The 576,716-nt window shown below is 41.1% G+C and overlaps 14 protein-coding genes, 2 long non-coding RNA genes and 1 other non-coding gene across 31 annotated transcripts; 8 read left to right on the top strand and 9 right to left on the bottom strand.

Annotated features, from left to right (window-relative positions):
- Positions 1-38,617: 38,617 nt before the first annotated feature.
- Positions 38,618-38,699, top strand: trnas-gcu. The gene has a single exon. It is a non-coding gene; the product is annotated as a tRNA-Ser (tRNA).
- A 53,947-nt stretch (positions 38,700-92,646) lies between these two features.
- Positions 92,647-103,191, bottom strand: LOC117755941 (kinesin-like protein KIF23). Of its 9 annotated transcripts, none has more exons than XM_034576139.1 (23): positions 103,098-103,191; positions 101,922-101,988; positions 101,621-101,749; positions 101,209-101,314; positions 100,790-100,926; positions 100,586-100,698; positions 100,270-100,440; positions 100,091-100,132; positions 99,448-99,560; positions 99,014-99,135; positions 98,806-98,908; positions 98,624-98,703; positions 98,374-98,493; positions 97,941-98,091; positions 97,644-97,805; positions 97,304-97,470; positions 97,029-97,202; positions 96,635-96,844; positions 96,113-96,418; positions 94,514-94,747; positions 94,229-94,317; positions 93,321-93,381; positions 92,647-93,138 (listed from the first exon to the last, which is right to left on the bottom strand). In XM_034576139.1, the coding sequence occupies exons 1-23, from the start codon at positions 103,163-103,165 to the stop codon at positions 93,100-93,102; spliced, it is 2,964 nt and encodes a 987-aa protein (XP_034432030.1). In that variant the 5' UTR covers positions 103,166-103,191; the 3' UTR covers positions 92,647-93,099. The 9 variants fall into 9 exon arrangements, with proteins under 9 accessions (XP_034432030.1, XP_034432021.1, XP_034432047.1 ...); XM_034576130.1 differs by having other exon boundaries at positions 97,932-98,091; positions 103,098-103,189; XM_034576156.1 differs by lacking the exon at positions 94,514-94,747 and having other exon boundaries at positions 97,932-98,091; positions 103,098-103,188.
- A 1,030-nt stretch (positions 103,192-104,221) lies between these two features.
- Positions 104,222-112,153, bottom strand: paqr5b (progestin and adipoQ receptor family member Vb). The gene is made up of 8 exons (XM_034576484.1): positions 111,997-112,153; positions 110,935-111,062; positions 108,094-108,299; positions 107,686-107,812; positions 107,199-107,243; positions 106,423-106,519; positions 105,937-106,081; positions 104,222-105,024 (listed from the first exon to the last, which is right to left on the bottom strand). The coding sequence occupies exons 1-8, from the start codon at positions 112,048-112,050 to the stop codon at positions 104,744-104,746; spliced, it is 1,083 nt and encodes a 360-aa protein (XP_034432375.1). The 5' UTR covers positions 112,051-112,153; the 3' UTR covers positions 104,222-104,743.
- Positions 112,154-119,406: 7,253 nt separating this feature from the next.
- On the bottom strand, positions 119,407-141,222 carry LOC117756162. The gene is made up of 2 exons (XR_004612763.1): positions 141,173-141,222; positions 119,407-122,182 (listed from the first exon to the last, which is right to left on the bottom strand). It is a non-coding gene; the product is annotated as an uncharacterized LOC117756162 (long non-coding RNA).
- On the bottom strand, positions 119,407-162,597 carry glceb (glucuronic acid epimerase b). The gene is made up of 6 exons (XM_034576406.1): positions 162,424-162,597; positions 146,771-146,875; positions 137,176-137,705; positions 130,850-131,095; positions 124,476-124,768; positions 119,407-124,221 (listed from the first exon to the last, which is right to left on the bottom strand). Exons 3-6 carry the CDS (start codon positions 137,690-137,692, stop codon positions 123,490-123,492), a joined length of 1,788 nt encoding a protein of 595 aa, XP_034432297.1. The 5' UTR covers positions 137,693-137,705; positions 146,771-146,875; positions 162,424-162,597; the 3' UTR covers positions 119,407-123,489.
- A 16,893-nt stretch (positions 162,598-179,490) lies between these two features.
- On the top strand, positions 179,491-184,982 carry anp32a (acidic (leucine-rich) nuclear phosphoprotein 32 family, member A). Its single transcript, XM_034576505.1, has 7 exons — positions 179,491-179,686; positions 181,822-181,971; positions 182,058-182,180; positions 182,361-182,559; positions 182,652-182,758; positions 182,856-182,919; positions 183,663-184,982. The coding sequence occupies exons 1-7, from the start codon at positions 179,633-179,635 to the stop codon at positions 183,734-183,736; spliced, it is 771 nt and encodes a 256-aa protein (XP_034432396.1). The 5' UTR covers positions 179,491-179,632; the 3' UTR covers positions 183,737-184,982.
- Positions 184,983-185,832: 850 nt separating this feature from the next.
- Positions 185,833-199,061, bottom strand: coro2ba (coronin, actin binding protein, 2Ba). Its single transcript, XM_034576419.1, is given in 14 exon segments — positions 185,833-188,130; positions 188,768-188,907; positions 188,984-189,074; positions 189,691-189,803; positions 189,888-189,984; positions 190,843-190,947; positions 191,058-191,174; positions 191,712-191,876; positions 192,167-192,316; positions 193,328-193,444; positions 198,860-198,883; positions 198,885-198,914; positions 198,916-198,965; positions 198,968-199,061. Coding segments are annotated over 14 exon segments (1,428 nt in total). The 3' UTR covers positions 185,833-187,995.
- Positions 199,062-229,131: 30,070 nt separating this feature from the next.
- itga11a (integrin, alpha 11a) lies at positions 229,132-286,820 on the top strand. Of its 2 annotated transcripts, none has more exons than XM_034576557.1 (30): positions 229,132-229,188; positions 251,551-251,665; positions 260,524-260,636; positions 261,107-261,198; positions 261,467-261,581; positions 261,716-261,843; positions 261,961-262,109; positions 262,206-262,350; positions 262,908-263,073; positions 263,532-263,602; positions 265,803-265,947; positions 266,752-266,900; positions 268,476-268,619; positions 271,057-271,260; positions 271,802-271,932; positions 272,037-272,203; positions 273,741-273,880; positions 274,311-274,421; positions 274,528-274,613; positions 274,728-274,938; positions 275,536-275,634; positions 279,352-279,428; positions 279,694-279,777; positions 280,377-280,467; positions 280,555-280,668; positions 283,189-283,272; positions 283,381-283,491; positions 283,607-283,702; positions 284,388-284,501; positions 285,538-286,820. In XM_034576557.1, exons 1-30 carry the CDS (start codon positions 229,173-229,175, stop codon positions 285,613-285,615), a joined length of 3,546 nt encoding a protein of 1,181 aa, XP_034432448.1. In that variant the 5' UTR covers positions 229,132-229,172; the 3' UTR covers positions 285,616-286,820. The 2 variants fall into 2 exon arrangements, with proteins under 2 accessions (XP_034432448.1, XP_034432439.1); XM_034576548.1 differs by lacking the exon at positions 229,132-229,188 and adding an exon at positions 243,957-244,128.
- A 1,394-nt stretch (positions 286,821-288,214) lies between these two features.
- On the bottom strand, positions 288,215-290,867 carry rxfp3.3a2 (relaxin family peptide receptor 3.3a2). Its single transcript, XM_034576572.1, has one exon. It carries the CDS (start codon positions 290,620-290,622, stop codon positions 289,477-289,479), a length of 1,146 nt encoding a protein of 381 aa, XP_034432463.1. The 5' UTR covers positions 290,623-290,867; the 3' UTR covers positions 288,215-289,476.
- Positions 290,868-291,913: 1,046 nt separating this feature from the next.
- Positions 291,914-359,084, top strand: LOC117756165 (A disintegrin and metalloproteinase with thrombospondin motifs 7). The gene is made up of 24 exons (XM_034576539.1): positions 291,914-292,391; positions 297,183-297,550; positions 306,696-306,879; positions 307,379-307,575; positions 310,895-310,978; positions 311,830-311,951; positions 315,212-315,361; positions 319,531-319,674; positions 325,670-325,814; positions 331,208-331,300; positions 332,360-332,505; positions 332,587-332,756; positions 333,175-333,308; positions 334,932-335,052; positions 335,239-335,483; positions 336,037-336,169; positions 338,970-339,096; positions 341,081-341,294; positions 343,007-344,788; positions 345,163-345,315; positions 346,236-346,409; positions 347,031-347,177; positions 349,354-349,516; positions 358,307-359,084. Exons 1-24 carry the CDS (start codon positions 292,271-292,273, stop codon positions 358,450-358,452), a joined length of 5,463 nt encoding a protein of 1,820 aa, XP_034432430.1. The 5' UTR covers positions 291,914-292,270; the 3' UTR covers positions 358,453-359,084.
- Positions 359,085-362,667: 3,583 nt separating this feature from the next.
- Positions 362,668-367,698, bottom strand: calml4a (calmodulin-like 4a). The gene is made up of 5 exons (XM_034576585.1): positions 367,556-367,698; positions 367,420-367,450; positions 367,008-367,148; positions 365,722-365,910; positions 362,668-363,046 (listed from the first exon to the last, which is right to left on the bottom strand). Exons 1-5 carry the CDS (start codon positions 367,556-367,558, stop codon positions 362,949-362,951), a joined length of 462 nt encoding a protein of 153 aa, XP_034432476.1. The 5' UTR covers positions 367,559-367,698; the 3' UTR covers positions 362,668-362,948.
- A 199-nt stretch (positions 367,699-367,897) lies between these two features.
- cln6a (CLN6 transmembrane ER protein a) lies at positions 367,898-376,812 on the bottom strand. The gene is made up of 9 exons (XM_034576599.1): positions 376,796-376,812; positions 376,648-376,765; positions 375,234-375,363; positions 374,994-375,092; positions 374,034-374,222; positions 372,813-372,868; positions 370,834-370,956; positions 369,273-369,555; positions 367,898-369,164 (listed from the first exon to the last, which is right to left on the bottom strand). The coding sequence occupies exons 2-8, from the start codon at positions 376,692-376,694 to the stop codon at positions 369,285-369,287; spliced, it is 915 nt and encodes a 304-aa protein (XP_034432490.1). The 5' UTR covers positions 376,695-376,765; positions 376,796-376,812; the 3' UTR covers positions 367,898-369,164; positions 369,273-369,284.
- Positions 376,813-378,147: 1,335 nt separating this feature from the next.
- On the top strand, positions 378,148-395,063 carry chrna7a (cholinergic receptor, nicotinic, alpha 7a (neuronal)). The gene is made up of 10 exons (XM_034581431.1): positions 378,148-378,262; positions 380,915-381,054; positions 381,501-381,545; positions 383,631-383,740; positions 385,412-385,491; positions 388,723-388,890; positions 388,979-389,173; positions 392,244-392,330; positions 392,690-392,799; positions 394,014-395,063. Exons 1-10 carry the CDS (start codon positions 378,208-378,210, stop codon positions 394,491-394,493), a joined length of 1,470 nt encoding a protein of 489 aa, XP_034437322.1. The 5' UTR covers positions 378,148-378,207; the 3' UTR covers positions 394,494-395,063.
- An 895-nt stretch (positions 395,064-395,958) lies between these two features.
- trip4 (thyroid hormone receptor interactor 4) lies at positions 395,959-461,429 on the top strand. The gene is made up of 13 exons (XM_034581310.1): positions 395,959-396,167; positions 397,166-397,344; positions 397,502-397,632; positions 397,756-397,974; positions 398,059-398,137; positions 398,233-398,338; positions 398,433-398,648; positions 398,745-398,868; positions 399,161-399,354; positions 399,483-399,607; positions 399,740-399,831; positions 422,400-422,502; positions 461,137-461,429. Exons 1-13 carry the CDS (start codon positions 396,088-396,090, stop codon positions 461,199-461,201), a joined length of 1,713 nt encoding a protein of 570 aa, XP_034437201.1. The 5' UTR covers positions 395,959-396,087; the 3' UTR covers positions 461,202-461,429.
- A 13,810-nt stretch (positions 461,430-475,239) lies between these two features.
- LOC117759474 (zinc finger protein 609-like) lies at positions 475,240-541,130 on the top strand. 3 transcript variants are annotated; one of them, XM_034581608.1, is made up of 9 exons: positions 475,240-475,910; positions 494,238-495,123; positions 520,913-521,138; positions 533,127-533,214; positions 534,862-536,039; positions 536,322-537,319; positions 537,436-537,799; positions 538,488-538,880; positions 539,117-539,720. In XM_034581608.1, the coding sequence occupies exons 2-9, from the start codon at positions 494,365-494,367 to the stop codon at positions 539,218-539,220; spliced, it is 4,110 nt and encodes a 1,369-aa protein (XP_034437499.1). In that variant the 5' UTR covers positions 475,240-475,910; positions 494,238-494,364; the 3' UTR covers positions 539,221-539,720. The 3 variants fall into 3 exon arrangements, with proteins under 3 accessions (XP_034437499.1, XP_034437497.1, XP_034437498.1); XM_034581606.1 differs by having other exon boundaries at positions 534,862-537,319; XM_034581607.1 differs by lacking the exon at positions 539,117-539,720 and adding an exon at positions 540,301-541,130 and having other exon boundaries at positions 475,243-475,910; positions 534,862-537,319.
- A 1,257-nt stretch (positions 541,131-542,387) lies between these two features.
- LOC117759478 lies at positions 542,388-559,900 on the bottom strand. The gene is made up of 3 exons (XR_004613486.1): positions 559,889-559,900; positions 544,658-544,669; positions 542,388-542,572 (listed from the first exon to the last, which is right to left on the bottom strand). It is a non-coding gene; the product is annotated as an uncharacterized LOC117759478 (long non-coding RNA).
- gramd2aa (GRAM domain containing 2Aa) lies at positions 545,735-573,748 on the top strand. Of its 4 annotated transcripts, none has more exons than XM_034581611.1 (12): positions 545,735-545,974; positions 554,105-554,209; positions 560,944-561,001; positions 562,949-563,021; positions 563,747-563,850; positions 564,370-564,468; positions 566,653-566,724; positions 566,915-566,971; positions 568,255-568,432; positions 571,207-571,300; positions 572,054-572,158; positions 572,750-573,748. In XM_034581611.1, the coding sequence occupies exons 1-12, from the start codon at positions 545,835-545,837 to the stop codon at positions 572,751-572,753; spliced, it is 1,089 nt and encodes a 362-aa protein (XP_034437502.1). In that variant the 5' UTR covers positions 545,735-545,834; the 3' UTR covers positions 572,754-573,748. The 4 variants fall into 4 exon arrangements, with proteins under 4 accessions (XP_034437502.1, XP_034437501.1, XP_034437503.1 ...); XM_034581610.1 differs by lacking the exon at positions 545,735-545,974 and adding an exon at positions 548,439-548,667 and having other exon boundaries at positions 562,709-563,021; XM_034581612.1 differs by lacking the exon at positions 545,735-545,974 and adding an exon at positions 548,442-548,667.
- The last annotated feature ends 2,968 nt before the right edge of the window (positions 573,749-576,716 follow it).

The raw sequence follows: 576,716 nt of genomic DNA, 5'->3' as shown, positions 1-576,716 counted from the left end.
TTTGCTCCAATTTACCCACAAGCACATCAGTGAGGTCGGGCGCTCATCTGGCGTGAATAGGTCCGACTCACTGAGGCTACGACTGACCAACTTCATTCTCATCTGCTGCAGATAAACACCCACACGACTCCAGAGTGTTAGAGCCACTAAACCTGAGAAGTTAGGAAACGCTGCCTTCACCGATTTAGTTTGAGAACTCCAGGTATAGACACAGTCACCACAGAGCAGAACACTGGGTAAGAGACGGTTCAGGCTGCCGTGTGGCGGATTTGGGATCAGAGTTGAACAATGGAAAAGAGCTTAATTTTGCAATGCGCTTGTATTTCTGAGAAGTGCTTGGATAAAATGAGATTTGCGATTTGTTCATAGGACACGACAGTTATTACAGTTTAATTATAAGAGATGATTAAATATGACAATTAAACTAAAAATATATTGAGAAGCTGTTTACAATGATGCTGTGTGGCCTTGATCATCATGTGTAACGGAGACGTATAAACGTTTTTCACTTTAGAACTAAACTTGACTCAGTTTCAATCCAAACCACTTAAAGTGTCTTAATGTGCAGAACATCTGAGAACACTGAGGCTAATCGGTGCCTCGAAGGTTTTTGCCAAAGAAACGTCCACAAACAACATCAATACTTCACTTAGAACGAAAGTAATGTCCCTGGAAATCCCTCTCACTAACCACGTTTACATGGATACCAATGATATAATGCCATGTTAACAGCATTTTTCTAAATGTACATAATTAATTACTTTACAACGACCTGTTGGAGTTTTCCCAGCATTTTGTGACATCGACATACGACTGCTTGATGTCACATGTTCTGGGTGTAAACAAGATGGAAAAATAAAAAGAAGTTGAAGCTCTTGCAAAACTAGAAAGATAACACACAAAATGGTAAATGCTAGCATCATATATTTCAGGTTGGGTTAGTGCAGGCAGAAGAACGTAGACATGAGTCATAGTCCCACTATGCTCTGTAACATGCAAACAGGAATATGAAAGGAAAATTCTATGAGCAACTCATGTAAAAACCATAATTAAAATAATGTCTTATTCTGAATAAGGTCAATAGTAGGAATATTAGTGTCCATGTAAATTTAGTCAGCGTTTTTTTTTCTTCTCTTTTTCTGACCAGAGAGTTTCTCAAACATTTAATGGATCAACGTATTTCATACAAACTCCTTGTTTTGGATTGAAAACAGCGATTGATTCCAAAAGGCAACACAAGTGAAGATATGCAGATAGAGAAGGTAGCATAATTAAATCTTTTCTCCTGTTGAATACATAGACTTCTGTCACTGTAACATCATATATAAGGAGTAATCATATGTTCTCTAAGCACACCGACACTTCCCTTTCACTTGATGCAGCTCACTGATTACTGTACTTGTGACTATATATGGAAGGTGGTTACATGTATATCACAATTTGACTTGTGTGACATTTGACAGTGAATTATGTGCAGCACTTAAAACAGGATCTGCTGAACGTCGTCTCAACAACGTGTATTTATCTCCGAGCTCAGTCTCCTTCACTCAAAATGCAAATTAATTCAAATGTGCCACTCTGCTCCAATTAAGAGGCAGCGTCAGAAATAGCAACAAACTGAGATGTTTACTGGCTTCATGTTCCTGGTCTGACAGTAATGATTCCTATTCACCAACACTCGTACATTTAAGGTTAAAAAAACATCAATTATGTTATGTTCATTCTCCAGCTCATAAAACAGACACCTAAAGAAAAACTGAGATGTATGGAAACAGAAATGCTCCAGTTGCATTTTCTGTGTCAATTCATGTTTACTGTTGAGCTCTTTAACATTGTATCCTCCGACTGTAACGTCTATAGCAAATGTTTGCACATGTCGACAAAGTGCTGCTCATTGTGGGAACTGTTCTGTTTCTCTATCATGTTTAAGGTCTTGACCTTCTGTGCCTTCATATAATGTATATTATGATTTGAAGAGAAGTGAGTGGAGAAGCTCTCATACAAATCATTACAGAGATGACAATGTCTCTCTATGCTTAAATCAGGTCGTGTTCACCTTGACCTGATGACCTCTGTTATTCCGTCGTGACCAAACAAAAAGTGTGCGTCATGACTTGATGGAGAGAAGCTGTACTTAGGCAGCAGCCCTTCATATTTTTTCTTCGAGCCTGTCCGCAGCCAGATGACAGAGGACACAGGTAATTGCCCTCATTTCTGCCACAGACAAAAAGCCAATGCTCCGGCTGCTCTTAAGCAAACTGTTGAGTGCTAGTCAAGGATTATTCAAGGCTGCACAAAATTGTATGGCTCCTTTTGTTCCGAGACAACTACCAAGCTGAGGATATTGTGAGTTTCCCCCGTTTGAAAACCCTTGGATTGACAGATTGTTTTGAACATATTTTATTCCATTACCTTCTGTTTTACTGACTGATTTGAATAAACTGGAATCGTGCTTTTCTTAAAGAAGACATATTCTGCTCATATTCAGATTCATAATTTTAATTTGGAATATCACTTGAAAGTGTTTAAAAGCTCTGACGTTCAGAAAACACATCACTTTACTCAGCCTGTCCATCGCTGCAGCTCCTCCTTTCAGCCTTTGTCTCAAACACCTGGTTTTAGCTCCTGTCTCTTTAAGGCCCCCCTCCTGATAAAGCCCAGTCTACTCTGATTGGTCAGATGACTCGCTCTGTTGTGATTGGTCAACAGCTTCCAGCATGTACATGAAATGTTGGCTTCCACTCTCACTTTAGCGCTTGCTCTCACCGATACTTCAGCCGGGCCACTGATGAGGAGAATCTTCAGGTCTAGTGTTTTCAGGGGGGGAAGAGGAGCTTCCTTTGTGGACTTTGTTTTTTTTTTAACTTTGCAGAACTTCAACATACACAGAAAACTTACAAAACTCACTAGAGGACCCAACAATCCACAGTAGATGATGCAGTGCAGACGGGAAAGGACTTTTAAAAAATCTGTGAAAATGATGAGAAATGTCTTTACAAATATAGTTGTGGGATTTGCAGGAAGAGAAGAGACAAACATTTGGAGACTTTTGAATTTATTTTGTGTTGCCATTGATGTGAATCACTGCCTATTTGGCCACATAACTTCAAACACACACAACGATGATTTGACTGACACAGGAATCATTGTTTACCTCGGTTAACAGGTGGCATTTTCCTTCTCTTTTGGCCACAACACTTTACAAACTATCCAAAAATACTGGTTTGGATGGAAGTCATTCAAGCAAAATGCTGTTTTCTACCTGTGTGAAAAGGAGCCTCAGAATAAGGATGTGTAATTGTAGCTGTTTGTCACTTTAGCTTTGAGCAGGTGTTTAGAAGCTTGTGTGTGTTCAGTCCAACAACATCAGACCAAAGTCACCACAGATTGTGAGCTCGTGCTTTGACGACCCGACCCATTTAGGGAATACAGAGGGTATTAGTTGGTGATGTAGGTCCTAATGAATGAGTTGCCAAGCCACACACACACCCACACACTCGCACACATGCACGAGCCCACACACACACACACACACATGGCCGTGTCCTCATCAAACGCACACACACTAATCCTTCAGTGAATTGTAACCAAGCATTACTCTCGCACCGAACCCTTCCTCCTGCCACACCACACACCAGCTCATGAGACACCATCTGGTCCCCCCCATTCAAAAATGAGATCTTATCAATCCAGCATGAATAAACACACAATGCAAAAAACCCAAAGGACAATAAAAGGCTCCAAAAGCTAACTGAAGATGAGAAGCCCAAATATTTCCCCATTACTCTTCCTCTGACCCCAAATGTGATGTCCATTATAGCCCAGCAACCACCGGGGAAGAACCAATCCTCACCCACTGCCATTTGCATGTGAAAGGCTGTGGCCTCAGAATATAGCATCCAGAGAGGTGGCTCTGGCTCTGATTTCAAGGGATATTTAGCCCCCTATTCAGCCACCAACAAAGGACAGGCATTCAGACAGGCAAGGAGGGAGGCAGTGCTTGCTGAGCTGTCACAGAGCTCATTTGTTCTCTTCTGTTTACTTAAGCCTCCCCCCTCTTTTTTTCCTCTCTCCCCTCCAGAGGCTTCAAGCACGGATGGGTGGGTGATTGGGAACCCTCCTTCCACGGCTCCATCCCAGTGGGAGAGATAAACAGCAATTTAAGTGGACGTCTGAAAAAGGTTTTCATTTGCATGAATTTATCGGTCAATCAGCGATGCCGACAATCATTATCAAACTGTCGGAGGGCTGTTGAACACAATTATTTATTTATTTCAGCTCATTCTTCTTCACTCTTTGTCCCAGTTGTTAGCCTTGTGTGTATCTGGGAGAAAGAATGTACTTTGGTGTGTGTGTGTGTGCGTGTGTGTCCATGTACTGTTTAAGTGTCTTTAGTCTCTGATAGGGGTACACTTGATGAAGCTGAGAGGCCTCCTAATCTGATTTCTGCCACCACCCGCCTCCAGCCTCCTGTGTGTTTGCTGGGAGATTGCTGAGATGTCTGAGGGGAGAGGTATTTGTAATTATATAGGAGGATTAGGGGGGGGGTGGACTGAAGGCCACATGGACTGGCTCTGTCGTGTCTGAGAAGTAGGTGAGGTCAAGTCGTACTACACGTCCCTCAGGTATTAAACGAGGTGCTGGAGAGAATAAAGCATCAGCTCTGGATAAGCTCAGTGTGGTGGGAGATGAAGTGAGGACAGGGAGGCAGGTGCCTCACACTGCCAACAGTCTTATTGTGAAATGTAAACAGAGGATTGTTAAAGCAAATAGAAGGGAGACGGTGTTTTAGTCGTCAGGCAACTTACAACAGTAAGTAAAGCCTGAACAGTAATGGATTATTAACACATTGATACTGATATTGACAGATTTTTATCTATAACACTCTTGATTACAGATATTGTTTCTAATTGATCAGTTTTAATCCTGATTCAAACGTAATAACTTTTACAATTTACAAAATACACAAATAAACAAATTGTAACTCTCCAGGTTTTACTTTGGATTTGAAAACATGCGTCATCATTGGAAACGTATCACTGCTCAGCCAAAGATATAAACTGATAAGTGTTTCCCAGACGCACTGAAATAACTTCCATGCACGGATGGATGTTGAAAATGTACGATTCATATCTCACTAAAGGCTCGTAAGTACTTTTTAGTGAAGGAGAGGCTGGTGGTTATTCATTGATTAGTCAGAAACCACAACATCCTGACACATTCAGATGATGTATGAGACGACCTTCTAAGAAATTATGGATTCGTCTTTAAGCATCATCTCTCCAGTAATCAATATCTCTTCAGTTCATTACAAGTCACATAGAGTCACTCATTATTCTAACTGTCATGTGAGTAGACTGTGTATGACCTCAATGTTTTTTACACTGGCAGGGTAAGAAAAACTGGTTTAACCCACATATACAGTGATTAAACACTGTGTCTCATACTGGCCTGAGGAGCCGATTCCAATGAATTTCCTTTGTGCTGTAAACTTCCTAAAACAGACACGACTGCAGATCAACTGTTTCTGGTCAAGATATTTATTTGAAGGGATTATTGGCAGATATCTGAAAGCCCAAAGAGGAGAGAACTCGACCACGCGACATGTGCACCCTTTCTGCTCTGGGAAAATAGGCACTGTCCAAGGTGCTGAATGAGTTTCCTCTGCTATAAGAGATGAGCACTGTGTGTGTGTGTGAAAGAGAGTTTTATAGATTGTGCTTACCAGGAACTATAGCTCTAAAAACAAAAAAATCTTAACAAATAAGTCAGTAAAGGTATGAGTATAAATCTGATGTGAGGATATTTTCAATTTAACACAAGCCCGACCCAGTGTCACGACTTGGGAGCGGTTGTGACTCAGGAGGTAGAGCGACTTGTTCACTCACCACAGGTTTAATCTTACATCCACAATAGTTTAGAATTTCTGTTTTAAAACTAAAACAATCTCCATCCACACAAGAATCTTTGTACCATATCAATAATAACTCCTGTCTGTACTAACACACCTGAAAACGCAAGACATGGTGGAACTGACAGTTAGTGATGCATGTGACTGAATTGTTGATTCAGAATATCTGTGTATTTTGCCCGTCAGTACCAGAACACAGCCTGTGACAAGCTTTTCCAGACTTCTCCATTTTGGGCGCTCGAAAAACTAAGGAATTGTAACAAATACCAAATACAGCCCATTCCCTGAATTCTGAATTCCATTGTGAATATTAAACATGCACACTTGTATGCCACAGTGTTCAAACTGAGAGCAAACAAGTGAGAACCTTGTGGCAAAGGCTCGATGTTTTGTAGTCAAGCCTCTTGTCTCTGTGCTTCAATCTCTTTATCCCTGGACTGAGCTGGCCATGGACCAGGGCCTGTTCCCAGGCTGTGTGTGTGTGTCTTTATCCTCCCAGCAGGGAGTAATCTGGGGGTAAAGGGCTCACTACTGTTTTTACATAAACAAAGACTTTGGGATGAAAAAGAGAAAGCGTCATGGCCAAATCCCTGTGCCTGGCTGTTGGCCACTGCGTCATGCAGGTTTCACCTCAGGCACCTCGTGGACGCCACACTGGTCCTGGTAATTAAGCAGCACAGACAGGCACCGTGATTAAAACAAAGAGAAACCACAGAGCGAAGTGGGGCCATCGCACAAAGTGCTGGTCAGAGCATCACTGGACTGTTTCCATCAGATCAGACTTTACTTCAAACAGCTGATTACACGATAGGAGTGAAACATTTAACGTCCAGACATCTGCACTGGAAGCTACAGTTACAGCTCGAGTCCCAGATGTAAATCACAGCTTTAATATTTAATAATATATTCGAAAAACAATAACTCGCTGTGTGATTTCTCTGTGCTCTGTCCCTGCTGGGAGACAATTCATCACTGATAGTTTGTGGGCACACAAATGTGAATTAGAGTAATTATAAAAAGGCAAATATTCAAACTCCAAATCTACAGACTGAACATGTTCCAACTCTCTGCTTCCATCTGAAAACCTGTGGAACTTTATCTTTGTTACATAATCTTCAGACATGAGCCCAATGTTTGTCAGATCTTCAATTTTCTAATTTCAAAATCACTTGACTGTTATCTGTGAAAAGAGATTTTGAGATACAAGTTTTAGATCAACAATATTATTCTAAAAAATTCCCTTATTAGTATAAAAAGTAGAAAGTCTTGCTGAGAGCAATGATTCCTTTATTAAAGAAAACGTGGTCTGTTTAAGGTTGAACTGTGGGATTTTCTACAATGATTATTATTGGATTATTTTGGAATTAATGGATTTTCTATGGAAGAGAGAAAATAACTTCTGTTGCAATCAACAGTGTAAAATGGGACCAGGATCATTCGATAGTGTAAAAGGGGGAATGTGCATGTTATTACACCAAATCAAAAGAGGCATCTAGTGTTAAATTACTCTTGATAAAGGAAAACTGTTCACACTGGTTCCCAGAACAACCACAGTCTGCAGAGCTCAAACAGCTCAAGCAGCCAAGGGATAAGTGCTTTGCCCAAGGGCAACTCAGAGAGGGTAATGAGAGGGAGGCTGTGAGTGCTGCTTCAGATTTATCCAGTCCAGAGATTGAACTAGCATCCTTTTGGTCACAAGCACACTTTTTTCCACAGAATTTTAGTTTAACAATGACCTTGATTTTTACTGATGACAGGTTTAAATAATAATGAATAAAGTTGATAATAATAAGGTTTAAATAATACATTGTGCTTCATCTCTATGTTTTCTCAGTGGAATAATATGGGATGGATTAAAATGATTCTGGACATGACCAACGACTAGTGGCTGTTCACATACAAGGGAAATCATCATGTATCATACTACTGAAGAAGCATTTCGGGCTTTTTACCTTTGCAGAACTTTTCCATTCATGACAAACCTACATAACACACGAGGAGAGAAACACTGAGAAGAAAACATCATATGTCTCCTCTCCCAGTCACAACACTAAATTAACAGCATCATGCATACGTGCATTATAAAGGAGTCTGTAAAATGTGCTGCGTATATTCAACAACCTCTGACTGTGGTCACAGCGGTTTTCCTCCCGTCAGCACCGCCCACACACAACAACAACGATTGTTGAAGCACAGTTGTGTCAGCTCCCTCCCACTGAGGAAATTGTGCATGATTGACATGCTTCTGAGGGAGCCATGGAAACCACAGAGGAAAGATTGAACCAGTAATAAAAATGGCTGACATGAGTGACTCTTGGTGGGGGCATTGTTCAGGGCTGTGTACATGGTGAAAGAAACTGTCTTCTCTCTGTCTGGGGTTCCCACTGTTTGCTCGCCTGTCTGTTTGTGACAGTTCTTTCAGCTTGTAGCTGTCAAACATTTATTTGCAAAGACCCCCCCCCCCCCCTCACACACACACCTCAGTTCCTGCATCAGTGTCACTACATCCTGCTGTATTCAGTGGTTTATGTGAAGATCTACCTGCAGCCATCTGCTATCTATGCAAATAGAAGGTGCATCCAAAGCACACTGTTTGCATTCATCCTGTCAGTGGTCAGAAAAGTACAAAGTCTTAAATAACATCCCAAGTCCCAGAGTTTGACGTAGACACACACACACACACACACACACACACACACACACACACACACACACACACACAGGTTTGAGTTCCTCTTACACAGACGGATATTGCAGAAGATGATTTAAAGGGCAAGTCTGTGCATGGAGTGATGGGTGGTGTGTGTGTGTATGTGTGTGTGTTCATACCAGAGTGACTGTTTGTACTCGTTGTAACTGTCAGTGTTAAAGTAGAGGATGCAAATGATGGAACTACACAAATGATGGATAGCTCTGTGTCCTGCAGGTGTTTGTACTGGACACTGCTTATGTTCATTGGAGGCTCCGCTGAGTTTACTTAATTCTGATGCAACATTTAGAAAGCTGTTGATTTAACATCACACTTGACTGCATTATTATGAAAGATGGGAACATACATTTAAAAAAGACAATAGATCATATTTAGATGGAAGAATGAGGCAGTGTGTGTGTGTGTGTGTGTGTGTGTGTGTGTGTGGATGTCACTGTGATGACAAGATAGAACAGTATCTTTACTACCCACATTTATTTTAACAGCAGATGCTAGAATAGTCAAAAAGAGGAAGGTTGAACAGGCAGTTCAATTAAATTTGAATAAAATATTTATTTGCTAGTAAGAGTTTGATAAGGAGTCGTCCTCCACTGTAATATTATTATGGGACAGTGACTGTGTGGTCCCTATGTTTCACTTTTGTATGAAGATCTGCACACGAGTTTGATTGCAATCAGTTTTATAGACTGATGTAAGATCAATAAGTCTTACTTTCAAAGTTATTATTTAAATTTTGATCCTCAGACCTTCATTAGATCAAATTACACACACACACACACACAGCACCAGCATATATATGTAAATGTAATCAGGGAAAAAACTCACCAATCAGAGAGTGACTGCAGCAGCTCCCCGACATTCACATTAATCAAGAAACATAAATAAAGTGAGAGATGATTGACACTTTGCTTTTTCTTCTGGTGTTTTTGTGCTTTTGTGTTGCAGTTTTGCTTTAGAACACAAACAAGGACACAAGCTGAACAGATACTTTTTACTCCATTAAGGAAAAAACACAGCAGTTGTCCACTTGGAACTGGATCCTCCTTTTCACATGGTGTTTGTCTGATTGTTGGTTCTACTAAGGAGTTTGAAGGAGCTCTCACACCGACCTCATCTAAACCTTTGGACCTTTTCAGTTTAGTCTGAACCAAACCAACAGGTGTGAAAGGTGCCTCGGACCCAAGTCTGGACCAACGGACCAAAGTTCACTCTGACCAAAAGAGTTGGTCTCAGTCCGGATCAAACTGAACCATGCTTTGGTTCGTTTGCAGTTTGTTGAATTGGTCAGACTTTTGTACCAAATGCAGGAAGTTGTGACAGGTTTAAACAACAGAATTAGAAAAAGGAGTAAAGGTTTAATCTAGTGTTGAGTCCTGCAGTTGGAGAAGCTCGTAGTAATAACATGATGATACTAAAGTCGTAAATTAACTATATTAACTGGTTTGTTAATGTTCTTTATTCAAATGACTACGACAAAATCAATGTCCAGTTTTGGGACACGTGTCATATCTACAAGATGTATGTATGTCATAGTAAATTCTTCGGTGCAGTCCCTGAATTGTAATGTGAAACCAAAACTAACCAGATCAAACCTCGGTCCACACTTTGAGGTGTGAAAACGCCCTGAGTCAAAATCATCACAAAAAGACAAGCCAACTCATTTGAGTGACACCGAACATGTCGGGTGTGAAAGTCTACAAAAACAAGAGTCTACAAACCAAAACATTTCAAAAGGCACCACTTCACTATCCGATTAGAATATTTCTGTAGTTTTATGAATAAGTTTCAAAAGGTTTTCGAGTTCTGCTCTGGAATCAAAATGATTACAAGCACTATATCCCCCGGTAGTCTATGCCAGGGGATAAAAAACAAAACAATGGCAACTTTAAATTTAACAGAGAAGAGGGAGTACTTTGTGTTTTTCTGCCTTGTATATGACTAAGTTGTCAAGGTTACACTGACATCCCCAAACCACTTACCTTAAAGCTGTAATAACAAACCGTCTCTTCACATCTCACAGCTTAGATATATAAAAAAATCACATTCAATTTGACTTCCATTTATCAGGCTGCAGTCCTCGAGTCTTGGGTCAGAAATCACACTTTTCCTCTAATTCGCTTGTGGCATCTTCAGAAATCCCCCCTCTCCCCGGCGGATCTTGTTAAATTAAGTGTGATTTTCTTGCAAAAAGGAAAAGAATTGAACTGTCACTCAACTTCCACCTCTTTCCAGCGGAGTGCTATTATGTGGGCGCGTGTGTGGATGTGTGTCTGCATGTGAATAAATCTACGAATCTAAGTCTGCGATTTCAAAAAATGTGTGAATATGTTTCTGCAGCGGCTAATGAGCATCAGCAAACGAGGGGAACGCGGCAAACAATGACCACTTAACCTGACATCTTGTAAACAAATGCTCGATGTGAGGCTACACACACACAGACACACACAGACACACACACAGTAAGTTACACGGTGCCTCTGCAGCTAAAGTAAATCCTCTCAGCAGCTAATCGCTCACAGACAGGCTGTGAGTCTGTGGGTACTCTCATCCATGTTGTAGGTTGCTCCTGACATGAGGCCGACTGGGAAGAAAGACGACAGGATCTAGTTAAAAAGCTCTTTATGGACGATTCTCAGTCCAGACGCTGGACAGAAAATATCCAATATTACTGGTGAGAACACACTGTCTCTGTCCCCCCCCCCCCCCCCCCCCCCCCCCCCCCCCCCCCCCCCCCCCCCCCCCCCCCCCCCCCCCCCCCCCCACCCCCCGACCCGTGTGTTTTCTTCAATCTCCTGCCGACTCCTCTTGTCTACAAAGTGCGACAGAAAGAATGATCCAGGGGGATTACTCCTCTCTCCACAGGCTGCCAAAAATACCTTCTCCGGCTTGCAGTTGATCTCTTTCACACTTTTGTATATTCCACCTCACTCGTATAACTAAGATGCTGTTGGGTGAAAATCTCGTAACTTCAAAGTTTGCAGAAGCACATTAAAGGCTAATTTGTAGTTTTACACACAGAGCAATATTCAATTTAAGCACTGGGGATTAAATGGTTGTAGTAAGAGTGGTGGACATTCTTCGGGGGAAAAAATCATATCGCAATGTTTTTAACATACAATCACATTCTGAATTTGCGATCTTGTACTGTGGAGAATATCCAGACTCAAACCAGCTTCTGGATTCTTCTATTTGCATCATTTAAACATGATATTAAAGGTTTATTAGGAAAGGATATTAAAAGTTGATCTCACTGTGCATCTAAGGAATCTTAAGTCTCATGTTGTGCATGGCTTTATCCTTAACAAGGTAGAATGTGACCGACTCAGTCACCTCTCTCCATGGCTTGCTACCTCACAAGCATGTTTTCGACTGCTCTACTGTGTCAATGATAACTGTTTCTGTTTGACAGGTAATTTAGTTTTGAGAATATCTGGCAGACTACTGACATCCGGGCCTCTTTTTTTGGCCCCAGCTCCGTGTCTGCCGTGCTGCTAGCTCACGTTACATTGTGTTTTAAATAAATCATGCATACAAGACCTGCTGAAAGATACACATGTTGTAACGTGGCCAATCAGCACAGCCCTCTGAAAAGAAATCATTCTGTTGGCAGGAAACTACGTTTGTCGAGGCAGGAGAAGCGTGCACAGTTGTCAGCGGCGACACCTATCGCTTAGGAGAAGACTGCACCGAGTCAAAGTATGAAAGGGAAAAGGCGTTTACTCTATGTCAGAGTTGGTGTGTTCAAAAACATTATCGAAGAACATGGTTTCTACGGAGGAAAGTGGCTGCAGTGCTCTCAACAGTTCTTACTACCTCAGGCTTTTCTCCATCTCGTGGATGTTTTGTAGAGGAGTTGTATCATGGTGATTTTACAGGGGATCATCGTGATCACCCTCGACGTGATGGCTTCAAATACGACAACAGCAGCACGAGAAAACGCTGGAATGCGTATTCCTCTCCTCATCAGGCAAGACATGAGGAGATTTGGCTGGTTTGAATCCCTAATCTGGGGGTAAAATAATCTGTCTCAGAATGTAATAATTCACATGGTGTGTCTTTTGATTTGGATTAGTGGCCTGCAATCCTCTTAGCCCAATAGCTCAGTGGAACTTCTCAGTGACAAGTTCACAAGTCCACATAGCTTGCATAGAGACTCCCTCTCTTGGCCATTAACTCTCACAGCTTATGTGTAATCTTCTTATATCTGGCTCGGACTGTTTTACGTACATTTTGTGTGATATTGAAAAACAATTCCACGATGATGCTTACACAGCGTATGCACGAGGTCAATATTACCTTGTTTTAATGTGTTGGTTTAAAGGATCTGCATAGATGCCTTCTGCGATGTGAGCAAACATCTCAACACACACGCACTAAATGTCCCTTTTTTCTTGTGTCGACACTTCAAAGTTGTCAAAGGGATCAGTGACACTCGGGATTAGTAGCACGTGGGAAACACTTTACACTTTAATACCCACGAATCAGAACCCAGCCAAGGCCGAGTACGTCCTTAATGCAGGTTTGTACTTAGAGGGGAGAGAGCTCCATGTGTAAAAACAAAGTCTGTCACAGCTCTTGCCTGCTGCCATCTTTAAACATGATCCAGTGCTATCAAATAACTCGCACTAAGACAGGAAGGAAAAAAAAAACCCTGAATCATTTAAATCCTCGACTCAGTATTCTTTATCTTTATCCTTTAAGGTTCTTTATAATTTAATAAACAGGATTAAAGTCATTGGGTAGAACAGAGCTAAGCGAGGCTCGTTCCACATTTTCTGTTTTAGCCTGCACTCCGCATACTGAGTCTTATTAAGCCCTTGCAAGATTACAGGGCCTTAATCTCTGGGAACACATGTTGTGAAGAATAAAAGCAATTTTATTTGGGAAAGCAGAGTCCAAGTTTAGCAGGAAATGAGCTTTCTCCAATAATCTCATCTTTTGCTTTTTTTTCTTGAGTAAATGAAAAGTCCCCTGTTACAGAACTGAGCTCTGTGTGTTGAGGAATTAGATGTGTATTGTGTGCAGTATGATGACTCTCTCTAACACACGCATGCATAAACGCATATGCGTGCACACACACACACATTGCCAGTGTGCTCTCTGGTTCATAAATACCACAGCAGTCGACCAGGTTTTACTCACCAAGCCGGCTTTGATTCCTGAGGAATGTAAATCCACCTGTTTCTGAATAGACAGGTTTTCAGACCAACGTATTTATTGTCACCGTTCCCCCCCCACCACCACGTCCACCTCTCTCCTCTCCCCCCCCCCCCCCGCCTCCTCTGTAAATTCTATGCAGATTGCTGGGCCATGCTTACTGCACTTTGCAGAGAAAGCTTCGTAAAGATGATGATAAGCTAAAGCTCTAAATCCCAGACTTAGCTTTCTTATCAAGAGCTGCAGGAGCGAATGGAGCGCTTTAATATAAGATATGTGCATTGCAGTGTGTGTGCGTGAACGTGTGTGTGTGTGTGTGCGTGTGTGTGTGCGTGCGTGCACGTGAGAGAGAGAGTGTGTTGTCTTGGTTGTAAATGCAAATGCATTAAGACTCCTTTTTCCTCCACACTGGCACAATTTCATAAGCGCTGCACAGGCCCAGTGAAGCTTAAACCGTTTTAAAGAGAATTAAGAAACTCAGCTCTAATAAATTTGACGATGCACTGTCATCACTGTCACTGACGACGTTTCAGGATAAATAAATCCATCGTGCAGAGATTTAAATTTGAGTTGTTTATCAAACATGATTTTGAACTTAACGATGTATTATCCTTTGTCATGTTCTTCAAATGAAATGTCATCCCAGTTTTTCAGCTGGATGTTGTATGAAAAAGGTTTGAAGGCAAATCTGCTCACACTGAGATGAGATAGTTTATAATCAACCTTTGAGAGACTAGTCTATTAAAAAGAATGACAACAAGCTAGTATTTACATTTTCCTGATGATGAATGATTGTCATCTCACCATTAACGGTGGAAAACACATTGTTATTGTTTTACTTACTTAGGTGGAGGAGATCCAGGTGAATGGTTGGACCTACTGATGTGGACGTCAATGACTGCAGTCCTCATCCAAGAATGTTCTGCCAAAGTTCTGGATATTTCACACGAGAGATTTACTCTTGTAATTCTCCTTGTAATCTTCTCACTGGTTTGAAGTGGGGGGAGGGAATCATTAAATTCATATTACATTGACTCATTTGGCAGAAACTCTCATCCAAAGAGACCTGAGGTACAACACTGCAGCTTCAATACAGAAAGAAACATTGAAGTAAGTACTAAGCGCTAGATCCGTTTATTAAAACAAAGTGTAGGAGATCAGTTGAGAAGTGTTTTCAAAGGTTCACAGTAAGTGTTGGACATGCTTCAGTGTTGGAGGTGTTGGGAGATGAGATGTTCGAGGAAGAGAAGATGCTTCAAGAGGCTCTTGAATGTGGGGATGACAATGCCAGACAACATTCCTCGGAGGAGTGCAGTGGTCGAGAAGGAGCCTTATTTAGATGGGTGCAGAGTAGGGATGTCACGATATTAATAAAAAGAAAAAACTCAAACAGCGGCGTAAAGGAAAATTATGAGATTTTAGTTATCAGGTATAACTCAATGCCTGTAAGATGTACAGTATGTATTTTACATGTATAATACATGTATTGTTTTTTAATTTTAGGATCTTGACCTTCTATGTAAAGTGCCTTGAGATAATGTATATTATGATTTGGCGCTATACAAATAAAATTGAATTGAATTTAAAATGCTAACGTTTTAGCAGTGTTTCCTCTATAGGATCCTGTTTACTTGTGCAACTTCTGATGATACATGACCTGAATGACTGAGATAAGATACTTTTTAAAAACTATTTTATATTTTATATGTATTTCAATGTGATCATTTAACTTAGAAATGCTTAAATATGTTGAAAGGGCTTCACCTGAACTCTTGCCACAGTGTTCCCAAGATCAGAAATGTGTTTTGCAGCAGCCGTGGCAGGTCCATTCGGAGGATGAGAGGACTTATTGACTTTTTCAACTACACACAGAGCAGAATAATTGGTAAAGATGGAGAGACTGGATATCGTAGGTGCAAGGTATTTTCATTATGAATTAATAATTGAAACACAACCGGCACCAATGCAGAGGCTCTGTTTGAAGAGAATTAACAATGTGACGGCACAAAAGGGAGTAAAACATGCAGGAGAATGTGTCAGGTTTGAAACGTGGTTAGTGAGGAGCCTTCATTTCCTCCACAGTTGCCTGGTACCATCAGACTCCATTTAAAAAAACATCTGTTGCATCAAAACAATCATTTTAATCTTAAATACAGATTTACACGAAGCTCCAGGTATATAGCTGTCAGGAAGAAATGACTGTTACCTAACAGCTGTGCATGGTGGCCACAGTTTCTCCTTTAACAGGGTTCGTTATTAGACGAACAGGGAAATGTAATAAATGGAAATTGGAATAGATTCTCTAAATGCAATAAAATATTCTTCATATGAAGAAAATGCAACAAGAAGTATTATTATCACACTGTAAGATAAGATAGTCAAAACAAGGTCGGTTTTAAATGTTTATTAACAAAAATGGGCAATAAAATATAAAACTACAGAGATATGTGCATAATATCTAATATATCTAATAACATACCTGTTGTACAACTTTGCCTAGAGACAGAATAATCTGCAGTGGCACAGGAGGTGGCAAGAGGATGTATACGGTATATTAACTATGGAGATATTAAAAAGAAATGGTTTAATTTGGGCATACATACAGAAATAATATAATTGTTAGGATGCTATAAAGATGAAATACTCAAGTACTGTGGATATGGACAACAGGCATATCCGTTTTACCCATGACAACCTGTACTTTACAGACCCTCACCAGGAGCCATACGTGGATGTTCTGTGTCTTGGGAAACGCTCTCCAGTGGTTCACACTGTTTCCTGAACATGAACAACAATGCACACGTTTGAAAACATGGCCTGACAGCTCCAGGTTAGCACTTGGCACACGGAGGTCTCTCGGCCTGGCAGCCTCTCGGGGGTCAGAGCTTGTTGCACTGCCAACTAGACAGTTTTGTGGAGGCAGCGTGACAACACCGATGTCCGCTACCGAGCTATCTGCACTGGCACAACTGCGCTGCCTGCCCGTGCCCCGCTCCCCCCACCTGCATCCCTGATGCCTGTCCTGTGCACTCAGGTGCACGCAACATCAGCATAATGAAACTCCAAGGTAGACTTTACCACTTCACTGCCTCCTCACAAGACAAAATGCCAAAACAAATCTTGTCATAATTAGCATAATCCAGCTCATTACCGTCTGCTTAATATCCTATTAATAACACTTCCTAGGAGAGCTTGTTTGCGGCAGCAGCAGTGCGCTCGGGCAAAATGTTTGTTCCTAAATGAGCAAACATAGAGAAGACAACAGCATTGTTCAAACACGGAGCTTTGACAATGGGAAAAAAAACAGGGGCAGGATTAATAGCGTGCGGGAGCTCATCTTCCCTCTGGGGCCGTGCTTAACCACCGGGCTTTGCACTGCAGGTACCAGGCCAATGTAGGTGTATAGGTGTTTATTTACCTTGTATATCTGTAAAGAGATTTCAGAATAACTAGCTAAATTAGAAGTAGAGGTGCCACTGATCACTTTTTAAATAAATTCTAAAATATATTACTAAGCGATAATTCAAATTGTTTATTTTCATCGCATCTAGAAATCCTTATATCTGCAGCATAACTATATGAGAACTGTATAAAATGTGTTGACTAATCTACTGAATGAATAATGTTCCCCCTGCATGAGGAGCCTCTTTTAATCTCATAATGAAGACTGTATGGACTTTTCCAGTCGGAGCAAAGCAGAGTAATTTCAGGTCAATGATTTCATGTTTTCTCTGAGGCACTGATGCATAACTTATGCAGTTAGTTTTTCAGCTGGAATGGGTTAATGGATTTTTTTCCCCGCTGATTGTTTCTTCTCAGTTTAGATAAACAAATGCTTCTGAGAGCAAATAGGAGGTTTAATGATATGATTAAGATGCTATTATGCTCCGTTTGCTCGGTTTCCACACGACCACAGGCTTTCATTTTTCACCTTCTTTCATTTCAGCCCACGGTTTGATTTGTGAAGTCTTTACGATTTCACAAAAGAAACCAGGACGTTTTTTTATTTTTATGAGGTCTCATTCATTCTGCTATGTTTACAAAACAGCAGCGTAAAGCCTTCTCATCTGTTCTCATCTGTTCTCGAGTTCTTTCAGATTTAATGCATCTTGCCTCAACTGCTGTGTCGGCAGAGACTATGAGCCAGACCCTTTGTAGTCTTTACGGATCTTCAATGTGTGTGTGTGGTCAGTTTCAGTCGAGTCCTCGGTCACATGCAGCAAGTAGAACAGCTCTTATCTCTGCAAAGCCTCATCGAACCCTCAGATGTCATTTCTTTTGAAAGATAGACATAAATCTCGGAGTCAAAATGTTGTTGACTGGAGATGTTTTCCGATTCAGCACTCAGAAATGCCTCTGATACTGCAAATCTTAAATTTCAAAATTAAATTTCACCCAGACAAAATAAACCCGGGTCAAAACGGACTTCAGACTTTTGTTAACAAAGAGGTTTTTTTTGTACAGTATGTTGAGCTGGACTTGAATGTGTCAGACTTTAGATCAATTGGATTTATGGTGTTTGAGCCATGGTTTGGATCCTGGTTCTTGAGAAGCCATCATTTCCAGGTAATGAGCAGAATTATACATTTGAGCTCATTCCAACTAAATTTTGAATTTGAAATTTGAACATATTCAGCAGGAAAAGAAATTGAAAATATTTTATAATCATCAATAATTATAAAAGGTCACACAAACATTAGGGATCTGCTTGAAACCTGGATATGCATACAGAATTGAGAGTAAAATAATCTCTCAAACAATTTGTACTTAGCACCTACTCTGCTGAAAACCCACAGACACACAGGAAGCTTCCTTTATCTCCGTCTGACTCTATTCTCAGGTTAACATTTCCTCCCTGGTTGTGAAACACTATCGTTTGACCTCTGGAAGCAGAGGGTGAAGACAAAGCTCTGGCAGTACACACTTGTCTTTCCTCTGAGAACACAAACACACTCTGCTCATCAATATTTAAACAGGCTACACTTTTATCAGACCTAAAGCTCGTGCTTACCCCTGGCGTATAACATCAAACATGAAACTATAAAAGAGAATTTAAACTGTTAAAAGCTAACTTTGCTTTCAGTACACTCAGTGATGTTGTGTTTGCCTTGCTGCTAGTTTTTTTTTTTACATCATTCAAAAAGCATATCCAAAATCTGTAGGAGATCATCTGTAATATAATGTAGCACACTTTGCTTTTGATGTCAACTGGAAGGCAAATCATAACAGGATGCCGTGTTGGGGATACATGCTTTATCTTTTCCTCTGATCTTTGGAGAAAGAGCGAGCGGGAACAACAGACAGACAAACAGCGAGGCAGAGCAAAGACTGCCAGCTGATAGGGGGGTGGGGGGGGGGGGGGGGGAGTGGGTGAAGGGAGTGACAGTGGCACTGCCATATCAAAGAATAAAAGAGAATGAGTTATCAAAAAAAAACGGATCAACCGATTCACTCCATGCAAAAAAACAGCAAACAGCAGACGTACTGAAATCCTGTTATGGGGAGAAAACAGAATAACCGATGTCTTCTATTTACCAAACGGATTCATTTTTTTTTTTTTGTGCCTGTGTCAAGTGGATCTACAAGCAGTTTTTAAAAGGTATAAATCATTAATAATTATATGTGAGCTTGAAACATGCTTACTTGCCAAAAGAGGAAATATCTGTGGTAGTGGTACTTCTCCTACAGGCTCAGTACAGGTTCTGATGACTGATAATAACTGAGCGAGATAATAATCAGGTTAAATAGTCTGCTGACGTGTGTTGATGAAGTTGAGAAGGGCAGGTTAGAACAATGACAATTTGCACCATGAAGTCACTTCCTGTGCTGCATGATTTGAGATAACATCTGGATCATTATCTGGATCCGCACCAGAGTTCTCTGCATTCATTCTTGAGAAATTCACAAAAATCTCGAAAACACCTCACACATCTCAGTGAATAAAAGAATCCTGAATCCATCCCCTTAATCACCCACAAAAATATAGATATTAAGTGAGAATGGGAAAAATCCATTCAGACTTCTAATTCCTCAATTCTTCATATTCCCTGTGAGGGTCGTGTCGACACGTTGACAAACACGCAGGTCTGTACCTGTGCACCTTCCGGGCACATTGTGCACATTTTTAAACCCAAAACATCCTCTCCAGCTATTTCCATCCAGCGACTCCCTCAGGCCGAAAAACAACCAGACCTCTGCAATCAGTCATCATAACACTGCAGCTCACTGGGCAACAATAAAGATGCAGTTATGGATGGGCTCACCCAAGTGAAGCTAACATCCTACAAATGCTAATGATAGCAAGACAGCGGACATAATGCAAACTGTGCTCTGCCTTCTCAATGAGAGACATGAGCTGAATGAAAAGACAGCGACAAGGGGGAGCTAGAATTCACTGAGGTCTAACAGAGGATAACAGTACCAAGCATGGCCAGGATCGCCATCTGCAATTTGCTGAAACGAGGCCTGAGTGCAGAATTTATTGGACGATATTAGTTTGATTTATGCACTTGTCAGTGCAACATACTCTTTCTGCTGTAGGTGAAGGGTTGAAAAGTTGGAGAGAATTTTAAGGACTCTAATAGCCCAAGGAAGGGAAAAGTCATTCTGCTGTGTTCCAGACTCTCAGAGATGTGTGAAGGTCAAAACTACCCCTCACACTCTCATGCATGGATGCTGCTCCGGTTTTTTTTTTCTTCCGCCAGTGTATTGAAAACCACTTTATCTTCTGTCCTTTTCTGCTCGTGCCCTGTGTTACCAACTGCTCCATGATGTGATTCTGCGTCCTAGAATTTTACAGGACACAAAATGATTTGTCCTCTACTAGAGTTCACTGATAGTGAATCAAATATCTACTCAGTACTCTCCCGATTTAACTTGCATTTGGACAGTTACACATGGGCTCTGTGATTCAGTTCATTTTGCATTTGCATTTATTTGCAATTATGTCTCAGCTTAAACGCTAGTAGGTTTTCATCAATATAGAAAGAAATGTGTGGGAGATAAAGTCCCTTAAACACATAGAGCCAAGGGTTCATAGATAGATGGACAGATACATATGAAGCCAAATAAAATCATCATATTTAAAATCCTCTTTTCGATGACTGTCTGCACGTCAGCAGACATTTTGTATCTTGCCTGGTGATGCTGACCCTGAGCTTCACTGCAGTCACCTTCATCTCCTGCGTGTCTCTCTGCCTTTAGTCTTAAGCAAGTGGAAAACTACTCAGTGGCACAGTCACTATGAAAATCAGTTGTGGAACTTAATTTAGTTCAGTTTAATTGAGCTCAAATGGCAAAGCAATCATATACTAACCACAAACTGGAACTAGGGCTGTCGCAGTGACAGTGCCTGTTGTGAATGGTAAAACCTAAATAATGCAGCTCTACGTTATTATTATGAAACTCTGGTGGGACACATAACAAATATGGTCTAAAAAATATAGGCTATAGCAACGTGTGTGACACAGTAGTCAGATTGATTCTGCGGTGACCGTGACGTGAAACGACAACCGTCTGACGTGCAGCACTATTCATCGTCCAATTGATCTAAGTGGGCTCAGAGTGAGAGCAGGGATCTTTACTGTGGCTATCAAAGAGACTGCAAGACAAACCAAGAGCCACCTCATGTGCCCTGTGGGATCATTTGTGTTGATGCTGACGCTCTTATCATCAGGTTGGAAACTGCTAATGCACCAGAAAAATAGCCAGGACCCACAATGCACCATGCCTGGCAGGCAGGAAGCAGATGGGTTGGCTGGCCTTACCGGATAGCAGAGGCCCAATAGTGGCACCGGTTGTTGTTTTTGATGAGCTATGCACATAAGAAACCAGAACATCTGGTCTGACCATGTGGCACCTCCATTTGTCCAAGACCCCTTGAAGCAAGCCCTCACAACACACACACACACACACACACACACACACACACACACACACACACACACACACACACACACACACCTTCCACTGCCAGCTGCATTCACGCAAATGTGAGCTAAATCCAATGAATGATGCATGTTATTCACAGTGGGGGGGTGAGAGGCGGGGTGCGATGAGGGAGGGGGAAGGTGTGGCGAGCCCATCGGCCCTCAGCAGAGCTCCCGCTTTCCCATCATCCCTTTCTGCGGCTTTGATTAAAAATCATCCCACTCTACCCAACAACAACTCATGAATATGCAGCAGGGTAATAAGCCCCGGCTCAAAGCAACTGATTTGTCAATTGTCTGCATTTCATCAAGATTGAGTAACACCTCAAGGGTGCTATAATCGAAAGCTGTAAAAAGAAGAGGGAGGAAAGAGCCTGTTCGCCATTAGATTGCTGCGTTATCTTAATCATTAGGCACTTGGGGAGCTTAATTAACGACCTGACAAGAGCTGGGTAGAGAATTTGGAGTTGATTGGTTGTCGGAGGTGTTGAGTGAGTATACTGAATGCTAAGTCAGGGGAGGAATTCTAGTGAGAGGCAGAGAGAGAGAGAAGAGCGGCTGATTCGCTTTTTAAAAACCAACTCAGCAGCAGCCATTAGACTGTTTTAATTAAGCATAATTAGAGATCTGATTACAATGATGGGCTTGATAACCAGTATTAAATCATTCATCCATAAATGTTATGTTCAAATAGATGAGGGGGGGGAAATGAGAGGGGCGGAGTGGAGGTGGAGTGAGTTAGATGCAGCGAATAAATATGAGCAAGAGAGAAGAGTGTGAAAAAGAAAAAGAGAGAGAGAGAGGGAGGAGGTATGGGTCCAGGAGTGAGGGAGAGAGAGAGAGTGAGAGAGAGAGAGAGAGAGAGAGAGAGAGAGAGAGAGAGAGAGAGAGAGAGAGAGAGAGGTGGGGGGGCTGGAAGGCTGCCACCAATTAGCTGGGTGTGCTCAATTGCAGGAATTCTCTGGTGTCGTGACTCATGTTGACAGGTGTTCAGGGTGAATTATTTCTACTGGGGAGGCAGAGTATGCACACTAAACACACACACACACACACACACACACACACACACACACACACACACACACGGCTCATCCCATAACCCGGCTTTGATGACAGTAAATCCAACATGTTTATTGCCCCGGTCGGTAAGAAAAAAAGGAGATTGGACATTCCTCCTCCTCCTCCTCCTCCTCCTCCTCCTCCTCTCTCTCTCTCTCTCCGGCTCCTCTCCCCTCTGCTGACCGGCTTACTGGGTCATTTTTAAATGCCTTGTAAATTTGTCAGCCATATTAAGTGCCCATTAAAGGGCACCAAGCTGTAGGAGGAAGCAGGATAGAGAGGCTCATATTGCAGTTCCTGACTGGCATCGCTCCTGCATCCATCCAGCTTAATGGTGCCCGCCCACCGTGCACCGGGGAGTCATAGCTGTGATGTATTGTTGCACGAAAGGACACAAGAGAAGCACTGGAAGAGGCAGATTAGCTACTGTATGCCAGGATGTTTTGAGGTAACCTGGCTTGGACCTGCTACTTGGCAGCGGTTATCAGGCCCTGGCACGGTGATCAGCCGCCCGTTGGCAGGAGGCTTTCTGATGCCAGGGGAGTGTGAGGCACAGTTTTAGTTGCAACCATACACTGTGTATAGAGATGGACGCCATGACGGCTCCCAAAAAGTGAAGCCAAAGCTTTTCGATCGCCACCTGGTGCCTGGCAGTGGGAAAGGTCATAAATCCTTCCTCCATGTTAGTGGGTGGGACATGGACCACATTGAAAAGTCAAATAACAAGTTAAATACATTTTTCTTAAGGGTGGTTTCTGTCATTTTAGGAAATTCTTATCACACTGATGTATGTTCAAGTGTTAAATTTTGTCTTAATTACCTATTAGATGGTAAAAAAAACGAGGTGAAAAATTGTGATTGACAGCTAAGACTGACTCGGTGGGACCTCCCTATCACGGCTCCACCCCCCCCCCCCCCCCCCCCACCCCCCCCTTCACTACTGCACAGACCTCTGGCTCCAAATGTGACGGATGGCAGTGTTTTGTATTCAGTATATTTTGGCTTCATTTCATGATATCTGGGAGGAAGTGGAGACATGTCGTTCGTCTTTATTTACAGTCTATGATTGCAACCTGCCGCTGGAGAAGTCGAATAGTTGGTATCAATATGTGGGATATAGTAGATGGTAAGTGAATGGCTGGTTCTTATAATCCATGTGTTGAATGCAGAAAATATGGGTTTACTGCTAAGTGCATCCAGAGGGACATCAGAAGATAATGTCAGTTTATTCCCTACAGGTCAAGGATGAGGTCCATGGATTAGAAAAGAGTGTGAGAGTGAAGCTAAAGATCAATGTGCTTCATCAGACCAGCATATTCCGTACACATAAATAAGATGTCCTCATTTACGTCAGCAGGACTCTGCTCCCAATTTTGTGCTAATTAACAAAGAAGAAAGTGGTCGTAATCAATCCATGTAATTACCACCATTGAGCTCTGCACCACATATTTTGTCAATACGGTCAATAAATCTTTAGCCTTCTCTAAAATGAAGTAGCCACAGTCCGTGTTCTAATGGACATGACATAAAGACACTTTGCTGAATCGATGAAAAAGACAGAAATAACAACTCCTGCCTCATAAGTTTTGCTGTGGAAGAGAAGCCCTGTAAGCTCATGTTGCTCTGCACTGAGTGAGGCCTCCCAACGTGCTGCTGTTGGTCTACTGTGCATCACAAAAAAGTAAATACAACATAAACTTTAGACTGTTGGTGAACATGAAAATGGCCCTTGAGGGTTTCCAGTGACGACTTAAATTCACAGTGTTATAAGTTCGAAGTCAGCGCTCCACAGTAACAGCTACAGAGGAGAAGTAAATTGGATTTTACAAACTAAACAGTTTTGACCTTAGAAAATCGAGTGTATTTGTGGTGGGTTGATCATGAATGCATGTTCTGAGTGTTCAAGTAAAAACGGAACTGACACTTTTTACAGTTCACCTTCAGTCTCAGCGATGTCCAGTGCAACTCTGTGCAGCTTTTTGGCAGAACTTCACCTTAAGAGAAACTTTGACCCCAAATTTACTCACCTCCACAATGTGCAAAAAAATAGTCCTCCAGCATTCGACAGCAAGAAGGAATTAGGGTGACGCCGATTTCACTGACGAGAGGACAGAGAAGTAGATTTGGTGCATCCCTGAAATTGCTTTATTTCTATTGTTAGGATCTGTTTCTTTTCTTTGTCCAATGTGATCTCTTTGGACTTGAAATTATGAATAAAAGAATCAAGAAATGACTCAGAAGATTAAATGATATTGAAAATTATTATTAGTTGTAGTACTACATGGTTAAAACGCACAGAGAGATTTTTACCAAACTTAGTGGGACTATTTCTTGGGAGGCTATCTCCTGATGATCAACTGTTGGAGTTGATTGGTCACGGGGTGGTGGTGGGGGGGTGGGGGTGGGGGGGGGTAGCAGGACATGGTTTGCTCCTACAGAGCAGGGCTGGTGTGAAGCTGAGGTCTGCCTGCTGAGAACTCTTTGCTTGTCACATGAATGCACAGTGGAAGCAGCCGAGTTTATGCAGAATCCTGCCAAGGACTGTAAAACTTTATGGGTCAGGCTGACTGTGACAGACGGTCAATGTTTTCGATGTGTGCGCAGGGTATGCATCGCCTCTCCGACGCGTCTCATTGGTTTTAATGGAGGATGTGATCTGACTTTACATAAAGCATTTGACCTTTTGCTTTGCTTTGTGCAAACTGTAACGTCTTGGGAATTTGCTGTGGAAGCAGAAGGAGGCTTCTTCTACATATTAAAGTTTGGTGCATGACTTGGAATATGTCATGTGTTGGCATATAAGTGTGCCGAGTGTCTCTTGCTGTCTTAACGCAATCTCTTTCTGTACTTTAAATACACATCCCTCTTCTTTGTCCTCTACTCCCTGCCACTGCTTTAATGAAGCTGTACGGAGCAGTATTCTCCCAATGCTCAGGCTGGATATGAAAGAGAGCCCTCAGAGCCATGGTGGCACTGGGCTATCTCCCTCCCACTAATGAGCTGAGCTTTCAATGCGCCCACTAATTAGTTCATCTATAACTCTAAGCACTCAATTACTCTTCACCAGCACCAGCACCACCACAGAGAGCCGAGAGAGGCGATAAGACTGACAAATGCCTTGGCAGTATGTTCAAGAACTCCCTCTCTCTCTCTCTCTCACACACACACACACACACACACACACACACACACACAAAATGGCTGTAAGCAGGGAGGCTCAGGAGAAGTTTTTCTGAACTTCCCACGCTCAAACATGCTGTTCAGGCAAAGCACATTGATCTCCAGTTTCACCCTCTCTCCCTGGTGTTTGTCTCCGTCGCTCTCCCACTCTCTGGCTTCCTCAGTACATGATTCACAGATTAACTGAGATGTGCTACAGACAGTCTGCCCATAACAATCCATTATTTGTTAGATTATTACACCTCAGAATCATTAGAATCTTGGCAATTTTCTGAAGAAATAAAGTATTTATTGCCTCATGCTTTTATAATTTTAAAACTTAAATCAATGACTATCAATAGAACTTGGGTTCAAGCTTCCGTATATGTGAACAAAAAGCTGGTAGAATGACCACCTAATTTGCAAAAGAGCAGCTGTAAACACACACACACGCACCCACACAACAACTGTACACCGACATGCAAATCAACCTTTATCAATGCTTTGTTAGTCAAAGTTACTTGGACGCTTATAACTTTCCGCTGTCTTCAAATATAGACATGTGCTGTAATAAGAGGAAGTTCTTTGTTCAGTCTTCTTTACAGGTGTTAATACATAATGAACAGTAGTAAAACATAAATCCAGTTGTGAACAGGAAACCTGACCCACTTTCATTTCCTTTGTCCTCTGACTGGACTTTTAACAAGTATAAGCAAAAATAAAGAGACGAGCTCGGGGCTCTGCCTCCATTGAGAACAGCTCCTTTACCTCACGTCTCATGGGACAGAAACAAAAGCCTGTTTCACGCAGCCTGGTCAAGGCGGGAATGTTGCCCCCTTTACTCTGCCTCACTGTTCTGTATAAACTGTATGAACATGGGGGTTTTGTTTTGTTTCTGCCTTCATGTAGAGGTAGTCACAGAGCCAAATCAATGTTTGTGAGAAAAGGAGAGCCAGCATGGAAGGACGGAAGTGTAAACAAGCAAAGTTCAGTGTAAACAAGCAAAGCCGGCATAATTCTCCTTCCCTTCGTCTGTTAGACTGTTGATGCATCGCACACGCCAGATGCTGCAGATGCTAATTTGTAAAAATGTGTAAACATGAGAGAGTCTGTTCATTGGGCTTCTCTGTGTTTTAACTCATTGTTCTGGGCAGCATTTTAACCATCAGCCTGTGGTCTACAGCCGACATGGAGAAGGTCTTCCTCCATTACCACACTAAAGTCAGGTTTCATTACGTGATAAAAATAAGGAAACGTGAAGAACAAAAAAAGTTAGATGCACTGTAAAAGTGAAGGGCACCGCTCTGGATTGGATTGGAATTACAGGAGGACCAGCAGGTGCACTGAAAATAACAGTAGGTAATTGTGGATGTAATTATTACTGCGGTGGAGATGAAAAATCCCCCACATGCACTCTAAGGACAGGATTAAAATAACTGACCAGAGGAGGTGGTGTAAAACTCCCCTCCCCTCCCCCTGAGAAATAAATTAAATCTAACTGGGGGTGTAGATGAGTGGGTGGGATCATAAACTCCGACTTTGAAAATATTAAAGAATCCTGTTTCCTTTTGAAGGTCTGACGACAGAAATACATTAGTCAAATTATGTTTTTTTTTGTTCTTTCACAACTATTAACATCAGAGGGAAGTGAATCTTGAATGATTGGGTGCACACGGTGTGTTATATTTAACTGTCTTTAACATCCAAACTACTTCTCTATCTGTTGTTTTTTTGTGCATTTGATGTTAGTTCATCCAGTGTTTAACAAAGCTGTAATATACAGTTCAGTTTGTTAGATATGATAAAGGAAACATTTTGAGAAATAAGTATACCTTGTAGAATATGCAATTTTGATTATTGTGGTAAAACCATTTAAACCAATATACTTAGCGAGAAAACAATTTAATATTTTGTAATGTGTCAAAGAACAAAGGTTTTTGTTGCATCTGGTTGTTGAAAGTGTGTAACATTACGATATGAAAACTTGTGTCAGGTAAAACACGAGTGCAGATTTGCTGCTGTGGTTTCTCGGTGCATGTAGTTATTTTCACGACCCACACTGTGCTCACTGCATTACTGTTTTCCTTCACTTTCTCAGGATCTAACTATAGAAGTGTGTGTATGTGTGCGTGTGCGTGTGTGTGTGTGTGTGTGTGTGTGTGTGTGTGTGTGTGTGTGTGTGTGTGTGTGTGTGTGTGTGTGTGTGTGTGTGTGTGTGTGTGTTTTGTGTGCATGAGATCAGTGTTACAGCGTGAGTGTGATTATACTCGTGTGTATGTGCTCACACTCTACATGGTGTAATAAGCTACGGGGGTGGTTTTCATAGTTTTAAACAGAATGGATGCAAAATCCACATTACACAACATATTCCCTTTCCAGAATAGTGATCCATCAAGCCCTTGCACTAAGCATCTGTACATAAACCTCAATTATGCTAATGCTAATCCCTGGGACATCGACGTGAGTAGGCAAGGAGGCTAACAGCTAAAGGCTTTGATGTGTGCTGCCATTTGGCAGGGTCTCCTGAAAGACTAGCATTGGACCCCAAACTCAACCAGGGCTTAAGGAGGAAAAACCAGCTCGGCCTTGTCTGTTCCTCTACTGATTACAAGGGCTCAGGGGACTTCTTTTATTTGCTTCTTTGGTATAGACCCAATCATGGGTGTCAGTTCTCTCCCCTGCTGCCTGGCAGTCCTTCCACATTCAGTTTTTGTTTTTACTTGCCCTCCTCTGTGCCAGACTTCTGCTTTGTTTCGTTTTGTTTTTCATTTTCATCCTGTGGTTGTCTTCCATGCGCGCTTTTACATCTGACACCTTCTGTTCTTATTCCCATTTTGGTAACTGACAAGAAGCACTGTACCGTGCAGAACATTTTACTGATGGAGATTAATCATTTGTCTGAGAATAAAATGTTTTATGATGGTGTTAATCTCTATTCAGTCCTGTTCTAATTGCTAGGATTTGAAATAACAAAAGTAAGTTCTATCATCTTGTCTTTCTCGGGCTGGAACTGGAGAAATACTCTCTTCAGGGACTTAGTGGTTGACACAAAACAGGGACCTGTTTCCCATAAAACCTTGTGAACTCATTGCCTGTTTCCGTAATGAGACCTGTGTGATTGCAAGTTGCTTTTTGGAAATCGAGCATTGCAGCACTAATCTTTTCTCTTGATAAAAAATTTGAAATCAGACAATTTCTGGCGAAGAGCAGCATTGTTAACAGTGATTCAGTTCCATTAACGACAAGTGTTTTTTGAAGTACTCTGCCCCTGCCTTACTCTTATGTTCTAATTTCTCTGAGCTTTCAGGAAAAACCCTGCCACAAGAGAAGGATTACAGCTTATTTTCAGTGAATGAGTCGACACACGAAAATGGGAAAAACACTGCAGACAGTTTGTGTAACAAAAGAGATTATGAACATTTAAGAGGGATTTTGGAAAATAATTGGAGCTTTTTCTAATTTTAGGGCGAGGATTGTTAAAATGGTGGCGTAACCTTTTAGGTTCGGATCAACGGGGAACCAGGAGAGAACTCTGTGAGTTCTGCCTAATGGTACGTTATAGTACAGCCTTATACTAGTATGAGTTCAGTGGCGACTCTAAACTCTTGAGTGACTTCACTGCAAAATTATATTCGATTCAGAGGGAGGGCTGCTGTGTGTGAAAATTGCTTTGAAAATAAATTGAAAGAAACAATCGATGACACCATCAAGAGGAGAACATTTGTTTGTGTAATGAAATTACATCATGAATGTAATAATCTTTGCTGAAATTATGATTGATGAAGGTGATGACTGACAGTCAATCGTGTTTCTTTTTTTAATCCAATGAAGTGCATTTGTGTTTGCACATTCGTCTGAAAGGCTGAGTGGTTTGCTTTGAGTGTTTGTTCACTTTGAGAATAAAAGAGCAAACTTTAGCCGGGGTATGTTTGAAATAAACGAATTCTTTGGGCAAAATTCAGGTATATACATAGCACTTATCCTTTTGAGGGTCGCATGGGGGACTGAAGAGGGACGGGGACAGTGGGGAGTGTTTTGCAGCGGCAACATACTGGAATAAACAACTATTCAATCCATTTCAGAGTATCCACATGTGGGTGGAAGACGGGAGAACATGCAAATACACACAGAAAGACCAAGGCAAAACCGGGATTTGAACCAGGAGCCTTCTTGCTGTGAAAACAAGTGCTACCCACCGTGCAGCCCACAAACAGTTTCTACATGAATGAATCTTCATTATTGTGCCAACCAAGGAATTCTTTTTTTTGTTCCATCAAGACTTCGCATTGACTTTGAAAAGCAACTGAATTGCAGTTGTTTTCTTTGTCTTCAGACTTAAACTTAAATATAACTTGAATACTGGATACCTTCACACAATAGTCGGTTGCAGAAAATTACCGATAATCGTTGCACACAGCCCCCCCCGCCGACACCGAGTGCTTCAGATGCTGTTCAATGATCTGGTAAGCACTTGGCTTGAAGCACACTGAGCCCTATATGAGAACAGCCAGACACCACGGACAAGCTAACACAAGTCCAAAGGGTTCAACACTGAGTCACACAAATTGCACAATGGTTTTCTACATGTGAATGTCATGAATTTTCAGTCTCAAGTCAATGTACTCCATTGTACTATAGCCCCTTACATGTATACTGTGAAAACAGTACTGCATTTAGATATAAATACCTACAAAGCACACAACAGTTTCGAAAAATATTTTTTTGTTGATTGAATAACTCTGACATCAAGGCTTTGTTTTGAAGTTAAAGCAAGTAGATCATGACCTCAAGGAAACACTCACATTGTGTTTTGTACAAATACATTTTCCTCACAGATGGTTTCTGTTTTCTGACGAGACCTCGCTTCCACGGCTCCATTCCCTGATGGCTACTGTGTGGACTCAGGCTCCAAATATGCAAAATGGCTGTTTTCATATACAGGATATTTTTGCTTCATTTTTGGATAGTGGGAGGAAGCGGAGACACATTGTCCATTTTCATATGTGCGCTCAACACACAAATTGCAGGTAGGCAAAGCAATAGGCTTTCTGTCAAGTGCCTAATCCTCCAGTATAACAACAAGCCACTGCATTTTAAGAACAGCTCAGGTTGGAGAAAACAGTGCCTAAGAGCTTTAGTGAACTGGCTCAACTCAATCATCCATCTCCACATCTCTGCCGCTCTCCTTTTTCTAAATCCACTCTTTTCTTTGGACGGGAAATTGAAGTCATTGTTCGCCCTTGTGAGGAAACACTGTGGGCTTTTTCAATTAAGGGAGTCAAAGATTATCAAGATCTCCTTTCACAGGGAATGTAAATCTATAAAGGTTTGTTTGTACATGAGAAGGACTGAAAATGTGATGAAAGATGACATTTCTGACTGTGGCACTTGGAGACCTGAGCTGTTTCTGCAGCGGTGTGTGCACTGGCTGACTGACTGACTGTCTAATTGGCTGAATGACAGTTTGTCTGTCTGTCTGACTGACTGACTGTCTCTCTAATTGGCTGGTTGGCTTATGCTCAGCCTCCTGATGCGTTGACAAACAATTATCCTCGATGACATTATCACATTTGTCTAATCAATTAGATGTGTTTGCTACAACAGCAGGTAGTTAGCAGTCACACGACAGAGAGTTTAGGGCTGTGTGTGACGGAGATGAATAACTCTGTAATTGCTCTCCAAAAAAAAAAAAGAGGAAGACGTTTTTACACTGTCTTTTATCAGCATTAAACATTTGAGAGACATCCATGCTCAGTGAAGCGGTGAATCAATGCAGTCAGACAAGCAGACAAGGCAAGCAGCAGGTACCTCTGATATGTGCAGCGCTCCCCTGACACTTAGCAGCACGGGCAGACACTTTTAAACTTCTCTCGCCAATGCTCTCAGTCATCCAGATTTTTCCTTTAAATGCAAGAGGTTTACAGAACACTTACTCTTTTCCCCTACATGGACAAATTTAGAAATGCATAAAGACATTGAGGGGGTAAAATGTTTTGTTGGCACACTTGCACACTTTGAAAAAAATATCCAATATCAGTCACTAATGCAAGTGAAAGGCTCACACAGTTGAGCTCTAATCTCATACATTTGACTCATCTGTCTCTCGTCTCAAATCTCTTCTCATAACCAGCTCTTCACACTCTTGTATCACTTCAGCCAGCAGTGCCTGGAGAACAGCGAGAGAAGTGGCGTGTGTGTGTGTGTGTCTGTGTGTGTGTGAGTGTGTGTGAGTGTGTCAAGTGGGCCTTGTATAGCTGTCCCGGCAGCAACAAGCTGTCATTAGAGTGGGCAGGAAAGAACCCTTGTGGCTTGGTTCCATCAAATTGTAATCCCCACCACATTATTACCATGGCAGGGTCACCTCTCCACTACTGTGCTAGGGCAGGAGCAGGTGGGCCGTGGACACACACACACGCACGCACGCACGCACGCACGCACGCACGCACGCCAAACACGCGCGCTTCTATTTCCACTGTTTTGCTAGTGTTTTCCTTGACAGTCCTTTTATTACCTGGCGAGCCCCTATAATGAATCCATCGCAGGCGGCCTAGACGAGGCTGCGTGTCATGCATAATTCAATATCGAACCCCCCCACATCCACCGCAACCCTGAGTCTTCTTCTCCATAGCCCTCATTCATGTCATGCCTACATGCCTCTAGTGGGGTCTCTGTAATGCCCAGCCTGACAGACTCTATTATGCAACCCTGAACATTACAATCTTGTGGAAGAGTGTGTGTGTGTGTCTATATTTGAGTGTGTGTGTGAGTGTGTGTGTGTGTGCTCCTCCCTTCTGTGGTTTCAAGGGAAACCAGCATTAGGTTATAGGTTAGAGTGTGTGTGGGCAGAGAGGAGACATATTTACTCCCACTAAAGGACAACTTTCCAAAAGTAGGCATCAACACCACTACACCCTCCTCCGGTGTTTTGCTCTTCTTAAAGTCACACACTAAACAAGGTCAACACAGACACTTTGTTAAAGCGTCAACATAGTTTCCCAGTGTGCATCTCTGCGAGCCTTTGGCAAATTCTAATTGAAGAGAACATTTAGATTTATATCGGTTTTCAGACACTAGAGTACAGACAGGAAAACGTTAGGCTGATTTTCTTCTATCTGGTGTTCAGTCTAAAAGAGAAAACAATAAAAATATAAATCAAAAATAAATTAAATTACAGCTCTACAGCACCGTGTTCTTTTTTTAACTTGAATTTAAATGGGGTGTAATATGGGCAACATTTACCTGTAATTAATGAGTATCACTACAATTGATGCCGCAATATAGAGCAGTTGTACACATGGATCAGGAGAGTGCGAGTGTTTAATTGCCTTTTTTATGAGGCCCTTTCATTGCAAGAAACAGTTTTCTACTTAGTTTCTAAATGGCCATTAATAACAATGTTCCCCCGAGGAGCTGTAAGAGAAATGAAAAAGCTAACCAGACTATAGGGCAGTATTTTCATTATGTTTAAGCTATTTCCACCTGCCGCGCATGTCTGCCACTCCCAAAGAACTGCATGGAAATATAGTTTTAGGTCCATATGAATGTGTGTCTTTTTCATCTGATCTGTGGGGAGAATAATTATCTGGAGATGAACAACCAGTCAGTCAGTTAAAAACAATAGGAGTTGAGCCATAGTGTTTCACAGTCAACAACACAAGTATAGATACAAAGAAAGTAGAATGATGATAGAATGAAAAACAGGACGAGAGAAGATAAGATAAAAGCAAATGAGAAGATAAGATAAAAGCAAATGAGATTAAATAATGACATCAACAGAATTAGACTGAGTGAAACCAAGGGTAAAAAGCTATTAGATTAAAAATGAACAATAGTGGTATATAAGACCCGTGTGGGACAGGGGACTAGAGCTTGAGGGCATATTATATTTTCTTTCCTCTAGTGTGTTGTGTTAGTTTTTTTCCCTGTATGTAAAAGTTTGGCAAAGTAAAAAAAAGCCCAAAGCTTAAAGGGAGGTCTCCTGAAACTTCCCATCAGACGTCTGACCGATACTTCCTCACCACATTTTCATAATGCACACCAAGCAGCTATGTCAACAATACCTACACAAGCAGGAAGCAGTTGAAATCAGGACATCAGTGATATAATGAAAGCGATTTAAGTACTGTATTGTATTTTCTCACTTGACTACGCAGTGTAAATTTCCCTGTTGCACGAAAAAATGTATTTAAAAGCGGATTTTTCTGAAACTTCTCGGTGGTGCTGCAAGGCCTCCAGACACATTGATGCTTTTAGAAGATCATGTTCACGGCAACAAAAGAGACAGATTGGCTGTTTTGTTTTTTTAGTAACGATGATTACAGGGTGAGTTTGAAAAGTCGCTACAGCCACAAAGTAAATGTCTGAGCCGACCGTTGGAACATTGGTCTATTGCTGATAATGAGCCATATATTATTTCACACTTGATTGCTGGCCAAACAAAAATACAAAACACCCACTCACTATCCTACTGCCCAACATAGACGACGGTGCTGTGAAGCACTTTCCATCATGCCAATTACACAGTATTGTTGCTGCTGGGTGCTGATTTACACAATATAAGATTTTGATTACTTAATGGCCTATTTAGTTTTAAAATAAGTCACACTGATGCCTAAATTCATACAGCAAGGAGAAAATCACACTGCTAATGGTTAATACACCCATTTCGTCTGCAAACAATTAAAAAGTACGGCACACAAGCGATTCACGGAGTGTGTCTGTGTATGTGCAGAGACAGCGGGGCACATTTCATTGTGTCATTAGTAGTCTAGCGAGCAGAAATTACTTTTTCTGCACCTAGGAACAAGGCTGTTTCAGATCAATGCCTGTGGCAGTTCTTAAATCAATGAGTGATGTTGTAACTAGGGGACTCGTCTGTGAAGCAGACCCCTGGGAGACAGGGAGCGAGCTAGAGAGAGATTGTCAAACAGTGGGGGGGGGGAGATAGGGAGCAGGAGACAGAGAGATAAAACGTAATACATAGAGCTGAAAGTGACAGGACGATAGAGGGCAGCAGAAGAAGGACAGAGCAAGTGTGTGTGTGTGTGTGTGTGTGTGTGTGTGTGTGTGTGTGCGTGTGTGCGTGTGTGTGTGTGTGTGTGCGTGTGTGCGTGTGTGTACAAGGAAATGAGATAGAGACTCATCCAAATGCATTGACCTCTCTAAGTGCTTTTTGCTACAGCACAATTCAAATATGATTGTGCTGCTATAATTGCCCATTTGATGAGGCAGGTGAATCTCTGCGGCATGGCCAACCTCCATCTCTCCCTCCCTCTCTCTCTCTCTCTCTCTCCCTCTCTCTCGCTGTCATGCGTTCGTGCAAAGTGTGTGTCTGCATGTGGGGTAGGGGAGCAAAGTAATGGGCAGGAGGTGGAGCGTGAAAAAGGTTAGGGAGAAAAATCACATCACCAGAGAGAGAAGCGATGAGAGTGTGCCTGGCTCCCAAGGCCTGATGTATTTACCTGGGTAATGATAGTCATCTGGACTGACAGGGTGTGTGTGTGTGTGTGTGTATATGTGCATGTTTGTGTGGCACACAGCATAGCGTAGCGCCGGATGCTGTGGAGGCTAGATTTCTGTTTGGCTGACTGACTGCCAGGCCGAGGGGCTTTCTTGCCGATTTATTTGCAGAAAAAAACAAACAAATCTCTTGTTCTCTTTTTCCTCTCTGATCCTACCTTCATCTCTGTTGTTATTCCGTCTTTTTATTCCTCTTGCCTCTCCAGCATCCTCTCTCCCTCCCTCCATCACACTCTTGCTGCCTCGCTTCAAAAGTGGCCTTTATTAATTCATAAAAACACATTGCACACATGACTGAGTTCCATAGGCACTGGAGCATGATCCAATTCGCCTGCACACACGCATTCACACAAACCTTTCCATGTTTATACACACTGCTGCCTGTTGCCGCTCTCACACCTCTCCTTCTAGGCGCCTACCTCGCCCCAGACAGCTCTTCAGCAGGCATGAGGCGAGGACCAGACCCTTCTTTTGTTTTGTTATCTATAAATAGTCAGCAGCACATCTCCAGCACAGGAGGATATCAGGGAAAACCATTGTAAATATTGTGCTTTGCCCCCATTGCACAGTTTCTCGCTACTGCTACTGCTACTCTACTCACTACCTTCAAACACTTTTTATAAAACATGTAACTATTGTGGCAGCGAATGCATTTGCGGACTAAAATGTGCACGATTTGTTTGTTCACCTAAGTTCGTACATGCAGGTTTTTTTTAATTCATTCTTTCCAGAAAGGCTTGGTTGTGACAATGCTGTTATCGAGGGCTGCCACATGTGAGCCCAGAGGTTAAAGCGGATTCCCACATGCATGCACACACACAAACAACATAGGAGCAAACATATATATACATGGTCTTTCTCAGGCCCCCCCCCCCACCTCCCCTTCCGAAAAGAGTTGGAAGAGAAAGGAAGGGGTGCTTAAATACGATTGCTGGGACTGAATTAAAACACATCAGCTTGAGGCTGTGCAGCTGAATCCTGATGATGAGGCCACCGGGGCAAAATTGAGAAAATGGGCTTCTGCTGCCAGGGCCTTGAAAATCCCTTACTAATGGAATGAGAGGAGGCAGAGAAAGATAGCGAGAGTGAGGGAAGGGGAGGACGGGATATCACACAGCCACGAAGACAATGCATTGTGTTTGTGTGCTCATGTGAGAGCAAAATGGGCTGAAACTAATGGAGCAGAGAGAGGAAGCCTCCGATGAAACATCATTACAAGCAGCTTCAGAAATATTAGGGCCTCTGGCGTCACTAGCAATACTGTCGTGCACAGGTTTGACGCGGTTCAGTGGTTTCAACTTTGGACACAAACTCGTCTGGCTCGGTTTGGTTTGCCGTGACTTTTTTTGCCAACATATTCAAAAGATCTGTTTATTATGCCCCTACACTGTGTTGTCATTCCCGGATGCCACCCTGCTGCAGCTCCAATGATTCAGCTTTTGTTGATCGGCGAACCAAACATTGTAGTGGCAGGTGCCATGACAACTGTGTGAAGGTGAGCCCAGACACTTAAAGTCAGGTGACGTTACACTTTTCATTTGATGCTCTGCCAAATGTGCCCGTTTTTTTCAGCTGGTGTCCTATTGGAGAAGTTGGACACAGGACAAGTCTGTTCTGTTCATATTTAGCACACGCGCCATGTGGTGGCACATCTGCCAAGTCTCCCACACTCTATGCTTGACCTAAAAAACTAGAAACTAAACTTTATTTCTGCTATAATTATTGTTTTGTTGATACTGAAAAATCATATATTCTGTTCATTGAACCGTTTTAAAGATACTTAAATGTTTTTCATTGCAAGTTAAATAAAAAATGAAAAAGAGCTACAGGCATGAAGTAGCAATGACAACGGCCTTTCCTTAATCACTGGCTTTATCCCTATTAGAAACCATTTTGGACTCCAGTATGAGAAACACATACCAGATGGCTAATTAGAAATAAAAAGATCTGAGTGCACACTTAAGAAAATGTGTATTTTCCTCCTCGTTTTGCTTTTCTATGCGACCATCATGGTTAAATTCTCTGCTTAATTCTCCAAGCGGTGGGCATTTCAGCCCCCTCATTTCCCTGGGAAATGAATAGAAGCATATGACATCAGCTGACATGGGCTTTAAATGTACAATCTGGCTGTCTTGTGATGGGAACAAATTAATAAGTGAATGTTATCTGTGGGTAGCAGAGCATGGTGCCTTGCCAGGCCTTTTTGTTTCTGCACCTCTTCCTTTTTACAATAAATGACAGAAGACACAAAAACAGACAGAGCTCTTGGTTTGAATTGGATTTTGACATGAATATTGTCGCACTTGCTGTGTGTGCAAGCATGCACATGTTATACATTGTGTGCATTAAAGTGCATGTACTGAATGTGGATCTGCATGCGCATGGTTGTTTGCATGGATTTATTTGAATGTGTTTCGTACGCAGTGTTTTAGTAGTGGACTCGTTTTCAGGTTTGATTTACGACATGTGGCTTCAAAGAGGAAACACGATTTTCCAATCTTTAGCAGGCAGTGGATTAGGCAGGTGGAATAGAAATGAAAAATAAGGTGAGACTGAATGAAGAATAGGTAGCCAGCAGTGTCACGCTCCCCTTTATCTCTCAATATTGGTATTGCGAAGTCACTGAGAGATGGCAATCAGCAGGAGATGTGTCTTGAAGATGAAAGCAGGGAAAGAGAAACAGACGGAGAGCGAGAGAAAGGAGAGCCTCTTAAGGCACCTCCATCAGCCTGTCGTTAGGAGGGTAATGAACCTAGCACCACTGCTGCCAAGCAACCAATGACTCTCTCACACACACACACACACACACACACACACACACACACACACACACACACACACACACACACACACACACACACACACAACAAAGAAATCTCTCAAGCATCCATAGTCTGTCTCTGCTACTCGTCCTTTATCAGACAATCTTTGCAATTACAGTTTTTATACACAAAAGATTCTTGGTACTAAAATCGTAAGAGTAAAAATAACAAATCAATGGCCTGTTCATTTACTCAAATCCATCTCTTTCTTGTATTTCATGTATACTTCTTTTGCCATATGTATGTGTTACTGTACTTTATGTATCCTACTTTAAACATGCAACGAAACATGCGCTTACAGAATAATTCTAATAATTTCGATTTTAATTCAATCTCTACACAATGTGTATATGACGAGGTGGCCGAGTGGTTAAGGCGATGGACTGCTAATCCATTGTGCTCTGCACGCGTGGGTTCGAATCCCATCCTCGTCGAGCATTAACATATTGCTAGAAGGGAAACAAACAACTGACAAATGTTTATGTTCAGAGAGGAAATGCAGTGTCTCTCAAGCAGCAGTTTTCTCCACAACCTGGAGAAAATGTCTGTTACTTTGATAGAGAACAATAGAAGCTGATGTGATTGTCCATCACTGAAACTCACCAGCTGACACTGGATCCCTTCTATGCAATATACTTGATTCGTCCTGCTGTGGCCTCTTCTTCAGATTGGATAACAGGATTGGGAATAAGCATCAAGTTAAAAAAAAGATTAATCACACTCATGTTCACTAGCAACTAGAGTTTGTAATTTCTCCCAGTGTCAGAGAAAAAGAGACCTTAATAATCGAGACTCCTTCTCAAATATAGTGCCAACAGTTTTGAAAGAACTGAACCCAGTGAAGCTTTGAAACGAATGAGACCTGATCAAGCTAAGTAGCACTGCTGTTAACATAAGACATGTTTACTGGTGTTATTAATCAAGAAACCTACTTCTCAAGTCAGGCTTCAAGCACTTCTGCTTTGGTTTCACTTCCTGGATCCATCTTTATATTCAGCCTATGCATAAGACAGCACGAGACAAACACTATAAGCATCTAAAACATTGATACGCTAATTTATAAGCTTGAAGAATTTTTGTAAAGATTATCATGGTAAATAAATGATTCAGATATTGATAATGTAAACATTGGTGATTCTATCCTGACTTGAACTTATACATGATATCTTCACATCTGTCTGTGCAGATGCATGCAACGCATTTCCACATGAGCAAACCAATGTTTTTGTGTGTGGCTTTGTTTACGTGTCAGCAGTCGTCACCGACAAACCACCCCCTGAGGACGTGGGTTGGACTGTCAGCCTCAGTCAGACATCACACACACACACACGCACACTTTGATGTCTGTCACCTTCTCTTGAGAGATCAGGCAGCCATATACATGGCTCAATACCTCCATGATCTTCTGCCAGAGAGAATCCAGCTCAGACCCTTGTCAGTTACAGCTTTGTCACAAAGCTTTCTACAGTATTAATCTCATCTTCTCATTGCAGGGAGTATACTGATTGTGGCATAGTGCACTCTCCCTCATTTTTGCACTCTCACACAGAAGCAGTTATTGTCAGGAGAAAAGAAACACGGTCATGCCGGCACCGCAACAAAGTAAAGCAAGGACACAGCAGATCTTACCCACGGCGAACACTGACATGTGATGTCAAGGAAAGTTCAGAGGCAGCTTATTCATTGATGAGGACTCTGGTTAATTGAGCCAATGTCAATACTTCACACATGTATGAACAACTCAGAGCCCTGGCACCGGCACACGGGTGCTTTTATTAGTTCGACATATTTTTGACAAGTTTGACAAGTGAGAACGTTTACTGGAGTGATATGAAGCTGGTTCCATGAACTGAGGATACAGGTAGATTAATATGTTCTCACCTAAAGGTTCAGTGTGTAAGATTTAGGTGAAAGGGCAGAAATTGATTATAAAATGATCTTAGGGATGTTTTCACTAGTGTTTAATCATCTAAATTGTACGAATTGTTGTTTTCTTAACCTTATAATAGGACCTTTATATCTCAATACTTTACACTAACAACCGGAGCGGCTCCTCTCTATGGAGGCCGCCATGATGTTTATGTTTGAGTGCAACTATTGAGTCAACTTTCCACTGAGTTCTAAAACTGTCTCCTAAGCCCCTCCCCTCCCGGTCGGACGTTTCTGTTCCGTTTCCATCTCAGTCTTGTGGGTTGTTGTGTATTCTGTTGTTAGATCAGAGTGATAGTTTTAGCAAAATGACAAAAAGTAGTTTTTACACCCTTAAGGTAAACCTAGGTAAGTTCTATATTTGGTTGTGTGTAAAACCCAAAACTCACAGACAGCTTTATTGGTAGATTCTAAAGTCAGCAACAGCACAACAAAAAGAAAACGAAGCAGCCAGAAGTGCTTACTGTTGCTCTTTGGTTTGTCATCTCTTTCACTTGTATTAGTAGGCACCAACACTTCTGTCAAAGACAACAGCAGCTGCAGCTTTTCATGACATTTTGCTGGATGGCTGCAGAAAAACACTGCTGACTGTTTTATTCATAGCAGCAAGGAGGATGCACTGCAGGGTATCAAGGCTTCATGCAAACAGTTTAACCATAATAAGAATGGAGCCTCATCCACTGCATGGCCACTATCAAGGGTCACAATTTAAACACAATCCTCATAACCAAAGGTTCATTTTTCATTTTTCAAGGCTGAATACAGAATTTTTAAGAACAAAAATTATCAATATTTAACAACGATTTTCAAATATGCCTCATTTTCATGAGCTAAAATATGAGTCCAGTCATGTAAGGGTATTCGCGGCCTGCCCGTGCATATTCATAGACTAACTCCTCAATTGTGTGGACTCGTTTGTGTGTCTCAGCTCGTAATACTCAGACAGCAGCTTGGTGGCCGAGCTGTGTTGCTGATTGTAGGTGACAGGGACACTGCTGGCCAGAGGGACCTGGAAATGTTGGCATGGCAGTGGGGAAAGGTCACCACCACAACACTGTCAGCATCATCGCTGTGACACAGTGGGAACAACAAAGAGACTGGAGCACATTCACACGTCCACTTTTTTGGGAACTGTTTAGGCCAAACACAAATGTCTGTAACGTTCTATCCAGCATTAATATAAAACAAAAATAGAGCTTCATTAAAGCGTATTCATATCAGAACATCAAGATCAGTCCCTTTGAAAACACCAGTGGAGGAAATTACAATTTCATTTGAGTAATAAAGAAAGGATGTTGCATTTTAATACAATAATCTATAACTGTGTCTCAATTCAGGGACTTGAAGGCTGCAAATGTCTCCTTCCATTTTCCTTCCGTTTGGACAACTGTAAAAAACATGGCGGCCTCCAAAGAGAGGACCCGCTCCCGTTATAAATACAAAGTATTTAAATATAAAGTATTCAGATACAAAGGGCCCATTCTAGGGTAAAGAAAACAACAATTTGTACAATTTAGGTGATCACACGCATTTTATAATCATTTCTGCCAATAGATCCCTTTCACCTAAATCTTACTGGACCTTTAAGTTTAGATGTATACTGCTCCACTTGTGATGCACAGGTTGAGCACTGAGCATGAATATGAATGTGTTTATGACATTTGGTGAACAGAAAAAAAATAAATGCATGTATTGATAAGGGTGATGTAGATGAAGAATTTAATTCTTCATGTATTTGGCCAATTTGATCCAGTGGGTAGAGAATTTGAGTGACAGGGATGATGTTATTCTGACTTCACTCAGCCAACACATGCACTCACTAGATAAATACAGTATATGGTCGGTTCATCTTTTAAGTATCTTCTAATACAAAATGTAACAGCTGCACATGGACTCCATTATACGTGGTGTGTGTATAAATTATACCCGTCCTTCAACAGTTATTTCATGCCATTTTTTCTCGTGTTGCACGTTTAATATATTACAATGATTTGCAAAGAATATTTTTCTTACTGAGATTTCTGTATTTTATTCTATTCTTTCAGACTCAGCCTTTTTTCAGGCTTAATTTTCTGTGTCTGATTCTCTCGCTGAACTCTCCTCTCTGTAGCTGCTTTGCGCTCTTTGTCTCTCCACTCTGCTCTCTCCTTATAACTTCTCAAGTACAAGTGGGAGCAGAGGGTAGGAGGAGGGAGTGATTGGAATTCATTATGGTCAAATGATTGCAAACTCTGGAAGCCGAGAGGCTTTTCTAATCACAGCTGAATGAGCTGCAAAGTTAATGTGGGCCGGCTGTGGAGTGGGGGAGAATGGAGGAGTGAGAACTCCATCGTCAGTGTAGAGCTCTCAAGGGCTCTTCACACAGCTCTAATGGTGGAATTGTTCTGACACTGAATGGATACATGAGATGCTGTGTTTCACAGCCATGACTCACTCTAAAAATGTATTCAGGTTTTCTGCAGTGCAGAGAGAAGTATTTTATTGAAATGTTTTCAGGGGAAAGAACTGTTTCCTGTTTTAAAAGGTCAGGCTATTTAGGATCACTATAGGATTGACTACTGTTGGTTTCATACGAAGATTTCAGACATTTAAAAATCTCACAATATTTTCCACAATTCCCTCAGGATCAATAAAGTATCTATCTTTATGAAATTTTAGCGGAAAACGCTACTGATATTAGGGAGTCAAATATTCCTGATACTCATACATATATTACAATATATTTTGCAATGATTCCTAAGAGGATTTTCAAACCCTTCCAAGAAAGAAATGTAAATTAGGCTATCTGTCCATCTTTTTGTCCATTTATTCATCCATCCATCCTAAATAGCATGTTAGTAAAGACAAATAGTGAAAAAGCCAAGTAACAATAACTTAATCTAACTTGCTAGTTAAAACTGGACCTGGTTTTCAGCTGTGATTATTTAGTAACTTTCAACAATGCCTACATACCGTCATTCAGCTCTTCAGGCTTTTTGTTTCTTGCAGTTTTATATTAATCAATTAAAGAACATCAATAATCGTAACCATGCTGAATTCAATTTATCTCCATCAATAATTGAATTACATTTCACACTGATGTATGGAACTGATGAAGACTCGTATGATCGTCATGTCTCCAGTCAAATCCTCTCTCATCCCTTTTCCCTTTTTTTTCATATCAAGATGCCGGACGAGTGCTGCCCCAATAAAAATTTCCCATTCCTGGAATGGCTGTGTCCTCTTTCTAATATGAAGCGGTGGAGGGCTACTGCATTTCAAATCCTGTTTGGGTCTCTTTGCTCCTCCTCTACCCGTCTGGGCAAGTTGGCACCTACTACAAAGCAGCTGAAGAGTTGGCACACAGTGGAGATGTGAGGGCTGGGGATCAGAGACGAGGAGATCACTCATCCTGCCATCAACTTGGCGCAGACTTTTGGGAGCGACTCACTACAGATTAGCCTGCAGTGCTAACCTGTGCGACTGCAGACCTTTGGCGAAGTACATCAATGGCTAAGAGACTCCCCGCAGACTTTAAAGACATATGTGCACATGGCAGATCAAATTAAAATGCTGACACTGAGGTGGTTTCATCTTTTGGCACTATCTTCCAAAGAGCCACCTGGCCAGTGCTGCGTGCCTGTGCTCATCACAGAGTCCTCATTGGAGATAACTGCTGGTGTTAGCCTGGAAATTTCCAGCTCTCCAGTCCAAAGCCATATGTCTCTGTTAGGCTATGCATAATATTGTACATATTATGCCGCTCTCTGCCGTGCCATCTGAAGATCCAATAATGATTTGCCCTATAAACAAGGCTACAAGCAGTTTAGTTCCGGAAGTGAACAAAGGATAGATAAGCAAGGGTTTAAGATTTACTCTTTATTACCACAAACCAAAGACTAAACACAAACATTAGTCAAGAGAAATAAGTTACCAGATCTACTACAAAGAAGTGAATACGTGTGATGCGTGGGATGCTGTGGTTCAGGAGGTAGAGAGGGTCGTCCACTAATTACCAACTAGGTCGATGGTACGATCTGGTTGGACACTCAGTCTAAGTTCTGTAGTGTCCTTGGGCAAGATACCAAACCCCATTTTTCAGTTAGGACAGCTTTCTGACTGGAAATATTTTCTTAGTGTTCACAAATAATTTAATTAGTTTAATCAAAAATATTTATAAAGATAACATAATCATGTATTAGTCCCACTATGGGAAATTTACAACACACACAAATAAATAACCCGTCATTTAGCACGTTTAATGTTTTTCTTACACAGAAAGGATCTATATAAATGTGCCATTACTTTATATTACCAGTCGTTTGGCCTGAAGAGGGACGGCTTATACTTGTAAAGTTCAGATCCAAATATGATACAAGAGGCAGAAAGACAGATTTATGATGATAAGTATCTGAGAACTGACACACGGTGCTGGAGGTTTACCCAGAATGCTTCATCGTTCCTGGATGAACATCTACAGTCACATCACGGTGACCTGAGATCAAGTGTCTGAGTTTATTAGACGTCATCAACACAGGGGCTCAGCTTCTCCTCAGTGTCCGTCCGTCCCCCCCGCAACACGCACACGCACACACACACAGCATGGACTATCAGGGACTCACATACAGGTCGTTTAATACCACGCGAATGGCACAAATTCAAAAATGATGAGTGTAAATCTAAACGGTGTTAAACTGAGCTGCAATTATGAGGTCCCCTGTTGCTAATGAGACAGTTTAGCCAGAGGAGGCCCCACATAGCTGGAAAGCCTCTGACTGATCGCAATGCTAAGAGGTGTTTACTGAAGTTGCCGGATCTTATTCTCACACTCCGGGCAAACCCGACTCCTGGTGTGAGTGTACAGGGGTGTGACGAGTGTGTGCCAGCTGCATATCACTGTTGATGGACACAAACAGACTGGTGGGAGGCCACATGGATCTTTGCCTACATCGACGAGATTTAACTGGCCCCCTGGTTTCTGTCAAAGTAAAAGTTGTGTGTTTTGTGCGCGTAGTGATTTGATGAGGGCAACAGAGAGCACATTACTATTATTTCTAGAGGGAGACCACGATTAATGCATTTATTAATTAAGCCGAGACAACAGGGCAGCTGTCCAGAGCACACGCTGCCCCGACGGCTGACTTAATCAGAGTAGCAAGAATGAGATTATTAATAACCTCAAACACCACCCAAGGACAGCTCACAGCGCTGCATCCTGCTTCGTCAGCGCTGTTTCACGGGGTTAGGCTGAGATGCACAGGGTACACAGTGTGGCACTTTTATAGGTGCGCTTGATAGCTATGAAAGCAGATAAAACACACTGCATTTGTCTGGGACTTGCGGTGGAGCCTGCGTGCTGCCTATATATAGAGGTGTAAACGCCCGCCACTGGTCCGCCTCAAAACATCTGACAATGCAAATCTAATCTAAGCAAACATGCCACAGTTATGTCGCGCCTCATTTTAGCTCCGTACCAGTGGCCTTTAACTGGGCCAGCTGTATTTCCCGTCAGCCACCCTCCTCACGCTCTTCACTGAGGGGGGAAACAAGGGGGCTGAAGGGGGTTTAAAAGGAAACGACAGGTGGATGCTTGGGTGCTGAAACCTGGGATTGCCAATGGGGGCCTGCTGGTTGCTTTCAGCACGGCTGTGTTGTCACCTCCCCCAACAGTTTTGACTGCCGACCTCCCAACCCCCCCATTCTCCGCTCCACCTGCCCTCCAGCAGTGTTAGCTCGCCTGTCTGCTCCATCTCACCCGAACAACAACAGAGACCCTCAAGCAGCTGGAGCTGATGACACTTGTCAGCACAGAGATAGTGTATCAACTGTGTCTGACTCCAGACCAGCCCCTCTCTCTGACCTCTGACACGTGCGCACACATTTACGAGCTTTATACGTGTGCATGTCCATGTTCACACTCTAACGCACCCACTCATGCACACACACACACACACACACAGATAAATACACAACGTATAATTTGATGGGTGCTGCACACTGACAAGCATCACTGTAACACAACAGTGACACACTGTGTGGGCTGCAGGCCCGTTTATAATAGTTTGGTTTACAAAGACTTGAAAAAATAAATTTTCTGTATTAAAATGTCATGTTTATTCAATTATTGTTTGCACATTGCAACTCCTTCTATATTACATGAGTTTTATGTATTAGTTTTGGAAGACCGGGATGTGCACACTATATATAACACATGCAAACCAGTGCACCCAGCGATAAGGACAAATGGCCTGGAACACACTGAGCATATTGATGGAGAGTAACACGGTGGATTATGGTGCAGGACTGGGTTGGACATTCAAGTGTTCATTATGATAAATCTTCCAAATGGTTAAACTGTTTGAATACATTTTAATCACAGTAGTTCCAGGACCCGGCGGCACGATGTTGCAGTGGGTCACACTCTTGCCTCAAAGCAAGAAGGTTCTTGGTTTGAATCCTCGGTTGACCAAAGCATTTCTTTGTGGAGTTTGCATGTTCGCACAGCCTATCCCAAAAATATATTTATGTTTTTTCAATCAAATATTTTGTATATATTATACTCAAATAGTATATACTCAACAGTACCACATATTGTAGTGCTTCTTCAGCTCGATCCCGTACCCTTCACTTGGCATGTATACAGTATTTCAGCATACTATGCAAGCTTGACAGCCTATATCCGTGTCCGCCGTGCGCTCTCACAGACGTATAGTGTCACATGGCAAGCTGAATTAAAGCGATGTCAACACATTCACCCCGGCAGGGATACATTTCAGCAACTCACTGACCATTTTGTCACTGTCATGGAAGGGCAAGCACGCATTCTGTCCCCCCCGACCTCTCACCACTCAGACACACAGCAAGCTGCCTCATGCAATACACCTGCCCTAACATACAAAGTTTGCATCAGAGCACACAACAATATTTTTGCAACAGATTGAGTTCAAGACTGTTCTAAATGTCTCGTACAAAACTACTCCACTTAAAAGCTGTGTTGTAATTCGTTAAATACCAGTGAGAACCACAGATAAATAAGATGTTAGCGGAGTATATTCATTGACTGCAAATACAACGCTGCCTTTTAGCCTGGAAGAAGTTGTCTTCACTGTCAGTTATGGATAAAAGAATCTAAACCAAACACAAACCATTTCAGATATTATTGGCCAAATAACAGATTTGAGAGATTTGAGTCAAGCAAATATTTTAAAAAAACAGGACCATATCCAGGGACATTCAGGTGAGGGGTGGAGCCTGGGTGGAGCATGCAGGACATGTTTTTGTTTACTGCACTTCGACAACAGCGTCGGCCCTTAATGCCAAAAGTTCTCAATTCTCATTGTCTTTCCAAGTTGACGTCTTCGTCTTCTACGTGTATGACACTTCTTTTTCATCCTGAGATATTTGTATTCCTCAGTAATGGTAAGAGGTTTGACACGTGACCGTCTTTAACTGGGCTCAGAGTAGGAGTTTGGATATTCCCACAATGTCAGGTTTCAGCCAAAAGCTCCTTTCCTCAAGCCTCAGCTCTCTGATAAGCTTATTCCACTTGTCAGACAGACCTGAATTATATTCTGTATTGGAGATGCCTTCAAACCGCAACTCTACCATTTGGGCCAAGAATATCTCCGTCAATGGCGATGATTGAAAATGTCAGAGGATGATGCTTTGTGACAGTAGCTGTGGGTTATTTATATTGCACAGCTTGTTCGATGTGATAAATAAAAGTGTGTTTGTGTGGATGTTTGCCTGTGGGTGGTATCTTGTGTTTTGATCACTGTTCACATGTCAAAGCTTTGTTTTTAATGCTCATGTTAGTCATGTCAGTACATTCCATAGCATGCGGGGAATCGTACATGAAAACTGTGTCGTAAAGTTGCACCTACACGATCCCTTGCCAAGAGATTCAGGTGTAAAGTCACACCCTGTTGTCAAGCTTGTCTTCATCACCATCTCTCTAATCCATCATCTGACTGCTGCTTCAAGGAAGGAAACACAACACTGAAATCTGCCACAAACACAAACTGCTTGATCTGAAGCACTTCATCAGGAGATCATCCAAAGGGCTGTTTTAATTGGCGAGCGAGCAACCAGGAGGCAAACATAGAAAGTTAGAATTTAACCCCATCTGATAAACACTGTTGTTTGGTTGTTTGTCTTTTGCTCCCTTGTTTCATCTACACACAAGCCAGAAACACACACCCTCCGCCTCCCCCCCACGCGTCCTCTCATCCCTTCCTCTCATGCATCCGCAGCACTTTGCAGCTTGTTAGTGGGGCAGGATGCTTGGTGCAGTGCCCCAGAGGCGGTGGCATGAAGGTGACATCTATCACTTAGAGCGCCGGCGTGCTATAAATACCATCAGTGGGCTCCCCGTGGTCCCGCCTTGTGACAGCTATAGCTTGGCTTGGGAGGGAAGCAGCTGACGAGGGAGGTGGGAGCTGGGCGGAGGGGTGGGGAGATGGGAGCGGAGATTTAAAGCTGAAAGTGAGTAGGCTGGTGGACTGGGGAGGTGGGGGGGGGGGGGTGGCTTCTCATACCTCCCATGTACGCTGTCACTAGCAGAGATATCTTAATTATACAGTTCAGGAACAAAGCTAAGAGTTTGTTCACGATGAAAATTCACATACACAAACAACAACTTGAACTTGAAGTAGGAACCAAACTACACGACAGGTTCACATGAAGGAAACATCGTCCTAAATACCAGTAAGGACGTCTCTAACCATTTATTATTGACCAACTGTGACAAGAGACTGAACAAGAGACATTTAATTGTTGGAGCAGGGACATAGAATTAAATCTATCTATTGACTATTGACTTTTTATTCAGGGATTTGAATTGATCTATTGGCCTGTTTTGATTATTGGTGATAAATAGTGGTGGAATGTGAACGTGATCCATGATGGAAACTGGAATGAAATCCAATACATGCGTTTCATTACAGACGGATAGCTGTGTTTTTAAATTTTATTTCATTCCCAGGATAAGACCAGCTTAACAAAGGATCAGTGTCATCTTTTCAACAACAGGTAAGCCATTAGAAAACACACAGGCCTTTCCAAAATCAACAAACCAAAAGAGGTCAACTTACAAACCTGTCTATCCACCCACTCATCCTTTCTGACGCCTTTTCTCTACATCCTGTAAGCACAATACTCATCTATCTTCAGCTAGAAATCCGCCACAGGCATTTTCCATCGTGTCAGATCGAGGTCTGAAGCGTGTATTTATGTTGTGATTTACGAGATTCTCTAATTATCACTCTGAAGTACCTAGTTTGTTTCTATCACGCTTGAGTTGTCTGGCATCGTACCAGTTGAGAGCTATGAAAACCAACAGACATGTCAAACGAATTAAGTGATCAGGAGATATTCTAAATTCCTATGTGGTAGATTTCTCTTTTTTCCCACAAGAAAAAGAAATGAAATACAAGAGCCAGAGAGACGCTTAGTGAGCCCGACCACATTCTGATGGACAATACAAGTTAACACTGGCTGACAAGACTTGCTTTTGTTGTGTTGCATTGGTAAAATATTCATCAGTTGCAATGGTGGTTACGTTAATTACACGGGGGCCAATAGCAAGACATCACTGTGTGATGAAGTGTGTGTAAACCTCAATCAGTGAACAGGAATAGCTCAGCTTTTGAGTGTAGCAAAGCCTTTCATGCAGTGATTACTGAGTGTGATTTATATAGTTTGCTCTCTAATCATAATTAAAATCCAGAAAGGTTACTGGTTTGTGGTGGCAACAGCAACATGGATTTGAACTGCAGGGAGACACTACAGGCTGAGATGTCTCAATCCATCTACCCGACACGGACTCCGATACATGGACTTGTAGTTTCAGCCGATACCGAGCACCAACCAATGCATTTAAAAAACAACAACAGCTTATATAACGTCTTTAAACAGCTGTATGCTAACTCTGTGTGGAAGTGATGATTGCTGTCATTGTTGTGAGGCCTGGCTCAGGTTAAACCCTTTGAAAAACAACTACATACAGAGAATAAACGACATTTAGCAGAAACAGTTTATAAAAGTTTTATTCCTCAAAACTTACAGCATATGGTACACATCACTATTTTACTTGTGGGATTTTCCAGTAGGAAATATTGCTGACATTTTAGGTAGTTCTGGTTAAAGCTACACTACTGGAAATCACTTGTCCTCCATCGTTCTAAAAACAGCAATTTTTTACCAGTTACTGTAAAACTGCTGTTTTGGACCGGAGTGGTGAGGAAAAAGTAATTTGTAGGAAATGAAAATTGCAGTTTTATCCGAGGGTGAAACTAATACACTTTGAAGATGTGGTATCGGATCGGTGTATATATTCCCATAAATGACCAACCCTGCACTTTCGTCAGAATCAGATTTCCACTGGTGTATCCGGTATATTTAAATTCAGGAAATAATTTGTCTGCAGCATTTTTTTGTGTCCTTTTGAATTTCCACCAATCCAAATCCAATATATATTTAGACATTTCATAAACATATCTGGTGTAAGGAAAAATGTTCCCCTTAATTCTGGTTGGAAAAATAGTCTGAATGTTGAGGCCGGGGATACCTGCCAACCACAAGTTCAACCACAAGTTCATAAAAAAGGGAATTGCCAAGTTCTAAAAGGCTTTGAGAGAAAAAGATCATGTTTATGTTCCAGTATTCGTAGCCCAACTGTTGTGGTCGGGTTTTGAATAACAGTGGTTTGGCTCAGGATGCAAAGCATATAAACTTGATGTCTTCACTGTTTTGGCTGAACAGATGCTGTAAAAATTGCTTCAGCAGGAGGCCGGGCCTGACTGCGGATACCAAACTTTGTTTATGGTGTTGTCATGTAAATGCAGGAAAAAGCTGCAGCACATGAACACACAGTGTGTTATGATAAACTACAGTCAGCACTTTTAAATACACTCCTGAAGAGGGTTTTCATTATATCAACTTTATGTTGGCTGTATGCTGGAGTGACAGTTCATATTCATGTAGAAATTCAAGGCACACCTGTTTAAAACATTACACGTGAGCAACAAAATCATAAAACAAACCTACGTACTGCTTCACTTTAATTCTACCAGCTGACATCCAGTGAATAACAGAGGATGTTATTGAATTTTAATGTTCTCTCTCTGCCAGTCCTCTCTGCTCACTTTGTTTTAGCAAAGTGCCAACGGAGCGGAAAGAACTTCTTATAAAAACGAAAACCTTAGTCCAAAAACAAGGATTTGATGGACATTTTGTAGATGATTGCTGTCTGCTAATTGGGCGTGGGTGATTCTGGCACATACGATGTACAGATTGGCCAATATAAGAGCTCCAAGTTGTGGGTGTGGCAAATGGATGGGGGCAACCCAACAGTTCGAGGATTTATTAGTACAAATGCATACAAATGAAATAACTAAGTAGAATTTATTTTTCTCATCTCATCTTTTGCTGCAACTGTAATGAACGTCATATCATCATGGCTTGAAAATCCATCCATTATCTATTTGTTTATCCTGTGAGGATCACGGGGGACTGTTGCCAATCTCAGCTGACAGGTCGCCGGCATTTCACAAGGTCAGAACAAACAGACTCACTCTCACGCCTACGGTCAATTTAGAGTCTCAATCTACATGTGATTGGATTGTGTGAGGAAGCAGGGCTACTCAAAGAAAACCCAGCAGACACAGAGAGAACATGGAACACAGAAAGGTCTCTGACCGACATGGGATTCAAACCAAGAACCAAGAAGAAGAAAAATAACAGATTAACGTCCTGCAAAGCTCGTACCATGTTTTGCTTTGTCTTGTCTCAGCTGCTGCTATGATGTTTGTGTATTAGTATTAGTTTTGGAATAAATAATGACAGATAACAAAGAGTTGTTACATACAGGTTCAAGGTGTTAATGTCTGGTGGACAGGAATATACATTGCGTGGCTGTGTGGGGCACAGTTTTAATGTTGTCGATGATAACTGTGGCTAAGTTTGTTTTCCAACATACTTTTTTCCATGACTAAGAAAAGACGATAATGATCAATGACAATCAGATTAGAAGTTTATCCTTCTACTGCTTCTGGTAAGTGGAGAGTGTTTTTTTTTCATTTAAACTGGCCAACAGTTCCATTTCACTTCTATTCTTCAGTCTGAAAGCTGCAAAAATCTGATTGTGACAGCACAGATTTTCACACCTGTTTCAGCTGCTTACGAATAAGCCAATCCAAACCAGTCTGGGTCCCCTGCTGTAATTCATCTGGAGTGTGCAGCTCAGGATGTCACCTCTGCTGCTACAGGCTTCTTGGCCTGGCGAGCACTCTGGTTGGGAGGGCTGCCTTCTGCCATTAGCATGGCTCTGATCAGATTAAAAGAGTCAGGCCTTTTGCCAGCAGAGAGGCATGAAGAGGGGGAGTCTGGCCTGGCATGGTTCGGGTGAAGCATGGCACATTTAGCAGGCTGGAGTGACCACTGATGCACCACATTTAGCACACTGAAATGATTATGACACAAGTGGTAGAGCCTGTGCCAGTAAGGGGAAGCAGGGCAGGTGTCTCAGGACATCAGTGCCGCCTTTCTGGTTTCACCCTTTTATTAGAAATCACTGAGTTTAATTATTAATTTGTTTTAACCTTATTTGGACTTTGAGCTGTTGAATGTATTTTGAAGAGCATCGATATTATGAGGACTTTGAAATGATTTGTTTCATTAAAAGCAACGTTGCAAGCAGCTGATTGTCATCTCAACAATTACTTCCATATTAACAATGAAATGTCAACAGGGACAAAAACTGCTTGATAAGACAAACAAGAGTGAAAGAGGATTTTAATGATATGGAGTTAAAAAGAAAAGATGAGGACTGAGTGAAAAAAAAAAGGATGAAGTGAAGAGATGGAATAAAAAGAGGGAGCGTGTGTGGAGTGATTGCAGCCCTCCCACAGCTCTACCTGTGGTGGAACAGATTGGACCCGCCGCAGAGCGTTCTGATTGCCGTGGCGACCAAGCGTCAGCTGACAGATGGCTGCCTCAAAGCGTAGGGCACCGGGCCGTCCGTAGCTTCCACTGATTGGAAGTCCATGCACACACAACACCTCCCACGCCCACATGCATGGACTGGTGGCTTCTGAAAAGGAGAGGGACAACGGAGGACACGGTTGTTTTGATCTCCGAGGTGTCAGGCATCTCGACTGTCGCTGTTCCTGCAGACCGGCCAACTCCAAAATAAACAGATCCAATCTGGGCCACATCCACCGTTCACAATCTGACAACCAGATTCAATATGTGGCAGCTCCGAGGATATGAGCGTGCACCAGTCACACTTAACTGTTTGTTTGGGTATAAAAATCTTTTGCTACATCAATACAAACCAAATTTTGTATGAAATTTTGAAAAATAATAAATCTATCTCTTGGAGCTGTCAAGCTTTCCATGACATTCCTACAAAGTCACACATAACACTACCAGAATCCTTTACATTGTTGGTTTTAAAACTTATAGTTGCTTAGTAAAATATGGCAGAGGCAAAAGGCAAAAGAAGCAGTTGGCACAAGGCATGTGATGCCAATATTAGCAGATAAGTAGCTAGCAGCTATTCTAAATGGTACCAAAATAGTGACTCCAGCTGAAGCTATGTGCTCCCTACTGCTGAAGAAAATCCTGGTGCATAATGTGATTATATTTAATTCACAGCTTCACTGTTAAAGATACAAATATCAAATTGCTGTTGAATCAAACTATATCAAACAAGACTGTATATAAATATGAACATTGCATCTCCACCACCTCCCATGAAACCAAAATATCCCAGATACAAACGCTGCCATCTTGCACTAAACACGTCATTTGAAGCCAGTGTCTGTGCAGCAGCGATGGGGGGGGAAGGGGACGCAGTGGCGAGGTACCATCGATACTCACGTTGGACCAATCGTGAGTTAGTCTCAGATGTCAATGACACTTCACCCTGTTTTTGTCACAACGAACAAGTAATCATATATCAACCTTATCAGAAACTTGAACACTTGTAATAAGAATTACTGTAAATGACCCTGTGGAACATTAGAAATGTATCTGTGATGGTTTCAGATCATCGACTGGTATCTACCTAGATGATCTGAGAGATAAACCCGCTGCTAGTGTCTGAAGAAGATAGTGTAAACATTCGTTAATATTTACTATGTCATTAATCTGGACTAGTGTTGACTAGTGCCGTGAGTCACCTGAGTTTTGTAACCGGTCTCAAACCGCACCTTTAAATGATCCAACTCACATTCTTCAACTTAGACATGCCCCTGTTAGAAAAAACACCCTCAAACAATCCACTCAGCAAAGTCACACAACTGTGAAATAGACAATAATATAGCATATCACAGCAGCCATTTCCCTGCACATTTCACTTTCTTTCTGCACCATTTATTCTCCGTTTCACTCTCACACACACACACACACGCACACACACACGCACATGCACACACATGCACACTAGGCATGGGATCTCCGAGGCAAATGGGTTGCATGTGTCTCATGGCTCCCCAACACCTCCAGTTGCCATAAATATCTTGTTATGAAAGGCAGGTAATGAAAAGCGCTGCCTTGGTAATCCGTGACGGAAGGCAGTTTCATGCTAGTTTAGGTTCCATCATCTGCCTCGCTCCTTCCACCGCCCAACTGACACAAGGCCTTGTCTCCGGTGCGCGCTCTCATCTCCGTCTCTTTGTCCCTTTGTGCCCACAGCCTGCACGGGTCATCATCCACGGGGCCGTTTATGCAGATTGCAAATGTGTTGTTTGTTTTGCTTTTACTCAAATTTGTCTTTGTTGGTGACAGAACCACAGCATGGTAAAATGTCTATTGGTCTTTCTCTTCAACACTTCGGTAAATTGCTGAGAAATTTAAAAATGAATGTTTTTGGTCTCTGTAAGATGTTTCAGTGAGTTGAAATAATATAATAATCTAAAAATGATTGATGCCCGTATCTTGTACATATTGAATAAATTGCACTATAAAACATGGTTTTTAAAGCTAAATTAGAAAGAATTCTTAGTTTGGTAGCTCACGCACACATTATATTGAAGTGAAGCACTGAAGTGCTCATTATATTGTGCATATAAGGATAAACTTGCACTTAAACACATGCACAAGTCCTCTGCAAAAGCCTACACGTGAAAATTTGTGATATGAAACCTTACTCTTTTGATCTTATATTAATGTTGCTGTGGAAAAAAACCTGCTCCTCTTTTCACCTTGTTTCCTTTGCCCCTCAGTCGGCGAGGGAGTGGGCTCATCGCAGAGCGAGCCATTGATCAGGCTGGATTGGTGGAGACAGCAGCTCAGTGCTACGGCCCTCAGAGGAAGACCCTCTCACAAATCCTGGCAGCCCTTCCAACAGAATAGATAATTCTGGAGCAGCAGCTCCCACTTCACTGCCAACAAATTTACAATTCAAACACCAAGGTGGTGAAGAGGAATGTTCGAAACACTCTGATTTGTTTTTATATGAAATTTGACAGAGTTTGGATACACAGGAGGCTCCAGAGTGCAACTATTCAAAGAATTTAAATTGCTTTTCTCCAGATATAACTTTTTTCTTTCACTTCTGAGCGCTGATACTTCAACTTCAAAAGTCCAAACATGAGTACAGCACCATAAAATGGGGTTTGTAACAGATATTATCATTAAACTAGTGTTTTGATTAAATTATTAAAAGTAGATGTTCGTCTACTACATTTAATAGAAATAATAAACCAGTCAAGCAATCGCTAGAATGATTTGTGCAAGTAGATATTTAATCTTTAATCTTGTCTTCTAAACCTGGTAATCATTATCAAAGTTAAATAATATTAGATGCCTGTTTTTTTTTAAGTGTAAACACAAACATTGCTTGTGGTTGAAAAAACATTAGAATAAGTCAAATGAAGCCGACATAATTAGATTATAGAGCCTAATAATATTTCATATTCTTATCAGATGCCCTCTGCCATAGTGTTTTCATTGGGGATTATTTCTGCTCTCTCTGTTCCACAGGCTGGAAATGAGTTTGAGCTGGGACTTAAACCTGCAGCTGCTTATTACCGTCCCAGGGAGATGGGAATAAAAAAGAAAATGATACTAGATAAGCTGCTGTAGATACGACAAGATACAAGCCGATTGCCTTTCCACACAGCTCCAGCAAAATATATGCATTTGACGGTTGTGTGTTTGCGGCAGGCTTTGTGTGTCCCGACATACTTTCCCCGGAAATTTTTGTATATAGTATTTGTTTAGGGTCAAAATTGTTCATTGGAGAAAAAAACTGTCAGAGCTCGTGTCGATGTTGCTGTCGTCAAACTACATCCAGACTTGGTGTTTATATGTATATGTCCACCCACTCTCTCCAGACTATGTTTATCTCTCCCTGTGCCTCGCAGCCTTCAGGCATGAGGGCTCAGGTTCCACTGCCCTCCCAAAATTGAAAAGCTCATCAGGAGATAATTCTGGGAGCCGCCACAATGCCAGCTATTTGCCACTGTCACCTTATCTTCCGGGCCTTTTGCGCCCTGCTGCTCCTGTCCATGCCCTGGGGAAGACAGCTTAGTACCCATTCTGGCTACAGCAGCAGAGGAGAGCGGGGCAGCAGAGATCACTCATTTTAATAGGCCTGTCACATCTGTTTTTAGAACCTGCGGAGGTCTCCTGCTGCAGGCCCATGAATGAAGTGACCCCAAAAGGATGTGACAAGCTGTGATGAGCTCGGGGAGAGGAGCTTTAGGGCAGAGGAGGAGAGGAGGGGATTAGATACAGGGTGAAAAAGTAAAGGGATTATATCAAAATCATAAAATCTAGACTATAACACGCACCACGGTTTCAATTTTTTGGAGAATGATGAATGGATCTTTTTAGTTACTTTAAATTGTCAAGAGGAGAAGGAAGTGAATCTCTTGATACTATTCGTAAGTCCAACTCCCACCCTCCCCCAGGTCCATGTAATTCAATTGAAATCTCCAGAGGGAAATTTGAATTTAAAACAATTGACTATAAAATATTTTCAGATGCTGATAATCATAAACCAGCTCTTAGTTCAGGGTAAACTGTGTTATTTAACGAGCCAGAATTCTTTCAACGCCGCTGAAGTTGTGAAATCTTGTAAAGCACCATGACATCTTACGACAGTTCATGATTTATTTATGTAGTGTGTACACTGTAAATATGTGAACACACCCCTGAAGTGTTGATGTAACATTATGATGGAGGGGGTGGTACACACTTCCCTTTCACAACCTGTGGCAGGTAGTCATTATCTCTGTCGACGTCAGTTTGACTGATTGTTTTGAAGGCGGCGGAGATGAGATTCCTTTAAACTTTGAAAAATCCATGTGAGAGTTCTTCACAGTCTTCGTTTACTCAGCCAGATTCTGACTGTTGGACTGCTACACAGGATTGTCTATTTTTCCCCATTTTCATTGTAAAGGCGATTTCATAGTTGTAAGTAAAACATGTGGGAATTTTTATTTTTCCAGAGAGCTACACTGGCCATAGTTTTTCAGAATGAAGGGTTGTTTTCACAGCATCCCCTTGTTTTAAAATTCCAGAGTAGCCTCTTTGTTCCTTGTTTTCCTCACGCCATGCTCTCTAAAGATTTTCAGGCTGCTGTCTGAATGCGCCCACATTAGTGCATTGCCCCCTAAACATCAATAAGGGCGCTCTTATCTTTGAAGGGTGAGGGAAAGTGCACACAAACATGACTGTGAGGGCAGCAGGCTCATGAGCATGCAGAAAGCTGTGCAGTGAGGGACTCAGGCACAGACACACACACAGTCACGATATAAAGAACAACCCAGTGAATGAGTGTAACTGATTAAAAGAAAATTCAAGGATCTACTCTCAGCATTCAAAAGTCTACAGGCATTTTGCTGTGAACAGAATATTGAAACCCTTACAACTTATATATTAACCGTACTAGCATGGTCATAATACTTGCTAAAATATCCTCTTAAAATACTCTCGATACACACACAGCTTCAAAGTGTTTTAACAAGTCCTCCAACGATCATTACCTCCACCAACAGGGTTGTGTTTTCATTGCTGTCCATCTGTTGGCAAGATTACTTAAAACCTACTGTACCGATATTCTTGAAACTTGGCAGAATGATTCAGGAATTTCTTATAGGGCGTTTTTTTTAACATTTTCATTCACCAGGGATTCACCTGCTATACGAACACTTGCTGAGTGTTCATCCTATCTGCTATCCCTACTGTTAAAACATGGTAGCACACAAAAACAACTTCCTTAAGCTTAGAGACGGATTGTTGTTTTGTTTGGTTTAAAAAAGAACTTGGTCAGGCTTAGACATAGAATGTGGACAGGGTTAAAAGAAAACTGTCTGTAGGAAACAGGAAATGAACAGCGAACACACAGTCTGTTGATCCATTCCCCTCTAACCCAGTTCTTCTTTAACAGGCTTTGCGATGCCAAAAACAACAATATGTTACTTCTGCAGGTCACGTGGCTCTCAGGTAAACACAAAAGTTAGTTGTGTTACTCATTTAAAAACAACTTCTTGTTCTTGTGAGGATTATACAATGCACACAGCCAGAAATCTTATAAACACCCGAGAGAAACAAAAGAAAAACACAGAAAAACAAGTGCAACATATATTTGCAACTGAAAGATAATTTCTCTTTCTATTTATAATGCAGTAAAATTAACTCACACAATACGAATATATATGAATACTTGTTTTCTATGGTGACATTAAGATAGATAATAAAAGAGGATGATAGCAGCAGCAGCAGCAGCCACATCTACTGTCAGTGTCCTTGAACAGCTCACTGAACACGCTCGCTCGACTGTGAGTCACTTTAGACAAGAGCATCTGCTACATGCCTGCAACACTGACGGCTTGTTAACATGGACATTTCTGCTGCATTCTACACCTTTTGCTTGATCTAACCATTCGTATGGAAGGACAAAGTTACCCATCAAAAGCGAGCACAACACAAGCACAGCATATCCATGTGTGTGTGTGTGTGTGTGTGTTTACCTGTGCTGACAATCATGCGGGAGGGTGTGTGGTCTGCTTCTTTCAGGGTCAAGTAATGAGCCATCAGATAAAGGCAACCACTGTTTTGGTATCATCTGCTTACAAGTGGCAAAACAACCCTTGTTTAATCACAGAAAACCAAACATGAGGGTATGGGAACGACTGCTGATGATTATCTGTGTGCATGTGAGGCACGAAACCCAGCGGCAGCTGTTCGTTCACATCAGAGCCTCACAACAATAAGACACATTCCAGACTTCCTCGTACCATTTGATCGCTGGTTTGGTGAGTGGGAAGCGATGGAATGATGGCTGTGTGTGAGTGCGTGTCTGTCAGAGGTGAGTGACGATCACGAGGGGTGGCGGCACCGCGAGTGTACAGGGGTGTGTGAGCCTTTGAAAAAAAAACAGGCTAATTGAGGATTAAGTATTTCAGTTAAGTGTGTGAGTCTGGGAGCACAAACAGATGTTACACTCTGTGCTTTCAACACACACACTTTTATATTTTACAAGGTACAAAAACAGGTTTAAAGGCATGTTGTGTGTAGAGCAGCTCTAGATTACAGTGGACAAATTTCCAAATGGCCATTGCTGCAAATAACGTATGGGCTCTCACTAGTCACTAGATGTGCTATTAGGCAGGAGCAGATACTTATTACCTTAGTCAAAGAATGTTATGATGTTGAAAATATGAAGAATAAACTGTGAAGACAACATAAAGACAGCTCCGGCGGTTGGTTTCCTGCTGGGCAGAGAGGAGGAAGATGAAGAGCGCAGGAAGAGGTGGGATATGACTGCTTTGTCTAACCTGTGGTTACAGCGGTTCTGACATGACAGGACAGAACATAGAGCTGCAGCGAACTACACAATTAGCCAGACAAGAGCGCTCTCATTCCACCAGACTACTGACTACCTGGCTTTATTGCTCTGTGTTTCTTTCTCCTCCTCTGCAGGCAACAAGTGCTGCTGCCAAACCTCCCTTCTCTTCATTCTCTGTTGCTCTATTAAAAATTAATGCACAGAAAAACACAGATGAGCCACTGTTACCTTAAAGCTACATTCTCAGGGTGGCACGGTGGTACAGTGGTTAGCACTGTTGCTTCACAACAAGAAGGTTTCCGGCTCAAATTTCTCTGCTGTGTTTGTGTAGGTGGTTGGCTAGCTTCTCCAGCTTCTCCTGCAGACCTCAGATTGAGGTTAGGTTCACTGGAGACTTGACCGTAGGTGTGAATGGTTGTTTGTGTCTATGTTGGCTCTGCGATACACTGGCGACCTGTCCAGGGTTTACTCCGCCTCTCGCCCAACGTCAGCTGGGATTGGCTCCCGTACCCTGCACAAAGAATAAGCAGTATAGATAAGCAATGCATGAATGGACTAACACAGCTTATAGAAACTTTGATAACAAATTATGACTTTTTTAGTGACTAAAATTTTTATAAATATACAACTAAACAATCACAACACACACACATTATGGGCATATATACATAGAGCCTAATAAATGCAAATACTAAAATATATTATGTCAAACTCGACTCAGTTTTCCTCAACCAGTGTTTTCGTACCTTCAGATTTATGCTGTGATGCATTATGGTCCCATTTTAACCTCCTGCCCCCTGCTAACAGCAATATGCACTGCTTCACCCGGGGAAGGGATAATTCTACAGTGACAAATCAATTTCTTCCACTCCCCGTCAGCCCTCTCCTCCAAACAGACGCTGGTTTTATAAGAGGGATTTCCTATAATCCACAGATATCTGGATGCCTGCTATCTCCCCATATTTCACTCAGTCCTCCAAAGCTCCTACGGTGCAGAGTGGCGACCAGCAGATACCTCCACTCCCTGCTATCTGCCTAATGATGACGAGCGAGGCTAATACCTGAATGCCGTTGAAATCCACAGTAGCCACGCGAGAAAAGTGGATGTTTACTTAGTGAAGGAGGTATTTGACCAGTAAAACAAACAAAGAAAGAATGTAAATACCATTTACCGTTTCTCTTAATGAGGTAGTGTGTAGTAATTAGTGCTATACTATTTCTGACGGATAAATGCATTCATAATTTAGGGCCAAAAGAGACTGATCTGATTGGCTGCTTTACTCTTACTATTTATGCAAATTTGACAACAATTCAAAGCTTAACCTGCAGTAGTAGGACTCCCTTCAAATAGAAAATATTCTGTTGACCCCCTCATGGATGTACCTCAGAGTAATTTGACATATTTGTTTTTACACAGTTATGTGAAAGAACATCAAATGTCTTAGAAATAGATATTAAAAATGTATGAATTCGATTCTGTGCCTATCATTGGATTGTATCTAAGGTAGATCTAAGATAGCAGTGCTGTGTACAGCTAACATCATGCGGCTCTTTGGAGTGGTGTGGTTTTGATGACAGTGGGTGTTCAAAGTGTGGGCTAAAGCAGAGCTGTTAGGAGAACTGTCATCTCGGGGACAATAGAAATATAAGACTCAAACCAATTCTCTCGGCAAGAGAACAAATCTTCGCCTGTCGGAGAGATGCGGGGAGGAAAAACTTCATCCAGCTGACAGCCTGAGTGCCCCTTAATGGCTGTGACCTGGCTCAAGAGCGCACAATAAAAATACAAGGGCTGTTCTATTGTTCAAGCTTCCTGCTCTGAGTGACATGAGTGTCTGCTTTTAAGACACTGGGCCTTGAATGTGCACCTGTGCCCACAGACCTAAATAACAAAGCCCTTAAGGGTACTGCTCTCAATTTCCTGACAAGCTGTTGGATCTGGAACTGTCACACCTTATTTATCCTGCACTATGAATTAATTTGATAGTGTGTGATATCGATTTTACTAACTACCTGGGTTGGAGTAATTAAGAGGCAGTTCTGGATGAAGAGCATGAATTAAAAGTTGACAGTTAATTACATAATATTTCTTTATGTCTCTGTGGGTAGGGTTAATTTAAGCTGCATGTATGAAATGATACATCCATTTTAAATGATGAAACCATCACTGCCAGTATATATTTCCATGTGTCCTTTACGTGGGCAGGCTCTTCAAGAGGGAAACCAAGAGTCAAGAGTCTTTGACAACAACAAAGATGACAACGGTGGAGGAGTTTCTGATAATGTATCCCTTTGCATAAATGAGGCTTAAGACATAGACAAAATATATTAAAAAACATGGCATTTCAATAATTTGTCACACCCAAACCAACTGTCAAACAGAAATAAGAGAACATCAAGCAGCTGCACCAAAAACTACTACAACCTTTCAATTTCTGCTTTAAATCAGTGAATTATCAATGATTAATGATCACATAAATCCAGAGTTTGATCTATAAGCCTATTATTCCCCCACCCCAACACGCCTACATTTCCTCATAAAGCATCAATTTTGACAGCATTTTTCCAACATCCCAAATATCCCCACCTTGTTTTCATTGTCACCTGAAGAAATGCAAGGCAAGAGGTTAAGAAAAGGTCGGGATTGGTTTAAAACTCCGACAAAACTGCAAATTCATAGCAAGTGGAAAACAAAATAATTATGGTTTGGGTTCGGGTATATGAAAACAAGAGAAACGTCAGTATGTCCAAACAGATGGAAAGGAAAACCGTGCACTTCATCAAGTGAAATCACTGACACTTTCATGACGTTCCCTAGTTTTCAAAGGAAATATGGCCCCATGCCATTTCACCTTCAATTTCAGACTAAACATCCAAAGAAAACAAGTGGATGAGTGGAGTCCCAGAGAGAGTCACACTATGTAAGCAGAACTGCATTCCAGGAAATAATAACTTCGCTGACGGCCTGAACACAGAAACAGTGATACACAGGCACTTCAAATCACCCTTTTCCTGTTGAAACCACTAATAACATCTGAGGTATTCATCTTTATGAAACCCACACGTCTCTGCACAAAGAAGGAAGGAAACACTACACCCAGAGAGAGATTGCTTAGCTTTGAATGTGGCATCAGTAGCGATGCAATTTCTATTAGCACACTTAAAGTCTCTTAAGAATGTGAATACTTAGCGATTTTATTGAAGTCTTGATGGAGGAGGACAATAATCATGAGGTCTCTAAAGAAACATCGCAGCCTAATAGAACAAAGTACCATTTAATGTGAGCTGCTGTAGTTTTCATTTGTCATTGGGGACTATTGGGATCATTTCCTCACAACAAAACATTGAAATTATTTTTTTAGGATTATTTAAAACTCACTGTGACACTGATGTTGATTTTAACAAATGTATTGTTTCAATACTTTGTGCACCACAAACCAAATACAAATACAAATACAGACAAAATAGACGAAACACCAGAAATCTTGGGCGAAAGTGAAGCCAATAGTTCAACTGAGAACATCAGGACATCAGGAAGAAATTTCCACAATGGCAGAACGTTTTGAGGAGAGACTTTTATAGTTGATAAGTATGACCACCGCCGTTTTTACGACAAGGCCACTTTTGCCTCTTTCTTAAGAGGAACATTATCACAACCTCCTCCACTGTCACCGTGTTTGTTGTTGTCAGAGACCCTTGACTCTGCGCTGCCCTCTAATGGGTGTATGGCTAAACAACCATGCCAAGGTACAGGCCACATGGAAGTATGTGGGCAATGATTGTTACATCATTTCAAACGTATGAATCTCTTTTCGTACATAAAAGCATCATAAATGAGCTTTCCAGAGGGGATTCAGTATATTTAATGGGATTAGCACTAATAGCAACCTTAATTAATTGGTATTAGCTGGACATAACCATGCCACATAAAATACTATTCCTTATAGTGACTGGTCTCGTTTAGCTGTTGATCACCACATAGTTAAAGCACGTTGAGGAGCACAACTGAGCAGAAACCTGCAAAACCTCTCGCTAAATTCTTTCCATAATAACAGCAAAATGATACCAAAACGATCCCACCGCGATTTGTAAAATGCATCATTTGTGTTCACTCTCTGTGAAACTGTGCCCTGCAACATATAACTGGGAGGTTTCTTATTCCCTATGAGCTGCAGTCTCCCAGAAGAGTCCTTATATTTATATCTGTTGTCAGTGCAGGGCTGGAGAGCCCTCCTGCCTCATAAATCTGGCCATGCTTACCAAGCACAAATTTCCCCCTCATTAGAGCTCCACACCCTGTGGAAGGACCTGAAATACACACCAGTTCTGAAGCTGTGCCCATCAACCAGGAGTATATGGCTCTAGTGGAGGCATTGACATCTAATCTTAGATGAATATAATATTTCAAAAACAAAAACCAATCACTGAGCTCTTGAAGACAGTAGTAACTACCTCTCATCGCGTAAAAAATCCGTGGTGAGCAGCTTATTCCATAAGTCATTAAACAACGAATAACTAGAAATCCATCCTATTGCATATTTTCTTCTCTTCTACATTTAATGATTGTGAAAAGAATTGACAGCTCTGCGATGTCCACTTTGATTATCATACAGGTTTTTTTTGCCTTTATCCTGCACCAGTGTTGCCCTGTGGGTGGATACACCCCATCTTTAAAGCCAAACTAGAGCCACAGGGAGGTCTGGTATAAAATAGGCTCAATCTGTCACCCCCTCTCCACCTCCCACACTAAGCCCTAGTCCTTCACTCAAGCTTCACTCTCTTCTCTCAGGGGAAACATGTATGTCAGAGACAGCAGGTGTGAAGTGAGATTAGAAAGCACAAGAAGAGGAGGAGGAGGGCAGGGAGGATGATAATGGGAATGGAAGGGGAGAAAAACACAAGGACGGTGTTGTGCCTTTGTCTCACTTTGTATGCAAGCAAGTTTTGTTTAAGTTAATTCTGTATGCCCGTGCATCAGCTGTGCACATTCACATGCACTGTTAATAGCTTTTGTTTCTCCTCAGAGAATGTCAGTCAGCGGGCCGATGTGATGGACAGCTTGGTGGCTGGCACCGGAAGATGAAGAAAGCTCCCAGGCCATCCACTCCTCAGAGCAGCAATTATCTCCTAGCCTCAGCCCCACACCATGGGCCTGCATGAGAATGAGCCCAGGGCCATGCCTCAACGTCTGGCATTCTGTCTTTGGAGATGCAGACCACGTACACATATACATGCACATAGTTTTCTCGAAACTGACCTGCTGGAACTGCTAAATGTATGAAAAATGCAGCGTGTCAGCAGAGGTTTAAAGTGGGAAGCCTGGGGCTAGAATTGAATTTACAGAAATTGACAGGTGAGGCCCTTTGGCCAAGAGCAAGAGCAGGTAGGCATTTCGGCTGCAGCCCGAGGGTAAAACAAAGGCAAAATAAATGTATCACAAGTTTTGACACAAGGACCTAGAGTGGCCTACTAAGTATTGTTACTCCTCGGGCTGTAGCAGATCAACAAGCCGACTACCTGATGTCTGTGAATATCATAGCAAAATTAAGTCCAACTTAGTAATGCTAAGTAAAGACCATTTTTAGATTCCCTACATTAATTCACATTAACATTTTCTGATGGTACATTCAGACCTTTTTGTCTGAAATAACCAATCTACACAAAAAGTGAAATAAAATCTTGTTTGACTTGTTTGGCACATAAACACACACAAAACTACAGCCAATATTAGCCTGTTCACTTGCTTGCCCGGCCCATCACTTACTTTACTGTTTTGTGTCTGTGCCCAGAACAAACAGTTTTTCAAGAGAAGGCTTTTCAAACAGCTGAGGACGCTTGTACTTCCCGCCCGTTTCCCCAGAGATAAAACAAACAAACATTCACAGCTGCTCTTTCTGTTTACAGCTGACAGTGAATTCAAAAGTTCTCGAGCGCTGTGATTCTTCGTATGACATGAATGAAATCAGATGTACGAGAGAGGTGGGGGGGTATCATGCCGAGGAAACTGGTCCACAAAATGTAATAACAGGTGAGCATTTGACTCATTACCACAGAGAGCATGGAGAAAAAAACAAATTACTGGTCTTTGTGCCCATCCAATTTCTATGGCCCACTTATCCATCCAATCATTATCTATATCGCTTATCCTTTGAGGGTTGAGGGGGGGGCTGCAGCCAATCCCAGGTTAAATTGGGCGAGAGGCGTGATACATCCTGGACAGGTCTCCGGCACATCACATGGCGAACATACAGAGAGAAACAACCTTTCATAACTACTGTCATTCTCCAATTAACCTAACCCCAATATGTCCCCAGCATGTCTTTAGACTGTGGGAGGAAGAGTACTCCGAAAAAAACATTCAAACACAGGGAGAACATGCAAAGGCACCAGGTAAGCTGGGATTTGAACTGGGAACCTCCTTGCTTTGTGTGACAGTGCTAACCACTCCACCAGCTGTAATGGTGACATAGTTTTGAAATTACCTCAAATTTACAGTATCTTTTTTTAACTGGAATCTATTTTCATTTATTGTTGAAATATGTTTGTACTGATACATAATAATCAAATATTCCCTGATATACAGTATCTAGTTCTAATTCAAGTATATAGGACCAATGCTAATGTTCAACTGACCAAAATACCAAAATGCGTTGCAGAGGAATAAAGTACGTACAAGAGTGCAAGGTTTCTGGTGTCTTTTTATATAACCATCAGCAATGTAACACACTATGACAAAAAGTTCACATTCACTGATTTCTATTGTGACATATTTTTAAGAAAGGTCATGGTTTGTGGATACTGACAGTCGGGATTCAGGGTAGACCATTTCCATAAACACCTGCCGCTAAACAAACCTTTCCTCAGAGATGAGCAAGCAAAGCCATTTCTACATTTGTCACATAAGTAGAGCCAGTGATCGCAGAGTGCGTTGACTTTGCTGATGACCTGATGGTCAGTGAACTTGTTGCACAAAATCAAGTTCAACAGATGCAACGACAGCTCTTCTTTACAAAGCGCCAGCCCTGCTCTTGTTTATGTCATCACTGGGTGACTTCTAGGAACAGCGTGTTGGCAGGATGCATACTTTTGTCAACAAAGCAAAGAGGTTAGCTTTCATCTATTAGCATAGGGGTTGCACTGGGGGAAAACGATTGCTTTGTCGAATCGTCACAAAAGTAAGACAAAATAAACACAGCAGAGGTAACGGCAAGAATTTGACTGCAGCACCGACTGCAGCAGAGAGAAAAAAGTGGTAATAAGAGGAACGCTGTGTGTCTTTCTTGGTCAAACAAGGAAGCGCCTGTGGCCAGAATGAACACAAATTCCTTTCTCTTTGTTTTTTCTTCCCCTTTCCTTTTGTGTCTACAAACTTTATTGTTGCTGCTGTGTACTGTGCAGACAGAGCTGACAGAGAGATGACACTTAGCACACAGAAACACACATAGCAACTCCTGCTTCTCTGTGTGCTCTGCTAATATTTACTCTGCCAGGCCGAACACTGCCACTATTGAGTTTGGCCATTCAAAATAATGTTTGACTAGTATTAGAACAACAGTGAGGGAACACTGTCTGGGCAATAGGGCCACTACTGCTCAGGCTGTGGCCCAGATAGAAAGGGGAAGACAGAGGATGTGGGCTGATGGCTCTCTTTTCACACTGGTTAAACATTTAGTGAGTCAGTGTTTTTGTGTTGTTGGTTTTTCTTTGTTCAGGCCCTTTGTGTTTGTGTAGGTGTGTGGTTTGACTAATGCTGCGTGTGGATGTAGTATCTGACATTTCGCTTTTTTTCTTGTTCGTCACGTGCAAAACAAAGTTGCGAAGGCAAAAAACCCACAAAAACAATCAGATATACGTGTTATCTCAGATGTACCAGAGCTATTCTCAAAATCAAAAAAACTACTGCGAATGTTTGTGGAGAATATTTAACGAAAATCACATCAAATCAATCATCCAGCTGACTGGAAGAGGAAGGTTTTGCGGAACAACCTGGTCTAAGGGGAATTGCTTTGACTTTGTGAAACATTAGCCTGAGTTTGTGTTGGCTCAGGTTAAGTGTTTACAGTCTTTGATAGGCCAGCAAGTGGAGTTCACTGTCCATAGGTCTGTCATGATCATCACCAGCGGAGACCATAAAACCTCACAAACAGGTTAATCAGTGTCTACCGCTTAAGTGTTAAGCCAACACAGTGTGCCCCTGCTGCAGTGCTTCCTCTAGAACAAAGGAACCGGCTCATTTTTCCAACACCCTCAACATAATATCATGAAAGATGACTGAGAGTAAAACTAATGTACAGGCAGATTAAAGGGAAATGACTGCGTTTTAATATGGACCTGAGAGCGACAGGGGTGGGGGGGGGGGGGGGGGGGGGGCAGGATAGGACGGGTCCACAACATCAGCTACCACCGTGAGCACCTTTCATGGTTAGTACTGCCATCTCCTGGTGATATGATAGACATTTATTATTCATCATATTTTAACACTGTACTGTATTTTAATAATGATGGGTTTATTTTTCCAGATTTGACCGAAACTGGCATTTGGGTATTTTAGGGAACAAATATCTTTATACTATAAAGAGGAGTTGTGTGTTTTTGAATAATTACACTATTAATAAATAGGAGTTAATACTGTGCAAATATCAAGTCATGAGTCACAAAACTAGGATACACAAATTATTACCTCGATATAACAGGATACTGCACAAAATGTGCTGATGCGAGCACCTGAGACAGTTGTTAGTCTAAGGTCCTGACCATAAACATTCTCCATGTTCAATAAAGCATTTTATTAAAAAAAGTAAGGATGCATGTTTTATTAGTAGACTTTTTCCCACTGTTGTGCAGAGCAGTGCCGTGATGTGCAAAACGTCTAATAAAGAGGAAACCTATTATCTAATATATACAGCTCTACCTACTGAAATCTCCTGCTTCAACTTTACCCTGTTTGTCGGATGAAACGTGTTCAGGAACAACAGTGTCACTGCACAATATCACTTCCTTATATGAGCTCAGGCAATTATTCCTCAAGCTTGGCAAACACTATGACGGTTAACATTTTATTGCTGGTGGAGTCCTTTTTAAAACAATGACACCACCTTACCGTTTTTTTTAAACACGTGACTACCAATAAAATGTTCAGACAAATATTTGCTTTGGCAGAACATGACAGCCTATCAGAACAATGAAAGTCAATGGCCTTATTAAATGGTTTATAGATGGTCTATGTTTTTTTCCATTTAGTAGGTGAAAGACAAAGGGCACAGAAAGGAAAGAGATGTGCTGGGGAGGAGGAGCATATGATTACACTACGCTGTAAAAACCTGTTAAGTATGAGCTCATAAAGGTGATGCAGGACAAACATGCACAGTGAAGACGTGACAGTGGCAAACAGTGTATCTGTAAAACAGTCTGGATTTAAGGTTTCTTTCCAAAAACATCCCACAGTTACCAATAAATACACAGTACAGTAGGACCAGCTTTTATCATAGCTCAGTCTGCCTGCACCAAAACCATTGTCCTCATCCAGTTTGAGTGTTGACATATTCAAACACAGGACCAATCGCTAACAGATCTGACATACGAGACAACGAACACAAGCAATCAACAAGTTGAAGAGAAAACAAAGCAAAGTGAAGAATTATAACCATCCAACACAATTTGGAAACTAATGTCTGGGTTCAACCACTGTACGTTCCATTGGTATAGTACTTAATTAGTTTTATTTTTTTATGTGCGTTGGTGTTTTTCTGTCTACATTACAGTTGCACTCTCTTTCACTTTTCAGTCAATTAGCTTTTATGATAAAGTTGTGGCTACTCTGTCCAAACTGTTGGTTTATTTACCACAAGTCTGACCAAGGTTCCAGTCATTACATCAAACAGATTTACCAGAGCTTTATATAAACCATTATTTTCCTTAAAGGAGGCCTTGGGTAGAGAACCACAATTCTGAGAACCGAGTGGCCGCCTTTAACAAAGGAGTTATTTCTATAGCAATGACTGAGCTAAGGAGTATTATCATTTCAGGAAAGTATTTATTTATAATTCAATTGTTAATTTTGCATTAGAAAAACCAGCATCTGAAATGAAAGCTATGTCGTTTCCAATACCTTATAATAGGGGTTATTGTGTGATTTCTACTAATCGCATTCAATGTGACTGCTGGCTTAGTTTATACGAATGTTTTTTTTTTTAAACATGAGCTAAAAAAGAAAAAAAAAACTTGGTATGCTATTTTCTTGTAACCAGTGTGAGCTCAGATGAAAAGGAAAGCAATTATGTCTCTTTTGAAAAGCCACTTGGACAGCTCTTGTGGCAGGCTGTGAGTAGCCCCACTCATACATGACTCATTTGTACTCATTTTCCTCCAGCGACTGAAAATGCACCACACTCTACTGCTCCTGCCAGCTTTTGGTGCAATTATACTCCAGGCCCTCCACACACTTATCGTCTCCATGTGGGGTCAACTCAGGCACTAATAACCACATGTTTTCAGAATCCAGTCATCTTGGAGTAGTGTGGTGCATTTCAAAAGAGAGAAAACCAGTGTTCTTACAGAGGGTTAAAATATGCAGCATATAAAATTAAAGCTGCTTCGTGCATTGAAGTCCGGACATTATCCTGTGGTGTTAAAACGTAGGTTGCTCTGGACATTTTCTGGAACTTTTCCTGCCTTTTCCTAGTGAAATGTCCACAAAATGTTTGAAAGAGCCAATGTGAGAATACAGCAGGATAATCACAGCAAGCGAGCGGGTGAGTCAATTACTTTTCTAACACACTATGGCTGCAAAGCTATGATCTTGAAGTTGTGCCTATCCACAGGATTACACAATTCCGTTTTTTTTTTTTTAACATCAGGCTTGAAAGCAAATGTTCTTGAGCCCAAACCTAAGGTTACAATGGAGAGAGCCAAATATCTATATTTATACAAAAGCAAGAATTTGAAAGCACCACAAACTCAAGTCAATAGCACAGTGAGAAATATGCAACTCAAAAAAACAAACTCAGATGTCGTGTCAAGTTCACTTGTACTGTAAGTGCGATGATTGGAAATGGCAGCACATCCCATTTCCACTGTGATCGTTGGCAACAGTGATTCATGTGTTAGATGTTTTACTCTATAGGTTGTGATAACAAGTGAGACCACAGACATTTAGGCCTGTCTCTGATTTAGAATAGCACATTATATAGATTTGTCAGTTGAAGTCTTTGCTCAGCTGTAGCTTGGTTGATCAAACACTGACCTATTTTTCTAAGTAAACACGATGTGCGCGTACAGATAGTACGTCTGCTTCACCGCCTCACCCTAAAGTAAATTACACTGACAGTTAATAAGGGCAAATGTGCAGAGGGCCTTCATTTGCAGCCCTTTCCAAGAGGAGAGTTAACCATTAATATCAGCTATTTACAGCTAGCCGTCATGTTTTGGGGTCCTAGCCTCTATGGTGGTGTCAATCTTGGCCCAGTGACTTAAGGTCCTGCCCCACGCTGGGAGATAGACCAGCCCCAAAGATAAGATAGGGCAACATGAGGTTGTTTAATAAGTGTTTTAAAAATGAGGGGAGTTAATCATCATTTGAACAATAGTTTGCAAAACCAATTGGGGAACTGGTTCTGTGCTGCCTCAGAATTCATATGGTAACAAATCCGACCGAAGCATGAGCGGCAGAACGGATGCAAACCAGAGAAAAGCTGCTGATACAGGCGCCACGGTGGTTAAGTTATGATGCACCGACACTTGACTCATTTCCTTTGAATGTTAGCTAGTCAAGGCCTTACAAGTACTCTGACCTTGTACATATCAGCTTCGGTTTATTGGCTTAATAGAAACGGGGGGAAACGTAATCGCCTTTGTGAAATGATAAATAAGTGACTTATTCTACGATTACAAATACGCTGGCCCTTTTTATTTGCCTTTTTCACAGTTACAAGGCACATCAAATGCCTCAATGCAGAGTGCATTAGGTTAAGCTGTTTCTAGTTGCCACAGCTTTGCTCTTTGAAGATAAGAAAATGGTTGAAATGTTGCGTGTGACTTAAATCTAATCTGCTTATTTAAGTGTGTTGCAGTAATTGGTAAAAAAAAAAGTGTGTCAGACATTGTGCCTCATACTTACAGTAAATGTCCTGTTTAACCTACATGAGGTTAAAACAAAATGTTGGTAATGCTTTGGCTCTCAGACTAAAAAGAGATAAACCAAATTTTATGACTTTCTTACTTTTAGCCGACCAATCACAGAGAAAATGTTTTTTTTTACTGATTTAAAAAACTGAGCTAAAAATGATCAGGTTCCTGGGGGCTTTATTCTGAAAATGCTGGTCATGAATGATTTCCTGAAATTATCATTTATATTCACAAGCATGAGTCATCATAGATATGAGAAGCAGTTCAAGTTAAGGGGACATTTTAAGTTGTGCCCAACTCTGTAGTTGTTTATCTAAACTCACAATACAAATATCTTTAACCTTCATTTTTGTAATGAGACAACTTTTTGAGCATTGTATTATTATTTGAACTCTGGTGATGTCATAAGTCTCAAATGTTCAAAGCTTCTTTTTGATATAGAGGGTACTGGTTTAATGCTTCTGCCAAACTTAAGCTGCTTTCACACGTGCACTGCAGTGACAATGAAAATCAGGTGGACATGATAGTAATTAGACTTCAAATGGAAAGATCCCTGGAGCAAAGTCTGTGTGGTGTCTGATTGAGACGATGTGTAAATAGAGCAGGTCATCATCCGGAGAATTCACAACCAGCGTGTTGGCACGTTGATGCAATGTCTATCTACATCTCTGCCAGCGCTCACCTGAGCCAGAGGGTAAGAACACGTCTGACACAGATGAGAGGTGTGTCACATGATTGCAACCACAGCTCCGAACAATGCCTGACCTGATTCTCCATTGTTTAGAGTTCACATGAGGATACGGTCTCAAATCAGAAACACATTATTTAAACTAGAACAGTCACACTGTTAACTATCAAAAAAAAAAAATACACACACCGCCTCTCTCATTTGACATGAATGAAGCTACAGGCTCCTTTTGTCAACCCTTTCCTAAGAAGTAAAGCAGGTACTCTTGTCACCAATGCCTGTATGTGACTTGTAGGTTCAACCACTGTTAGTAAACATTGTCATTAGATATAATATGTGTTGTAATTATATGACACCATTATCATTGCAATCAACATTTGTAAAGCACAACAAACATTCTGTCAGGTTTGATGAACGTAGCTGCAAACCTGGCATCCAGTTCTAGAAGCTATTTTTGGGGTTCGTAAAAAAACTCATAAACCCCAGAAGGCATTTTTTCAACATCAGTTAAATATCAGAAACATTACAAGAAATCTCATTGTACTTTACACAGCACCTGGATATGTGTCTCAATCCTGTGGTAAAATAAAAGAACAAGACAAGGGAAAATTGAATAATGCCATTAGATGTAAAAAGAAATCAGCACATGACTTTTAAATGTATTTAGTAGTGGTGTATAGACTCCACAACAGAGTTAAAACCTCACAACCGAAATGTAAAAGAAGAACTGGAGTTTAAAACAAGGACGATGAAGAATGAAAGAGAGCAATAGAAATTCATAGTAGACCTTAATGAGTGTGGGTAGATAGAGATCAGTCTCAACACTGTCATCACTGAGACCACAGCCAGTAAAAAGTCGGCCTGGGATTCACAGCGCCTTAGCAAAACCACACCACCGACAGCTGCAGAAACTAAAGGCTGTGCCAGGAACACGAGGAAAATATCCAACCCACTTTGGCTGAAAGTGTTTATCCCTCAACAATGCCTTCCAATATTTTCTGTGGATGCAAAAACCCAGAGCTTTCATTGTTCTTGGCAGGGACCTTCATATCCTGGTTGGTGTTGACAAGAAACTGGCTTAACGGCAATCACTTGCAAATGTATTTATCTTTTATAGCTCATGATTGCAACTGTTTTCCACCCAGGATTAAGCCATGGGGTGTGAGTTAAGGCCTTTCTGTGGGATTTCGCAGCAGATTAAGTTCCCTTGTATCCTATATGTTTATACTTTAATATACAGACGGGTGATGGAAGTAAAAAACATTAAGTTACTCAGGTGTTGGGCCACCATGTGCTGCCAGAACATTTTCAGCGCACCTTGTCATTGATAGTAAGTATCTGGACGTCTGGGACACGTTGGCCCTAGAGATGTTTGAAACCGAGAGGAAAAACTACTTAAAGAATCCTGACTAGAAAATTCTATAAAGCCAAAAATGGGAGTTGTATAACATGTCCCATCTCTCCCTTAAAAAAGCCAATCGTCTGCTGAACAGGGAAACACAGCAAGCCAGTCGTGACAAAGAGACATAGATGAGGCCCGTGACGGTTTCAACTGGCGGCAGCAGCAGCAGGTGCAGACAGACTTAAAGTAAACATGGAAGATGAGGATATAAAAACAAACCATTCAGTGAGCCCTTGTGCTCTATTGGGAGAAGACATCGTGGAAGAGACCAGGATATTTCATCAGAAGATAAAGGTGATCACCCAGAACAACATTGTATTAATTTGCTGTAACTCTTCCCTCTAAAGGGAACAAGTGGAGACAAACCATGCCGGCAAAATAGCTCCAGATCCCCTCACGTCAAGCATTTAGGCTTGTAGTGTTCCCTTGATGTGTGCCACACATGCACTCACCCATTTGTCCAGAATACTGTATGTTGAAGGATGACTTATCTGACCGTATCCTTTTTCAACACCTCTTTTCACCATGTGCCTCTGGTTTCTGCAACACTGAACTGTCAAATTAATTAAAATGAGTCATTAATCTTTGTAATGAGAGGTTTGTACACTGCAATCTCACAATAATATCCCTCTTGCCAATGGCCTATTATTGCTGAGATAGTTTCACTTACATATTTCACCAATGCACCAGTTTCAGTCATCAAACGTGTGCTGTCAACTACAGTTTCTGACCTTATTTACTTTACTGACATCCTTCTCCAACATCTAAATGCAGAGGTCACTTGAATCAACGTTCTTACTGAAACACTTGACAGTCTTTGTGACTGAAGCTCCACATCAACAGTTAACCTCTCTTAGACCTTTTCTTGCCAATTTGATGGAAAATTCAAGAGTCAAGTGGTTCTGCTCAGCATTTGTATAAATGTGTCAGACACCAGAGCTGCATGATAACTGAGTAATTGCACCACGGAGCACACCTTTGTGGAAGCATCTGCATTCATAATGTTTTGCCACCTATTTATTCAGGTTTCTCCCTGAAATCTGTCGCCCGTGTGCAGCTGTAAATAGATGAAAAGGGGAACCAGTACATTACAATGAGCTATTCTAACAGGTGGTGTTAAACGGAGCAACGGGAGACAAAGGAGGCCTACAAGTGAAACAAAGCCAGATTAGCACATTTCTCTGCTCTGAATGTAAATACAGAAAGCATATTTCTGTGTGGATAAAGGATAAGGCATCCTGTAACCTATTTATAGTATTTGTTTGTATTATCTTTGTTCTCGAGCAGATAGTGGAGCGCTTCTCGGCGGTAGCGTTCCTGAATGAGATTTTGTACAGTTAAAAAATCTAAATAATGGAAATGGTATTATGACTGCGCCACAAGCGGATGCATTTTTGCAGCTTCTATTTCATAATGTTACCAATATGGTGGCGTATAAACCCCAGCACATTCAGTAATAGGGATTATGGTTACAGCGGAGTGATGCATAAATCCGAGGATGCAAAATATTGTCACGGTTTATCTTCTCCATAGTTTGTGCCTGGCTTCAGCAGCTTTAAAAATATATTTAAAAAGTATATTTTTAAGATAAAACGCTGAGAAGTTGTATTAAAAGAAGCTATTGTGCTGAATTAGTCTTTAACCAAGATTAACCAGCCGTAATCCACTGTTTAAGAGTCGACAGCCACGGTAGCTCCTCACTAAGTCTTATTTATGCACGGCGGTGCTTTGAGCTGAATGATCAAGTCTGCAAGCCAACATGCTCACGATGATAATGCCGACATGCGGACTATGCTGCTGTTCCAATTACAGAATGACCGTACTGCGTCCTCCCGTTCTCAGGAGTTTGGTTTCCTGATTTTCTGCGCCTGAATCAAACTTGTCAAGTCCAAACACAATATTTCAGAATTAATAAGATAAGTTTGATTCAGGAAAACAAACTCAGTAGTTCAAACTCCCAAGAACGGGAGGTAGCAGTGTGGTTATTCTGGAATTGGACTAACAGCATAGTTAAGGTCACTATCCAAGTTATGCGTCTACTCCAGTTATCATCAATGTAATGTATGTTTACATTAAAATGAAACATGGAATAGAATTCAACCCTACCTCTTTTTTTTCAAAATAATGTCAACCACTTTGTATGTAGACTTGATTGTTTACTTGCTAAAAATTAACATTGTATAGTTTTTATTGAATGTTTGAGGTTTTTCATTTATTTACTTAAATTAAAATGCACTTGCACTGACTATCAATCCGTTAAAGAAATAGAAACCTTCCCAAGTATAAACAAGATCCTGACGGCACAGGTCAGACGTTGAAATTCATATCAAACAATTTGTATTTAGAATACAGTTGGATACAACCTCATGGAAATAGGGTATTAATTACTCAGCTGTGAAACTCATTGAATGCATTCACAGTCCCAAAGTACACTTTATTTTAATGAGACACTACATCACTCTGAATTAGGTTTTATGCTGTATATGGCCTGGGTAACTAAAGCTTAGTAGTTTCTTCAAAAAGAATCCGAGAAGGTCTCCATCAGTACATAATACAAAACAGAGAAACAGGCAGATTAGCTTGTAGTCGTCTGTAAATTGTTTGACCTGTTTGGCACTTATCGGCAACAAAGTTCGAGGGGTAAAGAAAAACATAGACAGTTACACACTGCCACTTTAATAGGACATTAATCATCATAGATGGAGACAAAATCTGGTTCCAACCCTTTCCCAGGAACACTGGCAATGATAAGCACTCAAAATCAATACTCACTCCAGTCCAGATTTTGATGGATGTTTGACGCTAAGGTAATGAATATAGACCAAGAAGGTCATTCTGATGGCAACTCCATCAAGAAGATTTTTAATCAGATGGAAAGGCTCTCACTGGCCAATGGCCAGTCAGTTAAGGACCCATGTTTCCTCAGTTGTCCCTAAATTAAAATAGCACTTAAATGTTAGTTTTAATGCATCATAATAGCCATTATAACAGGTATTTAATAAAGAGAAAACGATTCAGCCATAGGTACAAAGAGAATGCTTTAGTACAATGTTAAAGTTAATTAAAACTAGGCAGTAAAGTTATGAACTCTGGCTTTACCCTCAGCCTGAAAACAAATATAGGTTTAGAATCTGAGACCAGGTATTGCCAGTTATTTATAATCAAAATTAATTATACTGTATATCTATATCACAACATTAGCGCCACTGGCACATTTCAAAACAAGTTTGCAAAATAAGACTGTTCTCAGTGGGAGTGCTGACCACCCAGTCACCTTGACTACTGGCTGATACCTTCTAAACAGATTATATCTTGATGAATCAGCCACAGATTTTTTGTTTACACAACAAAATGTTCACCTGCTGTTTTTCACTGCTTTTGCCACATGTTTCTGCAGATATATATTCTGGGATACTTGGCTGTCACCAGACAAGTCACATCCCAATGCAAGCAGGTGCAGCAAGAACACATGTGGGCATTTGGACTGTAGTTAATTATATACAAAGGTTTGAATTGGAACAGACCAGTTCAGGAGGATATCTATTCTCTATGCAATCAATCTGCTATCTGAGTCAAAAACATCAGCTTCCTAAAATCCTTGCTGCCAATGTGGATAAAAAAAATGGAATTTAAAGTGGGCATCGCATAAAAAAGGGTTGGTTTGGGTCTATCCAACACTAATTAGATCTTTTATTGTTTATTCGACAAGCTGAGGTCAGGAATCCAGTCCACTGCCAGACAAGCAAAATGCTGACTATCTCGGCCAACAAGAGCTTCACCCTCCATTTAACAGGACAATGCTCTGATTGCTGGAGCTCATCAATTTCCCCCCCCGTCCAACACATTAGCTCCCAGACAGTTGTTCCTCTGACATATTGAGATATGGTGCAAGAACTGTGCTCTGGGCAACAGATGATGTGCAGCTGATGCACTTTGCTAATGTATTATTTAGGAAGTGGCCTCGCTAATTGAGTTTTAATGTCAGTGGCCGCTCTCCCACATGAGTCTGACCGAGCACAGGGGAAAGTTTAGATCTTGATAGATTACAGCTGGCCACTGGTGGTGGCTCCAAAGGTCATGGGTGCTGCTGGGGCAACCAGCATAGCCTCAAACGTATTTAAAAGGAAACCTGCCAGGGAACAATTTACTTGTGATTTAAAATGCAGACGTTACTGACACTTGATAAAGTAAAGTGTGGTATATCACTAGAGCTTCCACTGCTCTTATTTACAGCTAAATGCATTTCTAAATAGATAGTACAGGCATCGCATTGACATGAAAGGCCTTAAAAACGATAGTCAACAAATCAAACCAAATAAATATTCAAGTGCTTCTAAAATTACTTCAGCGATACATGTGAAAAATATGCTAAATAAAAGAAATGATGATATAATATCACTGAGAGAATCAAATGATATTTCTGAAAACAGCTTTAAACCCCTCTACGAAGGAAACTGGATAATATTCGCAAGTTGAACTGAATCTGAAGTTGAGAAATGGTATAGGGTTTGTAAGTTGGAATTTAAATATGCACCCTGAACAAACAAGAATAAATTAGCATTTTTTAACAGCAACACATAACGTGCTGCGGCTTTGTGTAACACACTTTCTTGCAATTACTTTGCGAGTTCACCCTACACGTTGCCTATGATAGGAAAGCACAGAGAGAAGCTCTAGTCTTTATGAGAATCACTCACCCAGAGCACAAGATAAGGCAGAGCAATAACTTACTTCAAAAAATCCCAACTGGCTAATTAACATTGTGAATTCAACCAGAAAGCCAGTATTCCTCTGACGAGTTTAATTGCATTGATGTGTGAGCAACAATTTAACGGCTCAAATAGAGAGACGCTTTGGCTCCAATAAATGACGGTATTTCCTCACCTCAAAGACTGTAACTAGATTTTTTTTTCCTTTTTTTTTGTAGCATAATCAAGTTTAGCTTTACCTGAGCTCATTTGATGATTTAATAGACTTAAATGGGTTTTCCTCCCAAGGTTAATTATGAAGCAGTGAATTAAATTTGCCACTGTGATGATTGCTTATTTAGAAAACTGTCTTCAGTTCTGCTCGGAGGTAATGTGATTATTGGATTGGACTGAATTGCAGGCAAATTGTGTTGTGTGCTTAAGCTTGCTGATGAGTTCAAATGGTCACTGAAAATCAACGTACTCCTACACTGTGAAAACCAATGCATGTATACAGCCTACCATCACTTTATAAAACCAGTCATTTTAATCTTTACATAAGAAAATCGTTTTCACGGAAACAGACCATTCAATGTCTAATCATAGCTTAGCAACTGTAACTTGGTACCGCGGGGTTGCCAAGCTTCAGAGTTATTCACATGTAGAAGTGGTGTGTGTTGAGAGCAATGCTACACATGTCAAGGTTTTGGAGGGTGGTGTTTTTTTAAAGCCAAAAACCAAGGACCAAAAGAGGTGGTCTGGGTCTGAGTCAAATTGAACAATGATTCGGTTCATATCCAGTGTGAAAACACTTTTTTGGATAGTCTACTCTATGGAATCAGAGTTTAGTGCAAAGTTAAAAGCTCTGCCACGTCTCTTAATTAGATTTAAGGAAGTTTAATATTCAGTAACCTCAGTCACCCTATAGGAGATAATGTTAAATTCCTCACTCATCATTTAGTCCTCACTGAAATTGGTTCAGCTTCAGTCTTCCAGTGCATACTTAGAGCATTTATTTAACAGGGCTTTTGTTTTGAAATGAGTCAGCTTCAAACATTAAAAATGCATTAAACAATGCTCACTCGCTCTCTGTGACTGGCTTTTCTTTTATCTTGCAGTTTTATAAAGACAACTAACTTGTTGTAAGGCGCAGCTGAGAAAGGCCCACACAGAGAACAAGTAATTATATTATTGCGCAGCTCATCAAACACTGCATGGTCAAAAAGCAGAGCACTCGATATCATAGACAAGTTAGCCTAATGGGTGCCAGTGCTTGACCTTCTCCACAGGGCCTGCAAGTTAGTCACTCTCCAGCAATTCCAAATTGAAACGGAGCAACAGTAACTACTGAATATGTGCAGAGCGAGGAGGAAGAGGCAGCATGTGAGAGAGGGAAGGTTCTGGCAGGAGATTTCATCCCCTCTCTCCCTCTGGGTCTCTTTCTTTAGGCTATGCCTGATATAGCTGACTGACTTGGGACTGGGTGTCCCAGAGGAGTGATGGTGTGACAGTGTCTGAGTATTTCAGTGTCGTGTTTGTGGGTACAAGGAGGGACTGCAGACCACCCCTCTCAGGCTTTCTTTTTTTTTAAGGCTCCATCAACCGTATCAAGAGCCTGCACCGAGTTTTCGCTATCAGGGGCACGGGTGTTGCTGGAGATTGGGCTTTGATGTTCACAGTGCAGCGCATCAGAGCAAAGCAGCAGGTGAAAATAATCTATCTTCCACTGTGTGACTTATGGATGTAATTCCTCTGGTTCGACACCAGGTTTAGTCGTATCTTTGGAGCAATCTGTGGGGGATAATAGAGTGAAGGAGGACCAGACAAAGGCAAATGTTCAAGTGTACATCTCAAGGGATTGGTTGACAGTTTGTCACGAACCTTTCAGCACAAACCTGCAAAGAAAAGAATGCATAATGCTAGAGGCCTAATGAGATTGGTAAAATCTAACCGGGAGAGAATCTCAATCATGTCATGTCACTACAGCTTCAAAACCATTAAAATTGAACCTCCATGTGCAGCTCATCATCATTGTGCCCACTCTGAACGACCCGCGATTACTCTCATCCTTCTTATGGCCACCCCAACGTTCATAAGTAAATCTATCGACAATTACAATTATGGAGAGTGATTGAGCCCATCCCTCAAGTTGCAGCGCCTGCCCCTGATACATGCAGCAGGTTCTGTAAATGGAACAATTAAGATAATTGACTGTACAAGCCCCATTAACAAATCCTGCTTTCAGCTCGGAGCTGCGATTAGATTAATTCTCGTAATGGAAAAGCCGTTGTTCCTCCATTGTTCTCCATTTGCCCTCTTCATTCCAGGTGCCAGTCATATTCTGAGAGTGGGGTTTCATATTGGACTGGGATCGAAGTGTTTTGTCTGACGCTCACAGTGAAGGACATCAGAATCACAGAGGTGACAGAGAGAAGTGCAGAAAAAGGCTCATTGTCCGATGTGTCTTGACTGAACAAATTATTTGTTTAATTTATACTAGAGGGGCAACTGTGTGAACCCCCAATTCAAATATTTGTGTTTTTTGGGTTCTTTCAAATTTTCAAATACGCTTTCTACCAGGATAGTAAAAAAAAAGATGTCCTCTGACACATTCAGGATGCGGACAATGTTTTGCGGGGTGTCATCCACCTGTGTCAGCACTCATTCTCGCTTGGGAATCAATACGTGTTCATTCAGACCCTCTTGTGCCACTACAGTCCCCAATTTCTGATGAGGACATTTCAACAGGACCAACAGCTTTAAATATGAAACACTCGTCGCACAACAAAAGCATTAAGCAAAAACTATGCAGGGACAAATTCACTGATGGATCTGCAGCCACACATACCCTCCAAATTTATTAATTGGTGCTTTTTTTGCAAGTGCTAATATATGCAATTAATTTTGATTAATTATTCAAAAGGATATAATTAGACTCATTTATTTAATCACTTTACAGCCTTATTTTCTACATGAAATAAATACACGACCACCTCAGGGCATGATGGATACAAAAGACACTGCATCAAACCTTGACTGCTATGACGACGTCTCATTATTGAGAAGGGAAACAAGTGCAAACCATAACATTTTTTAAGGTTTCCTGTCTTAAAAAAATACTATGAAGTTGATGCTGCACCTTCGACAAGGATTAGTGCGAATTAAAAGGTTAGTAATAGATTATTTTAGTGATTTATCATCTAAAATCAGAAGAGGATCATTTCAATTAAGTTTACTAGCATTAATAATATATCCAGGATTTTATATTCTGTAACTTAACTAATAAACACATTTAGGTCCAAGTTAAAACTGCATCAACAGTAATGTAACAATGACAATGGCAATGAATTGGCCCAGTTAATCTTACTCTTTAAGTATAGAATGTACTGTACGTATGTATGTGATGCTGTATTGTAATAACAGGGGGCACATTTACACGTGCAACAAGTAAATAATGTGAGCATGACAGGATGCGGTGCATGTGGCAAGTCTGACTCACTTTATGTCTTATATCAGCATCCTGTGTTTCTAGTGATGCGGTCACATTACAGCGAGTCAATCATGGCCTGTGTGGGGGGAAGGTTATTATCTTGGTAATATGAACTGTGTGTGTGTGAGTTTCAGGGTAAGGGAGTTAATTCTGTCATGCTTGTTCCGAGAACTTTTTACTCACTGAGAATGAGGGAACGTGTTAAATTACCAGCACCACACACACACACACCCCCACACACACTGACACACACACCCTTAGCCTCTAGGGGACTGTGCGTTAGGCCACCCACACATCTGCAAAGTCCTTCAGTCCTTCACCTTTGTGTACCACTGCCTCTCCTGGCCTGGCACACATCCCGCTCATGGAGGGTTATGCAGCACGGAGCTGGGGATTGAAGCTTCTGCTATTAAATTTTTTTCCTTTTCTTCAGATGTTATTCTACAGAACACCAGGCTCTCTTTTCTGCGGTCAGCGCCTGTCCAATTCATTCAAGAATGATACGCATTCCTCAGCCACTTACAACGAGCTGCACTCCAACAGCTCAGGGCCAAGCGGGGCAGGTTGCGCTGCCAAAGGCAAGATAGCAAGTAAAGTGGCTGCACTTATTGGACACTGGTTTAGTGAAAATAATGATAAAGAAAAAGCCATATAAGACACAAAACCACAGTAGCAAATTATAAAACATATTACTTGGCAGAGAAACTAGCGCTTTTTTTTTTTTGTTCTTCTTTCTGAGGAAACGAATACACAGCTGCTTCAGGTTTGTCCTATTTCTGACCATCTGCAGTAAGAGCCCCTTCATGATGTCTGTAACAGAAGACAAACCAAATACCTTCTGAGTCAACACACCCTAATCCCTCCTGCAGCTGGAAAACAAATAAACAGCGGCTCACGCTAGGCAGCCCTGGTGAATCCACTCAGGAATTTCAAATACTTCTGAATTTATTTTCCATGAGGTCTTTGGAGCAATCTTTGCAATCAAAGGGGTCAATTTTGCTTGGAAAGAGAAAAAAATATTGGGTAAATATTTTCAGGGAAGCATATTTGAAATGGATTGGCTTCCCTCTTCACCCCCTGCCCTCCAATTTCCAAACACACACACGTAAACACACACCTCCATTCTGACCATACAAGAGCCACAGATAAACACACAAACCGCTTTTCTTTCGACGCTATCCAGTTTTTTGGGGACTGATCAGTGCTGCTCCCCTACCGCCACAACCAACTGACACGCTTGTTTATTTTTCCCATGCCCACTTTGAATTCCCCCCCACATGAAAAGGCCTGTGTGCGCCTGCCTGGGAGGACAAAAAAGGTTTGAAAATATCAACAAGTCGTCATTTACATCAGAACAAAAACAAACAAATCCCGGAGAAAGGAGCTGCTAAGGAGGTCCAAGGGTTTTTCTGCACCAGAAATCCTTCTCATGTGGCTTCAGGCAGCCTGCCAGCCAAATCTAATATGGATTTATATACAAAGAAAGTGCTTAGTTTAACATAATGAATATTTAATCATGCATGGACCCTGTAAAGCAATTTTGCAGAAATAATTGAAAGCAGACTTTGTCTCGAGGCTTGAAAAAAAAGGAACAGCTAAACTGTTGACCCAAAGGAGCCCAAAAATCTCATGCCGGATTAAATGTTTACACTGCTGGCATACACTCTGATAAATGAGGTTAGGAATCTGGGCTGGTGTTAAATCTGCTGATTCTGTCAGGGCCAGAGAACACACAGATGCCTGGCAGTGTACATGACACATGCACTTGTTGGACAGTCCCGTCCCACAATCCACGGCTGTCTTTTTAACACTTCCACTATTTTACACTGGTCAAGCTCCAGAGTCAAATGACAAGTTTACATGTGGAGGAAGATGATGAACATGAGGTTAGATAAAGATTGTGAAAGCAAAACCACATGCCTAACATTTTAATTAAATGTTTTGCATATTAAATGTGACTTCACTCATTCCTTTGTGGGTTTATTTTGTGTTTTTAGAGATGTGTACACTTCCCATCTCACTACTGAAAACATCCAGTTGTATTGGTGATGCGAGCGGTTGGACACCTGACCTGAACCCATTTGAACCTGACAAGTAAGGCTGAGTGTGGACAAAGGTTTTGAAAAGATATTCGGGATTTGGTCTAGTTCAGTCAGGTTGGCTGGGCAATCTACATTTTTTACTGCACATGCCTGTAATCGGGGAAAACTGATTCTTTTGTTTGGACACAAACTTGGCTAATTTTCTTTTTTTAAGTTGTTTCGAAGTTTTTTGCCAGAGCAGTCCAAAGGGAACGTACTGGGCTCCTCAGGAAGTCTGTGCATGAGAAAGTGATCATTTCTTAAAAAAAAACTTTAATTTAAACGTTAATTAATTCTAGTATCTAAATGTGTTGTCTGTTTAATATTTTAAAGTGTTCACATTTTTTATGTCTGTGTAACTTTAATCCCTGATTTTATAAATCTGTTTCAATCCTGTTTCAACCACATAGAGAAATTCTTTAGCTGAAAAGTACTGAGAATTATTATCATTACTATTATTATTGTTGCTGCAACAGAAGTAGACGAGCTGCAGACACCTTGTTTTCCAACACTACCAATACAGACTTCACAGAATCCAATAAAGGACAATTTTCAGGAGTTGAGCAAAAGCAAAGTCGAGACTAGGATAAGTACAAGACCATTATATGAGCAATATAACATTTGAAATACTTAACACCAGCCTGAATTGTGCCATTCACTCCTTTGTGAATTATTAGCTCTCATAATAGTATTAACAAAGACGCCGTGACGATATTGCTGCACCGACTCAGGACACAAAAAAAAAACAAGAAAAAGCTAAACTAAAAAGGATGGGGACATAAGCGGATTTAAGGGAAAGTGTTCACTTATGCAAAATAAAACAGGTTATCAGGTCTATTTGGTGATTCCCTGGCACCCTTAATAAATCAGCTTAGGGTACAGCCTAACGGCTTCATTCACCCTACAAATCTCTGCACTGCAATAACATGCGCCAGCGAGCACAGATTAATTTAATAACTCTTTAATATTCTCCATGAAAAAGAACAGGAGACCGGCAAGTCCAGAGCATATGGGGTGGGTGGTGAAGGGCGCTATCTGTGGAATAGAATATTGCTGCAGCAACAGATTGAATATTACGTAATGATGTCATTTATATTCCATTCGAAGTGCTGCCTTCCCAGACTGGGGACTCATACAGAGCTGGGGATTTGTCTGCGATAGAGAGTAATAAGCTGCTTTCAGACGTGCACTGAACTCCGCAGTTCCTCCGTATTTTCTCCAAAGGAGGTGCATGTGTAAACGCAAAATGGGCGCCCTTCGTAGTTTCTGCGGACTTTCTCCACCTGGCCTCCCAGTATAATGTCCGTAGAAATCCAGGAGAATTCGATGTATGAACACAGCAGGATGGGGGGGTTGATGATGCTTCTAACGCACGAATTCTCCGGATTTTACCCGCAATTCATTTCTGAGAACGACTATAGATCGAGAGTCTGAAAAGGGATGAAAAAGGGAGTGTGTCTGACTTGAGAAGAAAAGGCTTAGGTATAAATATGCTTATTAACCTAACATTCTAAATTATACCTTCATACAAGAGGCCTATCTCTAACATTCAGGTTAAATTCATGTTAAATGTGTTTTACAACTTTCACAAACTGTATTTTTGAATATTGTTTCTGGCAATTAATTTAAAGCTGGTGTTTTGGAGATACCAGTTGCTTTATTGGACGGGAACAACCAGGTGGAACAACACTGTGAGCAGGCCCACAGAATAATTATGTACAAAATGTTTCCCATTCCGTGCTGAGAATCCTAAATGTTCTGTAATCAGCAGAACGAGGCATATCAAAATGACATGTCTGCATCGGAAACAGGTTCTGAACACATCAGATGGTGAAATGTTGCGAGGGGTGGAGGTGAAGCTGGGAGAGAATAAACAGAGCTTGCAGACGTTGTAATGAGAATTTGCTCCATTTGGCAGTAGCCCGCAGCAAAGGTCTCCCATCTGTTTCCTATTGGAAAGGGAGTCAACAGTTTGGAGGGGGAAGGATGAAAAGGGAAGCGAAAGAATGAGCAGACCACAGTGACACCTAATGGCAGCAGCTGAGAACACAGGGGAGGGTGTGGATGGATGTACACAAACACACTTCGTCTCAATAATATACTGATAAACCAACTAATAAGCTATGGGAATTATTATCTCTGAAAAGGATGATATGTTTCCATTGCTGTTTTTCTGTTTGCAGGATAACGTATAATATAAAAATGCAAATATTTCAATTAAGGGGTGGGTCAGGGAAAAAAAATATGTAGAGTGCTATACAATTCATGAATAAGTGATTTGGAGCAGACTTTATGAATCAAAATAAACATTCTTAAGGGGGTGATCGTTATTCAGGTACTGCACAGTAACAACTACTCCTTTCAACTATCAGAAAATTTATATTTTGTGTACATGGTATATTCACCTGATCTCAATACTTCACCAAGTGGTGATGAAGACTCTCTCCAAGTGCCCCTCTACTGTCTCAGTTTAGCTTTGTGTGAGTTTCTCTAAACTAGGTGGAGCATCTAGGTGGAGCTTTACAACAGTTCCTGAGATCGTGAGGTGAGTAGAATCTGCAGATTCAAAGGTTCTGACAACAAATATTTTTGCCTCACAAAACTTGTAGAGGATTTAAAAAATCTAACACTGGATAAAAAAACATGTAAACGATTTTAAATTAAAGCCAAACCGCAGAAGTGACCTGTTTGCAGATGACATACGATGCCGTCAGAGCTAAGTCGATAACTTATACCAACGTCTGATATTTTAATTGTCTCAGAACAAAGAATCGTCTGAGCTTTGTCTTTCTGTTTGCCTTCACAAAAGAACATGGGAGTTGGCTGACAGTCATAAAAGATTTGTTTGCACATGAAGTGACGGTCGTTTGTGCAGGAAGATTAAACACTAAGGTCAATGGAGAACCTGTAAAAGCACTTGACAAAGAATGGCATTTCAGTTGTTATTAATGTGTGTGTTTAAACTAGGTACATACACTGGTGCTTTACTCACAAACACACATGAGTGTGTATGAGAGAGTGTGTGTGTGTGTGTGTGTGTGTGTGTGTGTGTGTGTGTGTGTGTGTGTGTGTGTGTGTGTGTGTGTGTGTGTGTGTTATGGGGGTGTGGGAGGCTTTTAGCAAGATCAACAGGCAAAGCGGGTAAACAGGCTGAACAGTGGCTGTCACCTGTGGAGGATGTTATAGCTTTACCCAGCACACAAGCCCTGCCTCTAACTTCAAACTGTGAGAGCAAGATATCAGGCCACATGAAGACGCCTTATCTCTGCTGCAGTCACAACCTCAGCCACGAGCGGGGGGTGCACACACTTTTTTTAAGATTAACACTGTCACTTACACTTTCTATTTAAATAACCGGCGATGATATCAAACTGCATGTGGGTCAGACAGGACACGACCTCAGCTCACTCTGGAACCTGTTTTATGGGCTCAACAGTGTGTGTTGTTTTAGCAATTGAGCTGTTTACTTATTACACTGCTCCGGATTGTTATGTTCAGAAAAAATTTATGGAAAGTTGGAAATAATTCCGAACCACCTGATGCTAAACTGGATTTGATGGTACCTTCATCTTCATCTGTGAATTCTCAGCTTCCCAACAAAACAACACTGAACGTTTAGCAGAGTCAGCTCCACACTCATTGACACCATGTCACAGAAATGAATGACAAAAAAGTCAAGTTTAACCTTTGCTCAACAACCATCATGGTAAAGCATCTAAAAACGACAAACTGATTTTTCTCGGTTAGGCTCCTCCGTCAACTTTCGTATTTAACGCTTGAGGCTTTGAGTGTAACTGATCAGAATTCGTAGATTATTTGTTATAATGATTTAATATAGTAATAATACAAGCTTTAATGTTTAAACACATTTCATGAGACAGGGATGCACTTTCCTCAAAGGTCCCTGCATCCTTCAATGAATACGTCCCAGATTAACCCCGTCTCCGCCCACTGAAACATTATTCACAGTTGCCGCACATTTGCTCGACTATCAGAAATGTAATAAACCTGTGTTGACATTTACTCAGTAAAGTCAGGTCTAAAAAGCAATAGGCAAGGACAACCGAGGTGTGACCTTATGATTAAATGGGAAACAAGGGAACCCAGTACAGCTTCAAACCACCATTGTTTACTCAGAATGCTCACACACACACACGGCTGTACAAACATGGATTGTTGACTTGGGAGGAGACACAGGAGGTCGGTGGAAAAATTCATATATTTTCTAGGACAATGGTGGCAGAGATTATAATTCAGAAAGACTAGAGGGTTAAGCCATGACACAGATTTTCTATTATGGTGTAAAAATCCCTTTTTAATCACCATTGTGTTGACCTGAGAAAAACTAAAGCACAGTATAGAATGGCAGACAAGCCAAAGACAAAGGTAATGTCCCTTAGAGCGTATTCAGATCAAAAATAGACCAGGTTAAAAACACACTGGTTTGGGCCTGTTGCTACATGTAGTATAATATAGATTATATAAATCCAGTTGTGTGACATTCATGGGTTTGTCGTCTAATCAGACACCAAACCAAAGCCCAGTTTATAACGATGACACAAGATTTTACAAAGGACAACAACCACTGTATCCCCTGTTGCTAGGATTGCAAAGTAAACAGCAGAATTATGCAGCACACAGCACAATCTCACAGGTATGTGCTCCAGCGTGTTGTTGATCGGCCATCATTAACGCATTGTGCTGAGTCAGCCCTCTGGCACAGCAGCAGCACCCCCCCCCCCCCACCCCCCCCCCCCCACTGTGCCAAAGCAGTGTTGAAATTCTCATTGAAATGAATGAGCAGGCCGAGTAATACTGGAGTGCCAATGAGTGTACGGTCTAAACATAGACACCCAGTCCACCAAGCACACTGGGTATGATCGACAGCTATGGAACTGTGAATGTGACCTTTCTGTGACAACTCACAGAAAATCCACACACAGATATAAATAGGAAACAGTGACACATTTCAAACCATCTTTAGCTGTGATCGTTTTTTTTGTTTTTATCCTTTTTAGAAGTGACAGATTTCTGGTCTCTTTGTAAATTTATGAGTTTCAGAGGAAACACTTCAATCTACAGAAACATATCTGATCTATATGCTCTTGTAGAAGCCTCAAGTCCACATGATAGCAACTCTGATTTAAGTAAGATGTGTTTAGTTTGCGATGTCAAGAGGTACAACACTACCCACAATCCTCAGGTGTAATGGCAACGGCTGTGATTGGTGGAGCTCACCGTCAAACATGGAAATGTTTACTACATCCATGAAGATCATGTCGGCTACAATCGGATTGGCTCAGTTAAATCAACAAGCTCTGGAAGGGATCATTTGCAATGGTTTATGGGATCTGTAGTTCCTTCACCTTTAAAAAAATGATGTCCACGGTATTTTTGTTTATTTGCTCTGAATCAAATGTTTTATGATCTCGATTCATCTTGACGCTGGTCGGTTTGATTCCACACCAATTGTGATTTGTGAATATGGGCTATACAAATAACATTTGATTGATTGATTGATTGACACCTGAAACTCTTTGGATCAGGATTTTCTGAAACATCAATGGAGATAATGAATGGGATATTTTTTGCCCTATGAGACAAATTGTGATTTGTGAACATGGGCTATACAAACAAATTTGATTGAATTTGATTGATGATATTTACTTATAGAACCAGAGCTGTTCTAAAAGTTGGCACTCACCATTACGCTCTAATGCATAACCATTGTTTTGGACTGCGTTACCTTTAGCTAGCTGGATCTAATACGCTGAATACCTCTTCCCTTGTCATCCGATGGGGGGGCTGGGGCTTCCCATGTTTTGTAATGTACAGTAATCTGTGATATGAAGTTGTGAAATGTTGTATTAGCTCCACTTCCAGCTGCATGTGGCCTTAATTCAGCTCGAGGCAACGTATAAAATCTAAAGTCTGAATCTTTCCCCTCCATCAGAACAGCCAGTCACACTGCTAGCTTACTTTGCTAATGGAGAGCAGAACTTAGCTTAGCCATAGCCGACGTTAGCCGAAGCTAACACCAACAAGCTCACCTTGTGACTGACAGAAACGTCTCTTGTGTTGTTTATCTTCACTTTTTTATGCTTCTCTTCGTCAAACGTGTTGTTTTTAATAACCTACCATGGCTGTAGCTTCTTTTTAAAGAAATAAAATGGTGCTAAATCCGTATTTAACCCTGTTTGTTGACCCTGTGTGTAAATCACATGTTGAGCCTCTTCAAACTAAATGCAGGTGTGGACTGAACCATTAGCGTCACGGGTGTGAGGAGGAAGTGGGTCAAAGAAAGATCACTCCAAGGGGGAGCTGTTTCTTGAGAATATCAGTAGTAATAAAACGTTAACGTCATTAATCATTAATTTTCTGTGAGCTACACCATTAAGTTAGAGAAATAACTGCGTTTCCTGACAGGCAAAATATCAATATGATGATATATTGTCACCCTGACTCAAGAACACGTGATTATAGAAATGTTGGCGAGAAACATATGTAGTTTTATACATGTATATATATATATATATTGAATGTTGAGACCCCAATGTTGATTTTATATTAAATGTTATTTTTCTAAAAGAGATCACCAGTATTTCTTATTTCATGATTATTACAACTCTATTATTACAAATCATCAAAATAATGAAATTCACAATCAATTGTGTCTAGATAAAAAAAAACATTTCAATAAACTTCCTTTACCTTATGTATTTTTTATTTTTAGTGTCATTGTTCTTTAATAGACTGTAATTTCCACATCAATGTGACCAAATTTATTTTGATGGCGTCTTTTGAAAAAAAAAAAAAAAAGGGGGTGGAATGTGTACACAGGCCAAACACACCCACCAGGCAGTTTGTGTGTCTGCATCATATTTGTGTTCACCGCAGAGAGAATTACCTTGAGATTAAAAGCCTCAAACAGCAAATACAGTGTTTGGTAATCTCACACTTTCACACTCGGCAGTATACGCAACAAAAAAAATAAAAGGTGACCCATCTAATACAATGTACCAGAGGAAACACAGAGTCCACAGCAGATAAGAGGGGCCGTGTTTAAGCAGCCATTAGCCAGTGTTTGAGTTAAAGAAGCCATTTACTAAAGCAGCGCTGTCATGTGTTTGTTTGCTCCGACACTGCTTAAAGGCTGCCTGGTTAAACAAGCAGGGAGAGAAGGGTCAATATTTTCACAGGCGAGTCGCAGACACAAGGGCTGAGATTGGCTGATTGGTGTTTGCCACCTTCCTGCCACTTCCTGCCGACGCTCAAAGTGGTTCGCCCACGAGACATGATGGACATCCTGCGGACAAGTGACATGACTGCAGGTAAATATGATCAACTAATGTTTGAAAAGTAAATATATTTCTATTAAAAAGCTGTAAATAGGTTTATAGGGCTAAATGTATGGTCCTGCCAATTAGAAATATCAATTAGGTTTATTTTATTAATTGGTATGTTTTTAATGATCTATATAGATCTTGATTTCAGGTCTGTGAAGTTACTTTTAGAAATAAAAGAGTATGATAATAAATAGAACCACATGTTGGACGTAGGATGTACTGGAGTTTTTCCTAAAGGTGTTCAGTGCCACCTGCTGTTCACATAGGAAACTACAAGATTTCTGTCCCCTCTGTCAATACATTCACATCATGTTGCTATTTTAATTACAATATTAATGAAGTAAAAAAAAAACAATTAACTGTGAAATGGTAAGTTTCTGTATAGACACACATTAGGTCCAAGGTCCACCCATTGCTCGAGTTGGGGCTGGAGCCAATCCCGACTTTTCTGCAACTGTGTACTCGACCGGAAAAAATGAGCCTCTGACTTTGAGCTGAGTCACAGCGGCTTTACAAAGAAAAAGGAGGAAAGTGTGTTTGACCTCTAGCTTGTAGAGTTTAGTCTCTTTATACAAGGTACAGACAGGAAGTCCAATAACCATTAAGATTAACAAAAGGTATCAGTTACAGCATAATACAATAATTCCTCTCTTCATTCTCTTAAATATCTTTAGCAGATAACAGATTAAATTAAATCCAAGTCTTTAAAGGGATTTCCACAAAACCTGGTGTAAAGATAGAGAACCTTTCAACACCAATACATCATTTAAAGCTGCAGAATAATTAAGATGAACAGAAACCAACCCTCATAACTTGCTGTCTTCATGAACAAAAACCATTACGACGAGACTTTGTGTTCAAAGGAATTTAATGCCACCAAAAAAAAAATCTGTGTGCTACACATCCGGTTTGAAAAGACAGGAGTTAAAACTTTCATCATACTTATTCATGGGGGTAAGAGAATGGATTTCAGTAAAACCTACTTAACAGCTCAATATTTACAAGCTCTACACACTGGAATCTCAAAACACGGGTCACTATTTTTTGCATAATCCACAAGCTTCGGCGTCACTTCTAATACAAAAGCAAGCAAGTGGCTCTATAAAGTAAAAAACTAAAAATATTCTTTGCATGACTTCTCACAAGTTCAAGAAAAAAAAAAAAAAAGGTTCTTCAGATTGTCAGCGACTCAAGGTTTTCTCCGTCTGGAAGAAAGAAAAAAACCCCAAATGTTATGAAATGTCATTCATAATACAGTAACTGCACACAAACACCACACAACACACAAACACCACACACACACAAACTTACTTTTGGTAGCCATGGCTTGAACTTGATACTGGAGGCTAATGGGAGAAATAGGTGGACATAAATTAGCGTAACTGCACACACATCCATCAAAGTACACAATTCATATTAAATGCTGCTATTAAATTTCATATTGTGTCAATTACACAGTAACGTGAGCAGAAAGAAGTAGTGATTTCATATTGTTTTTGTTGTATAATTATGAATTTTAAAATCTTACCACGTTTTCGTTGTTCTCTCGTTGAACTCTACCTTCTGCAGAGCCAGATCGCCTTTTGCGACTGAAACAAAAATAATAATTTTCAGTTGTCTGAACAACAGACTTAAATTTCATATCACAAAATGACCCACAATAGGTGTAATTAGCCTTTATTTAGAGGGAGCCAGATGAATTAGTTACAAAAACTTCTGTAGGTTGTAGGAGCCAAACTAAACAGGATCTCTCTGTTGCAGGTTTTTAGTGTCAATCCCCCAAACAAACAAAAACAGTATTTTTTTCAGTGTATTGTTTCTATTAAAAAGATACACAATGTTTGCCCCTTTAAGTCCCCATCCACTCATATTTATGAACATTAAATAACTGCTTGCTCACTCTGCTAAAAAATGAAATATACTACATACATATACTTGTGTAGGAGCCATTGTAGGCATGGGTGTCCTCATTGTGCTTTAGGTTATTTGACATACAGGTAGGAACCTTCACTTCAGGGACAGGTGTTACTAGACGGAGGCGCACATACAGTTTTTGACCGTCGTGCCAGGTAAACGCACGGTTGAGTTGAAAAATATTTGTACGAAAATTTGTGAATGTATGGATTATGGATTCTTGCCATTACCAAAAATAAATATCCTGTTAACAGCAAGAAGCAGAAGTTGGACTGTTTTAAAAGACACCGATGTGATTTCTTGATGAGCGAGAATAACTAAGCCCATCTCTGTGGCCCCTCGGTGCCTTTAAGTTTAGTCTCAGCTGCGATAATATGGTTGAACCTAAATTCATGATATGATGCGAATACACTGTTTTAAAATAGGGTTAAAATGATATTTCAGGAATCGTACTGTATGACAGATAATGTCACATTCAGACGTATCACAACCTGTATTGTAGTATTTGGAAAACGTCTGTACCTCGGTGCTGTTGGACACTCTTGTGTTAGCGTCTCGATGTCAGTAAACTGCACAGCTTGTCCTCCGCCCCGGGTCTTGAAAACATTACCCTGCGGATGATTGAGAGAAAATGAGAGAACACAGGAAGAAACATCCGTTTAAAATCAACAGCAAAAGATACAACACTGTCCAAAGATTATCTGAAACAGGATCAGTGTTAAATCAAAAAGAAAATGATTCAGTTCAGAGGGAAACTCATGCAAGATATGAAAGAATCTGAAGCCTAAGAAGTGGTTGTCATTTTACCTTGATCAGTTTGGTCTCGATCTCCCCGTCAGAGGCGAGCTCTTGATGTCTGAGCACATACTTTTGGCATTTAGACAGAGCTTTCTCGCTGGGGGTCGACACTTTGATTGCATTGGGTATGATTGGCTGCATGACAGTGTCTAGGTCCAAATTAGAGGAGGGTTTGTGGTCTACCCATTTCTCCCCACCCGCAGAGTGTGAGCGTCTGTGCATTGGATGAACGGGAAGGGCCGTCTGGTGATCCCAGTGTGACAAAGACAAACCAGAAAGTTATTCACAGTTGACACCAGCAGTGACCATTTAAAGATTATCAGGGAAAGCAGTGACGGTTGATTATCAGAGGGTTTCGGCTTGTGCTGAAAATAAATGTATCACTGGAAGTCGTAGAGGGGCAGGACATGGTAATAATAATTAATATTTTTTCATACAAACTAAAACTCCCACTGCAAGGAAAACAGCCCAGAGGAGTCAAGAAGAATAAGCATGCAAAGCTTGTTTTGATTGTTTGTTAAAAGATGTACAGAACGAGAGCACTGATGACTAATGCAGCATTGACATGTCTCATACCAATATCATATAGTCCTAAGGAGATAGTTTTAATAATCAAACACAAAATTGTGAGCAGCGAAAGTGTTTTGGTCAAATATGTATAAATGCCATTAAATCAATGTTTTCAATTTCCATTTAGTATCAATGTAATGATATCAATTAAATATTCAAATAGTCAATCAAATCTATTCAAACTGCTAATGTATCAACAGAAGAAACAAATCCAAAGACTAAAAAAATCTCAAGTTCTGTGTGGAACTACTTAAAAAAAATAAAGATGAGGAGCAGTACCAACTCTGCCAGTTAAACCAGTTAATTCTCAACTCTAAAATAAAGAGCTGTTTAAACTCTGGTCCATTAAATCCAGTAAGGTTGTAGATTATTTCTACACTAATGTGTGGGCACCCAAACCCAGTAATGTCTTACAGTCCCACATGTTAAATAATTAAAAAAAAGAAATTGAGAAGAGTAGTCTGAATTTTTGATTGTAGCAAATGTTGAATGTGGAAACTCAAGAGGTTTTGCACGTGTAGCGCACATGAAATCAGGATTGAGTGCTAAACCAAATCCCTCCGTGTACACACACACTAACCAGTGGGGGTGTGTTCAGAGTGCAGTAATGTTTTAGGTTTTAATAAGTGGGTTTTTCCTTATACAGTTTGGCCATATCAAAAATAAATATCTGGATAAATAAAAGTGTGCAACACTGTTAAGCGATGCTTCCGAAATGTGTTTTTATACATCACAAGCAAAAGGCAACTCTAGAAAGCAGTTTGCAACAAGCAAGAGAAAGGAGGACAAACATGATGCAACTACTCAGAGGGCTTCAGGTGCAAGTCAAGAGGCTTCACAAGCATGAAGGACTAGTCTACCTTATATTCTAGATAGGACAAACACACGACTACAGATGCAGCTTCTACTCGATGCATTTCTAAACAATCAGACATCAATCTAGAATTTAGAGATTCAAGTCTACACCAAGGCTTAAACGACAGAAAAGCGTAACACATTCTTAATAATGTCTACGTTCTGACACACACACACACTAACCCTTCTGCCTGCCTCTAGGTCTAGCCCGTAGACAAGAGTCGTAGCAGAGGCCTCAGTGTCTTTGGCCCAGTGCTGGCCTCTCCTGCGACCCACGCTGCTGGTGCCGTGGCATAGGGGAGTCCGGCTCCTGCACTGGGGAGTTCCAGCGTCTACTGGGAACTTCTGCTCCCAATCTGAGATGGAGGAGGCCACTGAACGGTAAACTGAAGAGGAGGTAGAGGGAGTGCTGGAGGCAGAGGTGGGGTAAGGGTCCTGAACTGCTCTAACATTGGCTCGATTTTGGTGGGAAGGAGTTTGGCTGAAGTCCTGAAAGTGATGAGGAAATGTGGCCAAGCATTGTGGATGTTAGCGGTGGCGCCAGACTGACAAACACAAATCAGTGTCACGTGTAGTCCACAAGAATAGAAATCCTCAGGTTTAAGATGATCAGATAATCAAAAATAATTAGTAGCATGCAATATTTCTGGAGTGGTCAAGGTGTACACTGACGGAAGAGGAAGTATTACAGAGTAAATTACTCACAGGAGTCGGTGATGGGGATGCAGACCTCTTCTGGGTGATGTTCTTGTCCCTCTCTCTTGAAGGCCTCGCGGGTTTCTCTGGACATTCAGTTGAACTAGCGCCGCCGGTGCTACTGCTCTCCGTCACTATGGCTTTCAGCTGCTTCAACTTTTCATCCTTCACCCACAACTTGTTCTGCATCTCCAGCTGCTTGGCGTTCACTCGCCTCTCCTGATAAGAAAAAGAGAAGGAACATTTTTTATTATTTAATCCTTCAAGACAAGATTCTCTGATGCCAACACATTTCAAATTTCTAGGCCTAAGGTTAGTTTAGTTTTCCAACTATAAAGTTGTTGCACTCAAGGTGGTTGTTTATGAACCAAATAACTGGGCTACTGTCCATAATGCCACTTACACACTCCTTCTCCCACTTGTGTCTGGTGTCCGTCACCACGCCGTGCATGCGCTGCTCCAAGCGCCTCCTCTCACCAAGTTCTCTCTGTAGCCTTTGCTCCCGGGTCTCCAGCTCGTGCTGCAGTGAGCGTTTGTCCTGCTCATACATGTCTGTTGTCTTTTGCAGGATGTCAATCTGAAGAGATGGAGAGAAATACAGTACGTGTTTAAAATGTTGCACATCAATTGCAGAAAAGAGAAGAGTAAGATAGTTTTACTAAGTGAAGGAGACGACACCTTATATTCCAGCATTTTGGATTTTTTCTCCAATCGTTCCAGCTCCGTCCTCTGACTGACGACCACTTTGTCTTTCTCGTTCAGTTTGCTTTGTTGATTGTGTAGGAAAGTCTCCTTTGCACTGTGCTGGTTGTCAAACTGCTGAAGCATGGACATCAGTGTATTGGCTGTGGGAGAAAACACAACAATGCAAGTATTAAACCATTTGGCTTGAAATGTTTAAATCGTCAACTCTTTCATGTAGACAGAAAATGTTCAGTGTCCAGAGAAAACCCATATCCCAGTTCTATGACCAACCAAAGATGCTTTATTGTTGTACTGACTAAAAATGGGACTGTACCTTTTGTTTTGAACTGCTCTGATATCATCTGACGAATGTGTTGCCTCTTCTCCAGGACTTCAACCAGGCGGGGCAGCGTCTGATCATCGAATGCGTCCACCACCTCACTAGGAGGCAGGGCTGGAAGGCTTTCAATGAGCCGATTCAGCAGATTTGGGTCATCTAGTGCGTGAATAAAAAAAGAAAATGTTTGTGTCAAACCAGTGATGTACAGTGATAACATTTCTGAAATGTGTATCTGACATGTAAGAATAAAGTATGAGAGGGAGTTTGTAATGCAAAATGTACCAGAATTACCGGGACCTCCTCGTTCTTCAATTCGACGTGACATCTCATCTCTGGATGCCTGGTGTCTTTGTCTGCGTCCTGCAGGAAGGACGTAGATCGGCCCATCGGCCGGTCGCGCCACCTCCACCTCCTGGGTCATCTCGGCAAAGCGCATCACCAGCTGCAGCACATACAATGAAATACTATTACTACTACTCTCCTCATTGCCCTGCAGCACCCAGCAGAGCTCCAAATTAAATGACGATCTTCTGAGACCCAACTGAGGAAATCTGCGTATTTCAGGAAGTGTTTATTTTACAATTTGATCAAGTTTCCATCGTGGTTTGATGGTTAACCAGCCAGCAGCTGCAGTTGGGCCTTAACAAGGTCAAACATGTTCTTCTAGGATAAAGGGATTCGATTTTTGAATTCAAGCCATTTTGCAAAACAAATAATGTCTTACCATAGTTTCTTCATAATCATCGGCCTTTGGGTTGACGCACAAAATCATCCGGACTTTTCCTTCGCCGTCAAAGTAGTTTTTGAAGAGATGTGTGACTTTAGAGTCTCTGTATGGAACCATCTGTAAGACACATGAAGCTCTGAGAAACTGCAACATTACCAACCACAACAATAAAGATGAATATTACTCTAAATAGAAAGGTAACCGAGCAACTTTTAAAAAAAAGATGAAAACCTTATAAAACACCAACCTTGTTAGTTCCATACATTTGGTTTTCCCGCAGGACTTCCATACATGTGCGCAGTGTCATCAGAGACTGATTGATATTACCTGTACATGAAATATAAATGAGACATTACTAAATACAATGAAATCTAAAAAAAAAAGTGCTGCTACAGGGGAAAATGCCTCCAGAGTAATGAATGAACTGACCGGCTTCACGGAGTCGGCTTCCCTCTGCTCTGGTTCGACTGGTGCGTTCGCTGCCTGCCAGGTCCACCAGACACAGCTGGCTCACATTCACCTGGTTTCTGTCCTGAATTCCAAATACACTGTTAGCATCACCATAGATCGTCTGAATCCTTTGTGACACACACACACACAAACTTTTTTACTATGTAACATTGTAGCTGCATGTCACCTGTAGAATGTGGTCCCCATCAGCATCGAGTGGGGCCTGGGCCAACTTCACCGTGAACACACTGTGGGAGCGACTGGATTCCCGGTTGAGTTGAGTGTTGGCCGTCCTCCTTTTCTTTTGCCCTGTTGGCAGCAGGTCAGAAATTCAGCATGTGACCATTTACAACAGAGATCAAATAAACAATAAGCAATTAATTGGTTTGTGCAGTTATTCCTGCTGATGTCATCAGTAAACTGAATAGAACACTGCATATAAAAATGGACGACATGGCTCCACCATATGACATGTTGTCCGTCTTTATGAGAGTCTTTGGTTTCCACCATGAGAAGATACAGTATAACAGTTAAAAACAGTTTTGAAAACTTCAGTGCCAAACAAATTGGTCGGCATGCGACACTGAATACACTGTAAATATGAGAGAAATTAAAACTCACCCTTCCAAAAGACTTCAAACGCCTCTTCTGTGGATTTGACCTCCACTTCCGTGCAGCCAGACACATACATGTTATGATTCTGATCTTCACGGAGAATCTTGGATTGAGGTGGTCTGAAACAAGTTCATGAAAAGACTCAACATACAATCAACAGAGTAAAGCCATGATGTGTTGCTGTAGTAAGACGAGCAGCAGAAGCTAAAGTGACACATACACAATGTTAGCGTCAAAAGCTAAATAAAATACTATCTAGGGAGACACATTAAACACATAAATTCAGGGGAACAGACACAAGCACAGTTGGTTAACAAACAAGCTCAAGCCATTCAGGGATGTTTTGCTCCTCCACATAAACAGAAAGAGCAGGAAGCCAATCCTCGAAGACAGCAGCCACCGAAATGACACAAAGGTAGTCAGCTACATCTATGATATTTATGAGGGTTTGGATTAATAGGAGGGAAATACAGTGACTAAGTTAACATGGACAGCAAATATTCCACCTATTATCTCAACCGGGTTAATATCGTGGATTGCTGTCCATGTAAACGTTTCTAGTGTTGACCTATGCGACATGTCAGCTACAGCCATGTTACACCTACAGACAAACAAGGTACTGTGGAATGTTCTTATTCAGGCCACATACATGAACTCATTGTTGCGTACAGGCGTGCCTCCACCGAGCCACCTAATAAAAACAGGGTTCTTAAAAAGTGCAGCTTGTAAACACAGAACTTCAAAACAGAAACAGACTATGTCTCAATAAGCTTACTCAAAAGCTACCGCTACTAAAGCACAGATCAAACCTGACAACCAGTCTCTTACTTTGATCTGATTGGGTCAAACGAAGCATCTTCCAGGAGATCATAGATGTAGTTGTTGTAGATCTCGACGTAGGACACGAAAACGCTGTAACAACAGTCCTCGTCCACATTCTCCGATTTACACGCCTCCTCTGCGCTGATCATATCTGCAAATTCTGGGTCAGCCCTCTGCCTAATAAAAACATAAACCAAAGACAATAACACAAACAGCAGCCAACATGAATGTAAAATACAGTTTGCTCCAATTTATCATCAGTACTAGTGAAAACTATAACTTAGTATACAAAGTAAAGAGTAATACATTTACTCATAGCTACCTGGAGGATGGTGTCTTGGGCACAGACTGCTGACTCTCTCGCTTCTGTCTCTCCAGGAGAGCATCAACTTGATTCTGAATCTCCATCCCATTTTTCTCATCTGGTTTAAACACCTGATGAAGATTCAAAACAATTTCAAAGTAAATGTCCCGTCCCATTTTAGAGACCAAAATAAGCAAAGCCTCAATGAATGAAAAGACGTACAAATCTTTTGGCCTGAAAGGAGCCGATGCTGTTGAAGAGCATGTCTAAAGAACGAGGGAGGAGTCCACCGTCCCCAGGAGCGCCGGTCATGGTGAAGGTCTTACCGCTTCCAGTAACACCATAAGTGAACAGCAGACCTGGGAACATTAAATATCACAGATACATAACCAGAGAAAGACTTAGTCTCTGATATTAATATGGATAAAACATAATCACACACGTTTTATCTGAACAACATAGTCATTTAGTTATTTTGATGTTCTCCATATTAGATTGACGTTTGTTAAGTTTAGGCTTGTGTGCTGCACCTAAACCTTAGATTAAGGAATGTGTCAGATTGCAGTTAGTCAGGTTATGACATTTTGCACAGTGAACTAGAAGAACAGTTCATGGAAGAAAAAAAAAAAACTTGAACTTACCATTCTTACAGTCGATGAGATCATCAATCAGTGGCTTGGCAATCTCCTCAAAAAGCTCAATTTGCGTGGTATTAATACCAAATATTTTTTTGAAGGTGTACTGTGTCTAAAGAAGAAACAAGGGAAGAACATTGAGCACATGTGAGAGGCAGTCAACAGAAAATAAGAACCATTTCTTCCAAGTATTAAACCACTTAAGAGTCCAAGAAATTCTTCTAGAGTCATGTTTTTTAGTTACTATGTGATTATTTTCCTATTTTCTGAATTAGTGTGGTTCTGGAGGTAGATTGGGTTGTCCACAAATTGTACGGTACAAAAACTTTCCGTTTACAGTAATGAAACAGACTCTAATGTTATTTCCAGGATTCTGTATCACCTTGTTACTGCCCAACCCGATCCACATCCCACTTACCTCTTTGTATTCTCCATTGCGGTTGGCTTTCAGACCGTCGGGAGCATGCAGCTGAATAGTGGAGCTGCTGATCATGTCAACACAACATTCTTCATCTTCTGCTCCGAGCGGTCGTATACGGCAGTACACCTACAGACAGAACAGGAAATATATATCTTAATAAGAAGTTCTAGGCCACTTATGTGCAGCTCAGTTTTTTTTATTTGGATTTTAAGTTAGATATGGAAACAAGCTTCTCTTTTAACTGTGGCCCGAGAGTGTTTCAGTTTGAGGATTAACAAAGTGAGCGATGTTCACTTACTCCAACTGGATCTTTCTCTGTGCTGGAGGCCTTCTTAGGTCCGTGCCTCCGAGGAGTCTTGCTTTTGCTGTAAAACAATGATGCGACATTAAACTTATCGGTCGGTTAGTTCATAATCCAGACAATTCACCTGAGTAACTTCCACTACATGGCCAAAGGTTATGGGGATAGCTGTCCTGAACACTACCTGACTCCAAATTCACCTTCAAGGTTGTGTGAAAGCCTGTCAAGCTCCCCCACAAGGACAAATATTTTCTTTAACATTAGGACTGGAAATGAGGGGCCCAGGCCAACTCTTGGGAAAACAGATCACACTGGAACTACACATATGTACAGGGGTATGTGTCCCCATAATTTTGGCCATATAGTTATACCAACCCATATTTAAACTCAAGTTTAGTATTATTATTTATCATTATTACAACTGAGGATTTGTTGACTATTTGCACTGCGTCTCCCAAGAATCACACTTTCCCATCATATTCAAGCTCTGTCAGACTGGCTGTTATAGTGAAAATAACACGTGTGATATTTATAGATGTAATAATATTGTTAATGATAGCAGCACCAGTTAATAGAAATAATAATAACAATAGTAATAATATAACATTATTAATAATAATAGTTAAGTAGTGTGAAATCTGGAGTCAGATACGTGCAGCAGTATATGAGTGAGTGAGAGACACACAGAGAGAGAGAACGTGTGTTTCTGTGTCTTTAAACTTTTGCTCTCAACTGTTTTCCTGTTTCTTGTATTTGTCTAAATTTGGACCTTTCGTTGTGTTTGACAACAGTTTCGTTGTCTTTGTCTGCAGGTCTGAGCTCAGTGAGACTTTGATGTGACTGTTATGCATCATATTAAATAAACTCCAGGGAGATGGAGGCTTTAGAAAACGTTTGAACCCAGTAAATCATTGTCTCAGAACTTGATGTTTAGTTTGGTGAGAAGTCGATGCTGAGCTCCAACGTCAACATGTAGTCAGACACCTAGCCTACAGTTAGCATGATGGCGGGCTAAGCTAACGCTAGGGAAGTGCTCTTCATTATCCGGACTAATCGCATTTATCTGTTTATAGACCAGTTTCTGGCAGGTGGATGATGTTGAACCCAGTGTTTAATAGTTATATTCACAGACCGTATTAGTATTAAATTAATATAACAGCAGCGTTGACTCACCCAGTTCTCTGCATCGTTAAGATCTCACAGCGGATTCTGTCTTCATTTGAAAACTTCCCTCTCTTCATACGTCACCACAACACGCTGGTATTTCAGCCAATCACAGCGGTCTGCAGCGGAAGTCCCGCCTTTTCTTCTTCCTCTGCCCCTTCCCCGTTTTTAAAGAGAGTCATATCCGGCGTAAAGGGGCATTAGCGCCACCTAAGGGTAGACCAGCGTTCCTTCACCCTTAAAGATTAAATTATTAAACTGTTACAACACTGAGGATATTAAATACTGAATCATTCCCATAAGATAAGATATAATAAGATACAACTTTATATTATTAATCAAGATTCTTTAGACCCTAACAACTAAACTGTTTAATGAGGATGTTTAATACTGAATTCTTCAAATATTTCCTGGTACTGATATGACGAGATAAGAAAGATAAGATAAGATAGGATAAGATAAAATACAACTTTATTAATCCAGAATGAAATTCTTGTGCCAACATGCTCCAACGTAAAAGTACAATACAATATATACATCTATATTTATATATTACAGTGAATAAAACAATAAAGAATTAAGTCTAAAAATATAACTGAAAATACTAATATTTTTGCAAATCTTTACTATCATTAGGGCCAAAGCAGTGAACAGTGCAAGGGCCCTAGTGTATTTCTAAGGATTTTAGGATGTAATATATAATTTGCTGTAATTTGATGCATTTCCCGAGGGCTTTAACATTCTGGAAATCTCACAAAACTTGTCCAGTCTGGCATGAAATTATGTATTTTATTGATCTCAGGAAGGAGGGTAGTGAAATGGATTGTGCCCCCTATTTAAATTTGCCCACGAATTATGACTAGAAATCAAAAGAGCCTCTTGGAGCCATACCTTAAAACCAACAGCCAATCCGCCATTTTAACGTTACACTGAACATTTTAAAGGATCTCTTGAGGCATTCCTCAGATAGAGTGAACTTGACCTTTGACCTTCAAATTCTGATCAGTTCATTAAAGAGTCCAACTGAACTTCATCAACATCAACTGTGAGGTTAGGAAGCAGACTCCTCTTCAACATGATGCAGAGTCAGTTTGGTTTCAAGTTTATTTGAAAACACCATAATAAATAACATTGTACTTAAATACTTTCAACTTTGCAAAGCAACGGGAAAATGTTCTTCTTGTTGTTCCTTCTGTTTAACATTTCTTACATAATTAGTAACAACACTTTCAATTTTGTTACTTTACAGGCAACTCAAAGCAAAAAATACATCTTCTTCTATCATAACTGCCTCATTTGTCTTGACATGTTTCTGTCACACTTCCTTATAGCACAAGCACAAGCACTATAAATCATAATTGTGTTAAGTTTCCTGAGAAACACATATTATGGTAACAATTATCTTTGTCAAATTTAAATAACATATTTGTGCAACTGATGCTTTTAGTTTCAGTTTACTCTCCACATGATGTCTGACGGTCAAACATCCCGATAAGTTTAGTGCAGACTGCAATCCTTCATCAACTTCAACATTCAGCTCCTCTTGGTTCTGGAGTCGTCCTCACAGAGTTTTTAAATCACCCACAATGCACTCTTTTCACATGTGTCTCGTGAACAGCTGGGATCCCAGAGCGATGGCTCATGAAGCTGGGGGTTCAGCTGCATGCGCATTCCTTGGGCGGGACTTTATTTAAACTTTTACCATATCTCTCTGCTTGGCAGACTGGTGCAGTGAGGAGCGGGAGACTGTAGAGGCCGATGATAATCAAATTCAGAAGCACACAAAGCAGCGCCACACCCAGTGAGTTGGAAAATGTGATGGGGATGGAGTGATCGAGGAGCCAAGGCCGTCGTGTCGCCATGTCCTGTTCAACGGCCTTCATCTGGAAGTGGGTGCCGAGGATACCGCACACGTGGAAGAGCTGATGGCTGTGACCTGCAAAGAGAGGAGTCGAGTCGTGTTTGAGAACAGAGACGTCACAGTGAGAAGAAGGAAGTTCAAGCTTTTAGCACAGAGCAAATAATTCACATTGCAGCTGAAAGAATGCAAACACAGAGAGCTGGTTATCTATTAGCAGAATTCTACAACGTTTAACTTTTATCATTCTAACTCCAGTGTTCGACAAAATCTCTGAATTGACTTGAACTGTTCAAAGATCTGAAGTGAATTATATTGTTTGTTTTGTCGTAAAAAAGTGGGAGAAATAGAAATTTGACAGAGCTGTAAAATCGACTTCTTTCTGATGAAAACCTTTTGATCACTAAACTCCTCCAATGTTACAGGTAAACATAGATTCACATCATTAAGGCAAACTTTTCTTTTAAGTTGTGTCATTCTTCTATTTAAAAATGTTGCAAGTTTAAATTGCACATTTCATTCAAAGTGAGCTACATGATTTTGTCATATTTCATCAATCTTTGACTTGGCCTGATCCCTGTTTCTCCGTTATCTGCTGAAATGGTTTTGAGAACCTCTCGTACCTTCTTTCACGTATTTTGTGTTCTTATATTATATATTGTATGACATCATTTTGTTCAATAATTGACCAGGTTGAGAAATTGTCTCCACGACTGAAAAACAAGCCTGGTACAAAGGTAGATATACTTTTTGGCCACTTGGAGGCAGTAGAGAAGTGGATATGAAACTTGTTGCCAAAAAGTTATTCACATGGTATTTACATGTTGATAATCTACCTCACCTGGATCTATGACCTCACACCGAGATATTTAACTTGCACTTGGTTTTTATTGGTGTTTCTTTTCTTTGTGTGTGTGTTTTTTGTGTTTTCCTGTGGGTTCTCTGTGCAGACAAGACAAACATATGCCAACAATAACTACTCAGTCATACCGATGTAGTCGAAGCTGCCCGGTGCCAGGCGCTCAGGTAAATGTGTGGCAAACAGGAAGCCTGTGAGGAAGGCCAGGGTGATGTGGTTGTAGTGGAGGTAGTTGGTGTCGTTGTCTGTGCATCCGTCTCCTACACACAGGAACACCTGTGAACGCAGCACACACACATTTAACAGAGTGATGCCACAAAACAGGGTTTTCACTCCACTGGTCAAAACTGACAGGTTTCTAATATATTTAAAGGAAAGTGACCTCTTTTTTGTACAAATATACAAAAACTACTGGACAGATTAACATTATACTTGGTGGAGGGGTGCAGTATTGGCTAACACTCTGGATCTGTGTAAAAAAATCCTATTCAAAAGGAAACATGCAGTGTTCACTAATTACTAAAATAAACTTGGGCCACATCCAGGTGAGTCACTATAATCTTCCCACTTGTCTTGTGAGGACACATGATGAGTGAAGTGCACAGACGTGGCCGTACCCTGTAGAACAGAGGAATGTGGACGAACAGGTAGGGGTAGGCAAAGGCAACCACACGAAGGCTTTTGTTGAACTTTGGACTCCAAAACTCTGGGAATCTGGAATTTAAAAAAAATATTTTCAGTAATGAGAAATAAATCCTGCATACACTCATGAAATAATCCTCAGGGTGAAACTATGTTATATATATCTGTAGAGGGAGCTGTGTAGAAACAGCCAATGGTAATGCCCCCAATACAGGAATTCATTAATTCAGTACCAGAATATAGAAATATAGTGATACACATGGGTGCAGTTTAAATGTTATGTCATCCATAACCAGCTTTATGTACAGCAGATCTGTGCTGATTGGTTAGAAAGATGAGGAATATATAAAAAAAAAAAAACATTCACCACAAAAATTCAAATCAAAGAGATTTAAATAATTAAATAATTAAAGATTGAATAATTTTTTTACATTCCATGTGGTAGATTATGTAAACGTATTTTTCTGAGCACATGTTTACATTGTTGTCTAACCTGCCTGGCTGAAACCACTGTACACTCGGGGGCAATCACTGTTTAGGGTTGGTCACTATAGTCACGGTGAGGCAACACCCATTGTTAATAATAATAGTCTGTTGCTCAATTGTGCTTTTGAAATCCCAGTCAATAACGTCTGAGGAATGAACACATGTAAAGAATTCAAACGACTCAATCACACACATTGCAGTGACAACAGTCACTATGATCATTTCAGGCACAAGAGACAGGCAGAGCAGGTACATTGGTCTTTACCTCTTTATGGTGTCGTGATTATACTGTAGAAATGGTAAACCAAGCCTTAGCAGGGGGAGAGTGAAAGAAGAACAACATTAATCAGGTGCATGAAGAAGAAAACAGTGGCAACAACGTGATACATGCAAGACGTGACACGGAACTGTACTGATTTGGCAAGAAAAGCGTAAACAAAAAAGTATGTTAATCAAAAATTTGAAGCTTTAATTTCAATTGTATTTATCATTGTTATATAATGGAAATGTTTCCCTCCATTATTTTCTATTTCTATAAAAAGAGCAGTGTTTGATCAGGATAAGGAATTAGAATCGTGATTTGTGGTCGGTGTTGTAAAAATACTTTATCGGTTTTTCAAAAGATCAACAGGAATCAACAGAAAATGAAATGCACAAGAACATATGAATGAGTGAATGCATGCATGAGGAGATCATAGTGCTAAGACAGGAAACGGTGCTAGCGTTAGCTGTGTAAATTCTCGTCACCATACCTGGAGAAGCAGGCCACGCCGGTGCAGAGGAGCGTGTTGAGCACAGCGATGGGGAGGTAGCACTGATGGAAGAGGCCGTTCACCCACTTGTCCGGGAAAACACAAGCTGAGTAGATGGTCGCTGAACCTGCAGCAGCAGCAGAACACCAGTAAAACTTTGCTCAAAACTATAGAGCGAACAGTTAAATAGGACTGAAGTGTGCACTTGGACAAGTAATTGGCCCCTCTGTGTAAATGTTGGCCCCTTCATGGCCCCTGATTGATAAAATCTGCCACTAGTCACTGAATATAAGTTGTTAATTTACTGACGTCAGTTCAGTATCAAGCGCTCAGTGCACGATGACCTTTTAAGGCCATTTCTCACACTGAGTTCTCATCAACCACTGTCACTGAATCACGTGCGCTCACCCAGGCTGTAGAAACTGAGGGCAGCGTAGTCGAAGAAGAAGCAGATGTGGCGAGCCCGCGCTGACATGCTGCTGAAGGTGTGAGCACAGCTGGACGCCAGCGGATAAATGCAGCATGAGATCAGGAAGATGACCAGAGGCCAAGTGAAGGAGTCCTGCCACGCCGTCTGCATCAGGACCACCGTCACTAGCTTCCACAGGAAGTACCTGCCAGAAGAATTAAGTGTGCAAAATTAATAATTATGACACATTGCAACATACTGTCTGTATCTTTGGTAGGTTCGCTGGAATATTTGTACGAGCTAATAAAGGAGGAGCTGGACTTGATTGTTCATCGTACACCACGTGTGGGTGTAAGAACAGTGTAAACAGACTTTTCCCTCCAGACAGAGGAACAGTTACATCAAGTTACTTCCTGTAACCTTTCAATTTTACATATCAGTTTGTTGAAGGATCAAATAAACCCAAAGTGTTACTGTGGGTGTAAAGGCTCATGTAGGGGCCGTCGCTGGCACTGAGGCATCATGTTTTCAGGCTCATTCCTGCAAACACGATATCTCAAAAACACTTGAGACACTAAATTTGTTACAAATGTTCAGTTGGACTTGAGGGTGAACTCATGAGATTTTATCGTGAATGCGATACGTTGACAACACCTCCAGAAAAGACTTTCACAAATGATCACTTAGACTCACAGATTGATTAGCTTTGCATGCAGGTCAAAGGTCAAAGTTACAATCATATGAGTCTGGATAAATAAATGTATGTGTACGGAAACTGCACCTGTTGGCGGAGGGTTACAACCACAGGGACATATTTGTGTTTTTTATATGTGGAGAGAGCCGTGCTGTATTTCCACCTAGACTCTTTATGCTACGCTAAGCTAACTTCCTCTTATCTCTATTGCCATCTGAAAATCTGACACTCAGCAATGCTGTGAATGATCTATCACACCAACCAAAACAAACTGGTTTAAAAATTTAAAGCATTTCTTGCTGAGAGTCAAAGGTAAAAACAGAGGGAACATTTCATAACGAGCAAAGCAACAAAAGATCAGAAATGTAGAAACCTCCTGTTTCTTCTCCAGCAGACTCAACGTTAAACAACAACCTAATTGTAACTGTTTAAAACCTGTTGGTCATGTGTCAATGTTTGAAAAACCACGATGTTCTTTATGAAGTATCATGTATTTTGCCTGCAGCCGTTTCACAACAGCTCTGCACAAAAAGCTTAATCTTATCAGGAGCCATGTCTGCTTCCACGTCTCAGTGCACCTCATTAACAAATCAACATTATTTGTGCTTTTCCCCGTCACTGAGCACTTAACTAATTGAGGCAACTCATATGAAAACCTTGAGCACGGATCTGCTCATTAGCGTCTGGCCTGCAGGTCCAAGGCCCCCTGACACAAACATCCATGTTCCCTTGGTACATATATATATATATATATATATGCAACACACACACACAAACACACACACACACACACACACACACACACACACACACACACACACACACACACACACACACACACACACACACACACACACACACACACACACACACAGCATGGCTCGTAGGTGAAGGAACCTCTGTAGAAACACACACACACATGAGTAACGTTGTGTTTGTCAAACACTGATGTCTGGAGGAACCTGAGCAGCCACAGTGTTGCCTGCATGGTGTTAAAATGAACATATGGTGTAGAGATGTGCAGTAGATGGCTGTGGGGCGTATTCCTCATTCTCATCCTCCTTCTGTCTCCCACTTTGCATCTATCACTCTTTGGCTTTCTTTTCCTCTTTCTCGTCTCTGCAGCTCGTCTGCACCTCAACTCACCAAATCTCTGTTTAATACTCAGTAGCTGCTGAGAAATGAGGCAACCAGCTGCTGCGTCTTTTGAAGCTACATGGGAACAGTTTGATAATTTATTCTCTTTGGGTCAGGACATTTTCCAGACTTTCATATGTGAAAAACGCAGCCTGAGATTGCCCGGGTCAGATGCGTTCACAACAAGAGGAAAATGTCCGTAACACTCAGGTGAGGGGTGAAGCCTGGGTAGAGCAGCAGGCGGCTGGACATGACGTATTGATTCTGCTGCAGGTGTCACGTGTTGTTCCTTACAGCACATCAACTCTCTTGTTGTCTTTCCAAGTTTGACATCTTTGACAACATCTTCTACGTGTACGACTCCTCTTTCATCCAGAGATATTTGTATTATTTTTGTTTTGTCTTTGTTTTGGCTCCATCGTGTGTTGGAAACTTCACTAACACGTCCACTCACTCGCTGTGAATTTTCACATTTGAATTAACTTTTTTTTTTGCAGATTGTCTATAAATTCTGTTTGAGTTTGTGCTCATTCGGGTGTAAATTCTTCTTTGTGTGATGGAGAAAGAACGCAGGGAGTGGCTGACTCTTATCTCTTTCATGGTGTTCAGAGAGAAGAACATGTGACTTCTCTGATACGTAAGATATGTTTAGTAACATGTAAGATTGTAAAACCACATGATGGATCGATATAAAAGAAATTTAGATTTGTGTCTACATGTTACATCCTTTACAAGCAGTGCACGATTCCTCTTCCACTGCCTGACTGTTGTGAAGGTCAGAAGTATACGACTGGGGAGAATTTTGAAAATCGCAGGTTTGATGTGATGAAATCTAAAACCACAATATTGACCTAGTTACAAACTATTCTGCATTATTGTGTTGGATGAGATAAGATGAGATCCACTTGTTGCCTCTCGAGAATAAATACATTTTCCCAAATATGTTTCTGAATCTATTATGTTCATATCTGTGATGCTTTGCAGGAAAAATAACATGAGTGTGTTTTACCATGTGGGTAAAAAGTGTGTCCAGATGTTAAGCGTCTCATTGGTCAGCTGGAACAGGCTCAGAATGCAGTCAGTGGCTGAGCTGCGGGGGTGTCGGTACCCGGAGATGATGCTGTGCTCATGGAAAACCTCAAAAAAAGAAATACCTCAGTTAGTCTGGAGTTAGTTTGATAACCTTTAGAAACTTTGCTTCCCCTTTTAAGTTTGATGCAGTCATGAGAAATTTCTAAAATGTATTTTAAACAAAGTATAAAATAATACAGAAGACAGGAGGAGGAGGAAATTATCAGTGAAACAAGAGTTACATGTTTAAAGTAAAAACCTAAATATCACAGTTTAGGATCCGAAGAAAACCTACGATGTCACACAACTTGATCTTGAGTTTTTTAAATAGTTTTCTTGAAATGAAGCTTTCACCTTGTTATGCTTCTTAAAAAAGTTTCATGTTGAATAATTAATTAATAATTGAGAACAAACCGGTTTATATTTGAACTGCTCTCTGCTCATGTTCATACCAAACTTCAAGATTCACGAAATGTTTATCGTCACACCGGTTATACAGGTGACACGGTGGAAAAAAACTTTAGCAGAGGAAACTCTGTAGTAACACAAATAATAATGATAAAGATAAAATAAGAACAAATCAATTTGTAATAATAGAAATCAAAAGCTGAACAAATATACATTTTTATCTGCGTTGAATATTTATACAGATTAATGAATTGCATTATTTATTAATTAGCCTGATAATCTGAAGGTCTGAAAGGTGACGGACATGACACAGTGATATTTGTATTAAGAAGTTAAAACGAATAGGAGGCTGTGATTTAAGAGTTTTTCTCTTCATGACTTTAAATGAGCAGATTTTGTCCGAAGCAACTTGAGGCTTGACAGAAACAATGATTTCATCTCACATCAGAAGTGGATCCTTCTCACATACTTCACATCACATCACTTTCTACCACACAGGTGAGCAGTGGTTAATGTTTATTGTGTGTGGTGACTGCAGCTCAGTGTGAAGCATCCTACCTGTCCAGTAGAGATACAGTGAAGAGGAACTTACTTTGGGTACTTGGTTGATGGTGAAGACTCGTGGTAATCTAATGAGGCTGAGCATGATTGTGTGGCTGCTGCTGCTGCTGCTGCTGCTGCTGCTACTGCTGAGGTCTGAGAGTTGATCTGAACTGAGGGTGCGTCACCGTCTTTATACGGTTTGTGTGTTGCCATGCCGTCCTCCAGGTTCCTCCCCTCCATCCCCTCCTTCTTCAAACCCAGCGAGAATATCCAGTATACCTGAGAACTGAGCCACACCTCCGCCTCCTCCTCGTCCTCCTGCTGTGTCTCTGTGGAGGTGTGTGTGGCGTGTGTGCTCACAGGTGTATGCTCACACACGCGCGCGCACACACGCATACACACACACACACACACACATACACACACACACACACACACACACACACACACACACACACACACACACACACACACACAGCATCGTGTCTCTATGACTTCAGAGGACATTACTGTAATTCCCTGGAGGCCTACTCTAACCTTAACCATGTTAACTACTTGCCTAACTCTAAACCTTAACCTTAACCTTAACCCAAAGCTAAACCTAACCTGAAAACATGTCTTCATCTTAAAATTTAATGATTTATGTTATGGGGACTTTTTGTCTCCGTAAGGAAGAGAAGTCCCCATAATGTGATACAGAGATGTAGGTCCCCACAACATGAGTAATACCTGGACACACACACACATACAGGTTTGCGCACCTATCCATACTAGGACTTGCGATACATTCAGAAATGGTGTTTTGCCTCATTCGGACTTTAGGCTTTAGTCCCCATGATCTACTGGTTCTGACAAGGTCAGTGTTTAACGTCTTTACGTCTATAATCACAGCCTTTTAACATAAGAATAAAACTGTTGTTTCAAAAACAAAAGTCTCGTGTTTGTAATTGTGTTCACGTCATGATAACAAGTGATGACAGACGAGCCTGTGGAGCAGGTTTCAGGGAAAATCCTCACTTCAGTGGCAAAATAAACAGCTGTGAATGACTTTACTGTTGTTATGGTGAGGTTGATGTTTCAGCCATTTTCCATTTTCTTTCTAGAAACTCAAAGCAATTGCAGCAGATGAGATGCGCAGCTCAGCTCAGCTCTGAACTCATCAACAAGTGCCTTCTGAGTTTCAGCCGCTCCTGATAAGGCTGCATGACTCCGTGAATGGAGGGTGTGAATTGCTCTGTCACAAAAGTCAACAGAGTTCCTCGCGTGCCACTTTTCTCGCTCGTCTTCTTGTTAAACTCACATCTGCCCTCAGACCGACGGCAGCCGTCACACCCAGCGGAGACGGCCGAGCTTATCTTGTTCAAACTCTGGAGCAATGAAAGTAAACACATCTCACTGCCAGAATTAGGAAATAGAAAGTAGGAAATGTATTAAACATGTTACACAGAAAAGAAAAGGTTTACAGGATAAGATTCTTGAGCTCTTCTGACTTGCGGTAAATCTACAGTAATCAGTAACCTCCAATAAACGTCATTCTGGCTTAAGTTTAAACGATAAGTTAATGCTTTAACTCGAAGGTTTGATGGAAAACCCAAATGATTCTGGCTTTAAATACCTAATCCTGAGGCTTCTATTCACATTCCTTCAACCTCTGAGATTGAGTTGTGTCAAAGCTTTTCTTTCAGTGATCCACCATGTTGAGTTGTACGCTGCAGCCACAGCAGCTCACTGTGACGGACACACACACACACACACACGACGCGATGCAGCCGAGCATCATGGGATCTCACTCTGCTTCCTCTCAGGGGAGCAGAGCTGCAGAGCTGCACAGCAACAACAATAATAAACCAGCAGCAGATGCAGTCAGTTAAAGTGGAGTTAATATGTGAGTCATCAAGACTTTTTAGTGGAAACAGTGTAAACAAAGACAAGTGCTGAGGTGGAGGATAGAAAACAAGGTCAAGTTACAACCACAAAGTTCAATGTTGGAGTATCAGTGTGTGAGAGAGAGAGAGAGAGACACAGAGAGAGAGAGACACAGAGAGAGAGAGAGAGAGAGAGAGAGAGAGAGAGAGAGAGAGAGAGAGAGAGAGAGAGAGACCACAGGCGACTCTGCTGAGTGGGGAGAAACAGATAATATTAATAATAACAATACTACTACGACTACTACTACTACTACTACTACTACTAATAATAATAATAATAATGTCTTTATTTATAGAGAACTTCTGAAAACAAAGTTAGAAGGTGCTTCACAAATAAAAGACACACCGGTAAGATAACATACAAATAACATAAAAATAAATAATAAATAGTCATAAAAGAATAAATAAAAAAATGCAATCATTTAAAATATAAGCAAAACCTCCCATTAGAGTAATAAAACTATGATGGCTTCAGCCAGCAGCCGCTATAATGAAATATGATGAAAGTTTGTCTGAAGATTTGATTGAAGGGAAGGTGCTGACTCATCCGGCTGCATTTCCTCAGATAAACAGATAGACACAGCTTCTTAGTGTGAAATTTAAGTTTAATTTAAACCTGCTTTAACTTGTTTTCACCACTTGTTCTTTGGCATGTGAATGAAAGCCGGAGTTTCATTGTCCTCGGCAGCAGAAGGTTTCAGGATTGTGGGGTTACAGCTGGGTGCGGTTGGGTGGGGTCAGGTGAGAGCTGTGTGCTTTCACACACCAAAACCTGACTGGTACACTTCAGCTCATGCTTCCCATTGAGAAAACAACATGTGGACAAACGGGATTATAATCAGTGCAGGTGAATGAAAACAAATGTTGCAGAACATGTGGCTGAAGCAGAGTAGAGATCAGAAATACTTGAATGATCCCCAGGGGCGATTGGAAGGAGAGGTTTGCTCTTGTGTCTTTGTTTTAAAATCTAAATTCATCACAGCATCTCCACCACCGGCTGCTGTTTGATTATGAGTCATAGGGTCTTATTGCACCTCATTTAAACCTATTCCCTCTATATAGTAAAAACTAGAGGTGTGGAGTTTCAACAGTCCCCTTACGAAACCAAGTATACATTTACGTGATCCAGATTTTTACTTGGATCAGCATCATATTGAACATTTATCAGTCACCTAAACATGCCCAATTTAATTTCATGAAGATTCAGGAATTATTCTCTGAGAAATCGAGGAACATGTTGAAAAAAGTGAAGAAAATACAATTATACATTTAGAAAATAGTCATTGTGGCCCGTAGAAGGTTTGATTCCAGCTTGTGGCCGTCGGCCGTGTGTCTTCTCTGTACAATCTATCCTCAGTAAAATACTAATTATAAAATAAGAATGGACAACTTGTGCACATTTAGCTGAATATGAAAAATTATTATTTGTGATCCAGCAGCCACTGATATTGATGCTGACACTTGTACCATCCAGTCTGTCCACAGGGTGTCAGTGTTTCCAAACAGAAGCTGTGATCAGGTTCATGATGAAGATTCACGATGAAGATAAAAACCACTGAAAGGTTCAGTCTTCATGAAATGTTTTAAAATACGACACTAAGATCTCCAGACTTTGACCTGAGATTCAATAGATTTCATTCTAACGTGTGTTTTATTGAATGTATCGGTCACCGCAGACCTCACAGCTCCATGTTGTGGAAACATCTCAGGGAATTAAAGTGCATCACTGCAGGTTCTTCATAAAGCTGCAGCGTCGCTCGCTTCATATCGACTGTTAATGAGAAAAAGTAACAAGTTTGCTTCGGGCCAAACACTCAGCTCCTCTTTCTCTCTCTTCATCTCCCAGACAAGATGAGCCTCCTCAGTGTTTGTGTGGCATCAGCACAACGACTGAGCAGCTCCTCACATTAAACATTCAGTCAGTGGCTGAGGCAAATGTTGTTTTCTTTAATAAGGAGAGAACTTCGTTTTTTGTTTACTGCCGTCGACCAAAAGAGCCGCAAGTCTTACGATGAATTATTTTCTAATCTAACTTGGGTTGTGATTTAATTTGCATGGACGCAGACGTGGAAAACAACTTGTACTTGGGAAGTATCAGACTTTGTACTTTAACTGGTGATTATTACTTAGCAGACTTTAAAACACTGAGTTTACAAAACAAGAAGCACAGTTAGAGATTAAATCATCTAAGAGTTTATAAAGTACTTTCAGTTTTATCCACAAAATGCTTCTTGAAGTTTGCATGTTCCTCCCACTTCTCATTTCTCTTGAACATTCTTGACCTGGATTGAACGTGCCAATAAAAGTAAATGTGGAGATACATATATATATATATAGTCCATAGTCCATGGACTGAATCCTAAATCCATTTATATATATATATATATATATATATATATATATATATATATATATGTATTAAAGGGACTTCCGCATTGGCTTCACTTTCTAGACCTGGATTCTATTGGATCCATTTTTATACACAGTCTGTGGATGTTCCTAATAAAGTGCTCAGTGAGTTTATGTAACCATAAACAAGAACAAACTTCTGTACACAATAATATTTCTGATGTAAACATGATATGTATCTTATTGAATTGCTCCATAGATTAATAATTCATTCTTTTACACGGACACATTTTAGATAATAACAGTAATGATAATAATAATTGGATAATAATGAATAATAAACATCTTATTTTTATTGTATTTTCCTTGAATTAATCATCGAACAATGTCTTTTTTTATTTACATGAACTAGTAATACTAATTATAATATTAATAATAATAATGTTACCATGTTGACAGATGGGTGTTCGACTCTGCAGCTGCTCACAGAGTCGGTGGCTCCCTGGTGTTTTGGCTGATGAGATGAAGTTTGTGTCTCCAAATGTGTGCGACCGATAAATTATTAATAATCGTTCGACTCCAGGCGCCTGTTTTTTCTCTGTGGGATTTCAGACTTTGGTTCACTCCGGAGCTCCCTCCTCCAACCACAGGCTCGTTTTCTCTCCAGCACATCTCTCATTCTCCCTCTTTACTCACCCCCCCACTGCCGCTGTCTCCTCATCGTTTCTCCTCCAGCATCATCATCACCATCTCAGACTCGGCTGGAGATTGTTCTGCTGAAGACTTTTTATCCTTCCTGTCTCGTAAAAGTAAAGAACTGTGTCAGCTGCTCATGAATGAACAAAACACAACCGATACCAGGTTTGGGAAAAGAGACAGTGGATTTATTTCTCATTTGAGCGTAACGACCATTTCTCTGGTGTTCATTTAGCAGAGAGGATGAGATCGAGCTGAGTTTGAAAACAGAAGAAATGAAGTTTGAAATTGATTCGGCCGAGAACGAGGAGAAAGATTATTTAATACTTAATAAAAGCTCGAAAGAAGACGACTCAGGGAGCTGCTTATGAATATGGACGACATGATGGCTCCCAAGAACTGAAGCCAAATCGTGCTGATCGCCCCCTGGTGCAGGGCCGGAGAATAGATCAGGTTGTATTTTGCTTCTGGAATCTGCACAAATACCACAAGTGTAAAATCGACAATTTGTCTTGCAACCAGCCGCCAAAAGCCATTAATCGTCTGGCAGGCGAAAACGTGTATTTTTCAAAGTTTCAAAAGAGCCAGACTCGCTGTTTCCCCTTTACTTCCCTGTTGTGCTCAGCAAACCCAGGCGGCTGCTGGCTGAAGCCTTTGGTGTTTATTTAATGGACAGATGTGAGAGAGGTATTGATTTCCTCATCTCTACCTCGCTGCCAGAGAGCAAGAAAGAAGAAAAAAAATCATATCCCCCCCCAAAAAATATCAAACTTGAGATTAAAACCTTGGGAGAAATTAACTTGTCAAGGTTAAAGGATCAGAAACCTCGGGAACCTTCTGGGACCTGAACTGTCCAGCTGCACTTTTTAAGTTCAATTTCTTTCCGGATGCTTCCAGGTCCACTTTCTCCTCTGAGAGCCGCAGACGACACACAAACAAACCCGATGACGCCGGGTTCATCGTTGTGTTAATCTCATCAAGCGGGCAAATGTATTGACGGGATGAAGGCTGCGGCCTCCAGACGCCAGATTACCCAGGATTCACTGTAATATCATCACGACCAGCGGAGGAGGCAGGAGAGGCCGACGTAGAGGCTGCGGAGAGTCGCAGCTTATTGGGTTTACGTCGGGTTAATTACACGACTGGGAGACAGACCCGCCGTCAGGAGGGACGCTAATATCATTAACGTCGGGTGAAGAGGAGGAATGAGATGCGTGGAGTGGAGTGTGGAGCTGTGAGGGAGAAATGCCAGAAGGTAATGAAAGATGGAGGCAAGGCGGCAGGAGACGGTCTTTCTCAGGTATCAGAACAGCCTGATTAGGATTAAATATTAATCACTATTGTTTTTCTGCTCGGCAAGTTTCTCAGCGAGGACGTTGAGCGAGAACAAAGTGTTTCTCCACCGACAGACGATCAACTGAATGTTTTTAACATCCGATTAATTAACGGACCGGGATCTGAACGAGAGCTTCAGGAATCATGAGACTGTGTTAATGTCCTCACCTGTGATGGTGATACTTAAACTTAACTCATTCTGTTCACACATCAAATTGTAAATATCTAAAATTCATATTGAACATATCTTATTGCTTGGTTCTAGGGTTTATATTTTGTTTTTATATTTATATATTTATGTTTGTACTTACACACCACAGCAAATTCCTTGTATGTGTAAACTTAATTGGCAATGAACCCTAATTCAGATTAAAACAATCAGCCAGGAACTTGTTAGAACCACAGACCGTAGATAAAGATGGACGACATGTCAGCTCCCAAAAAGTGAAGCCAGAGCGTCTCCATTGCCCCCTGGTGGCTGGCTACAAAATAGGACACAAACTCCGCCTCCTTCCCTTTAATGGACGGGACATAGACTAAACTAAAAAGTTCCGTAGTTAGATAGTTGTCAGCACGTTTGTCCAAGTGGAAATCTTTCTAAATTTTTTTGTTATTTGAAGCTTAAAAAAACGACTCATGATAGGTCGACCCATCCATCAAGAGGACGTCACTAAAGCAGCTCTATTAGCCAATCAGAGCAGACACTGGCTCCAGATGTCTTCAGAGTAACAAGGTGTTTGTATGCAGGTTCATTTCAAGATAGAGGAAGAAAGGAGACATGCGTCGTTCATCTTTATTTACAGTCTACGATTAGAACGGAACCTTTTCTATAGAATCTGAAGTTAAGAATTCGTCAGTAGAGCCACAGACCTGAGAAGAAGAAAACGTTCTATTGACGTCTTCACATGACTTTGTCCGACCAGCAGCTCAAAACACATAATTTCATTAAATCAACTTTTGACATTTAATTAAAGAAAAGCGGGAAAACTTCAAAGCTGAGGAGCAGATCAATAATTGATTCTCTAATTATCTTCAGATGAATATTCTATTGATCGACTACTCATCTGAATGTATCAGTGGAAGGATGTGAACAGACACGAGTCTCATAACGGGTCATAGTTTGAAAATCTTCAAAACACTGAAAGACACAGAACTTTAAGAAAAATGCTTTTATTTTTTACACCTTTTAAAAAGCAACTTTTATAGCACAAAGATTTACTCTGTATATAAACACTTCTCTTCCTGTGGCTAAAAAACGGTAGCTTCTGCACATTGTGCTTAGATTGCAAAGTCTATACAACTGCTCTGGGTCTCCTGTGGTGTAACGACCCCAGTAAACATTTTATTGCATAAATCACATGTGACCTCAGCGGCCATATGTTGACGTCTTTTTAATGGATAGTGGAAAGACAGGAAAAAAATACCACTGAGAACGAGGAAAAGGAATTCCTCATCTCCATTGTACAGTGAACAATCATAGCAGCTTTCTAAATGAAGGCGATGCACATTGTCCTAAAAAAGAAAAGAAAAATAAAGTGATTATACACGGCAGTTGTGCTTTTGTCTAGAAAAAAAATCGGATGCAAATGATATCAACAAATAAACAAACACTTAAAAAAAACACCTAAAATATAAAAATGAGCAAAAGCTTTCAAGGATAATTTGCAGCTCTTGGCTCACTTCCCTTTTAAACAGTAGCTGACTAAATGCTAATCTCTAGTTGCACACAGCCCCCGTTTACCATGAGCGAGTTTTACAAGCAAGTTGTTTTTGCTATAATCTATTTAACCTACATTTGATAAAACGAGCATGTCTCAAAAGGCAGTGTCTCGCTCCACGACTTCTCCGAGGAGACGCATCATTAAATACTGAGTGGAAATGAGTTTGCACAGAAATATACAAATTCAAATGTACTTAATTCAATGACTTTGGTATAACCAAAACAGAGGAAACATCAGTTCCTGACAGTTCCCTTTAAACAAAGAAGAATCAATAATGCAAGTGTTCATGGGAAGAAAAAAATACCGCCACCACGAAATGAACAAAACCAAAAACAGCAGATTATGAAAATGTGCACACACACGTCCTCTCTGGGATAAAACTTGTATCTGTTCGCTTTTTTGAACTGAGTATTAATATCACTGTTTGAATCCACAATATGAACCTTTAATAGCATTAGGGCCACTGCGAGGAAATTAAAAATCTAATCTTGAGAATAAAACGCGTTTCCAGGCAAAATAAGATGGTGAATTACCGAATTAGGTTTTAAAGACATATTCTGCTCATATTCAGGTTCATAATTTTGAATTTGTGTTATTACTTGAAAAGGTTTAAATGCTGTAATGTTCTCAAACTGTTTCTGCAGCTTCTGTCTGAAACACTTGATTTTAGCTCCTGTCTCTTTAAGGTTTCCTTTCCCGATAAAGACTTTGGGCTTTTTAATTTTGCAGAACTTTTACATTCACAAAAAACATAAAACACACAAGAGGAAAGAGAAACTGAAAAAAGCATAATGTGCCACCTTTAAAGTCAGGAACCAACTCTTTTCATCAGAATGAATCACAAGCTTTTCCCTTCATTTCTCACACTAAGACGACCTGAAATCAGACTCTGTGGGAAATTGTGTTTTCCACCGGTTTTATGAAAACGACCAAAGAAAATTCCCCATCGCCACTTTCAGACAAACGACGGCGCCACATTCTCCTGCTTCTCATTAATAATCTTTAAAGCAGATCGATGAAAGCCTCATTGAAGCCGAGGGCTCCACTCTGTTTTGTTTGTGAATGTGATGCCGGTGGATGCTGACTCATCCCTGACGAGCGACCTCGCCGCCCGGCCGCCTCTCCAGCCTATTAGCCGGGTGAATTGTTGGTGTCTGGTCGAGTCAGTTCCTCCTCGAACAGCGGTCAGCAGGGCAGCGCTCAGATTAAAAACACTGAGTTCATGCACCCAGAGAGAGAGGGATAGAGGGAGAGAGACGAGAGCCTCTTTGTGTTTATAAAGAATTCACCTCCGGCTACACTTCTCCTGGCTTTGTTGATTTTAACGTTAAAAGCTGACATGGCTGTGAGATGCAGCTGTGCCTCCGCTGCTCACCTCTTCATCTGCTCTGAGACACAACACAGATGTCTACACTTAGCTTCACCTGCAGCTCACCTTTAGAGGAAGATGACTCAAAAGCTGCTTTTCAGACAAGCACTGAACAGCAGCAGGGAAACGCCAGGAAAACTCAGAGCAAGCGAGCGGGCGCTCTGATGACGTTTCTATTGCGCAATGAACGCAGAATTTAAATATCTCAGGATGACAAGACACGTAGAAGATGCAGACGAAGATTTGGAAAACTTGGAAAGACGAGATGCACAAGCTTTGGGGCGATAACGTCTGATTTGCTGTAAACAAAAACATGTGATTTCCACAATTTACACGTCACATCCTGACTCCTGCGTCGTCTGAAGGTTCCAGACTTTTTCCTGTTGTTGAGAATGTGTCTGACCCAGAAAATCTCCTGCTGCTTCTTCATATGTGGGAGAAAAACTCTAAATTTCTTATGGGGTGAAGGAGCTTCAAAATAAAACTGATCTTACTCAGATTTTCCATTAGAATTTCGTCTTGTAACGCACATTGATCTCCATTCATCCAAACTGCTGACTCATCTCCATCTGAACTTCCTTGTTTGAATAAAAACAAATCCATTAGTTCTGAGGAAGTTATGAATAATAAAACCTAAGATGGCTCTTAAGGTGGAACACGCCCACGAAGGAGTTAAATATATCCGACTCTGAACCGTCCAGCTTCACCCAAACCGTGCAAACGAGAAGAACGGGGAGACTTTTAATCAGCAAATCTTCATTTCTCAGTCTCGTTTTTTCTTTTTCATTAATCACTGTGATTTGTGATCAGCTGCGACCGCACACAGACACACACACACAGCTGACTGGACTGAGTTGGGATTCACAGCCTGGTTCTCTGAGACGGGAAACTTATGCTTTACAAACTGAGCTGAACTCAAAGTGATGCAGAACTAATTACTTTTAGTCGTGTTCCTCAACGCCACATGAATTATTAATGATTCTTTGTGACCAGCCAGACTTTAGTGGGGGTTTGGTTACAGCTGAGGATGGTGGCAAACAGCGTGTTGTCTTAAAACTTCACGTGTAGATACAAGCTTTGCAGCGGCTTCAGCACTGGTGACAAACCAGGACAAATTATTATTTCAGATTATTCATTATATGTCATGAATTGTAACAGGAACACTCATGTTGGGGCAGCTCCATCCCCAGATTGCTACAGACTCTGGTTACAAAATGATCGGCATTTGTATCCAGGATATTTTGGGTTCATTTCTAGACAGTAGGTGGAAATGTGTCGTCCATATATTTACAGTCTACAGTGGGAGAGCAGCTGGCGGCCGAGCCTTTGAAATCAAATATGGTGGTTTATCAGACACATGGTCCATGATGTTGAGTTTATATTAAAACACAAATACTTACACGGAGTTCAGCTCACTTTTTTATGTGTATCATAGAGAAAAGTGCTTCAGAACAGACCTGGGAGCTACTGGTTCGGAAGCGTAAACCATTTGACTCGTCAGCTTTCCTGTGAAGGGATGAAGGGAAAATACATCTCACCTCAAAGCTTAAAGACAAAAAACTTAAAACTGAAATAAAAACTATGAATTTGAGAATTAAAATCCAAAATAATTAAATATTGATATTCTTTTTTTTTTTTTTGCAACATTCTCCCAATAATTTATCATATATTCTGTTATTTACAGTTTATCTATTCCAATAAACTTTGCAACTCTGGGGTGAAATGGTAAAAAAGTAGTGGTGGATTTATCGAAGACCGTTGTGACCTCAATGTGATTCGGTTTTAACTATTTGAAGGGTCTCATCTTTCTCTAATAGTGTATATAACTCACGCACACACACACACACACACACACATGGTCTGTGCATAATTACAAACACTCGCTGAAGGAAAAGGGGGAGGAGAGCTACAGTCGGCAGAAAATATAAAACCTGCAGCAGAGATGAGAACGTTTTGAGTTGTGAGCTGCAGCTGATTAAACTCATCTGTTACACGTTGAACCTCAACCAGGAACACACACACAGACACACAATGTGAGAGAACCCACCTCACATTCCTAATCCAGTTCTCTCTCACACTCTCACACACTCACACACACACCACCCCCCCCCCCCATAGCTGGATCACATGTGTGGATTACACTTTGCCTAGTTGTGCTTGGCGCGAATCCCTTTTAAGTAGTTTTTCCAGCGCTTGACCACATCTTTGAAGATGGGAGCATTGTCTATGGACGCCAGCAGCTGCAGCTGGTTAATGTGCGTGGTGTGATAGTCCCAGCGCGCCAGGTTGGGCGCGGTGCCCAACATGAAGTGACGCAGGTCATAGATGCTGCCCGACCCCGTGTCATAGAGTGGCAGCATGGCCTTCAGCGACTCCATGCCGCGGCTGAACAGCTGTCCTGCCTCCCGGCCAACCTTCTCTCCCGCTGTCTCAGTCAAGTCGTAGAGTCCCAGCAGGGAGTAGATGAAGCCGTTCAGGACAAAGGAGCTGGGCGTGGTGGGGTACTCCTCATACCAGTCGTACTTGTTCATGAACACAGCTTTGACCCCGTGCTGCGCCGAAGGCACCTTGTAGGGTCCGACTGCCTTGAGGGCAGCGTTGAGGTAAACCTGGTCCTTTGTGAGGAGGTAGGCTCTCACTAAGGTGGACATGGCCTGGCCCTGAGCCATGGCTGAGTACCAGCCGGGCTCCAGAGGCCGGAAGCCTTCGCCCAGTTTGCGAGTGACCATGATGGGCCACCCGCCTCGTTCGTCTTGGTTGCGCACCAGCCAGTCGCTGGCAGCAAAGAAGGCGGCCATGTGGGCAGTGGTGGAGATGGTGACGTTGTCGACAAAGCCGCGTCCTTGTAGAACTAAGCGCACCACCCGTCTGGGCATGATCTGAAAGGAAACCAGACACAATTGAAGCAAAGTTTAACTTTGTTGCTTGAAAACCGAATAGATTAATTATCTCAATTTAATGACAGTTAACTCCCTTTCAAGGGGATTCCTGATTTTAAATGATTACTAATTTATCCATGTGATTACAGATTCATTTTCTACTGAGAGATTATTTGTTTCTGCTCCAGTCCAGTTACATATTCATTAGAACACAGATATTTTATCTTCAGCAGGACCATCCGACATGAACCCACCTTAGTGGCCTTCACAGCCTTGGTGTTGGACAAGCCGACGCCCTTCCTCAGGTCGGTGAGCAGGTCCCGGGTCAGAGTGCTCCAGGCGGTTCTCGGCCCGATTCCGTAGGTGATCTCGTGATCTTTGAAGGCGATGAGCTGCGAGTTGGTCACATAGTGAATGGTGAAGGGGGGGCCCTTCTCTGTGGTTTCCAGGATCACGGACACGCTGCCGTTGGAGATGAACTTGATGTCCAAGCTGAGGATAAAGTCTTTGGAGTTTCCCAGCTGGAGGGAGACGCCATCTGAAGACTCTGTGGAACCAGAGGAAGAAATGTGTCTGAAGCAGCCGGATGGCAGGAGAAGGTAAAGTTTACAGCCTATATTCAAGTGCATTCCTTCAAAAATATAAAAGACTTAGTGAATTTAAGAACTTCAGACAGTTACTAGACGACAACGGGCTATTTTTAGCACAGTGACTGGAAGTCTGTCTCTGAATAGTCGTCTTTGATGCTTCAATGAGAGCTCGTCTTTTTACTCATGTTCCCAAGATTCACTCCGTAGTCACACTGTCAAATCAATAACAGACAGATGACTTCAGACACACTGTGCCTTTTATTACAGGGGTCATGATTCGTTATTACCTGTGTGAAGTGTGTAAGATGAGTGAGTGTGTGTGAGGTGTCTTTGAAAAGTGTGCGTGGGCATGAGTGCAGAGAGAGAAGTTAGACGCAGACACGCACAGACGAGGTTCTCATGGGAAGCTGAGTACAGATGTTCCAGTGCACATTGAAATTAATTAGGAGGACAGAATGAAGAGAATAGAGGAAAAGAAGTGAGAAGCAGCAGGATGGAAGAAGAGAGTGTGACGACTTCGGCTCTTTGGCTGCTGTCGAATCGTCTATTTTAGTTAACAAAGTTCTTCACCGAGTGAAATGATCCGGAAGGATTTCAGCTGCAGCCATGAGGAGAGCTGTTTGAGTTCTCTTAATGATGAGGAAAGGAGCTTCAGTGTTTCCTATGTTATCTCCTTTAGGAAACACTGGACCATCCTTTATGAAAGGAAAGGAGGAAATGCTCTCCCACAATTCAAATCAATTATTATTTCACATTCGCACGAGCATTTTTACTGTTTTATTCCCTATGTATTTATATTATTTCCACATTTCAGCAGTTTTTTGGGGATTTATTTTCAATAATATCTCTTTAGTTGTTACTTCCTGTCAGTAAGTGATGGTTAAATGTTCCTTCAGTATAAACTAAAAACATCTTTTATCAGTTAGTGTGATTCTGTTTTGATCAGGAACACTTATTTGCATCGTCTGAAAACAATATTGTGTTTGTCATTGTACTTTTTAAAGTTATGCATGAAGCTTGATTAAAACAACTCCTCATTAAAGATTCTTCTTCACATATTTCCTCAACCTCATGATGTTTTCCATGTTGGGGAAGGGATTTTTTTGTGTGTGGTACTTTTCGTCAGCAGCCTTTGTGTGTGTTCTTTTCTCCTCTGCCTGTTGAGGAGGAAATCAGAGTGACAGACGGGCGTCAGGAGAAGATGAGCCACATCTGAATGCTTTTCTCCTGATGGTGATACGAGAGGTCTGTCTCTCTCCCTCTCCTCCCAGGAGGAAGGGTTTTTGTTTGGTTCTGTGAGGTTTCTTTTTTCACTCTCTCTCTTTCATACCCCGAGTTACACTTTCACACATTCCAGCTCTCACCACAGCACTGATACTACTGACCTACATATTCCACAGTAGGTTTTTGTAGAGCTTACTATTAATGCTGTTTTCCGGCTTGAACAGACAAACTTTACGGCGTTTGCGTTTCACATATGAAGAAAGCAGCAGGAGATTGTTGGGGTCAGACACACGGAAAAGCAGAAGGCAGGAAGAAATGACGTATAAATTCCACTGTCTTCTCCACGTCTTCTCTTTTTCCTCCTGAGATATTTGGAGTCTCACATGAGCCGTTTCCTGACAGAGTGCAACTTCTCTACTCTTCCCATTTCCTTCCAACAAAACTCAACACACTGCCACGGCTCCGCTCACACCCCATCATCTCTCAGCCAGTTAAACTTGAGTTGAGTTCATTTCAAAACCCTGGAGCGCTCGATTGATCTCCCCTTTGGCCTCATTCCTCTAAACCAACCTATTTCTAATCAAGGCTCCCCCGAAGGACGGAGGGAGGCCAGCGTGGAGGCGTCAGGAAACAGAAAAAGGAGGGTAATGGAATGATGGGTCGCACAAGAGCCCTTAAGGCCAGCTGAAGAGCGGAAAGAGTGAAAATGAGTCAACAGTGAGAAGACAATTGAGAATCTGAGACAGAGATCTCGCATGACACGAGCTGAAAAAGCAGAAGCAGACGAGGTCGACGGAGACACAGAGAGTTGATCAGCAGGAGAGTGAAGGAGAGAGCCAGTCTGGCAGGGGCCTCTGGATGACTACGGCTCTTTAATGCACTCATAAATCCATTACTTAAGGCAATGCAGAGAGTAAGTGGATTTGTACGCTGGCCCTGTGATTACTCTGCCATCAATAAAGGATGGACAGGGAATATAGAGGAGGAGATTCCACCTCCTCTGCTCAGCTCGCCGGCTGTTTAGCAATAAGGCAGGAGACAGAGGAGACGTGCAGCTAGAAGCTCATGTCGGCACAAACCCTGCTTGTATACTTGAGCGAGCGTGTGAGGCGAACACGTGAAAACACATGTACGGTGCGTGTTGTGCGTCAGGGGATACAAAAGATCCAAGTGACAGGACAACAGTCAATGTCGTGCGAGGATTCAGACAGAATCTCTGAACACATACTGGAGACATGGTGCTTATTTAACCTCAAGGAAATTTGAATGTTTTATTTTTCTCCTTAATTTATTAATTATTTTCTTCAATTCATCTTTTGTCCATGGAATATTGTAAAATATGAAAAATTTACTTTTTATAATTTCCCAAAGGCCAAGGTGATTAACTCAAATTGCTTATTTCATAGAGGCAAGAGTCCAAAACTTAAACATTTGATAAAACTGAAACCATAATGACAACCTGATTGTTGGCCTTTGAGATTATTAAATTGAGGTTCGAAAGAATTATAAAACTAGTTAACCGTGAACTTTCTGTGTAAATAGTAGCTTTAATGAGGCTTTTTTAAATATGAATAAATTGGAAGAAAAAAAATCTTTAGCAGTGATTCTCATAAATCTTTAAAATTACAAAATAAATATTTGAGTAAGTATTCACCCCCTTCAAGTCAGTATTTAGAAGATGCACCTTTCAGCCTTGGGTCTGTGTGGACCATTAACTGTGAATAAAGATGGACGACACGTCTCCACTTCCTCCCACTGACCAGAGATCAAGCCAACATATCGTGGTGATTGTGGAGAATCAGTATTCGATAAATGCTCTTGATCTATCGTGAGTCAGTGTCAGTCATGTTTAATCCTGTTTTTAATATCAAACAACTAATCAAAACCAAACTTACTGGAAAATTTAGCACTTGAACATACTTCAGTGTAATAGAACTATCTAAAATTTGCAGAAACCATCAGCGGATCAAAGTGGCATTTATAATAGCCTGACTTTGTATTTGTGATGAGGTAGCTGCTCAAGGTCTCCCAGGACTGAAATCTTAAGGATAACAACTTTAAAAGAGACTTTGTATGTTTATCACTGTTAAGAAACGCCAAATAAAATCTGCTTTAATTTTCAACACTTTGAAGATTGGAAAAAACCTTTTAGACGCAGTACAGCTGGTGCCAGATGTTACTGCGTCTGCAAACAGTGAACAATTCTAACAGTGATTAGTCTGTACAAACTACATTCTTATTCCAATAATCGAACCGCGAGGGGATTGAGAAAATAAAGGTGCTCTGTGGAGGACAGTGTTCATGCAGCCATGTGCAGATGGTAGACAGCGGGTTATTATCAGGGGACTGACGATTGATCCACTTGTCAGAGGCTTTGAGGGGCTGCTCAACACAGGTGCCCTAGATACAGTAGAAAGAAGGGAGAAGGAGGAGAAGGGAAGGGAGGCAGAGGACTGAGAGAGAAACTGACAGCAGAGGAATAAAATAAAGAAATATGTACGAGAACAGAAGGCATTAAAATGAATCAGACAAATATGACTGCAACGTTTAGGACGCACAAGAGGGTTGAGGGGTGATAAGTAGGTGGAAATGATAAAATAGAGGTTGAAGACGGAAATACGGTGATAGACAGTGAAGATTAATGGAGAACGAAGACTGTCAAGGGAAGGCTGAAGAGTGATGATGAAAACATGATGATGTCAAGGAAAGAGAGAGCTGCGATGGAGAGTTGAAGCTGTAAGCTACGAGCTGAGCGATGAGCAGAGAGAGACAAAAAGCTGTAGAGCGGTGGAATGAATGGAAATTGATGATGATGATGAGGGGATGAAAGCTGAAGAATTAGGAGGAGGGGTTAAAATTTCAGGAGAGACAGAGAACCACTCAAGAGAGATCAGAGAAAATGAGACTGTCCTGGAAATCTCAGCAGATCAGATGAGAAGAATGAGCGCAGAGTCATCGTTGGGTAAAAGATTCAGACTTCTCCCGATTCCAAAAAGTATCTCTGCAAAGTGGCCGTCGTTATTTTACAGTTTAAATTTAGGGCAGAAATTTTGTCATTTATTTAGACCACTTATAGATTTGCACAGTCACATCTCAGCACTAAAAACATAAACCTTGGTGTCCAACTTGTTCTAGTAGATATGCTTAAGCTTAAGAGTCAACAGGCAGCAGTCGACTAACTCCAGCTACTTTCAGACATGTACTGAAGTTCGGACATTTTCCTGAAAAAAAGCTGTAGGAGCGACCGGGACGTGCTTCTGACACCTGAGCAAGTCTCTCCCTTATTAGAGCAACAGACAGCCGAGCACCAGCCTGGTCCTGTCTGTCCTGCTGTACATTATCCAGACTTTGAAACTGACCTCAGACCTGAGACGACATCTGGCTGCCTTTGATACCAGCTGTCTGTGCAGGATAGGAGGCCTGAGGTGGTCCCACAGTGTCTCCAATGCTAGACTCCAGCAGCTGAATGTAAAGCTACGTGTCTCAGCAATGATCAGGGCCAGATTTTCCAATTAAACCTGCTCAACTGCTCTGGGAGCTGCCACCCTGAGGATGGTCCAGACATCCCAGGAGAACGTGGACTGAGAGGGCTGGGACTACTTCAGAGTCCAGAGAGTACAGCACATGCTGAAGGAAGTTATCACAAGCTCAGTGTTTTTCCTTTAATGACCCAAATTATTGAGTACAGTTCTCAAATGAACATGAAAGATCTCTGGCATAGTGTTTCGTGCCGTGCATTGATTTGCTCAGCTGTATCTGTGCTTCTGAATCATTTGGTCAGAATTAAAATCCACAGTATCTGTATCCCGACACATACTCATGCTGCCCTGAAAGTAATTCTGTTTGGGATGCAGTTGAAATAACAATAAGAGTCAAGAGGTTTTATATTTTCCCTCTTCAAAGATCAATTTTTAGATGCATAAGTGAGAACACTGCACCCAATAACAAATGACTACATGGTCCGAGGCACCTGGAGCACAGTGTTCTCAGTACCACACGAGTCCGGGATGCAATGTGAGAGAGGTGAATTAAATTTGATTCCTTGGAGGTAAAATGGTGCAAAGTCAGTAAGCTTTATCACAAGTGATTACATTTTATGAAAGTGTGTTAATTACGTACTTGAGGAGAAATAAAGAGACAATAGGGCAACAATTCAACAGTTTGGAAGGATCTTATAGTTCTGCCGGCAATTTTCTAATTCACAAAGATTTCAGTGACATTATGGAGATGTTAACTCAATCTGTGACTCACCCTTTATATATACATCTATACGCATGTATAAACATGTTATTATACTGCCTGTGTTATGAGCTATTAGGGTGATTTGATCGACATATAACTATAATTAATATGACATGATTTAGGAAATAACGTTATGATAATCTACATAATTTTTAAATAATAAAAACACAATCTGACAAAACCCGATCTAACTTATTCCTTGACTTCAGCAAAAAACAACACTATAGATATAATTTCAACCTGATAGTCATGTTCTCGCTCAAAGGAGGAGTCTGAAGCATCAGCAGGAATTTTCACGTTTCGTTTAGACAACATAAATGTGTCTGTCTAAGAGAAAAAAATAGGTTGAAATGTGTGAAGCTGCTTCTTTAATCAATGCTGTAATTTATAGGAATCGGTGATTACGTGGGGTGTCCGCTGTCAACCGACATCAGCCGCTGGTATTCTCCGACTGTGCCGGTGACTCATCCTGTCCTGAGGGTGCAGTTGCATATCGAGCCTCTTACAGCCACAGTTAAAGGAGATAAGCTGCATGCCTGGAGGCTGTCCGGGCTCGTGGCAGGTTTGCTTACCTGGAGCACTGAACTGACGCACGGAGGTAGCTCGGGTCTTGTCGTGGACACGGCTGAGAGCACAACCTTTCGGCACACTCCAGGGTGCTGTGCTGGCCCGGCTGTCTCTCTCCTCCGCGGTGTCGTAGACCTCCACGTGGGGAGGGCGCTCGGTCAGGTTTTTGCTGTAATGGCTCAGACCATACTGAGCAATCTGGATGGCGTAGAAGTAGCCCTGAGGGCCCCACTGGGTGGAGAGAGGCACGCCTGGGTGAAAAAGGAGAGAGAGTGGTAAATTGAAAGATGTAAAAATAAATAAACGAAAAGGGACCATTGATATTGCAAAAACATTACGCTTCTGTAATTTGTTTTAATTTTCTAGTGGTTACTTCTGGAGTGTTAAAAATGGTTCTAAATCTTGTGGTGATCATTTATTTTTTCAACTCGTTGCAGGGAATTAAGCAGATGTTCCTTTTAACATGGCAGCTGACATAACCATGATTACATCAGTAAAACTGGACCAAATTAATAACTGTAAAACTTTCCAGTAACCGGATGTGACTGGGTACAGCACTAATAAAGATTAAAATCTGAGTTCATCTTACTTTGTAAACAGAGAAACAGAAGAGAGCAGAAAATGGTCATAACAAATAAAGAGCAGAAAAATGTAAGTGAAAAAAACCACCGGCAGCAGCAGCTATGGCTAATAATTTCACAGCGTGGTGAAATCCAAGCTAATCTACTGCATTTCACCGGAGGCGAGCTTCCCTGTTCACACAGCCAGAAATAGCTCGGGCAGGAGCATCACTCTGATTAACAGATAGTTCACTTCAAGACCTTGTGACAGAGAGAGCAAATGTGCAATTCAAACCCCATCCTCCCGAGAAGAACACAATATGCTCAGATTAGCGCTGGTGATAATGGGCCTGCTTGTCTCAAAAATAATTACCGCTCCAAACATAGCTGATCACTTGTGCTTTCTGCTGGAGATACACCTGCTTTCAACTACTATGCAGGAGCATCAAGGAGCTGGTATATCCTGGGTGTGGTTTGGTGCTTCGATTGTGCACGTCCTCAGAAATTAATGCTACGCATCCACACGATGCAGCGCGCATATTAACAGTGGGGGGCAGACACTCTCAATTGTCACAACATTGTTGATTTACCGACCTCTCATTCTCTCTATAACGGCACCGTGATCCCTTTTAACCATAAACTAACCTATTCCTGTGTTTTCAGGTTGAAAATCCAGAGGATATCTATGGTCTGATTTCTGCAGTGTAATATCTACTTGAATAATTAGGGAGCATGCGTACATGGCGAGTATGTAAACAATTACACTCATGATGCATCTGGGTGTCTACACAAAGGGGCAGCAATAAAAAAATCTGTATATTTCCCGCATGACCCAGCCTCAAATCAAGACAATAAGAATAATATAATAACAATTAGTACAACACCTCCTGATAGAAAACCGATATCTTCGAGTGCGTTGGTAAAAGAAAACAGAAAGAAATACATAAACTCACATACAAACTTAAACATCCCCACCAACTCCACTTTCTTCCGATCCCCTGCCAGACTTTTCTCCATGCCTGTCTTGTTACGGGCATCTCCCTTGACAACTTAAGTCAAATGACTGTCAAAATCCTAACTCTGTAACAGTGTGCTACTCACTGAATAACTCTAAGTAATCCATGTGGAATTGACTGTTAAGCCTCCACATATTTTTCTGACACCAGAGAGAGAGAACTGGAATTCTAAATCTTCTTCTAGGTCTTCTATGTGTCAGAGTAGCTTCTAAACCCACTGAAGTTAATGTAGCTACAGACTAACTTTTGTTTTTTACCTCTAAACTCTGACATGTGGATGAATGTGAGTAGATCTTAAAGCTGCAGTAAGGAAAACGCTCCATTTCAACTTTGAAGCAAATGTCTGCAATGTGTCATGAAGGGCCAATGAATACTGGACATATTCTTTATAATTGTTTGCCACTTCCTTTTCCATAATAGTTTAAGAAACCAATGGTGTGTCAGGACTGAGTTTTCCTGACGTGTTTTTGTAGAATATCTGCCTCCTGGTGGCTAAACCGTCTTAATGCTGCTTTAATGTTTGGAATACAGCTGAGTTCATCATGAAACACTTATATATTCTAATTATTAAGCTGGATACTTCACTTCCTGCTGTTAAGTGTTTCACAGAGCACTGTTTCCCATTAATTAACTAGACTGTGGCAACTCGAGTCCCCCCCCCGGGCAGCTACCGCCACAGATTCCATCTAATTCTGTGGGAAACCCAGCAGAACACGGGGATTGAACACTCGACAAACTGCATCATCTGGCTCTAACCCAGCTGTATTAGGTAATTACACGAAAATTTCATGCACTGCAGGTGTAAGCTTATCGGAAAACAGCACAAATGAAAAAGAATAACAATGCTCGCTGTCTCCAAACCGCAATTTTATTTAATTTTTAAAATGCACCAATTGAAATGAGATCCAAATGTTGTCCATTTAAATTGCTCTGTGGTTTGGAGTCAATGTAATCGCTCTGTAACCACAGTGGTTTGCAGAGGTGCCCTTGATTCTGTTAGACTAGTCCCCCTCTGTTCTAGAAAGTGATATATTGCGTTAAGTAAAAAGAAACCAGGTATCAAGAGCATAAGTGATAATGTGAGCATTTTATCAAGCACTTAAAAAGCTATAGGACATGTTTTATTACTGTGTTTGAACAAATGTTTAAGTGATGGTGGTCCGCAACAGAACGGGGAGCAAAGATAAAGGTAGTGCAAGAGGAAGTGGGAGACACAAAAAAACGAGACGTATCATGATTTAAGAGGGTGTTGTTTGGGAGGATTAACTACTTCCACTAATGATAGTGCCCGGCTGCCGGAGCTTCATTTTTCTCAACTTCTCAGGGCTCCTACGGCTTAAGGCAAGTTTGATTTAACACTTTTTAAGACTTTTAATGCCACTCGGAATGAAATCTAAGACCAACCTGTAACTGCATTAAAACGTGTGGGCAAGGTCAGTGTGGATTAAGTCTCGTACTCTCTCATTTAACTTGAATGATGTGTTGTTTGGTCACCGTGTTCAGACACAACAGGACCTTTGCTTTCAGTGGTCTGGAGATCTATCACCTGGTGAACGTATTGGGAGATAACCGTATTAGGAGATGACCGTAGAACACAACCTGATTGCCCTTCCTGATAAAGAGTCCATTCTAACCTCCCAGGAGCACAGAGCAAGATTCTGCTGAGCCGTCCTCCAACCTGACCCCTGAACCTTTTTCAATTCACCTGAAACCCCAGTGCTCCCACAACAAGCCTCCCTCCTTAAGAGTGGTTTGCTCAATTTCTCAGCCTCTGAAAACAGAACAGATAAGGTATAAACTAACAATATTGATTGAATGGAATATTTTCCATTTTCCATTAAGATTAATAGAAAGATTAATATCGAGAATGTAAATGTGCAGAGCCCTATGTTGGCGCTAGCTTACAGAGAGTGCATCTACTTTTAGCATCCTTGTTCCAAGGACAATAAGAGCATTCAGTAAGTAATTAAAAAAATATGTGTTTTCTCTCATTGGGATTGGGAGTAACAAATGATTCCTAAAAATCTACATCCTGTGTCTAAGCGTTTTTTAAAGACACTTTATAACCTGTTAATTTTATATTTTAGACTAATGAAGACTTTTTTAAGGAACCTGCTTCTGTGTCATGGAGACTCTGGGGAATTAAAGACCTCAATATCTTAAACTACAGTGAAATCACAGGCCCTCCGGTAGATGCGACGAGGAACGAGTAGCGCTGCAAGTGTTTCATGAATCCAGACAACCTACATTTGCATTCAAAGACTGTCTGAAACACCCTCAGTCTAAATTTGTTTCATCCCAATACCATCACAGTTTAAAGAAACAAATGTCTGTTTGAGCTGCGGATATCAGCACAATTTAACTGGACGTCCAGCGATTTAATGCTAGAGTGATGTAGAGCGGTCATTATAACATTTCATATTGCTGTGGGTCCTGTTAAAGCACTTTTCCACGGGTTGAGGGAGACTCGGGAGAGAAAAAGCTCCCATGACCTTGTCTAAGCCCTAAGGTGCCTCTGACTGTGACAGGCTAATTAATGAACTCCTATTTTCACGTAAAAAAAATATGCTAAGTTGAAAAGAGGTGTGTAAGCTGGTGGATGTGGAGTGCTACGTAGCAACAGAGCCTTGGGCTTAATTAATGGACCTTGATAAATTGTGCGGGTGTGAGTGCAAGTGTGTGGCAGCGTAGAAATGTTTCCTCAGTTCTATACGAAGAGAAACGATCTGAAAGCAATTGGAGGGTGAGAATAACTTGGGCTTCCTGCTGCTCAGCCCAGAGAGAGGGCTGTATTCCTGCCTGACCCATTTTCCACTACGTATGTTCCCTCTCATGCATGTGTTGCATTTGGGCACAACTATGATGAAGGTAGCATAACCTGTCACCCAGAAAGGCCATTACGTGCAGCAGTTCTGATTACAAAAAAAAGATGGAGAGCTACAAACATATAAAAAGAAATTTATTGAAAAACAACCTAAGTTAATGGAACCTATCGAACAAATGCGTTTTTTGAGGTTTTCTGACCAACCTCACAATCCTGTTCTCTGCGGATTTTACCATAAAGAAAACCACTCAGCGGTTCTGTTTGTGTGATGAACTGAAAAGCAGATTTCTGTCAACACATAAAAAAAAATGCCAATGTTGGAAAGTGCACCATCCATCTCAGCAAAAATACCTATTTACTGCTGGAAAATGGCTCTTTAAAGACACTGGCTCTCATTACTCATCAAGCTAACCTCTGCAACTGACACTTTACTCGTGAATAAATCAACATTTACTACATGTACCCACCATAGAAGGAAAGTCTGGAGTGGAAAAGGACTCAGGACTGTGGCTGAATAACTATAAACTGCACCCTTTCAACTTCAATGATAAAACCAATGTTTGACTATGCGAGGGAAGACTTTGGGGGACGAACGCTTCACTTTGACTTCCTGTTGTGACCTTATTTTTGTGACTTTTAACGGTGACTTTTGTTAATTGACAATAAAGGACGTAGAATGAATCTATTTTGGAACGTCAAGTATGAAGAAGTACTTCTTCAAGTAAGCGGGGCACGGAACTATATTGATGACAATGGGGTTTGAACTAATAGTTTTTTTAAATGAGCTATTGATCCTTCCTGGCAATTATTTTGAAAGGGAAACAACTTTGAGGACGAAGTGTGAGGGAAGAGGAGAGAAATGAATTCACTTACCAGAGTTCCAGCAGGATTATCTACACAAAGACATGTTAAAATGTCTGACTGAAGGAAATATACGATTTTAATTGACTTTTAATCTGTTTTAAAGAAAAGTTAAATTTCATTTGGGAATGTGTGGCAGAGATTGAGTAGGTGTTTCTGAAATCAAGTCATTTCATTCATGGTGCATCACTTTGCTGTAATAGACCTCATTGAATGTACCATATATTTATCAGTGGTGTGGACTTTATTAAAAACCTAAAAGTGAATCACAGTTTATGATGAGATACACTCATGATCTTACATTCAATTTCTGTTGTGTTGATGGTTTATGAATGAGTGAGGAAACCTGGTGGTTTATTAACTGCACCAATAAGGTTATGATTTCAACCCTGTTCGTTTGGCTCGACCTCACTATGGAAAGTGCCTTGAGATAATCTATGTTATGATTTGGCGTTAAACAAATAAAAATGTATTGAAATTTGAATGGTCCATTTGTTTGTTGGTTGGTTTTTGAGTAAGAATCCACAAAAACAACTGGACAGATATGACACTTGATGGAAGGAAGCACCAATTGGGTCAGAGAAGAACCCATTAAATGTTGTTGTTGATTCTAAAAGCGGATCCAGGATTTTGTCTTCACTTTTTTAAATATTGTGAGATTTTGCTATATATCTAGTGTGTGAATTTTGGTGCAGCTCGACTGGATTTAAGGGGACTGTTGCCAGAGGTATTCGCTCTACTGAGTGACAACTACTGTTGTCAGTGTGTTTGCATGTTGAATATTTTATGCTCTTGTGTGTCATAGGGGGAAAAAAATACCAGCACACTGACAATGCAAATCCAAAAAATCCAAACTGAAAAACTCAGTGTATTTTTTCCTATAGAGTGAGATGATCGATCTTTGGTGTGAGCACCCGACGTCTTTTCATGTTTGTTTTTCCAAGTATCTAAAATAACACAATTCATATATGAGTTTCTTAAATATATTGGTGTTTAGATGCACGGTAACTTAATTTTATGTACGACAAGCTGTGTTCAACTATGTGAACATCAATAATTAAAGTCTTTACCTTCCACTCCACTTATGCACTTGACGCGGTCACGGACCTCCACGTTGTATCCCTCAAATGACATGAAGACTCCATCGGGGTGGTAGGGCTCGCGCTGCGTGTAGACCTTCGAGTAGCTGTGCTGGAACTCAAAACGATCGTATCCGTCGTACTGCACAACTTTCCCGTACACCTCGAAGTACTTTTCCATCCACGTGAAGGGCAGGTAGATCTCTCCGCCCTCGCGCCGCCCTTTGATCGTTGATTCGTCGTTGATCAGGCAGTCAATTTCTTCAAACTTGATGCCGCTGACGCCCCCAACAACAGGCGGGGGCTCTGGGGGTTGGGGAGGGTGTTGCTGGCTGCTGATGCTGGCATCCCCCACCCTGGGACTGGGAGCCACGAGGGCGGCCCGGGGCAGGAAGCGCACTGAGGTGTCACTGGAGCATCGGTTCCACAGCAACACGGTGATGAGTGTGAAGAGGGCGCAGATGACAATGAGGGTCTTGTAGTTCACCCGAGCAGCCAGGCAGCGCATGGTCACAAGTCACCTGTGGGACAAAAGCACACAAAATAAATACAAACTAAATCATAATTTCTTTATATGTCATTATATGTTACTGAATCATTATTAATTGAGAACAAATGATAAAGTGAAGAAAATATAGCACAACCTTTTTGTGGCCAGAATAAAAATAAAACCAATAAATGAATACCAGAAATCAGGTTATGCAACATGACAACATGTTTTCATGCACTGCAGTAATTAAGCAACTGTAACAGCAGGCCTGAATTCATGTTCCTCTCTTTCCCAGACTTTGGAGCCACAGTTGTATAAGATTTTTTTTGTCTGTGCATTTGTATTGCCAATGCAGTGAGAAAGACGGGCTCTGTAGTGAGAGAGCACAGTTTGTCCTTTCAACAAGAATGTGTCTTCTAGACTTGTGGAGGCTACTTAGTGTCAGATACAGTTTCACTCAGACTTTGAATGAAATAATTTGGAAACAAGGAGCCATTGTCGAGATGTGGATGAGAGATGGTAAATGCAAAAAAACTGGTTTGTGACCAATAACAAGATGTGGACTGTGCTTTGAACGCCACTGTGTTCATGTGTCTTATTTACTAGTCAACGAACAAGTCTATTTTCTGCAAATGGCTGCATTGTACGTTACAAGTAAAAATAATTTTTAATCGGAAGAATGCAACATGTAAAGAAACCAAATGGATTAACGATTAAATGGCCAAAATACAGGCATGTTTAAGATCTTTTGTTTTATAACTCTGAATGGAATGATGCACCAAATTCCTTGTCAACTGGCCTAATTGGATGGAGATCTCATACAGCAGAGAGCGAATCAGACATGTCAAAATTGATTCACATTTAAATGTTCTCTGTGCATCTCCGGGGTCTTCACCACGCCAGCAAGAAATCAATGTACATACTGAGGTCTCCTCCTCCACACTAATTGCAGCTCATAGAATTTACTATCATCGTGACAACAGAACCAGGTCCTCTGATGACGGAGGAGGGAGAGGAGCAAAATCATTACTCTCCAAGTTAATTTCAATATCTCAGCTTAAACAAAGCCCCCACTAAAAGGTCAGCTTGATTATTGTGCATTAATTGGACAGTTGCTATCAGCCATAGCGCTGCAGTCAAATTATAGTGCCGGCAGCTTTTTGAACAAGGTTAATGTCTGACTCTTAAATAGGAGAATGGACCTCTAGAGTGCTTTTACAACAGAAGATGAAGAATAAGATTCCTCTAAATTAAGGCTTAGGAGTAAAACTGCAAAAAGCAAAACAGTGAATTTAGGCTATTTGATGTAATAAATATACATAAATAATGTATCACTTAAATAGGTACAGCACCAGATTCACATTCACTGTTGTTCCACAAGAAAGGTGGAAAAAACACGTACAACACTCCTATATTAGTTCTAGTTTAAAGGGGACATGTTACGCTTATTTCCAGGTCGATATTTTCTATTCTGTGACTCTTTGAGACGCTTTGCATAACAGTCCTTATTTATCCGAGTCTCTGACTTAAACAGGCAGTATTAGCTCAGGCCTCCTTAAGAGCACACATCCCTCTAACTGTAAAGCTAAGTAACTAGTAACTAAAACCAATAAAAGATGTTAGATTGAAAAAGCCAACTTTTTAAAACCCCTCAGTCATTGAAATGCTACTCTGCTTTCTCCAAACGGCTGTACAGTAAACCTGTACAGTCAATTACTTACTGAAGTACATTAAATGCCTTTAAAACTACTTAAGTAGACTGTTTTGTGAGAATGAGCTGTGCTTGGAGCCGTTTAAAAGAATTCCCCGGTGAGCCGAGATCAGCTTGTTAAAGAAGTAAGGAAATACACTGAAAGCAAGTTAATCTGAAGGCTGGGTTTTTGTAACAGGTATTACTTTCACACCTTGTACCTCCTTATTTGAAAATGTAGCCACACTCACAATGGATATTTAACATTGTAGTGTTATATGACTGAAAATAAGGAAAAGCACATTAGATCCTGTTTTAAACTTTTTGTTGTTGTCTTCGAGTTGGTGCGGGATAAAAACTTTGGTCTGCGGCTGATGAATTACTGCCACACATGAAAGCTATCATTGATATTTGGAGAAATGTCAGCCTGCTGATAACAGATTGGGCCGGCAGAGCTCTGTCAGTGCGGGAAAGGGGAGGCGGAAGGCCTGAGGACTGCACCCTGAAAGATAAGTAGGACCAACCCTGTCAGGAAACCAACTATAAATAATTGGCTCTTTTTATAGTAATTTGTCGCTAGTGTTGAGCTCAGGCTCAAGGAGGATAGACATGGGCTTAAGCACTGCAGCATAAAGACTATCCTAATGCTTTCCAATGACTAGGAGACAATTTGTCTGAAGCCATGTCCCATTTCACAAATGCAATTTACCCAGACGACAGAACAGTGGGAGCAGTGAAGGAGTCACCGGCAAGTAAATTACAAAAGCAGTTGATTTATGGATCAAAAGTCATGAATGATTTGATTCAGGTCTGTCTCATCCACATCTGACACACAAAAAAGCATTGACCCATTTGCTATATGGCTGAAACTAGTTCAAGAGGCTGAAAGAAACTCACTGGAGACATGAGTTTCTTATTAAAAAAACAAGAGACAGACCAAAAAAGGGAAGCGAAATAGAGAGCAGAGAAAAGAGACACACTGAGAGTGCAAGCAAGAAAATGTAACTAGAACCAAAACTTTATTTGTTCCATATTTCATTGGGATAAATTAAGTATAGCAGCAGATATAACTCATCAACAGTCGGAGTAATGAGACACACGACACACTGCGGAAAATCCACTTGTCAAAAAGCGAAGGATCTGGCAGGGAGTCTTGCAAATATCAAAGATGTTTTCTGCTTCAATAACACTTTATTATAATTATATTATACTTTGTGGACGCGCACATGGTCAAAAAGGGACAAGAAGACGAGATAAATGCAGACGGGTCGTTGCATATTATCCTGTCTTTGCTTATCCTTATTAAATGGTTCCTTATTATATTAAATAACAACTGGAGAGAAGATGTAGTATGAATTCAAGGACAGAACTGTGAGCAGGCTGTTCCCAATAACTGGTATTAAATGCTCATATGTACTGTACAGAGTCAAACGCTGGTAAAGCAATAGACTGCAAATCATTGAGAAATGGACCTTCTGCTCAGCAGGTAGGTACCGAACAATACCGGACCGCTGCCGCCAAATTATAGCCACCTCTGCTTCAGGATCAGGGCAGACACACAATGTCCAGTATCCTTGTACAGTGCTGGATTACCCTGCCGCATGTCCTCCCTCCCCTGCTGACCTGTGCTCACTTTACACGTTAATAAATACCAACACTAATCAGAAGTTACTAGGATCTGAGCAGTGCTGAAGTTCATTTTGTGTTTGTTTGATTCGTTTATGAGAAACGTATTTAAACGTTATCACACACACACACACACACACACACACACACACACACACACACACACACACACACACACACACACACACACACACACACACACACACACACACAAGCTGAGACATCATAAATCTCTATATACAGTCTTTGTTTACAATCCTTTCTGCAGTGTTGTGGCATCTGAAAAATCTCTTGACATATTCATCTGTTACTGGACTTCAAGGACCTTAGACAATATGATCCCCCACAAACTCAGTGCCACTGGTGTTGCTTTAACTCAGGGCTAGTTCTGGTCTGAATCCCTGCTTTGGCCAAGGCAATCCACTCATCCAGTCGTTCTAAACCCACATAGATTATTAACATTGTGTTGTTACGTCCTGTGAACTGCGTCGATGCAAACAATTCAGTTTAACACCTCTCGACTGTGTTTTGACAAATTGGCTGCTGTGTACAAGTTAATTACAAGGCAACCAAACAACATTTAGCTACTTAGACAGTAGCAGAACTGTCCCTGGTGTATTTTTGACCCACATTCACTTACATTTATTAGACGTCTGCTCTCAGCAGAAACACAACAGCAATGGTTGCTTATTCAGAAGCTCAGACTGGCTGTGTGTTTATCTCCCCGACAAGCTGAACCTTTTAGTAGTGCCAATAAAGACTGTGCTTGTTCAGAGACCAAACACTGGAGATGATGATCATCTATTTTATTTATCTAACCAAGCATGTGACTGTTCAAAATTTAGATTTTTATTACTCAGTTTTTATTTATTTATTTTCTTCAAGTTATGAGGACATGTTGTATATACACACAGTATGAATGGACCTTTGTCTAAACTACTGATTATCAGCACTTGAGGAGCCTTGCATGGATACAACCCCCTCGGGTAATAACACTGTTTTGATCTGGAAGGAAAACTACCCTGACATAAAATGTATAAAAAAAGATAGATGAGACTGGACAGGAGGTGAAAGACAATCCTGCCAGAGGATAAAAGTCTTCCACGCTTGACAGATAAAGGCAAAAGATACGGGAAAACAAAAGCAGCTTTTCAGCTTACATGCTCCAAGTGTCCTGCCTGAGGAAATTGAAAAGTGCCTGAAATAGCTGGTAGTGACTTCTTGAGATTTTGTAGCAGATTTTATAAGATTCTTTGAGAATATCCGAACGATCAAACCTTAACATATGTACTGATAAATGCAGAGAGAGAGGAATGAATGGAGGCTTTTGCTTTTTGTGTTTTTGCCCAAACAAAACCATAATTCCCTTATTATTTTTCATTAAAAAAAACTGTAGTTTTGAAGACAACACATGATGAGGGTCATTATGCGGTAGATTTGTCTGCTGTGTTTTGGAGGAAGTGGCATTTCCGACAACAGCTACTGGGGATTTTTCAGTATTGTACTTTCTGGGAACTTCCCAGCTTGTCACTGACCTGTGACAGTCATTGAGCAGAAAATAATGTGTAGGACCTCAGGACTGATTATCTAATCCTTAAACATAAAAATAGATCAACTCCAAACTGGCACCTCGTTAACAACCTGTCACTTCACTGAAGTGCTATTTAGAGGCAAATTGCTATATAACACTTTCACATAAGACAACTAAGATGAACGCAGTGAGTTTAGCACTTTGCCTCCCGTTGCTTATTCACAGTCCTGTCACACATTCACAGGTTGTGGAGTGGAAACAGCCGACAGAAAATGACCTCATTCAGCTACATGCTGGAGCTGTATTTGTAAACATTAAACAACATATTCAGTGTCTACGCAATGCATGCATGTGGCTGATGAATCCTACATGGTACTGTTGACAGTTCTACACATGAACAAACTCAGTCATGACTCCCTGAGGTCTCGGGTCGCTCTCATGTCCGATAATGCTCCTTTTCTTTGCTGCTTCTGCAGATCCTCAGAAGGCTTTAGACTTTGATTGTGAGGATTTGAGCTGAGATGAGCTGTAACATACGAGGGCTAGCTAGCTGGATGCCCTGACGATTGCTTCATCAAATGTGGAAAGTTATCCCCAGGCTTAAATCTATGGGCATTAATCCTGCCTGACACAGATAACACTTTTTATTTAAACACACTGAATTATTTGGATGTCTTAATCCCCCTAAAATTCCTGGTGATAAGTCTTGCCAATTGTAGCAGGTCTCTAAATACCACCACTTGTTTGTTTCATCATCTGCATCCCGACTTGAGCAGTCGATGTATGAAATCAAATCTTTAAACAGCAAAACAAAAAAAACATGTGCCCTTGTTAGCTGCACTTCAAATTGAACTAGCTGCTAATCTCTGTCTGGGTCTCCGGTGCATTTAGAACAATGTCAAACCTGCTGCAGCACTGGGCAAAGGGACGGCTGAGTAGAGTTGTTTTCATTCTCCTGATGTCCTCTGGCGTTAAAATCACAAGCAGTCATCACAGCAATAAAAGCTTGTGAGCCACCCTCAGGGAGCTATTGGAGCAGAAGCCCAGTGTATGCGTGAGGTGCAGGTTCTGTAGCCCGAACTAAACTCTTGATGGTTTCACTGCTCTCCTGCACGGGTGAAATAAGGATTTTTAGACTGGCTATAATTTATCAGCTTATGCTGAGGCTGTGAGGTATGTTAGCTCCTGTGCAGATGGGATGGTTTGTGTGGGTTTGTGTGGGTCTGTGTATTTTGCGTGTGCATATATATTGCTGTGGTTCTCAGCCTGATTATGATAATGTGTAGGCATCAGGGCGAATTCTCGGCAGCAGCTGACAGGGGAAAAATAATGCTGCTTAATCCCACAACTATTTATTATGCGAGTTCATATAAACATGTTGCAAATTGTAAAAATGTTATTATAAAACGAAATTTCAACAACAGACAGATCACAGGAATAAAACACCAGTAGATTCGGTTGTTTTGAAAAAAGATTTGTTAAAAAACAAGGTTGACTCAACAATATCGTCGGCGAAGTCGGCACTGATCTGAGGTCAGTTATCCAGTTATTAACTCTACAGTTAATTTAACCTTTCCTGAGCTGGAGCCATTAAGCTGGATTTATGCCTCTATGCTTTACCTCCAGCGGTGACGTGCATAAGCTCCAAGGTTATGTCTTAAACGTCACATTAGCTGACGTGTACCTCCTCAAAAATGGAACTACACATGCCAGCAAGAACTGTGATTGGTTGCTTTTCTTTAATACAGCACAGTGTTAACAGATTTTTATATATTATAATAACTGAAATTATATCATGAGCATGTGCTGAATGGTCAAGGAATGGCTTGAACCAATAACTACTGCCCAGTTGGTCGTGGGCAGCCCAAATAATGTGGCAATAACTCAACGCTACAAAAGGTCAGTTTCACTGGACAGTGAAAGTCACAGAGTAGCCAGGACAAGCTAACCAATGCAATTCATAAATGTTGTGCAGAGGGTGTAGTTGTAGGTTTCCTCCTGGTCATTGTGTCTGCAGAGTCGCTCTGTCACAGACTGAAGATGACACCAGAGCTGCAGTGAGCACAGATGTCTGCTTATACAACAGCACTGAGGACTCACTTCAAGTAAAACCACCAATCATACTGACACTTATGTCTGCCTCACAACAAAGCCACTTTTTTAAAAAACGTAGTTTATAAAAGTTACTTAGATTCACAAGATCTACTGACAACATGGCTGCAACCACAAATTGTTTTGAGTATAAAATAATGTTCAGAATCTCATCTCAATAAGCAGATTTATTATTTGGTCTGTAAGCTGCAAGACACACAAAACACAATTCCCTAAATTTCACTATGATGTCTCCATATTGTTTTGCTGTTAGCTTCTTTTTCTATGACGTCTTCAAGCAGTCGAGGGGTCGGAGCTCTATGACTGCAGCCACACTTCCTCGCTTTGGCCGAGTGTCACCACAGGAATTCACTTCAAACATAATAGTCAGTTAATTAAAAATTATTTAGATACATTTTCTATCAATTGACAAATCAATTCTTTGTTGGTGTTTTCAGTGTGATCTCCATTAAACTGTTAAATATAAAACAAAAACCTTTCAGACAAATAACTCCAGGCCTGTAAACAGGATATTTGTACTCTTCTTCACTACACTGTTAAAAACAATGACAGATGGTTCGTGAATAAACCTAAAACAGACCAAAGTTGTGAACTTGCGTCCGTGCTCAGTAATACTAGTGAGTAGAGTACACTGCTTTGAATTAATGTGCCCGTGCGCGTTATCTCCAGTTGGAGGATTAAGCAGGTCATTACCAAAACTGAGGCCCACTCAGGGATTAAGCGAACTCTTAATCAAAGGGACGGGGAGACAAGAGAAAAATGTATGCATAATTTTAGAGGCAGGTCATGCTAGCTGTTTGTCTTGCAACATCGTCGCTAAGAAAAAAAATAATACTATGGTAGGATTTACTGCACAAAGTCTAGAAGTGATGCAGCAAGAATCAGGTCTGTATGAAGTGACACTAGACTTCAGTTACATTGTTTGTGCACAGACTGATCAACAAGCTACGATAAACAAATAATACATTAACTTTAAAAAGGTAATTTGGGGAATCTTGAATAAACATTATATTTCAAAAATTGATATTTTCATATGCTAACAACGTATATGTACAGCACATGTGTGGGGCTTTGTTTGTAGGTTGATCCTAACAGGTTTATACTGGTTTCTATGTCCTGATGACAAAATGTCTTGATATTACTGAAGTAAACATGAAGCTTGTAGGCGAGTCGTGTTCTGTAAAAACACTGTAACACTAAAAGAAAAGACTCAGGCTTCCTCCAATTAGAAGAAATTTACACAATATCTTTTCATATTTTTCTTCATAGTTGGGTTGAAATCAAGATCATAGGAAAACCAAACTTAAAACATGTTGCAATACAGAGTCGCTGCTTTTCTAAGACCTTTTGATTTTATTTGTCTGTAAAACCTGGACTCAAAACTTTTGCTTTTCTGCACTGAACAGCTCCTCTTCTTTTTTCTTTGTGTGTTTAATATCTAACAAACAACTTAAAAATCTAAACTAAATTAGGTTTACTGAAATATATGTAAACATTCCACAACTTTTTACGTTGTGGTCATTTCATATGTTAACCAAAGGAAAAAACTGCATGTTCACTTTAGTCTTTGTGCAACCAAAACAGGGTTATGCCGCAAACATTACTGTACATGGAGGTTTCAAAATAAAACATTATTAAAACAACAATATCACACAATGACTATGGGACGTAATGGCCTCTCACATAATGATGATCATAATACTGTTGTATTGGGTTGTGCAGAGAGAAAATCACCACAGTTCTGCTGTACAAGCTAATGCAGCCAGAGTTAGTTCAGAGCCCAGTCTTTTCCTTATGCAATCAAAAATTAATCAATGTTGACACGAGGAGGAATGCAGAGCTTGGGGGACTCGTTGCAGCTGTGCTTAGTTATTCTATCATACAAATAAGACCAGGCCTCTTTCACAGTGGATATGCAGAAGATTTAATTTGTCTATGTAATGAAGTCTAGCACAAATCTGCATGCATAAGAGGTTAGGCTGCACATACAGAGCGTGCATGAGCAAATTATCTGCACTAAAAATGACAGCTGGAGAAATAAGCTCTCCTCTGCGGGAGCTTGTTGGAACTTGAGGACCTTAAAGATAACCACTGCCTTTCCCTGCTTCTTGACAGTTAAGACTTTATAGGTACTGACCTCTACTCCATTCACAAAGAAACGGCCAAGTGGCTGGACATCCTCTCAACGCTCACCCCCCCCTGAGTCTTGACACAGATGGTTCTTCTGCAGTTTCCTCAGCACCTGTATATGAGAGGAGAAGGTGAGTTTTTGTGAGAAAAATTTTGCACTGATTTGAATGTAGAATGGAGTATTTCAATATCAACTCTTCAGTGATAAGTATGAAATGTAGGCGGTGTTTAAGTAGCTTGAACCTAATCTGGCACTGGCCCATTTTCTTGGTACTTAAAACGCGCTTAAAGCTATTCAGGATCACATGGAGGGGGAGGAACGGTTGGTTTGGGTTATCTCAGCTTGCACTGAGGGCAAGTTAGGGAAAAATACTGGACCCCGGAGCTGATCACTGGCTCAGTTCAGTCGAGTCAAATACTCAGATGTCAGGGACGGTTTGAAGCCATAGTCACAGCTGTTGATCAGCTGGTAATCACACAGAAGAATTAACTCCTCCCTCCTCTGTTCATCTCAGCTTTACCAGACGCTGCTCACATGAACTCCTTTGACACGCCAAATGCTTCTAGATGCAAATTATGACTGATCGCTGCCGCACGCTAAGCAGCTTTTCAAGACAAATATTTTGGAGCGAAACAAAGTCAACTGTAGACATTTTATTCATTGTTGCTAATTAGAACGTTAAATCAATGCTCCACAGACGTTTGACACCGATGCACTATAAATTAAGATGAGGAAACAAATTCATATTTGTAATTGCAGCCATGATGAATTCATAGGCTTTCCGACAGCAGGGTCATTAATGTACAACCGATCTATCAGCGCAAATATGCAGAGTGACATGGATACTTTACTCCACAATTAATCTCACCAATGTATTTCTCGCCCCTGTTGAAATAGGCAATTAAATTAAAGAAGGTGCTAAATGGCCATATCAAAGAGAGTATTGATCTTCTCATGAAATGTGCTTATTGACGAAACACTTAAATTAGATCTTGTTGAAATGAAACCATAAATGAAATGGAGTCACTGTATGGTTCACTGCAGTTGAAGGTGAACGGATGAAAGCGACAGTTAACATCTCACATTATAATGCAGTCAAATTAGGGATCAGTATGATGAATGAATCAAAGCACCACTAACTACCTCTGTTGTGTTTACGTTCCTGTCCGTTTGTATGATGATTCGTTTGTGTGTTTGTAAGCAAGATTACACAATAAACAACTGAATGAATTTCCGTGAAACTTGAGGTATGGGTCAGAGAAAAAGCCATTCAATCTTGAGTCCGCCCCATACTTGTCACTTTCTTCATTATTGTGAGATTGGGCATTTTTAAACACTTTCACCAACTTCCCAGGGAATAATTCATGGCTCTTGAGGAAACTGATAACATGTTTGATAGAATTTAAAGGGGGCTGTTGGACCTTAGTGGAGCTATGCGCTTTACTAAGTACAATTCTAGCTGCCACTGTAATTAATCCCAAATCAACATCAGAAATAGTGTTGAAACACATACATGTATTTGCCGTCTTTCTTCTTCAGAGTCTGCATTTGCAGGATATAACAGCAAAATATCAGAGTGCTGTGGCCGAACTGAACCAAAACTCTTTCATTAATATACATCAGCTTGTCTGCTTCAAATAAGTAACTGCGTGAGATGCAGAGACCTGCTTTCCAGCCTTTCTGTCTGTTAGCAGATTTACTGCAACCCAGCCTTGGCTAGAGAAGCTAAATTCATAAAATGAATCTGGAATGAATAAAAAGTAATTTATGTTCAAAATCTGTAACCTGAAATTCAATTTTATGTAAATATTTGGGACATAATGAAAGTCTGATGACACAAAGAGGGGATGGTGTGTATTTGTGTGCAGCCTGCCTTCATCGGAAAGATGGCACATGTTGTACCCAGCCTGTGTGAAAAGGAAGTAGAAATGTCAGCAGTCTTAATCAATATTCCTTGGCTACTGTATGGGTGTACTGATGCTGTTTGAGGCAGGTGTGCTGCAGGCAGATGGTGAGAAGTAGAAAATGAGAGCAAATGTCACCCGAGCTCATTCTTTCTGCAACCACTCCTGCACCACTCCTGCCACCCAGGCACTTTGTCGGAAACATTTCATTCTGGGTATCCTCCCTCTCAACATCCGGAGATAACCTTTAATTGCATAAAGAAACATCTGATGGCTAACGTCCATCAGCAGATTTTTTGCATATGTATGTGGATAAACTAAAAAAGTCAAGACTGTATTTCGGTCGAGATGCAAAACATGGTCAAACTAGAAGGTTTCTGGCCCAAAAATATTGTCCCCGCCTACAGGTTATTCATATTCACATGCAGAATCTTTTAACACAGATTAACTTTCCAATAACCACTGAGAAGTCAGAGCGGCTGAATTTTCAATTTCTCAAGTTTATCCAGGGCAAAGTATGAGTCATAACAAAATCTCTTAAGGATGCATGATCAAGGGTAAGGAAAGCCAAGTCGCTCTCTAGCTCCTCTTCAGGGTGGCTTAGCATGTAGCTCTGTGAGCTTAGCACTGCACTGACACCATTTTCATAGCCTTTGCATAGTGTCCTATTCAGTCGACCTTTCTTAAGCAATGGACGAACACCTTGAATATGAATCAGGCACATCAACTTTATAGCACTCTCCTGTGAATACATTTTGAACGTTAGGCTGAGGATAGTTTTTTTTACAGCTGCTTGACTGGGAATGATATTAGGTCATTAATTATTTTAGTTGCTCCTCATTTGCTGCCATTCTGACAGAGGCAGTCATCTATCAGGACTTGTAGTCAGGGTAAAAAAGAGAAAGGGAGACCCATCTGTTGGGCATTCTATATATTTTCTCAAGGGAGTCAATGGCTGGCCAAACATTGTATGATCGCACTAGTGATGCCACCATGGTGCCAGCTATCACTGACCATCTGATGCCCACAGCGACATCCAAGAAGTCGGGATATGCTAAGTGAGGATCTCTGTTAATTGAGTTTTCTTCTTACAGAGTTAGAGCAAACTGATTCAATTTGATGACTTATAACAAAGTTCAACAACTATGCCTTTATCCACACACGTAAGCCAGAAGCATCACGAATTTCATACAGACATTTATATGGTCAAATTTCCACTCGAGTATTAGGATCATATTGAAGAAATTTCTGGTTTATAGAATTAAGTCAAATTAAGTTTTTAGGAGGGAGAACCTGTGCATGGCAGAGTTTCACTCCATCCTAGATCATGCATAGCAATCTGAAAGCTTCTTGAGAAACTATGAAACCCCTACGAACAGCATGCAGATGTAAGTAACTATAATCTCAACCACCTACCAGACATTTCCCGCCTCCTACAAGAGGCAAGATCCGACAAGCCTGAGACATTCTTCCCTCTAAAATGACACGTAGCCTAAAAATTATGCCTTTTAGTAATATTATGACTTTATTGTCGAAATTTCATATTTTTTCCATTTAAGTTGCCCTAATACTCTGTTGGAAGAGTTCAACACTTAATGTAGTTACTGAATAAAAATAGTTTGGCTATTTTCAAATTGCTGTCTGCCTGAAAACAGTAGAAGAGTTTAGAAGACACGTTTGTATGCCGAGTCAAAACCAATACAATAATCTGTGTGTACAAAGAGATACTGTCAACAAATAGCTAAATTTAGAAGATTCAATCCGTCACTAGATAAAAGGGAAAAAAGGAGGTGTCGCTTTCCAGGCTAATTTACATTCTGCATGTTTTATACCAAAGGTTAAACAAAAAATCTCTGAAACTCCAGCTCATTACTAATTCATGACCTGTCAGAGCCAATAACACTGAAGCAATTTTCAACAACAATTTTAATATGGACTGCAATGAAATAATATAAGGCTTCTTCATTAATACTGGTCAAATCAAAGAAAGGACACTTAAAAACAATACCCACCCCTTTACACTGCTGTGGTCTGGCGTGATTCAGATTCGCTGCCGTACCACCAGACTTCGAAACAGTTCCTTTCCTCATTACTGAATTAATCCCACACACACACTCCACCACGAAAAAACATTACTTCATTATTTTTATTCATTATTCGTTATGAACCTCTCAATGCGATTCTTTCACCAGAGTTTAATTAATGAGCCACAAACCTGAGGGCCCAAGCTCTTCACCAATGCTAGGCATATTCCTCCACTCCACTGGCCCCATGCCAACGTCGCCCAACTCTCAAAACATTAGGGAAATTTTCACACTGGATTTAGCGAACAAAGAGGGTTTCAGTGTGCCGGCATCACATGTCGAGAGATGTGCTGTGGCTGTCACAAGTGTTCAGGGATGTAGACGGTAAATTCTGATGTTATTTAGTGGTGCTTTGCATATATTTAAGGGCTCTGTCGCTGCTTTTGGTGCCTGTGAAGAAATGCAGCTCTGTTGAAGCGACAATACACCCAGATCGCGTGCAACTGTTCACTCACAGTTTGGTCTATTGTATCCAATAAGGAAACAAATGTTCATAAACAGACATACTTCTAACACTGAGGTGTTTCCCAGAGAATCATCAATCGTACTGTTGGCAGTAGCTAACTGGCTTGAAGAGCATGTGAGATTGTCATAGACCCCTCTCATGATTAAGAAAGCGCCATAGTCAATGCACCTTCCTGTGATTGTAGAAAAAACAGGTATGGAAGAGGTAGAGCGACCACAGAGACTAGTTAATTGACCACAGATGGCGTCATTATCAGACAGATCACATAATAAAAGCAACAAAAAAGCTTAGACTAGGTCTATACCCGAGTGGTCCGCCCGAGTTCAGTCTACAATGGTAAACACTGCTTTATAAACCACATCAGTCATTAGTTAGACTTAAAATAAACAAACAAACAATCTAAGCTACTTTTTGCCTCCAGTCATTAGATCATGGTAATATCAGCGTTGGAGTGACACAGTTTAAGGCTGAGGCAACAAGAACAAACAGGCTCTGGGGAGGCAGATGGAGTCAGTGCACAAACGCAGTACAAAGCAGAGAAACTTGAAAACTGAAGCGTGTCTGAGAGCCACTCCTGCTTCGCACTCCAACTCCACACTGAAGAAAACAGGATGAGAGGATGAAACTTGGAGTGGGAGGCAGCAAAGGAAGCCAAGATGAAAGTAAATAAGAGTTTGAAAGTTTTTGGAAGCTGAGTAAATTCCCTTGGTGCCTGTCAGGCCTCTGTGGTGCTCTCTGTAATGAACTCTGCTTTCATGCTTGTCGGCAAAAGCTGGCAATGGAAAGAATATACCACCAGATTCCAGCAATAAGCCACGGAATAAGCACACAAAACAGCAATAAAGCTGGTAAGGCGCAGGAATTATTCATTATCTCATTAAGTAGGTTAAAAAAAAGAGCTGGAATTCTAAACTTACAGACACCAAAGTACCGTCTGCATGAGACTTCACCACTTTTGGTAACGTAGAGGTTATGATCATCCCGGAACATTTTGTTCAATCTTGATTTCTATAAAATGGAGTCGGGCTGCAGACTGTAATTTAACTCTAAGTTTAATCTGCATATTAAATGCATAATTAAACTATTTAATATATCGATTGCCAAGACAATGCACGTCATAGTTTTGAAGTGATCAAGAGGACTCAACATTTTTGTTTTTGAGTTACCAATAATTATAAACGAGAGAAAGACAACAAAACTGCACATTTTAGAAACTGTAACCAGTGTATGTGACATTTTTGCTTGAAGAAATAATTAATCAATGATCAAAATATTTGCCAATTAATTTCCTGTTGATCTAATCAACTAATAGTTTCAGCTCTTAAATGGAGTAGACAATTTAAAGCTACATACTTAAATAATCAAAAAAAACACAGATGACCGTTTCCTGACTTTTCCTCTTTCAAAGAAAACTAAATAAAGAATCGGACAAAGAGTGCATGAAAAAACATATTTTGAATTTGACAGGACAAAACCCCCAAGTACAAAAAGACAAATGACACAACAACATGTCCTATCTGCCCCTTTCCTTCTGACGAACAGCTCTGAACTTTTTAGTAGCACAGACACCTCGGTGTGAGCTCTGAAAAAGAAGAGGGCTGTGCCGCAGATGCCTTTCACATGAAGACAAGACTTGCAGCTTCAGAACCTTGTTAGTTCTCTGAAAAGGCCACAGACTAGTTAGGAATATTAAGCAGCTCATGCTGTCGGAAATCAAAAGGGTTTTGGAAGAGAGTGGGAAGCTTCAAAACGGCTTTGATGGTATATATCGCTCAATCTCCAACAGATATGACGGAATTGAAAAATAAAGACAGGGAAACAAAGAGCTGCAGGGAGAGGAGGTTGACAGAGGGTATTCTTCTGCTCTCAGAATTCTGCCTATGCATATATCATTATTCCTCAATCAGTGAGTCTTGCTCTTAAAATGTCAAGACTTCTGACTGAGAAGACAGAGAAAGCGAAAGAGAGACAGAAATAGAAAAAGAGGAAAGTGGGACACCAAAATGTTTCAGGTCATTGATCATAACAGGCACACTCAAGTAAGGCAAACTCAGTTCTCACATCCAGTAATGTCAAAAGGCAGACCACATTTACTACATTAATAAGTTACGCATCGGTGCTGGTCTGTGCTATCATGCCTGGCACCACTACTTCTTTATTCTGCATTGAAAAGAGAGCAACTATAGAAAGAGAAAACCAAATGGACTGAAATCTTAGATGACTCAAGATTCACTTTTGGTTTCTAGCCCTTCCTCAGAAGGGTGCGGACAGTTTAAGACAGGATGACGATGGAAAAATACTCATTGTGAAGAGGAGGATGAAGGTGGGAAGCACATTAGAAATCCTGACCATGATCTCTGTGTGGAAGGAATGGTTTCTCCAGAGGAATCTATGGTCAAGTTCCTAATGAAATCATTATATCCCAAGAGGTCTTTTGTGGGAATGATTACAGACACTACAAGATCCTCCTGAAAGGGTTTAAAGACATGAATGTGCACTGAGTATTTCTTTGTGTGACTCTTAGACAAACATGTTGATTTAATAAAGGGCACTCCTTTTGCAGTGAGAAAATTAAGCAATCACTTTGCAGGGAGATTAGATTTAGCCTGATAACATGTCCTTCGTTCACCCCCAGAAAAAAATAGGCTGCTGTCCTTGAAAGAGGATTCACAGACGAAACTTCTCAACTTGAGAAAAAGGTCAAGACTTGAAGAGTCACTTCAGAGATAATGAAGACAGAATGTGTTGTGTGATACTCAGTATGGGAAAATGCCTCGTCTCACTGAGCTGAAGAATGCAACAGCCTGTGGGCCATTCAGCAACAAGGTTGAACATGTTTGGCAAAGGAGAAAAGAGCTGTTCAGAGGGAAAGGTAAAAGCCTGAAAGTATGTAAAAATGTCTCTTTCTAGTTGGTCTGGTCTCTGCTATGACTCTGTCATTATTCTACTAGTTGTATGTGCTTTGGTGGTTTTGTCTGTGTTTATGTTCTGCTGTGTTTTCATTTTTGCTTTAATGAGCCAGGGACGGGAGGTGGAAATTAAGTCAATTAAACTAAACCCTAAAAAATATCAATAAAACACAGCATAAAATTGTGCTTTAATGCCTTTTTCTTACCTATATCAATGAAACCCATCTCTTGTACAGCACTGGGCAATGATGTGCAATCCCCCATAAATAAGGACCTTCCCTTGGTTGGACAGTCACAGTCCCTTTTACATTAGAGGGATAAAATGGTTTGAAGACATGACATTGAGACAGTGCACGGTCCATCAAAATCATCACTGCTGTCAGACATGAGCTGAATGGTAAATGTGCTGCTCAGGCATTGGGTGTGGGTGTGTGGTCGCAATGGGCAGTGGATAAGCAGCGGATACATGTCTGTTTTTCTGACAGTACAGCAAAGCCTATTTATTCAGCAGCACTTCTTCGATATATGGAGAACACAGTAAATTCCCCCCACTTTTCTGGAGTCAGCATTCCAGGGGCTTATTGACTTCTGCACCATTCATCATGACGAGGCAGATGTCAAAAAAATGTAAAATAAAAAAAACAGGAATCATTAAACTCTTGTGCAGAACCAAATAATCATGTACAGCTCGTATAGTCTCCGTGTTTGACAAGTATAAGTGGAGCGGTTGCATGGTATCTGACAGAAATTGAAGCATGACACTGCTATTTGAAGGATTGGCCAAAACATTAGAAGTGACAGAATTTATGAGTAATTATATTTAACAACCGCTAAACTGAATGTAACTGACTTTAAAATTAACAAATTACAAGTATTTGACCAATCGGCTACCAAGGCTTCAAAGTAGAACAACCATTTAAGATCCAATTGAATATTTGATTCTTCTGAAGGACGCCAATGTTTTTAGACTCAAATGCTTATTAGGATATAGATATATACTAGCAATGGTGCAACTTCATGAATTAAGATACTTAGCTTAATTTATTGCCTTGATTACTATTTGAACAAAAGCATAGCGCATGGAAATGTTATGTGATAATGCAAATCCTGCAAAAAAAATAGAAATTCTGTTTTCTTTCTTCCATCATAGGGTATTAACAGCAGATTGATGGGAATTGATTTAAATGGTTTTGCCATATAGTGAAGGTGTCTGAATGCACTGTATAAGAACTGAAGTGGTGATATATTGGATAGATTTATTGTTAATCAACTAGCAAATGTGTCCAGACATGAAACTACAAAATAACCATGGAGAAATCAAGCGCTGATGAAGCAGGTGCACTGGCTGCTGCAAAACAATGCTGGGACATCGTCCGAGCTTAGTATGTCCGGCCAATCCAATCAAGACTTAACAGGTCTCTGGGGCCAAGGTCGAGTCTCCTACCTCAAAAGAGGGAAAACTTAATTTGCAAGCCTAATCAAGTGTGAATGTCACAGTGGCATAGCAAAGGAGGGTTGAGGAAGGCTAATTTTGTTCAGGGAGGACGAGGGAGCATCAGAGTCATTGCATCAGTTTTGCAATATTGGAGAGGCAGGTTGTAAAGATGGCTATTAAAACAATTAACACAGACATCTTTAATCCACACTGGGGAGTAAGAGTGGATGGCTCTCATGAGAGTGAATGTAAAATGGCAGTCCAGAGACATTCTCACCACACAGGCTTCTCACACTGAGCCCATTAGTTATCAAGCTGGATGGAAAATAACAAACTCATACAAAATCATTGTTGTCTTATCTTAGTCTACTGACTACCTACTTCCCTGAAAAATGACAAAATAAATAAATCAGTGCAGTGCAACACTCACTTTGTATGTCTTGCTTCATGCCATAAATGACAACCCCCAACTGAGCTACACTGAGATCATGGCTGACTGCTCAAACGTCCACTTGAGTGAGTTTGTAGCTCCATACAAAGCAGGGGTCCATTCTACTCGTTTCTATTTTTAATTGTTGTGTGACAGATGGATCTGTCTGAATTGTTCTAAAAGATGTTTGTAACTAACAATTATATCATAACTTCCAAATTGTCCAAAGCTTTTTGTGGAAATACTTGCTTAGTTTGTCTGACTACTCAACAGAGTCAAATACATAGTCTGTTTACCATTATTTAAGGAAATCAGTATATCTTCACATATAAGATTTGAATATATATCTTATAAGATATTTTGCATTTTTTCATGTGTTGAAACCTTCAAATCATCAACACCAACACTTCAACGTGGTGAATCCTGCTCAGGATCTCCTGCTGTGTTCTCACATCAGCTCCTTAGAAATAGAAATGACTCCTTACTTTATGTCCGTTGTTCCTGGTGATATTTTGGTCCATTTTAATTCTGACTTGTGAATATTATGCAGATAAAATGCATACCCTATGCAGTTCCTTTAACTAGCTAACCCAGCAGCCTATTCTCTGTATTTATTTCCCACCCAAACTCACAATGGCTGTAATAAGCTGGTGCCAAGTTCTTTAACCATCATGGGCAACAAATGTTGGGAAAAGAGAACGCCACTGAAGTCTGAAGTGTGTACAAATGGAGTGAGAAGCATTCAACCTTTTAGTACAACACTGCGAGGTTGATTGACATTGGTTGCACAGAACAAAAGCTGTGAGACAACACAGTAGTATCTCTATTCACTGCCACTGCAATAGACACTTACAACTCAGACCACGGCAAGAGACAATTCTGGCTGAGAAGAGCAGCACTATATTATTGGCTTAAGTTGGGAAGGGCAGTGAGGTTATTGGGTTCAGGTACTGATGCTGTGACAGATAGTACAGAAGGAAAAAGCACAAGCAGTCCACACATGATCATGAGACATCCAACCAGAGCATCTCACTCCCTGTGGAGTGCTACGATTCCTTGGAAAGCCTTTTTTTGGAGCTACCAACTCTGGCTACACACACACACACACACAATACAAAATCGTTGTTAGACACATTTTTCTGAAAGACTCGTTCAACGAGAGCCAAAAGTATGAGGAATGAGAAGATTGAAGCGGCTCTGTTCTCTGCGTGCCTTAGGGCATCTGGGGCCACTTTCTTTTGTTGTACGGGGTGGTTCATGCTTGGAAATGAGGAGGGGTATAGAGGAGGATGCCTGGGGGAGGGTTATGGCTCCAAAGTATGCAGACATAAGCTGTGCATGAGTTGCCTTTGAAGCAGGCCATGGTTGGTTGTACTGAGAGGGTCACAGGGCCAAGGTTTAGAACAACAGGGTCCCACAGAGAGCCTGGACTCATCAGACCACCTTGACCCACTGCCAAAAGTTAACAAAGAATGTAGGCTAGAATAACTAGAAACCTGTTGACTAAATGCTAACAAAAGCAGCCATTGTGAAGGGCTTGTTGGGTTGTGAACTTTTGAGTATTCAGAAATGCAAGTAGAAATTACTGTAGAGAAATTACGGTTTGCTGATTGCCAAGAAGATAAACACTTTGACAGTTATAATGGCTTTGTAATACCTATTGACAAGACTGAAAAGAAAATGGGCACAAATTCGTAATTTTCTTTTAGGGCAATTGACCAAATGTAATATTTGTAATGGCAGAGTGACTGAGTCCTATAATATGGATGGTTGGAGCCCTTTTTGTTCATCTAATACATGAACTGTCTCATAGTGGAGCAGCATATTGGACACCTCATTGCATCCAGACAAAAAACATGATCAAATACAAACTTTTTGCCTTCGCACTCCTAGTTTTATGGCATTGACCAAAAGGAACAAGCAGCATACTCATAACTATGCAGAAGCGAACACGAAATGATGTTGGTGCTTTCGGGAGGAGCAGCGAGGTCAGTCCCATGCAACTCCTTCCAGAAAATCAATCGTCTAGTCTGGAAAGACGGCATGCCATGATTGGTTGGTCATTTGTGTAGTCTGCCAAGTCACAGCAAGAAATTAGGATTCTGATAGTCTAATCAGACACAGATAGCATCTCAAAAGACAGACTTATGGTTTTGTCTGAAACCCACATAATACAATCTAAATGTCATCTGACTGTCACCTATCATATTGCTGAATTGCCACAAACTTCACAAAGGAGTCAAGCAATCCTCCACCTGCCCACTTACACACAGAGATGTTAGCCAGTCATCAGGCACTGCAACAATCCTCGTGAATGACCGGGGTAGATTTTGGGTTAAGGGGTTAGGGCTTTAGGAAGTGTTATGCATGCAGACCTCTTTCTATTAGCCTATTATTAAGCTCCATGGGGCATTCAGGCTTTGTCTGTGCTACAGACAAAAATCCCAGCATGAGCAGACTCAAGCTACTGCAGCAGTGGGCCAGACACAAAGTGATTATCAGACATCAACATCATTTAGGAAAGCTGAAGGAAGATAGTATAACAGCTCAGCGACAGCAACTTCCACTCAACTAACACAACATCTCTTATCTAGTCTTTGAATTGGGTGCAATGCTGATGAAAACCAACAATTACAAGGCCACAGTCTTCTTTGATTTTAGCTTCAGTTGCTTTTGCTGCTTTTCCTCAACACTCTCAAGGTTTGCTTTATAGGACCAGTGAGGATATATGTGGGAAGTTAAATTCAAAGCAAGACAGCATCTTTTTTTAACCTTAAAATAGCAGCTTCAAAATTAGTTTAGTACACTGACTTAGAATCACCCTGAACACCTGTTCTTGTACTATGTAACTTTGGTGAGTGGGCACAATCTGAGAAGTGCATAACTAACAGATAGTTGCGGTAAGTTCAAGAATAATGACCAACTGTAGATTAGTTAACAGACTTAGAAGTCATAAAAACTAGCATTTATCTCTAATATTCAGCAAGTAAACCTTTAAAATATCAAGGATTCTACACAGAGTTTGGTGTGTTTGTAACAGTGACAGCTCCTCTGGTTCAGGAAGCCTGGATCATAAGGAATAGCCCCCATTCAGTTGTGTTTCAGTTCAGTGAGTGGGGCTACACAGTCAGAGCTCCGGTCAAGAGACTGATTGGCTTTGTTTTTTCTCTATATGAAAACCCCTTAATCGCTTGGACACAGCGCCCAACAGAATAAATCACTAGGTGGCTGCAGGGGGTGCTGCTGCTCAATAAAACGTACATAATGTTGGTTTAACAGGATTTCATTTCCAATGGATGCACCAATGTTGAGAGAGGAAGGGGAAGTAGGTTGGGAGTGTTTAAGTGCCCCCGTGAGAGACTAAACGAAAACAATTCTTATCATAGGGTGAGGTTTGTCCAGACAATGACAGTGTGAACTCTCAAGGACAGCTGGACAATGAGACTCTGCCGCTAGGTTTTAATATTAGTGCCACAAAGTGACCAGTGTTTTATAAATTCAAGCTATGGTCATAAATATGTCCCGCTCACATTAAAACGAGTAATCAGGCCTTGACATAGAGGAGATCTTTCTCCTGTGGATTCTTGTTCAGACAGACATGTTTAGACTTGGCAAAAAGCAGGGAATTATATTTTTATAGGCTACTGCATAATTCAAAGAGTGGGCAGATCAAAGACAACTAGCAATGGTCTTTAAGAGTCATAATTACTACGGTGATCACAGCAAAGGCCTGGACATGCTACAAGTCGCATTACTGGTTTCAACTCAGCTCTCACTCTGCAGAAATGAGGAGTTCAACATAACACACAGTTAGCGTTTGACAGCCCGCTGTCCTGTGCTCCTCGATGTTTTAAACATCCCACTCATTTGAAATAAGACGAGAGAACTTCAGCCACAAGGACACTTCATGCAGTGTGGTGAAATGTGCTGATTAAGGGCACTCATCAGGGAGGAGACTGAAATGGCTTTGGAAGGACATACATCAACAATAAATCAAAGCACAGAGATATAAAAGGGCACTCTGCCAAACTCTGCAGGTAGGCCCTATGTTTTTAATATTTACTGGAGTTGACAAACTGAATGAGGGGATATTGGTTAAAGACTAGAATTGTGACATGTTTTATACCACACAGTCATGAGGATTGAGTAAAACTGTACAAATAGACTGCAGAGACACCAGAAGCTGGGGAAAAACAGCAACATGCCCAGAGTCCAGAGGGTTAGGGTTGATTTTTCCTATGTCCATGTCAGATTATAGGCATACATGTATTTAAATACTGTGAAATAACATCCACATAAAACCAAAGCCATTTCAACTTCTTTAACTCTTTATGTGACGCGTGTCATATTCCACAAACATAAAAAGGTATCAAACTGGCAGTGATATAATAATACTGCGACGTATACGGAACAGAACTGTAGCGTGAAAGCGGATAAGGACAACATCAAGGCTTCACTGTGCTTTCTGTTGTAGGTGTAACTTTTGATGAGGTACATTCTGCACCACAGCAGGAAATGGCCTTAAAACATCTAAGAGGGGTGGGTAGAGCTGTTGATTGATAACAATGACTAAAGGATTACTTTGCCAGGTGTGAAGATTTATGTGTTTCAAAGCTCTGTATTCCTCCGCGCCGGCAACATCCGTGGCTGGAGACAGAATGTGTTTCAGGATGTCCTCTGTCTGTCTGTACGCACCATTCTCGTCAACACATCTCAGGAACGTCTCGAGTGGCAAGTGGATTGTATAAATTGTAGAATGTCCCATGTGTTTAAAATCACAATCAAATACAAGATGTATTTTGTTATATCTTATTTTATTATAATATGTAAAGGCTGAAATCTTCAGTTTACTTCTCATTTGAGTTTGCATAGATATATATCCGACAATATTTTTTAACATATGCAGAAAATATGAAACATTTGATAAGAATTGGTAGTTAAGAATTGTGAAATTTCTTATCGTATGGGTTAATTTTCATTATGTATATTGAGTTTACGAGCACAAAAATTTCCATCAACATGAAAACAGGTCTCTCTTAATCCCGTGGTGGACATTTAGAAGGATATGGACATATGTTAGTACCCTGAAAATAGCCGGATGCCAGTTAAGAGCCTTAACAATGCACACTGTTAGCAGCTGTGTAGTTACCAAAAACAGATCTGGGATCAGCCGGTAACTAACTGGTGTGGCCAGGCACGACAAGATGTGCAGTCAAGTGTGTTACTGACAACTAAAAGGTAAAGTTAGTGTCATTGCATCTGTTATTACTTTACTCCCGGAAGCACAATTTGACATAAGTGGCCTTTTCCCTTCAGCCTATAATAACAACCCAGCTGCAGAAATGTCTGCCGCTTGTGGGTGGAGATATCGTGGGTGGGGGGGAAATAAATCTTTTGAGGAGGATGAAGTTACTGCAGATTAAAGAGACTTTAAGGTGACATAATAAAGTGACAAAGAGTAATCTTGCAATGAGGAGGACGAAACTTTTTAAGAGCTTTAAATGTTTAGATTATTTTCCATCAGGGAGGCATCTGATTGTCACTATCTTCAGCTGCAAGAACCAGGAGTCCAGCAACAGATGGTGGAGCCTCCACAGAGCTGTGATCTCCACATCGTGGAGTGATTCTGGGATTAGAGGCAGAAGACACGGAAGCAGACTTAAGACTCGTGGCAAGTATGGACCACCATTACAGAATATATCTGGAGAACTGGTGCTGTGAGGTCCCAACAAACACTGATGGAATATTGATATTTGACTTTTTATCCTTTTTACTGCACTTAGACAATAAAACACACACATGGGGAAAATACTTATCCTGCTTACTTTTGGTGTTTTTAAAACTTTTGCACAGCACTTGCAGCGATTCTGTTGCAAAGGCTAAAACCATCTTTAGTGGGAAACACCAGCTAACTGACGCTAAACAAACCAAACACAAAAGGACCAGGGGGCTCAAGTTGAGTTGCTCAGTTTCCCAACCTGCTTCATTCAAGAAAACAACCCGTCTGGCATGGCTTCCCCGCGCCGCCACCTCATCACAACCTCAGGACAATCAGGAGGAGACAACGTTATTTACGTGGCGACACACACAGACACACAGACAGACAGCTAGCTAGGGAGCCAGCCAGCTACTTTATACTAAGCAGTTAGCATCGAAGCTAACAGAGGTGTGTGCCTTTCTCAGACAGTCAACACAGAGAGGTGATGGGAAGTTGCGGCTCTCTCCCTCCGCTGCTGCTCGCTGCAAGCCGACGGGCTGAAGGTTGAATCGGACACTTATCGGCGGGGATGAGCGCCGACAGAGGAGGGGACGCGAGCGGGCTGCGGTTTGAACGTGTCCCCCGCCGACGTAAAAGTGAAGTGTGGGGGGGAAATTATCAGCTAGCTCTGCAGACACCGGGTCCGGACCGGAGGAGACGTTAGCGGGCTTACCTGGAGGGTGGCGCCCGTCGAGAGGAGTTGGTTGTTCGGCAGTGAGCGTGTCGGTTCGGTGGGTGAGTTTGAAACAGTCCAGCTTCGGGCTCCGGATCCTCGGCTCCGCCACAGAAGCTCCGCCGCGTCCTGCTCAGCCACAACTGAGACTGAGCGCAGCTCCAGATCCGCTTCTCACTGAGAGCAGGCAAAGCATCGCGAGAGGTGGCGACGGCTGCGAGACTTCCGAGAGCCAATCACAGGGGCCGACTGGAGCTCTGAGGAGAGGGTTATAAAATAAAATAAAATAAAATAAAATAAAATAAAATAAAATAAAATAAAATACAAATATTTAAATTAAGTAAAATAAGGTACAATAAAATCTAAGTAAATTAAATGAAGTAAAATAAAATGAGATCAAATAAAATAAAGTAAAATTAGATCAAATAAATTAATATGAAATAAAATAAAATAAAATTAAGTTAAATAAAATAAAACTAAATTAATTTAAGTACAATAAAATAAGTAAAATAAAACACAGCAAAATATAATTAAATTTAATTAAATCCATGAACTATACCTTTTATCATTTGAGGGACAGGGGTAAAATAAAATAAAAATAAAATAGAATAAATTCCATTAACCACACTGCTTATCCAATGATGGAAGGCGGTAAAATAAAGATAAAAACTTAAAACAAGAAACATCCATCCATTAACCATGGCACTCATCCTTTTAGGGAGAGGGGTCAAATGAAAAACAATGAATAAGAGCATTGAGCTTCAAGATATGTAAATTACTCCATGAAGATGTATCAGTCAATATCCGACAGAAGTCTCTCAAAAGTCAGTGTTTATTGGTGGAACCTGCAGCTGAAGATACGAACAGACTGTCACATCAACAACACTTATAATAGCCCCCAGTGCTGTACAGAGGTTGATGTTAAGTGATACATTAAATTCATGACATCTAAAAACAAATGAAACAGTCGAAAAGCAATATTTAATTACTTTATCCAAATAATGCACTGGCACCACGGGAGGCATCACATATCTTGCTCAGTATTACTTACTGTATAATGTATTATTCACTTTGTTCAGGCCAAGCCTTGCTCATTACGTCTCCAGAGGAAAAGACTGAACGTGTAAATCTTTATTCCTTTGCTGTGAGGAAGGTTCGGAAGAACCAATATTACTTCAAACATCACGATGCATCACTGTAAATCCTGCAATGGAAGGAGATGCACATGGTAGAAACTTTTTAATAGACCCTCCTGTCAAGTTGCATGGCTCCTTCTTTTATGTTTTTTAAATGGGAAATGATTTCAAGCAGAGTTTATCAATAGTGAGCATAAGTTTTCCTTACAAAGTTTCTATTGTTGCAAAACCACTGGATTTACAGCCCAGACGGATCCAAGCTTTGAATATTTCCTCTGCCCCCTATGTGAAATATAATTTTCACTCTTGTCTTATTGTGTATTTAATCCCATTCCCTCCTGTCCAGTCCTTGAATTAAGTATCTTTAATTTGGTGAGATGTATCTCTATGGACTTTCCCACATTTTTTGGTTTCCCTCACAATGTTCTGTTTGCTGTTTCCACACAGCATTTGCTTATGTTTGCCTATTTTAGTTTAGGTTTGTTGTTTTAACTGTATGTGTGTGTGTATTTGTTCTTGGCACTGTAAGAACACACAGAGACACTGAAACCTGGAGTCAAACACACTTGGCCAATTAGGCTGATTCTGATTTGTATTGTGATTTCCTAGACTAGCCTTAACTATGATTTATCCTTGGTTTGGATTTTGTATTTGGAATCTGTTCAGCAACACGGTGGTTACCAGCATGACCAGAGGGAGAAAAGATGTTCAAATGTTAAAATGGCTTTTATAAAGTCTCATTTCAAATGCTGTAATGTCTTTTGCATGAGGCTACATGAAGCAAAGACTTAAATAAATGAGGCTTTCCCCCACTCTTCAGTATATGCTGATGCCAAGTCTTATACAGCAGACCACAAGGAAGATTAAATGAGGATGATATCATCACAGGCAAACAGAGCTCAGGGTACAGCACATGCATGATGCAAGACGGCAACATCTTCTCCCTGAAAAAACTTTCCCATTTTCACTGAGGAGTATCACAGTTAGTCTGACTCACTGGATGTAGGCTGCAGCTCTGAGCCTGACATTGGCCGCATGTCTCACGCAGCATCTTTCTCCTCTTCTGCTTCCGGCCTGTTGCCTCTTTCAAAATCCCCTTCACTGCTAGGAATGACCTCAGAGCCAGCAACCTATGGGCAGTAAATGGGACATGGCGTTTTAATTAAGATTTACATTGTGCATTCACACAGTCAATACATTTTCCTGTGATCACCTACCAACGTGCAAATGTACCACCAAAACACTTTTAGTGTTTTATAGACTATATAGATATAAATATACCTGATACGAAAGCTGCCATCTTCTGCTGATGAGGTCATTATGAGCACAATTCTGCGCAGTAGCAATCAGGGGATGGAGCTAAGGTATCGTCACGAGTCAGTCTCAGCTGTCAATCATGATGTTTGACCCTAGTTTTATAGCATCAAATAACCGATTAAAAACACACTTACTGGGAAAATTTGTGCTCGAACATACATACGTTTGAAAAACTACCTAAAATGACAGAAACCCTCTTTGAGAAACATTTATTTCACACTTACTTTGACTTTTTAGTTTGGTCCATGTGCCATCCACCAACATGGAGAAGGCAGGGTTTAGGGTGGATACTGCAGTCAGCCACCAGGGGGTGATCGAGTCAAGTGACTTCACTTAGCATGCTCATATCAAGGTGGTGAACGTGACATCAGCACATTGTGAACATGTTAGCATGCTAATATCATGCTCACAGTCAGATATGATGATCATGGGAATAAAGCAGTGAGCTGGGGATAATGTAGCTTCACTGTGTGTAGTTCATGCGTTTCCTCAGTAGGAATATTCTTAGTCGTAGATTTCCATCATCCTCCATTGTTTTTTAATATGTTTGTCTCTGTAAGTAGTGTAATATCCCTTTATTACAAAAACAAGGAATCCCTTGGTGATATTTTTGTCCTAGAGCACAGTGTGAGAACGACTGTGGGAGGACAGTGTTATGTGGAGCTTCATTTTCACTGTTTAGAATCGTGCACAGTTTGCCTGAACCTTCTATATCAGTATCTTTATTCCAGTATTTCTTTATAGGTCTTAATCACCTAACAGGACACTGAAGCCACTGTGAGAATAATGTTCCCATACTGCAGAAATCTTTCAAGAGGATCCTCAGTACCACCAGAGAACAGATTCTAACAAGATGCACAAGGGAATTAGATTTTTATGCTGTGTATTTATGACACTATGCTATTATGTTGGTATGTCCATATGTTGATCTGCCACAAATCTCCATTAAACTTGTATGTTGCATGTAAATCCAGTCGTTCCCTCCGTGCACAGTAGTATTGGATTCTAGTGCTGCCGTTCTGCAGACTCAGGAATCTAAATTGGGGATTAAACAGAAGCAAATCAAAGCGGATCATTTTCTCTTTTCACATTTCCTCCATCGACAGAGAATATATCAGAGCTTACTCACGTTCCTGATTGACAAGCAGGAGCAGCCCTCTCCAGCAGAGCCCACAAAACCGAAAGTTTATGGAAATTAACAGGCTCCTTTGAAAATTTGCATGATTGTGTGATGAAGGCTGATTAAACACATCACAGCTGAGGAGATTTCTGGCTGTTTTTCTGTGGCTCAAACTCTCAAAGTGTGCTCTTACCTCCAGGTTTAGAATGTGGACTCTCTGAAGCAGTTTAAATAGATCTTCAAACACCAGTTTTAATACAGTGTCAGAAATCCTTCCACTGCAACAGCAGCACAACACAGGGATTAGTGCAGCTCACTGTCTGACGCAAATATCAAACTCCCTTCTTAAAGATGCTGGAGCCGGAGCCTCGTGGATCAACTTTTACAGCAGAGGAAGGGCAAAAAGCAGCATGAGTAGAAAGTAGATAAATTCTTTAAAGAGGCTTTAAAAAAATAATAACATATTGAAGGCAAAAGTTAATTTTATATGAGTGTGAGATGTACCTGTTTCCAGAGCAGCCTGGGGGATGGCTGCGAGGATCTCCGAGGCCACGCTCTTCTCTCTGGGCCTTTGTAACAGGCGCCAACTCCAGACCGACTGACTGGGCGAGATAAGGCGCTCGAAATCCCCCCCATTCATTTGATGTGTGCCATTTGTATTCCGAGTCTGTTCCTCATTTTAACTTTTGGAAAAGGGGAGAGCGGGGCGCGCCACTTTAATGTGGTGTTCTCCTTATCTGATATCAACCCCGGGCACAAGAAAGAGAAATGAACTGACTGACAGCGCTGCGTGGACACAGATAGGGGAGGAGGGCGGGTGGGGGGTCTCACTGTGGATGGAGACATTCAAAACCAAATTGTCTCTCATACAGCTCTATCAATGTGTCAATGCCTAATCATTCCTTTTCCAGTGCTACGCCCCGTCACACACTTCTACGTGGCCTTTTACCTCTTATTATTTTGCACCAGACTGAGTGTAATGTAATTTACACCAGTGAAGAGCAGCCTCACTTCCTCATAAAACACACAGACGCCCACAGAGACCATTTAGATTGATAACAGTTTGTTAGTCAGGCTGCTAATTTACATTCTCGGGAAGCATAAAGTTGTGTCGCTAATGAAAGAAGAAGGAGCGCAAAGGAACATAATCAAATGCTAATTTTCACACATGGTTCCCTGGGACACAACGGATACAGTCTTGGATGCAGCTGGTGGCTTTAGAAGGGAACAGCCTGCGAGCTGTAATGTTTTATTATATAAATTAGGTGGTGCATCGAAGCAGATTGATCAAAAACATGTGAAAAAAAAGGGGATTTTTTTTCTAAGGAGGATTTACTGTGAGTTATTTACTGTTGGAAAAGTGAGTGACAAGGCCCAGACGTTCAAATTAGACTGAGACTGTGCAAGATCAAAAGCATCTGTGTGAGTAGAGTTATGTTTTCATCTCAGTGGGTTTGTTTGTCTGTTTGCAATAAATACTGGACCGATTACCACGAAACTTAGTGGAACAATGTGATATGAGTCGGGGAAGAACCCATTATATTTTGGTGCAGAACCGGTTCAAGGGGGGGTATCCAGGAATTATTTTTCATTTTCTTTAACAGTGTGAGATTCAACATTTTGGTTGATTTCTCAGAAAATGATTCATGGATCTTCATGTAAAAAACCAGACATGTTTAGAGGACTAATATTAGCGAGTGTGTGCAACTTTTTTATAGCATTAAGTTGGTCCCTGGCAATATGTGCCCTTCTAGCTATATGTTTTATTATCCATAGTGTTGTGCACATACAAGTGTCCAGGATACATGGACTTATAAGACAATAATAAAAATACTGCTGCAGCTGTGAAACATTCCAAGATCTTAAAAGTTCTTTCAAGGCCGTCGATCTTCAGACATATTTACACGTTTGTTACAAAGTTAGTGTCTGACTGTTTGTATGGGTGGTGCAGTGTCACTGTCATAGGAAGACGGATCTGGGTTCAAACCCCTGACCTCTGCCTGCAGGGGCCTTCCTGTATGGAGCTTGCATGTTCTCCCAATGCCTGCAGGGGGCACCGTAGGGGGAAGACTTGCATGTTTCTATAGGTTGATAGGAGATTTTTAATTGATCACACATGTGAGTGGTTGTTTTCCCTGTGATAAAAGGACAGGAGGTGTAGATCCTGGATGGATCTCTGTACTTAACTTTAAATGCAATTTATGTTGAACGCATGTCTGCAGAAAAAGGACAACTCCTACTATACAATGTCTGTGAGTCACCACTTCTTTACTAAACACTGTAGCACCACTCCATGTCGGAATGAGACAGTTAAATAAAGCTCCAGTTGAACATATTTATATTTATATGTGGAGTATGTCATCACTGTCCCTCTGCAGCACTTCAGCACATCTCGAGTCTCAGATTAAGATTCAACGCAGAGACGAGTCTGTCTCAGCAACATGTGATTGATCTGAGTGTCCAGAGTGCAGCATGAGTGCAGCTTTTGTGTTTCACTTTATCAGCTCTCACATCAAATATTCATGTCCTGTGGCTTCTATATACTTTATCTTAAGTGGAGCATTACATCAAGAGAGATCAGTGCCTTGTTGATTTTATAAGATATTCTACTCCCTGAAGAAAGTTCTGTTTAAGCAGTGAACTAAGTGAAAGAAAGATGGCTGACAAGTCAGGGAAACAAGAGTTTTAAAACCACAGCATTCTAGAAGAGTTTATATCTTTATATGCAAATTCCCTCCCACTCGCTCTTTGTTTAAATTAATTGACAAACTCATTGGTTGAGCGTCTTCTAGGTTCAGAGGTTAGAGATGTTAAAAAAGAAAAACGTTATATTTGAAATGAACTATGCGGATGCTTTAAAAAAAAAAACCATTCGGATTGACTAGGATAATAAAATATGAATATAAAGCACGTATAAGAAGTATCACTTTATCATAGGAGTCTAAATACTGTCACATTCACAACTTATTTATGTCAATGCAAAAACTCCACAATAACAATATAACACCAGCTAATGTGCTTCTGTTGAAACACTTGCAACGTGCCACTCCTGTTATTTATCACCTTAATACTTTTCCTGGCAATTACCATAAAGCTGCTCATTTTTTAAGAGGTTGGAGAAGTGCTGAAGGCGGCAGCTCCTCCTGACAGCTGAATGAAAGCTCAGCTTTTCCACTTGTAATCCATCACTGAGCTGAAGTGCACTATATGACAAATCTGAGTCTGTGCACTTTTCACTCGATGCATATTTTGCCTCGTCCTCACTCTCCCGGTCGGTTGTTTTGTTTCAAGAGCTGATTCAGAGTCAGCGATGACGACTCGCTTTCCAACTATCTGTGTCAGGGCCGATCACTCTGCTCACGATGTGTCATCACACTTCTGTGCTAAATTAAAACACATAATAAGCTCAGGAATGAGCGAGTGGGTGTTCTGCACTTTAACTCAGCTCCAGTTGTCCTGATTATCTCAGTTCTTTGGTGATTGAGGAAATTAATGCAGCTGTTTGGGTCGATATCACCAGGTTCCTTCCAGCTTTAAACCATAATGTGAGTTATGTTTGCTATTCTTCATTTTCATGGTGTACAGCGTCACTGACACACATGCAACTAGTAGTGTGGTGCATTTGTTTGCAGCAGGAGAAGAGTATTTGTTCATGGCCCCAGGTCTGCTGCATGTGTACAAAGTGTTTTTTGCTGCAGAAGGAGCTGCACAAAATGTAAAACACCACCTCACTTGAGTCAGTGCTGGTGAACTGAAGAGTACAAGTTTGAAATTGAAAAACAAAAAAGCTGTGTGCATGGAATTAGAAAATGTCCACGAGATTGTACTGGTGATATTAGTATTGTTCATATACCCTGTGTTGTTTTTTGTCGTACATGTTGATTCAGGTTACAGAAATGTTACTTTGCAGCTGCAACAACATCCTAGACAACATCAGTTCCAGGTTTGTACACGTACACAACCTCCCTGCTGCTGCGTTCGCTCGCTGAACAAACTCTGCAAACTTCTACCGTGAAAGAGATCAAAGTGAATGTGCAAGTTGACATCCGAGTTTCCCTTGTTGGCAAAAGCTGAAAATACGTTCTCATTTAAAAAACAGCATTTAAAAACAAAACCAAGCATTTCGGCTCCAGAGTCATAATCAGTAATAATCTCTGTCCGAACCAACATGTGTTAAAACTCATATCACATAATCACAAACACTGGACATGCACATCCTGGTGTAAACAGGAAGCAGATGGAGCGCCCAGCAGTTGAGGAGGAGTAACGATGGAGTGGAACTGTTAATTAACAACACTTGTAATTCCTTGTCCACTTTCCATTCACCATATACAGTTGAGTCATGAACCAATCAGGAAGCAAATGTGGGTGATTGCATCATTATTTTATCAGTATCTTTCTGTTTCAGATTAAAACGCAGCTGGAGATTCACACGCCTGAATCTGACAGAACTGTTTAAGGTCGAGTTGCATTGTGGGAGATGTAGGCGTCAGGTTCTGAGGTAGATATCTCTGGTTCTGCAGTATTGATACTGTTCTATTTTTTCAAACTGTCCAGCATGAAAAAGCAATCTTCCAAAAATGTTGTAATATTCCATCCAGACATACTGAGTCGTGGTAATTGTTTATTTGGGCCTGAACAATAAAGCAGTTGTTACATTTCTTCCCCTGGCAGGGGAACAAATACTCCAGCAGTGAGAAAACAGTCGTGTCTCACATGTTTCTCTGCCAGCAGCTGCCTGTTCCTTCTCCTCCTGCAGGCAACGAGTGTTCAAACGACTAAGGAGGAGTCACACACAACATGTGAGAACATGGTTTCTTCTGTGTTCAGTGCCGGTAAACTGTAGCTTTCTCCTGACTCAGGTACAATATCATTAATTTCCTAATACGTCCGTCTGTCATGAACTCAAAAATGTCTGTCCAGGAATTTCCTCACTTTCTTTAAGTTCTGCCCTTTCTGAGCAGCCTTCTAGTTATCACATGTTACTGGTGGAGTAATACCAGTGGAGCCACTGCTACATTCCAGCATCAGATCTGTGTGAAATGATCATAACATGAGGGCACAGCGTCAGATCAGCATGCGGCAAATATGGATTTAGATCTTAAGCCGACACTTTGATGGACACAAGTTGCAGTTTTAAGAAAGTTTCATATGAATTTTGGAACTATGTCGGATAAGTTAACTAAGTGAATGTCCTCTTCCTTCCAGAAATCCAGAAATACTGATAAAGTATGAACACTGCCATCTTGGGTCGATGTGATTTGCAGCCCTGCACAGAAGGGATTGTGGGATATACTGCCGAAAAGCCACCTGGGGGTGATCCAGATGCCTTGGCTTCACTTTTGGGGAGCTGTCATGTCGTCCACCTTTATTAACGAGTCCAGAGATTCCGCAGATGAGAGTCTCTGACCAAAGCCCTCAGACTCTGAGTCGAGTCCAAACATGAGTCAGAGGCGATGGAGGCTGACCGGGTGCAGCAGGTGTTGCTTGGCAGGAAGGTGATGGTAGAATCCAGACGGGCAGAGCAGAATCATCGGAGGTGAACAATGATCTGGAAGAGAGTTGGTGGAAGAGTCGTGATTCTCTGCAGCTGATGAGGAGACTCAAGTGTGTCTGTGAATTTGCAGGAGAACACGGATGCAGCAGAATATGTTCATTCAGGATTTATGAAGCACAAGTGAACGTATAAGGAGCCGTTTCTATGCTAGAAATTCTGTTTCATTCCTTGATGAACTCTCTCATCTGTCTCAGCTATGATAAAATAAATAGAAGCAGGATTCAGTTATCTGAACAGGATCTCACATCGATAATTTAGAGAAACCTCATCCCCGAGATCAATCTGGATGGAGCAGAAGTTCTTTTTAAAATAGCCTGAATATTGTTTTTCATTTGGTTTACCAGTGGTGGCAAAACGAAGCTAGGAGCTGTGAGCAGAAGAGAGGCTGAGGAGTGTCTGCACAGTAACGTCTGACTGCTGGAGCTGAGGCCTCATTAAATTTTAATTGCAGCATCGTTCTGAGAGCACTGGCATCTACATCCAGATGCATTTGACCTTCTTTTCGCCCTCATTCCTCTTGGACCAAATAAGTGTGTACATTTCATCTGTCCTCGTGTGTCGGAGAAAACATGGACTCAGTTAATTTCCAGTTAAAAGCACAAAACCAACAGTGAAAGATTAAAAGCGACTCAGTTGTCCCATGAGAACAATCTGCATTTCTGTGTTTGTGTACATCTGAGCAATCTTTTGCACCACAGAACGTGTGAGACATGAGGAATTCTGCTTGTAGCTGCACATACGAGACCAGTCTGCTTGAGATATGAAAATAAATATGCAAGAGTTCAACGTGATTCACCAACAATAAGTATCACACTCCAGAATCCAGGATAAAACCCGAGCGTCTGAGTTTCTCACAGCTCCAGGTTGACGTGAGAAGACGGCGTCACGTGAGCAGGAAGCAGCCTGCTCAGTATGCATGCTGCAGGAGATTAGTGTGTGTTTATCGTCTTCCTGTCCTCCATGGGTGTTGCATTACAAGGTACTGTCTCCAAACTGCCAGGATCAATTAACATGAATTATAAATGCCCACTGACGCTGTCGGTCTGGAGTGCTCATTTTATTCCAGCCTCCATTGTTCTCGTGGAGCGTGGTTTTAATTTTGCAGAAGGTACGAGACGCTAATTCTTTTAAAGGTAGAAAAGCAGCTCCTGAAATATTCTTCACAGCAAAAACTCTGCGCCCTCCAGCACCAGAATAAAAGAACAACATGACACGAGCCACCCTGGTTCTCAGAAAGGATTGAATTCATACGGATGAGACTGATTTCATCTCATATATGGACCAACACCACTGAGTTAAACAAAGAGGCATCAATGAGGCGTCTCTGCTCCCGCACTGAGATCACTTTACACACTTCAGCACACACAGCCGGGGGGGATCACACACATTATCCAGGTCACTGACCAGTGGTGGCCCGTGCACCAGCAGAAGCTGTGCTGCTTCCCTGCTGAAGTGACTGGGAACCAAGTAGTCGGTGCACAGGGAAGCCGGCAGCGAAGCAAACAACCCAAAAGGGCAGAGGCAGAGTGGAAAACAGGCGGAGGTCAGAAAACACACGAGGCAGGATAAACTGGAAACTAACAAAGATGAAGGAGCGACTATGTTCCCTTAAGTTCACACTGCAGGCCTCAGTGCTCTATTTCGTAATAAACTGCTTCGTTCTTGCAGCTCTGCAGGTTTTTGCTGAATCGATCTATTGGCATTTCTATAATTGGCGTTTCTGTCAATGAGAAGTTGACAAGTTGTTGATCAATTGAACCCGACAGCTAAAGAAAATAAGAGCAGTGAATGAGGTGTATTATGGTGTTTATGAAGCCTGTGGAAACACTTTGCTTTCAGGATCAGACAAAGATCAAGGTCAGATCTGAAATAACTGAAGAAAACATTATACTATATAATTCACTGCACATTCTGTACTCAGAATATATATATATATATGTCACATATGAACAGACAGTGTTCATAATTATTATCATTTATCAGCTGACAACATCTGACAGTTGTTTTCTAGTTTCTTCTTCCTGACGCGGTAAAGTTTTGACACCAGAGATATTTCCTGAGCTTCGTATTAAACAACCCTGTGAAAATGATGTTCAGAGAAAAAAGCTGCAGTTTGGACGATACCGAAGAAAAAACATAAGAGGAACTTAAAGTTCTGCGTCTGTAAACCTGGCTGCTGCTCAGAGGGAAACTGTCAGTTTGCTCCTGCAGAGGAAAAAACCTTCACTCTAATCAAACAGGTTCAGGTTTTCATTTTATATTTTCATGCAGCTGCTGATGGGAGACGAGTCAATTACAGCCGACAACTATAAATACCACGAGGAGAAAGCTTTAATGTGAAATGTGCAGTGTGCTGAGTGCAGGGAGACCAGCTGAGTGCTGAAGAGTTTAAAACACTTTTCACTTTGCTCGACTAAAAACTGTGTTTAAAAGAAGGTGTTCTGTGATGTTTAAAGGTGCAAGTGAAGATGTTAATACTTTATCTTCAAATCTGTGCTTAAGTTTTTGTATTTAAAGCTCATTAGCAGCTTCCTCTTTAGTTGTTCCTCCTTTAATCCACATGTTCAACACACTAACAACAGATATTGTCCCTTGCGGCACATCTGTTCCATCTCTTCTTAGCAAACATCGCCCTCTTGTGGTTCAGGGATTGCATGAAGAAATGCCTTGAAATCATTTTAAATTTCTGGCACGTTTATTATTCAAACTTAAATTTAACCCTTGGTGCCTTCATTGTATTTTTTTGATATAAAAAGTGAATCTAAATTTGTAAGAATAACATAAGGAGAAGATACTGACTTTGATGCAACCTTGGAAAATTGTCTTGAACTTATATAAAATGTATATATAAGTAACTAGAAGACGCTCAGTAAAGCTCATTTCTGTTTGTTTGTCTGTTGGCAGAATTACACAAAATCTACTGAACCAATTTTCTTCAGGCAGGTTGAGGAAAGTGGTGTTTACGAGTGTGTGTAATTTGGTGCAGCTTGAACTTAATGTGATCAGGTCGTCACATGTAGATCAAGATCACTTTTTCAAGAGAGAAAGAAAACAACAAGGAAAACAACACGACCAGATCTTACAACAGGAAAATACATTCACACACATACAGATATAAGAAAATAGATCAGATGTCACGACACAGGGATCTGGACACAACTAGAAGGAATTCAGTCTTCATTATAAGTATTTAAATCTGTGCTTCTCCTACTGTGACGTACATGAGAGTCGTGTGAACATGACACATGTAACTGAGCAGATGTCTGAATGATCAAAAGAACTGAAAACAGGTTAATAATTGGTTGTGCAGAATTAATCATGTTTAAGAGTCTCCCCGGGAAATCAATGTATGTTAATGTAATGTCCTCTGAAGAAGTCATAGAGAGACGACTGAGCATGTGTGTGTGTGTGTGTGTGTGTGGGTGTGGGTGTGTGTGTGTGAGTAATATATAATATATAATTTGGAGTTATTTGGATTTAGATGAGCTACTAATAATAATCTAAACAAGAATTATCCTCCTGTGAAAGAGAAAGGGCCTCGGGCTCATGAAGCTCTTTTGAACATGATACAACCTGTGAGATGATAAGAGACCAGAGGAAGTGGAGCGTGAACTGATACTAGAAACAAAACAATCTGACATTAGTCGTGTGTTCAACGAGGTTAAAGAAGCATTTCTACTGTTTCAATATGTAAGATGAGTAACTTAGTTTCAGACAGATGTGTGCTAACATGATTTATGATGCCAGTCAGCATGATGAGGCAAATTCACACACAAAACATAATAACACGTTTGTCATTCCAGCAACTTAACAAAGATTTACACAAACAACCCAGTGTTTATCTGCCAGGAAGTTCACAGTCAGACTCCAGAAAGAAAAGTCCACCACTGTGTGTCGAGAGAAAGACAAGCAACTGATGTCAAAAGTATGGAGGCCGAGAGAGCTCAACTCACTGCAAGTTAATAAAAAACACATGCAAATAGGAAAAAAACACGTTGGAATTAAGAAAACTACTTCATCAGTTTGAGGACACCCGGTGGCCTCATGGAACCATCTTTAGTCTGTTAAACAATATACAAGGTTTAATGAAATGACAGTTAGTTTCTCTTTTGTGAGCTGAACCTGAGAGAAAAAGTCTAATTCAAGACCATTGTGCTTTAAACAAGACAAGATTCAGGATTCAATTCAAGATTCAAGAGGATTTATTGTCATTTTAAAACATGAGGTACATGAGAGGGAACCAAAATAAGTACTGAGGTCCCGGGAAGCAGCAATGAGATAAAAACTAGAATCTAAAAACTAAGCAGAAGACGACTCCCACTGGACTCAGATGACAGGTTCAATTTAATGTTTATATCTGTTTCTGGGGCTGAATCTCCTCGATCCTGCAGCAGCCTGATCGATACTCGCTGGAATATTGAAATGTTTTTATTGTTTGTTGTAACAGTCAGTTTGTCCTAGAGCGACATCTGGTGGTGGAAAAGGATGAAGTCGCCCTCTGGTGGCTCCTACCTCTCTCAGCACCAAACACCCCAAACAACCAGTTTGTGCAAACTCACACTTTACTGCCAAACTATGTTCACATTCATGGAGAAATACGTCGGGATGGTTTTGTGGAAACATTTATAAAATGATGTAGATAATTTCTGATGGAATGAATCATATTTCACTCATGATCATGGAGCTTCAGTGAAAAGGGGAAACTCCTGATATGTTCTTATGCTTCTTTTGTTGTTGTCTTGTCCTGATGTTTTATCTCAGTTTCATTTATTAAATATTCTGCTTTTCCCTGAAGTGTTTTACCTGACGACCACTTTATCCTGTTATATTCAGTCTCAACCTGCTTTATATATTCAATGTTATTATATTGTTCATGTTTTATCATAGATGTATTTATGTGAAGCACTTTGAGGTGTTTTTTATCCATGACGTGTGCTGTATAATGTTTATTGTTGTTATTATTGCTGATTTACATGATGTTAAACAGTAATGACTTGAATTCACTAACTTACAGATCTCAGTCAATTGTCATGAAGCAGTTATATTTAATAGCGATTTGCATGGATTGCATGATATTTCAATCATTTATACTAGATTCCTAATGGATTGAGGCTTTAAATGGCTGCTGTTCCCCTTGGTTAAGATCAGCCTCATTAACCATGATGCATGTGTGTGGTTTGTGCTGTTTGCTCGACACTGACAGAGAAGAACAGTGTTAATGTGCACCAGAGCTAATTGGTTAATCAATTAGTCGACTGAAACAAAATGTACCTGATCTTGAGAACTGATTAATCACCTTGGTCATCTTTCAAATAAATAATATATCAGGACTTGATATAAGTATATCTGCAGGTATTGGAGTATTGGTTGATAATACTTTATGATATTACCGTGGGTTGTTATTGACTGAACAATTGATCTAATTGACAGAGTAATCAGCAGGTTAATCAATAATAAAGACAGGCTAGTTGTTGGATGAGGCCTCAATGTGCAGTACAGGCTGGTAATAAAACCGTTATTGTCAGTTAAGCTCGTCTCCTTATCATTAATATGCACATTATTTATCAGGCTGATAGAGTCACATGGAGACGCAGGCAGGCGTTGCTCCCTCTCCCTTGATTACGACTGGCATGAGCTTCTCTTTGGCTCCACTCAGGCTGATACATTTCATTATCTTCCCCTCGCATCACGTTTTAATTCACTTAGGCCACAGTCGCTGCTTCATTAGACCAGTTACTGTTCATCGAGTGGATTGAGGCGACAATGTGATGAGATAACCCCCCCCCATCAACCTTCATTTATCTATGTTTCTATTTATATGAAAACTCACATCAAAGTTAGACTGATAATGGAAATGTACTCACCCCACTGACGACCACTGGCTCCAGGCTGCAGTGACTCTGCTTCCCCCTCGTGGATGAAGCCTCTGCAGCCTCAGACTGACACGCACACGCACACGCACACGCACACACACACGCACACGCACACACACATACACATACACACACACAGCTTATCTTATGACTGGGGGTCTGACTTCTCATCTGAATGATCACTGCATCAGTCTCTTATTTGTGTTTCACTGAGTATGAAAAGGTTTGTGTTTATCATTTAAATAATCAATCAATCAATAAGACTTTAATTGTGCAGCACTTTTCAAGCAAACAACACACACACAAAGTGCTTCACAGAATAAAAGCAATGACACACACACACACACACACACTGAGCTAAACAATATTAACAGGATCTGAAGGAAACGTTATTGTAAGTCTCATCAATTTGAAATGAGGAAACACCAAAGGCAGTAAAAAGAGATAAAATGATACTGAAAGAGACGTGGAGAGAAAAGGTTGAAGATAAAATAATAAAATACTTCAAGAAGACTGAGGAAAGCCAGAGATAAAAAGCCTGGTTTTAAAGTGAAACTAGAAATATAACACTGCTGTTGTGCGCCTCCACCCACCAGCGCAGGTTCTGTCTACATATTTAAACATATTTTTTTTCCCATATTCATTTAAGGTCACTGTGAACTTTAACCACTGAAAAGTAATCAGTTCATCATTGAATCCAAATGAATTGTACCAGTTGTAATGAAATTCTCTACAGGCAGTCCTGATATATCACATTCACGGGGACGTGAGGTCACCGTGACCTTCACCTTTGACCTCCAGGTACCAAAATCGAATCAGTTCATCTTTGAATACGAATGAATGTTTGTACCAAATTTGAAAAAATTCCCTGAAGGCGTTCTTGAGATATCATGTTCACAAGAATGAGTCGGACGCCCAGGCAGATGGACGAATAAATGAGTAACTAAATAAAATAGAAGAAAATTATATATATGTAAAACTGTCCAAGATGTATAAATAAATAGAGAAATAAAAATAATCAATATACATATATAAGATTAAATCATATGAATTCATCAATATTGATAATAGTTTATCGTGTATCATTCACTGAATTTGACAAGTGGAACAGAAGTGGTATTGTTGGGTATCTGCCACCATCATTATCCTTTATTATACAACTTAATCATCATTGTGCATGAGTACAAGTACAACACCAATGAAATGCAGTTTGTATCTGAGCAGAAGTGCAAAGACAGTATTATTTACAGAAGAGTGAGTACTACAGCAGAACTACAATATTTACACTGGTGGACAATTACTATATATAGATTTATACAGGTGAATAGTTAAAGCACATACAGATAGAAGTAAGTAGAATTGGAGATATCCAACCATAAAATCACAATATTGTGATTTTTTTTATACCCTTATATTTATACACATCTTTTTATAGGTGTTGTCCAATATACTGCTGTCTATACCATGGGGAATCTATACCCATTTCTATGCATACATATACATATATCCATATATATAGCATTCTTTTTGTATACCATACCTGCCTATTTACTTATGAATCTATACATGAATATACACAGACACGTCTTGTCTTTATATCTCCTTAATGCACAAGTGTAGTTTACATCCTCAGAGTGAAAGGTTTTATATCATGTACTTTTATATTTATTACGTTTATTCTGTTGTCTTTTTAATTCTCTCTCCTCCTGAATCAATCTGCTGTGACTTTCATCAGCGTGGGATCAGTACAGTGTGATCTTATTGGGGGGGTGGGTGAGTTGTGTGAATGAGAATCCAGATGTTGCAAACAGCTGTTCTAAGTGATGTGGATCTTTAATGTTGGATCTTTAATGCCCCCCCCCACACACACACACGTGTGGCCTCTCCTCCTCGTGGAGCTCCTTCACTATAAAACACCGTGAGAGTCACATTATTCTTGTAAACTTCACTGAAACAACCAAACTTCAACAACAAAAACCCCACCCAGTTCCAACGGGGCGGCGCCATTGGTCCGCGTCGCTGTAGATCCGCTCCCTCTTCCTGCGGCGGCTGCGATTGGTCGACGGTGACGACAATCCCGCGCCGCGCTCCCGCCCACCGAGCGGATCAAGTTTGAATGAACGGCAGCAGCTGCTCCGGAGCGCGGACGCACACTTGGATTTGCGGTAATTATTGAAAAGTGCGGCTCGCTCATCGCTGATCCAGGATGGACATGAAGAAGAGGATTCACCTGGAGCTGCGGAACCGCACTCCGGCTGATGTAAGTGGGCCTCCCGCCTCTGCTGCTCCGTGTTCCCCGCTCGGCTAACGGAGGAGCTTCGGTGCGATGATGCGTCTGTGCGCGGATACAAAGTTTCCTCCTAAGTTAAAACCCGGCGGAGACGTCGCCCCGCAGGGTTGCGGTGCCGGCGGCGGTGCAGGTGCTGCGGGGGGACGCGGGGTGAACTTTTCTTTTGCGGGGCTCCCGTTTGCAGCTCCGCGGTTATAAACAAGGCGACGCGCCGCGAGGAGCCATGTTTGGAACTTTTCATCCACGAACGCGCCCCTTCCCCCGTTTAAAACCCCGCGTTGTTGCTCTCGGAGCCACGTTTTCTCTTTCTGTGTAAAACCGCGTTAACGTGTTTTTTAGTCGTGCACTTTGCGCGGCGGGGACGCGGATGCTCAAAGTCACGAAATGATCAGCGATGCGTAAAGATCACCGCCTCGTAGCTGCGTCCAGGACCCGTGGATGCTCGGGTTATTTCTGCGGGAGATCAGGCACCGTGATCCGGGGGGGTTAGCCCGCAGCCCCGCGCAGCCGAGGACCGGAGCCCCCTCAGCGCGCACGGATGACCGAGAGATGGTTCCAGGCGCCGGGGCACCGCGACCACACCGCGGGAGAGGCGACACAAACACCGGCTTTGTTTATAAACCGCTCGGTTCCTCTGCGTCGCGATGAATCCTGAAAACAAACCGTCGATCCGCGTTGTTGTTGTTGCTCCAGTTTTCCAGAACTAGGACAAGCCGCCATTTTACCCAGAAACAAAGGCGAAGCCAAACACCGCGAACATCCCGCGCAGACGACGCAGAGGACGGACGTCTCCTCTCCCCGGGTTTATAACGGAAGTCGCCCCCCCAACACCCCACCCCCCCCAACATCGGTCATTCAACGACGGTTTAGCTCCGACAACTGATCGGGGTTTTCGCTCTCGGCTCCTGATCGTCTTTACCCGCCCCTCCTACTCACACATGTCCCTGAGCGCGACCCGTAGCTCCGGCTCCTCTTCTCTCGCACGAGCGGAGGAACCACAACGCTCAGTTTCTGTGGCATCGAATCATCGTAGTGTGATATTTACGCAGTGGGAGGAGAAATCGGAGCATCGCGATACCTGCAGCGTAGAAAATGTGCGCAGGTTACGCGTTATTAATGCGTAATAGTCCCGCTCCTCGTCGCTGATTGGCTGATGCTCGTTAAATATCCGGTAACAGCGCACCTGTGACCGCAGAGCACACTGTTTAAATATCAATGCGCTGAGCTGCAGCTGATTTTCTCAAACATCTGCACATGGTACACATCTGCAAACTTCAGACTCTGCACATGTTAATGCAATGTTCGATTTCCCATTAAAGGGATAGTTCACCCATAATGAATATTCACTCATTATCTACTCACCACTGATGGAGAGGGGGGGGGGGTTGAAGTGTTTGAGTCCACAGTGTCCAGAAGCCCTGGCATTCAAATTAGACTCTAAACATCGTCATTTAAACCGTGTTTTTAAACTGAATGTCCACGGATAGCCTCCTGCTAGTTACTGCTGCAGCTAACGCGAGTTCTTGCGAAACTCACGCGTTCTCGTGAATATCAGCAGTAACTAACTACTTCACGGAAGAAGTATTGATCCCTTTTACTTAAGTAAAAATAACCACGCAACACAATTTCTCTTCCTTCCAATTATTAACCCTTCAAAAATGTACTTAATTACACAGATTATATCAACAAACATTAATATCTGGAAATTTTTGCTTCTCATATATGAGGATTTGAAGTTTTACTTGTATCGTGATGGTAAAGTGAATAGTATAAATTATATGTGTATTTAAACTGTTGGTCAGACATTTGACGAGTGTTTTACTACCTAATATCCTGCTGGACAGTTGAGTATAAAATTCTGCCTTCTGAGTGGAGTAGAAGATAAAACGGGTCAAGTAATAATACACCAGTAATGTGTGCATACTTCAAGTACATTTACCAAAGTATGATAACTTTAAAATCTATAATTCCTCAAAACACTTTCATCGTGAATCAAACAAACAATGTTTTATCCTTGAAACAGAAAATAGACAAACACATTTATAGACTTTTCACCTTTTCCCAGAACGGACAGATACTGATGAGATGTTTGCTTTGTTCTCCAGGTCAAAGAACTCGTGTTAGACAACTGTCGCTCGAACAAAGGAAAGATCGAGGGTCTAACAGACGAGTTTGAGGAGCTGGAATTTCTAAGCACAATCAATGTTGGACTGACGACAGTCGGCCACTTGCCAAAGCTAAACAAACTCAAAAAGGTGGGTGTGTTTTCTTTCTTTTTGTCCCCCCCCCGAGCAAAACAAACTGTGACTTGAAGGTGTTGAACATTTCCACTGATCCACAGCTTGAACTCAGCGACAACAGGATCTCAGGAGGGTTGGAAGTTCTGGCCGACAAGTGCCCCAGCCTCACACACCTCAACCTCAGCGGCAACAAGATTAAAGACCTCAGCACGATAGAGCCATTGGTGAGTGACACCTGGGAATATTCAGGAGAGAGAGAGAGAGAGAGAGAGAGAGAGAGAGAGAGAGAGAGAGAGAGAGAGAGAGAGAGAGAGAGAGAGAGAGAGAGAGAGAGAGAGAGAGAGAGAGAGAGAGAGAGAGAGAGAGAGATTTAATCCTCAAACTTTGATTATTTCCTCTGACAGAAAGAACTGGCGACGCTGAAAAGCCTCGATCTGTTTAACTGTGAAGTGACAAACCTGAACGAATACAGAGACAACGTGTTCAAGCTACTACCCCAGCTCACGTACCTGGACGGCTACGACAAAGCCGACAAAGAGGCGCCGGATTCTGACGCCGAGGTTTACGCAGAGGGCTTGGACGACGACGACGACGAGGACGATGGTGAGTACGAGGTCCTACACATACCCACATGCTGGGAAGCTGCTCTTAAAGCTGGCTGATAATAAACCAACAATTCGTTCGCTCAAATGTAGACGAGGAGGAGTATGATGAAGATACAGTACCAGGAGACGAGGAGGAAGAGGGGGAGGAAGATGAAGAGGAGAACGAAGAAGAGGAAGAGGACGACGTCAGCGGAGAGGTAGGATGAGAATAAATGAGATTTTCATCCTGTAACATGTAAAATGTCGAGTCTGAAATAATCGAGACTAACTTTACCTTTTTCTTTTTTTTAAAAGGAGGAAGAGGAGGAAGACGTGAACGACAAAGAGGCTGACGATGATGAAGAGGGAGAGGGAGAGGGTGAGTAACATTACTGGCTCAGAATTTGTCTCCAAGTGTTAGCAGCATATGCTACATAAATGTGCACAGTGACGTCTCCTTGTAAACAAAGTGGTCTTTTCTACATGTAGTTACTAGGAAGCTTTGTTTATATCCGTCCACATCAGAACTTTGTCACATGTTGTTTACGTGTTTGCATGTTCATGACCTCCGTGTCACCACCACAATCTGCTGAGCTGCACCGGCAGAAAAGCATGAAACCATCATTAGGACTCTATTAAGTTCTTAAGCAGGATTTTCTCTTTACTAACCGGAAAGCAAAATTGGCTCATAGCAGAAACGTTTGAGGTTTGAACCTGACTAATGCCGACCGGGGTCTTTCTGTTTGGAGCATGTTCTCCCTGAGTCACACAATCCAAACACATGCATGTGAGGTTATTTGGTGAATGTAGATTGTAGATTGAAGGTGAACAGGAGCTGTTATATCTCCCGGTGAAAAAGCCGTGACACAATGAAACTAAGTGTTGACATTTTATATCCCAAAGGTCAAATTCAATGTGACATCTTAATTTACTGTAGATACACACACACACATTTACAGGTGGTAAATTAAATCTATTTGTTGTTACTTAATTTGGGTGTGAACACAAACATACTTTTATTAACGTCTGTTTAAATGTGAGAAAACACCAGAGTAGTTTGTCAGGAAACCTTTTATTTTGTTGATTCTTGCATCTTCATCCTTGAAACACTTTGTTTTCCAGAGGAGGAGCGAGGCCAGAAGAGAAAACGGGAGCTGGATGAAGAAGGGGAGGAGGATGAGGACGAGGATGATTGAGAATCCTCCAGAAGAAGCTAAGTTGTGAACTGTTTTAAACTTGTTATCTCCCAGTCACTCCCCAGCAGCCCCATGTATTCCCCCCCCCCCCAGTTTCATATTGCAGTAGGAGTGGTTTCTTGTTATTGGCCAGTCAGGTAGACGGGGTTGTCTGGAGAAATGAGTAAAACTTCTGTCCCCTTGATGCTCCCGTGTTCCCGTCTTTAATGTCCACTTTTGACTGCTTCGTGGACACCGAGTTTTGTAATATCCAATATTAGCAAAGATAAACCTTTTTAAGAAACATTTTGTTTTCTCACTGTTTGTGTAAGACCAGTTTCTGATGACTTATGTATTTGAAGACCCCCCCCCCCCCTACGCCCCTTCAAAAGAAAACCAGAAAATGAAACAAAAAAAAGAGTGCATGTCTAAAACATTTTAAAGTCAACAACTGGATTCCATGTGCGGCTGTCCTCTCCTCGTCTTAAACTTATTTTTGCATTGTACTTTTTATTTTTTATTTTTTAATGTAAGTTATGTGTTTGTAGTGTCACCAGTATGCCAATACTCTGCTGTCCTGGTGTGAACCTTGTGTCTGAACATGCACAGTGTGTGACCCTCACTGGGCGTATTTTTAAATCATAGCAAAAACAATAAAAAAAAAAAAAAACACACATGTCTGCCCTTGTCAAAGCTCCTCCTCCTTCAACCCTCAGCTTTGATAGTTCGGAAATTACGTGTTCTTGTAAATAATGACCAAATACTATTTTTTTGTATTCTCTTTGATGACGGCAGACATTGAACAGACAACTGAGGTGAAACTTTGAATTGTAATAAGATATTCATTATGTAATGCTGCTTTGTCTCAAATACGCAGTGTGAAATTTCTTGAATTTGAAGAGAACTTTGTATGCATCGATCTTTCCACCAAGAGACATGTTCAACATCAGAACTCACTCTTGCTTTTCCATGTTCTTTTCTGGGACACGCAGGTGGCAATGTTTGAATTTGTGGTGGTAGAGTAGAGAAGTTAATTGATATATAAATGGAGGCTGCAACTTGCAACATATGTGCATTGAAGATGTATCGTTTCAAAGTGTAAACTCTGGGGAAAACGGTCGGTTATTTGGACTTTGTTTTCCCTTGTATACGCAGCGGTCAATTTGGCCTACCTCAGTGATTCTTCACTCTGTTAAACCCACTGTCATCAGCCAAATTCTCTTTGTTTTTCCCTCCCATCCACTTCAATAAATCCCTTTTTATATATGTTTGGAAGTTTGTGGTTTCTTGTGCAACAACACTGACGTTTTTCTTTCAGCTATTATATCGGGCTTTGTGTATGTATAAGTTCTGAGAGGGTAAAAAGACCAAAGGGAGCTCCTCTGTGCTGCTGAAACTCCTCGTCAGTAATCCGGCCAATATTCCTTCATGATTGTGATGTCACGCGTCATCTCAGTGGCCCACATTTGAGTCTGGCCCAACCCCCAACAAAGCCAGGGGCACGTTCAGTCTCAGTAGGTTTTGTGCAGTGTTCAGGGTGTTCAGGGTTTCAGTGTTAAACGACATGTTGGCTTGAAACAATGTACATAAAACCTGAAGCTACGTTTTCTCTCATAGCAGTGATGTGTGTACAAACCCCACCTGATTAAAAAGGTTTGCATCGATTGAAGGTGTTTGAAGACGTGTTTGTTGTAAGTATTTTGTAATAAATGTAATACAATAAGCACGATTCAAACTCATGTCAACTACGTCTGAGATTTCCTCTGCAATTAAGCCAGGAAAGATGAGGCTTGTACCATTGTTTACGTTTTAAAAAGACGTTTAGCTACGATTTGCCTCGGCTGAATGCAGCTCAGGTGAAATAAAAGAAGTGGTCGACCAATCACAACATAGTGGGTCAGCTGGCCAATCAGCGTAGACTGGGCTTTATCAAGGAGGGGGGGGGGGGGGCCTTAAAGAGACAGGAGCTAAAACCAAGTGTTTGAGACAAAGGGTGAAAAGAGGAGCTGCAGCGATGGACACTGAGGAAAGAGATGCTCTAATGTTCAGATGCTTCTGAACATTAGAGCACGTAAAGCTTTTAAAGTAATAACACAAATACAAATGATGAACCTGAATATGAGCAGAATATTTCTCATTTAATTCACCAGGTATTTACTTTTCTTTTCTCATCCAGGATACACAGACTGACATGTGATTCTGTTCGCTGCACATTAGACCTGCGGTTTTAACAAAGATCAAACTGAGCAATAATATAAGCCCAACGTTTTCTTCTTTACTACAAAGTTCATCAGGTTCAGTGCCAGACACATTTGGAGGTAGTGCCAAGGTTAACACTAGTTTGTCAAAGCCAACATGCCAATCAGTTCAACATCATCATTTCAAAACCATTACATCTTTTACATGTCATTATCCTACCTGTCCACAAACAGCCATTTGATTCCATTACTCACTACAACAACATGAGAGGCCCTGACTCCGTCTGGTCCATCATCGTCCTCCACCTTCTACTTTCACTGCAGCCCCTTTATTTCACCTTGGCAGTAACATACATTTACCATTAATGTGGCTTTCTATGGAAACGTCCTACATTCACATGAGGAAAAATCTCTGCTCTGTTTTTCTTAATATATGAGATAGTCTATACCTCAAAATCCCAAGAGAAAATCTTTGAGAACATTGAAGGAAAATTGTCCAATGTGTGGTTTGTTCCACTTTTATTGGGTTTGGGTTTGATACTTGTGTCTCTAAGTAATATACACGGCATTATTATGTTTGTCGGATTTACGCAGGCACGTCAGGACTTCTGGATTGTTCTGAAGGAAAGTACAAGGATTTTGAGTTTATTTTGAAAAACTAAAGCAAAATAAAGCAGAATTTGTCTTTTCTCAGGTGAATGCATAACGCTTCCGTTGCTTCTGATTGTTTAACATGAACAGAATCAGGCAAAATGTGACTGGGCTTCACGGATCAAAATACACACGGGGATGTTCAGCTGAATTTTTTTAAGTATCTGCTTGAACCTGGTCGCTGAAATAACACATCCAATCACCACCAACTTCTCTTAAATAAAAAAAATGATGGTAAAACATAAGAGTTTAAACATGATGGAGTTTAAGTTGATGATACAAGGGGAGAAGGAGCAAATGACCTCAAGTCTCTAGAGCAAAGTTACACATCTACAGTAAACATGTCTCAGTAACAGTAACGTACTTAGATTAAATGTGAAAGGGTGATTATTGTTACAGTTTTCTGTGAGAAGAGCCAAGAGCAAATCTTCACACCTTCTCTCAAGGTTCAATTCCAACATTCAGCAAAATCTATCAAGCGTCACATTCATTACCTGCACATCCGCCACGTCGTACAAAAACAATGAGATTAAACAAATGTACAAGTTAATGGCTAAAAAGGTCGAACGTGACAAATAAATAGAAGCAAATATACATTATCGCCCTCAGAATTCGCCCGAAAAACCAATGACAGCCTGCAAAGTTTCCCTTGAGATGAAGTTTGAGTAGTTTAGTCCGACACCTCTGGATCCATGTCTCTCCCCTGCCGCTCTCCCACGATTTAAATAAAGGATCAAAACATGGTGAGTGAATGAACTATCCAGTCCTTGGTAAAAAACTGCATTTGGATACAACTATGTGTCGGTGTGAATTTACAGCCAGGTGAGGAAAGATGTATTGGGATAAGCAGCTTGGTGGAAAAACACAATCCACGTCTCCGAGCACTCTTCACGTGCGTTTTGGTGCGAAGCTACGTCACGTCGGCCATCTTGAGATGACGTCGCAGCTCGCAGCCGACCGTGTCTGCAGCAGGGTCTAAGGCCTTGGGGAAGACGAGTAGGAGCCAGTGACGAGTCTTTCGTATCTTCCAGTTTTTGCGTGGACAAAAAGGCAAAGTGAGGCAAACATCTCGACGCTCTCACCAGAAATATGCAATAACTGATCATTAACGCTCGACAAAATTGATCTGTAAAAACAGATGATACCAAATTTGATTTGATCTCAAACTTTCCCTGTCGTTTATTTTGTGTCAAGGTGGAAAATCCACCGACACTTCCTTTTCTCATTATTACAATATTCCAGGAAATCGCTCCAGCTAAGATATCAAACAAATCGTGTGCACTACATATATCCAGGGGCAGCAGGAATGAAGTTATGATATAATGCGATATATCAAAAGAGCAGAGTGGGGTGGGGGGGGGCTCAGAAGCTTGTCGGAGGTCAGATTCGGAGGCAAAGGAAGCAGCTGTGTCAGTCCAGGAGGCTGCGAGGTCACACGTTGTTGGGGCTAACGTTCTTCAGGTTGTTGAGCTCCAGCTCCAGTTGGCGTATTCGCACGTCCTTGGTGGTCAGCTCCTCCTTCAGCCGCCGGAGCTCGTCCTGCTGCCGGAAGAACATCCGCAGGAGCTGCAGAGGAACAGCAACATGTTGTAGCTTAGTTAGATCATATCACATTTATGTATCATATAACATTATATAAACTGTATATGTTCAGTGTTCACGATGTGATCAAAAGCTAAAGAACTTCTGATTTCAAAGTCAAGAGTGAACATATTTACTTTGACAAATTATTGATTTAACGTCCACTAACAAGATGTTTCTGCAGCAATTTTTTATATTATTAATAAGTTATCAAACCGTTCACCTGATCAAATGACAAAATTAATCAAACTATCCAAACTTTATTTTCACATTTCTTTCTCTTGTATTTATTCTTTTGAATTTTGATCCCCGTTAGCTGCCAGAGCCTGAACAATATGTAAAACAAATTCTGATACCATTTATCAATGTTTACTAAGATGTCGTTATCAAACCCTAATGACAAAGAGGTTTGATATTTTATAGTTTAATCATAAACAGAAAATAAAAATAAAACACAAATGCGACCAAACATAAAGAACTTGTGAGAAAATAAATATAAATGCATATTTATTGTTTCCTATGGAAAATAAAAGTTGTACTGACACCGATATGTTGGCTCATATCTTCCAATTGAATTAAGTTTTAATGAGTTTATCTTTGACATCATCAGTTCTCCACAGACCTCGTTCTCTGTCCTGGGTGGGATGTTCTCCAGCAGGTCGATGCCGTTCACCACCACACTCTTCTTCTCCTTCACTGGGGCCTTGAACACTAACTGGTTTGGCCGGCGGTAACCTTCCTTCAGAGACATCAACACTGGGTCTGTTTGTACAAAGGGAGCAGAGCATGTAAAAACCAACACGACGCACAAGTCCCACACGTCTGAAGTGTTGTTTACCTCTGTCGATGCCGCTCAGCCATTCGCTGGCAGACAGCGCCGGTTCTGTTCCTGCTGTCATGGGGTAGATGTCCTCCTGGTATGTGTCTGACTGTAAAAACCAGGAAAACACATCATGATTTATTGTTTTCTACAATAACATTTGTTATAGTTGATTATCTAAAACTTATAATGTCTTCAGCAAAAACAATCTTTATCCTCAGTGCTCATTTTATCAGTCACTGGCCTCTTGTCTCCGTTTGGCTGTTGTCTTCATGTTGTCACCTCTGTTTGTCAGCAGGATTACGCAAAAAGCTTCTGAACGATTTCCATGAGGATGGAACATGGGCCAAGAAAGAACCCATTCAATTTCATGGGAGGATCCAGGAATATATTTTTTATCACTTTCTATAACATTGCGAGATTTTATTTTGAAATGTTCACAGATTTCCCAGGGAATAACATGGATCTTGATGAAATAAACAGAACAATACTTTTTTTGGTTGAGGTATGGGGTCTGCTGAGTGTTTTAATTTCCCCTGTCCTGGTTTGCTCTCAACTATTTACAAGAGACTGTTCTCACAGTAGATTTCTGTTTATTTCTTCCCACAATACTGGAAGTTCTAAAGTCATTATGTGCCGGACAAATGTAATATACCACATAAATAATTAATAAGTACAAGAACAGAGACGAATTAGTTGATTCCATTATTTCATTTCACTCTTACCCTCCTCGGCACGATCATTGAAATGGGCTCAATCAAACCCTTCAGGGTGACGAGCTTGTAGAAGCGGAACACCTCGCAGGCCGACACGTCCAGCCCGTGCTTTGGCATCACGCCTGAGGGCGAGAACAGAAGCATGTGGTGACTCTGTGTGCTCTTAGTGTGTGAGATCACATGTTAGTGATGGACACGTGACTCACCCAGTCCCTTCTGTGGAGACGGGGACCTGAACTCCATTAGATACTGCAAGTACGGCTTCTCTGTGGTGATCTCAAAGTAACGGATGTTACCGTCCCCCTGCCGAGACACAGAGAATGAAAGTAGTTTCTCTTTCAAGTTGTTCACATTAGACATTTTAATGCTCAAAGTTTACTAGAGCCTCTGATTCCCAAAGTAAAATGATGCTGCTTTGGATTTTGCTTCTTTAAATATTTACCTCTGCCAAGGAGGTTGTGTTTTCATTTTTTAAAACTACTCAACTGATTTTCTTGAAACTTTGTGGAAAGATGCAGTTTGGGTCAGAGAAAAGCAAATTAACTTTTTAACAGATTCAATTAAGAGATGTATTTTTAACATTGAGATTTAGGGCGTTTTTCAACAACCTTTGTGTTTTCTCAAGAAATACTGCAGAGATCTTTATGACAAATATTCTATGGGGAATGTTAATATCTTTGAACAAGCAGAATTTGTAGCAGATCATGAAAATAATCCAGATTTATGTTACTTTACCCATAATTCAAAGTTCAATTTTAAGAAATGCACAGGAGACAAAGAAGGAATTAAATCTCTTATAACTAACAACAGCTTGTAACTGCTTCATGTGGTTGAATGAACACTCCTACTTGACAAAGGACCAGCTGTCTCTGTTCATCCTTCTGCTAGTGTTTGTAAAATACTTGATGAAAGTCAAAAGACAAAAAACCAGAAATATAGTTTTCTACAGGTGTAATGTGCAGGATGTTACTCAAACATTATTTATAATGGGAATAAAAACATAAACTTTTCATGGGCTAAGTTTCTGACCTTATAGCCGTCCTATAAATGTAAATCAAAAATATTACTTTTTAACATGTGGTATCCAACAGTAAATATGGGAAATATTATAGTAGATTAAAATAAAGTCAATGTTGTGGCACGGTCAGGGGAAGGTCTAACCTTTCCTGCCAGGTACAGCATGTGTGTGTCAGCGTCGTAGAAGGGGAACAACAGCCCTGAGAGCCCGTCTATATCCTCCTCCGCAATTGGCATCGACAAATCCTCCTGGGAAGAGCAGCACACTCACAGAATTAACACACACACACACGCACACACACACTTGCTCCTCCCACTCTGGCATTATAGGCATGAGCCATATGGAGGCGTTGTCTGACCTGATCCCACAGAGCGATCTGCCGGGTGTTCCAGCGAGAAACCCCTGTGGTGAGCAGCCGCTTCATGTTGCCCAGGAAAACCACTCGGTTTACACGGTGGTTCTTACAGCTGGCTTGCTGCAGGGTCAACATGCAGAGATAAGACAAAGCTTCAGTGCAACATGATCGCTCACAGTTTTTACACAGTTAAAGGTCCAGTGTGTAAGATCGGGTGAAAGGGATCCAGTGGCAGAAATTGAAACTGAATATAAAATGTGTTTCATCTAAACTGTACGAATTTGTTTTCTCTACCCTGAAATGGCTTTATATTTACATCAGGAACGGGTCCTCTCTACGGAGGCCGCCATGTTTTTTACAGTATTCAAAAGTGGACAAACTAAACAACTTTTTAATTTTTTTTGGAAGGTTTGGAAGAGTGAGGGTTATTCAGCTGCAACATGCAACTTCACCACTAGATGTCACTAAATTCTACACACTGAACCTTTAAGTCAGAGTTTTACATGTTGCAAATAATTTAAAATCCTTCAAATGTATTTCACTTGTAATGGCCAATAAACAGATTAACAGTCAGGTCACATGGTAAAAAGATGTATATTTAGGAGTTCTTCATGTCCACGCACACTCCAATACAAACATCCGTCCCCTCGCTCTGACCTGCAGGACTCTGCCGGAGCGCGGCTCAATGACTCGCAGCGTCTTGTCCTTGCAGCTGGTGGCCAGCAGGCTGCCGTCCGTGTTGAAGGACATGCTGAGGATGACGTCGTGGTGACAGTCGATCATTTTCACCGGCTCTCCGATCTCCAGGTTCCAGATCAGGATCTGATGCGGCCAGGAAAAGATTGTGTGATTGTGTTGTGAGGTTGTGAATGAAGCCTGACTTTGTTTGGTTGTGGTGCTACAGACACAACAGTTTCTCTGCTGATCCAAGGTGAAGTAAGAAGAATGTCTGATAGCACTTAAAAGGTTCCTCTTGAAATTAACTCAGTAACACACACTGATAATATCCAACAGTATGTTAATATATCAGAGGGAGAATTTGAATCTCTGTGCTGGTGATGTCAGTCTATGCACAGTGTGGATTAAAGCTTGTTGTGTTATTGTTGTGTTACCTTGTAGTCGTAGCCGGCGCTGAAGAGGATGCCGCTGCTGGTGGGATGCCACTCGATCAGACCCACACGTCTGCTGTGACCGTACAGCTCCAGCACGGCCTCCGACATGTTGCGCCTCAGACCGCCCTCTGGGATCTCCCATACTCGCACCTGACACGTTCACACGTTCACACACACACACAATATATGTGAATACACAGCGCAAAATCATAAAGCATGCACACGAAACACAAATATTTAACAGCACTTTCATTTGAGCCTGAACGATTTGAGCCTTTTCACAGACATATCGGTAGCTGCGTTTGCTTGATGATGATTTCTTTTTTAAATTAAGTTCTTATAATTGGGTGTATTTGTACTTTGTCTTAAAGTTTATTATATTGTGTAATATATCTGTATTGGGAAATATTTACTCCCTAATATTGACATCAGCCTGAAAAAATCTATATCGGTAATATATCTGTAATTCTTATACAACAGGTTTATAGGTGAATTATTGTGGAACACGTTTTTCTCATCTTATTACCGTGAACTGAAAAACACAATCAGTGTGACGCAGTGATAGATCCCTCTGATCAAAGACACCTCTTGCTATCGATGCAGGCCGTTGCATTAGGATTAGAGTGGATTATAGTGATGGCTCCAGACTCTGTGTTGGAGCAGAGGAGATTATCCTCTAAACAAGTGAAAGCACTGGACAGGACTTGGTGCTTTCACTCTGCTGGACTCAGTCATGTAACAGGTGCATGCACTGGGAGAAAAAGGGCCACCGGGGCTCTTATGGTTGGTCATGTAACATGTGAGTGATAGTGAAGGAGATGTAATTTTGTGTCTAATTTCATTTATGTAAGTCCTATAATGGAATAATGCCTTGCTCAAAGTCATTTCACATCTGTCACTTGCCATTTTCAGGGCACTGACCCATAACAACATCATCGACCAGAATCCAATCACAAGCCTGAGTCCAGTCTGAATCAGTGACCCTGTGAATGAGTGAACTGAATGAATACTGGATTGATGACCTGTTTACCCTCAGGGCCTGTGGTCGTCAACCTCAGCAGCTGATAAACTCACGGTTTTCACAAATGCAGTGATTTTCCACATCCTCAAAGTCATGAAGTCAAAGCTTTGCCGTCTGTGATTCTCCTGTGGGTCACTTACCGACGTGTCCTCGGAGCAAGATGCAATGATGTTTTCAAAGAACGGATTCCATTTGATGTCCAGCACGTTGCCTTGGTGACCACAGACTTTTGGGTAGTGAGAGTCCAGACGGCCGGCCTGAAACACAGAGACAGGAGCAGAAACATTTCATTTATTTATTTTTTCTGTTTTGGAAAAAATCTCAGACTTTATTGGACACAATCAATACTGGATGTCTGAAAACATCTGCAGAAAAATCCTCCAACGGCAAAGAGATATTTATTATAGAGACGACATTAGAAGAGGCCTTGATGAGCGTCTTCTGGCCAAAGTTGAGTACAGGGTTGACTAGCATTCATAAATCTCTGTATCTGTAGCTGTACTATACACGTACGATAGTGAATATGTATCGATTTTTGTTGCATTACTGGAAATACTTCATTTTGGCAAAAAGGCCAAAAGCTTGTAAGCATTTTTGATTAATTTCTCGGCCACTAGACTGTGGCACAGTCTATGTACTAAATGAGCTAATCAGCAATTCATTATTTTGTTAGAATACACTCTTAGTTTGTGTCAAATACATAGATATCACTTAAATATAAATGAAGCTACTTCCGAGAGACAACAGTGGTAAATATTGCAGAGCTCCTGGTTGATGGTGTTTTCTTGTTGGAAGACAAACGCAGTCGTTGTTGATACTGAAATATAAATGAAGTGTTTTCGGTTGCATTTGTGCATCTTGGATGAGATTAGCTGTTGCGGTGAGCAGCAGCTCTTCAGAGAGAACAGCGGATTTTAAATCAGCATGGAGAAATATGGAAGCAACTTCAAAATAATAAACCATGAGGTATGTTGTTGACACCATCAATCACAGATGACAAATTAATGCTACTGCCAATGTTATACAGTAAAAAACTTGGATTTATAAGACCACGTCTGTGCTAAAACAGCTTGAGTCATAGATCCCACTCAACTGTAGTAGAACATATTGCTCCGATACCGAATAAGCAGTGATATACGTGATAAGAATTTATTAAATCTGCATTCCCCTATTCAGATAAAACAATTTGCTCATATTGATGTGAACATGACAAACTAATAAAACATACTCCCAGTTAAATCACATCAGTGAGATGATTCGATAAATCCTGAGCAGAACAAAACAAAAACAGACCTGGTTATTGCGCGGGGACGTCTGAGGCACATTGTTATTGCAATAACCCACAGAGTCCACAGAGGGGCACTGGCTCATAACAGCAGAGACTGGAACCTTTTAACGTCTGTCGTGATGTCATGAATGTTTGATGACTTCAATCCACTGACCCCTTTTTTTTTTTATTTCCTCAGAGATTTGTTCAGCGTCCAGCCGCCTAGTGTGTGTGTGTGTGTGTGTGTGTGTGTGTGTGTGTGTGTGTGTGTGTGAGTGTGTGTGTGTGTGTGAGTGTGTGTGTGTGTGTGTGTGTATGTGTGTGCACACGTAAGCACTGTCCTCACTAAACCCTGCAGATTCACTCACTAACTCTCAGGCCTTTTAACAAACTCTCCTATGAATAATGAATCATTTACTATTTTCAGTAAAGTCTTGAAAATGTATCACCGGCATCTCTGCACCTCAACCTTCAAACTGAGAGTTAAATAAATGCCCCCCCCCCCCCCCTTAATCCTCTTCTTAACCAAAGTTACACATTTCATTTCATAAAAAATCCAATTCCTGATAAAGCTCAAATGATTATTTGTTACTGCAGAGTAACTGAATCAAGTTCACCCACCGAAAATGTATTTTGTTCTAAAAAATCCAGCTCATCATCCAGATCCACACCAAATTTCACCAGTTCATAGATGTTTGCTTCTATAATCAAGATCTCTGCATAAGAAATTCACAAAAAGCATAATCTCCTTGGTGAAGATCATTATTATCCATCTAATAGAAATCTCTCTCTGTCTGTCTCACATATCTCGAGAACTGTTCATCTTATCAGCTTCTCACTTGGCATGTGTATTACTAAAGGCCCAAGGAAGTGATTTGGACACGTGATAAGTTCAATATTAATACAATTTGAATAAAGAGGCGAACAGCTCTTGGTGCAGCAGCGGTGGTGCAGCGTCAGGCTTCTGTGGACTGAGTCCTGAGTCACCACAGGCCAAACAAACAGCTCATTCCAAACAGGCAGGTTCAGCAAGATGAGAGAAGAGGATATAAGATCAGCAGCGCATGTTAAAACCAGAGGAAATAGTGTCCGATGAAATGAAACGATGAGAGAAGAGAAAACAAGGACCGAGTGTACACAGAGTACAAAACCATCAGCATCATCCATTAACAGAATCTCAGACACGTCACATAATTTCATCAGATGTAACAACATTAGATATGATGTAATTTCTTGAAGAGGAAGATGGTGAAGCCACAGCATCGAGAGCTCTGTGACATCACTCTCTTGTTCTTTCCATGAAACGTTGGACCATGAAAGATTCTCACTGTGCTCGTGTGGAAACTCAACATAAACACATGCATGTTTTTAAATATCAGGAACGTATGAAACAAGCTCTTCCTTTTTCGATGTGAAAAAATTGACATGTCATCTTGATAAATGCTTTTTCTATAGATGTCACACGGTGACTGGAAGGTTTTAACACGACCTCGACACATTAATAACCCTGGATCTAAGGGACTCCTGATTTAGCTGCAACTAATTACCTGCGAAGAAAATGAAGTCTGATGGAAACTGCAGGGTTCAGAGGCCCAAGAGGTTTTATAAGGGATTAAAAAGCCATGACGGAACTTGAAATTAATAAAACGATGGTTCATATGCGCCTCCGATGCTACCTATCTACCACAAAACACAAATATAATAATGAGAAATATAGCTGTGACAGGAAAGCAACATCAGTGCTCATTGTCGCTCTGCAGCTCATTTCCTGAGACCTGCAGGTGACGTACAGATGTTACAGCTGCACAGGCATCTCACATTGACCCATTATACATGTATATCCTCACTAATGTGAACTACTGCTGCTGCTCTGGGATCACAGTGTCACTACAACATTCAGAACAATCCGAAGATTCATGTTTTGAAAATATAACGTGGCTCCTGTGGCTGTATCATGGATGAACTGAGGAGCTGCTCATATTTGAGTGAAACTAGTTTTTTAATTGTGCTGCTGTCCGTTTCTTTAAGGACGTCACTGTTGGAGCCTGTAGATCTGAGCAGAGGATTTACAGCAGAATGTGTCAGGTTTATTCTCCCATATGAACGGCCGCTGCTCTCTGAACTGAAAAGAAAACACAGGCTGAGTCATGTTCAGTAAATCAGACAAATTGAATTTTCTCAGGGCTGTGCATTATATCATGTTGACGGTCTAATGCATGTTCCTGGTTCTTCATATAGATGTGTATATATATATATATATGTATGCATGTATGTGCTCTGCAGGGTTTGGACAGTCAGCTGGTTCACTCGCTGTCACTGGAGCAGTTGTTTCACTGAACAGTGAGAGACTTTGTTTACAGTGTTCAGTGACAAATTCAAATGAAATGGTCAGATTACTGTAACCAAGAAACAGCCTTGTTTGTGAATGTGAGTATTATCCATCACGTGGTGGAAATACCCTTATAAAAAATAATAAATAAATACCTATATTAACCAATAAAACATGTGCACAGTAAATTATTTAAGAAGACTTTAAAGGAATCTGTGGATCATAGGACACAGGAGATTCTGCTGGTAAACAACAGAAAAAGAGCAAAAACAGGTATATTTAATGTGCTTAATGTTGCCAATAATTTGGTTGCAGCTACAGCACATTGAGTCTGGATTTAAGCGGCATATTAAACAAATATATAATTTGCCTTTCATATTTGCACATGTACAGAATAATATATATTGTATTTCTACATAACTATTGTATATAATGTTTCTATTTTTAATTCATTTATTCGTATTTTAATTTTATTCTCACAATGTTTCCCCCGGTGCTGGTAATTTGTTTGTGCTATTGTATTATCATATCTTACTGTATTGTATCATATCTACACTCAAATAAGACAAAGAAAAGCTAGAAATCTAATTACCTGGAATTTTAGCTTGAAAACTCGCCGAAATGATGAAATATCAAAACTGTTGTTATTCTGCTGATCAACTGATTGACCACTCAACTAATTCTAGTAGTAGTAGTAATTCTATAGAGATAGTAAGTGAGTCAGAAAGCAGCAGACTCACTGCTCCCTGTTCCTCGGAGGTGATGAAGAAGTGTTTGTGACCTTGTGTGTCATTTTCTGTGCCGGGCCGGGCGCCAGGTGCTGCACCAGCGGTGGTCCTTCCTCTTGCCAGTGACGGCGTCTGGGGCGAACCATATGGTCGTCTCGCCGGCTGTCATCATCATATCACCTCTGCTATGGTCATACCTCTCCATTTAAAAAAAGTCACTAGTATGAGACTAAAATTTGATTTCGATTTTGTGTTTTACTGATTTTTTTCAACCTTGTTTGAAGATAACCCCAAACGTTCCTGACCTTTTGTCATTTTTGGACCTTTTCTGATCACATCTCTTAAACAGAGCTGACAGCCATTGACTCTGGCTAATAGATGACAGGTGACATCCATCTGTTTACCACATCTCCTTCTAGTTAGAAATAAATTCAGCAGGTTGGTTTCCTTTGGATAAATCTAATCTATAACCCAAACATATTACACTTTAAATGTGTTGTGTTTGGAAGGTGACTGATAATCAGAATTTTAAAACCCACAAACATTTCACCACCTCTTATATGCTGCAAAATCTGTCCACCTCAAAAATAAAATAACCGTCTTCTTAAGGAATCAATTAAGTTTGCTGATGGATTGTTTTGGCGTGAGGACTCTGCATTATCAGCCGTCATCTGTTCTGCCTGCTGAATATGATGAACGCCATTTCTGAACCCGTCAAGTCAGCAGAAAACCCGAGGAAATGCTGTAATCAAGTGATGGACGTGAGCCCTTATTATGTTGTCTGATCCTCAGTATATTAAAAACTTGAATATTAAAAAAGGCTGATATGATTATAGCACTTTACACCAACTCTCTGATACACACACACACACACACACACGCACCACACACACACGCCACACACACACACACACACACCACACACACACACACACACACACACAGAAACAGCTCATGATGTCGTACAGTAAAATTCAGCTGAGCTCTCACTGAACACTTGTTGATAACAGACTGGAGTCTATTCAGCAGCTAAGAGCTTTTCAGCACTTTGGCAGAGTCTCTGTTAAAGAGGCAAAGCACCAACTGGTTTCTCAGACCCACAATGCATCATAACCAGTGGAAAAAATAACTCGTATTGCATTTGACCCTAGATTCTTCAACATCAAACCCAGTGTCACCACAACAAATCAACTGTTTCAGATAAATGCAGAAGATTTTGCACAGACAATTAATCACTTTACCCTATAAATCTAAAATGTGTAGCTTTAAGGTTTATCTTCCGTTGAGCAAATTAAGTGTTTGGCATTGCAACAAACATCAGCTCAAGAGAATAAGGGGAACCAGTTACCTGAACCACAGGTATGACGATGAAAAGAGCCTCCGCCCGAACTCTCCGTGACCACCCGCGAGGAACTTGGAGTTGACGGCACAGAAGTGGTTGTCATGGACGTTCTGGTGATGGGGACACCGTCGAAGCAGTGCTCCCGGTGCGTTACCTTCCCGTAGACATTTCGAAACTTGGAGCTTCGGTAGGTCGGACGCCATGACATCTGAGGAGGAAAACGTAAAATCATATTTATTCTCTCGAATTGGAGCATCCATCCATCTAATTACATGTTTTCATCAAAAACAACCCATTGAACCAAAGAATTACACAATGATATAAACCTGAGAGGAAAAGTCTCACATTTTAGTTGGAACCAGACAACTTTAGGCATTTTTAATTTACCTGATAAGACTCATTCCTTTTTCTATTGATTGATGAATTGATGATTTGCCTCAGGACCTTTGTGTTTAGATTCTGCATCCACTTTAGAGTCTCAACACCATTGCCATCTGTGCTACATTTGCTTTTGCGTCTCCACCATCGGGTAAATGTGTAGAAATAAACCAATTAGCAATTTTTTACATTTAATAAACACACCAGAATGAATGAAAAACAAGCTTAACAAGCTTATTTTCTACTTTTGTTCCACATTGGGAATGTTTTACCCAATGATGGCTGCAAAGAAAGAATCGGTGAAGTCTAATGTCACATTGAGCAAACCCACAGTTGCAGGGTGGGTTGTCCCATCTGTGCAGACGTGATAACAGTCACACATGCAGTTGTGTGAAGTCGCCCAAATTGGTGCAGAGAGTGAGACATTTGAAACAGGATGAAAACTGTTCTGACACTTCATGTTAGAGCCTCAGAGCCAGTGATGAATGGGACAATATTAAAGACCTTCATCCGCATAATCACAAAAAGACAAGGAAAATGATGAATCTCTGACGAGCACATTACTGTAAGTGATGTTTGTTTCACTCATTTTGAGTCCATGCGGATCCTGCACCAGAGAAAAGCAGCCTTTGTTCGCAGCTACCACACAAAACAAAAGAGAAGTGGTTACGCTCGACTCAAGAACCTTCTTTTGTTTGGGACTTCACCATGAGAATGCATCGAAGGAGCGCTGGACTTTTGGCTCAAAACTTGACTCAGCCACAGGAAGTGGAAGTGAAATGACCTTTGTACCACAGGGGAAAGTTGTGGGGGATTTCTCGCTAATGAATTTGGAAACTTTTAAAGAAATTTCCTGAAAATCGGATCTGATCACGAGTTTCCTGGGACACGATTGATGGAGACTTAGTTCAGTTCAGGAGACGAACTGAGGGGAAAAGAGTTTAAGACTCATGTCAGATTAGTGGCAGCAACACTGGATGACATCAGGCAAATCTCTATTCAGTATTGTTCCCCGGATAAGGGGGGGGGTATTGTAAGTATGCACACACAAACATCCGATGACCGTGCTGCTGCCATTGTCCTTCCCTGTTCGGGACCATCTCACAACCGGACTGAGATGGAAACAGTGGACGAACACTCATGTCAGCACCGAACACATGTGGAGTTTATTAAGTTCACAAGGCCACAGCAATTCTTCACCTCCACCAAGGAGGTTATGTTTTCACCTCTGTCTGTTTGTTTGTTTGTTTGTAAGCAAGATTACACAAAAACTACAGAACAGATTACGACAAAACTTGGTGGAAGGATGTGGTATAGGTCAGGGAAGAGCTCATTAAATTTCTGTGTGGATCCAGATCAGGGGGTGGATCAACAAAGAGTTATGAGCTCTTCTGAATGCCATCCTTGTATTTTTTAATTTCACGTACGGTGCTGAAATGATTTTTTGATTATTTTTGTAATTGTTTTATAAAAAAATATTAGATTTGCACTACATCAATTATATTTGCCAGCTACAGTATGATACATTTATGAAATACAACTTTTTCAACAATAGATTTCACTTCCTGTGAGTGATGTTTTTCTGTGATCAAAACAAAAAACTAGACCATGAGAAAGAAATGTACTCGGGCGGAATAAGTCCATGCATCCAGCAGATTCCCATGTGAGCTGTCTCGACCCTCGTCCCATGAAGGTCCACATCCTCGGCTCTGTAGCCGTGTCTGTTTGAGCAGGATAATGGCAGCTTGTTGAGGGATGAATGTAGAACAGAAGAGGAGCAGAAAGTGGCCTGAGGGACGGTTAGAGGAGAGAGACGGGGGAGACTCATCTGCTTTGAGCTCTCTCTCTTTACAAGGATGCTCATTCACGGCCCGCTGGCGTATGGTACAGAGAGGATGTCTGTGTGTGTGTGTGTGTGTGTGTGTGTGTGTTGTCTTCTAATCTCACGAGTGTTTGCAGCCAACACACACACACACACACACACACACACACTGAGCAGTGATGTGCTCATACACAAAAACACAGCAACTAAGAGAGGAAATGACTGTTTCTACATCACAAGACTTGTGCACTTGTGCATTCCTTCCAGGGCAACACAGCATGAGACCTTAACTATGCAGAGACAGTTTTCTTGCATATTTTCCCCATTAAACAAACTTTTTTTATGTCAAGTTTCTACTATTCAACCCAACTCTGAGCAGCACTAATGTCCTGATGGAAAATGTCCTCTTACCTTCCCAGTGTTCCTGCGGCCTTCTCAGTTTGCAAACCTCCACCTTCCTTTCCTAACTGAGCCGCCAGGATCTCCGCTCTCCCTTCCTTCCCCTACAGAACCGAGCAGACGGCATGTGTGTGCCTTCACTCTCATGCCGCCCCCCCCTTCACTCCTTTAAACTCACTCTTCCCACCCTCTTCTCCTCCTCCTACTCATACTGATAGCCAGAGGACTGTAGCACTCCCCTCCTCCCTGCTCTTACTCTTCTCTCCCATCCTGCCTTTCACTCAGCCCTCTGTGTCTCTCTGCCTCCACCACAGTCAAAGCTCCAGCCCGGCAGAAGTAGACGTTTTTTGATTAGAAGCCATTCATCCTCCTTCCTTTCCCACACACTGCTTGTTTAGAATCAGAAGGGCCCTTTCTCCCCGGCAACACCAGCAGTGTTTCACTCCCCTCCATCATGAAGACAATCAACATTTTTAATGGGAATATAAATGTTCTGCATTTTTTAAAACAACAAATCTCAAGCGGCCGATTGGTCTTTATAAGATATTGTTTTTATCCTTTATAGATGCATGTTTAAAGATTTACTGGAGCTGAAGAAACACTCCAGTGGTTCCTCACTGACGTCTCTGTCTTTCGCTTCAAAGTTTCTGAGACGACCCCTCAGGTCAATACAACTGATGCAGGTGTTATACTGAAAATTGCGTCCCCTGGTGATGGTGTGTGTGTTTGAAATGTGGATGGAGCCCTGCAGGTTCACTGTGGAGGAGGTTTGCCTTGACCTCTTGGCTTGGTGTGTTCTGCACGTATGTGTGTGTGTCAGTAACTGTGTCCATGTCCGACCATATGTTGTGTGTTTGCACCAGTTTACATTTACTGTAGTTTGTGGCTGTGAGGCACAGACCACTCGAGACAGTGTGTTTATTGAGTTTTTTTTTACATCTTGCCTCAGGACACTGCTCCTGCTGTTTGGTGCTCACTCAATCTTTTCTCTTTCTGTTCGAGTGTTTCACCCTTTTTCCTAAAAGCAACACATTTTCTGTCTCTGTTCAAAACAATTCCAGAAGAAGCGAGTCACACCCGACCCAGTTCTAGCAGCAATATGTGTTGAGACGTTCTGATCTTGTTAGATTTGAAACAGAAACACCCACCAGCACACATATTCTTACTGAAAGATGTGATGAAGCACTAAAAGTCTCACTGAGACGAAGGAAACATATGTTTTATTCCATACAGCAACTATTCGCCCCACAAATAGTTATACAAGTGAAGCCAAAGCATCTCAATCGCCTTCAGGTGGCTGGATGGAGTATAGGTCATAAATCCTGCCTGCTCCATGTTAACGAATGGGACATAGGTCAAACTAAACAGTACATTTTCTAAAACACAGTTTAGGTTTGGTTTTAACCAGTTATTTGATGCTATAAGTCATGATTGACGGTTGAGACTGACTCCACTACTGCGGACTCTGGCTCCAAACATGCGACATGGCACCATTCTTCATATCCATGAATTTTGGCTTCATTTCTGGATAGTGAAAGGAAGTGAGGATGTGGCGTCCATCTTTATAGATATGAGATAAAAAACTTCATCGAAAATTCACGAATAGATAGAAGCTTAATAAAAATCACTAAAATCAAAAAACAGCTGTTTATCAGCAACTAGACTGTTCCCTTCAGTTGTCTCAGCTGCAGTCGAATGTCCGCACGATTCCCAAACTGTTCACAGGCAATGACAACACACAGACTCAGTATTAACAATAAAAGACCATTCAGTCTCCACCAAATGAAATCAAAGAGTAGAACTACTCCAGTCAGGATTTTCTGTGTGTTGGGGCCAAATAAGGAAGTGGAACCATCTGAGCTAATGTTCAGTACAGAAAGAAAATCTTCAGGGCGACAGTGCCTCTTGTCACTCAGACATAGTGAAGCCCTGTTGTCGTGTCGTGCTCCGTCCTTTTCCTCCGCTCTCTTGGCACCGACACTGTACAGTCATTTATGATGACTTCCCCTCACTGCAAGAAGTAGATTGAACAAAACGAGAGATATCCTATTGGCTCCGTTGGCAGAAATGTCCTCTCAGCGTGAAGTGGGACTCGCACAGGAAGTGTCACAGCTCAGCTGAAAGCACTGGAATGCTTTCTACGCTGCTTTAGTGATGTCTGCCATGGTGATGTCTGATGGGACGTGGTTATAAAAGCTGCTGTGTGCTGTTGTTGATTATCAGAGCAAAGTGTAAGCCATCAACATCACTTCAGCACATTAATCCTGCACAAATGGTGACCCAATGAATATATAATACAGCACAGAAACTTTATCAGCTCATTTCAAAGAGGGAATCAAACTGTCAGTCTATTAACAACAGTGTCATCTTACCCAAAGTGCATTATAGGCAACGTATCACATACAAATTAACTTTAGTCAATATAGCAGAGGTGACACTAGGTTTAGATTTCAGAGGATAAGAAAGCTCATCCAAAAAAAACCTTGACATTTGTAATATTTGTCTTTTTCCAATACTTTGACCCATAAGCTCTTGACTTGTATTTAACAAAGGCTTAATAAACCAAACTGCACACGCTCAGAGATATCAGTTCCCTAAATGTGCCAGATATTGTAGCCAAGGTCCATTAATTATTCCCTGGGAAATAAAAGAAAATGTTGAAAAAAAACACACCCTATCCATGAAGAAAATCCTGAATCTGCCAAGATCAGCATCAAAATTTTGTGGTTTCTTCTTTGTCCCAGCCTCATTGTCGGATAAAATGAAAAACTCATAACAAAAGTATGAGCAGCAACTAAAGGGAGAAGTTGGGACCTCCTTGAAAGGTGCACCTACATGTTTCCATGCGGCATTAGAATATATACATTCTTCAAAAAAATAATAATTTAAAAATGCTTGATACTTAAGCATCTTAGTCAAAATCAAGTAAATAAAACCCACGACCAACACTGCAGGCAAAGGCAGCTGTCAGTGGCACATGGAATAAAACAGAAGAGAATAGATTTAACACACCTGCTCCAGCAGCCCACACTAAATCAATCCATCTGGCTTTGTGTCTGATTTTCCAGACGGCCAGTTCGGGAATGTTGGTAAGGTGAAATCTTTTATTTGAGCCCGCATCAATTTCAATCAGCTGAAAATAGAGGTCACCAGAGCGACCGGAACTCACCCAGTTCCCATAATGTCTATTGTCTTATTTCTGGAGTTTATCGGACAGTTAATGACACAAGACTGAGGTGTCACACGTCACATTAAAGTGAACAGTAGGGTTGGGTGTCAGAATATAAATCACGTCAGCTCTGTAACCAGCAAGCTGTCTCTTCTGGAGGTGGTTGTGCAAAACTACAGTTTACAGCTATGTTATAAAAATTCATGGCTCCCACGGGATGATTTGTTATAACTTTATCATAGGTCAAACTATTAATTCAGCACTTTGTGACTTGATGATCAAATATCTACAGATCTTCAATCTCACCTCCTTAAAAATAATCTATACTAATAATCTTTATTTATTGAGCACTTTTAAAAATTCAGATTACAAAGTGTTTGTAACATCAGCAGCTCTCATGTCTATATGAACAATAGAGCTTCGCCTTTACCCGTCTTTGCACCACAGATCCAGATCCAGTGCTGCATGAGTGGGGGAGTGTGTCTGCATGATGATCGGGTATTACTCTGTGATAATGGCAGGAGATGCAGCAGTTAATGGCAGCTCTCAGGTTTTAAACCGGCCCTATTAAGCAGTGGTAATAGTGCAAAGAGCGCGCTGCTCAAGGACGGGAAACCGAGAAACGCAGCTGAAGGGCACTTATCAGAGCGCAGGAACATGGAGGAGTGGGAGTCCAGGAATCCATCCTACATACTTTGTTGACATGTGTTCATCCTGGGAATATAATCACTATACTGTAGTATTTCTCAGGCATCCATACATACATGCTCACAAATAACTAGTTCTAGATATTTTCTGAATCTTTCTTCCTGTCAGATAATATATTTTACATTCAAACACAAATCAGACACACATTTTTCTATTTTGCACTTATGGTCAGTCGTCTTGAAGAAAAAACCTTAAGAAAGGTCTTAATAATTAAAGGAATTAATCATCTCCCATGTGTTCACTTTGGCTTTCCCCCCAGGAGTTTTCTGCCACATGCTTTTTGGAGCATAATGATTTGAGCTGAGCCCCACACCCCAAATGACAGAAGGGGGTTGTAGACGCAAGGTGTGAAAAAAGAAAGAAAGACAGAGAAACCAGAGGACGTGTGGAGCTAAGAGACAAATGACACATACAGAGAGGTGAACAGTGTCTTAAAGAGAAGAACGAGGGGCTGAAGGTGAAAGAGACGAGACGATAAGAAGAGAAAAGAGAGGAGGAGACGAGTGCAGCGACTGGAAGGATGAAATATTTAAAGAAACAAAGAAAAGAGCAGACAGAGAGGAGGAGGAGCAGACGAGGCTTTTACCCGGCAGAGATTAAATCCCCTCTGTTTAACCACCTGCGCACTCCACGGTGTGCAGACACACACACACACACACACACACACACACACACACACACACACACACACACACACTGATATTTTTAGAATTTAATAACTGTAGCGTCAAAAATATAATAATATCAGTGTCAATGCTCCATCCTCAGAGCTGTAAATAAATAGTAATACTTGCTATTGTTATATTGTGTGTTTTATTTCTGTATTGAAGTTTACTTTTAATACAGTAACACAAGTGATGTTTGAAGAGACAGAATGAATTTCACATGGCAGACATCTCTTAGAGCAAAGCTAACACCTACAGATAATTGAAATTATGTTCAGGAGGAAGCTTACAAGCTCTGACAGGAGCGACTCTGAAGAAAGTTGATTTATGGCACAGTCCACAACCATCAGCTCTAAAATGAAATCCCTCTGGCCGGGGTTCAAAATGAGAAAGCTAAATGGCAACGAGTCCAAAACGCAGACGCAGGAGATGGAGGAGCACTTTCATCAGATTATTGAAATCCATCACTGAAATAAGACCACAGGAACGGCTCTGTGGGAGGAGCTATTACTTCACATTTGCTAAGAGACTGCGTTTCCAAACAGGAAGGTGATCGCTGAGCAGTGAGTGTTAACAGCTGTGTGTGTTTGTCTGATAGTTAGCAGCATTACACAAAAACTGGCTCTAATAACATGAAACTTGGAGGAAGGATGTGATTCAGGGAAGAACCCAATAAATTTTGCTTTGGATCTGGATCACGGGACAGATCACGGAATCTTTTTCACGGTCTTTGAGTTTGCGAGATAAGGTTGTTTTTTTTACATTTCCACCATTTTCCCAGGGAAAAATAAATGGATCTTGATGAAAATTATATTTATAGCATATTTAGGGCACTGATATCTATGAGTGTGTGAAATTTGGTGCAGCTTGATTGAATTGAAGAGACTGTTTGGCCTTGGCAGAGGTTTGCACTCTACTGAGTTCTGTTCTAGTTGGTCTGTGCCAAAGAGGTTAATTCATTATGTCAGAGAAATAAATGATGGTTTAACTACATTTCAACTACATTATCACAAAGTTAAGGCCTTACTGGGACACACCTATATTAAACATGGCACAATGCGGTGACTTACACAACATAAGTTTCTACTCCCAGATTTTCGCAGTTGTTTTTTTCCACGTTACTGTTTAAACCGATGCTCTTGTGCCCATCTTGGCACCAATGGGCGTGTTGGTGTTAAAATGAGGTGCGGTCGGGCTGTTTTGAGGCAGTGAAAGACGATTGTGCTTTTGACCAACAAAATCCTGGTCTGAAGTCAGAGTTTCACTGATTTTTTAAGAGTGCATAATCAAGATAGTAGCATGTGCCTACGCAGGCGGCTGCACAAACCACATGCTCTCAGGTTTTTTACTCCCACAGATGGTCTGCATGTGAGCAAAGTGTAACGGTTTCCTCTGCAGGGAAACACGCTCTCTTACTACTGAGCAAGTCCACCATTATTACAGAAATCTGCCACATTGCAAGTGCATCTCTTAGCATTTACAGGGAAAGGGAGATGACGCTCTGATTGGTTTATTGCATGTTACACCCACAATACACCCATGACTTATAAAGAGGCTAAGAAAAACACTTTTTGAACAAACGCCTGGTGCAGAAACCATTTTTTTCCACTATTAAACTAACAAAAGTGGATTTGGACACACCCTACATTCACTTACACTATGTTCCTTAGACATGTGCTAGAATCAATGTTAAGCTTTATTCGCATGACAGCAGCGTAAAATACCTAAATATGTATCTGAACAGTGCTCAACTAACCCTAACCAGGATCTAAGATTCAAAAGTTCTTGCCAGCCACTATTCCTCTTCTCCGTAAAACCATAAATCAATCAAGTAACTGGTTCAAAGACAGCCACCTCGAATATTTAAGATTATGAGTAAGTATTTATTACTCAGGTTTCCACTCTGGTGAAAACGACTTGTTCATCCAACCTGGACGAGTCACAAAGCTTTGAAGTTCAGTACCACAGAGACTCTGTATGCCAGGAAATCCTGCTCAACTACTTCAGCAACCAGATGGACTGATCACGCTCCTGGTGAATAACTTCTCAATCTATCATTGCATTGTCTTTCTCTCTCTCTCATGTCCTCTCACCATCTTTATCTGTAACTCTGTCTCTCTTCGCGGGACAGGAGGGAAGGATAGCGTGAAAAAGCAAATCCTAGACAGAGGACTGTGCCAAGCCAAGTGCCAGACCATCTGCCTGGCCAAGGACTTCTCCAATCCAGACAGCGACTGTCTAACCTTGGATATGTGCTGCAAGAATACTGATCCTCCGATCACTGATGTGATACGCTTGGAAAGACATAGAAGAATATGATCATTCATCTAAAAAGGAACAGAATACGACAGATCAAATTTTCTGATATGTCTAATAGAGGTATTAGAAGAAGTTAATAAGCCAAAAGTTAATAGTCTTGGAGCCACAAATACATTGACATAAGGAAAACAATACTTTGTTTGGATGTTTGACACAGTATGCTATATTTTGCTTGATACTGATAGGATTCTTCCTCTGAGGAGCATGAATCAGTACATCTTATGCCATCTCTGCCTTTTGGATTCTTATTTTTCCTGTGCACCAGAGGACATTTTGGTCTAATGGTGGCGCTACACAAGATGTAGGGTCCTTGTGCGTCTGTAATTGTGCGTCTGATCAATGTTGAGGTATCTTGTTGAGAGATGAACTGATCGACAGTGGGTGCAGAGGCAGGATACCAGGAGTAAAAACCTATTACATGGCTATTTGCCTGATTCAGTTACGCAGGGCAATGAGATAAGTGATATCCTTGTACACATCAATATAACATTAGTTTGCAAGGTCAGCTCTCATCTATCTCATGGTTACTCACAAGTTAATGTACTATGGTCGATTCACAATGAAGGTGTGCTGTAAATACAGGCTCTATGATTATAGATAATTATATTAATTATATCTAGATATCTTCAGTCTCTGGAAAAAACAAACCAGTATTTGTCTTATCTTAATCAGTTTATCATGAGTAGTGTGATGATGTAAATTTAGTAGAATTAAAGCAAACATAAGATAGAGCTTCTTCATGATGCCATGAGAGGATTAAATCGGCCCGAAACATATTGTCTCCCTCTGTTAGTTCTTCAACAGAAACGAGAGATAGGTACATCACAGTTTATCATCATTGGCACGAAACAAAGAAGGTCCAGTGACACGCAGATTGCAGCTCTGGCACCTTTGCCAGCTTTGAAGTGGGGGCAGGGAAACTCCAGATGTTCCTGTTGATTCAGGGCAGGGGGGTGAGAAAAGACTCCTAATGGGTTTTTCTACTGAAGTAAGCAGGTTGAACAAGAACTGGGATATAATGTAAGGCCAGGTCATGAGTGGAGATGGTAAATGCCCTGTTTAAAATCAGACATATGAAATGAAGAGCGATAGTGCTCTTCATCATGTTGCAGGGATTTCTAACTGTTCTACCTGAAGCCGTTTTCAGACAAAAACTCCAGAAAATGTCTGGAAAACTGGGTCCAGGCGTTTTTCCGGAGTTTGCCTTTCACATATAAAGAAGCAGCAGGAGATCGTCTGAATCAGACCCTTTCACAACAACAAGAAAATGTCTGGAACATTCAGGCAAAGGGTGGCGCCGCAGGAGCAGAGCAGCAGGAGGCAGGACATGATGTATAAATACCAACATGGAAAGGACAGTGTTTTTGTTTATAGCAGATCAACAACAGTGTTGGTTCTTATCACCAAACCCTCTTGAATCTCTTGGTCCTTCTAACTCGACATCCTTGTCAGCATCTTCTACGCATATGGCTCCTCTTTTTCCTTTTTTTTGGACATATTTGTATTCTTCCTGTTTGGCGTGTTAGAAACATCATCAGTCATTCTGCTCGCTCGCTGTGAGTTTTCTGAATATTTTCCAGCTGTAATTGCACAAGTTCACATTTTCCGAACATCTTAAGAGAGGGCTGGAAGGAAAAGTTCAGGAAACTGTCCGGACTTAAGTGCACGTCTGAAATAGAGTGAAGATTGGGCCGCACTTTTCTCTCAGAACCCGACTGAGCAGAAATAAAATTAGCAGAGGTCAATCTGAGCCCGGCAGGCATTCTTCCTAATTACAGACATGTGCAGTGTAGAAAAAATCAAGCAGATAGTCCGGCTAATGTGACGGAATTCAACCTGAACCCAACTATTAATTCACAATTCTGTTCGAAACTGGGTCAACTCGGGCCACTCGAGATGCGACGGGTTTAGGTATTCACACTCTAGTCTGAAAGCAGCTTGAGAAACACACTCCCAGATGTGCAGTGGTGGTTAAAACAACTGTATAAGAAACTGAATATGCACTCCTGTAGATCTTCATTCTCTGTGTGTCTCCATAACATTCTTGGAGGCAGCTTTCTGTTGAAAATGCGATCACACACTCACACTCAGAGAAGGAGGCGGCCGCCATCACCTCTGTCTCCATGTGAGAGCTGGTTAAGTCACAGTTGGAACTACAGTATTCCCACATGTGGGTGAAGGTTAATGTGTTGTGACTTTGACCTATTTCAGAGGAGCCACTGTGTTGATGAGCTCACCCAGGAGGAACTAACCACAGCACTGCAATATTAATGCTGCTGTCACTCTATAACTGCATGGGCCTCCATATGTTTATTATCGTTTTTTACACTGTTGAGGAGGTATATTATATAGTTAATATAAAATATAGGTACCACACACATGGCAGGACAGTATAGCAGCTGTATAGAAGTACGTTATTTAATGGTCGATCATGTTTCTCCTTCCGGTCTGTTGCATTGATCCAGCCTGTCGATCGGACCTCAACAGCACAGCAAGTCGATGTGTCCCAGTTAAAAATCCACTTGTAAAACACAGACCTCATTTCACTGTCCTCTGTGGACACAGATGTTTAATTTTGGATATTATTCCAGCGGGGATTCTATTGGCACCATCGACTCCCCACTGATCTGCTCGCTTCCTGAGTCATACTCATATTTACCTTATTATCTGCATCCTCTTTATTTCTGTGTATCCTAGTTTTTGGGGATTAGACTAATCTTATCAAATCTGTGATGATACATCCAGGTTTTTCAAATCATCCCGGATCTGTAGACATGTGCTATATTATTAATGTTCCATTATGGTACGCCTAGTTTAATCTTGTGCAGAGAAATGCAACAGTCCTGCAATAAACGCTGCCTTCATGAAAATTACATGCTTCATTCAATGCAGATTCATGTGTGTGGTCATTCTGTACGCTGCAGTCTGAGATATTCACAGACTGAAAATAAAGATTAATGTTGAAGCTTCAAATCCTCTCTTTCCATGACACAAGGACCTTCGTTAATTTTGCGAGCTTTTCTCTGCTGCTGCCCTCAGCACCTTTCCATTTAAAACCACAACTGCTTTTTTTGCCCCTGACGCTGTGGAACAACGTCTCTGAGCATTTATTACCCTGAGCACAGAGGTTCAAAGCTCCTGTTCCTCACAGTGAGGAGCGGTGAGAGCTGCTTCGGTCCCTGTGTGACCGACAGGACGAATACAGGACGAAGACTGAGAGCAGTTTGTCTAATTACTCTCAACAAGAAGGATACGCTGAAGATTGTAAAAGCAAAAGAGAACTAAAATAAGTTTCAAATGTTTCAAATTGATTTTTTCAAGTGTTGATCCACAGAATGTGGCCTCTTACATCCGTTTTATTGTTTTGAATGTATTTTAACTCATGTTCTTCTGTGGTTGTTTTATGTCAACTACTTTTGTTCCTCTTTGTGGTCATTTTCCATCTGTTTGTTGTTTGATTGACTTCTGAATAACAAATGGTAACAGGGGTTTGATACAGAGGATCTGCTGCAGGGACCCCCTTGACCCATTGGGCCCCTGGGCCTGTCACCGTAGGCCCATTTAATAATCCATTCATTTTTCTGGGAATCACCGACGCAACTGAGAAATGGGCAACTCTTTTTTTTACCAGTCAAATGTAACTTCACAGGTTTTGATGTCATCCTTGATTTGATCATGAGAAAACTGTTTAACTCGGTCTGTAGCTCTGTGAAACTTTTGCTTTTCTTCACCAGAAATTCATCAAGAAAAAACAGCCAGGAGGAAATTACAACAAGCTCAGGACGTTTTGTCTAAATTTTAGGTTAGTTTTATTTGCAAACCTTACACTATTTATTCTAAAAATCGTAATATTAACATTACAAGAAAAAGTTTTTATCGATGCTTCAATCTGCGCTTAATGTGTTTTCGTCTCCCTCCCTTTCGCTCAGTCTTTCTGACGTGTGTGTTTCTGTCCTTGTTTCCACTTCATCTCTTTCCACGGACCATCTACATAAATAAATGACCTGGCACATCAGCGTAGACCCTGAAAACCCTCTCAGCAGCAGTCAGCACCCACAGTGAGAGGAATGCAGACACAGATGGCTCTCAGCTGGTGAATTCGTCCAGTAAACAATAACATGCCGAGAAAATGCAAAGAGTAGATCTATGTCCAACCATCCTATGTCCACAGGAATTTCCTGAGCACTGAACTTGAAATCAAAAAAGTCAACACAAGGTTATGAAAATGTCTTTTTAACAAACTTTAAACTAAAGAAGAAGGAAGAGGTCACTTCGTAATCAAAGTAGACAAAGGAATTTGCAGGTGCATGAAAATGTCCCTGGAAAAAGTATTTAAACTGATGTTTCATAGAATTCTGCATGAATGGGAAATATGTTTTATTATTGGGGTTAGGGTTAAAAATACTGTATTACACTCAATGTGTGATGGTGAATAATAATAATAATCACAAATGTTAATAATTCCACAAGTAACCGGGAATGCAGCTCAAGTATGACTGGAGTTCTATGAATTCTAATGTCCAGTTCTTTGTAAAGCCTCTTTGTCTCTCGCGTGGTCGGACAGACAGTCCACTGTGTTACCGCACTGAGAGACTCCAGAAATCCAGACAGCTGGAATTAATAACAAATTCTCCAAATATATGGATGATTGACATTTATACTGCCGTTCCTCAGAAGGAAACATCAGATAATAGTTCTGTGAAATGAATTCCAGTATAAATCACCCCAGTGATGCAGTGTCATGCGGCTGCTTACGCAACATTTTCAAGACAGATATCTAGAAATGTTTAAAATCATAACACAAGATCACTACTACTTTTTTATCTTTAAAACATCTCTGGAATGGCGTCTAGCTCCTCTCTTGGTCTGAGGAGGTCCCTCAGGTTCCTGACCCCCTGCAGGAAACCCCAACCAACTGAGAGGAATCACGGCTGCAGCTAGAACAACTCCCTCTTCTTCACTCCTCTTCTTTAACACAGCATCAGTTATGTCCCAAGTCTGACGTCTGAGCTGACGCCAGGTTTCTGCGGCGTCATCTGCATCTTGTCGACTGATCTCTCTCTAAACATCAACTGAACTGCAACCAGCCTCATTTATGAAACCGATTGCTTTGGCCACACTCATCTAACAAACCGCTGACACACCAGGGTTTATCTGAGGCTCAAAGCTCACACTTTATGCTGCATCCTTTTATAAGAGGCTTATGTATTAATGGTTTATGTGATCATGGGCTCATCAGATTGTTAAAGAGCAACAAACCACCGTGACTAACTTGTTCGAATTTTTTAGCAGAACTGAATTCACTCCATTTGAAATTGTTGCATGGTTATTAAAACACATGTCCAATATAAAGAAAGACATGGAGCAGTAGACACAAGAGCTAAGAATGAAGACACACGACGGAGGGAAAGTATTTTGTGCTACAGAGACTGACATCTATATTTACACTGCTATCGGTGCCCATAGGCGAAATACAGAGCTGGATGTGACCCTGATGAACTCCGATGCTGAGTGTGTGTGTGTGTGTGTGTGTGTGTGTGTGTGTGTGTGTGTGTGTGTGTGTGTGTGTGTGTGTTAGAGTGGGTGGTAGTATCTTCCTCCCTGGATGTGATTTCTCTCGTTGCCCCACTCCCCCACTCACTGCTCACTTATGTTCACTCAGGTCCTCAGCACTGTCTGGTTCAGTGTAGAATACAGTTCTTCCTGCAGTATCACCTGATATGTGCAAAGACAATATAATCATCTGTATGTTAGAGAGTTAAATGCATTAATATACTAATCCAAAGTATTAGTGCCGTATAGTGTGTTGTGTTTAAATACATATATGCATTTAAACCCAACACAGCACTGCTATTGTCAGTCTGTGATTGTGATGTGGGATCAAATTACACAAGTAGATTCCATGACACTACTTCATCAATCCTCCAAACCAGGCAGCTACTGTTTCAGTGAGTCAACCAATGAAGACTCTGCTGCAGCGGCACTGTAACGACCAGTTCTGGTTACTGTCATGATTCTGACCCCGTAGAGAGACTGCCTTAGAGATTTTAGATATATCTTTGCTGCTATGACGACTCAATATCTTCTTCTGGGGATCAATAAAGTCATCTATCAATCTATCTTCTGTCTTTTTATTTATTTTGGTTAAACTTTGTGTTGGACTCATTTTTTAAATTGGTGAAATTTTGATATTTCCCTTTGGACCAGTAACCTCCTCATGTTTGGACTTTGGATTTGTTTGTTTGAATTCATCTAGCTGTTTACATTTTGGTTTTGTTACTTCCTGTTTTATTTTAAAGCTTCTTTTCTCGTGTGTCTCTCTCTTACGTTGCTTCCAGTCTTTGTTTGGTTTCCCTCCTTTGTGATTGTCCTGCCTGAATGTGTCACACCTGTGTTCTCTCCACTCTCCTTTATCAGTTCGTCTGTTCACATCCCTGCATTTCTCTGAGCTTCAGTTTCCTGGTTTGTTCTTTTTGTTTCAACTTTTGGGATTTTTTGGGGTTTGGACTTTTAGTTTACCTGCCTGACACGAGCCTGATTGCCTGACTGGTTTCTGAGGATATTAAGTTTCTCCAGTCTGTTATGAATAATTTGTGTTCGAGAAATTTCTGTGGTCACGTCAACGTCACCAAACCAGGCCCAGTAACGATGAAACGCAAACAGTCCGATATTAGATATATTTAGTTCAAATTCCAAAGCTGAAATTATAAAAGATAACAATGAGTTGGTCAAAACTAAGGAAACTACAGCAGACAAAACAGGGAAGTTGGTCTGTAAACTGTTGTGGATGTTTATGCCATGTTTATAATTTTCCTTCGTTTTCTCTAATCTGCAGGTTTGTTTGATGGTCAGTCACGATTCTTGTTAGTTTTTTTACAACTTAATAGTGAACCCATACCTCAGAAATAATTTTGGTGAATAGAGAGTTAGTAAACACCAAGTTGAAAGTTCATTAGGTGCCACTAGTTATAACTAATGCAGGCTAATACAACAGTCCTGCAGTAAGTTATTACTTCGTGAAGATTATAATGTTGAAACTGAACAAGAAGGTGTTTATTCAACTTTATAACAATTGTGTTAATGTAGTTTGTGTTGCTGCTGAGTTGTGTTGCAGGAGTGAGAAACTTCTCTTGCATTTAAACTTTAAAAGTTTCATTGATGTAAAGAGTGGAAAATAATATAAAAATCTCTGAGTATTACACAATTTAGTTGCCAACTATGTTTACATGTTGTATTCTGTACATATATACCTCATATATACACATCTTCCACTAAAGTGAACTCATGTCATAAATGCTGCTCTGACGAGGTCCATAAACTAAAATTGTGGTAATTACCTCTCGAACTATAAAAATAAAATTCACGAGAAGAATATTCTGTTGCCATTATTTATTTCTAATGTTCATCTTTACAGCTGCTTCAAGCTATTCAGTCTGTTTCAAGGCGCCAGAGCCAATCTGAGAATAGAGCAGCTTATGTCACTATAATGCTGTCGTAATGACCAGAGGAGAGAGAAAAATAAAGACTCAGATAAAGGCAGATAGCTTTGAGGTATAATAGAGATAGAAAACCAAAAGGACACAACAAGAGGAGACAAGTGACAAGAGCAAATTGGAGATTTCCCACTGATATGTGTAACTGCAGTGGAGTGGGTGAAAGGATTAAAAGATGATCAAACAATGAGGGAAAGAGGACAGACGAGTGTTTGATTGAACTAGAAACTCAACAAATCATTCAGTCTCTGTTTCTTAGAACGATTTACACTAAATTAAATTCATACAAATAAAAGTTCCTGAAGAAACTGAAACTTCTTTGAATTATTATCTAATCTTACTCGAGACTATGATTATTTTACAGTGTACACGGTTTAGTTTTTTACCACGCATCCATCTCTTACACACAATCATACACACATGCATGTACACAGTCTGTCTCAGTGCACTTATTGTCTTGTCCCCAGGCTCACTAACAGGAAGCACATCCTATGTCCTGATTCAACTTACACAGGCTCGCACGCACGCACACACACGCACGCACACACCACACACACACACACACACACACACACACACCACACACACACACACACACACACACACACCACACACACACACACACAGTCATGTCTCCATTACTTCAGAGGACATTTCCTGAAAACTTACTTTAACTGTAACCATAGTTACTACTTGCTTAGACCTAAGCCTAACCTAAATTTAAACCTAACCTAACAGGTCTTCACATTAACAATTAAGGATTTAAATTATGGGAACTTGCTTTTTGTCCCCATAAGGAAGACAAGTCTCCACAATGTGACCATGTCCCCACAACATGAGTAATACCTGGGCCACACACACACACACACACACACATTCCATGGGTTGTGTACCTAAGCTCAGCTGGAGGGTAAAGTGGATGCTGGTAATTGTCACTCTCTCCTGTGTCTGTATTTCTGCTGCAGGATATTCACAAATAATTTCAGCTCCCTCCCCCAAACTAAAATCCACAAAGAAATCTTTGCCCTCTGCACTTTTCACAGGGAATTCTGAAGACATACTTTGTTGAGAAAGTCATCTACTACACAAGAGTCTGGATTGTGCAAATGCTTTTGCAGTGGAGGATTTTATGCAGTGACACAAGGAAAGAAGAGTTTCCCAACTCTTTTGGAAAGAGACCTCAGGGTTTTCACACAGATTTGAAATGGCAGACACACACACACACACACACACGCACACACACACACGCACACACACACACACACACACACACACACACACACACACACACACACACACACACACACACACAGACACACACACACACATAGCGATCATAAGGAAGCTTTCTGACAGGCAATGAGCTCATGAGATCTGAATGTCTTCCTGTGGTGAATGCTTTTCTGTGGCTTTCTTACAACTATTCCCCTTTTTCCCTCTGTCTTTCTCACACTCTCTCTCTCTCTCTCACACACACACACACACACACACACACACACACACACACACACACGCACACACACACACAAACACACACACAAACACATACAAACACACACACCGCTCCATTTAAACTGTATATAAGAAACAGAAAAAAAGCTTCTTCCAGGATTTAGTATTCTTAATCTGCTAAAGTGTTGTGTTAGGCCTGTTTCTCTTGCTCCAGGAATAGTGGGGGTTTTAGGTTGCTAGGCTAGCGATTTAGCTCTGGGTTTAATGTGCCAGTCTGCGTGTCACTGGGTGTGAGAGAGCGTGCGGGTAAACATTAAGCTTGACAAATGGCCAGTGGTCTAAATCAGACTCAATTAGGATTTATGGTGGGCAAGATGCCCCGAGTAAAGGATTTGAACAGTTTGTGTCTAAATGTGCTTGGATTTGTGTGTGTACGTGGGCGCAGCCTTTTCACGGCAAACTTTATTTTCTATTTTGACTGGACTAATAAAATCAGTATTAAAAGCATTTAAAAATTAGATTTGCAAAAGCTTTCCTATCTTTAAAATGAATCCCGAATCATTTCATGCTACAAGAGCCTTAACGGCCTTACAGTTAACAGCAGAAGCTATATCATAAACACACTGAAATGGCTTTCAGATGTTTTTCCAACCACATGTGTGCCTGACATCAGAGCAGCATGGGTGTCCTTTATAATTGGGGTGTTTGCAGATATGTAATTGCAAACACACTTAACACAGCTGGAAGGTTACTTTGAATTATACAGATTTCACGTAAGCGGGTTAAATATAAACTTTTTGCTGGAGTAAAACATCCACGTACATGTGTGATGGCTGAGTTTTAGATCTACAGAGTTATTCCTTTATAACGGGCGTACATCTGGGTGCTCCTGCCATCTTCCACAGATTATTTGAGCTTTTAATTTGGGGTTTAGAGTTAAAATTGGATGAGGGTGAGGTTAGGGTTGCAGGGCAGATGGTTAAGGTTAAGGTTATGAGCCAGAAAATTAATTAAGCCTTACAAGTTGCTTGCAGGAGCAGTCATATGGACATAAGTAAGGGTGTGTGTGTGTGTGTGTGTGTGGTGTGTGTGTGTGTGTGTGTGTGTGTGTGTGTGTGTGTGTGTCCTCTGGGAACACCATTTATCACCGTATGGACTCCCTTTAACGTTCGCTGGGGAGTGTTTCTGCTGGTGTCCAAAGAAACAACAAAGGGATACTCCAAAGGTCAGAGTCCCCCCCTCCCCCCCCCCCCCCCCCCCCTCCCTTTGGTCGCTCTCCTCCTCCCTCAGCGTCCCTCTTCCCACCCCCTCCCTTCCCAGACCTGGCACACTGCTCTTTCTGTGGAATCCAACTAAAAACAATTGGACCATTTAAGGGGTCGCCACGCAAATCACAGCTTTCTAATTCGACAGAACCGTCCACATAAACGCTCTGTGCAGCTCTTTCCATGCCAGCGAGTTGCCGTTATGCTTTATGGCACATTTGAATAGTTTGCTAAATGCTCCGAAATTGCTTTGACTATGGAACAGGACTCAGCCCCTTAGTGCTTTTATTGCTTTAAGTCCGTGGCTGAAGGTTGTTTGGCAGACGGAGGGCTGCGTGACCTCCGTCTTTTGGAGAGGTCAGTTTCTTTCACAGAGAAATCCCGCTGTGGCCATTATGCCTCTCCCCTGAGCCCTGTGGACTGAGAGCAAAGCTGAAACTGGCAGGAAGGTAACTCAGGGCAACGATCAATGCCAGAGCTCAGCCTCTTTTGCCCCCCCCCTGCGTTGTTGGAGGATGCTGAGGTGGCCTTTTATGTAACAAACTGAACGCTGAGTAGCTTTACTGTATAGCTTTGTTGTTTGGGCAGGATTTATTTCCTATGCACACATTCACACAGTTTAAGGTCAAAAGGCAGCCGATAAACACGTTTGCTATTTTGATGGTTCCACAGGATCTCGACTACTCGCTGCCGATTTAGTAGTAATGGAAGTTATCCACCCACCTACACGCAATGTGTCTGCCAACTCACACTTGTGCCCTCCCACCCATGTGCACACACTCATGCACACACAGACAAACACGCAATCACAAAGCAGATGGGAACAGAGTGTCCAGATATAGTTATATTAATCTCACGCAGTGCCCCGGTGTGCTCGCTGTGTTGGCAGTTCTCTGCTACACCACTACAGCATACTGTATGTAGCACTACTGCATGTCTCAATATAGTCTTTTATTTTCTGTTCAATATTCTACTTATTTCCAGGCCACAGCCGTAGGATATCAAGCATCAATCATTCGTAGATAGGCTGCATATTCACACGATAAGGTACAAATGACACAAGATATACAGTATTCTCTGTGTTAGACTGAAGCTCAAACAAGCTGCAAGTTCTGTATCTGGAAGCTGATTTTCAGTGGAAATTAACATTTAAATGTCAATGGAAATATAACAAAGCTGCAAAAAGCAGTGCATAAACATTATGTCATTTTTTGTTGTAAAATAGGCCATTACACCAGTTTGGCACTTAAAAATGAGGTCAAGAAGGTTTTTCTGTTGACTGTCAGTAGGTTTATTTAGTATTAATGTGGGTCATGGAGGGGTAGTGCACTAACATGGTACTAACATGTGAACAATGTAATATCACTGAGTCGAGAGCTTGTGTTGCATGACATCCTCGTTCTCTCCAATTTGTTTTTCTTTTTTCGTCTATGATGTTCTGTCAGACAAACAAATGATGAGGGAAGAACCCTTTAATAATATTGGAGCAGATCTGAATCAGGGAGCAGATCCAGGAATATTTTTTACTTTTTTTTATATTGTGACATTGGGCCTTTTTTATTTTCACTGATTGCCCAGGAAATAATTAATAGATCTTGATTATATTTTTAAATCAGGCATATTTAGGAGATTGGTTTCTGTTTGCAATTTGGTGCAGCTTGATTGAATTTAAGGGACCAATAGGCCTTGTTTTTTTATGCACTCTACAAAGTGTCCTTCCACTTTCTTATGGCCGTGTTTAACGTCCTCTCCTCCCTCCTCCATGTTACACAGGAGGTAGATTCTGCTCGTAAACCCCAGAGTATAAAAACATCATCCAGAAATTTAGAGATGCAGTGCCCTCTGGTATCTTACAAATCACATTATGACTTTCAATTTGAGGTATTATGATATTTGGTAGCAATTTAAGCGATACACCTCCAGGCCCAAAGAAATGAATGCCAGTAGACTGAAGTGTTGGTCTTAAGAAGCTAAACAGCTTATGGTCCCATCTCACAGAGGACTCAGCCCTGCCGGGTCATGTTTGAAAGCAAAGGCCGTGGGTTTAAACAGGCACTGACCCATTTTCTCTGACAGCATTTTGTGACAGCAGTGAAAGTTTCTTCTTGATCTGTCCACTGCAGCGAGAAACAAATACATTTCACAGAATATTAGCCGCTGTATGTCCAGATCTATTTCAATTAGTACGGACGACTTCTATATGTATATGCAGCTTTACATGAATCAACAACAAACGTCTGAAATGGAAAATTAATCCTGGATTCACTTCAGGGATGAGCAAAAAACAATATAACGCTTTACAGCTACGGTATCTTTAAAAATGTGAAATGGTGGAAGGGGGAAAAAACAATACTTTTCCCCAGAGACATAAAAACACAGACATGAGAGCTGTTTGACTAGAAAAGTCAATAAATACTTTATGTAGAAGAAAACTGCTGCTGTAAAAACGTTAGAATCTGTTGTAAAATTAAAGTAATATTCAAATTTCAAGGACCACCACCAATGTGAGGTTTGCTTGATCAATATAATGTTTTATTTACAGTGGTAGAATCTCTTGTTTTTCAGTAGATGTCATGATAAGTCCAAATCGTGACTACACCTGCTATACATCATATTCACGCGTTAACCCTAGAAGTGTAAATGTAGTGAAATACAGCAAACAACAGCCTATGGACTCTATATAAAGATCGATAGCATCGGGTAATAGTCAATCACGATGTTTCACCCGTTTTTTAATAGGATCAAATAACTCATTAATACAAAATGTACCAGGAAGATTTGCAGAAAAATTGATGTGATGTGTGATTTGACTTCTTAGAATTCTGCGTTTAATTGACGCGTTGGTGCTCATAAGCCAAAACTACATACACAATACACATGATATGCTTTTGTAAATCCAAACTGTAATATTAAATGGTCAGACCGGACAATACAGATCTTTTATGTAGGCACAGTAGAGACTGTCTCTGTTGAATCTTGTTGCAGCCTATTGAATGTGTGAGCTGAGGGTAGAAGGCTGTTTAGCCCTGTCAGCACAGCAGCCTCTTGTCCTGTATCCCTCCCCAAGGTGACTTCACTGCTGTTGGCAGGCAGAGCTACGGAAACAGTTCCCCAGACCCTCTCCCCCCCCCCACACACACACACACACACACACACACACACACACACACACACACACACACACACACACACACACACACACACACACACACACACACACACCCATCATCTTTTACATCCAATTGGGTAATGTGCTTTCATACCTTTTTTTTTTTTTTGCAAAGATGTCAAAGGATGTTTATGTCTTTCCCCTTTTTTCTTCACTCCTTCCCCCCCTCACCTCATTACCATGATTGCAGGTAGGAATTAAAAGAAAAAAAGAAAAATGGGCAAATTCATTGAAATTCTCTCCAGTGCATCTGCCCTTGTCTACAGTTAGATTTAGATTTAGGCTTGGGCTCGAAGCCAGCTCGGTAGCGCCTGACCTTTCCCTCTCTCAGTTCTCATAGTGGAGAACATCCACCTACACAGCTGCACACTCCTCCCACAGGCAGGGAAACTGCACTTTGAGAGCAGCTGTCTGTGCTATTGTGTAGTGTTTTTAAAGAGTTCAGGCCAGAAACGCAAACTACACATTTCTGCATTCACAGAACTTTAGTGTGGAAGTCGCAGGTGTGTGACTGGGAGTAAACAGGCCCTTGTCCTGTGTCTACAGTCGGTCATCTATTTTGGTCCAGGTTAATTCTCTACATGGGAGCAGGTGTGCTAATTTCCTCTGTCTCTTCCTGTTTCTCTCTCTCTCTCTCTCTCTCTCTCTCTCTCTCTCTCTCTCTCTCTCTCTCTCTCTCTCTCTCTGTTAATTGAATAAGAGGATTTAACTGGATGCTGCAGTGTTAAGCACAGACTGCGACCACCAATAGAAACATGGGTTCATGTAAACACTCACCCGGTCAATGAGTATTTTAAGATCAGCTTAAGACTTCTACACACACACACGCACACGCACACGCACACGCACCCACACACATGCACGCGCACACATCCACACACCCACACCCACACCCACATTTTTGGGACCATGCATTGACTTCAATCATTTCCCAGAAAATGTATCATAGTCATAACAATACCAAGTTTTAACCCAAGCTTTACATCCTTTAATGGGTGATGAGTCCCCATAATGTTACTGTAGTTACAGATGCAAATGCGTTTTTACCAATAGATTTTAGATCAAGGAGAAGCTACGATGACTAGAGCGAACTATCAAAATCCCAAATCCCCAAAAAAGTGATGCTAAAGTCATAGTAGGTCACAACAAGGTTTAAATCCTGCACATGTGATGTGATAACTGAGTTTGAAATGGAGTCAAGCCATTTGAAAGAAACAGGTCTTTTAAAACCAAATCTGACATTTAATTTCTTCTCCGAACACAGAGTCTCATCTAAATAAAGTTCATGTAGCTTCTACAAATATAAAATAACTTCCTTATACCCAGAAAGTACGAAAAACAGAGCATGTAAACACAGAATTTGACAGATTTTCATCAGAACCTGATTGCGTCTCTAACAGGAACAGTCACCGCAACACACATTCTCACACATCCTGAGGCAGCAGCATCCTGACAACCCGGCAACTCCAACACACCCCTCAAAAAACTCATCCTCCACAGACAAAAACACACAAAAGAGAATAACGCCCTTAAATAACCCCCCTCCAGGCTCAAATCCCTGGTGGACGTGACTGAAAGTTGCCCCCCCCCCCCCCCCCCCCCCCCCCCCCCCCCCCCCCCCCCCCCCCCCCCCCCCCCCCCCCCCCCCCCCCCCCCCCCTCCATCCGAAGTGGTCTTACCTTTGTGACAGTCATGCAGAATCAGTGGGTGAGGAGCAGGCCAGTGTCCCCTTCAAGCAGAGAGCAGTGCCGCAGGAGTGGCAGAGTGATGAGGAGGAGAGGAGGACACAGCTCTGCTGAATATGCAGAGAGAGAGAGAGAGAGAGTGAGAGAGAGAGAGAGAGAGAGAGAGAGAGAGAAAAGAGGAGGGGACAGACAGGTTGGTGTGTCTGGCTCACTAATGCCGAGAGGGTGATTGCTGCTGCAGTGAAGTAATGGCTCGTAGTCAGTTACTACAACAGGGAAGAGCTCCCTGCAAGGATACACCCCTCCCTCCTCGCTCACCAGCTGCACACACGCAAAACACACACACTCACACACTGATGATGCACGCGAGGTCTGGCTGCCCTGCTCTCTGTCCGCTTCTGTCTCTCGCAATATGATTAGTGAATTCAGCTTATTGATGAGCAGCGAGGCAGGGCTGCAGGAGGAGGCGGGAGGAGCAGCGCTGCCTGGGACAGGAGGGGAGAGGACTGCAGAACCAGAGAGAGGGAGGGAGGGAGGGAGGGAGTAGGATGCTGTGTCGCAGTCTGCTACTCAGGCACTGAGCTGACTGCACGACCTCCAGTGTGTGTGAATGCATGTGTGTCTGTGTGAGGGACACAAGCATTGATGGGAGGAGGACAGATTTTAGAAATGTACATCAAAACTACACAGAATCTAGAAACCCAGATACAAACATGTGTATACATAAGAAAAAGGTAAAAGTTGTAAACCTGCACTTACGACGATACAGATGATTAATCTCCTTATCCTTCCCCCTAATCTTCATTATATCCTTTATTGACCTTGGACAAAACTAGCACAGATGCTATAAATCGTTCAGTGGAGTAAAACTGTGATGAGTTGTGTTGTTAATTTGCCAAATTATCAATAAATAAACCTATAAAATGGATGCTTTAATAAAATTGGTCAGACTTTTGCTTTACATGTATGAGTGGGACACAACTAAATGCGGTGAATATGAGTCTAATTGGGTGCACACATTAGCCATGTATATGTACATCGCAAAATAATGTTTTCAATGTATTAACAATTGTTGTTGTGCACTTACCTTCCAATTTTAAAAGCAAATGCTGTTCCTAGACCTTAAACCTCTTGAATAGGTATAATCTCTTTATCTATTCACAGTACAGTATCGTATAGTATAGTATAGTATAGTATAGTATAGTATAGTATAGTATAGTATAGTCACATAAACACACTCACATCTCTCTGTCATACTACTGGAGACAGACCAAGATTCCAACTCAGTTAAAATGTCGTAACGTCAAGTGTCTGAGTGAGAGGCTGCAACCCACAATACTGGCTTTGTTTTGTGCGTCCACGGGTGCATACTGGGTGTGTGTGTGTGTGTGTGTGTGTGTGTGTGTGTGTGTGTGTGTGTGTGTGTGTGTGTGTGTGTGTGTGTGTGTGTGTGTGTGTGTGTGTGTGTGTGTGTGTGTGTGTGTGTGTGTGTGTATGTGTCTCTACATGCTGATAATGGCAACAAAGACAGTGAGGTTCTTCTTCGATAGAAATGATCCACTGCTGGCAGGTCAGTGCAGTTATGTGGATTTATCACACACACCCATATTGTCATTCAGTGGCCACTTTGCTCCTCAGTCATCTGAGGCCCCACTCTCAGTATTTCCTGTCTAGAACAATAGGATTTCCTTTGTGCTTATTATGGGGAAGAGGGTCTTCAAATTCTATGCGAGGATGTCTGAAATACACAACTGACGCTAAAGCTAGGAAAAGGTAAAACCCATCAGTCCATTGGACAGGCCTCATTGCTAATAAAATCTTAAATCATCATCATAGGTTGTAGTTTATCATGTCATGAGGGTTTAATGTTTAAATAAAATAAAGGAATTACCTTTATCTTAACAGACATGTTGTTTCAGCCCCTTGAAATGAAGAGAACATAAGCAAATTAGTCATTTCTACAAAATGGAAGGAGAATGATCTAAGTTAAAGTTTTCAGAACATTGGAGGTACGTAATCTTTCCATTCCACACCTTGTAAAGGGCGTGAGGGGACCAGACATCCTCCACTGGGTGGAGGTGGCAAACCAGAGACCTGCAGACACAGTCACAAATGTTCCATGAGTAAATGCTCCTATTTACAGAACATGGAGGAGGGAGGAGAGGAGACGTTTGGTTAATTTTCATGTGAAAGTCAGTGGTGACAACATTAAGGTTGATAAACGGATCAATAAACAACAGTGGTCACTGTCTGGTTTTTATCTGTGTGCTTAACAGCCATGATTCCTTTCTGCTCCTGTTTACTATAGTAATTTATGTTTTGCATTAAGAATATAATTTACTTGTTTACGTTTCAAAATCTCAGGTACTTGGGGGAGTCCATTATAATTAGTAGTTTGCTGCCCTCTAGTGGTAACATCCTATTGTTACCTCCATGTTGTTTGACTAACAGTATATTGCCAATGTATTTGAACTTACTAAAAATGCTTATATCTTTTTAACAGGGCTTGTAAACTAACCGGTTAAATTATCTACACTTGTTATATTTTGAACTTATTACTTACTAATGATCAGTAAGTGTCAATTCTACACAATGAAGACAAACAAAGTCACCCCTCTATGGAACCCAAGCAGAGTATGATGGATATTATATTAAAGAAACAATGAACTATCATCATTGCACAGTTTATTTTTCTTTCTACTGAGAGACAAATATCAAGTTATTCAAGAATCAGAGGGAAATCCACTCCTTGTTTAAAATGATTGTACATGTCTTTAGAAATGTGGGCTGAAGAATGACAGAACTTTTGGAAATAAAACTGTCACCTAATTTACAATACACTAGTTGTTGAATGTTTATTATTTGATATTAAATTGCTTTCTTGGTGCAAAAATACAACCCTGTCTGTGGAAATTCCTTTTTCATTGATGCAGGTGTAAGTTTATGCATCTCTTACCTTGTAGAATGGATGAGAGACATCAGAACATCATGGAGGAGATTAAAACCCATCATGTATCAGCCTCAGGAGAAGTTCGGAGTAATGAAGAACTGTGACACTGCTGTTTGGTTCCTGTTCGCTCTGAGAACTAGCCACAACTAGCCACCTAGCTAAAAGACAACTAGCCACTTAGCTAAAAGTCAACTAGCCACTTAGCTTAAAGACAACTAGCCACCTAGCTAAAAGTCAACTAGACACCTAGGTAAAGGAACATTAGCCACCTAGCTAAAATAAAACTAGCCACCTAGCTAAAAGTCAACTAGCCACTTAGCTTAAAGACAACTACCCACTTAGCTAAAAGTCAACTAGCCACTTAGCTTAAAGACAACTAGCCACCTAGCTAAAAGTCAACTAGACACCTAGGTAAAGGAACATTAGCCACCTAGCTAAAATAAAACTAGCCACCTAGCTAAAATAAAACTAGCCACCTAGCTAAAAGTCAACTAGCCACCTAGCTAAAAGTCAACTAGACACCTAGCTAAAAGTCAACTAGCCACCTAGCTAAAAGTCAACTAGACACCTAGCTAAAAGTCAACTAGCCACCTAGCTAAAAGTCAACTAGCCACCTAGCTAAAAGTCAACTAGACACCTAGCTAAAAGTCAACTAGCCACCTAGCTAAAAGTCAACTACACAACTAGCTAAAAGTCAGCTAGACACCTAGCTAAAGGACAATTAGCCACTTAGCTTTAAAGACTAGCTGTTTTATGGTGAATTTAAAATGCTCCAGTATTAACTCGGCTTCTAGTTAGAGCTTGACCGAGGTCAGTTTTCTGGGTGACACCTGTGTGAATTGACCAGACCCACGTATTCACAGGTTCGTAGACTTTAAATATGATTAATTGTGTCACCATATATAAGAATCATATATGGTATATATGCCTTAGTGTTGAACTTGAATGTCAAATATACTGTAATTGGTGACAACTTAGTAACTGTGAACTCGAGAGAAACAAGTCAACATATTTCAGCTATTTCATATTTTGGATGCACTGTCTACTAAAATGTTTGTTTATTCTTTTATATTGAAGATTAGGTTAGGTTGAATGTCTTCCACTTGAGCTTTTCACATTTTCCATCAGCTTTTATCCCCGATCACAAAGTTGTGTCATTGAATGGCCACAGGAACCTTTACAAGTTCCAAAGTGGAAATCATTTCATTTTATGTACACACACGCACACACGCACACACACACGCACACACACGACAACCCAATATACTGGCAATATGTAACGTTACATGTAATGGTGACAATAAATCTCTTTAGTTTCCATTTTCATTTTCTGTGAACAAAAATAGCTTATATGTGTTGGCTGTATTGAGATGTTTTCCGTTTTGGACGAGGAGCCTGGCTTCTTTGACGGGTTCTGTTTGGCTGCAGACTGTGAGGTTTCCAGACAGATGTGTTGAGTCAAAAGAAAATGAGCTGACAGTAACAGTATGGCATGTTGTCGAGCATGTATGATCTCATCAAAAGATTTACCCATTTGTCTGATGACAATGATGATGACAGCTAGTCCACATGTTCTGATGGAGAGCTGGTGGCAAAGGGGGCTGCAGGGGACTTTTGCCATATTCCATCTTTCTCCCTGTACTCTGATCATTTATCTGCCATAATAGATACATTTAAATCTCTATTTGTATATGATATCTGAGAGATTTAGATATTTCAGATTCAGTTAAGTTTTCCATAGATGAACCACCCTAGAGCTACACCACCTCCAGCAACAATTTGTAGCAATACGATATGCAGTTAAATTTCTAAAAGCCTAAAATTGCCTGCAGGCCTCATATTTTCGAATATTTTAGTTCAAGGATTCACTTCATTGTTTTATTAATCGTACAAGATGATTCAATAAAACAAGTTTTCACAGGTGGGGACCAAAGAAACTAAAAATCTGCTTCACTTCACTTCATTTTTGATTCTAGTGTCACTGAGAAAACCTGCCTTTAGATGACCTGAGGGGTCTGGAGGCTTTGTAATACAAATCTATCAGAGATGTATTCAGGCCCGCGGCCACTTGGTGCTTTATAGAATAGACAAGTAATAGAATATAAAAAAGCTATCCTTTGACACACATCATTGCAATGATTCAAAGAACCTTCTGCTGACTCACAATTCAAAAACCACACTATAATCCATCAATGCGATGACTTGTCTCACAGACTAAAGGCTGCTTGCATTGGCAACTTAAAAAACTGCCGTGCAAAAACAATTTCATGCTTGAACGGAAGCCGACAGAACCCAGAAACTGAACTGTGGCTAATGTTTCCATTTACTGTAATAACTACACAGCAATGGTCTATCACCCTAAAGACCATAGCCCAACAAATACTTCTATATTAAATTACTGTGAAGCTTAAATCGTAGCCATAGTTTGACAAATTAGGATCTCAATCCATCAATCACGAGATATGTATCCTTACGTAGGCTGCAACTCTCCTCAGCTGTTCTTACACCTGCCTGCATGGGTTAATTAACCCTGACTACAAATTTGTGAATCCATTACTTACAAGTTCTCACAACTTCCACAGCAAAACCTCAACCAGTATTTTTAAAACACTGAGCCTTGCAATGAATTCAAATTGATCACCATAAAATATGTCCTGAATTGAATCCTATCCACAGGTGGCGCTGTGGTTCTTTGTCGTGAAACACTCGCACACATAGTGCACATACATTGCTCCTTCTGTGCTGCAACTAATGTCTGTGTTTTTTTTTTCTTTTTTCTGCTTCACTGGCCAGCTGACCGCAGAGGGAGGGAGTGAGATAAGAATGATGGAGGAGAAAGGAGACAATGACATACAGCAAAGGTATGTGGTCAGATTTAAATCAGATTTACAGTATATGGGTGTGAACCCAAAACCAACTCGGCCACCAGAAAGGCCAAGTTCTTATTTACAGTAATGAGCAATTTGCCCCATTACCCCAGCTCCTCTCTCATACTCTCTCCTTTGTACCCTGACTGAGTCCCCCCCCCCCTTTGGATCCTCTAACACTGGCCCACCGCGTGATTTCCCCTCAGAAATTGTTGCTCTAGTGGAACATTTAATGCACGGGGCTCAGATTTCGGCTTCTCCGATGCACGGCACAGTGTTCCAGCCAGCCACAGTCTGCACACAAACCACTTCCTTTATCAGAAGCAAAGTGGAGAAGGAGAGGGGAAAGCAGAAGAGGGGAAGGCAGCATGTCAGACCAAGAACAAATGAGTAGAGGCAAAGCAGCTGATAGTCGTTGACAGAAGTAGGAAGTGCAGCTAGTGGGAGTGAGAGTGATTGAGGTTGTGAGCAATCAGTCTTGTGTATTCCATGGAAGCACACTCTGCAGTGTCCTCACAAGTTTGTGCCTTTTTGTGTACGTGTTGCATAGCTTAATCATGAGTCGACAATTCCACAGCACACGCACAAATGTATCGCTCCAGTCTCGCCTTCTCTTTAAGTCATTTTCCACTGGTTTTTAATTCATCCAAGTCCCGTCTCCAGCTACGTTTCCCCTCCCAGAGCCTCTCGTTTGTTCTATTTTTTCACCTGCCGGTCACTGGGGCACATTTACGAAGTCCTCTGATGGAAAAACGCCTCCAACCCTCTGAGTCCTCACCAGACTCCTGTCAGCATCAAGGAGAGACGCTTCTGAACTTAATTTAGAATTTTAAAGACCTTGCATAACCTCTCTTCCTGCCTTTTTTTAATGACCTTAGTAAACCTGTTGTTGAGTTCAAAAGAGTTTGATAAGGATAATGCAATTAAGATGCTTTAAGGAGAGAAATATATCAATGATTTGGGTTTAGTGCTGCCATCATTTGGAATAAAGACCCAAACTGAGTAACCAGACCCATATACCTTCTTTTGTTTTTTTTATTATCCATCTCCGTTTATCCCTGTGTGTTTTTCTCTTTTCCTTTCTCCCATACACACTCACCACACACCGAGTCTGGAAAACAACACACTCACATTAAGTCAGTGACAGCAGCACAAAGACTTAACATGTGGTAGCAGTTAAGCAGATCTTTGCAGTTCAATAGACCTCAAATAAAGAAAAAAAAAATACTGCAACCATAGCACATAACCTCTCATCAACTACAGACGCGACAGGAGCGAAGATACGATATAACTTTAACTTTTGCCTCAAATGCTCCATGGCCATTTATTTGGATCTCATAAAAAAAAGGCAAGAGGAAAACACTTATCTGAACTGATTGAGTTTGTCAGTTTTGCCGACACTGCACATTTAAATATTACTTTGGTCTGCTAGGTACCCATCAATGAATTTGAAGTGCCCTTTATGTTCACTTGGTTTCATTGTGAGGTCTAAATACCACCACCCGTTTTATGTTTTATGTATTGAATTTGGTGGGAACAAGAGGAATAACTGGAGACACTGGTGGTGGTAATGAGGATGTGGAGCATGAAGCTGGGACGTCTCAGGAAGGGCTTCTGGTTGGATGGTTGAAGAGTGATGACCGAGTTGAGGTGGTTCAAGGGTAAAGGTCATTGTGTGATCGGGTTGCTAAACTGACGGCTGAATGACAGGAGGGAGAGAGAACATTTTAAACTTTGACAGCTTACAGGTAATTGGCTCAAGGCGAGCTTATCAGGTTGTGGTTGAATGAAAAGAGAATGAGGTGGTGGAGCCTATACAGCAGGAATTCTGCATGTGGTCAAAGCTGGTCGGCTGGTCGTGCACCTCCCTACTCTTTAAACTTAGCGTGCATGGTGTAGATAACAACATGGATGATCTAGAGGCAGGAATGTGTGAACAGGTCCATCTCTATGACCCATCATTCATGAGGGAGCATAGAGATTCCCAGATGGCTCCTGAAGGGACTTTGCAGAGACTGTTATTATAGACAATAATTCTGCAGGAACTGTGGAAAAACCTCCTCGACCAGTTTGTCAAGGCAAAGAAATGTGCACAAGCCCAAAGTGGTGCTCCTGGAGGAAACAAACCAGTGACCACACTGTTCTGTTTGTGTTTCTTCTTCTTCTTTTGCCCACAATGATTTGATTGTATTTTTCTTAGCGCAGATACCTTGTCAACAGTTAAGAGAGGACTTCACAGAGTCATTACGCCTCAAGCGCAAGTATGAAAGGGAAAGACATCCAGACAGTCTTCCTGACTGACCTTTCCCTCAGCTTCATTTCACAGGTAATTCAATAATCAAAAACCTAGTGAAAAAATACTAATGCTGCCACATGGTCAATGAGTCATTGACAAAGTATATTATCTCTCTTAATGGTGACTTCAGCAATAGTAGCCTTGCAGATTCAAATATAACCATCTTAATTAAGCGAAACTATAATCTTCTGTCCTGGATCTGTTCCAAAACAGAAATTGCAGAATGTTTTTTGTCTTTTTCTTTGTTGGCTCTAACTATGACCATCTAAGTAAGTTGTGTCGATCCTCTGCTAACACGATAGAGTAAAACAAATAAAAATGGTGTGGAAATGGTTGTGTGGTCTTCCTATCTCAAAAGAAGCAAGGACAGACACGCTAGGTCCGAGTCCAGCAATAAGTCCAATGCTCATTCTTCAATCGCTGCAGCTCCTGTCATTGCTTACACAGCTTGCTGGCCAGCCTGAAGTTTTCATTCCCAGGCTTAACACTAACAGGCTATGGTTTATGATAAAAGCAGTGGAATGCTATTGAACCTTCTGCAGAAGTCTGCATCCTTTCCAGCAAACTGCCTAAAAATATGAAGAAGCTTGAATTGTGTTGAATCCCATACAGGAATAAAAAAGTCAGGTCGGTTACTTTATACTATGATATCCCAAGGAAACCAATTATCTGTCAATGTCTGATGGCATCAACTCCTTCTGGGTGGTTTAGGAATTAAAAAGCTCTCCGTGATCTTAAAAAACTTGTGGGATTCGTTTCTGTTTTGTAAGTTTGTGTCTGTTCTTTGACTCCCCCTGTTTCCTGGTCTATTGTTTCGTTGTTTATATCTGACAAAGGACTTAAATGCTAGATGCTATGGATTTACTACATTCCATCTTTTTCTCTTGATTGTGTTTGATTGAGCTGGTAATCAAACTTGGAACGCCTGCAAAGTCTGATTAGTGCCAGCTGCCAGAAACCAGTGGCATATGTCTACCACATGGAACAAGCGACACAGTTTTGTTCTATCTATGCATTTGCCTTGATTCAATATGACATAAAGCAATTTAGATTCAATTTGCACATGACAGAGCATTGTATAATATTCAAAACTCAGGGGAATACACAAGGATATCATAAAGATATTTCCCAATCACAAACTTGCTCCAGGTGGCGTACTCCTTAAATAAATTAGGTGCATTTGTATGTATTGATTTTATATTTTCAGAAGGATATCGGGATGCCTTTTTAAGAATCTGAGATCATGTGAGTAGAAGGCGTAAACAAACATTTTGTATAGTTGAAGGGTGTAAGGTTTGATTTAGATTGACAACCAAGAAACTAACACAGATGGTTTGGCGTGTCTGTTGTTGTCCAGTAATCAAGATGCTGATTTAATAAAAGCCAGAAAACAGTGTGTTTTTGTCACAACAGTCCATCTGCTATTTGTGTGGCGTGTTGAGGGCGTAGATGTTCTTTTCTAATGCTTCACCGTGCAGAAGCTGATAGCTCATATGAGCACTGCACAGTCACATCTGTGTGGAAACAGCTGGCGTTAAGAAAAAGTATTTGAAGCTGTGAGAGAGAATACAGCCAGAATAATTAGGTGAGAGGCCTGCGTTTCTTTCTGGCTTGAAGGCCAAAAACAATCGTGAGATTGTCTAAATCGGTGTGTTAGTGGTCTTTGAAGGGTTTGATCTGTTTCTCTGATGGGTGATTAAATGAACTTGTGATAAAAGTGATGTTCTGAAGGCACCCAAAAGGCAAATGACCAGTGATAGAAAAACAGCAGTACTTTATGAAACTGACGATATGTTTGTGACCAGATGTATGGACCAGAATGGACTCAGTGCTCATAAACTGTGTAATTGAACAAGGGGTTCCAGCTGTCGACATCCATAGGGGACATATTTACCTGTGCTTGGCAAAGGAAAGACACTCAGCATGCAGGGACCGTGGGCAGCCCTGGACCCTGCTCCTGGAACCGTGCTGTCCTCTTACAGTAAATCACAGAGCAGTAGGGGTTGTTGAGAAAGTTTAAAAGTCTGAGTTGGTATTTCCACCTAAACATCTCATTCCTGGACACCAGCTGTTTAGCAGAGTAAAAAAATGGGGCAGCAGCAAGCTATATATCTCAGTGGTTTTTGGTAAAGGTAACTGAAGGTTTTTTCCACGGCTCATTTTTCAGACTTTGTAGGGTATGTGATGCTCATTATAGGTTTGTTGAAGTGTCTTATTGGCAAGGCTGTGGTGTGTGCGTGTGTGTGTTTGAATGTCTTTCTGTGGTTGTGAGGACAGATTTGTGGGAGGTAGGGGTTCTGGACTGCAAAAGTGTATTTGTTTTTGTTCGGTAACCTGAAAATCTATACATAAGATATCTTAAGAAGAAAGAACATTTTGGTCGGTCCTCACTATTTAGGGTTAAGACTTGGTTCTAGAGTATTTTCTGGGGTAAGGCATTTATTTGTGACGGTTAGAGTATGAGGCTGTATATGTCAATGAAGCATCAGGCATGAGCTCCATAAAATGTGTTTTTTGTTTACAGCACATCGACACTGACGTTGGCCCTTATTGCATAAAAGCTCTCGAGTCTCATTGTCTTTCCAAATTGTCAAATTGTTCATATTGTTTGAGTAAACCACCTCTTTTTCCATCAATCCAGTTTCTAGTCCGTGGCACGATAGAAATGTCACCGACATGCCTACTTGCTTTCTCTTTCTGGACGTTTCTCTGCTGTATTTTCACATGGACTCACACAGACATTTTCCCGAACCTTATGCTTGGGGTCTGGCAGACAAAGTTCTGGAAAATGTCTGGAGCAACTGACTCAGAAATTTGCATTCTTGTATACAGCCCCTCTGGAGAAAATTTAAGGAAAATATTAAGACTGCATTGCATGAAACGGCTGCAGTGTCCTCACAACTATAGAAAGATACTCAGTGTGTGTGTACTTTGGAGTCCACTCAGTGTTTTATACTCCAGGTGCCGTATATTTAATCATATAATATTGTCTTAGCCTATAAAAATGTCCTTCAAGGTGGCACAGCTGAAGGAATCAAAATGTTTGTGGTTTTGAATATAGTCAAGTGTATTTGTGAGAATCATTAAATCTCGTGCATTTAATGCCAATGTCTTCATTTTTTCCAGTGATGTCGGTTTATATAACAGTATGAAGATGAAATAAATTAGTTTTAAATTTCTGCAGGAAAATGTGTATTTCACTCCAATGCCACCGTGATCCCATTTGGATTTGTTCAGTAACATGAAATATGTGATGAATGAGGGTATGCAGTTATTACCAATCCTTTTATTGCTGCGGTGGGTTAAGCTTAAATCATCATTATCTTTTCATATGGTGCAAGAATTGATTTGTAGTGAGAATGTAAGACTTTCACAAGGACTGCACTTTGTGCAACCATGAGTATCTGAAACTGAAAGCCCTCCAAACTTGACCAAATTTAGTTTCACTCAACACATAATCCATTCACCAGAATAAGCTATGTAGCCAAGACTGTGTAATTTGGCATTACACCCCAGTATAGGAATTTATCAGTGCACAGTCATTTAAGGTACACAGTACACAACATTCCCTGAGAAATTTAAAACAGATTTAGTACAATGGTTTATTTCCTTTTTTTTATCTTTCTTTTTACATAACACTCATTAGCTCATGAAAGGCTCAGCGGTAAGTCGCCTGTGCTTGATTCACTCAGGGCTTTGTGCACATGTAAAGTTTTAATAGTTAACACTTCGTAAATTGAGTTTGTTCTCCAGATCATGTGGTCACCAGAGACACCAATAACATTCCTGACTTATTTCACATTGTGCTATTATTTATTCCAACGAAACCCTTTTTAGGTGTCACACAAGCCTCCCATTATAACCACAGTAGGATGGTTTAACCACTGGGAAGCTGCACTAAGTGGTGGAAATAAGAGAAGGGCACAGCCTGCTCTTTTGTTTTCCCTGACCAGATTCAATCTGCCAGTTTGGGGAATCTGGCAACTCTCTGGTCACAAGCTCACTCCTCAAACCTTAAGGCCATTGCTGCCCCCATTCACACATTCCTATTTATTTTTCATGATGTCCCCCAGTGTCCCAGGGCCTCTGAATGTGGGGGCCTAGGCCGACCTAAGGGCAAGTCCCCTGGAGGTGAGAGGCCTCTGGCTGAAGACTATAGGCTTTGTCAGCTATCCATCCCAAATATGCCACAAATACCAACCTCACTTTCTGTACAGTATAACAAAAACTCTCCCATTTCTGAATTGGTTGTTGCAACATAGTTGGTTAACCACATCAGCTATCTTATAGGGAAATAACATGTTTCCAGAGAAAACTCACTGATCCAACCTGTAATGTGTTTTTATTAATAGGATCGTTTTCCCATTTTGTTGTTATAATATATTACCTCTGCCAAAGAGGTAATGGTTTGTTTGTAAGCAAGATTGCGCAAAAACTTAGTGGAATGATGCACCATGGGTCAGGGAAAACCCCTTAAATTTAAGAATCCAGAACAGGGGGAAGATCAAGGAATCCTTTTCACCGTCTTTAACATTGCGAGATAGGGCTTTTTAAAAAACAAAATATATATATATTTTCCTTGCTTTCTCAGAGAATAATTTGTGGATCTTGAAAAAATTCCGGCATGTTTAGGGGACTGATGTTCATGAGTGTGTACAATTCTGTGCAGATCCAAATGAAAATCTGGATCTAGTGAATTTAACGGTGCTTTCACAAGGGGACTGCTGGGCCCTGGTGGAGTTATGCACTCTACTGCCATTCTAGTTTACTTTTTCTATCTATGCATGGATAACTGTTAAATTTATGCTGGGATAAGGACATTTTTATTAAGTTTGTAAAACCCAAAGCTAAACAATGAATGCAGATTGTGCTCCCTGACAGGCTCCCACTGTAATCTTGGCAGTTGCTTTTAAATACTAAACAAACTGAACTGGATTAGCACCCATTTAGGGCAGGGATCCTCTGCTTGCCAAATGAAATAGCTCTTTTGAAAATACAAACATAGTTAAAGAAACTGAATCTGTCTTCTTGTGAGCAAATGAATAGCCAAGGCGGATGCAAAAATAAACAGAAAGTTCAAACCCTCATTTGAACAGTAGCTGCCAAGGTGTAAAACAACAGAAAACGCCGTCACATGTAGACTGTCCCCTTGGAAACACTACACCACAAGTTGTGTTGCATTAGCCATTAATGTGTTATCATAAAGGTTGCATTTTAAAAAGGTCTATGAGAGGGATTTAACTCGGTGTAAGAGTGGTCAACCTGCAGGAGATAATTTCATATGAGCTTTGTGAAACCTAATAATTACAAGCAAAAAAATTGTAGACTGTTTGGTTTTCCGTTGAGATCCAAAGGGACAAAAAAAAGAAAAAGCAGAGTAACAATTTTTCCATCTGTCTCCCAATGAATGTAAATGCAAACGCAATGAAACAGGAGTGCGTGTTCTCCCATGATGAAGACATGTTGAAGTTTCATTTACCACAAGACGCTATGACCCAAGTCTCTGTATGAGAACGTATGATTTGTGAGTTGCCTGATTGGATAGAGGAATATGGTGAGTGAGCATAATTCATTTTGATATTAACATGTCTTGGAAAGTAATAGAACTACAAGACGGGGGTTGTGTAAGAGCAGATTTTTTTTTTGTCTCTCACTCAGAACGATATTATTGGAAAGAAAATCCTTAGTGACATATAGCACATCACTACGTTTATGGAAGTAATTTCATAAGAGCAGCAAGGCTTTATGTTTAATCTAGGTGTCGAGAGACAAGACTTTGCCCTGAATCTGGAATGTGTGAGCTTTGCGGGTTCCATTGTCGTCCATCTTGTGGCGTGTGGCTTTAGTTTCCACATTAGTCTATTTCCCACTATTGCTACTGGCACAACTCGATCTGCGCAACGCACAGCCAGAGATCTGGAAAAGTTAGAATGACTCACTCAAGCTCAGACAGAAACATTTACTTTTCTAATTCTCTGTATGCGTCTCTTTTAATATGTTCATTTTTTTTTTACTATATATTGGAATTTTCCATAGGCAGTCAGCTACTGACGAGATTGTGTCCGTAACCAAGTAATTGTTTTTCTCTTTGGGAAGTTCACATTTCTTAGTTTGAACCATGTACGATTCGGGAGTCAAGTTATAATTGTTTTCTCAAACTGAGTTTACTCTGTACCGGCCAAGTCTCACAAATGCTGAGCAAGGTCGCCTGAGACTGAAGAATTAACATCCCATCAGCAGTTACCTTCTTATATGGCAAGCAAGCACAACAACATTCACATTTATTTATTCACTCTCTTTTCTGAGGTTTCCTCTTTCCCCCTTTTTTCTGCCTACAATGACTGAGGAGACGGTTTGAGGTTATGGGCTATTCTGTAAATTTGAGTGCTGTGACTGTAAGTGTCTTAAAAGAGGCTAAAAAGCTACTTAGAGTTTCATTCTTCACATTTTCCTTGAGGTCAATGGACCTTTAAGATTACGAGATGCAACTTGATTTGGTGTCAATTTGATCAAGTGTTAATCAATAATCAATAATAAAGATTTAAGATTTACAGCAGAGCTTTGATTGTATTTTTCAAGCTGGTGCTCAACAATGAACAAATTTCTCATGTCTCGTATGTGCACTGTGAAAACATTCGTTTTGTATTTCTTGTTAGTCAGAGGCTGATGGATGTGAAATTGTTATTATTATTATTATATATTAGTACCACTAAATGCAGGCGCCAGAAATTATCTTAACTCAGTAGATATGACTGTGAAAGCTGTAAAAATCTGTACAAAGTACATAGTAAAAAAAAAGGTAAATATTATATTAAATTACATTATAACTTACCCAAATATGTAGTTCTCATTGTTTGGAGACATTATCCAAAACTATAAATTGTACTTGCCTGTTTGAGATGTTTAGGATGCGTCCTTCTTCCTGCTCTCTTGGGACAGACTTTCCATGACCCTGAACTATAAGTAAAGACTTTTAACGATAGAAATACAGAACCGTTGGTCAGATGTGTCTTTATTTACCCCAAAATGAACAGAGGTAAAGCTTGCATTTCTGATTTAGCAGTTCCCAAAGATGCTGCAGTGACTTCCACATAATGATATGTGGCATGTCCACTTCAGCCATGTGGGCAGACAGTGTTTGAAGCTTAAAACCCGAGATCTCATGTTGAGTTCACATCTTTCATCGACTGCTTATCCTGAATGTCATCTTTATAAAACATTCACAGAAGAAAAGAACATCCCCAAGCAAAGTCTATTTTAGTTTTACCAAACACAGAGAGGGGTTCTTGCTTTGTTTATTTACTCATCAGTATAATCTTGCTTATAGGTGGAGTAAGCACATCACCTTCATACAATACAATTTCGTAAAGCTCGTGAAGCCAACTAGAACAACCAGAAAGTCTAAGCTACACCGTAACCCTGAATAATAATAATGAAAAATGAACTGTCTGTTCTCTGGAGGGGAACTGGATTTTGCATGGCGGCCTGAAAACCACTGAATTCCTCCTAGGCTGCATTCTGTCACTCACGTTGCCCTGATCCAAATCCGCTTTGATTTGTGTTGCTTCAACACTGGTTGACCATCTCTTCTCATACCAGAACGATGATTTAATACATTTGGTGAAACAAAAGTCATTGTTTTTTAAATATTTAAACCAAAGTTAATATAATCATCAATACAGTTTTTGACAAGTGATATACAATAGTTTGTGTTATGTTTACTGTATATAATGAGTTAAGCCAAACTGGCTTGATCCCCTTCTGGTTACCGGCTGCAGTACAGGTCATAAATCCAGCCTCCTCCAAGTTAGTGGACAGGATATAGACCAAACAAAGAAGTTGGACATCAAATATCTAAAATATAGCTTCTGTTATTTGAGGTACTTTAACCACACTGATGTTTGTTTGAGTTTTCATTCTTTACTGAATTTGAGTCATCATGAATGTGAATGATGCTCCATCCCTCTGATCACTACTGTGTTGACTCTGACTCCAAATGATGTCATTGGAATAAGATGGCCGAATTTGTATCTGGGATATTTTGGCTTCAAATTTGGATAGTTGGAGGAAGTGGAGATCTGTCGTCCATCTTTATATACAATCTGTAGTTTTGTTACTTCAACGAAACCTTTCAGTATCTTTGCTTAAAGTGCAGACCTGATTCTTTGCTGTCTCCTAATAATTGTCCACTTGGCCTATTTTCCATTAAAGCTAGAGAAAATACATCCTCAGCAGATATACAATTACATCAGTTTACAGAAATGTTATCCTATGATTGATGAAACCATTCCACCTTGATTTTTTCCATGTGGATAATAATTGTGTAGAGCACGTAATGCTTGACAGAGGGCTTTTCAAGAGCTTCCTGCGGATGACCTCCCAACACTTCCTGCAGGTTAATGTGTTATGCAGGGATACTTGCTGGAACAGAGCAGTGGTTTCTCCCTGCCGTCCTCACAGCAGATGCTACACGGCCAAAAACGAGCTGCTGGAACAGTAACATGTTTCAAAAGCTCCTTAGAGGGCTTTGAATGTGTTCTCTATCGCCATAAAACCCCATTCTTTGTTTCACCCTGCCCCTGCCTTACTTGGCTATGATGTGTGGAAAGTTACATCTCCATGGGCAATAAGCTTCAGCATGTACAGCTCAATGTTTGAAGAACGATTTCCAAGAAGTATCTCACACAGTAAGAGAGAACTGGAGATGACTTCTGACATCAAGATATGGTGCTACGACTCCATATGAAACGTTCAGTATCACTAGACAGTGGAGGCCTTACACCCAGATGGGATGTTCTGAATCTCTCTCTCTCTCACTTGGGTCATTGTTTGCAGTCAAAGGCTGAACACTCCCTTGCGTTGTTTTGTTTTTCTTGCTTCAGATCTCGTGTACCTTTGAGGAACTCTCTCCTCTGAGACTGACAACGAAATGAAGTAGCAGTAACAGACAGAGAAAGATCCTTTTCTCAATTCATAAGAAAACTGAGAAGCTTTTGTGCCTGCTTGGCTTGAGATCTACAGCAGTAACTATTGGCAGGTTTAGGGTTAGGGAGAGTAATGTTATCAGTGCTGTGAGATGTTCATAGACATCACTGTTTAAATTTGTGTCTGTTGAGATAATGCACATACATGTTTTTATGGATAAAACAGGAGGTTGTGTTTTCTTTATTCTGTATTCTAATTACATTTAAGTTGTTGTAATAGTTGGGATTTTGATGTAATTAAATGACGTGCAACAAAATGCTGTCAGATTAGACAGAATATTCAAAAGCTGGGAATGTGATGGAGGTTGTATAAACCTGTCAAAGTTGTGCAAATGTTTTTTCTACCAACCACGTGGTCAAAAATCCATCAATGTATCTTTATAGAAATGCTCACATGCCTTAAACTCTGGCTCCTGGATAGTGTGAACAAGTGAAGATGCATTGTCCATCTTGTGCCCTGAATTAGCACAACTATAGAGGCTCCACTCAGTGAGGAATAAAATTGCAGCAACACCTAATCGAAAGTTAACAGTTATTTAAATATAGTTTGGCCCTTTAACAACCAGCATCATTAATTTCTTACCTTGGCCATTGAACTAATGCTTAAATAATGATGCCTCAGAAAGAAAGCAGTTAAGAAGCTCTTAAATAAAGCCTTAGAGACCAGGCTTGGAGGTCTCGAACTTGACAACATTATGATGGTGGGTCTCAACATGAGGCACGCACTACGCCTGGACTCTGAAGGGGGGGTTGGCTTTTTGCTTCTTTACATCTGATCCAAGAAGACTTGTCCTGTGTCTATAGCCAAAGCTCCCGCTGTAGCCTGGGGAGGCAGCCATATATCGCACACAAACAGATAATCCTGGGGTGATTGAGGTAATTGCTTGCAGTTGTGGTGGGGTGTTGGCGAGGGCCCTGGAAAGGTGATGTATGTTGAGCTCCTGTTCAGTATTGATTTCAGGCTGCACTTCACAGTGGGACTCTGTATGGTTATACGGTCTGGAGGAGGGAGAGAGAGATTAGGATTTAAAAAACAAATTGTTCACACTCTACTCTGGTCTCCCTAACACTCGTCCCCCCTCATTGACAGTGAGTTAAATAATCTACATGGCAATTTTGGTTAGCAGCAAAGCATTGGTCTTGAAAAATCAACAAAAAGAGCCCGACTCCTTAACTATCCTGGCCCACTGCCTTGATCCAGAGCACCAGACCTTCATCTTAATTGTAGGTTCCTCTCTGATCTATCATCTGTCTTACAAGCTGACAGTGGGAGATTCTTGAGCTATGAGTATGTACCCACAATACTGGCTAAAACAATTCTTCTTATGAAACTTTTCATGTTCCTGGAGAATTCTTGTATGTTATAATGACTGCCAAAGCCCAATAACTTCTTAGTTTCCCCTGCAATTTATGTGCTTTATTTCAATAGAGTTTGATGGGCAAGGAATGCTCCCTTATAAAACATTCCTTTGTTGTACTATCTTGTTACTGTGCTTGGAATGACTGCGTCATCATAATGTAACCTTGTGTATCCTGTAGACCTACTATTATTACTAAACAATATAATGCCAGTGTTGTGTTGATGTTTTTATAGTTAGGGACAAAGAGAAAGTCTTAATGTCAAATGCAAACATTTGCAATGTATCCGAGCATGGAATTTCACTTACTTTGCTTCAAAGTACTTTCCTTGTTCATTGATATTTACATCAGCAGTGCTATGTAGACATTTTCAGGCACCAGCAGAAGGCATGGGGCTTAATTTCCTGACTTGAAAGAAACATAGTTGGTGGTAATTGACTCAGGAGAAGTGATGGAGGAAATCAATCCAATGAGCTTTCAATTTCCTTTAATGAATATTTTTAAAGTTTCATTGATGCTAAGTCATTAAAGCACAAACACTTGATGTTTTGTGATGTGTGGTTGGCCTGTGTTGAAAAGAAGAAGGGACTGTGACTGCAAACTAAGAGGAAGTGATGCTAGAACCAAGGAGGTATATTTGTTAGTTTGACCGATTTTCAGATAGAGAGCTGCTCACAGGATGGATATCAGATCGCGAATCGGACAAACTCAGTGATGATGAGTTTCACAGGCACTTCAGTCTAACATGTTTTAACCCTGTGTCTTCTGCTGAATACTGTATGTGCAGCACCCAAGAGCAAGACACCTATTGTAGTTTCCCAATACAAACACATTCTAAAGATGGACAATGTGTCTCCACTTCCTCCCGTTGAACAAAAATGACGCCAAAAAATGACGGCATTTTCTGCTTTTGACATCATTCGGAACCAGTCTGCGAAGAAGTGACCCCTGAGTGGATCTGCAGTATCAGGATTCTGTCGATACACGTCCCTGTCCAATCGTGAGTGAGTCTCAGAAGTCAATCATGATGTTTCACCAACTGAAAAGTGTGTAATAAGAACTACTTAAAATAACATATACAACCTCGATAATATGACCGATACAACAATACTAGTAAAGATGTTGTTATTTTTCAAGTACTTATATCAATGCAATACACCTCAAATAATTCAGTTTAGTAAATTGTCATAAACATCATGACTTTGTCTCTGCCAGCTACGTAGCAACATTGCTTTGGCGTAACATCCTAACATTTCTGTGGAAACATAAATGGGTTATTATATAAGCACAGGTGTTGGTGTACTCAAATATAGTCCCCCCCAAAAAAACTTTCTCCAAACCAAAGTGACAATGAGGCTTTTCTTTTCTGTTACATTCAATAGTTAAGTGGTGAACTGGAGATCTACCAGGTCTACCACAAAATGGACTTCGGGAAAGATAATGTACACAAACGTTGTCTTGCTGCGTAAGTGGGATCATTATACATTGTGTAGTTAGGACTGTTCAACTCCAATGCTATGAGGTAACATGCAAACCCCACAATCTGCGTTCCACTGTTAATACACTGGTTAGTTTGTGGTTGTGCCATGATGACAGCATTCGCGGTGCATAGCTCGAGTCTGACACAAGACATTCTAGGTCTGTTATTAGTAAAGGGGTTGGTGGTGCTACTGTATGTTTTTTTAATTTAGACATTACTAAATACCTTTCAAAATGATGGTGAGCATAGTAATGTGATTGAAGATATGCATCTGTTTGCCTCTTTATTTGCCCTTTCATAACCTTAATAGTTGTCGGTTCACTATTCCCTTCTCAATCAAGCAAACCCATAGTTACCTCATGCATTTCATAAAATCCGCTCTTTACAGCTCTGCTTCATTCTGATTTAATTTGTTCCACATAAACACATGTTCACATATTTAAAAAACGGAAACTTAAACCAAAAATGACCCCTTTGAGAGTGTTCACCCAGTCAGTCAGAGTTGAATGAGTGTGTGGGAGATGAGAGGGTTTCTGCCTGCTGTGTCACACTGGACCTCCTTCTTCTTCTACAGTCCCCTCCTACTTCCACAAGATATAGGCAGCGCTTTAACTTAGACTGAGAGTCAATCAGAGTGGGATCTTTAACTGTGCCCTCCACTGGGTCTCTTTGCCTCAGCCCACCACATACACATTCACAGCAGTTCACACTCACACACACACACACACATACACACATGCACATGCACGCTTGCACCGGCAAACATATGGAGTACTACTGCTTCATCCTGCTCTGGATCTGCAGCCAGCAGTTAGGTGAGTGAAAGGTGTTTATGTATGTGTGTTATTGTTAAAGTGACAGTGTGTATGTGTGTGTTTGGCTTTGCTTTGATTGTGTTGTGCTGATGTATGAATCTGACCGTCTTTCTCTCTCTGGAAAGTATAATAAAGGCTCAATAACTGTTAATTATACTCTGACCAGTTCCAACACACACAGGAAACTTTTACTCTGTTGCTTTTAAAGGCTTGACATAAATAGCTAGAGGGAAAAAGCTTTGGAAGAAGTGACACTGAACAACTTTGTATTTGAAAGTTGAACATGCACACATATTTGGTACTTTAAGTAATAGCCTGAGAAGTGAAATGATGGCTGTCCAGTTAATGTCACCTTAATTTGACATCTTGACCCTGTATCATGATGAGAGACAGGAAGACAGAGCTCTAGACTGAAGGATGTGTTGTCACCCTCAGCTCTACAGAGGTGCTGTCCCTCACATGTTCTCTACAGTGAAAGTTGATAATATCTGTTCACCCACAACTTTCCAGCGACTGGACAGTAACACGTTGTCTGCATGAAAGAAAGGGCGAGAGAGGCAAAATTCTGAATCAAGTTTTCAGTGCATGTGCAAATATAGCCAATCAAACCTAATGCATTTCCCACATTGAATATACAGTAAAAGTGAAGTAGCTGGTGTCAAATTCTCTATAGGGTTGAGTTTTAAACTGTGAAGCTGTGAACTGTAACCACATAGTTTAAAGGCACTACAGTGTGTTGGCCAACATTTCCATAAAATGCGGTGCGCACATTGTCATTATGGCTGCATATGAACATTATATTTTCCAGATTTTTTCTAAAGCATTATTCACTCCTTTTCTGTTAAGCTGCATCATCCCGAGTTAATACCGAAGGCTCATCATAAGGCTGCGATCTTTTTACAAGTGGTATTTCATTAATCCTGAATTTGGTTCAGTAAATAAAAGGCGGGGGGGAGAGGAAATCTGTAATGTAAATATTTGGTTTGATTTTGGAATTTGTTGGAATTCACTTTTGGACCGGTGCCACAGTGAGGGAGACACTGACCTTGTAGCTGGAGTCTGCGGAGAGAAGATTTGATTCTGGCTGTGGTGAGAAATGTTTTTGGCAGGCACACAAGGGGGAGGTTGCATTTAAGTCTGTTGTTTGAGTGAAATCCTGGGACTTCTGGACCAATGATCCCATTCCTGATAAGTGTGAGTAGAACCATGTCCTATAGCTCATCTATATGAGGTGGAAACAGCTGGAGAGCTTCTCCTCCGAAAATACCTTTTGACATGTAAATATAGCCTATTATTCTTATTTATCCATGATATAACGCTGCCCTTTTCCATACATGAATCAGACATGTCCTCATAAGCACTGTTGCTGCAGTATATTAAAGGGATTTTACTTATGTGAACTTGTCATTTCTTCCTTCTCATAGACATTAAACATAGTTACTCAATACAGGGGGGATGAACTGACCCTAACCCTAACCTTCACATGAAATAGCCATTACTGGAGTCCCCCTGAAATACAAAACCTATGGTCCATTACGGCAAAAGTTACAGTATGCCGAAATCTGCCTGGATTGATTAAACAATAAAACTTTATGAAGTGTTGTGATAATTAATGTAGAGGCCAAATCCATTGTTCCCCAGTGAGTAAGAGTCAAATGCACGGTCACACTTACATCAATCAATCAATCAATCAAATTTTATTTGTATAGCCCATATTCACAAATCACAATTTGTCTCATAGGGCTTTAACATGGTGTGACATCCTCTGCCCTTGACATCATGGCCACTTCCCAGTGGAAAGTCTTTTTGTTTCGTCATCCACTCTGTTTCACCACTGAGTCATTTGATACCGTAGCACAAAGCTTAATGAAGAGAGCCATAGTATTTATATCTACCTCATTGTTGCCAACTGTGCATCATATTTATCTGTATACTACTAGCTGCATTTGCAATTTTTAGCCACTAGGGGCCAGATAAACTCAAAACAAAAACGGCAGACACTCTTTCCTTTCATAATATCATCTTTTACATTTGTTATGGCTAACATGGAGAAACAAAAGCATTAATTGAAGTGAACATCATGTGAGTCTAATATTACTCCGCTTATAGGTCTAATTTGTCGTATTTCAGGTGTGTCAGGTGCCTTTTTTTTTTATCTCTGTGTGCAGATCTGTTTTTAAAAGTGTGTCCCATCTGTCGGAATCATAGATTGTATAAATTGTAAGATAGATTAAGATAGACTGTTACAACTGCTGCCATCTTGGGCATTTGGAGCCAGTGTCTACACAATGGCAATTGGGGACTGGAGCAACTGTATCAAGGTCCAGTCGTTACACACGTGCTTAACCATTTAAGAATCAGCTGTCAATCATGATGTTTCACTCCATTTGTTTTATATCAAATAACTGATTGAAAGCAAGCTTACTTGAAATATAACACTTAAACAAACATCAGTGGGATAAGAACTACCTAAAATTACAGAAACCATCTTTGAGCAAAATGTATTTGACATGTATTTTGACTTTAGTTTGGTTCCTGTCCCATCGAATAACATAGAGGAGGTGGGATTTATGACCTATGCTGCAGCCAGCCACCAGGGGGCTTCACTTTTGGGGAGCATCCATGTCGTCCATCTTTATATACAGTCAATTGTCAGCATTTACTGACTTTTAATATGGAAGCAATAGATATCCAAGCAGTAGTTAAAGTATGATATAGATTTATTGTTTGAATTAATGTCAGATGGTTGGGAAAATATCTGCTCATTAATCAAGAGTAATTTAGTTTTGCAGCATTTGTATTTGAAGGCTGTTAAAAGTTTCAGTAACACAGTTAATATTTCACTGGTCAAAAGAAATGAATCCACCACCTAAATAAATCCACATCATGAAATAACAAACTCACCACTAACTAACTATGCAAAGGTCTTGACACTGGCATGTAGCTGTGTGTGATAGCTGGTGGTTTACATCCACCATTAAGCTGCCACAGAGATGTGGTTTCATTCCCTGGAGGTGCTTTTGTTGATTGTTACGCAGTGCCCAGTTGGCTGTTGTGTATTGGGAACATCTGGTTTTAGATACCCTGTGCTTCTCTGAGTATTTGCACTGGCGTGGGGTAACACTGATATAATGTGCCAAAATGTTTGAAAGTATATTGCCCACTGTGACGGATCTTTCCAGAGAAAACCGCTGTAATGGAAAGTCAGAATAAATCAATGGACAGTACATTCTGTTGCCTTTGAGGTTTACTTCACGTGGGGACACTGTTATCATATTTGTTAGAAAGTTGCGCCACTGGCCGTGTAACATCAGCCAGATGCCGTCATAATGCAGCGTCTTCAGAACCACATACCAGAACTGAAGATAAACAGACTAAAACGCAGTAAAGAAGTGTGTTTTTCATAAATCCAAACCATCTCACAATGTATAATCTTCTAAAATTACTCCATTATGCATTTCTGATATGAGGACGTGTCCAAGCCAGCAGTTTGCACAATGCACCCCCACGGCTGCTCTCTGTCAGTGTGTCTGTGGTGGAGCTCCTGCAGCTTGATGTTGATCCAAAGGCAGCAGTGGGCCTAATGTGGGTCACACCGGCAGCCACTGGCCTGAGATTTATTTATCTGGGCATGGAAGCCGGTACACAGGAAACTCAGCAGGAATCCAACACTGCGTTAGAGTCTGCTGATATTACTGGGAATATTAAATTGCTCTGCTACATTAGTAGAAATGGAAACTGGATCACCTCCATTCTCATGCTTTCCACCCGGACACTTTCCCCTGTGCCCGTCTTAGCTTTTGCTCATTTCTTGGTCAGGCTTCAGCTTTTCTGAGATCGCATCTTGGGAAATTTATTGTGCACACTTAGAAGTCATCCCAGCATTAAATCAGCTTCTATACCGGAATATTTACGTGGCTCCAGTTGAACGGCAATGGATGCCAGACAGATACAGCTCACTACCCTCCATTTGTAAAACAGTCACCTACTGTTTTTTAATTTATTTTTTGTACACCTATCTGTTCCCAACCATCTATATTTTAGCCGCTGCTTTCATGTTTCTATACAAACAGAAACTTTAGGAAGAAAGTCTGGTGGCAAGATGAAAGACCAGTTGAACATGTGATCCATTCATTCTACAGGAAATGAGCAAAGTGGACCATGTGTCAATATTTACATGAAGTCCCTGCATGGCATAGATGGCTATTTAGTTTAATGGAGGTTTTCATGAAACAGAACAAACGGTCTGTGGTTGTGCCAATCAAGGGGTGATATACTCCTGGACACTTGACAGCCAACGATGAATGACTTCTTCACGCTGTGGCTGTCACTTCACTCACTAATGTCCTGTGGTAACATTGTGGCACAGTTGTTTTGATGGTGCGTGCAGCCTGAAAACTCTCTGTTTCAGTCCAGTTTCCATGGACAGTTGCTGAAGAACAGCAGGAGAAGATACGTGGTTTGCTGTCTGTTTACACAATCTGTTAACTCTCCTAAATAGTCACTATCTGAGGAATGTTGACGATGTTGCATTTTTGTTAAATGACGATGTTTCTGAGAGCGTACAGCTGCGTAAGTCAAGTACAAGCAACTACACACCCAAACAAATTCTTACCTTCTGTGCAACAGAATGATTCTGAGTTCAGCTCTACATTGTATTTTGAACCATGACTGAAACATAACATGGGATATGTTTAAAACATAATTAAATTTCATTTGACTCCTTTTACTCTTTAGAAATACACATTATAATGTTATAATACAACAAAATGTACAAATGAACCATAACATATTAAACTTAGTTCTGCAGTTTTTATGAACTCAGCAACTGCCCTTGAGATGGACGTTTAAACAGTAAATTGTGCAAATCTGGTAGATGAAACAAATACTTATCATCAGTTATTTACTATTTACCACTAACTCTCTTTCCCCAGAAAATGCTGTGATTCATTTACCATTTCAATCTATCCAACCATACCCTCATCATTCAATTCCTAACCAGGACAGTTTTACTTGATTTTAATATCAATATTGCGGGTGCAGAGTGCAAGTCGCTCAGCTATAGCTGTATAGAGGAGGAGAAATGCTATTAGCAGGGCTTTCCAAAGGTAATAAATCCATGACATATTATACGTATTATATATGATATATAACAGGGCTCCAGAGTAACTTTTTACATTGGCCGCACTGGCGTGCCTAACTTTTTCATTTACATGCACCAGCACATAATTTACGTGCACCTACAATTTTTCACTGTGCCTTTTGGCACCGCAATAATACACCTATTATACCTTTTATTGTTCCCATATGCATTGGTGATTTCTTAACTGGGGCTGGGTATCGCCACTGATTTCCCAAATCAAATCTGATTCCGATTCACAAGGTCTTGATTCGACATCTGATTTGATTCAATATCGATTCAGTTAAAGATATTTCATCGTACAATATGTGCCTCATAAACTCTGGAGCGAATTAAACAAACACAAAGTTCCGTTGTGTTCAGGTCCTAATAACATGTGATTAGTGTTGGTGTTTATTGTTAAAGTGTAAAGTGAGCGCAGGTCAGCTGGAGTGTGGAGGGAGGACACCCAGACAGGAGACACTGACACTGATCACTGACCAACCGCTGCTTCCTTCAAATCGCTCTGCACACTTCACTTCTCTCATCAAGACAACCTGGCTCTTTGATTTGAACTCATCTGTGCTTTGTTGTGAGCTAAATTGAATTAGATGTTTTCAAACTTTGTCAAGCAGTCACTCACCTTGTGGTGAGCTTTTAACTGTTATTCCCCTCGCAGTGAAAAAAAAAAGGCTCACAGGGTTTGACATGACCTCGGAGCCTAACAGATGGGGAGTGAGCTGTGAGTGGGGACTTTGAGGGAATGAATATGTCCAACAGTGGGGGGTCTTGTGGTGGTTAAAAGCAGAGGCCCCTGTGCTCTGAGTTCAGCTGTGCAGCTCAAACTGTGAGAAAACACTTTTTTATTCAATAGTCTCCAACTTTATGTTAAATGTCTCATTGAACATAAAATATACTTTCCTTTCCCTCATCTGTTCTTTTCTTCGAACATCTTTACCCAATCTGAGTTGGTATATTTAGGGATTTAAAGGATCATTGAGCTCTAGCGTGAAGATCAACATGATCACTGACCTAACAGTAGCTGGAACATCAATGACGCCGATCAACTGACATTTTACTGTTAGTCTGGAAACTGGTGAAAACGGAGGATCAGCAGGAGATTAAGCAGAAGACAGATGAACGGAGAGAGATGGATGGAGAAGAGAACAGTGGTAGACGATCACTCATTTTCCCTCTTCTCCTCTGCCAAAAATTAAATCCTATCACCTCCATGTCCTCGCACAGTTCTCATGTTTTCATGGAAATGTAAAGCCAAATGAAGCTGTCACTATTAGTAAGCCACAATGGGGGGACTTGGTGTCATGCAAAATCTGACAAATACCTTCTCTGACTGGTATTGTAATTGAGAGCAGACATTCACTGCTGGTAAGATTTAAGGTTAAGTACACAATCAGGAGAACAGATGTGTTGATCAGGTCCGATATTAGCTTTTACTTTGTACCCTTTGTCTACAGGTCAAGTTAAACTTCACCCGTTCTCAATTCCAACAACAACACAGAACTCATCGCTGAGTCTCTTTAATGATCTTATTATTGAAGTGGCAGAATATTAGCCTCTGATATACGGCGCTTTCCATCTACTTTGTTTGGTCCAGAGGATAACTGAATCCAATTACAATGTTAAAGAGACATGAATCTAAATTGGTCTGTGCCTTGGTCCAAACTTTCAGGCGTTAAAGTAGCCATAATGTAGGGTTTTTGTAATTTCTTCATATAGAACGAACGTCCTGCAGCTCCTGCAGCTCCCTCACCTTTAAAGCGTAAAGAACAGATCCGTCATCTGTGGTGTAGACTTCTTACATGTGTATGTTGTGATGACACATGCCAGATTAGTCATTTTCATACTATGCTGCTTAACCAAAACCACTCTGGCTCCGCAAATGTCTGATGGAAGAATATCAGTCAAATGTGACAACAGCACAGCTGCTCTGCTCACACAATTAATTTCTGTTTCCTCTGTGGGAAGTCGGTGTTTAAACTGCCGCAGGGGGACAAACAGACACGAGACACGGCTGGGATATGTTCAGGGTTGAGTGAGGATGACTTGCCGCTATTTGGTGCACTTGAGCCAAATGCTCATGTCTAATCAGTGTTGATGTAATTTGTGTTTCTTTTAGTACAAACATCCATAAAACAAGCTCAGATCCCATCGCCTGCTAGTGAGAACTAGATGTTTTAAATAGATCATACTAATGCTGTAGAACTACTGAACCTGGCACCAAAGGTAGAAATGTGAAGCTCTTCTTTCAGTGCTGATGAAAACTTGTCTTTTCTTTCTTCAAGGATTCCATGACTGCTTCAATATTGACACGAAGAAACACAGGATAATTAAAGGCCCTAAACAAGCCCAGTTTGGATACACTGTGCAGCAACATGTGGGTGCTGGAGGAGAAAAGTGGTAAGAGACTCCATTGATTTACACACTGCTGCTTTGATAAATATTGAAGCTTAATAATGATTTGCACCTGAATTTATTCACGTCTTCCTTTGCCCATGTCCCATTCTTCCACCAAGTTTCAATGCAGTAGTTTTCTTGTAGTAGTTGTGTAATCCTGCTGACAGACAAAAAGCTGTGAAAACAAAACCTTCTTGGCAGAAGTAACGATGAAAAAATGAATAATGAAATCTTAAATCCTAAATTTAGTCGACAGCCAAGCACCAAGTATTGTTGTCAGAAAAGTTTGCTGCAGGAGCACCCAATGTGTCAAATGGGGCAGTAACAATTTGTTCCAATACTTCTTTGTGCAGACAGCATGAACTTTCAAGGCTTAATTCACTTCGATTGCTGCTGTAAATCTGTAAATTAATTCCTGATAGACGTCTGTTTTCTATAAAAACTAATTAATTTAAATTAATTTGGAAAATATTCCATTCTTTAAAGTCAAGCAATTGAGTAGTTTTGAAAATCCCTCACTGTTAGCAATCTCCCAATTCATCATGGATCAAATAAATTCAACATTAATTTCTGTGATTGCAAACTATTCCTCCAACTTCAAGTAAGTTCATCGTGCCAATTATGTGACAGCATCTAATAGACCTGTTAATTTTCCAGCAACTGGAAAAACTGCTGTATTGACAGAATTCCAGCTTCCAACTCCACAAGTACTTGAATTGAAGTGTCAACTTTTATCATCTGTGTTTTATGACCTAAAACATCTGTATGTCTTATTGTGATGCATATTTATTTGAGTTTCTGTAAACCTGCCAGAGTTTACGTCAGTGAGCGAGTACATTATGACTGTAAAGCACATGCTGACAAGGTGTATTTCTGAGAGACTGACTTGGCTGCGAGACAATAGGATGTCTCCATTTATCCCTGGGAAGATAGTGATCTATTGTGTCTCTCCTGTGATGTGCAAAGTTTCCTCCCGTAATTTGTGCTTGCAGAAAAAAACTGCATAGTCCTGAGCAGGATACCTCACATTCATCATCTTACCTCATAGCACAAGCGGACTCCTGACGCACACTATTATTAGGCCAACTGGCACCGAGCTGTGGCCAAAATTAGTTTCTGGCATCCCCAATATGTCTGGTTGGGAGCACTGTACTATGACCGTGCAGAGTTCAAGCAATGCTGCTGTGCTGTGCGTGTGTGTGTGTGTGTGTGTGTGTGTGTGTGTGTGTGTGTGTGTGTGTGTGTGTGTGTGTGTGTGTGTGTGTGTGTTTAAATCATTAGTTCTGTCTATATATATATATATATGTATATTTTAATGTGACATGCAGAACGGCTTCATTAAGTATATTTTCGCTTTGGCTGTTTCTTTAAATGTTAAAAACAACTTTTATTTACAAATTCCTGGCAAATGGCTTGCTGCTGTTGCGTAACTAGTGACTGTTTCCTCTGAGTAGCTTCATTTAAGGGTGGAGGTGGACTTTGTTTATATCCTGACAGTTGAATTCAAAATGATCAGAGCTTTACCTATTCATACCATAAACTGAATATATTAACTGAATATGACATGACTGCTCCGCAAAAGTGAAGCCAAAGCATCTAGATCGCCACCTGGTGGCCGGCTGCAATATAGGTCATATACCCTGCCTCCTTCATGTTAGCGGATGTGACATGGGCCAAACTAAAAAGTCTAAAAACACGTGAAATACATTTTTCTCAAAGATGTTTTTTTTGGATAGTGGGAGAAAGTGGAGATGCGTTGTCCATCTTTATATTACAGTCTATGCTACGTACACACACTTACTGTTGCCTTAGGCAATCAAATACATACAAGTAAACACTGCCAGCACTGAACGCCACCAACTTGTGGTGGTGCCTCTCTATTCTGCTCCCTGAACACCTGTTCTTGCAACATGCAGCTTGGGTTGAGCGGGTACATTGTCCTTAGAGAAGTGCATAAACCTGCTAAATACAGCTAACAGGAAAATGTGGACAATCCAACAAAAGTTTTACATCAAGTGCTGTAGGGTTAACACAATGAAACCTATGTATATGCAGTAAATAACATTCTGTGCTTAGTGTCCCATGCTGATTATTTTTACTGTTCTATTGGCAAGTTATCCGTCACCCTGGAGCAGGATAAGAGGCCTAGTGTGTATGTGTGTGTACGTGGAAGAGAGAGAGAGTATTGTATTCATATAAAGATGCTTTGGAATATTTAGCTTGGCAGTGAAATAACTATATTCTGCTGTTCGATAAAATGACAGGTCACAATGTGTGTGAGTGACCTCAAAGTTAAAAAAAGCTACAAAAACTGGACTTCATACCTTTGTGAGGCCCAGTTTGAGCCTTTAACCATGAGAGTGACACATGTTTGGAAAGTGTATTTTCCTCACAGGGTAATTTTAGGGTTAAAGCCTCCACACACCTATAGTTTGATTATAGCTCCAGCTCTTCTGTTTATTTCAAAGCACCTGTTTGGTTGGGAGGACTTGTTGACGTGTCATCAGTCTTATTGGCACTCAGGGTTTCGTGACATCATACATTCCCTCCATAGTACCACCATAGACTAGCTCTAATCATCCAGAGTCATTAAAACAGTTGTGTGGTTGTGCTGAAGCTTTGAGTTTTAGGGTTGAGGTTCTGATGGTTTTAGGAAAAAACCAACAGTCTGTGTCAAAGATGTTGAAAAACTATTAAAGCAGCCACACTGTTAGAGTCAGTGATGTTTCTTCATTATAATGAACACAGGAGCTTTAGTTAATGAATGAGGCCATAGAAGAAACACCATCCTGCCGTCATAAATACTCTACAGCTGAAAGTAATCCCCCAGAAATGCTTGGGATTTAGTTGCATTTAACGTAAACAAGAATAAATGCACAGAAAATTAAGTCTTTAAAGATTTGTACATTCATGAAAAGTGTTGTTAAAGATTTGGTCCTTCAGTAGGAAACACTCACAGGTCTGGGAAGTCAGAGCGCATGAGTTACAAAGACCACATGGTTCATTCTTAGTCTTCTTTTGTAATTTTGGGATCATAATGAAAATCTAGAATAACCATGACTATCCATTGAGGTATAGATTCATGGCTAAGGAATGCAAATGCATTTTCTTTGTGAACAAGAGGGAACAACAACAACATACATGAAGGGTGACATTTCAAACTAGCAGAAGCTGCCAACACACAGAAGTGGTCTGATGAGGCTGACATGTGTGGAACAAAGGTCACCAGAGACACTGCCTGAACTGAATGTCTGAGAACGAGGTGAAAACTTTTGCAGTGGAAGAATAGTGGAGCACAGACCGTGCATACAGCAAACTGCCAAATGGAGCTATAGGGACCAGGAGTTTGGCATCTTTATTAGGTGTTCAAATGTCTTCTATGAATTCACATTTTTCATAAGCAATAGAAGTTCTATTTCTATATTGGGGCAATACAATATACTGCCCTAGCCAAACCTTCTGTGATCTACAGTGCTGAGTCTCCCACTGTTTCTAAACTTGGGTGATGACTCGTCTGTCTGCTCGCTAGACAGCTTACTCACCCAGCTGACTTCAGGTCTGTATAGTGCAGTGCAGCAGGATGCTTCGGGTCTGGGTATGTGAAACACACAGCTGCATTCGCATAATCAAGCAAGCCTGTATATTTGTGTGTGTCTGTGGGAGTCAGACAGTTCACAGCAGGACGAAGGAATGTCGCAGCATCTGGGGATACATGGGAAAATACCTCATTATCAATTTCAATTATATTTCTTTCTTTCTTTTATTCCCACTGAATTTCTAACAGTCAATTCTGACTAGGTCAGTCATGCTGTTGTTCTGGATATTGTTACCTCGTTTAAAGAATGAGCGCATTTATTTAACAGTTAGAGAAAATAAAAAAAATCATACCATTTTATCAAAGGGTCCTGGTTTCTGCATTCGAATTGCATTTTGGTTAGTCACTGTTTCTCAATAACAAATGTGTGGAGTAAAATGAGCACTCTGAAATGAATTGAAGTAGAAGAATGAAATACAGAGAACAGAGAACGGCATTTGTTATGTTCCATCACGACCAGATCAGTAAGTCTTTGTTGTGGAGTTGTGTCCGGGACACAGACAGTGATGACTGTAACTTTAATTAACTACATTACATGTTTCTTTCAAACTAAATGTGCTGATAAAGAAGATATTTCTGCACATGAGGACAGAATCTGGTCTTTTTTTGTTTCGAGTCAATGAAAAATCCAACTTTGAAGTTACCGACAGCAACTCTGCAGCGAGACATGTGCTCGCCAAGTGTCAGCACTTCAGGGGGGTTTTCTCGCTGATTGTGTGGGTTTGTGTGTTTATCTGAAGGGCCGACTAATTGTGTTCAGAAATGTGAATTCTCTGGTACACAGAGATAAATAGATGAGGGGAAGGCAAGAGACACAAAGGAAAGTAGGAAAAACACCACAAGAGAAACTGGAACAAACTTGGATTAACCAGTTAGATAAACTGTTTTTCAATTCTACTATAAACTGAAGAAAATACTCTTTGTTGCCACTGACCATCTATGTTTTTACTTTCTAACCTCCACTCTTGCTTTTAGCTAAGAGGTTTCACCTCAATTGAGCTTTCAGGAGTATTTCAATTTGTACCAACGCTGCCTGTGAGAATCTGTGCCGAACTCCAGCACTGTCAATTTTTCCAGAATTGTCTGATTTCTCAAAACCCTCGTCTCTGTTTGGATAGGAACAGGATCACAGATGGAAAGTGACTCTGTATTAAAAAAAGTAAAAATGTACTTTTTTATGACCCGATCTTTATGTAAGGCAGGCACGCAGCGAAAAGGATTTCTATCAGGAAAAATAGTGAAAGGAAATAGTATTTGCTGATTCAAGTAAGACAAGAGCTTTCGCATATCTGCAATATTAAAACAGTGTGTAAAAGAAAACTTGCCTGAGTGTTAAGATTATTTTACCCTTAGCACATTTTTTTCCAAATTTGAGTTAAGTTAAACAAAAATGTTTTGTTATTATGATTTCTAGATGTTGAGAGGACTGTTGACAGTTTCTATCTGTGGCTGCCGATGGGGCTGTCGAGCTCAGGAAAGGTCACTGTGTCAAGAATGTATCATTTCCTCACGTGCACAGGCAGCGATGAGGTGCTCGAAACACTCTGCCAGAGCAAAGCAGACTCTATGGGGAGCTGAGAAGCCGCCACATCACTTCCAATTGGCAAATAGCTTGGGCCTTTCAACTTGATGGGATACACGGACCTGCGTACGACTCCCACTTTCTATTTCCACTGTTTATTTTTCGACAGTTGAATCAGGTCTTCTCAGTGGAGACCCGACCTTTGCTCTTTCCCTCAGTTATAAGTTGCACGTCACAAAGGACTCTGTGAAGTCTTTCACCACTTGCGTTAAATAGTGTTCCCCTTTATTTGGCCTGTGTGCAGAGCTACAAAGAAAAGTGTTTTTACACCTTCTGAGATTGGTAGGAAAACAAAACTTGATCTATCTATTTTAGTTGAGACACAACAGTCATGTTATTGTAACGTCTATACAAGTATTCAAGATACAAAGAGATGCTTGTTATGGGGCTGAGAAAAAATGAAAACAAGATTACTCAATAAAAAAAGGGATTAAGATTCTATATCATGATTGCAGCTCTGTGCACACTCACAATGGCAATGTCTGTTTTTATCCAATCTAATGAGTGTGATGGACTTACCAACCGCCATAGCTTAAAAAATAACTTAAGATAAAATATAGAGAGCTTGATATTCCATCAGAGAACCATCAAAAGGCTTTGTGGGTCAATGAGTGCTTGTAAATCCCTCTTCTAATAAACCTATGACATAATACACTCAAGGAAAACAGCCACATTAATTCATATTTTTGGAAAATAACTATGTGACCATACAATTGGCTTGAATTTGTAGCTGCATGAACAATAAAACATATTTCCGTTAATTCAGACGAATGGAATGTGATGACCAAGCACAACATTGCAGTAGCACACTTTGTGTTTGGATGTGGTTTTATAGCGTATACATCTCCTTCCAAATATGAAAAACATTACAACATTAATGACAGCCTGGGCTTGGGGATGGCGCTTCCTCAAACCCCCAAATCCTCGACCCTGGTAACCAACGGTAGAAATGGTCCATGTATTCATGTTGGGTCAAGTTATTTCTTTCAGATTCGACCCAAATTACCTCTGGAACATGATCGTTTAAACAGCTTCTGGTGAAATTCAGGAGTTACCGAGGCAGGAGTCCAAGTCAAAGGGAACAATGGTCCCTTTTCATCAAGGTATCCTGACCTGAACTCCTGCCGCAGCGTCCTCATGCCAACGGAGAGCAGTAACTGAAGCAATAATCATGATTATTAATAGCTATTGAACTACTCTGTACTCTGCTGGAGCAAATTGCGGTGAAAATGACTTCCAGTGTCTGTGAGACTTTAAGAGTTGGCTTCAGGAGCAATAACACTGAAGCCTACTTCCATATGAGTCGCTCTTTGATGTGACGTGATGGACTGTTTGAACAACATTTCCCCTTGACCTCAATTGCTGCTGTAAGGTTACGTCATTGCTGGTATGATTCTGTGAATGTGTCCTGAATATACCTTTGCATGATATGTCCAGCTGAGCTAAAGGAAATTCACAAATAAAGATGGTCGGTCACATCACAACTTGAAATACCTCTAAAGACTGAAGGTTAATTCTCGACCTTAGTGGCAAAGTGGGTAAAACGATGGGCCATTTTTTGACGTTTTAATGCTTTTGTTGAGAACAAGGCCTAAATGTCTTTTCAGGCTGAGCTCATGAGACTCATTTGCAAAAAGAAAACAATTTTTTTGGAAAGAGCCATTTCTGTATTAGAAATAGAAGTAACTCCTTTCGTCTGGCTGAATGTTAACTCTTATCTGTTGTTGTGTCACAGTAAATTAAATGAGAATGACATTAATACATTGCAATCCTTGGATCACCCTTGATTCACTCATGTCATGCTAACCTCTCAATAGAAGAAATGATCTACAGACTTTTCCAGCTAAATATTTAAAAGAAGTAATTGTGTAGGACTTTGGAGCAGTTAAGAAACTCCAGGGACCACCAGTCTGAGGTAAAACTCCTCAATTTAAAGATCTGTCTCTCTTTATTTGGAAGACTCTGACCTTAGAGGGCCACGCAGGAGGTTGGCCGTGATCTGCTTTTACAATAAAGCGGTGTCGAGTGTCTTTCCTTTGGGGCACAACTGACATGGGAGTTCTTCCTTTGCTCGCTCCCTTCCTTGGGATTTTCACTTGGACACCACTGTTGTTTAAATTCCTAGTTGACCTGCTGTATTTACTGAAGCTTTGCCAAGAATGTGATTAGTTTAGGACAGCCAAGCACTAGCCGTTGAATTCTTGGAACTTTCAGACTTTCTCAGCTTGAGATCCCTAACGAGAAAAACAACTGTGTCATGTTATCTGCTGAGATACTGTATGTTAACACCTAAGGCAGTTGGACTTTACATCTTGTGATAGTACAATGTTGAATTGGTAAACAATTTAATCTTAAGACATCACATGATAAACACATATTCGATTCAAATAAGTGGACCTAAGGATATTGTCAGTTATGAAAACAGCAGCTTTAACCCCCTCTTTGTGTTTCATGTAAATAACTCAAAGATTTCTTATCTCTGTGATACATTTGAGTTACGGTTCCCTCTAAGGCTTTTATACCCTCCATCAGTCCTGAAGAGAATGAACCAGACAACTTTATATTCCCCATCACCTCAAGTTACCTAAAAGCTTTGAGTGACATTTATAAGACCACACTGCCCTGCACAGGAACCCCACCGTTAAGTCAAGTGCTGGACTGACTCCACTATGTCATGTGAAAAGAATGTCCAGCACTCAACAGTGATATTGGAGGAAATTTAAATCCCATCGTGGTTTATATTTCCTCTGATTATATTTCAGTTTAAATGGTGATTTCTCTCTGTGGTCCCAATGTGAAGATCATTGTAGTTTCTGTCCAGCAGCAGTTTTCAGTATTCTGTGTTTTGAATCAGCAGTTCTTGGAGGAGACCTCTGATCCAACGTTGATGTCACAGCAGATTGAAGCTTAAAATAGAGGAAATGGTAGTAATATGACAAAGCAAGTTTTGGTAATAAGTATTATAGTATGATGACCATACTTTTGTTGGGGCCCCAAACAAAGTATGATCTAAGTGTCGCCTCATGTCCTCCTGCAGCAGCTGCAGGTTTGGTTTTGAACCGGCTCTTTGCTACATGTCCTCCTAACTTTCTCCCCAATTCACATTTAACTCTCCTATCAAATAAAGGCTTAATGCCCCATATTATCTTTAAAATACCATCATTGTACAAATGTAATACTAGCACACAACCTGACCAATCAGCCACAACATTAAAACAGATACTAAGTGTTTGACTATGCAACATATATGTGATTCCACATTCTACCGATAAAGCTTAAGAAATAGGGTGGGATCAGATGAGTGGTTATACTGGTCAGCTACTGGGTGTGACTGTGTGGAACTGTTTATGACAGTGAAGTCTAGTGCTGCTGGACATTATCAAACATGCTTTGTTATCCTCCCTTGGATAAATAAAGGTTCAAGATCTTCCTGGTTGGCCCATGTGTTTTGTCTGGGTTACTGATGTCAACAGTCACAGTCATATTCCCTCAGAGAATTAGCTCCCGGGCAAAGACTGACGGCTCTTAAATGGAACAAAGGTGGTTTTCAGTCTTGCTCTATCATCACTATTCAACTGTTTATAGATGATAAATAAACAACTTCGACCTTTTATTAAGCAAACTTTAATACTGACATTAGTTTGAAGTGATTCTTACTTCTGTATTTTTTGGGTCTTTTTGCAGGTTATTAGTGGGAGCTCCGTATGAAATGAATGGCCCTTACCAGACAGGGGATGTTTATAAATGTTCACTGAGCAAAAGAACCAATGGCAACGGTTGCTCCAAGCTCAACTTAGGTAAAGTATCACAAACAACACTAAATCTACAAGACTGGCAATGATGAATGTGCTAAAGATGTGTTTGCATGTGTGTTTTAGATGTCAGCATGTTTCTTTTTCCAGTAAACATCATGGTGGCATGTGTGAGACTTAAGTGTTGTGACCATACCTATCATTCCACGTTTTACTATTATTTTTAAATGTTTTTTGTATATTTCCACATGTGGGTGATGCCCCACATCCCACCGCATGCTTCTTCATATGGGTTGCACATGTGTTGTGCTGCTAAGGTAGGCACATGAATTTTTGTGAAGTAAACGTTTAGACCTGAGGATGTAGACACTGGTTTGTCTGCCCAGACAGCAATAACAAACCAAAGTCCCAGATGGGGGAACTTGTGTTTGGTCTCTGGAGGGCCGTGCATGTTTTTATGTGTGCATGAGTCTGTCTATTTTAGATCATCTGAGTGAGATTCATTTTCCCTCAAGGAAGGATATCTCTGACCAACGTATCAGAGCGCAAAGACAAGATGAGGCTGGGGATGACGCTCACATCCAACCCCAAAGACAACAGCTTTGTGGTGAGAGCGGGTTTAAAACTTTATCTTGAGATATAACAGAATAACGGCCTGTTGCAGCAGAATCTTAGAGTAATTATGGACACATTCGATGAAATAGCAATGGTCAAATTGGGGAAAAAAGGACTATCCCACAAGATTGTCTTTTGATTACATGGTTTTCAGACAGCCGACCTCCTTGCGGAAGTTGTCTAAGTGCATGAACATAACTTTTTGTAATATGCTGAGGTCAGTAATGTTGTTTGCGTAAATGCTTTCTTTTGTGTTTCAGGCCTGTGGGCCGCTGTGGTCCTACGAGTGTGGCAGCTCTTACTACAGCACAGGCATATGCTCCCGAGTCAATGCGAGCTTCAAGTTCTCTAGAACGATCGCGCCTGCCTTTCAGAGTAAGATTTAAAGTGTCTTTTCTGTTATACAAATATTCATTCGTCACAGCAGAGGATTATTTACTCATTTATGAGCATCTGTTTTCTCCATGTTTGATCTCAGCTGCAAGTCTCATCTTTAAAATGTTTTTCAGGATGTGAGACCTACATGGACATAGTTATTGTTCTGGATGGCTCAAACTCCATCTACCCCTGGTATGAAGTGCAGGCTTTTCTCATCAACATCCTTCAGAAGTTTTATATTGGACCAGGTCAAATACAGGTTTGTAAGAAACAAAGGAATACTTAAAGTAGATAAGATATTGTATATTGGTAAAGCTCCTTGTTTGATTTTTAAAAAATTTGATACTGATTTATATATGTTGTTTCCTGGAGTCAGGTTGGAGTCGTTCAGTACGGTGAGAAGGTCGTTCATGAATTCAAACTCAGCGACTACAAGTCAGTTGAGGAAGTGGTGAAAAGAGCACGAAGCATCGACCAACGGGGCGGCGAGGAGACCAACACAGCCCTTGGCATCAACACAGCACGGTACAGTATCTACTTTTGTTCGAATGAGCAGCTCTACTTCACTGCTCCTCCACCCTGTAATTCATTTCACTGAACAAATCAAATATGTTCACACAGCTCACAAGCTTTCAAACAAGGAGGTCGACGCGGTGCCAAGAAGGTGATGATAGTTATAACTGACGGAGAGTCACACGACAGTCCAGATCTCCAGCAAGCCATCGAGGACAGTGAGAAGGACGGAATCACACGTTATGCCATCGCTGTGAGTCTGCTAAACCTATTCTTCACCTGGCTTAGAGGGCTTACACTTTACTGGTTTTCACTTGGTTTTCTGATGTCAAATAAAATGTCCAATGCAGTATTAAAACACTGTAAACATTAATGTGATGACCTCATGGAGTTCAGTTAAAGCAAGTCTCTTAAGAGCTGAGTTTATAACAGAGCCAAAGACACTGGGAGCCCTCCAAGAGCTCCAAGCATAATCTCACTTGAAGAGCAGTTAAAGGTGCAAATGATATCCTCCAGACCAGATGGTTTTTGGTTTGAGCGACTGCTGCTACAACTAATGGCAGACTTGTTTCCATCCAGTGGCTCAGCTGGGCATAGACATCTGAACTGAAGCTCTAAAGTCGTTTGGTTGAAAACCAACTGGCGTTGGTGAAAGCACTGGCATCGGTGTAAAATGTCAAACTTGTCTGAAACCTTCTGAGAGAGAGCTAATAATAACCTGTTATTGAGCTATTAAAATGTGATTATATTAGATTGGATGGCACTAAAGAACCTCATGCAAAATATCACAGTTCATTGTTGTTCTCACAGGTCCTCGGCTATTACAACCGTAGAGGAATAAACCCTGAGGCCTTCCTCAATGAAATCAAGTACATCGCCAGCGACCCAGATGACAAACACTTCTTTAATGTGACGGACGAGTCAGCACTGAAGGACATCGTGGATGCTCTTGGAGAACGCATCTTCAGCTTGGAAGGTTTTGCAAGAAATTAATTTCCCTGCATGAAGTTGTTCTCACTGTACTTCATATTTTAACTTTAATCCGAGGATACAGTGATTCTCTATGGGATCTAACGAACAATTCACAATTCACTTAGGCTTTGGACTGCTGGATGTTTAAATGATCACTTTGGGCTTTGGGGTATTTTAATGGACATTTTCTCACAATATCGGACATTTTAGAGGCATGATGATAATCAGATTAAATATGAACTGATTATGAAAGTTATTATTTGTTGCAGCCCCAGTGGTCACTCTAAAATTAAGCGTGTTGCAACTAGTGCCTAAAAATATCTCTGAAAACTCCATAATGTGAAACATACCCTCCATGGGATTTCAATGCCATTCTTCTTAGAATATAATTGTGGTAGGAAGATTAAGTTTCTCTGCTGCCGCAGTGGTTCAAAACTCTTCAAGACTGATTTGTTTACACAGGAACCAGTAAGAATGGGACAGCGTTTGGCCTCCAGATGTCTCAGGCTGGATTTTCCGCACACAACGTTGAGGTGAGTCTTGACTTTTGCTACCACGTCACCTCATCCCGTCTATAGAACACCACACATTGTCTCAATTTCTGTTGCATCATCGCTTCTTCCCCACAACTTGCCATTTATCACTCTCCAGTCCCCCCTGAGGTTCCTGCTGTGTGGCCCCAGAGGTTTAGGTAATCCTGATTTAGGAGCCCCTGACAGAAGAGACTGGCCTTTTTCCACTTCAACCGTGCACTGATGTGAAATGAGAAACCACTTGTTCCCCGGGGAGACATATTAGTGAGAAGCTCGGACCAGGTTGAGACAGTCTTGCTTCAGAATGTGGGTTTTTTCGTTCCTAGAGATATTTGAAAGTATCTCAGAGCAGACAGATGCAGGTGTGCTGCTTTCAGGGAGACACAGCTGGAGGAGGAAGAAAAGGCTCATCTCTTCTGTTCCTGCTGTTCATTCCAATTCATCGATTACCATTCCTCCCTTTCCAGCTCTTTCCAGATGTCTGCTAATGCAACTCCTTTCATTTTCCGGTTCCCATTGACAGTGTGATTTATTGAGGGTGAAACTAATATATTCTATCTATGATGAAAAATAAATAAAGCGTAAAGCAGAATATGCCACTGGTTGGTAGGACTGGTTGGAAATTCATTTCCCCAATGTCAGATTCCAGAGATGCTCGACAACATCGACCTGAGAGTCAAGAGTAAGATAAGTTCTTGGAAGGAATGTCAGGGCCTTAAAAGAGAAAACAGTCCTAAAAGTCCAGATGGTTTTGCTGAGTAAGATATGTGCCAACTCTGAGGGCTGCTTATGTCATATACGATCCAGACGTTTTATGCATCTGCAAACAAAGCAGTTTTTGTGTATGTTCTAATCTTAAAGTTCATTGTTTGCAAAATAAACCTTTTGTTTGGTGGCAAATTGATTCCTGTGTCGACCATAATGCAGAACATACATTAGTTGTTTTTGGAACTGGTATGAAGTGCACATACCCTCTATACAATTCTTTGTAATTATGTATAACCACAACTCTGGGCTCCCCCGGTAAAATCAAAAGTTGACATACTAACCAAAGCAAAGCACATGTCCATACATGCAGCCACTGCAGCAGAAATAGGTCACTGATTTATAAGGCTGAACTGTTTTGAGTTTTCATTCATTTGCCATGGAGACCATTCTGACCAGAACATATAACCACACTGGCATAACGCTGCCGTGACGTAGTGCGAGCGTGGTGAGCACACAATTCCGTCTTTCAGGAAGGAAATCACAAGCCTTCGTGCATGTGCTTTAACACTGGAAAATGTGTCGTTGGCATATTGTGCTTGGCAAGGAAAAAAAACTTAGCTCATTAAGCAGAAGAACCCTATAATTATATTGTCAGTGATAGAGAGTATGGTGAACCGTGGAATACAGAGAATCCTTCCTCTGTTTCCTCTCGTGTCTGCAACAAATTGCATTGGCTGGTTTGTTTGCTTTGTTGGATTATTGTTTAAAAACACAAAGGTTTTTGTTTGATTTTAGATGTTAAGGTAGATTTATTGTTTTGTTTGTTCACTTTGACTTTGGTTTGTTGTGTGAAAATATTCAACTGCAACTTTTTTAACTGCACTAAGACTAAAACTGTGAATATGTTTGTGATTGAAGTCGATATTATGTGCTGTGGGAGAGAAATCTCTTATTTCTCATAACTTTTTAAAGTATACCATCACTCACAGTCATTCCAAATGCTGACCGATGTGATTATTAAGGCATATTATACAGATTTTAAGGGATAAATCAGTGTAATATGCTACGGGTACCTCTTAACGCTTCAGAGGAAAAGTAGAACCAAAGAGAAGAAGTGCAATTCTGCACAGTTTCCATGTGCGTCATGAGTATAATAATCTGGGTATTATCATAAGTGATCTTAGGACAGTGGAAGCTGAGTCAAGGGCAGCTCGAGAAGCACACTTGTCTGTAGCTAGCTATAGCTCGCCACTCGTCAAAGACCCCACGCTGTTCCGAAATGTGCATATACAACAATGACACAAACAATTGATGCGGTGGCCGGTGGTCAGCCTAGCTTTCAAACACAGAAGCTTGTTGTGGCAGTAAATTGTAAGATTATTGTAAAAAGGCATTATGACGTCCTTAAGGGACAGAATTCTGATGTAGGAGATGCAACAACCCACCATTGACTTGAAATATTAAAATGTACTACACCTCTTCTCACCTACAGGATGGGATTCTTGTGGGTGCTGTTGGGGCTTATGATTGGAACGGAGCAGTGCTGAAAGAAACACGTCAGGGGAAGGTGGTCCCTCCCAAGTCCTCCTACGCAGAGGAGTTCCCTGAAGAGCTCAAAAACCATGGTGCCTACTTGGGTAAGTGACAACCAAAACAACTGGAGAGGACAATGTTGATATTTTATCATTGAATTACCCCTTGTTAATTTGCTTGCTAACTCATCAACCTTTAGTTTTGGTTTAAATCCTTCTGTGGAGGGAGGGATGTATGGTTGCCCTCATAGAAGACCTGTGGTTTAGCACCAACTGCCCGAGCTGCAAACCCATCTCCATCTCTTAAGTGTACCCATTGCTCCGGTGCTTCCCGTCACATCCGACCCCATCTCACTCCACCACCGCAGACCTCTGGTTTTACCATCAGTGGTTTGTGTGTGAGCATATTCACCAGGCTGCCAATGGAAGCCATTCTAGACTCAATAGTAATATGAGGTGGAAGCATAATTTTGGGACAGGCAGGGAGAAAGTCAAAGCTGGGAAAAAATGAAGATGAGAAATGAAGGCGGAAAAGTACACAGGGAGTAAGTGGAATTTTCAGTGGGAAAAGACAAAACAGAAGAAAAGGAAATCTGTTAAACCAGAGTAGCCACTTCTGCGTCGCTGAATGCAGCTTGCTGAGTTTTAACTCCTCAAACTGCAACATTTCACAGTTTTCCCTCGGAATCACTGCTTGGAAATTCAATTGCAACAAGTTGCAAATTGCAACAAGGTGTTGTGCCAGGGATTTTTATTAATATTTTAACCATCAAACAATCCATAGCCAATAGAAGTAAGAGATTGTATAAAATAGATTTAAAAATAATACATGGGTTGATTTGTCAAAAGTGGGAAAGATGAATCTCTAAATCAAAGTGTATCTCAGAGGGTTGTGTTTTATGTAACCAGGTTACACTGTGACGTCTGTGGTGTCAGCCAAACATGGTCGTCTACTCGTAGCCGGAGCTCCACGATTCAACCACACGGGCAAAGTCATCATCTTCACTCTCAAGAACTCAGGCAACCTGACCATCCAGCACTCCCTCAAAGGCCAGCAGGTACTGTGGTGTCCAACACTTACCCTGCTTATGATACGATGAAGGTTCACCAGCTGCAAGCTTTGGAAGACTGCCACAGTCCATAAAGGCATTTTATGAAACATTTTTATTGCCGCTGCTAAAGATTAGTTGGTTATTATAGTCTTATGTTGATTATTTTAATGTAACAAAAAAGAAATAGACAATGCTGCTGGAGTGTGTGAGTGGGTTTAACCCTTTTAATAATATACGCTGCCTGCCTGCCACTGTCCATTGATACTATCTCAGAATTGAATTCTGTATTTAGTGGCTTTAAATGTATTTCTTAACATTTTAAAATTAAAAGCAACTTAGATAAAGAAAAACCCACTCATACAGCATTAAAAGGTTGGACAGATATTAATTTATGCAGCTCCCTGCTGTACGCTAGGCACTTCAGTTATAGTGAAGACAGTTATAGTACCTTTTTAAGGGAAGAAAGAAAAACATCCAGTAAAGCATCTCTTCATAACCTTACATAATGTGCATAAAACCCAGGATTACAACTGAGTGTGATCAGCGTCAGACACTACTTCAGCCAGATTTAGGAAAACATCTCCTCTTTCTCTGTATTTCTTTTTAATACTTCGGTACTCAGGATATCGAATGTATTTAACTTTGGAAAGCATTACATTTCTCTCAGTTCATGAGCGTATTAATTCAGACAAAAGGACCAGAACGAAAAAGATCATGACAGGGAAGTATTTTTCAACGGATAAGGCTTCTAACCACCAGAACTTTGATTTTGAAATTTAAGCTCAATAAAATGACTGAGCTCCACCAGTGGAGTCCAAATGACATAAACATGACACACTGCACTGATGGTGTGAGTTGACATAGCAACAAATTTGCTCTATGTTCATCAGTGTTGACTGTTTGATAGATTTGATTTGGTTAATTGGTGTTATATCGTTTTAAAATGCGAACATGTGGGTTTTAATTCTGTCTGGCAGATCATCTGTTGTAATCCCACAATCACAGTTGTCACATCAAGTTGAAAAATAGTCGTCACTTCTAGGGGACGTGTGTTAATGTCCGCTACACTCATAACTGGCAACTCTTCACAGGCTGCGAGTCTGAATTGATCCTGCAGCAGTTTACATTGTACCCTGTCAGCAACAGCTCATCCACAGCAGCAGATGTTTTTTTTGAAGAGAATGTTTTTTCTCTTTAGCTGATAGCTCTTGAAAGAAAAGCTTTTTATAGGCAGATGTTTCTAATCTGACAAACCGATAGATGATGTTCCATCCACTCCAGCGACTAATCCAGTTTATATCTGTCAAGATTTCACAGTTTCAGCATCGACAAAACTCACCAGGACTCCGGCCACTTGATGTGACTCAACACAAGCCTCCATTTGTTAATAATAATCAACTTCAAATCCTCTCCAGATCATCAGCAAATCATCAAATCCAATCAGCATTCAGGGATATGTCGCACAAGAAAGTTGTCAGGGCCTTTGAATTAATGAAATGCAAACATACATACATGCGTCAGTCTAACAACTTACTGAATTGTGTTAAGATTAGTGTGACATACGTATGTGTCTCTTTTCAGATTGGTTCCTATTTCGGCAGTGAGATTGCACCACTGGACATTGATGGGGATGGCATCACTGACAACCTTTTAGTGGCAGCGCCGATGTTCTTCAGTGGCGGCATGGAGAAGGGAAAGGTCTACATCTACAGAGTGACAGACCTGGTAGGTACAGACAAATACACAGAGGCTGGACACATACACGTCTAACCAACTCCGGACCAAGTCACTCCACCACACAGAACTGGGTCAACACCTGTTCAAACTCCAGACTCGCCCAGTAATTTCTTACACACCTCACCAGGAGTATCCGGTAACACACACCGAACCAGACTCTTTTGCATTCCAGCTCCCTTTTCAAACACAACTGCATGCTGCAGGCAGACATTTGAACAACTTTGCCATGCCAGTGTGCAGACTTTTATAATATGTATAGAGTGAACTCAACAGGAAAGTATTCTGGGCTTTTTAAAACCATTTCCAGCGAAGCGTTTGGAGGCGAGAACTTTCTTTAATAGAAGGAAATCTCCCGGTGTTCCAGGTCTGTCTTGCTCGTTGGAGTAATGACTCTTCTCAGTTGTTTTGGAATCCATTGAACAGGCATAGACGAGGTATTTAAATATCTGGTGCGGCCCAAACCACATCACAGGTGGCTGGCCAAACCTAACAGCCAGAAACACAAACAGAAAGAAATCACTGTTTAAAAAGGTCTGTCGTCTTCAGGACAGAAAAACCACATGTCCAGGGCAATCAATTATCACTCTGTTGTTGATGTAGGTGTCGCTGCAGATGCTGCACAGTGATATTGGTCTGGAAATTTAAAGTTGGATTTCCTGCTCCAAGAATGTGGACATTAACATTGTTATTGGCACTGTGCACATATGGTGGTATCAATTTATACCTTAGCAGCATTGCTTTCGGAATGGCAATGCCAGCATCTCATCAAAAATGTATTTTGTTGTCTGCTACTTCATTATCCCTCAGCGTTGGATCCCCATGACACTACATTATGCAATGTCTATAATCAATTCTATTCTAACAATAACAAATCACATTAATTACTTTTGCCAAGGAGGTTATGCTTTCATTGGCGTTTGTTTGTTTGTCTGTTAGTTAGCAGCATTTCACAAAAACTACTGCACTTATTACCACAAAACTTGGTGGAAGGATGTTTTATTAGAGGAACCCATTCAATTTTGGTGCAGATCCAGGGAATGTTTTATCACTTTATCATTACAAGATTGTGCGTTTTTCAATATTTTCACAGATGTCGTAGGGAATAATTCATGGATCTTGACGAAATTGATTGATTGAAATTGATATCTCTGAGTGTGCTGAATCTAGTTATAGAGAGACATACGCTCCACTGAGCTGCTTTTGCATCAAGCACTCTGACTAGAACTTAAGGGGGAAACACTCCAGGTTTAAAGACTAAATAAAATCTGGCAGCTGGTCAAAAATAAAACTCCATTTGTGTTGCACTTTTACTTCACTCCTGAGTCAGTGCAGGCCGGTCATGACCCTTCACGACCTCCTCACAAACCATATGTTTCAAATTTAAACAGTGCAGAATATATTTTTCCCCAATTCTCTATCAATCTCCCTCTCTGCCACACATGCTCACATCAAGTAGCTGGGAAGTAAAAGCTACCGTCCTAAATCAACTCGCTTCCCATTCGCTCTACTGAGAAAACAAGTGATCTCATGTTTTGTCTGCCGACTCTAAATTATATTACGAACTGGGGATGCCAAGTGGAGCAATAATATGCATGACTGCTAATGGGCTCAAGTATTTGGCTCCGCTTTGTCAGCATGCTTTTTTTTTTTATTTCCAGTTGTGTGTTGTTGAAAGACAAGGATATTTTCCATGTGCCTTAACACTCACTAAGAGGAGAACTTCAGATAAATATATCTAAAGCGATATGGCATTCTTTTGTCCTTTTATGACCTCGAGGTGAGATTCCTCACTTTTGCGGTGCCAGATGTTCTTTGATTTTTTGAGTTCAAAAAGGCAGAATTAAAGGATTAAGTGGAAAACAAAGAAGCTGATCCAACATTTATCTTCTGCTTCACCAGAAGAAAGGTTTTTTAAAACTCTTGTTTGCTAAGTTTTTCCTGTGTAAATCACACCACGATTAGTTGACTAAAGATGGCTTTGAGATAACAGAAACAACAAACAAGCTAAGTGTTATTTTTAAAATATCCTTTTGGCAAATGCTTCAGTTTCCATTAACTCCTTTGTCCTGCACAGTGCAGATTTGTTGATGGATTCATATCATAGAAACATGTGCAAACTGTAAAGGCTTTTGTTTGTGTCACTATCAGGATGTTTGAATGCTGACTGGGTTTTTCCAGGCATTCTGTAACATTAACCTATTAATGCATTATTCATCCATTAAGGGCCAGCTGTGTTCAGATATTTATGAGATTAGATACAAAGGGAAATCAAGTACATTCTCATGGCAGCAAGACAAGAATAATACGTGTCACACGTGTGACATGTATTAATTAATACATTTGTGCACATTCATTATGATATGCACAAAAGTAAAACAAATCATGACACCAGGTTTAGTGACATTACGTTTCCCTTCCTCCTCAGAATCGGTTTATTCTTGAAGGGACGTTGGAAATCCATAAAGACGGCCAGAACGCCCGCTTTGGTACGTCGCTCGCTCCCGTCCCTGATCTAAACGGTGATGGCTTCAACGACTTGGTGGTGGGAGCGCCACTGGAGGATGAGCACAAAGGAGCCATTTATGTTTTCTTTTGCCAGCAAAACAGAATAATACGCAAATACAAACAGGTAAGAGCTGTGATGAAAGTCCAGTTGAAAGACTCTGCAAATGTATTTTCGCTGTTTTTTTTCATTTCAGTATGGTTAAAAAACAGTTTGCAGAGATAATTAACAGGATGGAAATTAAGGCTAAGCACTCACAGCTGCAGTGGGAACTTTAAGCCAACAAATATGACGTGCCATAAATGAGCACATACAAAAAAGTCACAGCCCATAAACCGTAGAAAGGGTAAAAATAAGTTGAAACTAAAAAAATCCTGCAAACAGTACTTGTGAACTCTTTCTGACTCTTTCCTAATAGGAAGTGAGAGGAGCCTTTAGTGCCACTGAGAAACTAACATTGTAGTTACAGAAATTCTTGAGGAATTTGTCATGGTTCTTAACCAAATCGTTGTAATGAGTCCTGTCTATTTGTTATTGTGGCTTTATATTCGCTCACTTTATTTCCCCCCAAAACTTGAACAACACGGTTTAATTGGTTACTTTAACCGTGACTTTAATCATGACATTGGAAACTGTGGTTGTGTGATTTCCTCTGCCTGTTCCTCAGAGGATCGCCGCAGCAGATTTGGCTCCCGGCCTGCAGTACTTTGGGCGCAGTATTCATGGCACAATGGACATGAACAATGACGGCTTAGTGGACCTGGCAGTAGGTTCCCTCGGTGCAGCTGTTCTCCTCTGGTGAGTATTTCATTCAGTAAGAAAATACTGTCGTCAGCCAATAGAGTTTTATGTGCGTCTTGAGAATACCGCAGGTCACATGTAACACCTTCATGCCCCCGCAGGTCACAGAGCGTTGTCCGGATATATGCCACCATCAGGTTCGAGCCCAGTAAGGTCAACATCTTCGTGAAGGACTGTCAGAGAGGTGGCAAAGACGTGACCTGCATGTCAGCCATCGTGTGTTTCAACATCACCGCCAGGACGGCCATTCTGCCCACACAGGAAATTGGTGAGCCAGCAAAAATAAGCCACTGCTGTTGAAGCACGGTGAAGTTTCCTAGTTCCTCTCCACGGCTTCGCCTGATGTTTGGCATCTTCCCACAGTTAACAAAGCATTGGTTTATATATTAGGAGTACAGAGGCTTTTATTCATTTTATAGCCCAACAAATCTATAGATGAAGAGACTTTTTTTTCTGGGATGAAACATCTGGATACTGTCAAACTTTAACAGGCCGATTTTTTTACTGATGCACTCAAGTAGAGAAATTGATATTTTGGATTTGTACAATAAATCGGCTGTTATTGTTTGTACGTTGGTACACGGGGATGAAACATGGCTGGTTTCCAGTGAGAAAAGGCAATCGCCCCCCCCCACACCTCCATGTCCTTCACCATGTGGCTTCCTTCGAAAAGCTTTGATGGAGACGTCCATTCAGAGCGGCGCCAAAGCAAAATGTGTCTTTACAAGCAGTTAGATATTCTGATCTCACTGCTGCTCCTCTGCCAAAGCTGCCGCCTCCAAAGCTGGTAATATCTGAGCCACACTGGTGATGTCAAATGTTCCTTATGTTGTGTCAACACTGGCTGGAATGCATCTACGTGTTCATCTCTCCAAGTCTGGAGGTAGAGACAGCCCACAGACAACTCAGTTCAGCAGATGGGTGGCCCACCTGTAAATAAACGTTAGGTTTCTGTGCCCACAATTTGTTTTAAGAGATATCATGTCAGGGTCCAGTTTCACGGTGTTTTGGGGGGAAGGTGCAGGAGGAGCTTGTTCCGAGTTAACCTCTTGACCCTTCCAACATCTTCATCAAATCTATCAGATGTGTCAAAACAGAGCAGAGGGAAGAACAGGGGGAGTTATCTTTTCTTCAATGGTCTGCCTACAGTGGAACAGGTTTATTTAATTGTCCTTTCCTTGTCTGGCTGGTAATTCGTGGCAGATGTGCTGGTGTTTGTGAGTTCCCAGTGGTCTGTTGCATGAAATGAACTTTTTTAGTTTCTGTCTCATTCACGTAAATCTTTTTTTATGCAAATGTCTATTTAAAACATCTGAGGGGGGTGTCTTCAAACAAAGAAACTCAACAAACCTCTTTTCAGATTTCCATTGTAGGGATTTGAGGTGATTTTCTGTTGAGCGGTGCTGCTGTTTAGCCCCATCACTCTTAATATGGAGTCCAAGTTTAAACATGAATACACAAAATTGTTTAGTAATTCTTGGTTTCTCTCATCAAAAAGGAATACACTTTTATATCTGTCCCACCACAACAAATACACAGAAATACAGCACAACAAATACACAGATTTAGCCTCAGTGGATTTTTCCCTGTTATGAAACCAGGATTCACAAGAAACATTGTGTAAAAAGCATCACATTTATTTACAGCCTGACACCAGAGGGATTAGATTGATTTTTCTATGGCCTCTCCCATTGTGCCATTTGTCAATTATTCTCCTCTAACCGATAACAACAGAAGCCCATCTATCTGAGAAACATTTTAATACTCTCAAGTGTACTTTATTACCTTCTCCTATGACCCACCAGGAATCAAATATAACGTCTCCATCGCTGAGAGACGTTTCAACCCTCGGGCCGTACTGGACAACCCCAACGTGCTCCAGCCTCAGAACCTGACGCTGCTTCCTGGAGAGGAGACCTGCCAACACATCTATTTCCACGTCATGGTAAGTTCTGTGAGGAGGGTTGCAACCATGACTCCAGCAGTGAAAGAATTTGATTTGTTTGTTTAACTTTGGGTTTTATTCCATTATTGAATATGTGAGATGGAAGAAAGATTTACATTTATTGCATCTATGATTCTGTGGAAAGTTTCACTTGAAGGTTTAAATGTTGTTTCAGATGTTTTTCTACTTTGTTTTACTTGAAGTCTGTCAGAATCAGTGGGTATTCATCATTTTGGGTTTAAGAATTTATCATTTTTAACATTTAAACAAAACTTTCAGAGGTCTACATCTACATTAAAAGTGAGATTATAATCATAATCTTTTGAGGGTTTCTTCATCTTGATTGAACCAAACACTAAAATACATTGTTGGGTGCCATAGATAAAGTGCCATGATAGAGTAAATCATCTTCTTTAAACCTTTCTATTAGGAGACCACAGACTATGCAAGACCCATAATTTTCACTGTACAAGTTGGTCTGCGAGATCCAGAGCAAGGACCAGTTCTCGACGACAGCTGGCCTACTGTTGTGAGGACTGAGGTGAGACCATCTGACGGTTAATCCTCATACAGTTCTCACAAATACAAATGGAAAGGGGAAGTATTGATAGTTACTTTGACTTACCAAAGCTTGTCTCTGTGGCTAGCTGCCCTTCTGGAATGGGTGTGACGAGGATGACCGCTGCATACCGGACCTGGCACTGCAGAGCATGAGTGACCTGATGACTCGAACGTAGGTGACACTCAGAGAAAGACGCAGATTTACTGTATTTACACATCTACTCTATGCAAAACAATAGATTAGTACTTATGATTTACTCTGTCCTTCTCGCTCCCTGCCTCCCAGTCAGTTCTGTGCGCAGCCTGTTCAGTCTCGTGGGGCTTTCTGCCGCCACTTCAGTGAACGAGAGATGGAGGGATCTCTGCGGGTGCTGGAGGGAAACAGGAGGAGGATGGTGGTGGACCTCCGGCTGGAGAACAAAGGAGAGAACGCCTACAATGCTCGCCTCAATATCTCCTACTCACACAATCTTCGCTTCTCCAGTCTGATAGTGAAGGTACCTTCTCATCAACATAAACCAAGTGTCTCAATTTGTGTTTTCTGAAGAGTCTAATGGTGTTTTCATCCTTGAAAGTCCGGACCAAGATTCAGGACTTTGTTACGTTGTTTGATTTTGATCCGGTTTTGGTTTCAGATTACAACTTTGGTCTTAAGAATTTTGTATAACATATGTACGTCCTGTCATCACCACCTATATGGAATTTGTTAACCTATAGTGATAAAGTGATTCTGCGACATAGTTGCGCTTCTTTTTATTCTTCTATTGTTTAGTGCTGTCTTCCTGCAGTTGGTAAGAAAGACAGAACTATCCCCAAAAAAGTGTGTTCACGCTTCAAACCAACCAAACCATGGTTCAGTTCTATCAGACAAAGACCACCTCTTCTGGTCTGACAAAATTATGGTCTGTTGGTCCAGACCGTGGTGCGTGGCCCCTTTCACATGGGTTAGTTTGGCCCAGACTAAACTAAACAATGTATAAGGCTCTTTGATTTAACAACAGTTCCAACCAGCAGATAATATTATATGCATGCTATATAAAAGTGACCAGTACTGTAATAAAAAAAAAACTAAACTGTTCTTATTTGTGATGCAGGACAACTCTGACATCAAGATTGAGTGTTTGATCGAGGACAAACTGAGGAATGAGAAGATCTGCAACGTCAGTGCTCCGTTCATGAGGGCCAAATCTCAGGTGAGACATTTTATTAGAAGAAATTGACTCAAACACTCAAACTGACATTTTGACTGTGGAGGTGTGACGTGGAAAATGAACTAAAATCAAATAGATTGGCAGGTTGTCAGGTTTTACACTGAGTCTCGAGCATTTTCCTACATTATAACTAACATTTTTATTTAACCTGACTTAGTGGAAAGCAGATGTAAAATCTTTCCAACCATGAAAAATCCATTCGTACTGGAGTTTTCAGACTGATTGCCACATGAGATAAAAATCAGTTGAGGAGCTTTCACTCGTGACTAAAATAGAAATCTCAGACACGTAAGTCTGCTCTGACACAGGCTGCAAAATGCTTTGATGTGGACTGTATCTCAGGCCACACAGACCAAGTACACATGCTAAAGGCTTGAGTTGTCAATGATAGACCACACTGGTTATTGTAAGAACCACAAACCAACCAGGGATACCAGTTTAGTTCTGGTTTGTGAGAGCCCTTCTTTCTCTAGTCTGACATCATAGTCATCAAAGTTCCAACACAAACACACGTCCTCCTGTATTTAACTTTCAAACTATAATAAGCAACAGTGAGAACATCATCTTCTACTTGTGTAAAAATCGTTCAGTGACTTAACAGCAACACATTAAAGAAACAGACACATCCTTGATTTATAAAGGTTTTATCTGTGATTTAACACTATTTACAGTTTCATGTGTTCATGTGTGATGTTCCTCTCACAGCACTTTATGATGTTGAAACTTGATGCTCTGTGTATCTTACCAGACCCGCTACATGCTCTTAAACCTGAACACGTTAAATGGGAAGTTCCTATGATTCATGCTGTAGTTCATGAGAGATTTTATTTGCTAATACTATTTATACATTTTGGGCAAAGCTTTATTTTATGGCTCCGGTACTTTGTCAGCTACTTTCCTGCAAACTTTCCTCATAATTTCACGTTAGTTAGATGTTTTTCTTTCTCAGTTAGTCAGACTTCAGATTAAGTTTCTTTTTCAGTTTCTCTTATATTATTACCAAATTGTGATTTTTACATATAGATGAAAGGGATTATTTGATAAATTAATTAAAGGAAAGGGTGACGTCATCATCAGGCACCAATGATAAAGGATTTTAAGTGATCCACTTAAAGGTTGAAGGTTTGTAGAGAGCCCTGAGTATCAGCATCTTATTTTCTTAAGCTTGACACATTTCAGTGCCACCGTGATCCAGCATCCAAAGAAATCTCACCAGCAAAGTAAAAGCAGTTTTTTAAGTTTATTATTGTTGAGTGATATTCTTCCAAACTAAATGTGTTCACTGTGTTTTTAACTGTGTGTGATAAAGCTCATGGTCCACAAGTGCCATTGCTCAGGGTTTGGTGATGTGATATTTGACCATAAAGTGTTTATGATCACTTTTCTAAGTTACCTAGGTCATGACTCTGATGACGACTGTGGATTCATATTTTATGTGAGAATAAACCTCCACAGTCACTCTAACCAAATATCTACAGTCCGCAGTTTGAGGGATTTCTGGGACAAAAGTGTTTACAAGTCCTTTTGCCATCACACACCTAGTTGTCTGAAAGTTACTTCGCAAAGGTTAAAGTAATTATCCCTTATCTGGATATTAAAATCAGTGGAGCAGTACCTTCTTCCTCTATTCACTGTAATAATTAAAATGTCTTGTTTGGTTATAATTACTTTATTTAAAATGCAGATAGAGCTTGTAAGGTATAAACAAGAGGAAGAAACTTCTTTCTTTGTTATTAAAATGTACCACTTTTCCCCTTGTGCACCAGGTGAGAGGACTTTTCTCTCATCTGTTCCTGATTCTCACGTTCACATGCTGTTCCCAAGCTTTTCCACAGGCTTGTAATGTCAAAGATATTTATGGATCTCTGCACTTTCCAGTTTACGTGTGTACGCAACTGCCTCAAGTTTTATTTCCATGAGGGTGATGTTTGAATTCACCGTGATGGGGACGACACTGATCGTACATCACACTGCAGTTAAAAGCTATTAAACAGCGAGCGGATCACACATCATCAGTCTTTTCCATTGATGTCTTGTCTTTCGGACTTCAGACTCTCTTACTATACCGACACAAAATCTGCTGACAAATATCGAAGGAATGAAGTAATGAAAGAGATTGAAGGAGTTCAGGACCACGTCATTATCACAAACAATAGTCGTCTCCTTGGCAATGGAAATATCACCACATTTCTCTGTAGCACTCTCCAGCTACTGAACCGAGAGGACTCTGGTCACCGCTCAGACTCCCTGAGTGATTCATACCCACTCATTCGGCCTGAACAGCGTCCAGAGCCACAAGGCTGATCTGCTCTGGTTCGAGAACCTTTTAAAAATGTTGCACAGAGTTAAACAAGGCTGATTGTGGTGCCACTGCCAATCCAGCAAAAAACCACTGTTGAGCTGAGGGAAAGTTGGGACCCGAGGACAAGCCTTTTTTTTAAATAGCCAGTTTGCACTCATGTTTGACTTTTCCGGTTGAATTTGATTTACTGTAAACTTTACTACAGCTGCAGCAAAGTGAGGTTTTTCTTGCTGGTGTTTTTGGTGGATACTAGTTTTTTTCAATCAATCATTCAGTGACTGTGGCCCAGTGATGTGGGCAGGCCATGTCAACCCAGAGGAGGGACAGGAGCTTCAGGCTCTGACTGAATTTCCATGTTAAACTATGCAGTCGCATAAAAACATCCTCTGGCCACAGACAGTAATTTCTTCCAAACACATACCACTTGCATACATGTGTGTGTGTGTCTGCGTATTTTTATGCGTATGTGTGTGTTTTCATCTGGTTTTCTTCCATTTAACTATTTTGAAAATAGGTCGGACAAAAACTTTTCTTCTCTAGAACTTGGTGTTAAGGAAGACTTTCTCCACAAATAGGAAAAGATGATGTGCAGTGTGCTCTATGTCTGTGGTCTGTCAAGGAGAACTCAGTGTAAATGGAGGAGGGAAGCAACATTAAACATTGTTATGCCTCTCGCTATGGTCAGACAGAATCTGTCAGGATTTCATTACAGCACAGAAGACTGTAAACAATGCTCGGCTTTCTGCTGCCAATCAACCCTCCTCTCCTCCTCTCCTCCTTTCCTCTCCTCTCCTCTCCTCTCCTCTCCTCTCCTCCCCTCTCCTCCTCTCAGACTTAAAGGTCTCCCTCTGTTTTTGTTTAGAATTCCTCCATTGTTTTCCATTTGGTCTCTTCTGTCCTTGACGGTCTCTCTTCTTTTTCTCCTTTCTCCTTCTCTGCTTGAATTTTACCCTCAAACAAGTAAACTTGTGTTTACTGTGTGTGTGTGTGTGTGTGTGTGTGTGTGTGTGTGTGTGTGTGTGTGTGTGTGTGTGTGTGTGTGTGTGTGTGTTTTCATGTCGATTTGTGTTTATGGTATTGTCCCCAACCATGGGGGAAATTCCCTGGCTCTCTTTAAGCAGCACCAACTGTGCAGCCGGCTGCCTGAGGTCAAAGCCTGAGACTTACAGCAGGTTACTGCCGGCTGTACTTCTTAATCCACAATGCAGGACTTTTACTGCTGCAGAGGGTATACACTGTACTGAAGAAGCTTTGACTTGTGCTTTTAGTGTTTTGTTATAGGAAATGTAATGATGATAAACAGGTAAAACCCCTAAAGGAACATATCATATTGTTTTTAAGGCCATGTAATAAATGAGTGATTTATTCCTCTGAACTTTATTGTCTCCGCTGTGTAGGTCTCGTTCCGCCTGGAGTTTGAGTTCAGTCGTACCGTCTTTCTGGAGCACGTCAGGGTCATCCTGGAGGCCAGCAGGTGTGAACATCAATTTTAACTCTTCCCTGTATTTAGAAATGTGGACACTTTTATATGGTCCCCTCTTTACATGGAGAGAAACTGTCCTTAACTGACACAAAAGAAATAACAAACACTCATTACTCCCACCGCCAAGTGCTGCACTCGAGATAAGCTAAAATGCTGAAACCCCAAATGAGCTGCAGCGAAAAATATTTCATCTGGTGTCCCACTGTAACATCACTTCTCACATTGTTTAAATGTTTTTGTCTCCTTCTCTCAACAGCGACGGCGAGGAAATGAGCACAGCTGATAACTTCAATGACATCTATTACTCTCTGAAATACGAGGGAGACCTTCTCTTCACTAGGTTGGTCAATTATCTCTCAGACTCTTTCCAAACAAAGCACGGTGAAGTGATTGAGGAGTGAACCTCGAAGTAACTCAAGTGATTAGATGATTTCTGGGAAGTGTGGGAAAATTAAATGCACATACTTAAGCTGGAATGTGCGAAGGAGTATTTGGGCCATACTGAAGAAAAAAGAGATTTAATGAAAAAGAAAGTCACAACATTACCAAAATAAAGTTTTAGTTTAACGATAAAAGTCATATTATCTTGAGGAGATAACCAGTACGGAGAACTTCCTCCTTTAGATAAAGTCAGTGTGGTTCTGTCTTTATTCAGAATAGATCAATCTTTCCTGATACTTATGATAATGTGCTGATGTGTGTTTAACAAGATCCTCCACATTCCTCATTATAATGCAGGCGACGGGCTGATCTTCTGATGTTCACCCTCTAAAATGACATCTAGCCTAAAATTATGACTTTATTCTCATATTATCGTAGGAATGGGTTATTTTTTATCATGTATTTAGCGTCACATTATTTATAGCAATATGCCTCCAAATAAATTAAAGATTTATTATTTACACATTGCTTGTCCACGTTGATTCTTCGCTTCCAAAGGGATTCAAATCCGACCCGGTGTGATATCAAATCAGAGCTGTCGCTGGAGGAGCCTGGAGTCACTGGCCCTCCTGTCAACTTCACTTTCCAGGTAAGAGCCAACAACATCGTCATCCAGATTTAAATTTACGCAACAGGATCAGAAATAATTCACAGTTTCTGCTCTGTTGTCTCTCAGATCCAGAACCTCGGCTACTTTCCGGTGAAAGATCTACAGCTGAACATTGAGATCCCAGAAATGACGAAAAATGGGAACCAACTCCTGCAGATATCTGACTTCCACATTGATCAGGTGAGTTTGGCGCCTCAGTGAGAATCTGTCACTTATGAAAGATTAATAGCACATTCTTCTATTTGAAATCCCTGCTCAGTTTATTACACTCTCAGGGGCTTTGCGGCTTTAGCTTGTCATGGTCTGGAAACTTTGGCCTTATATTAAATTCATTTCCAACTGCCCAAGGTAAAGAATGAAATTTCAAGCTTATTGACCGTTTGCTAAACCTCAGCACCCACAGTTACTGTTATTGTGCTTGTCAATATTTCTGTCCCTATGCAGCAGATGATGCAGTTTGCAATAATGTTTGGAATAAATAATCCTGGATCTTCCTCGGGTCAAACTTTACCCCTCGGCTAAATTTGATAGAAATCAGTTGGCTAGTTTTTGACCAACAGACAAACAAAATCCTCCTCGGTTGTTAATTGGTCATTTTTTTAAACATTGGGTCCCTGATTTCAGACAAAAGTAGACAGAAGCAGGTCAGACCCATCTGACATTGCATGAAAGGTTCGGATCGCATACGACAGGATGCCAGTCAGTCACAGGTCAGACACACAGAGACGGTCAAACCAGTCATGCTCAAATAATACCGTGCAAAAGAGAAAAGCTGCCTCAAACAAGAGGTTGATGATCCTTGTAGGACACAGATATAAAGAATCTGCACAGTTCTGCAGTGTAGCCATAGTTTTATAGTGTGAATTAAAGGTAAGGTCATAGTGTTGTTTCATTTTTGACATTGTTCCACCTCTGAGCTTGTGTTTAACCTGTCATTATAGTTGTGTGTTAGCTGGAGTTACTGGAGTGTAAACTCTAATCCAACAGAGTCTGTTTGGATTAGCTTTCACTCAGTGGGAGAAAAGTACATAAAAGATACTGTGACTGGGCCTTTTTAATGTTACATGTAACAACACAGTGTAGTTCTAGCAGTAGCAGTAGTAGAAGCAGTAGTAGTAGTAGTAGTAGTAGTAGTAGTAGTAGTAGTAGTATGAAATGCTGGACGTTCTGTGACGACTGTTGGTAGTAAGGTTAGTTAAACATGCTGATGTTGTGATGGAGGAGACAACACACGCTTTAATCTTTTTCTTACACTTTTCCAGAGGGTTAAAGCACTTCCCTTCAAACAGGCTTTTACTGCAGCGTCATTCACTTCACCTCAACAAGTGGAAGAATCCAGAGCTTGACACCTCTGCAGTGCCTAGATAAGGTTGCTACGCTGTGATTGGACAATGGCCGCTCAGACTCGGGGTTTAGTCAGTTTATTTTTTAGCATCTACAATCATCACGCAGTTGTCTCTTGTGGTCACAGTTGTTCAGTAAAAGTCGTATATGGTTGTTATAAATAGTGATGTGTTAGTGTCGAGTTTCTCCCTTTGGCGCTGCTGTTTCAAAATAAAAGTTTCTATTACGTCAATGGGGGGGTTAAGGCCGTGTTGCCAGCTTAGCGCTGCGATCGCTATATTTAATTTACTGACTTTGCAACAAAGACCTAGCGACAAATCTAGTTGCACCTCGTGTATTTGTGGCCCATTGTAGATTTGATCTCTTCAGTCCCTGTTTATCCGGGATTGGCGCGCGGGTTGTGTTGTTGGGAGGAGAAACACGTTGACCCAGCTTTGAAGTTTCTATTTCACACTCGTCTGGTGTTTGACAACAGGAATAGAAAAATATAAAACGAGAGAAGCTTTACTGGGAATTCAACTGTGTTTTAAAAATACTGTTTGATTTGAGCACAGATGATGCAATCATGTCATTGATATGCTAATTAGCATGTCGATTATCATCAGTCGTTGACATTTAGTAACTTTTCAAGCAAGTTTTAGCCACTTTCCATTGAACATAGTTGTTGACAGCCGTTCCACAACAGTTTACAACTAATTCCTCAGTTTCTCACATTGATCTCACATGGTTCAACCAAACTTACATAGTTTTTAAATCTTTTGACAAAGTCGCTTTCTTTTCCCCCGGCCTCTGGTCTTTATGCTAAGATACACTTCAGCTCTTGTAGCTAACTTACTGGAAAGATACTTGTTCATCTCATATATCACATGACGTTAAATGTTTCCTTTAATACACAACTTTTTTTATAATATTATTTCAGCTGTGTCCCAATTGAGGGGTTGCCTTCGACATGGTCTGCATAAACTGCTGAACTGAACTGAAATGAAGTGGCCTGGTCTACGGATAATTTCCTCTTTACGTCACCAGCTAGTCCTGCTCTTACCGCTGCATTGTTGGGTTCTCTGAGCTGCTGCACTTACTGCAGCTCAGCCACCCAGACAGCTAGCTTGTTAGCCTCATCACTGGCTCTCAATAAATCCTGTGATAGGTCGGCTCGAGAAGGATCCACAAGTCAGATCCTTTTTTTTTTGCTCGGCCACATTTGAAGGAGCAGTCAAAATGAGACAGCCTAGTTGCGCCTGTGTGACATAATTGCTCTCCCAAGGATGCAGCCACTGAATTTAGACACAGCTTCTGCCTGCAGACATGACACTGTAGCAGACTAACAGGTATATTTACGTTCCTGTCACCCCCCAGAGAGATGGTACTCACTGTTTACCACCTCAGCATGTGGCAGAGAGCAGAGCGTCACCTGAGGACCTCACACGCTTCTCCCGCTTGGTAAAAAACAAAACAGCCAAATTCATTTCCAAAATAAGAGTTCATTTCCTCCATTGTCTGTGTTTGCTTTTTGTTTCCTTGAGGCTAATGTCTGGTTTCTACTCACAGAACCGATCCAACACCCTGACTCTGCCGATCCAGTGCTCCATCAATGTGGCTTCCCACCGAGAAATTGCAGTCAGAATCACAGGAGCGCTACGAATAGATACCTTACACGCAGTGAGTGTAATCCAAACATGGAATGATCACGATTTCTCCAGTTTAACAACAACACACACACGAGCTGCGTCATGTGTTTGTGAAGATTGACCGCTTGTTTGGATTTGTTCCTCAGCTGAAGTTTAAAATCCTGGAGCTGGTAACCAGTGCATCGGTGGAGCTGCCCTCCTCCAGCCCCATGTTTCTACATGAAGAGAGGCCTGTCAGACATGTGAGTCAACAATTGCTGATGTTGTAAACTGCCTCTGCCCCGAGTCTGACCGGACTCAAAGACCAAGTTCACAAACCCATCCCTAATGTCATCAGACGCATCCTCTCTTTGATTCTAATCCCGTCCATGTGTGAATAACGTGTCTCCAGCTCCAGGCGATGAGTCGTTGCAATGTATTGAAACAACTGAAAGAATTTAACATGTTTATTATATGTAATGGAACATTTTATCTCAAACTAAACAATGACATATTTTGCCGTTTGGCCCACTTTTCTAAAACAACATGAGTGAGCTCTGCCTCAGTCAAGTAGAGTCAGAGAGTGGAGGTCGGTGTTGGAGCTCACGTGCTGTGTGGTGCTCAGGGACCGAAAGGACCAGCGGCACAACATGTACAAGTCTGGACGTGTAGGCTGAGCTTTGCTGCCATCTATTGGCCAGGACAACCACTTATACAGTTTCTCTTTACTGTTTGCATGAGGAAACTGATTTATTTTAGCTGAGTGCCTTATGCATTATTTGTGTGAAAAGGGAAATGGATTTTGTGGTAAATCTGATTATGATTTGTGCTTCAATGAGTCGTCCATTAAAATGTGCACGTTAAGACAGAAATACGTGGCATTGGGTTCTGTTTAAAATTAAAAAAACGAAATGAAATTGAATGGTTTGATCTCATTTTGTGTGACAGATAATATTGGAGATCAGGAAGGAGGGCGATTACAGGATCCCCACCTGGATCATCGTTGGCAGCACGTTGGGAGGACTCCTGTTGTTAGCCCTGCTCAGTCTCGCTCTGTGGAAGGTAAGACATCACATCAGCAATCATTCATTATCAGTAAATGTATTGTATAAAGATCTACAATATGTATTTGCTGGTCTTTTCAATCCCTATTTATCATTTCAAACATAATAAAAAAGGTCATATTGTAATTAAAAACAATTGTAAACATTCTTCTTTGTACTTTACTTAGTTTTTTATGTGATAAATAGTCTCAGGTTGAAGCTGAACTAAAGTCACAGCAGTTCTTCAGTGTAGAGTCAGACTGCCCCCCTCTGGTAGAGAATGAGGTAACGTCTGTCTGCAAACAGCCCAAGTCTGAATAAGTGATACTACATCATAGATTTTTTAATGAAACATTTAAAAAATATAACAAAACTACTAAAAAAGATTTCCCCTAATGTGTGAAACCGTACAGCTACAGAAACACACACCCTTACTCCAGGTCACTGAAGATCATAAAGAGACCTATTTTTCTTTGGAGCTAGGATTTGCGAAAACAATTGCCCAGGTAACGAGAAGCTCTATAAAAGATCAACATTTTAAAAACATAAATCAAATCATATATCAATTCAATCAATCAATAAATCAAAACAATAGAATTGGTGGCTCTCAGGTGCAGATCAGCCTCTGAGCACATAACTGCTCCTGATGTTTGTGTGTTTATGAGTGTAAGTCATTTAAAAGATAAATGTACCAATTATTTAAATTAATCAATTAAATATCCAACAAATGTCAGAAAAAAACTTTTTTGAAAATGTCATCTTCAGATGTCAAATCAACAGGTTAATTAATGTAGTTATCTAACATTTGGAAGCAGAATACAGGCTTTTACTTCAAACGTCTGCATGTTAGCATTGTCACTGTGAGCATGTTAGCACGATGTCAGCCACACAGAGCTGTTTGTCTGCAGAGGAGTTTCTGTTTAGATTTGAAACTTTCCTTATTTAATTATCACCTGTGTTCAGCAGCCGTGGTTCACACACCGACACTGTGCCTGACACTGAAGCTCTAACTTTACTTCTTGGCTGACTGTTGCGTGTTTGAAACCTCCTCTTAGCTCGGCTTCTTCCGGAGGCAGAAGAGAAGAGACGACGACGAGCCGCCAGTGAACGGGAAGGTGGCAGAAGAGCGGTAACGCAGGCTGAGGGCCCCCAGCAGACACCTTTTCCACAGGGGACCCAACACTCAGGGACCAACCCACCTCCCCCTGCTCCCCAACACCACCACAGTGGCACTGCATCGACAGCTCCGCATTAAGATGATCGCTGACGCAAAGGCTTCTCTTTTTTTTTTCAGTGCACTGGATCTGTCCCACGCCACGACCCCTGACCCCCCAGGAGTCAGCACTGTCACACTCACTTAGCGTTCCTGCACTGTCACGACGTCAGGGCCTCCTTCCTTCATGTATTTACCGCCCTCGTGTCGTCCCTCCGCAGATATCGGAGCTCTCGTTTTCCAGGCTCGTGCTCAAACTTCGAAAAAAGAAGAGAAGAGCGAACTTTGATTGATTTGTTCCAAGAATTTCCGGCCGCGTGTTTGTCCCCCTGAGGCGAGCGTCGGCCAATCACTCTCTTGTCTCTTCTGTGTATTTATTTAACTCTTATGGTAAATTTTGAAAAACATTAAAAACCTCAAGGGTGACTCGCCACCCGAAAGCTACGGCAAATGTAAAGTTACTATTCTGTATATTGAATTCGATGTTTAAAAGATTTTTATCTGCAACATGTTCAGTCGACCTGCGTTATAATTTATAAAGAAACAAACCTGAACACACGTCTCCACAACACGAGGAAGATTCACGATGTTTGACTTCGAGAGACTTTCTTGATCTTTCGCTGCAGAGACGAATCTTCCAAATATGTAACTTTCACCTCTTTACTTATTAATATTTTCGTCTTGGAAAAACAAGCAGGATGGTCTTTAAACATTTGATGCACTTTTACCTTGTACAAAAATTAACTTGAACTTTGTAAATAGTCAAGTAGCTTTTTTATACCCTTTCAGTATTCTAGTAGTTTTCCCGTATTTTCATGGCATTCACAAGGCAAATTTTAAAAAAGTAAAAGTATGTCACTGAACCTGCCACAGTGTGAGACGGCTGCATGCCTTTGAACGTGCACTGCATCAGAGCGAAGGGCGTGCATTGAATACTGCTGGCAAAACATTCACAAAACTTTCAAGACGAAAACTGTAACTGAAGGATTATGAAGATGAGTCGTATGGATGCACATGATTTACAGTAAGTCAGCTCCGTCCCAGTGTTACCGATGAATGTCAGTTTGTTCTGTTTTTGATGAGGTGTAAAGATGTAATACACTGACGAATAAAACATGTAAACATATGTCTGCAAATGTCTTTTTAATGAATAACTGCAGAGATGCAACTGTTAAAAAAAGGGAGGCATGAAAAACAAAAGGAGTTAAGTTCAGTTCTTGTGTTGAAAACACAGGATTGTTACCCAGACTTCAGAAAGTTTCTCCAATGCTGCAGAAATATGACCTGTCACTTTCGTATCTTTCGGAAAAAAGGCCTCATTTATCAGCTGTATTGACTTGAAGGAAACAAAGAGGAGGGAGATATATTTTGTAATTGATTTGTCCTCCCAGTGTTTTATCCTGCGCTGGTGTTATCCAGTTCTCCACACGACAAAAGATTCAGTCAACCCCCCCGACAGCTGGCATCAATAACCCCCCATTACAATCCCTTTTCCAACCGGAAAACTTCCCCGTCAAACCAAAAACTTTATTGATTTCATTTGCACCGGATGTTTAATAAATGTCTCCACCTAAATACTTCATATTTGTGTTATTGATTTTCACATCTCGTTTCAGAAAAAAAGTAAAATGTCAAGTGTTCATAATTTCTTTCTACACCACGGGTGTTTGGATGTTTGTGTTCAGGGATGAATGAAGTTCAGGGGAAATGAGACTCATGTCACTGCTGCAAATGTAATAAGATTCACTGAGAGAATCAAATGTGTGCAGCAGACACACAAACAGAATTAAAGAGAATAAATAGTCAACACAACAGTTGATATAACGTGATGATGTGTGAAGATGCTGAAGAACATTGAGATTAATGAGACAAATATGAAAGAATATGGATTAAATTTTGCTTTTAACATCTGCGTGATTGTAGTTCTACACTAAATATTAATTAGTATCAATCAATCAAGGTCCAAAAATAAAATAATAATAAAATAAATTAAACTAATAGAAGGTCAAAAAAGTGAAATATAGTTCAATATTTAATTAAATATAGTAAATGAAGCATGATGATTTGTATCATTAAGAAAAAGTTAAGATAAAAAATAAGATAAATACAAGCAGTAAAAACAACAACTCAAACTTCCCTCTGTTGTTATTTTGAGAAATCAAATGCATCACATATCAATGAGTCATCAGATATCTCCAGTTAAAACTGATTTAAATAAGTTAAAGACACAAATCTCATCTCTTTATAATTTATATTCTCCACCACCATGACGACTAACTCTGTGACATCATCGAACTCAGACCTAGTTTTGTTTAGACATTTGAAAAACAAGTTGATATTTTCAACAATGAACTCGTAGTTTTCCACCTACAAGTCGAACTCTTCCATTATGAGTGAGACTATTCATACAACCTGTATTTGTCATAAAGGGAATTGGATCTTTAATTCACCAACATGTGAATATGAAAGAAAGCTGAGATGTAGATTAGGATTTAAATCCATGAAAACTCTTCTGGAACTTTTAGATTTTTAATTAGTTGAATGTATAGAAGCTGAGAACAGACTCTCAATACTCGTTACTTTAGAGGGAAGCTGATTTGAACCATGGGGTCTGGACCTGTTTTTAGTTGATTCATAAGAATATGATGATATGAGCCTTTCACAGACATGTTGGTGTTTTTGTTTGCTGATATGAAAACTTTTATTTTACAGAATAAGCGCTGAAAAGGCTTTAAACAAAATGATATCAGCCAATATGTTATCAGTATCTGACATTTTTATTCCCCAACATCGGCCCCAGGAATCCACAATGGCCCAGCTGTAGTTTGGACACTTTGGACAGACAGTCTCTGGACACAAGGAGACGGACAGAGGGACCCGGAGAGACCCTCATTAAACCTGACAGCCTGTCGGACCTGGTGCTCAGCTGCCTCGTGTTCACTCAGTCTGACGGCCCGAGTGTCGTGGAGCAGGTCGGTGCGACAGCTGGAATCTTTACAGCTGCTGCTAACCTCTCTCCTGGGTCACCTCAGGCACACCAGTGCAGACGGACCCTTCATTAACAGCTCGTGATGAACGTGTCTGAAATATTCCATCCATGAGTTCAGTGTATTCTAATGTGCCTGAAGGATCGAGTATTAGGAATTGCTTTTTTTATGCTCATAACACAGAATATGGATCATATGGGTTCACTATAGAAACTCTCTACTCGTGTATTTAAAGATGCCCCAGAATTGAAGATGTTCTGTGAAGTTAAACTATGTGATATCTGCTGTTTTACATGAAAGCAGTGAAATGTCCTGATCTGCTGGGGGAGAAGAATCAACCACTTATCCCCTCAGATGGGAAAAAAAGCCTTTTATTTACAAAGATGCTTTACAGGGTGAAGCCACATGAAGAGAAAACATTGCAACATGATTCTGTTTTAATCTTCTTGTCCGTTATGGGTCCTTCTTCAAGATCCCACATTTTACATGGCAGTAATTTGTTTTTCAGATCCCTCCACGTCCCAGGGTCTATTCCAGTGAGGGACATTTCTCCACATTTGTCCCTGTGTCTCTGTTCCACCTTTTTGCTTGTCACGTCGGTTTATTCCATCAGTGGAATCAACAGGTCACAGTTTTAGGATTCAGAGATGCCACAAATACAGTTCAACCTCCTCACATGATCTATACCATGATGATGAAGATGACGATGAAGTGTCCTGTAAAATGTTGTAATGTAATGTGGGACACCTGCAGAGCAAAGTAAAAGCATCAGACTCCACGAGTTTTCACTAGGTTTATCTGGTGTTCGGGGTCGTTTTGGAGCAGGAGACTCCTTTCCGGTCGATGATGGACAGCGTGTACTCTCCGTTGTCCATAATCTGGAGAGGAACCACAGCCGGCGTCTCGCCCTGCGTAAAAGAGCGCGTGGCGCAGCCCCGGCTGGCGGATGGAGTGGACACTCTCCAGAACAAACTGCTGAGCATCTTCCTGATCTCTGGCCTCATCAGACAGTAAAGCACCGGGTTCAAACAGCTGTTCGCGTGCGCCAGGCACACGGTGACTGGGAACACGTACGTGTGCACCAGGTAGTACGCCTTATCCCAGTTGACCGCGTTGAACTTGACCAGGACGCCCCAGAAGGTGATGGCGTGGTTCGGCATCCAGCAGCAGAAGAAGGATAAAACCACTATAGCCACAGACTTGGTGACCCGGGACCTGCGCTTAGGGTTGCTGGTCCCCATGCTCCGCCGCCTCACGAAGCGCAGGAGCATCAGGTAGTTGACGCAGACGATGAGCATGGGGATGATGAAGGCGATCAGGATCTTCTGGATGTGGTAGAGGGCGAGCCAGTCGTGCCCTTCAGGGAACCGGAGGAGGCAGAGCTTCTCCCCGGCGACGACGGTTACTGATGAGAAGATCGCAGTCGGAGCCGTGGCCACGGTCGCGGCCACCCACAGCACCGCGCACACCCACTTTACGCACCGCGACCTCCGGTAGGTTTTCTTCTTCAGGGCAGAGGCCACCGACCAGTAGCGGGTCACGCTCATCGCGGTGAGGAAGAACACGCTCGCGTACATGTTCATCACGGTGATGGAGAGGATGATTTTGCACATGGCGTCTCCAAACGGCCAGCTGAAGTCCAGCGCGGTGTCCACGGCCCAGAAGGGCAGCGTGAGGACAAACTGGAAGTCCGTCACCGCCAAGTTGATGATGAACACGTTGATCTTCGACCTCTTCCGACCTTGGCGTAACCTCATGAGGAAGAAGACGAGCAGGTTCCCCACCAGACCCGTCGCGCACACCACAGAGTACACCACGGAGATGAGTATCCTCAGGATGGCGCTCCCGTCCGCGCTCACATCGATGTCTTCGAAACTAAATATCCCATCGGCTGCAGAACTCAGGTTCAGAGCTCCGCTGTAGTTCATTATTCCATCCATCTTTAAAGTCAGAGACCTGCAGCCTCACCAGAGCTTCTGCTGTGCGCACAGGCTACGAGAATCCACCTAAACACCCCGTGCGTAAAGCGTCTCTGGCGCCATTCAGCGGACCCTCATCTTCATCACACCTCTCTGAATGACAGCTGACCTGGAGTCTGCTTTTATACAGGTGTGTGGTTCTTCTGCTGCGCCGCGATTGGTCCAATGAGCTGCGACGCAGACGCAGTCATAGAAAAGAGCTCAAATCACCCCGAGCCCAACTACAGGCACCAGACCCGGGATGGATGGGACGCACGTCGCTGCGCACAGTGGGTGTTGCAAATGGATTCATGTGTGTCAAAAAAACAACTTTTTATCAGGAGTAGTCAGACAAAATGCACGAATTAAGACATGAAGCGTTTATAATAGGAAGTAAACAATGAAAAGATGATTGGAGGAGGAATTAAATGCTGAATTCAAGCGGCACAGAATCAAAATGATGAAAGTTTAAAACAGTTGAAAGGTTTTTACAGGTCTTGGTTTTTGAACAATAATCTGCTTCATTTCTGTTCGTGCACCTCATGTTTGTTTTGCAGAGAAATAAAGTTGAACCATCAGACTTATCAGTGTGTGTTTTATTTTATTTGATCATCACGACAAACCACAGCATCTGAAACCTGAAGCTTCACAGGAGCTTTATCCCTGAACCTGTGGTCCAGCCATGGTGCCTCCGGGCTCCCGCTAGAGGGCGCGCTAAGCCTGGGCAGATAAAGACCAATAATAAAGTGACATAACATTTTGGAGCCTAATGACCATTTGGATTTGAAATAGACTTTATTCCACCAGAGCCCAAAGATGAAAACAACATTTTCATGGATTTTCTTGTAGAAATGAATGTGATAAATAATTTAATTTCTCTTCTGTGTTTACATGACTTCAGGTAGATGTAGTTTTCAAAGGTCCATGAGATCAGAAACTTCTTCAAACTTTCACAACAGTTGTATCAGGACTTTATGGAAGTTTTTGACCCACAGTTTCCACCACTGAGACGATTTATCAGATTCCTCTTCATGCCCAAAGGGAGGAAACACAGATCTGATGGAGCCATGCTCAGCAATCCTTTCTCCAGTGGATGGAACAGCAGGCCGCAGAAACCGGTCCTCATCTGACCCACTGAACCCGACCGACCCCAGATGAGGCTGAAACTTCCACTGGATCCGATTTCTTGGAGGAGCATTCCCCTTTAAGCCTGCAGCTCTCCGGAGAGATGGCCCATTGTCTTAAGTCCTCCCATCTGTGGGGGTGGCTCGGCAGAAAGTTTGCAGAGGAAAAGTTTCGGAGCTGTCACTGGCTGTCGGGAGGAGACAGATGGAGGACAGAGGGCACCTCCACCCGTGAGCAGACGTTCACACCGACGCACAAACAAAAGAACCGAGGACGCAACAAAGACGCACCGCGGAGGCGCACGATGTCCGGGCCCGAGTTGGAGAAGTTGGTCGGGACTGTCAGAGTTTAGGTGCAACAAAGGAAAGAAGAAGAAGGAGGACGAGGAGAAGAAGAAGAAGAAGGAGTTCATTAAGCGCAGATGGAAGTGATTTGAGTTTTCCAGTCGACGCGGTGTGTGAGAGGCGTTAAATGTTTCTCCAGCGCAGGCCCGCGTCCTGACAACATGACCCGGTTGGAGTGCGGGCGTCACGCGTTGGGACGAAGAGTGTCCCCCCTTCTCTTCTTCATCGCACTTCTGACGCTCCTGCAAACCTGCAACACGCTGGGAGCATCACCGGAAGCAGGTGAGTGAGCCAGAAAACAAACAAACAAACAAACAAACAAACATGTGATGGATGACTTCATGTCCTCTGGTGCGTCTTTTGTGCCCATTTGCTCCATGAGTGCATCTCATTGCAGCACTGACCTGTGTTTACAGTCTTTGGGCCAGTGCAATTAAACCCAACATTCAGCTCAGTGTGGATTCAGATGAATCCCCAGAGGTTGAATCCCCATCCTCCCTCTCTGCAGTGCCCTTGAGCAAACCCCTCAGCTGCCTCAAGCAGCTCTGTGCCTGACACTGACCTCTGACCTCCTCCATAGAAGGACAGGAAGCAGAATCATTTTGGGAATCTGGAAGGATTCATTATCATTCTCACAATGGATCTGTGGTCTCCATCCTATACTTTGCAACTTGTGTTAGTGGTCATGCTCGGTGGATATCCTCACATCAGAGAATTAATCCTCTTTGTCTTGTAGGATGCACTCGCTCGTCTCCGCTGCCAACTCTCTCATCCTCTGGCTCTTCCTCACTGTACGTGGTTTGGATGTTAGAAGTCAGGGACGTGCAGAGGAAACAGAAACAAGGAGTCGAGTAGATCTTTATTAGTCTCTTTTGTAAGTTGTGCAGCAGCAAAACACACAAATATAAATACTAGATGAGGCCATTCAATAAGATAAGAGGTAAAAACAACACATTGTGCACAAGCACTGCCACAATGAACAGGGCCTGATGATTGTAACCTTGGCTTTTCCTTGTGGGTAATATTAAGTAGAATGTCACTCAGTAGGACGCATACAAGGCCCAACAGTCCAGCTACACCAAACTGCACACACTCATACTCTAGATACCACTTCTCTTAACATGCCTGATTATTTACATCTAGATCCATGAATCATTTTCTGGGAAATCAGTGAAAATGTCAAAGATCTCACAATTTTAAAGATGATCTGGATCCCAACCAAAATGTACCGGATTCTTCCCCGACCCATCGCACACCCTTCCACCAGGTTCTGTGGTAATGCTTCCAGGTCGCTGCTGGAAACCCCAGACAGGACTCTATGAAGGCAGGGCCGGCCCTTGAATCTCTTGCTTGGTTGTTCGTGTGAGAAAGTCAAACTTCGGAGAAGGTTCGGACCCAATCGTATACGGACATCTTCAGGAGTTCATGTCTGAAAATGGCTCCAGAGTGATGAGTGGAGATGTGGTTTGAGGTGGTAGAAGAAGACTGATTCAGTGACGGATCTGAAGTAGAGGATGTATGAGGCAGAAGTCAAGGTCTGGAGCTCTATAGGTGCCGGGGGGGGGGGGGGGGGCGTTGGGCGCTGTCAGACAGAATGGATTCTTCATTCTTTAACAACTGTTTGTGAAACAGCTCAGTGCTCCGTCTCATCCATCATAAATCAGCTGGGAGAACAACAAAGATCTGTCAGGCTCTGCAGACGCGTGTCGCTGGGGGAGAGGCGCCTTCCCCAACGCGTAAAGATGCTCGGTGACAAACGTTGGTGCAACTACTAAGAACAAGAAAAGAACTGGGACACATGCATCATCTCATTTTCTCTGACACCCCCCTGTCAGCCACTTAAAGGCCCCTGTCGATTCTGGGCATCAAATATCTTTTCTCAAGCCGAGCGACTTCTAGACGCAATCACAGGTGTCCCGTCCCCCCCCCCCCCCCACCCCCATAGGGTCTTATTATAGCAGTTATGATTGTTTCTGATCACCGTGGTTAAATTGAAAGTCACATTCCTTTTTCCTCTTCTCATGGCAAACAATTGCTGGGAGACCCCCCCGGGTAGCCGCTGCTGAACGAAAGTCCCTTGAATTCAAAATGAAATACTTGTGTGTGTTTTGTTAATTAGGACGCTGAAGGCAACAACAGCAGATGGAGAAAACCCGTCATGTGTTATGAGTTATCTCCTCCCATGAAGGGATTCACCACACAAGGAGCTGGAGTTCATCCCTCTGACAAGGCCAAATAAAAGTTTAAACATTATGAAGATTAAAAAAATCTCCATCTGGATCCATGTTTCATCTAAATACATATAATGAAAAACAGTCGTGCTGATTGACTGAAGGTGTCTGGAGTAAAATATAAAGAAACTAGTACAGTGGATGTTCTTGTCTTGTGTTGATGCTCCGGAGCTTCTTCACAAACAGACCTGTCTGTATACTGTCCCTTGTTATTGTCTGTGTGCTGGACGTTGTCTAGACCGAAGTTAGAAAACTGTGAGTTCATCCTACCTGGTTTATCCGCAGTGAGGATTCTATAGTCAGTGTTTTTTCATAAAATAAAAACTGAATCTTCTTCAGACACAAGCTCTATTAACAATTGACATTTCAAGTGTGAAGCGGAGAAGATGAACGATTAGTGAGAAATGTGTTCCACTCACAGACAGACGAACGTTTGTGGAATAAATGGTAGATTCAGAGTCTGGAGCAGCGTTTCATTCAGATTCTTTGCCGTAGCTTCGTCTCTGTATGATTCCATCTGATCTTCCTGTGCTGCAGTATTACACATATTAGACTTGGGCAATTAACTCTCCCCGACCTAATCTTTCTCATGCCGGTTAATCCGGTTAATGCTTTCCCTGGTGCGTGCTTTCACGAACTGTCGGGTACTTTCATTTTGCAGCGGCCGCCCACCGCTGCTTCAGGACACAGACGCGCATCACAGAACGTACCACCCTGCCGCTTGTCCTCCGTTCCACTCCCCCACTGACCTGTGCCCGCTTTACACATTAACAAAAAACACGGTTCAGAAGTTATCAGGACCTGAACAGTCCTTGAAGTTGTGTTTGTTCGATTCCCTCGATAATTTGTACGACAAAGACGTGATGTGTAATCGAGGTTAAAGTTTGAAGTCATATTGCACGGCCATACATTCGACTGTAGCTGCTGTAACTGCAGTGCAGCTGAAAGCATCCAAGAAAAATTGACCTCGACAACAAAGGTAAAGGAAAACAGAATGTGGATGTTGTTTATTTCTTGCTCCTGGTGGAAGGAAACTTTCCAAATAGCCGCCCCCCAGACTCATCTCACATCTTTCTGCTCGGTTGTGTTCTTGAATATATATGTGCAGATAAAACCAGCACGAGGCTCCGTGTCGGTTCACGAAGCTTTTGTGAATTCGCTGTTTGCATTTCGCTCGTTTCCCTCCGACGAGATGAAGCCATTGACGCGAGGATGGTGGTTTGGGAGCAGGTCTCTCAGATTGCATGGAGAAGCTGCTGTGACTGGAAATTGTGATGCAACAAGTATTTTCTTTGTGTCATGAGTTACACAGAGTAAATGAGACGACTCCTGTTGTTGTGACACCAATAATAAGCGTTTCTTTCTTTTGCTCATGCAGAGTGGCCACATTTGTTGATGCAGTTAATACCTAATATGTTTGTTCAGTTATTTTTGGATGTTAATTAATCTGTCTCTCTCTTCTCTCATCATTTATAGATTTGTTTAGCTCTCGGCTCTGTTTGTTCTCAGGTGAAATCTGGTCAATTATGTTTGTTTCGTTATCTAAAAAACGTTAATTATCCATAAACATCATCTAATTAGAGCCTTCGATATCATTTATCTATGAATAAAAAGAAAACACAAATCCAACCAAATACATAGAACATTGAATATAAATATACATAGTCATCTTTTCTGAATTGTTTATTCTGTAAAATAAAGCTAATATAAAGATATGTATCTGTGAAAGTCTCATATCGGCTGATTTCAATTGACGATAAATCAGTCGGGTTCTAATATTAATGTGAATTTGGTGGGTGAAGGTCAAAGGTCAATGTCAAGGTGACTTCGCAGTTCCTCTTTTGACTCCTGAATGGCTTCTCTTAAGAACACCTCTAATCCTTTCATATTCTTAAAAAATGGCCACTTTGACTCACAGATTAACTCATTAGGTTTGGGCAGTAAAAGGTCAAAGTCACGGTGGCCTTGTAAATTACATTTTTGGCCTCTTGAACATGATTCTGCAAGTCTGCCGTTTAGGGAATTTCTTCAAAGTTTGACCAGTTGTCACTTTGAGTCAAAGATGAACTGATTCGATTTCAGTGGTCAAAGGTTAAAGGTCACCGTGACCTTATGAGTGAAGCTGCGCTGGTTTGTGGAGGCATACAACTGCAGGGTGGTAATTCTAGTTAAACATGGTTCATGAATAGAATGTCAACATAACTGTGAGTTAAAAAGTACTTGTTCATACAGACTCATGATGGGTTCACATCCCCAGTAACCGGACTGAATCAAACCATCTTAAAGAAGCATCTAAAACACTTTGACCTCTAGTTCCATGTCTCATTCCGTCACTTCATTAAAAAGTATATTTTAAAAGTGCTCACATTGATAATTCAGTGTGAGGAACTTAATTAAAAAGTGGCGCTATCTTTAGCGTGATTGAATTTGTGCTTGTGGAATAAAAACGTGCCCTTCCAGTGGTTTCATGTAGAGCAGAGAGGAGCCGGCTGCTGCTGATCCCTCGTCCTGAGGCTCCTCTTCTTTACCCTCGTTCACAGAGGAGACGTCGTTCTCACGCTGCTGCCTCAGCTACTCACAGGAAATTAAGTTGGAGTATTATTTTTATCAGGAGAACGAGTTTCCTTGACTTTGTCCAACCTGATGCAGTGATTCTCTAACACGCTCTGCATCCTCCGCAGCTGTACTCCAACATGACAATGACAGATTAGACGAACATATGGATTTGTTTAGAGCTTCCTCGGTTTTGTTTACAGCTTTACAGCCACTTAATTATATAATTACCCTCCTCTTTCCCATGATTTGATAACCTTCCTCCTTCTCCTCCCACCATGTCTGACAGAGGGATTTCTGCGGGATCTGCCGCAGTATGAAGTGGTTCGCCCCACCAGAGTGGATGCCAGAGGTCACTTCCTGTCCAACTTCCTGTCACACCACACTCGCAGAGTGCAGCGCCGGGAAGCCTCGGAGGGACCGGCCGACTTGGATCGAGTCTTCTACCAGTTGTGGCACGGCGGCCACAGTTTGAACTTTAACCTCACCCTCAACCCACACCTGCTGGCTCCAGGCTTCCTGACGGAGAGGAGGTACGGTGGCCTGGAGGGCGCCCAGATCCGTCCTGCTCGATCCTCCCAGTGTTATTATTTAGGAGAAGTGTGGGACGGGGCCACTGTCAAAGGGAACGCAGCCATCAGTACCTGCGATGGACTGGTGAGTGAACAAACTCTTCTATTCTATTTACTACTTTACACTCATGTGTCGCTTAGTTTTTTTTTACGTGAATGTCAATGGATGCAAATTGAAAAGTGAGCTCTGTGAAACGTCCTGCTCCTGCTCTCATGGTTTGAGTGTACGTGCTTGTTGTTCAAAATAAAACTAAGGCTGCCTGCGTCTTAGGAGGTAGAACGGGTCGTCCACTACTGGTCTAATCCCCCGTCATCTCCAGTCTGCGTGGCTGCTTGGGGCAAAACACTAAACCCACAAATTGTCCCTGACGGCTGAGTTGGCAGCGTGTAATGATGTGTGGTAGAAAAGTGATTTTAACCTTTAGGCTTTTCAGTAAATATCTCTCACCTTTTATTTCTCTATGAGTGTGTTGAAGCTAAAGAACGAAGTGCAGCACAGTGAGAGATCGCAGAGGGAATCAAGCTGTAGGCCTCAGTCAAGACAGTTTGTTCAGTGTCAGTGGAAATGTGAGGAATCATCATGACCTAAAGCTTCAGTTGTATTTCTCCGTATTGAAGCACAGAATCCCAGTTTCCAGGAGACAGGGTTGATCAAATATATTCAGATATTGTTGTCTGGATGTTGCAGAACAATGTGAACATGCAACACGTGATGTTTTGCTGTTTTTACCTCTGCTCAGGAGGTTATTGGTTTGTTTGTTTGTTTGTTTTGCTGTTTATAAGCAAGATTACAGAAAAACAACTGAACGGATTCAACTGAAAAAATCCGGCAGAAATCTACGAGTGTGTGAAATTTGGAGCAACTTGGTTGAATTGAAGGGACTGCTGAGCCCTGGTGGACGTACTGTATGCGCCCGAGATCCATGAATTATTCTATGAAAAATTTGTGAAAATGTCCCAAAACTCCCATAAGTATCGATGTTAAAGAAAGTTAAACGAATAAATTAACAACAACCGCAAAAAGTTCTGGTTTTAATTCCCCTCTGGCTCATGTTGTAAAATGTGATGCGTTAGTATCTCGAGCTGCGTTTCACGAATGACGCCCAGCTGGAAAACTGCAAACAAAGTTGGAATTAAATTTATTGATAAAATTAAATTAAAGAGCTGAAGTTCAGGCAGGAGGCTGCGGATTAATTAACCAACATACGTGTCCTGCTGCCTTCATATGGCTGCAGGGATCTAATGACCTGAAGGTTAGAGCTTTTCATATATAAAGCCGCAAACGTGCGTGCGTGTGCGTGTGTGTGCGTGTGCGTGTGCGCAATGCATATTGGTTTGGGTGCGTTGGTGCAGATTGACTTGTAATTGGTTGAATGGGTTCGGGTATTAAATAACCTTTGACCTTTGTGTTATCACAGCCTGTTAGCGGTTGCATTCTAATATCGACCAGCGAGCCGAGTAACTGACAAAAGGCTTCATCATAATGTGAAGAAGTTTAGTTTCCCCAGGCTTCTTATTAGTGTCGTATAAAACTGAACAAAAACAGTGTGTTTCTAGTGTATAAACACCTCAGTGTGTGGTTAATGAAGCTGGGAGCGGAAATTTAACAGGGACAGTGAATATAAATGAACATCAGGTTTGGAAAGAGGCTGTTTTTCCTCTTTAGTCACAGTCTAACAAAAAAAAAAATATATCAGATTGACATGACAACTTTTTTGAGATTATTTTTAAGCATGGAGAACATTAATGAGGAAAAAAAAATGAGAATGTTAAAGTGAATGTATCCAGTTCAAAGTCACATCAAATGAATAAAGGATTAATGATTCATTATTCGAACAGGGAACCTCCTTGCTGTGAGGTAGATAGTGAGATGGATGGATAGATAGTAGGATGGATGGATGGATAGATGGATAGATAGTAGGATGGATAGATAGATAGATAGATAGATAGTAGGATAGATAGATAGATAGATAGATAGATAGATAGATAGATAGATAGATAGTAGGATGGATAGATAGTAGGATGGATAGATGGGTGTATTTTTTTGTCCTTTCGTAAATTCATGTGCCACACAGCAATCGTCGCTGTCATCAAAGTGCTCTCTGGGTAATAAGGTACCACAACTTCACACAGAGGTTCAATTATTCTGTTTCACAGGTGACAGTGCCAACCACTCTAACTGGATGGAGTGTCCCGTCGAGACCGGCTCCCTGTTCACACTCTGTATGCACGACCACGTCCACCTGCAAATTGACAATTCCATCAAATATCACAATCGCCCTCTTCAAGTAAACAAACGTTGCCTTGAGCAAGTTTGAGGGGAAAGACAATCGATCGAGTCTCTGATAAACTCCTCGAGGGCGACGCCTGCTCCGTCACCTGTAAAAACAATGTTTCTCTTCAGCAGTAAACAACAGAGCCCCGATGTTATCAACCCTGTGGATCCTTTATTGTGCACCTGAGGAAGTTTCCTATGTGGGAACGTGACAGGCAGCATCATGCATTTTATACACAACCTGAATTGATTGTGGTATGAGAATCTGGAAACTGCACTTCTGAGAGTTTGGTTCATGAGCATCTTGAACCTCCTGTAGATTCTCAGCTGACAGTTCCGCTCCGGATGGAAACTACTTCGGGTTGAGTTCGGGTCACAGTCGCATGAGCACACACATCTTAAGAAAATGAGAGGGAACTTTGTGCATTGTTTTCAGGGCTGCGTCCAATCAGCAGCATGGTTTTGTTGCATTGTTGCATTTGCAAAGGAAATGCCAAGAAAACACTACTCTTACTTTCACCTTTAACATCAGTCATGGATTCATGTGTAAGCTCAGTATGTTCTTCATAGTCATACGAGTTCATAACCGTATCTTCTTCCATGCTCACATATCTGCATATCTGCATATCTGCATATCATATGTTTTCCTGGCGTTTGTTTCAAAGTCTTTCCACCAACAGAAAAAAAATGAGTGCATGTTTTTTACAAACAGAAGCTTTTTGTGAGAAGCTGATACTCGGTCCCACACATCATGTCTTACAAGCTCTAATATTTATTCTAATAGCAACTGAATATCTTGGTGCTGCAGCTTCATGACTCACTGGAGTAATTGGCTGTCGTGTTGAGCGTGTTCACTGAAAGTTTTCTTGTAAACAGAACAAAATCCATTTGTGTGAATCCCCCAAGCTCTCACATAATTGCCTTCTTTACTTTCTTTCTTTCTCTCTTTCTCACACCCTATTTCTTTAGCTTTAAGTATTTCAGACCCTGCTTTGTTTATGTCCTGCTTTTTTAATTCTTCCGAATCTTTTCTGGAACACCGCTGCTGCGATTCTTGGCTCATTACAGCTTCCTATTGATTCGTGAAAGAGTGTGAAACCTGCGCTGTGGGTGTCAATAGTTCTGGTGGAGGGCGGTGTTCAGGTCATCCCCACCACCGCTTGATTCACAGACATGAATCCTATTTGGTTCTGTTTTGCATATCAGTGGTATGTTCATCAAATAAAAGAAGAATACTTTTTTAAAATACTATTAATTAATACTTTCTAAAGTGGAAGTGGAAGCATCTGCTCCGTGCATCAGCGTGAGAAATCAAATCAGAGTTGAGTTTGACTGACATTGAGGAGGATATGGTGGCAAAGGACAGTAAAAACATTCTGGATGTTTTGAGGGGTCAATGTGTTTTGAGAGAGAGAGAATGAGCCTCAGCAGTGCAGAGAGCTGCTCTACAATAAAGCAACAGTGCAAAACTCTAAGTTACAGTTAGACTTGGAGATCTCTCATGTTTCAGATATTTAGGATCATTGTGAAAATGTGTTGGGACAAATTTTGAACATGAAGTTGCTGCTACAGTCTTCGTGATTTAAATGGAAATGGCACAAACGCCTTCAAACACACCACACAGCTGCCTTCAGGGAAATCGGGGGTTAAAGATCGATGCATGTTCTCTGAAGCTACTGAGCGGACTGAGTGTGAACTGTGTTTGACATAAGTTTAATTTCCGTAGCATCTCTAGTCGTCGCTTCACTATAGATTCTAGGACTTGAGCACTAATCCACACTCACTTTGAAACACAAAAGCAAAGTTAAAAGAGACTTGATTTTTTATCATTTGCAGACCTTCCCTCTCTGAAGCTCACTCAGACACATGGCGTCCACATTGGTGCTGCTCTGCCACGACTCTGCGGCAGCCTGCCTCACTCCTTATTTGTTTTTGGGTCTCTTGAGTTGTTCTTTGGGTTTCTTGGTTTCAAACACACGATCAGCTGGATTGAGATCATGTGCCTGACGTAGCCAGTTATGATCTAGTTCTTCTGATTGGCCCTAAAATAATCATTGGTCACTTTACATTATAGATCATCATTATAGATATTGATCGATGTTTTACAGGCTGCAGTTTGTGGAGCTTTTAAACTGAACTGCACCACAATGCCTGGCCCTCATTGATTTGAACAGGGTGAACCAAATAATAGGAATGCTCGTTGACATGATGTCGTACAGATCAGCAGCACAAACAGGTGAAAGCCTTCTGTAAAACACTTGAAACCTTCACAGACTTAGTGTTTATTGTAGCACTGTTGTATTAGACAGCATTAGTGGAGCTTCAGCATGTTTAACAGCATGTAAACTTAAAGGTCACACAGTCGGTTTAGACCCTGTCGTGTTCCTCGCTCCTCAAAACCACTGCTAAGAAAACAGTGTCCGTCCATCACTTGTAAGCTACTGCCCCCGTCTGTTCACTTTGACTCTCCCAGCTGGAGCCAGCGAGAGGAAGAGGAGTATTTCCAAAAGACATTTTATCATAAAAAGACTTAACATTGCATTGTGCCTGAAATGTGATTTCAATTGGACTGTGACATTGAAAAGTGAGCACTTTAACCCAACAGCCATTCTTCTCCTCCAAATGTGGATTTTATGAATTGATTTATGAAAAATGTCAGTGCTGAATACTTACATTGCACTGTCGAGCACTCACCCCATTCCTAAAAAGATAAGCCTTGAAGAGAAACCCTGTTAAAGCAACACTATTCAACATTTACTGAGCAACAGCGCCCCCTGCAGCCACACGTGGTGTCGGGGTCAGTTTTTGAGCGAATAAGTGGTTTTCATTTAGAGAAAAAAGTGGATATCACCCATGATCCTCAGCTTCCTGCACCAAAAAATCTGCAGCTGTAACAAATCCACCAAACTGTGTTCAGAATTCATCATTTTCTAAAAGTTTCCTGCTGAATATTGGAGATAATGATGTATTTTTAATGACTTCAAAGCCTTTTGAACTGATCTGCAGTTCAGCTTCACTCTTCAACTTGCTGGACCTGATTCTGACAATTAAAGCTGCGACTATCATCACTGCTCACAGGAGATCGAACCCACTCAGCACACACAGCAGGAGCAGACGTTCAGGGGTGAGGAGTGGGAATGAAAGAGGAAACGTTCACAGTCACTGAACCATCAAACACATGTTGAAGCTGCTGAACATGTTGTGTGTTGCTTTAAACTTATATTTAGAAAGTGCAGCCACATCAACCTACAGGTTTCTATTCATTCATATGCGACTGAAGCTGTATGTACTCAGTGAACTGCTCTGTATCTGACTAACACACAGTATCCTCCTCCTCTTTATAGCAGATGAGTGTTTTTCATCAGACGACTTCCCATCTATTGTTTGTGCGTTTGTGTTTGTTTGTGTGTCTGTACATGTGTGCAAATGTCCCATGTAAGTGGTCTCCGACTTTTGGACCCCGCGGTGAAAGAGAAAAGCAAACCCAGTGCGACATGCCGTCTGATTCCCGAGCACGTATCAGACAGAACCTGCTCGTTTCGCCTCAGTACGGACAAACTCCACTAATTAGGTTTTCCAGTGTTGTTTTTATCTTTTTATTGGTTTTCCCCTGTAGTCTTCAATCGCTTTATTTAAAAAAAATATGATATGTTAATTATCAATGTGCTCTCACGCAGGTTTTCTTTTAATGCTCAGCAGAAAATAACTGCTTGAATTAATAAGCGCAAATTATATGGTATTTCAAGAATCTGCAATTAGTGCTGTCATTACATTTCAAGAGTCCTCAACGTCAATGAAAATCCTTTTGTAAAACTATGGTCCAGCTTCAGAGGGTTGATGGCGGATGTTCTCTTCGGACACGGTGTGAGAACACACAGAATTTAATGATTCACCAATAACAGGCGTCGCATCCAAGGAAGTATTATGTTAATAAGTTTACAACATAAACTAATGATGCGCTAGATTAAAGAGGGAGAGTGTGTCTGATATTCAATGAAAGGTCCTGGAAGAGAAAATGTCCTCAAGCAAAGGTCCCGAACATCATAATGTTAAGATTCACTGCGACGTAAATCGAAATATGAGATGTATGAACGTCTGTGTGTGTGATCAACAACTGACAATCTAATAAAACACTAATGCAATAATGTTTAAACAATATTTATGGTGTCACATTGAGCTCGAGGGATTATAAATACATCTTTAAGTCTCAACGCATATTCCAACAATTTCAACGCAGGTTAACAACTGAACACTTTCCTTCTGTTACTTTATTTCTTGGCCCCACTCTTCTTGCTCAGTCAGGGAATTCAGGCTTGTTCGCTTCTTTTAACAATCGCCACAATCTGGGCACATATGAGTCACACTGGTATTGAACCGCCCGTCAGAAGAATTAACAGCGTCTGCCCAGTCTCGATTAATAACTTTCTTTGTCTACTTTGCCTCTTGTGAGACATGTGAAATTACTTTTCTTACTCTGACTCACTTCTCACTGTCTGGTCTTCTCCCTTCTCTCGTCTCGTGTTTATCTCACTCACCAACTTTCAGAATACTCATCGGGATTCACAAACTCGATTGGCTGAGGATCTCGTTGGGTGATTTACAACAGATGCAGTTGGCCTGTGAGTTTCTTGGGTTTCTAAACCAGCACTGTTAAAGGCTCAAATGGAAACAGTCATACGTTGTATGTTCTGGTTTGAATAGGACGACTCTTAGACTGGGTTCCACCTGTAAGTGACCTCTGGACTAAAGGTTCTGTTGCTGTCCTGAACCACAGAAAATAATGTTTTTGGGGCTGTTGCTTAAAAACAAACTGTATTTTCTGCATGTGTGCTCACAAACGTGAATATTTCCCTCAGACTTTATTCCTGGAAGAGGTGTGATGCCTCACTCCTTTCGTGGGTCAGGTTAGAATCAAACAGTCCTGTCGGAACCGGCTTCGATAAATGCTGCAGATGGTGAGAATGGTGCAACGTAGACATTTCCAGAGATCCACAGCACACGCAAACAAACAGAGTTCAAGAATGTTGTTTACAGAGCGGATGGGCTCATAATGGTAGGTCGTAGCCAACTCAGTCTAAATACTGTATATGCTCTACATTATATAATCATGTAAATGCTCCAGTGCAGTGATTATAATGGGAGTAAATGGTCCTTGTGTTTTCAGGCTGAAAGGATGAGTCATCTGAAGTAAAAAAAATACATACATGAGGCTTCTGACACACGTGTTGCTGTGCAGACACATGTGAAATCATGCATGACTCCGTCTCCCAGAGCTGCGATGATGATTTGTCTCCCAGAGTCACGATGGGTTTCGGGACAAATTCAAACAATTCCCAGCGTGTGGGCTGCAAATACAGGAGTGGGAACATCCAGCTCAGCGTGTCAATTACAAAGACAAGTGATGAATTAAAGGAAGAACCTGCCTTTTGTAAAGTGCCGGGTGGTCCCGTGTCACCAGAGCAGCTTCAGTGCACGAGGCCATCGACTGGAGAAATATCTGAAGGTCAATCGGAGGGATGAACACCATTTTTAAGAAAAGGTATTGTAATGGAATTGTGTGGATCCTTTGTATTCTGCTGAAATACTCATCGTTCTCAGAGTGAGGAGTGAGAATGTTTCCCAGCGCCTCAGTGTCCAAGGACATCCGGCCTGAGGGACACCAGACGGGTCTCAAGGTGAAGACTTCATGTACATTAGCATCAGATAATGTGACCTCAAGTAGAAAACACATTTCTTTCCCCGTCTCGTGTGTTTGAATGTGTTGTGTTGTGAGAACGTCTGCAGCAGTGTTGACTTTGCTCAGTGTCACCAGCACAATGTTCCTCCATTGTGTTTTCAGGGTTGTCCGTCCTCTAATCTGTCCCCTTCTTGTCAACACGATATCTCAAGACACGATACCTTCAGGGAATTTCTTCAAATTTGGCACAAACGTTCAGTTGCACTGGAGGATGAAATGATTTGATTTAGGTGGTCAAAGGTCAAAAAGCAAGGGGGCCTCTCCTCTCTGAGTTTCAGTGGCGCCCTGAGGGAGAGAAAGCTGAGCTGAGGGTTATAAAGTAGTTGAGATTTAAATTTAGGGCGAGGATGGAGGTCTCTACTAGAATTTGGTTTTGGTACCGTGCCAGTGTGGTTTAGGGTTCAGTTGATTTATGTGACATCTGATCTTTACGCTGTCTCAGTTGGGCTCTGAATGTCGACTGCAAACATACGACTGTTTATTCTGCGTCGCTGGAAGTGAACTGAGCCTCCAAATGTTCTCTTCAGGACCAAATACACGTTTTTTGTTTTTTACAAGTAGCTCTGAAGGAGAAAATATTCAGGAACTATGACGGAATATTGTATGAAGTGTTTTTTTAAATTTTGCAAAGGGAAAAATAGAGACTGATCCCCCGTTACTTCATGTCACCAAACTCTGTTATTATCTGTTTGTTTATTAGTCAGGTGGATTATTCAAAACTACCCAACGGCGTTGTGTGGAGGGGAGGTGCAGGTCTGGATCAGGGGGTAGATCCAGGATTTTGATTGGACGTTTTATCAACATTTTCATCGATTCCTCCAGAGAACAGTTTCTGGATCTTGATGAAAGAAGTCAGACATGTTTGGGAAACTGATATTTATGAGTGTTTGCAATGTGGTGCAGATCCAATTTAAAACAAAAAACAAAATCGGGATCTAGGCCGTTTAAATGTGGTTTTATAATGGGTCTGTTGGGCCTTGGGGGAGGTATGTGCCAAAAAGAAACTTTAATGAATAATTTATTTTATTCATTTATATATTTAAGTGACTGACTAACGAGAACTGCTCTTAAAAGATGTGTCACTCCAGGCTAAAATAAAATTATTGAGCTTTTTTTTTTTTAATAGCTCAATATTTCAACAACTTCCTCTGCGATGATCCGAATCACACGAGTTGATGAAATGTTCAGATTCTGACTTGCAGCCTCTCTTTCCCTCAGACAGGACTGTTCAAGTTGTCCGATGAGGAGTTCTTCATTCAGCCTCTGGAGAAGTCGAGCGAGGAGTCGACGGTGACGCAGGCCCACGCCATCTACAAACGCCACGCCCCCCCTCCCCCCCGGAGTCCACTCATACAGACGATCTCAGGGAATCAAGCTCTCAACGGAACCTGCGGACTCAAAAGTAAGTAACTCGTCTCTACAGATCATGACTCATAATACCCCGAGCGCTGAATGAACAGGGGGAAGATGATTATGACTGATTAAAAATGTCTTGTCACTCTCATGAGTCGCTCCCCAGATAATATGCAGAGGTCAGAAGAATAAAAACATTGGGATTTAATAGCTCATAAATATGACATTTAAAATTCTGAGATGGCTTAATTGACCATAAAAGAAACATGATTATCCTGGAGAAATCAAGGAGGAGATGTGCTTTTATATCGGCAATATAACTTTTGGAACTGGCACAGCTTCTATCTCATGAATCAGTCTTGATAGATGGAGGGATGGATGGATAGATAGATAGATAGATAGATAGGGTCCATGTAGAGGGGCCTTGATCCTATATAAAAATGTATAGACTGTATATGGAAAGTTAGAATCATCCCTGGTTTGTCCTCTGTAACGACACACTGTGCCGCAGTCAGGTTGAAATATCTATTTCTTTCTGCCGTCTCCAGATTCCCATCAAAGTTTTGAAGAGCTGGAGAGGCAGCGGGAGCGGTGGGAGCGCCGGCAGCAGAGAAAAAGGAGAATCCGTCATCGCTCAGTCAGCAAAGAGAAGTGGGTGGAAACGCTGGTCGTGGCTGACCCCAAAATGGTGGAGTATCATGGGAGCAAAGCTGTGGAAAGTTACGTCCTCGCCATCATGAACATTGTAAGTATGTCTAGTTTTATATTTGTATGTGTCATCACACCAAATAGGAATTTATAACTTAGCTAAGCTAACTGTTCCCCTGTAGCTTCATATTAATGAATTAATCTTCTCATCCAACTCGGTAATGAAGTTGTGAAAGTTTTCCATCACTCATAAACATCAAACAGAGCAAATGAAGAAGACGTCTTCGTCACATATATCCATTGTGTATCCAGTTACAGCGCGTCTGAGCATCTGCCCAGATGTTTGGATGATAACCACAGATGCTGTTTATGTTATTGTGACCAGATCCCAGTTCAGTTTTTCCTTCTCCGTGTTACCAGACGCAGGATTAAACTTTTCTCATCTTTTCTTTTCAACCATGACTCTCAAACCTTTGTAGAATAAATGTTATCACAACCTCCTCACTAGGGGTCAAGTAGACAAACTCCTTGTCTGTTATTGATTAACACATGAGTGAGTTTTTTCCAAAATACACTCGTGTGTGCTACTGGAGGACAGAATATCAGGAAAAGGAGTTCAATGACAGAGGAGCCCACGGATTAACTGACTCAACAGACAATAATACACAGAGGAAGCAGCCGTAAATTCCCACATCCTCTCCTGCTTCTTTTTTGGATTCCTTTACACTGCATCTTTGAACTTCCCAAACAATTCAGCTTTGTGAAAACGGCATGAAGGGAAACGACCTCTCACACGTGTCCCAACAATAAGTAATGGCATCATCTTCCTCAGCCGCCAGCTGCTCCATTGTTCTGTCACAGGCGCTGTTTTAAAACAACTTACAAAAGCTTCATATTTTATATATATTTATTCTGTTTCTCTTGATGCAGCCATGTGTGTGATTTGCACACATGTCACAGCCAGGAGAGTGGATCTCAGCAGAGAGAAAGTGGAAACCGTTTCCCCAAAATAGCTCCTGACTTCCTTTCACATGGTGATCTAACGGTAGATGATTGTGTTTCCTCTGCCATATTTATTATTATCACTGTGTTCACAAACAAGCCGACCTGCAGTAATAATAGATGCAAAGGGAATTGAATAAGGAAAATTGAACCTTGGGTAGATTTGTACAGTGTGTGCAGCTCAAGCGGGAACATGTGAAACTAGCACTCAGTAGAATGAATAGCTTCACCAAGGCCACACAATCATACATGTCGGTGCAGAAGCTTAAAGAAAAAACAGAACAACTCATCCGAACAGCAGGAAAATGTGTGATTTGTTCCATTGAGATCCGGAAACTCTTCAGAAAAGTCACAAAAACATAAACGTATGAATCCTGGTGGAAAGAATAACGTCGCACATTGTTCTGAAAAGGAATAAATCAGGAACTTTAAATAGCCGCAGCTCCGTCTCATTCACAAGATAATAAAAAGAAAGAGAAAAATGGAAAAAGAGTCTCAGGGCACATTTATTGTTACTGATAAGGTTTTTAAAAAATTGCTGCAAAGTTGATTCACTGACAAACTGCACCAAAAACACGTGGTGCTACGATGAGAGATGACGGCTTTAAACCGAGTTTTCAATGAATTCAGTTACAACTCATACAGAAGGTTTAGGATCTGAATACAATATAATCTGAGTGTTGCTGTTAAAGTTAATTTAATTAGATGCATTGGTTATGAACAGTTTTTTAATGGAGTTGCATTCGGTTGTACACATGACAGGAAACAAAACAGACGGACAGGTGCTCGTCATACTGTTGTTTTTGAAAGTGGGTGAACACTGCAGTCGTCCTTCTTCGTGCATCTAAACGTTTGTAAAACTCAAACACATCGTCATTTATCCATGACATCACCTCTGCAGATTTGTGCTCCAGCTCCACCCGTGTCTATAACTTCAGCTTTGCTTTCAGCGAGTGTGTGAATGATCACAGGCTCAGGGCTGCCAGTCCTAATATAACTGTTCTGCTAATAAATACAAACACACTACTTCTCTGAAATCAAATGTTTTTATAAATCAATCAATCAGTCAGACTTAATTGGTACGGCACAAAGGTCTTTACAGAATAAAGCACGTACAGAGCAAAACAATATTAACAGGGACTGAGGAAATGCAATCCTAAATCTCTTCAATTTGAAATAAGGAAATGGCAGGTTAAAAACAAAAGATTCAAATGATAAAGATGAAATAACAAAATGCTCCAACAGGATTAAATAAAGCTCTTTAGATATAAAACAGTTCTGAGAAAGTAAATAATTCCTTATGCACACCAGAAGATTTTTAACTGATTTTAAAAAAGGTGCAGACCAGAGACTAAATGACTGATGCAACAGATTTTCATTATTTAAATATCTCTCTCTCTCTCTCTCTCTCTCTCTCTCGCTCGCTCGCTCGCTCGCGCGCAGCATCTGTTGAAAATGATGCTCGTGTCTCACATCCATCTCATCAGCGCGAGTTCCTTTCTCCGTCGACCTTTGTTTCACGGCTCTCACTTCTCATCTCTCAGTGTGTTGAACCTCGATCCTTCTTCCTGCTCTCCACTAATCAGCTGCCTCCTGCCCTTAAACAAGCTGTTCTCTCAATCTGTTCTCAATACGCCGCCTTCGCTCCAAATCAAGTCACTGCCGAAGCTGAAAAGAGACTTTATTTAAATGCACTTTTTAATACTCTTGTTCCTCATTAATGTTCTGATGTTTGGGATTTGTTGAAAGGTTAACTTCATAAAACGTTTTGACATTCGTGTGGTATACTAAAAAAGGATAAAAGGTTTAAAGGTCTCAACGGTTTTCTGCCTTTCAATACTCTGCAGTAACTAAACAGCTCTAAAAGCTTTGATGTCGAGCGATTCCACGATATGAAACCTCTGAGGTTGTTTGCTGTTCACGTTCCTCTGCAACAAATTTCTCTCAACAACTTCGGGTCATCTTGAAAGTGGCATACATGGAATCAAAAATATCCAGACAGAAGGAAAAAATGTTTCATTCACTGTTTGGTTTTGAGTGAACTTTGAGATGTTGTGTTTACTCGTGTCCGTCGGCTTTGAAATGGAAATCCAGCGCTGACATGTCACACGAGCGAGTAACACCTCTGTTATATAATATTTTCTTTTCAAAGCGATTTTTCTACACAGAGAAGTTTTCTCTTCTTAAATTAAAAAAAGTAATTAAAAATTTATGAATTTTTCATTTCATTTTTAAATTCATTCATACATATTTGATGTATTCCATATCTTCTATCTCAGATAACTCCTGGCAGCTGCCTGCCTTGATTTATCGCACCATATAGAAAGGCCTATAATATGAAACGCATTATAGATCAAGTGTCATGAGCAGTAGGATCTGTGTAAAATGTCTAACCACATTTTCTCCTCTTCCAGGTGGCGGGTCTGTTCAGAGATGCCAGTATCGGAAACGCAGTCAACATTGTGGTTGTTCGCCTCATTCTTCTGGAGCAGGACGAGGTAAAAACATATTTGTGTATGTTTATCAAACTGTGGTTGATTCATATTTTGAAAGGATACAGAACAGAGTGTGTATGTGTGTAATAATAATCGGACGACACAAACCAAAATATTCACACTCAAATCACTAGATCTTTGGTGCATATCCTACTTGGATATGCACCAAATTGCGCACCCTCATAAATAACAGATTATTAATTATTTCCTGATAAATCAACGAAAATGTTGAAAAATCTCGCTGCGTTAACGAAGGTAGTAAAAAATATATATAATCCTGATCCAGATCTGCACCAAAATGTAATGGGTCCTTCCCCGACTCATATCGCATTCTCCCACCAAGTTTCATGGTCATTCGTCCAATCCTCCTGCTGACGAAAACAAAACCTCCTCAGCTGATTTGATTAACATGTAATTCATCTGAGTTGAATAAAACATAAGCTTAAACATAAACACCCTAAACTCTCCTGACAAACAAAAATAACACTCGGTCGCTTCCACATATTCAATAAAGCCACAAATCAGCATAACAGCAAAGATAGAAACTGAAAAGCACATGTGGAGAAAAACATCCTGGAATATAAAGTCCATCAGCAGCAATTTACTGCAGAAAACAACACAGTCGTGTATGATGCCATTAGCTGAGTTCCGCCTGACCCACTCAAGGGTTGAAAGCAGCGACGATGCAATTGAAGCGAAAAGGCTGTTTCTGTAGCTTTTCCTATCGTATAGACATGATGTTTAAATCTCCAGCTGCCAGATCTGTTCACTCTGAGTCAAATTGGCTGCAATTTCCTTTTCTGACATGTTAACTGTATGTTTTCTATCCTTCCTGTCACGGCCGTGGACGACAGGACGAGTTAAAGATCACGCACCACGCCGACAACAGCCTGAGCAGCTTCTGTAAGTGGCAGAAGAAACTCAACATGAAGGAGGAACACCCGCTGCACCACGACGTGGCCGTTCTGATCACCAGGTAACAAACACACTCACTTTACCAGACTCTCTTAAACTCAGTTGTTTCTGTTCACACGGCTGCAGAGAGAATTAGAGCTGCGTGTATTTCTATCAGAAACCTTTTTACTTTGTGGACTTCTGTGCCCTCGTGTCAGCAGCTGTAGTAAACTGCAGAGGATAGAAACCAGCAAAATGATGCTGGACGCCTCAATAGTGGAACTGCAGGTACAAGAATGAATTTAATCAAGTCCAATTAATCATCCAAGGAGATGAGTCACAAAAGACACAGTGTGATTCATTCATACGGTTTGGAGCCAAACGATGACATTTCTAGTATCAAAGGGAGAATAAAAAACAAAAGGACACGTAGCTTTATATTCTCTCAGAGCACGACGGCAGAGTTCCATCTCTAACCTGCACACAAAGACTGAGGAAATGATTTTCAGTGAAAGATAATTATCTCTAATAAACGTTTTATGTTTTCACCCGTGTCAGTTGGATTGTTTTTTGATGCAAGATTCCACAAAAACAACTTAACGGATTTCCACGGAACCTGGTGGAAGAATGTGGGAGGGGTCAGGGACGAGTCCATTAAAGTTTGGTGACGATCCGGATCAGGCGGCGGATCCAGGAGTTTTTTTTCACTTTCTTTAACATTTTAAAGGCATTTTTTGACACAATTTCACTGTTTCCCAAGTGAATAATTAATAGATCATAATGAAAAATAAAATCAAGTGTATTTAGGTAACTGATATCTATGAGTGTGGAGCTGGATTGAATTGAAGGTGGACTGTCGGGCCTCGGTGGAGGTGTGAACTCTACTGAATATCTTTTTTAGTTTCAACTGCTTTAGTTTGTGCAGGAGATATAATATAAATATTCCCTATAGCTTAAAAATACTCATATATGAAACATTTATCACACAGCCTAAGGAAATGATTCTCTGTTCTGGATCCCACTGAGATATTCTTTTGGCTTTTAAATGATTGCTCTCTCTTTCATGGCCTGCCAGTAAAAACCTTTCACTGATCATCACAGGGCTCCAGCTCCATATGTCCTGTTTTTCCGAGTATATCTGTGAAATCTAAGGAAACCTCAAGTGAACCTCTTAATGACGGCTTCATTCTGCAAACTCTCAACCTCGGCTGCATAATAAGGGGCTGGAACAACACAGACTTAATGGATGATACATCACCGAGGAGGTAATTTTGTCGGTGGTGGTTTTTGTTTGTTAGTTGGCAGAATAACACAAAAAACACTCTGCAGATTTCCATGTTAATTTCCTGAGGGCTTGGGCATGACCCCAGGAAGATCTCATTAAATTCCGGTGAGGATTCAGAGTAGGTGGCGGATGCAGGAATTAATTATCTCTCTCTCACTCACTCACTCACTCACTAAATATGTTCAGTCTAGAGGCTGACAAACAGAAAGACAGGCTTCATGTTGTGAGTGAAGCAAGCTGTCCGTTTACTGGGATATAAAGACTTTACACTTGAACCTAATACAGCCGACACATACATGTGGCTCTGAGAGGAGATTTATCACCTTGTGATTTGGGCCGAATGCTGTTTTGTTCACCTCAAACTCAAATCACTGAACTTTATACCTTCATAAGAAGTATAAATGTAGGTCACCCATATTTGAACTGTGCTCGGGGCCACCCAGGAGGAATTTCAGCTCTGTTTCAGTCACACATCTCGAGAGTGTTTGACGGGACAGATACACGTCTATTTTAACCAATCCAGCTGTCCATGCAGAACATGTCAATACTCACGCTGTGGTCATGCCATACGTCCTGTGTGTTTGCAACTCAATACTGTCCCTGAACATATCAAATCAAGACCCAGATGGAGGAGTGAAGCTGCTCCTGCTTCACCTTCTGTACAGACATGGTGTCAGAGCCCAACTTATGCATGTAGTAACGGGCATTAAAAATGGAAGTTACTCGGAGGGTAAAAATACACCTCGAGTCAAGTTAACATGCTCAAAGCACGAGTGAAAAGTGAGCCGCTGCGTGTGCTATGCTGTCAGATTGTTTAAAATAGAAGTTTCTGTTCCTCCAGCTGTGGGTCGAGGGAAGAGTATCGGGGTTGTTGTGTTTTTTTTACTTTTGCATTTCAAGAATGAAGTTGAAATGTAAAAAAATAAAGTCAAACTACATCAGAGAAGATTACTTTGCATTCTGAGAATAAAGTTGAAATGTGTGAGCTGCCGGTGTTCCATGTTTCCCAGCTTGTCTGGTTTCTACCTCTGATCAGATGCAGTTTTCAGCACAGTATTCGTACCTAATGCTGATCACCACACTGTGTTCATGTGCCAAACGAGACATATTGTACTTGTTACTAAAACTGATTTCATCTGCACAAGGCATTTTCGAGGACAGACATTTTTACCCACATTAGTAGTGACCTCCATCACGGAGGTTATGTTTTTCGTCTGGTTTGTTTAGGTTTTGTTTAGCAGCATTATGCAAAAACTACTCAACTATTCATCCAATTTCTATGAGATGTTTTGGATTCAAGGAAGAACTCGTTCAATTTTGATGTGGATCACAACCCCATTAATTAAAATTCACCGGTTTGTTAAAAGCTAAAAGTTTGGTTTATTTTTGTTTTGATATATTCCAGTCATCTGTCTTTTGGACTCACCTCAGATAATCCTCCATCACTGTCCTCCTCTTCCTCCCTGACGGACACTTCACAGTTTTAACAGTACATGTGGTCAAAGTAGCATTGATTTGCCACATGACTCTGCACAGCCTCTGAAAGTGTCTACAAGAGAGACATCTAGATCCTTTTATATTAGTCCTGTAGGTTGTGAGGTGAAGCCGCCACATCAGACTCGTTCCTGCACATTTAAAGGACGAGGTTGCTGGTTCATGGTTTGTTCCTCCTCACCACTGATGACTCAGAGCCACTCACCAGCCTCGTTGATTTGGAGAGTTTGACTCAGTCGTCAAACCAAAACGTTTTGGGCCTCGTAAAAGTCGCTCTGCTCTTTTCCAACTTTGCTCCATCTGACACTTTGACAGATAGAACCAGCTGTTCACTCACCATTAATATATCTCACATCTGTGCTGCTGTTAATTAATATGAATGGATTCATCTGTTTGTCGGTGCTTTCATTTTTATATATAACAGGAAATTATTAGATTCACAACAAATACATTTTTTATCTCTCCTCCGTCTCCTCGTTTCTTTTCTTAATAATCTTTTATGTTTTGTCCTTTCCTGTCGTTGTGTTTCAATCTGACCAACTCTCCACCTTCACTTTTCGTAGGAAGGATATCTGCGCTACCATCAACATGCCCTGTGAGACTCTGGGTCTGTCCCATGTGGCCGGGATGTGTCAGCCGCATCGCAGCTGCAGCATCAGCGAGGACACGGGCCTCCCGCTCGCCTTCACTGTCTCGCACGAGCTGGGACACAAGTAAGGTTAACCACACATACCAACACAAACACACACGTCATCATGATGCAGGTTCAAATAATCAGCAGAGAAAACTGGATGATTAAAAACTCACATTTAAAGGTCCAGTGTGTAAGATTTAGGTGAAAATGAATGTAAAATAATCCCAATAGTTGTTTTCACTAGTGTTTTTTAATCTAAATTGTACAAATTGTTGTTTTCTTTACACTAGAATGGTTCCTTTATATTTAAATACTTTATATTTAAATACTTTATATTGACATCAGGAGCAGGTCCTCTCTACGGAGGCAGCCATGTTTTTTACAGTAGCTCAAACTGGACAAACTAAACGCCTTTAGAGTTTTTATAACAACTGAAGCTACCACAGGTTCTCTATCATGTTTGGAAGGGGGGGGTAATTCAGCTGCAACACGACACTTTACCACTAGATGTCACTAAATTCTACACACTGAACCTTTAAATGAACTAATGCAACTGGTTGTTAAGTCCTGCACATTGGTCCTACACCCTTATTTTACTGTTGTTTAAACTTATGCCCCATGGCTACTTACATGATATCATGAAAAGAGGCTGCGCCTAAAGCTACATGTCCAAGAAACAAGTCTTCATCATCATCAGTTGATGATTAATGAAGCCGACATGGAAATAAATGTAACGTTGCTCTTGTATTGCACCAAGAGCCATTTATCCTGAGTGAAAACAAATTCGACGATGTGAAATCTCAGTGTTCTTTCATTCTATCATAACTTTGTTTGGCCTCAACTTTTACAAGCAGTAGATTTAACTTCCGTTGTTCATATCTTCAGACAGTATGTTTTACTCTAATCGCTACAGGAGAAGCTTTTAGGATAAGGGATTGAGTTCTTGGCAAACGCACTGCTTAGGTTGCTGGAATTAAAATGATCCCAATCCAATATAAAAAAGGATAGATACTCATGCTCATTCAGTGAAGAAATCCAACACCATTAAAATATTAAAAAATCCCTATTATTGGTGGAGGATGAAATATCTTTTATCCTGTGTTATGCAAGGTTATTACTTCAGGGAATTCACAGACAAAACTGCAGTGATCTGGAGCTAAAGCGCTCAGGGACAGTGTTTATCTGCCATTTCTCAGGCTCTGCAGTGCATCCACGAGGCCAGAGGTCTGGGCTTAATCTTTGATTCTGGTCCATCACCAAATAATGCAGTCAAATCAGGAGTATTGCCCAGATCATCCCTCTCATTCACAAAGTCACAAACCCTCATTCTTTGCACAAATCAATCAACAGCCTTCAACAAAACACAGCAGCTACGGGTTCTTACAAGATTTCGGAAATATGAACGTGTCACACTCGCTCTGTCCTCGTTGCACTGAATCGTGTTTCTTTAGAATTCCTATTCTATGTTTTTAAACCACTGGACCCTTACGCCTCTGCTCGTGCACTTGGACGTGCTCAGCAGCTGTTGCTCTCGGTACCCAGGGCAAGACTAGAGACTCCGGGTGGTGGGGCCTTTCCTGTAAGGGCTCCTGGACAATATCTGTCCCCTTTTGTCCTTTGTCCATCAGATAGGCCACCTCAGTGTCAACTCAGGTTGATTGACATGTGAGCTACTGCTTCATGCTGTACTTTATTATTATTATGTTAAAGTTGATGGGTTAAATTCAGTTCTCTCTTATTATGCATTGAAGCAAATGTTCCCACAGGATCAGTTATTTTCTTCTTCTGCATTGTGAAGTAATCACCTGACAGTGGTGTTCATTCCAGATAAGTCTACCTCCTGTAACCTGTGTCATCTTCTCCTGTCCGTGGGTGTTTGAATTCACAGCAGATAACGAGGAGTGTGGTGGTTACAGAACATTTTCTGCTGCTATTAAAAGTTACAAGTTTAAACTTTTCTCTCTATCACTTTGGTTTATTAAAACTTTGACCTGTTTTCTTGCTTGTCCATCACATTAAAGTTCTGTCTGTCTGAATGTATTGAAGTAGTTTAACTGAAAAACACGATAAGGTGTATGAAGGTCTCCTGGTTATAAATTAGCCTTCTGTTTCTCATTAATACTGTTTTTATCCCAATGCGTTCAAGCCTCTTCTGAGAAACACATCACTCAAACAAGAGTTTTTGAGACCTGCCCTAGCAAATTATATTGTAAATTACCTGTTAATACGAGAATATAATTAATTATATGACTTGGTTAAAGTTGTTTGGCCTGTTTGATTTAAAAGCACATGATGTTTCCTGGTAAAGATCCAGTTCCTCATGTGTTGAACCAAACCAATAAAAACAAACTAATGTTCCATAGTAACCATTAAACTGAGAACATAGCGATGCTCTGATAAACTAATACTGGAGCTATTTATAATGTTTATATGGGAGGAAGCAGTCGATTGGAGGAGATGGGGGGTGGTTTCCATTTGACTGAAAACACCATGTGAGTGTTAACATGATTATTGGACTGAAGAGAAGTTCAGCAATAACCATGTCTTATCTGGGACAGGTTAAACACAATGGTGCTAATATACAGTCACATTCTGACACGTTCATTATTGCTGTAATACAAATGGGTTGAATTATCTTTTAGAAAAATAATGACCAACGTTGTTTGATGCTGCAAACTACACATTAGGTTGTTGATTGAAAGTCTTCGACCTGTTATCGTAAATTAAAAAAACTGTCACAGAGACAGTCCAGCAACTAAGCTGCGTATTGTTTTCGTAGCTCGCTGCATTTATAGACCTGATGTTGAAAGTATTTATCCGTAGCTTACTCACAGTTCTGAAGTCCCAGAGCTGAACACCTTACTCGTAAATAGAAAAATGCAATTAATAGACCCGGCACGCTGTATTTTTAATTTAACTTAATTTAAAAAAACTGTAAAAAGCTAAACATTGTCTCTTTTTAATCCATCAGTCCGTTTATATCTCCATGTATCTGCATTCTCCTCAGACTAACTGAGCACAGAGTGCGGTTGACAGCTTCATTGTATTTGTTCATCTTGATTGTTGAGGTGCAGCTGAGCCCATAAGGCGCTCAAGGTATTGACAGGACGTTATTGTCCAGCGTGTGTGAGCATGGTCGACTGCAGGTCCTGGGTAAATAGTCAGGGTGTTTTTTTTTTATGTTGAATGCATGAACAGGTCCCAGACTGACAGGAGCCCATTGTGCATGTACAGAGCATTTCCTCCTGTGGCCATTCATGAATGACGAAGTTTCAACGTTCAGCAGTGTGCAGGAACTTTAATAAAAGGGGGAAATGTTTTTTAATTGGAGTCCTTCACTTTCATTCTTATTTCATCAACTACTTAGATTTAAAGAGGAGAAACATGATGGAAGTGATTCAGTGTTTACCGCACTGAGGAGCTTATAAGTGCTTGTAGCAGGTAATACTGTAAAGGGGCTAATTTCTGTATTGGTGTTGTAAAACTAGTGAAGTAATGCAGTTGTAAATAAGCAAAATCTAATCCAGATTCAAAGGCGAGGGTAACTAGCTGCGAGCGGGGCTTCAGAGAGCAACTCTGTGATTTAAACTCTGGAAACAGCCTTTAACTGAGCATTACTTTACGAATCCAAGTTTAATGATATAACCAAACAAAAGTTGCTATGTCCTTCAGGTTAAAATGTGAAATGTGGGGAAAACAAACACAATGTTAATCTGCCGTTTTTATCAAGTGTCGAAATATCTCATTGTACGTCAAAAATAAAATAATAAAATATATAACAAATAACAAAAAACAACTAGACCCATGTTATATATGTTGTTGACTTGTGTACTTACATTGTCCAAAATGTTCAAACTCTGCAAAATCCCTAATTCTATTCAAGGTTATGGTTCATTTCACTTTGGTCGCCTTTTAATTTGGCTTTTTTCTGCTATAAATTGTGGGTCAAACAATTTATGATGAACGAAAAACACACACGAGCCAGTTCAGCCAATCAGCATTTTTATTTTCTTCAACTGTAATGGCTTGCGATTATTCATCCAATGTTATGTATTGAACAATTAAGGACTGAATTATTCTGCTTGAAACCCTTAAAAGTTTTCTTTCTAAAAACATTTAATAATGATGAAAAGTATTATTCAAGTCCAAAAGTTGGAAGGTTTATAAGTGTTTTGAAGTGTGTGTTTCCGTGTTGTACCCACTAACTTTAACTGCCCTCTCTGTGGGGTTTGTGCTTTTATGTCACAGCTTTGGGATTCAGCATGATGGCAACGGTAATGACTGTGAACCCATTGGAAAACGACCTTTCGTCATGTCTCCACAGCTCTTGTACGGCACCTCCCTGCCCAGGTGGTCGCGCTGCAGTCGCCAGTACATCACCCGCTTCCTTGAGTGAGTGTCAAGCTGCTACTCTGCTATCTGACGTATATGACTCTGATTGTGTTTGAAGTTCAAGGTTTTAAGTGCACAGACATCCTTGACGCATTCATGTACAGATCACAAAGGCACCTGGTAACCGTACTATACATAGTGTACTGTACTGTATGGTGATTCAACATGGGAGCACAGACCTGTCATCTCAGATCCCAGCCGACGCTCTCCTCATAATAACTTGTCCAAATGCAGAGGATGGATGTGGGGATATGCTCAGAATATGTTCCACACTTGGATTGATGTATCCCCGGTGTCTGGGGTTACATCAATCCAACTTTTCTCCTGATACAGATTCTTGGTACGTCATGCTGTTAGCCGGCCTCGTGCGTGCTCGACCCAGACGCCAACGTTTTCCTGTTTTTGTGAACGCATCTGAACCGGAGCATTTCCCGCTGCTTTGTTTATATGTGAAATAAAAACTGCAGAAAAAATGTCTGCATCTAATTTTCAGGCATCTTCCAAAGTTCATGTCTGTAAAAACAATTCCTGCCATTTTCTTTCTGCACAGATCAAAACTGACAGGCTCAACTATAAACTGTATAGTTCCAACCACTATGAACCATTTGCCTTCATCAAACTTTGTTAATCGTGTTGTAAACTTTCATCGATGCAGTGTTTCAACAAGCTGCATGTGGCCGGTCAGAATCCACGGAGCATCAGCTACACGTGTTTTAACTCTTATTTTCTGGCGTTGAAGTCGTGTGTTAACAAATAGGAAACTTCAGGACACATTTGGCAGATGGAAGGTTTGTCGGATTTTAAGGAGCGTAGACAGTCTAATTATTTACCTGCTGAGACTACACACAGACAGGACTGTATAGTAAATCTAACACTACATGCCGTGTGTGTAAGTGTGTGTAAGTGTATGTGTGCAGCTACTGTGAATCTCTGTGTCTGAAACATTTCACCATAATTGCCCCAGTTCCTCAGCTCCGAGCATCTGGAATTCATTTAGTGGGTGTTCAGCCACTCGACAGCTTTGTAGCTTCTTGACTCAACAAGAAGAGAAAAAGGGCTGCGGGGAGATATTTACACTCGTGGGAGTTTGCAACACAAAGGCCGCTGGTCTGTGTGTTTTGTCTCTGCTCTGGTAATTATAAGGAGACACAGAGAGGCCTCAGTGCTTAGAGGCATCGTATGCCAATGATTTGTAGATTTATCAAAAGGAATTTGCTCTGACAATATTACGTTGGACTCGCTGATTCGATTTTGAGGTTGTTGTTGTTATTACTGGTGAACTGAAATGTTTTGGAGGGGTTGAGTCAGGGCTGAGGGGGGGGGGGGGGCAGGGAGGAGACAGACAGATGAGGAGCGGGGCAAGGCAAACAAAGTGGAGGGGCAGAAGATGACGAGGCGCAGGCAGACACAGGGGTGAGCTCAGTTCAGGGGAACAGAAGGTTCTGAAGGCTGAGCTTCTCTTAAGCTTTGGTTATATCTTGGTAAACTGAATAGTCTGAGTCTAGAGATTACTGGAGTCTTGATTCAGGGTCTTTACACTGTTGGTTTGTGAATGGGCTTTAGGTGCACAGGTGGAGGGGCAGCAGGAGGGAATCATCAGATCGCCACACACACACACACACACACACACACACACACACACACACACACACACACACACACACACACACACACGTAACCAAAAATGTATTCCTAACCTAAACCAGGGCCAATTCATACCTCAGGACCTCAGAAATTGGTCCTGACATAGTGTTTATGCTTAAAAAGGTCCTGGAAAGGTAATGAAAACTAGTACACACATACACATTAGGTAGAGATACAAACTGTGGACAAACGAGGAGGCAGGAAACAGGAGGACACAGGAAAAGAGGAAGAAGTACGAAGAGAGAGGTTGTCAGAATTCAGATTTTGTGGCTATACATAAAAATCATGCTGAGATAAATCACATGTTGAACACAATGAAAAATACCAGTGGTTATACTGTTGCCAACAGATATTGTTATTACAGTCACACATAAAAAAAGAAGTACTCCACCCACTGCTCAGCATTTATTAGCTTTAATAAAATTAAATGGACAAATACGAACAGGAAACATTTCATTCTATAATAAATTAATTGACTTCTACCTAGAGCCGTGCAGAGAGAGGCTTAAAATACAGGATCCGCTTCACGGTTGTTTCCTGTATGAACACTGACTGTAGCTCATGATGAGGTTAACAGGCTCTCACAGTCAGAGCCTGTGTTCAATCCCTGTTGGGCACAATCTGCATGTTGGGAGTTTTAAAGTGAATATTAATGACTATGAGATGGATTGCTATTAAATTTGGTCATTTAGAACTCATGTTCCCTACAGGTAATTCGATTTTTTTTTTAATCTCACCACCGTTAATCTACCGCCACCATCGTGTCCACATTGTAGTTTCACCTGCGTTCTTGGTGCATATGCAGGAATTCATTTTCACTTTCTTTACATTGTGTGAGAGGCAGTTTTTCCATCATTCATTGATTTCTCAGAGTAATTCATGGATCTTTATGAAAACTTGACATGCTTAGGGGACGGATATTTATGAGTTTGTCCAGTTTGGTGCAGATCTAAATATAAATCTGGATTGAGTGAATTTAAATGAGGTTTCATTAGGGGCCTGATGGGCCTTGACAGCTTTATGTGCTCACTGAGTGCCATTAGTCCCTCGGCAGATCTGTAAGTGAAAGTCAATAACCAATAATCGTCAGACAGCATGTTCCACTGGTCTGTGACTGACGCAGAGACGGGTGATTGCACAAATGCACAGCGTCAAAATGGTGCGATTAAAATCTATTGTGGGAGATATTCTGTAGGATCTGATTGGCCGAGGCTGTGAACACAAAGGACCAAACCAGTTGACGTTTCACGAATCAGACTGTGAATAATCCAAAATTCTTAAAGCTCAGAAAGTTGTATTTCTCCAGTAACTGTACACAAGTGTAGCTTTAGACCCTCAGTCTTGTTTCCTGGTGCAATAATGAGTTCATTAGTGTTAATGTGTTTACCAGAGCCACAGACAACTTTGACTGAATGGAAACGATAATTAAAATCTGTTCATTTCCGACAGAACTCAGACCCCAAAGAGAACAACTGTGTTAACTGTGATCCAGAATAATTATTCAGATATTCTTCCATATTTTGGCAAAAAGGAAAGTTATATTTTTGAAATGAATACTGGACTAATCCATTTCAGTGGCTGGGGTAAGATAAACATTGAAATGAAAGGAGATAGTAAAAACATGATACCGTCTTCCCACCCCTCCCCCCCCTCCACAGCTTGCTGGTCCCTGCTATTACTTCGTCTCCCAGTATCCCGTCTTCAAACCTCACCCTTCCCACTCCAAAACCACTCAAATTTGCATTGATCCATTTCTTCACATGAGACTTAACAACTGATATCTGTCTTCCCATCTCATTCCTCTAAATGCCAGCGTTTGCCCCCATTTTCTCTGTTTTATGTCGCTCGCTGACCGAAGGACAGAGCCTCCATTGTGCCTGGCTTCAGTTGTTGCCGCCGGCCTCGGCTGCTCGCGCTGCTTCAGATGTTCGGTCTGTAGGTGTCGTTTTATGTGGAATGTAGAGGGTCACACTGAGACGAGCGGTTGAGATGTTATCACAGAGCCACTCTTTAATCTGCAGAAGACAATTGCCAGAAGGGCAAAAGGGTAAAAAAACTGAGATTTCACACATAATGTAGCATATGATTGCAGTTGCTTGAGAATGTATATATATAGATCATTTTTGAGAGTTAATTAATCGGCGTAAACACTTCCAGGAAGGCTAGCTTCGACAAAGGCTGCAGTAAAAACCTAATTTGCCCTCTGAGCTGCTTTTCAGTCCAGGGCCACTCATGGAGAACATTTTAATTGCTGCTGTTCAGTCGTCATTGTGAGGTAAACTTACATCGATGATTTGTTGTTAAACGGAAACAATCGGCCTTCCTATATTCTTAAATTTTGACATGTCTATTTATTCTTGTTTTTGTATCATTACGTTAACTCAATGAGGGATTTTTTTCTAGAGATTTTACAGAAATTTAGAAAATGTAATTTGCATTAAATAGAAAAATGTAAAATGTTTCAACATAGGACATTTCATAACATATAGGAAAAGATGGTGACGTTTGAAGGGCCTACATGAGTTTGACGATGAATTGCAAGCCGCCAGCAGATGTTAGAGACCTATCATCAGTCATGTACCTTAGAACTATCAGGTGTTTCAGGAGACACCTTCTTCTCAGGCAGACACACCACAGGCTGATCAGACCTGCTTGTGAGTCCCTGACATCTTGAGTCTCTCGTTCTGCAGTCGGCGATGTTTCCTTTTTAATGTTTGGGGCAGATTCCAAAGCTGTTTGAGCAACTTGATGGTGGATGTTGCAATGAAGCCCAGCTGCAGCCAACCTCCACGGGGCGGACTATTGCTCTCCAGCCACGTTGTTCTGCCTCAGATGACATAGGTCTGGTCTTTGGGTGGTGGTGATAAGTCTTGATGGGACCGTTACCCGCTGGCCTACATCCACCAGTATTTGTTAATCTCGGGCTCACTCCAGCTGGCCTTCTCCTGGTCAGTGGAAGAGGTCCTCTGTTTCACTGTTCCCCTTCTCGGGCATGAATTATTTATACTGTGCATGTTCTAAGAATATAATTCAAATTTTATATTAGCGATGGAGCAATGGAAATGACTGTGTAATGTGAAAGGAGTTGCTTCTGGAGACAAACCCCTGACTATAGAATGCGTCTTCCTCTTCCGCCAACTGTTGAAAATATTCCAGATCCGGGTGAATTTCATGTCTGTTATTGGAACATGATATAGTCAAAATGTAGATTGTTCCAGGATTCGGTTTATGACCTGCAAACTAATGATATTCGCTGATGCACTGAATAAAATATATATTATGTAAATGTTAGCATGTTGGATTTACTGTGAGGTTCTTACCTTGCTGATGTGAGCATTTGCCCTCACAGCTGCTAGGACGCTCTACAGCTTCCATCCAGATGGTTCTGTGCATGTACTTAGTGGATGAAATAGACTCACAGTGTTTTCAGATGTCAGACTATCAGGTTGCAATTTAGCTGGAAGATTTGCAAACGCTGCAGCGGAATACCTGACTGCAAGGTTTACAGTGCAACAAGACAAATTCACCTTAAAGGTTCAAAATGCATCGACTGATCTACAGCGTTTAACTTCACTCGACTCAATCTGTTGTATTGGACGTTTCGCTCTGTGATAAGTAAGACGTTTTATTCCTCCAACATATTTTCCGATCTTGACGCCACTCTGAATAAGAGCAAAGTATCTGGATATAAAATAAAAGCATGAAAGCTGAACTCACTCTCCATCAGCGCATAATTTACAAAGAGGATTTCTATCATCATCATGGATTAGTTTTGCTACTTTCAAGGAAATTTGAAAACCCACTTATCCTTGTCATTAAATTCCACTGCACGGCCGACAAGTCTGTTTATGCAACCAACGTGTGAAACCAGCAATTCATTTTCCTCAAAGATACCATCATGATTAAACGTACTGGGAGGACAGCCCTCGCTTCATTATCACTTCATAACTAAAGGTGCAGACGGTCTTTGTGGGAGAAGACCGACTTATTACACAGAAGATGTTATGTATGTGTGCACACCTGCATGTGATGTTGTGAAAACCACTGTTTGTGATCAAAATGTCCAGGATCCCTTCAACCTGGTCGTGTAGACAGTGTTTTTCTTTAGTGAATATGTGCAGCACTAGAGCGGCACGTAGGGCAACTCTATCTCTCTCCGTGTGTGTGTGTGTGTGTGTGTGTGTGTGTGTGTGTGTGTGTGTGTGTGTGTGTGTGTGTGTGTGTGTGTGTGTGTGTGTGTGTGTGTGTGTGTGTGTGTGTGTGTGTGTGTGTGTGTGTGTGTGTGTGTGTGTGTGTGTGTGTGTGTGTGACCAAGAGATCTTTATATATGTGCTCTTCCTCCTCCTCACAGTCGTGGCTGGGGCTGGTGCCTCGACGACGCTCCGGTGAAGGACAAACTGACGGTGAACTCGGTGCTTCCTGGGGTTCTGTACAGCGCCGCTCATCAGTGCCGGCTGCAGTACGGATCTGGGTCCCTGCTCTGTGATGACATGGACGTAAGAACATGCAATATAAATCAAAAGAGCTCAATGCATCATTATGTGGACCCGAGATGTCTCCTGTTCTTCTCCTCTCTGTACTCGGCAGTGGCAATTAGCTGTTTTGTTCAGTTTTTCTCTCTCACACACGCGTGCACACACACACACACACACACACACACTAACCCTCACATCCTTGAGCCGAGCGTGTTCTCGTAAAGTCCCTTTTCAGCCTGTTTTCTTCGCATCATCACAACCTCATTGTCCCGTGTTCCCATTCTGTTTCCATCCAATGCTCTAGCACATGCACTTCTTACAACGCACTACGTTATAAGAACTTATAAAATTGTACGTCAGTCTGCACTTAATAACCCTCACTAACAAGGTGAAAATGTGCACTTAAAAATGAAAAAAAATAGATCCGTTGCTGTGAGACTGCAAAGTGTGTTCAGGTGCATCCGGTTTGCTTGAATAATAATTAAGATTTGTGGTAAAAGAAGTTCATTGGGTTTAGTTCAGAAAGACACTGGTCCTGCCTGAAGTGAAGCATGGTGGGGTTTTGCATCATGCTAATAGGTGCTTGTCGGAATATTGGTCTAATTTTATGGACAAAAATGTAAATTGTATCAATTTCTGATGAAATTCAAAACACGGTAAATTGTGCACAAAGTGAAGGGTTTTTAATCACAAGCTGAATCTACGGTATTTTTTCATTAATCACAAGAGACCTGAGAATTGGTCTCATGTCTTTGATGTTCAAATCAAGGCCATTTTTAAGGAGAATATTAAGCAGAAATGAAAAGCATTGGGTTTGGGTGAACGTTTCCATCGTTACATGGTCGTGATTTGTCGTATTCCAGTGGAAGAAAAAACCCTGAAATCGTTACGTTTGCAACATCTTAACAAACCTCAAAACAAACGAGTATTCAAACAAATAGGAGCCTGAGAAAAGAGTTAATGAGACATAATTAGTTATCGAGTCATTAACACCTTCAATATCCTGAAGGAATCCAGGACACTAGTCTTCATAACTGCAGCATAAGTGGATCCACTTTTGCATTGATTCTTCACACATGGCCTCTGTGCAATCTGTCCACAACCTGCTCCACAGTAAATAGATTATTTCATATACTCTGGGACTGAGGGAGTCTTTTTTTCTTTTTTATTGTGAATGGACAGTGTCAGCAAACCTGCTGCACAGCTTCTTCACCCCTTGACTCCTCAGTCAGGTTAAACCTCCACTCACCTGCTGAGCAGCTCCACACACTCATCCTCCTTTTATCTGAACCAGTGTCAGTGTCAGGTTCAACTGCTTGTTGCTCCTCTCAAATGTCTGGATTTAACAGACCCTCATCTTATAATGGTTCTATCCATTGTAGAGCTGACCTCAGTCCTCTCAATGCTTTTCTGCCATGAGCCATTCATGAGAACATTAATTCAGATGACACTTCAACAGCTCAGTGTGACCTTTAAAATGTTTTAACTATCAGTTATTATAACGTCTCACAATCTCACCACTGAGACTAGTTTTATGAACCAGAGAGGAGAAGCAGCGCTGGTTGTCGTGGGAACGTCCACATTATAAGAGCAAGTGGAAAGACAGCTGTCATCGAGGCAGAGACATGGCGTCTTTTAAAGACTCTATGAAATGCAAATACAGTTTTCCAAGTTTTTATCCTGTGTATCCCGTTATTCCTTCTATTTGACCAAATATATGTTTTTTAAAAAACAAAAAAATTTCAAAATCCAGTATTTTCTCTTCCTGCAAATAATTTTTAACTGTTTGATGACTCACTAATTTTGCTTCGAATGAAAATCCACTTGCATCTTTCAATCTAGGCCTGAACATGCATTGCCCCGAAAATACGATTCAATCATAGTTGTAGTCGTCCTCCGTCTCATCCCCGCCTGACTCACGGTTTCAATCTGCCGGTGTAGGCTGAGGTGCACGCTGGTGAAGTAGATCCACCTCAGAGAGCAGGTGATCCTCCCAGTTGTCCCAGTTGAGCTGCTGTCAAATCTGGTGCGGAGGCGTTAGGAACATTCAGCGCCACTGGTGACTGGACTTCAAATACAGGGATAACAGCAGGTTCTCAGACGCTCTCTCTGGGGAGACATTTAAAGTGCAAGCGCTTGTTCTCGCACAGTGAAAAAAGTTGTCCAAAAAAAACTGAGCTAGGGTGAATTTTTTTATCACTGGCTCCTTTTCACTGATGAAAAGGTACAGAAATGCTCGGACATCTAAGCCTTCCAGCAGATTGACTGAGACTGAGAATTAGTCTGTGTGTTGGGATTTGACAAGTCAATCTCTGTCAAATCCCAACACACAGGATTTGACAGAGATTGACTCCATCTTTTCTGGGCAATTTGAGTAAATACGTCGCACATTTGATTATCTATTCAGTTAATTCCTGGCTCGGAGCTGATATAAATAACTTATATACAATCACAACATCAAACCATAGCCACAGGACTGGACGGACAGAGACCACACACATTCTCGTTTCCGGCGGCAAGTTTAATTTCTCAAAGTAACAACAAAGCATCTCTATGAATACAATTGGTTTCGTGCAGGTTTTACAAACATCCACGGGAAAGAAAAACAAGAGAGGTGCTTAAAGTTTTATAAAACCACCAGACGGCCGTTCTGAATCACAAATTCTCACCGACATGGTTTTTCTTGAAGCACATTTATAAACTGCCTCAGGTTTAAAGTTCCCTGTGGACCTTTCTTGTAAATATCCACAGTAATGTTAACATTCAGTGTTGCTCACATGGTGCAGACTAATAACACTGTGAATACATTTCTCTCTCTCTCTCTCTCTCTCTCTCTCTCTCTCTCTCTCTCTCTCTCTCTCTCTCTCTCTTTTTATATTGTTTTCTCAAGTCCTTGATTACATCAGCTTGCAGCCTTTTTTCCCTTTTGTGAAGTGAAGGGATGTTATTTTCATTTGATAGAAGGGTTCCTCTTTTACCTCCATGTTTGCTGCACTCCACAGGAATCTCATTTGCTGAAAGCTGGTGCACAGAAACGGGGCCAAAGTAAATGGATAAAAAGCTTCACGTTTAAAGCACAAAAGCAGAATTCAGGATTTTGAATTGACCATCGTGAAGCTGATGCATGTATCAGTTAGACCAGTCAACAGCCCGCTCACCCACTTCAGGCATTTGCTGCCTGTCGCAGCTTAATGGACTTTTAAATGCATTAGTGCTTCACCATTAAAAGTGCGCAGAATGTTATATCTGTACAAAGAAATGGTGCAGAGCCACTTAAAAAACCTTTAAAGCTTCAAAAGCATCAGTTGCATTCGGCCTCGTTCATTTTATTGAGAGTTTAACCTTTTCCACTTGGCTACATCCGACCCCAGAAAATGTACAAAGTTAATTCCAAAGGATTGTGATGGATTTAGTCCGTAGGTGTTTGTGCTTATTAAACAGTAAACACAGTGTTGTGGTGCCGCCTCTGGTACAGAAGTTAATGCTGTTTTTCCTGTTTCGTGTGAACCACCTGCTTTTAAAAACCTCAGATTAAAGCCCCGCTTCTTCATTGTAAAACATTAATAATTTACTGCAGCATTTGAAATAACTTCAGAGCTTGTTACGCAACCTATTCAGGTCTTTTGGGGATGTTATGCTTCCTGGGGAAATAAAAAAGTAATAATGGTTTGTGGAAAGTTAATGTAAATTGTACTAGAAGTCTGATAGGCCCCTTCATCATCATATTGCATATACATGTATTCAGACTAGATACTTCTGGGTCATTATCCAGATAATTATCAAATTTCATCCCTCTACACATACCTGTTTTTTTTTCCATTAAGATCGTTGCATTTATTTTCTTGAGAATTTCTAAAGTTTCGCTGTGTTAAAGAAAGTGGAAAAATAATAACTGCATTGGATCTGCTCCAAAAGTTAATGGGTTCTTCCTCGACCTGATCTCTACCAGTCCATGGAGTTTCAAATCAGTTGGGTTTTGTTTCTCCGTGATTTTACTAACAGACGATAAACAAAGACAAAATTAGATTCAGATTCAGACAACTTTATTAATCCCGGGGCAATTAATTTCCACATAATTCATGTCAATAAGACTCACGAAGAATAAAGACCACAAACTATAGCAGCAGCATTCAGACGTCTACATCAACATGCAAGTGATGAATGTAAAATCAGTGGGTTCCAAGAACAGAGGTGAAGGGATACAACATCAAATAATCCACAGGCAGCATGTATCTGTATGTGTCCTGATTCTCCGATTACATTTATGGATTCTGACCTTTTATCCCGGTGCTGCTCTTCTACAAGTTATTGTCATGTTTAAATTATGAAGTTACACAGACAGAAGCTTTGCAGTAGAAAGCCGTCTGCAGAGTGTGGAGGACTAAAGTTTCACAGAACTATAGACAAAAAGTCAGAGGTTCTTCTGATTGTTTTGGGAACTTGGCCAAAGGGATTAATGGATTATATAAATTGGTTTGAACAGGTAGTTCTGGGATTTCAGAGGGATTTTCAATTGAATTGTTTGTTTTCTCAAAGATTCGGACTCAGTCTTTAAAGATTCCTGTGCTATCTGACGATCAGGCACTTCCTCCCTCTCAGTTCTGTACGTCTTTTCCAATGTTTCTTATATTCTCTTGTGTAAGCAGTTACGTTTTTTTAAATTGGAAAAGTAGCTCAATTAAAATGTTGAAATCATTTACATCTGTTGTGTGACGGTTTTGGCCCCAAAATGCAAAATGTCCCTCACACATTCACAAATGTCACACAACAGCATGAAGAATGGGCCCAGACGATTGCACCAGTCAGACATCACTCCTCGATAAACAGCACATTTGACCTTTTGGTGTTATCAAAATAATTGGTCTTTTGATTCGTTATTCTCGCAATTCCAGGTAAGTCTGCTGTCTGGTGGAGTTCCTTTTACAGCAGACAAGATACTTCTGTTGATAGTTTTACGAATCAACTCGAAGACTATTTCTATGGTCTTGCTTTTAATTAATTTTATCCTTTTTTTAACACTATATTGTCTTTTTTTTATACCTTTTGATAGTTTTATGCTTTTATCCTAAGTCTTTGTTTTACTGCTAACGTCATCTTATTGAACTGTGTTATTTCTTTCTATTGTAAAGCACTTTGAGCTGCATTTTATGTTTTTAAAGGTCAAATATGTATTACTCAGTACACAGCAGCTATATTAACAATAATCACAGGAGAACATTAAAAAGTTTTATTTTTATTTATAATGTGAAGGTAAAAGCTTGAAAAGCAGTAACTAGCGCGGGTGCAGACAGGGCATCAACACTTTCATACAGTATCTCAGCTCATGTTGCTCAGGAGCTTGTGGAAATAAATGAGCAGTGACTAACAACACGTCTGAAAAGAGTGTGACGTGTTTGTCTCGTTGCTTTCCTCAGAACGTCTGCAGCACTCTGTGGTGCACGGTGGGAACGACCTGCCACTCAAAGCTGGACGGGGCTGCGGACGGGACGAGCTGCGGTGAGGACAAGGTAGGTTTTCCATTTCCTGCCTGTGAGAGAGGAGATGTGGGCTTTGCAATGAGAATGCTGATTTTTGTTGTTGACAACTATCATTATCATGCAGCAGGGCACACCTACGTTCACCAGTCTAGCTGTAAAATCACATTCTGTTGAGTTTCTTCTTGACATGCCCCAAATCATCCATCCATTAACTATAACCCTAGCAGAGGAAGGTCTGGGGTCAATCCCAGTTTGCCCTGGGCAGGAGGTGTGGTCCACCCTGCACAGGTCGCCACCGTATCACAGGGTCAGAGACAAACAACCATTCACATTCCCACCTACTGGTTATTTAGTTGCTGCATGTGTTTGGACTGTGGGAGGAAGCCGCAGTGGAGAAACCCCACCAAGTACCAAGAGCATGAAAACTCCACATTGATTTGAACCCGGGACCTCCTGCTGTGAGACCACCTCACTTGGTCTGGAATGGCTGCCACTTTGCCAGCCATTCCTGTATCATTATAATAAATGTTACAGGAAAATGACGAAGCCTGGTATGAAGGCTTTTTGACTCAGGGCAGAATGAACCGAGTGACTCGAACCACCATCACACTCATTAAACCTCCTTTGCTTCAATGTTCTTTTTTCCTGGTCAATCAGTCATCAGGTGAATCACGGACGTCCGCGGAAGCAAATTGTTTTGCACTGGTTGTAAATTCACCATATCCCAACTCCTCTCGTGATTCATGTAGTAATGTAAAAACAAATTTAGACTTACAGTATAACAAAGTTGGCATTTGTTGTGATAAAACCTTGTTTCCCCGGAAAGTTAATGATTTATTTGATTTATGGAGGAAGACTGCTAAGATGGATGAGCCTCTGATATATAAATAACACTGCAGGAAACCATAGAATTAAAAATGACTCGGTAGGAGTCTGTGCATAAGAAAAAGTAAAATAACACAGAGTAAAACAATGAAATGGATCCAGCACTCATTGAAAATACTAAATGTACACACAAGCCTCAAAGTGGCCACAGTGAGACTCATGTAAAAACAAGAAGATGAAGTTTTGATGTGTTTTTTCTGTCAGTGGTGTTTCAGTGGGGTGTGTGTACCTTATGGATTCAGCCCTGAGCGCGTCAACGGGGGCTGGGCGTCCTGGAGCGAGTGGTCGGCCTGTTCCAGGACGTGTGGGGCCGGCGTCCGCGGCGCTGAAAGAGACTGTGACAACCCAGTGTGAGTTTCTCAGCCTACTAACGCTGACAGGTGTCTTGCCTTTTTTTTAGCACTGAAATAACGTCTTTGACCGTCCCACAGTCCCAAGTACAGAGGGAAGTATTGTCTGGGAGAGCGACGGCGTTACAAGGTGTGCAACATCTCCCCGTGTGCTCCCGACCTGCCCACGTTCAGGAGCGTCCAGTGTGCTCACTTCAACAGCTTGCCGTACAAGGGCAAGTTCTACAAGTGGGAATCAGTCATCAACAGAGGTGAGCAGAATAAACCTCTGCCACAGTATTTAGGCCTCGGGCGTAATTTATAGTGGGGATGATGGGGTTGGAGCCCCGCCCCCAATAATCATACCACCACACTGAATGAAAATTATAAACTGTCATAAAACAAGTCGTCAGTTTTCTCGGTTCAATTTAATTTGCAGCACAAACAAAGAGTATGTTTTCTTTGTAGCTATTTTGGCTTCCAGCTAATTGATATAATCTGGCAAGTAAAATGTATGAGGTGATTATTTCTAACTAAATAATGTTTGTCAAGCGCTTGAAAGTAATAATTATAGGAATTGTCCAGAGTGTTTCACCTCAACTCCCCCGATGTTCAACCCAAACTTTGCTCGTTGTTGTGCAGCACATTTTTTCAATCCATATTCACATTCTATTCTCTTTTTCTTGTCAGTGAATCCTTGTGAGCTGCACTGCCGTCCGCTCAATGAGCACTTCTCTGAAAAGATGCTTGACGCCGTCACCGATGGAACACCGTGCTTCGAGGGCAACAAAAGCCGGGATATGTGCATCAACGGCATCTGCAAGGTACTGGAACTGGTCCACTGGTCGTTCCCTGTACATTTATTCATGCCCATGGAATTTGTGGAGCACTTTCTAACCTTGTTATGAATGAGTGCTTTACAAAAAAAGTTATTATTATTTTACACTCCCCAACGCCATCACTTGATTATTCCATGCACGTATCCTGTTCATTGCCGGGGAGATTTGTTAGTCATGCAGTTTGTTCAGTTGACCCTCACCTTGTTTTTTCAGCAGGCGACTGCTGTACATCTGACATTCTGTATGAAAATTAGCTTGTTGATAGAAAAACGTTGTGGCTGTTATCGCTGAAGATAACAAGCTGCTCTTGCCTATCACCCTGGGCCAAAATGCCAGGAACTGATACAGACGCAGTTTGGATACTGAGTGGACGCTAATCTCCGACCTCGGGCTCTGAGTTTCTGACATTTTCTGACATTTTTTTTGTCAAGCACCTGCATTTTTTTCCACCTCACCTGTTTCATTTTGTGTTTGGGAGCCTCGCTGTAGCAGTAAAGGCCAAATTGGTGTTTTGTTTTAGTTGACAGTTAAAAAATACACAGATGTAATCAAAGAAATCCACCTCAAATATGAACATTTCCAGCTGATGGCATAGACTGTATACGATGATGGACGACTTGACAGCAGCCAAAAGTGAAGCCAAATCATTTTGATCGACCCCTGGTGGCTGGCTGCAGTATAGGTCATAAACCCGGCCTCCTCCATGCTAGCAGATGGGAAATGTATCTCACTAAAATGTCAAAGTACACATCAAATAAATAATAAAATAAAATAAAATACATTTTAGTTATTTGATGCTTTAAAAACGGGGTGAAACGTCATGATTGACAGCTGAGACAGGGACCCTAGATACCGTGGCTCCACTCCACGACCCCAGCATCCACCTGCAGGCTCCTACAGGGGGGGTCAGAGATATCTGCTCATCCCACCTCATTATTTATATGTATAAATATCTGAGGAACATCCTGGACACCAAACACTTTGCTCTGCTGCTGTAATAAACATTGTCTATCTGAAATCAGCCATTACATACATTTACATGACATCCAGGACATTAGTACTTTTCTGTAAGAATAGCTTGAGGGTAAGTCACATTAAGAATTTGAATAGGTTTTACTATCTATATTATACATATACTATTTACTTATATTTCTACATTGTAGCGTTTCTATTATTGTGTTAGTAAAAGACTCAGTGCATTTTTCACAGCTTTTCTTCACTTGGATTATAAAGTGTGCCTCCCTGCAGCAGGCGGGATCGGCAGCACAGCATGGGGGGGTGGTTATAGTGATGAAGCAGCACAGAAGAACAGCAAGAGATTTCCGCTTGTATTATCTGTCGTAGCTGAGCAGGTCATGAGGCATGTTGAGGCAGTGCTCTGTGCTGGGTTTTGTATTTTAAACACATTGACGTAAGCATGAGCAGAATCTTGTTCTGATCAAGTCTCTATGTGACTGGCTGATGATTATAAATCTTATTTAGTATTCAGCAAGCAAATGTCAGCGTGACATCTAGTTTCTGCTTCTGCATTTGCTGCCGTCATCGTACATGTAAGGTCTATTGTGAATGTTGCATTGTGGGATTGACGTCATTGTTTGTGTGTCACAGAACTTAGGCTGCGACTACGTGATCGAGTCCAGCGCTGTCGAGGATCGCTGTGGGGTTTGTCATGGTAACGGCTCGACCTGTACAACTGTGAAGAAGACGTTTGAGGAGAGTGAAGGACTCGGTATGTTTCTCAAGTGTTTGAGCCTTTTGTACAGAAGGTGTTGACATGTTACAGCAGGAAAAGCACATGTGTCAATAATAAAATAACTAATGGTCCAATACTATCTATACTAATATTATCTATTAACAATACATGAGGTTACCTTGTGTTTATATTTCCACTTATATTAAATGTAATGTCCTTCAGGCTATGTTGATATCGGACTGATCCCAGAGGGAGCCTGGGACATCCGGATTGAGGAGGTGGCTGAGGCTGGTAATTTCTTGGCGCTACGAAGCGACAACCCAAACAAGTATTTTCTGAACGGCGGCTGGACGATCCAGTGGGATGGCGAGTACAAGGCAGCGGGGACAGTTTTCACTTATGTGAGGACGGGACACCTGGAGAACCTGACGTCTCCCGGGCCCACCATGGAACCACTGTGGATTCAGGCAGGCGGAACACCTTCACCTCTTGTCCCTTTGTGTCGCCATAGTTCGAGTATAGTTTCCATACAGTTAGCATTAAAACTGAAAAATAACCGTAAAACACTATGCACATTACTACTTTTCTTCAGACTTTGCCTTTCTACAGTACCTCTCTATGAGATCTTCTTAATTGTAGATTGTATTTAAAGATGAAGGACGAAAATTCTCCACGAAAATGAAGCTAAAAGGTGTTTAATTTGTCCAGTTTGGGCTACTGTAGAAAACATGGTGGCCTCTGTAGAGAGGACCCACTCCTGATGTAAATATAAAGTATTTAAATATAAAGAAAAACAACAATTTGTACAATTTAGATGAAACACACTAGTGAAAACATCACTAAGATCCTTTTATATTAAATTTCTGCCAATAGATCCCTTTCATCTAAATCCTACACACTGAACCTTTAAGGTGGAAATACTCAAAATATATTGTTAATTTCTGATTTAGTTCCTGAGGATATTTTATTTTTGTGTGTATTTTTGCAGAATTTGTGAGATGTTCTTTTGTTGTGCTACAGCTTCTCTTTCAGGAGACCAACCCAGGAGTCCGGTACGAGTACACAATCAGTCAAAATGCCTCACAGGACAACGACCCAGTTTTCTACTGGAAATATGGTTCATGGACCGAGTGCAGTGTCACCTGTGGAACAGGTGAGAGAAATAACTGACCTCCGGCAAAAATAGTTTGGTAGGTAAACAAACAATTGGGGAGGAAGAGAGAGGCTGGTAAATCCTTCAGTCTCCTTTCACTAGTTTTAAATGAATGTCTAGAAATGGACTAAACTTGCACAACTCTAATTTGTGACCGCAATTTCATAATTACGCTAAATATTCCAAGTCAAACCCGAGACTTTTCTAATTCCAACTCAGTAACGCCTGAGACTGAGAGGGCCCCACCCTACGGAAAGATAATACAAGATGCTGCTCAGCCTCATCTCCTCAGTCTGTTCCGTCCCTGTCTGGATCAACATCCAGACCTTTACTTTCCTGTGCTTTGGTCCGTTGGCCTCATTTACCCCCGAGAGTTGTCCAACTCCTCTTTCTTCTCCTGCTGCCAAACCCACTAATCATGGTTAGAAATGTACAGAAGCACTAAGCCGCCCTCCTCGACTCCTGCTCTCCGAGTCAATCTCCTCAATCTACCCACAGAGCCCTTAGCTGGTGAGGGGCCGACCTGCGCTGTGTCTCGTTTCTTCCTCAGTGATAATTGGTTATGTGCACATTCCCCTGTTCCCTTTCAATCAGCACAGTCTGCACAACAAACACATTGTACACATCGAACCCAGACAAGAGACTGTGTACTGAAATACAGACGTATAAATCTGTATTCTTATAAATCTCTACCAAGCTCATGATCGAGTCATCACCCTTTCAGCTGTCCTTCGCTGTGTGGTTGTGTTCTCTCCCCATCTAAGTGCTGGTAGTGTTGTCCTGTGTGATGGACCTTGGATCTCAATTAGAGGCTTTACAGTGCGACTGAAAGGAACAAACACACAGTCGGCTTGTCCACATGGAAGAATATAGGACTTGAAAGCATGTCCCATGTGACTGAACAGTAAATGTATCGTGGGTTTTCAAAGACGAAGTGGTCGATTATGTCGACTCTTCCTTAGAAACGAGCTTCTTTCTCTGGACCGGTGTCATTGAGCTCAGTTACAGCTGAACAGGCCTGACATAATTATAGTGATTATTTCATTAGCATCTAACTGTTGGGCTTCATTTCTTAATTTCTCTGTCATTGGTACCAAATTGTTTTTTTCACTGTTGCTGTGAGTCAGTGTCATCAGGGGTTTATTAAACATGTTTAATTTGTTCAGATAGTGAGGACGAGTGAAATTATGTGTGAAAAACTATGTACATTTTGAAATTAATCTTTATACATTGAACTAAGAGTCTGACAAAGTCTCTGTGGTGATTTTCCTGCCATCATTAAACTAGCTAAAGGTTTTGGATTTGTTTCTCTCGTTTGAGTTTTCACTTCTATCTCACTACTAAGGATAAACATCTGTGTTTGTTGTTGGAAATAGATATGTCTGTGTGTGTGTGGGAAAATCCTGGTGGGTTTTAAAAACATTCTTAAAGGTTTATCTGGTCTTTGGGGTCCAGAGCTGGATGCAGGTCTGGAGATGAAACCTTTCGCTGTAAAAGCCATTTGAGCAGCAGCTGTTGTTGTTTCCATCGCAGCGCTGCAGAGTCTTTTCTAATAAGGGATCAATGCAGCAGAGGCACCGGCTGAGTGAGATGTGCCCAAGTGGGCCTTAAATAGACCGGAACCTTCTGACCATTTTACACAGCACAAGATATTACATGAACAGAGAAGTGCAATTTGAGCAATGTACTTAAATCTCAGATGCGTCATTGCTGGGGTTTTTTTACAAAGAGGATCCTAGATGTCCTACTCCACTAACTCATGTTATGTAGCACATCAGGAGACAAAGCTCACCCACATTTAAAATGCATGGGACCACATTATCCGCCGTGCGAGATGTCTGAGCACGATGTGTTCAAGTATAGTGGAGAAAAGGCCATGCAATCAACATGGATTTCAGTGTTTCAGGCGTAATCGTTCTCATCCTGCCTCCATCCGGCGTTCAGTCCAACTGTAGGTGTCCTGTGCTTCAAGACGTGTCTTTGAAAGTGGAAGTAAGCCATCAGACGTGCATTGTGGCCCTGAACTGGCCCTGATCAGTGAGCACGCAGAGGTGAGAGGTGTCTCATGCTCTGATGGGGTGGAAATCCCCTCGGGAGGACGGGAGTAGTGATGCACAGATGTGTAGCAGAGATAAATCTACCACAGCCTCAGAAATCAATTCCTTTGACGTGTTGCTTTGTGTAAAGCTGACGGAAATAGAGCTCGACCGGTACGGTGGAAAATGTAACTGATACAGATTTATTGGTCAATATATAATTAAAATTTGCAATATTTCTTTAGATGTCTTCATCAAACCCTTATGACAAAAATGTACTTGAGGCTTGATATTTTACCGTTTAACCATAAGCTTAAAATAACTATATAAAATAAATAAAAATATACAACCTAATATATAAATCTTGAACTACGAGGATATTTTTTCATATCAGCAAACAAACATTGTTTTACTTGTCTGTAATATTAAAGTATAGATAGTAACTCACTGAGGCAGGAAAACATTTTTATTGGTTATTAGTTAGTTGCGCTACTGTTTCATCATTACAACTAATAAAATGTGGATTCATTGGACTCATTCATTTTTTTCCCGCGAGAATTATTGTTTTTAATTATGTTTAAAAGCCATAAGCCATGTTTTATCTATGTCTCAGCGGTGTTTGGTTTTGTATCCTGGTTCTATGAAGTAGAAATGTGTTGCTTTGTCTTCCGTCATGTTATTTCTCTTTCTTTCTGAGTCACATACCAGTGGTGTCTCCTGAGGTTTTTTGTATTTTCTGTTCTCGCCTCCCTCTGGTGCTTCAGGTGTTCAGAGGCAGATTGTTCACTGTGTGGAAAAGACAACTGGGATCGTGGAGGAGCAGTTCTGTGACCCCTCAACCCGGCCCGACGATAACAGAACCAGCTGTAACAAGGAGCTGTGTCCAGCCATGTGAGTTGACGCTTATTTTTTTGAAACCCTTGATGGAGCCAAACACTTTGCAGTGGCCATGGAAGCTAATTATCCAAGACGCCGAACCCAACTGCAGAGGAGCATGTAGCATGTGATTGTACAGCAGAAAAATATGCTGTTTTAATTATTAGTCCATTTTATGTAACAACCAGAGTTGGCTGTTACCTTCATCATCGGTTCAATCTAAATTCTTCATATAATTAATAATGCTGTTCAGCCTTTCAATATGTTAACAGTTATCGTTTTGAATCAAAGGCTCGATAACATTCATCTCATCCATTGAGCTGTGCTATACATTTTCTGGCCTATAAATATAAATATAAAAAAAACAGCTCAGGTTCCAGTGAGATTTATTTTGAAACAAACTTTTTGGTTACAGGCTTGACATCTTTAAACTGTCCGCACGCCCAAATACAACGAAACAGATATTTCTTCAGTTTGCCTGCGTTCTGTCCATCTGTCGGTTTTTTATCTGTCGTTTTTATCCACTTCAACCATTTATCCTGGACTTGTTTACACCTCCACTCTTGTTTTGAAAGGGCGTGAAGAGATTTCTTCCCATCAAACGTGACAGGTGTAAAGTGTCACAGTTGGCGTGCTGCGGCACTGACATCAAAGCATCACCGCTCTTCAGACATTTCCACTCCCACACGTTTCTATCGCACCAGAGTGCAGCAGCAGCAGCAGCAGCTTGTTAACGTAACGGCTCCGATTCCTCTCAGGCACGTCAAGGTGTCAGGTCCGTCGCTGCAGATGAGAAGTGAAAGAACATTGTGTGACTTTTATTCTTTTATTTTGATGTAAGATATATATATTTTTTTTATTTTCAGTATTTGTCGTGATCCGTCAAACCCACAAGGAAATCCAGTTCAATCCAGTTTGCTGATGAACATGGACAAACCGCTCTGTGCCTGTCATCTGTGAACAGCAGGAGCTATATTGTGTGTTTTTGATTTGAGGGTTTTATATTCACGCTGTTAGTAAATCAGTAGTTTTATGTGTAATTATTTGTGTTGAATGGTTTTAGGGCTATTATGAAAACATTTTCCGTGTAGTGGGGACGAAGGACAACAACTGTGCATAATTAGCTACGGGGCAGCTGTAAAATGACCTCACCACATGAAATGTCTCACACGCCAATACCAAATATGATTTCTGGTAATTTTATAAAAAAAACGTTCAGTCACGCTGAGTTTTCAAATTAAAATATCACCAATATTTTCAGCCTCAAACGTCTCAGTCTGTTCCTCTTTCTGTCCCTTTAACAAAAGGAGGATCTTAACAATAGATCATTTGTGTTGTCGGTGTTTGACTTTGTCGCAACGTGTCACTGAGCAGCTGAAAATGTGCACCGTGTTTCGTTTGCCTTGAACAATCAGGCTCCTGCCTTTTAATTGCCACCTTCTCACCCCCTGTCAGTCTGATCTCTGCAGGGCTCTTTGCCCACTGTTCCAAAATCGCATCATGTTACTAAAGAGCTTTTGCTGTTTGGACCCCTGGGCTGTGGAAATCTGAGAGAACAGAGAAACTCATTTTATTTTATTTTTATGTTTCTGATTTATTATTATTATTATTATTGAGACACAATGTTGACATTGTGTGGTAGGGGCCAAAAAAATGGTACTCTATATAATATAGCTTTACCATTGCTATAGATCACTATCACATATATCCATCTATTGCTGCACTTGTGTGTCGATATACATTTGCACATCTGTAATTTAATTTGCGTGTTTGTTTGTTTGTAGGAAGGATTGTGGGGAAAAAATATGCTCAACATATTTCCACTAAACCTGGTAGAAGAATGAGATATTGGGCCAAAGATCTTAATAATCTCTAATAGGGGGACACATCGATGTGGTGCAGCTTGATTAAATGTAAGGGGACTGTTGGTATAGGGGACTGCTATTTGCTGAGTGCCAATATGACAGTAAATTGGAGATGTTTGTGTGTCTGTGTGTAGATGGTGGGTCGGGGAGTGGCAGAAGTGCTCAGCCAGCTGTGGGAGCTCGGGCCTGGCTAAAAGGACCGTGCTCTGCATCCAGGCCGTGAGCGTGGAGGAGCAGAAAGCCCTGCAGCCCAGTGACTGTGAGCACATGTCCAAACCTGAGTCTCTGTCCTCCTGCAACACAGACATCCCCTGCCCTGCCGACTGGACCACTGGCAGCTGGCCAAAGGTGAGTCTGGGTCTGTGAAGGGTCCGGTTTGTTAGCAGCCATGTGGTGTTTCATTAAGGAGGAAATGTCAGCAGGGACATTCTGTGAAAAGGTCTCATCTTCTAGTTATAGTTGCATTATGAACTTTCACAACTTAATCTTTTTCAAAATGAAAAATCCTAGAAATGTGACTGTGGCTCACACACACACATCATGATGTTTTGTTCTGCAGCTCACTTCTGTCCTTCAGGTATGTGAACACAACGGTAACTAACCTGAAGGAATTTCCTTTCGTATCCGTCTCTGCTCCCAACACATCGACACAGAAATAAATGAATGACCTTCTAAGATACTTCTTGAAATTGAAGCAGGTTTTTCACTTTTGTTTCACACCCCAGGAGTATGTGCGAACACTTGGAGGGGATATAGGTACCACTTTACCTAGATCCCCTGAAATTGTTTCGAGAGAGAAATTCTGAGGTGTATTTAAAGCATCTGCAGCATGACACCTCCCAACGAAGGTCTGATCTCTCCGACTCTGCCTGTCTGTCTCATTATTTTCAACCACGGCTTCGAGGGAACCTAATTTCAGTCAGTCCACCACTTTGCCTCAGACGGAAATATCTCAACAATTATCTTGGACAAATCAGCAAGACATTACAGACGTTCTCCATCCACACAGGATTAATTATCGTTTCGCTATTCCCTGACTTTTCCTCAGGTAACCACCAGCAAGTACATTCCGGTACCATTCAATGTGTTACACGTGGCTATGTCCCTGGGCAGGAGGAACTGTAATGACTTGGTGATCCTTTCACCATCATCAGGTCCGACCTTCAGTCTCAGGATGAAACGAGCTCGCAGCCTCGGTGTGAGAGGAGCATTTGACCAGAAGCGTGTTCTCGTATTGATTGACTGCCGCAGGCTCTCACCTCCACCTTTTGTTCTTTTCTAATTGGTTGTAAGGTTGTCGAGACTCGTTCAGGAACTATTAAAGGAAGAGTCTCTGCACTGCTGCCAGACCTTTCACTGAGTCCTTTGACAGCACCTCCTTACATTAAGATGTGTTATATAAATATAAGGATATATAAATAGAAAATGTAAAAAGAAAGTTGCATTACTTTTTCGTTTTACTTTTAAAATGCATGATCGGTTGAATCGTTGAGTGAAAAAGTATTAATATTACGAGACAAATTTAATTTAGGACATAACCAGTTGGGAGGATTGCTGGAGTTCTACTCCCTCTGGATCTAAAATCTTGATTAGCAGTCTCACTTCATGACAAACTACGAAATCTATTTTAGTGGCACACAGATGTATCATCGCAGTTGACTGCCAAATGTTTTCTACTTCTCAAAAAAGCCCATTTCCTCCGACGCTGTTTCTCAAAGTCCTGATACTTATATGTGGTGCTGATGAGTCAAAAGATTAAGTATTACATTATTTTTAAAACCTGTACTTAAGAATAACTTGCGATACTTCAAATTCTTGCTTTAAACGTAGGCGTCAGGCTGATCTTCTGATATCTAATAACATGTAGCCTAAAGTTATGACTATTTTCGTTAATATTACGACTTAATTCTGGAAATCTCAAATTTTTTCCACTCTCCATTTCATAGAATATTGTCTGTTTCCGTTTTTTCGACACTCTGATAACCAAACTTCTAATCCTGGAGAAACACCAATGGCGCTCCTGACATAATCAGCATTGTTCTCTCTCCTCTCTCCTGCAGTGCTCACTGACTTGTGGAGCTGGAGTTCGTCGCCGTGATGTAACCTGCTCCAGAAACACAGGCGTCGACTGCGACCCCCAAAAGAAACCTGTGGCCGTCAGCTCCTGTAACACTCAGGACTGTCTGCCGGTTGTGGATAACTTCGGAGGTCTCGACTGGTCGGGGAGCGGCTGGCCGAGCAGAGAGGTGCTCAATGAAATCAACTCCATACCCCAAGTTAAACCTCCCTCCAAATACAGCACCACCAGAGCCCAACCGAGAACCCATAATGACCTCAATAACGCTGTGGAGGGAGATTTTCACTACCACAACAACATTGAAAATATAAATCACAACCCTGTCCAAGTGGATGATTTCTACTATGACTATAACTTCATCAACTTCCATGAAGACTTGTCGGACGACTTTGAGGGCGATGGGAAAGATTCGGAGGACAGTCGCAGGTTGGATCCCCCACAGGAGGACACGCCAACCCGCAGCACGAATGAAAACGCCCCCGTGGAAAGTACGAGAGCTCCCACGGCTGCTTCAGACCTTTTTACAATTTCAAAGGCCACTGACCACACAGTGAACGCTGAAGAGCCGCAGAGCGCAAACGTGGACAATGTGAAGGACGGTGGAAACGCAGCAGGAAACGAGTCTGCATCAACGAATTCTGAAAATTTGGACGACTATTTCTCGGAAGATTATCTCCTGCCCGTGTCTGCTACTCGCTCTCCGCCGTCGTCTACAACTCAGCGTTCACAAACGCCAAAGGAGAGACAGGACGATGTGTGGTGGCCTGAAAACATGAGCACAACGCCCAGTCTGGAGCCGACACAGGATGTGACACGGAGACAATACGAGGAGGAGAATGACAATAACTACGACTATTTCACAGAGGAAGAAACTCACACTGAGGATGTCACTGTGACTCCAAAACATCCTGCTCCGTCTCCCAGACACCAAACCGTTATTAGCACTGTTGTTGCTACAACAGTGAGCAGACAGGAGGAGGAGAAAGGTGATTATTATTATGACGCATACAGTTACAATGAAGAAAGAACACCAGGTCCAGATATCTCTGCAGAATCAGACTACGAGGAGAATCCAGAACCTCCCACGCCAGAAACTATAATTCATGTTAAGACACAAGTCCAGCTGGATGAGCGCGCTTCAGAAATACCTCAAACAACCAGTCGACCAATGTTAATTCCAACTACCTTCCCATCGGAGGATCTGAACTCGGATCAGACTCATTTTAACGCGGTATATGCCACTAGTGAGGGAGAGTCATGGGACTCTGACCTTGACCTCAGCACAGCCTCGAGTCCTGCCCCTTCTCCCATTCTGCACACCTCAGGTAACCGAGAGGCCTCCGATGACTCCACATCATTAACTGGTACAAACATCATACCTCCTACAGACCTGGAGGGAGCCACTCGACCTCCTCCAGCTGGTTTCCTTCCAGCTGCGACGGAAGAGATACCGACACTACCTGCTTTCACTGAGACAACTGGAACCGACTCCACATCCCAACCTCCGACCTTTGATTTAGCTGATTTCGACTACAATGACATACTCGTTCCCCCGATGGTGAGTAGCAGCGGTAACGGCGACCCTGGATCTTCTCATCACTTCCCGACGACCTCTGCAACGACCCCTGAGTTCAGCGCAAAACACGTGGAGTCAACTCATCCACCTCCTCTGAGGCCACGTCTTCCAGTTCCGACATCTGCCCAAACTTCAGCTGCCACGCCACCCACCACCGCTGCCCACTGGCTCGCCAGCAACTGGAGCGCCGTGAGTGAATCTGCACATTCTCCACACCCAGCTGTGTCTCACTGTTTATGTCACATCTGCTTTTTTTCATGCCAGTGCAGCCTCCAGTTTTGGTTCGTGCTCACATTTATCTGAAATCTATCAAACACAATCTGTCCAAGAGCTAATGCAATATCATGTCAGTGTAACCGATGATCCCCTCGACTCTCACCCCTGCTGTGTTGGACATAGGATTGAAATAATTTGCATTTATTTGCATATCATCCGAAAACCGGAAGCCCCCCCCCCACACACACACACACAAAAAAAGTCTCCACATGATTTGCATTGTTGTCACTGAGGCATATTGTGCATCCTGAAGATTAAGTGGTGTAACCGTTCTTCTGGTGATACAGTGCTCCACCAGCTGTGGCCTCGGTGCGATCTGGAGGAGTTTGGCTTGTAGCACTGGCTCCGACTCCGACTGCGACCCAGCCAAGAGGCCCGCACCGGCCCAGAGGTGCTACCTCCGCCCCTGCTCCATGTGGAAAGTTGGGGAATGGAGTAAGGTGAGACTATGACCAGAATGTTTTTTTTATGATATGAGAATTGTTTTACTTTTACTTTTTTTTATTGAAATTGATACACCCAAAAAATTGCTGGATTGTAAAAATATCTTATTATGTCGCACATCATCTAACACTGAGTCAGGCTCAAAAAGTACAAAAACAATATGGTGGTGGCAAACACTTCAGGTCTTCTTATCTTTTCCTGTCCTTGGACGTGCAGTGAAGTGTTGGCATGCAAAGATTGTAAAGAATATTGTGTCAGATGAAAAGACCATTTACAGTTTGAGATGAGGAATAAAAAAGAAATTGCATACAGCTTAGAAAAGACAATTTCTGATAAACTGTACTGGAAAAGTGAGGTGGTCAGACAGAGATATCCTGAGTTATTTCTTATTTATGGGTATAAGTCTATAAATACACCTGGAAAAACATCTGAAACATCTTTTCATAGAACAAAGATATCGTTGCTTTTATTGGGTCCCTTTTATTTTCCATAATTAATTCCAGCCACTGATTAAATTATGTTTCTATTTGTTTTTAATCTGTTTGCTGTGTTTAAGTACGTTTCTTTTGTGTATGTTTGTGTTTTTTGTCCCCTCTTGTATTTCTATTTGAAACTTTTTAAACTTCATTGCTGCCCATCTTGACCAGAGCTCCCTGACATGGAACTTTCATGGTTAAATAAAGGATAAGTGAATGATAATTAAAAGAAGACTTGAGTCAGTCAGGTCAGAGGTCATCCAGGTGTAGTAAGTCAAAGGTCCTGAAAGTGCTTTTTAGCCTTGAAGACATATTTGCTGCTCGTCCATCACGTGAAGCTGTCCTCAGTTCTCCAGCTTCTTAGACTCACTCGTACTGGACACTTACACGCTCCAGTAGCTAAAGCTCTGTGATTAACTGTCATCCATGTAATTTCCCAGTGCTCCAAGAACTGTGAAGGTGGCGTTAAATCCCGAGAGGTCCAGTGTTTTGACATGAGGGATCAGAGGCCCCTCCGACCTTTCCACTGCCGGGCCATGTCCTCCAGGCCTCAAACCCAAATACCCTGTGACTTTCAGCCTTGTCTCAACTGGTACTCCTCCTCCTGGGGTCAGGTGAGTAGCAGCAGTCGTTGTAGTAGAAAGTATAGGTAGTACTAAAACGTGTAATTGAAAAACCTGAGTTTTAGGTGAATTTTCCTAAACTGGAATTGTACTAAGTAGAGCACATACCCCGCCACGATTTATTTCATCATGATACATTAATTACTTTTGGAGAAAAAAGCCCTCTCCTGCAATGTTGAAGAAAGTGGAAAACGTTCCTGGATCCCCCCCCTTAGCTGGATCTGCACCAAAATGGAATGGGTTCTTTCCTGAGCGACACCACATCCTTCCACCAAGTCTCGTGGTAACCCGTCAAGTAGTTTCTGCTGAAGCCTGCTAAACAAACACGTATGAAAACATAACCTCTTTGGCGGCGGTCATTATTTTACCCACATTTCATTATAGTTATATTAATGCATAAGGTTTTTTAACCTTATGTTTTTAATTTTCAATTCAAATAGCAGTCGTGATTTTGTAGAATGGAGTGATGGTTTAATTGTGTCATTGTGGACAACAAATAATTAACACCTATAGAAACCTGGAGCAATTAAATCAAAATTGTACAGTATGTACCTTCATGCAAACGCCATTTTGTGTGTGTGTGTGTGTGTGTGTCTGTGTATGTGCGCTCAGTGCTCTGAGGTGTGTGGAGGAGGTGAGCAGCAGCGTATAGTCACATGTCCAGAAGAGGAACGATGTGCCAGGGACCTTCAACCCAGCATCATCCAATCATGTCACAGCCAGCCGTGTGCTCAGTGGCTCACTGGATCATGGGGACAGGTACACTACCACACACACACACACACACACACACACACACACACACACACACACACACACACACACACACACACACACACACACACACACACACACACACACACACACACACACACACACACACACACACACACACATTGTTTTAAGAAATCCTTCAGTACATTTACAATACTTGCATTGGGCATGTGTTCCGTGTTTTTTGCACTGTAAAGTCAAAAGTCAGTGACCACTGTTTTAGATGGAGATAATTTATTGACAGGATCTAGAAAAGACAGCGAGAGAATTTGGACTCATTTGATTGGATTAATCCTGTTAGCTCACACATGTATATACTGTACTTTACAGTGTGTTTTCAGTTGGCTTTTAAATGCATTTCTCACCCTGAGACTTAACCTTGAACCACCAGACAGCATTTCACTGAGATACAGTCAACTGTTAAACGTACTGTGATATTCATTTGGTGGAGGAATCCATTGTAGAGGCAGCGACAGAGAGAGAAATGTATTGACTATTTCTAGAATGGCCAGAGAAAGAACTTCAGATAAAGTGATTGGATTAAAGTAGCTGAATAAAACTATGACCTGAACCCGGAGGAGCAACAAAAAATAAATGAATAGACTCGGTCGGGAGTTTTAAAGCAAAATCCTCTCAAGCTGAGTTTCTGCTTCACCGTCATTGTTCCGCTAGAATAAACACACTGACTTTTCTGAATGACTCAACTAACCTTTTTTTTCTCCATCAAGTAATGGAGGCAGGATTTTTGAAAAGCATAGATGATAGAATGTCACCTATCTGTGGGTAATTTCCCCAAAATCCATTTTATCCCTTTTGATTCACTGCGGTTAAAGCAACACTATATTATAAGTATTATATATAAGTATTTCACCATAAAACAGTAACTTCACTGACATGGAATATGGAGAATTGTGCCACTGTTGCTCAGTAAAAGTCCAGAGATTTCCCTGACATTTTCTGGAGTGAGAATGTTAATGTCCGAATCAGTTGCCCCAGACTTGTTCCATCTTTTTTTAATCGTTTCCTGCCAGCCCCCATGTGAGATATCCAGACAATGTTTCAAAGCGCTCATGTGAGAACACGGCAGGAAGATTCACAGTGAGCGAGTTGGTGCGTTGATGAAGTTTCGGACGCAAAACTGGAAGAAAAATATGTCAGAATGAAAAAGTGACATTGACAAATATGTCAACTGGGAAAGCAAGAACTGAGAGCTTCTGGTGACAAGAGCCAACACCAGTGTCGCTGTGCAGTAAAGAAAAACACGTGGTTTCTTCAGTGGAATTTATATGCGTCAATTCCGTGCCGCCTGCAGGCTGTACCCATGTCTGACCAGGACAATGTCCGACTGCGTTCCTCATGTGGGAAAGGCAAACTTTAACACACAATCAAACAGCTACAGGCAGTTGTTTCGAAATAATCCGACCACACTGGGAATCACGTTGTGTGAATATCAGTTGTGTCCACAAACGGCAGGTGTTTTAATTCTTTAAGTCTTTTTAATCCTTTGAACACATCAGCGGTGCAAAACAACCACGAGAGTCTAAGATCTTTAATCTTTAATTAAGCTAAAACATGTCCACTGCTGCATTTATATTAGAATTATCACTGAACTCATGCGATCACAAGATCCGCGTAAACAACTGCTGTCAATCAATCTTTATTTACTGTATATTGCACCTTTCAAACAATCAGTTGATAAAACAAGAATGAATACTATACTACAAGTAGCAGAACTTGCACGTACATCTGCCAAGGCTGAACAATATTAACACATGATTGTTGAGCTCTCACAGTGGAGATATGAATGAAACTGAATTCTTTCTTTGTGAGAAAAATAGTTGAAGAAAGTGGAAAAACAAATCCTGCCTCTTAATCTGCATCTTCGCCAAAATTGAAAAGGTTCTTCACGGGAATCAAACCTCCACTGGGTTTACTGGAAATGGGATCAGTAGTTTTTGCATAATCCTGCTGACAAATAAGTCAACAAACAAACAAACAGAAGCAGGTGAAAAACACAATCTCCTTGGCCGAGGTAATAACTGGAACAGAGAGAAACAGGATGTGATAACACTGATAATGTTGCAGATGGGATTAATCTATAAAATAAATAACGGGTTTTGACAATGTAAAGCTCAGACGACATGTTTTCCTCTCTCCTCAGTGTTCGGCCTCTTGTGGCGGCGGAGTTCAGCATCGACTCATCAAATGTGTCGACACTAAGGCTGAGACAGAAGAAGAAGTGGATCAAGCTCGGTGCGACCACGAGCCGCAGCCTGAGAGCACCCAGAAGTGCAATTTACAGGAGTGCGAGAGCGCCCCCTCTGGTGAGTAACCCAATCTGTAAACAAACTAATGCATGTAAGATTGTTAAGGGGTTATTCAGATAATCCTTTTGTCAAGTATGTGGAGAACTAATAGAATCGGGGTAATATGATTGCAGAGAGCCCAGTGAGGCTCCAGCTGGCGGTTCGCTGAGAAGATTAAACTCAAACCACTGATAAATGCTCCTCACGTCCCAGTTGAGAAACTGGAGGATTTATGTTTTGCTGCTGTCAACAACACATTCAGAGAGAACAAATAATTCTCCAGCCAAACAACAAAAGAGCAATATGTATACGTCTGAAGTGTCGGGGAAACTTCTGTGGGTGACTCACGGCAAGAATCTTGGATGCAGCACCGTGGTTTTCCATCAAGGTCTGTACAGTGTTGCTAAAAAAAAACATAACTCTTCCTATTTCTATATAGGCAATAACAAGTATTTTATTGAATTTTTTTAAAACATCCGATGGTCCCAGCTGTTTTGAGAATCCCTCTGACTTTGACGGCCCTCAACAGCAGCACTGCCATCGCTGGGAATCCACCAGCGCTTCCTCTCATGATGCAACATGGAAAGGCTGACAACCGCGTCCTCAAAGGTTTTCTTTGTCAAGCAGGGACAAGAGAAGAACTTCTGCAATCAAAGAAACCATTCAGCCACGTAAATTATGGGCCGTGCATCTTCCTTTTGCTTGAAACACATCATTCATGATTCGAGATTTCCATCTGCGGCTCTGGATTGAGTTAGTTTCCGTCACACAGGATCCCAAAAACTTTTTCAGCGGGGGCTGAGTTGAAGTTAATATCTGGCTTTGATGTGCATGTCTCTTTGAAGATGATCACAGGCCTCTGATTTTGCAGCAGTGGTGTTATTTTGCTCCTGAAGATGAGGAGTGGGTTACAGCGGCCGCCCCCCCCCCCTTCATCCCCCTCATAATACAAGACAGATCATAATAATCTCAGAATATAAATATCACTGTTGCAGCTCCTTTTTTATATTTGTGTGGCCTGCAGCTCCTCAAACATGATTTTAACTTTTTCTTTCAATTGTCTGATGTGAGCCACAGCACTTCAGTGGCATTTCTGTTTGATATATCGGATATGAAATCGCAGTGTTCTTCAGAGGGCAGCCTGTTACAGTCTGAGCGCCGGCTTCGCTGACATTTTAAAGGCACACAAGGTCTTTAAGTGTTATCACGGATATTTGAAGCGTATGATAATACGACAGCTGGCCATGCTAGAGCCGTGTGTGACCCATCATCCGCTCAGCAAAGCTTCAACGAGGCAATCAGGTGGTTGCAGAATATTTTCTCCTCCCGGTCGTCACACCAGACGAGTTTTCAGTCCTAACCTGCACAGACTGCTCCACGTGTAGTCGGCCTTAAAAGAGGGGAAACTCCAGCAGCACTTATTGATCAGACCACTCATTTGTACTTGTGATCCTCAAGTCATCCAAGGCCACGTACCGACACGTGCATCCTGGAAGGAGGGGAATTTGTAACAAAACTCCCTGCTTATGTCTTCACATTATCATAATTCACATGTGACACATTGTGATTGTATTCGCGTGTGCTGCTTTGAGTTTAACACAAATCCTGTTGGTTATTAAGATAAAAGAAACCAGCAGATTGAATCCAGAAGAAACCGTCAGAATAAAAAAATTAAATCTCCCTGCAATTGAATTTCAGATATTCTCTTATCAGGGCTTGTGGTGCAGGGGAGTCGTATAAAATGTTTGCTCGGCAGCGAATGACCTTCTTCCTCATACGAAAAAATGTCCCCTGACATCAGCACTTATTAAGTTTATTATTTAAAGTTATTTTAGGCCAGTAAAATGCATTGATGGCTCTAATCAAACACCTCGTGTGTGAGTCTCAATCATCGCAGCAGTTTGATTAAATCCACTCGGAGACTCTCATAAAGGTAACTCAATAAGTTAGAATGAATATGTGTGTGTGTGAAATATTGCTCAGAATATTTAAATTGCACAGTGATGCTTCACAAACATGACGATTGTCATCCTGCCCACTGGCGTAGCTGAGGCACTATCCGAATATATTATTCTATATTATATTGCCCAATAAATATTTAAAAGGAGGAAGGTGAGTTCACAGTGAAAAATAACTTACTGAAATAATCATCACTACCAGTAGAGAACAGCTTTCATGAGCAACAAAATACAGAAGATGCATATGAATAGCTACATTAAAATATTACCTACATCAAACACACATGTACGGTTCTTTAAAATTCAAATTCACTGTTATTTATTTAGTAGACTTGTGTCCTTACATCATCCAAAATGTTTCAAACAATGATCAAATCCTCAACTTTATCCAAGGTAATGGGACATTTAGTTTTGTGTCTTTACCTGTGGCTTTGTTCCTCTCTGCTAAAACCTCCGATGCCATTAACATGTGGCGAAGGAGAAACGCGCTGCGAGCTAATCAGTCAGTCGCCTATTTATACCTTACACTGTTTGTATTGGTCACTTATGAAGGATCAGGATCGGTAACATGAGTAAAACTTAAAAACACGACCACATGATTTGAGCCTGAGTTGTGCCAGGTACACTTTCTTCAATGGTAGTGAAAACTACAACTCCCATGATCCCAACTGCTTCACGTGGTTTTTTGTTGTGGTTATTGATTGAGGGGCCCCTCACGGCCCGAGGTTACATATTGTTCATTTATGACTTTTCAAAATACAAGTCCTACATTGAAACATAAACTAATGAATTATTTATGTTTGCTGCAATGTGACGCCCCCCCCCCACCTTGGGATGTTTTCCTTCCCTATAGTGAAAATTCCTAAAAGTCAAATCTGAATGTACACCGAGTGTTTTCCTTGAATTCCAACGAGTGCCTGTTTCCTCTCGTCCTGTCCAATCTCCTGAGCATCCCTCCACATCGCTGCTTATAGACAGATATTAATTCTGAGATATCCGGATGCTGCATTGATCCAAAGAGCGATTCCTAATAGGACACAGATTGAAATCCTCTCTCCAGACTTAATGGAGACTGGACGTGATGGAAGTGTTAAGTGATGGAGCAGAAGGTAATTCCATCTGCTGCACGGAGAATGTGCTTGCGTGTGGGCGTGTGCAATAAAGGCTTGACAACTGCACTTTTTATAGTTTTCTTAGTACCTAATCATAAATGTCAGTAATCAGCGTGGACAATGGTCGGGGAGGAAGGTTTGTCGGATCCGACTCGGACAACATTTCATCTGACATTTGATAAAGGTCACGTGTCGACATAACCTGCCGTTCTGTGAAATATTGACCGAAGCGATTCTCCAGTCTAATCCGTGTCTGAGAATGAGTCCGTGCCGAACCGATCCAAGTAACTTCAGGATCAGAGAGCTTTATTATCTTTGCACAAAATAGTCCAATGGAATTTACACATACATCTGTCCACATTCATAGATAATACAAGTTAAAAGATAAACCAGCATAATAAGTGTATCATAATAGGCACTATTAAAAATATAGTGCATATGAGTATAGCCAGTAGAGTCTCTTTAAATGTGCACTCAAAAAATTATTATTGATTTTATATATTTCAATTACACATAAAATGTGTGTGTGTGTGTGTGTGTGTGTGTGTGTGTGTGTGTGTGTGTGTGTGTGTGTGTGTGTGTGTGTGTGTGTGTGTGTGTGTGTGTGTGTGTGTGTGTGTGTGTGTGTGTGTGTGTGTGTGTGTGTGTGTGTGTGTGTGTGTGAGAGAGAGATAAACAACTCTGGGCCACAAGTCATTAATATCCCACCATGAAGTCCAGGCTGGTTTCTTAGCAGTAGTGGGATGAGTTGATGTGAGTTCCTCCTGCACATGGATGGTTTCTGAAGCATGGGATGAACAAAAAAAAACACAATGCTGTATTTCACATTAATGACGTTTCTCATTGAGCTCACTCTGCAACACGTCCTCTTCTTTAACCTCAGCTGCAGCGAGGGCACTGAACTCCCTGATCCTGAACTCCGACCCCTGCAGAAACGTCTGTGTTCAAATTGGCTTCCTGCACTTCTTCTACATACGAGCACATATGTCGAGATCATTTTGCTGTTGTCTGTGTTTATTTGATTTCACCAGGGTTAAGTTTTTGTTAGATTGAATTTTCTGGCAGCGGTGGTGAATTCATTTGAGACCCACCGCCGGCTATAGAGTAAACCAGGAAAGCTTTGCCAATCCAAACACAGTCCTGCAGTAAAAACACAGAAACCTAAGGTCGTATCTATTTCATTTTGACATTCAGCCGTTATCCGTGGTTTGCTTTTCCCACAAATACTAAGGGGTGTTGGGCACAAGTCAAAATAACATTCACGAGTCCTGGATCAAAAATCTAACTCATATCTCCACCAAGGCCCAACAGTCCCCTGAAAATCAACCAAGCTGCAACAGCACATTACACTAACTCAGAGGTATTTTATGCTCCACAAGAATGTGGAAAAAACATCAATATTATAGAACCTCGAAATACATCGAATCTGCTCCAAAAGTTCTTCCTTGGCCCATAGGCCTCCGTCTTCGACCAAGTTTCATGAGCATGGATTCTGTAGTTTGTGCGTAATCCCGCTGACAGGCAGACAAACGGCAATGAAAACATTAATGTATTAATGATTCCCGGCATTTTTTTAGTGACCCTGGTTTGAATATTGGACTGTTGCTCAAACCGTTGGGTTCACATGTCCTTGTGTCGACCCTCTGATGAATTCCACATCAGTTGGTTCCTAGCGGATCCTCACGAACTTGAGTGGAAGGTCATTTATAAGAGCGTGACCTGCATTTAGCGTGAGGGGTTTCAGAGACAGTCAGAAGCTAATGAGCTACATTGTGTGGGTTTAATGAATGAATAATAAAGTGTGTGGAACTGTCATTTAAAAAAAAAAAAAAGGTGATGCAGTCATAGTACTTTTGATTTCTGTTTTATAACACAAATCAAGTTATTAAAAATCAAATTACAGATTATTCAGTTTGGTGTAAAAGCTCTGCTACAAACCCCAACGGATATATTTGGGTTTATTGAGAAAAAAGTTAATGATAATAATAACCTTGCAGGTAGATTGATTTTTCTTATTACCTCCGCCAAGGTGCTTGTGTTTCCATTTGTGTTTGTTTGTTATTTCGCTGAATCATGTAAACTGATTAACATGATATTTTCTGGAGGCGTGAAATCATTAATTTCACTGTATCCGTTGTCGTCTTGCGTCTAATGACAGACGCTGCTATGTTCCAGAGTTTCTCTCATAATGATCTAAAAGCTGTTTCAGTGTTTCTTTTCCACAGGAAATAAAGTGACACATTTTTTTCATAATAAGAACTCTGACATTATCCCGGCAGCAACAGTGTCGAGTCACAGCTGAAGAAAGGTTGAGGGATGTGAGGTTACCTGAGCTCACCTCTCTTTTCTATCTGCACATTTCCAGCCTACATGTCCCGGTGAGGGGTGAAATATATTTTTTCTGTAATTTAAAACCACCAGAGGATTTTGGAGGCAGGAGCCAAAGGTCTAAGCTTTTATCCAGCAGTCCTCTAAAATATATTTTATCTATTTCACTGGAACCGACTGAAGTGACAGAAATATTAAACTTCACTTCACTTAGTGATAGAACAGGAATATTTCCTCCTCCTCCAGAGATCCCAGCCGGAGTCTATTATCAATATATGGTATTATAATGCATCAGTAGGACAATGTGAAGGGAGTCGTGCAAGGTGATACAACAACAGGGGAATTATCAGGTAATTCTGCAGCTTTATGGAGCTTCACAGAGCGTTTTAGCTCGTTGTTCATCCGTCCAGCCCAAAACTCTACTGCTCCGCTTCACCCTCACTGCTCTCAGAGTATTTTAGTCTCTTACAAGCAGCTGTATTCATGTAAAAGGCTCTGAAATACCAGTCGGACCCCATGTGCTCAGCAGGCCGACACAGATAGAGAGCAGCTGGTAAACACCATGAAGCAGTTAGCGGCTACAGATTCAGATATTTCCCTCTGGAGTTGGTCGACACAACTGAAGGAGAGTTCATGTTCTGACAGAAACGTGACAGCAAATGATAAAAGTGATGGTGTTTCTCAGTTATTGGATGGATTCCCAAGAAAGTTCCTATCTGAGTCTTTCTAGGAAATAATACATGGATCTTGATTTTTTTTTTGGGAATCAGGCATACCTAGGGCACTGATATCTATGAGTGTGAGTTATTTGGTGCAGCTTGATTGGATTTAAGGGACTGTTGGGCCTTGGCGGAGGTTTTCGCTCTGAGTGACTTCCTCTGTGGACAGATGGGGTGTGGGCCATTAAAAACCTCATTAACCTTTTAGAGAGGATCTTGGTGCAGACCTGGATAATAACGCTACGTGTAATTTGGCGATAAATTGGTCAATCAGCATTGGTGGAGGTGGTGCTCTCAGAGTCGCCTTCAGTGATTGACAGTTAAGCAGAAGTCCTGTCGTTGTGCAGTGAAGAACATATTCTTAGTTAGCACCCAAATATTATTTCATTTTTTTCACTTTTAAATTATGACTCGCGTGCTTCATGGTTTTGATCTGCACTTGTTTGTCTGACTGTCAGCTGGATTACACAAAAACTACTCAACCAACTTTCGTGAAATTTGGATAAACGGGTGGATCCAGTAATTTATTTCCTCTGTTTTTAACATGGCGTGATAGCGTGTTAGTGTTGGTGGAGGTATGAAGTCTCTGAGCACCCTGTAGTTTTTTAATATATTGTTCATACAGAGATATGTTGGTCATATAGGCTTGTGTAATATTTAATTATGCTCATTTCCATTCCATATGGTCTTAACCCTTAACTCTTGAAATGTTCCTCACTGAGCTGATGTCTTCCTTGGCTTGTCCATTTATGATGCTGTACTTAACCTTCTGTGACCTTTGACTTCAACCCTTTTTTTTTAATTAGGAACCAATGCACAGCCACATCCACTGATACCACTGATTCACAAGGCGAAGAGGGGCTGGAGAGCCGTAATTGGATTTTTCTTCTTACCTAACCCAATATTCTTATATTTTCAAACTGAGAAAGAAAAACTCATATTACTGCACAACTCCCGTGTCCTTTTGTCCCCTTCTGCTGTTCAGTCGGGGGGGTACGCTGCTTAGTCAAAGACAGCAACTGGGGGTGAGATGAGACGCACAAAGGAAATATTGTGCATTGAGCTGAAGCAGTGACCCTTGTCCCTCACGTGTCAACACCTATTGTATAAATCTTTTTTTTTTTCTGGTTCACTTCAGACTGCAGGGTTAGGGTTAGCTTGGGTGCAATTCCATAACATGAGCGTAGAGCTGAGCGCAGAGTGTGACTGTGACTTTCACTGCTCAATCAGGAGAGACTTCAACTTGTAAATAACAAAATCCATTGCTGTGCTCAGTAGAAGAAGGGGATGTGACATAAATAAGATGTTTGGCCCTGAGACTCCTCCTGGTCATCAAGGTTGAAAAGGGTTGCATAGTCGTATGTGAACCATGATAATCACTATAAACAGAATATATACAATGTGAACAGGATGGCACATGAAGGGTATTGAAATTGCACAGATAGATAAATGAAGTTAAACCTGAGTGACTGTTGTGCAGTCTCAGAATTTGTGGTCTACTTTATAAACAATAACACCGTAGACAAGCAGATGAACTGTAGATGATTAATTCCATTAATTGAGCTGTTTCAGTTTTTCTATCTCTTGTCACTTTCAAACGTTCCGATCATCATAATGTCCCAGTGTGAAAACCCTGATTAGATTTAATTAGCAGCTCTCAGAGAACCTTGAGAATTTAAATGTTTCTCTGCTGAATTATAATTCTCATATCTGTCCCTGTCGCTAAAAAGCACAGCACGCAGCAGTTTGCAGCAGATTTATAACTGACCCCTAATACTTGAATTGCCTGTGAAAGCCATCAGCGTTTTTCTTCCTCCTCTCAGAAACATTCACATTATTCCCCTCAGCTGAAATTACAGCAGGAAACTGTGGGTTGTGTTTTCCGTTCTTTTTTTCAAATGTAGAAATGTGTGTTTCTTTAAGGTGCGTTGGCCTCTGACAAACGGTTTTATAAGTTGTCTTCCCCCCCCCCCCCCACATTCATTCATTGTACATTTGTTGGAAAGTGCCAGAAAGCACAGCAACAACATGATATAAAAACTGGTTCACGTGAAAATCACATGAACTGAGAAGTGGAAAACCAACATCTGCAGGAGAAGAGAATCTTTTCTTGTGGTTCTGATTATCATCTGCCTTCGAGCGAACATCCTGCTAAAAGCCCAACAACTGAAGAATGGAACAGAATATGAAGTTAAAGCAACACTCAGTAACTTTACTGAGCATCAGCGCCCCCTGGAGCCACACGTGGGGATTTAATTCTGCTGGGCTCCTAGTCAAAGCTCTAAAGTGGTTTTCATGTGAAAATCAATGTGTTGACTGTGTCGTCACACTCACTGAACTGTAACACAACTGAACGGTGGATATTACCCACGATCCTCGGCTTCCTGAACCAGAAAAGCTGCCGCTGACACGGTGCAGTGAACTGTTTCAAGGTGTCTGTTCCTATTTGTATCCACTCGTGTTGTCAGTCCTTTTAAAAGACTGCACAAGATAAAACAGAAGCAGAAGCAGAAGCAGATGTTAAAACATGATTTGGCCTCAATCACTGATGTATTAACATGCCTGTGATTCATTCGGTCATCAGCCTGTGTCGACTGAATATGATCAGAATAAAGTCTGTGTCTCAGCTCTTCGTGTAACCTCCCTCTCTCTCTCTCCCTCTCCCTCTCCCTCTCTGTGTCACCCACACAGGAGCGGTTTGTCTTCGGGACCGGCTGACGTTCCGTTTCTGCCACACTCTCCGTGTGCTGGGCCGGTGCCACTTGGCCAACGTGCGAGCGCAGTGCTGTAAAACCTGCAGCCAGCGTTCCCGGCCCGGCGGGACGTCTCGCCGCTGAGGTGCAACAACAAAACACTCACTCTCACGCCAACGAGGGACACTGATGGCCCCCACTGAGTGATGAAAAGTACTGAAAAGGTTTAAAGTCGACAATCTGAGCCTCCTCCTCATTTCTTCACCACTACAGACGAATCATGAATGAGTCATATTCCAAAGCTGCAAAACTTTGGAACCATTATACTATTAAATGAGGCTGTAAGAAATTGAAAATATAACGAATCGTAGCCTTTTCTCTTAGTTAAACAATGAGAATGTAAACATCTGTTTTGCACTTATTTTATTATTATTATTATTCAGATTTAATGAATCAATATGTCCTTGTAACAGATGTGGTGCTACATTGAAATAGAAGAGTCTCCCTGAAATGTAGCCAGTGTCATAATACATCAATACATGTGTAGATAAACCACTTATTAACCGTTGGTACAATGCTTTCATGTTATTGACAGCAGCAGAGAGTGTACAGATTGAATCAGGTATAAAGTTCCCAGTGTGGTTTTACGTTAAATGTGGTACAAGTTAAATAAGTGGTGCACAAATTCCTCGTGTGACGTAAATAAACAGCTGACCGCTCGCTAAGCCCCCTGCAGCCCTTAGATACAGTTGCTATGTGCCTGTCAGGCTTGACAATCACCTTCAACAGTGGTTGATCGAACTTTGTGGTAAGTTTTGAAACAACGTGAGCTGGATTTCAGGAAGAAGTTGACAAAAGATAAAAAGGTGAAACCAGAATGTCGCTCAGTCTTCGCCAAGGCCATGAATTCAATCAAGCTGCGCCACATTTCACACACTCATAGATTCTATAAATCTTTTATAAATGACATTTTTTCATCAAGATCCGTGAGTTATTCCCGGGGGAAATAGTAAAAGGTTGACAAAAAAAAATGTTTTATGTGGCAATGTTACAGGAGGTGAAAAAAAACATCCTCCTGTCTCATCCTTCCACCAAGTTTTCTGACTATCGGATTCTGTGTTTTTTTGTGCTGACAAACAAACACAATCTAGGATGTCAGTCAGTAGAGTTCATACCTCTGCGGAGGCCCAACAGTCCCTGTAAATCAAGATGCAACACATTACACATGCTCATAGATTTTATAAATGTTTCATGAATGATATTTATTCATCAAGATCCATGAATTATTCCCTGGAAAAAAACAGTAAAACATTGACAAACACCTCATCTCACAATGTTAAAGAAAGTGAAAAGAAATTCAGCTCGTTGATCTGGATCTCCAAAATGTATTGTGTTCTTCTTTCTGTGTAATCTTGCTCATAAACAAACATACAAACCAACTAGTATACAATCAGACAATCAGAGATATAATCTGAGTTCATCCACAGCTTGACAGTTTCCGCTCCTAAGCTGTGATTGGCCAGTTGCTGTCTGGCGGAGCAGGTTTTAGCGAACGGTCAGTTAAAAAACGTCCGATGTCCACAGCAGCTTGTAAGAGTCCTTTCTTTTTTTTAAAGCCAATGTATCTAACACTTGATGTTAACATTTCTTTTTTAAGTCACAATATAAAATGTGATATGTGAAAAGTGGAGGTGCGGGAAATTCTTGGTGCTCGAGGCCACGCAGGCTCCAGACGCTTCAGGTCGGGTATTGGCAGGGCCAGTGCCTCATCTACTTGAATATTGGGTCATTTGATGTCAATATGTGTTTATTAACCACTTGATTTGAAATGGAGTCAAATTCAGCATTTCAAAATAAATGTTTTTTTTTTTAAGCAATTGTGAAAATGTTTCACAAAGTGTCACATCACATTTGGTTGAATAAGTAATAATTATTAATTATAAGTAATTATTATTACTTATTCAACCTGATCCTTATAGTTGCCGTTGTGTTATTGACACTTGACTCCTTCGTCTTTTGTGCTTCTTCCTACATTCACAAAATCCTTACTGACACTCACTGTGTGTGTGTGTGTGTGCGTGTGTGTGCGCGCGCGCTCTTGTACAGCTCTCTTTGTGAGGACCAGTTTGAGTCTACAACCTACGGAGGACCTCACTTTCCCAAAATGTCCTCACTTTGTGACCCCCTTTAATGGACTGTTTGGGGGTTAAGACTTGGTTTTAGGGTTAGTTAAGGGTTAGGCATTTAGTTTGGATGGTTAGGGTAAGGGGCTAGGGAATGCATTATGCCAATGAGTGTCCTCACTAGGAAGCTGTACAAACGTGTGTGTGTGTTGCACTTAAGTCTTTGCAGCAGGAATTGAAAAGTAGCTCAGACTCGTCAATGCCGTCGACTCCAGGCATCCTCCTGTATTTCTATATATTGAATGAAAAATGAATTGTATGAGAAAAGTAGATAAAAAAAAAAAATCTATGTTCCTTTGTGAAAATAGATTGGATGACATTCTCCCATGAATCCAGCCGTGTCTGTGCAGCTTCAACTTCTCTGTGCTGGAGGAGACGATTGTTAACAAACCTCTGGAGTTATTTTCTGTATCTGTTGAAGCTAAACTGATGTCAGACAAAACCTCTCTGTTGACTGACATGTTGACTGTGTCCTCAGGCAACAATCACCACAAGAACCAAAGTGTGGCTACATCTCACAGTTAAAAGTCATTCTTTATAAGGGATTATTATTTGATACTGTGTAGTTCTGTGTATTAAAAGTAAAATATAAATATCTTGTCTACATATATTATGTATATGTGTAAATCGATATAACTTGGAAGAAAAATGTTTTTGTTTAAATATTTATTTGTTTGAAATTGATTTTAAATTGACAGGTACTGGAAACAAGTAATTGGATCATCATCACATGCTTCCTTCACTTGTTACCTCAGAATTACATCCAGGATTCAGGTAGTGATGATGTGTGTCTCTTTGGTGGAGTAAACATTACGGCAGATTTATTTCAAATGAAAAGTAAAAAAATTTCCAACATAAGGCTTCTGAGATCAGAGAGAAGACAAAAGCCGGTACGTTCGGTGTGGCTGTGCTTCAGAAGTTTGTGGAAATGCTGGATATAAACTTTGGTTTTGTCGTGGGCAAACATTTCATCATTCCAGGGAAAAAAACAGAAACTGGATAAATCATTTTTACGCCTTTTGAACGTTGTGACACAATCATGGAGTAATGCCGAGTGCTGAAGTCACACATGGGGGTAAACTCCATCATGCCACCATGCTAACCCTGCGTCACAGGAGGGAGATTGAGCTCATCCTCATCATGTTGGTCCATGTAGAAGAGACAGTTTCACCTTTACAAAATAACAGGTTTCATGAATGAGGAACGGATGAGTTTAAAATGTGTTTTTTGAGAAAACTCAAAATCACTGACTGTTCACATGGTAACAGCGAACATTAGTGACCAGAGCTGTTAAGCCACACAATAAAAAGGTTAGTCAGTGTTATACTTAGTGAAGATATTTAGATCTATGATGCTCAGAAAGTGAAAAAAACTCTTAAGTCAAACACAAACATTATTCTCAGTCAGTTTTCTTTCTATTCCTTTCAATTCTACCTGAGTGTTTTTGTTCTAAGAAGAAAAAAACAGACTTTCATTCTGCACACACTCCCTCCCTGCTGAGTTACACTTTCTAAACTGATTGGACAATCAGGCGTAACAAAGGGTCAATCAAATGTACAACCGACTGATTCACATTATTTATGAACTTGTTCCCAGTGAAGTACAGATGACATTGACATTGATTATAAACCTTCAACTGCAGCAAACATTTTAATCAATGTAGTTTGTTCCTTTTTTTATTTTTAAGTTCAAATCGAGACGTGGCTGATAAAAGATGCTGACCTGCTCACAGTGAGTGGCTATAGTGTTTCTCAAAAGAAATAATGATAATATAGTTATTAGTGTTTAAACACATCATGGAATTCAGTCGATCAACTATAAACTTTAATGAGATAACATACAACTATTACAAGTTTTGGAGCAACTGTTATTTGTTTATTAATCAATAAAATGTTATTACATATATATATATATAAAATGTGTCAAATACGACTAAATAACACTTATGGAAACAGATACATTTATAGCCGTGGTCCTCAAGAATACATGAATTAAGTCTATAGATACATAAAAAAATTTTAACTTAACATTTTCTAATTCCACAGAAGCAATTTAATACAGATGTGTGTAAAGTTACCTGCGCCGCATGAAGAAAAACTACATCATGACACTAGCACACAACAAGCGTTCACAAGTAAATATACAAAGCATCAAAGGGTTTACTAAGAATTTAATGGTTTTTAATGGTACTTGATTCCTTCAAAGAACAAGAGTTCAGATCATATCACGTTCGTCAGGATGCAGGACAACGGCAGTGCTTCACAAAGAGTTCAGTCATTGATGAAACTGATGGAAAATGGTTACAGATTCTGCATTTAAATAAATAATCAGTAAATAATCATGAGGCAAAAAAACAAAGTGAAGATTATTATTAGGCTCAAATCTGCCAGCACACAACTGCTGCACTAAACGTAGATTTAATCCAGTGTGTCGTCCCCCCCCCCCCCGTCAGTGAAATCAATAATCAACAGGAGGCAGCGTCACCATCTTGGTGAACTCTTCGTAATTCACTGTCCCGTTCGACTTGACGTTTGCTTCTTTGAAGAGCTCGTCCACTAAACACAGAAAACACACACAAAAGTGTTTAGGTGACGGAAGAAAACTGATCGAAACTCCAGTGTAAAAAGCTTCTTTGTTAGAAAGTGTTCCCGAACATAAGATTCAGATGAGATAAGATTATATACATCTTAGGTAATTTCCTTCTTACAGCAGCAGACAGTCAAAAAGAGGGAGACAGAAGACCAAGTGGTTAGAAATAGAGAAATGTCCATAATATACGACTTTCAATACAGACAGATGCACCTGAGTTTTATCACAGTAGTTATTTTGAAGTGTGATGAAATATTGAGGTATTTCTACTTTATATTTGTTCCTCATGATATATTTCTTCTGCACTCAGTTTATTTGAGGACTTTAATTGTCCAGCTATTTTGGAGATTATGATTTCAAATTAAATGAATTTAGGTTAAATATGAACTTGCTACAACAGTTTAATGTCAATTAACACTCAATATCATGATAAACAGCATATGTTTTTCATAAAGATGATCTCAGCTGTGACTTTACTGAGGCTCCAATTTGACCAATGTGTAAAGAGACAATTTGGCCCTAAAGCAGATTTTTATTCCTAAAATCTCTTATGAAAATCCACGTTTACTCATGAGGATGAATTATCGTTATGCTTGAAATGTTATAACTTATAACTAAAGTTGCACGTTCACAAAAGTATCGGAACATTTATATGAGATAATAGATGAATGTGGAGGGACTCAAAAATGAAATTAAGTGACGGCTAACGCAGCGACTTCACAAATCAAAACCGAGCAACGGAATAGAGTTAATTTCATTTTTTTCACACGGCTGGGCTACGATCTACAAGTCGAGCCAGCGAAGATCTCCTGAATATTCAGATTGACAACAGCGAGCTCATCCTCAGCAGCTTCGTAGTTAATACAGTTTGTACAGCTGAGAGCTTCACAGTGCAGCTGTCTGAGTGGCATCAATATCTGCGTCAATACTCGACGTGATGGAAGAGTCTCCTCTGGGAAGCAGCCGAGCTTGGTTTGAATTTAAACTGCTTGATGTGCACAGTGACAGGCAGCACCACTCCGAGTTAAATCTGTACGTTGCTTTGAGCCCAGAAACTGTATGAATAACTAAGTTTGGCGCTTTGAAACCCAAAAGCCATCAAAATCAATCCCACAGATTTAACTGGAGACGAGCGTCTCCACAGGAAACTGTCAAGCCGACTGTTGTCATCACTTCACTGTCAACAGAAAAACATAAGCTACTGTCTCCTTCAATTACAGTTTGAAAAACGCATGTAAGAAAACCTTTAAGTGCAAATCAGAGGCTGTATGTAAAGACGAATGACATAACAGGCCTCCATGGAGCTGAGGCGTCTCCATCACTCCCTGGTGGCTGGCTGCAGTATCGCTCATAAACACCACCTCCTCCATGTTAGCAGTAGGGATATGGTCCAAACCAAACATTTTAGAGGGTTTCTGTCATTTTAGGCAGCTCTTATCACACAGATTTGATTCTTATTTAATTGAATTTAGACTTATGGTTGTCAGCCGCTCCTCCCCCTGACTGCTACAGCACAGACTGGCTCTGAATGAAGTCATCGGTATATATATATATAATATATCAGATCATATCAGATTTCTTGCCAAACGTATATATACCACTCTCATAAATATTCTACAGCCAACAGCTGTCTGCGTGAAGACGGATAACAGGTGGAAACTAAACCTGACCAAGGGAGATTGTGACAAAGAAAACCATCACACTGCTGAAAACAGCGATTTGTCACTTTTACACATTTGTCACTGCACAAATTAAACAGACAAGAAAACTTTTAGAGGTGTTGGTGTGTGAAATGTGTCACTTGAGATAAATTATCTGACAGCTTCATACAGATGAGATGAGAGTGGTGCTTTTAACCTTCTTGAACGATCAGACAAAATAATTAGTCTTTCCAAACTGTGGCAGTTTCTGGAGTGGAGCTTTTCTGGAATTGTTTCACCAAAAGTAATCTCCATAAATCATTTTTACTCCAAATATCAATTGATTATATATACATATTATATATTAATGTTATTTACCAGAGCCTGACGACACTGTGAAGAAATGAAGTCTGTCCACAGGGAGACAAACCTGAAGAAACAACCTGGCAAACTGCAACAGCAAATGAATTTACTTCCTGAAAGTAAAGGTGATGAGAAACTGACCAGGAGAGGAGCTATTGTTTTATATTATTAGCAGGCAGGTCACAGGACAGCAGGGAATTCAGAAACACTGGTAAATCGTGGTGGATTTAGGGAAGCGCTGTGAAATCCAAGAGATGCTGAGGCCGACCCTCACTGGACTGCTTTCTTAAACCTCATGAATATACAGTAAGACCTTTCCCATCAAGTTTTTGTGAACAATGTAGGACTCACACGACTTTTAAGCTACGGGTCAGCGCTTCACCGTTACAGTGTCTTATTAAATCCAGTGTTATAAATAAACAAACTGTCCAAACGTGCAGAGTGTAACTCTGACCCCTGCATCCATGTGCTCACTGTGGATTATATAACAATGTATAAAAAGCCCTTTTATTGATTGAACTGGATGTTGTTGCTGTAGCTCGGTGTCAACACAGCAACTAATTTGCTGTTAGAAGAAAAAAACACATTGTGCAGAGTTTCCACTTTCCCTCTCTCCTCAGATCCAGCTGTGACTTTACCTTCTTTGTCCGTGAGCTTCTCTCCCAAGATGGTGAGCTTGGCCCGCAGCTCAGACGCCTGGATGTATCCTTTCTTCTGCTTGTCCGTCATCCTCAAGGCCTCCAGGATCTCTGACTTGGGGTCTTCCTGTTGTATCTGTCTGTGCATCATCGTCAGGAAGGAAGAGAAGTCCAGCTCACCGGACTTTGCTAAACAGGAATCGAACACAAAACATAGACCGAAGAAACAATGCACAAGTTGACAAGAATCGCATTAATGCAGCACTTAACTCGCATGAGGCTCAGTGGAGCTCAAACCTCCGACAAAGCCCAACAATCCTCTTAAATTCAAACAAGCTGCAACAGATTTCACACACACGTGGATATCAAATATGACTAAATGTGACAGATTCCCTGGGGGTCATAAACGCCCTATTTCGTAATGTTAAAGAAAATGTGAGAAATGTAACAAAGTGGGAATTGTGGCTCATACCAGATGTAATAAAAGTCACAGCGAGGTCATTTCAATCATTTTAGTTAATGTTGCTCTAAACTGAACTTTTAGATTATCTTCAACTTGTAAAACTGAGTACAAGGTCAACTCGAGGATAGACAGACTGGAATCATCTCATCAATTTGATAAAGAAAATGTGTTTTTGGACTCAACTCTTTAATGTTGATCTTAAGGTTTCTCCCTTTCCCTATTCAAGGGTCTGAGGTTAGAGCATGTCATACTGCATGTTGCGTAGCCCTCTGACATCAACCACCAGGTTTCCACATTGTTTATAAGCCACTTCCTCGATAATTATAGATGTTTTTAATCCATAAAAGCCTTGAAAACATCTTTAAGTTAAGATTTTACAATATGTTCATATATAATTAAAAACATCCAACTCAAACAATCGATTTTCTATAATCAACCCAAGCGGTATGGTGGTACGGGTAAGTCTGCTTCCCCCCCCCCCCCCCCCCACAGTCCAGAGACGTGCAGCTTACGTTGAATAAAGACTTAAATTGACCGTAGGTAAGAAAATGAGTGTGAATGACTGTGTCTGTGATTCACTGACGACCTGTCCTCCGCCTCTCAATGTCAGCTGGGACAGACATGGACAGAAGGAAATAAGCAACACCGACAGAGATCATACTCTCAGATAATTAAATAAAGTTAAGTACAAACCTCTCTTGGCCTCTATGGTGCAGTGATGTGTATATAAAGTGGGTGTTACACAAACAAAACTCAGGGTCGGTCTGTACAAACTCTCACAACCTTGACAGACGAACTAGATTTATTGTGTGTTGTTCTTTACCAATTTTGTGAACTTGCAGGTGCCTTTCAATTTCACCGAATGTGGGACTTGTGCCGAGGCAGCGCATAACTGTGATGAGCTCTTTGGCATCGATCTTGCCCTTCTGCTTCTTGTCGTACAGGGAGAAGCACTCCTTGAATTCTGGGAAATAATAAAGATATTGATGTTTTTCAGTGAGTTCATCCGTCATAGAATCACAGGTTAATCCAGTGTGTTGGTTTTACTTCACAGGAACTAATGAGACTGAACAAGGTCAGACTTTGATCCTAATGAGTCTCCAAAACCAGTCTTTACTTAATTTTTATATAAAATAGAAATGCACTGTACAAATGAAAAGGGTAGATTAACAAATAGTACAATTTAAACTCATAATAGATGTAAAACAACTTGTGGTGCTGTGGAATACTCTTACCGTTTATTTGTACTGGTGTGAAGAACTTCGCCTGCAACGTGACAAAAGTATTGCATCACTTGTACAAAGGAAATATCAGTTACATAAGAAAATACATGAAATAAAAAGTATCTCGGAGGGAATGTCTTGCTCTCACCATTTCTGCGGTTCCTTGGTTTCTGTTCAGGAAGCAGTGAGTTGACCGGAGCCTCCGTCACCTGTCCCTCCGCCTCTGTTTAAAGTCCACCTCCTGAAAGCCTCCACGTAATTTAATATGCGTTGCTGTGGAAACGCTGATAGGAGATACTCAGCGCTGCATTGTCCTTTCCCTTTTAACCCTTCCAATAAAACCCACCAATTATTCATGAGTCACAGTTTGATACTACAGTCACATAATAAAAGGAAGCAGCTTGTAGCCACATACACTGAATAGATTTTAAATTAGTTAACCAATATGATTAAAGACAATTGATATGAAGCACGTTCACAAATCAGGTAGAATGTCAGTTCTCATATTTAATCAAGAGTCATTACAGGACTGTACCGGTGGTCTTGCAAAATGTATTGTACATTTGTTTTCACATTTTTATTATGTGATAAAAATGTATAAAAAGGTATAAAAGGTCACATGTGTCATTGCTGCTTTGTGTTTCTACTATTTGGGATCTGACCAAAGACTCAAAGAGCTGCAGGCTGTACAAGGGCCTGAGGCGACTCCTATTTACTTTCATGATTAAAAGTAAAGTAGGTGTTGACCAGTAAACTGTCAAAACATCCTGTGATTCCCAAACAGCCAAAAAACAATAAAGTACAATCTTCTCTTGCATCTTCTCATTCGGACATGGTGTAAACTTCATGGTATAAATACACAGTAGTATTTGGGACATGTGATAAACAAGCACCGACAGTATAAACCTCAGCAGGACTTCACACACAAAGCACTCAGATCACTCAGACCTGATACACACCCGTCCTCTCCGAATGTAGCTACAATTGTAGAGGGTGTTTTCTTAAGAAAGTGGGAGAATATTCTAAAAATTAACCATTTGTTTCATTTGTAACTCGACAGCTCAGATTAGCCTTGAGCATGTTAGCATCCCAACCCTGGTTTTACACCTTCAATTAAAAGGTTCAGTGTGTAGGATTTAGTGACATCTAGTGGTGAAGTGTCATGTAACAGCTGAATACCCCTCACCTCACCCTGAAATGAAAGAGAACCTGTGGTAACCTTCAGTTGTCATTAAAACTTAAAAAATGTTTAGTTTGTCCAGTTTGGGCTACTGTCAAAAACATGGCGGCCTCCGTAGAGAGGACCAACTCCTGACGTAAATATAAAGTATTTAAATATAAAGGACCCATTCTAGCGTAAAGAAAACAACAATTCATACAATTCAGATGAAACACACGAGTGAAAACATCACTAGGATCATTGTATATTCAATTTCTGCCAATAGATCCCTTTCACCTTACTCGTACACACTGGTCCTTTAGAACTAACATTCCCATTGGGGCTTATTACAAACACCCCATGTGATGGGCAGTGCTGATTTATGACATGACATGAATCATAGTCCAGGTTGAGCAGAAGTGATTGCATCTGCAAAGTGAGACCGACTTTTCACCAAGCATCACAGTGTGAACCTGTTAAAGTCTGTGTATCAGTGCAGGTGCTGCTGCCTGCAGGAGGGAACCTGTCTCCTCTGAAGTTGGTGCACATCAATAATCCTCATGAGTCGAGTGCAGCCACTGTCTCTGCCAAAGGAAATCTGTCTGGAGACCCAAGAGATGCATCAGTCGAGTCATACACACATAAGCAGCATGTGATGTCAAAGCATTCAGTAATAGTTTTCTTTCACACAAACGGCAGCACAGACCTCGGGTCAAGGTCAGTGGTTATTCTTGACGTGCAAGGTGTAGTAGGACCAGGGCTCTGGCATGTAAAGGAGTCCGGGGTACTTGTTGCGTAGCACCGGGTCACTCCAGAGGTAGAACACCCACAGCGCCATCAGGACGAGGGTAACGCCGAAACTACAGAGCAGGAACCGGCCATTGCTGTCCGGGCCGAGGCCTTTACGCCGCTGATGTATCACCATGGCAATCATGGCGAGGACGGTGAGGAGGAAAAGTTCAGTGATTTGTCCTTCAGTCACCAAGTACCTGGAGGAGGAGAAACCAGGAGACGTTAGAGGAACTCAGAGAGAAACACAAACTGTGACTTTCAATCTTTAATTTATATTATTTTATTATTATCTGGCTAACTATTATTGTATTGTCTTGTGTTGCTTTTACAATTTGTCATGGTGCCTTTTTACATTTGATGTGAAAACGTTGAAATTGCCTTGTGGTTGAAATGTGCTCTACAAAAACACTTGCCTCGCCTGTAACTAACCCGAAAGGAACAAGTACAAGAACAACACTACAAAGTTTCAAATTTAAAAAGTCACAATTTTTTTTTTAAAAAAGCACATTTTGTTTGTTTCATACTCTGACTCTGATCTCCTCAATTTGAATTCCTCGGTGAGGATGGAAATATCAGGGTTTGTTATTTTCTCCCTCACAAAACAAGTAAGCTGAATCTATCTATCTGTAACATGAGAGGGAACATTTTAACCTTTAGCATTTATATATTCATTCACACATTAATCTCTTTATTCATGGAAGCAGTAGTTTTCATATACATGTTTAATTGCTGTTTGTCTTTTGAGATTCCTATCCCCAAGTGGCCCTTGAAGTCAATTTTACTGCACAATGTGATTCTTTTGTGAAGATCAAAATTAACCGCCACACACTGAAATGACTTCAGGGTGACTTTTACCATTTTATGTAACAAAGGAGGTTGTGTATTCGCCCATTTGTTGGTTGGTTGATCAGCAGGATTATGCAAAACCTACAGAATGGATTTCCACAAAACTTGTTGGAACATATAGGACATGGGCCAAGAGAGAATCCATAAAAATCTGGTGAGGATCCAGGTATTTCTATCACTTTCTTTAACATTGTGGGTGTTTTTTTTAGTTTTTATTTCACTGATTATTCTCTAATAATTCATGGATCTTTATAAAAAATGATCATATATTTAAAGGACTGATATCTATGAGCGTGTGACTATATTTAAGGAGACTGTTGGGCCTTGGTGGAGGTTTGTGCTCCACTGAAAGCCATTCAAGTTAATTTCTGTTTACTGTAGAGATACTGTAATTTTTAATGCAAAGATAACCTTCCATTGTCTCTCCATGATTTGATTGATCTCTATCTTTTCATCAAGAGTAAACCGTCAGAGTTTAAAGCTCCTTTCATACACTCTAATCCTCTTATGCACTGTGGTATGTACATTTACCTTGAACTGACTCAGGTGCATCATCAGATTTGATCTGTTCTTGTGTCGTGTATTTATGGGGAACATGAAGGCAGAAGGTTTCCTAAAAAGCGACTGACCAATAGTAGAGAGCGCTGGGTCCCAGCAACAGCCAACCAGTCACAGGAACCTTTTTCTTTTCCTCTGTCTCAGTGAAGCAGCCGGTGAAGTAGATGAACAGAATGATGAAGAAAGGGATATACCTATAATAAAATAAGAGGAATAGTTAGTGTATTAACTGCACAGTGGACACTGCATCTTTAAAAAGGACAATGCAAGTATTGTGTGAGAAATACTGTGATTATCGGCATTGTACTTTAAAAAAGCGCCTTCTCCGCTCAGCATGATCTTTAAATCCCAGATGAACCCGGCTGAGACAAAAATATTTCACTAAATCTCAAATTCCCTTTCACACTGAAGAGTTTGCCTTATTATTCAATGAATAAATTAACTAAATCATGAATACTGTACCACAGATGTTTAAAAAGTTTTTATTTTGTCATCAGGACACCTCAGACAGTCTAACTCAACAATAAACCATTGTTCTTAGAAAGTGAATCAACCTGCACAACTTCTGTCAAACTCTTTTTTAAATTACTTTTCTTTAGATGTGACATTTTCATACATTTACTGAAAATATGTCACCTTCACCTCTGAGCATTGTTTTCTCTACTTTTGGATGTTTCATAGAACAATATTTAAAAAAGACTTATACCCATCTGTGGATTGAAACGACTAAAAACCAAAGACAATGATTTTTGGTAAATGCATATAAAGAATAACAGTGACTTCCCACATCTATGTTCAGAACTACCAGGAGCACAGAGACACAGAGACACAGAGACACAGAGATTCCTGAAATCCTCTCTCTTCTCACTCTGGGGCTAAAAACACTTCAGCGTGAGGTGAGTTCATGCTCAATCTCTGAAAGGTGACTCACCCCCTGCTCGGCCGAGACCTGATACCTTGAATATTATTGCTTTAATACGAGTACTGACGAGAACTGGACCGATCTTTTGGCTGATATGAGTCTATCAGATATATAAATGTCAATAATAGGTTTCTGTATCTTAGACATTATGGATTTTTTGAGGGCTGATGCCAACATTAATATTAGGGAGTAAGATATTTCTGATACAGATATAATTTGATGTCATTAACAAGCCCTTATGACAGAGAAATGTAACTGAGGCTTGATATTTTACAGTTAAAACATAAAGTTTATTATAAGTCACTATAAATAAAAAAGAATATATGTCTGTGAAAGGCTCATATCAGCTTTACTTCTCAGAGCACCAGTGTGTGAGAGAGTCGAAAGTAAATCTCTGCACGAGGTGTCCTCCTGGGTTTTTGTTTCACCAGCTCAGTGTGTTCTGTCCAGAGGTGGCACCCACATCAGGATCACAGACAGTGGGTTTGTTCCAGCTGAATCAGCCATAGTGCAAACTGAAATTCTGTCAGTTCCACACTGAAAACCTAATGCCAGGGTGTTAACAGCTAGAGAGAGCTTATGCAAATAAAATGGAAGCGATGCATCTTGTCCTTCCATCCAATAAAGATCTTTGTTTTTTTTACAAACAAACTGTTATCAGACAGTTTCTCTGATTCTGCCTCTTTCATCCTGCATGTTGTTGGATTCAATTTTTTCCCATTACCATTCACCAGTTCGCTCAATCATTGGCTCTAGCCCCCCCACGACCCTCACAGGGAAGGCGGTATAGATACTGGATGGATGGAGTTTCCTTAATCTAACATCTGTTTGGTACTTTAAGATATAAAAGGAGCCACAGATCAGTACACTGATAACGACCTGTTGTGTTGGTGGAGTCCGCTGCGTTAAAATGATCTGAATCTACACTTCACACACGCTTTAATTGGATTCTTCCCTCGTGTGTTTTCAAAAGACTCAACGTGGATTAATTTCAGATTTATGAAAATAAGTGAACAAACGGACACATAGCAAACCACTCAGTCCTGTATCCTGCTGCGTTCCAGCCACTTCCCCAGCACTTTATACAGGTATTTATATGCACGACGCAAATAACTGCCAAACACGTACCACATCAAGTGTCCCAGCTGTTCATCATAGAAATACAGCAGCTCAAAGGAGTCAATCTGTGAAGAGAAGAACAAAAGCCTTGTGTTATTACGAGAAACCCTCGGCTGCATTAGCATCAAGAAACAAGCACTGTGGCTCTAACTACCTTAGGAAACAGTGCCACCTACTGTTTCAAGTACCATTTACACTACAAAATGAGTGGAAATCACATCCAGACACAAAAAAATACATGAACAAATGCAGACATGTCCATTCATCCAGGGAGAATGTAAGGAACAATTGCTACAGTTTTTGGTTCCTCTCACCTGCTTGTTCCTTTCTTTTGATGTTTAAATCACATTTATTGCAGTAAATATTAACGTTTTATCATTTCTGGCCTTAACCTAATTCCACTTATTAATCTGTTAGTTTTTGTGCATTTAACAGTTAAATTCCTTAATTTCAATAGAGCCGCACCAATTTTCACACAGACACACACAAACAGATATCAGTCTCCTAAATATGACAGTCTTTTTCCATCAAGATATATGAGTTAGTCCCTAAGAAATTGGTTAAAATGTTAAAAAAAAGATAAATAACTCCTGGATCCGCCTCAAAATCGAATGGGCTTTGTCTTGGTCCATGTCCAATCCTTCCACCAAGTTTTGTTGAAATCCGTTAAGTTGTTTTTATTTAATTGTCCTGACAATCACACCAACATACAGGGGTGAAAACATAACCTCCTTGGTGGAGGAAATAAATAAACCTTTGACACTTGCACCAAATCAAATCTTAACTTGAAACAAACATGCTTTATTTACCTCCATGTATACAATCTACTGGTCCTGTGTTATGTATCTACATGGAGACAAATGCTGTGACAGCGATAATGGGCGTAGAAAGAAAAATGATTTCACTTCTTCACCGTGTGATATATTCTGATGGGACGAGTGTGACAAGATAAATAGTTTGTCTGTTTGGGACATAGGTGGAGAAGAAAAGTACAAGTGACTTATAAAAAAAGTTTAAGTCACTGAAAGATGAGCAACACTAAGAGCTTTTTGTTGTATGACATTGTTGTATGGTAGTTGCAACAGTCTAGACTTTTCATACGGTCGGTGTTACTTTCTCTCATCAGACCATGATGACAGCAGAGAAAACATCTTTTACAAAATGTTGACAACTCTCTCTGTGCTCCCAGTGTATTCCCAGCATGGAGTCAAGCGGTACCCAGAGTCTTACCAGTGAAGCAGGTTTAAGGTCTTTGATGATGGGGTTCTCTCTGACGGACAGGTGGAGCTGGTAGCCACTGAGGAGGAGCCGGTGGTTGATGGAGTCTCCCACCAGGTGGATGCTGGCTCCCATGACAAAAAAGATAATGCAACCGTAGACTGCTGAGCGAGGCAGCGCACGGGGGCTGCGCTCAATCAGCTGAATGGAGCAGAAACACACACACACACACACACTCTATATTCAGTCACCTGCAAAACTAGTGTATTAACAACAAGACCAATTACCTTGTTTTTGTCGTACACCGTAAAATAAATGAGACAAAAGTTCAGATATTTTCTGTATTTTCATCTAGATTTGTAAAACAATTTTACGACAAATCACCTTTTGTTCGCACCCTTTCATTTTTCCACTGAGAGAAGTTATTGGGATATGTGTTGCCTCTAAGATTGATTGTTTAAACATTGAACAGCTTTGAATCTTTTGGTCTTGGCCTTGGGTTTCACTCGGGAAGACTCCATTTGTTGTTAAAAGGATAAACCAATATGAAGAGTGGAGAGCGAGCTGTCTGCGGCATGAAAGAGGGAGAATCGACCAGTGCTTTTGCACAGACACTGGAAAAAAGCCAATACAACAATTTGCAATGAAAGAAACTACTGGTGTATTGAGCAACAGACATCGATCAAGTCGGCCAAGGACAAGAATAGCCAAAAAACAAAACTCAGTGACATCACCACCAACATCCACAGGGAAGCGGAAAAGGTATCACAAAACTGTGACAGCAGAAATATTGAGGCCATACCACAAGATTCGCAGCTGTAGGACCTGAACGCCACATTTCAATTGGCAAAGAAGTAAAGACATGAGCCACTAAAGTTCTGGAACTGAGTTTGATGCACTGAACTTCTACAGAGGAGATGGAAAAGTTGAAGAAGAAATGATCTGCTCAGGAAACATTGTGTTTGTGCTTACCTTGAGCAGTAGGAATGGTGTGATGACATTGTAGGCCATGTGGAAATAGTCTCCAGCACTGGGCATGTTCAGAGGAAACCATTCCAGGGGAAGGACGATCTTATACATATGAGAAAAGAAACTACTGCTGTTCACACTGGTCACACATAAAATGAAGAGTAGCTGTTCATTTTATATTTGTTTGCACTATTTAAAACAACACGAGGTATAAATTAAATCAAATGTGCAGCGTCTCCTCACCATGACGATGGGCCTTCCAAAGTCCAGTATCCAGTTCTCCAGAGTGAGATAGAACCACAGGTCAAAGTGGAAGTGCTGCTTCTTCTTCTTCTTCTTCTGTGGCACATTTTCCTTCACAACACTAGGAGTGCTGTTAACACACATTTACAGTGACTGTGAGTCGTCATAATAAAGCAACATTATAAAGGCTAAAGGCAGCACGGATATTTACTACAGACAGAAACATAATGTATGGTGTTTACTGCTGCAGTAAACTCTTAAAACCATAATAGACAGGACAGCTCAAAGCGCCTGAATTGCCCCCTAGTGGCTGGGTGCACTATAGGTCAGAAACCCAGCCTCCTCCACGTTAGTGGATGGGACATGGAAAAAGGCTTTTAAAAAGTGTCAGGACACTTCAAATACATTTTCTGTGAGCAGTTTATTTTGAAATCCCCGTCAGCAGCGGTGACCTTGCTGACCAAATCAAGTCATTGGACATTTTCTGCAGATGGGCAATTTTTTATTGAACGCTGAACACAGTCACTAAGAGGATGAGTGCAGCTGAATACACTGTGGGTACCTCAGCTCGAGGTATCAAGCTTTTGACCTCCCGACCCAAAACCTCTCTCGCCATTCAAACATCCACACAAGTCCACACGTATGAGGATGGAAACGTGTATCATGAAACAACAAATGGATCAAGCCACAGAGAGTTTCTGCAAAACTCAAGTGAGCGACCTCACGCATCAGGACCAGCAGCTGTTGCTATAGCGACTGACATGGATTGAACTCCACTGCAAATACAGCTTAACCAACTGTGGCTGCATCAGAAACCTTTTCCTTTTCACTGAAAGAGTCCACTGCGTTTACCCTGCGCCAGTTTATTTGAGTGCCTGAACTCTGGATGTGTGAATGTATCCCAAACAATTCTACAATTCTAAACAACACTACTTTCAGCTAACGATCCCACAATGCAATCTGTTACATTTTACAGATGAGCTATATACCGTCGATTGGCTCAATTAATCAATGTACTTGAAATGAAGATTAGAAAAAGCAATTACGCCTTTCTCTTTATTGACTTGATTGATCTGTCTACATTGACCGTGTCATCCAGCAGTACCAGTCAGTCCAGTCAGAAAATAAAAGCCTGAAGACAAGGAGCAGGTAAAACTCACCACCAGTCACATCTCGTCTATTTGTATCTGTCACGTGCACACACTGATTGACAGACAGTCCCTTATCGACCACAAACAACTGCAAGACTATAAAATATAAAAGTAAATAACAATAAGTCGTTTTAACGTCAGTCTACAGGTCGTTTTTAACACTTTCAACACAGAGCAGCTTCCATTTTGTGTCTAACTTTCACTTTCTCTCTGCAGGTTATTAAACATCTCGTTGTTTACACCGTAAATCCACCGTCACTAACCTCTGTGGTTTCTTTACTGACTCGTTTCCTCGGTTTCTCACGTTCATGTTGTGGATTGTTTCTTCTCTGGGTTTGAATAAAGATTCATGCAGCTCCTGTACTTTTCTCCATGTTTTTGATTTTGTATTTATTTATTTATTTATTTATTTATTCTTCTTCTTCTTCTTCTTCTTCTTCTTCTTCTTCTTCTTCTTTCTGACAGCAACACACACGACTCCTCTTCACTTCCTGCTTCCTGGTCCCCGCCCCATTCGCCCAGTCAAGGGGGCGTGGTTTCAACCGAGTTTTGCTTTGTAGGCAAAAAAGTTAAACCCACAGTAACAGTTTAATAAGGTTTATATATTCATACACAAAACATATAAAACAAATATGGCACCAACATGTTACAGGTACAACGAAGCACAAGAAGAAGGGAACAATAACATACTGATCACTTGTAAACAAATCACGATATATATATTAATACATTATAGAAAGTGTTACTCATGATGAAAGATGTGTTTTTTTTGTTTTTTTTACTAAAATATAAATTAAGATTATACTTATTAGTATTATTTGCAAGAATTAAAATAATCCAGGCCCTGCAATATCAAAAATAATTGTACGTTTGTTCATTTACCAGCAGATGGCGCCGTTCTTTCACTTTTCTTTTACCATTATAAAAGTTTGAAGCTTAGTCTGTCCAACTTTTCCCGCTTCCCTGTGCAATCCTTTTAAACTCTGTTTTAAATATAAGTAATAAAGAAATATGCAGATTGCATCCTTTTGTCAAAATTGCATGATATTATGCTTTATAATGCTATATACAAAACACAATGGAGTTTTAGAGGTTTTATTCACTTATAAATGTTCATGTCATGCACACAGAGGGCCCAACCCTCATGGGTTTACAAGACCCCAAAAGGTCCAGTTGCACTTGCATTGTGTTTTACTTTAATATAAAAGTACACATACTTATTATACAACTTGGCCATTAAACATAATATTCCGCCTGTCTCTCCAAAGCTTGGCAAACAAAATCTGCTCATAACAAAGTTCCCTTCCTGACGCACAACTCAAGTTTTTCATCATCATCTCAGAGCCAAAGGAAATTAACATAAATAGAGGACAATCCAGTAAAAAGTATTAAATGTCCCTGCAGAGAGAACAAAGAGAACATCATTCATTAATATGTAGGCTGCAAAAACAGAAAGGGACATAAAAGTCATAAAAAGTATTTGTAGCCAAAATAAACGGAGATACAATTTACATTTTTACATAATATTTTGTTTCTGTGGAGGATTTTTATTTATCGAGTTCATGATCAATGTGAGACAGTTTTTTAATGTTGTCACTCAATGAGACAACAAATCTCACTGTCTGTCAAACAGCAGCCACTCATTACAGGAGGAGTTATTCAATGCACACACACACACACACACACACACACACACACACACACACACACACACACACACACACACACACACACACACACACACACACACACACACTCACACACACACTCTGGGTGAACTGAGGAATCTGGGTGCTCTCCTCTCACTCCTCGCTCGGCTCATCATGGAGTTACTACATTTTGCTCTCGTCGTTGCAGTCGCTGCCTGCACAGTGAAAGGTAGGCTCCACACGCACACTGTCATTTCCACACTCACACAACCTGCAGGATCTTCATCAGGGGATGATGCACTTTCTTTTCTCGCGGCTTTTGCTTTTTTCCCCTGCGTTTAATCACCTCTGGATCGATGTGCAACCCCCCCCTCACACTGCCTGCTGTGCCAAACACAGAGTTTTAGGGGAACATTGTTGTGGTTTGATCACCAGTTTCAACATTTAGGAGAAATATGAGCCAACACAAAGTAAATATGAGTACTATCTATCTATCTATCTATCTAGCTATCTATCTATAACAAAATCAACAATCATCACAATTTAAATTTCATCTATATCCTTGCAGCAAAAGTCCAGTATTTATCCATATAAGGTTCCTCTTGTATTTGAACCTTGTTGAGATCCTGCCTGACAGGAAAATGGGTAAATGATGGCATCTTTACAAATCATGTTAAAACTACTAATGTTAGAGATTATTTTTTCTTAACATGGAAATGCATTCCTAAATATTTAAAGAGAGCGACTTCTGGGATGTTAAAATTTGCACATTTATCTTTATCTCTAGAGTTCAAAGGTAGCAGAGGTGACTTTGTCCAGTTTATTTTGTAACTAGAAACAGTTACAATGTTAAGATGTGTGCAAGCGGGTGGGTTGTGTCAGAAAAGAATAAAAGAACATCATCTGCAAATGAGGAAAACTGATTCTGAGTTGATTATTTTGTTATTGGAGATATTTTTGGAGATAATCATGATATTTCTTGAACATAACTTGCAACCATATGGACTTGACCCAGAAAAGAATGTGTTCACACAGAGTCAAAGCAGATTCTCATGTGGATGTGATGGGATAAGTTTTAGCAAACAAGTCATCTATAGAGTTTTTTTTCCCACTCGTTAATGTTACACTCTATAAATGTAACAACTCTATAAATGTTACACTCTATAAATGTAAAAATGTAATCGTAGTTTTATTTGTAGCCTGATTACAAAACATTTTAAATCATTGATTTTTCATTAGACATCTTGTTGATGTGGACTCTTATTACTGTTTACATCTGTGGCTGGTTTCTCTGTCAGCACCGATCTTCTTGCAGCTTTCACTGACGTTGTGTCTTTTGGAGACTGTCACGCCCAGTTCCTCATTCAAAGACTGAAAAGAAAAAACAAACAAAGATTTCTATGTTTAAAACCAGAGCAACATTGTTCTCCTTGTGCCTTTCACGCTATGTTGCAACACATATTTCTATGTCTGACTTATTTACTTACTTACTGACTTCCCCCTGCTGCCCCCTGTGTTCAGTCTAAATGAAGGAAAACGCTGCAAATTCAAAATCTCTATCCTTAACTAGTGATCAGCTCTTAAAACCCTCCAGACGTGCTGGGTCTCATCAGTTTTACTCAAATCTCCTCTGAATTCTGAATGTTTTAATTGAGGCAGTTATTGTAATGGTAGCCACTCAGGCTCCTCAGGCTGCACTTACTCACTGGCACTTGTTCATTTAGGCTTCACCGAGAGTGAAGTACGGAGAGAGGCAGATGGAGAGAAGTCCTGTACTTAAAGCCACTGTCCATCTTTCTGACATCATTAGCGCTGTTAAATTGGATTAAGACGTAGAAAGGCTTTGCTTCTCTCGTTTCTGGCTCCCAGCGACTTTAGGGATGTTAGTCGTGTGGTCTGATGGGCAGTAAATCAACTGAGATGTATTACAGAGGCATCTCGGGACACTTACACACATTTTTGTCATCTGGCTGCTGCACAGATGGAAATTTGATTATGGTCGGATTGGGAGGGGGGGCGGGGCCACATGGGATTGGGACATGGACAAAAACGTGCTTTCAGCTCATCTTTCAGTACGTCTTTCATGTAAGAAGCGGATGTAACGGAGAACAGAGGAACGGGGCGATGCCCACAGACAAGCAGCTCCCTGCCGAATCATCGGGATAATGGGCCTGTCACAGGTGGTCTAGGATAATTGGACCGTGGCCGCATCAGTGAAGTGAAATGCTGCTAAAAAGTGCTCCATAACTCAAGAGGGTGTTAAAATGAGGCTCAGGTCTGATTAGAGATTGTAGAGGACTCTGTATTTGGATGATTGCCTTTTCTGGGCAGCATATGTTTTATCACTTTGTTAGAATAGGCCATAATTTAAGTTTATATATATATTTATGTATGTATTATTTAATTCTTTTAGATTCTTTTAAAAATAATATTTAATATGAGCGAGTTCTGAGTGCCATAATGAAAAATTAGCCAACTTTGCCTTAAATTTTCTCAGAAACTCTACAGGTTGGCTGCCGGCGAATCACAGGGGCCAACCTACAGAGACAAACAATCACTCACATTCAGTTTAGAGTCTCCAATGAACCGAACCTGAATCTGCATGTCTCTGGACTTTGAGAGGAAGCTGGAGCTCCGAGCTTCCACCCGGGAACCTTCTTGCTGTGAGGTGACAGTTTGAACCCCTGCACCACCAGTCTGCCCCATTTAAGTTCAATTTTATATTTGATAAATGTTTGTTTTTCAGGACGGCTGTGTGAATGGAAGCTTGGCCGTGAAACTAACAACTGAATCCTCATTTGATGTGATCTACAGTGTCAGTCTTTCTCATTTTTTTCTGAAGTGATGATGAAAATATATCCACTGTCTCCGTCGTCTGTAGTTTCTCATCAGGGACCAAACCAGCGACGACTGTACAAAGAGCTGTTGACTTCATACCAGCGACTGGAGAGACCAGTCCACAATGATAGTCACACCCTCACTGTGAGCCTCGGCCTCAGCCTCATGCAGATCATTGATGTGGTGTGTAAATAACAGCTCCTCATACATGTAATCTGTCATCATCAGTTAACATTATCAGTATCTCCTTCCTTTGCATCTAAAACCAACTCTTTCATTTATTTTAGTCAACTCTTTTTCTAATTGATCCAGGTTTTGCATCTTTTATGAACACAAACATTTGGTAGAATTTTCAAAGCGTAATTGATGCAAAAAGCTTTAGCACGGCTGATAAATAAAACTGGAGACACAGGTGAAGCTGGTTGTTGTAGAAACTCCCGGAGCATCATCATTTATTCTGTTTTACACTTGTTTGACTTGTAGCAGCCATTTCTTTTCATTACTATTGTCCTGAGAGGTGAAGCTAGAGTGTAATATATAATACTGAGTAGCATGATTATGCCTTCATACATTTTTCAATAAAAATATTAAACATATAATATTAATAAATATCATGTTCTTTCTAACAGGATGAGAAGAACCAGATTTTAACCACCAACATTTGGCTTCATCTGGTAAGACCTTTCCCTGCACTTTGTTAAAAAGTCACAGAAAAGATGATTTGCAAAACTATATTTTACTACACTTTTAATGATAAATCCATCTATTTCCTATACGTACTTCACAAGATTCTGAAGTTTACCTGAGCATGTTAAGGGCGAGTGAGCCACACTAATTATTACATTTAGGTCAAGTTTATGAGCTGTAGAATTGTTGGTATTGGTGAATTCAAATCCAATCAGATTTGGCCATCAGCTCAATCAGCCAATCATGTCGCTGTGACAAACTTCAAATCTGTTCTCCTCTCTGTCGCTGTCAGCTGTTATTTTAGTGATTTGCTGTGACCCCCCCTCCACCCCCATCACCTTCAGTCTCCATATCCAGTTTCCTGGTGGAGCCCTTATCTCTCCTCTGGTCCTCAACATTTTCTAGATCCCATCAACCCCCACCGGTTTCTATACTCCGGGGGGGGTTACTATATTATGCACAGCCTCACCATCTTATTTATGTCACATTACTTTCACCTCTTATCGTGCACGGCAATACATTTCGTACGTTTTTCAATTAAAGTCTCTCCTGATTGAATTGTATCCGTCTCCTCATCAAATTCCCAACGAGAGCGATTCAGGATTTTCCCCTAAATGTCAAACTTATCTTTTTAAGGTATTCAATGTGTCCAAAGCTAATATAGTACGTTGAAATGTTTTGTAATGGTCATAAAACTTGTTTATCACGTCAGCTGGTATCCAGCATTTTCATTTTCATCTTCCATCGGAGCAGTCGGCTCCTTTCTCCTCCACGTAGTGAGACCAACACAGATGTTTTATCGCGGCCTGTCTGTCGTGTGACACTGGTTCCCTGCATCAAGGCCGTTTGGTCCGTTTTAAATCACCATGTGGAATCACAGCAGCAAAATAGACTCCAGCATCCTCAGTGGTCTTTCAGCGTCAATCTACAGTTTGTTGGCTCTGTTTTCCTGTGTTAGTATCATGTCTAATGCCTCAGGATAGCATCGGAATTAACAAAATGCAAATGTGGCATTTAGAGAATAATGAAGTGGCCTCAGGTTTGGTTCCAGACATCATGATAGTGCTTTGTTGGAAACAGCTGGGTGGTTGCCTGCATGACAAATGACTGTGTATCTATAAAAGCCTGGTACGCTTGTGTTTCTACCACAGCGGCCTCTCCTGGTGACGTCACTCAGCTCCATTACTGGCTTGATGGGATGTGTAGCATCTAGAATCACTCACAGCAACATTTACGATTTCAGTGCTGAGGATTTTCAACAAGCAGCGTTTTTCAAACCCAGACAAGACAAGAACTGATGCAACCAAAAGGCCTCACACCCAGAAAACTAAATATCTATTGTATGCAGTGCTTTGAAGAATGTACCATTAAACAAATGCATGGCTCAACACAGGAGGACTAAGCTCTTTGTTCAAGACTCAGCACTTTAGCTACATATGAAGGATATGGGACAATCCAGATGTCCCATATCCTTCTTGTGGCCAGGACAAAATGGATATGAGCCTAAAGTGGATTGTAAAACAGCACATGTGGTAAATAGTAAATATGGCCCTTATAGCACACAACTAATTCAGGCCACCTTTGGAACCTGTGGTTGAAATGCAGTATCTCTATGGCTTACTTGTGGCCCAGATCCAGCCTTTACTAGTGATATAAGAAAATTCTGTTTGATAATTTGATAAAACATTGACTCTAAAATCTCCATCGCAGATAAACCAGGTAGGATGAACACAAAGTTGTCGAACTTCACTCTGCACCCTAGAGTGTTTCTAAAAACCTCTGCACACATCGTCCAGCACACAAACAATAAATGGTGTCAGTATATTGTAGAAGTGTTTGAGGAGGACTCACTAATGACATGGTGTAATTGTGAAGTAGCTCCAGAGCATCAACACATCACACAAGAGCAGACCCATTCCAAACAGGCAGGATCAGAACAGACCAGTTCAACCAATTACACCAACTGTCACTGCCACTAAAAACACACCGTTGTTAATTTCCAGCTCGAGACACAGATCTGGGAACAGGTTTGAGGGATGTGTTAAAGCATGTTATGTGTCTGTATCCCACAGTATTGGAATGATGATTACCTCCAGTGGAATCCAGAGGAGTATCCAGGGGTGACCCATGTGAGATTTCCAGAAAATCTCATTTGGAAGCCAGACATTCTGCTCTATAACAGGTAGGCAGCGGGAGCTGAAGCCAGCAGATCTGCCGGCTGCTGCACTGTAATTGGATATGCATCGTGTCAGATGTGCACAATATGATTTGGAGGGGGGGGGGGGGCTCAGAGTCTCAGAGGGATGAGGCATTTTTGTATTTTTGTATTCCAGAGTTAAAAGCAAGATTGGAACAATGACTGTGAGACTGCGGCACAACGGACACCACAGATCTGATGTTGTTAGTTTTGGCTCCTCATGCAAGAAACACAACTATACAAACAGATTCATTATCAAGTGGCCTTTACCAGAGATATAAGATCATCTGTGGCTTTTACAATTTGTTTTTATCTGGTGGAATTGGTTCACAGTCGTGTACCAAAAGCCGAGTTTGGAGCGGGCTGTTTGCTTGACCTGCGATGATGCTGGTCGCAGCTTTCTTTCTGAAACTGTAAAAAGTGACGTGCTGCAAGATTCAGTCCACAGAAGCCTGAAGCTGCACCCCCGCCGCTGCACAAACAGCCGTTCACCTGTTGATTCAAAGTTCAGTGGAGCTCGACTCAGAACTCACAACCGGAACTGGAGAATGAGTTGTCGTTGCTGTTGTTGAGATCGACACTGGCTCCTCGGTTGATGAATCCCAGCCGCTGCTACAGAGTCAAAGTTTATTAATATTGAATGTATCACATCAAATATCAAATCGCTCTCGAAATATTCAAGTCGACAAAATATCAGAACTTTTTCTAGATTTCTTTCGTCCCATTTAAAGGAAAATATACTTTTTGGGTCCAATATTGAGGCTGCTACATTTGTTATGTTTTCATCACAGCTCATTGCTGACCACCAGGAGTTGAGGCTCTGTGGTGTGAATTTCCTCTTTTCGCTCTTTGGTGTCAATTTTGTGAATGAAATTGGTCCACAAATGAGACAAGAGAAGACAAGATGAAACTTTATTGATCTGGAAGGAAATTCCTTCCTTCCAGATCAATAAAGTGGGGATTTTAATGGGCATTGATTTAGCTAACGATGATCAAATCTCTGGATCCAATCAGAACACAAACGAGGACAGGCAGAAAGAGCAGGAGAACCAAGATGTAACAGAAGAACTGTCCATATCCCTCACAAGTTCTGTTCTGTTCGTCAAGAAATAAATCATTTAGACAAAAATGTGTCAGGAAGATGGAAGAAAGAGCATTTTCTGATGTGTCCCTCCTGGTCAATGCCAAAGAGATCACCATTAATCAATCTGCAAATGAAAGATGTGAACCAATCACATTAGAGGGACTCTGCCCTCCATCAGCTAATGAAGGGGAAAGCATTGTACTGCATTCGTCTCTGCCCCGTGGTTTGAAACTCTTTGAATCAGTTGCCGCTGCAAGTTAAGTTTGTCAAGCAACTCCAGCTCACCCCTGGTGGCAGGGGAGAACGAGGGTAACCACCGAGTAACCGTCCCCAGGGAAACGCTGCATCCGCCGTGACTCCTCTCGTGCTCTGAACCTGCTGCAATAAATTACAGTTGGAGAAATATTTGTATTTTTCCTCGTGGCTGTTTGTTGCATCCTCATAATTTATAGCTCTTCTCAAAAAAAGTCTGTATCTGTGTATGAATTTATTATGGTGTTTTCCACCAAAGCTGAACTCGGGTTGAACAATAACCCAGTAGACACTGATGGAGTTCTCTGTTAAACCCACAGTGCAGACGAGAGGTTCGATGCTACGTTCCACACCAACATCTTGGTCAACTCCTCGGGTGGCTGCTCTTACATACCTCCAGGTGAGAATCACAATCTCACTCAGCACTCACAAAAATCACATTGGAAGTATTTGATGTTGGATCAATGCTTCATTCCTCAGATATTTTAACACATGGAGATATTTTAAACAGCAGCAGAAGCTGAGCAACTGAGATAAATAACTTATAAGCAGAATCTAAATTTAAAAAATGACAAGCTACACAACTAAACCTTTATTTTATTTCCAGCATCTAAAAGAAAATATGGGAATATGATATATGATGGGAAGTAAAACAGGGGTTTCCAAACATTTCAGCCCCCGGCCCCCAAAAGTAACCGTGCCAGACACATGCAACCAGCATTATTTTTATTTGAGTTATAGTTCATGTTGCAATGTTTCCTGTGTTGCTGTAAACTGACCTGCTGCAGCTGAAGCCGCCACTAATCTGTCATCATCACCTCTGCAGTCGCATGGAGACAAAGAAAACCACAGAGTTATTTAAAATGTGACTAGTGTACGGCTGGTTTCTCTTTGTCTTAGATGAATAAACTTACATAAAATGACTTTAGGTCTGTGGGAGAAGAAAGAGCACGGAGACTGTTTGTTCTTTCTGACTTTCCAGCTTCAGAACCTCAGACAACTGACCACTGACCATTTAAAAAATGAAGGAAAACTGATTTATTGTTTACTGAAGTATTGTTGTAGCTTTTAACAATTATGGCTAAAATATTGTATAAATAGTATTTGATAGAAATCCTCTTTGACTCTCCTTCTATGTCTCATGACCCCTCAGAGGTGTGGTACATACAGTAAAAGTTAGATGGTGAATCTGGCTGGAATTAAATTGGATCATTTGTTTTAAATGTAAATTAAATATCCTGTGTCCTGTGTAAGAAAAAAGCTGAAACCAGAGGAAAGAATTATATATTTTTATTTTGGTTTGTTTTATATTTAATGTGGGCATCCTCTGTTGTTTTTGCATCTAACTGATTACCATTAGTTGTCCACATTGATTCCTTACAGCCAGTGGAATGTGCATATGTTTTTAAGATCAGCACAGAAAGCCCAATAGACACACAAAGTGAGAGCACTTCCCAGAGTGGTCTGAGACTTTTGGCCTCCAGTGTAAAGTGCTAATGGGTAAAACAGGTGATGGGGAACGAATCTGAAATGTCAGGAGACTCAGTGCGAGTCCAAAGTTCACAGATATTGTTACACAAGATATAAACAGAACTGTTGTTGCTGTAACAAATGTCATTGACCTGCCATTGGAAAAAACTCTAAAACAGACAGAAATCTGTTTTATTGTTTAAAGAAATAAAACTTTTGCAACAAACATTGCCTGTTAAACTATGTAGTATAGGATTTAGGGATCTTGTTGTGTTTTATTTGGCTTCGAATGAGCCTTTAATCTACATTGAGTGGGTTCTCTTCCACAGCGACCACCATGTTGCAGTGCCCTGTTTCTACAGTAGCCCAGAAAGGACAAACTAAATATTGGCTCTGCACCCCCCCACTGAACTATTCTGTAAATGAACTGTCCCGTGCTGTGTCATGTTTGTTGTTTGTACGACTGAATATCAAAGACGATGATTCTCAGTCGATGCATTCTGACACAAAGAAATGTGCAGAGTCTATATAGCTTTTTAAAATCTGAGAGCAACGTGTGAGACTTAACTCACAAGTCACTGGAGACCTGTGAACATCTGGAAAGTATTAAGCCTCTCGCGAGAAAGAGAATTTAACCTTTCTGAGGCCTGACATCATCTTTCACAGGAAACAACATGTCAGTCGTGTTATGTGTTCTTTGAGGGGACCTCCAGCTGTGGAACGTGTGAAACATAACTGAGAAGATAGTTTACAGCAAAATCACAATAACAACCTCCCCTTCTTTTGTTTTAAAAGAAAAAAAAACTAAGACGAGTATATCTTGAATTATATCAAACTAACATGACCACACACAGAGAAACTTGTCCATTCCACGTCCCAACCTTGACATCTATGAACCAAACTGGATTTTAAATAATCATCTGACTGTATATAAAGACGTCTCTGCTTCCTGAAGCCAAAATATTCCCATCGGGGGTGGAGCTGTGGTAGCGAGGTCCTGCCCAAATACACGCTTGAGTCAGTCTCAGCTGTCAATCATGATGTTTCACCACGTTTGCATAATTTAAATAACTGATTAAAAACAAACTTAATGAGAAAAATGAGCACTTGAACAGTATAAGAACTATTTAAACTGAGTGTATATCAGTTAAATGTCGAATTGCTGTTGTGACCTCTCAGTGTTTTCAAATGGTCTCGCTCCAGTTTAATGTCAACTGTTCCAAACCCACGGATCCATCACTGTCACAGGGGCTTTGAGCTGTGAAGCACTTTCCCTGATCAAGCCCCCACTGACACACGTGTGCCAGATCTCTGCGGTCAATGAGAGATCAATGACATTTTCTCCCCGAAACCATCAGTTCTTTTGTATGTACACGTGCGCGCACGTACACGCACATCAATGCATTGACACTGAGGGCTCTCCTGCCAGAGCTGGTGATTACTGCTCTGCCTGGCAGGCTCCTATCCCCCTGTTATTCCCTGACCACACAGAAGCCTGCTACACCTCAGCATCGGAATCAATACCAGCGTAAATAGCTCCATCACTGAAGTTCTTCTGCATCGATCGCCTCTGCCTCCAGCAAATTGCCTCGCAACTTTGTTCCAAACGAGCCCTTTATTAAATGCCATATTGGATCAAAACAGCGATTCGCCACTGGTACTGCATTAAATGAATACAACCACTATGCAGATATGAGCTCCCCCCTTACATTTGTCTTTTTCAATGAGGTTCATTGCAGTAAACTGGAGTCATTCTATTTGTCCGCTCCCCATTCATCCCTGCTGAGGTTTATAATCACTGAGACAGAGCAGAAACCTTGGTTACTGCCAAGGTCTCATATCTTTCTGACATACGGAGGCAAATTAGTTTGTTGTCAGCCTCTGCTGAAGGATTACTGCCACTTTCATCTAATTGTCATATTGGATTTTTTTTTCTCACTCTCGTTAGGATGGATGACACTTGAACTCCCAAATCGTCCCTGAGTAAAACCTCCTCTCAAGCAACCGTCATTTCTTTTTTCAATCTCCCACTTGTTTACCACTGTGTGTTTGTAGACACTCTTGAGAATCTCATTACGTCCACGTGTCCTTCTCTTCAGTAGACACATGAAGCACAGTGCACATCAAAGCCTGATCTTGTCACGTTTCGAACCCACAACAGGGATCTTCAAGAGCACCTGCTACATCGACGTGCGCTGGTTCCCTTTTGACGTGCAGAAATGTGAACTGAAGTTCGGCTCCTGGACGCACGGGGGCTGGTCAGTGGACTTGAAGATGGTGGAGCCAGATATCACTGCCTACACCGCCAACGGAGAGTGGGATCTCGTTGGTAAGAGGGACCAGGGGCCTGTAAAGTGCAGAGAATGGTTTTCACTGCAGTTCCGCTGTAGTAGATTGTGTTTTGTTTGACCTCACAGAGGTTACAGGACAGAAGAACAAACGTATCTACGACTGCTGTGTGGAGCCGTACTACGACGTCACCTTCACCCTGGTGATGCGGAGACGGACCCTCTACTACGGCCTCAATCTGCTCATCCCCTGTGTCCTGATCTCCACTCTGGCTCTGCTCGTCTTCCTCCTGCCTGCTGACTCTGGAGAGAAGATCTCACTGGGTCAGAGGAATACACCCACACACACACTCTCACACACACACACTGTTTACACACACACTCTCACACACACACACTCATGTCGTTAGTTGCAGCACAGAAATCTGAAAATATTTATTCCCTGAGGGTTTTTGAAAATTCATTAAATCAACTTTTCTTTTCATTAATTACTGCTTTAGTTCAAATAAAATCTATAGTGCATGTGTCAGATTGGTAATTTTGTAATATAGTTAAATTGTCAGTAATAGTATTAAATACGTGTGATTATGTGTTGGGTTGCCTTCAATTTTAAGGTTGGTTTATATCTTTGCTCCAACATATGTGTAAAATATAAACTAATATTACTAATAAACTAATAATAATTTAAAATACTTTGCTCCAGAACCCTCAGAGAACAGTTTACGTGCAACATAAGTTGGAAAACAAACAAATCTGGACGACCCTTGTCAGGTACTTTATGTGATCTGCCTCTTGAGCTGCAACAAAACACAGTGAATAAAAGTCTCATCTTCACCCGAGTGCTGGAGTTGATTTGAAAAGAGCAGAAAGGTAAGAATTTCTTAAAACCACTTTCAAACGTAGATGTACAGTATTTTAATCCCTCTACAGATTTTTACTGAAACTTGAATTATTTCACAAGACAAATTAACTAGATTCTTTCTCTTTGCTCTTCTCCATGTACCGTGGCTGCACATTCATCAGAAACATCCCTCTGTACATTTTCTGGCTCTATAAGACGATTTCAACTGTAAAATGAGTTTGGCAGACGGCCTCTGTGCACCTCACCGACCTGAAATGCACTTGTCAGTCGATATTTCATGCTGCCTTTGCTCTGGTCGGTGGAATAGTGCTCGGTCGAAGCCAGTTATTCAGCTCAGATCCTGACGGGTCTTAGGACGGATGCTGCTGCACATCATCTTAGACACTTTTGAATCATTTCTGGATGTTGGCTCTTCTTCTTTTGTTGACGTATATATTTACTTCCCTCTGTTCTCTCTCAGTCGTTTCCAAAATATTTCACGCTACTGTAACTGTGAAAAATGACAAGACCATTGAAATGTCATCATTTTCCGAGCATAACTTAGGTGCCACACTGAGGTGACTGTGATCTGTATGTGGTAACTGTGTCCTGTTAAAGAAAATGTACACTGTGTGTGGGGATGGATGGATGGAAAGGTTTCCCTTTTGCAAATCATCGGAGGCATTAGAGTCACAGCTGGACTCCTCCATTAAACACTGCGCCAGAGCCAGATGTGTTGGCGTGTTTGCATGTGTGCATGTGTGCATTCCATGGGAACTGGAACTGGACATGTGGAGTATGCTCATGCAAAGACTGTTATGAAAACCTTACTGCTCCTCATCAGATGTTTTGAAATGGTTCTATACTATAGTTCATAGCAAACATAAGCCGTGTGTGTGTGTGTGTGTGTGTGTGTGTGTGTGTGTGTGTGTGTGTGTGTGTGTGTGTGTCTGTGTGTGTGTTCACAGATGTACAGTATATGAAGTCACTACATCAGACCAGTCGCTCGTTCACGACTTTATTCCAGAACGGTGAACCCTCGTTGAGAAATGCATTTAATTTGAATAAAACTCAGCGGTCCAGAGAATTATGATTTGTAAAATGCACAAATGGATCAACTTTGTGTGTGAAGCTTTAGTCTCATCTCTGCACTTTGGATCCATTTACCAAGCATGTCTGCCTTCATCAGCGAAATCAAAATAACACACAATTTACTGCACGTCAACACAAAAATAATTCACCTGCATTATGTCTTATCAAGTGTAATTAAGGCGTTTATGTCTATTTTAATATGAGTGTCGGAAAAGTTGTTTGTAATATGAGATTCATCATATTTCACAGAAGTTCAATAATGTGTTTAAAGGATCCATTAGAAATCACAAAGAAAAAATAAATTTGTCCCATATGGCATCTCATAGCAATAATGACGATATATATATAAATAACCTTTATTTATGTAGCACTTTACTTAACAATGATTCAAAGTAAAATGAAAATCCGACAAAGGAACATGAGCAGACGAAAACCGAAAAAGATCAAATAATGAGTTAAGTAGGATTAGTTGGTGTAAATAAGAGCCAATGTCAAACATTTGAAAAGCACGAAGCAGCAGCAGCAGAAGCAATCAGGACAAACGGCCTTTAAGTGTTTACAGTCGTCAAGTCTCCATCAACAAGCATGTGCCTCTTAACCCTGCTGAGAAGTTTAGTAGAACAGGAAGAGGCGGCGGCTTAACGATGTCAACTCATCAGTTAAAACTCTCCAGTTGATCCAACCACAGTGTTTTTCTCACTCGTGTTTTAAAGTCCCCTCTTTCTCTGGTGTGGTGACGTGATCAGCTTTAACAGCTCCGCACTTCTGGTTTCAGGGATTCTCCTTCACACTTTGTTCCGGTGGAGAATCCCAGTGTGGGAGAGAAGAGTAACATCTGAAACAAGCCGGAATTAACATGAGAATATAAAGCATCGCAAATGCCTTGAATGAATCGGACTTCATGTAAAATACGAACATAATGTGAACGACAGAATAAAGAGTCTAAAAACTTAATTTATTACAGAGTATTTTTTAAATAATGAAACTGTATCTCTTAATTATAAAATCCAACTTCTGCAGGTCCCAAAAAATCATAATTGTGTGACTCGAACATGTCTTCTTCTATGTCCTCGGATAAACTACAGCAGTGTCCCACAACCTGGGGCCCGCGGGTCAAACCTGGCCCAGCTGCAACATCTGTCCTGCCAGATGTCAAAACCAGCCCACCAGCAATTACGCCTGTCCCGCCAGATCATTTCGATCATTTGATTATTTTTATTTCACCGTATCGGACTGAGACACAGACATTGACGGCAGTAGTGAGCGCTAATGTCTGTCTTGGCGGCAACTTGCACAGATTCACTCCCTGTTTGGCAACTTGTAAAAGCACAAAGTTCGTTTGGTTGCTGCCAGGTTTTATACCGAGTAGAATTACAGAGCTTTTACCTTGAAAAGTTGAATGTAGAACGATTGGGTGAAGTTGAGCTGAAGCCCTAACTGAGATGTGCTTTCCCTCCCCAGGCATCACAGTGCTGCTCTCCCTGACTGTCTTCATGCTGCTGGTTGCAGAGATTATGCCTCCCACATCCGACTCAGTGCCTTTAATAGGTAAGCCAGGCTCAAGTTGAACGCAGTCGCTATGGGTGTCATCTGCTATCAATGGGGGGGGGACACGGCTGAGAAATTGAATAGTCCTTTTTTCATCAGGAGTTGTCATATCACAGTGTAATTAGGTTTAAGCAGCTCTACACTACTTTTTATTTAGTGATTGGAGTCACCATATTTCAAACAGTTGCATTTCTCTGACAAACATAAAGGGAGTCGCTCGTTTGAGGCAAGAAGACAGATTTACTCTCTCGGGCTGTGAGCTTGGCTTTTTCCTTTTGAACCCGTTTGTTTTCTCAACATGACTTTTACTGCATGATGCAAATGTTGCCTCGCTTCTCCTCTGTTTCCTCTGCACCCAGCTCAGTACTTTGCCACGATCATTGTCATCGTCGGCGTCTCAGTCATCGCTACAGTTCTGGTTTTACAGTTTCATCACCACGACCCCAACGGAAGCAAGATGCCCAAATGGGTGAGTTTTCGTGTCATGTTACACGCTCAGTGAAACTCTGTGATCTCATTAACAGCACTTAAGCCATGTGCTTCTCAGACACAACCCAGAACTGTGGAGTGCATTATGACTATTATGATAAATTCAGAACATTTGCTTTTGATTATGACACTTTTTACATTGTTATATTTCCTCTGATCTCCTACAGTTTCCAAAACGCTGTTCAGGCAATGCACTACGTTTTGACGCACACAAGCACAAACATCAACCTGCACTGTTTCTATGAGTTTTATTGCTGTTCTTTCACAATTAAATTAAATGTCATTGATCTTATCTGAGTTTTTGCTTTGCAGCGATATAAAACTAATTATCTACATAAGAAGGAATCGGCGCTGCGGTCACCTACTTAACAAGGGGCGACTCTGTCTCCCACAGCCGGTGTATATTAATAATCCACAATATCAAAGTAAACACACGTTCCTTTAAAACAATTCATTTTTATTGTTCATTACATTACAATCTACCAGGAAGAGTCTGGCTTGTGTCTTTTATAAACATCACTGACACAGTGAGGTCTTCAAATATAATGAAAAGCTTCAGAGTCAAAGAATACGACAATTCAGAGGGAAGTGTAATACAAATACTTTCTGCAGCGACATGGTTTTACTTTTACTACTTGAACTTTATAATTTAAACTGTTCAATTTGTGAAACAAGAAATAATTAATACCTGATGACCAATCAGAGACCGTTATTTTCTGCAGGTCCTTTCTACGGTGGCAGCCATGTTTTTTTTTACAGTAGCCCAGACTGAAATAAAACTAAACACCTTTTGAGTTTTTATTACAACTGAAGGTTTCCACAGGTTCTCCTTCATGTTTGGAAGGGGAGGGGGAGGTGAGAGGTATTCAGCTGCAACATGCAACTTCACCACTAGATGTCCCTAAATCTTACACACTAAACCTTTAATGACAAAGAACTCGTCCACCATCCAGGCATCCACTACCTTGCCCACAATAAAACACTGGAACAGCTTCCTGGATCCTGTGTTTAAATGTGCAACACCACCACAAACAAAACAGCTTTTTCAGTCAATTTTGTACCCTACCTAACAAGTAGAGCACCTCTCTGAGAATGTTGAGCTGATTCTTACCCAACAAATTCGACTTTATGAAGACTGGCTGCATCCCCAGTCTTTAATTTAAATAATTGAATTATGTTGTTTGACCCCAAAAGACCCGTGTGATCCTGCTGAACTGGTGCGCCTGGTTCCTGCGCATGAAGCGTCCTGGTGAGGATCGAGTCCACTCAGCCTGTCACAACAAGGCCCAGCGGAGCAGCCTGAGCAGCATGGATCTCAATGCCAGCACCCCGGCCTCCCAGTCCACCAACGGCAACATCGCCGTTGCCCTGTGCGGACGCCAACCTGGATGCGCAGGTGAGGAGGAGATACTCCTCCCCAAAGCTCAGGGCTCCTTGGCGGGCGGCGTGGAACCAGAGCTGGCCAAGATCCTGGAAAAGGTGCATTACATTGCCAAGCGCTTCCACGACCAAGACGAGAATGAGTTGGTGTGCAATGAGTGGAAATTTGCCGCGGCTGTGATTGACAGGCTTTGTCTCATGGCTTTCTCAATCGTCACAATCCTCTGCACCATCGGAATCCTCATGTCTGCACCCAACTTTGTCGAAGCCATTTCTAAGGACCTTTCCAATTAAGGGCCTCCTTTGAAAACACAGTAAATGCCTGATTGGAAGTCAAAATTTAAACCAACCACAATTGGCACGGAGGATCAATTTGTAAACTCATGGGGCAGAAATTTGGATTCAGTCACGTTGTACACGACCAAACATTTAAACAAATTAAGGGCTTGGTGGAAATGAGTAGCTTTTGCCTTTTATATAACAATATACACTTAAATATACAAGTTAACATTGACTGAAAAACAATTAAACTGCAGATCATAGTGTGAGTAATGTAGTTTGCTGACTGACAGAGAATGCCACTGTGGTTTGTTATGTGATGTTTACCTGTGTATTCGTCATAATGTGTCTATACTACGATACAAAATATATTCCATGTATGAAATGTAACAACTACAATATCCTGCATTGAAATAAATCAGTTGTATCACATGAATACTCTTTACATATTTTGTGATGTCAAATACTTTTCTATTAAGACAAATTATTGTTGATTATCACCATAAGCATAACCACAAACCTTAATTTAACCATCGTCCTATTACACATGTTTCTTCCTTTTGGTGATAATTAAAGAATGTATCTGTAAAAGAATGTTTTTAATGTCAGCTAATTTCAATTGTTTTTGTTTTGTTTTTGTAAACAGCTGTACTGTGGTGTTAAACAAATAAATGTATCTTTTTTTATTTTAATGGGACAGCATTTTAAGTGTTTTCTTCTTAATCTTCTGTTCGACTTCCCATGTAGGAAATAAAACCTCTTTTTCCAGGCTGCCTTTTGGGACTGAAGGATATTAAATGCCATCTGTATTTCACTCTATTACCAAACTGCCATCTAGTGACTGAACTTAGCACACACACCCAATTACACCTGAGCAGTACTCATTAGTCGATCCTTGGACAATGTCGACCGATAGATAGAAAGATAGATAGATAGACAGATAGACAGATAGACGGATAGATAGATAGATAGATAGATAGATAGATAGATAGATAGATAGATAGATAGATAGATAGATAGATAGATAGATAGATAGATAGATAGATAGATAGATGGATAGACATATAGACGGATAGACGGATAGACAGATAGATAGATAGATAGATAGATAGATAGATAGATAGATAGATAGATAGACAGATAGACAGATAGACGGATAGATAGATAGATAGATAGACAGATAGATAGATAGATAGATAGATAGATAGATAGATAGATAGATAGATAGATAGATAGATAGATAGATAGATAGATAGATAAATAGATAGATAGATAGATATGAACGTGAACTAGTTCATTTTAAGTGTGAACTAGCACAACACTGCTTGAGAGTAACTATGATAAATAGAGAATCCACTGATCCCTGCTCCAGTCCAGCAGGTGGCGGTAATATGTATAAGCTGGTTTGCCAACTGCCAATAAACCTAAAAGAAGAAGGTGGCCGGAACCTTTCATCCGCGGCTTATGTTTTTTCCGGATGGAATTCCGTGCTGCCACGCGTTAGTGTGCGACGTTGTTATTCCTCCGACTGGAAACTCGCTGACGTTCACGTCGTTGTATGAAGTTCCGGATCAAACTTCATACAGTTTGAAGTGATTTCGAGGTAAACATGTCGGACGCGCTGCTGCGGTGGATCCTGGACCAGTTACACCACGTGTTCGGACTGGAGGCGTGTGACGACATCGTCCAGTAAGAGACATTGAAGCTGCGAAACACCGGCTGTCAACGAGCTAACGATGCTAAAGCTAACTCTAGCTGCGACGTGTTTGAGTAATACGAGTAAATGAGAAAATGGTTAAAATTGTATATCTGTGGGTTGAATACGTTGTTTTCCTCTGATGCAGCTGAAGAAGTTTGGTTTCACAGCAGCTATTAAACAGTCTGACACGTTTATCTTCTTATCACTGCCTGAACTACCATTAAATTATTATTTTCAAGGTGACACATTTGTCATATCGAGCTTTTGGGGCCGACTAAAGTATCTTTAATAGTTTAGAACATTCTTACACAATCAATTATTGAATTATGAATCAAAACAGATGAGTCACACAGACGTAAAGAGGAATTAAATAGTACTGATAAGGATTCTGAATGATTTACCCTCCAATATCAATATGAATATTGTTTAAATAAATGATATATAAACATTAAACACAGACAAAATTATTACACATGACTGTACAATATTATTTTGGTTTAGTATCCAAAAAATACACTATTTTAAAAGGCTAAGTTATTGCACATTTTCTCGGTATGTTGTTATTACATATTCATTTTTTTTAAAACATCTCTTTAATTAGTTGTTTATTTCATTGTTGTATCTATAGTTTGTAAATACACATCTAGTTATATTCTGTATTTTATCTTATCAATCAAATCAAGTTTTCTTTATACAGCTTATATTCACTAATCACAATTTGTGAATATAAGAAAATGTCTAATAAAGATGAAGGAAGACGCAATGTATGGTAGAATATGTGAGTAGACATATTGTATATCAAGCTGTCTTGTTTTAATCATAGTCCACAATCCATGATCCACTATTATTGTTCTTCTATTACAAAGTTTGTTTTGGTACGACAGAGCTTCCCTGCAAACGTTTTCCCCACATGATTATACTTGTGTCACTGCTGTGAAGCTAAACAGCTTGAATCTTGAAATGCTTATTGTGCCGCTCTGCTGTCCAGATACATTCTCTCCATTGAATCGGCTGAAGAGATTGAGGAGTATGTGGGAGACCTCCTCCAGGGCACGGATGGGGAAAAAAGGCTGTTTATAGACGAGCTCCTCTGCAGATGGAGGAGGACTCAAAGACAGGCTGCAGATTCTGGAAGTCTTTTCCTTCCTGCGGAATCTGTCTCATCAGGTGGGGCCATACACTGCCTTATATCTGCCAACTACCTGCACACAGCTAAACAATTGAAATTCCTATTAATTCCACACACAATGCACTGAGATATCAACATGTCTCTCAAGGACGCTATCCACAATTTTTGTGAAGGTATATTGCTCTACTTTGTTAGATTCACAAGACCTGACCAAAGATGCCCAGAAGAAGTCTAAACGTAAAGGCCGTAACAAACAGGAAGTGATGACTGCGACCCAAACAGAACCTGAGCCCGAAGCTGTCAAAACTCCCATTGATTTGATGAGGGTGAGTAAACATTTGTTCTCTTACCACCTATTTCATGAAGGTCATTTGTAGATGATCCATTTCATTTTTGTTGTCTTGCTTATTCTTGCCCTGTGTTCCAACTTGGATTTTCTCCTCTCTCAGGCTCAGGAAAACAGCAGCACCTCTTCAACAAAGAAGAAAAATAAGTTTGTCACTCTCTATGCTAAAGACGGACAGGACAGGCTTGAAGTCTTACTCCCTGGTCGACATGCTTGTGATTGCCTTGCTCAAAAGCACCAGCTTATCAACAACTGCATCAGCTGTGGTCGCATTGTTTGCCAGCAAGAGGGCTCAGGACCCTGCCTCTTCTGTGGAAACTTGGTATGTAAATGTAAAATCTGACAGTTCTTAGTTCTTGTAAAGTTAGAATTACTCAGCTTTTAATTTTTTCTTCTTGTTGTTCAGGTCTGCACAAGAGAGGAGCAGGAGATTCTGCAGCGAGACTCCAACAAAAGCCAGAAGCTAAGAAAGAAGCTGATGGGAGGTGAGTGTCAAAACTGGGCAGAATTATTAAATACTAAAAATCTATGAAGTAATGATATGGATTGATGCTATAAATGTTCTTTATTATGGTGACAGACGGTGGAGAAAGAGATTATCTCCCACACCAAGAGGCCAAGATGAAGGCCGGCCTGGAGAAGGCTGTCCAGCACAAAGACAAACTGCTGGACTATGACAAGAACAGGTATCACAAACCACACAGTCAAGAAGAGTGATACGTTTACTTTAATGATAATATTTATTACATACTCTTTGCTTCCTGTCCCCTCCAACCCCAGTGTCCGGAGAACGCAAGTTCTAGACGATGAGTCGGATTACTTTGCCACCGATTCCAATCAGTGGTTGTCGCCCGGCGAGCGTGATAAGCTGAGGAGGAAGGAGGAGGAGCTTAGAGAAATGCGCCACGCCTCTCGCAAGGACCGGAAGATAACACTGGACTTTGCTGGTAGACAAGTGGTTGATGAAGGAAACAACCTCAACGAGTACTACAACAAGTAAGATCATCTGACGCCACTTGAATCAAGGCTGCAGGCTTACATTGTGTTGTCATCTCATAAAAACCTTCTTTTGAAATGTTTTGTAACGTAAAGGTTGGACGAGACCCTCAAGGCTATGAACAATGACTCAAAATCACCAATGAGCTCGGGAAGACAAGGTGGAAAGCAAAACCTCAGAGAGCTGGTCAACCCCAACATAATGCAGTCTGCACCAGAGGTGGGTCCTTTCTGAGATACACTCGGCCCAGCAATACTGTCACCTTGTGGTACATTTTCAGCACTGCATATTAACATATTGTGGCTTTAAACCTGTCATTTGTACCATTATGAAACTTAATTGAAATTGTAAAATCAGAATCAGTAAAACATGAGTTTACTTTACACTGATAGTGATGGGTATGGCTGACAGCTGTTTCTAATAGCATGCAGAGTAACCTTTTACTGTCATGAAAGATGGTATTCATATTGATTGGCAATGATAGTGATGATGACATGACTTTATTTTGCAGTGGGTGAATGTTGGAGGTAGTGGAAACAACAGGAGAAACATGGAGCAGGGAAAGAGTCTCGCAGAGGACAAGGGAGAGGAAGGACGCAACAGGTTGCGGCTCCAAGACAAAGAGCTGCAGGAGATGGCTGACGGAGGCTGGTGCCTCAGCATGCACCAGCCATGGGCCTCGCTGCTGGTCAAAGGCATCAAGAGGTAAAGAGTAACCCAAATCCAGAATGAGCTTTGACAGAATTTTAGTAGCCTATGCAGCTATGTTTTCTGTTCAGTTGAAGCAAAGGTATCATCGCATTCTGTGTGTGTGTGTGTGTCTGTGTGTGTAGGGTAGAGGGTCGAACCTGGTACACGTCACACAGAGGTCGTCTTTGGATCGCTGCTGCAGCCAAGAAGCCCACTCCTCAGGAGATTGCTGAAGTGGAAGCCATGTACCGCCACATTAACAAGAAAGGTACATACACACACGTCGCACAGATCAAATCAGGAAACATAATGTGAATACTGGAAGAGAACTGTTTCTTGCTGTTTAGAATTAAGTGCACCGATCTTAGCAGATGTTTGATAGCTTTTGTTCTCTGTGCAGAGCCAAGGTTTCCTAAAGACTACCCTACTGGCTGCCTGTTGGGCTGCGTCCACATGAGTGACTGTCTGGCTCAGGAGCAGTTCAAAGAACAGGTCAGTTAAACTTCACTTCACCAGAGATATGAAACTAATGCCAGTTTAATCCTGAGCAAAGATGAGATGTGGTGGCAATTCATGTCTGGAACCAGGTTGTGGTGCTAAAGCAAATGACAAGAAACATCATGGAAATACGACGACGGGGTTATGTTGAAGCACAGCAGGTCATAATCATCTTAAATAAATGCTTTGCTAACTTACTTCTGTTACCTCACGTGACTTGGAGGGTTTTATTTTCTGTTAAGTGTCAGTCAGGTTGTGTTTTGATCCAAGCACAACAAGTCTTTTTATTTAAAACAGGGAGAAATGTGTGATTTGCTTTTGGTTGTCTTTTGATAGACGGTTGCTGTTGTACGTAGACAGCTGAAACTTTCAGTTCCCCTCCTCCTCCTTTTGCTTTTTCCATCCTTCCTCCCTCAGAGGCTTTGGTGAGGTTCAGTCTCAGCTTGTAGTGCACAGCAACAAAAGAACCTACCTTATATAAAATAGAATACCAGACTTTGTTTCATCATGTGGTTCTATTTGCATTATACTTCAGTCTTTTGTAGTATTGTAACAACATTAGTGGCAACAAAAGAATCATCATGGAAATTTGATTAAAATGTTTTTAGCTACCTAATTATTCATCAGACAGAAATGCTTTTGTTTAAATCATTAATAATAATGACAAATTAATGCTTGCTTCGAGAAAATGGATCTGGACCCGTTCATGTGTTATTTAACTACACATTTTCTCTTGCATTTTTTGGAAATTGTACAAAGAGACATTCTAATAACCACGCAAACTCTTATAATATCATGTTTTACCAGCAGAGGTCAGACTACACCTTTTCACCAATAGCTCCCTGCCAGCTCACACTATTTGCCACTAGAGGCAGTATTTACCACAGGACAATTCACCAGTGACACACATCTAAGCTGTTATTACCCCATTTAACTTCCACCAGAGTGAATGGTGATATATGCACATACCATTGGCTTCAGTCCGTTACATTCATTGCAAAAGGATCTATTTCGTCTTAAAGCTGCAGGAGACACGAGCAGCGAATGGAACCCTGTGATTATTAACAGAGGGACAGAATGTACTGCAGCCTTCTCTCACTGTCAGTTCATGAATTCCATGGACACTCAAAGTGAAATCCTCCCTTGACCAAAGTGTTATGAGGACTCCGGGTGGACTCTGAATATCTGATGTGGCAAAGTGTGGAGCTGCTGCATCAGCAGTTTGCTCAGCGCTGCCTTTTTGTTCTCATAAACTGTTTACTTGAGCCTTTACACCCAAATTACTTTAATTAATTGCGGTTTTACTGAGTAAAAACTGGAAAATTCTCCCCACTCCCCATTAAGTCATCTTGTACATACAGAGTCGCTCTCCCATTCACTGTCAGTGGAACACATTTAAACTTAATTACATTGCCGTCCTCGTCTTGGCAGTTTTGCCTCCGGCTTTTGGAAAGACTCTGTCTGAAGTCCATTGCTCCCACACACTCGCAGTATATTGTGTTTGTTTTTATTAGAGCTGACACAAGTACTGTAGTAGATTCATTGATTAGTCAATTGTTGGAAGATTAGTCTGATTAAAATATGTTTTTTTCCCCCATTGTTTTGAATGCTAAATGTTCACTACTTCCACCCTCTCAAATGTGAGTGGTTTTCTCTTCTTTCTTTGGTGGTAAATTGCGTTTTTGAGCTAAAAAAGGAAATTATGTCGTTTTTATTTTGGGCTCCGTGAAATTGTGATGGGCATTTTTAATGTTCTCTGACATTTCATACTCTCCAAATTTCCATCTGTTAATCATGAATGTAGGTTAGTTTTTTCACGGCTCTGAAATAATTAAACAACTCAAATCTAAATATGTCATAGGTGTTTACATTTTGAAAAACAGGATTGAGACGCACTACAAACGCCTTAGTGGGGGTTAAATATATACTCTGCTTTTCCCACATCAGTCAGAGTAAAACCTGTAAACAAACGAACGCCATTGGTTGATATGTTGGCAGCAACGTCTTGTTATTTTTAATGTGTGCAAACCTCTACACGTCTTGGAATTGTCCACAGAGAAGCTGTGTAACTGCAGAAATGTGTAAAATGCAACACATTGTACAAACATGCCCTAACCATGCCCTCATACACATGTACACACACGCTTGTATTTGCTGTCTCTGATGGGCTACTGAAACGGATCACATTTGGAAATGGCACATTTCTCAGTTCCAATTAAAACAGCAGAGGCATGAAAAAAGCTACAATCCCCTTTCAGGATGCAGTACTTGTGTTTCCATGGATCTGTGCTCACACATTTCACATATTTGTCTTTCTGCACAAAGACACTTCTCTCATTTCTTAGGGGCTCTGAATTTCGTAGACGGGGGGGAAAAAAAGACTTTAAATAGGTGTGCTGCTACATGGTTTGCATTCTGACTGCTGGGACCCGTAAATCTAAGGGCTTTCCCCTTTTGTACCCTGTCCTCATTCTCTCCTCCACCACTCATTCCACCCAGGGCTGTAAAATCATGTTTGCAGGCAGTGTGACTGCCCTTTCATCCTGTGAAAGGTTGTGTGTGTGTGTGTGTGTGTGTGTGTGTGTGTGTGTGTGTGTGTGTGTGTGTGTGTGTGTGTGTGTGTGTGTGTGTGTGTGTGTGTGTGTGTGTGTGTGTGTGTGTGTGTGTGTGTGTGTGTGTGTGTGTGTGTGTGTCCACTTGCACAGAGCAGCCATAAATAACACCCCCACCCCACACAAGGCCCCACAGAAAAAAAAGAAAGAAAGGGAGATGTTGAAACTAGTGAAGCAACCAGAGAAGCACAACAGTACCAAAGGTCTAATGATGAAGCTGAGCTGTTGGTTACACTGCTTATTCCAGTCACCATTTTAGAAACAAGTAGGGGGGTGGTGGTCGTTTAGCATTTCACAGTTTAAGCCTGCTTCCTTTCATTTGAGTAGAGGAGTGCATGTTATGCTAGTGCATAGTAGCACACGGCTGAGCTGAGCTGCTGGGATGGGCGAGTGGGTGAGGTGTAGGATTTACTGTCCTGTGCTGGCAGCTGTGGGTGTTTAAAAGGGGGATGGTGAAGGACAGACAGCCATTATTCTTCACGCTCTTCTAAATCTGCCCCTAGTGATGTATGAAATATTTAGAGAAAGTGGAATGTAGGTAGATCAGGAGAGCAGGAGAGAAACACCACCAACGACTAAAACTAAATGTTATAAATACTTGAATGTCACCGATCCACTGGGATGGCTGTCGTTCTCCTGTTGGGGCGCTGTTGTACAAAGCGGCGCCAAAAACCCGATACCCCACTGACAGTCAGTGCAGGAAGACCACCCCAGGCTGAGCAGGAATTCCATCTGCTTCACTTGGACCAATTCATTCCCTCATTACAAACTGACTGGTGTATTGATCCATTCTCCCCCATAATCTCTCACTCCTCCCAACTCCCCAGCATCCCCTTGCTGCTGATAATTGGCCAGCCATTATGATCTGTACTCTGTCTCTCCACCCTACTCCCCAGTGCTCACTCAGCAATGGGTGGAGATGTATACGCCTGACCTGCCTCCTGCTGAGGGCAGGGAGGGTATTGGGGGGGGGGGATAGGTACATTACAGATTGAAAATTGCAGTGTTTTGCTGTGAGAGGCAGAGTGCGCTAGTTAAAAACAGGATGAGCCGAGCGCTTGTGGTGTTGGATTTACTGCAGATGGTTTACTTCACACATGCTAATGACACTCAACAGCAATACGGTAAAATTGTGCATAAAATGAAGTCAAAACCTGCATCACTGTGTGTACACATGCACAGATCTTAAGTCTGGTTCACAGCACAAGCAAAGGCACATCACACCCCATACTGAGCTCGAATCTCACCATCAACCTGCTCCTGCGGTGAAAAAATTTACTGGATCAATCCTCGCGCTTAATAAGGGTGAGATTTCTTACTCTGCTCCTCGGAGCAAATCATCAGCCGCAGAACTACATGTCTTGGTAAATATGAGTCAGAGAGGTCTAATCTATTGGAGAGGCACGGTAAGAGCAAAACCAGTGACTGTTCAGTGCCGTATTGATTTTGATGTGAAGCGTCTGTGAGGGCAAGACAGGGCTTTGTTTCTGAGTGTGTGTATCTGTACATACATTATCTAATCTCAGAGACTTATGAATTTCCTGATGATGAAATGTCGACACAGTAACGTAATCTGTAAGTTTCATCATTCTGAGAGGTTTTTCAGCAGTTATATCGTCTGTGGTATCTCATGTTTCACAGATAAGCATGTTTTATTAACCTGGGGTCTGTTGAAGGCTGACATACAGCGGGTCCCCTGGCACGTATGTATATCAGATAGACACATATTTGAGACATGCTTTGTACTGGATGCTTTATTGCAGTTGCTCCCAGCTGGCGTAGACTCATGTTTCACATTTCTCCTTCGTCATTTAGTCACAGTCTGTTCATATGGCGGAATGAACATAAATTCAGGTTAAATTCACATGAAAACAAAAAAACAGAAAAATTCACGAGGCTACAAGGCATTTTGACATGTTATAATGGAAAAAGCACATGTATAAATAATTATGAATGATGTCTGGATTCCGTTTACTTAAGTGTCCAGCTTCTGGCATGTTTCATGTTGGCTCACTGTCACGCTGTCATGCCTCACTGGGACACTCGAGTAAAGTATTTAATGTTATTCCTAACACCTGTGCTTTTGCTGTTATGACAATCAAAACGCTGTGGAGTCGTATCAAGGCTTAAAAAGCAATGACACTAATAGCACTGCACGAGCAGTTGGAACTAAATAAAGGAAAGTCATTTTTAATAGCATGATTGAATGGGACAAACATCGATGCAATAAAATAGAATAGACATGTAGCATGACTCAATATTGTTTCATTTTTTAAACCTCCGATTATTTCATGCAGTCATGTCTAAAGAGATGGTTGACGGCTAAAATACTAGTTTTATCTTTGTATTTTCAGGTTGTGTACTATGTTTTGATACCTATGCCTCTAAATATGTAACAGTATCATCTGCATATATGTGCAGTTTGAAGGCAGATTAGCATTTAATAAAAGTAGTGGAACTAGAATTGATCCATGAGGAACACCAGTGAAACGGTTTGAGGTAATTATTCAGTTATTTGTGTTTTAATGTGAACAGTTAGCAGGAATAAAAAAAAAAGTACAAATAAAATCGTACTCGAAAACCATATTTCCGTTAAAATAGTCTGTGTGACCACCAATTTAGTGCTCAGTGCTTATTGGGCTACAGTATGTTGTACCGTTTTCTATTCAGTATCCAGTCCGTATATAAACCTATATGTTCTTTTCATTATAGCTTTTTTTTAACTGTATACTTAATTCCCTCTGAGCACAGTATATATAGAACACAGCTCTGTAGATCGCCAGCACGCCAGATAACAGGAACCATAGATTTATACCACATCACATTCCTGCCACCCGAGCCACTTATCTGTTAAAAGAAGTGCTGGTTTCTGTGGAATTCCATTTTGTGTAAGCTCTCCCTCTGACCTCCAGAGTGGAGCTCCCGTGCTTGTTAGGCCGGCTGGAAGCTCGGACTGATGCCTGCGTTTCCTTGTGTGGTAATGTGATATTTATATGCTGAAAGCCTTCCTGCCAGCATGCCACACACACACACGCACACACACACCCTCTCTCACAGGATACATTGGATGCATTCCAAAGGAAGGGAAGTCAGGCAATGCTATTTTTCTTCACCCTCTCCCTCCCTCTCTCTCTCTCTGTAACATAGTGTGAATCCTTAGCAGTGGCTGCCCCCCCTCTCCTCCCTCACCCCTCCCCCTCCATCTTCATATTTTCCACACTTTCTCTTTAACAGTATGTTTTACAGGTCAGGGCTGTGAAGTTGTATGTTGGCGTGGACTATTCAGTTTATGCTCAGTGAACAGACGTGCACGCTTACATGCAATCGTTCGACATTTCTCTCTTTTGCCTTCTCCCTCCCTCCCTCCCTCCCTCCCTCCCTCTCTCTCTATCTATCTCTTTGTGCACAACCCTGTCACACACTAACACACTCGCATTCCTCCCCTTCCTCCCTTTTTCCTTGCTGGGCAGTTTGCCATGGCGGAGAGGTCAGACATCATGTGATTCTGCAGTGGTGTGTAGAATCCATTCAGCCCAGGGTCCCCAGGCACTGGATGACAACCAACCAAACCTCAGTCACAGGTTCTCAACAGCATGAAAAATACATAGAACCATCTGCCAGACTTCAAATGGTCTGCTACACTCTTTAGAATTTCACTGCTGTCCTCAGACCACTTCAATGAATGTCACACGGTTTCTGCTGCTGGAGGAAAACTGACAGTTAAGCCCCCTTTATTATCCCTGCTGCTCCTCCATTTTGCTCTGCTCATTTAATGGGAGTTGTTCCTTTTCTCTGAATCCTGATCACAGGATCTCGGAACAATGATAAAGGCAGCATGAGAGACATTTCAGACGGCCCTCTTTGATGGCGTGAAAGACAGCAGTGTTGATGAAAATGAGTCAGAATCAAAGAGAAGCAACTAAACGCCGAACCTTATGAAGTGTTAGACTGAATGCTAAACAGGTTCAAATTCTTCCCTTTTTCTCTTTTAAAAGCGATGTGATGTGTTTTTGCTCTTTTTAAATCAGACCTCCTCAACTCGTGAGATATTTCTAAGCTGGAAGACAGTTTTTTCTCTTGCTCTTGTTTCTGAGCTGGAAAAATGTTGCTAAGTCGAAGCCGTTATATAGTCATTACTCCAGTTCAATCCTTCAGCACATAAACAGAAAGCCCTGCAGGGGTAATATTAGTGTTGAGTAGTTTTATTGACTGGAACAGAATAGGAATGACAAGATATGGAGCCTTCGATTTACAATAGACATTTACCTGCACCACAATTATTATGTTGATGTGAGTTAACTTGTTTGTTGTTCATTTTATCAACTGATTTTCTTTGTTATGAAACGTCCTTCACATTCCTAGTTAGCAGTGTTGTGAGTGTCCTTTTTCATGCAAGACATAATAGTTGCTTCTTGAGCTGGCTAGCATATTTGAATGGTGCACATAGAGATATAAATAAACCGTCCAAATAATACTAACTCAATTTGACAAGTTCCAGAAAATATCCGCCGCAACTGTCTCAGATATTTGCGTTCTCACATAAAGCCACTTTCGAAAATGTCATGAAAATGTCCGGACTTCAGTGCGTGTCTGAAAGCAGCCTTCGAATGTTTACAGCTGAAACGCGTACAGCCGGTGATTTTTTTTTTTAGTTATTGATGTAATTCAATAGGTATGTTTGTAATTCTGTCAGAATGGTTTTCTGCAGACAACACTTAGATCCTAACATATGTAACTGGAGCTGCTTTTTGTGTTTTATATATTTATCATATGGATGTGTTCTCAGTTTGTGCTCTCCTTTGAAATGAAGACACCGGCTGTGTTGAGCAGTTTCTGCATTAAACAAGACCTCTGTGGAGTTTAACGTTGTGATCTATTTGGTGCCTTGCCACAGGGAAACTCTAGGCCCCCACTTTAATGAAGCATAGAATCAATATGTTTGACATTCATCTCCCATCTCCACATCTGGTGTTTGTTGTTGATGCCCCAAAATGGCTCCTCATGAGGCCAGTGCCTGTGCCAGTTTTCTGTTTTGGAATGAGGAAATGAATGAAGGTTATGTGGTGTAGTCAGTAAGTACTTTGCTCAAAACCAGTGGGCGACTGCGTTTTCCTGCTATGATTATATCAGGAACAGGAAAAAGCTCTCAATTTAATCACTTTTCTTTGTGCCTGTTCGCATCCAAATGTGAGAGCAGGCATTACTACAGTCATTACGCCGAGCTGATTTTGTGCATTTCTGCCAACATTCCCCAGGCATGCCTTTGCAATTGCTTTATGTCACACATGCCTGTGTGTGTGTGTGTGTGTGTGTGTGTGTGTGTGTGTGTGTGTGTGTGTGTGTGTGTGTGTGTGTGTGTGTGTGTGTGTGTGTGTGTGTGTGTGTGTGTGTGTGTGTGTGTGTGTGTGTGTGTGTGTGTGTGTGTGTGTGTGTTAATTTGAGTAGAGATCTTTATCCAGCCAAGCCCCGACCGACCCAGCAGCAGTATAACTACAAGTATCTCTCCTAGAGAGGGCGAGCCAGAGAGACAGGGAACGAGAGACTCTCTGCCACTGCAGGGTCAGAGATTACAAACTCAATTGTACTCTGCTGGGTGACATGTCGGCTCAGCAACTTCCTGCTAGCGACATCACAGAGGAGGAAAGTAAGGAGAAAGAGGCGAGGCGAGGAGGGAGACCATCCATGCCTCCAGTGCCATTAATCTTACTCTCTTTGTGTGCAGCAAACTAAAAAAATATTTAGCTTCCACTTGCACTTAACACCAGAGAGTCTATCTTATTTTTTTAGTTTATAATCACTGAATAATAAAGGATCATTTAAATTGGAGAGCAAAATATATCCTGTGAATGGATTAGAAATTTGTATATTTAATCATTTTAATCCCTATTTAATATGGTAAATATTGTTATGTCTTTCAATTTGGCTGATTCTCTAAATCCACCATTAGTTTTTATTATTTGATACATCTTCACAAAATGCTACATAGCAAATTAATGTAAAGTATTTGCCACATGTCTCTTACACAGAGTCAGAGCCGCACTCATTAAAGGAAAATGAAGCTTAGCAACCACATGGTCTTTGATCTTCCAAAAGAAGACATCTTGAATTGCTAGATAATTTAACATAAGTAATTTTTGAAGGGAACATATTTACTTTTCTGTTTGATGTAACCAGTTGAAGTAAAACGTAGAAAGAAACAACATAGGTGCTTTCAATGTTGAGTGTTTGGTTTTTGAAGATCGCCAGTGTTTTGAAACGGGGTTTGCAAAATCTCCATTATTTGAAAATTGACGACAAACACAGGCAGAGAGTTCCAGATTGATTCACCATCATTGCTATGTTATCTGGAATGTTTTATATGCAACATCAATCTGGATCTTACTGTCTTAATGCATGAGCTCTAGTTTCACAGTATGATGTGATCATTATCGTTATTTTCAACGAGGCTCCAGTGATATGTGCTGTGGGAAGCAGGGACTTAAGAGTCTGCCCCATATACCACCAGATACCTGTGTGCGTGATCAAGCAAGAATTAATGTCAAATATGACAGGCTTTCCCTTTGAGCAGAGTTGTCTCACTGAAACGTCTTTGCCTTCATGCCAGACGCTTTTAGGTCAGCTTTCTAATTTAGAGCTGAAGGGTGTTGAGGTGAAACTACAAAAAAAGTATCTGACCACTTTACCTTACCTTCGAGTGGATTATTTGAAAAGCAGCAAATTTGTGTCACCAAGAATATAATCTCAGCAGAATTTACATACGTTATTAGGTCTAGGTGGATATAATCACAGCAAAAGAATGTCTGAACATGTAGTATTGTGTGATTAAAGACCGTATGTGATATAATGCAGGCAGCGAAAAACATCCCTCACCTTTATCCACCTCAGGCTTTTAAAGCTGTTAACTGTGGCTCTGAAGATTTTACCACATTCAACATGCATTTGGGAATTTGATTTTAAATCTCCACACGTTTAACAGTAGTTATAGTCCAACATAAGTTATTACTATGAATCCAAATGCAAAAGCATGTATGTAAATTTAATTTAAAACGCGACTGAACCATTTAAATGTTGGCATTCACTAAAATGGGTATTGAAAATCAATTGGGATTTTGCTGTCATACTCCCTCAACTGCCAGCTTCGACTCCACTTCTTTCTGCTGCCTTTGCCATATGTCGTGAAATTTCTTGGAGCACATAGTGCACAGGCCCTTTTTTGCCACGGCCCACTGAGCAAAAATGCCATCAAACGCTTTTGCAGGCTCAGTGTGCAAAGTAGAGTATTGATTTACATGCAGCATAATTTCCTTGCCTCTCAAGTTGGTGGTGGTCAGTGTAGCAAGAGAAAGATTCAGCATAATTCCTTGAATAATGCTGGCACTTCACATATCTCTAAATTGTACATTTCCCCTGCTGGATGTTTAAGAAAACATAGGCGTGTTACAGCCAATGACCTGTATCCTTGGTCGTTTTTTCCCCATTTTATAAGAAGAGCGTTTTCTCTTGAGTTATTTTGTCAGTTGTTTTGAGGCCAGATGTCTCTGTAATAATATTGGATTTGCCCAGAAGCAACTGAGTCATCCTCTCCTCTGACTTCAAATTCAAATGAACCTTATAAGAAGCTGTTTGGCATTCCATAGAAATCGAGAAACACAAAAGCATATTTTTGCAAATATTAAGCACTTTTTCACCTCTCAAATGTAGAGAAAAACAATGCAATGAAAAGAAGTTTGCATATTGAGATAACTGATGTCGCTGCATCACAACCACCATCCTGATTAAACAAGTATTTGTACAGGTTTTGCTGTACCATTTTTACTGGTTGTTGACATTTTATATTCTAAAGTATAACCAGTATTTATGGCAGCTAAAGCGATTGTCCAGTTATCTCAGTTATAACAACCGTAACTAGCTATAGCAAAACTGCCAATGCTTTGGATTTATCCACCTGCAGCAGCAGTGTAAACAGGACTGTAGTCAGAGATACTTAAAAAAAAAAAAGAAAAAACTTGGAAAAACAAACACTAATGATAAGGAATGGATTAGAGTGTGTCTCTGCTCTAACGTAACCTGCCAGTTCACCAGCTTACTGCAAGCTTTGTTGCTGCCGATGGCAACACAGCTTTCAGTTCTATTCCAGCTACTTCCAAGCAGAACATGATACAATAACCACAGTTGTGTGTGCATGGGTCAGTGTTTACATTGAAAACATGTACTTCTATCACAGTTACTGTGTAGTTAGGGTTAGTTCTGGATGCTGGAGTCCCAGGGCTAATGTTAGCAGCTCACTGATTCTCATAATTGGCTTTGGAAAAAAGTTTACACAACAACCCTAAACCATTAGCTTTTGCCCTTTGCCATTGACAAGTCCTCATCCTAAAAGCCTCTTCTCTATAAATAGTAAAAGGGTTTTTTAAAAAACAATGTAAGCATAGTAACCGTCTGATATTCCGCCTCATACTTATTTCTACCGGCATTTCAAACCCAATGTTGTTTCTTTATTTCGATATCTACATTTTTAACCACCTGGTAATATTGACGTGCAGCTTCAGCCTCAATCATTGAATATTTTATCATGTATGTAGCCATCAAGTGAATATTCAAGACCCTTTTACAATATTTTCGACTCAGCTGAAAACATTGAAAGGTTACCTGTCAACACCATTTACAAACAAGTCATGGAGCTTAAGTTAGCTCTAGCTACAGCTTCATCGGAAAGAAATAAAAAAACCTTTCTGCTTCTATGTGAAAGATTTGTTGTTTCAATAATTGCTAAGAATTTCAAGCAGTAAAGTTGCCGTTGTAAAATTTCAAACTGCGTGTGTGCAATGCAAGAATGCACGGCTTGGCAATAATAGCAGCAGTAAAGGTCTGTTGCTTTATTTTGTTTCAATGAAGCCCTTAATTTTTTTGAGTTTAAGATAATTCTGGGCTGAATTAGTGCAAGGGAAATTCATGTAATCCCCACGTGGCGTCTCACCCCAAAATATTTTAGCCCACTTGCAAAACGTGTGAAAGTATAAATTGAAAAGGGCTTTTAAAGAGCTCTTATTCAACACCTTTCTATTTAACAGTTCACTGTGTTCTCCCCTTGGACCATATAAGTAGGATAACCTTATCTATTGTAAGCTGTATTACTAACCCATGGTCTTAGAGAAACCTAAAACTCGCCTTTGATAAGAATCAGTGGACAGCTTTCCTTCTGTGCTCCTTTCTCAACCCCTGCTCGTTGCCAGCCTCCAGGAGAAGGAAGAGACCAGTATTCCCACAGAGGCTGAGTGAACACAGATGGGAGGGCTGGACCCCAAGCGTCAGAATATCAAAGCAAATATTCACCTTAAGAGACAGACGTGTTCATAAACTCCCCGGTCCTTCTCAATTTCCACATTACAAAATCAAATGCCCACTGTGAAGTGGTTTGTTAGCTCACTTAAAATACGAGCCTTTCTGCTGGCAGCACCTGTGTTAAGGAGCGTTGGATTTGTGGCACCGATAAAGGGAGATTGTGGTGGAAAATAAGAAGTTTTAATGCCTTCGATTCCCTGGATTGTTCTTTGATGTCAAGGTTTGAAAGCAGACATGGTAATTGTCTCCAGGGGTTCTGGCTCTGTCTGTGTGTGTGTGTGTGTGTGTGTGTGTGTGTGTGTGTGTGTGTGTGTGTGTGTGTGTGTGTGTGTGTGTGTGTGTGTGTGTGTGTGTGTGTGTGTGTGTGTGTGTGTGTGTGTGTGTGTGTGTGTGTGTGTGTGTGTTGTTAAAGAAACTAGTAAGAAGGGTGAAGGCATTTGTGAATTTTTTTCTTTTCCTATTTTTGTAAAAGTAGCGTGCTTGTCTGCTTCCACTCAAATATAATAACGACAGCATATTTATTTTCTCATGTTTGGGATTTTTTAATTATGAACCACTTTTTTTTATTAAAAGCTTTGCACGACATTTAGTCACTGTCTCTAAAAATGGTCATGTTTTTAAAATTCCGTTTTCTACCCAACATTATGAATCTGTTGGTGTTTCTCCAATTCAGAAAGACTCATGCGCTCGGCAAACAGAAGCTCAACTGTGCACACGAGAGAACCCTTTTCCTTGGAAAGTTCCAGCAGTTAGCTTGTTGAGTCTAAAAAGCTTTGACTGTAGTGAAGCAGCCTTGTTTTCTTCTTGCCCGAGGGCCACCACAGGAGGTGAAGTCATACACATGGCTGGGAAAGTGGAACTGGGTTAAGTGAGGAAGTCTGTGTGAATCTCTCTGCACAAACACATGACTTCACTACACCTGTCATCACTAGTGCTAGCTCACAGGCTAATGGATGGCTTGCTCTTTACCATTTTTTACAGACCTCATTTGTTGTGCTTATGATGCAAAGGAGCAGGGAAATACATTTTAATACTCTTTCTGCCGCCCAGTCTTCCGGGGGGGATTTTATTGGTGGGATGGTGACAGCTTGAAGTCATTTACATCAAGATGGTTACAAAGACTCAGCAGCTCGCACTCTGCGTTGGTTCTTAAAGTGCACTCCACAGTACAAATATACACAGGCAGCATGGGTAATTTCCCTAAATCCTGTCTTGACTCCTCACTTGATAGTTAAACCCTAATTTTCACAGTGATGGTTTGAATAAACTTTAGTTTTTTGCAATTGATTTCATTGTACAAACTTACATTATGTACCCACTTGAAATGTAACTTTTTATCAACAGCAAAATGTGTCAAGCAAAGGAAATGTGTGTTTGCAGTTGAGCAGACTGACACGGTGGCACTTATTGGAAAACCGTGCCCCTGGTGCAGAGCGTCTAATAATGAGATGTCTCTGGTTGTGTCGAGGATATTAATAATGTAAAAATTCAGAAGCCAGTGTTGCACACTCCTAGATAATTAATGTTCACCCTCCAACTTGACACCAGTTGATTCTGTAGGTGAAGGAGTACGTTCAATTTTTAATCATCCCTTTGCAACTTGGTGTGGCCGAGCTTCAATGATCAGGACAAAGGAAGCTGCAGCAGCTGCCTGTTTAAAATCAATTTGGTTTGGGTTAACGTCACATGGCATTCGTATGATCCAAAGACTGTGTCCATACAAGCTGAGGGTCCATATGTTTGCACCTTTTGCTTCCAGTTTTAAAAGGGTTGTAAAAAGGTGTCGGACAATTTGTTGGACATATGATTTCCCCGTAGCTAAAGCAACAATCTCCTTTTGTTCATTTGTAATACAAATCACTTGGTCTTTACTTAAAAGGACTTCGCTTTCTGTTGCCCATTATGCAAAGATTATATAAATTCTATAAATGCAAAATACATGCCAGTTGATACAAAGTGATCAAAACAAAGACAAATGCATACATGAAGATTTGGCCATGTTTTTTTTTTTGGCCATGTCTTTTTTTGGCCGTGTTTCTGAGCAACAAGATGCAACGTTCAACTGAAGTCTAAAATCAGTGATGCTTCCTACGAGGCCACTGGCTACAGTCACATGAATAGCGTAGTTTGGCAGTTTGCCGTACTCCAATAGAGTCGCTGTTTGTGTTGAGCTTTACATGAATTGTTGATACCTCGCAATTGAGTATCTTTGTTACCACGTTAAATCAAAATATTCTTATTTAACTGAGCTGCTCTGCTGGCCCACATTGATTTAAATACCTTTTAATGCAGTTATCTTGTCCAGTTTTGATTTGGCAATAGCTGGTCAAGTTTGAGATAGGGTAAACCAATAATGAGCCAAATGGTATTACCAAATTTTGTACCAGTAAACCTATGGAAGGCTGATGTTGGAATTATCTAAAGGTGGCTTAGACCTTGTAAGATGTGTTGTTTAATCTAAGTAACTGGTACAATTACTGTAATGCTTGTAAAGGTAAGTTCTGCCCAATTTACATTTTTAAGTCGGTCAGAACAACATAGTTGATCCATCTGTTTTTAACTGTACCTGTTGTTTTTAACAGAAATGCTGTTTTCACTCACTGCTCAGTTCATTATGATCAGCTCTACTTTGCCGCTCTTTCACAAAGTCAAACTGCTCTTAATGAAACTCAACACTTCCTGCACATGTTTCACAGTAAATGTGACGAGAAAAGATTATTTCTTCTCGACCGCCAGAAGACTTTTAATGTGAAACAGATGGAAGTTTGAATTAGCAGCAAACAGCAGATGGAAGTAAATCAGAAAACAAGGAGGATTTTTATTAAGATATGAGAATATTTAGAAGTAAAGAGGGGATGCATTTGAAACACACTATGAAGTTATTGACCAAAGAAAAACATGGCAGAGATGATAGCTGCGTACATTAGCCATCTAAAGTTATGACTTTCCCAAAAGCTACAACCTGACCACATTATGTATTGATTTCAACCAGAACTGTCAGTTATTATTCCAAATATTAAAGCATGTGAGAGTTAAATATTTCAACTGTAATGACATGTTTATTTAATCAAAAATTTGCAATTTTGGCAAAAATCCGGCAAATTACGAATTGTGTTACGTGTTAGTTGGAATTCATTCAAGCTTGATTTCTTGAATAAGTGACAACACTAGTTTGGATGCATTATTTTATCAGAGCCCTGTAAGAAAGTTGCATAAACACTGTACAGTAATAAATATTATCTATATATTACTTGAAGAACTAATTAATCCGTTACTCTGTATTATGGATACAGTTGGTTTAGTCTCAAATTTAGACAAAATTGTTGTGGTAGATTTTAAAAACATGTCCTACAGCTAATTTTGGGAGCAGTGTTTTTTAATTACAATTAAATTATACATGTACATACAGTCAAATTCATACAGAGTGTGTTTGTGCTCTGTTCCTGTTTCATTCAGCGATAGAAAAACAATACTATTAGTGCATCCAAAGGTTGAGAGGCAAATACAGCACCATTGTGCTGAGGGCACATGCATTTGTTGGAGGGTTAGTGATCAGAATCAGGCTTGTGTTGTGTGGGGAACATGATAGATTAAAGAACGATTGGCGAACGATTGCTGTTGCATACAGTCCCCAACAACACCCTTTCACCTCCCACATGTAGCCCCTATAGCTCAGAGACAACCCATCTGTTTCTCCATTCCCAGAGTGAAACCAGCCTTGACAGAACCGGCCAAGCAGTATTTCAAAAGTGTCCTTTCTGGGAAGACACAGTTGGCTGTGTGTAGTTCCCTATCTATCAAAATCTTTGCCTCTGTGTTCTTCCCCTCACCTCATACTCTTATTATCTGTCTTTCTTACTGAAATGGTATTCCTTATTTTCCCTCTCTAGTTCTCCCCCCCTCTCATTCTCCCTTCATGCTGTGCCTCCCTCCTCCTTATTCCACCCTCCTCATTTTTAAAAGCCACATGCTCCCAGCCCGTCTGGCTCAGTTGCACCCTGCCAATGAAGGGCTTTTTATTGGGCTGAGATTGAGTGCAGCCAAGCAGGGCCTGGCTAGGGCTGAGGCTGGGGCCAGGCTCGCAGTCCCCCAACCCCCCACCCTCCCAAACTGCACAGCCCACTCCACATGCCTGTTCTGGTCTGGCCCTGTTGCCCAGAAGGAGATTACTTGTCTCTGCTGCCCTTAATTGCCGACAGCAGCTGAAAAGAGCCACAGAGAGAGACATTGTAGAGAGAGGAGAGGGAACAGTGTTGGCTTGTTGAGCTGTCACTTGACAAGCTTGGATTCAAAGGTTTGTGTTCCTTCTGTCAAATCCTGGCTCTGTATTTAGCTGGTTTTATTAAGATGGATGTTGTTTTCATCAAACGCTGCTTGCAGCTCACGGTATTTTGGACTGTACTAAGTATGAACGCTGCACTAGAAAGTGTGCAGAGGAAGGAAAGGTGATGAAAGACTCGCATGAAGAATAAACCTCAGTACATGATACTTTATTATAAGGATGTGTGGAATGAGCAGTAGGACCCCTGTGCCCTCTCCCTTCCTTCTAAACCACTATTTTCATAGCCAATAGCTTCCTTCCAGCAGCTTCTTCCCTGCCGTCCCTTTTCCCTTTTTCCAATGAATTTCATATTATTACAGTTGGTTATTGTTGAATCCCTCCTGGCTCGATCCCAGCAAATTAAATAGTGGGCAGTGTATTGAACTGGCAGTCTCTGAAGAAGCTGTGAAGCTCCGTGAATCTTTCACCTCTTCTTTTTTGTTTAGCATTTTGTATTTATGTCTACATTCATCTTGCAGCTACTTGTGAAAATGTTCTGAATCCATATTTACAGCCAATTGTTGTCTGCTCTACTCCTACTCACTCAGCTTCAGCACATATTATCAAAGCCTTGTGTGTTTAGGCTGCAAATAAATAGAGCCTTCACTTTTAAATAGTTTGGGCTCGTGCTGGTTTTTCATTCTCTGTCCATACAAACTGATTAACACAAATCATCAACTCCTGAATTATGTTTTTAGAAATGCTTCCACATTGTGGGAAATATGATCATTCATTTTCTTTCTGATAAATGAGATGACTGATTGGTTAAAGTATAAAATATGAAGCTAACACGAGTAGCTGGTTACCCTGGTTCTGTATAAAGTTAAAGATGATTCGACTCAAGGAAGTGACGTGCTATTGGCGAAGATAATAGTCCACCACATAACTTTCCATTAAACATGTTGTTTTATTACACTTCAGTTTTCTAACATTACATTAAAAGTGCTAGGGATAATTAGTTTTGCTTAGCTAGCTGGTTACAGAAAATACTACGAAAGAGAAACAGCAATGGTGAAAAGTAAGTCAAGGGATTTCTTTTCTTGGAATAAGGTGGAACTGTAAGTGTTAACTACGCTTTGTATTCACTGCTAGTAGTCAAGTCGTGACTGGTAAAAAAACAAACGGTAAGCAAATGTGGGTCACAGAGGAACGTGCATTTGCGAAAATGGCGAACTTTATCCATTAAGTTACCAGGTGACTGAATTATACACGCACAACTTGATCAATAGTCAAATATTTAAATGGAAAAAAACCTTTAAAATACATAACTGATGATTTATCCTGTATGGGCAGACTGGGAAAATAGATGTCTATGTTATGAAAACCGTTTGGGAGCCTGGTACCCCAGTAAACACACTCTGTTGTGAATAGTCTATGAACACATCGAGGCTGCAGCGTCCATGTCCCACTATAGTCTGACTTCTAACGGCAAACCAAATTTGCCCGGAGCAACCAACTAGTGATACTCGACTCACGCTGGGGCATTTTAATGCACCTGTCACAGTCACTATACATATACCCTCAGATCTCTCCCATGTTAAACACTTGGGTCTCTCTACCCAGAATGCCCCAGGGGTGTAACCCTGACCTACCATGCCAAGAAACCGTCACACTAATGACTTTGGATCACTCTTTACTCAATTCAGAGTGACAGTCATTGTCACCCAACTGTGTTTCCACATAAATCCATCTAACAATTTCTTAATTCAATACCTGTGTTTCTCAACAAGCTCGGATTTAATTGCATTTGTTCGGGGGTCCAATCCGACGACATTAAATCCTTCCTGATGAATATGGAGGGCTTCGGCAAACCACCGTGTCACACAGCCACAATGTTTCGTGCCCTTTTGATTAACATGGAATGGAAACAATTAGGTGGGGGGGAGGTAGCGAGGCAGAGCAGCACATTCAACAGCTTTAAATGCTAATTAGCTAATGGAGGATGAAAGAGCAGGCAACTGGCCTGGTCTCACATGAGCACACTCGGGCTCTGGCTGCAGCTACGCTTATTTCATCTGATTTTAGCAACGCCACCACCATTTTGTTTCCTTGAATACCCCCCTACAACACAGCCATCTTGTGATCTCAAATGAGGCTGAACTCATCTTTTCAAGAAGTGTCCTTTAACTATTACACTTCCATTATTTCCCTTTCAGATTATTCTCAGACCCATACTCTTGGTATTTGAAATTCTTTTAAATAATGTATTTTCTTGTAGTGTTTTTTTCCGGGGCAGCAGACATACCCACAACCTCAGGATGATGTATATGTGTTTAACATACATTTGACCCAATTTCAGCTGACTGATTTCGCAAATGTATTCTTGGTCATTGCTGTTAACACAAGACCCAGGTCTATAAGAGCTGTTCCAATCAAATCACTGCTGAACCATAGCATTACATCAGATTTTGTGGAAACCCAACAATGAATGACAATGACTCATGGTTCTTTAAAAGATAATCACTGTGCACAGGGTTAAATCACTCTGGATTAAAGTGTCGTCTCAAGTGCTGAGCATGTACATTTAAAAGAAGACTCGATTAGGCTGCTCACCTAAGTAAGCTATTTGAGAAGGACTGCTTGGTCTTAGCAGTTCACAGGATCGATCTTTACATTGTCGGTGTAATTCCATGTCCCCTCTGGCTACTTTAAAAACAGTATTCCCTCTTCCCAATCCGATGGGTGTTAATTGCTACATGGGGACACAGAGGCTCTATGTGAATATACAGTAAGATAGAAAGGGTGGAAACTATAGGTGGGGAAATGTCTTGTTTCTTAGATGCATCCTGATGCAGACGTGGACAACTTTGCTTCGATGCAGAGACAGAACTTAGTAGATTAATGTTTTCCTCTACGTTCTTTTATTTTGCAATGCCCCGCTGCTGTATAATTATAACCACCGCTGCTTCAGGATCAGGTCAGGGTGCAATTTAAAGGTCCGGTCGTCTTTTTCCATGTCAGAGTCTCGTCTGTCTTGAGTGTCCTCCCTCCACTCTCCTGCTGACCTGCACTCACGGGCAGACACACACACACACACACACACACACACACACATACACACACATACACACACATACACACAGGCTGCAGACAGGAGAGAAGTTCTTCCCGCAGATTATCACACAACGCAATTTTTTAAACTTCATTGTTGCAGAAGAAGCGATGCCCCGTTAATCCAGGAACATAAATATGAATTCAGCAGGTTTTATGAAGATTGGCTCGGAGTGTGAGTGATTAGAAAAAGAGGCGAGGAGCAGAGTCACTTGTTGACCAGCGGAGTAATGAGCCTCGATGCTGCCAGGCATCCTAATGCAGTGAAGGCTGAAGGTGCAGCACACCAGTCTAAACTGAATGAATGTCAAATCAATGTGGAGAACACTGACCACTGTTATAGACTGTTGTAGTCTGATTTTTGAATTGAAAACCTTATTTTATAAGTTACAGCACACTTTTAATACAGGGAAGATGCTTACATGTAGTAGTCACACAGTGATAACAAATGAATCCCCCCCCCCCGAAAGACATGTAAATGTGATTGCTAACCATTTTATCTGTCTTTAGAAGATAAAACTAGTGTTAACTTTATCCCAATTGAAATAAAAGCCAACAATAAGCTCTGTTTAAGAGAAATGTTATGGTCTATGTGAATGTGGGCAGGTTTTTTCAGGTCCTGTGAGAAGATGCCATCCAGGAAATGCAGTTTGAGTAATAGAGACAGATTTTGAAGGCTACAGCTATCACAGTGTTTTCTTTTCAGAAATTATTGTATCTTTTGTTACAACAATCGCAACGCAAACAGTCAATATACCAGGAATGTGTGCGTTGGCATGGATTTGATTGATTTGAACCTGGTTCATCTCATTTTCTTGACAAGCCTTCAGTCTTTTTTGCTACGACTGCACAGTGTGGAGGCACTGAAATAAATGAGGTGTCTGTTTTTTCATGCAGGGCTGTCATCAAACTGAATGCATCATATCCACTTCCTTACTTTATCTGTTGCACTAAGCACTTTTGTAAATAGGTAACAAATGTATTTCTATTTTCACAAAAGGCAAAGTAATTTACATAAATTGTTCGCCTTTGTAGTTTTCACCAAATGTTACTGAAAGAGGCATTGATAGCTCAATTGTTGGGGACAACTTGGGCCAGTATACTTCATCAGCAACGCTTGTTGGACTGTTCTTGAGAAAATATACATAGTTTGAACGTCTCTCTAGCTTCTCTCTTCTGTACAGAACTATTTGCGGTAAGTTTCACAGAACAACCTAGCCCAACTATTGTAATGTCTTCTTAAGAGACTGTCGGAAAAACTGCGCCATTATCCACAGTCTCTCCGTTCTGTGTGCCAGACAACGTTTAACTCTGCATCAAGTGTGGCCATTCAGAGCAGTAAACACTTTGGATCTTTGATGTTGTTCGACAACACATTGTAAGAACTGACCCTCTGGCATATTTTTGGTCCTTAAGAGTATTGATGGCAGTAGAGTTGGTGTGTTTGGGATTGACCCAAAATAAACTAGAATGGCACTCAATAAAGGGAACTCCCCGCCAAGGGCCAACAGCCAATTCAATCAATTACGTAAAATTTGCACACACTCATAGATATCATTCCCCTAAATATGCCAAGATCTATGAATTATTCCCTTGGAAATTGGAGAAAATGTCAAAAGTCGGAATAAGGGGGCTTATCCTTTGTCTGGATAAGCCCCCTAAATTTTTTAAATATTTTTTGGCCCTTGCCCCATCCTTCCACCATGTTTCTTGGAAATGTGTTGAGTAATTTTTGTGTAATCCTGATGACAACAAACCAACAAACAGACAGGAGTTGAATCTTATCTCCTTGGTGGTGGTAAGTGCCTGTGTTCAAGGCAATGGAGGAACATGTTGCACAGTTTAATGACTCACTGAAGTGTAATTGATCATGTTTGGAGCTGTGTAGTACAGAGGATTAATCTAGATCAGACTTTAGCCACACAGGGAACAGTATAGATGGAAAGCAAGGATGAATTTAGTGTTGATTTTTTTTAAATAGGATTTGTTGACGATAAGAATCTTTACCTTGTTTAACCCAACAGAAATCATGGGTTGAGTAGTTTTGTTGAAGAGCTGCTCTGGGAAATCTAGGAGCGGATATACTTGACGGGGAGATCTAATTTAATTGGAATTACTGTCATTTGCCAAAATGGGATCAAGGGGCTCTTTCAGGGCTGCCACTGATGTCTAATGACTCGGGGTGTTTACTTATTTTACCATTCGCCAGTGTATTACGATGAAGTTGACACAGACTGTAATCAGAAATAAGCGTCTCTATCATCTTTGCCCAGTTTGTCAGGGTTCATACAGATGGGTAGTCCACTCTGTTGATTTCCCTTAAAAGCCCCAAATTTGTCACAACCTTCACTGCTCCTTTGAGGGAGATAGGGAGGCTGTGAATAAGAGAAGTGGGAGACAGAGGAAAAAGCATGCTGTCATGAAAAGAGCCGCTTCCTGGCTGGCTAGATGCAATCATGGGCACTATCTGATAGCGCCGGAGGAAATTGGATGAGCTGAGAGCCGTTGGCTGCCAGTGATGGGAAAGATGACTCCTTTGTCACTGTGTCAGTCAATTCCCTACTCTCACCTGAGAGATCAATCAATAACACAGCGAGAGAGAGGCTTTCTCTTGTCTCTGGGCCTCGGTATGCTGTAGGCTGCTGTCAATTATCTGCTGTAAAACACCTTCTCCTTCATCGGAATGTGGTATGGCAGCTTTTATGGTGTGCATAAATATGTCCGAGACGTAGTTAAATGTGAAGCATTTCTGCAGATTTCGCAGGAAGCTTTTAGTAAATTATGATATGTTAGAAGGTAAAATTCAGTGTAGTTTAATAAGTGGTTTTAATAAGTTCAATTTTGTGATGCAGTTGTGTCTTTCACAGTGTCTATACACACAAATGGTAATTGTATGTCTTGGATTTTTTGGTGCTGGTTGTAATAAATTCAGTCTCATCCTTACTGCTCGCAAGTGGTGCAACTGCTCTCATTAGCAACTGCATCATTAGTCGTGTAATTATAGCGCATAAGACCCAGCGAGACTCATAACTATCAGTTGCTGTCAGGCATGTAGTATTACATCAGGCAAGGAGGACATCTAGCATGATTTAGGCGTATAAATAGAGACACTCACTGAATGATTCATAACTGGGATGCAGGGCATTATGTGTGTTTTTTATTTTTTATATTTCACATTTTCTGTGCACAATATGGCCACCTCTAAACTGCGATTTTCTCTTCCCTCACTCCTGAAGTTCCCTGCTACCTGTGAGGAGTCCGCCTCCCCATTCGTCTTCATCTGCACCAACCCTCAGGAGCTGCTGGTGAAATTCTCCATGAAAGGGAGGCACAAGATCTGTAAGTCCTACTTCTTTCATGTCAGGGGAAGTGAAGTGTATGAAATTAGCCCGAGCCGACCAAGGATTTTTATTATTTATTTATTTTCCATCAGCCTTCTCCTCTGCATTTGTGTAGACATGTAAAAGAAATTATAATGCCAGGCACCGATCCTGATTACTACATTTTCATTAATGAAACTACTAAATTGCACACAAAGCACCCTCCCACATACAGTTCACATGTACAGATCCACTCTGTGAGCCATCTGTAAAGACGGGATTTTGCTGTCAGGTTGCCTGGGGGACAAGCCAAGCCTGGATGTGCTATGTTGTTGCTGTATTGTGTGATTTATAATAGGTCTCAAACACGTTTTCCCTCTGCTGCCATAGCTGCTGCTGCTGCTGCAAAATGATGTACCTGCAAGCTCTTTTGTTAATATTTCAAAACCCTCTAAAGACTTGAGAGGATTGTTTATGCAGCTGTGCCTCTCACAGATCTTTCCAGATCGATGGAGATGGAGAAGGAAGGGCTGAAAGTAAAATGTAGCAGGATGTGTGCCCTTTTTTATTCCACCAAAATGAATCTGATGGCCCTGTCTCCATCTTTGTCAAAATGAGGCACAGTTAAGAAGGTTTTAAGAGGTTCAGAAAAGACAGAAAATTTAATTCAGTGCATGTTTTTAGGGATGTCAGCAGGTCTTGAAAAATATGGCAAGTTCGATTACTAATAGTTTCAGTCTATATCGGTTATCAAATACTGTTTAAGTCTTTCTTCTAGAGGTTTTCATGCTCTTGCACTTTCCTGCTACACTACACCTAAAGTGTACAATCAGCCTACTAATGTTCTATTGTTTGATTTGATGTTTTAAGTCGTCTTAAATTGTTTATACATTTCCTTCCGTCAAAAGCACAGTCTTGAATAAAAGGCTGAACTTGATATGCTGACACAGTTTTATAGGTGTGCTGTCGTAAGCACAGAATGCTGTAGGGAAAACTACACCTACATTATTAAAACCGAGAGTAGCTTGTGGTTTTATGAATCAGCAGCTTTTGATTTTAGATTTGATGAACCTGCCTGTGGAAAATGGTTAACCATTAATATACCGGCAGCTGCAGCTTCATTCTTTTTCCGTTACATTTTTCTTAATAGAAAATCTGAATTTTGCAGATTTGTTTTCTGAAAAACGATCAAGTAGCAAAATGCCATCTCAGATAAACGCTCCCTGTGTTTTTATTTCGACAACACAGCATTTTTACAATCCACAAATAAACCCTGGTTTCCTTTTATTCTGAATCCGTGACATTTCACATCTTAACCTGCAACAGCACTGTACTGTGTTTAGTACTGTATTTTGGATATTGGTGTCCAATCACATAAATCATAATAACTTAAATATATTTCAGAATATCACAAATATACAGATTAGTTACAATATGCATGGAAGTTATTAACCTTTCCCCTTAAACAGGCTTTTTATGATCCATCATAGCTACAATATGTTGAGTAAGTACATATCCCGTCTTTAACGTCATCATTATGTGCACGTGTAGAGTTGTTGCATGCTCTTCTCATGCCGTGTACATTGATCACAATATGCTGCCAGCGCCACATATCAGTGCAGTGTTTAGATCGGTTATCCTGATCCATTTGACCGGCCCAGTCCAGCCTGTCTTATTCACCAGGCAGCCTTTCACTGTGTCACTCGCTCTCGACCCCCCCTCTTCCACCTCAATTCCCTCTGCATCTCACGGGTCAAGGCATTGCCGCTCATCCTGCTCAGGGAGGGCCAAGCACAAGTATTTTTTTTTGCTCCCACAGCAGCTTACATTGACAAGATCTGCTTGTCACTGGCATGGCCGGCCATCTCATGCCTCATCAGAATGAGCAAGTAAACAGTCCAGTTCCCTGCTTTTCCACTGCGTTCAGCGGACTCAAGGATTTATTTCATAATGCAGGTATTTGTCGTGTTTTTCGTTGGTTAGTGGTCAACCTCAATATATTAATATTAATACTTGGGTGTAGATATTGTAATAGTAATATTTTAGCCAGAATTTTACTTTGGCTTTATTGTTTATGTACTTCCCCATTAGCTGTTACCTTAGCAACTACTTTTCCTGAGCTCCATTGCATACAATTAAAATGCTACATAACTGCTACAATCCCCAACCATTAAGACAATATTACTTTATAGTATTAGCTTTAAAAACACAGTAAAATAACAAACAACTAACATATATGTGAATGTCTTACATAATTAAATATATCGTCTTCTTATTGCTTTAGTCAAGCTGTGTTTTTCTTCTCCTGCCACTTTTTTACTCATTACATTTTGGGGTTGTAAATGTGCAGCTGTTTTTCTTAATTTTCCTTAATGAATGTAAATTTAGATTTGTCTTGACTGACGAGCCGGACAAATGAGCTGAAAGCTGCACGATGCTGCAGACTTTTCTTGTGGGATCATCAGTATTAGCAAACGTTCTGCTTTAGCGGGAGTGTAGTCATTTTGTTTATTGCAGCTGGAAGCTTGAAAGGAGAGACACGTCCAAACACTGATGGACGTTCTCGGATGCATTTGGCAATTACCAAATAATCTGATGCTGCCTTTCTCTGCAGCCAGTTTTACAATCAGCTTTGTAGATAATGTGTTCAGCACTGCTACATACAAATTCAGGTTGATCAGTCATTACCCTGTGGGAGAGTCTGTGGCATTTAAAATGGCACACAGCCAAGGCTCACTCCCTGTAATAAGGGATGTGCATTATGGTTTATGGCCACATCCTGTGAACATTTGTGTCCGTGTGTGTGTGTCTATATGTGTGTGCATGTGCGTGTGCGTGCTGAAGGTCAGTCTGGGTGTTGAAAGCTATTTGGCTCTTTGACATAACCCCGAATTTCCTTTTTCACTTCCTTACAGCGATCCCTCTCCCCCCCCATGTTTATAATAGCTTGACATTCTCTATATGATGTGTCTGTGCACAGACGGCTAGAAGTATGAAACGCAAACCATAAAACCACTGAGACATTCTCTTCATGAAGTGTATATTATCTCTTAAAACAAAATGTCAAATCACACCTGTTTTCACCCTATAATAACATTTCTTTTATTTTTAGTGAATAGATTTACCTTCTCAGCTTTGTTTCCATAGTGTCAAAATAACTGGGCCTTTTCAAAACATGTTAAAAATTAAATAATCAAATAAAATGTAACTCTTGTCAGGCCTTAACAACTTGTTCTCAACATCGTGCAGAGTTTACTCTTCCGTGGTCGGGGAGAAAATTGACCACAGTGGGGAGTATCATTATCTGGTAACATGCAGGGATCAATGTCTGTATTTGACAGTTGGAGGCATCACACAATATATAATTGTGTGACTAAGAACTGACTTAATCTGAACAAGAGCCTGTAATTTGAGCTCAGACTGCTGTAATCAGTTATGAGTTGAAAGTGTAATGGTGACTTCACTGTGAGGTAGGTCTTTCGCCTTTGTAGCTAGAGCTCGAGTTACACGCGTTCTCTTTTACTGGGCCTGTTTTTGCTAAATGAGCCTTGCTGTTGAGCTATTTTTAATCTTCCTATTATGAATCCTCTGAAGTATTAAAATCTTATTGCTTCAAAGCAGGAAGAGTACACACCTCGATTAATGTTCTACGAATCAATCAAATATCTTCAAGACCTCGTTTAAAAAGTACTTGACAAGCAAGAATAAACACACAAATCTCTTGTCCCATATTAAACTGACAAAAGCACAGAATTAGTCAATGATGTCCAAACGTTCAGTATCAGTCTGAACGGTGTTCAAAGCTTGGGTTGGTCTTCTCAAGACACCTGATGTCTTTTGTTCCATTTTAGGATAATTTTCCAGCCGTCAAAGTAACGCGTTGTGGTGACACTGGGTGAGATGCAAGGTACCTACGGGACACGTCAACAGCACCTTGTAGGGTCAACATATAAAGCAAACAATGATTCAGACTCACACTTAAACCTGCAGGTAACTTAAAGTCCTTAATAACCTGCATGTCTTTGAACTGTGGGAAGACACTGAAGTACCTGGATTAAACCCACACAGGCACAGGGAGAAGATTAAAAAGGATCGAACCATGGACTTTATATAAAGATGGACGATGCGTCTCCACTTCCGCTCAAATTAACCTGGATCTAGGTGCTGCCATTTTGCACTTTTAGTGACGTTTGGGTGTCTGCTGTGATATTAAGGTTCCACATGTGCTCAATCAATTGCGAATCAGTTTCTGTTGTCAATCCTGATGTTTCACCCCATTTTTATAGCATCAAAAAACCAAACAAACTGGAAAAATTAACACTTGAACATGTGTCAGTTTCATTAAAAACTACCTAAAATGACAGAAACCATCCTTGAGTAAAACGTATCTGACACGTACGTTGACTTTTTAATTTGGTCCCATCTGCTAACATGGAGGAGGCAAGGTTAATGACCTTTATTGCAGCCAGCCAACAGGGGGCGATCAAGATGACTTGGCTTCACTTTTTGGAGCTGTCATATTATCTATCTTTGTATAAAGTCTATGGTTCAAACTTGGAGTGCTAAAAAATTCATAATGAGTATTTTATCCGAGATAAAGACAAGCAGTACATTCACACATGAGTTAAGCTTATCAATCAATCTCTGCAAGAAGGTTGTTACCCATTATTAGAACAAAAGTCTTTTTAAAGAATAAGGGCCATTTTGAGCTCCTCACTCAGTTCGGTGCTGAAAATCTAACTCTTGTGATAATACATATGAATTCACTGAGTGAGTGAGTTTATGAATACTGGCTCATCTTTCTCTATAAAGATTAGTCACACTAATGGCTCTCGAGCAGATACAAAGGAGCTCTCTGTTGCTGAGGTTTGATCCAACTGCATGCAGTGAAGGAAGTCATGGGTATAATTGCCAAGATGAAAAACTCAGCTACAGCAGCAGGTCTGGATGAGATCTTTTTTATATCTTGCCGTGTAAGACATTGACATATAGATATATATAAATATCACTGGATACTCTGCATTTCAAAGGACTTCAAGGTCGACAAAATAGTTCTGTCCTGAGGCGCAAAATTAATCTACTTCTTTATGAGCCATTTCAAGTTACCTATCGTGAACTCTTCATGTATGTATCTCCATACATAGCTGTTTGCTTTACAATTTCTATGATGATGATGATTTATTATCCATTTTTTGGAAACTGTGGAGCATAGGGTTAGCCAATTCTGTTTGGTTTGTGTTGTATCATCAAACAAAAAGAAAGAGGCTGTGTTTGATAAAGGGTTTAGAGGTTACAAAGGAATTGCAGTCATGCTTTCAGTACTATACTGTAAAGCTCAAAGAAACAGCAGGCTGGGTAATAAATGACCTGTCGCACCGTTTTTTACCACAGTCAAACTAGAGGACATTGTTGTTTCAATACAACAGCAAACAGTCCTTTACTTTGCTAGAAACACAACAGAGGAGCCGCCGGTGGGTTTGTTTGCGGTGTAGCCAAGAAAACTCATGTTGTTTCAATAAAGAGGTCAGACAATAATTGGTCATTTTTTTCCCACCATGCCAGAAACAACCATGTTTTGGTTTCAGATTTTTACTACGCTGAACAATTTATTAAGCTTTGGACTTCAGTTTAATATTTTCTGATTAACAGAACAGATGTGTAATTGATTGTATTTCAAAGACATTAGGATTTTAGAATAAATAGTTCTTTTTCGAGGAATCACCACTGGATGTAGACGTCTGTTTTTCACTGACTAATTACCTCTGCCAAGGACGTTATGTTTTCATTGCTGTGGAAGGTGGGGGTGTGGGTCAAGGAAGAACCCATTAACTTGAGGAGCAGTTGCGATTAAGAGGGCAGATAGAGTCATTTCTTTTTCACTTTCTTTAGCACTGCAAGATATAGTGTTCCTTGAAATTTTTGTGAATTTCTCAAAAAATAATAAAATTCAAGGGGGGACTGTTGGGCCTTGGCGATGGTATGCGCTCTACTGAGTGCCAATCTAGTTTCCGGTCTATTTTGTCTTAAAAACTCACACATACTTAACATAGCAGTCTCTCAATTTCTTTTATAATAAATACAAAACAGCAAAGTGCTTTCTGGGAAACAGCCAAGTGATGTACAGCTAAATACAGATAATCTTTAGGCGATTATGAGGAAGGTTTCCAAGAAATTAGCCTGAAATGGCAAATGCAATATAAAGTGGAAGCTACAGAAGAACACACTGAGTGACTCTTAACAATCTTACCACTCATCACTTTCGCCCTGAAGCAACATAAACAGTAACATAATTCACTAGTAGCCACTGAATGCTCAGCTTATCATTTGTCTCCATGTGCTTCGATAAAAACAAAAATACAGACCACTGAAATCCAGTACAATACATATTAAGCACACTTTTGGGAATTGCTTGAGGCAAAGAAATCTATATTTACTTGTTCCTGTGTAACAGCCACGTGCCAAGGGGCTAGTGAGTATACATCGCAAATAAATGATTCTATTTATTTGGTTGTTATGCATTCAACATCATATCCCTCGTACACATTTCACTTCCAGCTCTCCCTTCAATTTAATTTGCATCCCCACGCATATATTATAGTGCTGCTGCCATACGTAGGCCTTTTATCCCTCAGGTTGCTGCACATATGGAAATAACACAATATATTCCCACTGAAAATATTGGAGTTGAATTTTGCTGTACTTACCATCAGCCACATTGTTACCTTGTTATTACCACTTTGTTTTATGTGTGAAATCACAGCACCATGGGACTGCAAGTATAGAGACAGCCAATTACCTAACAAATGTCCACCTTCTCTCCTGAGGTGGCCATGATTTTTTTCCCCTCTCCTTTGTTTCCCCCTTCCTCTGTCATCTACTACTGGGAGACAGAAAGAGGTCAGAGTGGCGGAAGTCCTGTTTTGGTTATTTATTCATGGATTTTCCATTTAATATTCATGCCTTTTTCAGGACTATCTGGCTGCAGAGGAGAATTTGCTGCCTCGGAGGCAGCCGGGGCCAAAAATCAGGTTTCAGCTCCAATGAGCCCAGTGGATGAAGGCGAGGGAGAGAGCGAGGGGAACGAGAGAGCGAGGGAGCAGGGTTTCATGTGTTCTCTAGTAAATGAGAGGCAGGCCTTGAAGGTGACAGGCTGTGTTTATTACTGATCTGTCAGCCGGTTAATGGGGAGAGGAGAAGAGCGGAGAGAGAGCTGAGCTGTTGAGCAGAGACCAGAGTACACAGCCATGGAGGCAAGAGAGAGCCCCGAGCAATAAACTTCACTCTACTCGATGTGCATGTCTTCACAGATACAGTGACAACACTCCTGCTGAGCTGCTAGATTAAGCTCACTTAAAAAAAACAAACAAGAGTATTTGGCTTTATTGTCATGAAATTATTATTTTTCAGTAAACAAACATTAAGACTGCATGAGACCTAAGTATATCAAGGCTTAGACATCCTTCTCTGGGCTGCGTGTCAGAGAACGTGCACAGGGGACACTGAGTCTTTTTCTTGGCAGTCTCTTTTGTACGTGAGTCAAGTTTGTGTAAAGCACATTAAAAACAACCAGGGTTTACCAAAGTGCCGTACAATAAAATAACTTAACCTAAAGAGAAATGAGCCAGAGTAACATGTTAAGAGCCAACAATAAATAATAACAAAAGAGATTATGAGTAAAGAGTATGGATGAATTAAAAAATTATAAAATACTGTAGGCTTAAAGACGACTGTGCGATTTTAGAAATGTTTCCAACTATGAATAAATGGAAATGGATTTATGTGCTCACTCTACAGACAGATCCTCAAACCACAACTACACTGTTGGTGCCAGTCAATGTTCACCCATTGTTCATCTTTCCTACTTTCAACGTGCCTCCTTACAAGAGATGAGTCAACCAATCAGCTTGTTGGAAGGTCTGCACGATGCCTCGTTGAGATTTAGGATGTGTGCACGTTCTCTGCAAGCCTTTTTCCCACCTGAAATTACCCATAACACACTTCTGCATGGAGTTTCACACTTTTATGTGTAGTGTTTTTGTCAGCGCAGACAAAGTTCCCGGTGTGTATCTTGGCTTTATAACATTTCAAGCCAGGCTCAATATATTCTTTTGCTCCATTCTCATGTTTTCTTACTGCACTTAATTCAATAAGAACATTCTGGCAGTATGTACTCTACTGTATGTCCCAGGGTTATTATTTTGTATTTTGATGTGGAAAATAACATGAAGTAACCTTTTTAGAACCGTGTAACCTTGACAAAGACACGCTTCACCTGAGAGCTTTGTAGTAGTTCACTGCACTTGAGCTCAGAGGTTTTATCAGCTGCCTTTGGTAATGAAAGCTCTTGGCTTTCTGTCTCGCTATATAGACTAAATATTGCTGTGCAAAGAAAATGCGCTTTGTTGTCACAATAGATTTGTCTTCCCTTATCTTAACCAAGCATTGGTGCCTTTATCAGTCAACATAACAAAACCCAAATCAATCAGCGTTTGACATGCCACTGCTTTCTTGGGTCTCACGTTTACTATACAACTGGCATGCTTTCTGCATTAATCATGAATATTTTATGCAGTCGTTATTTCATGTAATCTAATTAGGATTCAAGCCCCGAAGTGGCAGAACCATGTTGCTTTTCTATTATTATTAATACCCTTTTTATAAAAAGATTTCTGCCAAACTGTCTGAAATGAGCTACAAACATGAAAGTTGGCCAGATGACTCTTGGCCCATGTGATTGTGGGGCTGGTATCATGGGCCAACATTTTTACTGTAAGTTGCATTGACTTGAAAACTGACACCACCTTCTTTCCTCTCTTTAATTTTTAAAGAAAAACATTTTTGACATCTCCTAAACCACAGGTTTGATTTCTCCCCAATTGTGTGAAGATAATCACTGGACCGATCTTATCAAAATTCACTTGAAGCTTATTGACTGAGTTTTTTGATGAATGGACTTCACAATGGGTGAGGCTTAGCGGGGAATTGGCCATAATTCATTAACAAATTGCTAAAGTTTTGTTGGATATCTTCACGTCATGTTTGGGTCTAAGAATTCAGATTAAACTAAAATATGAATTGTCATATTAATTGTTAACTCCTAGGTGCTAGGTGAGCAATCCTCGATAAACTCATTGTAGAAATGCAAAACTATCTTCTGAACATACACACAGTTTTGTTCAAATCCAACGAAAAGGGGACAAATGACACAATTATTGAAATGCTGCAGGCTCCGTAATGATGAAACAAAGTGTGTGATCGCTCTCACTCCTTTAAACAGAATGAAACTAACTGAAGTGACTGTGCTGGGTTTGGTGAATCCTGCCACCTGCTCATAGCTTTAATGTTGGCCAGTTGAGCTGCTTCCTTCTGTCGAGCGAAAAAGGGCTTGAACCCACGCTTGCTGCTCGCGGCTATAATTACTATTTAAATAAGTGAAGAATTAATTAGGAACATTTACATGTGGAATGTATATTTTACATCCGTACACTCCATGTGGCCCTGGTTTAAATAGCTTGTATCTGTCTGTGTGGTGAAGGCATTAAATATAGCCGTGTAGGAAGCTTACTGTGTCCTGTAATGTATTGTTGCACAACCTAGTTTTTCTGATGAGGCCTGAGGGGCTTACACTCCTGAGACTAAAATTGATTTCATCTTGGGGAATGTACCGTGGATGAAAGTTGTATCAAGCCGAGGGATTCCTGTTCCAGGCGCTCAGATCAGTGGATTTCACAACATAGGTTTTGTAACACAATCATTTCCACTTTAAAAGTGATCTTTAAAAGCAGCTGCTAATAGCTAATAGCTCATCAGTGTTCAACCGCTCTTCTCCCGAAAGCAGCCAACACATCACAGCTTCTGCTATAATCTTACATTCTTCATTTATACTGGTGAGGGTCTGTGTATGTTAATGGAGACCGTCAGTTTTCTTTCCCTCTGTCTTTGTCTCTAAACGAAGCCTGTCACAGTCATCAATCTGGGTCAGCACTGAGCGGGGGGGTGCAGACAGGTTAAACTGCACAACGCGGTCAATGAGTCATTTAAAGGGGTTAAAAAGTCTGAAAGAAATTGACTGATATTCACAACCATGTTTGATAATGGATCCTTTTGCACAATATGAATAATAAAATACCAGAGGTGACGAGACTTAACATATATTTTATTTATTTATGTACTTTAAAAAACAATTGTATATACAGATAGTTATTTATTGGCTGACAAACTGACTCAGTTTACACAGATTCCTGTTTCAGCTGAACCAGTGTCGATTACTTAATTAATCAATCTAAAGTATATTAATTGAAATATTTGCTGCTTTTCTTTTGCTAATGTGATCAATTTTAATATCTTTGGGTTGGACAGTCAAAACAGGTCATTTATATCACCCTGACAGTATTTTCCACTGTTTTATAACATTGTACAAAATATACAATTTAAAGTCAATTGCAAATATTATAATCAGTTGCAGCTGTAATACAAATTACCCTAAGAGTAAGGCCGCCTAAAACAACAGTCCTGCAATAAATCCTAACTTGAACGTTATAATGTTGTGTTTGAGGTGTTTCTGTTATTTGGACTCATTTATATAAATTGAATCTAATCCAACAGCACCATGAACTACATTCTGTACAGTTGAGTCAGCCGCTCTGACCTGTGAACACTGTTATATTAGTGTAAACATTGACACACTGCCACTCATATGGCCATTAACATTTATTTCAAAACACATCTACACCAATGTAATCACCTTGCTGCACTTGTGAGAAAGATCAACAGTAGTTATTCCCCTCAGAGGAGGCTGTCAGCTCTCCGTCAGCTGTCAGCGTTTTCACTCTGTCTGTTTTTCAAAGGAGCATTTGATTCTGGTAGTTTTCCTCTTCCTCTGAAAAGCAGCAGACAGATGTAATAGCCATTAGCCTCGGGGAGAGACAGCGCAGATGTGTCAACAAGGCTTGACTTTTACAGTCCAAGTGAAGTCAGAGCAAACAGTGGCTCTGTAGAGGCCTGTGTGCTTGAGCAGTGATCCAGGGGCACGGCTGCGCAGCGTTGCCCCGGGACTCCAAACAGACCGTGACTCTAGTTCTCATTACAAGAGTGGGTCAGACCACCCCAATACGGAAAATAGAAAATGCAGGGGACAACCTGAGTGCTGTCACCTCTCTGACAACAGCCCTGCAACCTTGTCCTTCATAAATATGTAATGCAACCTTAAATACACTCTTACTGTACTGTTTTTATATATGCTCTTACTATTTTTGTGGTTTTGCTAAGGCTGCAACTTATTGACTAATTATTGACAAATTTTCCAGCTATTTTCCTAATTAACAGATTAATCCTTTTGTACATATAGTGCCACAAAAGAAAGAACATTACTCCTAATTTCCTAAAGCTCAGTATAAGATGTCAGAGAGCTTGTTTTTTCTGTCCAAGCATATAGATGTAGAATTTACATTTTCTGCTTTGGTGCTAGAAAAGTTTTAATCGATGATCACAATAGTTAGATTTTCTTTGTCAATTACTTGTTTAAGCTCTGTGTTGGTCTATAGCTGATATTTGACCAGCCTCAGCAACTGTCTCATTATCTACACCCACTTATTTCTGCCTTCCTTACTTTCTCATGACCTCCAAAAAAAACCCTCAAAAATTTCAATTCTTAATCTTAATTTGATCTCAATTTGCTGTAGCATTTGCCAGATGAAAGAGTAGAAATTCTAATTAAGCTGTAATGGCAGCAGCAAGCTGATATTTCTTCCTCCCTGCACATTTCTACCTCGTCAGCCCTCTCGCTCCCCGTATGTTTAGCTTGATCTCTTCAAATTTATTTCCTACTTTGTAACCAGAGGCAAGAGCCCTTGACTTGCTGCCCCCACAGCCGCAGCCAAGGCAGCCATTTAAGTTGTGATTAAAAATTAATGGTTGAGTGAGAGGCAGCAGAGAGGGACCAGGGGAGGGCAGAGAGAGACGGAGACAATGCCCAAGCAAGAGGATGGGCTTTGGAGAGAGGAGCGAGCCCAGGCAGCAGCTGCTCCCCGATAGAGGGTTGGAAGGTCTTCTCACAACTCTGCTGTGTTTAACTGCTCTGCTCACACCCCACCATGAATATTGCATTACCGCACTATAGGGCTCCTTGTGTTTCCCCCCACTGTGTGTCGAGCAGAGCTGCAGCCACACTGCCAAAGCATGCAAGTTAAGGCTGCCCCCACTGGGGAGAGGGGCGTCCACATCGAGGCAGACCTCATGATCGCCAGACTCATTCAGAGAGGACGCTCAGAGGAAACTCTTTACATTCATTGAGCAAAAAGGGATATGGATAGTGATGAGTAATACATAGTGTATTATAATACACTTTAACTTTCTGTTAACTAAAGTGCTTGCCAAACCAACTCAGTGCATCGTGCTGGCTCTCTGGCCATTTCTTTTAAAAGCTAAACAGAAATACCATGGAAACACACAGGGTCTTGACCTTGACTCTACCAGATGATGAGTAGTGGCACTTAGAACACGGTCTGCCCTTTTCTTCCTCCTGGCCTCATTCTCTATAGCGTTTCATTTCTAAACGCAGAGACCATTAACCACTGATTTGTGCACATATTTCCGTTCCACATTATTACCCTATAGTACAGCTCATTCAGGAGTGAAGGTAAAAGTGTATTGTTTGGAATGGCTGCCTATTCTGAAATGAAATAACATAGGAAATATGTTTCTTGTCTTTTTCTCTCTCAGGATGTGAATTAGCAGTTTTCAACATTAGCTTTGTTACAAAGAAATGAATGTCTTTAAATGAAGTCAAGTTTATTATAATTGCACATTTTGCACACAAAGAATTTCAAAGTGCTTTACCTAATTCAAAAGATTACTAAAATACATAAAATTATGGCAAATAGAAAAGGCAAAATCATTTTAAAATGAATAACATTAAAAGGAAGCATTACAAATAGGAGTTAAATTTGACTTTAAAGCTAAATAATGAAGATATTGTCTCATTTATTGAGTCTGGAATTGTAAGCTAGGCTAGCTCCATCCAGTCATCATGCTAAGCTAAGATAATTAACTGAAGCGCTATACTTGATATAGTACAAACATGAGGTTTCCCCCCCCCCCCTCAAAAAAGAAGAAGCCTATTCACCAAAATACGGAACTACTCTTTTAACAACGTCTCAGAAGTAAGACTGAAAGTGAACACAGTCTGGATTTCCTTTAGTGTTTGTTTGTGTCACCGTAACACTGTGTGCACACAGCTGCTGCAGTGTCACAGGGTTGGTTTATTTTCACTTTGAAATAAAGGTCGTCTTACGGCTCATCTGTGCCCGACTCACCGCATACAGTCGTCTGTGTAACCAGGTTTACAGAGATTGACCCTGGTGGAGATTTTATTGCAGACTGCCGTGTCTTTGACATAAACCAATTCCTGCCGCCTCTCCGAAGACGTTTTAAAGTTGATAATGCCACGGTGTTTAAATACAGAAGTCTTAAAAGAAGCTGGAGGCGAGTCTGTGGAGAGCAGTATTCAGGAGTTAAATGTCCTTAGCTGTTAAACAAAGTTCTGCTTTAAGCAATGAAGCTGAACAAGTCTGTGTACAGCATTAAGATTGACTGAAGCAAAGGAATAACATGACTGCACCGGCGAAATTAGATGAGGACCATTAAATGAGGCAGCATTGCTACAACTTAAAACACCGTATTATTGGTTTAAAAGGTTGATAAGGTTGGTATGAGTACTGGTTATGATACTAAATCTAATGGTTTTTACTTCCTGAATGATGCATCACATACTGCAGGAAAGTTTCTGGAAAATATACATGTTTTATTAAACTAGATCCACAATAACGATTTAACCCAAATGATTAATTATGACATTATTGCATGTAGGTGGTTAAAACTAACAACAATCCTTTTACATATGATGTGGAGACCAAAATTAAATGTGATTTCATTTAAGTCTTCTGTCACAAGAAAGCTGAGATGTAAACTTTGATGAAATGTAGCAGTAGTTACTGTAGCAGTGACGAAACAAGGACAATGGTTTGACAAGAAAATGTGTTTTACCTCAAACATGTTTTTAAAACATTAATGTGAAACTGTGTCTCAGTCGGGGGCTTCTGCACTCTAACTAAACACTAGAGCTTTCCCTGTCAGACGGAGGGAACTGTGCACAAATTAGGATTAATACGAGGAGTGGGGTAGAAATAGGTGTCATCTAAGAATGTGGAGTTTAAGGTATAATCAGATTTGTAATATTGCTGTTGCCACCTCCTCCTCGTCACCCACCTACTTACTGCTACACTCTGTTCCTTCCGTTCGTTCCACGCTTCTTACATTATTTGTTAATTCTGTCCTATTTCCTCTGCCGCTGCTGCCATCGCTGCTCTTGCTCTAGGTGTTATTTGCAATGCTAATGAGGCGAGGCAGCAAGTAATGGTTTGTAGGGAAAAGAGGCTGCCTGCAAAGATGGTGATATGGTAATATAGCTCACTGTGGCACATAGACAATTCTCATGCAGAGTGACTGCACACATGGTGTCTTGTGTAGAATCTCACGAGCGCCGTCAAATAAGCAAAACAGATCTTCAGAGCCTCGTGGAATGTGTTTAAAGTTGTGGCAATTTTAAAATGAAGTGTGAAATCACTGTTTCTGGCAATATGTCTTTTTCTGCTTGAAATGCAACAGAACATTTACAAAGTGAATTAACAAAGAATGCACATTTTACTTAAAAATCCACCTTTCCTCGTTAATTTGAAATCATAAATATTGGTGATGACTTGTTAATTCAAATCAGAATTGGATGACAATTTACTCAAGAAAACAGAATCCTGTTAATTTCAAATATGAAAAAACCTAAACCGTCTTCTGTTGTCAAAATCTGTTTGGTAGAAAGGTGCCAGTGATGTAGTGTGAGGTTTGATTCAGTATTTCAGGAGTATTGCAGGAGCTTTGTATTTCAATCCGTTACCTGGCCATCACCTATTCTTTCCCTATCGCTGAAGTGGACCAGATGTTTCTTAGACAACGACCAAAGAGCCATTCCTCAATTTCAACTGGTGTAATCATCGGGCAGCTTTCAGCAGGCAGATTCCCACTTATCTCCCTACTGCCCATGTGATTGAAATTACAGTCAAGGCAAGTAAATGGATTATTGAGCGATTGTGAGTGGCTCACTCTGCAGTGCTGGCTGTGTGTGCTCTCTGGCTCGGCAGAAAATCTAACAATAGCAATATACTGAATGTTTCAGCTCTCAGATGTGTACAAGGGGTATTTATGTTATTGATTTTTTTTCAGTGGGCAGCACATCAAACCACTCTGTTTACAGTAGGTTTTTATGCCAGCCTTGCATTCATGTGGGCTTAACTATACAGTGAGAATCATTGCTTTTACCTTGAATCGTGATTTTCCAATAACATGTTGCAGAATAAGTAGACGTTTTCAATCCCTCTTGTATTGTCGCCTCTATCGTGTCACAAATGGCTGTTACAGTTAAACCACTGTGGGCGAACCCTCTTGTGGTGTTTATATAATTAATGTATATTATCATCATTTGAATATTTAGTGAAATGTCTAATTTGATGAGTTAGTTGAGAAACATTCCTTCCCTCTGTTGTGGCTCCCTTTTGTCAGGCAGCAAAGTCTCCAATAGTCTCCAAGCTGACCTGACCAGCTCGTCTCACATTTCCTTTATTGTCTCCTAGTTTATTTTTTCTTTGTTTGTGTAATCCACATCCAATACGTTGTTTGAGTTGGGAGAACTAGAAGATGTGGAGTAGTAAGGGGAAGACTGGGGGGGGGGGAAGAGGATACAAGTCTATGTTTATTTTAGCAGCAGTCGTTGTGTTGTGTGAGGACTGTGTGTGTTTAACTGGCATGTGATTACACTACTCTCCTTTAAGCCTTTTTTGGGCTTGCTCAGCTTGATCTCCATCACTTTTCCTCCATTGTGCTCTGTGGAAACTCCAGGATGTTTTCATCTCCTGTGGTTTATAGAGAAACCTTAATTTCTTTTCCATGAAGTGATACAGGGTCCTTATCAACTGTAAAGGCTGACGATATTTTCACCTTTTCAGCTGATAAGCGGAACCTGTTTGCTCGACAAGTCAAACTTGTCGAGCAAACAGTTGCTTATTTACACATCCAGCTGTTGTACAGCTGTTTCTACAGACCATGGTCCCATGTGCAAGCTCTTTTAGATCTGTCTCTTCCAACTCCTTAAACACATCTGGAAAGTTTAATAATGGAAAAAAGTAAAATCTTCATATTTATTATATTTTATTGTGGTTGTCAGATATAATTCTATACTTTTCAAGGCTGGTTCAAAATGTGTAGTTGTCTAAATTATTTTGCATTCAACATTTTATTTAGAGCCGGTTTGTTGTTGTTGTTGTTGTTGTTGTTGTGTGTTGGCTCAGCCTGTTGTGTTCTCCAGTAGACTGACAACTCAGTTATTTCCAAAACGCTGCCAAAAACACATTAGACAGTTGGTGTAAAGGTCAAAAGCATTTTGGCTCAGCATGATTCGAACCATAACCAGTCTGAAACAGCTGATCAGACTCCGAGAATCTGTCCGACCCTCTGGTCAGGTTCATTGAGCAGGCTTACTGAGTTAACCAGCTGTCAAACACATTCTCTCCTTTTCATTATTACAAAACACAGAGCAACTACAGAGAAAAACACAAGCCCAGAAGTGATAAGGGTAATAAGGTCCGTCATTTTTACTGCATTCATCGAGCTCTTAGTCACTGGCAGCTTAATATTAGCCTTCGTTTTCCAGCACAGATTTCATTGTGAAATTGGTGTGTTTGGGTAGTGCGCCACTTGAAAAGGCTTTTCACATGAGATTGCTTGCTCCCCATGGGGTTGGTACTGGAGCCTCCGCAGGCTGAGAGTGAAATGAGAAAATGAACAGATAGTCTTTTCCAGGCTTTAGAACGACTTGTGCGAAAAAAGATGAAAGACTTTGCACGTGCACTGGTTTAATCAAAAGTAGAGATACAACTAATGCAGTATTACTACACAGTATGTACTTGAACTTTTATTAACGTTTATTCACTGAATAACCTTTACCAGAGTAGCAACTAAGTATTTTTCTTTAGTAATAAATCTGCCAGTTATCGAACCGACCATGTCTCTTCGAAATTATGTTTATATACAAATAATTAGCACTAATACGTCCACAGACAACATGTTTACTTTCTGCAGTGTAACAGCCACTCAAAGGTTTATAGACACTCGGCACATGATTATTGGTTTGGTGTAAAACGGTAACAGTTCACATTGACTTCAGACACCATGTGTTTGATTACATTTAACAAAAACCACAATCTTCCACAACAGTGCAGTCCTGTACAGCTGCCATAATAAACAATGTAATCCAACAAGAGATTACGATTATAATAACAATAAACTATTTGTATAGCACCTTTCATACAAGAAATGCAGCTCAAAGTGCTTTACATACAATATAGTTACAAATTCAAACAAATCAACGATGCCACCACAATTTAATTGGGAAACAATTAAGGTTGATTAAAAACATTAGAAAACAGTGGAAATGCCCATTCACTATATCTAAGAGCCAAATATGTAATAGTCAAATGTCTTGTTTTTTTCCAACAGCCTAAAATCAACCCACAAAAATAACTGCTGATTAATTTTCTTTTGGTTAACTAATCAATGAATCAGTCGTTTGCTGCAGCTCTTTTGTGACACACTTACAATCTAAAATGGGTGGATGGTGGCTTGGAATCTGTGATGCAGTAAAAGTAGCAAACCAATAAACTCTGTATGGCCTTAGTGGAGGAAAATAAGCCTGTCAGGACGGAGAAGATGAAGTAGGTGACATTTGAATTGACTCTCCGAAGGAGCCGAGGCAGTGTGGTCTCTTATAAGCTCATGTATATTGTCTGGATTGAAGCATCAGTGACTTCTTCCTTGTGCCTCAGCTCGCTCTGCAGCTACAGTTTTCACCGGGTGAGCTCTTAAGTCTTTATCTCACTCTTTCTCTCTCTCTGCCTCACATAACCCTCTTCACACTTCGCATGAGAGCACCTGAGCTTTCAGGAAAGGACACACACACACACACACACACACACACACACACAAACACAAACACACGCACACACACACCCACACACCCACACAAAAGGCACACACATCAACTCCAGCTGAGCCCCCTGCTTACAGCGGTATTAGGACTGCATCTTTCTCCCTCTGCTGTGGAAATAGCCTGATTACTGATGGCTGGGAACGGATATTGCCCCACACTATGAGTTCTCCAACAGAAAAAAAACATCAGCTCACGTAAATGTGTAAACTAGACCTTTGTGTTCCATCTTTACTTTCTGCCACTGACTACAAATAATTAACAGAACAGATTGTATTTGTGGCCAACATCCATACTACTAGACTTTCTAAAATGATCTCTGTCCACACACACATTTTACTTGACAATTCATGCACACTGGTCATGCGTGTGCTGGTGTTAACAGGAAGCAAATGATTTGCTCTGTATTTGTGGCTTGTAGTTACAGAAAATACTACGAACAAGACATGACAATGGTGATAAGTAACAGGGGATTTCTTTTTTTAGACTGACAACAAAGTAAAAGACAATGTGAGTGTTAACCGCATTTGGCTTCACCACATGTCAAGTCGTTACTGATAAGAACCAGTCAGGAAGTGAATACAGGCGACTTTGTCATGGGTTCTAAACATCATGGGTTTTCATGAGTTTCACAAGTAAAACGGGACCGGCAGTATTTTTAGTCGCTCGAAAAGTGAACAGCAGGTGTAAAGGTAGCAACAGTGATGCGTTTGAAAACTGTGGATGGAGCCTAAAACCTGTTTAAAAACTCCAATTATAATCATTCATCTTAATTTAAGTCTTGGATTTATGTTTTTAAACCAAAAGTAAGTCATCTGCCATCAGTATTTCTTTTGACTTGCAGCCAAAACTGAGTTTTGAAAGCCAGCCAATCGAGATGAAGGCGCAGACCTCGGTTTAGAGAATAAAAGAATTGCCTCAGCAAACATGAAAAAGATTGCCTCTCGAGCCATTTCCCTCTCTTGTACCCTGACTGCACTCACATCAAACAGCCCTGCTGCTGCTCAAAAGGTCAAAATCAGCGAGAAACACTTTGCTTTTGTGAAATGTTGCACCCTCATTTGATAGACTATTTCAAAACGTAAGAACAAAATGTAGAACAACACAATGCACAACAAATTTTGAAAATTTTAGTTTTAAAGTACTGAGCTACAGTGTAGTACATCTGTAAAATAAAATACTAACACACAAGTACAAACATAGAAGTAAAACAGTACAGGGGAATGCATAATGCATGTTAGCATAGAGGGAAACACAAGAACCAAACTGGAAACTGCCTCATTTAAAACACCTCCGGTTGAAACCTGCTGGTCCTGCTAAACTCTCACACATTCTCTCATCTGTACTCCACCTCTTCCTGCACCCCCGCTCCCTCAAACAGGCCTTCCTCTTCTTGCTAATTATCGAGTGCTCTGCCTTATTCCTCTCACAGCTAGTCAGGCTCAGCAGGAGCACAGTTGACCCACTTTACATGCAGACCTGTAGGCTAAAACCCCACTTATGGCCCCTTTGTCTCTTTTCAGTAAGCCCCACCTATGTATGTATGTATAAATAAACATACAGTACATATCTATATACATCTGTCTAAAGAAAATAGGTCCAATGCGTCAGTTTCCTGTCATTCCACGTGTCTTAAATGTATTATTCACCTGAATGGAAAATTGCTGTTGGATTTAAAAATGTAGAAAAAACAAAAGCGCTTTTTGTAAATACCACACAGCCCTTTCTGAATTTGGCCTTGTATTCCCTCCTCTTTTCACAAACTACATCAATATTTACACATTAAAGCAAACAGAGGCAACAGTGCATCTTATTAGTGCTGCGAAGTAAATATCAGTGCCCGTGTCACGCTCGGCTTAGACACAGACAAGATGGGAATATCCGGTACCAATTATAAAACCAGCTTGTGTATCCGACTCGTCGCCGCTGACGCTGCCTGAAGCCCCCGGTGTCTGGGCCTCCTCCGTTCTGAAGGTTACACCATGTCCAGCATAACTACATACTGTAACTCATCAGACTGAAGTCATCATTAACACGGCTCCCTTTTAAAAGCATGGAGCCATTCTGAAAATTTCCATCATTAGCCGACGTGCCTTCTCGGTGCCTCCCTACCCCCTCTCTTTAAAAAAAAAAAAAAAAAAATCAATAGCATCTGCTGCCTTTCAGCTCAGCCTGCTTCAGTGCTGAAGGAGACAAACAGTGGGTGAGCTAAATTGATTAAGTATCAAGCTATTTTTAGAGATGATGATTTCCAACTTTGTCCACATTGATGAAGCAGTAAAAACAAAAGCAAAGCTCTAAATGCACAAACTAAGTTGTGATGATTCCTACAAAGAAACTCATCATCGTGTGCAATAACTCTCCGATTAAATAAACATGAATGTGTAACCCATGCCTCCCACAGCTTTTAAAATAATGATGAATGGACTCCAGCGCACTCGGTGTCTGTGCGGCGTGAGCGCTCGTCACATGACCACAGTGGTTGTGGGTAATTAGCCTTGTGACACAGAACGTTGCTAAGCTAACAAAGGATGCGTATAGGAGAACTAATTACATTTTGTGGCATATTTGCCATAATTATCAACCCCACCCACCTTCACAGCCACGCTCTGTTGAACTGTTCCCCTCTTCAAGTATTATCACAACGCACGTGACGGCAAACTGTTAATCAGGAAAGGGCTTTACTTCCTTCACCCTGCGTCCCCTTCCCCCAGCTGCCTCTGTTTATTTGCTCTGCATCTGTTTGATGTGTTCCTTCGCCGGGATAACAGAGGAACCCACTGGTGGAGGAAATGTTTGTATGTGTACATCTATGTTCCTATAACACTATAGATTTCCCTGCATTGTTGGGAGATATTGCGGGCTTAATATTAATGGATTGTATATATGCATGTGCTCCTTTTGTCAAGCTGCACATAGTATTTGTGAACACCCATGTGCAGGTCCATTTATTTTTGGATGAATTCATCTGTGTGCCGAGTGTCTGCCTGTGTGCATGAGAATAACATGGCTCAATTTCCATTTTTATGAACAATCCAGTTACCTGTGTCAGGGAGACTGATGGAGAGAGGTCTGCTGGATCAATGTCACCGTGCCTCTGGCGTGCCAAGGAGCTTGTGCACCGTGTTACTGCTTCCTTTGCTGCAGCTCAGCCCCTCGCCGACATACTCACACACATGCATGCACAGGAACGAACTACATACACTTACACTTTGTCAAACGTACACTATTTCCCACCAATTCACATTCATCCCTCGCCGTCTCTCACCCGTCAGTAGACAGCATACGTTCTGACATTTGACAGGCCCATCAGCAGTTTTCCTCCTCGCACTCTGCAGACAGCCAGCCTGTGGAGACCCAAACATAACCTTGAGCTAACTTAACCTTGAGCTAAATGAGCTACTTAACCAGACCCACGGGACTCCTCTGATATTTGCTGGTCATAATGTTAACCATGGGTGCTCAAGCCTCTTAGCAATAACCTGAGAATAAGAAAAAGGAGACATGACAGAAAAAGGTTTCTTTTAAAAACCCCAGCTGTTATTATTTTTTGTCAGAACTGCTACTCATCCACACAAAAACACACACACACCATTTGACGTCGGCATTTATCCAAAGTAGTAAGAATTATATGCAGTGGGAGTGAAAGCAGAAGCCCTGGCAGTGCTCTTCTCTCCCTATTGAGCTGCACCACACGGAGCACACAGATAGATAAATCCTCGAGCAGCGTCAGATTAATCAGGAATGATGGTGGCTGTTAGACAATGTCAGGCAAATAAAATGTGTTCCCCCGATTCTTGTTGATGGCAGCACATGAACACATCTTGCCAAATTAAATCCCCCTATGGGCTTTTATGATAAAGAGCATGAACATAGGCTGGCAAAGTATAACAGTCTGGGATTTGACTATCAAAACTGAGAATTCATCCCATCGTGTCTCATCTCAGACTTGCAAGGGAGAGGTTTTGATCTGCTCACCCACCGAGTATCTTAAATATTTGAACGATGGGAAGCAAAGAACCTCATGGTAGCTCAGTGAAGATGAAATATAATAAAGCATCCTGCAGAAAGAAACTCTTATTACTGTATAACAGTTTGCTAAGGGCATTAACATATCTGTATTTCGCATATGTGCTGTTTCTCTCTCAGTGCTGCACAATCGATAATGAGAATCTTATTAACGCCGATATATCAATTGATCCATCACAGCTATAACATTAGACGAACATGATGTCTGATATTTGCAGATATAAAAACTTTTTTGCAGAAACACAATGCCGAAAAAGATACTGGGCTGATTTAAAAATGCTGAATATACATAATTTTGTAAAAATACATATTTTATAGATGGTGAAAATACATGAGTTAATAAGCTACTAGCTAATTGTCATTTTCAGAAGAGAAGCCATAAACACATGAGTATAGTAAAAATGCTCATAGTAACGTGTTTGAACTGTAGGTAGAGGTTCAACTAATACACCTTCATCATTAGTTACTAGTCTACTGGTTGTTTTGGCAATATTTTGGTTCATAAAATTAAAACTGTTTAAATATATGTATCACAGTCTCAATTTTTTTTAGATCCCAAGTTGTTAATGTTCAGATTTCTTAGTTTCCATTTTTATCCCTAAAAAACATAGTAATAATGGTGAGAATACATAAATGAGTTAATCAGCCTACCTATCTAAAAATATATCAGCATATATTTCAATATCTTATTTTTGTAATCCCTAAAATTGCCCAAATAATCCAGTGTCAGTCAGACTCTGCTCCTTTGTTTTGTTCTTTATGGTTTGTTGCCTTTTGGCTTTTTCGGCAGTCGGTCAGATAAATCATAATCAGTCATAGAGGAAATCATATAGCTCCATAAATGAAGCCATACTTTGATGGATTCACAGAGCTCCACTGTTATTGTACTCTCGCTGCCAGGTTTCCACTGATGACTTGATTATAAAATATTGTTTCCACAGAGTGCAGAGCCCAAATTCCGGCTGTTTTAAGGGAATATTTTGACATTTTTGGAAATGCACTCGAGAGATCAGTACCTCTCTCATGTCAAGAAATGGCCAGAAAATCACAAAATACCAAGTAACTGCCCGTATAAACTTTTCTATGTCTATTTCATTTTATGTTCAGAATAAAATAATAGGAACTTGTTAATAGGTGAGCTTTAGAAATGGAAAGAGCCAGGATAGCGCTTTCCCTCCAGTTCCAGCGTTTAATAAACTAAGCTAACCTGGCTTTAACAATATATTTATACGACGTGGACATGAGAGTGAATCATTGTTCTAGTTTTGCTCTCAACGAGCCAATAAATCTGCATTGTTTTTATTTTGAACAGTCATTTAGCAGAAAATGTCTTTGCTGAGCCCAGAAAGTGGAGCTTGATTTAACATTTGCATTACATCATGTTTTTGGTTTATTTGTTTTCTCAGATTTTCAGATTAGATTTCAGGTCTAACGTTGAAGTTACAATAGATTATTGGTTCTATTCTATTTTATTTGTGGTCCAAATGTGCATGTGGCTGTTGTGTTATACAGTATTTATGAATCAAGCTGCTTCATGCAGATACAAATGTGGTCAAAGTGTGCAAATTTGTATATATATCTAGTCCATCCATATAATCCATATATATATATATATATATAATATGAATAGTTATGACTGGCAGCAGAGAACGGACTGCCTCACTGGTTCCTTCCCCCAGAGATGAGCCGTGCACTTGAGCTGACTGTTAAACAAGCACTACTGTACATCACTGTGCACGAACAAAGCAATACACAAAGCTTCCCATCTCCTGACCTTAAGTTTAGTGTGTGTGCGTGTGTGTGTGTGTGTGTGTGTGTGTACCCGTGTGTGACTTTGCGAGTGTGTTCCCTCCACCTTGTATCAGTGTGTGTGTGAGGAGAGAGTGCCTGCAGGGGTGTCAGCGGAGGTTTAAGATATTCAGCTTGCTGTCAGCACCAACACATTTCTCCCTCTGCACCGCTGCACAGATATGGAAATCCAGCCTCCTCAGAATGCAGAGCACCAGATCAGCTTCAATTTATTCCATTCTGCTCTCTCTCTCTCTCTGCTACCTCCATCCCTCCATCCCCCTCTCTCTGTTCAACCCCCCCCCCCCCCCCCCCCCCCCCCCCCCCCCCACCTCTCCTGCTCTCTCCACTGTCTCCATTCTGTCTTTGGTTTTGTGTTTGGTCTGAGCTGCTCTGTTCATGGCATATGCCCCCAATGAGGAATTGCAGGGAGGTGAGAGGATTTTTACCGAGCGGCTTCAAGTCTTAGTGGAGAGAAGACGCTTCATTCTTTGAATCTGGTGCAAGGTAGAGGAGGTGAAGGATTGCCTGAGTGAGAACATTTGAGCACATATAGTCCTGTGTGTGTGTGTGTGTGTGTGTGTGTGGGTGTGTGTGGGTGTGGTGGGGGGAGGACTTGTTTGTATTGTGCACATGCAACAATGTACCTGTCCCCTCACTCTTGTTAATTACCAGCAATAGAACCGCAGCGGCCCACATTGCTAGTGGTGAAACACAATTAGTCAGTTGCCAAGCCGCTCTCAAAAAGGCTATCTCGCCAACACACAGTGTCATCAGTAATCTAGTCTCAGCATAATCTAAATGCCAATGTCTATCCTCTGTGATCCATCCCCGGCCCACACTACATTTACATTCTAATTAGATGTGGCCAAGGCCGCTTTATAAGGACCCTTTTTAATAACATGGCTGCATTCACCTTCTCACAGTCCCATCGCGGCTGTTAAAAAAAAAAAAAAGAAAGGAAGAAGTAGGCTACACTTTATATTTTGTCCCTTTGACATTGTGGCTACTGAGGATTTAAGTAGCTTTTAAAGCCCTCAGCACCCGAGTGTGTGTAGCCTGACAAGAGGTTTTCTTGTCTCTAGAGGATGAATTATAAATGGAATTGCAAGAAATGAGATGTGGCGTCAAAGCAGAAATGAAACGCTAACTCTATACACATCACACCCAATTCATACACAGTCAGGCATCAAGGACGTTTAATTGTCGTCTCTGTAGGATTATGTTTAACATCTTTTTGAATGAAGACTTAATTTATGATATTTGTACTAATATTTGTAGTATTTAGTATGTTATTTGTTAGAACTCTGGTTTTAGGAGTAATAATATAAAAAATAACATGTTTTAACTCTAAGTAGAGCTTCATCTCATACATATTTAAGATTATTTAACAATCTGCTGGTTGTTTTCTAACTTCAATAATTAATCTTTTGGTCCATACAATTAAAAAAGAATAAATACATTTATATCACAATATTCTAGAGCCCAAGTTTTCTATGTTATTAAACATTGTTATCTATATTCTTTTTATGAATCTAAAATATGAAAACTCATTTTCTGATCTGCTGAGATTCGACAGCTGTTTAAACAACATTCACTTCCAGTTCTTTTAGCTTTAACAGTAGCAACTGCACCTGTTTGAGGGTTTTGGTGATATCACGTTGTTTAAAAAAAAAAAGAAAATGTGACAGAAGCTAATGTGAAGAGAATAAAACATCTTCTGGATCACTGCCCTCATTTTCACTCTTGTGACTGATCCCTCGAGGCTGGTGAGGAGTCTGGTTTCATTTGAAACTGTCAATTGGTTGATTTCAGGAGCTGAAAGACGAAGATTGGCAGCTGTTTTCACAAAGTATGTAGCTACAAACTAATTTTCCCGGAGCGGCTGTATGTTACAATTCAAAGGTCCGAGTCGTTTGCCGTTGACATTTTCCGGAACTTTTCCTGCCGCCTGTTGAGGAATTTTTGACCATCCTCACCCATCACATCTGCACAATACTATTATGAGAATAGAGCCAGTCTCATTCCACACATACTCCCTTCTCTCTCCAAGCAGTACCCAAGGCCAGGTTATAGATAAAGAGCCAACTAGCAGTGCATTGTAGTGTCTACGCTCATGGACTTTCATATCTAACTCAGATGCCCCAGACAGAGAGGCGCCAGCTCCAACTCTTTTGCATATTTCACAAGTGGTAAGACGTAAGTTCACAATGTGATTTAGGAATGCAAACTTTAGGCTTAACTATGCAATAGGGTGCGAACAGCTACATGTAACATAGAGAGTGACAGCAATTATAGCCATTCATGGATGATGTGCTGTTGGAATGGGTGACGCAAGTAGAGGGAGATATACTGGGATGCTGTGGGAGACATCTTTAGACTTGGGGGTGACAATTGCTCATGTTACTCTTAGCGTTTGTATGTTGTTCCAGCTTCTGGTCTCCTTGATGCATCAAGTCTACATTAAACTCTGCTGTATATGACATCAGCTGCTGCCTCAGTTCTCCTTTCAGCAGCTTTCATCACACCGCCCACCAGTAAAATGTCTGAAACATGTCAGAGTGAGCTCATGTGAACAGGAAAATGTCCGGAAAATTCACTGCGAGCCAGTTGGCGTGTTGATGACATTTTTAACACCTGACAGATGCAAAACTGAAAAGAATTATACAAATATCTCAGGAGGAGAAAGAGGAGCCAAACATGTAGAAGATACAAAGATGTCAACTTGGACAGACGATGAGATTCAAAGTGTTTTGGCAACAAGAAGTGACGCCAGTGTCGATGTGCTGGAAACAACAACATGTACATTTCAGCAGCAGATACTCCTAGATACTCTACTCGGGCTTCAGCTCTCGCCTCAATGTTCCAGACATTTTCCTGAATCTGTCTGACCCGGACAACCTTCTGCTACGTTCTTCATATTCTTCATATTTTTCCAGAGTTCATGTCTGAAAACGTCTAAAGACACTCAAATCAAAAATATAAACACAAACACAAACACTTGACCCTGTACCTTTACCTGAACTCAACTGAAAAAGGAAAATCACCTTTATAAACATAAATCCTCACATTTCCTATTATGTTGAAGTTGATAAAATCTGTCCCTTTATGACTTCTGAATCATTCTGTGTCCGCTAATGAACTGTGATGTAGCCATGAAGTGGCGAAAGCATGATGGAGTTTAACAGCATCGTTATCTTCATTGACTCGATTGTTTTTTTTTTTTTAGACCTAAGTTAATTATTACACATGATCTTGTACAAAGATAACCTCTCATAACCAATGCTGTATTGTTATAAACTCTACTCTTTCAGTTTAACCATTCAAAATTGAACTATACTTACAGTCTAGTATTTGCAACAACAGACTTCTGAAGAAATGCACTTTTCCACACAGAATATACTGTAACTATTATAATGTTTAATGTGTTTCAGAAGGCTTTCAAATCTGAAAAGCTGTTTGCTGTTTTTATTCACACTGATTGACAAGGAGGAGTTTAGATAACATCTGGGCTGGTTTAGATACAATCTTAAGTGTGTCTTTGTCTATTAAAACATAAACCACAACAGTGGATTGTGAAAATAGTCAGATCTGGAAAGTGAATTAGAAATTACATTTGTCTAAGCAACATCACAGTGTCTTTCTGTTCTCAATGATCTTAGTCAGGACAAAGGAAAACATTAATGCTTAGACACAGATCTGCGGGGGAATGCTAAGTACATCCATAATACACATATGCCTATGATCTCATAATATATTTATACTTTAAACAAGAGTTGACAGAGCGCACGGAATTCATTTTATTTTCATCTGTCGTGCTCATGTTCATCTGTCTCCAGATGACTTCTCTGTTTCCCATCGGCTTGAGAATGAAAATTAGAGCCTGGCCTCGACAACGCATCCACTTAAAAGGAACAAATAGTAAAAACACGTGTTTTATTTCACACCACATGCAGCTTCAATAACATTTACACCGAAAAAGAAACATGAAGCGATGACACATTTTAACCATATTGTTTTGAAAATGATCAAAACAATTCTAATTCAATTCTAGGCCGTGTTTGCGTAATATCTATTGACGAAAATGAAGGTGTAACTGAAGAAACGTATCTAAAGGTGTGGGTTTAGCAGTTGTTATGTCCTCACTGTAAGGCAGCGTTCAACAGCAGCACAAGAGAAGTGACTGATAAGCTGTGCTGCTGTGACCCTGTTCTCAAGAATCACTTTGTGGCCTCAGGGAAAACCTGCTCCGTCTGTTACGGCACATTCATGCAGGCAACTCCCAGTACCTGATAAACTCTCTGGCTCAGTCATAACAGGTTTCCAAGTTACTGTGGGAAGAAAAGCCAGCCCCAGTGTTTTCTTTTCAACTAGTGAGGTTTGACTAACAGCACTGTTCAAAAAGGAAAAGACAGACATCAGTGGATCAACAGCAGAGACGCTCGTTCCACTCAACGCTCATATGTGGGACAATTTCAAGACAAAATTGACAAATCTTAAAAAGTCTATCTGTGACTTATTGCCCAAAAGTAGCTTGAAATTGAAATAAATAAAACAAATAATAATAAGATGTGTTAAGTGTTAAAATTTGGTTCCCCAACACACCCTTGTAATCACCATCAAACAGAGTTATTCTGAAATGCTCAACAGAACGTGAAGCCAGACTGAACTTCAACTTATAGTTTCTGTTTCGCCAAAGGAATCTCTGTATTAGTTAAGATATAAAGTCCTGAGTCTGAAGCTTTTCAAGAACAGCACTGTGTCCACAAGTAAATCCTTAAATGAAGAAGAGCACATTGAAAGCAAGTCGAAAGGAACTGATTAAGTGTGCTAACTGGTAGACATTAACATTTTAGTGACACATTAACGTGTATTTTATTGTTACTTTACTAACATTTGCTGCCCAAAGCTACTGGTCCTGCCAAACAAAGTAAAGTTATTGCAACATGCAAACACACGGTGTCTTAAAACTAAAACGATTTCCATCCAGACGAGCATTTTAGCTTTGTATCAGAAGTAATGTACGTCCATACTGACACACCTGAATATGCAAATCACGTGACCATTGACATACACTGGGCATGTACATACAAGTCTAAACAGGAAGTAGATTGTCTACTTGGCCTTTGGTTGCTTAGTTGCAGAAAATACTACAAACAAGAGACTGTGCCTGATGAGAACCAATCAGGAAGCAGTTGTGGTTTGCTGCATCATCGTTTCAAGCGTCTCTATCTTTTTCTGTTCTGACTGAAATGCACTAAAACGGGCCCAGCGACATTTACAACCTTCTCCATTTATCGGCAACAGTGATGTGTTATACACCGTAGTAGAGAGGATGCAGTGAACTGAATTGAACCAGGTTGCATTTTATTGCTTGTGAGTTCCGCTCCTCGTTTCCAAGAGTGTGAATGCACCATTTCATTTTTCAGAAGTACGCGAGTCTTGCCAACAGCCCACATTCAGCCTGTGAGCGACTTTATTATTACTAAAGCAAGAAGCTTCCTTTTGTCTATGTGCAGCGTTAAACATTTGGAGAATGTATTTTCACTGCTTTGGTTTAGTCTCTCAGGAGACGCTTAAGGCAGCGATGCCAGTGAAATATTATTAAGAGACCATGAATTTATAACAAAAATTAATATTAATTTCTCAAACTCAAACTGGGCTCCAAGCGGTTTTTGAAACATTTATTATGTGTTTCCATTGAACCGAAGAGATTTCACTAGACTGCGATTTCACTTTCTGCCAGGACATCTGATTGGCTGTTGACATCCAGTGACTCCAAAAGGTTCTGCCACGTCCAACATTCTTTGGCTGACGGACTTTAAACTGTTCGCACGTCATCTAAGCCTTCACGGTTGTTCGGCTCTGCAGTAAAGCGATTTTGGGGAAGTTGTTTATCATGTGTACTCGCAATGTGAATGTGGAGTTGGGTTTGGAAAGACATCTGCTGGAGCCAAGTAGCCACAGATGGGAGCCTTGACATCAGGTCTGAGGGGAGAGTATTTTAGAGTCCATTACACTCAGTATTGAATTTGTGTTAAAGTAACAGTTTAACACAATGTTTAAGTCAGGAAGTTTTAGCTGTGATTGCAATGTCAACAGTGTAGTCTAAGAAAATATATTGGTCCTCAAAAGTTTTTAACACTGATCCACTGAACTGAAACTGAACCACAATTTGATGTAGGCTGATGCCTTTTCACACGGCATTGCCTCCAGCATGAAATCAATATGTATACTGTGTAACACCGTCGACTAACTCTCAGCTGAAGCTCACACACATTGCCGGCAGTACTTCTCCTGGAAATGATCACAATCTGTGTATTGTTTATCTCTGCGCCGTAGAAACTAAACCTGTGGGTGTCGAGACATTCTTAACAATCTGTCCAGGTTCTACTTCTCTCTGTTTCAATTAGCATTTAACTTTGGCTGCAATTTGCTGAGCATAGAACTGTAGTGTATTTAGAGATAATCCCTGTTTGTGAATCAAGCAGGGATTATGAGTCAGCGTCGGTACAGTGTTGTCTGATCTGACGCTCCGGGACATCAGCAGGTGAACATCATCCTGGCCCGAACCACCTCCCGTCACATTCATCATGTGTGAAAGGCAAACTGCAGAAAATGCCAGAACCCAATTTTCCAGAGCTCATGTCTGAAAACGTCTCCTGCATCTGTGAGGGGACCAATACAATTCTTCTTATGAAAAGTACCAATGAGCAGCTGCAGTTTGTACCTGGAAGCCCCTCGAACCCTGAAGCTGTTAAGGATCAACCTTCTCAGATTTCGTGTCTTTGCCTGAGTGTTGGAATTGCTAACCCCCTTCAAATGTAAGCTGTCGATCACAAAGCGCCGTTCGGACAGTCTGAAAGTGGTGGAAAAAGTACTCTTCAGTTTGTCAGCTGGAGGTGGTCTTCATCGCTCAGGTCTGTAACTTTGGGAGACTGACAGTTTGAATTTCTACAGCGGTGAGCCGGCTGTGTGTTGGAGTGAAAACGGGCAAAGAACCAAATGCTGCTCTGATTCTATTTTTCGTCCAAATTCCTCACATTGCTTTTTTGGGTTACTGTTGATTGGTGGAGTGCAGCAGTGGCCTCTGTGCAGTTGGCCTATAACGAGAAATAAGACTTAATAATGGTGACGAATGTATTTTTCATAATAGAAAACTTAGATGGAGTCCAGAGGCTCCTGAAATGGGGTTAGGGTTAGGGCTAACCCTCGTCAGAAGTCCGGCCGAAACTTTCACGATCACAATGCCTCACATTTGAAAAATACACACCTATAGGCTGGCTAGTCTGACAAAGCTGGGTAAAGCAAGAGCGGAGGCTAAAATTTCCTACACGCACTGGAAACTGTTTACCAGTCAAACATCTGTGTGGGTCAACTGGCCATTTGGAGCAGACTGGGCTGGTTAAGGAAAGGGGCCTTAAAGAGACAGGACAAAAAGGGTTAGGGGTTAGTGTTTTAGTCAGAGGCTGAAAAGAGGAGCTGCAGCAATGGACAGTCTGAGGAAAGTCATGCGTTTTAAACATGTAAACATTGTTAAGTAATAACCCAAATAAAAAATGATGAACCTGAATATGAATCATAATCTGTCTCCATTAAATATATTAGCAAATGTTTGACAATATTTGGGTAAATTACAGTGTTTGCAAATGTTACCACCACGTCTTTACTGCTATACGTCTGTTTGTCTACCAACCAGCACCTTCGCTGTGTCAGACACTGGTTCTCCAGCAAGTTGTGACTAACTGTCATGTGTGTGACTAAACAGGCTGAGCAGCATGCTGTTGGTTGGAGAAATCATTTAGCCATTACAGCCCCTCAGTGTCTGTGAATACAGCTTCAGGCATGAAGGTTTGGACAGACCGAGAGATGGAGAGAGACTGCTTTCTCTGCAGTGGGGAGCAGGGATGATGCTTCCTTCTAACCCCTTGCAAACAGCATGCCAACACAAGTCTCCAACAGCACCCTCTCTATCCACTTGTAAATTCACCAGCTCGGCAGCACAGGAAGGGAATGTAAATTAGGTGTGACTAACGGCAACATGGGAATCCAGGCAGTATTTCCCCTCCTCTCTTGCTGTTCTCCCTGGCTACCAAGGAATTACACCCCCTCCCCCTTCCCAACCCCTGTATGCATAGAGAGAGAGAGAGCTCTTAAATGTACCATATATAGACTGATGACACACAAGCTTTACCTTTCAGAGTTTGCACTGCATCTCTTTTTATTTTCAGTCTTTTTTATGACTTTAGTCATCTTTGGCTGCATCCACACTACGAACCTTTATTTATATAACATATCACTGTTTTTTCCTGCCGTCCACATTTCTCCTACGTTTTCAAATGCCCAAAATTTAGATGTTTACGAAAAGCTGCTGCTTCTGTTTTATGGCAGAATGGCACAAATGGAGACATTTTGGAAACGATGTTGCAGTCACTCGTATTCACGCCCCAATTGGTTCAGTCACAACTCGACTACCAGCATCGAAGGCAAAACCTGACAAACACTTTCTTTCATCAACGATTCCATTTCCTCATTGTTCCAAGAAAAAGAAATCCCCTGTTTCCCGTTCAATGAATTTTCTGTAACTAACCAACCAACTGCAGAGTCAACAATCGGCACCGGCACGCACATGACCATTGTGTGAACTGTCACGTGATATTCATTTAATACGAGTTGAAATGCTCATCTGAACGAGGATTGTTTAAGTTTAATAACGAAATGCTTAACACGCTCTATTTCTTCTTTTCCTCTTTTAGAGCTTTCAGGTGCATTACGGCCAACCGATCCTAGGTCCTGAAAAACATGGAAATATGTTTTTCAAGACAAAATGAGTCACATAAACCAAATAAACTAGTGGTGTGACTCAATGAATGGGAATGTTGTTAGGTTGTTCAGTGATCCTGTTGTCTCCACAACTATTTCATTGATTATTCATGACTGTGTCTGTCCTAGCCATGTTAAAATGTAACCTATAAAGATAGATGGATAGATGGATGGATAGATGGATAGATGGATATGGACATTATTGGGACGTCAGAGCATATTTCTTGTCACCACCATTAAATCCTACCGTTGAGTTTAATATTGTTAAAGCTTTTCCACTCCGGGCGCTATATTGTGATAGACTCTGAATTGGTTATTGTGGGAGCCCAATGGGGATGAATGTCACACATACTGTTACATTCAGTCAGAGCTGGTGATGCTCCACTTTTACCTTCACTTTTCTGTGTCATCACGGCTGGAAGTAATTTCCTCATGTCAAGGTGCGCTATCAGAAGGTGCATCAACATGTGGTCAGAGTGTACATACGTAGCGGTTCTAGGTTTATTATCCAGGTGCACTGGGACTGGTGTGTAATGAAAAGATGGCATACAAAATTCTGCCTTTTTTTTTTTTATTCTTCGGTGCGTAGGCAGTTACTCTCACAGCAAGAGGAGCAGCGACCAGCTTATTATTCTTGTGATTATTATTGCAAGGAAGTTGATGGACCAGCATGTTATTGATGTCAGCAGACCTCTATTTCAGTCTAATAAATACTCTTTGCACTACTGCCCCTGGATTTCCAAGGGATTATGCGAGTTCTCTCTCCATCATCGATGAGCTGTATTCTCCGCTCGAGTGTAATGGGAATAGTATGCATGCAGTCATATTTGTGATTATGTAAAGAGAGTATCCGAGTGTCGTGTGTGTGTGTGTGTGTGTGTGTGTGTGTGTGTGTGTGTGTGTGTGTGTGTGTGTGTGTGTGTGTGTGTGTGTGTGTGTGTGTGTGTGTGTGTGTGTGTGTGTGTGTGTGTGTGTGTGTGTGTGTTTTACGGTCCTGGTGATGGAGAGCTAGCCCTCTGCAGACAGCCTGTGCTTATTTTATGGCCTCCTCCCCAGCTGCAACGTGTGGGCAATAAACCTTTCTCCAGCAATCTCCAAACAGTCCAGCAATCAATGGGAAATTATCTCAGCCAATCGATGGGCCAGCCTTTCTATTTCTCCCTCTCTCTACCTCTCCCGCTGTCCTCCTATCTGTATCCCTTTCTCCCTCCCCCTCCCCCTCCTCATCCCTTGTCTCGTTTTTGCTGTCTCTCTGTTTTTTCCACCCACTCCTTCACTCGCCCTCCCTCTCTCCCCGGCTTGCATTCCCTCCAGCTCTCTGGGCTCCGCAGCACCTACTCTGAAATGCGACAGCTCAGCAGCTCCAGAGCCATTAACAAAAGTCGCCTTCACACATGGAATATGTAACAGCGTTGGATTGACTTTCCTGGAGAATATAATGAGTCTGACTCTCTCATACAGCCAGAGAATACTCTCCCTCCCCCCCTTGACAGTTGTGACAACAAGGGTACTTACTGTACTCTGTGTTTGTTGTTGCTGTTGTCCTTGGTTGTCCGTGGCCAGTTGCACGAAACCTTGTTATTTTTCCATGTTTCACTTAAGGATGTATTTTAATGAGTTCACAGAATTGCCTAAAGTGTTCTTCTCGAACCGTTTCCCTGGAATAGAAATAAAATAAGTGGTTTCCATCATTCGGTCCTTTAAGCAGTATAAATACTCGGAAATCACTATGGTGACAGAGCTGACGTGACAGCTAATTATTCAAGTTAAGTCTTTGTTGCAGTGTGTTCACACATAAGCTTAGATAAATATATAAAGAACAGTTAAATTGAATCAAAGAAATTTGTCTTAATTTTAAAAAGTAAACATGAATATATCTGATCACCAGATGGCTTTAAATATTGTGTTTTGTTAATATGGTTTAGGGAAAAGAAACAAACAGGAAAAACTACTATTAATAAAGCAGGTTTCTCTCAGTAGTTTTAATATTTTCTGCACCTCAAGTTTTATGTTAGGAAATGATCATTTTAAACCACTATGATCAAGATGATTCTATTAAAAGTAGATCATAAAACCACTTGCAGGTGAAAGAGGTGGTTGGTGGTTATGAACCCACAGAGAATCATCACCCAGCTCTGCGGCTCCTCTCGGCTTCACAGGGCTTTCCAACGTTTTTCATCTTTTTGTTTAGGTTTTCCTGCCCCAGCTGTTTCCATTCACTCTCACCACACTAATGGTGTCATTTCGGTCGCAGCATTGCCGCTGTTTTCAGTAAAAAGGCTCTAAAAACCAACCATAAGCTATACCTGCCCTGCGTTTAATGGCAGACAGGCAGTTAGTGAATAGCTGGTGAAACACATCGGAGCACAGAGCCGCTGAAGAGAGAAGAAACGGAGTGATTATTGAAGTTGCATTTGCCAGGTGGTGATGACTTTAATAAATGCTAATGTTGCTCCATGTCTGTTGGAAGTGCAAATAGACAACTGTTTGCTAACATCTTCAATGTTGAGTTTACATCTGTCTCGCTGCTCCAGGTGCCCTAATTAATTGATTAACTAATTAATGATTTATTCTTAAGTACAGCACTGAAGGTAATGTATGTGCCTTAAGTGTTATAAAGGGAAATCTGCATTTTCACCAGTAATTGAATATTTTTCTTGACATCATAACAAGTTTATCATCATCTAGATATCTACTGATGACGAGAGCCAGAGTGATGTGGATTTTATTTGGTCCGATACCGATGCTATGGAGTAAAGAATCACCAATACTGATATATCTGTATGTCGTTATCAAATCCCCATGACAAAGAAATGTAATTGAGGCTTGATAGTTTACATTTCAACCATGAAGCTTATTAGAAATAACTATGAATAAAAAGATAAAAAGAAAACACATAGCTAACATCTTTGTAAACATTGTATTGATTCTTGCCTAATCAGGCATTTTCAATTGAAAACAACCATATTTCCCGGAGGGCAATTCTAAATACAATGCATCACAGATACAACAAATTCAATATTTCAGCGTTTGTCTGAATAGCTAAATCCTTTTTTAATGCAGTGATGTAGTTCAAAATATATTTCGTTCTATTCTCCACTGTCGGATGAGCTGATGGGAGAAAACAGATCTTTCACTTAAGTTTGCTGCGACGAGTTTGTTCATTGTGTATTATTAAAAAAACAAATGATCCTACTTTGACAACTGCCAAATGCTAAAAGCAGTTATTGGGCTCTTAGCGTCTAATGTTTATTTTCGAATAGAGTACACACCAGAGTGGAACTACTCTTAGACCACTTATGCTGAAAAGCTTTCTTTAAACCATGATGCATTTCTGTTATGGTGGATTTATCGTAAAATCTTGGGTAAACTTTTTGGCAGCAGTCAACCACAAACAATTCCAGAGGTGTTTCCGCACCTAAGCAGCAGCACTTGCTCCTGGCAGAGCAGACAGACACTGACAGCCATTCAGACAGAGCTTGGAAATGGTGAGCAAACAACACTTCTCCTAAACAACTTGTTTATGCTGCTACTACCCACAGAGTTCAGCTATAACGCGACAACATGAAAAGAAAGCAAAAGTGACAACCGCCACCCCTGCCTGTCACACTTGTATCATATTTTCCTCTGCCTCTGCCGCAGGGAAAACATCCAGCTAATGCCACGGATTGACAAGCGGGAGGTGTTGGGCAGAGAGACCGGAGGTTATTTTTTTACCTTGCAGTGAAGGATGGTGGTCAACACGGGTTATCAAAACCCAGCAGGTTGTTCTGCACGGAAAAACAAATTGAGATGTGATTGATACAGGGGAAGTTGTATTGTCACAGCTCCGGTAGATTAGGAGGTCGGCCTCAGTTCAGTGGCTGCAGGAGTCTATTTACTCACCATATCTACAAGCATTGATATAAATAGCAACTTGATAAAACCCTCCAGAGAGTCTCTGCTGTTTTCATCTTTGTAAACATCATCTGAGGTTCACATGAAATAGTCAGCAACAAATTCCAACCATGGAATTCCTCACAACAATGGAGGTTACTGTTTTAGGACTTGAAAATGGTGGTTTCCTAATCAACAAGTTTGTGCAGGTGCTGGTTCGCTGGCTCAGCTACAATTCCAAAAGGATTAATGACAGAGTTGTAGGCTGTTACATTCTTGGCAGAGTAAGAAACGTGCTCAGACTTTAACATTCCTCGGATAAATCCATGGAGAACACTCACAACTGATTGAATAGTGTGATGTTTATTAGTTACCGCCCGGCACTTTCACTTCTCTGTTTCCACCTGGTTCAACTCGTGTCTGTCTGCTGGAGGGAGTTTTTATACCAGTACAAAGGTTTGGGCTCATTTCCAACCATTATACAATCCACTCTAGCATCTCCCACCATTTCATGGCGACATTCCTTACACTGCTGCCACTAGGGGTGCTATTTACGACGATGCCTTTCAATTCAATAATCAACACAGTTGTTGGATAAAGATTGATGATTATTACTAATTTATAAATGTAATTCTCATATCATGATAATAGTAAACATATGACAACATCATGTAAATGATCAAGCGTCTCTAAAGCCCAGTTCAAGCTTCTGCGTGCGTCTAAGCTACGCCGTAACCTCCGAGAAGACATGTACCCTGCGCTGAGCCCTGCTCCGTACCATGACTTGCACCTCCCCAAAAATGAAACTACGTGTCGAGGCGACACAGAGCTGTGATTGGTCAGCTTGGTAGCATCGCATTTCCGGCAGACTCGCCGCCATTTTTTAATTCAGTTGAAGGAACAACGTTTTTCTCTTCTTAGTTGCAGTACTTTAAGAAAAAGTTAATTGCTCTTCAACATCTATCAGCTCCAACTCCAACACGATCTGCTTAGTAACACCATGTAATTGACTCACACACACACACACACCTACACACAGCTATGATGGCTCGTTCACGTACGTAGGCTACGTGCGCTCCTACTGCGTGACCAGCTTGTGCGAAGCAGCATAGCAACAAAAATAGAAAATCAAATCAGCTAGCACGAACATTTTCGAACAGTGTTATGTCCCATAAAATCTGATGCTGTCTGTTTGTATTCATCTTGTAACTCACTCGTGGCGTCGGGTTTTGTCTCCGGAAGCTAGGTCGACAACTACACGTCACAAGATCTCATTTTCAAGATTTTCTTTGCTGTCTTTATTTTGCTGCCAACAAGTTCAAATTAGACTAAGAAGAAACAGCTGATTTCATACAAATTCAATTTTGTTATGTCAGAACTTATTCAATAAATTTGTTTCCATCTCCCTACAAACAAACCACTTCATACAAGCATAACAACTCCAATGCAATAGAGTTGAGTTTGGGGGAATTTAGCTGTTTCCATCAACCTTTTCTACTGAAATATTTCAATAACCACATGAAAATATTGTAACTGAAACTTGGCTCTCAACTCGAGCCTTATCGTCTTTTCAGCCCCTTTCAAACAGCCTGTTCAAGGTGAGAATGTCGTGTCTTTACTGCACCTCACTCACTGTTCTTCATAAAAGAGAGTGCGCTGTTGCCGTGGAGGTTATTCACACATCAATGTCTGTGTAAAAGGGAGAGCCGACACATCGCGCCTCTAATTCCGGAACACCACTACGCCGTCTAAAATCACACACTGGCTTTACGCTGGCTTGTTTAGTCCAGTGTAAACAAGCAAACCTGGCATAATGAGGGGTCATTGTAATGGCACTATATCTGGATCTGGTTTAAAGGGGCTTCGCTCGCTCTCTCGCTCTGTGTGTGCCTGTCTCCTTCCATCCCTCCCCAGTCTACCCAAGGCCGCCTCTAATCAGCAGGCCTTGAGCTCTCATAAAGGTCACTCTGTCCCTTTGATGGTGTTTTGATTCATCCCTTCCTCTTCTCTCCCCTCCCACCCTTCCCTTTCACCCCCTTTCTCTCACAGGGAAGCTGGAGAGCCAATACCACCAGGGTGCCAAGAAGGGGCTGGTCCCGTCAGCTGCAGAGTGACGTCAGAGGAGAAGCTGAGGACAAATCGCCTGATCTCACGGGAACGAGGCAAATTATGTTCCCCAAGAATCAGCCAGTTTCCACAGGGGTAGTCACAACATTTTTCAGGAGTTGTCAATGCTGGAATATTACCAGTATGGACTCATTCACTCTGTCATTTATTTACTGACATTTGCATCTCACTAAAGAAATGTTCGCTGCACATAAATATATAATCCTTGTGACAATTTGATGCATTTGTCTCTATTTTGTACACAAATATAAGCTTTATAATTTGCTGTATTCCAATTAAAATTCAATTTGTTGAAGAAAAACCGTAATCTAGTGGTTTCTCAAAGCAAGTTCTGGTTTCTCAAAGACATGAGCTATGAGACAACAGAAAAATATTATAATATCTACTCAACAAGCTAATAACTACAGAGGTGCTTTGTCCTGACATTTTCCTGAAGTTTTCCGGAGGATCTGAATATGAAAACACAAATGTCAGCTGCTCCGGACATTTTCCATAAGTGTTCCCTCCAGTAAGTGGATGTTTTGACGTTTCTGACGCTGGAAGAAAATCCTGTCCCTCTCTCCTCTTCAGTGGTCTGTCATTACCCTTCTCACACATGAGGCCACATTTAGATCAACAATAGCACTCAGTTAAACCATCCACCTTCTAATTCATTTCAATGAGACCTTTTGCATTGGCAAAGCAGTGGGGGGGTGAGGAGGAGAGAGATCCAGAGAAGAAAAAAGTTGATCCTGGATCAACAGTGGAATCCAGCATCACCCAGCAACGCACTGTTTAGACTAATCAAATACACGCATGTTCATATTCACTAGCTTTTATTGTTTGAACGTGATTCTGTTGTTTACCTCACAGGCGCAGGAGGAGATCATTATTACTTGCCATGATTTTTCGAGTTTTATTGATTTCTTGCGTTAGAGGTGTAGAAACGAGCATCGGATAAGTCGACAGGCTCGTGGGCTTCTTGGGTGGCGCTTTGTTCGCTCTCTGCTGTATCTGCAGCGACGTCAAGGAAAACCCCTCGGGTTCTTTGGAGGCAGAGATATTTTCAGTCTAAACAGCACCGGGTTATCCAGCCTGAGTGTGAGCTCCCCACTCAGCACCACAACAGTTTTAAACACATCTGACGCCTCACAACTTTAATATTGAAGGTCCATATTTCAGATTCCATTATTTTCACCCTTGTTTATAAATCTTGGTGTGTAAATGAACGGTACATAGATCCAGTAGATCAGCTCCGCCAGCTGCCAGAGCATTTATTTTATTAACCTTTATTCATACTCACTTAGGGAGGCCCTCATTTACAATGAAGTCGAGTGACTTCTAAAGGCCAATTCATGCTTCGGCAGCAACTATGAATGCTCTGCCCCGTGCGCAGGCTACGTGCGTACCAAGGTCACAGCTTCGACGCAGAAGCATGAATCAGCCTTTACCAACATGGCGGCAGTAGCTACAATGTAATCTTATGGGGCAACTGCGACAGTCCACAAAATGTTCTCTCAAAAGTTTTAATCTCCAACAAAAGGCACAATAGCTTCACTTCTGGGGAGCTGTCATGTCGTTTACTTGTGATGTGACCACACTTTTCAGGACAAACAAATAAGACATGTGGAGATGTTTTCTAGCCCAAGGTGTGAACTGGTGCACATGTGACTGGAACAGCTGAGACGGATGTTAACAGCAAGTGTGAACAGGAACTAGAGACTCCACCTCTGATGATACAAGCTGCTTTAGTGAGTAATGAGTGCAAATGCATTTCATTTTCGCAAATTAATCCATTACATGTTGTGTATTCCATGTCCTAGCTCGCTATAATGTGTAATACAAAGACCTTGTTTCTCTGTGGATCTTATCTGGGGCAACTTCCGCCCTCTGAGTTGTTAATCCCACTCCTGTTAATCACACAAATGCATCAGCGTGATTGTACGTCCTAAGTGTTGCAATAACTTAAGTCACAGCACTAAGATAAGAGATCCTGCAGGATTACAGCAGATCTCTTTTTTTTTTTTTGCTCTGCTGACTTTGTCCATCCTCTGGTATTATAGACTCTTTAGAGCTGGAACCGTACAGTCAGATAGTTACTGAGCTACAACCACAAAGCCTGGTGTTTTGGTGTAATTACCGTAGTTAAACTGTGACTCACACGACATGGCTTCAACCCGTGTTATAACAAAGGTCAGATTCATGACGGATTATGTCATCTTAACTTCCTTTAACAGTAAAGATAAGATCCCACTCAACCCAGGAGCCGAACATGCACCGACGACTCCCTCTGAAATCATTTCTCGAGGCTTCTTCAAGGTCCCACTCCAAAGATATTTGACACTTTTATTAATAAGTGCGTCCTCTGGTTCCTGTGCTGTTGTGACAGGCTCTGACTGACATCGCGCCGTGTGTGCTTTCATTTTGTCTTTCAACGTTTTTTTTTTACCTTTTCTTGCATCGCAGATCGTGTGTTTACTTCCTTCCAAATGTGTTGAGTGGCTCTTTGGCTAAGCTGTTTCTTGCCCCAAGGGCGTATTTCACCAGTTTGAAAAGCAGAGCATGAATCACCAGCGCACACACACACACACACCCATCCAGAGTTGTTGTGTTTTTGCCTGTGCCTCGCATTGTAATTCGCCGTTGATTATCTTAGATTTACTCTTGTTTGAGTTGCAGATTAGCTACAACTCTCCTCTCCGCTCCATTCAGTGTGAGAACGCATAATTGCTCCGGCCCTCCCAGTAATCTCCCACCCAGAGAATGTAAGAGGTCTCTTTTGTAAAGTTTCTCCATAGAAGGTGTGTTTTTTTTTTTTTAGAGCGAGGCTGCTTAAGAATTTACTAAACTCGGCCCCCAGTGAATCAACGATGACAGCTACTTGCCCTGTGGGTGGCCTTTTCTTCTTTCCTACAGATCTGGGCCATTTCTCCAGATGAGAACCGACATCCAAGTTCAAATAAACAAGGGCTCTGTTCTGTTACGCTCAACAATTAAGCACATGCAGTTTTTACAAAGCCTCCGTAGATAAACGCCATGAGATCATGTGCTGTTGGTTTTTCATGCACAAAAGATGATGTGATGCACTTGTGTGGAGATACTGCTCTAGGTGATGCGTTTAAATAATAAAACCGCCATGCTGTCTGAGTTAGAGCGAGCTGCAACAGATTTAAACGCCAGCAGCGAATTGTCCTGTTTTTTAAAGGAGTGGGGGTGGGGGGGTTGAGATATGTAGAAAAAGACTGATACAACTGTTTAATGTGAAGCTACAGCCGGGAGCTAGTTAGCTTAGCTTAGTGATGGAAACATGGCAACCGTGCGAACGGGCCAATTTGGCCGTTGAGTTTTCAGTGAGTTCCTGACGTTGAACGTGACGCACCTCGGCAAAAACAGAAAGGTAAACTCCTCTACTGGCAAAAGTGAAAATGAGTCAATTTTGAGCCTTTTTTCAGCACGTTTACCGCTGTTTGAAAAACCTGCGTTAACCTGCTAATTTTGGTCTGTAGAGGTAAAAGTCAACCCACCAGCTCGAGGTCTTCATGAGACCAGTCTGGTTTCCTTTTCGACCAATGGTGAATCTGGTGCTTGTTCTGGTTGGTTCGACTTGTAAAGAACCAGTTTGGTTCATCGTACGTCCCTGATTTCCCAACAACACTTGTGCTTGATCTTCTTTGCAGACGACACAAGCTCTGTTTGTTTCTTTAACAGTGATCACGATGTTTTTGTTAGTCTTGTTGATCATGATAATCCCGCCCTTAGTCCTTGGGCTTTTTCTAGACCAGGGTCAAGTATGGTCTCCTTTTACTTCTGAGTCCAAACTCATTTTCAAATTTACATCTGTTGCTGCAGAATGTTTTTTTTATTGGTGCAGCGGGTGGAAATTATTCATCTAAATTTGTCTTTGAACAAATTATACTGGTTTCCCTTTATTCCTAGGACATTGTAATTATTACATCGCTGCTCTATTCTACTGTGGCTGCTTGTTGATTGATCTAATTAGTAGATAGAGCCTCATGCTGCTGCCGGTGTTTGTGTTCTGTGTCTGTTAAGGTCAACCACAGTTAGCGTCAGAGCTAATTATCCACAGGTCTGGATTTGCTCGGGTCCCCCTCTGATCAGGTTTCTTTAAAAATGAATGAGGGAGGTTGTGTTTTCACTCGTCTGTTTGTTGGTTCGTCAGCAGGATTACACAGAAACTACAGAACAGATCGAGGTCGAAGAAAGAACACATAACATTTAAGTGCAGAGCCGAACAAAGGGGTGAAAAATGTAGTTTTCCCCCCTTTTGTTTTTTGGATGAATCACAAGAAACAATAAATAACATTTTAATTAGTGAGTTTTAAAGACGCTGGTAGTTGGATTTTGTTAAAATCCGGTTTCCTCGTCTCCAGTTTTTGTGATAAAGTCTTAAAATCCATCTTTTCTTATAACTAAAATAAGTATTTTTTTCCCCAAAATGTCAAACTTCTGCTTTACATCACACCAACCTACAATCAGTGGTGTTTTTTTATGCTCGAGTGCTGAGCCTGCGGCGTCTTCTGCTCCGTCGCGAGCCAAACACCCTGCTGTTAATGATGCTGGTGGATCGGGGAGAGGAACTAATCAGAGTAGATGAAGCAATATAACAAGCCGGGTCGGATCCAATTCTGAGCACCACCTGTTTCAGGAGGGAAAAACTCAAACTGCCGCCACCGTCCAACTTCCATCCAGTCAGCGACGCTTTCAAATGAAACTGGACGTTTGAAAAAAGGTAATGTATTTATCCTTGGTTTGGGCAGAAAGAGACGCCCGGCTGAATTTCCTGATTAAAATGAAATGTAATTGACTCCGGTCCAACAGTATGGCCTCCTCGCCATTAAGCCAAGTTTCCAGTTGTAGAAGCAGCAGGACCTTTGTGTGCTTGCTGAGAGACTGATTGGACTGAGGGCAGAGGGTCCCTCCTCCCCCGCCATCCCCCCATCCCCACAGGCCTGGAAGATGAATTAGGCTCTGCAGCACTTTAGAGGGGGTGGTGGCAGGCGGGCGGGGGGGGGACAATACAACCTGGGAACGGCTTGTGGCTCATCCATCTCATAATCTGTCACAGGGCGCCGCCTGTCAAACCACAGTGGACGTACAAAGGAAATATTTGGACAAGCACATTGGCTCTTTGAGGACAATTTGACGGCAGAATGTGACGACCTGAAATCCCCTTTACCTAATCAACATTTCAGGACTTCACACTTCACACGCCTCATCGCTTCCACCGAGCCGGCGGGAAACTGATCTCTGCACTTTCCTCATCAGGTCAATGAGTAATAGATTACTCTGATGCAGGAACCAGGCTTTCCAGATTCCTCCCCTGCTTTGCCTTTGTACCGTGTGTGTCATTGTTTGTTGGCTGTGGTTGGCTCAGAGGTCCGGGGTGGGCCCCATCCGAGGGGTCCCTCAAGGCAAGTGAGTAAACGAGGGAGATCTGAGGCGCGGATGTGTGCATGTGTTCTCTGTTCACGAGGAGCTACAAGCTGTTTGGCCTCGCGGCGTGGGAAACAGTTAAGGTTCACTTTATGGTACAGCCCACAGTTTACAGTGTAATTTCATTGAATGAATCAGGTACTAATAAAATAATACTTTTTCCAGCTGTAAATGTAGAAGAAAACAAGGGAGTAACTAGTGGGCGTCTAAGTCTTCTTGTAAATGTTGGGCACAAAACAGGATAAAGAACCATGAAACAAAACTTCACTGAGAAAACTGTAGTTTGGTGCACAAGCCCAAAATAATTTACCCAAAGTGAAAAGTTTCTTTAAACCTTTTTGATTGTAGTCATATGAACCTCGTCTCCTTTTTAACGTAACGCTTTGAATTTTACAACCAAAATACACCTAAAGTAAATAACACTATCAAAGTCAAAGAGTCGACGGGGGGGGGCGGTGTTTTATATATTTAACCTATAGCTGCATAACAACTTATATATAACGACTACACCTCGATTAGCTGTGGACTCAAATCTGACAGTTTAAATTGCCTTTGCACTGAGTCGCCTATAGTTACGATGCAGTTTACAGTTAATTGACGAGTCAATCATTATTATAGAGTTAAGCCCCTTTTCTCTAAGTTTCTTTCCCCACAGTTACTCCGACATTAGTGAGGCCCCCCGCCGTTGTCATTTTGGAAACGTCTAATGTTTTCACTGACTTGAAGAGATTTCACCAAAGCCCCTTTTACTTTTCGCTGTAACCCCACGATTAAAGTAGCGGATCGCAACTGTCAGATACGTGAAACCATAATAACTTTGTAGGTTCTCAGGTATCAGTGTTGTAAACACCAATTTTCCCAAACTACACTTTTGTTGCAGAGTAATGTGTCCTGTTGTTATGATATTTCCAGGGACGACTGTGACCAAAGGGTAAATATTCGCAGTATAGAACCAAGCAGACCAGACAAAAGGAGTGTGGCCTGAAAGGGAAACGACTGAGTCCTCCAAAGGAGAGCAGCTGCAATAATTCAATTAAAAATGGATTTCCCATCACAAATGGCCTTCGCTCGCTGCCTCTTCTAAAGATCCACTGATAAGTGATCAATTTAGTCCTTGACCTTCGACCTCTGCTGAATGAGATGGTACCTGCAACAACACAAATGTGGTGGTAGATTTTTAGAATTATGAGCACATTCATTTTCCAAAGAAACACTTCGTGAGATATTCGACAATCAGCTTTAAAGAGACTCCTGAGAGTAGAGAGCGGACGGAAAATATACGTGATCTGATCTTCATCAAGTCATTTCAAACAGTCTGTGCTGAGGCTAACTGCACCAACAATTATAATCCTCCATGTCTTTATTGAACAGACTGATGAAACCTCCTCAGTGCTGCTGGGAAAAGTGAGCGAAGCGTAGGATTTAATAATTGGTCGATCCTCGTTTGGCAGCGGTGACCTGAAAGCAGCTCTGCCAGAATCTGCAGATCAGACCTGCACAGTGTTCAGGAGGAAGATTGGACCATTGTTCCCACAGATCTGCTTCAGCTCAGACAGAATCTGAGGACGTCTGGTGCGATGCTGTTTGGGTTCGCGCTCTGTCTGAGTCGCTCCAACAGGCGATCTGTCCAGACCCAGAGGCAGCAGAGCAGCAGAGCGGCCTCCACTGGGCTCCGCTGATGGGATGATGTTCTAGTGTTGGTATGCAGACCAGTGCACTTTTTACCTCATACATAGTTCTGTGCTCTTCCAAAACCATTCAAAAATATTTTTCCAATAGCATGGTGGGGTGACACGGCAAACTGGACCACACCAGATTCGTCTTAAATCTGCATCTCTACATGTATGACAGCCATTAAAGTCAAGTTGTCAGTATGTATTGGTGAGACCGTGATACTGTAGCTCCTTCCCCTGATGGTGACTCTGCAGATTCAGGCTCCAAATGCACAACATGGCAGCGTTAAAGGGGTAGTTCACCGAAAAATGTAAATTCACTCACCACTGTGCCGATGGTGGGGGGAGGGGGTGAAGTGTGTGAATCCACAAAACACTTCTGGAGTCTCAGGGGTGAACAGCGTTTCAGCAGGATCCAATATAATTGACGAAATTAGTGAACTCTCTGCAGACGTAATAAAACAGGAGAAAAAACACAACATGCCTCCATACCGCTCGTGTGGTGTCATCCAAGTGTCCACAAGCCCCGACGTTCATATTCGACTTGAAACAACGTCATTTATAACGTGTTTTAAGCCTCAATGACCTCTGTTATCCTCCTCGGAGCCGCTTTCACATACTCACGGGCTCAACAGGAACACACACACACTCTCACAACTTCCAGTAGACGACATTTAGGCTAAAAACACAGTGTAAATGACCCCATTTTGAGTCAAATATGAATGTCGGGGCTTGTGGACACTTGGATGACACCACACGAGCGGTATGGAGGCATGTTCTTCAATTGTACGCTGGTCACCCCTGAGACTCCATAAACTCTATATGGTTTAAATGGTGCCCTCAGTGTGCACAAGTACAGCACAACGACTTGTATCAGTTAGACTCCAAATTAAACGTGATTTAAATTCATATTCCACCATCTTTTAAGACAAACTGATGAATAAATGGAGATTCTTCCAAAAGGCTTCACTTCCCTCTTCCTGCCACATTAAGTCTGTGCTCTGGAAGCACCAGCACCAGGACGTCTTCACAGCTCCTCAGAGCTTGTCATCACACATGAAGCCACACTGAGGAGAGTTCAAATGATCGCTGTCTTCAAGGCCCTTTCTGTCAGGAGGGCTAAATCTCTCAACACAGGGATTTTCAGGCTTTACTCTCTTGAATATGTAAAATGGTCCCTTCCAGGCTCCTGTTTGCTCAGGAGCCGGCACTGTGAACTGATACATAACGTGATTACTCTGGATTAACTGTTCGCATTCTGCCATATGAGAGACAACAAATGCGACCTTGTTTTCTTGCCCCAGGCTCATAAAATGTGTACCTATTCATGGGATTGTTGGAAATGTAATGATGTGACAAATGCTTGGATATTTGGATTTGAGGAGATGGCAAAAAGAAAAACATTTAGGGAAAAGAAACTCCCATCCACCAGATAATAAATCTTTATTTCTAGATTTGTTCTCGGATGTATTTTGCCAATGTCTCATGACTGTTGCATGATTTCCGTTGGATTAATTGGGTCAAGGCCTAATTTTGAACCAAATAAGATGCTGCCTTCGAATTTAGAACATGAAAGATCATTGTTTTCACACTTTTTGCCTGAAGAGGGACATGGAACGAGTTACAGAGAAACATTAATATCTCTTTAACAATCTGTGAATCCCTCGTTTCAGCCTTTTTGTGCAAACTCCAAGTCACATATTTAATCTGTGAGTTTTTCCAGGATCTCTGTCTCTGATATAATCCCCCATATCAAAATGTGTCCAGTATTACTTTATTGATGCCACTGCAGATTAACTCTGGGCTCGTGGCTGATCTCATGCTGAAGAAAACGGATTTCTCCTGAGCTTAATGCATGTTGTTGTCTCGTGACTCCAGTCCATTAAGCACTAATGGTACATGACCTTCGCTGGTGTTTGCTTGGCTATAACGAGACAATCGAAGCACAGAAGACAAACGTGCATCTCTTCCCCCCCCCCCCCCCGTTCATCTGCATCTGCTGTAACAACACTTCAGTCATTCACTGCTTCCCCATATAACAGATGCACAGTGGTTTCCTCAGAGTTTATCCATCCTCTGTTCCAGCTGCAAAACAAACGGAGATCTCACCTTTGTTGTTTTAACACCAACCCTCTGGAATTATCTTTCCCATTCTACTGGATTTTCTGAATTTGAATGTTTAAAAAATCCTTCTTTATGACCAAGTAAATTTCATAGACCTCCATCCCTGTTAACTTCACTTCCCATGAAGTATTTGTGCCCAACCCCCTAACCCATTTTTGCACTAAACCAGTTTGCAATACATATCCACTGTGTGCCTTATGACTGCATACTATGTCATACTGTGTACTATGTTTTCAGTACTTAATATCTTGTGTACTTATATGTTCTGTTTTTGCATACTTTTATGTTCTGTGTACTTCTATGTTTACACCGTGGATCAGAGAGAAATGGCCGTCCGTGTTCTGTACATATGGCAGAATTGACAATAAAGTTGACTTTGACTGTCTAATGTTTTGGTTCAGTTTTGTTCATAACTGTGTTTAATATAATTTTTTTACTGTATTTGTTTATTCTTTTATATAAATTTTTAACATCAGTATCAATAACTGTATAAAACGATTGACGACGTGTAGCCTCCCAAAAGTAAAGCCAAAATATCTTGATGGCCCTCGGTGGCTGGCTGCATAGACCTGACTCCCTCCATGTTGGTGGATGGGACATTTAGGCAGTTCATATCACACAGGTGTTTGTTCAAGTGTTCGTATTCCTGATATGTTTGGTTTTTATTTGTTATTTGATTACATAAAAATGGGGTGAAAGATCATGATTGACAGCTGAGACTGACTTGTGTTGTGATTGGTCGAGTGCAGGGTATTAGCGGGAATCTCAATTCCAAGGCACCACCCCCCCGACCACTGTATTCCAGACTTTCGCTCCAAATAAGGTCGCCATCGTCCATTTATACAGTCAATGATTCTTATTCTAGCAAAGCCTCATAGAGCTGCTAACGTTTGCCAAAGATCATCTTACACTGACATTTATTAAGCAGATCAGGGGATTTCCAGAAGTCGTTGAGGTTCATCCACTGGGGACCATAAACGTCAGCATTGAATTTAATGTCTATCAACACAATACTTGTTGAGATAATACACTCAAAACCAAAAATGTGGAGCCATAAGAGGACAAGTCAGTGGATCATTAAACCCTTGGACAGTAGGATGCATCCACTTGGGACCATGATCATCTGTGCAAAATGTCATGGAAACCCATCCAGTAGTGAGACATGTCATCATGGACCAACGTGACAAACCGACACTAAAGACCAGCTGCTAACTTGACTAACATGAAAAATACTTTTTTGTTTGTCCGTCCTTTTGTAATTACTTTATGTAGTATCACCTTACTCTCCTGCCTTTGATGAATGTGCTACGTTGCTGTCAGCCGACAGATCCTTAATCTAAACATGCTGAAGAACAAGCCTCTTTTCGATGGGCTTCAAGGCTTTACAGTTTCTTTTATAGAGTAATGGAAAGACGATCACACGACTCGAGCCAGCCCCTCTGTGATTCCACATGGCTGCCTGATTAGCCCTTTTTTCCCCTGATGGAAAACACATGGCTTCGACGCAGCTTGTTCATTTCAGGTTTTGGTCGGGGTAACGCTCAGCAGCGAGAGTGCTTGGTTTGGAGCCTCGGCCTTGAAGAGCAGTCATCATCAGAGGGCCGTCCCCTCTGGTCCCCACCAGCCACTGACTGTTATTTAGCTTTCCAATGGAAGCTGGCTGTTCCCTTGGGAATGCATGAGTGTGCCTGCCAGCAGGAATGCATCAGAGGCAATAGAGAAAGATGGAGGATGGATGGAGGATGGTGAGTAGCTGCTGCTGCTGCTGCTTTTGCCTCTGTGTGAAAATGAGTCCATTAATTCAGCCCCCCCTCTCCCCATACCACCCCCCAGCCCTCCCTGTGCCTGTTGTCTCTGTTTGTTAGCGAGATGATTCCTTCTGTCATGTCAAAGGCAACATTATCATATTCCTGTTGCCTGGGAAACCAGCGCTGAGCCAGACAACGACTTAAAGCCTCCGTGGTGTTTGAAGCTGGGAAACATGAAAGGTTATCCACGGTTCTGTGAGAGTCGGTATAGTGACATATCTGAAAAGGTCTTATTGTTGGATGTTTTTGTTCTTTCTTTCCTTGCTTTTACTCGCTCGCTGTTACCTGAGAAATTCCCCCTTGGTTGTTTGTTAATGGATTCAGTTCAGTGAAATAAGAACACGGCTTATAGGCAGACACAACAGTAACATGTTCAATTCACCCTGAAGCGTGAAGATCAAGTTTTGACCGCAGCATTGTTTTCTTCCGTCTAATCAGACTATCTGCTGATTTAAAAGTGTTGACATCCAACGAGACGCACATTTGATACGGCTGGAGAAACATGAACCTGCAATTATGAACAGATCATATCGGTAACTACCTTAAAAAGTGTGTTAGCCATTACAGCATGTAACGGATTATCCTGCATGAAGTGTTTATTATTCACCACTTTAATGATACCTCATATGGATTTCTACACCAACAGCAGAGAAACCTACAGCTTTATTAATGTTTAATAAATCATCTACTGAGGCTTTTTTGATCAGTTAGAAACCATTAGTATGATCAACGTCTGGGTTGCCAGGTTGTGACACATCCCCGTGGCTGCTGTTTATCCTCCTGCAGCATGACGCTTCATCAGTTGATGAGCTCTTTGGTTCATCCTGAAGACCACTCAGCAACTTCCCTCCTGGAGAAGGTCCACGGAAAAATCTACTTATGATAACATGTTACCTGTGAAAACATTTATCAATAACTTATTCATGTTAATATCTGTATTTTGATTAGGCTCATTAGATTTTATTAATTAAAAAATCACCAAATTGTATAAATACATTATTACATTACACGTAAAATGAGAATAGTAATCCTCACGGTCCATAAAACAAGTGTCCCTATTGTGACAGGAAGTCTATATACATGTATGAGTGCATGTATATACAGTATTCTGTGGTTTCATTGTGCTTTATTTCCATTGATTTACCAACTGTTAACTTTAAATCAAGTATTATTTTTTTGACGTGTTAGATTTTAAATGATACAGTTGTTTTGCTTGTTGCCTTCGATGTTTGACTTTGTAGAGGCGTTGAAAGGTGCTATATATAATAAAGGCATAATTATAATTATGGCTTGGTGGCTCCAGTCGCCAGTTAACTGAACAAAGTAGGAGAAGAAAGGTAACGTGTGTTATGCATTTAACATTTTTGTGTTAACAATTTACTGTTTACTGTTACAAGTAGCTTGTTTTGTATTGCACTTTGTAAATCAGCCTTTCCCTCTATTTGCTTTTAATAAATCTTAAAATCATTACATTACAAAAGTGAGGAGTGGAAGGTTTGGGGTTGGAGAGGTATTGGACTCATGAGTATTTATGAAATCCTGGCTCTGCCCCCCCCCCTTCATCAGTTTGACGAAGGTAAGTTATTGAACTACTCGTCAATGGAACTTCACAAAGCATTGAACCACAGCCGGGTTTATCACATTTTTGGGTCCCCCTGGTTTCCTTTGTCATTTTCGCAATTGTGGGACTTTTTTCAGAGCATGTGTTGTGAAATGAATGAAGTTGTTTGCCTTTGTTGTGACTTTTTGCACCACGTTTCTGTATTTGCTTGTGTTGTGACTTTTTCAGCGCGTTTCTGTATTTGCTTGTGTTGTGACTTTTTCAGCGCGTTTCTATATTTGCTTGTGTTGTGACTTTTTGCAGTGCGTTTGTGTATTTGCTTGTGTTGTGACTTTTTGCAGCGCATTTCTATATTTGCTTGTGTTGTGCTTTTTGCAACGTGTTTTTATATTTGCCTTTGTCGTGACTTTTTGCAACGCGTTTCTATATTTGCTTGTGTTGTGCTCTTTGCAACGCATTTCTATATTAGTCTTTGTTGTGACTTTTTGCAGCGAGTTTCTATATTTGCTTGTGTTGTGACTTTTTGCAGCGCGTTTCTATATTTGCTTGTGTTGTGCTTTTTGCAACGCATTTCTATATTTGATTGTGTTGTGACTTTTTGCAGCGAGTTTCTATATTTGCTTGTGTTGTGACTTTTTGCAGCGCGTTTCTATATTTGATTGTGTTGTGACTTTTTGCAGCGAGTTTCTATATTTGCTTGTGTTGTGACTTTTTGCAGCGCGTTTCTATATTTGCTTGTGTTGTGACTTTTTGCAGTGCGTTTCTGTATTTGCTTGTGTTGTGACTTTTTCAGCGCGTTTCTATATTTGCTTGTGTTGTGACTTTTTGCATCACGTTTCTATTTTTGCTTTTGTTGTGACTTTTTGCATCACGTTTCTATATTTGCTTGTGTTGTGACTTTTTGCAGCGCGTTTCTATATTTGCTTGTGTTGTGACTTTTCGAAACACGTTTCTATATTTGCTTTTGTTGTGACTTTTTGCAGCGCGTTTCTATATTTGCTTGTGTTGTGACTTTTTCAGCGCGTTTCTATATTTGCTTGTGTTGTGACTTTTCGAAACGCGTTTCTATATTTGCTTGTGTTGTGACTTTTTGCAGCGCGTTTCTATATTTGCTTGTGTTGTGACTTTTTGCAGCGCGTTTCTATATTTGCTTGTGTTGTGACTTTTTGCAGCGCGTTTCTATATTTGCTTGTGTTGTGACTTTTTGCAGCGAGTTTCTATATTAGTCTTTGTTGTGACTTTTTGCAGCGAGTTTCTATATTTGCTTATGTTGTGACTTTTTGCAGCGCGTTTCTATATTTGCTTGTGTTGTGACTTTTTGCAGCGCGTTTCTATATTTGCTTGTGTTGTGACTTTTTGCAGCGCGTTTCTATATTTGCATGTGTTGTGACTTTTTGCAGCGCGTTTCTATATTTGCTTGCTTTGCAGCGCATGTGTCGTCAAATTGATGAAGTTGTCATCTTTTTTGCACGTGTGTCTTTTCCATCTGCAGTGTGCAGTGCATTGAGCTCTCTCGGCCCCCATATAAATCTTGCGGGATTTCCCCCTTCTTGCAGAAGCAAACAAATCCAATCACGATCCAGTGGTGGCTCCAGTTCCACATCTTCTCCTTTTTCCAAACCCTGGCTCTGTGGACGGGGACAGTTCAGTCCGCTCGGATCCGCTGCTCCGGGGCTTCGCTCGCTCTCCCGCTGCTCGGCTACATTGTATCAGTTCCCACACGAAGCAGCAGCAGCATCGCTGGACGCGGAGGAACCGAGGAACTAACCCGGAGGAGACGCTGCTCTCTGCGGGATTTAATCGCCACAGGGTCGCCGCAGGAGGACCGGAGTCAGGTCGGGCGCCGATAACGATGTTCCCCGGACTCGGTCGTCCCCTTCGGAGCGGACGCGGTCTCTTGGTGTGATGGCAGAAGTCCAGTGAGTCGCTGGCCTCTCCTCCTCCTCCTCTCGTGCTGGATGTCTCGGGGAGTGCGCCGCTTTCCGCCGCTCCACATTTCTCCAGAGGGTTTATTGTGAATCCGGGCGCTTGTTTCCACGGAGCCGCTCGCCGCCATGGCCGGAGCGGGGGTTGGGATAGGAGTCGTTAGCTAAGTCGGTAAGTTGCTCCGTTTCCTCCCTCCCTCTCTCTCTCTCTCGTTATTGTTGATCATGCAGCGACTCGCCAGCCATTTAACGTCAGCCTTGCGTGCGAGGCAGGCAGGCGGGCGGGCTAGCTTCCCCCCGTGTAGCCGCCGCACAGCACGCAGCTAGCCCGAGCCCGGCTGCTGCGCTCCGGGCTCATTGTTTCACTCCGCCTGCTAGCTTACACGTCCGATTAGCCCCGCACACGAAGCTAACTTAGCCTAGCTCCCTGAAGTAAAGTGGTGTGCCTTGTACAGACGCTAAGTTAGCTTACTAGCTCCGAGTAACGGCGTTAGAGCGCGGGTGCTAACGAGCAGCCCCCCCACCCCCCCACACCACACACACAGCCTGTCCCTGCGTTTGTTTCATTTCCCTGTAAAGTTAATTGTTAGAAAGCAGGATTGTCACAGAAAACATTTGTGCAGAGTTAAAAGCAGCAGATTCCTCCAGTGTGGTGGACACAGTGTTTCCCAAGCTGGGGACCAAGGGGGACACCACCACCCCCCCCCCACTGGGTCTGAGGATTTCAAGAAAACCCCCAAAAATGTCATGTTTTTCCACCCAGCAATTGAGGTTTCAACACAATGTGTTTCACTTCCACTACTCTGGTGTGTGTGTGTGTCTGTGTCTGTGCACCAGAGTCTGTTGCAACTTCAGGAAACCAGATCCCATGAAATGGAGGATTCTGGTCTAATAAACCTTTTGTAGTTTGGGATTTGTGACATGGGGGGTGAGGAGGGGGTGGGGGGTGGGGATAAATTGGGACCCTTCTGTCCAGATTAGTCATTTTATTTTCATTGGCTCGTGTTGTTGGAGTTGTTCAGTCTTCAGTGAAGTGACTCATTCAATTACAGTTTTCTTTTTTTTTTACTAGACCACTGTAGGTTAACCCTGGGCTCTGTTCTGTGGCCTGTGCTGCTTCATAAAGTGAGACTGAACCACATTAAGCACTGGCCATGTTGTCTGCAGCCCAACATTACACTGTAGGCTAACTTATTATCATGCAAATTATAAAATAGGTCTACTTTGCAGAAATTATCTCTTTTGTTCACCTACGACATTTTAAATTCGTGGGTAAATACCCATCGTCTACAGATAGTTTTTAAAAATGGAGCCGTATTCATCTAAAGTTGATTTTGCCGTATTTGCAAAGCAAATTTTACAGGTTTGTCAGGATAAAGAGAGAGATTTGGTTGCCACTGTAGAATCACGCTGGCAGGGTAAAGTTGCCACTGCCAACAGTTCAGCGAATACGATTGGTTGTTCCCAACAAATTGTGTTGCATATTTCCGTTTTTCCATGTGCGACTTGCTTAGTGCTGACAATGTAACTGCTAAATCCGCCATCTGGTGCGTCCAAATGAATGGGCTGGTTTCAGCGAGTCGTTATCATTATCTCACAGAGAAAAACAGCAGATTCAGTTTTAGGATGAAGTGGAGCCAGACCCAAGGAATAAGCTCGGCCAATGCACTTGTCAATATTAGCTTAATGCAGATATATCTGTTCAGAAGACAGATGGAGATAGTGGGACCGTGTTTGGTCACAATGCTTTGAACAACACAAGTCTAGGAGATCTACATCCATGACCTGTTTTAGTGTTGTAACTAAGAATCTTCCATTAAACCTTTCATTCCATTGATTTGTCATTTGGTAAACTATATTTTAGAAAATAGTGACTAAGGCCCATTTCCCAGATCCAAGGGGACATTTTCAGAGGTTGTGTCTAAACAGTTAAAAACATTGATTTATTGATCAGAAATGGCTATAGAGCATTACTCACCAAAGATTTGGCTAATTGTGTCCATGAATAGAGATTAGAGTTGCCATAAGACTTGTTTTCATTGTAAGCCATTCAATGGAAATCTTTGGTTTGGTTGTGAGCCACCTATTGTCTGTACTATGTGTGCAGATACACACACACCAGTAACCAAGACAGAGAGGACACTTTGGATATCTGGCAGGGAGACACCTCACTTGTTCCTTAAAGAGCCTGAAGCGTTTCCCGGTTAATGCTGCAGTTAATTTTCAAAACCAGTTTGGTCACTTTGCGTTTTGGCAGCTAGATTTTCTCGACGTGGAAAAAACTCGGAGCTCGTGAAACTGATAAAAAAAACATAAAGATAAATGCAGGCGTGCGTAGCATGACTTGAATTCCCTCCCACACAGAATTGTAGCAACACTTCACTGTTCTGTTAATCCACTTTGCTCCAGTATGCCATGCAGTAAACACGTCTCATCTGTGCCATGTATTTACGTTGTATTTGGTAACATGCAGCATGTTGGAAGTTCTTTCCACCCAGTTAGCAGCAGATGTGTGGTGGTTTTTGTTCTGCAACATCTCAGCAGACACTAGCAGTTGGGTTCTTGGAGGTAAAGGCTTGCTTTTCAGCCGCTGTAGCCGGACTGGGTCGAAATTTCCACTGACATACAGCGAGCAATGTAAACCGTAGATAGCAATGGGGCGAAAAACAAACCGGCATAGGGACATAATTAATAGTTGGGATTTTCAGGGTCTCTTACAAATTAAGTGTTGAGCTTAACTATTTCAGTATTTGAACCATTTAACTAAATGAGTCATGTTTGGGTCTGGTGCACAACGAGAGGATCAATGGTACTCGAGCTACTCTAATGTGTAAGCTGTTCCTATAAATGATTCAAGGTTTTCACTCAGACTGTGAGGGTCTTAGTCAGTATTGATTCATTACCGACTGACTTCTGTATTGATTTTATACAATGTGAGAGGGTGTATCTTCAGTCATATTACTTCTTATTCTCTATGCTTTTCCTACTGAGATCAATACCAAACATAATAGTATAGCAGTGTCACGCCCAGACAATTTCGCATAGCCTCCAAAAGTGACTCCATGTATCTGGCAACAAAAATGTTAGACATCTGGGGTTAAGGTTAATTATTGTAATACTCAAACACTTGTTCCTTCTCATCTTTACAAGGAAAATTCATCTTTTTTACAATAAGGTAAGGAGCTGCTTCAAACGCAGTTCTTATCCATCTGATTACAAGTTTTTACTGGTCATTTCTAATGGTAATTGTTGACCGGAGCTTCGCTGTAGCACACCAGGCGCATTTTATACAATTTGACAGAGCCATCAATTGCAAAGTGGAAGTGAAATTTAAGACCCTAAGCTCCACACAATAACATGAGATTTTATAGTTTAGTCAGAGTTGTGTAAATTTGGCCAGTGCTTGGATGCGGGCCCAGGCGGAACATGAGCGCAACGCCACTTGAGGAAACCCCTATTTTCGTATTCACCAGATGTGATTTCTGAGATAATGGAGCTGCTTGGAAGTGATGTTTTTAGATGGTAGAGTATAGAAACAACTCATAATAAAATGGACTAATGTATGTGATGTTGCCATAGCTTTTACTCAGTGTTGTTGTAGATACATGACTGGAAGGAAATGTGATTCATGACCCTGCAAAAACCAGTTTTGTATTATGTTTTGGGTTCATTTTGCCCATCCGTTCACCTTTTTAAAACCTGTTCCACACCAGGATGGACATCCAAGAAACAGTGTAAGGGGAGAGTTTAACCTTAAAACAAACCGTGTTTGTTCAGAGGTCCAGGGCAACAGATTAGTCCGGGACAAGGGGATTATTTTGGCTTTGTAGGGCTCCCGTCATCTCATGGCTGCACACCAGCTGATGGCAAACTCAGAAAAGGATTTGGACTATATCCTTTTAAAGTACCTTTTTTAGCTCACTTGAATTAAGCCATTTATTAATGTCTTTTCACATATGCAATGCATTCTTGGTTTTTCTACTTTGGCAAAGATATCTAAAAAAATAAGTAAAACAGACCTGCTAAATGAGAAGCACATGAAATTCTTGATTTCCTTTGTGCAGTGGTGAGTGCACACTGACAGATTTAGATGAGATTGAGGATCTTTGTAGTTGAAGCCATCACACAGGGTTTTCCCAGGCTTGAGATTTATTCCGAGTGGTCCACCTGAATGATGGGGGATGGGCTTGTTAAAGCGCTGGAGGGGGAGGCTCCAGCAAGACACGACAGTCTCCAGGAATAACAGCATTACATTCATGATCCGATCTGACTTCCAGATAGTCCTCAGTAATTGTCAGTTCAAGCCAATGCAGTTGCACAAAGCAGGCTCTACTAGCTTGTTTTGTATTCAGCTACATTTGACAGGAATATGTTTTTTGAATCTGTGAATAAAAACATCTAGAAAGATATTTTTCTCAGGATTTCATTCATATTTTGTCCCTTGTTATAATCTTGCTGCTTTAGAAATAGACTAATACTGAGTAGATCTGCAGGGATTAGTCAAACCATCGTCATTAACTATTTATTGTTGAAATAATTATATTTCCAATTTTTTTAATTCTTAAATGTGAAAATAACTTTAGGTTTTATACGGTTGGTTACTCAATGATATCAGCTTGGGATTTTTATTGCTGATGTTGAAGGCCGACCAATTAATTAAGGTAATTATTAATATAGTGACAGGCCTAAGACAGAATGGAGTTCTTTATTTCCCTGTGTCCTACAGCTGCATATTGCAGAAAACAGACTTACATTGAAATAGGTCTGTATTAAAACTTTACTGTAATAGGTGTTCTGTACAGTACTTTGTATATTGCTGGTGAAGATAGAATCACCACGTTGAGCAGATGTTGGTAGAACGTTTTCACAGTAAACAAAATGCAGCTGCACTCTTCACTAACATCAGTGTTTCAGAGGCACAGTGAACCTGAGGGAAATATTTAAATGCTGCTTTATAAGCAGCAGTGGGAAAAGTTTCTAATGTTGCAACAAACCTGCCTTTTGACTCCCAGACCTTCACTGTCTGTAAATATCATGAATTAAAACAGCTTGTTGCTGTTTTATTTGCTTGTTCAGCGAGTTGTTGTTCCGACAGCTTGTGGTTTACTTGAAATGCCATCGAGTAAACAAAGGCTTTGAAATGGATTTGCGCTTCTATAGTCAATATTGATCCATCCACCCAATATGTGGACCAGCTTGGGTCATTTCTCGTGGGGGCAAATACATCTGAGTTGTTAGTTGGCCTCCAGAATTATTGTTGTATGTGCAAATTGTAAATATTAGCTCTTTGTTTCCCCTGTGGCTGCTATTTAGTTGGTGGGACATAAATCATTTGAGCTGTAAAGTTGTATCATGGGTCAAAGAATATGCAATTCTGCTTGAGTTTTTATGGCATTGATTGGCAATTCGCTGCAGTGAAATCCAGTTATAGCAGAAAAGAGCACACTTTGAATGCTTGTTGCACAGTTGTTGCTTTGCCAGAGACTGGTGATCCATCTTTTCCTGGGATCCAAGCCCAGGTTACACACATCTCTCCCCCACACAAGCTATAAAGATATTGTCAGCTTTTGTGGTGCGGCGCAGTCTTGAGTGCTGCAGAAATGCTGTCTCATTTGCCTCTGGTTTGAAGTATCGTCTTCTGCGTTGTCGGGGAAGAAAAGCCGCTGAAATTACGAGTCAATTCAGGCTCAAATTGCTGAGATTTTTTTGTTGTTGCAGTAATGAAGCCCTGTCAAACACCATTAGTATGTTTAACACACTATTGCTTTCAGCACTGTCTTTATTCACCCACTCATAAGCAACACGACATTGTTTGTAACTCTCGCTTCACTTGCTCCTGACACTGGTGATCTTTTCACTGCAAAGTACACACAACAATTTCCCGTCGACAAATGCTTGATTAATACGTCAGCGTGAAAATGGTGTTGAATTGCTGCCGCTCTGCTGCAGACACGGCCCATCAATTTGTTGGCAGAAAGCGAGTCTTGTGTCCTCCCCGACGCTGTAAGCTTGATCTCTATCTGTAGGAATGTCACAGGCTTTCATAAATATACATTCATAGAGTTTGGGTTGAGAAAGGTCTGTGAAGATGCAATGTGTGAGATTTCCTCCGAGCGCATCAATACTGCATCATGGTGGCAGTGAGTGGGTGGTTCTGAGGCGCCGTCCCCGTCGCCCTAATCACACTGCAGAATCCACTGTTGTCGGAAGAATCAAAGAGGAACATTGTCTCCAGCCGATGACACATGCCTCACTTGTGATATCGACGGGCGAAATGAGATTAAATCCACAGACGACCAAATTGAAAGCAGTGCAAAGTGAAAAGAACCCATCATCAAGTGGAACTGCAATTTAAACAAATGCTTTTTTGTGTTTTGAACAAAGTAGTAATTCTTTTTACAGTTCCGCTACTTCTTCTCACTACCGCATTATAAAATCCACAGTATTGTTTCCCCTTTTATTTAGTAATATATTTACATTAAAGCTGGTTCAGTTTGTAGACAAATTTAAGTTTAGTCATTTCAGGCTCAGAGTGACAATGACCAGTTCTTTTCACTGTGCTGGGTTAAAGAATTAACTGGGATTAACAGCTTTGTTCATTCTTCTGAACAACAGTGCAAATATCACGGGGCTAGTTTAGCAGGCAATACGTGTTTTCAGCTCTTGTATTGTAAAAACATTGCCAAAGAAGCGAGTACTCTCTCACTTTCTCCCCTTTTACTTATTACAAAATGGATTCAACCATTAAATCCGTTAATCTTGAACAAAAGTCAGTTTCAGCAATTAGTTGGTTGCATTAAGGCTCTTTAGGTTTGACAGTATTGGTCGTCCAGTTTCCCTTGGCAACCGCTTTTGGACCACTGTCAACCATTTTGTACAGTCTGGTTGCTCGTTTTGGTTCCTAACACACCAACAATTCCACTGTCTGGGGTATAAAGTCTTGAACTAAGGCAAATAAAAGTGTATTTGTTTGTTGGAAATGGCAAAATATGTTTATGTAAAAAGATGAATTGCTACTTATTGTTTCTAGCTTCTCTATGATAGGATTTGCTTAATTTTTTTTATCATAAGACATAGACTTAGTACTTTTGGGCTCTTTACTGTAGGTTAAATAATTGACAACATGGCGTTCCGACATTGTGCTAATAAATTGATTAATCAAAAAAATAATAGGTAGCTGTACAGTGAAAACAATTGTTGGTTTCAGCCCAGCACTCTTTAAAATATCTTTCAGTACCTCGTATAAATGAGGTTTGCTTTTCTAGAAAACTAAAAGCATCCAGAAAGCCCTGGAGAATGCACAGAATGGAAGATGCAGTTTGAAATATTAATGCAACACAACAGACCGTCCTGGAAAACGACAAACTAACAAACTCTAAAAATAACAATAAACCTTTTCTGACTTAACTCATTTGAGGTTTTTCCATATCAATATAGACACAAGTGACAAGCTACTGATCTGATCAGGCTGCAGGAAGTCATTCTCTGTCCCTGTTCATTTTCCCATCAATCGAACAAGACGATGGAACCAGATTCACTTATTCAGACAGAAAATTGACGTCATGCTCTGATGGACATGTGCTACACAATTTTCCACAACGGAACTCCCGGGGGGGAAAACACACAACATCCCAAACCTTGACAATGCAGTTAATCAAAAACAAGCAAATTAAGCAACACTTGCAGTAATCATACACTTTTCACTCACCCATTACAGAGGGGGAAAAACCCAGTAATGACGCTGGACGGATCACACGGTGTAGCTGCAGGCGGTTCATATTGATTTCTTCTTCAGTGCCATGGCTGTGATGTTTACTGCACATTATAAAAACGTCTGCTCTGTGGACATTTGTCTAAACAGTCAGGGAAGCAATCTTGTGGTTTTAACATAAGTGGATTGGACCGTCCTGACTGTTTTGCAAAAAAAAAATGGGTGGGTAACGTTTCACTCAACAGCTTAAGACAGATTTATGCCTTTTTGTGTTGATGTTGTGGTATCTATCTGCTGGGCAATGGCGGCTGCATCCACAACATGGAGTCTTTCCAGCTTGGTCTGCTTTGCTTTTTCCACTGCTGGTCGAAAAACGCAACACAAAGCACGTTGAAGAAAATGCTTGGTAATGCTTCTTTTCAGTAACGTTAGACGAATGTGTACTTTGAGATATTTTTTTCCTCTGGAAGCCCTTCTCTTCCCACAGTCAGCTTTGTTTATAACCGAGAGAGTAAATGGAGGATAACCAATTACTCTGGGTGGATAATAAATGCACGACACATCCTGATAATGTACAACACATCCATCTAGTGAGGGAGCGTTGCCGCAACAATCCACGGGTTAAATGCTCCTCTGAACTATAAATCAGTTCCCACGCAGGAGGCACCTACACGAGGAGCAGAGAGACAACTCGGCTTCTGCTTAGTTTATTAGTAGCAAAGTAATATTGAGATCCTGAAAGCTGTGAATACGTTGGCCACGATTTAAATGTATAACAACACTTGAGCCATTGTCTACATGTGGGGTGTCTCCGGTTTTACTTGCACCACACGGAAATGTGGTGGAGAAAAAACACCCAGACACTGAAGGGAGAACAGAACGTCTGACAGTCAAGTCTGTTTGCTTTGCATTTTAATTTGACAGGCGTTATAAAAGAAGATTGGCAGTGTTTGAGAAAGGGAAAGCAGACAAGCATGTAGAATAGAAAGAGGTGGATTGACAACCGAAGATAAAGTGTTATCGGTTTCAGGATGGCCGAGCATTTGATCTCTGACCTGCGGCTGACTTGGAATTTTTGGAGGTGGATGCACTTGTATTTCTGTCTTTTCCTTTAATGGATGACCGAGTGTTTTTATAGTGACAGCACATTTGTAAACAGGGCTGCTACACCTGTGAATTAAGCAAATGTATTTGAGTCAATCGGGGGTTCATGGGTACTTTTGCAAACTGGTGTAACTCCCCCAAGATCCCTGAGGCAACATGGAGACAGCAATGATCGTGGTAGTTCCAGGAGTCTAAGACCATGTGAAATGGACAAGCGCTCAGTTTTTTTTCTGCGTCTCAAAATGATGGACGAGGGTTAATGTGAGTTGAAATGTAGGAGTCAACACCGGTGAAAAGATTAAGCAAACATCCAGCGCCAACCAGTCGTTATTAGGGCTGCCCCCCCCCGAAAGTACAAGATCTGAATCATCGTTTGGAGACGTCTCAGTCTGCTGGGATTTTTCAAGTCTAGTGTTTGTTTGTTTGTTTGTTTGTTGTTCTGGGGACATTTCAGTCCCCTGAAGTAGCTGCAGACTCAGCACTTCTGGAAGTCTAGGTCTGAGAGAAGAACATTTTGGGTAATCTCTCTGAAGATATGATAAGATATGTATGCAGATGAAAAAAGCCAATAGCCGATGCATTTCAGGGTCAATCTGTTCTGCCTCTGTTGGTCTCTACAAGGACTGTTCACCAGCGGACAACCAAAGCCTGCTCAAACGTGATTGGTCAAACACAAAAGGAAATGGGAGGCTTGTCCCTCGCCTACAGATCCTGTATTTTCACCGAATCAGTTTGTAGAGAATCATTGAATATTGTTATTGAAATCTGGTTTGTCTGACAAGATTCTTAGTTGTGTACAGCCCGAGTAATCAAACTGTACTTGAGTAGGAAAAATGTGAGAGAATGGTAATAAAAGTCCAGTTTTATTGCTCCACTGGATGTGGCTGAAGAGAGATACATCACTGTTGCTGAAATGCAGCACCCTGCTCTCCCTCTCCCATGGATGCTTTTTTTAACGTTTCAACTTCCAGCCGGGATTGAGTGCGTACGTAAGTGTCAGCGCTCACTGTCAGATGTATCTGCCAACGTCTGTAGCAAGACTCCATTGCAAGATGGATCCATATCAGGTGGAAGTAAGAAGCTGTGCCTACTATAACGCGATGGGCAGACAAATCTGATACAGGAGAATTAATTGTTCAGTAATTGATACTGTGTCAAAAACTCCCAGTATTAAATCAATCGTGAAATTGCGTCTGAATTGGAGCCTACTCCTGATACTCGTCAATTCTTGTATGTGACACTTGTGCCTCCCAGGAACAGATCACTGCTGCATTGATTCTGGAAAGCCACCATGTGAGAGTGACGCTGGTATTTGAGACTCGCTTTGTTGATTCGGCTTCTCCCGGGCAGCTGCAGGAAAAGAGAAGCTGGCAGTTATTTGAGGTTAATGGTTGTCCATGCCCTCTCTCTAGTTAGACACTTGCATGGCAACACCTCAACTGTCCGTGGTGCAAACAGTAGTGCAGTATATGAATCATTCAGCAGTGGCCTGTTTGTTTCCTCGTAGTTTGACGCCTGACTCCACAGGAGCGGCCACACTACTGTTCTGTTCTGTGCTTCTGTTGCTTTGTTTCTGCAAGTCAGCTGTTCACAATCTTTTAGGTTATTAAAGCTGTTTTCTTATAGATTAAAGTGTCCAGAGAAGATGTATGCAGATACCATTCGCTTGACTGAATTTATTCCATGCAGGATATTTCAGTTTTCACTGAGACTTTGTTAGAATCCTGTCTGGCAGGCTGCCCGTTAAGGAATGCACCTAATAAAGAAACAGCCACAAAGACAAATACACAAGGACACAGATAGAGACACACACACCCAGCAGTGTTAGACAAGGGACTGTCTGCTCTGTAGCCCCGGGCCTTGTCCTTTCACAACTCTTTCTGCTCCCTCTGCGTTTAAGTCAATAATTTACCCAACACATTTATTCAAGTCTTGTTCTGTTTTCACCCTGGATCAAGAAGAAAAAACCTTTATGTTGCATTGAGTGATGAGGGGGGAAAATTCCATATAGACACTAAAGATTCAACAGATTTTTATTGCAGTGTTTGTCACTGCAATGTTCGTTTGCAACCCGAATTTATCTGCTGCTTTTTAAAATGTAGTTACAGCCACAATGAAATAAGGACCAGATTGAGTTAAGTGTTATTTTCTTTGGAGATTTGCATTCTTGCGGCCCACTTTATCTCTTGTGCGCCATCTTTCTCCCCTTTAACCTAATTTCTACCCCTACTTTCAATCAAAGTGGCAAATATCTGATTTATGTGTTAGGCCAGAAGCAGAGAGATGAACGTTTTTTTCTGAAACCACACGTACGTACTTCTGGTAGTAAAGTGTATATTATGTATACTCGGCATCCAAGTACTGCACAGGTTAAAAAGTCCATCTTGAAACCATTAGTACCTTAATAAAACCTTTGCGATGTTAAACTTTAAAGCAAGTGTTACTTTAAGCCGTTTCCATTGAGTAGATAACATTTTCATTTTTCGGTGAACTACCCCTTTAAGGTTGGTGGTATCTTCACATTAGTAATTAGTTATCTTGATTTGGAGCTCGAATGTAAATTCTCTACATGGTCGGCCAACTCAAAGTTCAGGTTGTTTATTCTGAACAGTTTGGAGGAAAAACCTCAGGAAAAGAGGAAATGTCCATTTAACAGAACCCATTTTATCTTATCTTGAAGTGCAGCACTGATACAAGTGAAAATGAGCGCGAGCAAGGACCCAGTGTCTGTGCACATCAGGAAACGCAATTAAGTCACATGGACTCCCTATTGATAAATATACAAGTAGCGCAGTTTGTGATTTTTATCGTTTGGGCGAAACAGCTTTGTTGACACGTCACTGCAATTTTTCTTCCTTTTGTGTTTTCCACATAAGTGATTCACTCTGAGTTTCTGGAGTGAGCTATTCTCATTCGACAATACAGAATTTTGAAAGCTTTTGGGGATTGTTGAGGCCTAAAACAATTTCCTTGCAGCTTTTCTAAAGAAATTGCGATGCATCTTTAAGTTTTTAGGATTTTTTTCTTTCCCCCAATGACATTGCAGGAGCAACACTTTTTTTCTGAACATTCAAACCACAGATATGTTGTGCAAAGAAAATGAACAGGACACAAATATCAATTGAACTGATGAGGTTAAGGGGCATTGACAGACTGAAGCAGAGCATGGAGACTTCTCTAACCACAGTATGTCTTTAATTGATTTGATTATGTTATATCATTTACAATAATCACACATTTTAGTCAGGCATGTAGTCGGTGAGCTTCCAAATTGACCACAAGTACAATCAAGTGTATCACAGTAGATGCTGCTGCCGCTGCTACTATATCGAATCTCAATTACAGAACGACGAGACCAGAGATAATTATAGGTGCTTTTGGAGAATCTAAGTGACTGGCTTTTGTAATTCAGAAATCATGGCAGAGTGAAATGGCCGAGCATGTTAATGGAGCTGCTCCTGTTTCCTTGCTAGTCTCTTTGAGCACAGGAAAAATCAATGTGGCACCTTGTCAGTGTTTTAAGATCCAGGCTTCCTTACACTCGGGCCCATGTGCAAGTGTTCTGTCCGACCTCTGCATCGGCTGCTGCCACAGACAAGCCGCAATGTGATTTATTTATTTGTACTCATGGGTGGGTCGAATTCCCACTTCAGACTGGCCACCACCTTTCAGCTCGACTCAATTATGATGTTCTTGTCGTCGTTTAGCCGCCAGGGAGTGAATGTATCTGTCTTTGTTTGTTTCAAATAAAAGTCTGGATCTAGTTTAATTTAAATTATTATTACTGACAGAAAGGGCTAGAAACCCATAACCACTGATGTGTAGCTGAGGAATGTAATTGGGACTTAGCTGTAGCTTGTTTTACATTTAGGGAACTGTTGGGCCTTGGCAGAGGTTTAAACTCCACTGAGTGCAATTCTAGTTTATCCATATTTCCTTTTCTCCTAATTTTAAGGATCAGCTGATATTTCTAATCATACTTCCCAGAGAACACGTTGTTTGTGACAGACACATGCTTCTGTGAATTAGTCTGAGATCCATGTGTCAAGCATTTCCTCTTTCAAATTACAGTAAATGTCATTGAGGCAGCTTTGATTTGTGCGAGAACAAAAAAACATTTGTTTGCTTCTAATAACTCAAAGTGTGATATTTAGCTCAATTTGATTATAGTTCACACAGACTTGACTTTATCTTGCAGCTGCTTAAAGCTTAAGAGCAAGTCCTTTATTCTTTCATATAATCGTTTGATATCGTTATCAAAGGGAACGCACACAGTCCTTTTCTGCGTGAGTCCAGATTGTGATTGGTTTTAAAGTTTTCTGCTTATGTTATGTTTAACCGGTGGCTTCTCTGGGTGATCATCTCTAAAAGCTGTTGCAACGTAATTACAGTGCCCTCGACGAGCACTCCATTAAGTAGCTCTTATTCTAAGTGTATACATTCGGTTGTTATCCCCTGTTTACGCACAATTAGATGCTTTTACTCACTCAAAGATCATCGAGCCCCATCTGCTTGATTTAAAAATATATATTTCTCCAATAACATATGTTTAAAATGTGTCTCTTCAAACTCTGCACTTGATTAAATTCTTGCCGGGTTATTTTTGGTCGTCTTTACGCAGGGTTTTTTTTGGTGTTCACTTTCTCGGGTCGAATCTGTATGAAATATTCCATTAGATGTGGATTGAGGAGAGAACTACTAGAATATCAACAGCGAGTGAATGTTTTGGGATCGTAATGTGTAACCGATTGATTTACTTGTGTCCTTGCAAACTGCTGTTTTGGCTCCGTTTGGGTCCGGCCCATCTTTGTAGAATGGTTTAATGATGACCAGACAGGGAGTCGTTTAGTTTGTGGTATTACATTAGTAGCGTCAGGTATTGTCAGATTTACTGTTGTTGATTCAACTGCTGATGCCACAAATCCAGGGAGAATAAGCAAAGCAAGGTACTGACACTAGTGCAGGATTTCTATCACGTACATGTTGTACGTCATTTTACTGAAAGCTGTTATAGAGAATAACACGGTTTGAGGCAGTTTTGTGCGCGAGCTTTGTTATTTTTACTGCATCACACCAGACCCTGGACATCGAGGCCTAATCAGCCAGAGATCTCACACTTCTTTGGTTACTGTCAGTTTGAGTCACGTAGCTTCTTGTCCATGAGATGCAGGAAGGTGCTGCAGCCTGTAGGAAACCAAATGTGACCTCTTTTTAGTTTCTAAAGTAGGTTAAACGAAATATGTTTTATTGAGCTCTATTCTAGCTCCGATAAGGTCACCCATTGCTGGCGGATGTGAGATCCTGTCGTCGACATATTTACTGATAAACATGCTGACTGGGCCACAGACTCCTCATTCCCATCACCTGTACTGGCTGGGTACATTTCTATCTGAGTCAAGGAAAGAAAAGAACAAAAAAAATGATCCTGCTTTCACCAGCAGGTCTTTTCTTAATTGGTTAAGAGATGACCTGTTTTTATTGATACTGATGCCATTATCGATTTGCAATTGTTTTGATTCTTAATCAATTCCCTTAACGATTCCCAATCAGTTCTCTGCCTGGGGAAGAGGTAGATCTACACAGATTTTCTGGGCCAATGTCTCGTCTCCGTTAAACAGTCCTAGAAAGGCTGTTTAACCAATGTTTTATTTTACATTTTCTTAGTCAAAGAAAAAAATCTGCTTCCGTGGCAGTAGTGTTATTATAGCATAGGATATCTATCCTTGGTACTGCCCAGTTTGGAAGTAGTGTAGCTTGTGCATACAGTGCTGAATACACAACATTCCTGGAATTTCGGATCACGTTGCTGGTTTTACCACCTTTACTTGAAATAACCATTTACTGACATTAGAACGAGCATCTTCTTCGTGAAATGAAGCCACTGTTTGGTTTGGTTTCTTCCTCTCCATCATAATGATTCCTCATTGCAAGTTTCCTGCAATGTAGCTGTAAATGTTTGATGTCATTGTTGTTGCAATGAGTCAGGAAAACTTGCCCGTATTGAACACTACTCCTGAAATAGTGAACATGGTGTCTTCCACAAAGAGTTTACAAATACCTCTGGGTTGTTTGGATGAGAGTAGGATTGCTAATCATGACTTCAAAGAATAATCCTCTGTTTTTTGTCATAAATTTTCTATATTGGCAGTAAAAGTAAAGTCTTTAAAGTGCTTCAGACCAAAGTCAACGCACCCAATCACTCTCCATTCAAAAGAATATTAATCAAACCATCTCGGTGCTCTGGCCATTTGTTTTATTGCTGTAGTTCTGTGTTGGGTGTCGGCTCCAAGTGCTCCTGGATATCCCTCACCTTTCAACCAGTCAGTGCTTGTTTGATAGACGCAGCCACAGCTATGCAGGGCATGTAGCTGATATTTTGCATGCGTTACACTCTCCTCTGTGAGCGATCGTAAACCAGCCTCTTCCCTGCATCTCCGCGAGACGAGTAAAAGTAAGTTTGGTGAAGCATTTTTCAGTCCTTAATGAGATCTGGAGCACTGGGAGCAGAGATGAGGCAATAATCATTATGACTATATATATACCTCAATAAAAAACATCATAGCTTGGTGAAACTTTTTATGATTGTAATTATAGCAGGAACAACTATGAGCAAAGGCCTGGGCTGAGTTCCATGCCAGGAAATATGCATTTATTAAGACTAAAGCAATGCCCCTGATTTTAAAGTAACTACATTTTAATACCGCTTTAAAATTCTCTCTCTCTCAAAATTCAGAGATGGTTCTGACAGAGATAACCATACTGTGAAATTTTCATGTTGACACATGTCTTCTTAGAGAGCGTTTCTCCTTCATGCCTGAGCTGATTTTAAACTGTGCAACTCGCAGTGTAATTACCTGTTCTGCAGTCTGACTTCGGATTTCTCCCTGTGTGTGTTGTTGCTGTCTGTCGCACGTAAACAACAAGTCAAAGTGGCTTGATGAGCCCTGCTTGTGGTTTGTGCCTGAATACAGACAGTTTTAGAGTTTCAGAGCCCTTGTTTATAGATGACATAACTTCAGTTTCATGCACAGATGGTGTTCCTATCCGTCACATGCAGAAAACAACATTATGCCAGGTCCAATTTCAGTTGTGTTCCATGGCAAATTGACCAGAAATCACTTTTCACCCCCCTTGTCTTTTTCCTCTGTACATTCAATGCAGCCTCACCCTTATGTGGCCTCTGTGATAGATAGCTGAATGAAACTGGATCTGTGAAAAAAGGACGAGCACTCTGGGAGATGCACAGCCTGCATGCCTTTCGCTCAACGGGGCACTCATTGGGACATTTCCTCAGTGTGGGCTTTTTCAAAAGGGGCTTGCGCTGCAGTTCCGGCTAAGGGCAGTACAGTAGGTCAACAGCCGATAGAGTTACAACCTCTCCTTTGTGGAGGTGTTGAACAAATTAGACCTCACAACTGTTTACCCAGTCAAACAGGGACAGCTGCATCTCCCCACCCTCCAGAACCTGCCACTGACTGTTGTTCCTTTGGGGAGCCATCTGTGAGGAATAAGTCGGCACGGTGATCAAATGAATGTTCCGCAGTTTTACCTCTGTCACTGCTGTGTGGGGGGGGGGGGGGGTGTATGAATGGCCCCTTAACTGAATCAACATGAGCTCTGTGCATTATGTGACCCAGCTGCCATGTTGGACTGTTGCTCTAATGAGAGCTGGGTAATGTTAGATGGCACAAAATGACTCATTTTCTGTCAGTCAGTGGGAACAACCAGTTTTAAGACTAGAGCATTAACCTTTTGTTGCATTTGTTGTGTTTTAAATATGTCGATATCCCTGTCATAGTTATTCAAGATGCTAAAGGACTTGAATGGATACGCCCATCTAAATGAGCTGTGTTTAAACAAAGCTAACAAACCGTCGATATGAAGTGAACTTTGAAATACTTTCATAGTTTGTGTTTTACAGTCTACTGTTTGTCTGTGTTTTTGTACATTGAACAGATAAAGAAGTTCAACTCCCTTTCGCAAGTGGAGCACAATAGCTCAGCAAAATTGGGCTATTTCGGAAGGTTTTTAAATTTCACTCACTCGTCTTCACTGTAGCAGAAGTAAAACACGTTTTTTTAAGTTCAATTTTACAGCAGTTCAGATTGTGAGTCAGCTGCCACTCCCTATTATTTTCATTATCTATTAACCGTCTGTTTTCAATTCATGGTTCTGTCTGATAAAAAAGCTAAATATGCCTGTTAAAATTCCCCATAATCCAACATGATCTCTCTTTGTGAGCTTGTTTTAATGGACCAACAATCCAAAACCCAAAACATTCATTTTACGATTAAATGTGACATGGAAAAGTGTCCAGACTTAATATTTAAGACACTAGTACCAGCGGATCTTAGGCATTTTACTCAAATGCTGATGATAATAATTATCAACATAGTTGCAGATTAATTTCTTTAAACATTGCAGCTCTGGATTCTATTAGAGGATCACTGTTGAATTAAACCATTGTTACATGAGGTCTTAGTAAAGCACTGTTTACTTTGACACTATAAGTGAAAATACCATGACTTGAATATGGATAAAACGCAGCCAAAGAAAAGAAACTCTAGCAAGAAAATGTTTTACATATCATGTAAAAATGTATGAATCATTATTTAAGCTGTAAAAAATAAACACGTCTACTAACCAGAATTAAGAACCCACATTTGCAATTTTACCGAAGCGTCTTTTCAGGGCTGCTCCATGTTTACTGTATTTTGTCAGTCGCGTCTCTGCAGCACAAAGAGAATCCTCTGTGTTTGAGGCAGGATTGATCTCATCAGCCTCACCACCACCCTAGAGTCTTTTGTGCTCAGACGTCCTTATCCTTCATGTGCTTCATAGCAAGGGGAGAGGAGAGCCACGGATGTGCGTTTTAATTATTTACCTACATGCAGTGAGCTCTCACAAGACTGAAAGTGCTACGATTTCCAGAAAATAGTCTTGACTGTTTTTTTGTTTGTTCTGGTACTGGTTCATCCTCACATTCACAAAAAAGCCCTTTCCGGTTTCTAAATGGTCGTTAATCTGAGAAAATGATTGACCTGAATTGTGAAATTCAAGTTAGTAGCTTTAATTTATTGAGGTTCAGATAAGATTTTTTTTATATCCATGTTTATCTGCTGTGTGAAGATATGAAACATGACGACCTTTGGCCTATATTGTGTAAAAGAAATACAACAAAGCTTATCTCCTGGGACATAAACTGGTTCATTCAATGGTTTTAAGATCCACTGTTAATGCAAGACTGCTGATGTGCTCTTGAGGTGAAAAGGCACGGCTCCATAAACCATGTGGGGGTGTGTAAGACCAGCGACTCCCTATTTCCTTATTTATCAGCAGTGACACTATCAGTGGTGCCTTGTGAAAAGCCAGCCAGTCATTCAGAGCAGTGGGGCCACCTTGGCTGTCAAAGCAGGATTTAGGCTACATTTCCCATGGTTGCCATGACGACTGTGGGAAGTGATTATGAAGAGAGGGTTTCGGAGCGGGGCTGTCACACCAATGGGTATTACCATAGTGGTTTGCACAGTGATCATCAGAGAGTTACTGGCTCATGATCAAATGGTTTTCTTGTGTCTTCTACCAAATGAAATGCTCAGTTCTGTTGTGGCAAAGCTGTGGGTTTTTATTTCTGTGTCAGAATTATTAGACTTATCTAACAATGTTTCTCTTCTGTCTCTCTAGGGAATATGTGTTTCAATGGGACAGCAACGAGCAGAACGTGAGGATTCTCTAACCCTTGCCCCCGAGTCCCAACCGTCTGAGAGGGTGTCGGACCTCACTGAGGAAATCCTGGGCCGTTGGCACTAAAATGTCCCTAAGTGGTGGCACTGCAGGCGGGAAAGGTGTGGACTCTAATGCGGTGGACACTTACGACAGCGGGGATGAGTGGGATATAGGTGTTGGAAATCTGATTATTGACCTTGACGCTGACTTAGAGAAAGACAAACTTGAGATGTCTGGTACCAAGGACGGAATGACGGCACCGCCCAGTGCCGTGGCAGCGTTGCCTGACAACATCAGGTTTGTTAGCCCAGTGTCTGGCTCTCAAGGCAAGGAAAGCAAATCCAAATATAAGCGCAGTAAGAACTCTAAAGACAATAGTAACAAAGCTTCTGCCGGAGACGGGGGTAAAAAAGAAACTGCAGGACGGACTCAGGGGGAGCCGGCAGGTACAGCAGCGAACGCAGGAGCTGCTGGCGGTAATTCCACCTCTGGGAGGAACATGGAAAAAGGGGGCAAAGCCTCCCGAGGTGTTCTCGGTGGTAAAAAAGAGAAAGAAGGGGCTGGTGGGAAAAGTAAGAAGGACAAAACAGATGGAGCACCAGTCGTAGCAATAGCTGCTGCAGAGAAGGATGTTGTGTCTCAAGCCCAAGTTGCTTTGGGGAATAGTCGTAATACGTCCTTTGAGAACACACAATCAACAGACTTGGCTGAAGCCAATCAAATGGGGAATATTGCACTTGAACAAGTTGGGATAGTACCAGCATTGACCGCGAAAACTGAACCGGAGGAGGTGGAAAATGGTAATGGTGAATGCAAGACGTTAAAGAAGGTGAAAAATGAAAAGGTAAGCTCTATTTTCTTTTTACTCTATTTTTGTGCTGTATGGAATCGTTGAATTTATCATTTCACAGATTAGTCTTGTTTTATTTCTGTCTTTTGTAGTATTATCAGGCTTCATTGTGCCGCTGTGAATTGGGCGACTTATGTTTATTGTCAATGATCTTTTTTTAAAAGCTGATAAAAGTAATTTGCAGCGTTAAATACATTGCATCAAAAAGGTAAATTGTTTTGCCAATTGGTCTCTTAGAAATACAGACATTATGGTTCTGCTTGTTAAATTGATCTCTAAATGAAGCTATGCCGCCTGCAGGAGTATTCTGGAGGTTTTTCTCATCATTGCTGTTTAATTTCAGTTGTGCCCTGAGCTCATATGTTCCAGACAGAAAAACTCACCTCAGTTATCAGTCTTCCCAGAGGCCAGCAGCTCTGGATTTGCATTTGTGTGTGTGTGACAGGTTTATTTGAAACAATACTGTCATAACGTATTGTCGTGTGAATTAACGCAGTGAGACACCACAGAAGTGAACGTCGCAGGGTTCTTGACAGTGTGCGTTGTGATAGGCTCGCCCAGCAGGCGTAGAGATGTTCTTCTTTCCCCCGAAGCTGCCTGACATGTGATGCATAAAAATATCTACTGTTGTTCTCTCTTTTATTACCACTCAGTGTAAAAGGGCACCCTTGACGAACATGTTGCCGAGTCCGTCTCCAGGAAATAACCCACTCCTACTTATCTCTTTTGTTGTAAAATTGTTCCAGAAGTGCTTTGATATTTATAAAAATCTTAAGCTCATCTATGGTGAAAATTAGTACCAGCCAACATCTGTTGTAATTAGCCATGAGTGTTAACGTGCTGTGCATGATCCAGCCAAGCAGAGTCAGACTAGAAGATAATAGATAATGTCAGTCTTATACATCACATTATGCCTGTGAAGTTAAGTAAATGTCACATGGCGTTCCACTTTTCTTTTCTTTTTTCTTCTCACAATTTCAACGCTGACATTGTTGTACAAGAACAATATAAAGATCCGTGTAGCTGTTCACCCACACTTATCTTGTTCACTCAGAGTTGATCTATCGCTGTGTCTATTGTATGCCTCATAGCAGCCTTTTCATGCTCTCCCAGTATAAAAGACAGCCGAGCAGGGAGGTGCTGAGGACTGTTTTTGTCTGTCATCGTGTTCCATTCTTAATCCCACAAGCCCCAGTAATGCCTGGTGGAGCAGTATGTGGGGGAGGGAGCTGGTGCAAAGCACGCCTTCGTCAGTTTTCCTGCTGCTCTGAAAGTGGCATGGGGGATGGGCTGTGAAGACGCCTGTTCGGCTCCTTAAATCCAGGACACCCAGCAATGAACACTAGCCGTAGAGTCTCCTTGGAGCGACTGCTGTGAAAGGAAATTTCAGGAAAGTCTTTGTAATCGTAATGTATTTAGAATGAAAAGGCTTTTGAGGGGGAAGCCACATGAATTGGTTGACAGCCGTGAATAAAGGGGAGAGAGGTCACAGCTGCTTTCAAGCAACTAACCTGTGAAATTTATCTCTGATGGAGGTAAAAAGGATGTGATTATTTTGTAGCACACAACAATCTTGACTGGAAGAGCAGTTTAACGGTTGATGGATCTGTTTAAACTGCATAAAAACGATATATATATATATATATATATATATATATATATATATATATATATATATATATATATATATATATATATATATATATATATATATATATATATATATATATCGTTTTTATGCAGTTTAAACAGATCCATCAATATATATATATATATATATATATATATATATATATATATATATATATATATATATATATATATATATTTGTGGGTGTGTGCATTTTTACGCTTTAGAATTATAACAGCCTTATTGTATTCTATTAATTGTTCCTTTTCATCCTAAAAGTATTTTGTGGAACAGAACAAGAGATTTGAAGGTGTCAGTTGGAGACGTTCAGCCAAGATTTTTTTTTTATATCACAGATTAAATAATTAATAATCAGCACATTAATTGTCAATGAACACAATAGTTGGTTGTTGTCCTTATTGAGTTAAAAATGTACTATCTGCAGTTCCAACTTTGACCACTATGCTACGATTCGTAACACAATGCTATTGCTAACACTTACAGCTTGCATTAGTGTTGCACGCAAAATTGTGTTTCACGTGCTGAAACCGTGTTGCCTCTGTAACAGAAATTCCCACATTACCACCAAACCCCATTGGACATCTTACATGACTGTTTAATCACAGATGTGGCAAACGAATCCCATTTCCTCAATAGTCATTAGCCACAGTAGCTTGGTTTCCGTGTAAGGCTGCAAGTAATGATCATTTTCAATATTGACGAATGAGCTAGTTCTTAAGCCAGTTAATTGTAATATATGACCAGAAAATTTGAATTAGGAAATGTTTGCCATATTTACTGATTAATTTGCTGTGGATTGACTAAATGTCGCAGTTCTACGAGTCATTTACTACATTAAGTTGTAAAAACTTTCAACTGTAAACAGAATCGAATGAAAAATGTAGATTCTGTACATGGCTCTTTAATTTCTCACTGTTTTTCCAGAAAGAGAGACAATTATGTTGAGTAATATGGAACTTGATTCCAAATATTTTTATAATCAGTATATTTTAACTTGTCAAATGAAAGAATACAACGAAACAGTGTTATTTTAGAATAACGGCCTCGTTGTAACTTGTCTGTCAATTTAAAAGCACAAGCTGTCCCTTGTCTGAGTGTAATCCAGGCATTAATCAGTATGTGTCTCAGTTGCAATCTTGTTCTCCATGGTGGAGGTGTAATAGCATGGCTACATTGTCGGTGTCCTAAGTTAAAGCTCCCCAAAGCATTGGCTCTCGGATGCTGAATAAATCATCTCTACTTCCTTGGTACAAGTGCTAACCACCTCTGAGTGTGTCTCACTCTCCCACCTCTCATTATACAAATCTAGGGGAGTAAGGCATTCATCAGCTGCCTCAGTGTGCCACTGGCCTTGATAAATGGAGCAGCTCTCATGGAAAATTACATTGGCAATGTTACTTTGAAAAGGGGGGGAGAGAGGGAGAGAAAGAAAAGGCTGCACTTGAATGAAAGAGCCCAGCCACCGCTCTGCATCGCTGCTGATGTCCGGCTCGGGGAGTGCAGGGATCTCATGAGAGCGAGCTTGAGTTCTTTCTCCTCGCCTTTGCCTGTGCCTGACTGACTGTTGCTATTGTGTTACAGCTCATTCCTTTTAAGTAGTGCCAGCTTTTAAAGGCTCTGGGATAGAAGGGAGACTGACTTATTTTAAGAAGAGGAGCAAATTGCATCAAGAAGCTCAGTACAAACGGAGGCTGTTAGCTAACCTGTCCATGCTAATTCTGTAGAGATAAGCCGAGGTGTTGATTTATTAACAGAATGTGCAGCAGAGTAAATTTCTTCTAGTTGATAAAAATGTACTGAGATGCCTTTTATGATTGATCAATTATGTTCTTTGCATCTTAAAAACATGCATCTTGAGCATTTAGCTCTCACCTATGTTTATACTGTTTTTACTGAGATTTTATTTCACCAGCCAGTCTTTTTAATAACTGTTCAACGGCTTCAGAAACAGTTTCAGAAAACCGTTAAAAGACTTGTGTGGATGCGATTGCAGTATGTTTTAGTTTGAAAATGAAGGTTTTGACAGGAGACAGGATTTTGAGCTTCTCTCTCTCAAGTTCTGTTGTATTTATTTCTTTCAAAATATTCTTAATTCTCATATGTTTAACAGACTATGCCGAGCCATGCTTGCCTTCCAGGAGCTATAAACATGTTTGATTACCGATGTGGTCGAATGATGCAATTTACCGAGTACTTCCTTTTGATCATAATCTGACCCGTATAAACATAAAGGGAGGTATTTTATCTGGGTTTCATTTTCCATCTCACCAACATGGTTGAACTCCACATGAGGACAGAGAATACAAATATTTTTCAACACTGTTAATCATTAAAAAGGCAACTGAATGCAAAGTCTGATCAAATAACCGTATTCGCGTTCAATGATCACTGAACTCGCTTTGTTATCCACAATCCCAGATTCATAGCTGTTGTGATCTATGCATTGTTACCTCTGCTCATTTGAAGCTCTCGCCCTCAGGGAGTCCCTCACTACTACGGGAGGAAAACATTTGACACTAATTGTTTTCCATGTCTGCCATCAGCCACTGCCTCCACACTGATGTGAAATGTGTTGAGCTTGTAGGCAAAATAAAGCACGAGAATAGAAGGAGAATATAAAAGTCAAATTAAGGTAGTTGTTAATGGACACACTGGCAATCCAGTCTCTTTTAAAAAGGATATAAAAATGTAATAATATTAACATTAGATGGATTTTTTAAAATGTCTTCATGAAATGTGAACGTCCCAGGGTTACTGCATTTTTCAGTAGACTGACACGCATGCCGTGCATACCACACATTTTCAAGGTTTACAGTGCCCTATCCCTCACTGACGTGCCAGTGCAAATCAACACAGTAATAAGCACGCAGTAGCTGCTGTGTACGTAGAGCACAGTCCGGTATTTTCTGCATCTGCACTTAAAAAACGATTTTCAGATCAATGTTGGTAGCAATTAACCTTAACCCTTAAGATTCCCGTCAGAATTGTCATAGCAGAAGCCACCATAACACCAGAGTCGTCAGCCAATAGAGCAGACCACAGCTTCAGAAATTGAATTGGAAGAAGAAGAAGGCCTCGGCCCACTAAGTTTATAGTCTTGTTAGAGGAAAATCATTGTCGAGAGGCACCTCAGGTTGTTGTCTTTTGGGGGGGGGGGAGTATTTCATGCTCCTCAGTCATAAACTCTGCTTGTAGGCACATCGACCAAAGTGGTTGTTTAGGTTGTTTTATGTCCCATTTCTCTGAATCATGAAGGCCTCACGATACCCAGTATATTTACCAAAAACATCTCCCTAAATAGCAGATCATTGATTTATCATCTACTTAAGGTTCGTTGTATTGACCAGATCAAATAGCAGATCATTCGCTTGTCTGAAGACGGTAATGAAAACCAGAAATGTGTTTTCTGTAATAGTTTGTATCCTCTTCACAGATTAATGGGCATCTAAGTGCAAGAATGTAAAATGGCCATGGTCATGAGAACAAGATGATGTCTTCACAGGTTTTACGTTTCCAACACCCAAAGATTCAATTTACACTGACATTACAAAGGGAATCCTCACAGTTGAGAGGCTAAAACAACAGAACATTGGCATTTTCCCTATTATTAATTTCAAAAGATCAGTGAGGTTGATTAACAAATTGTTAAAATTAGTAATACAGACACCAGAACACCTTTTTGAATCATTCTCATTACAATGAATCCAACAGAAGTGAGTTTCAGGACATAACAGGAGGTCATGTCTGCCGTGTGTAAAACCCACAGCACAATGCAACTTGATTAGTTTATTTTAATATCAGTATCATTTTATCACTTGATTTCACCTTCTGTTCTAAAACAAAAACCTCATAATCAAACAGACAACCTGAAAATAAAATATCTGTGTGAAGGTTTTCTACAGGGCCACCATTTAAAAAAAACAAAAAAAAACAATCACAGATCTGTCAGACAAAGCCTCCGTCATGCTTTGTCTTTTCCTCCCCCGTCTCGCTCCTAAGCTTTCCACAAGGTGTGTTGTGCAGTGTCTGGATCAGCTTACTATGAGGGAGGCATTCGTGGGGGGAAGGGAGCAGAGGCTTGTACAACTAATTCAGCTCATGAAAGACTTATGCAGCGAGAGCAGCTGTCTTCCATTGTCAGCCTGCAAATTTCCAGCGTGCCTCATTTCGCCTCTCAATGCGTGAGTAGCGAGCGAGGCGAAGGCAGAACGCAGGGGAAACGAACCAAAATTGGAAGGAAAAAGACACGAGCAGGAAAAAGAGAGAAACAAATATCAGGACCTTTTCGTTTCATGAGCTCAATGTGGGCCTCGTTCTGTTTTCTCTGTTTTAAAACTGTGGTGGGTGTGCGGTTGGACCAGGGTCTAATAATAAACCGTGAGCCTATTCAGACCCAGTGCGCAGTATGCAGACAGATAAAAAAAAAAGGGCTCTGCTGTGGTGAGAGGGGAGAACGAGGGCATGTGAGGGGTAAGAGGGTAGAGGGTGGGGGGTGGGCAAAAGAACTGCCTGAGATTGGGCGAGGAGGGAGGCGAGGGTTGAACGGTGTTATGAATGGATAGAGTCTTTAACCCCCCCCAACACACTGAATAGTTTGTCACAGGCTGCTGCGGCTGTATGTGGAATGAGGGGAACTGGCTGAGAGCTCTTGGATTCCTGAATCCTTGAGGCATGTGGTCTGATTAGCAGAACAAAACCCACACAGTGGGGAGGAGCAGACGTGCCCCCCCTCCACCCTCCTCAGATGGAATTTTCTACCAGTGAGGGAAAGAGGTGGCTCAAAGTTTGTACTGCCTTGCTATGGTTGTAAAAAGAGTTTGCAAGACTGTGTTTGGGGATTTCTCACTTGTTCCTCAAGGCTTTGTCTCTGCACAGTCTCTATTGTTTTGGCCATGTGAATAGAGTTTCCTCCCCGCAGGTCTTTGCTTGCGGCGGTTCGAACCCTTCATTTTGGACATTCGCCGGTGAACTCATATTGAAACAGGTTTTGACCATGAAACGCTCGAGGAGAGACATTTGAAGTCCAAGAGCTTAGCCGCTTGAGAAATGTTTTTCAGTTTAACAAAGAGGAAGTTAACAGCAAGGCAGTGTTTGAGCAAGTGTGATTATGGAGAGGATTACGTTTCAAGCCCTCCCCCCTAATACTCTTCTAAGGGGATTGTTGCAGCCAGTTTGTTAAATGCAACGAATTCAGGGAATCACTAATGTTTCGGCTGCGAAGTTCTTCACCTCATTGCACCGTTGCCTTTTTTATTCTCTCCTTGGTCGCCCTGCATCAATGAGTTACTGTTTCAAATCTTCAAATGAGGTTCCTCAAAATATACCAAAAAATCCATCAGGTTCCATTTATTATTTTACCCGAGAAATTATTTAAAATGTAAAATAAACCACCCAATCTCGCAATGTTAAAGAAACGGATACAAAAATTAATGGATTCTTTCTTGGCCCATGTCCCACACTTCCATGTGACAACATTACTTTTTACTTTTATCACGATGACGTAGAAACAAACGGACAGGGGTGGAAACATAACCTCCTTGGCGTAGATGGCTTTCGCTTCTTTCCTGACGATCTATTGCGTTATGGTCCCTCTTGTGCTTTATTTCTGAGCTATAGCTTTAAACAAATTGTGGCTGTAACCAACAATAATTTTTTTAATCATTGATTATATGCCAATTATTTAATCACTTTATTGGTTGGCTATTAAAATATCCGTTTACGCCCTTTACATTGTTGTTTTGATTGACCAACAGTCCAAAGTCCAAACCTGCTCAATTTACATTTGAGAACGCACTTCATTTATATGAATGATTACTCAAGTGATTGTTGCTCACCTAAATGAAGATACCAGCCCCGAAGTTGTTAAAGGGAGATCCCAAAAAAACGTTCGTCTGAGTTGGAGCAAGATCCAATCTGAACCAAAGAAGTTCATCTTTTCTGCCCCAAACTACATCTTCCATTGAGCTAATATGCATGAAATTAGAGATTGTCTTCAGTTTGAATGCGAAATGTGATGCGTCTCGCAAAACATTGGTTTAAGCTAGCAGCCTGTATATCTTGTCTAGATGGGAGTATACAAACAGAGTGTGCTCAGACTTGCTCTGTAGACTTGTCAGATTCTTATCTCAGCTCAGTGCATCAGCTCCCACTGTTATTATATATAATTGGCCTAAATATTCCTTGGTTGTACAGTATTTGGGGGAAAATGAGTGTATATACACGTTTATGGTGCTTGTTTGACGGTTTCAGATTCTGGAGTATCTTTTTTTTAGATGCTAGACGGGAGTACTTCTAGTTTAGGTGAAGTGTCCTCATTGGAGATGATGATGTTGTTTTTATGTGATTAAAACAGTAGTCACACAAAGTCTGATCTTCTTATGGATTTGATGAATTGAAACTAAATGCTACAGGAGTGTTTGTCCTCTCGCTATACGAGATATTTATGTTTTTACAATCAGTCTTTTTAGTGTCAGCTGCCGTTACCCACCACTGGGCTTGTCATTTTACACGCAGTTAAACCCTCTCAGAGGTAGACAACTGAGCAAACACACATAATGGCTAATCCATTTTCTTATCTGTCAGATGGTGTTGTTTGGGGGGGGGGGGGGTTTCTCTTGCTTTCTGGCTGAGGAGGCTCTCTGGGCTTATCCCTCTCATTTCATTTCGCTGGATGTCAAAAAGACTGTCTGCCAAAAATAGAGCAGCAGTCCACATTTCAGCACGAGAAATTGGAGAAGCAAGTTAGATCATGTGTGAGCCTTCCCCTGCACTCTGTCTTGCCTAAGAGCCAAACTGAGAGGTCAGCCTGGAGAGCAAAGCTTTTACACAAGCTCCTCTCTCTAATCCACTGTCTATCGTGCCCATTTGGAGCATAATTGAATATCATCTATTTAAGCATAAATAACTACCTCTTGTATATTAAATAGAATTTAACAACACAAAGGGTCTGCCGCTTTCTTTTATGACAAGTATGCATTTGAGATTTGCTCCGCCGCGCGCCTGCATGCGAGTGTGCATGCATGCTTCCAAGCTTGGAAGTACAGATCTGAGATGAAAGGATTTTCTCTCCTATTCTAATCCACACAGACAGCTAGGCCCTTGTGATTATTCCTGCCCCCTTCTCTCCACTCATCTCTTTGAATGCAGGGCCTTTCTAATTCACCCTAAAAAGGGTTTCAAAAGGGGATTATACCACTGATAGAAATTAAAGGGAGAACACGTCTGTCCTTTGGGACCAATGTCAAACATTCGTGATTCGATGGATGCCTGGGCTGTGCACAATATTCCACTGGATTTTGAACAGTTGGTTTGCAAGTCTCATTTTTTCAGTAGCATAACTACTGATGTTTTATCAAGAATGTTTGCGAGTGGTGCTGGGTAATAAAACAATATGAATGTCCCATAAAATGTTTCATCGAATATATCGAAGGCTCAATATATATGACATTGCTCGTGGATTGTGTAAGCACAGTAAGGAGGTAAAACACCGTACTGATTATTTTACAGATTTGTAAAATGGTTTTCCTGTCAATCAAGTGTTTGTCATTCTCTGCCCACGAAGAAGAGTTGAAAACCACAACCTTCACAGTCTAACCTTAAAAGAAATAACAATGTGACATTTATCTTGATAATTGTCAATATCGACTGATGTGAACATTTTATATCTTGATATAATCTTTGGAGATGTCGTCCGGCCCTATTTGAAAGGTCACAGATGCAAATTCTCCAGTAGTTGTTACTGAATATTTCCCCCAAAGATTGACATGCAGACAGCAGCACCAGACAAACGATTGGTTGCTCAGCAGGCTCCTCTGTACATGGAGGAATGAAAAGTCTCTTCCTATAAAGCAGGTGGTGGCTGTTCTGTTTTTCAAATGATGCAAATGGTAATTTTCTTTTTTAGAACAAAGAACATTCATCATTGTCATAATATTAAAAGTGACTTTTTAATTGATGTCCTCTAAGAATATTATTAAAGTTGACTGTTATGGAGAGACATTATGTTCCAGTCGGTTTTAAAATAATTATAGATTACCATAAATTAAGATGTCGATAGAGTATTAAAAATGAAACATTACCCATAATTCATTATTGTTAGGGGGGAAATATAAGTGGTTCATTGAGGGGCTTATTCTTTTTGTTCGGCAGTATTTCCCTTGGATTTACTAATTCAGCAAAGCATCCGTTGGTTCTCATGAGATAATTACACTGAAGCTCTTCATGTTAAACATGTTGGGGAAAAGAGTGGTAGAGCATCATGTGGCTCACTGACCTGGGCCTCAGTCCAACAACTTAACGCTTCATTACCACTCAATCCCTTAAATCCTCACCCCAATCTACTGCTCCTTCAGAGAAATATATTAATAAATGAACTATGCATTAAGTGTAGAAACAGTGGTGGATGGTACTATTCCCCGGCTTTTAGCTAAAGTTTCTCTTTGCTCGCTGCCAAATCCTTTCATACTCGATGACATGGAACTATTTGACTTTGGCATCAAGGATGGGTCACTGTTTACACGACATTTTAAATTTATGCAGCTGTCAGTGGCTCTTTGATCAGGGCCTGACTTGGGCCCATGAAGGGCAAGAGTATTAAAATAACAATATATAAAGAGTTATGCCTGCATTATTGTCAGCAGAATGAGCGTATAAACCAGCTCTATGCCGCAGATGACTCAGCCGAACGTTGACTTCAAAGTGCATGTTGAGTTTGGGCATTATTGAATAACAAACAAGAGTTATGATAAACGGAGGCGAGCTTGACAGCATTCCCCTTTCCAGTGTAGAGTACATGTGAACATTTACCATTAATTTATTAATGGTCTAAAATCTAAAGAAATACTGAAGCCGACCACTTGTACCTGTTAGCTTTTATGCAACTACTTTTTTTCACTTCTTTGTCCAGCAAATCAAATTTCCTTAATAGTGCAGAGTTGTGATCTGTGTGTCCTATAACTGATTTGAATTTGCATGATTTACTACATTAAAAGCCTTAAATGCCATAGGTTATAAATGTAGGTCGTCCTCTGCTTATACCACTCCTCACAAATTGGTTGTGTGCCAATGACTTTTTAGTCTCCAGTGTATGAAGGTTTGATTTTCTCATGCTGTTTCCGCTCCTTAAACAAGAGTACCACATGCATCAAAGTCACCCCTGCCACAGCAGAGTTCCTTTATGAATGCTGATCTGCTCATGGGAGGCTGCATCAGTGTCCTTGAATACAGAAGCTTTACATTATCTGATTCTACAGCAGAGTAAAGGTCCTCTGTCAAAAATAGTGTGTTTCATCCTATTTCGCTGTTTTGGTCCCCTTTGTGTTCCAGACCCATTCGCTCAGCAGCCTTGTCAGTTGTTTTTTTATTTATTCACTGCACTTACAAGAAAAGGCTGTGGTTTAGGTTGTACTGCTGGAAATGATTAAGTAAATATAACTGCAAAAAACCATGTTTGAGAATCCAGGTGGATATTTCACTTTATCAGACTCTGTATTGCTCAACACCCCAGAAACGCCTGGGGTCAACGTTCACATTTATAATGAAATGGCATTTTATTTTCCACAATACATGCAAAATGAATGTGTCTGGAGTGGGAAGAAACAGATGTAAACAGAAAACATGCAAACTCCACAAAGTAGGGAAAATATCTTGTGTGCGTTTAACTCTTATTCAGTTTGAGGTTGACATTGGCAAATGAAACAAAAAGAAAAGAGGTTGGGTCGTTTGGTTAATGAAGGTGAATGTGGCTCATCATTCATTTCCCCCAAATATTGTAAAATATCATAAAAAGTGTAGCAATTCTTTATAATGTTGGTAGTTTGCTCTTTGTTTTAATCAAGGTGGCTCAGTTTCCCGATGAGCCACAGGGGGATACTTCTGTTTGTGTCATCTCATGACCTTTAAATTCTTGGATGTGTTGGACTGAATTGTTGTTTGGGTTTCCAGTGATGTGTTTAGAATTACTGTGCGTCATCACCTTTTATAAGTTGACACAGGGAACATGTAAGCAAACAGCTGCTTATTTACACATCCAATAAGTAAAGAGCAACGACTTTTAGCTCTGTTTTTGGTCTCCACCCACTCCTAAAGGAAGTATCTGTTTTTATCTGCCAAATCATCCACTATGTTGATGACAGTCTGATGTTTGGTGTTAAATAGGTAGTAAACAGGGGGCTAGTAAATCTTTTTGGATGAAAACAGCCATGACAGCCATGACAGCCTGAGAGTGTGAACCAAAACATGAAGATGTGGGACGGACGTTTAAACAACGAGCTGAGCCTCACTGTTAAGCACATGAGGCCGTGTGGAGCTGCAGATTCAGGTGATAATTCTCTGTAGGTTTATCACTTCAACTCAACCCTTTGACATTGTCATGTGATACTCTGGTCTGATTGAAATATTGATAAAAGCAGCTTTAAGCGTTACCTTCATGTGCAAATCTAGATCCCCTTGTTGTAACTGTGAAATCATTAAGGAATGTAAATAAGAAAAGAGGCTTACATTCAGCTGGGTTTTATCTTAAAGTGCTTCGCTGGTGCACAGATGGGATGAGGCGTTGAATGCTTGGCATGTTAAGAGTGCATATTATTCTTCCTTTGCTTGACATACAGGGAAAACTTCCAAAATTTGTGGTCTGTGCAGTTGCTGTTTTGCCGAGATGACTTTTCAGCCACCAGCCAAAGATTCAACCAAGTTGATGCTGCGATACGTAAATGCCCCTAAGTTAATTTCCTCCCCAACACTAGAATATCCCAGCACCCCTAAAGGCATCCTGGGTGTTAGTGCAGTGGCAAGAAGGGAGGATGTGTCGGTGGATCAATGAAGGTGAAGTTAATATGGAAATGAGCTCCTCTTTGTATTGGAGGCTGGGGAGTTGTTTAGTCCTTGGCAATGAGCTGAGCTCGCACATTCAATTATATTTTGTAAGTGGGGCCCTTGTCCATCTGGAAAACTAAATTATATTTAATCATATCCATTAGGTTTATGTATCCCTTGAAGAGTGAGACATTTTGCTGTTGAATTCATTCACTCAAGTCATATGTCACAATTATTATGGTATTTTTTGCTATAAATAATATACCTCAGGTTATTACTTTAGAGCTCCTGGCAATTTGGTTATTGCTGAATAATGGGACTGACTGATAAAATCTAGTCTTGAATTTTGTGCCGTATGACCTTGAGACTATACTTCCACGATGTTATGATGTGAGCTCATAGAGAAGAATGTCAAATCTTTTAAAAGCAGTGTATCCACCTTTTGTTGTGGTTCATACTTGTTTCTTTTTTGTACATTGTATTTGATGTGTAGCTGTTAGTTGTGAGGTTTGATTGCTCTTCACAGAAATCAAAAGTAAGCAAGTAAGAACCCCCAGTGAATTGTAAGAAAGAAGGTTTTGTAGAATTTTTAATATATACTGGGAGGTTAATTATTTATTCCAGTCTCATCTCAAATGTAGTACTGGGTATGAATTATTAAACACCACAGAGGCAAATTGTTAGGAATAAATGCACTTGAAAAACCCTAAAATAAAAGGCAAATATAGCATGAAAAATGTATTCGTGCCTGTTGTTCTGTGGCCAACTAAAATTTAAAAAAGCAAGGCATAGACACAGCTTTCAGATTTTCATAAAATGTTAACTCTTCATTTGAAATACACAAGTCATATGATTTAACTTAAACTAACAATACACAACACTGACCTCGCTGGCTCTTAAGATTGTCAGTTTGAAACGAAGTCCTCAGGATAAATAAAGATGGAGGTATCATCTGTGTTTATGGATAGCAGCTGCAGACAGGGAGGAGGGGGGGGACTACAATGACTACAGTGACTGTTTATTTTTATCAGGGCATTAGCAGATTAGGCACTCAAACTAACAAGGTCATCAAACTCTGATGGCGGAGAGCAGCAGACCTCTGCTAAGCAGCTGGCATAGAGCGGTGGAGATTTGGTGCGTTATCGTGGGTTTCACTTTGCTCCTGCTCCTTTGACATCCCCACAGCCCGACCTGTTAGTGATTCAAATTATGTCAATACATAAATATTGGATATAAAATGTGTAGAGAGTCCTTACCAGCAGCTACAGTGTGATGGTAGAACTATACTGTTCTGACTAAATTTTATTAAGAATTTCGTTTCTTGATTCGACCACCATTTTGTTTGGAACTTACCACACAAGGGGCATATGCACATATTTTAAATAATTGATTAGAAATGTAAAAACTTATTTCATGATTCAACTGGGAACAAGCTGTAAACACATACACAAAAAAGTCAGGATTTACCCTTCTGCCATGAAGAGGCTGTATTAACTCCAGAGTGCACTCTTCATATCAAACAACAGCAGGTGCCATTCAAATTGTTGTTGTTGACATAACCCGAGGAACACAAATGACTTCAGGGCAGCAGGAGGACTTTCCTGCCCGGTTGTAGTTTCTTGGTCCTCTCTGCCCCTGGCAGTGACCGAAATGTCTTGAAGTTGCAGTTGGATGAGACCAAGAAGACGGGGGGATAGGGGAAAAAAAAAAAGCCAAGAGAATGTAATTCCCACTTTTCATTTCAAAGATCGTAATTGATCATTCTGATACATTTTTGTTTAGGATTGAAATCGAATCACCTCCTGTGGTGACTTGTCCTTTGATTGAGCAAGTGTCCGAGGAACATTTTGGGGCTCAGCCTACTTCTTTTGTTGTACCAAAGATAATCCACTGAGTCGTTTTTAAACCTTTTCAAACAGCTCTCAGGTTGATTTGATAGATGCTAAAGTAAATGTATTTTCAGGTTAGCTTGTTTTGGCATATTTTCCACTTCTCACGTAACTCCCTGGATTATACCTAAATCACCTACAGACTATAATTATCAAACAAGTCACAGACATGCTGTGCTGTTCAAAAAAAATAAACTCTAGTGAAACTTACCCTGCTATTCTCTTTTAGACACCTGTCTTTTCAACTATTTTTTTTCCCCCCTCACCAGAAATGGTGTTGAAATGTCATGTGGTGCGAGCCACAGCGATCATTGCCCCAAGGTGTATTAAGGTGTAAAAGTCTATTGGGGGCTTGAGGCAGCCGTGCAGGAACTACGGGCACTCAGTAATAGTGCACATCATCGTCCATTAAGACAGACATGGTTCAATGGGAGCTCTGTGAGACGGCCAACAGTAGAGGTCAATCAGAGTAGCAAGCACGAGTGAAAGTAGCAGCGTGAGGGAGAGTACAGCTCAAGTACCATCTGCAGAACAGAGCACACGCCTTCTCATCTACAGACATATTTCAACAACCACGCACTCACTCACTCACCCGCTGCACCTTAATCATCTGCTGAATTTCCTTTTTACTGAATTGACAAGCCTAGAATGGAATTTGGAAACAGGTCATGGGATTACTAATGCTGCTGACTGTTATGTAGGTATAGTTAACATTTTATTGAGGTTTCATAATTCAGAATGAGCCATATTGTTCAAAGTATATATGTAGCAGATATATTTGCGGTCATTGTTATTCCCACAATCTTACACCCACATGACAAGTCTATATGTGTTGTTATGCAAGGTATAATTATATTCATTGTTTTCTGTTTGTGTCATTCCAAGTAACACAAAACAATAGAAAGTAATTTGGCATCGTTAAGATTTCCACAAAAAAAAAAGAAAGTAAAATTGTGTGTGGCTAAGAATTGTCTTTCTAATGTTTGGATAAGGCACCACCCTCAGAAGAGTGTCAACATAACAGCCTAACAGAGAAGATCTAAAAATAGTTTGAGGTTAGGAGCTCTGGGGAAATCTCACAGCCTGAATAACAACTTGTTTTCCTTGTGTAATATGTGGGACTAATAAAATGTTGGTTATTTCGCTGATAGGGCTTTCCGGATAGTATGTCTACGAGTGTTTATCTTTGCTGAAGCGCTGTGGGCCCGAAGGTAGACACCTGAAACCTGAGTTTTGGTCAAAGCTGTCAACATTATGGTGAATTTAAACATCGATGGACACCAACACGAGGAGCGCGATTTCTTTTCCCACTCTGATCTCAAAGCCTCGGTCAGAAACCTCCGACTTGTAAGAAGCCAAAGAGGGAATCATCGGTATTTGGGTGAGAATCTAGGTGTCTGAGCTGTTGATGACAGCCTCTCTGTGTGTTGTCAGGTTTCCCTTTGCTGTGAGATAAGATTTATGAGTATGGAGAGGGCTGGAAAGAGAGAGATCCTCGTAGGCTCAGCTTAGCTTATCTGGATTTCTGCTCCCAGCACAGCCTCTCTGCCTGTCGGACGCAGAGTGGGTGACCTTGACAAGAATGTGGCTTATTGTTGTAATAGATACTGTTGTTGTCAACTGACCCATGGTCAGAGTGGGAGGCTGAGAAATGGGAGACAGGGGAAAAGGGAAGAGAATCACCAATTGAAGCTAGCAGCATCTAGATAGGATTAAGTTCAAATCTGTCCTAGCTAATGAGAAGGTAAGCTTCTGACATATTCACTATCTTACAATAAGTAGTTGCACCAGTATTCAATGTTGCACTGCAGTTAACTTCAATAACGTCTGTTCCTGAGATTCAGTCTCTGAACAAGAAAACATAGTGAATCAGTGCTAAATTTTCGAGCCTCTCAAATGAGAGTATATCCTGGTTTTCTTGCTAGCATCATTGTAAGCCAAATATTTTTGAGAAGTTTCGTCAAAAATGGAAGACCTCACATTGGCCTGTAGGACATCACAACAGTCATATGACATTATTATTTGACATTTTGTCATTCTTGGCATAACAATTTATAAAAAAATTGCTCTATTGTCAGCAATACCTGCCAGAATCCAATGCTGCAGGGCTTAGGGTTAGCATAGGTTTGTTCTTGTTAAAAAAGTGCAAATACCGTCTGTGCAGGTAGCTTGACATGTAGGCATTCAGCGTGACTTGTCAGCAGTAAACATGAAGAGTTGTTGTTCCTGCTTCCACATAAAGACCTTTTAGACCTCATGATACCCCCCCCCCCCCCACACCCTGTCGTCGTACAAACAATACCAGGCTCAGACTCGAGGCAGCCGGCTGGTCCACCGAGAGGAAAGGAAGGAATTAGGATGACAAGGTCAGGCCTGACCCAAGACAAGAGAAAGTGTTCCAAACCAGCTGCTGTGTTAACCCAGTCTGCCAACCTGGCACCCAGTTTACCTGCCAAAATCCAACCTGAGCTAAGCAGGTACAAGGGAAGATTTCTCGAAATATAGCTTATATTTCCAATCCACATCTGCTCTTTAGCCGAAGGACACAAGCTGAGATTGTCTCGAGGAAGTAGTTAAGAGGGGGAAGACCTGGCCAAGATATACTGAGGTGTTTACTTGCTGCCACCTGTTTCATTGGACATGAAAAGGGTTTAGTAAGTTGGATGGTGTCGTTAGCTAATGACCTAGAATAATGATTAACATTAAAGAGCAACTTGACACTAATTCCATCATTGCTAGAAATGTTTCTACAGATATTTGTGGTACCCAGAGGATGGACCCCAATGTCTTATCAATGGTGATAAGCTCAGCTGCCTTGTCTCTTAACACCATCACGTCATTTTGAATAAAAAGACTTAAGATATTGAAAAAAGTATTATATTTATATTTTGAAATGAACACGTTAGTATTTAAAATACAAGGTTAGCTCGGTTGTCTTCCTAGAGTTTTGTTTGAATATTTAAAGAGGGGAAGAGAGAGAGAATTGTAAAATCATTTTTTGTACTCATATTTTTATAATTCATCCAAAAAGCATTATGACAGATTTAGGATTATTTATTACATAGGTTTTATTTTCATATTTCTTTGTACATTTTCATGCATTTTACTCACCAAGTTAATTCCTAAAATATAGGTGCGCAGCCACATTTCGAGCAGCACAAGACATACATGCATTAAGACCCTCAGAATATGTAAATTCCTGGTTTTACATAAATATTGGTCACATTTTACTATTGCAGTTTGATAGTAGTAGTAAAAAGAGAGGCATTTTTCCTCTGCGGGATTTTGCTTCAGTAAGAAAATTAGGCCACTGCTTCATAAGTGAACAAATTGGTAAGCTCCACTTATCTTGGCTCGGTCCTGTAGCCTGCAGTCCCATGTGCCTTCTGTCTTTTTATATCACTTTTACTTCCCATCATGTGGCTGGTAGCTGTAGGAGTCGTCTCTTGACTACTGTTTGTTTTCCTTTCATCAGGGAGTGCAGATGTCTCCACAGGTAAAGCCTCTCGTGCTCTTGGAAGATGTTTCCCTTTGAAAAAAGCTTTGTGTACCTTTTTTTTGTTGCTTTGGTGCAGTCAAGGGCATTTGTAGAGGAGTAGCTCTGATTTGCAGCACACAGCTCTAATGTGTCACACTAAAAAAGATATTACATTTGATTACCACGGAAATTTACAGCAAATGTGAACGCGCCACTTGTCTTTGTAACACTTGGGGCTGTGATTCACAGCTGATGCGATAGGTTGTGAAGTGAAAGTTCGCTCTGCGCTGTGTATGAAGCGCTTACAGAAGGTGTTTATATTTATGTCTCGTCTTGCACTGTTGTATTTCTAAACTTGAAGGTTGTGTTGTATCATAAAAAAATACTCATCAGCATTTCCTGGAGACTGGTTTAGTTTAGTAGGCTTTTAAACAGGGTTTCTGTAGTTTTTTTTAAAAAAAGTCTATAATTCACTCGTCTGAATTTAGGTCTTGAATTTATGCTACTTCCACGATGCCTTTTGTTTGTGGTGAAAAGAGAGTCACGTGATCTCTGCAGCTGAATTGATATGTTCCTTCCTGCCTCTGTCTGCTGCGCCCGGCTGCACCACCCCTCGCCTGAGTAATGCCGAGGACCCAATTCCCTGGACTTAACCCGCAGGTCATGTCTGAAAACAGCTTATGTGTTGTTTTCTTTCTTACCAATGCAGAGATATTAGCACGCTGTAAAAAAACAACGGCCAAACTGATTACTGAAACACCCTGATCCGAAATTATCGCATTCCACTCGGCCGTGTGTGGCGGAGGGAAAGATTTTGGATTCCTACTGCCTCTGCCTGTAGTTTGTGAGATAACGTAGTGTATGGATGGTTATTCTCTACTTGGCTATTTCACATTATCATCAATTATGAGAAAGGAAACTCTGGGCCTCTGATATTCCTTTTACATCCGTCTTAAATTTCTTTTATTATGGTCTTAAATTTAACTTGCCGAAACCTACAGAAACCCCGTTAAGATAAAATACAAGTGTGCTTTACATTATGACTAACTTGATTTTTATCCCCCACAGTTTGTCATTTATATGCATAGTGTAGACCCATAATATTAAGGAGTCGTACGGCAAACTACTTCTTTGTCAGACAGTAACTGCTCGGAGTGAGATCCCGGCTTCCTCGCTAACAGATTGTAGGTCATGGGTGAGCGAATTCATCACAGCTTTAGTTTCCTCTCTGTATTATTTATGTGTGGTTATGCTTTTCCTGAAAGCACAATTAGCAGCTCAAACTGAGAAGAGTTGCCTAGAAACGGAGTGCCTCTCCCAGCTGGCGGTCAACAGTAGATGTCAGGTGTTCCTGTTTGCGTTTTCTCTCTCGGTTTCTGCGATTATTCTGGGCTTCATAGAGAATGAAAGTGGTTTCAGTCAAGGAATGAGGCGATTTGTGCAGTGTTTGAAAACAAGCGAGTGGGCTTTCAGGACTTGAAAGGGATTAAAGTCATTTTCTATCCCTTTTTTTAATGTCTCTTGGTGGATTTTCATTTTTTTTTGTAATCAAATTAGAATAGACTAGTGCATTTGTTTTCAGTTTTGACTTAATGCTAATAACCGTGTTACTTCTATGCCCTCAATAACAGGACTCACTTTAAAAGCCATCCAGTGATGTGATTGTATAATGATTACTAGATTCTCAATTGTCTGGAGTGGTTATAATTTAAATGTTGTGCTTCTTAAATTCATTATGTGGCTTAAACAACATAGCAGAGATTACCAGTCTTTCTTCACTGGTTGTCAGTGGTCCTTGAAAGAAGCACCGACCACAGCCAGCTAGAAGTGTAATCTCCGCTGGCCCCCGACCTCAGTAACTCACCAAAGATATTAACAGGCTTTGCCCCTGGAGTCAAAAAGAATTACATATTGAAGCGGGAACACTGAACTTAGCCAACTAATAGCACTTCTGGAAGGATTCCCTTTTACTTAATAATGGACCTCTGTCAGGAAGAATTACATTTTCTCTTTTTTAAGGCCGGTGTTTTCTTTCTTCTGATGTTGAGAATTGGGTTGGGTTTCCCAGGCTTTATCTCTTTCGTCCAATCATTAAATAATCGTCCAGTTCCAGTTTATTCAATCATTTTCCTTCCAACTCTTCATACATGATTACATTTAGATTCAGGTTGCTATGTTGATTGCCAAACAATTCTCAGTGCATCGTTGTGGCTTCAACTTATGATGACCAGACTTTTTCCCTTTTAAACACATTTCCAACAGGGTAACAACTAATCAGTTCATATGTCCGGTTTTAACAATAAATAGATATTTTTACCACTTTCCTAGACCCCTAGATAAAGTCTTTCAAGGTCCCTTTTTTAATTCAATTCATAAATTGATAATTTACAAGTATTTTACCAGGCATGCTTGATTGCCTTCAAAGCAGCTTACGTGCATTAGCTTAACATTACATATGGATGTTGTAATGTATTATTTAGACTTCATGTTAGAGGTTGAGATGATGGAACCACATCTGGGGGCAGTCCTCGGTATGCGTTTCCTGACCTGATTTCAGGACCCTGCATTACTCCCAGCTAGTGTCAACTGAAGGTCTCAGCTTCGGTATAAAAGTAAATGCTGAATCCTCTCAGGCGTGAATATCTGTTCCGGAACATCGCTGTTACAGATTTCAAATCCAGTCTTTTAAGATAGAGCAGGATAAACAAACACGAGCAGAGTGTGTGCACAAAATCAAGGAAGCATGTGGTGAAACTGCTTATGGTGTTTATTTTACTACAGGGCACTAATACAGAAAAAGCACCAGAAAGAAAACGTGTGATTCCATGGTCTAGCAGTGATGCATATTGAACTGCGGTTGCAGACGACATTCTCCGTGACCTGGAAAAGCAGTCTCGTATCAACGGCTAAGCCATGACCGCAACATGCATCCATAATCCTGTGTTGAACAGGAGTTTGTGTATGGAAGTGATAGAAGTCTGCAGAAGGTCCATTGTTAGGAATGAGTATTGACTTTCTACCCTTTATACCATTTTGCAGACAGTATTATCCGTATTACACATAACAAGGTCACGGGATAATTGTGTTTTTCACCACTCAGTATTCCTACTGCATGACGGTGAACATATTCCACCAGACAAACAATCTGATCAGTTACAATTCATGACACAGTTCGGACAAATTATTTCATGAATTATTCCTCGATACAAAATGATTTAGTTTTGCACTAATTACAAAAAATAGACTTTTCTTATTTTATTATTTTTTTTTTGTTCAGTTAATAGTGTGGAATTTATTCATTATTTCTAGATTAATTTCCATTGGAAGAAATTGCTCAATTTAAGCCGCAGTTAATATTCATTACTCATCAATTTATTATCAGAAACTGAATTTTTCATTCATGCTTCAGTGTTTGTAGAAACATGTCACATTTTACATGTTTAGCCCATTTGCTGTCCTCTAAATTAATAACTAATGGATGTGCTTGCTTAGCATTTACAGACAAACTGCACCAATTGTTCGCTCTCTAGTTTATCTTGAATTTGTACCAAATTAAATGGTTATTTCCAGGAAAACTCTGAGGAGGTTATTTGAGAGATTAAGATTAAACGTTACCAACAAATCATCCGGATCATTGATGGTAACTTTGACTGTCATTTTTGCAATTTTAGCAATTTAATATCAAGTACATTTGTAATGGAGAAATAGCTATTTGTACATTTCAGTGGGTGTCAGAGTCAGTCAGTGTCAGGTTCACCGAAAAATGAAAATTCACTCTTTATCTACGCACCACTATGCTGATGGTGGGTGGGTGGGTGGGTGAAGTGTTTAAGTCCACAAAACACTTTTGGAGTCTCAGGGGTAAACAGCTTTGCAGCCAAATCCAATACAATTTAATCAACTGGTGATCAATGTTTCAAACGTAATAAAACAGACAATAAACATAACATGCCTCCATACTGCTCGTGTGGTGTCTTTGAGGTTTCCGGAAGCCCCGAGATTTATATTCGACTCGTAACGGAGTCATTTATACAAAGTCTGGGGTAAAATGAAAGACTCAGCTCAATTTGGTTGACTGCATTCAAGTCCAACGTCGCACACATGCTAAGCCACCAGGACAGGTGTCTCAGTATGACACTGCCGCGTAATCCTTTCCTAATCCTCGCCCAAGATCAGTGCTCAGTTCCCTAATCCCAACTCTAATAAACAAGTTAAAGCTGAAGTTAATGTGTCCAGTAAAAAGTGCAGCTTGTGTCCGTCTGCCAAGAGGGAGTTATTGTGTGATCGCTGGAAATCCAGACAGAGTTCCTCTTCCGTCAGCTCAGTGAAATAAGCTCAACACCAGTTAAAGATTCATAGGATTTTTTTTGCCAGCCAGTTAAACATTATTCTTGCCAGTGTGGCTTTCTGGAGGAGCTGGCACGGGGTTTGAGTTAAGAAAAGGTTTGCGTGACACTCGAGCATTGTGGTTTTGGAGGAGATTTCAAAATCCGTCTGCAAAGTCTCGCAAGCAGGGAAGAAATCTTGGAATTTGGCATCGACCGAGTGCTGGGTAGAGCCTTGTGTAATCGGACAAGTTGTGTAGCTCACTCACATGTGGTTTTTCCAAAACCCTGGACAAGACATCAGGCATTTCACTATGGAGGTTTGCATTCCGCAGCCCTGGAGTGCAGGCCCTTTTGTTCACTCATCCATTCACAGAACTTGGAAATGGAAATGAGTCGCATTGTTCTTGCACATTGTAAACTCGTCCCATTTCTGTTTTGATTCAAATCTAATTCGTTTATACCAGTACAGAGAAAATGGTTACTTTATTGTGGCTTGTCACTTTTGATTGTGACAGTTGCAACAAACTAATACCCTCGACTTTCAAGCTTCCCTGGTAACAACAAGATTTAAGTGGAAAATTAAAGTTAAAGCTCATCCAGGTACAGGAAACAGTGGAGTGAATTCTTCACTATCACCAGTATTCAGTTGGTGAGTCATGATTAACATAAATTCAGTGTTATTGAAAAGTGTTATTTTTCTCAGGTCATTTTAAATGATAGTTAGCTCATCACTAGGTTATAATAAGGTAGTTTGACTCTCAATTAACTAGCACTTAATCTGCAATAATATGTTGACTGATCTATTAGAATATCTTTGGCTTTTGGGCTGTGGGTTTGACAAAATGAGGCGTCAGGTGAACTTGATATTGGGAAAATACGTTGGACATTTTCAAAAATATAATTGTTGATAAAAATGCTCTCTAGATTTATCCATTATGAAAATAATCATGAGCTGCAGACCTAGTTTAGGCTCCAGACAGTTTCTATTGTGAAGGGTTTGATTGTTTGAATGAAAAAAAAAAAAAAAGGGAAAGCTAAAGGAGAGCGTTTTGAGTGGGTGGCGAGAAATGAGTTGTTTTCATGCGAGTTTTGTTGTTTGTGGTTGGTCAATAAAGGAAACTAAGCTGAAGGTCGCTGGATTTACAGTTTTTAGCAGAAGATGTGTGTTGTTAAATGTCCAACAGCAGCTCAAAAAACACAACAACCCTTAATGTTGCTGCCCATGAGCACTTAAAACACCTTGGTCTCTGGGTTTATTGATAAGTGGTATCCAGCCGCAGGCAGCCGAAAGTAGGAATTAAGTGAGTTTAATAATAAAAGCCTCCTAGCTTGTACCTAACAATGTAATAGAATAAATAGGTCATTGCCAGGCCATTACTGTGCCATTTAAGTTTGGTTCAGAAAAATACCCAAAATGTCAGTTTCCAAAATGTCAACACAATGACTCCGAGGAGTTCAGTCAATTTGGAGGAGGCTCTGCATGAACCTGTTTGCACCTTTTCAACGCGCGGCTGTCAGTCTGAGGCCGGGCTGGTTGTGTGGTCTTGTCTGCGACCCTCTGTGTCTCCATAAGGCCCAGGAACAGTGTGTGGTGACAGCTCGGCTGATTACCTGTCCTGTCTCATTCACTCAGCCGGCCTGCAGCTTGGCCGCATCATGCATCAGAAAGTGACAGACAGTGATTATGATGTCGTTAGGCCTGACTCTCCGTTGCTCTCTGCACACATTAATTTGCTCGTCCTCCGAGCACCGGGAGAAATGGGCTCATTTCAGTAAACCGTAAAAAGTCTTGAGCTAATATTGAATTTCATCAGGGACTAATGTTTGGTTTTCTCATGATTTATTTTTTATCAATCCTTATCAGTCAAATCTAATTATGAGGAGGAAACAAAGAATCATAAGTAAAGATTTTTATATTTTGCATGTACTAAGCTTATATGCTAAAAAGTCAGATTTCAAGCATGAAATCTGAAAACAGTGGATGGATTCTTCTCAAAAAAACATAATTTAAATTTAGCCGTAATGGATCATGGTGATTTGTGCATGTCAACACTTGTCAAACCCCCATCCCCCCCTCGATACACATCAACTCTACTGCCTACGATGGCTAAAGGCAAACATACTCAGAAACTAGCATTTATAGTTGTCAGTGGTTTGGCCAAACGCAGCGGGGCTTTGAGCTACATTCTAATGCTGCCATGGCAACAAGTTATTGCTAAGATGTGGATGTTAAGCAGATGTAATGTTCGCCATCTTAGTTTAGTAGGAAAGTATGGAAAATTGGAAAAATATTGCTAGTGAGACTGATTAGTAGTGCATGATTTGAAATATACATTACTGGACAAATTGAAAGTTGGGTTCATCATCTGGGAACCGTGAGTGTAAATTTTGATGTTGATATATTAATATTTTTAAATGTGAACTGCCGTTGATAAGGAGAAAAGTTCAGAGGACCAGTAAATTCCTTAGGATTTATCCCCTGGGGACCATAAACATAAACGGCACCAATAGATTTTAGTCTGAACCCAAGCGATGGACCAACCGACCGAGCAAGAGGCCAACGTATCCGTCCCTATACAAGGATCCAAATGAAGCCGTTACTGTGACATCTGCAGCGTTAAGCTCTTTTAATTCTCCACATCACACTTTGCAGCAGTAAGTAGATTAGAACAATTATTTAAAGGGTGTACACGCTTACAATCCAATGTGTCAATTGTTATTTTGTCTTCTAAGTCTAATTGGATCCAGTATTGGCAGCATATTCTCCAGCACCGAGTGGTTTATGCCCAATTAATAACTGTGTGGTGTTGGCTGCAGCGTGGCATTCCTCCCGCAGTTCAGTGCTAATGACTCAGAGTGCTTTATGTGGAATGCCTTGAATACAGAGCGTCCTGGTGTCACTGTGGCCCTTAAATCCCCATCAGTCTTCCTGCTTCTCTTTCCCACCTACACACTCTTCTACCTCCCGTCCTCTCTCGCACTTCTCCTCAGTTGCACTCATCATCCCCCTGCCTTCTTCCTGTCCTTTTAATTTTTCGTTTTCTAACGTAGTCCCGCCGTCTCTTCACTGCTGCCACAGTGTGTCAGAGCAGGTGGAATCAATTACTGACCCTCAGCAGCGCGCTCCCTGCCACAGCTAGCTCTTTAATTGAGGGAATTAATGAGTGATCAGTCTGTGAGATAATTTGGTGTCATGGATCTCGCTCGGCTGTGTGCGAGAGAAGAAGGCTGGGGGAGGGATTGTTTGAGCAACCCTGCATAACTAATTCTGTCCTTCCTCGGAGGTGGTCAAAGCGGTTCACGTGTCCCCAAACTACCTCCTCTGCCTGCTAATCGCCTTTCAGGTTGAGGACAGACAAAGTGGCGTATTACAACACTAACTGCAGCATCACCCTTTTCTGGTGGTTTAAAAACAGCTTCTACAGACCGCAGAAATACCAGAATGTCTTTCATGCGTTCAGCACCATTTTCACTTCCTCTCACTGTGGCATCCGTTGGCTGTATCTCAGCATCTGCTCTGTACATGTTTATACAGTGGTTCTGAAGTGTCTCATGTGTTTCTTCTCTCTCTCTCTCGCTCTCTCTCTCTCGCTCTCTCTCTCAACCCCCACTTCTTGCTTCACAGATGGAATCTCCTGTCTCCACGCCAGCCCCTCCCCCCCTCCACCTCCTGGCCGCAGTAGGCAACAGTGAGATTGCCTCGCCGTGTGAGCAGATAATGGTGCGAACACGCTCAGTGGCAGTGAACACATCCGATGTGGCCCTGGCTACCGAACCTGAGTGCCTGGGGCCCTGCGAGCCCGGTACCAGTGTCAATCTTGAAGGCATTGTGTGGCAGGAAACTGAGGACGGTAAGTGAAGTGGTTTTAAAAAGCTTTGCAGTGAAAATCTTCCCTGTAAAACAAGCCAGTCTTGTATTTTGATGGAAATGGAAAATATGAGATATTTTGTTTTTTTTGCTGTTACCTACCCAGTGTGGTTGCATTAAGATATCAACGACGTATTGGTTTTTCAAGGCTTTAATGAAGTCTCTGTAATTAAAAAAAAAAATCATCTTGCTGTCATTACTATACATATTTAGCCCATTAAAAGTAATTGGATATGCAGTGATTGCCTCAGGAGCTGGTGATGGTCCTAATGTGGGCTTTAACAGCACACATGCTGCATTATATTGCCAACAAGAACAGTTGTTGAAAGGAAAGTCTTTGGTGGCCTTGATTTGCTTTTTTGCCGGGGAGTCTGCAGACGGGAGTTTGTTGCACACAGATATCTGCTCTCAACAACAAGCCTCATAACACAAAGCCTTTTCTTTTTTGTAAGCCTGCCAGTTGGGAAAAGAGTTGGCTCCTCTCCTGCAGTGCAGTCCGAGTGAAATGTTCGGACCCTCTCGGGTTTCTTTTTTTACTCCCTTTGATCGAGAGCGCATTCAGCTTGCTTAATTTTAAGATGTATCACCGGCACCGTCGGGTTCTGCTGGGTCTGGAAAAACTGCCCTCGTTCTCTGTCGTGCATGTGAAATAATGCAAACACCTAATCTTCAAAGCAGCTCACGCTCAGTCGCTCCGCGGGCATGCTGAGTACAAATCGCCCACACATCCACAGTGCTGCTTGTTGGTTCACTTGGAGGAACTAAACAGAAAAGGTCCCTGCCTCATCAACATTCCCAAAGCACAGTCCCTGCCATTGAGTGCCCCCCCCGCTCTTTCTCTTTTTTTTTTTTTTGATTTTTGCTCAGCCCCGGGCTGTGTCTGATTCACCCCTGTCCTCCTCTCTATTGCAGCTCTTTTCTGTTACCAAGCATCCAGCCAGCCACCCCCTTGACTCTGTTTCCAAGCAAACTGGGAGAGAGTGAGTGCAAGGCAAAGGGTTGGGGCAGGGGGGAGGGGGGGATCGACAGGGCTGCTTCTGTTAGTGACATAAACATGGCTCAGCGCCAGCACCAGTACTGTGTTTGTGCTCCCTCATTCTCTGCCTCCCACAGAGTGATTGACCCTCCCCCTCGCCCTGCCCCCTTCCCTTTCACAGTCCAAGTCTGTCCTTTGCCTGCACTCACTCTCTCAAAGCTGCTATTTTGGCTGAAAGAGGTAGTGGTTTGGCCTGATGGGGCTGTGTTTTCTCCTGATTCTACTCTATCTGGCTCAGTGGGGAGGAGGCTGGTGGGAGCTTTTGAGTGGTTTTAAGAGCGGCGTGGTGGAGAGGGAAGGTAGCAGTGTGTTTTGCGGTTGGGGGGGGGGGGTGCGCTCTCTGCAGGTGTAACTCACAGGTTGTTATGGCCATCAGGGCTGTAAAGACCAGCAGGGTCTCCTGAATCCAACTTCCTTTGCTCTCTTTGAAGCCTGGTTTCCATCCGAGACGAAACATGTATCAGCCACTCACAAAAACAGGCGATAAAAGGTGAAGAGATCTATCTGATAACAGCAGCTATGAAGTGGCCCTCAGGTGACTGTAGTGTTTTTCTGAGAGATGTGGTCTGTAATGAATTTATTATGCTTTTGGAAGAGCTTGTTAATTGTTGACAGAATCGATTTTGTGTTTAAAGACTGAAGTTACACCCAGAATACAACATTTTAGTTTTAAAACTTATCACTGTTAAAAACCTGCCATCCACACTGCTCTGCAGTTTTTGAGCGCCTAGCACAGAATCGTTTTTGAAACACTGCTGGCCCCGTTTTAGTTTGACAGTTCTAGGAAAAACTGAAGACGATGGAAAAACATCGCCAACACTCAGAAATGCCTCTGATACTGGCATCAAATAGTCGTACATAAGTTTCAAACAAAAACTCTTTTCCTTCTTCACCGCTGTAGAACTGCAGTTGCCCTGTACTGCCACTGGCAAGTGCTGTCTTTAGAGCAGCGAAGAAGAAGTGATGTCTGTTAGTGAAGCATTAGTCAGAGTTGTCAGCAATTTGACAATATTTCATGCTGGAAAGTCCCACAACATTGACAAAGACTGTCAAACTAGATTATACATTCTAGTATTTGTTCTTCAAAGGGTTTAGCCTGAGCCAGCTCATACAAAAATTACAGCAATCATCACTTCCATACAAGGTTAATTACATACAGTTAATATATTTTATGATTTGTGATCGACCGATACACAACCCAGGTGTTGGAATAGGTTTGTTTTAAATCTGAAACGTAGATGCAGCCTGAGACTGCTGTGGCGGAAATGTGTGTTTCTTTGCTTATGCAATTGTCACACATCTGTTTAGCTGGAGATATTTATAAGTAAATCTGGACTGAGAGGTTCTAAAGAGGCATTTCTCAATAACCTCTGTTGTATTAGATTTTGCACACAACATTAAACAACACAAAGATGTGCATTCCTTCTACATCATTTTAATGGTACAATCCCCTAACAACCCACTGGCTGGTGTTCAAAATGAAAGAGACCCAGATGCTGCTCACATCAAACTGCACTGCCATTCTGTTGTTTTTCCCTAAGAGACCTGCGAGAGCAGACTTCTCTCATTGTGGGGCAACGGAACAAATGAGAACCAAATGAGGAAATCAAGCAAACCCAGGCAGAGTACCAGGGAAGAGCAACAAACAGAGGCCCCAAAGACATAGCAGAGGCATCCTGATTAGCAGTGAAGTAGAGCAGTCCCCCACTTCTCTGCATGACAAGTCTCATATAGAGCTGTTTAGGCATGCACTGCATGTGTGCACGTTTCATTTAGCATGCCAACCAACAGCTGCTTCATCACCTCCGCCTCTCTGGCCTTGTGGGAGTAAATGAACAACAGGCTCCCAGTAATTGTCTGTGCCTCACCCAACTCACCGAGTGCCATGAAAGAAACAGATGAGGAGGAAGCAGGCGACACCTAACAAAACACGATCACAGGAGCTGCACCTTTGTTCCGAGCTGAATCCTGACTGACGGGGCCACATAAATTTTTCACCCTGTGTAATCTGAGCACACACGTAGCAGCCCCTTTACTCCAATCTTCCAAGATTTAATTGGCAGCCTGGATTTACATGTGGATTGTTGAATGAACCAAATAGCCCAGACTGTTTGACATTTGATGCAGAAAAACTGGAAAATAGAAGCTGAGGCAAAGTGAGTCCATGTCAGTCAGTCAGTCTGGGAGTGAGTAGAGTGTAGACAGAAGCGGGGGGGGGGTGAAGAGCCATGGTATTTTAAGGCCCGGCACTGACACAAATCCCCTCAGCGTAGACACGGCAGTGGCAGCTCCCAGGGTCGTGTTGGCAGAGCGATGGGCCAACCCCTCCCAGGCTTAGCATGCTGATACCTCCAAATGTCATCTCTAAAATGCTGGTGAAGTTTGTTGCTCTTGAAACACAGCCCGGAACGCCTTGGCTCCTGTTCCAGGGTAGAGGGAGCACAGAGGGGGCCCCTTTGGCCAAGCACTACTCCACGCTCCATGCCAGTGCGCTCACCCCCCCAGCCTCTCACACACCGACCCTCCTGCACACAGCAGGCTATTCCCAGAGCGGGTCCCACAGCTTCTTAAGCTCCATAATAGATAAATAATGCAGGCTGTTTGTGATAAATGTTTGTCTCATGGATTATTGATGCAACACATATTACATCATTGTAGCATCGCAAGAGTGGGCTTTAGCACAGGAGTAAAAAGCTGACTAGAACAGAGGTCAGTGTGAAACGGATATTCCTGTATAAACATTTGAGAGATGTTATTTTTTTCTTTATTTCTCCAAGCCTGTCAGGGAATTGAGGAGGGGGGATATTGGATGAAAAGAGCCCTTGGCTCTGTAGCTCACTTGCCAGTCATGCTTGCTTGCTCTTTTGGAGACCACCTGTCAGTGGCCTCATGGAAATGTTTTTACAAAGGCGAGTGGTGGCTGCTCTCTGTGAACTCTCTGTAGAAACTGCCCTTGAAATAAGAGCGAGTATTGTCAGGGGGCCTGTAGTGGAAAAAAAAAGAGAAAGAAGTTGAAGTGAAAAATCAATCACAAAGGACTAACTTCTGTTAACTGTAGAGGACACTAAAAGAAGAACAAAAAGAGACAACCTCCCACTCTGTTGATTTTTCATTTACCAGTTCCTTAGCCATGTTAACTTTCCACTCGACCAAGCTTGTGAGAGTGGAAGTGAAGATGTATTCACAAACGTGCCTAAATATGTGGTGGACATTAAGATAGAGATGACTCACCACCACTTGTGGGAGGAGACTTGTCATGTTACTCACAAATATAGTCCCCGGGTGGCGTTACCAAGATGGCACCTAAGTGAATCAAATCTCTTAACGGACACTTGGTTCCCTTTCTTATTGGCGGAAAACTGCATTTTTCCGTAGCACTTTAATGCTCTTGAAACATAAATCATATGCCTGGAGGACCTGTAAGCTTTGCTAGTGGTTGTCACAAGGTATCATGTTTGCTATATAAACGTCAACAAGCGCTTGAGTAATGCGCCTTTGGCAGACTTGTCTCATAACCATAGCACCATCTCCTTTAAGGGAAAAACACCAGAGGGCCTGTTTTAACAGAGATTGCGGATTTACCTAAGTGACATTTGAGGAAACTGCTCCTTGCCTCACTACACTTTATTTACAACATTAAAGGGATGTAAAGAAGGTAGAGACGTCAAATATTTATTTTTAGGCTGCTGCATGCGTGGCTGCTGCTTTGTGATCTTCTCCCACTGTAAGAGTAAACATGTAGTGATTCTGTGGAGGGAGACACTGCTGCATGCGGCTGATAATGCTGCGTGGATGTGGAAGGCATACTAATGCTCCCTTCCTTTGCCTCTTGGTGGTATGAGAGAATTGACCTTCTCACAGGCTGTTATTCTTGTCAGTGAGAGTGACTTCGCACTTTTTACCTCTAGTGAACTGGGATGCAGCCTGAACTTTTCAGATAGGGCTCCCTTGAATGCGCTAAAATTTGAAATGAAATCATCAATCATAGCCCTGTCTTGTTTTCTGGTACATTCACTGTACTGTATTGCCACGATAGGGCATGTTTATGATGTTTATTTCTTTGCTTAATCTTTGTGCAACTATTTAAAATTCAAAAAGTGCTTAATTTGAAAAGTGTGTTGCTGGGCTGCAACACATTGATATTTCGTTAAACTCTATTTGCAGAGCTGTGCAGGGAGCTAAACAACAAATTCATGATGGAGACTAGAAAGCTAAATAAGGTGAAACATACTTATCATTCCACCAGAATCTGTGTGTTTCCAGCAGAGACACATAGAAGTAGGAGTTTCTCAGGTTGGCTAGCTCTAACTAGCAGCACTACGGCTGCAGCCATACTAATACATTTTTATTTTAAAACAGCAAACTAAAACAATCTCTGAGCTTTTTAGGTTTGTATCAGTTATATTACATACGCATACTAACAAACTTGAAAATGAATATCACATGACCATACACATGCACTGGGCGTGTGTGTGTGTGTTTGTGTGCCAGTTTGAACAGGAAGTAGATTTTCCACAGTTGCAGTGGGTTGCCTTATCACAGAACACGAAAAAAAAACTAGGAAGGGCTTCTTTTTTTTTTAACCGACAACGAGGTAGAACTGTTGCGAAAATAGCTCTGCCCCTCCTACGACAATGAAGTTTGTAGTAGAGTTTTCAACTAAAAAGCCATCGACCACGTTTTCAACTCGGACCTCTCTTGTATTTTTTTTAGTTTTTTTGCAGAATTTGAGAATGTAACCATCCTTAAAATCTAATTAGTTGTTGATAAATCTAATGTTGAAAAAACTCAGCTCTTCAATTTAAGATTTACTATTACATGCAAATGAACAAAGGGCTTAAAATACCACAAATACTAGATTCCACTCCACAACCACTCCAGTGCTATTAGCGGCGCATACAGTTTGCACTAAATTCCTGTCGGCTCAGGACTTAAGATAAGGTCAGTCAGCACACTGACATAACGGGACAAGCTCGGCTTCGTTTTATGCACCAAGAGTGCGGAAACCCTCTTAAAATGGACTGTTGGAAACATGCTCAGACACTTGAATGCTCAAACGCTTCGTTTATCAAAGTTACAGTTATTGCTTGTGGCAGCACCCGGCTATCTTTTATCTTCTCCCCATAATGAATACTGACACTATTTTTCTCATTGTTCTCACTTTCTTGTCCACATGCAACCTTGATGAGTGGGTGCTGTTAGTGCAGAGAAAATGGGATGAGGACAGAACTGCTTTCCATCAGGATACGAGAGGGGGGGGTGTAAAATCTGTCAATAATTACATTAGTATCTGACTGTGTACAAAAGATGATAATGGCAAGCGCTGGTAATCGTTCATGTAATTATTTTTTCCTGGCCCTCGCCTTGTTTAACTTCCCACTCGTTAAATGTTAAAAGACAAATAGAAACCCTTTAATTTGATATTTGTGGGGAACAGCGTATTCTGTCACGCTCAATCATTACACAGAAGTGATCTCCCGTTTGCAAAGACAACAAAGGCATTTTGACAAGGTCAGTCAGTGAAAATGCCATTAACCCCGCTGAATGCATGTTGAGCTGGAGCAGAGCAGAGGTCAGCCAGTGAACCCACGGCCCCGCACCAGCAGCAGCAGAGAGCTTGATATTTTGGCCCCTCTGCAACCTAATGAAATGGGTTCACGTGGGAGGAGGGGGGAGTTTCAGAGCTGAAGGGAGCAGTCATCCATGCAGCCGACAACCTACTCCTGACTTCATTTTACCCCCTTGCATTACCCTCTTGTTCGAGTAATCCTACACAAGTGCGCGGAGGAGTTGTGCGCCGAAGGAAAGTTGCCGTTTGTTGTTCGACAGCACTGAAAGGAAACGAGTGGTGAAATTACAGGCCAATTCCTCTCATTAATGTGAGCTTCACTCAGCTGTCCTGTGTGACCCTAATAAGGCTGTCACAAAGGGGAGATTGGGTGGGTGGGGGGGGGGGGGGGGGGGGGGGGTGCACGGCGCAGGGAACTGGGTTTGCTCCAAATCACTCCGACCTCTTTCCTTCACCTCACAGCAACCCTCCTCTGGCGAACAAATCCCAAATGAGCCGCACTTCCAAAGAGCAAGTTTTTATTTTCTGACCGTTGAACCGGAGTCTGTTTCTTCTCCTGAAACCGATCCAGTGAGTAAAGAGAGAAATCGTGTCTCTCAAACAAAACAAAAACAAAACATGTAGCTCCCTGTGCATAAACAAATGAGCATGAATGGAAAGTCGTCTCAGTTTCTTGTGTAATTTCCTCTCCACCACAGGGAAATTTGTTTGGGTTATTTTGTCAAGGGCTTTCCATGTTTAGACTGACTTGACTTTGACATCTTTGTTCCGACAGCTTGAAAATCTTTCCTCGGATGAAAGTGTAATTCATCTGGCTCTCAGCAGTGAAACTTAATCTTTGTCTTTTTATGTATCCTTGAGCATATTTTCATGACATTACCAAGAAGTCCTGGGAGTTCAGATTCCCACTGTAAAGACCCCGAAGTAGTCCAGTGAAAACACTGTGTTGTGATTTATGTCAAATGCAACATGAATTTCAATCTGGCTCTTCTGACAGCAACCGCATAGCCACAGATCAGATATGAATCAGATCTAGGACCACATATGTCACAGTGGCCTAGATTTAATATGGAAAAAATAACATTTGGTCTGTTGAGACGTATGTGGAAAAATACAGATCAGAGCGACCCGGAGGCCGAAAGATTTTATTTGGGCCACTTCAGCAATTAATGTCACTACCACAAGCATCACGTTAGCTGCTAAATTGCTTATTTTGTTTTACCAGTCAAATGGTTGTGTAATAAAGACATTTTAATGTTAAATAAGACTGTATCAACACATTAAAGGCTGCTTAACGAGGAGAAACTGTAGATTTCTGAAAATTAGTCAACTTATTCATTCAAAACTAAATAATCGATGGGATATTTAGGAATGAATCAATTAGAAGTGACAGTAACACACTAATCATAAATAATGATTTTTCAAACATCTGTTATTGTTGCTACTAATTAGGAGTAATCCAAGCTGTATTTACCTCAGACTCTTCAGAGTTAAACTCTATTGGCTGGAAATTTACTCTCATGCAACTTCTTTAAGCCTTGTCTACACCACTGTGGATACATTTTTTACAGAATACTAAACATCTCCATCCAGACGGGAACACAAAAAACGACTACAGACCTTGAATCTTGCCAGGCCAGTAGGTGTCAAATACGAGAGAAGAACACTTTGTCCACATAACATTGGACGAGGCAGACGTCTGTGAATGCTGATAATGTGGTTCAGTAATGCTTTAATTAGACCGAGCAGTGCTAACCAAACATAATGAAACCGGTATGCAGCACACTGAGAAGCCTTAGACGTTTGTGGTAAATTAATTGAGCATGAAGTGGAGAAATATTTTCGAGTCTGTTACTATTTCTTTTTTTTTAGCAGCATTCCCTTTTGAGTTCAGATGCTTCCAAATCTCTTTGAATGTCCTTGAGATGTCCCACATAACCAGAAAGGAAGTACTTTATTAAACTGCCTTTGAAAATGTTGCACAGGCAGAGATCTGAGGTGACCCAGAAGCCAGGGGCCACTGTGACGGGATTACAGAGTTCCTCGGCTTCAACATGGGAGGGTTGCCAGGAGGAAGCCGAGGAACACGACAGTTAGTGTCTATAAAAAGGCATGTCGGGGATCCTGAGCCTGAAGCAAAGACATAAATGTTGGGAAACTTGAGCTATTGGCCTATAATGTTAACCATTACAGGGTCTTCTGAGGCATATTTTTTAGTGATGGTGGTGGTACATGTCCATCAGCAGTATTTATTAATACATTTCAATTTGGAGATGGGAGTCTTAAACAGACTAGTTTTAAACTTCCAGTCCTCGTGGGCATAACTCGACTTTGAGAAAAGACAGACCTTATACAAGTAGAACCTGAGCTCAGCCAGACTCAACCTGATGGACACAGGACTTGTTTGACCTGATCCAAAATGTGGTCGAACCGAACAGACCCTGCAGGAGAGAGAACTGAAACACCAGGAGCAGTACGATGTCCTGCCAATTCTAAAGAGCTGCAATACAATAATTATAATGTCCTAAGAAATTATGTTAAGCCAAGAAAAATATAAATTGTTTATGTGCTTGTTAGGATAATTTATATAGTTTTCACCACCTACAACTACAATAACACTCCCTGCAGTCAACAAGGCTAGAGATGGAAAAAAAGTACATTTTCTAAGCAATTTAATATCTTTGAAATAAATTTGGATGTCACGTAGCATAAATCTTGTATGCTCCAGACTTTGCTGAAATAAGCTCCACTTGGACACTGAACATATTGACACAGTGAGGTTTGATCCACAGCAGTAAAACAAGACCCAACCCGATTAGACTGAGTGGAATTGGGACCTGTTCCGTTCCGCTCCTGGGTCGGGTCTCGTTTCTACAGAACCGTGTGGACCCATTAATCATCTAGACCGGCCACTGTTTCCAAATGAACGGAAAAGATATTTTACAATTCTCATAATAACAAAAAAGAAGAAAGGGAGAGGCACATGAGTTTGAGTGATCACTTTTGATGGGATCTCACTTTCCTGCTCCGTATGCCAATAAACAAGTCGTACATCATGGCTCTATACGATAACACCAAAATGTATTGTTTTTAGCCGGTCCGTTATTGACATGTGTTTGTCCATGTGTTGGTTTGTTTGTGTTAATTAGAGAGCGAGCGGGGGAGAGAGCAGGACAATGAGTGTCTGAGCGAGTCAATACACCATTCACCGCACTGCAATTAAACTTTATTCTTCACCCATTTGAAATTGTAAAAAAAAAAACAATATGGAAAATCAATATGCAATGGTCAAAGTTGATACTGTAGCTGGGGCCACAGATAAATCAATGGATGGGAAGCACTGTGAAGTATTTTCGGTTCATTGTGAAATTGTAGCAGGCCAGAGGACATCAGTTGATAGTCCAGGGCTTCTATATGTCCCAGGACACATTTGCACACTGCAAAAAGAATGTGGCCATATGCATCTCTGAATGCTGCTGAGTGATCGGATCTCAGATGAGTCTTCAATGTTCACACCTAAATTTAAAGGTGTCCACTTGTGATCGGATATCTGAACGGGGCCGTAAAAGACTTGATGCTAATTTAAAATCATTTAAGACTTTCAACAACTCCTGGTTTATTTCGAAACCCCCTCACGGGAGAGAAAGCACATCGTGAAAGGCGAGTCATTCATTCAGTCAGTCATTCACTTGCCCTGCCTTGATTTACATCCTGCCACCACCAGCTGCCAGAGCCATTTTGTGGTGGAGTGTTAGGAGGGCTTAGGGGGACGGGCTGTTGAAGGCATTTTAGAAAAAGGTCTGGGTTTCTTTAATGTGACGGATAAACTGAACTTGAGGACCTCTCCACTAAACCCGTGCACGCAAACAACATGAGCAGTTGGATCTAGCCTTGACCAAGCACTCACGTTGTTAGACCATAGAGTGAAGGAAGAGACTTCTGGCCAAGTGTCAGCAGGTTCCTGTAAACATATATAAATACCTTTATACACTCGCTGCTATATGCCAGAGGCAGCAAGAGAAAAATGAGGCCTCAACGGTGACTTGTGTGTAGGAGGGAAAGAGATTGTAAGCCGGGGATGGTTATACCACTGAAAAGAGGAAATGAGGGTGAAGGAGAGAGGGGAAAAAGGGGTGAGCAAGAAAGGTTTTCTAAGCTAATAAAATGCTTGGAGGGATGGAAGCTGCCAGCCAGCATTCCTGTGCCATTAGATAAGTTAGCTCACTGCAGCCTCCAGTTTCTCTGCAGTGCTGAAGTGGCAAGCTGAGGTCACCACTGGGGAGTGAGGGGGGGATGGTGGGGGCAATAAATCCACAATGTTTTTCAGCACGGTCGTTGCTCTTAATCCTCTGAAGCTGTTTGGTTGATGATTTACTTTTAAATTTTATTGGCAAAATCTGCACTCGGCCGTGTTGCAGTTCAATGTACATAGTGCAGGGATTTCGTTGAGTGATTTTGTGCAAATCTGCGTATTTGTGGCATCCCAGTGACTCACAGTCTGTTGCCAAGTGGAGAGTATTCGGTTCCTTAAAGAGAAAGACATTTCCAGAGGAACTAAATTTAGATTTCAAATGCAAGGTCGGGTATCTCACTCAGCACAGGTCGGATTGTGTAGCTCACACCCAGTGCTACCAAATTCACACTCGCCAAATGGCAACACAGAAGCGTCTAAGTGTGACGGATTGCAGCAATTCCAAGGAAGTCAAGGATCTTTTCTTGCACACTCAGTTATAAGCTGTCAAACTGAACCATTGACATTGAAATGGTGTAACCCGGGAGCTGCTCGCTTGTTTTTTAGGAAGCTGTAGTGGTTGATCCATATTATCCCCAAGGTAGAACATTTCTGGGCTGCAAAGTGAGACGGAGGACTATTAAAAAAATATTTGCCTCCAAATAATTCTCCTTGAGGGAAATCTCCTTTTTGTCTGTGAGATGGCTTATTTAAATGGAGAGAGTGTTCGGTGACTGAGTATTCCCTCGTAACCTCAGTGTGATCATTCTCAGTGAGACCTTCTGCCAGCATTTTATATACGTTTTATAATACTGACTGCATCTGAGGGTGTTCCAAGTCGTTTAGAAGATATGTCAGCCTTGCCCCTGCGGCTTTACTGTGTGATGGCGATTAAAATAGGATCTGGGGATTGTATAACTGCCTTGCATGTGACACCCTTTAGCAAAGATCAACATGCTGATGCAGCAGACACAATGCGATGGGTGCTCACACAGTGCAGGCAGTGGCACATGAATCTCACTGTATAACATTTTCTCTTGGGTTTTAATAACGAGCTGTATTTCTTCTGTGTAATTTGGATTATTGACGGTGTTAACACAAAATAAATGACCTGTTTTGATTCTTTGTCTCACAGGCATGCTGGTGGTCAATGTTACTTGGAGAAACAAGACGTATGTGGGAACCCTGTTGGACTGCACTCGCCATGACTGGGCTCCCCCCAGGTAAGGAGCCTTTGTTTTTCCTCTGGAGAATGCAGCGGGGGGGCGGTGGTATTGAGATATGCATCATGTAATCTTCACTTGTTATGTTAATGATTCATCACTTGTTAGGTGTTGTTAAAACTACTCTGCTACATCCACGGGGGTTGTATAATTTCGGCACTGTACAAAGAATTCACTGTCACACATGGTAGTTGTAAATGTCAAGGTAGAGAAGCCGTGATTACTATGACTCACTGATGCATTCTCTGTATCCAGGCTGCACTCGGTCTCTTAACCTTTTCATATTCTGTGGGATATGAATCTGCTGCAATAGAATTCAACTCAAGGATATAATGCACCTATTTACCAGTGTGCAGTTGGACCTTCCAAGTCCATGTTGGTCTTTATCTCAAGTCTAGAGAAACAGGATTCACTGGAAAAAGGCTGATATCCCAGGAGGAGTTAGTTGAAATAGAAAGCTACTCTAACAAGCCAGATTGCAGAATCCAATTATTGGCCTGATAGCTTTTCCTCAACAGTATAACGTTCTCTATCACAAAAGCGGCAATTTCTTAGATCAGAGTTATGTGGGTGGCAGCTTAAGAGTTTTTTTTCTCCTGGATATTTGCCTGTATTATGCAAAATACACAGGTTGTGTACAATATACTCCCAAGCAGCTGCTTTGATTTCTGTATCTAAGTGTAAATATAAATGTATATTTGAAATGCATCCTTAAGTGCAATGCAGGAAGAAAAAAAAAAAAGTCTAGATTAAAGCACCGCTAATGGAAAACAAGGAGAGGCTGTATCACACTAATGTATCACAGTAAATCACAATGATGCTCAGTAAGTGAGGTTTGCTGGGCTGTATTTGCACCAACACAGTCTTACAGTTTGCAGCATGACTACATTAGGGACTCACCATGAATAATTCAGAAAGCTTTCAATGGAGTGAATATAAACTTGGGCTTGTAATGAGTCTAAATTCCTCCACCACTGTCAGACTACGGCTGTATTCACATCCCCTGCTGGGGCTGAAATTGTTTGGAGAGACTCGTGGAGGAAGCTGTGTCATTCCAGCCTGATGTTTCTCTTAGTCACAGATTGCTAACCACCGCTGCGTAGAAAGATAATTACATCACTGTTATGGAAGAATAAGGCCAATCTGCAATTTTAAGTATTTGAATGACTGTGTCTCTTCAAATGTTTGCATTTCCATTTGGCTTTGTAACAAGTGCTTACTCACTTACAGTAACAAATAACAGATTGTTATTTAATGAGAGGATAGGGATAGAACAATGTTGTTCATATTCTTGATGCCATTGCTTTTGGTATTTATTTTTGGTTTGGAACTCAAAATACTTAGTATTGTCATCATTGGTGTATGTAATATAAGATCGCTTGCTTTACAGTTGTTTTATCTTTGTTATATTAAGATCAATTATAGAAAATTCTTATTCTGCATTAAATACTGTTGGGTATTTTCAAGATGATTCAACATTTAAAAAGGTGTATTATTGAAATTCCCAGCAATGGTAATGTCAAAATTAATGGGTCATATAATTTCCATTGTATGAATTCAGAATCTACACTCAAGCTGAGCTGTGTTGATATAACCATTGATACAGTGACGTTAATTCTTACCTGCGATTTTTCAACACTACTCCAGGTTTTGTGAATCCCCGACAAGTGATCTGGAGATGAGGAATGGCCGCGGTCGAGGCAAGCGCATGAGACCGAATAGCAACACCCCTATCAACGAGAACAGCAATTCATCAGACAACAAGGGCACCACCAACAACAAGACGCGTGCTGCCGCGAACAGCAAGGGCCGAAGGGGCAGCCAGACACCGTCGGAGCGCCGCACGCCACCTAACAGTAACACAGAGGACATCAAGGCGAGTCCCTCCTCAGCTGGAAAACGCAAGACCAAACCGGCCTCGGACATGGAGCCGAATTCCAGCTCAGAGGACACCAAAGGTAACAAACGGATGCGGACAAACTCCAACAGCGGAGGGGTGGGACCAACAGGTCTGCCCATCACTTCCATTAAGACTGAGCCACTTCCACCTCCCCTCGATCGCAGCTGCCCTTCTCCAGTTCTTATTGATTGTCCACATCCTAACTGCAACAAGAAGTACAAGCACATCAATGGTCTCAAGTACCACCAAGCCCGTGCCCATAACGATGATGACATAAAGTTGGAGATAGATGCAGACAGTGAATATGGAGAGGATTCAACTCTCCACCCTGAACCAGGGAACTGTAATGGAGCATCTATCTCTCAGAAAGGATCCTTGTCTCCAGCACGTTCAGTTACTCCAAAGGGCAGGAACTTTGAAGCTCAGAGTCCTTCCCCATCTCCTGGCAAGTTTGGTTCAAAGCAGAGTAAAAAGAAAATTGCAGAGACAGATCCAGACACAGGAGGTACACCGATGGACGGGTGCGAGGATGGGCCATGCCTCACTGATGAGGCAAGTAATGATGGTATAGATGATAAGAGAGGACCCGAGAAGTCCAAAAAGGGTAGCGCCAGCCTCAAAGCTGATAAAATGGCCCAGAAAAATATGAAATCACCACGGCCCATTGGCCCTGCGACTGCAGCATCCCAGCAGATGTACGCTTTTCCGCCTGGAAACCCAAATTCTTCCCCAGGGCTTACCCCAATGATACAAGGTGTTCCCAAGAGTCCCCAAATGAAAGGGACTCAGCCTAAACCCCCTGCCATTGTAGATCCTGCCTCCAGTAGCTCCAAAGACAAGAAGAAGAAAGACAAGAAGAAAAAGGATGCTGGGAAGGAAGCTGACAGCCCCAAGCCTCCGGGAAAGGGTGGAAAACTAGAAGAAGGTAAGCTTCCATATGCTGAGCCTTGTGATCAAGGAATTAAGGGGGAAGGACTCCTCAATGGTTCCTCAGATCCTCATCAGAGTCGCTTGGCCAGTATGAAGGCTGAGGCTGACAAGATTTACAGCTTTTCAGACAATGCCCCTAGCCCATCTATTGGTGTAGCCAGTCGGATAGATGGTAGTGGGATGCCGCAGCCTCTCACGCCACTTCATGGGGCAAACCAAAATGGTGCTGACAATTCTTCAGTCAAAACTAATAGCCCGGCATATTCTGACATTTCAGATGCTGGGGAAGACGGCGAAGGGAAACTAGAAGGCGGTGTCAGAGTGAGGACGGAGGAACAAGCCATCAGGGATAGTGTGAAAAAAGCACTTTTCTCCAATCCACCACCCAACAAGGAATCCCCATACTATGCCGGCTATGATGCATATTACTCACCCAATTATGTGAACCCCAGTGTCAGTGGGTCCAATCCAGGCACACCAGTGGCTGAAGGTCAGGTTAAGATCAAAAGAGAAGAAGACCTGGACCACATTGAGGAAAAAGTCAAGGTTGAGGTTCATGAAGATCGCAAACCTGACAGCGTTGTTCCTGGCCAGCAGCAACAGCAGCAACAACAACAGCAGCAGCAGCAACAACAACAACAGCAGCAGCAGCAACAACAGCAGCAGCAACAGCAGCAGCAGCAGCAGCAACAACAACAACAGCAGCAGCAACAGCAACAACAACAACAACACCAACAGCAGCAGCAACAGCAACCGTCAGTCATTCAACAGCGATCCAACATGTACATGCAACCTCTTTACTACAACCAGTATGCTTATGTCCCCCCATACGCATACCATCCCGATCAGGCCTACCATAACCACTTGATGAACACCAACCCAGCCTACCGGCAACAGTACGAGGAGCGGCAGAGACAGATGGCTGAACAGCATCGTGCTGCTGACAAGAAGTCAGATGTAGCCATAAAAGAGCGGGAAGCCTCCATGAAGGAGGAGTGGAAACAAAAGAGCCCCATGCCCCCAAGCCTCTCCAAAGCCCCAAGTCAGTCAGACCTTGGAAAGACGCCGCAACCCCCGGGAAAATTAAGGGATTCGCCCTCTGAGCTCTCCTCCAAATCCATTGGAAGCATAAAGGGGGAGGACGGAAAGTCCCAGCAAGCTGAGGGGCTGAAGATGAAGCTGACTGAAGGGGGTCACCATGGAAAGGAAGACTCCAAGCAAACACTTGAGTCCAGAGGTCAGGCAGGGATGGAGCAGGGCGTATGGTACAGACAGGTAAATACCAATGTAGTATAACAGTAGTAGAAAACATGCATGTGAATCTGTTGTGAGAATGTTTTAGAGCTTGATGTGATTTGTGCTTATGAGGACCTTCTCTTCCCCCTCCTCAGCAATTCCCAGAGGGCCAAAAGCCACAAGCAGAAGACGAACACCAGCAACCTCGATGGAAAGACGAAAGGGACCGAGAACGGGAACGGGATCGTAAATTAAAGGATGACAGGCCTCGGCCAAAGGACAGTCAAAGTGTGCCCAAGGAGGACAGCAAAGAAAGTAGCGATCCCAGAATCTCTTCTGAGGACCACCGGGCTTTGAGCAAAGACTCTCGTTCTAATCCCCACATGCAGTTTTCATCACCACTAGCGCAACACCAAGGATACATGCCCTACATGCATGGTTATCCCTATGGACAAGGCTATGACCCCAACCACCCAGGATACAGGGGCATGCCCTCAGTTATGATGCAGAATTACCCAGGTATGACATTAGATTGACTCCAAATATAGTAAATGTTAGAGGTTTTGAATGCATCTTTGGGTCTGCAATGGCTCAGGAGGTAAAGCGGGGTTTTTACCTAATTGTCGGTGGTTTGATCCCTGGCTTCTCCAGTGAAGTATCTGTCGGTAAGATACTGAACCCCATATTACCCCGTTGATGCTGTGTATAGAACAAGCAGTGCATGTATGTGTAGGGAATATGTGAGTGTGACTGTTAGTGTGGAGCTGTTTGAGTGATCCAAAAACTGCAGTCTACCATTTACACATTTTTCAAATGTGTTGGAACTGGTGACATTCACAAACTAAGTGCATCCAAGGTGTGATATTCTTTTCACTAATGAGTTAAATCCTTGGTGCACGACATCAGTGGTTACAACATGTGTCTTGTTTTTTAAAAACACAATGGCTTTAAATTGTCTTTCAAAATGTACGTTAAACTGCGTTATTGATATCGTAGACACAACATCTACATGGGCACAAAGCTTAAGGTGCTTTTATCCATAGATTAAATTAAAGGGCTGTATTTTGCAGTTGGGCCCAGTCAGGTCAACTGTCTTACAATATTTACAGTGTATGTTGTCGTGTACCAGATCAAAAGAAGTTGGTCAAATCTATATAGATCAGAGAATTAATTAATGATGATCATCAATCTTTCGCCTCCCTCTTAGGTTCGTATCTACCTGGAGGGTATCCCTTTTCTCCATATGGAGGTAAAATGAGCGGAGGCGAGGAGGGCGGCGACAAATCTCGCGCTAGCCCTACCGTCACCAAAACGGCAACAGACTCCAAAGCCCTGGATATCCTGCATCAGCACGCCAGCCAATACAAGAGCAAATCCCCCACAGTAGGCGACAAGCCGCCCCACGACAGGGAGCGGGAGCAGGACAGAGGAGCGGCCGGAGACCGAGATCGGGAAAGGGAGCGGGAGAGGGAGCGGGAGAGGGAGCGGGAAAGAGACGTGGACCGGCCGCGCTCCTCGCCCTCCCAGCGCATCATGCCCTCTCACCACCACCTGGGATACCCTCTGCTCTCAGGGCAATATGACCTGTCCTATGCCGCAGGTCAGTCAGTCCCGCCTCCCCCTGTGTGACTTCCCTGGATTCACTGCACCAACCGCTCCTTCAAAATAGATCCCAGACAGTTACTTAAATAAAACGAGGCCCTCAGTCCAGAATACTTAAAGCACTGTAATTAGATGCGGGCTGTTAAGTTATGGCAGATGACCATTGAGCGATCTAAGCTCAGAACTAAATGAGGCGTTATCGCTGTTAGCAACCCGTTTTACAACCCGCCATAGGTCTCTGCTTATCAGCCAACAAGCAGCAGCAGCCCCCCCCCCGACTCACCACCCAGGTGAGAGCAGGGAAATCCGCTCAGCAGCAGAGACAGGCAAAAGACTGACAGTGAAACAAAACACAAGCCCACTGAGACACGTAGGTAAACACAGGGCACTGTTTGCAAATCTAACAAGTGCAGGTGGCAGAACCTCTTCAAACAAACAATGCACAGAGCTCGAGTTAAAATATTATGAGCACTGGCTCAGGTGTAGAACATAATGTAAAAATATAATGTTTCTTTATCCCGTGTTCATTTGATTTGATGTGGACAAGAACATCCACCCTCTCGTCTTTCTCTTCTCAACATTTATGTTACCGACTCGCAGGCAGCAACTTGTAAAGAAAACAGATCCCGGCCAAACTAAACCCTTGTTATTCTGCTGCAGTCTAGCACAATATGCAGGGCAGCGTTTAGCCCCTCAGCTCATCCATTCTAAGTGGTCCTCTGAGGACAAGAGGATCACTGTGCTGATAATGGAGACATGGAGCGAGAGCACACAAACACAGATGCTGCAGCCTGCACTGACATCTAGTGGAAGCCCCTATGTACTACAGCTGTTAAATAAACACTCAGTGCACTCGGTTGCCAGCTTTATCTAGAATGTCTCTAAAACTTTCAGGGTTTCAACAGAAAAAGTTAAAATGTTTATATAAACACTAAAAAAAGTCTCAAATGTAATTATCCATTATCCTTAAAAAGTCCTATACATTTTTAAATAGTATGCATATTATATTACCACTTAGATATGGTCAGGTAGGTTTTAATTACGTCTACGTGTAGTTTGTAATCGGTCCGTGATGTAGTTCTTTCTCGGCGATACAGATATTCGCACAATGTAATAAAACTACAAACAAGACCAACGTGGAACTGGAAACTATTCGCCTCCAACATCCCAGTCACAATGTATCTTAGTCCACATGGTTTCGCTGTGGAAGAGACAATGGAAACCTACTGTGTCTGTCTGTAGTTATAAGATAATGCAGCATATTATCTGCTCGGCTACTTCACCTATAGTCCCTTAATTCTGGGACTATATTCCTTCACATAGGTCTTAAATCTCATTCAGTATGTTCTTAAAATGTCTTGAATCTAACTTCAAATATTCTGTCAATAAACCAATGTTCCCTCTTGTGTCTTTCGCAGGGAAACCCGACCGTCACACCTCAACCCTGCAAAGATTCATGTGACTGGCTCACATGAGAAGAAGATCTCCTGGGTGTTACCTTTTAGACATCAGTTGAATGGTGTTTCTATCTATATTTTTATTTCTTCTGCTGAAAAAGGACAGGCAGATGATTTTTTTTTTTTTCTCTCTCTCTCTCTCTCTCTCTCTCTCTCTCTCTCTCTCTCTTCCCCCCTCGTAAATGACCCTTGAATTCTCTCTAAACCTTGGACTGTAACAGGACTGATATTAACCCAGGTTCAAAGCCATGGCTCTGCCCCATCACGCAGAGGAAACACCAACCCGCTGATTATCTAGTCTTTGCACTGTCAACACATACAATGCAAGAAGAGACTATTGGACTGCCAGAACAGCTTTTTATTGTTGTTGTTTTGTTTTTTCTTTCCTTTTTGACTGCATTGTTCTTTTGTCGCACGCAGAAAGAAAGTGGCAGTGATTCTGGGGAGTTGGGTGGCTGATGGGAAAGAGGAGTCAAACTAAATTAAAGACTGAATCATACTAAAAATGATTTCAACTCATTGTCTCTCTCATGAACGCCGTGAAACAACAGTATATATCCGTAACTTGACAAATGTTTGGCTATATTTTGTGGGGAGGTGGAATATGGCAACCGCTGCTTCCTTCAGAGACTTTAGAGCCTGAGACTGAAGTTTTTTCATTTTCCACCGTCATTGTTGATTCCCCATCCTTCTTTGAACCCTACGTTCTTGTTTCAGGGATGATGTTGTCATGTTTTGCGAAGGGACCGCACACACCTCAATGGAGAATAAACACTACTCATGTTTTACTTTTTCTCTCAGTACTATTTCAGTTTCCATATCATTGTGTTCATCTGTTGAATGTGTCTGATGCTGGGGTTCGTCCTGATTTTTCCTCCCGATCGTTCGGTCACGTGCGTCGTTCAAACTCACTCGAACGGTGAAGCCACATTAGCAAGCGACGAGTTCACAGGGCATTGTCTTCACTACTTCGGGCCACAAGCTTCATTCAGCTCATCGGGTTTGATTATTTTTTTCTGTAAACAATGTGAAATTCCACACAACGCATGTATTCCTCTGCTGTAAAATAGACTTTTCTCCTGCTCCTATGTGCTTATGTGTTTCTACGTATCCCAGCATGCAACTGTTTAAAAAACTCACTGTGAAAGAAAAACGTTTTCACAGCATTTAGCATTTTGTGCTCAGATCACAGATGTCCTCAGTAGCTTTTGTTATGTCCCTGCAGATTATTATTCTTTTTTTTTAATCTAGTCAAACTAGTAACTTTTTTCAGAACATCACAAACTCAGTGCATTTTTTTTTCCCATTTATGTGAAAGTGCAGGGAGCGAATTCCACCGTTTTCCAGACCCTGACACTGTCCACATCTCCGATTCAATAATACTTCTAACTGACAACTCGGTCAGATTTAGAGAAAACAAAAAGGTGATTCAGCCGCTGTCGGAGGACGAACCTTTCTCTTGGTGCTTCGCTTGCTTTTGTGACTTCACCATGACACACATTCAACCCAGACAGTCGTTAGCGTGGTATTTCTCGCCAGCAGCTAGTGTTTGGTTCAGCCCTGAGAAACTGGGTCAGTGAGTCTGATCAGCCAGACACCGGTTGTCTTTGTTTGGTCGCTGCCTGCGCTGAACGCTCGATTACTGGCACGTTAAACAAAAAGTGCATGAAATTACCCCTGAAACCCTCTTTCTGCTGCTACGACCACAGAGCCAACACGAACCGATCCGACACAGACAATGAACTTCATTAAAAAGGAAGAGCCGGGGAAAAGCTGGGAGCGAACTCGATCTCACACACACACACTCATGACTGAAGTCAGAAGGCTCAAAGTTTCATCTGAACAGAAGCTGGTTGCTCGAGGCCTTTTTGCGTTGGATCTCAAACTGGTGGTGCCACTCTGTAAAATTAAACCCGGTCTGGTTTAGTTGACATCTACACAAAGAGCGACTGTCAGCACGGCCCTGTCCCACCAGAGGTCCCCTGTCGGCTTTAGATTACACGTCTCTCGTACCTCAGGGGTTGTAAGTGAAATTCTATCCAATGTGCTTTTTGCATTGATTTTTGAGAGAGCTCCTGTTTGCGGGTGTGAGATCGGCACATTTTTCTGCGTTGAGCCGGTTCAGGACAGAGAATGATTGAAGGTTTAATGCCAAAACTGAGCGGTTGTGGGTTGTGAACGTTCCTCTAAAAGCATTACAATGAGAGTTTGACCGCACTGTCATTAAATTGAACTTTATTGATTGTATTGGTTTTACAATCACGTTAAATCTCCCCTCCCACCATGTTGTAGTTCATTTTTATCCATTTACCACAGTGAAGGAGTCTTCACGCCACCAGTTGATCTCATGTCAAACCACCTCGGGACCTTTTTGTCGAGACATTTCTCACCGTCACGAAACGGCAGCGCTTCGTTTTTGAGGTTCTTGGACATTCCAAGTAAATCAGACGCCGGTTTCTCGTCCCTGCGGATTCTTCACAGAGGGTTTTTACCTTTTTTTTTTTTTTTTTTTTTTGTGCATTTTTAAGAAGAATGGCTGACGCGAAACAAGCTGAATGTGGTGGTGTTTGACTTGTACTTAATCTGTGAGGGTAATCTAGGCAGCTGTGATGTTGTCTTTAAAGTCGATGGGTTTTAGTACCAGCTGACTGCATACATATAGATTTATCAGACAATGGTTGTGACAAGTGCATTTGTTCTCTCGCTGAGAGTAGTCATGTTATCTCGGTAGTAAGCGAAGCCCAGTGAAAAATCATATATTACTAAAAAAAGTGTATGAAAAGCCAGAAAAGTAATGTTTGCTATCAACATATTGGAAAGTGCTTGGCTCTTGTATTTTGCAGGACTGTATTTGTTTCATGGTGAAGAGTATATTTATTGGCCAGCAGTTGTCTCAATTGGTGCCTAGTTGAACATTCTTCTGTGAAAACACAGAGACACTTGCTTGTTTGTCCTTTTCTGACCCACCTGCTGTCACACAAACCTCCCCCGCCCTCTTCCTCACCCTCCTCCTCCTCCCTACAGTACCTCGACTGGTACTCGCAAGGATGTTTACAATGTCTTCATTTTCTTTCTGTGTGAGAAATTCAGAACTCTCCCCCTCTTTCTCCTCCTTTCTCCCTCCCGTCAGGAGTTTGTGTAAAGTGTACATTACCATGGTTCTTTTTTATACAATACTCTGTAACTTGCCTTTGTAAATTTGGGCTGGAAAAAATAAATCTTTTTATGAGACTGATCTGTCCTGGGAACTGCTCAGTGGCTCCTGCTCCGTCGGTGCTGTGCAACTGAGATAACGACACTGTTGAATTATTGAAAGGGGAAAAAGGAGCGCGTCTGTTTAGGAATGTATGTAGAAAACACAATCCCACAAGGGGCAGCGATGATACATGTTGATGCAAAATAAGGACACAAACCAAAATACTCTTGCTGTGCAAAAATTTAAAAGCCTTTAGTTGTGTGGCTAATGCATGGCCAGGATAAAAATGCACTTATTTGTTATATAGGCCATTGGTGATCACAGGAAGTGACATCGTCGGCTCATTATAGCAACAGACAGCAGGTGACTCATATTAGAGGAAATACCCACAATTAGAAAACAAATGGAAATTTACCCTGTAGAAAAAAACAATGAATGATCCAGCACGAAATATGTACAAATACATCACAACACATTCAGAGAGACAAGATCACACATCTGTATCTTCACAAATCTAATTCTAGATCAAACCAAGTTATGAGAAAGGAGAATAATCAATTTCTTCATAAAGACCATTATATACCAGGTCTATACGACTCGTCTGAGATCTATAGAGACGACTTCAACAGCCATAACTTTCAAAGAGTTGGGCCTCGTGTGACGTTTGTCATGTATTAGCCACATTAAGACTTTTTAAATTGTCCAGGTTAAAGAGTCACTTAGTTTATTCACTTTTGTTGCATCAACTGTTTTTAAAAACCCTACAACCAAAATGCAATGTTTTAAATCCACACATCTACATCTTTTGATAGAAGAATATAAAACTGATATTTAAGGTTTTGCTTGCGGCCCAGGAGATGCTGCTGCTTGATCCAAAGTCCAATTTATTTTAATTTAAATCTATTGTGCCCATTAAACTCAAACATGTTTCCAATCATTAACATTCAAACTATTTTATCCAGGAACACGATTAACAAACTGCAGCAACTCGCTGCCTCAGCGCTTTAAAACTCTTCATCTGTTGTTCCACATCGGGCAAAGTTTGGTTCCTATTTATAGAACTGAGCTCTGATTGGCTCCTACAATAAACATCCATCAGCTGTGAGAGTTGAGACATGAAACTTTCATTTTAAACTTTACTTTTAGTAGCAATAAGTTTGCCTTTTGCAAAGTTGATTTCTGTGTGAGTTGAGGACTTTAAACAAATTCCTAGATTTAATGCAACCTTTTTAATCAAAATTTCTTCAATATACACTTAACTCACTAGAAAACAAGAAGCATGAGATCTGAATAAATGTATATTATTGTCTAAAGTGTTAATACTGGGAGGATCTAGAAACTGCACTGTGGGTTTTGGCCACAGGAGAGCAGTGTCCCTGAAGAGAGGATCAGTCAGAAACAACTGCATGAAGTGTTTCCATGAGTTTAACACAATACAAATTTCATTAAACACAATATATTGGAATTATTTCATCTTATAATCACTTCAAGCTTCCTCCCTCTACAAATGTGTTTCTGCTTATCGATCCTTCAATGAATAGACCAACCAGGAAGAAGCTGTTAACAGGTAGTTTATAAGTAGTTTATTGATTGATCATTTTTATGCTTTTATTTCTGGAAAAACCTTTTCAGACAAATTATTACATAAAACTGAGCTTTTAATGTTTAATCTCATGTTTTAAAATATGTCAAACTCAATAATCCTGCAGGACTTTATAGGAATTAAATGAAATGTCGTTTCTCTGAGTTAGGGACAAATAAAGCAATTTAAAGATTCCCTAGGACATTGGTATATTATGGAATCAATTTTTCACAATAAAACAGTAAACGATTTCAAAATGAAATGATCATTGTAGTTGCAGCTTGAGGTTTATGCCGGAGCAGCCGTCAGCAGTTCATCACTGCACGTCGCTGCTCCTCCAACTTTATCTGTGGGTATTTTTAACTGCCCCACTGAGAATATGTTGTGTGCATTAGCATAATGCAACATCAGTGACAGGCAGTGATTACGCTGGGGATGATTTTGTTGAGTGTAAATGTGAAATCTGATTATCCTCTCTGCTCCAGGCTCTGCAGAGGGAGGAGGGCCGGGGAGAGAGAGAGAGAGAGGATGAGTTTGGCTGGAGGATGGATTCAGGAGGAAGGAGGGGTTAAGATAGCAAAGTGCTGAGCCAGTGGCTTTTCCACAGAGCAGCTGGCTGGCATCAGCACCGGACGGGCCGCTCAGAGGAAGGATACCTTGAAGACGCCTCTCATCCGCTCGCCGTGGGACGCTGAGGTCGACTTCCAGGAGGTGTTCATGGGATGCACTATCTACGCAGCCAGCCCTAAGGCCCTGCCCGCCGACGAGGCCCCAGGCCAGGACAGATACTACCAGCTCCCCCACTGCCGCCCTCCTCATGGTAACTGCAGTCAGAGGATAGCAGCCAGCAGAGCCAGGTCAGTCAGCAGCAGCAGAAGGTGCAGAGTGTGTGGTGTGTCGATCACGGGTTACACTGAGCAGGTGGAGGCAGATGATCCAGAGTGAGATGTTTAAACTGGGCCCAGTGCAACGTGGACTGGGCCAAACTTTAACACCAGTGGTGATTTTAACAGTTATTGTTTATAAATCTAGAAAAACAAGACTTCAAATTGAAAAAAGCTTCTAAAACAGCAAAATGCAATGAAATATTTTACACCAAATTTCTAAAGATATTATTATATATGTACAGTTGCAGTTTGAGATCCAGTTTGAGTGATTTAACGTTTTTTGCCTCTGGATAAAAAAAACACAGAGGCTTCTGGCCAAATTACGACATAAGGGAAATGAATAAACACATTTAGAAATGAGTGACAATGAGTGAGTCAGTGTCGGGTTTAAATTAACATTGTGAGGGCGCGTCGTGCTGAGTGAGCAGGTCAGGGAGCAGCATGTGTCATCTGATGGTTTCTCCAGACTCAGTATATTTAGCCGCTTCTCACACCTGCACTCTGGACCAAAGGGGACAGATGCAGCTTCTCGGCAGGAGGTGAGCTCGTGACCCACCAGAACAACAGTGTTGTGTTTGTTACACCAGTTTAGATTCATCAGCAGCTGTTGCAATAATTTATCCAGCCCCGTGTGCAACTGAAATTGAGACAAACTGAATCATAACTCTGTCTTTAGCGCCAGAGTCTGAACTGACTGTAACGTGACTGGGTGGAAAGTGGCTCAAGGTTTTTAGCTGAGATTTCTTTATATATGATTTTCTTCCATCTTTATTTGTGTCGTCTATGATGCGGGAGATTCTGTTTCTACTTTCTTGACGGTGTTCAGTTCTTTTATTCAGTTTCTTTCTTCATCATGTGACCAGATCCCGATGTTATGACACTTGTTTGTTTACTATCACCACCTCCTTAAATGAATGAGGTTTATAATGTTGTGAAACAAAAGGGTGCCGGGTGTCACAGTCAGTTCTTTAAGTTTTGCTTTGGAATGACAATCATTTTCTGTCAATATAACAACACTTTTGATATTTATTAACTTTTTTGATAAGTTGACTGTGTCAATCATCTAATTGTCTGTCACCAACATTCCTCATCGTCTGAACTATTCACACACAGTTGGTTTAGAGGTCGGACGCCTTCAAAGAGCCATAAGATAAAACTGTGGAATCAACAGATGATTGTTGGGAGAGGAAAGAAAAAACTAATCAGAATAAACAAATCTGATTTCAGTTTTTTGTTGTAGACATTTCTCTAATATTTGCAGCCATTTGATATTAAATATTTAATCATTAGAACTTTTAAGCTAAAGAAAGATTTCTGAGAAATGAGTTCTCTCTTGGCCCACGTTCCAACCTTCCACCAAGGTTTGTGTAAAATCTGTTCTGTTTGTACAATCCTGCTGGCAAACAACCAACCAACCAACCAACCAACTAATAACCAACCAACCAACCAACTAATAACCAACCAACCAACAAAACAAACCAACCAACAAACCAACCAACTAATAACCAACCAACAAAACAAACAACCAAAAAAAACAACCAACCAACCAACCAAACGACCAACCAACCAACCAAGCAACCAAACGACCAACCAACCAACAAAACAACCAACCAACTAATAACCAACCAAACGACCAACCAACTAAACAACCAAACAAACCAACCAACCAATCAAATAACCAAACAACCAGCCAATCAACCAAACACCTAAATAACCTACCAACCAAACAACCAACTAATCCACCAAACAACCAACCAAACATACAAACCAACCAACCAACCAACCAACTAAACAACGAACAAATAAACCAACCAACCGACTTTGGAAATCCCCTCAGAATTTACAGCCAAATACCTGCAAATATTTTGGAAATAATGAGGAAAGTTTACAGTAAATTTGTCGCACAAAGATCAAACCTCACCTCAACGTTTATTTTGAAAGACTAATCGAGCTGATATTTGCTGAGGAGTTTCAGAAACCTATATTATTATAAACAAAGGGACGGGGCTGAAAGCAGAATAATAAATAAATAAACACGAAAAAATGTGTTACCTGTTTAAAAAACATTTATTCAACCTCGTCTTTTCTTTTATAATATTCTTAATGATGCTTCAACCCTTTTAACATTTTATTGTTTTAGTATCTTTCACTGTGTTTATATGTCCTGTAAAACTCTATATGATAAGTATTATTATTATTATAAAGGTGTAGTAGCTGATTGGTTTTCAATCAAACTCAAACAGCTTTTGTTTCTCCTTCCTGTTGAACACGTGACTGAGTGATCAACGTGAGCGGGTTATTCTGAGTGTGAGAAGAAAATAGTTTAATCCTCAGTCAGTGAGTAAACAGGAGGTGAAGCTCAACCCCCTGCACACACACACACACACACACACACACACACACACACACACACACACACACACACACACACACACACACACACACACACACACACACACACACACATACTGGCAGGAGGAGGAGGAGGTCACCGCTGCGTCTCTCAGGATTTCATGGTTCGTTCAGAGCCGGAGCTTCATTCATTTCCTCCGTGGGTTCGATTCCCGGTGACAGAGTCCGATGTTTGCTCACGAGTCGCAGACCTGAGAAGTTTCGGGGGCGACGAACCTGCGGAAAACGTCTCGTCAGCCGCGGAGCTTCAGGTAGGAGACAGGAGACAGGAGTCAAGCGGCGGAGAGGAGGCGCGGAGCTTCCGTTACACCTTTAGAAATTAAGAGCACCAGTGATGAAGATGAGGAGAACAGGCGTGACTGTGTGTTTTTAATCAGTGGGGGGGTGCTGTTTAAACATGAATTAATTGGATAACTAAACAATTAGTTTAGTTCAGTCGTGTTGAGTAATTTTAAGCTTCTCCGATATGAATATTTACTCATGTTACCATGTATTTTTTTTGTATAGCCCATATTCACATATCACAATTTGTCTCATAGATCTTAACAAAGTGCGAGATCCTCTGTTCTTAACCCTCAACAAGAGTAAAACTACAAAATAAACAGGGGAAATAATGTGCAGTAGATGCTGCGAGTAACTGAGAACATCAACAAAACATCAGTATTTAAAACATTGATTAGAAGAAACTGTAACATAATGGAAAGTGTGTCTATGGTTAAAGTGTTTATACATAAGAAAGTGTCTGATAGAGATGAAGGAAGCAGCAGTGACAAATGATTTGAGGAGGTGTTGTCAGTAATGGTGGAAGATGTGAGTAGTTATCAAGCAGTCATGTTGTAATCATAGTACACGATCAGGATCCATCACCACAGTAATTATCTTTTGTTTTTACACTGTTAATTAGACTAAACAACACATTACTTCAGATATGAAGACGTCACCTTGGGTTCAAAAGATCTTGCGGACGACACAGTTGTTAAATTGTTAAATTCCTCAGTAAAATCATCATCAGAGACGTAATTGAAGAAGATTGTTGATCATATCTCTACCAGGAGAATCAGGAACAGCTGTAGAGTAAATGCACATTAAAATCTAGTTAATTTAACTGAATATCTAAATTCTAATGATTTTATGTTATCAGCAACATTTCATACCTCACGTTTCTCAGAGTCACTTTATTACAAGCGTCAGATGCTCTAATATCTTAATTTTATTCCAGTGTTAGAGGAACATGTTAAAACTAAATTTTGGTGCATATTCAAACGGTCAAGTGATTACACCACAACAGACTTGTGCAATTCATGAGAAGTGTGATTCAGCATCTTCATCATTTTTTTGTATCCTCCCTTGTTTCACGGAAAACGATTATAAATTCTTCAAGTGAATCATTTTTACACTTTTATCTTGAAGAAACGCTTCAATTCCCATTTGAACCTGACTTCTCTTCTTTTGATATTAAAAGATAAAGTGTAGATAAAAAGTGTAAGTGCTACAGACTCATTTCAGGAACAGTCATACATAATAATTACATAATGACTTGTATGATGCCCAGTATTGGTTTTTGACAGTTATATATAGTTTGCTCTGTAACATTTCTTACACAAAGTAATAAAGATCCTCCTGCTTTTCACTAGATTTAGACCAAAAGACAACTATTCATTTTCCTTTCCCCCTGAAATCCTGTTTGTATTTCACACTGAACAGTCACGTATGTGTCTCCATGTACTTCTCAGTTATTTGAACATCCAGAGACGTGTGTTGACACACGTCTTCCCATCAAAGGCCGATCTGAGCCACTCGCACAATGGGGACGTTATTTCAGGAGGTCTCAAGCTGAGTCGCTGCTTCTGTTCATGGGCCGTGACTGTGTTAGTGAACGAGTTAATGTGCAGAACATCCAGGGATGACTGAGGAAAAACATGAAATCACTCTGGTGCCAAGTCTGCAAATAGTTTGTTAAAGATCCAATAGCAGTTTTACTAAGTTTGAAGTTACACACATGAAATAAACCTCCTGTGTGAGACTTTAACTTTATCGTCCTCTCACAATAAGAAAAACCCAGCCTCAGCTTCACATTGTGTTGAACCTTGGCTTTAACACACACACACACACACACACACACACACACACACACACACACACACACACACACACACACACACACACACACACACACACACACAGACACACTGTGAAAACAAAGCAACACACATCACTCACAAAGTCGTGTCTCTCCTTAAGTTGTGTAAATCTCACACTTCTGCACTCAGCACAGACTTTAGCTGTTATTGACGTGCATTAAATAACACTTAGTGGGATTTAGTTAATTTTATCTGGATGTGATACTTTCACATTCACGTGAGGACCTGAGAACCACCAGGGACAAAGAAGTACAGACAGTATTTCAGGCAATAGCGTCAGTAGCTTGTACTGCATGTGTACACAAAGTAATATGTACTTATAAGCGATATCGAACAGTGTTGCTTGACAAATGGACTCGATGTTAGATTGTGACAACACCTCAGCGTTAAGGGCTTCAGGAATGGGCGAGCAGATGCAGACAGAGAGCGAGAGAGAGAGAGCAGTGATTCCTCAGCAACAATCCCAGGACCTTAATGAGATTAGTTTATTGGATTGGAGGACATCTTGTGACAGCACAAAATGTTTGTCTGTGGAGACGCAGGAGGACGTGAGGAAGAGGGAGAGGAGGAGAGGAGAAGGAGAAGAGATGAGGAGAGGAGGAGGAGAGGAGGAGGAGATGAGAAGAGGAGGAGGAGAGGAGGAGCGGTCTCAGCATTTCAAAAATCACTGGTGTGAACAAGTTGGACCTGAGCCGAGCAGATCCAGCAGAAGAGTCATCGATGTTTAACTGTGGCTGCAAACCAAACCAATCAGTGATCTCATGTTCATTCAGTCTGACGCCCCCCCACTCAGACTGCAGTGGGACCAATCACTAGTATTTATCTTGATTGGTGCGGTTTTGATACAACAGCTGAGAAAGAGGCGCTGAGTGGTTGTGTTAACAACAGAGGTGGCTGCTGCTGCCGACGTGGAGAGGTTTGTTTCATCCACTATTCAGAGAGAATTAAACAAACTGTTACTACAAGTGGAATTAAATTGACTGTTGTTAACACTCCAGAACTCTCAGTTCATTCTGTCAGGTAAAGGGTCATCGTGTTTTATTTTTTCTTTACCCAAACTAAAAACTCGGCAGCTGACCGACGGTGACCGGTCACAATCTTGTGCAAATTGTATGCCGCTGCAATCTGATTGTCATGCTTGAGTAAATGGAAGTGAACCAATATGTGTCTGGAGGCTGGATCTCTGTCACAGTGATTTCCTCTGCTTTTACAAACAGGCAGAAACAAGCTAACACTTTTGGTTAATGGAGAAAAACCTGCAAAATTTCCTCACACAGTAAAACGATCCAGCAAATAATTTATCCTCTTTAGGTTTTCATTCAAACCATTTTCTCAATTCTTGTAAAATATTAACTTATTCACTAGTATTACTTATTTAATATTTAGGTCTATGGTTTAAAAGTCATGGATACACAGTTGTTATATGTCGTGTTACATTGTGAGGTAATTTCACTTCTTTTCAGAATACCACTTTCACAATTCTAGTAAAATATGAACTTATTCACAAGTTTAAATTCACCTCCTCATAGACTTAATCAGGATTTAAAAAATGTATAATTATGTAAAGTTCTTTTCAGCTGCCTCGATATATATTTGTGTTGATTTAAGAGATTTCTTCTATATTAAAATACTTCAATCCAACCCTTTCCCCTCAAGTCCAGCACAACTACAAGATCCACTTTGAACCGTGTTTTCAACAGAACTGCAGCAGCACCACGAGCCTTTACTTTGCCCTGAGGCCCACATCTGGAACCAGACCCCCCCCCCCCCCCCCCCCCCCCCCTTATCTGTGACAACAGGCCCTTCATCTCCCTGATGACAGATAACCAGTCAGATGCGACCTCTCGCACCAGGAAGTCCCTGTTGTTTGAGCAGGTCAGCGGCTGACGTAAAGCTTCTGGCCAATTAGAGATAATACGCTGGAAAGTGCATGTGGGAGCCTGTTTCCATCAGCACCTGTAATTATACCAGAACAGGTGGTAACGACTTCCCCTCTCCCAGAGGAGAACACGGCACAGGGCAGGTGTGTGTTCGTGTGTGCGTGTGTTTTTGAAAGAGAAAGAAACATTTGTTGTGCAGGCGAGAGGAAGAAGTTACATAATAGAAGGTTTAAAACTTTTCCAGAACTCGAGCTGCAAGAGGCCGACAACAACAGAGTAAACATTTAAAGGGTCAAACCAGCTTTGTTCTTCTTAATTCTCATGTTCATCAGTATTTTCCAATCAGGTGAAAGTGAACCTCGGGGGGTGAGAAGACGTCAGGGGGTGTTAGGAAGGTTGTGGAAAAGGAAAAGTTGATTAGAATTGATGAATAATTGAATAATTAATAATGATAAACCTTATTTATGAAGATGAGAAAAGAGTAAAACAAGAAAACATTATAGAGATGATTAAAATAGTCGGTAAGAACAGAACTAGGAGACCTGACCTCAATAGATGAGTTAACTGTTGATCCTTCAGCTACAAGCAAAGGTGAAATGGTTGAAATAGTTACCTCATTATTTAAGATATCAGATAAACAATTGAAATTATAATTATAGAATAATCATGGTTTAATAGTTGACGTGGTTGACTGTTTAGATTTTGGGTCAACAGAGAAACAGATGACAATGTTTGCTACAAAATAAACTGTTGAAATAGTTAATTAAACACAATATTTATCTAAAATTAACAGATAAAAGTAACAGATTTGAAATTTGGTAATAAATAAATAAATAAACCACAAACAGCTCAAAGTAATGGATGAGCGGTTGGAATCTAATATCAATAAATGTAACACTGATAATTAAAATCCTTCTTTTATCAGTTGTGTTAAATAACATCCAGTCACATTGTAGTGTTGGTGCTCGTGTTCATGTGGGGACCTCAGGGTCAGGGTCACACCTGTTTGTTTTCCTCCCACCAGAAGCCATTTACTGCACTTTACCAACGTGTGCAAATCACAGCATTAAGCCGTTCGAACGACCTGAGCCACATTTCATCCATCAAGCTGTGATTCTGTTTCTTTACATGAATCATTCCTTCACTGGACCTTTTTTTAATTTTAATTATGCGTCTCATAACCAACCACCTTCGTTTCTCCTTCTTTCTTTGGCTCTCGTTTGTTTTTCGTGAGGCATTTGCTTCCAAATAGTTTCGGTGTGAAGTGTAAAACATTTTTTTTTTAAGAAAGGTTTGCGTCAGCTCCCAGCAGCGCGTCAGGTCAGCCATCTGCACAACCTCTGAGGCGCTGTTATATATTTCTCCTACATCTGGGTGAGCGTTGACCCCATTTACACGAACACGGCCTTATTTTGCTGAGCAGAGATTTTTAATGTAGTGCAAAGCAGCAGAAATCAGACTTTGAATGTTGCATCAGCGCCGTGTTGATTTTGAAGACAAGAGTCCACCCGGTTTGCCCCGTTAACTTTTACAGGACGAACTCTATTCTGGAGCCAAATCTGGAAACAAACGCAAACATCTTTTTTTTTGTTGTTGTACGAGTGCACATGAAAGTCCGGTGGAGCGATGCCTGCTGTTAACATCGAGCTGTGTGCTTGTGTGTTCAGGGCCAGGAGCATGACTGAGCAGCAGGAGCAGAGCGAAGAAACAGGCCTGCTCTCAACTCAGGACCTGGACCCCTCCAAGGACGACGACACACACGGACACTTCAGGCAAATCTCTCACACACACACACTCGCACACACACACACACACACACACACACACACAGGCTATGCTGCTACACTTGCTTGCTCTTGTTTCCCCTCGTTCACCATCTGTATCCTGTGCGTGGTCATGAGTTACAGCCCGAGGAGATTTATTTTCACAGCACTTATTTTGTTTTACTTTTATTTCAGCTGCATTTGATGTCAAACAATGGTCAAATGTGCACAAACACGTGCACACAAACAGACTCACAAAGGATGTTCTCCCCCCCCCCCCCCCCCCCCCACAAAGTCCTGGGTAGAACATGCAAATGGCTGAAGTTATACCACTAACAACGTGTTCTAATCTATTTAATGTCTCTCTACGTCGGCAGAAGAATGCATGTGTATATACTTGTGTGTTATATAAGAAGGATTGGAGACAGGAGCAGTGTAATCCGGGGAATCAGTCTTGCGAGGGATTTGGCACAGAGGCACAGTGTGTGCTGGACGACCCAGTGAATGGGAGGGACTTGAACTCTTTTTTGCACATGTCAGTCACTCAACAAGTCGTGTGTGTGTGTGTGTTGTTTGTCCTCTGGTGCTGCCAGCAACATGTCCGCTTGTAAATATTTGTCTACATAAGCTGCTGGTGTTGATTTACGGCTACTGGGCCATAAGGAGCTTTATAAATACACACAACCGCCACGTATCATTGACCTAAAAGGTGGTTTCTGCTCACGGTTGATCAGGAGACACAAAGCAACGTAAACTTTAATTCTGAATCTTATCTCTGGGCAACTGCTGAGTTTTAAGTGTGATATTTGCTTTTCTTTTAGCTCTGCTTTGGGCTCCTCCTCCTCCTGAGATTTACTTCATTGAACTCTCGTCTGGTTTCTTATCAGAGAGGTTTTATTAGAAACATCTGCCTGTTGACGTTAATGAAAGGGACTGATACTCAAACATGGAATAAATGTTCCGTGAAACCAAAGCTATAAGTGGCTGCACGTGTAGAACTCAAGAGATAGGTGACAACTTCCTGTAGTTAACAAAACTATTATATAGCACAGTATTTGTGTAGACAGTTGTGTGCTGCCTTGTATTTATAAAGCATTAACTATCCAGTGTAAACTTGAATATTTGTTTATATTATATTTTGTTAATTTGGGCATTTAGGGATTTCATGTAAAATACTTAAGGTTTCCTCAGTCAATGTTCTGTCTCTTGTTCCATCTCCATGTTCTTGCAGCTCATGTAAAAGCTTTCAAATATATAAAATGTGTTTCTCCGGACATGCAGTTTAATCTCGTGCTGTAACCACAGTTGGATTATGGAACATGTGCTGGTATCGTCAGTCCATCGTTTCCTCGCTGACGATGTTTGGGTTGTAACTGAACCTCCTGATAAACAGTTTCCAGACATTTGTTTCAGACACTGTCTGGTGCCTGGGAAATTAAAGCTCAGAGTGTTTGTAGTTTCTGAGTCGAGGCGACAGCTGCTCATTCACTATCTGTCAGTCGGCTGCACAAACAAATAAAAAATGACCTTATTTTCACCTTTCTATGAACTGAGTCTTGTTTCAAATCAGAACGCAACTGAAAATAAGTCCTCCTTTCTCACTTAACTCCCAATTTCCCCTCCTCCAGTCAAGTCACTGTCAGGGAGTCCGCTGCTCCACCGGCCACCGATGGGAGGTGTTCCCTTTCTAATTTAGGATTCAATTTAGGATCCTTTGAGCCAGTAATTAGTTTCACTGTTCCTCCGCACAGCCAAGGGCACGGAGATACGTGGACAAGGTGCATGCGTCGGGCCGACACAGAAACACACGTCACAGGCGACATTGTGGCTTTGCTCCTAATCTGCCTGTAATCTATCGGGTTTAGTTTCATTTCTAAACCACAACTTCTGGAATAACAGACGGGATGAAACTGAATTGTTTGAATTTGTTAGGTCAATATGGATTGTTATGCGTCGTGTGCAGGACTCAGACCGGTTCACTGGAGCCTCGTCCCCTGGGCTGCATCCTTCGGAGGCTGCGTTTCAAGCCTGATTGCGTCACAGCGGAGCGGCCATGTTGTCACGTTTCAAAGGCTGCTGCAAACACGGCTTCCGTTTCCGAGCAACAAAGCATTGGAGGGCGGGTCCCTCTCGGGCCAGCCTATGGTAGGAAAGGAACGAATCAGCCGTATGGGCGGCCGAGCTACAGATGCAATGGTAAGGACGGAACGAGCTGGTGAGACAAACAGGGAATCCTCTGTAGACCAGAGTGTCTCAGTTTGATCGACTCATTAAACTGTGTCGTCCTCCGAAGGATCCGACCCCTGAATTAGGACAAAGCCTGTTTGTACACATTGTGATTCCCTCCAACACTGACTTTAGTGGTTGTAAATGTTGATGAATTAATTCCAAATAAACTGTCTAAAATAAACTTTAAGTGACACTTCAGTGACGCTAGACTTCACCTTCAGCTGTCCATCATTTCCCCACACGCCATCCTAACACAACCTTTTTTAATCCCCTTTGTAAAACAAGCTTTACCCCGCTGCACCTCATCCGCAGCTCCTTTAAAGCCACAGTGGGAATTGCCTAGAGCATTTTTCTTAGATGCAACAGCGGTATTGATTAAGACCTGGATGGTGCTTTTAAAGAGAGGCACAGACGGAGAGCGAGCGCGAGGACTAGAAAAGCCAGTTGGTCCCCACAGAGCCGCCTGTGTTTTTAATAATCATTCTCCTCTCTCCACCTGGGAATGCCGAGCTTCTGTGGTTCCTATTTATAGGCGGCGAGCAGCAGGCGGGAGGAGCAGCACACATGCACTATTGTTCATCACACGGTCACATGGGATGTCTTTTCTACCAGCGAGGAACAGGGAGAGGGATGAATTTGCACACGGAGAACAAGCTGCACAGAATAATCACATGTTAATCAGGGGCGAGCTATTGACCCTGTGACATGATCTCTGCTGTAAATTGGGTTGGTTATGGATTACCTGTTAGATTCATTAAAGTTTCACCTTTAAAGTAGGTATTCTTGGACATTTTAAAGGTATTCATGGCTATTTTGTAAGTACACATGATATTTTAGTGGAAAAACACAGGTTATTACATGTGAAAAAACATGAAGACGGGTTTCACTTTTAACTTTTTACAGCAGTTTGGTCATTTCTGAAGGTTTTGATAGCTGCAGGATGAATTTTCTTAGTGTTGTTCTGAAGACAGTACAGATGTAAAGTGAGGGATGTGTCACTTAAAGTGTGTTTAAGGTGTCCAGCAGGCGAGCACACTGCACTGCAAACAACACACACACACACACACACACACACACACACACACACACACACACACACACACACACACACACACACACACACACCCCTATTACAGGGGCTTGTTTATTGTTCCCATAAGGAAGACCAGTCCCCATAATGTGACTGTGTAAACACATTTATGTCCCACATGTGTTTTACCAAGACCATGCACGTACGCACACGCACACACACACACACACACACACACACACACACACACACACACACACACACACACACACACACACACACACAGTCTCCCCTTCTAAACCCTGCTTGGGTCCTTTTCCAGCCCAGTGAAACCTCCATTAGGCCTTTTTACTCCACCGTGTACATTTCCTACAGTTGAGACTATAACTTGTGAAGCTTCTAATGTTCACTGCTCTGATGCAAATGACCGATCACCTTGACAACAGTAGTTTGACCAAACAATCGTCCACTGAGCTTTTAACAACGTCACGAGTATTTCATCAGCAGGTTGGATTTGCATGTGGAGCTGGATCTGTTGTCGAGCTTGTTCAGTGGTTGTTGTGCTTTATTGTCCTAAACTCTCCAATACATCTATCTCCATTACTTGTGTGTGTGTGAAATCATGAAAGCATGCGTCTACCTTTTTATTTTGCAATGAATTGTAGCAGGAGAAGAGATTCTGAGCAGCTTATTGTCGTCTCTGCCGCTCCGCTCATCACTCTGCTCTATTTTAATCAATCTTGTGTTAGCACAGTTCTGTCCTTTATATCTCACTCTTAGGGGGAAACCATATTTCACTAAGTCTCGCTCGGAGGCGGCTGCCCTGTCACCTTTAATACTTCACACTCTGACATATGGCTCAGCTCTAATTTAATTTCATTGTCGGCCATCTTTCAGTTCAGTCTTTGAAGTATCATCAAATAAGCTAATGTAAAAAAAGAAACCTGACAAAATCAGATCAGGGGACCTCTGCAAAAGAAGGTTATGTTTTCTGAAGTATGTATTACTGAACTCATTTCTATAAAATGTTGTGGGGGTGTGGTTTAGGACCAGAAGAACCACCCATTACATTTTGGAGCAGATTTGGGTAAATAGGCAGATCTAATACTAATAATATGATTTCTGATGTTGATTCATATTTTTTTTCTCGTGATAACTGCAAACTAAACAATAACAATAATAATTTAAATGAACACTGACCTATTTGCTGTCCACGCGTATAAATCAGCGTCTCTCCAGCACAATTAAAGGTGTCGTCAGGTTCCCGCTGTGAGAAGCAGCAGAGTCAGGCTGTTGGAGGACAGAGGTCGTTTCTTCCTCCCCAGAGGACGATCTCTCATCGGAGCGGCGACGCCGACAGTCCTGCTTCTGTAAAGTCAACACTGAGGAGTGTTTTAACCGGATGCACCTCAGTAAAGGACGCTGTCCAAGGAGAATACAAATGTGCTACTGTTACACCGTGATGTTCCTCCAGGTTCCTGCTGAATCGGCCTTGATGAGAAATAGATTTTCATGAAATATTATTCTTAAAACACTCGTTAAGATAAAATGTATGAAGTGGTTTCCTTTTCTTACTTTTCACCTACGCTGCATTTGCGTTAGTTAAATTTGTACTGGGCCTGAGGTCGCAGCTAGCTCGTAAGGCTAGTAAGGATGATTTATAAGCTTGCTCCCGTGTATAATGGCAACATTAGCACATTTACTTCTTGGTAATTTTGGAAGATAAGATGTAGAAGAAGAAGAGTTAGACCTGAGTTAAAGTGCAGTCCATAATAATGAAGCATTTTACATTTCAGACAGAGGTAAACAAAAGCTGGATCATTCACGGCTACGCATGCGATGCTAGCCATTTTATTTGCTGTTAGCCGCCATGCCGGCTGCTGAGAAAAAGATAATCTAGAATAGTTTATCCCCCCCCCCCCCCCCCCCCCCCCCCCCCCCCCCCGCTCCCACTACCCAGACAGCGACAACTGGATCAGACCACAACGAAGTTCAAACACCCAAAGCAAGACACGTGTTTGTGACTGTGTTTAGGGACAGTGACATTACAACACCTATAGACTGTGTAGGCTGAGAACACAGAGGGTTGGTGGTGGGGGGGGTGCGGCTGATGAAGGATTTGTTTTGTGGTCTGAGATGCTGCTGGTGCAACATCGAGAAACAACCTTTACCCTTAAAAAGGTTAAGGTACGTACAGTAAATTGATTTGAAATCGCATGTTTTATGGATCAAAAAATTTACCAGTTGCTTTAATTGTCAGATAAAAGTCGGGGAATAAAAAGATCGATATATCTCTAAAATATAGTTTAGTAGAAGTATAAATGACCATAGAAATAAAGTAAGTAAACATAATTCTTTACTGTCCACCTAGTATTTTATCGTAAAATGTATCTGACCTTTATATATTTATAAATACAGTATATTTTCACTTTTATCATCACAAAATAAAAGAATCTAAGAGGATGACAGGGGCAGATTTATTCCTGTTGGACTCCATCACTCTCTGACTCTGTATTCATGTCTTTTTCAATTTCTCAAAATGAGAAATGTCTTCCACAGACAGAGATAAAACGTAGCAGAGCCGCGGCGCCTCTGTTCTCTCGGTATCTGCCCGAGCAGGAGAGTGTTTTCACGTCAGCGTAGTCGTCTGCTCACTGTCAATCACCTGACACTCACACAGAGATACAGGGAGAGAGAGAAGACTCCACACGTCAGGGAGGAACCCGTCAGAAACATCCTCCCTCTCAGACTTTGTTGTTTTAACTGTGACATCAGTTCATTTCAATGACATTTGCCTTAAAGGGCTGATTAAACTGTATTCAACTGTCTGCCTTACACATAAATATGAGTATTGTGCCGGGACATCTGCTGCACTGCTTTGAATATTCATCCTGAGGCGAGTGTGATGCCTGTGTGTGTGTGTGTGTGTGTGTGTGTGTGTGTGTGTGTGTGTGTGTGTGTGTGTGTGTGTGTGTGTGTGTGTGTGTGTGTGTGTGTGTGTGTGTGTGTGTGTGTGTGTGTGTGTGTGTGTGTGTGTGTGTGTGTGTGTGGGGATGTATCCTGACTATAAAAACAACAACATGGATAATCTGCTGGCACGGTCACTATTTGTATTCAAACAACTCAATATTTATCTTCCTCCGTGTTGTTCGGTGACAGCCTTCTTCTCCCTGCAGTTATGCACACAATGGTGATTAACTTGTCATGTGGAAGCCTTGACCCAGCTGGGATTTTCATGCAACGTGCACATGCACAGACACAAGCATACTGTACACATGCACACAAGCTAAACACCATTTGTTACGCTGCCAGTGTTTTGCCAGATGGTTCTTTTCATCTGTGAATATATTAAATTATTTTAAGGTTTTTCTTTATTCCCAGTAGCACATTGAATTGACTTGTAGATGCATCATATATAAACAACCATCATTATTTGAGAGGTAAATAAATGTCTTGAATAAGGATTATTTCTCTTTCATTTCAGGTTTCAGCTGATCGAGGACTTGTCCTATGAAGATGTGAAGAAATGCTACAGGGGCTCGGTGAGTCTGGTCTCTTTTTGATGTTAGTGCCAATGGTGGAGGAAGAACTCAAACATTTCACTCAATTAAAAGTACAAACAGACAAAAATGTGTGTTATCTAAATTGTTAAAAGTAAACGATCTTGCAGAGTGGAGTCACCTTCATGACTCAGTGTTCTTCCGAATCCATTTTGGATGTTTCTTCACCAGTGAGTGACGCTGCTGCAGGCGACGCTTTGTGAACCAGTTCCCCTCCTGTTATAGACACAACGTGTTCAACATGCAACCTAATGGTTCATACAAATCCAGTGTAGTAGAAAGTACAGATATTTGCTGACACATGTAGTGGAGTAAAAGTGAAAAGTAGGTTACCCGTAAAGTACATGAAAAATGTACTTCACGACATCCCACCACATGGTTGGTTTGTCTGAGTGAGTCCGACCAGTTCTATTGATCTTAACCTATGTATACTGGAGTATGATTAGTTTTTTATTAGTTAATTTATATTTTAAGAATATGCATGATAGAGGCAAAAAAGACTACCATGCATCCGTAATACATCTGTGACAATAAATAAATGAATATTTCCTCCCATTAAAATGAGATTTATCAAATTGATTTATCTTTAACATTTTAGACTCGATATTCAAACAAATTATATTATTGACAAAAGCTCAGCAGTGATTTTATACCCAATCACCACTGTCTTAGTATTGTCTCACAGAATAGATCCTACCTGATTGTCTTCTATGGACTATTACCTCACCTTTCAGTTTATACTGAAGTAATAATATGTTATAATGCAACAAAGCATCTGCTGCAGTCCTGCCCAGTGTCCTCAAAATACATTAGCAGCTTCATGACAGGGCAGAAATAATACGACCGCACCTCACAACAAATCACCCGATGCCATTTCACTAATGAATTCTCCAGCAAATGTTTATCCAGTGACAGACTGCATTATCCCCGGGCTTTCCTCCATTCGTGATGGAGCCCTGTGCGGTACTGTAACCTACTGTAAGCTCCGTATCACGCAGGACGGGAGCTGCTCCAGCACTGGCTATTAATAGCAAGATAAAAACATGGGCGGCCGACATCAAACAGCAAAGTGAGCCGACATGAGGGGAAGGAAAGATGGATGAGATAGAGGACAGGAGGGAGAAATGGGGGGGAAATGGTTTGGTGGCAGAGATTTCAGGAGTTTGAGGAAAGCAGGGGGATGAATGAGACCTCTTGTGTGTTCGGGGGGGAAGAAACATAAGACTTGGTTTGAGAGGCACTTTGTGTCACCGCCTGACACCACAGGCAGACGGAGGGAGAGGAAAGATGAAGACAGAAAATGGGATTTCCACAGAGAACAGTGAGGAAGACCACGTGTGTGTGTGTGCCAAAGAGAGTTGGGTACAGCTCAGAATGATGAAGGGCAGAGTGTGTGTGTGTGTGTCTGTGTGTGTGTAGAGGAGGGAGAAGGAGAGGGAGGGTGTCAGCTGCAAAGTGTACAGTCACTGGAGGTGTATTTGAGAGAGAGAGAAAGAGAGCCTTGTAGTTCCTGTAGCTCAGTGGCTGCAGACTGAGGCACTGCTGCTGTGACTCTATAGTGTGTGTGTGTGTGTGTGTTTAGGTGTGTGTAGGTGTATGTGTGTGTGTGTTCGTGCATGTAGAGCAGAGGTAGATGCAGCGAGGCAGCGATCCATCCCTGCCCTGTACTGACCGGCGACAGGGGAACAGTGTGTGTCTTGCAGCAGCCTGCTCCAGGCCCTGGATGTGCGCGAGTGTGTGTGTGTGTACGGTGCCAACGTGCTGAGCCTGGTGCAGAGCTCGCGTCCTCTGAGGGAGAGGGTGGTGTCTGCAGCCAGCGGAGTGGCCGGCGGCGGCGGAGTGGCCGGTGGTGCCGGCGGCGCTGGTGCCGTGCAGGCAGGCCGGTCCACCAAGGAGCTGCTCATGACTCTGCCCTGTCCCTCTGCACAGACTGTCAGCAAGTACAACTCGCAGTACCACAAACTGTTCCAGTGTGTACCCAAGGATGAGATTCTCATGAAAGGTACTGGAAACTTTCAGAGTGTGTTGTTGTTGTGCTGCTGCTGCTGCATCTGTTTCATTATCCAACCTGTTCATATTCATGCTTCAGCTTTATTCATTATAGTCGTTTATTTCTACTGCTTCTGTTTTTCTAATCCTCTCAGACTCATCAGATTAATGAGTTTTGCTGATGTTGATAATTGATTGATCATCAAATAATTAATCAAGCAAAATCTATGTTTCAGTTTCACAGTTTTGGTGATTTACTTCTGTTTTAATATAATTAAAAGATTAACGTAGAGTATCTTTGGATTTTGAATGTGTCCTTTGATTCTGCAGAAATATGAGCAATTTAACAGCATTTTTCTTACAGTGTAAACTCGGACTAATTAACTTATTGGTCAGAAAAATAATCAACAATGAGTCATAAGCTGTAGAATGTAAATATGATCCGATGCTAATGTGATGGCAGTTACATAAAACCAAAACATGATCATATATGTTAATCATATAATAGATTTTTATCTGTTATTTCATAGTTTTTCTTTTTTTTTTACCATGAAGATTAAGACTGTGTCGTGTTACAGTGCAGATCAGAGTATTATTTTATTTGTACCTTACCTTTATTTAACCAGGAAATGAAAAAGCGATTCTAGGTTCAGATATATTGTTTAACTTCACTTGTATGTTGTTGTTTAGTGTTGTTGAAAGAATAAGTGAAGTGTACTTTCTCTGGTGTGTCCTCAGTATACTCCTGCGCTCTCCTCAGAGACATTCTTCTACAAGGTCGACTCTACATTTCCAGAAACTGGCTGTGTTTCTATGCCAACCTCTTCGGCAAAGACATCAAGGTGCGGACGCCTGACGGCCGGCTCAATAGACTCAGAATGACTGACGTGAACCCGGGGACTCCCCGTCACAGTCTGACAAACCAACTGGACAACTTGACAAATTACTTGACTGGTCTTCCGAGCAGGATTAGGGACCAACACAGTCTTAATTCTCCCACATAGAAAATCTCTCTCTTTCTATGCATGTATGTTCAGACTCCCTGAACCTTTAACCTCCACCAGTTATGTGATTTTCTCTTTGATATGTTGTTCATTTCCCTGAAACCCAACCTCTCCTGACATCGTAGTGACAGTAAGCTTCTTACTCTGACTGCATTCCTCACATTCTGACTGAAATCTGACACGTTTCATGTCCTCTACCCATTTTCTTTAAGGGTCTTTCCCTCAGTGTTCGTCAGTGTCTGTCTTCCGTTAAATCACGTGTTGTTTTCCCCTCCTCATCACCTTGTTTTTACCTCCTCGGAGCTTTGTCTTGTTATAAATGTTGTTTTTGTGCCTTTTTCTCCATCTTCTCCGTAGGTGGCGATCCCTGTCGCCTCCGTGAGGCTGGTGAAGAAGCACAAAACAGCCGGCCTGGTGCCCAACGGCCTGGCTATCACCTCAGACACCGGCCAGAAGGTAAACACCTCCACTGCAGTCGCAGTGAATTAAAATGCTTATGCTGATTAGCAGAGCACGGGCGTACTTTCCAGTCGAGGTGTGATGGAAAAAACAACACGGCCGCGCTATAGATAGAAGCAGAGTGGAGTCCCGGCCTGGCAGCACCACACAGTGGAGGCTTTTTCCACCACCGCAGCCAAATGTCCACATGGAGCCTCTTCACTTTGTATCAGACTCGACCTGTCGTCATCAGGTGGTTTTCATCAGGTGTTAAGTTCCCTTCAGCTTCCGCTCCGACCTCAGCAGCAGAATAATCATCGACAAGGATCTTAACTCAACTTAAAAACACACAGGCATGTGAGCATTTTAGAAATGTATTATTCAAATATGTAATTTCACGTATTCCGTGTTTTCATATGGTTGAATCTGGTCTAATACTATGTTGTATTTAATGTGGTACGTAAAATATTAGATATATATTCAGGTGAAAAAATTTTGCTTTTAAAAGGACTGAATAAAATGACAAATTGCTCTTTCTTGAATTTCTGAAATTTACTATTTACATCTGGCAGCATTTTGCAGGTTTATAACAACTCTTACAAAACTTTGTCACGTTGTTTTAGCAGATTTTTAGCTGATCTTTTTGTTCTTTTTGTTAATTCTGTTTGTTAATTTACGAGAATAGATCAAAATGACGATGAAGATGGCAGCGCCTGTATCTGGGGTATTTTGGCTTCAGTTTTGTGCGACGTGTCGTCCATCTTTATTCACAGTCTGTGGTGGTTGCACAGATATTTCCGCTTCATGCAAACTGTTGCCGCAGCACACACTCAAAGAGCCGACCACAAAGTTGGGAATCACAAAGTTGAGAAGTAGCACAAGTTTCTCAGAGCACCTCAGACATTCACATACTATAATATATATATATATATACACATTTACCTTTACCTTTACCTTTGTACTGTACGTGTGTGTTTCACATTGTCAGAGCAGCGAAGAATCACCTTCTGCTGTCAAAGGTGAAACATGACTCAATACAATGCTTCACGCCATACAAGGACAAATATCTCTGTCCTTACACAGTATGTCTGCAGGATTATGTAACACACACGTTACATAACCAAACTCACAGTGCAACCACATATGTTTGAAAAGTGACCGGGCCTGGTTCCTTTTGTTTAGGAGCTAAAAGGTTTGCGGCTAATTTCCTCATGTGACTTTATCAGGGGAGATGCTACAGGACTGTTTATGAACTGATACAGAGCAGGAACAGTGACTCAGTGTTTTCAAAGGGCTCACAGATAAAATTCAAAAGTACTTTTCAGATAACAGCGATATTTATCCAGGTCAGAGGGATGTTTTGTTTTAAGCCCTCACTGACCTGTCGCTCGTAATTTTTCCTGAAAGAATAAAGTGGAACAGAAATGTGATTAGAGAAATATCCTCTTTGTGCCTCAGATTAAAGCTTTTCAATCCCTGAAGTGTTATTCTCCTGGAAACCTTTTAACCTTTCCACCAGTATTGTTGATGCTCTAAAACTGTGGAGATAGATATGAACAAACGTCTCTTTATTTACTTATACTGATTCTAACACTAAGCACAGATTAATATTTCCATTTCCCCAGTTTTCCTGTTTTTGTGAACATGATATCTCAAGAACACTTTGAGGGAATGTCTTTAGATCTGGAACAAACCTTCACTTGGACTCAAAGATGAACTGATTAGATTTCAGTGGTCGAATGTCAAAGGTCAAGGTCACAGTGAACTCATGCTCTTGTGAACGTGATATATCTGGAACGCTCACAGGGAATTTCATTACATCTGGCACAAACATTCACTTGGATTCAAGGGTGACCTGATTAGAATTTAGAGGTCAAAGGTCAATGTCACAGTGAGGTATCAAAACACACGTTTTGCCTTGTGAATGTGTTCACTTTGTCTCACAAAGGTCAAAGGTCAAGGTCATGTGGCCTCACAAAAATAATGGATTTTTGTTTCTTGAACGTGATATTTTAAGTCTGTTTTTAAGGTAATTTCTTAAAATCTGTCACTTGGACTCAAAGAGGAACTGATTAGATTTCAGTGTTCACAACTCCAGGGCGGTAGTTCCAGTCTATTTGTCTTTCTGTATAGTGTTCTGTATACTGTGAAAGTTACAACCTGAATAACAACATCACTGTTTCTCTTTTTTTATTTCCTCAGTATGTATTCGTATCGTTGCTGTCAAGAGACAGCGTGTACGACGTCCTTCGCAGGATCTGCACACACCTACAGGTCAGTGGGCGTCACACACACATTAATCTGTACGATCCATTCAGATTAAATAATGTGTCGTCAGTTAATCAGCTTCTTTTCTCTCCTTAACTTTTTCTGTCTTTTAAATATAATTTCTAACATTGTACATCTTGTGTTTAATCCATGCTAAAGTACTTCAGCTTGACTCAATGTGACTTTCCCTCTGCAGGTCAATGGGAAGAGTCTGAGCTTGAAGCAGTTCATGGAGGAGCCGATCTTGTCATTGGTCAGTAAAACTTGTTTTTAACAGAGAGACGCTCTTTCATAAACCATCAAATAGTTTTAAAGATCAAAGAAACGTCAATCATCAGTCATCCATTTAGGTTTAAAAGATTTCCTTGTGGTTTGTCCTGTTGGCTCTGAAGGCCTCTGATAACTCTCACGTGCAGCCACCTCTGACCTGCAGGCCGGTTTCCCTTCTTCCACAGACAGGATCAATAGATGATTCAGTTGCAGCTGCAGCCTCACAGTGAATTATTATCAAAGAGCTGTGTGAAGTCACCTCGTGCAGCTACCGTCGGCCACTGCGACACAACGGCTTCTGTATTAAGGAATAATTCACTTCTGTTAACATGCTCGTCTTTGATCAGGCTTTCATCTAAACTGATATTAGAGACAGAAAGGCTGTTTGTTCAGGATGCCAGTGTTTTTGTTTTTAATGAGATTTACCAAAGCTTGACTTGGAAAATTTTGAATCTAAAAGATGAATTATATTAATTAGCTTAATATCTCTTTAGTGTATAGATTTCATACAGGTTCCCTTCATATTTAACACATATTTACACCATTCAAAGCTTGAACATTTAAAATTCAAAAGTCTCCAAAGTTGTAACAGCTTAATTAATAGTTATCATAATTTACTAATTAGACTAATTACAGTAACAACATTTAAGAAAATCTAACTGAAAGTCTTCTCATAGATTGACCGACATTTATAACTGCACTTTACCAAAAATACACGATACAGTCATATCCCAAGATGCATCGTTTTAATTACCTGCAACTTTTATTAATCAGTGAATTAATTATAGTAAATATTTTAAACCCATCAGAGCTAAGTGTGTGTGTGTGTAAATCCCCTTTACAGAGGTTGACTCATGAAGAACTGATTTAAGTGTTTGAAAGATTTATCACCAGATTGAATCAATGTGCTGCAGATCTGTGGAAACATTTCAAATGAGAAGTGACATGTTGTGTTTAGCTCAGTAGTTCCACAGTGGCAGGGAGAAAGTCACATGATGATTATAGAAAAAAAACATCTTTCATACAACAGCTCTATTTATTTCTGAGCTTTGATCTTTTTTTTCTTTTTGTTAAATATGGGAGACTTTAATGTCTGTGGTTTATAATCGTTGATTTCACAATCGTTTGTTGTACTTAAATATGTATATGTATGTACTTATACTTACAATGTTAAGTATAAGATTTTCCAGGCCCACCTACAGCCACGCCCCCGGGTTTGAATCCCCATCTTTCCAACCCACTCTCCGCTTTCCCTCTGTGCCACAGGGCGAGTTCCCGACCACAGACGAATTCCCCGTGGTGGACCAGTTCCCCTCAGTGTTAAAGTGGAGGAGGAAACCCTCCGTGGTGTCTGTGTCCTCCTCCCTTCCTGACCTCCTGGGAAACTCCACCAGCAGCCTGAGCGCCGCGGACACCCCCTTCAAATCCGAGCAGCTGCTGGAAGGTGATAAAACTCTCTGATGTAGATGCAGCGTCACTGTATGGATACAAAGTCCAGGATTTATCCAAGGCCACATTCTTCAGGTTTCTGCTCTGACCTGCCTGGACGGAGGCGGCACATAGTGAATTCTGTCTGTTTTGACTCCAAAGAGATTTCGAATGTGCTTCTTCCGCTTGAAATCTGTGGCAGCACCTTTATAGATTTTATGACTAAAATCCAACATCCTTCAAACATAGAAAACCTCAATGTGCAACATTTAGTGTTAAACCAGTTGTTATTTGTGGATACTTTCAGTTTTTAAATGGGTGTTTGAAAGAAAACAGAGAAATAAGACAATAGATTATATTTAAGTAAAATAGATATAAAACTAGAGAGTGTATATCTCCACCAAGGCTAACGCTCTATCCGTCTCTTTAATCGAATCTGCTCCAAAAGTTAAGGTGTTCTTCCTCAGCTCGTACCGCACCCTTCCGCCAAGTTCTTAAGAAAACTGGTTCTGTAGTTTTTGCGTAATCCTGCTAACAGTCAGAGAGAAACACAAAAACCCAACCTCCTCAGTCAATGCAAGGATTTAAAAGATTTAGGAGCTCTGCCCAACAACAAGGTGGCATCCATGAACAGTTTCATAGGTATTATGAACGACGCACGATTGTTTTGACAAACCAATGATTTGTTTGTCATAAAACGTTAAAAGTTAAAGAAAAACATTCCTGGATCCGCAACTTAATCTCAGAATTTCACGAGTTCTCTCCAGGCCCCATTCCTCCAAGTTCTGTGGAAATAGGTTCAGTAGATTTGCGTAATCCTGTTTGCAAATAAACCAAAAAACAAATAAACTGACACGGGGGAAAACACAACCTCCTTGCTAATAATAATAAGAAGAAACAGTTTGTATTAGATTAAAATCAGATGACAAAAGTAGTTTTTGTCTATTTCTACTCCGACACGTGGATTTATTCAGTTTTATGGAGTCTTTACATGTTTGTGTGTTTCTATGTTTCATTTCATTTGAGTTGAGTTCCTCTGTGTGTGTGTGTGTGTGTGTGTGAGAGGAGGAGGAGAGACAGTAAAAGACTGGGGACGGCACCAGCTCTTACGCAACGGGCACATTAAGCTTCAAATGGAGATTAAATCACGAGGGGGCCTGTATTAAAAAGCTTTGGGCGGATGCAGATTAAGTGGAGATTATCACAAACAATGTCTGCTGTCAGAGTTGTGTGAGGACACTTCAACAGCTGGAGAGCGTTTCCATATACCAGCCTGTGTTTGATCGCTTTTGTATCATCGCCGCTCAATCAAACTTTATTTATGCAGCACCTTTCATGCAGGTCAGGGCAGAGTGCTTCACATGTGATTGACAGCATGATAATAAGACATAAGAGCAAATAAAAGAAACAATTAAAAACAACTTGAGAGGTAAAAATGACTTCTTTGTCAAAGCACGACTGGAGAGGAAGGTTTGAAGTCTCACGTCCTCTGGCTCGGAGAATAGAAGCTTAAAGCTGACTCATGAAAACTTTGAGTCTGGCCCTTTGGAGCGACTTGAGGACCTGAGGGAGCCAACTGGTTCATACGTTGTCAGCATGTGAGTCATATGGTGCAAAACCATGAAGTGTTTTTAAAAACAAGTAAAAGAATTGGAAATATATATATACGGAAACTGAGTGGAAACCAGGAAGTCATTACTTGAATTAACGTTTTACACCAGAAACATTGAGCATTTTCATAAAGTGTCTATGTTAGTGAGCAAAAGTAGGATTGTATTAGTCTCATATCAGAGCTGAGGACACTTAGTTTTTTTGGGCAGATGCTGATAATCATATTAAGGAGTAAAAATGTCCAATATTGATTTATCGGCTGATATTTATATTTAAAAAAAGATTGGCAGTGATTTCTGAGATGTCGTTATCAAAAAAATATATTTGAGACTTGATATTTTACAGTTAAACCTGAGGCGGTGAGATTGTAAATCAAGATGACGACATCACTACTGAAGCATCCTGATCGCCCCCTGGTGGCTGGTATGGGTCATAAATCCTGCCTCCTCCATGTTAACGGTTGTATTCGGGATGTTTTAGTTTAATTTCTAAACAGTAGGAGGAGGTGGAGAAATGTCGTCCATCTTTATTTACAGTCGTTGGTTTAACCATTGAAATAAAAATAAAAACCAAATATATAGAACAGATTCACGGATTCCGATACGTCTGTGAAAAGCAAATATCGGCAGATTACCAATATATGGTTCAGGCTCCTGGTTTAACATCATTTGGGCGATACGCTGTTTACAGCTGTAATGAACAGTGAATGAACAACAGTGGGAACAACACAGGATTCTTCACATTCTGCACTTTCATCATATTTCTGCCTCATGTGAACGACAAAGTTTCACATTTATAAAATCGTCACGAGCGTTTGCGGGGCAGCAGCTGTCGCCTCTGACCGTTCACACTGTTAATTAATGTATTTTAGCTGCAGCCTCCAGCGATTCACACATGTAAACAAAAGACCGGCTCCCTTTGGAAAGCACCGCTGATAAGAAGGATTCATTTTTAAACTCCAAAGTGCACATTGTCACAACATCAACTGGGAGCGAGCGCTGCGTTCCTGTTTGAGTCCAAATGTGTTCAGATGTACAGATAACAGGTGGGCGAGCACTATTAAATGTGAAACATGTACTGTAGTCGAGCCAAGAGCCGCTAATGATTGTGTACGTGTGTGTGTGTGTGTGTGTGTGTGTGTGTGTGTGTGTGTCTGTGTGTGTGTGTGATGCGATGCAGAGCGAGCGCTGCAGACAGACAGGGGTCTTCTATCAGAGCCGATGGCGGAGCTGGGCCAGATGGAGTACCAGCTGCTCAAGTTCTTCACCCTGCTGTGAGTGTACAGAGAGACAGCACCGACAGCACCTCCACCTCCTCCAACAGCTGACTCACTGCTGCACACACACACACACACACACACACACACACACACACACTGCGCATATTAATATGGAGATATAAACAGTGGGCGATTAGAGCTATTTAAACACTCTCTCGGTTTTTATTTTTACACAGAGATGTTGCTTTTTCATTAATTGAATCATTAAGCTTCATGATGGTGCATAATATATTTTAATTCTAGAGAACACCAGGCTCTCTTGACTGCATCTGCACCGGAGCATCTGCAGGGTGAATGTCCTTCACCCTGAGGGCCTGAGGGACCACGGGACCCCCGACCCCCACATCACCTCTATAATCCATATTAATTACAATAATCTCTTTTTTTTTAATCTATGCTGAAAAAAGAATATGTTATGGAATAAAAAAGCCAAACATGGATGCATATGTATTATAACTATTAAGTGAATTAAAAGATAAACAGCCGTCATGTTAAATTATTGTGAGGTATTAGAGTGCAGGCTTATTTGAGATACATGAATGTAATAATAATTTCTCCGATATCACAATTAACACTTTGGTATTTTAAGACATATTTAAACTGGGTTTTTCAAGGACAGTATAAATCCATGATATGTATATGGGAAGGCAAACATTGCCTCCCAGTGGTCATCCAAAGACACTGCAGCTCCTCCAGGACAGAGCATTGAAATGTCACATGAACCTGTGTCTCCTCCTCTTCCTCCAGTATCATTCTCCTCATCCTGTCCTCCTGCTACTTGGCCTTTCGTGTCTGCAGTCTGGAGCAGCAGCTGTCCTTCCTCAGTAACCCCAACCTGCCCCTGAGAGAGAGGTCGGTTCACCACCACTTCTTAAAACATCACAAACATCTTATTTAGATTTTGATTTAAAGATAGAAATCACAAAATTAAAGCAACACTGTGTAACCTTTTCCTGAGCAACAGCGCCCCCTTCAGCCACTTGTTCAGTCAGTTCCACACTTCTCACAGGAGATCGTTCAAGAACAGACATTCAGGGTGAGGAGTGCGGATAAAAGCAGCAAAAATGTTAAAGAAACTGAAAAACAAATTCTTGGATCTGCCCCATGATCCCATCTGCACCAAATTTGATTATTTCCTGATCCCGACAACGTCCTTCAGTCCTTCAACAAGTTTCATGTTAATACATCCTGTAGTTTTTGCGTAATCCTGCTAAGACAAACATATATATTATATTTATTATGACATTGTACTAGTATACAGTATATTATATTTTATAACACTATTATTTGACAGGTGTATCTAGTTCAATTTAACAATAAAACAAATGAGGTTGAGTTATGAACAGTAATGAAATATGTGTAATTGCGTGTAAGGCTAAAAACATCATGAGTATTAATGTTTTTTTATTGCTAGCCTCCACTAACCCGTTCTCTTTCTTCCAGGTAACCACTGCTCTCTGCTGCGACTCCTCCGATCGGCTGCTCTTTGCTCTTCTCATGCTCGTAGTCGTCGACGTCCTCCTGCACAGGACCAGCTTCTGAAGCCCCGAGTAGATCGACCCCAGCACCAGCTGCAAAACATGACGGTGCAACATCTGTCCGACTGCAGGCACCTTACGGACCGTCCCCTGGCGGAACGAGTAGATTCAGTGATCACTTCCAGACTATGCAAAACAGACTGTGTGTATTTATTTTTCAATATAAAGTAGGTTTTACTTCAGATGAGGATTGTCTCCCATGGCCTGTCCCCCCCACAGACGTTTCATTTTATCAACGCTGAGATGGGGTGAGCAGTGTAGAGGTGTAGAAGCAGTGATGGAGGATAGAAGTGAGAGGGGGGGGGAAAGGTACGAGATAATTCTACACGTTAATTACTTGAAAAAAACTGATAGCGTTGACGTATCAGCTGAGCTAGTGGTGTTAATAATCTGACTGTGGACTGAACCAACTGTTTTTCAGTAGAAAGGTTAAAACTAGCTGCAACGATGCACTTTTAAGAAAATACGTCCACATTATTTCAAATGTATGTAAACTCATCAAAGTTTAGATTTGTTGTTTTGCTTGTTAACAGGTACTCGGATGTCTTTTTTTTTAAGTATTTATGGAAGGAAATCATGTTGTGGCGAGTGACTGAAGTGACCTGTGAGTTTAACTGTAACATACTGGAGCAATGACGCCACCTGTGGGTGTTAACTGTAAAGTGAATGAGATGTTTCTAGTTGTGTTAGTCTGCTGTACATGGAAGGAGCGCACAGGCTGTTTGTTCTTTTATACGTTTCAAATGAAGTCACCAAAAGACTCAAAAATGATGCATTGAGGATCAGAGTGTTCATGAGGAAGTGAAGATATTTCACTGACTGAAAAACGGCTGAAATGTAGATGTAGACTAGTTTGTGAAATCTCTATCAATTAAATTGGCAACAGAAATGTGGCAGAGGAAAAGATGTGGCTTGTAATTTATTTATCGGGAACTTTCCGACACTCCATCCCGTCACATTGGCTCTTCACACGGGATCAACACGAGAAGGCCCGACTCCAAACAGCTCGGTGAGTCTGTGACCTGCAGGACTAAAGGCTAGATAGTAAAACTGGAACACAAACGTTGGCCGACGCACACAACGGCTCAATAACCAACATGTGGAGTGTTGGCTGTGCACCAGTCCTGCTGCTTCTCTTCCAGATGTCTCAGTTTCAATTTAAAAACCTGTCACGGCTTTTGTGGGTTAGAAATAAATATGTTTTTTAAAAATGTCAATCGCTCAGAAGCTCCAGATTCAACCTGGATTCAATCGATGATGAAAACATGAATATGATTATATGTCTGACTTTATCTGATGAGAAACAGAGTCAGTTCAGTCATTCATTTGAATATAGCAACACTCCTTAATACAGTTTCCTCATTATTTACTATTTAACATGGGTTCTTTCTTGACCCATATTACATCCTTCCATCAAGTTTCGTAAAAATCTGCTCAGTATTTTCTTGCGTTATGTTGCTAACAGACAAACAAATAAACAAACAAACAAACAAACAGGTAATCACAGAAGTTTGCAGTATAGATATATACATATTAACTGAAGTGTTGAATTTGCTGTGTAGCACTGATCCTCACTACAACAAACTACGCTGACATCTTGTGAACAAACAGCACCGAGCTCCACATTTCTATAACAATAACTGAAATAACCGAGATCCCGTCAATAAATAACCAGCCTGAGTTAAACTGTCATTATTATGTGCAGCAGTGAAATTCTCCCATGAAACGTAATAAATAACCGTGAATATCCTTCATATTTCCTGCTCACAATATTTGGGCTAAAACCATAAAAAGGCTGTTTGCCTCTTCAGAGGCCGCAGCACCTGGAAACCATGACAACTGACAGGTGGCGTACTTCCTGCAGCGAGAAGGGGGCGGGGCCAGAGAGGACAACACCTGGTCCAGAGGGTCAAGCGATTGTGTCCAAGAAAGAGGTCGAGAGGTATCGAACATGTGATCGATCCTACAAGAACCTGCGGACGAACCCAGAACTCAATCAAGCAATATGTTCAAATGTGTTTTAGGGAAATATTGTAGTTTTTAATCCACTGCATTTATTTAACAGATATACGCAGATTAATATTTCACATGCAAAAGATCTGCTCAGCTTATAAAATATGATGCACTGTTATAGATGAAACTGGACAGGTATATATATTATATTGCTGAAAATAGGTCCAGACTTGATTTACCACAATGCATCAGTGATAACTATCCAGTATTTTAATGCAAAGTTACAGAACTGACAGGATTCATTGTGCTGCATGATGTACAATAATACTACGAGTACATTCTATTGACAATACTTAAATACTTTTAGATTTAAAGGCAGGACTTTAACTAGTGATGGTGTATTTCTTTACTTGAGTAAATGATCGGGATATTTCCTCCTCCACTGATGATTCCCAAATTTTGCCTAGTAAGTAGTAAAAGTGCTGTAGAAACCAGTTTATTATAATTATTGGCTCATTGCACCCTCGAGCAACACAAAGGGCAACTACTGTAACTCTGTGTGTGTGTGTGTGTGTGTGTGTGTGTGTGTGTGTGTCTGTGAGTGTAGAGTCGGTTTTAGCCGAGGAGTAATGCGGGTGGGGGGGGGGCAGGTCGAAGCAGATGGCCAGACAGGCTGCAGCCTCCTCCATACCTCCAGGGAGTCGTATTGTCTGTCCTGGAATGCTCTGCGGGCGACCTCTGACCCCCCCGGTGTGAGGCAGAACGCTGACTGTAACCTCACAGTAATGGTCGGTGTTGCTCACAGTAAAATAACACCACACACTCCGGAGGTCCTGCAAGAACATATGACCTCAGCGGTGCATTTTAATGTGTCCACGTCTGTCTCCGAGCACCGAGTGTGCTGCAGTTAATCCGTTTATGAAGTGAGAGGTTCTGTGTTTCACTAATGTGTCTTCCTGTATCCAAGGGGAGGCTGGAACCAAATATCCAGAGAGAATATACAGGCTAATTATGAAAATCATACATCTTCTGGAAATATTCTACTCTGGGGTAATTCAATTTGCTTTTACATTTGTCTTTAAAACATCGTGTTCAGTGCATTTTTAAGAAGAAAAAGATGAATTGGGGAAAAAGGCTCGTTAGAAGTGTCGGTGTTAAGCTTTAAATTCACTTAGAAATGTATAAGAATGTATTTTTTATTTATTGGAGGAGACACGATCCCATTTTCCTCCAGATTTCCACTTATCATTATCTTCTCAGTTGCTGATCAGTCTGGAACCTGTTAAATGAAAAGTCAGATTCCCTGTGTTCATATGATTTATAAACCTGGATCCCAGCAGTGCAACATTATTCTGTTTATAGCAGCATGGGAGCTTCACACCCTGAGGAAAATGGCCTCCGTGTGTTTGGTTTATGAGCTGGTGCATCTACAGGTCTGTTGGAGATTAAATAAATCAAGGCTCATGCTGAAAAATATATTTCCGTGGAAAACCAGCCAACAAAAGATGTCGTTCCCACTGAGCTTGATTGTAAAAAACTTGTCTCCTGCCAGACGACCTCAAAGCGACGCAGCCACATGTGAACCCGTGTTTTCATTAGCGGACGTTGGCTGCGACCACACAGACACGCCCCAGAGTTCACAAACAAGTTGGATCGCTCGACTATATTTATACATCTGTATGCCCACCGTCGGCCGAGAGCAACAAGCTCACACCCATTCTCCAGAGAGCTGTACAGAGTCGTGGTGGGAGGCAAGAGAAACTATGCAGAACACGCAAAAACAATATATCACAACATTTCAGCGGAAAATAACTCGTATGACACAGACAGTTAGCGACAGGGTATAAGGGGGTTTTCTGTATTTTTATTGGACATCTCTCTTGTTGGGAATTTTTCATGAAAGTCAAATGATGCCGTCA

This window comes from Hippoglossus hippoglossus, chromosome 3 (genome assembly GCF_009819705.1).
Source record: "Hippoglossus hippoglossus isolate fHipHip1 chromosome 3, fHipHip1.pri, whole genome shotgun sequence".
NCBI classification, from domain to species: domain Eukaryota; kingdom Metazoa; phylum Chordata; class Actinopteri; order Pleuronectiformes; family Pleuronectidae; genus Hippoglossus; species Hippoglossus hippoglossus.
This window is presented reverse-complemented; position numbering and strand designations above follow the sequence as displayed.

What these genes read in the sequence shown, in the direction of transcription:
- LOC117755941 (XM_034576130.1), bottom strand. Translation starts at nt 103,165, where the DNA reads ATGAAGAGAGGGAAGTTTTCAAATGAAGACAGAATCCGCTGTGAGATC. An exon ending in GTACGCAACAATGAGTTCAT is followed by an intron (nt 99,561 to 100,090) that starts GTATGTGGCCTG and finishes AACTTGTTTCAG; the next exon opens with ACCACCTCAATCCAAGATTC. An exon ending in ATGATTATGAAGAAACTATG is followed by an intron (nt 98,092 to 98,373) that starts GTAAGACATTAT and finishes TATGTGCTGCAG; the next exon opens with CTGGTGATGCGCTTTGCCGA.
- paqr5b (XM_034576484.1), bottom strand. Translation starts at nt 112,050, where the DNA reads ATGCTCAGCCTCATTAGATTACCACGAGTCTTCACCATCAACCAAGTA. An exon ending in CCTCAGTTTCTACAGCCTGG is followed by an intron (nt 107,813 to 108,093) that starts GTGAGCGCACGT and finishes CTGCTGCTGCAG; the next exon opens with GTTCAGCGACCATCTACTCA. An exon ending in GGCGTGGCCTGCTTCTCCAG is followed by an intron (nt 107,244 to 107,685) that starts GTATGGTGACGA and finishes CCCCCTGCTAAG; the next exon opens with GCTTGGTTTACCATTTCTAC.
- glceb (XM_034576406.1), bottom strand. Translation starts at nt 137,692, where the DNA reads ATGCGCTGCCTGGCTGCTCGGGTGAACTACAAGACCCTCATTGTCATC. An exon ending in GCGTCAGTTCAGTGCTCCAG is followed by an intron (nt 124,769 to 130,849) that starts GTAAGCAAACCT and finishes CTGGTTCCACAG; the next exon opens with AGTCTTCAGATGGCGTCTCC. An exon ending in AGGCTGTGAAGGCCACTAAG is followed by an intron (nt 124,222 to 124,475) that starts GTGGGTTCATGT and finishes GTTTCCTTTCAG; the next exon opens with ATCATGCCCAGACGGGTGGT.
- anp32a (XM_034576505.1), top strand. Translation starts at nt 179,633, where the DNA reads ATGGACATGAAGAAGAGGATTCACCTGGAGCTGCGGAACCGCACTCCG. An exon ending in AGCTAAACAAACTCAAAAAG is followed by an intron (nt 181,972 to 182,057) that starts GTGGGTGTGTTT and finishes ACTGATCCACAG; the next exon opens with CTTGAACTCAGCGACAACAG. An exon ending in AGGACGACGTCAGCGGAGAG is followed by an intron (nt 182,759 to 182,855) that starts GTAGGATGAGAA and finishes TTTTTTTAAAAG; the next exon opens with GAGGAAGAGGAGGAAGACGT.
- itga11a (XM_034576548.1), top strand. Translation starts at nt 244,050, where the DNA reads ATGCACATGCACGCTTGCACCGGCAAACATATGGAGTACTACTGCTTC. An exon ending in AAACCATGGTGCCTACTTGG is followed by an intron (nt 265,948 to 266,751) that starts GTAAGTGACAAC and finishes TTATGTAACCAG; the next exon opens with GTTACACTGTGACGTCTGTG. An exon ending in TCACACGCTTCTCCCGCTTG is followed by an intron (nt 283,273 to 283,380) that starts GTAAAAAACAAA and finishes TTCTACTCACAG; the next exon opens with AACCGATCCAACACCCTGAC.
- rxfp3.3a2 (XM_034576572.1), bottom strand. Translation starts at nt 290,622, where the DNA reads ATGGATGGAATAATGAACTACAGCGGAGCTCTGAACCTGAGTTCTGCA.
- LOC117756165 (XM_034576539.1), top strand. Translation starts at nt 292,271, where the DNA reads ATGACCCGGTTGGAGTGCGGGCGTCACGCGTTGGGACGAAGAGTGTCC. An exon ending in AGAGACTGTGACAACCCAGT is followed by an intron (nt 332,506 to 332,586) that starts GTGAGTTTCTCA and finishes ACCGTCCCACAG; the next exon opens with TCCCAAGTACAGAGGGAAGT. An exon ending in GCATCAACGGCATCTGCAAG is followed by an intron (nt 333,309 to 334,931) that starts GTACTGGAACTG and finishes TGTGTGTCACAG; the next exon opens with AACTTAGGCTGCGACTACGT.
- calml4a (XM_034576585.1), bottom strand. An exon ending in CCTGCAAGTTCACAAAATTG is followed by an intron (nt 365,911 to 367,007) that starts GTAAAGAACAAC and finishes ATTCCTGTTTAG; the next exon opens with CAAAGTCCGGTGAGCTGGAC. An exon ending in GAAGCTCACGGACAAAGAAG is followed by an intron (nt 363,047 to 365,721) that starts GTAAAGTCACAG and finishes TTCTGTGTTTAG; the next exon opens with TGGACGAGCTCTTCAAAGAA.
- cln6a (XM_034576599.1), bottom strand. Translation starts at nt 376,694, where the DNA reads ATGAACGTGAGAAACCGAGGAAACGAGTCAGTAAAGAAACCACAGAG. An exon ending in CAGCTGGGACACTTGATGTG is followed by an intron (nt 370,957 to 372,812) that starts GTACGTGTTTGG and finishes ATTTTATTATAG; the next exon opens with GTATATCCCTTTCTTCATCA. An exon ending in CCCAGCGCTCTCTACTATTG is followed by an intron (nt 369,556 to 370,833) that starts GTCAGTCGCTTT and finishes CTCCTCCTCCAG; the next exon opens with GTACTTGGTGACTGAAGGAC.
- chrna7a (XM_034581431.1), top strand. Translation starts at nt 378,208, where the DNA reads ATGGAGTTACTACATTTTGCTCTCGTCGTTGCAGTCGCTGCCTGCACA. An exon ending in TGGAGAGAAGATCTCACTGG is followed by an intron (nt 389,174 to 392,243) that starts GTCAGAGGAATA and finishes TTCCCTCCCCAG; the next exon opens with GCATCACAGTGCTGCTCTCC. An exon ending in GAAGCAAGATGCCCAAATGG is followed by an intron (nt 392,800 to 394,013) that starts GTGAGTTTTCGT and finishes TGACCCCAAAAG; the next exon opens with ACCCGTGTGATCCTGCTGAA.
- trip4 (XM_034581310.1), top strand. Translation starts at nt 396,088, where the DNA reads ATGTCGGACGCGCTGCTGCGGTGGATCCTGGACCAGTTACACCACGTG. An exon ending in CTCCCATTGATTTGATGAGG is followed by an intron (nt 397,633 to 397,755) that starts GTGAGTAAACAT and finishes CTCCTCTCTCAG; the next exon opens with GCTCAGGAAAACAGCAGCAC. An exon ending in CCGCCACATTAACAAGAAAG is followed by an intron (nt 399,608 to 399,739) that starts GTACATACACAC and finishes TTCTCTGTGCAG; the next exon opens with AGCCAAGGTTTCCTAAAGAC.
- LOC117759474 (XM_034581606.1), top strand. Translation starts at nt 494,365, where the DNA reads ATGTCCCTAAGTGGTGGCACTGCAGGCGGGAAAGGTGTGGACTCTAAT. An exon ending in AGAAGGTGAAAAATGAAAAG is followed by an intron (nt 495,124 to 520,912) that starts GTAAGCTCTATT and finishes CTTGCTTCACAG; the next exon opens with ATGGAATCTCCTGTCTCCAC. An exon ending in AGGGCGTATGGTACAGACAG is followed by an intron (nt 537,320 to 537,435) that starts GTAAATACCAAT and finishes CCCCCTCCTCAG; the next exon opens with CAATTCCCAGAGGGCCAAAA.
- gramd2aa (XM_034581609.1), top strand. Translation starts at nt 554,064, where the DNA reads ATGCCTGCTGTTAACATCGAGCTGTGTGCTTGTGTGTTCAGGGCCAGG. An exon ending in CCTCAGACACCGGCCAGAAG is followed by an intron (nt 564,469 to 566,652) that starts GTAAACACCTCC and finishes TTATTTCCTCAG; the next exon opens with TATGTATTCGTATCGTTGCT. An exon ending in AGGAGCCGATCTTGTCATTG is followed by an intron (nt 566,972 to 568,254) that starts GTCAGTAAAACT and finishes TCTGTGCCACAG; the next exon opens with GGCGAGTTCCCGACCACAGA.